Here is a 576716-nt window from a genome sequence, read left to right as displayed (position 1 = left end):
CACTATATACATGATAAGGAATGTATAAAGTGGAATAGTGCTTAATTCCCATAAAATCTTTCTCGTCTTATTTGCTTGCTCTATTTTTTTTTTTTTTTTTTTTTTTTTAGTTCCTATCTGCTGCTTCAATGAAAAGAAAGAGCTTCTAGGTGAAAGTACCGAAACACTCAACCTGGGTGTATTTTTCTTAAACATTTCAGGCTGAATCGCCAACGCTGATGCTGGCAAAGTAGTCACAGCAGAACAAGGGGGCGTTTTAGGTGCTTCGTCTTTTCAATACTTTTTTATGACTATTGTTACAAAGCCTTGGGGAGCAGGTATGGTTTGATTGCTTGTGTAGCCAGCTTTTGTTATATATTTCTTTATATTTAAAAAAGCGGCTGGGAAACTCACTATCAAGGCTTAGAATGGTAGAATCTCAGGTTCAGAAAACAGAGTTCTATGCAAAATGTCTAACAGCAGATAGTTTATTGGCAAGATGGTTTACGGGATGTGGACAGGGTTAACGGACCCACAAAGTTTGAGGGAGCACCCAGGACTGTCAGTGGGGCTGTTACTACCCGAGGTCTGAAAGGCAAGGGCAGAAGACAGTGTTGTGCCCTGGGACAGCTGGAGCTATGGAGGGAGTTACCGTCCGACCCAGAGGAAGACACAAGCACTGCTGGAACCTAACGGGATGCAGGAAAGAAGGACCTCCGTCTCCCTCTTCCCCCACTGTCCACCCCCTGGCAGTGCTTTCCATTGACTAAACCCCGAGAGAAGCCAGAGGTGGGGTGCCCAGGTGCTCTCTCAGTAAGGCTTAGCTCCCTCCTGAGTACTCAGGTCAGGTAGAGGGACAGACTAGTTGGGGTGGGAGAGGGCAAACAGAATAACCAAACAGACGCTTAAAGGTCCGCAGACCTACCTGGTGGTTCTCAGACCTGTGCAGGTGGCAGAGCACGTGGAGATCAGCTTACTCCTTCAGTCCAACCAAGTTTGACTGCACCCTACCACACACAAGGCCCGGCTAAAAGCAGGTAAATTCAGAGATGCATAATACATCATTTCTTGTCTCGGAGGAGCCTGTAGCTAAGCCAGGACAGACTAGTAAGGAGATCGTTTCAAAGTAACACAGCTTGTACTAACCAATGTGTGTGTGTGCAGCCATCCACTGCAGCATTGTAATAGCAGGAAATCCAAAGTAAACTAATTATCCATCAATTGGGAATTGGTTAAATAAATAACGAGACATCAATTCAGTGGAATGCTATGTCATTGCATATTTAAAATGAAGATCTTTATGTCATACTGTAGTGTGCTCGCTGAGACTATTTTTAAGAAGCAGAGGCTGAATGTTGTACAACATGCTAACATTTGTATAAAAGAAAGGAAGGGAGGGAGAACAAAAGGAAGAAAGAATAAGATCTGTGTATACATATATGTTTGCTGGTATATACTGGTCCCCCCCTCAGAGGAGTCATGAGAAGGAGTTATTGCTTGTCTCTGTGGAAGGGAAATGTGTGGCCAGGAGGGCATGGTTAAAAGAAGGCATTTCTGTGGTCTAGTTCCCATGGTGATTATAATTATAATTCCCATGGTGATTATACATTCAGTTCAGGGCCTACTTCCTATTCAGCATAACCTCCATTAAGAGGCAAGAGACAAAAAGAAATAAAGCTGAAGCCCTTCAGTGAGTCCAGACTAGAGTCAAGGCTGCCAGCATCACAGCCAGACATGGGGAGCTACTGACACTGTCACATTATGCATAAATGGCTCCCTCCTCATCAGGGGCCCATTGTAGGAAAAGTTGAATCAGGAAAGCTATATGAAACATGCAGAGAGTTTTTGCTCCAATTCATTTGCAGTTCCCCTTTATGACCTTATTAGTTATGGCCAGATAAACAATTCTGAATTTCCCTATTTCAATTTGTATAAGAGCCACTGTGACGTGTGTGTGTGTGTGTGTGTGTGTGTGTGTGTGTGTGTACGTGCGCGAGTTTGAATGCATGATTGTGAGACTGTGAGACACAATGATCAATAGATAGAAAGTGTACTCCTTCCACACTTTTTCTTTTAATTCAACTTTTTATTTAGAAATAACTTTAGATTCACATGCATTTGTTAGATATGATACAGAAAGGTCTCATACACTCTCCATCTATTTTGCCCCAATGGTACATCTTGCACAACTAGGAAATTGACATAATCCACTGACCTTCATAGCTCATCAGTTTTACATGCGTTCATTTGTGTGTGTTTAATTCTATGAAATTTTATCACATGTGACCATTACCATATTCAAGGTAGAGAATAATTCCATCGCCCCAAGGGTCTCTCATGCAACCCTTTTATAGCCATACCCACCTCTGTCTTGTCCCTCTCCTCCTCCCCTGCCCATGTCATTACTTGACAGTCACTAATTTCTTTTCCATCTCTGTAATTTTGTCATTTCAAGAATTTTATATAAATGGCCGAAGCCGGTTTGGCTCAGTGGATAGAGCATCGGCCTGCGGACTGAAAGGTCCCAGGTTCGATTCCAGTCAAGGGCATGTACCTGGGTTGCGGGCATATCCCCAGTGGGAGATGTGCAGGAGGCAGCTGATCAACGTTTCTCTCTCATTGATGTTTCTAACTCTCTATCCCTCTCCCTTCCTCTCTGTAAAAAATCAATAAAATATATTTTTTTAAAAAAAGAATTTTATATAAATGGAATTATAGTATACAATCTTTCAAGATTGGCATAATTCTCTTGAGGCCCATCCATGTTGCATTTATTGAGAGTTAATTCCTTTTTGGTGCTGAGTAATATTCCATAGTATGGGTGTACCACTGTTTAACCACTTACCTTTTTAAAAAAATATTTTTATTGATTTCAGAGAAAGGAAGGGAGAGGGAGAGAGAGAACATCAATGATGAGAATCATCCATCGGCTGTCTCCTGCCCGTCCGCTATTGAGGATCAAGCCTGCAACCAGGCATGTGCCCTAACCTGGAATCCAATGATGATCTTCTGGTTCATGGGTGAGCACTCAACCACTGAGCCACAACAGCCAGGCTATCTTTTTAAGGACATTTGAGTTGTTTCCAGTTTTGAGCTATCATGAATAAAGCTGCTATTACTATTCATATAGGTGTTTTCATCTCTCTGGGATAGATGCCCAAGGGTATAATTGCTGGGTTGTATATTAAGCACATATTTGATTTTTTTCAGAACCTGTCGAACAATTTTCCACAGTGACTGTACCACTCTGGAATTTTACATCCCCACTAGCAACGTATGAGAGATCTTGTCTCTCTGCATCCTCACCGACATATGGTGCTATTGGTATTTTTTCCTTGAGCCATTCTGTCGCATGTGGTGATACCCTAGGATTTTAATTTGCATTTCTCTAATGGTGTTGGGCATCTTTTCATGTGCTTATTTCTTCAGTGAAATTCCTGTCCATGTCTTTTGCCCATTTTGTAATTTGATTGCTTGTTTTTAACTGTTTTGAGAGGTTTTTTTAAAAATATATTCTAGACAGAAGTCATTTGTTATATGTGCCTTACAAGTATTTTCTCCAAGTCTGTAGCTCGTCTTTTTAAAAAAATTAAATTTATCCCTGTCTGCTGTGGCTCTGTCGGTTTGAGTGACATCCCGTGCACTGGAAGTTTGCAGGTTCCATTTCTAGTCAGGGCACATGCCTGGGTTGTGGGTTTGATCCCTGGTTGGAGTGCATGTGGGAGGCAACCAATCTATGTTTCTCTCTCTCATCAACCTCTCTCTCTCTCTCTTTCTCTCTCTCTCTCTGAAATTAATAAAAAATAAATTTATTGGGGTGACATTCATTAATAAAATTACATGTTTCAAGTGTACAGTTCTATAACACATCATTTATATGTTGCATTGTGAGCTCTCCACCCAAAGTCTAGTCCCCTTCCTTCATTATATATTTTACCCCCTTTACCCACTTTGACCTCCCTCCACCCTCTTGTAGTTTGTCTTTTCATTCTCTAACAGTGTCTTTCACAGAACAAGTTTTTAAACAAATTTTATGAAGTCCAGTTTATCATTTTTTCTTTTATGGATTATGCTTTTGGGGTCAAATCTAAAAGACTCTTTTTCCAGCCCCACAGTCACAGATTTTATCCTGTGTTTTCTAAAAGTTGTAGTTTTATAACTTCTACTTAAGTCCGTAGAACTCATTTTGAATTGATTTCTATATAAGGTGTGAGGTTTAGGTTGACGTTCATGTTTTGGAGGGAGGGGGCCTGGGAATATCCAAGCGCCATTTGTGGAAAAGGCTATCATTTGACCATTGACTTACTTTTGCATCTTTGCCAAAAATTAGTGAGGCAGACATATGTGGACCTATTTCTAGTTTGAGATAATCACAAAAGATGCAGATGAAAATGACAAAGCTTCAAGAAATTAGAGAGATACTAATAAATATGAGAGTCATATAAAGTAACTTAGGACAAGGATAGCAGCTATTCCTGAATAAAAACCCGCTGAGTAGAATGCCAGAGACTTATTCAAAGAGAATTTTCCTAAAATGAAGGAAGAGGTGAATCTGGGTTCTGGCCGGGTAGTTTAGTTGGTTAGAGCATCGTCCCAATACACCAAGGGTAGATGCAAGAAGCAACCAGTGAACACATAAATAAATGGAACAACAAATCTCTCTCTCTCTCTTCCTCTCCCTCAAGTCAATAAATAAAAAATGTAAAGTGAATTTGCAGATTGAAAGGACATAGTGTTCCTTGAAATTTTGAGAAAAAGCACCTGACACAAAAATTACTCAAACTTCAAGAATAAAATAATTTTTTAAGTATTTCAAACAGATAAAGCAAGTCATATTTAAGGTGGGTTAAAAAAAATGTGGTTAGCTTCCGACTTCTCAAAATAAATATTCAAGAAAAATAGTGGAGCTTTGTTTATAAAATTCTGAGAAAATGAAAATGCTACTTAAGAATATTCAGCTCAGATAAAATATTATTCAAATATAAAAAAGGCAAAGGTAGACTTTGTCAAACATGAAAATGTTAAAGGAATATGACATCCATGATATAACTTTCAGAACAACAAAAATAGCAATAACTGTTTGACAATGTCATTAGGTCAATTAAAAGATTAATCAATATAAAGAACTCAGTAATAGAAAAGTTGTATAAAAGAATTGGGGTAAACATTGATCCATTTAAATAGTATGACCAGTAACAAACAATTATGGAAATGATGGTTACAGAACAGAGTATGAATGGGATAAGTTTGAGTAAAGCAAATATAATAATATAACTAACAAAAATCAGAAGATGAAAGAGTGAGGTTAGAGGAAATGTGAAATTTCAAATATATTTATCTTTCAAAGCTGGGAGTTAAGAGCTATTGTTTAGATTGAAACATGTATTTTATTTTATTTTTTTAAAATATATTTTATTGATTTTTTACAGAGAGGAAGGGAGAGAAATAGAGAGTTAGAAACATCGATGAGAGAGAAACATCGATCAGCTGCCTCCTGCACATCCCCCACTGGAGATGTGCCCGCAACCCAGGTACATGCCCTTGACCGGAATCGAACCTGGGACCCTTCAGTCCACAAGCCGACGCTCTATCCACTGACCCAAACCAGTTTCGGCTGAAACATGTATTTTAAAATCTTTAGAGAGTCTCGGAGTGATTCTGTGGTTGAGCGTTGACCTATGAACCAGGAGGGTCATGTTTCGATTCCCGGTGGGGGCACATGCCCAGGTTGCAGGCTCGATCTGAGTGTGGGGAGTGCAGGAGGCAGCCGATCAATAATTCTCTCTCATCATTGATGTTTCTCTCTCTCTCCCTTTCTTTCTCTTTGAAATCAATAAAAAATATCAAGAATTTTTAAGAAGTAATATTTCAATCTAAACAATAGCTCTTGACCTCTAACGAATGAAGTAGCTTTGGGGAAACAATATCTTTTGGTGGTAAGGAAGTATTTAAAGTTCAACAATTCCTTTAATTTCACTTTGATTTCTTTTTTCTTGTATTAAATTAAAAACTGATTGATAATACTATCAAATCAGTTTTAATCCTAGTACAATTTTATAACTATTAAATGTACTGCTGATTTATACTAACACTGATTAACACATATTTAAAACTTTGTAGGAGTCTAGTTCCTGGGATATTAAAATGGGATAATTTTGAAACCTGATAAAGTCAGTGTTCATGCTACCAGCACCTATAGGTAGAAACGAGAATTGAATCTTAATGGGTGCTTTATTCAGATGGCCAGCGATATGAGAAGATGGCAGGCTATGTACCCATCCTACATCTCAAGTCGGCCTTTTTTTTTTTTGAGAGAAACATCAATGATGAGAGAGAATCATTGATCAGCTGCCTCCTACTGGGAATTGAGCCTGCAACCCAAGCAGGTGCCCTGACCTGCAATAGAACCATGACCTCCTGGTTCATGCATGGGTGGAAGCTCAACCACTGAGCCACACCAGCCAGGTTCAAGTCTGCCCTTTTTTTATTTTATAAGGAGAAGAAAAGTGTAGGTAAAGGGTTTGAAATTCAGGGGAAAAGTTAGTCAGATAAAAGCTGCAGTCAGGTGATTTTCTGAGCATCCCTTCAGCTGCTGACAGTGACCTGGGCTGCCAGAAAGTCTCTCCCTGGAGCACATGGCTTGGATACCATCTTGATCGTGTCCAGTCCTCCTGGGCACAAGGGTCAAATTGCTTCCAGTTTTCCTGGAGTCCTGGGGATAGGCCGTCACACATTTTAGTTCCTGGAACAATAGCTTTTTACACGCATTAATTATCAAACCTATTAACTACATAATTAAGCTAAATATTGTAAGTTCTTGAGTTCCTCATGAATTTGAAGAGAGTTTAATGAGGGTACTATTTACAAAAGCAGGGGCAGGGTTTAAAGAAACCAACAAGGGGATTACGGCATTGCAGAACTAGTGACAGCTAAGACCTGTATCCACTTGGTCTCAAAGGTAGAAGGGGAAGGAAAGGCCACTAGCACGCAGAGAGGGCAGCTGCATGAAGAAGGCTGGGACCTACGTGGAGAAATGCGTCAGCCCCCAAAGAGAAACCTGAGGGATTAAGTGTACCCACCTCACTTCAGGCCTCTGTGTCCTGCGGTGACTTACTGGCTAAACCCTGCTAGAAACCGATCGAATCAAGCAATCTATGCAGGGCACCGTCCTGCAGCACAGGCTAGAATGACAACGGGTGAGGAGTGGCCGTAGCCCAGCCCCTCGTGATTTTAATGCCCCTAGTATTCCTGTAGAATAGAATTAAATAATTTAGTTCTTAAGTAGGCCTTTGTTCACATGTTAATCGCTCTTTCTGCCCAGCTCCTTTTGTTCTCATGAATGTAGTCATAAGTTGCTGATGTGGTGTCTATTTGTCAAGCAGGAGGAGATAACTTCGGGGTCACGTGGAGAATGTATGCGTTTGTTTTGCAGAAAGAAAGAATGTCTTCAAGGTTTCTGTGACCAGCTGCTGCCTCCCAGGACTCTGATGTGACAAAAATGTTATCTATGACTAAAGAAACAGACTTCTCTCTCAGTTCCCGGAACTCCTCCTCCCGTACTCCCTAGCTGCATAAAAACTCCCTACTTTTGGAAGGAACTCTTACCATTTGCAATGGCATGGATGGAACTGGAGAGCATTATGCTAAGTGAAATAAGCCAGTCAATGAAGGAAAAATATCACATGACCTCACTCATTCATGGATAATAAAGACCATTATAAACTTAGGAACAATAATAGATACAGAGGCAGACCTGCCTCAAACAGATTGTCAAACTGCAGCAGGAAGGCCGGGGAGGGTTGGGGGGCAGGAGGGAGTGGGATAAGAGATCAACCAAAGGACTTGTATGCATGCATATAAGCATAACCAATGGACATAAGACACTGGGGGGTAGGGGAGGACGGGGGATTGTCAAGGGCGGGGGAAAAAAAAAGGACACATATGTAATACCCTTTGTAATATTTTAAGCAATAAAACTTAAAAAAAAAATAAAAACTCCCTACTTTTGTGTTTTTGAGAGAGCCGGATTTGAGAGATCTCGTTCTGTCATCCTCTTGCCTCAGCCAGATCCAATAAACCTTTCTCTGACTCCAAGTACCAGTGTCCCCATGTTTTGGCCTACTAGGGCATTGGGTACATGAACCCAAATTTTGGGAGGTGATTCTGCAACATGGGCACAAAAGGAAGATATACAGATACTTTTAAAATATATATATATATTATTGATTTTTTACAGAGAGGAAGGGAGAGGGATAGAGGGTTAGAAACATCGATGAGAGAGAAACATCGATCAGCTGCCTCCTGCACATCTCCTACTGGGGATATGCCCTCAACCAAGGTACATGCCCTTGACCGGAATCGAACCTGGGACCCTTGAGTCCGCAGGTTCTCATCCATGTTTGGCTCTATCCATTGAGCCAAACCAGTTAGGGCTACAGGTACTTTTTAATAAACATAGAATTTATTGTATTTTCTCCTTCTTTTAAAGAGTGTTGATTGCGTATTCAATCAGTATAGATATCCATCCATCCATCCATCCATCCATCCATCTAGCATCCATCCATTTATTCATCCATCCATCCAATCCACCTTTCTAGCCATATACATGCATAGAAAGATATCTGGAATGTTACCATAATGTTAATGGTGATACTTTTTGGATGATGAGATTTGAGGTATTTTTTTAAATTGCGATATAATTTATATAGCCTAGGATTTACCCCTTTAAAATGTAATATTCAATGGTTTTTAGTATAGTCATAAGGTTATACAACCATCACCACTATCTAACTTCAGAAAATTTTTATTACCCCTAAAGAAACTCCATATCCATTAGCAGTCATTTTCCATTTCTCCCTGCCCCAGCCCCTAGCAACCACTAATCTACTGTCTCTATGAATTTCCTCTTCTGAACATTTCATATAAATGGAACATATACTATTTGGCCTTTTGTGACTGGCTTTTCTCATAGCATAATGTTTTTAAAATCCATCCAGGTTGTAACATGTATCAATACTTCATTTCTTTTTGTTGGGAATAATATTCCATTGTACAGATACACCACATTTTGTTTATTCATTAATTAATGCACACTTTTAGACTATTATGAGTAGTGGTATTATAAACATTTGTGTATAATTTTTGTGGGGACATATGTTTTCATTTCTAGCATATATCCCTAGGAATGGAATTGCCGAGTCAAATGGTAAGGAGCTGCCAAACTTGTCCACAGCAGTTACACCATTTACATTCCCATTAGCAATGGTACGGGCTGAAATTTCTCCACATTCTCGTCAACATTGTTGCTGTCTGTCTTTTTCATTATACCATCTTAGTGGGTATGAAACAGAAGCTTAGCATTAGCTTTGATTGCATTTTTCTGATGGCTATGATGTTGAGCATCTTTTCATGCATTTATTGGCCATTTGTGTATGTTTTTTGAAGGAATATCTATTTAAATCCTGTGTCCAATATTTGGTAAAAGTTTTATTGAGATTAATTCACATGCTATATAACTCACCCACTTAAAGTATACCATTCAGTAGCTTTCAGTATATTAATAAAGTTGTGCCACCATCATCACTAATTTCAGAACACTTAAATCACTTCAAAAAAGAAACCCCATACCCAGTAACTGTCAACCTTTAATCCTCCCATTTCCCCCAACCCTAGACAACCATTAATCTACTATAGATTTGCCTATTCTATTTTATATAAATGGAATCATAAAATATGTGGTCTTTCATATATCATTGAATATACTACCTTCTCTCACTTAATTTAATATTTTCAAGGTTCATCCATGTCGTTGCATGTAGAAGTCCTTCATTGTATTACTAATATTCTGTTGTATGGATATACCAAAGTTTATTTGTCCATTCATCAGCTGATGAACATGTGGGTTGTTTCCAACCAGTTATTAGTATACAGGTGGACATACGCTTTTATTTCTCTTGGGTAAACCTTGCAGTGGAATTGGTGGGTTAAATCATAACTATGTTTAACATTTTTTTGTAATACGTTTTTATTGGTTTTAAAGAGAAAGGAAGGGAGATGGGGAGAGAGCAAGAGAGAGAAACATCCATATAAGAGAGAAACATTGATCAGCTGCCTCCTGCACGCCCGTACTGGGGACTGAGCCCAAACTCGGGCATGTGCCCTGACTGGGAATCAAACCAGTGACCTTTTGGTGCATGGCACTGTGCTCAACCAACTGAGCCACACTCGCCAGGGCTATGTTTAAGTTTTTGAGGAACCACCAAGACTATTTTTAAAAGTGGCTATACCATTTTACATTCCCTCCCACCCCCCACCCCCCGCCCACTCACCCCAGCAGTACATGAGGGTTCTATATCACTACCAATTGTTGATATTCTCTCTCTCTCTCTCTCTCTCAGCCATCTTAATGGAGGTAAAATGGTACCTCATTGGGATTTTAATTTTGACTTTGACTTGACGATGAAATCCAGGCTCCAGGTTGGAATGCTTGGGGGAATGGAGATGTCACTGGCTGTTTTGCGTTGGATATTATAGGGAGAGACTTAGGAGCGAGATGGTGAATTGCATTTGGACCAGGTGATATTGAGGCGACAACGGGATATTCAGATGCAGGTGTCTAGTCATTGAATGGTTAAGTGGGCATGGAGCCCAAGAGAAAGGGCTGGCTGGGTAGGCAGGTGGAAATGGAAACCCTCAGGAAGTGTGCAGGAGAAGAGGCCCAGATCCAGAACCCCCAGGAGACCAACCTTTATGGCAAATTAGTGTGGTGTTTCAGAGCACCGTGCTTTCGAGCCAGGCAGCCTGTTCTCAGCATTGTGACCTAAGGCAAGTTATTTACCTGAGTTTCCACATCTGTAAGATGAGCATAACAATAACACAGCTAGAACAGTGCATGCTATTTTTTGTTTCGTTAAAAGATCTACGAATAGCCCTGACCGGTTTGGCTCAGTGGATAGAGCGTCGGCCTGCGGACCGAAGGGTCCCGGGTTCGATTCCAGTCAAGGGCATGTACCTTGGTTGCGGGCATATCCCCAGTGGGGGGTGTGCAGGAGACAGCTGATGTTCCTCTCTCATCAATGTTTCTAACTCTCTAGTCTATCCATCTCCCTTCCTCGCTGTAAAAAAATCAATAAAATATATTAAAAAAAAAAAAAAGATCTACGAATAAAAAGCTGCCCAAGAAGGCGAAGAAGGAGGAGAAGCTCTAAGATATTGTGAGAAAAGAAAATTTCAGCGATCAGGTCAAATTCTGTCAATAAGACTATAAGATAAGGTCTGTGAAGTGTCCACCTTTCAGCAATTAGTGGCCTCACCAAGTGCAATCTCTGTGCAATGAAATGACTGTAAAGGGTTGAAGAGTAATTAGGGGTGGACACTGATACACTGGACCTTCCCTGCCCTGACAAGCCAGGCTCTCCCAGTAGATGCTTCCTTTCATGACAGTCAGTTACGGATCTTATCCCACTTTTTCCCATCAGTTTCAGCCACCAATGGGATATGTTGCACCAGGTTACCATTTTATTTTATTTTTGAGAGGAAGGGAGAGGGATAAAGAGATAGAAACAGCAATGATGAGAGAGAAATAAGGATTGACTGCCTCCTGCATGCCCCCCATCGGGGATGTGCCCTCACCAGATTCGAACCAGTGACCTCTTGATTCATGGGCGATGCTCAACCACTGAGTCACACGGCTGGGCACCAGGTTACCTTTTAAAAATTAGTACATATCGTTACTGATTTTTTATGGCGAGAGGAAGGGAGAGGGAGATGGAGAAACATCAATATGAGATCGAAGCACAGATTGGCTGCCTCGTACGCCCCCTACCTGGGATGGAGCCCACAACCAGGATGTGCCCAGACCCGGGGACCCAACCGGGGGCCTTGAAAGGGCATCAGATGACGGTCAACCTGAGGCACAGCGGCCGGGCGCGCCAGGCTACCGTCACCTCCTCCACATCTGGGCCTGCACCCTCAGGGCCTAGGCTCAGGCGACTGGAGTGGCTGATGACGCAGGGGCTCCTAGACTCCCTGTTGCCTGTTATTTGGAGTGGACGCTCAGCGCCAGGCCCAGGGAGAGAGATCCCGTCCACGAGGAGTGTCATTCCCATCGTGGCCACTAGGTGGTGCCCTCGCTCTCCTCGGGGACCTGCCCCCGTGACGACCCCGCCCCCGTTCGCTCCGCCCCCGCGCCGACCTCGGAAGCACTTCATCCACCCCGTGCCCCGCAGAGATGGCGGCCGCGGCGGCCCGAGCCGTGATCTCACCCGCGGCGCGGCCGCCGCTTTGGCGCTTCGCCCGGAGGTTCCTGGTCGGAGGCGCTGCCGGGCGGGTGAGCTGCCTTCCTCCCTCTGGGCGCTGCCCCGGGCGGCGGGCGGGGACCCCGCTCGCAGGCGCCCTTCCCTCCCGGCCGCGCCGGGGGCGCCGCTCTCCCCTCCCGCGGGGCGGCTGGCTTTGGTCCCTCGCTGCGCGGGGCCTGCCGCGACCTGTGCGATGACCCCCGCCCCCGGCCCCTCCACCCGTTGCTCGGGAGTCGTCGTAAAGTGCACGTTGATGACTCGAACCCGAGGTTGCCAACCGGGGGCATGACCAGGGGTGAGGTGTGTCTGCCCCGAGGCCTGTGTTTGCCGCGTGTGCGCCTTTCTCTCCCCGCCTGGTTCCCTCCTGCTCGGCAGCGACGCCCCGTCCCCGGGAGGGCGCGCGGGTGGCCGCTGCGGGCTGTAGGGAGGGCGATGGAGGCAGGCGCGGTCCCGGCGGACCCGGAGCCGCGGAGGGCGAGTGCTGCACAGACTTAGGGTTTCGATCCACGACATTGGCTCGGAATGACGCGTGTTTTGGTCCCCCCCCACCCCCCTCCCCGCCAACCAGCCATCGCTTCTGGGAGGAAACAGACCGAGAAGCACCCGGGCGGCGGCGCAGGTGGTGCTCAATGTCCCCGAAACACGAGTGACCCGTTTGGAGAACGGCCTCCGGGTGGCCTCCGAGGACTCCGGGCTGTCCACGTGCACCGTAAGTGGCTCCCGGGAGGCAGCGAACGGCCGGTTGTAACCCGAGCTTCTTCCTTGGCTGGTGCTTGAGAAGCAGTGGCCGGCCTGTCGCTTATGAGGCTGCCTCCAGTGCAGCGGTTCTCAACCTGTGGGTCGCGACCCCTTTGGCGGCCGAACCACCCTTCACAGGGGTCGCCTAAGACCATCGTGCATATCAGATATTTACATGACGACTCCTAACAGTAGCAACATTACAGTGATGAAGTAGCAACGAAAATAATTTTATGGTTGGGTCACAACATGAGGAACTGGATTTAAAGGGCCAGAAGGTTGAGAACCACTGCTTCAGTGCGCCTTCCATACTGGATGCATGTGCCCCCCCCTCGCTTAAGCGTCGGCATCTGGTTTTTGTAGCCTGTTATTGTTTGTGGTTAGTGATGTTGATAGTAACGAACGTTGTATTTGCTGGGCTGTTCTGTGCCAGCTGCTTTTATATGCTGTATTTTCTTATTTGATCTTTAAAACGGTTCTTTGTATATAGGCCTCATCATCCTTTTTATAGTAGAGGAACAGGTGCAGAGACGTTGAGTGGTTTTGTCCTAGGTCCCACAGCTAATACATTACAGAACCAGGACTTGAACTTGTGTTTGACGATACCTGATACTCTATGTTAGAGCTGTGAATGGCTGTAGTACAAGCTGGACTAAGAATCTGGGTCCTCCCTGAAGCGTGCAGCAGAGAGTGGATGACCAGACTTTTTAAATCTCATAGTTCATAGCAGTGTACTCTCCACTCAAGTCAAGGAGACTTTAGTGCTAAGACTAGAAAGCATTTGTCAGAAAAAGAAGGTGCCGTCTCCCCGGTCCCCACTGCCATTTCCCCCAAAGAAAGGAAATGGTGCTTTACTTAATTGTGCCTTGGTTACATTAAGGTCGGGCTCTGGATTGATGCTGGAAGTCGGTATGAAAATGAGAAGAATAACGGAACAGCTCACTTTCTGGAGCATATGGCTTTCAAGGCAAGTTGTCTGACATGTTTAATAAGAACGCATTGTTTTAAGAGAGCACAAAATTTCATTCTAAGGCATGAAAAGCTTCAACAGTGTGGCATGTTTTATTTTTAAAATCTTTTCTTTTTTCCCAGAATAATTATCTGAAGTAATTACTTATATTTGCTTTGTAGAATTGAAACAGAATTTTCTCTTGGGATGTAAGGGTCATCTGAAAATATACCACAATTTCTGAGGCCTAATGTACTTTAGAAACCAACTTTGCTCCTTGCCTGAAACTGACATAGACTTATGTCCTCATACTCATTGTCTGAAGTGTTTAGAACAGATGGGGGTAAAGGCAAGTATTATAATCCCCCCCCCTCTTTTATTTCAGGGCACCAAAAAGAGATCCCAGTTAGATCTGGAACTTGAAATTGAAAACATGGGTGCTCATCTCAATGCCTATACTTCCAGAGAGCAGACTGTATATTATGCCAAAGCATTTTCTAAAGATTTGCCAAGAGGTATTGTTGTTATTTATACTGCAGATATGTAATTTTCATAAGAATTAAGAAAATTTAGTTTTTATTCTGCCTGTTGTGAAAGGGTAATCCCCAGAAATGTACACACAAAAAAATTCTGTTTTTCTCCCAATATGACAAATGATAGAAAATATGTATAAGGCACCCTTGCCAGTTTGGCTCAGTGGATAGAGCATCAACCTGCAGACGGAAGTGTCCTCGGTTCAATTCTGGTCAAGGGCTTGTGCCTTGATTGCGGGCTTGATCCCCAGTAGGGTGTGTATAGGAGGCAACTGATCCATGGGAAAGACAGAGAAACATTGATGTGAGAGAAACGCATCGATTGGTTGCCTCCTGCACACCCCCAACCAGAGCCTGGACCTGGGAAGAGCCTGCAACCAAGGTACATGCCCTTGACTGGAATCGAACCCGGGACCCTTTGGTCCGCAGGCCAACGCTCTCTCTACTGAGCCAAACCGTCTAGGGCGTCCATGACAGTTTTGAAGTGGTTGTAGGTAGTGATTAAGTGTTGTGGGCCCTCTGGCAGATTTACACTTAAAAAATTTTAAGCCCGGCAGCCATGGCTCAGTGGTTGAACTTCGACCTATCAACCAGGAGGTCGCGGTTCAATTCCCGGTCAGGTCACATGCCTGGGTTGGGGGCTTGGTCCCTCCTGGGGGGGTTGCAGGAGGTAGCAGATCAATGATTCTCTTTATTGATGTTTCTATCTCTCTCTTCCTCTCCCTTCCTCTCTGAAATCAATAAAAATATATTTTAAATTTTTTTTTACTATTGTCCTTTTAGATATATTGAATGTATAGAAAAATGTGTTTCTTCTAAGTTTAATTATTTAGTCAATATTGAGTGATGGTCAGTATCATGGTTTCTGGTGCTAGTTAACTAGATTTTAATAGTGAAAATTAAGATTCTTAGTATTTCTTATGCTTTATTTTCAATTAGCTGTAGAAATTCTTGCTGATATAATACAAAATAGCACATTGGGAGAAGCAGAGATTGAACGTGAACGAGGAGTAATCCTTAGAGAGATGCAGGAAGTTGAAACCAACTTACAAGAAGTAGTTTTCGATTATCTTCATGCCACAGCTTATCAAAATACTGCACTTGGACGGACAATTTTGGGACCAACTGAAAATATCAAGTAAGTATAATTCTCAGATTTATTTTTTTTTTTTTTGGGAAAAACATGAGTTGTGAAAACTAACATTCATAAACATTCAAAAAATATGTTTCAAAAAGTAATTCCTCTCCCCCACGCCCCCCATCCATGATAATCTGAATGAAGTTGTAGTTAGCTATACTTTAGCCACACCTAACTCCCTGGGGCCTGGGCTCCTAACTGCTTCTGGAAAAAACAAGTGATGGTATCCCATCTGGCTTCTTTCTTGATGTAAAAAAATTTGAATTTTTTGATACCTGATGCCAATACACTTTTTCTATGTATTTTTTTTTAATATATATTTTATTGAACTTTTACAGAGAGGAAGGGAGAGAAATAGAGAGTTAGAAACATCGATGAGAGAGAAACATCGATCAGCTGCCTCCTGCACATCTCCTACTGGGGATGTGCCCGCAACCCAGGTACATGCCCTTGACCGGAATCGAACCTGGGACCTTTCAGTCCGCAGGCTGACGCTCTATCCACTGAGCCAAACCGGTTTCGGCAGTGACTATGTATTTTTTATGTTTTTATTAATTTCAGAGAAAGGAAGGGAGAGAGAGAGATATAGAAACATAAGTGATGAGAGAGAATCATTGATCAGCTGCCTCTTGCACCCCCTCCTTCTCCCCACTGGGGATGGAGCCCCCAACCCCTGCATTTGCCCTGATTGGGAATCGAACAGTGACTTCCTGGTTCATAGGTTGACACTCAACCACTGAGCCACACTAGCCAGGCTCTCTAACTGTGTTTAACTTAGATTTCCTTTAAGGTCTAATTTAATTTCAGGTATGTTATGTGAAGTTCTGTGCTTTTTAATTTCTGTTTAATTACTTTTCTTACTCCACTTCGCAGATCTATAAATCGTAAGGACTTAGTGGATTATATAACTACACATTATAAGGGACCAAGGATAGTACTTGCTGCTGCTGGAGGTTAGTTGATTTAAATATCTGTTACAGTAAAACTGCAGTATAATGGCTAATTCGGGCGAGGGGGTGTCCATTAAAGCTGAAAGTCTGTTATATAATAAAGTAGGTTTTCTGTGTGCATATGTTAAAAAATTGACAAATTAGTTTACCTATTTTTACTTACGTAGACACATTTGTGTAATTAAAATTAAGTATGAAAAGTTTAGTTTCACAGAAAAGTTTTCTATATGTATTACTGTAATTTTAAATTTATACTGAATACGTCTAGTACATGCGTGCATTCAGCAGTCACCTTGAGTAAACAGATGCACACGTGTGGGCTGTGGCTTAGCACACTTTGGAACATTGCTGGCACGTGTTACAACTGTTGCAGAAACAGAACCAGTTACCATGTGCTATGCGGTGTGATCCTGTACTAACCATTCGCTGAACATTGTTGTGAGCAGTGATGCTTGGCTTTAACTGTGTAGATCAGAGGCGGGGACTGTCCCGCAGGCAGTATTAGGCCCACTAAATCATTGGGTCTGGCCCTGCCAAGGGGCGAGTTAATTAAATGTTTGACCAAATATAGCAGGCTCATTTTTAAGTTGATAATTTTGTATGGCCCCAGAATGATGTTATTAATATCCAAATAGTCCTTGGCAGAAAAAGGTTCCCCACCCCTGATGTAGACTATAGTAGATATATAATATTTATATCTGTCAGTGAAATTACTACAATTTTTTTTCCAATAAAATGGACTATTTGCTAAAATTTGTTTAAAATAACTGAATTAATAAATAACCTGTTAATTTAATTTTAAGCAAATCTTGGTTAAAAGCATTTTAAAATCAAGAGGGTGTTAATTTTCACATAGGACATATGGACCGGAAATTTTGTCTGTTAAATCTGAAGTCTGTTAAATCGAGTGTTTACTTTTAAACAGAGTAATGTGTTTATCAGTTTGATCCCGTTGGGAGATGTCCAAAGAGTATTTACAGAGATGTAAGGGGAACCAGACTTTCCTCTCTGCTTTATAGTAGAGTTTTTTAATAGGAAAATGTATGGACTCTCTAATACATAAGTGTACATACATAAAGGAATTTACTTGCAAGAGAGGGCACGAGTGAACTGGGAGACAATGACACTTAGAAGGCAGTGCCCTGCAGTTAGAGAATCTTTCAATATTTAAATTATTTCTTGAGAACCAGCTTCATCCTTGGTTAGGCATGGAATGGGTAGGTGATATTCTTTAATTCTTTCATTTGTTCATTCTTTCATTAATCTATTACTGAGAAGGGGACATACATAGGGAACCATGAGAATGTTTGATGGGAATCCAAACATGCAGGTGGCTGACATTAGGACAAGCCTTCTTTGGGGACATGTTTAAAGCCTGTGAATGATAAGAAAATTCACATTAGATTCTGTTAGATTTCCTGGCACTCTGAATTCAGGCAAACAGTACATTTTATTGGTTTCCATTTTTTTTTTTTCCCTTCTTTTTTTCTCTTCCTCTTTAGGGCAAAGTGAAGATAGATAAAGTATAGATACTTTGTGTTAATTTTTCTTCCATTGGAAATGACAGTAAATTAAAATTCTAGCTGTTCTGGATAGACTTATGAGCTAATTACTTGGAAGTAACGGAGAAGATAAAAAGGAGGGTTAAGTATCTCAAATATATTATTCATTGTGGCTCTCAGCTAAATTATGTTCTGTGTATGGCAAGCAGTGCACTCCAAAATTCTCTTGGAAATGGAGGACTGTTAGTGAGGTGGGACGTCAACATCCAAGCTGTCTGGAATGTCTCTGCCATTGTTGTTGCATATAGACAATGGGTTTTGTTGTAGTTCATGAGTTCACTTTAACATTACTGAAGTTAGGATATCTTATAGTAATGGTTTGTCCTAGATTAATTAGCCTTTTGTCTTATTGATTAATAAACAATGATGTGCCTTATAAACATTGGCATCTTGAATTCAATGAAATAGGTCAGACTTAGCTTCATTAAAAAAAATTATTTGGCCCTAACCGGTTTGGCTCAGTGGATAGAAGAACGTCGGCCTGCGGACTGAAGGGTCCCAGGTTCGATTCTGGTCAAGGGCATGTACCTTGGTTGCGGGCACATCCCCAGTAGGGGGTGTGTAGGAGGCAGCTGATCGATGTTTCTAACTCCATCCCTCTCTGTAAAAAATCAATAAAATATATATTTAAAAAAAATTTATTTGCTCTCCTGCCTTCTGGATAGAGGTGAGTAGAGTTGGTGTTGGAGCAACTGAGTCTCTGGAACGCCCAGCCAGGGGGACTACAGGTCAAGGTGATAGAACAGTGGAAGCTGTTGTCATCAGGTGCTGAGAACCGTGTGCATGTTCATGGTTTTTCATTCTCTGCTTGTCATTCTTGGACCACGAAGATTTTCCTTGTTTTGTCACCCTCTGGATTGATATCTAAGGCGGCTCTCCTATACAGGGATTCTGAAAATGTACAAGCATGCCCTGTCTTGTTTCGTACCACAGATTTGTTTGGAAAATATGGGTGTAAGTTGTGCTTTTATATTCTAATAGAATGTTTTATTTATTTTTTTAAATATATTTATTGATTTTAGAAAGGGAGAGGGAGAGATAGAAACATTAGTGATGAGAGAGAATCACTGATCGGCTGCTTCTGGCAGGCCCTCTTCTGTGGAACTGAAGTGGGCATGTGCCCTGAATGGGAATTGAACTGTGATCTCATGGTTCATAGGTTGACGCTCAACCAACCACGAGCCATACCAGCTGGGTTAGAATGTTTTATTTAAAGACATTTTGTGGCAATATTTTTTAAACCATTTATACATGCCTAAATTTGTTTTGTAAGTTTGTGTTTAAAAATCCTTCACTAAGATTGAATCTGTTTGGGTCTCAAGTTTGGATAGTAAGGGGTATAGAATCTAAGTAATTCTTAAGCTTTGAATAGCAAGTAATAAGTGTTTGCATAGCTAGGGACTTATTCGGAAATTTAGGTGAAATTATTTTGTTCCTGAATTTGATAGCAGAGCTCAGAGAAAAGCATATCTGTATATCCAGCTTTCTTTAAGTGTTAAAACTCACTTTTTCACTTAAAAAATGTTAAATGTTACTTTTTTTGCTAGTTTGCATTCTAGGGCTTTCAATGACTTAATATAACATGATTTCATATGGAATATGGTATTTTCAAGTTGTCTTACTATCTTTTCCTGTGAATCCACTGGTATGTTAATGATAACTGTTGATTGCTCTACAGAATGACAAAGCTGTGCAACCAAAAGCCTTATAACACCAAGGGAAAAAGGTGTTGTGCTGTATGAGCTTACCCTTAAGTGGTTTAGTGAATGCAAATAGTTATGTGAAACTGAGGTGTTTAGTTCTCTGCTTTGATTGTACTGCTATTACATATGTAAAATATTTCCCTTTACTTTAGGAGTTTCCCATGATGAACTGCTTGAGCTAGCAAAGTTTCATTTTGGTGACTCTTTGTCCACATACAAAGGAGAAACACCAGCTCTGCCTCCCTGCAAATTCACAGGAAGTGAGGTAGGGCAAGCCTCCTAAGCTAGTAGTTAACCCTTTTGAGTTTCGTGTTGTATTTATGAATGAGTATACAAAAATGTGCATGTTTCCAGTAGGAGTAAAATGGAAGAAACCAAAAGCTTAAACTGAAACACAGAAAAAGGGAAGAGGATGGACTCTTTTGCTTATATTCATTCCAATTTCATATTATTTAACCACCTACTTTCCTAAGGAAGCAAGGTTTTAAGGGCAGCAAATTTAGCATTGTGCTTTTCTTTGGCACTATGCTCATTTATATATTGTAAGGTATAAAAGTTAACTTTTATTTTAAAAACACGCCAAATTTTGACTTTCACATTAGGTTTACTCTTGGCTAAGTTCTTTCTTCTGCCCAGTAGAGCCAGAACTTGCAGGAAATCTGCCGCTTGTCAGCTATAGTTTTAAGCCTCAGTAGAGGCTTAGTCTGCCACATTAGGATTGATGCTCAAAGTAGTGTCTGGAAGGAGCCTGATGTTGGCAGTTAAATAGAATATCGCATTGGCAGTACAAAAATAAGCCTGCTATGTCAAAATTAGCTTAAATTTAGATTTAAAAATTCAGATCAACAAACACGAAAGATTGATTTCTACCAGTAAAATAATGCAATACTTTTCTACCAGGTAACCATCTGGTGGCTATGTCTAGTATTTCAATTGGAGACCTTGTGATGAAAGTCCCTAACTCATGAAATTCTTCTAGATTAGATTGTACAATGTAATAGTTTAAACCAAAATAAGTCATGGTGAGCATTTTAACTTTGCAATTAATGGGAAGGTGAATTTGTTTCTTTCTTGTTAAGCATGTTATGTAGTGTTTTGTTTTCTTTATCTTAACTAGATTCGAGTTAGAGATGATAAGATGCCTTTAGCACATCTTGCAATAGCTGTTGAAGCTGTTGGTTGGGCACATCCGGATACAATCTGTCTCATGGTTGCAAACACACTAATTGGCAACTGGGATCGCTCTTTTGGAGGAGGAATGGTAAGTGATTTAAAATTTTTGTTCAGCCCTAGCCAGTTTTCTCAGTGGTTAGAGTATCAGCCCACAAAGTCTCAGGTTCGATTCTGGTCAAGGACACATACCTCAACGGCACAGGCTCCATCCCCAGCCCCAGTCTGGGCATGTGTGGGAGGCAACCAATTGATGTTTCTCTTTTGTCTCTCCCTGTCCCTTTCACTCTGTTTAAAAATCAATGGAGCCCTAACCAGTTTGGCTCCGTGGATAGAGCATCGGCCTGTGGACCAAAGGGTCCCAGGTTCAATTCACGTCAAGGACATGTACCTTGGTTGCGGGCACATCCCCAGTAGGGGTTTGCAGGAGGCAGGTGATCGATGTTTCTCTCTCATTGATGTTTCTAACTCTCTATTCCTCTCCCTTCCTCTCTGTAAAAAAATCAATGGAAAAAATATCCTCAGGTGAAGATTAACAAAAATAAAAAATAGAAACAAAGAAGTTTTTTCATAATAATCGCAAGATAGAACTCTGTACTAAGAATTTTGACTTTTAAAATATAAATTGATCCTGATTTCATCCTGAGCCAGAAATGTTTTTTTCCCCCTTTTGCCATAAAGTTTATTAGTGGGATAATTGGCAAGATTTGAATAAGGATAGAAGAATTTGTTAACAAAGTTACATCCTAATTTTTAGTGGTTGTTGTGAAGTTAATTTCCTTGTTTTTCATAAGTGCACACTAAAAAAGTATTTAGGAGTAAAAAGCACCACATCTGCAATGTATTCTCAAATAGCTGAAAAAATATGTTAAAAAGAATGATAGTTTGCATTCTAGGACTTACAGTAACTGGACAGTAATATAAAGCAAGCATGGTAATATAAACATTGTTAGGTATTTTGAATAAAGGGAATTCTTTTCACTGTTTTTGTAACTTTCCTGTAAGTCTGAGATTATGTCAGAATACGAAGTGTAAATTTGTACTCAACAAAATACATTTCATTTCTTAGGTTTCACATGCACTATACTTTAAAATCTTTAAGCTTACATAGCCAAGAGCACTACAGATTGGGTTGGTAATAAGGTATTTTAGAAGTGAGTGTAACTATGTTAATTATAGGGATTCATTGCTTTTTACATTATGAATTTCTCTGGGGGTGCATTGGGCTGGTGAGATAAGTATAATTCTTAGTGTTATTGAATTTTAAATTTATTATTTGACTGATGTTGATAGATAAAATGGAGAAACTCAGGCTCTTACGTCATTCACTGTTTGTCTCATATCTCATTCTTTCTGGTAAATTGGACATGTATGTATATCTACAGTTCTCTTGGACATTTCTCTTTTCCTTACAGAACTTATCTAGTAAGCTGGCCCAGCTTACCTGTCACGGCAACCTCTGCCATAGCTTCCAGTCTTTCAACACTTGCTACACGGATACTGGATTATGGGGAATCTATATGGTTTGTGAACCAGCCACTGTTGCAGACATGTTACATGTTGTTCAAAAAGAATGGTAAGAAAATAAATCTTGCCCAGAATTCACACCCAGTTTCCTCTATACACTGTTCATGTCGATTATTTTCTGATGTTATTAGTATGTAATAAAAAGAATGAGACCAGCAGTAGCCATGTTTTGAAAGATCACGGATGTTTCCTTTAAGTCTCATGTGAAGCTGCATTGATTTCAACTATAGAAAATTCTTTAAGAAGAATACGTTAGAAAGGAGATCCTAGAAGTTTAAAATCCTATATAATAAAAGCCTAATATGCCAAAATGCTAATGATATGCTAAGGCTGGTCAACCACTCACTATGACGTGCACTGACCACCAGGGGGCAGACGCTCCGACTGGTAGGTTAGTTTGCTGCTGGGGTCTGGCCCATCAGGACTGAGCAAGATGGGCTAGACATGCCCTGGAGCCCTCCCAGGCCCCAATCATGCACTGGGTCCCTCGGCCTGGCCTGTGCCCTCGTAATCTGGGACCCCTCGGGGGATGTCTGAGAGCTGGTTTCAGCTCGATCCCGCAGGCCAGGCAGGCCAGGCCGGCCAGGCCAAGGGACTCCGCTGGTGCACAAATTCATGCACCAGGCCTCTTGTGTTTAAATAAATTCCAACTAGAAGTTTGGAAAACATCTCTAAAAGTTATCTTGCTTGGAAAGGCAGTGTTATGAAAATGAATCTGAAGTTGCCATTGCTAAAAGAAAGAGAATTTAGTTGCCTACCAGCCTATCCTCTAGCATATCAAAGCCTAGCAGATGGGGATTTGTGAAGTCTCAAAGTGGTTATAGCATTTCTCAAAACATGGTTAGACTATTTTAAAATATATTTTTATTGATTTCAGAGAGGAAGGGAGAGGGAGAAAGATAGAAACATCAATGATTGGCTGCCTCCTGCATGCCCCACACTGAGGCTCAAACCCACAACCTGGGCTTGTGCCCTGATGGGGAATCCAACCATGACCTCCAGGTTCATAGGTTGATGCTCAACCACTGAGCCATACCAGCCGGGCTAGCATATTTTTATATTTTATTGAGCTTCTGTTTGATAGTCATATCATTTTCAGAAATTAACAATACCAGGAAAATAATCAGTAATAGATTAGCTTTTGCTTAGCTATTGGGATCACTAGTAATTTTAAGTTTTATAAGTTGAAATCAAGTTGTGGTATAATACATAGAATATAGTATGTCTTTCTTTAGATCATTTTATAAAACATGTACTCTAACTACTTGACATTTTGATTTTTCCAATTGGTTTTTAGGATACGACTCTGTACAAGTGTCACTGAAAGTGAAGTTGCACGAGCCAAAAACCTTCTGAAAACAAACATGTTGTTGCAACTCGATGGTAAGAATAAAGATGGAAGTTCTGTTTTCATATGATTGATCTGTAGTCCAATGCTTAGCTTTTTTTTCTCTTTAAACAGGTTCTACTCCAATTTGTGAAGATATTGGTAGGCAAATGTTGTGCTATAATAGGAGAATTCCCATCCCTGAGCTTGAAGCAAGAGTAGATGTAAGTAGTTCTTCCATACTTACTATTGGGTCTAGTGTAAAAATTTCCTTATTACAAAAGCTAAAAATATGTATCATTCCAGGTATAGAATTTGTTTTTACTGTAAAAAGCTCTGAATGCTAGTATCTTTATTTTAGGCTGTGAATGCTGAGACAATTCGAGAAGTATGTTCCAAATATATTTATGACAAGAGCCCAGCTATTGCTGCTGTTGGTAAGCTTGGTCATTTTTCTATGTAGAAAGTTGGCTAAGTACTTTCCTTTTAGTCAGTTTTAACTTTCTTTTCTTTTAATCCTTAGGTCCCATTGAGCAACTACCAGATTTTAACAGGATTCGCAGTAACATGTGCTGGCTTCGCAATTAAAATGCTCCTAAGCAAAATATTTTGAACATACATATTTATAAAACTAATAGAGACTGGCAAGTTTTAAGCTATCAGTCCCCAAAGGAAAACATAAAAATGAACATACGTACTTGGAAATTTGAATGAAACACTGCATCAAACTTTCAACGGATAATGCTACCACAGTGAATGGTAGCTCTCTTGAGAAATTATGTTGGAACAGCACACTTTCAAATTATCTCCATTAGTACAATTATAAGAATGAAAACTTGTAAAGTATTTTCAGTTTTATTATAAAAATGCACACACAACAAAGATTGTCTTAAGTCATTTCTTGGTTCTACTTGCATTGAGTACTTGCTCTTGAGCAGCTTTCTTTGCCTTTACCATCTCGACAAGTTCCTAGGAAGGGAGAACGGTGTTATTTAGAATCGGCAGACATTTCTAGTGTTTGGTATAAATACGTAAAACATTCAAATTGGATAAATCTATAATTAAAGATTCTACTAAAAGGTTGATTTTACTAACTCCCAGAGCTCTGAAAGTTTCTAAGATGGCCCAAGACTACTGTGGTATTAAAGTAAGCAAAAATCTATAAACTCAAAACATCTACAACCTTATATCGTTTCATGCAGTCCTTCTTTGTCCTGCCAGGCACTGCTTCTGCTATTTTTTCCCATCTTTCAGGTGTATTTACTGGGTAAGTTTTCAAGGCTTGTTCCAAAAGTTTCTGCTCTTCTGTTGTCCAAGGGGTGAAATCTGTGCATGGACCTGCTAAGAAAAATTTTTATTTGAAAACCCCAGTTATCGAAAAATGTCTTGGGGCACCTTTCCAGTGAGTCTTCTGGTGCACAGGTATCTTGGTGAGTGCCCATTCAAATCTATGATGTGTAATTTTAAACAAATTTTTAGACATAAGACACATCACTAAATATTAATGAGAGGGAGAAAAAACTTGAAATAGCACACATGCCAGAAAAATATCTCAAAGGCTTTTTAAAAAATTTACATTTTTATTGATTTAGGAGAAAGGGAAAAATTTGTTGTTCCACTTATTTATGCATTCTTTAAAAAGATACATTTTTTAAAATTGATTTTTAGAGAGAGAAACATGGGTTGGCTGCTTCCTGCACACCCCCTACTGGGGATTGAGCCCACAACCCGGGCATGTCCCCTGACCAGGAATGGAACCTTGTGATCTCTTGGTGCATGGTGGTGACACTCAACCACTGAGCCACACCAGCTGGGCCATTGGTTCATTCTTATATGTGCCCTGACTGGGATTGTACCTGCAACCTTGGCTTATTGGGACAATACTCTACAGAACATAAGTTCTTAATATTTTCAAACTGAAATTTTGGGATAATAAACCAAACCAATCTTAAGAATACAGGAAAAGTGGGATTGTTAAAGGCCAGGGACAGGTTAATTTGTAAAAGTCAAGGCTATCAGTTAATCCCAAAACACATTTGGAACTATGATCTGGAAAGCATATCCAAGATCAGCTCTGTTTAAGGGAGAAAGGACTGGTGGCTCACAAATGTGTGAAGTGAAAGAACTTTTTCAAAGTTTGTCAGCAACTCAATAATGTCACATCCCAAAACACACATATATACATGAAGAAAAGTTTCATACATAATACTCACTTATAAAATAGGTATAATGCTCTATGACATTTTCTGTTCATGACCCATTAAATATATTTCATGACCCACTTATGAAGGAGGCTTTGGGAGGCTGGGTCATGATTTACAGTTAAACACTGTAATTGGTCTAGAGCAATAAAATTGGCTAGAATACCCAAGACAATCTTCTCAGTACCCTAACAGATTTTAACTTCATTTTGAAATAATTTCAGAAGAGTATAAAGAATCCCGATGTATCCTATCCTGATTCCCCACATAGGAACATCTTACCATACTTGCTTACTCTTCCTTTTTACATACACATTTGTTCTGAACCATGTAAATTGCAGACATGCTTCCCCTTTATTCCTAAGTACTTCCATATATTTTCCCTTAAAAACAAGGACATTTTCTTACACAATTATAGTGTACTAGAGGCCCGGTGCACAAATTCATGCACAGGTGGGGTCTGGCCAGCCTGCCCTGATTGGGGCCAACCAGGCTGGGCTGGCCGTGGGGGAGGGGCCGCAGGCAGTTGGCTGGCTGGCCCACCCCCTGGTAGAACTGGTGGAACTCCCAGTTAAGGGGATAATTTGCATATTAGCCTTTTATTATATAGGATTTTTCAGTCAGGAAATTGACCTTGATAAAATACTATTATCTAGTTTTAGACCTCAAATTTCAATTGACCCAATATCCTTTAGCACTGATTTGTAAAATCTGGTGAGGAAAACAAACACAGCCTCTCCCCTAATGGCATATGAACTGGAAGAACTGTGATTCTCAGTGGTGGTAAGTAAATCTATCACTGTCCTGAAAATGTTTGCTTTACATCTTCCAGTCTAACCACTTTATTTCCCAATCATTCTGAACACAGACCTTAAGTCTTGTATATCCTAACACAGTGTGGATACATGGCTAGCATCTTCTACTTATAGAAAAAATTTAATTACCTTCAAATCGTTCTGAAGGTGTTGCGTTGTCTGCTTGAGGCACTACTCCATGTTCTTTTTTAAATTTATCAAAAGCCTTTTTGTTTATGTCATCTTTTTGATGAGGGTCTGAGGAATGGAAAAATTTAAATATATTACAGATCATCTCAATTAGTCTTTCATTAAATTAAATAGAGCATTTTAAAATAACCAAGGTAACAAAGAAACTGATTTGGCAAAATTAACTCACCAAGTTTTTGAAGACTTTTTGCTTTGCTGATAACATCTTTGGCGGTTCTCTTGACTCCAGAAGAAGAATGTATGTTCATGTAATTAGCAATAACTTCCCATCTAGAACAATCAATAGGATAATTAAGGCAAAAACTCCAAAACAAAAACCAGAATGACTAACATTTTTAAAAATATATATTTTATTGATTTCAGAGAGGAAGGGAGAGGGAGAGAGAGATAGAAACACCAATGATGAGAGAGAATCATTGATCGGCTACCTGCTGTATGCCCCACACTGGGACCAAGCCACAACCCAGGCATATGCCCTGACTGGGAATCAACCGTGACCTCCTGGTTCATAGGTCGACGCTCAACCACTGAGCCACACCGACCGGGCATGACTAACATTTTTTAATGCAGAAGAGTTACCTATAATATCTACAGAATTGGCTCTAAATTGGTGGTCTAATCACTATTGCCTGGACTATAGTTTTTGCTTTTCATATGTTTAAATCAACTGTCATAATCTTGATTTCAAGTCTGTATAAAACCTTATAGATTCTGTGTACAAATCAAAGGAAATAAAAACCACACTTTGGTGTATCCCACCATTTGGACACACACTTAAGGAGATAAATAATTCTGAAAACAGCTTTAGTTGCCTGATGTAAAGAATGAAGGAATCTGGATCTCTAAGACTTCTTTGAATTCTAAACTCAAAACTGCAATAAGCTTGGGTTTGAAGTCAGAAGCAACAATGAATTAAGACTATGAATACACTAGTTCCTAATATAAGCCATGATGGAATAAGCCAACATGAGTCAAGGGTTTTCTCATGATTTTTAATTTCTGAGAAACTGATGAAGCATGCTGCTGTATGTATATGTGTGTGTGTGTTGGTGTAAGTTAAGACTAGTAGGTTCAGCCTGGCCGGCGTGGCTCAGTGGTGGAGAGTCGACTTATGAACCAGGAGGTCACAGTTTGATTCCCAGTCAGGGCACATGCCTGGGTTGTGGGCTCCATCCCCAGTGTTGGGTATGCAGGAGGCAGCTGATCAATGATTCTCTCATCAGTGATGTTTCTATCTCTCCCTCTCCCTTCCTCTCTGAAATCAATAAAAATATATTAAAAAACAACAACAAAAAAACTAGAAGGTTCAAAATGCACTCTGCTTTTCACACTTCCCACTGGCACAAAATTTAGTACAGGGCAGTCTGTCTAGACAAGCATATCTCTGGAAGTTCCTGCTGCTACTTGGATGCTTTGTCTAGATCAGTGATGGCAAACCTATGACACGCGTGTCAGAGGTGACACGCGAACTCATTCTTTTGGTTGATTCTTCTCTGTTAAATGGCATTTAAATATATAAAATAAATACCAAAAATATAAGTCTTTGTTTTACTATGGTTGCAAATATCAAAAAATTTCTATATGTGACACGGCACCAGAGTTAAGTTAGGGTTTTTCAAAATGCTGACACGCCGAGCTCAAAAGGTTCGCCATCACTGGTCTAGATTATCCCCAGGCTCTGGGTTGAAGAGAAATTTAATTAAAATCAGTACCTTGAATTTGTTCCAGCAGGGAAGAGGTTCACAGCTTTAATTAGCAATTGCAGATCATCTTCTGACCAGTTTTTACTGCCATTTCCACCTCCACCAGCTGACTTCTCTGCATTCTTAGACGCTTGTCGCATACGAGCCTCAGCTTCCTCTTTCTCTTTTCTAATTTGCTCATTTATTTCTTCTATCTACACAAATATAATAGGTAAGTCAGGGACTTAATGCATCTTGCTACCCTACACTCCCTTTCTAGCTGGGGTTTGTGGTTTTCAACTCTCAGTATTATCCTGACAATGACCCAGGCCAACCCCAAAACCGGCATCAGCTTTTCACTCTGGCTTCTGGCTGCAAAGCTCTGCTTAAGGAACCAAGAACCACCCTCTGCCTGACCTACCCTGTATTTCTATCATATGATTTCTATGTGCGTTTGACACTAAAGTCTACAGTCACTGGGTTATTCACCCACACAAGGCCATTTCAAACCTGTTTAATAAGCTCATACCCACTCTTTCAGCAGATATTCAATTACTTTTCAACAAAAAGATAACAGCACAGCAAAGTGGTATCTGTTTTATCTTGAAGTTCTACCCTTGCCGAAACCGGTTTGGCTCAGTGGATAGAGCATCGGCCTGTGGACTGAAAGGTCCCAGGTTCGATTCCAGTCAAGGGCATGTACCTGGGTTGCGGGCACATCCCCAGTAGGAGATGTGCAGGAGGCAGCTGTACCCTTTACATTGTTACATAAAATCTTTCCTCACACATGCACGAGTAAAAAAAAAAAAAAACCTTTACTTGACCTTGTTGCTTCTGTGGATGCTATCTTGGAGCCATCTTGGACTCATTTCTTTAATCCCTCAGAACCGATCACCAAAATCCCAATGATTCCCATCATCACTCTCCCAGTCCAAGCCCTTCCATTCTTATAGTCACTTGCACATGTATTAGGTATAATAGATCCTGTCCAATGCCAGATTAATAGTGCAATGATAACCCTTTCCTACTCAAAGATCAGCAGTAATGGAAACTAATGACATTAAAAACATCCTTAATTTGGCACTACTTTTCTTAACCAACTTCATCTCCCCCTAACTTTCTACAGCTACCCATATTTTAGAGTTCATGCTGTTACTCTGACCTTCATTTTCACAGTCTATCCTTTTAGGCTGGCTCAAACCCTTCACTAAACCTTCCCTGACCACTCTGCCCTGGGGTTGGCACTTGCTGTCTAACCTACAGCATTTCCTGTGGGCCCTCCATCTTTTGGTCCTTAGGCCTTTTCTCTTCAGCATAATTGTTCCTGAACTCCTTTGTGCAGCAATAGCAGGCATTTCTATGAATCATCTGGGCACAGTGCTATAATAGTAGGTACTAATACTTGTTGCATTGAATTTAATTTCTGGGCCTGTTTCCTCATCTGTAAAATAAAAGGTGTAGACTAGACAGAACAAATGTATCTTGGTTCTAAATATTATCCTACAAAAATGCTCAAGGAATAGCCAAAAGAATTATTTTTTTCCTGAGAATGATTAAAAAACAAAACAAGCCCTAGCCGGTTTGGCTCACTGGATAGAGCGTCGGCCTGGGGACTGAAGAGTCCTGGGTTCGATTTCGGTCAAGGGCATGTACCTTGGTTGCAGGCACATCCCCAGTAGGAGATGTGCAGGAGGCAGCTGATGGATGCTTCTCTCTCATTGATGTTTCTAACTCTCTATCCCGCTCCCTTCCTCTCTGTAAAAACTCAATAAAATATATATTTTTAAAAAACAAAAACCTATGATTAATGTGCTAGGATACCACAAATCAAACATCATATAACCATATCACTGAATGCAATTTAAATCAACAATACCACTTACTATAAACAAAGCAGAGTGGGGGACCCAAAGAGAAATGCTCTCTTGCCCTCATAGAAACTTAAGTTAGATGGGGAAATACTGAGGTGAAAGCAACACTATAAGCAGAATTAAATGTTAAATGCAAATAGAAGTGATGTTTTCCTCCATTACCTGTTTTTCCAGAGCAGCCTTTCCTACTTCTTTTGTAGATGATGTGAGTGTTTCATTCAAGCACTGTAAACTAAGGGGGGAAAGGGATGAAAATTTATCCTAAGCCCAGGAAATGATTTCAATAGATTTTTTATTTTAATTTTTATTTGTTGTTTTTAGAGAGGAAGGAAGAGAGAGAGAAGAGAGAGAAAAGAGAGAGAGAGAAACACTGATTTGTTGTTCCACTTATTTATGTATTCATCAATTGATTCTTTTATGTGCCCTGACCGGGCATCAAACCCACAACACTGGCATATCGGCAGCATGCTCCAAACTGAGCTACCTGGCCAGGGCTGAAGACTTCAATGTTAGTTCTGTAGTTATACCTTGTTAATTCAAGGCGATCACAAAGTTTTTCCACTTCTTCCATCATTTTAACACGCTCTGCCTCATTGTCAGAAAAGTGATTCCAGGCCTAAAAGCACAAACATAAACATTTTCATCTTATATCTAGTGACACTGAAAAATACACTCATAAACACAATTACAAAGCATGATGTTCTCAAGAGCTTCTTGAACATATGGCCTTCTGACTATCACAACCATATTTGAGGGTACTCCCAGGGCTCTCCCTGACTGCTAGCAATAAAAAGGCATTCCCAAGTGAGCAGGAAAGCAAAACAAAAATGGTGATGATGCAGAAGACTTGGATGTTATAAAAATCAGAATGAGTTCTCTGAGAATCACTTAATTCTGTATGATGACTCAAATTAACATCTAGTGTGTCCCAAAGTGGAAAATTTCATGGAAATTTTAAGTTTACTGAAATTAAAGAAAAAGGTAATGTGGTAAGGAATAGAAGGTATTAGAAAAATTATGCTTAGAATAAAACATCATGAGGTACCTGATATACAATTGGTAAGTGCTTCCAATACTGCTGATACTTATGCCTCCCATTCCTCACTTTTCTTTGCTTCCTTAAGCCAGGCAGCCTGGCTTTCACTAAAGTTCCAATGGGTCTTACTGCTGATACTTCCCTAGGCTTCTCAAAGCACTACTGATTTTCTTTCTACCTGTCTGAGTCACTCTTTCTCAGGCTCTTCTTCCTCTACAGTGGTTCTCAACCTTCTGGCCCTTTAAATACAGTTCCTCATGTTGTGACCCAACCATAAAATTATTTTCGTTGCTACTTCATCACTGTAATGTTGCTACTGTTATGAATCGTAATGTAAATATCTGATATGCAGGATGGTCTTAGGTGACCCCTGTGAAAGGGTCGTTCGACCACCTAAGGGGTCGTGACCCACAGGATGAGAACCGCTGCAACAGTACCTTTACTACTGGCGTCTGCCAGGGTTTCTTTCACCCACCCTCCTCACTCTCCCCTCTCACTGGGTGATCTCATCTACTCACAAGGTTCCTAGTGCCACTGAGATTTTTTTTTTTTAAAAACATTTTTATTGATTTCAGAGAGGAAGGGAGAGGGGAGAGACAGAAACATCAATGATGAGAGAGAATCACTGACCGGCTGCCTCCTGCATGCCCCCTAGTGGGGATTGAGCCCGCAACCCAGGCATGTGTCCTTGACTGGAATCAAACCCAGGACCCTTCAGTCCGAAGGCCAACACTAGCCACTGAGCCAAACTAGCCAGAGCACCACTGAGATGTTTTTATTTTTTAGAGAGAGAGGAAGGGAGAGGGAGAGAAATATCAATGAGAGTCAATCAGCTGCCTTCTGCACACTCCCTACTGGGGATTGAGCGCAAAACCCAGGCATGTGCCATGACCAAGAATCAAATTGGTAACCTCTTGGTGCATGGGACAATGCTCAATCTACTGAGCCATACCAGCTGGACTGGATGAGTCCATTCTTGAACTCCAGACTTGTACACACTAGCACCTATTTTCATTTGATTGTCTCTGCGCTTAACATGCCCGAAACTAAAATCATCATTCCCCATAGCTTTTTCCTCCTCCTTTGTTTTCTACTTTAGTGAATTATACCATCACCTATCCAGTATTCCATGCAAGAAACCAGGACATATATTAACCCTCGCTCTACTATCTCCAACACATAATTGATACCCAATAGGCAACAGCTTATTCTGCCTCCTAAATGTTGGTTCATTTCATCTACCTTTTTCTATTCCTATCATCTCCACCTTAGTTCATGCCACAATACTCTCTCACTTGGATTATGGCAAAAGAATCCTAATTGGTTTCTCTAACTCCAGTCTTCTCTCAGCATCCTGACCAAAACCAACTCAGGATCACATTTACACTAAAAAGACATATAATGTCCTTCGAGACCTGGCTCCTCCTCAGCTCCTGAGCTGCCTCTGACACATTAAACGCACTCCTCTGGAACTCTGCATTCTCTCAATGCTCCTTGACCTCTCATTGCCAATCCCATACATATTCACCTGGCTAAATACTACTAGATCCAGAAAACCTTCCCTGACTACCTTTTTGGTACCTTCTCATCCTAGTACTCATCTAAAAGTGCTTAAAGTGTTAGAAATAGCTGTTTGTCATTCTCCATCATAAACCAGTGGATTCCTTTAAGGCAAAGACTGTTTCATCATTATATTCACATCAATTATGACTGCTTGGCACATAGTAAATGCTCATCAGGTATTTGATAAATAAATGAACTCACGCTGGAAAGGAGTGATAAAACAAAGTTACCAAATGTCAGAACTTTTAACCTCATTTAAACACCATCTTTAAGAACTATTCAAGCTTTTCATTTTCTAACTAGTGTCCCAGTGCACGGATTCATACACATTGAAAGGAAATTAATTAGAAAAAATATTTTAATATCGCTATTCATGTCTTGCTAATGAAAAGAAAATAGGATTCTATCGAGTCTCCTATATACCTACTCCAGGACTTCTGTGAAGATCAAATAAGATGAGGCACGGGAAAATGCTTTACAAACATTTGGGAAAACTGTAAAATGTTTGCATCTGGCTATAAAGCAAGTTGGGTACCTGGGCTGAAGAAACTCCAAGGAGGCTAGTCGCTAGGGAGAGGAAGCTGAACGTAGTTACGTGATGTCACTACTCGGCACCCACAGCGACCATTTCCAGGCTGGGCTGGGCTGTGGGCCGCGGGCTGCATTCTGCGCCATGGAGTCTTGGCAGCGTTGGCTGCGATTTGGTGGGGTGTTGCTCCGGGATGGTGGCGGAGCCTGTGTCCCACTGGGGGAAAGCCGAGTGTTGGTTTGTCGGCACCAAGTCTGTGGTGCTGTTTATTTTTAATGGCCAGTGCGTGTCATGGCAGCTCCTGCATTGAGCGTCTGCCCCCGATGGTCAATGCATGTCACAGCTACCAGTTGGATGGACACTTAGCCTTTTCTGTATATAGATTGGCCTTTTAAATTTTTGTATTGACTTCAAATCATATGCCAAATGTGCCAAGCACTATATGTAAATAAATTATCTCACTTAATCTTCACAACTCTACTAGTAGGTATTTTTTCAGTTATTATATAGCTGAGGAAATTGAGGAACAAAGGGGTTAAAAGCAACCTTCTGAGGCCACAGGTAGTAAATAGAGAATGACTTAAAACCCAGGCAGCTTGCCTTGAGCCAATGGTCTTTACAACTATGATATACTGCATCCTTCTCAAAACAATTTTCTAGGTGAAATCTGAGGAAAATACTTCATATTATCTGATAAGGAACAATATTACTAGTCTTTGACTCTACCAGTTTAAAATGTAAGAACATCTCTTGGACAAAACTACATTTGAAAACTTTTGGTATTATTCGTCAATATTTATTAGTGAAAACTGTATTTGGATGCAAACTACCAGAACTCACCCAAATGATATCCCTTTATTTAGATAAAAATAAAAGCTTTTAAATCCTTACCAACACCAAAGTTTAACTTCTAAAAGAACATTTTCTAATTTAAGAATTTCACACCATTAAGGAAGCAACCAGCCAAAACCAAATTGTGGTGTATTATCCGAACAAATGATCTGGTTTCTCCAACAAATGAATGGCCATGTGGGCAGGGAAAAAGATGGTGATGACAGGGAGCCCGTTACAGACCAAGTTAGGAGACACATAACTGAAGCCTTTAAATGATCTTATTTCGATTCTAATTTGAATAAATCAACTATAAAAAGACATTGTTGAGATAATAAAGGAAACAAGAATATAGACCAAATATTAGGATATTAAGTAAGTGGGGTTTTTTAAACTTTGAAAATGGCGTGGCGGTTAAATAAAAAAATAAAAAATCAGAGTTGGATATTAAAATGTGAATGTGGGAAATTTTTAAAAGTGAATTTAAAAACATTTACATTTTGAGATAAAATGTATACAACAGCTTAATTATATTTGCTTAGTATAAGAAGAGAAATATTTTATTTTAAAGTGTAATCAGCAACTTTGCTTGGTCAACTCATGACATACCTTGCATGAGTTTCGAAGTTTTTGCCTTTCCTTTTTGATGGCTTTTTTCTGGATATCTTTTTCCTTCTTTGCCAGTAATGCTTGTTGTCTAACTTCCTCTTCTTCTTTCTCTTTAGCTAATCGAGCAGCTTCTAATTCAGCTTGTCTTTGCTTTAAAATGGGGAATAAAATCATTTTAATAAGAAAATTAGAATTCCTAAATGCTCTATCATATTATTTAAAAAATTCAATCTTTAATAAATTTAAAAAAAGATGATGCATCAATGTATTGAAGACTGAAGGTTGAACTGGGAAAAGCAGCTGGTAAAGTTCTACAAACACATTTAGGAATGCAAAACATCCATCCTATATAATAAAAGGCTAATATGCAATTTGTCCCCTCAGGAGTTCACCTGAATGGGAGTTCAACCACTTGCTATGACGTGTGTTGACCACCAGGGGGCAGCGAGGATTGAAGGAAGGTGCCAGCCAGCAGCTGGCAGCCAGCAGTTGGGGGAAGGAAGGCCCCGATCAGCCCTGATCTCTGGCCAGGCCTAGGGACCCCGTGCATGAATTTCATGCACCAGGCCTCTACTATTAGAAATAAGCATGATATTAAAGAAATTTATATCACATGTTTTTGCTCAAAAATTTGCTGGTAAAGATCCCTCTATCAATTGTACCAACTTGTCATGATTCATTTATAGTAGCAGCTAATTCTCTGCATCCAGATTATGGTTTCTAAACCTGACCTGAAAATTAAAGATTTTATGAATATTAAAGTCCAACTTCATCAAATGTCATCTTACTTTTTCTTTAGCTTCTTGCTCCTTCCGTTTTGCTTCTGCTTTTGCTTTCTTTTCTGCTTCTTTCTTGGCCTTTTCTTCTTCCTTAAATTTTTTTATTCTTGGATCACAGCTATATGCATTGTCTACCAGAAAGAAAGTTAATCTTTTGAATTTCTAACATTTAATTAAAGAACTTAAAAAAATTAATTACACTTACCAACTAATGTTCTTATTCTGTTCATTTCCTCTTTTTTTCTTTGTGCCCTTGTTGCTCTGTTCTGCTTTTCAATCCATCTCCTTTCATCACGACTATAAAATAGATAACATTGGAAACAAAATATTGCTCATAGATATGACTGAAAATGTAACATAATTTTCTATGTAAATAATGTCTGAGAAGGTCATAATGCTATGTTATGCTACTAACATTAATGCATGATTTTACTTATAATTAATTTGGATTAATATTTTTGGAATATTTATGTCAAACAATTTTCCAGGGAAAACTAAAATAAAACATAGGTTAAGCACCCAGAAGAAAAAGAATTCACTGAATTGAGCTTTTTGGACAATTCTATATTCCATGGCCTTTTCCTAAGTATAACTTAACCAACTACTGATCTGGCCTCATCTAGCTTAACATATGAGAGGAGGGCTCTCAAAATATCAAAAACTCATTTATATATAGTATATTTTTACATCATTACAAATACCAAAAAGGCAAATAAATATCTTCCTTGCCCAGCCATTGTGGCTCAGTGGATGAGCATGGACCTGTGAATCAGGAGGAGGTCACGGTTTGTTCCCGGTTGGGGCACATGCCCGGGTTGCGGGCTCAATCCCCAGTAGGTGGCTTGCAGGAGGCAGCCGATCAATGATTCTCTCTCATCATTAATGTTTCTCTCTTTCTCGCTCTGCGTTCCTCTCTGAAATCAATAAAAATATAATTTAAATAAAATCTCCCTTTATTAATGGTTGATATACATACCACTCTGCTTTTTCTTTTTCTTCTTCATCTAGGTAAGAAAATTCTCTCCAAGAATCAAAATTATACCTGTAGACAGAAATAAGTAAAACAAAAACAAACAAACTCTTTAAAATTAACTTAGAGGTATATAATTTTAAAAAACATTAATGGCAGCCCTGGCTGATATTGTTCATTGGTTAGAGCAGTGGTCGGCAAACTGCGGCTCACGAGCCACATGCAGCTCTTTGGCCCCTTGAGTGTGGTTCTTCCACAAAATACCACGTGTAGGCGCACACATACAGTGCGATTGAAACTTCATGGCCCATGCGCAGAAGTCGGTATTTTGTGGAAGAGCCACACTCAAGGGGCCAAAGAGCCGCAGTTTGCTGACCACTGGGTTAGAGCACCAGCTTATACATCAAAAGGTCTCGGGTTCGATTCCTGGTCAAGGGCACATAGCTGGTTTGCAGGTTCAATCTCTGGCTCAGTCAGGGTGTGTGTGGGAGGTAACCAATCAATGTGTCTCTCTCACATTAATGTTTCTCTCTCTCTCTCCCCTTCCCCATCCTCCCTTCACTCTCTCTAAAAATCAATGGGAAAAATATCCTTGGGTGAGGATTAACAAAACAAACAAAAACCCCAATATTAATGGCAAGTGAATGTGTGTTTTTGTTTTTTTTTAATAAATCCCCTCCACTCCCTTCTGGTACTGAATTAACACTATGTTCAAGTCTTTTCTTCCTTTTTTAATGACATTGTATGAAAATCTAAAATATACTTATTATTCCCCTCCAGTCAAAAATCACACCTCCTTGTTAGTTCTTCTATTAGGTTTCTCTCTCGCTGGGGACTTGTTAAGTTTTCCTTGCCTTCACCATTGCTACTCTGTCAACTCTTAAACCATAGTAGTGGTTATTTTTAGCAACTAAAACTGATAGAGCTAAATTTTGCCATTTTTGTTTTACGTGATTTTATGTTTTAATTTATCAGATATTAATGAGAAAATACAGTGGCCATTGAATATTAAGCTTATTAAAAATTAAGAAATTAGTTATAGAGACAAATAGTACTGTTTCTTCCACACATACTCAAGTACTTTTAATAGCAAGATAGCTAGGGAAGATGTTATTTATTTTTATTCAATTCAAATGACTACTCAGTTTTAATTTTTTACCATTAGAGTGTGCGTGGTATCTAGAAATCTGATTAATAGAAAACATTGAAAAAACAATCATAAAAGCCTAAATATCATATAGGAGCTAATAGGAGGTTTATTAATTTCTGAACAAAGTGCTTTTGATCCCTTGATTAATTTATGAACAGTCAATCAAGTATTTACTGAATACTTAGTCTTTAAAAAAAAAATCACAGCATCATAAAATCAGTGTATCCACTTACCAGAAAGAATAAAATGCATCTACATCTTCAAATGATGAATTCATATCACCAAGTTTAGGGACATTTTTTTTATTTGACCATCTGAAATATTAAAAGAAAATTCAATTAAAAATTTGGTACAGAAGTTCAACAGACAAATTCTTCCTCTCCTAAATCTTCCTCTCCTAGGTCCTCTAAGACTAAAGAGATGGAGCTGGAAAATTAGGAGTGGTGTGCTGAACAACACAGGTGCAATAGAGGACAAGGGTGGATAGGAATGGGCGAGTAAACAATGAAATGGTGTTTTATCCATCAGGTTATCATCAGTCTGTAAGTTACAGGGTTGTAGCAGCTGCCAGTGGCTGGCTAGGAAAAACAGGCCCTGAGCCCCTTTTCCCCGTAAATGGGCAGTACAGCAATCTGCAGGTCTAGCCTTTTAAAAAAATGTTAATACTCACAGAGGGAATAAATTTCCACCCCCTCATCACCACCACATTTCCTCCTAAAAGTCAGACTTTTAGGTTCAGCACCTCACCCATCACATATATCACATAGTAAAAGGATCTTAAGGCTACTTACTGACTTGTTTTCCATTCTATAAAACCATTCTACAAAAAAATAATCCATTGTCTTTTTTTTTTTTTTTTTTTACCACCTTCAATACTGTTACAAAACAAATGTGAAGAAAAAGATTAGAAGAAATATTAGACCACACCAAATGGCTAATCAAAGTGGTTCTCAAATGTGGATGCACATTAGCATTCACCTAGGAACATTAAAAACCCTACATGAATTCAAAAACTATTAAACTGAAATCACAATTAAATCACAATCTCTTTAGGTGGAACCCAGGTATCAGAAATTTTTCAGACTCTACAGTTGAATCCATTTGCAGTCCAGATGTACTCCATAAAAAACCTTTCAATGCAGATGTAACCAAAAAATTTAGAATACTGGTACACCCTATGTAAAAACTGATTTAAATGAAAGAAATTAAATATGCTTTAATCTTAAATATAAATCATCCTTAGTCAGAGAACCTTATGATAACCAGATGCTCAAAAAATAGAACAAAAGCCTGGCCAGCATGGCCCGGTGGTGGAGTGTCGATCTATGAACCAGGAGGTTGCAGTTCGATTCTCTGTCAGGGCACATGCCTGAGTTGGTTGCGGGTTTGATCCCTAGTGTGAGGCATGCAGGAGGCAGCCAATCAGTGATTCTCTTTCAACACTGATGATTCTATCTCTCTTTCCCTCTCCCTTCCCCTCTGAAATCAATAAAAATATGTCTAAAAAAAAAGAACAAAAGCTTTTTTCAAGTGATAATGGGCCAAATAGAGCAATGTACCCATTAATAAAAGAGAAACAAAAAAATGGGAAATTACTGTCACCTAAGTAACGGTATCACACTACATAAAAGCAGTCTGCCCCCAAGGAAAACTCAAAAGAAAAACATTCCATGAGTTATAAAATAATTTCACTATGGAAAAGTAAAACTTCTATTTAGAGAGCAAAACAGAAACCTAGAGACTATAAGAAGCAGGCCAATACAGGAATGATTTTCAACTGGTGTGCCACAAGAATTTTTAAAACATGCAATACCCGACTATTTAGTCAGGGGCACTGACCTCTTTTCCCTTAGATTGTCAAATAAAAATATGACGACAGCCGACACAACAATAGCCGTCTGGTTATACCTATTTATTTTTTTGTCGGATCGGCAGAAAATATATTTTTTGTGTGTGCCGCAGAATTTTAGTAATTAGTTTATGTGTGCCATGAGATGAAAAAGGTTGAAAACTGCTGCAGTAGAGCATAATGATCACAAGGGGATGCCTTAACTCACCTGGAATTCCTTTCAAACACTGGGGAAAACACTTCGAAGAAATTGTCTTTTGCTTCACTTTTAGAAGGAACTGAGTTATCAAAAGTAGGATCTACACTGTTAAATGCTCGTCTTTTCACTGGATCAGATAACATTTCATAAGCTGAGGAAAAAATGATAAGGTCATATTACCATGACTTGACATTTTTTTCCCTGTGAGAAAATAAAAATTCCCCTTCCTTTAAAAAAAGTCATTATTTTCCACATTTAAAATTTTATGTGCTTGGGGGGTGGAATTTAATCTAGGTGAAGAAGCTCTAGCACTACTAGATATAACTGCACCTAACCTCGTTAAGTGGCTCTTCTGGAAGGCAAATGACAAAACAACAGTTAAAAATACTCATCCTTTGGCTTCTGGTCAAGATGGCAGCACAGGTAAATGCGGTCTCACATCCTCCCACAATCACATCAAAATTACAACTAAGTTACAAAACCGCCATCATTCAGAACCCCTGGGATCTAGCTGAACAGAAGTCCTCTAACTATGGATGTGAAGAAGCCACATCGAGACTGGTAGGGGGGGAGATGTGGAATGGGCGGGCCCACACCAACATGTGGAGGGTAACAATCAGGAGGGCTATCTCAGCTGCAGAGGTTCCCCCTGAGGAGTGAGGGGTCCCAGCCCCACACCAGGGTCCCCAGCCCAGGGTTCCAGTGCCGGGAAGAGAAGTCCCATAACTTCGGGCTGTGAAAACTGGCAGGGAGGGTGGCTGAGATGAAGGCTGCTGGAGTTCCTGGTGTTCCTCTTCAAGGGCCTGCGCACAAACTTACAGACTCACTCGCTCTGAACTCCAGCACTGGGCAGCAGTCTGAAAGTCACCAGGGACATACGGGGAGGAACTGAATTGTCTGTTATTAGGGTGAGAGCTGACGGGGTAACTTTCTCCTAGACAGAAATGCTGGCAGAGGCCCGTGTTCCTTTGCTGAGGCCTCTCCCCACAGAATCAGCAGGCAGGTGGCCTATTGGAGTCTCCCCCAACCTGGCAACACTGTTCACCTTGCCCTGGTGATTTCTTGAAACCCTGTCCCACCCAGCTGTTTCTTTCCAGTGGCTTTTTCATACAAATGGCCTGTCTTCACTCACGCTTTGGACTCCCCCACAATCCCTAGAAGTTTCACAAACCCCAAACAAGCAGCATATGCCTTGTACATATTGCTAAGTGGCCCTAGACTGGCTTCAGCACACACACAGCTTTTCTCCAGGCACCTCCAAGCCCAGCAGCCATCTGCAGATTGTTTTGTGGCTCATGCCGAGTAGCTCTAGGAAAGGCACAGGTGGTGGCTGACCTTGGCCTGCACCTCTCAGGAGGCCCCAAAGCCGGTGGACAGCTTCAGACCATGCTGAAGGACCACTGGACCACCTCCACGAGCGGCACACTCGAGGCAGACTCATTAGGCACTGGAGCCCCAGAGAAGCCAGTCTTGCTCTGTGGTGTTGGCCCTGAACAGCAGATCCTCCATGGTGGTTGCGCCCAGTCCTTGAAGCCAATCCACATGAGTCACCCACCTGAAGCACCCAGCTCAGGTGACCCAAGAGGATGCGCCACTGGACTCTATAGGATACTACTACAGAAAACCACTGAAATAAGTCAGACAGAGAAAGACAAATGCCATATGATTTCACTTATGTGTGGAAACCAAAAAACAAAATAAATGGACAAACAGAACAGAAACAGACTCATAGAGAGAGAGAACATTTTGGAAGAGGGGTTGGTGAGATGGGTGAAAAAGTGAAGGAATTAAGAAGTACAGGACTCTCATACCCAGTTAGCCTGGAGGTCAAATCACCCCCACTATTGCCGACAACAATCAAGGCTTAACTACAACAAGACTGCGCACAAAGACCACTAGGGGGTGCACCAAGAAAAGATAAAAACATGCGGAGACAAAGAAACAGGATGCAAATGTCAGAAATAGAAGATATAGAGCTCAAAACCACACTTTTAAGGTCTCTCAAGAACTGTCTAGAAGCTGCCGATAAACTTAGTAAGGCCCTCGAAACGACTGGTGAGACCGCCGATAAATGTAGTGAGATCCTCAAGAAATCTAATGAGACCCTCGATATTGTGATAAAGAACCAACTAGAAATTAAGCATACACTGACTGAAATAAAGAATATTGTACAGACACCCAACAGCAGACCAGAGGAGCGCAAGAATCAAGTCAAAGATTCGAAATGCGAAGAAGCAAAAAACACCCAACTGGAAAAGCAAAATGAAAAAAGAATCCGAAAATACAAAGCTAGTGTACAGCTTCAAGCGTACCAACATCAGAATTATAGGGGTGCCAGAAGATGAGAGAGAGCAAGATATTGAACACCTATTTGAAGAAATAATGACAGAAAACTTCCTCCACCTGGTGAAAGAAATAGACTTACAGGTCCAGGAAGCGCAGAGAACCCCAAACAAAAGGAATCCAAAGAGGACCACACCAAGACACATCATAATTAAAATGCCAAGAGCAAAAGACAAAGAGAAAATCCTAAAAGCAGCAAGAGAAAGAAACTGTTACCTACAAGGGAATACCCATATGACTGTCAGCTGATTTCTCAACAGAAACTTTGCAGGCCAGAAGGGAATGGCAAGAAATATTCAAAGTGATGAATACCAAGAACCTACAACCAAGATTACTTTATCCAGCAAAGCTATCATTCAGAATTGAAGGTCAGATAAAGAGCTTCACAGATAAGGAAAAGCTAAAGGAGTTCATCACCACCAAACCAGTATTATATGAAATGCTAAAAGGTATCCTTTAAGAAGAGGAAGAGGAAGAAAAAGGTAAAGATACAAATTATGAACAACAAATATGCATCTATCAACAAGTGAATCTAAGAATCAAGTGAATAAATAATCTGATGAACAGAATGAACTGTTGATTATAATAGAATCAGGGACATAGAAAGGGAATGGACTGACTATTCTTGGGGGGGAAAGGGGTGTGGGAGATTCGGGAAGAGACTGGACAAAAATCGTGCACCTATGGATGAGGACAGTGGGTGGGGAGTGAGGGCGGAGGGTGGGGCGGGAACTGGGAGGAGGGGAGTTATGGGGGGAAAAAAGAGGAACAAATGTAATAATCTGAACAATAAAGATTTAATTAAAAAAAATATATATATATATAAAAAAAAAGAAGTACAAATTGGTTGTTACAGAATAGTCATGGGGATGTTTTTAAAGTACAGCATAGGGAATATAGTCAGTAATATTGCAATAACTACGTATGGTGTCAAATAGGTTCTAGACTTATTGGGTGATCACTTCGTAAGTTTTATAAATGTCTAATCTCTGGGTTGTACACCTGAACTAATATAATATTGTAAGTTAAGTGTAATTGAAAAATAAAAAATTTAATAAAAAAACACTCATCCCTTAAGAAAACATGATTCTGAGGAAAAACAAATTGTTAGAAAATTAACTTAGATCCCCAGGTTGTGAACAATCAAAGGATCTCAGGCATCTTGAGCATTGTGTAAAAGTGGGCCAATAAGAATACATTTAAAAGGTGTGTTACAATTTTTAAAAAACTAGCATCAAAATGTAAAATCACATTGAAGGAAATGTTTAGAAATGGTGGCACCTATATTAATCTGCTTAGCAAGGACATGGTTATGTAATTACCAATAAACATTTGTGGGTCCTATATTAGGATACAAGCAACTTAATATAAATTAGCAAAACGTCTGAGGAACAGTTTAGTCCCATAAAATATCTGAAATAAGAAAGATTTTAGTATTTTCATCATTAGATATAACAGGTATGAATTCACCCTAGGATGAGCTTCTTAAAAAAATCATCTGGTGATCTCATTAAAATACAGATTCTGATTCAGTATAGGTCTAGGGTGGGGCCTGAACTTCTGCATTTCTGAAAAGCTGTCAGGTGTTGCTGATGCTGCTGGTTGAGAGAACCTCACTTTGTGTAGTGAGGTTCTGGGGAAAATTACCAAAAATAACCACATATAACTGAAAATGAGTAATCATCACTATTAGAAATGCCTAACTCTAAAATATTTCCTTACCTTTAGTTATGCAAGTGAAGTAGTCATTATCTCCTTCTTTTATTGGTTCACCAGCTGCTTTCCGTTTGTCTGGGTGATGTTTTAAAACCATTGCTTTATCTACAAAATAAGCCAGATTTAGATAATTTGTTACTTTAGACATTAAAACTAAGAAAAAAGATGAGCTAAATAGTGTTTCTAAAATCATAATGCTAATGTAAAAATATTTTGCCTATGGTAAAACATAAGCTTATTAAATGTGGGAATTAGAGAAACAAAGAATCATTTAAGAAGGGGCCAAAGTGCCAACACCTAAAGCCAATTACTGTTAACATTTTAGTGTATTTTCACAGACTTTTTTTCCTCAAGCATATGCTTCAAAAATTTTAGGTATAATCTTATCATATATATCAGTTTATATTCTGCTTTCTTCCAACTTAACTTTTTCTTGGTTCTGAAGGTAAAGGAGAGTGTGCTCATGCATTGGTATAACCATATGATACATGCGGTTCAATTTAGAGTTATGGCTATAGACTATGATCCTGCACATTTTTTCAAAAGGAAAACATTTCCTATGCCAGATATCTGATTATTTCAAAATAATTAAATACTTACGTGCTGCTTTGATCTGTCTCTGTGTAGCTTTGTATCTTACATGGCCAAGTCCAAGTACTGCATAATGATCTTGGTTCTGATGAAGACATAAAAGGGAGTCAAGTTTAAAATGCAGCAATATATACTACTATCTCTTGTGTTTTGGCACCCTGAAACAGTGCTTCCCAAAGATGTTCCCATGATAGAAGTCCAGTGAGACATTCTGTATAAAATGGGTTCTGTGGTCATTTAAGTTTGGGAAATGCAGACTCTTGTATAGCCTTTTTGATGATTTGATGCACCTAAGCCTAATAAAGGCTCTGAGAAGTTCTGCAATTAAGAAAACAGAAATCTATAAAACCCAGCATTTTCCAAGCTTACTTGACCATAGAACCCCTTTTCCTCTTAAAATCTATTAACATACTATGGCCATTCTTAAATGAAAGTGTAGCCAGGAAGATTTCAGATCTGAAGAGAGTATCACAGCAGCCCTAGGGCAGTAATAGGCAAGAACCAGGAGCCACAGGGACCAAAGAAGGTAGGTTAAATGGAAATTTTGAGAAAGCAAGGGATGAGGCTTCTCTCAATAGAAGTACCTCTTTCATTTCTGCTTTGGTTAACGGCACTGCAAATTTAGAAGCTGGGGTAGCAACTCGAGTGAAGGCTCCTTACAGAACTCTAGTACTGGAGAATGAGTGGGAAGGAAGGGGAGTTACGAGCATAAAAGAGGAGAAAAAAGTCAAATAAGGCTGATGGTTTCCCTTCAAACTCAGGACTGCAAATTTCATAGGGATTGGCCCTTTATCAGACCTGGCAACCATACTTCTTCAGTTAGTTCACCTTTCCACTCACTAAGATTACTATTACATACCTTCTGTCTTCTGGTCTTTCTTTAAACCTTATAGACTCTTCTCAACCCTCTCATCAATGTCCGTGCCTCTTGCTTAATAAAAAACTTAAGTTACACTGTCAAAGTCCAGCTTCTTTCTACCATCCTACCTGCATCCATACATTTTTCCCCCCTTTCCCTTTATTCATAATTGAGAAAGCCTGTCCTACCAAAACAAATTACTCCTTCGTCTTGGTTCTGAATATCACCTTTTCTAAGGCTCCTCAAATACTAGCATCTTTCAGCTATCTCCTAATTTCAGCTGGGTTATTTTCACCATTATAAAAAGATGCTCTATTATATCTCATCTTTAAAAACACAAAACAAAAACAAAACCTTTCCCGGACCCCTTTTCCAGCTACCATCCTATTTTTCAGCTGCCTATCAAAGTTGAACTTCTTTTTTAAAAAATATATTTTTATTGATTTCACAGAAGAAGAGAGAGAGAGAAACATCAATGATGAGAGAATCATTGATCGGCTGCCTCCTGCATGTCACACACTGGGGATTGAGCCTGATCTCCTGGTTCATAGGTCAATGCTCAACCACTGAGCCACATGGGCTGGGCAAAGCTAAACTCCTTGAAGAAGCTGTCTCCTCTTAGCATTAATTTTCAAACCACTCCAATCTGGTTCAGCTCTGTCCACTTCTAGCCCAGATGCTACAAAGTTGCTCTTTTCAATATCAATTTCCAGGTACCAAATCCAAGATCACCTATCTGCCCTCACTTGGCTTCAACTCCCATTGGCAGCACAACCAACTCTTTTTATTGAAACGTTATTTTCCTTTAGTTTCTGTAAATCCATTATGTTTTCCTCCCACCAATCAGTAGCTTTTTCAGTCATTTTTACTAGTTAATCAATGATCTGCAAAGCTCAGTCCTGAGGTTTCTTTTTGTCTCTCTATACTTTGATCCTAGGTGACCTGGTTGAATGTTGGGCTGGAATATGGTAAGAATCGTGTAAATGTCCATGACTCCCCATTTCTGTCTCGCCTCCACCCCGCTAAGTTCTTAAAGACTGCCAGTGCTTCAAACTCTAATGTGGCTTTTCACTGAGGACCACTACTCCTGACTTCCTCGCCCCTCCCTCATTCACTCTGTTCCAACCACTTGCCTTCTCTCAGTTCCTGGAACATTCCAAACTTCTTTCTGCCTCAGCACAAGCTCTCTGCACGGAATGCCACTCTCCCTGATCTTTGCAAATCATCCAGGTTTCATCTTAAATGTCAGTTCCATTGGTCTTCCCCACCTACTCAGTCTAAGACAGTCATCTGAACACTCCATCACTCTGTTGTTCTTTGCCCAGCACTTAGTGGCCATGTTCCTGATTGCTTGCTTATTATCTGTTTCCTCACTGAAATGTAAGGTTTGTGGAAGCAGCAATACTGTCTTATTCAGCACCCTTAAAAAATATCTGAAACACACAGCAGGTGCTTGATCCCGATTTTTTGAATGAAACAATTAACAGAATGTATGAACTCCGCCACCTTGCTCTGATGTCATCTACTCTTTTCTATACCGAAGATCTTCTCCATTCTTTCTTCCTTTTCTCTCTTGTTGCTCTTAATGCCCCCCAATTCTATGTCCTCCTGACCCTTCCTTTCCCTCAAGTTACTGTTTTCTCTCATTTTCTCTACAACCCAGCTTTGAAAGAGTATTTTATACTTACGTCTTTTTATTACCTCCTAATAACTCTTCAACCCACTGCAATTTCTTGCTACCCCAATCATTTCACTAGAACGGCTTTCACGGTGGTCACCTAAACTTCGTTGGCCAAACCCAGGGGCTTTTTATCTTTATTTATGTTATGTGGTTGACCTCTCTCCAAAGCAGTGACACTGGTGATTGTGTTTTCTTCTTGTGACTTCCTCCTCCCTTAGTTTTTGGAAGAGTATAGTGCCTGATGTTTAATGAAACTTTGTTAAGCAAATTTTTTTTTGTCTTCCTTCTACTTCTTTTCCTCTTCTTAGTATCCTTTGCTGTTTCTCCTCCTATAATCACCCTTAAATATCTATCAGTGCTGTGCTCCTCAATGTTGTTCTTTTCTTTTAAAACTGATCATGATGGCAGGAGAATCAATTCACACTTTTTGAGTGCTTATATACTTTTCTAAGTGCTTTATACATATGCCTTACCTCACTTAACACTCATTTCAATCAATGAGACAGGAACTCTTATTATATACTATTTATTTTGAATTTATCAGATGTCCAAGCACTAGTTAAGTGCCTTATATGCATCATTTCACTAATCTCCACTACAATCCTCTGAGCTGTTAACAATATCATTGTACCAATAAGGGAAATGAGGTGAGAGATGTCAGGTAACTTTCCCAAGGTCCCAGCACACTAAATGGGCAGAATCAGATTTGAATTCAGGCACTCTAATTCCAAAGTCTGTACACTTAAGTATTATACTAGCACCAACTTAAGCAATAATACCTATTTGTCTATATTCTTCTCCTTGGCTGATGTCATTCAATTTCCCACAGCCTCACCTATCACCTATGTGCCAATGACTTGCAAATGCTTTTTGCCTCTAACCTCTTTGCAGAGTCATGAATCAATTTCTAACCACCTAATAGACAACTTCACCAGTATGTTACCAGAACCTCGATTCTGACATAACAAATTTGAACACAAACACCACTCCCCACAAACTTCCTTTTCCCGCATCCCAGTGTTGGTAACAAGCCCAAATGCACAGAGGTCTTCTGAATACATTCCCTTCTCTTGTGACACACAGACGAGGTCAAAACTTCTCAAGACTACCCCCCTCACCCCCCAAAGTTATCCCCTCTTCCTCAAAACCCAGTCACAAATTTAATTCAAGCATAAGGCATTCATTTGAAGGCTTAAATTATTGCATTAGGCCTATACTAGCAAATTATTCACTTCCCCTCCAGACCTGCCCTCCCTTTTCAAGCAATTTTCTGTGCTGCCAGGAGAATTACTTTTCTAAAATTAGCTTAGAAACTTTTAATGACTTCCTACTGCCCTGAAATAAAATTCCTTCCTGAGCATGGCATAAAAAGGACACTACACAGTTTGATCTAGAGGAGCGGTTGCCAACCGGTGGTCCGCAGACCACTGGTGGTCCGTGAGGTCCGAAAGGTTGGTGACCGCTGATCTAGAGTCTGTTTTAGGCGGAATTTCTCACCACCTTACCTCAAGAACAACCCTTAATTTTAACTAATCCCAAAAAGGTGGTACGTATTCTTTTATGCGTTTGTGTTTTTGCATCTCTATTCCTTCTTCCCAGAATACCTTTTGTCCTTTCTTTGCTTCACAAGCTGCCGCTCATCCTTTTAAGACCAGCTCAAACATCATCTTCCCCGTGAGGCCTTCCTAGACGTCTTCAGCAGAAAGAGTACCCTATGGCTGGTGCGATCCACTGAGGTTCAACAATGAAAAGGTGCTCAACTACAGTGGTCTTACTGCAGCCTCTTAGAGCGTGGTTTATTAATGGAGGACTCATGAGAAAACTGCCCGTGTCTAGCACAGCATCTGGCTGAACAAAAGGTTCAGCTGTTAAATACCTTCCAGTCCTTGGGATCAAGCGTCTTCAGCATGGGAAATTCTTCTAACTGCAACTCTTCATCTTCTGATTCCTCTGATAACTCTTTCTTATCCTCCAGTTCCTGAAAAGAGGCAGAAGCATTTCTGTTTCTCCTCTTAACAAAAGCTTCAAACCATCTTCCCACAGGTTCAACTTGACAGAGTGTTGAGGCTGTGATTGAAAGTGTTAAGAGAGGCTTCAATGTATTGCATGGAATAAATCTGTTTCAAGGCACTACGATCAAAACAGTGACAGCATCAGAATATAACTTTAAAACCATCAACTAAGAAAACGGCTGCAATAATCCAGTTAACATGAGGGTTGGCAATAAATTTACAGAGTATTCAATAAACTCTTGCACTTAGCTGAGAAAACAAAACATGAACCAATGTCAACAATAAACCAACACTCTTCTGGGGCTCTGAGAAGGTGAGGAACAGGGAGAAATGTTGCAAACTTGCTAGCCTTGTCAAAAACAAGACGACCTTCTAAAAACAACTAGCAGTATCTTAATTTAGAAACCCTGATTTGTCCTGACAGACAATTGTCCGGCAGCTAAGGGGACTTAGGCCAACGGCCCGAGTGGAGCAAGCTCTGCCTGAAGTCAGAGGCGCTGGCGTTCGGTGGGTCCCCACTGGTGGCTGCGCGAAATGAGCCAGAGATGCCGCCAACTCACAACGGAGCCGGCATCTACCTGACACGACTCCTTGGAGGACTGACGGACAAACCCAGGGAGCACTTCGGAGCAAGGCTTTACCATTGCTCCTGGGCAGGGAGGGTAAGTCACTGTCAATCTGCATGTTCACATTTCAAAAAATGTAATTTAGGTCAGGGAAGAAAAGTTAACATCTTAATTCCGATTTCATATTCCACCTGAAAGCACAAGCCTTGCTTTGCTCAGCTATCAATAACTCAGATGTAAATGCTCCTTGTACCCAAAGCCACAGTGTTCTAAAAATAACTGAGTGTTTATGTTTTGATTAGCTTTGGAAATTAAGACTTCCCCCACCATACACAGGAGAGGATTCAAACCGTAATGTTCAGTAAGCACTGCCCTCCCCACGTGGCTCAGTGGTTGGGCCTCGACCTATGAACCAGGAGGCCAAGGTTCAATTCCCAGTCAGAGCACGTGCCCGGTTGCGGGTTCGATCCCCAGCGCGAGGCGTGCAGACGGCAGCCGATCAATGATTCCCTCTCATCACTGATGTTTCTCTCTCTCGCTCCCTCTCCCTTCCTCTCCGAAACCAATAAACATATACATGTACTATCTGTGTAGTGTGACTTTGTTTTCTTACCATGCTTGTGTTATTTTTAAATATATTTTATTGATTTATTACAGAGAGGAAGGGAGAGGGAGAGAGAGTTAGAAACATCGATGAGAGAGAAACATCGATCAGCTGCCTCCCGCGCACCCCCCACTGGGGATGTGCCCGCAACCCAGGTACATGCCCTTGACGGGAATCGAACCCGGGACCCTTCAGTCCGCAGGCCGACGCTCTATCCACCGAGCCAAACCGGTCAGGGCGCTTGTTTGTTTTTTAAATCCCCACCTGAGGACACGCTTGTTGATGTGAGAGAGGAAAGAAAGAGGCACATCCACCCGCTGCTTCCCTGTGCCCGGAGCGGGGCTCCAACCCGCAGCCGGGCAGGTGCTCTGCCGGGAACGGGACCGGCGGCCTCCCGGACGGGAGGCGCCGACCACTGAGCACACTGGTGATGTGCGCACGAATGCAACACGTGCCGCGATACACGCTCCGAACCACATCCGACAAGCGCGTCCCGAGCGGCCGCAGTGGCTCACGCAGGTCGCTGAGCCGGAGACGAGCTCAGTGTCCGCGGCATCACCTGCCTGACCCTCGGCACCGGGCGCGCTTCACGGCCGGGCCGCGCCGACGAATCCCCGCGGATCCCAGCGGCGGCCCGGGCCAGGGTCTCCCTCCTGAGCACGGGGACCGGCTCCGAGGTATGACAGTTGAAAAACAAAGCGGGGCGAACGGAGAGAGGGGGAAGGTGTAGAGCACCAGCAGCCAAGGCTGGGTCCGACCCCGCGCCCTGGCAGCTCGCAGCGGGCATCAGGGTCGCGGAGGGTTCGGTCCCGAACCGCTCGGCCCAACCCATGAGTCAGCGGCCGCGAGGAGAGAGAAATGTGTCGGGGCAGAAAAGAGGCGCCCCCTCCCTCGCAGTTTGGGGCAGGGTTGCTGTCTAGCGGGGAGCGGAAAGGCGCTCGTCACGGCCCCACAGGACCGGGAGCTAGTCGCCGGGGGCCGGGGCTGAGGGATTTCGGGGTCGCGGAAGTGGAGGGCTGCGGCAGGGGGGCCGAAGCCGGGGTTGAGTGGACACGTACCGGAGGTCAGAGCGTGGGTGATGGCGGTGCCCTGGCCCTCCGCAGCGCTCGGCAGGAGCAGCATGGTGGCGCCGGGGCCGGCCCCGCGGGCGCAGCGGCTCGGTCCCGGGCGGAGCGCGCCGAGCGTTCCAGTTCCACCTCCCGGTCCGAGCCTCGCGCCTTGGCTCCACGACGCCCAGGAACCGGCGCCTGGAGACAACCAGGAACTACTTCCGGGTTGGATCTCTCGTGTGTATTGGGGCCATTTGACCCCCAAGCCCGCCGCCAGCGTGTGCGGCAGCCTGGTTCGGCCACTGATTCAGTTCCGGCTGGGTACCAAGACTCAGGAGGGAAAGATTCCTAGACTCATCAGTTCCCAGGTAAAAAGGATGACAAAATTTTCCTCGTCCAGGTGCAAAATGTAGAGCATAATTTTCTAAAAGAAGTTTTTACTATATTCTTTTTGCTTTTGTTACTCCTATTTATACTTGTCTGAACCTAACCACTGGACCTCTACTTGCATAATCAAAATGGAAAAGATGTGTTTGCATTGGGAATGATTCTAGTTTATACATCCATAGAGAATTCTGTGGATTACATATACCTGTAGTGCATTTGTGTTTACCTAAATAATAATAGCAGCTAACACTTTTTGTGCTGTAACTAAGTAATTTACTTACATCATTTAGTTTAATCCTCATAATTTTTGGAGAAGAAACTCTTTTCTATCTAGTGTTAGATTCTAATAAAAAGCCAGCAACTTTTTCTCCTGCTCTAAAGCATGAAGTTTTCTGTCAAGATTTTCCCAGTTACAGGACTCTGGAACTTAATTTTGTAATGTGTAATAAAATCAGTTGTACTCCTACTAGATGATTCCTTCTTGTACTGGGGTCAAAAGCAAGAACTAGCAAAAGGAAACCAGTGGGTGAAGATTCACTCCTTTAATTCCCCCATTCAGTCTGGAATAGGTAGAGCAAAATAACAGGCATGATGTGCTATTCTTTGGGAAAAAGCATCATAAACTAACAAATTATTCTCTGAGAATTACATTTTACTGTTAAATATATTGAATTTTACTGAATGACAAAATAGTCACTCCAAAATTGACATTTCAAAAACTAAGCTAATCATCTCTCCTAATCCTCTTCCTGACTCAACAACCTCTGTGAAAAGAGGCTCTAAGTCTCAAAATAACCTGACTCCACTTTCTTAATATTCGTAATTTTTTCTCCCACCTCTCCCATCCATTCTCACCATCACTCTAAGGCCATAAAAGGTACTTTTGAGAGAGAGAGAGAGAAAAAAAAGAGGGAGAAGAGAGTGGCTGAGAGAAACATCAAGGTGAGAGAGAGAGAGAGACATCGATTGGTTGCTAACTGCATGTGCCCCGACTGGGGCTGGGGATTGAGCCTGCAACCCAGGTATGTGTTGACCTCAAACCCGAGACCCTTTAGTCCGTGCCTGAAGCTCTAACTACTGAGCAAAACCAGTTAGGGCAAGGATACTTTTTTAAAAAGTGTGGTAAAATTTACATAACGAAAATTATCGTAACCATTAAAGTGTAAAGGTTAGTAGCATTAAGTACAGTAACTGTATTGTTCAATCAATCTCCAGAACCCTTTTCATCTTGCAAAACTGGATCTCTATACCCATTTAACAACTCCCTATTTCCATCCCCCCCCCCACTCCCTGCAACCACCATTCTACTTTCTGTCTCTTTGAATTTTACTCTGTGTACCTCATACAAGTTGAATCATATAATCTTTGTCATTTTTGTGACTGATTTACTCATTTAGCACAATGTCTCACAATTGTGGTATGCACCAGAATAATATTTGTTTGTATGTATATTTTATTCATCTATTCATCTGTTGATTGGGTTGCTTTCGCTTTTTGGCGATTTTGAATAATGCTTCTATGAACAAAGAAATGCAAATATCTCTTGAAGGTCCTGTTTTCAATTCCTTTGGGTATATACTCAGAACTAGAATTGCTGGATCATATGGCAATTTCATTTTTAATTTTCCATAGCAGTTACACCATTTTACTTCCCCATAAACTGTACAAGGTTTCCATTTTCTCAACATCCTCATCAACACTTTTCTTTTTCTCTTTTTTATAGTCACCATTCTAGTGAGTATGAGATGATATCTCATGGTTTTGATTCATTTTCCCCTATTGCTAGTGATGTTGAGCATCTTTTCATGTGCTTGCTGGGCACTTACTAGTATATGATCTTTGGAGAGATGTCTGTTCAAGTCTACCCCTCCCCCTTGTTTTTTGTTGATCCTTACCTGAGGATATTTTCCCATTGATTCTTCTTTTAGTGAGAGTGGAGGGGGAGGGGTGAGAGAAACACCAATGTGGGAGAGACACAAGGATTGGTCCCCCCTCCCCCAACCTCCCCAACGCACCTGACTGGGATGGGGAATGGAACCTGCAACCCAGGTACATGCCCTTGACAGGGAATCAAACTTGCAACCCTTCCCTGCGCAGGTTGATGCAGTAACCACAGAGCAACACTGGCCAGGGCGCATTTACAAGTTTTTAAGGCCGGTTGCTTGCTTTCTTGTTGAGTTGTAGTTTGTTATATATTCTGGATATTACCTATTATCACATGATTTGCTATATTTTCTCCTATCCTGTACTCCTATCCTCTCCTTTTCACGTTGCGTCCTCTAATACTCAGAAGAGCCAGACTTTATTTCTAAATTCTACAATTGTTTCCTAATTGCTCTCTTCATTCCTCATCTCCCAAGCTCACTTCTTTCAAAACTGCTCTTTTCCCCGACTTCTTTGTATCTGAGAATGGTACCACTCTGCTTTAGTAGCAGGTTCAAAAATTGAAAGCAGCCCTAGCAGGTTTAGCTCAGTGGATAGCGCGTCAGCCTGCGGACTGAAGGGTCCCCGATGGACTCCGGTGAAGAGCACCTGCCCGGATTGTGGGCTTGATCCCCCATAGGGGGTGTGCAGGAGGCAGCCGATCAATGATTCACTCTCATCATTGGTGTTTCTATCTCTATCCCCCTCTCCCTTCTTCTCTGAAATCAATAAAAATCCATTTTTAAAAATTGAAAACATTTGCCTCCCCATCCTGAGTTAACTCAGGTTTATAACTCAAGGTAAACAGAAGGTAAGCGCCTCTTTACCTCCACCCTACTTGTAGATCTAGCCACTGTTATTGCATATTTAACATGCTGTTACTTAAGCAATCAAACACTTATTTAAAGCCTCCGCCATAGTGTGAAGTAAAGGCTTAATTAAAGCATATGTACAGAAGTTGCCCAAGAGTACACAATAGGTACATAACTAAACCAGGACGTAAACTCAGCGGCTGGGCCAGGGTTGGCCCTGAGATCTGTTGCTCGGGGAAGCAGTAGCGCGGGCTGGGGCTCTCTCCTAACAGGGAATTCCTTCTCCCCACACCCGCGACCCGGACGCCAGCGCGCGTATCCCGGGGCGCTCTTCCGCTTCCGGTGCGCAGAGTAAAGGGGCCCGCGGAGCCGGCTCTACTTCCGGGGGGGGAGAACAAGGCAGGCACCACCGGAAGCGAGGAAGGTGCTGTGTAATTACTGCGGGGCTGAGGCAGCTGCATCTCCGAAAATGCCGGATTACCTCGGTGCGGATCAGCGGAAAACCAAAGAGGAGGAGAAGGAGGACAAGCCCATCCGAGGTCAGTTGACGGAGGCCGGAGTTCCGGGCGGGCCGAGTTCGCACCAGGCTGGGCCCCGGGGGCGAGGCGGATTCCTGTCGGGCGCTCGGTCCTCGCTCCTTTTGTGCGGCTGGTGATTGGATCTGGGGCCGCAGCCGGATCAGCCCGCCGGCCCTTTCCGTCTCCTTCACGCGCTCCAAGTTCTTCTGCATCTCCCGCTGGCTGACATTGTTATTGAGGTTCAGCTCTCAGGTCTTGAAGAAGTCGGGCTCCCCGCCCGGCCTCGCAGGCCGTGGAAAGTTGCCCCGCCTAGTGGTGCTGGTCCCCTGGATGCCCCTTTCTGCCCGGGCCCCCGTGCTGGGAAGTGGGACAGACAGCCTGGAGCTGTTGTGGGCGGGACAGGGTCGGCCCGCACCCGGGTTCTGCAGCCCCTGGCCTGAGTTCTGGCTGGGAAAGAATTCGGAGCCCAGACTCACACTATAAGAGAACGTTTATTTGGGAAATCACGGAGGTAGAAGAAGTAATTTGTCGAAGAAATGGACTTAAGAAACACGTTTTAGCCCTGTCCGGTTTGGCTCAGTGGATAGAGCGTTGGCCTGTGGACTCAAGGGTCCCAGGTTCGATTCCGGTCAAGGGCATGTACCTGGGTTGCGGGCACATCCCCAGTAGGAGATGTGCAGGAGGCAGCTGATCGATGTTTCTCTCTCATCGATGTTTCTAGCTCTCTATCCCTCTCCCTTCCTCTCTGTAGAAAATCAATAAAATATATTTTAAAAAAGAAACACGTTTTAGAGGCGAAGGAAGGGCCCTTGGAGTTCGGGAGTGAGGAAGGTGAAGGTAATGCGCCTAGACGGAGGTGGGGGGAAGGGACAGGGTGCTCAGCCCTAAGGGTTTTGAGGGTGGAGATTTTAGGGAAGGTCCCAGGGGGACATCGCAGCAGTTTTCCCGGTGCGTCCTTTCAGAGCCTAGGTCTCCACTAATTGGTTGGTTGGCTCAGGGCAGGGGGTCATTATCCAAAGCAGCTGGCCCTGAGGTCAGCCATAGGGTGCCTGGTCTGGTTTTGTTGCCTTTTTGGGCCTGGGGCTCCCGGGAGGGAAGGTCAGGGGGTCCAAACCGCTGGACCAGGGGTATGCCAGGGGAGGAAAGGTCACACTGGGGGCCGGTCCTACCCTACAGTTGTTCTCTGTTAGGCACCCCGGGCTTTCTGCCCTGGTGAATTTCTGTACCTGACCCATCACCCTTGCTCTGCTCATGTCTGTCTAACTGCCTACCGCAGAGCCAGGGTCCTGAAACATAATTTTCTTTTAAAAACAAACAAACAAACAAACAAACAAACAGTCCTTTAACTTGATGATACCTTTACATGCCTAAAGCTCAAAAGGGAGAAAAAAGATACATTGACAATTGTCTCAGCCCTGGCCCCAGCCACCCCTTATCCACAGAAGCAAATAGACATTTTCTATGCATATGCTAGCAATTTTGCTCATGTATTTTATTTTTTACATAAATGCAGCATGCTGTACATCTTGCTTTTCAGTTTTAATATGTATTAGAAATAAGTTCAATTTTATAAAAGTATATTTTATTGATTTTTTACAGAGAGGAAGGGAGAGGGATAGAGAGTCAGAAACATCGATGAGAGATGCATCGATCAGCTGCCTCCTGCACACCTCCTACTGGGGATGTGCTCGCAACCAAGGTACATGCCCTTGGCCGGAATCGAACTTGGGACCCTTCAGTCCGCAGGCCGACACTCTATCCAGTGAGCCAAACCAGCTAGTGCGAACTAAGTTCATATTATATGGAGTCAGTGTTATGTCTCTGCATCTGCATAGTATTCCAGTTTTGGGGGTGTAATGTATGAAATTAATCATTATTCATGGACATTTTTCTTCCAGTCTGGCCATTATAGAGCAGTGAGTAACCTTGTTCATATAACTTTTACTACATGCACAAACACAAGCTGTAGGATACATTTTAGAAGTGGAGTTGTGATTTTGATAGAAACGGCCAAATTAGTCTCCTGGAGACTGTACGCTTTTACACACGGTGCATGAGACAGCACACCATTTTCGTACACAATTTCCCAATAGGCGCTTATGTAGTCTCATCTTTATGCTGTTTTTGTTCCTTATAGACTATTTTAAAGCACTCTTAGGGTGTGTTTTTCTCTTTTCTCTAATTCTTCCCTCTCTAAGCAACTTCAGCCTCTCCTCGTGCCCTTCTTCCCTGTTTCATTCCCTCTCTACGTTCATCTCATATTCTACTCTTTCCCTTGAAAATATTTTAGGCCACTGTAAACCTCAGAGGTACTCAGTCACCTAATGGAAAACTTAGTACAGAGATTTAACATTTCTTCTGGGTACTTCTCTGGGTATGTTACTCTGTCAACGAGGTAATAAATTTATCCCTTGGATACAGTTAGTGGCTAACGTGTGTATAGTATTTTATGCTCTTCATATTTTATGTAATCTTATAGCAACACTGAGGATAAATTATTATTTCTATTTTTCATTATGTATTTTTTTGAGAGAGAACATCGATTTGTTGTTTCACTTCATTATGCATTCATTGACTTTTTAATATATATTTTTATTGATTTCAGAGAGGAAGGTAGAGGGGGAGAGAGAGAGAGAAACAAACAAACATCAGTGATGAGAGAGAATCACTAATTGACTGCCTCCTGCATGCTCCCTATACTGGGGATCAAGCCTGCAACCCAGGCATGTGTCCCTGACTGGAATCGAACCTGGGACCCTTCAGTCCGCAGGCCGACGCTGTATCCACTGAGCCAAACCAGCTAAGGCTGTTGATTGTTTCTTATATGTGCCCTGACCTGGGATCGAACCTGCAACCTGGCATATCAGGAGAACGCACACTCTAACCAACTGAATTACCTGGCCAAGGGGTAAAGCCACTCTTTATGTGCTTTGCTATAAGTTATGTAATTTTGGATTTAACTTTGTTGTGCAAGATGAACTCTGGCGGGGGAAGGGGAGCGTGAGTCATGGTGAAGGTCCTTTCTTGGATGCAGGTATCTGATGGTCAGATTGGTTCTGGAGGCTGGAAGTCTGAGGTCAGGATGTCAGCATAAGTGGGTTCTGGTGAGAGCCCTCTTCCAGGCTGCAGACAGGCATCTTCTGTCTTCTCGTGGTGGAAAGGACCATTGTCTCTATTTTTCAGATGAGAAAACTGGTGCTCAGAGATTAAATGATTTTTCCAAGGTTACTTAGCAAATGCTTGACTTTGTTGGGACTAGTGTCAGGTTGTTTTGATTCTCAAGCTGTTCTTTGGGCTACCTGTTCTTAATGGATCACATCTCTTTGAGCACTGGCTGTGTATTCTTTTAAATCCACCTTCATCCAGTTATCCAGGATTCCAGCAACTGTTTGAAGGTTGTAGTTATATCGTTACAACTTTGCACATTTTTTCTCACTCAACTAATGAGCTTTGGATTTGAACAGAAAAGAATTGTTAGCTCTAATTTCTTTTGTTTGAATCTTATGTGTTTTCTTTCTTTTTCCCCCAGCTTTGGATGAGGGTGATATTGCCTTGCTGAAAACTTATGTAAGTCCTTTCAGTGTCTACACAATATAGATGTTTTATGTTGAAATAAGAACTATTGTTGGTATTGCTCTTCCAAAATAATTAGAAGAGAATATATAGAAGTTTATAGTAATCTTTACTGAAATAAAGTCACCTTTTACAGATTCTATCTAGAATAAATCAGAGTGTAAATATTCAGTGTGTCTAAGTTTAAACATTATTTTTATACTGTTTGTAATTAAAATGTAGAACTCTGTAGAAAGATATTTAAAACAATTTACACAAATATTTACTGTATGTGAAATGTTAAGTGTTTTTGTAGTTTAATAAATTGTTGATTTCTTGATACTCCAATTAAACTGAACTTTATCTCCTAGGGTCAGAGCACTTACTCTAGGCAGATCAAGCAGGTTGAGGATGACATTCAACAACTTCTCAAGAAAATTAATGAGCTCACTGGTATAATTTAATTTCTGTTTCCTCTCTCTAACTGTAATGTATTAATCATATCAAAGAATTTAAAATATAAATGTTGCTCTTTCATGAATTACAGATTTTAAAAAATTATTGTTCCTATCTTTTAAGAAATTGGATCTCATTTAATAAGCTCTTTTACTTCCTTTTACAAACAAGTTTAATGCTTAAGCAATTAAGAAATAACATCTCATTCATGGATAATAGAGACCATTATAAACTTTTGAACAATAATAGATACAGAGGCAGAGCTGCCTCAAACAGATTGTCAAACTACAGCGGGAAGGCCGGGGAGGGTTGGGGGACAGGAGAGAGGGGGGTAAGAGATCAACCGAAGGACTTGTATGCATGTGTATAAGCATAACCAATGGACATAAGACACTGGGGGGTAGGTGAGACCAGGGGATTGTCAAGGGCGGGGGGAAAAAAGGACACATAGGTAATACCCTTTGTAATACTTTAAGCAAAAAACAAACAAACACACACACACACACACACACACACACACACACACACACACAAACAACAACAACAACACACACACACACACACAAAGAAAGAAATAATATCATCCTTTAAGCAATTAATGTTTCTGTTGGTCAAAGCCATATTTAATAAACTTTTTTTTATATTGATTTCAGAGAGGAAGGGAGAGGTAGAAACATAAATGATGAGAGAGAATCATTGATTGGCTGCCTCCTGCATGCCCCTCATTGGGGATCGAGCCTGAAATCTGGGCATGTGCCCTTGACCGGAATCGAACCCGGGACCCTTCTGTCCATAGACCAATGCTCTATCACTGAGCCAAACCGGCTAGGGCTTTAATAAACTCTTAAAACCAGTTAAAGTTTCTTATTGAATAAAAATATGATCTCACATGGTACTACTTGAAGTAAGTGGGCTATTGCCTAGTAATTGGAAACTTTTCTTGGGAATTTCAGTGGTGACATTTTATAATATTTGACCACAAAAAATGTCAAATATGTTATTAAAGTTTTGGCTTATGACTACTTTAGGGCAGCAGTTTTCAGCTTGGTGATTTTGCCCCCCTCCATCCCTCAGAGCATTTGGTAGTCTCTGGAGATAGTCTTGATTCTCAGGGCTTGAGGGGGAGACGGTGCCAGTGGCATCTAGTGGCTAGTGTCAGGGATGTTGCTAACCATCCTATAATGGCCAGGACACCCTCTGCAACAAATTATTTAGTTCAAAATGTCATTAGTGTAGAGGATGAGAAAGTTTACTTTAGTGATGCTTACATTTTAGTGAATTTTATAATCTCTTTATGTAGGTATTAAAGAGTCTGACACTGGCCTGGCCCCACCAGCACTCTGGGATTTGGCTGCAGATAAGCAGACACTCCAGAGTGAACAGCCTTTGCAGGTTGCGAGGTATGTCCTGTGGAAATTTATTTGAGTCTCAGGTATAATGTGATAGTTCATAAAGAATGTTCATTCTAAATTCCAAGTAAATAAAGCTTTCTACGAAAGTATCTGGGGTTAAAAGTGTGTACCTTAAACAATTATTCAAGAACTAGGTGAAGCCATAATCATATAAAAGATTCAAAGTGATACAGAAAGACGCAGGGCACATGTGAATCTTCCCTTCCGTCTTCGCGCTCCCACTGTCCCTTCCTCAGACATAACAAATACTGGAGGTGATTTGGCCCTCTTCATCCTGCTGTATGGCTTCCTTCCCAACATCCTCCTAATGTAGTTACATTGAAATTTAGGTTAGATCAGTATTCAGCATAATCGTGGCCAAATAAACCCTATTCATACAGAGCCAGGAAGTAAATTGTGATTACTTCCCCTTTCTTGTACCACTTTTCCTTTTACTTGCCATAATTTGTGTGTATATTACTAAGCCCCTCGATTTCTCCTGCTTGCCTACACTGCTCTCCAGACGCAGTAGGTCCATCTCCATCAGGTTTCCCTCGGGTATACCTCAGGGGCGCCGGCTGCATCTCTCAGGTTGATCTTCCCCAGCACTCTCTGACCTGCCTCAGTTTGACCAGTTGCCCTTTACGCCTGCTGGCTCACAATCCTCCTGTCATTTCTTACTCTGGAGGTTCCCTTTGCCTCTCTCATATTGTTTGTGTACCAACTCTTTTTGGTTTACTCTGACCCCCATTAGCTGGGCCATGTTCTCTGGTAGCTTCATGAAAGAGGGTCATTAGGAGGTAATATTTTGAGACCATACATGTCTGTCAATGTCTTGGCTGGTATAAAGTTTTTTTCTCCTTCAGAAATCTGAAGACATTGTTTCATTGTCCTCCATCTGTAGTGTTAGTCTCAAGCCATTCTGATTCTCAGTTCAGGATATGTGACCTGTTTTTCCTTTGAAAATTGTAGGGTCTTCTCTTGTTGTCACTTGTTCTGAAATTTCATGATGATGTGCCTTGATGTTGGTGCATTTACACCCATGATGCTGGGCTCTCATGTCCTTCAGGGTGGCACATTTTCTTGAAATTATTTGAATAATTTCCTTCTTTCCATTTTCTAATATCCAAATAATAGAAGTCCTCTATTTTGGACTTCTGTCATTTGAATATTGGACCTCTAAGATTGCTCTTCTAATATGCTAATCGTTCTTGCTTTTTTTTTTTTTTTAACTATTTTTGCCAGCATTCACTTAATGTTCAAGGAGGAGCATACTTTCAAAGGTTCTTGTCTCACCATTCTGGAAGTTGAGGACCCTGTATAGTCTACCTTTTCAGCTGTGCATTAAAAAATCTGTGTCTTGTGCATACAGTGTTGGCAGGGTCTGTCAGATAAAGTAGTGATAAATACGTTTATATATGTAATTCTGCCTCCCTGGTAGATCTTGGCTAGTAATAGGAAACAGTTTTGTCACACAGTTAATGCTTCAAGGACAAAACATCTTCACCTTACTGTTCGTGCTACCTGTATGCATACTCCAGAGACTGTTGTATTTCCCTGTGTTTGTTGTTACAGATTATGACATGAGTTCTCTCTAACATGAGTTCTGTCTTCTGTTTTTGTTTTTCTTCAGTACACAAATAATATAGAAGAGGAAAGGCAGTAGAGTACTTTCTATATAATGTACACATAATTATAAATTTGCCTTCATGTGTCACACCGAAAAAAAATACATTTAAGTTAAAAACTGCAACAATAAAAATTATTGTATAAACTCAGGAAAGAATGGAAAAACATTTATTACTTAGTGTAAGACAAGATGACTGTCTTTTGATAGGGAAAATAAAAAGGAAAGTAACTTAAGATAGTGGTTTTCAACCATTTTCATCTCATGGTACACAAACTAATTACTAAAATTCTGTGGCACACCAAAAACTATATTTGCTGATTGGACAAAAAAAGGTATACTTTTTATTCATTCAACTGGATGGCTTTTGTTGTGTTGGCTGTTGGCATTTTTTTATTTGACAATCTAAGGGAAAAGAGGTCAGTGCCTCTGACTAAATAGTCAGGTACTGCATGTTCTAAAAATTCTTGTGGCACACCAGTTGCAAATTGCTGACTTAAGACATAGAGAAGTATCACTAATAAAGTAATATAGTTATGAAAATCAAGAAATCAGAGAACTTCCTGATGATGAAATATTTGGGTTAAATTTCCAGGGGTATGCATCTTTTAAAAATGTTATGGCTTGGCTTAATTTGTGTGGGCCCTTGGAATTAAGCATATTCTATAGAAAAGGATCTTTTAACAGTGGCCCAGTTTCTGCAGTTCTAGTTTCCACCTGCTCATTAGTGTGCTGCTTGCCCAGGGGAGAATCTAGTTACTTGAATTCGTTATTAGTGGTTTCGGTTCCTTACTCTAATCGAGTCTTTTGCTGTGTTAGATGTACAAAGATAATCAATGCTGATTCGGAGGACCCAAAGTACATTATCAACGTGAAGCAGTTTGCCAAGTTTGTGGTGGACCTCAGTGATCAGGTAGCACCTACTGACATTGAAGAAGGGATGAGAGTTGGGTAAGATTACTATTTATAATAAATACTCATTTTATATTAAAGATACCATGTCACATTCACATCCTTGGCGTTCTTTTGAATGAATGTACTGGTTGCCATGGAATACCAAGGGATGATCTAGCAGAGTACTTCCGTTTGAACATCCTTTGTTCTGCATCCACTTCCTGACCTCACACCTTCCTCTTTTCCCCCACCCCCACTATGGCTTTCATTGAATGACTTCAACTGTCATAAAGTAAATGCAGAATTTGAGAGTTGAGTTTGCCGGCCTATTTAAGGTAACATGGTGTAAGTGGAGGATAGTTATAAGGATCGAGTTAATGTAATTCATGTTTACAGAATACATAATTCACTTAGAAAGTTTTTTGAAAATCTTAGTATCTTTTTTACCTTTTTAGTGTGGACAGAAATAAGTATCAAATTCACATTCCACTGCCTCCTAAGATTGACCCAACAGTTACCATGATGCAGGTAAGGAACTATGGGGAAAAAGAAATGGCATGACTTAGAATACAGCTGCATCCATCTCAAGAAAGTTTGAAACTTTAACTGATATTTATTGTTAATATGTGGCTATGTATTGATTTGCCCAAATTTTCTAAAACACTTTTCAGTTGAGAAAGTCTTTATTAGTTTTTGCTAGTTTATCTCTCAATATCATAAGTAACATAGCAAGTGATTCTAGTGCACTGGGCAATATATTCCATTTAAAAAAATTATTACTTGGTATAAATTTGATTTTTCTTTAGGGTATTGGGTCTACTCTACTAGATAGAACTTTTGGACTAGTATTCAGAAATCTGTGGCTATATGTTGTACATTTTCTTCCCTCTTTTAGGTAGAGGAAAAACCTGATGTCACATACAGTGATGTGGGTGGCTGTAAGGAACAGATTGAGAAACTTCGAGAAGTAGTTGAAACCCCTCTACTTCATGTAAGTGGCTGAGTGTTGCATTTTAAATTTCTTTGTATAAAGATATGATAGCCTATTGTACGCTGTGCACTAAAATTGCCTGTTTATTAGGTAGCTTTTTGTATTTTATAATATCCTTAATGGAAATTTTTGAGGAGATAGAGGGTGGAGAATAGGTAAGTTCCAGAAGAGAAAGCAAAAGGATTGAGTCATCAAGCCAATTAAAAAAAGAGAAAGATTTTCTACTTTTAGTGACACAGGAGGTTGACGTATAACCTTTAGCAGTTTGTTAAATATGTTACAGTTTATTGTAGAAGAAACCGTGTGCTTGAATGATGTCTTCTTGTGCTTGAATGATGTCAAGAAAAAAAGAGCTTAAATGGAATTGAAGTAAACTTGGGACAATAATGGAAAACTAGTACATAAAATACCAGAAAATACTTTTGTTATATATTTATTTTTATTTTTTTAAAAGGGGAGAATGATGATTTTTATTTTTAAATATATTTTATTGATTTTTTTACAGAGAGGAAGGGAGAGGGATAGAGAGTTAGAAACATCCATCAGCTGCCTCCTGCACACTCCCTACTGGGGATGTGCCTGCAACCAAGGTACATGCCCTTGACCGGACTTGAACCTGGGACCCTTGAGTTACCAGGCTAATGCTCTATCCACTGAGCCAAACTGGTTAGGGCTACTTTTGTTCTTTAAACACTGCAATTATTTTAAAATTAGAAAAAAAGAATTGTTAAGCCTAGATAGTAGAAATGCCTTTAAAAGCCATTCAGCCTTACGTATCTACTAGAGGCCCGATGCACGAAATTTGTGCAAGAGTAGGCCTTCCTTTCCCCGGCTGCCAGCACCAGCTTCCCTTGGGAACCCGGGACCCGGGCTTCCCTCTAGCCGCCAGCAGACACCCGGGACCCGGGCTTCCCTCGCAGCCCCGGCTTTGTCCGAAGGATGTCTGGAATGACGTCTGGTCTAATTAGCATAGTACCCTTTTATTATTATAGATATGAGTCTAGTTTATATCTTATATTTTAGAATAAGTAAAGTTCTTATTAGGTCAAGTATATAGATTGTGGACTTAATAGTTTTGGTTTAAATATATTGATGTAGAAGTAGTCTTATTTTTATTATACAGAAGTGAGTGATAATTATAAATATTGTGTCTCCATCACAGCCAGAGAGGTTTGTTAACCTTGGCATTGAGCCTCCCAAGGGCGTGCTGCTCTTTGGTCCACCGGGTACAGGCAAGACACTCTGTGCTCGGGCAGTTGCTAACAGGACTGATGCTTGCTTCATTCGAGTTATTGGATCTGAACTTGTGCAGAAATATGTCGGTGAGGTAAAGTAAATTGATCATAATCAAAGAATTTGTAGCTCTGTGAAAAATTTATAAAGCAGGGATGAAATTTAAATGGCAGTTTCACATAGAAAGATTGAGACCTGAAATTTCTTGATTGATGGATTGTGATTATTAGATGTAGAAGCCACCAGCTTTCCCTTGTGGTCATTTGGAAATAACTGCTTAACATTTTTATTTTTATTTATTTATTTTATTAATTTCAGAGCGGAAGAGAGAGGGAGAGATAGAAACATCAATGAGAGAGAATCATTGATTGGCTGCCTCCAGCATACCCCATACTGGGGATCGAGCCCGCAACCGAGGCATGTGCCCTTGACTGGAATCGAACCTGGGACCCTTCAGTCCGCAGGCTGATGTTCTATCCACTGAGCCAAAGCAGCTAGGGCCTGCTTAACATTTTTAATTACCATGCATCGCCTCAGAAATATGACTTTTTCTACAAATTTGGTTAGTAAGAAAAATACCCCAGAAATGCCCGGTGAATGCATTCAGAAGTGTGCTTTTGCTTTAGGGCCAACCTTTGATGGTCTACTGAGAAAGAAAGAACATGGAGCATCTATCTATACTCACAACACATTCTCTCTCACACACACAGATTTTTCCTTAGAGAGTAAGTCTAGGGCTGTATATGTTGTACCTGAAATGTTAATGACTAGAATACTTACAATAAGAATTAGAAAAGGAACTGCATGAATTGAGCTATGCAGTACGTTTAGTCTCTGAGCAACACTTACAAATCAAATTCAGTGATCAGAAACGCCAAGTGATCAGTCAAATGCTTTTATTTCCTCAGGTGTTACTGATTGAAATGGTGGCTTTATTTATTAATTTGACCTCTTCAGTTCTTACAGCTATTGGCTATTTACTAGGCACAGAATCATAAAATTAAGGCTAATAAGATTAATTTAACATGAATAAGGTTAATTTGATGGAATAGGTAACAAACTTCAGTTGTTGTTTTTTGGAAAAAGCCTGGGATAATAATAGTTGAGGATACTTTTAGCAATATTGAAAAGTTTGAAGTATAACTTTTTACTATATTCTTGAAGATTTAAAAATTAACTCTAAATTAAATTATTTTTCCCCTTAGGGGGCACGAATGGTTCGAGAGCTCTTTGAAATGGCCAGAACAAAAAAAGCCTGCCTTATCTTCTTTGATGAAATTGATGCTATTGGAGGTATGGATGGTATTTTAAAGTAAAAAGAAATGTTATATAGCTTTGCTATTTTTCAAAGTCTTTATCTTTGTACTTTCCTAATTTCATTCATGTGACATATTTTCACACTTAAACAGTTCCTAACTTGGGATACAGCTTCACTTAATGTGATAAGAACGCACTGGGGCATAATTTAATTGGTGCTGGTATTTCATAAAGTGTACATAAGTATTGTTACTGTTGGCTTCATAGATCTGATGAAATACACTATTAACTGTGCGATCTAGACCGCTTGTTTTAACTAACTCTTGAGCCTAAGTTTGCTCATCTTATAATGGGCATGATAATTCCTGCCCTGCTTATTTTATGGGTTTTTGAGAGTTGTAAAGTAGTGTGATAGATTTTGAAAACGAAACTTCTGTAGGCCTTGACTGTTGTTATAGTCTATAAGAGGAATGATCCTTACTAGGGAGAAGTGTCAACTGGCCAGAGATTTTTTATTTAAGGAACTTAGTGATAAAAATGACTTGAAAATATAGTGGACCTTATAACACTGTTAGGGGACTGTGGTTAGGTTATCTAGAGTTTGCTTTTATATTGGGTGGACGTTGTGGAATTGGGACAGGCTGTAGTTAATGTCTTCAAGTGGTTAACTTGAGCCCAGTATATTGATGCAGTGTGGTGATCTTGAAGTAATTTTTATAGTGTCATTGGAAGAAGCCAGAAGCCTTACAATGTCAGGATGCTCTGAACTTACGCTTTCCAAGGTGGGTTGTGTATAAAACAGTACTAGGGCCCTGACCGGTATGGCTCAGTGGATAGAGCGTCAGCCTGTGGACTCAAGGGTCCCAGGTTCAATTCTGGTCAAGGGCATGTACCTTGGTTGCAGGCACATCTCCAGTAGGGAGTGTACAGGAGGCAGCTGATCGATGTTTCTCTCATATCGATGTTTCTAACTCTCTATCCCTCTCCCTTCCTCTCTGTAAAAAATCAATAAAATATATTTTAAAACAGTACTAGGGTGCAGGAAGAAAATACTACCAATTTTTCCTTATTTAATTTAAATCTTATTTTTTAATTTTTTGTGTTATTTTGTACATAATACGCTAATACAACAGTATGTATCTCTATAATTTTAAAATGAAAATATATACTTGGAGGCTTATTTTTTGTTTGGTTTTGTTTTTGCTATTTTGGTTGAAATGAGACAGACATTTATCTGAGAGTACATTAATGTATCCAAAATAGTGATAGTGTAATTTATATTTCTACTGTATTATGGTGCTAGCCTTATTTTTAAGAAGAGTTTTGAGAAATGTGGAAGAGTATGGCAGTTTCTTACATTATAGGTGTTTCATGTATTCTGCTGCCTAGTCTTGGTGTACATTTGAGTGATTTCAAAACAAAGTACCTTGAAGAAGATTTAAAAAATACTTTATTTTTATTTTAAAAAATATTTTTATTGATTTCAGAGAGGAAGGGAGAGGGAGAGAAATAGAAACATTCATGATGAGAGAATCATTGATTGGCTGCCTCCTGCATGCCCCCTACTTGGGATCAAGCCTGCAACCTGGGCATGTGCCCTTGACCAGAATCGAACCTGGGACCCTTCAGTCCACAGGCCGACGTTCTATCCACTGAGCAAAACCGGCTAGGGCAAAAAATACTTTAATGAAGTCTATGTTAAATAAATCTATGACGAGCCTTTTGAAAGATTCACTTTCTAATTAGTTTTGTGAAAATCAGGCAGTTATTGTAGGATTTGCTTAAAGTTGGAATTCACTTGCCCTGGAGGGCATGATTTGAGCTGAGAGTAACAGTACTTTCAGGTTATGCTCGTGCTCCTGTGACTGGATAAGTCTTTCCTTTTGTCTTAGGGGCTCGTTTTGATGATGGTGCTGGAGGTGACAATGAAGTACAGAGAACGATGTTGGAATTGATCAACCAGCTGGATGGTTTTGATCCTCGCGGCAACATTAAAGTACTGATGGCCACTAACAGACCTGACACTTTGGATCCAGCACTGATGAGGCCAGGGAGACTGGACAGGAAGATTGAATTTAGCTTACCTGATCTAGAGGTTAGAAAACCATTTCTTAGAAAAGGGATTTTTGAAATTTTTCTTCCTGTGATGTTTTCCATTGTAATATTTTTCAATTCCCCTGTTTTTAGGGCCGGACTCACATTTTTAAAATCCATGCACGTTCAATGAGTGTTGAAAGAGATATCAGATTTGAATTGTTAGCACGACTGTGTCCAAATAGTACTGGTAGGTTGAAAGGTCTTGTTTATATTTGCTGGTCTGTCTGTCCAGGCTGCTTTAATGAAGCCTATTATTTTCTTTTTGTTTGACAGGTGCTGAGATTAGAAGTGTCTGCACAGAAGCTGGTATGTTTGCCATCAGAGCCCGGCGAAAAATAGCTACTGAGAAGGATTTCTTGGAAGCTGTAAATAAGGTCATTAAGTCCTATGCCAAATTCAGTGCTACTCCCCGCTACATGACATACAACTGAGCCCTGAGCTTTCATGAAAACACTTTTAATTGGAATCCTAAGCTTATATAGACTTGTTAATAACCATTTCACACAAAAAATAAATGGTTTTAAAATGTTTTTTTCAGATACTTTTTCTCTGTAGTATAATAAAAGGTGATATTTAGTATCATTAGGCACAAAAGATTATTACAGTGTACGTTATTTTTTGATCCACTACCATTTAAGGATTTCATAGCCTAAAGTGCTTGCTAGAGCATGTATGTCTTAGGCATATATTGGCTGGGTGCTGTACATATGTCATATCCTCCCATCTGCCCAGTGAGGTAGATCTAATGGATCTTGATCTAATGAATGCAAAAACTTGCCTACCAAATTGACTTGTTGCAGAGCTGGGATTAAAGTCCAAGTTTATCAGCTCTATCCTCTGTGCTCCTAACCAGTGTGCTATTGTGCCCGCATCAGAATAGCTCATCTGGGCACATGACCAGATGCATTTCCATGATTTCTCCCTACTGCGTTGCATAATAAAGCTTTGGCCAAACGTTTTTTAGAGTGGAAGAAGCATCTTATGTAATAAGTTCTGCTTTGCTATTTGACTTGATTTTAAATTAATAATTGATTGTAATTGTTGATTTTAATTTGACTTAATTTCAAATTAATCAAGAAGAATTGATTTACAGTTAAATCAAAAAGTATATGCACATAATCTAATTTAGAAAATCCAGAATTGGCTTTGTACAGATAAGTACTTTTTTCATTTTATAAATGGTTTAAATTTTGGTATTAAATATGTTGCATTGAAATTTTCAACAGACTTCTTTAAAATTTCTTGTGCAAACAACATCAAACCCCTTCCATAATTCCCTCCTTCCCCCAAATTCTGAGACTCAAGCACAATAAAGAATGTTTTTATTGCAGTTCAATATTCATAAGTAATGCAAAAGAGAGGTGGATACAGTTTAATTCACAAAAGAAAAAGTTGACAACATAGAAAATGCTGTATTACATTGAAATATTTAAAACACAGAAAGTTTTCAAACAGAAAAATTAAAGCCCTTTATTCATAAAATCCAACCACATCCTTTTTTGATTTTTCATTTCTGTGAAATTTAGAAATTTTTCCCCCCTAAGCCTGCCCTAGTCTTTCATGAGGTATAAAATATAAGCAGAACCTAGAAATGTCACATCCAAGCATTTAGAATATGCTCTTTGAAGTCTTACCACTTTTTCTTATAGCCACATACATCACATGCATCAATTTGAGACAACTCAAATTGAATATGTTGCCCTCACTCAGGCCCAACATGTTATAAGCTCAATCTTGACATCTCAGTTACAGGACAAAAATCTAACTGGCCACTCATGAGATATACAATAAATTATTTGAAAAACATGGGTGTTTCTACCCAGGCATGTATATGCAGATAGAATCAACATTATCTAGATTAGCATGCTTATACCATATTTAAAAACAAAATTTGCATTCACCAGTAATTCCCTTCACCTAAAATGCACATGTACATGTGTATATCTGTGTAGAGAGATGTTTATACATGCCAGGGTGCTGATAGATAAATCAGAATACAAAGGATTGATGACTAGAAAAGTAATACTGGAGTAATACTTAAAAATGTGATCAGATTTGTAAAAATATAATTTCCACAAAGGTCAGGTTCATCTGTTACATAAAGTAAATGCTGCATACCAGTATAATGAAAAAGTTGGTAAGCTTTTCAGAGGCAAGATGGATTTGTGATGCTCAAACTTGGTCACATCCAAGTCAGTAGCAGGCAGCTAGCTTTTGAACATTTTGTTGGGATATGAGGGGCTTCAAAACCACTGCATGCATTTTGGTTATGTTTGGAGAATTAGATAATACTTTTATCAGTTCTTATATCAACTTTTAACAGCACTCAAACCATATTATCAAGAATCTAAACATACTGAATCCTAAACGCATTCCTGAAAGGTACACTAAAAAGGACCAACAGCACTTTTGCACTCACTAAAACATACAGGCTCACACCAGGTACGTTTCATTGGATCTTAGAACTTAAACTGACTTACTGTCTTTAACACTAGATTGCCCAAGGAAGTCATTTTGACTGCTTTTTAATTTCAATTAGAAAAACAATGATGTATATAATGACAGAATTTCTTAGAATTTGGTGACTTTTTATACAACATATAAATGCGTTTATTAGTAATTGTAGTTACCTCCCCCTCCTTCATTTCCGGTATATATATATATGTGTTACACCTATATTGCCCAAAAGCAGTCATTTTGACTGCTTGGGAAATTATGACTCTTATTATTGAAATTGAGTAAATTTCTTATATGACCAGTTCGGCTGTGTATTGAAATAACAGTTTTCATTTTTTTTCGATTACCGTCACATGATAACATACAAGTACATGATAAATTGTCGATACTTGATAAGTTGCAGTTGCTCAATTAGCTAAACTAGTACTTGTTATTCGAATCTTTATGCAGTGATACTTGTTCTAATAAGTTGTTTATTTTATTTCTTTTGCGCCCTAAATTCATGAAAGAAATGTCGAACAGAAGTGAGTTATTGGAAAAGCTAAGGAACATAAGTGAAGAATGCTCCGATATTATTCTTCCACAATGCAGTCATTTTGACTGCTTTTGGGCAATATAGGTATATACAAAATTTCGGTCTTTCTAGTGTTAAAGGGGCAGACATAGGAGATAAAGCCTTCCCAGGTACCATTCCCACACAAGGGCACACCCCCTCCCCCACCCCCAACCCTTAAAACAAAACAAACAAAACCACACCTACTCACTCCAGGGCAAATTATCTGTGTTTGCTGGCCCTCCAGGCACACAGGAGGGCAGACTCATTTTCTCAAAATGTACCTTTGGAGGCAAGCACCTCCTTTCTCTGTGAAACAGGTAAGCGTACAGGATCAAACCACACGGAGTGGATGTTGAGATGTTACCTGAAAACTACTGAGGAGCTACTCCAGGGCTTGCAGAGGGTTCCTATCCTTCACTGTTCTCTGAGTCCCACTGCAGATGAGATTGGCAATTGGGACCCCCCCACCAGCTGCCGTATGAGTACACAGGGTCTGTGACATGAGCTAGCTTCCTGAGGCCCGGTTCACACTGTTTTCAAACATTCCATCCATCCATGAGGTAGAGATCAACCACTGTCATATTACACAGGATTTGAGAAAGACAAAGCATTTCTCTATATGGGACCTTCCTGAAAACGGCTTTCCCCTACTACCATAAGAAAGGCTAGTCCTATATTTATCGATGTACGTTATGCCCATTTTGACAGGGTAGTAAGAATCTGAATTTGAACCAGGGCTGAACAACAGAAAGGCCTACACTAGCAGCTATTAAAATCCAGAAAGAAGGTAGAGACAAAACATGACTAAGTAAAAAAGGGTCAAGAAATTTTCCACTATATGAAATAATTCGAAGTGAACCATTCCAAAATATTTACATGTAGATAAAATACATTTTGAAATGCATTCTTAGATTCTCAGAGGCATACTGAAAAAATTTCCCATCAGTAAGACAAGTGCTTTTTATGCACATGGTAGAATTCTATTTAAAATAGGTTAAACATTAAAGGACAGAAAAAATATGTAAGATATACTTTTTTTTGTACACTTTCAACCTATCAACAACTAAGGCTCGAGTCACTATTATGTGCAAAGCATTTGTTGAAGGCTGGTGCTAAGGAATATGCAATGAACTATTCTATAATACTGCTTACAATCCTTAGGTTCTACTTTAATGGCCGAAATGAAACTTTTACAAAAGTTTCTAGTATAAGGTGAGGTTCTATAACTACATGCTTTTTCAGAAGGCAGTCTGTATCAGAATGCAGATGTATCGGATCTTGCGTGTGATGATTGCCAAGGAAATAACTGGATGTAAATCTAATTTCACTTTAGATGTAGGGAAATAGTTGATTAAAAGGGAGGAGTCTACTTTGAATTAAATTAGTAAAGTTACTGAGAAGCCTCCTGGGAGTTAACGCAAACAAGCCACAGTGTTTGTTTCAGGGTAGACCCATGCTCACAGTTCTCTCCTGGCATCTGACCGCTTTTCTCCTGCGTGCTTTCTTCATGAAAACTAAGACAAGGGGTCAATAAGGAAACTTTTAAAAAAAGAAAAACATATAAAGAAGACAAACTGACTATCAGCAGGAAATCTTAGCAGTAGGAGGCTTTAGGCAGGTTAGCTAATACTTGTGCTTTGAATTCGAGTGATTTGTTACGTCTCTAACAATAACTTTTGATGACAAGTTGGCTTAATAGTCTCCCCCACGCCTTTGGAACAATTTTAAAGAGTGCTTGAAATAAGCATTTTGCTCATTCATAGGCTTATGACTGAGTTTGATGAAGAATTAATGGATAACTCTTCTGGACTTCTAAGGAAAATATTAAGTTATATGAAGGCATTAATTTTGTTAAATACATGGTCTTTAAGACTACTTCACTGTTAGAAACAACATTTCCAGGGGCACCTACTGGTCACAATTGTGATCATTTTAGCACCAAAAGAATAACTATAACAGACTGAAACACATTAAGAATTCACGAGTCTATATTTATAATGAAACAGAACTTGTCACCTTCTATTTATTAAACCAACTTAAAAAAATATTTTATTGCCAAAACCGGTTTGACTCAGTAGATTGAGCGTCGGCCTGTGGACTGAAAGGTCCCAGGTTCGATTCCGGTCAAGGGCATGTACCTGGGTTGCGGGCATATCCCCAGTAGTGGGTGTGCAGGAGGCAGCTGATCGATGTTTCTCTCTCATCGATGTTTCTAACTCTCTATCCCTCTCCCTTCCTCTCTGTAAAAAAATCAGGGAGAGGGATAGAGAGTTAGAAACATCGATGAGAGAGAAACATCGATCAGCTGCCTCCTGCACACCCACTACTGGGGATGTGTCCGCAACCCAGGTACATGCCCTTGACCGGAATCGAACCTGGGACCTTTCAGTCCGCAGGCCGACGCTCTATCCACTGAGCCAAACCGGTCAGGGTTAAACCAACTTTTTTGAAGTTAATAGTAAAAGGGAAAAATAAACTTGCCTTCCTAGTAAGAACTGTATTTAAGGATGACTAAATAGCTCAAGTTGAGGAAGGAAAGCTATAGTTTACATAGAAACACCAACTAATAAATGCAGAAGGAATATGAAAATTGGAAAAAAAATCACAAACCTGAGCATTTACTGATTTAGGCAAGTATTATCACCAGATGCTAAAACCCCTGGTTGAATGGCTCATGGGGAACTGGGAATTCATTAGATGCCAAAGGAACACCATGGTGATAACTTCCTAGTCACCAAGGTGAAAATGTAATTGAGGGGATTAGACTGTTAGTAGATTTACCTTAGCATTCAATGGTAGGGTCAACTAGATATGATGTGTTTTCTGATGTGATACAATTTAAAGCATGTGTCTCATCTATGATATATTCTAGCAAAAAAAAAATTTTCTTTCAAATCCATGAGGCTTCTAGATATAACTTCTAGATCACAGGTGGTCCAGGATATAAAAGGACAAGCTAAATAACACCGTAAGCAAGTAGACACGTTAGCAATATGGGATTCTGCAGGACAACTGCCCCAGTCTCTTTAACGAGTCAATGTCATTAAAAAAAAAAAAGGGACTGTGCTAGATAGACTTCAAAGGACTTAAAGGGACATGATCAGTTATAGTGGAAGGTCATAGAATGGGTACTAGTTTGGACAAACCAACTACAAATCTGGGGACAAGTGGGGTAAATTTGAATATGGTAAAAATGTTCTGGAATGAGAAAATGGAAATTGTTTATGGAAGAAAATAGGTTACTGAACATTGTGGTGTATGATCTTATTTTGGTTAAAAGATATAGATATATATTCATAAAGATATAGAAGGATATTCATTAAGTTGTTAGCGATATTTTTTGGTGGCAGTATCATGTTTTATTTTCTCTATTTTGCTTTTCTGTTTTTCTGTAATGCACTTATATTGCATCTGTAAAAATGAAAACTCATTTATTTCAAAAGAAGAACTAGAAAACCGTGGGTATGCCACCTCTATTCAATAACTCTCATTACAGAAAGTCGGTAGGGCAACGCGTACAAAAGCAAGGAACACTACATGTCTGGTGACAGCATAACTGATCTGTAGGTAAAGTGCTTAAAGAGAAAAATTCTTAAGTGCTTAGCTGACAACGATAATACTGAAAAGTAACAGAAATGTCACTGCACAATAAATTCAGGGAAGAGGCCAATTCATCTTGGAAACAGCCAATTAAAAGAAAACCACACAAGTAAGATACATCTTGCTATGCGTCATTCACCCTCCAAATCAAGCCTTGACTAATAGTATTTACTCTTAGAAAAAAAAATCTCGTGTCTAGTATTTAAAATGTGTAAATTAGTGGTTTTGGAAGAGGCTCATACCCTATCCCGGCCGAGTTCCTCACGCCTCGTCCTGAGTGGCATTGGGCTCCGCATCCTCCTGGGGCGGAGGGGTCAGGGCTTCTTGTTCAGCCAGCGCCTCTCGAAGCTGGCTCCCTAACACGGCATCGTGGATGCTGTGGAACAGCAGCTCCTTTAAGGCGGGATTTTCAAAAAAGAAGTTTGACGTGAGGTCATTTACAACTTGTGCTAGGAAAGAAGAAAAGAAAATTAGTCCGCACTCTGGGCATCAGTCTTGAACATAAAAAACAAACAAACCCACTTTCGTAGAGTTCAAATATTAGAATGGTAATAAAAGTCTCACTCCAGTTCCTGTCCCCATGGCATCACCCCCCCCCCCCCCCCCCCGCCAGGCGCAGGTGGCCACTTTCATTATTTTCTAATGCATTTTTCCAGTATTTCTTTATGCAAATGTAAGTAAGTATATAAACATTTATTCTTATTCCCCCCCCTTTCTCACCCAAAAGAAAGCATACTATATATTATCCTGAATATTTAAAAAATTTAAATCTTCTCAATTTTTATGACTACATGGTATTCGATCTCATAGATGTAGCCTCGTTGTCTTACGTGGTGCCTTTTGTTCGACAGTTGAGCTTTTCCACTCTATTGTTTTCAGAGACAGTACTGGGACCACTAACCATGTACGTGTTTCTTTTTTATTTTTTATTTTTTATTATTAGTTAAGGTATTACAAATGTGTCCTCATCCCCCCCATTAACCCCCAACCTCCCCCCCACACACAAACTCATGCTCCCATCCCCCTGTTGTCCATGTCCATTGGTTTGGCTTATATACATGTATACAAGTCCTTCGGTTGATCTCTTCCCCTTACCCCCGCCCTCCCCTACTTTCCTTCTGGGGATTGATAGCCTGATCGTTGTTTCTCAGTCTTTGGGTCTGTCCCTTTTCATCAGTCTATGTTGTTCTCTATAATCCACAAATGAGTGAGATCATGTGGTATTTATCTTTCTCTGACTGGCTTGTACGTGTTTCTTATTGAGTGTGTGTAGCACGTTGCTGGATTTGCTGGGTTAAAAGGCAAATGTGTTTTTGATTTTGAGAGCCTCCACAGAGGCTGTTCTATTTTGCACTCACACCAGCAAGGTCTGAGTGCCTGTTCTTCCACAGTGTGCCTGCAGAGCACACTGTCAAGCAGTTTTTATTTTTGCTGTTATGTAGAGTTCATTTTCAAGCAGTGTTTTAACCAAAATTTAATATGAAACAAGAAAGCAGGCATTGTATAGAAAAACCTAAGTTTATGGCAGCCATTAAATAATTACTAAAAAAATATACCAGCCCAGAGTGATGGTTTATTAGCTCCTCTCCACCAACTGCAGCTCAGGAGGCTGCCACAAGGAGCCCAGTAACAGGGGTGCCTGTAAGTGGCTAATTTCAAAGCTAGCTTTAGAGTGATTTTCCGAAGAATAATTTTCATTTTCACTAAAAATTAAAATTAGATTGAAGTATTTCCAAATGCGGTTACTGAAAAAAGAGAAAAAAAATCAAAATGATATTTCTCCTCATTCTAGAAGTGTACTTACCACTGCATCCTGCTAAATACACATAAATACCGACATCTCCATATTCTTTTACAATCTGTAATAATGTTAAAATAAAGTTTAGTTTCTCTTGACTGTGCCAAATGCAAGTTTATTTTTACCAATATGTATTTCACTGATATAAGACACTCTAGTGCATTCACTTGATCTACTTTGCTTCAATAATTATGCATTTTTGAGCTAATCATTTAAAAATTGTGTGTTTCTTTTGATTTTTATATGGACAGTGATAATTAGGGATACCAAAGAATTCTTGTTAAATTTTATTTAGGTCTATAAATTTTATTTAGGTCTGATATGTACTGAAATATTTACAGATGATGGGATGACTGGCATGCGCTTCAAAATAAGGGGAAAGTGGGTGTGGGGGACAAGTGAAACAAGATTCACCATAAATTGATAATTGTTGAAGCTGAGTGATACTTATGCGGGGGTTCATTACACTATGCTCTTTACTTTTGAATATTTTTGACATTTTCCATAATCAAAAGTTGGAAAACCCCCCAACAACAAGAGATGTTTAAGCGTCGAAAAGGGACTCTAAGTTCAACTGTCTGACTTTTACTGGTGGCTAAACTGGGCACAGAGAGACTAAATGACTGGTTCACGATGATGCTTACCCCTGACAGAGTTTTTACACCAACAGAATCGATAAAATTGACTTGTGTAAAATCCAGAATGACAGTGTGGACATTGTCCCCTGGGGGCATAAATCTTTGCAGTTCTTCAGGAATTGTGGTCTTAATGACTACTGGGGGAAATTTTATCTCATCATCCTCTTCTTCAGTCTTCGTAGCATCTTCCCCGTCTACTTCTCCATCCTGTGTCAAAAATTAAATCACACCAGAATTCTATGTATTTTGGTCCTGAGAGTTATAAGGAAAAATTAGTCTTTAGAGTCTCAAGCTACTGTCTATACCAGATCTTTTCTAAAATATTTGCCAAATCCCAGCCTTGTAATGTGACAAAAAAATGTGTGCATAATATTCAATTTTAGCTCAGTTTATTTTCCTTTTTTTGGCTCAATGAAATCTACTCTTAGTCCATTTTCCCCTAACTTCTAAAATAATTCTATTAACTTCAGCATGATAGACCATAAGTTACCATAAGCCTGGACAGTAAAAACCAGCCTTTGAGCTTTTTGACTATAAGCTGAATGAATCTATGGCTAAATACTAATGATAAAATTTATTAAGGTTCTGTATGATGTTTACTTTTTAAAACAATATTTTCCGCCCTACTTGCTTTTGCTCAGTGGATACAGCGTCAGTCCGCAGACTGAAGGGTCCTGAGTTCGATTCCAGTCAAGGGCAGGTACTCTGGTTGCAGGCTTGATCCCGGCCCCAGTCAGGGGCATGTGGCAGACAACCAATAAATGTGTCTCACATCAATGTTTCTCTCTCTGTGTTTCCTCCCTCCCTTTCACTCTCTCTAAAAACTAAAGGAAAAATATACTCGGGTGAGGATTACTGAAATAACAAACAACAATGTTTTCCTGAGCCTATATCACTACTTATTTCAGAAGCATTCTCATAACTAACCTTATCATGCATTTTTATTTTTTATCATGCATTTTTAATACATAAAGGATAGTTAGATTATTTCTAAGCTTTCTTATTTTAGGGACTTCATGCTGTGTTAAAATTTCAATCATGAATAAAGGTGGGGGCCACTATGAATCAAGAGAGAAGGGAAAATTACACTGAAGAGACCACTCACCGCCTTGATAATGGTTGCGTTGGCTAAGTTTGCATTCCCGACTTCTTTAGCATACTTCTTCATGGCCTTTCTTCTTGCTCCCATAATAAATGCTGGGTTCACTCCCGTCTTTACAGAACAGCAATATTTGAAAATCACTTCTTGACTCCCAGGACCCCCCCCCCCAATACAATTAATCTTTAAATGTCCCAATTTGATGGTTTTCTATGCGAAGTTACCACCCCAAACCTTTCTCTACCTTTCTCTCAGATCCCTGAACTGAATTATTCCCTCATTACAAGAATTTTAGTACGTTTTCTTATTCTTGGTCTTGATTCAAGCCAAATAGAAGCTAAAGTATTAAAGAGAATTTAAAGTAGCATTTTTCAAACTTAGATTTCTCAGATTCTTATATTTAAGAGACTTTGGGTTGATTGTGAGGATTTCCTATAAACTGGACAGGGTAGGATCAAGTTCTAATCATGACCAAAGGAACTCTTATGATCCCAAGAGCAAGAAATCTAAAATTATTTTTTCACCTTTTCTTAAAAATTTTTTCAAAAGGTTATATATATATATATATATATATATATACTCACACACATACATACAAAAATGTACACATACATTTTAAAAGGTTATATATATACACACATCTACAAAAATGTAGAAAGAGAAACAATGTAAAATTAATTTTTTGTGACTCACCTTTCTTTTTAATGCATTGCTATACAAGTCACTATTTGCATAATAAATTGGGGCATTTATTTGGAATATTTTAATTCCAGGAATTTCTTTCACCTAAGAAATAAAATGTTAGTGAATTTAAAACATGGAAATATTTCAGAATCAAAACTGCAATAGCCTCCCTCTTCCAACCTGAAAATTCACACAGAGGTTGCTAAGGGCCCTCTTAATAGTGTTTAGATAAAACAATGTCTCTCTACTCATGCTCTGGAGGAAGGAGACCAAGAAGAAAGCCTTTTAAAATGCACATTTTGATCAGAGAACCAGGATGACGGCATAGGTAAATGCCAGTACTCGCTGCCTCCCACAACCACATCAAAATTACAACTAAAATACAGAACAACTATCACTCAGAACCACCTGAAATCTGGCTAAATGGAAGTCTTACAAGTAGAGAATAAAGATGAAAGTATATAGAGACTGGTAGGAGGGGCAGAGGTGACAAATGGGCTGGTCCGACACTGTGTGGCTTTTATTTATTTATTTTTAAATCGGGAAGATATCTCTGCTGCAGAGGCCTCTTGTGAAAAGACAGGGGTCCCAGCCTCACTTTGGGCCCCAGCCCAGGGTTCCAGAGCTGAAAAGAGAAGTCCCCATAACTTGGGCTGTAAAACCAGCAGGAACTGTGACTGAGTGACACTGAGGCTGCTGGAGACCCAGCAGTTCCCCTTAAAGGACTTACATGGTCCTGCTCCCTGTAAGCTCCAGCGCTGAGGCAGCAGTTTGGGGGAATCCAGAAACATACGGGGAGAAACTGGATATCTGGCATTGGAGCAAGAACTCAGGAGTGGCTTTCTCTCAGACAGGGGTGCTCACTGGGGTCATTGTTCCTATGCTGAGACCTCCCCCTGTTGCAGAGATGACCGGCAGCCATATCTGAGTTTCTCATACTGTTTTCTCTGCCCTGGTGATTTCCTGAGACCCCACCCCACCCAATTTGCAGCCCCACCCAAGCTGTTTGCAATGGCTTTTCCATATGAATGGTCTGTCCTGGCTCAGACTTCAGACTTACCTATAATCTCTCAAACAAGCAGCAGCTGGCCATCAGCAAGACCTGGCACTAGCAGCAGCCTGCCTTGCTTCACAGCTTGGCCTAGCCTGGGCACTTCTAAGCCCCACACAAATAGCAGCCATCTGCAGATCGCTCTGTGGCTTCTGCTGGGTGGCACCTGGTAGTAGTTGACTTTGCATTTCCTGGGAGGCCCCAGAGCCACTGTACCCAATGGACAGTTTCAGACCATACCAGATTACAACTTTACACATCTATGAGCAACACACTCAAGCGGCAAACTCAGTGAACACTAACACCTCACGGAAGCAAATCCTACTCCATAGGAGTGTCTCTTGAACAGCAGCTCTTCCACTGTAGTCACAGCTGGTTCTCACAGCCAATTGGCCTGGAGGTCAGTTCCTCCCAGTGATGCCAATAGCAATCAAGGCTCAACTACAAGACTGTGTACACAGTGTAGACAGGGGCACACCTAGTGCGCTCAGCTCAGGTGACTGGGAAGGCTGAGCCACTGGGCCCTATAGGATACCTACTACACAAGGCCACTCTACCAATTCCAGGAGACATGGCAGCTCTACCTAATACATAGAAGCAAACACAGGGAGCCCAGCTGGCATGGCACAGTGGTTGAGGGGACTTGTGGGCTTGGACCCCAGTATAGGGTGTGCAGGAGGCAGCTAATTAATGATTCTCTCTCATCATTGATGTCTCTATCTCTTAAAAAAAAAGCCTTGTCTCTGGAATGCAGTTTGGAAACAAGTAATTCAGCATATAATTCTTCGGAAGGAGGAGAAAACAGTAATCCTAATACAATCGCATTTCCTAATATCTTACAGTGAATCTGAGAATTTCTTCTCCAGAAAAAAACAAAACAGAGAAAACTAGTTTTAAAAGATTTTATAAAAGTCTTTGAGATTCCACATAAGAACATTCAAAATCAAGGATATTTTAAACCCCGATTTTAACCTATATTTTACATAGTTAATATTTTACCATCAGTTTAAATCATCAGGAAAAAATCATGCACATACAAACCATCCTCTCAGTTTCAGTATTTTGTAAATATATACCTTAATTCCAATAATATATATTTATCCTCATTTAAAAAAGAGACAAAATTAATATTAGGAGGTTGAGCAATTAATTTATAGTATAATGTACAGTGTAAGCTATAAAAGTGAATCCAGAGAGTAAATCAATATTCAGGATTTTCACTTTGACCAGTATACTTCCTTCCTTTTAACCCCCACTTTTTGTCCTAGGTGAAAATAAAATTTAGTTAGCCAATCACATTACACCACATCACATGCTTACAACCATTTAAAATTATAGAAAAGGTCCTACCTCCTCATATGCATCTATATCAATATACACATCAGTGTCAGGAAGCTGTCCAAGGACTTTGTAGCTCGGACTGAAGAGAGAGAGTGAATGTGTTAAAATACCATTGTGTTGAGACCCAGTATGTAATTGAAAAATGAAGTTGTACACACTTAAATGTCATGTATGGATGTGCTAGTGAATTCAGGAATACTTGATCCTTATATGGTGCCTTTCACATTCCTAGTGCCATTCCAAACCTAACATTCTCCACACACTTCACACCACACACACCCTACACCTTACTCCCAACATATACAATACACACATACAGCAAATATATCTCACATCACACAAATAACACACACAGACACATAGAGACACATACCCCACATATGACACATACCCTTCACATACACATACACAATGTAATTACACACACACACCATACAAATACACACCACACCAGACACTTACCATATCAACGACCTGATCAGGAAAAAAGACTTGGGCATTTAAAGATGGGGGTAGAAATGAATTGTGCAGAGTTCAAGTCATGCCATACATGACTCAAGTTCTCATTCTACTCAGTAGATAGAACTGTCATCCTACTCTACTTAAGAAGAGGTTTTCTTTTTGTTTCTAGGAGTCTCTGACCGGGGTGTGGGTAGTCAACTAAAGAGGTGGGGAGAAAATAAAAATCTCCAGTTAGCATAGAAATTTTCTTAAGTTTTGTTTGATAAATTGAAGCCCAGTGAGGTAAGGTGGGTTGTCAGGGAGCTTTGAGAGCCAGAATATGTCCCAAAGTCTTTGATGTGACATTCCATGGTCTTGGTACTATGTCCTGGTGCTTCTTAGCATGCAGAGGCAAGTGCTGTGTGAGTTAGAATATACAATACAAACAGTAGCTAATTTTCTGGGTGGATTCCCTCAATAAGTATTCAGAGAACACACTATGTGCCTGATTCTGGACTCTAGGAACACTGCCTTCACGGTCAAGATGCTCAGTCTGTAGACAGATACAATCCACGTAAAGTCAACACTGCAATCTCGGGCAGGACACACAGATACAATCCACGTAAAGTCAACACTGCAATCTCGGGCAGGACACTCACACATCCCAATCTGTACACTCACCTCTGTGTTCTGTAAATCACAGTCATCAGCGCAATGATGACAGCAGTAATCAAACCATAGTCCAACCCCAGGAACAAGGAGGAAACGAAAGTCGTAAGCCAGATGGTCTGAACGAAATACAGAAAGCTTTATGGAGAATCCTGTTAACAATTTCCTAGAGACACACACACACACACAATACCTAACCTTGCCTAACTGGACACTGCATATAACAACTGACTGCGTTAAATTATAATTCTCACATTTTTATCAGCACTAATCCCTGTGTTGCTATGATCAATCACCTAACAATCACCTTTGTTACTTACCAGCTCTATTTTGCTGGTTCTCCAGAAAAAGGGGAGATCTGAGAATTGCATAAACATTCCTTTCAGGTTGACGATCACAATGGCCGACAGCACAGCCTGAAACACAGTACATCCACACTTGCCTCTCCTCTTGTGTCCAAACAGCCCCATTTGCTGGCTCCTCACTGTCCTCCTGCTGCCCTCCCACACCCTCTCCCCACTCACTTCCTACGCGGCAGTGATGGTACATTTGGAGCCATGAACACCTGGATTTTCAGGACTTGGTTAGCTAAAATGGGCCTTGGAAAACCAGGCTTATATCCTAGCAGCAAACCTGCATGGTAGTCAAGAGGTTCAGAATTAAACTTGGTACTCGAGGAGTTATTTCACCCAATGGCCTTTCTACATTGATTTTCTTTACTCTAACATTGTTCGTCATCTCTACTAGATTAAATATGTCAGTAAACAAATGTCTGAGGAGTGTAGGCCATCTCAGATTTTAAAAGGAAGTATTAGGTGAGAGAAGATCAAGGAGAAAGGGACCTTGGAGACTAGCCAGTGCAAACACCCTCTTTGCAGGTAAACTGAGACCCAGAGATGTTGAGACGGCTTTCCCAAGGTCCCAGTTGCTGGTAGATTGTGGACTAGGATCTTGGTCCTAGCCTTGGCCCTTTCTCATACCACCCTGCTAGGGTTACATTAAAGACCCATGAAACATCCACAAAAATATAAACAAATAAAATAGCAAAATTTGTACACATGGAAAACCTCACACCAAGTCCAAGCTACACACCTGGGGTAATGATTCAAAGAGGAATCCGGTGGCTAATATGACCATCAGAATCATTAACGAGGCCAAACAACCTGCAAGCTGCATGAGAAAAGACACATGGAAGGGGCTTTTAGGAGAGAGTAAGAGGCCAGCATAGATTGGTCCTAGTCTTTTGATAACCAATGTGAGACGATCAAGAAAAGATGGATTCATATAAGTCACTCAAACCATTACATAAACCTATTAACTCCTTCCCACTTCTCTGAAGTTCTGGCTCCTCTTACAGCTTTTAAACAGAAGCTGAAATACCCTGACTGAAATCTGCTTGCCGGGGTGGGGAAAGGAGATATCTGGTGCTGATCTGAGACCCGTAAGGGCCAGAAGAGGTCAGATAAGACTCTGCTGTCCAATGTGGTGTCCACTAGCCACACGTAGCTCTTTAAATTAAAAGAATTTAATCTAAAGTAAAAAATTAAGGTTTTGCCTGCACTAGTCACATTGTAAGTGCTCAAGAGTCTCAAGTGGCCAGTGGCTGCCATACCGGACGGTGCAAATACTGAATATTTCCATCACTGGTGGAAGTTCTATTGGATAGTGCTGGCATCCTTCCCATTCTCAGCCTGAGGCTTTCATGACAACATCCCGTGTCTCAGCTTTGAGGTTTATGACAGCAAGGAGTATCGTATAATTTTTTGATTAAACTGGAGAGTATACCTCTTTCCTATAGATTTAGCTCCTTGGGATTTGCTTCAATCAATCATACTTTTTTTCTGATTCACTACACAGCTCACTGGAGCCTGGATCTTCAGGCAGAATAGCTTTGGGTTCAGAAAAGAACCAAGGGATTAAAATTAAATTACCACCCAAATCACCAGTCCCGAGAAGCCAGGCGTATACATACCTGTGTCTTCCCTCCAGTGCCCTCCTGAACAAGGCTTCGAGACAAGGAGCATGAAATTGCGAAAGTCTGGAAGAGTGAGCCAATGGAATTGCACAGTCCCAGCGCAATGAGCTCCTTTTCCATGTGGAAACAAAGCACACGAGAGATCCGTTATTCTTCAGAAAGAAAGGTGCGATGGCCCACGTAATATACATTGTCAGCAGTATAGGCTGTTTCTTCATTGTCTTTTCAGATACAAGAAATGGTTTAGAATGAGCTCAAAATAGGAATTATTCCATAATTTAAGGTGGGGGTGGGAAACACTTTGAATTTTTAGTGTTGGCGGTAAATGCTGCACTCAGCTTTCTTTCCCAAATACTCTCTAAGGGACAATCCTTTCAACTTTAAGTTCTTTATTGTTGAAAGTATTACACATGTCTCCTTTCCCCCCTATTGACCTCTCCCCGGCTGCTCCTGCCCCCCAGCACATGTCCTCGCCCCCCTACTGTCTGTGTCCATTGGCTAGGGCTAAAACTTTTTTGTTGTTAAGGTATATAGGATTGTGGTGTGTAGTTCTGACATCTTTTGAATGCCTGGCTCTTGTTCAACCAGAGTACATGTCAGTGTCCTCCTGGGGCAGTGAAACCTGCTCTCAGGGCTACTCTGGTCTTCCTGGTTGGATCACTGTGCTTCATATGAATGGGGATCATCTCCTCTCCTCTTAGAAACACAGAGCATGTTAAAACAGACACTGTCATGCCAAAATTATAGCTCATGGCATTCAGATTAAATACCTTATCTGTAGCTATGTTATAAAAGAAGGTGGCAAAGAATACACTGTGGAGTTTGAGTGATGAATCATACACTCAACGTTTAATGACCAGAGAGAAGGTTTCCTGAGGAGTAAAAATGACTCTGGAAAAACATTTTATTCCCAATCTGTGATCACATCTTTAAAAACTCACTTTAAAAAGTGATCACATCTGCCGAAACCGGTTTGGCTCAGTGGATAGAGCGTCGGCCTGCGGACTGAAAGGTCCCAGGTTCGATTCCGGTCAAGGGCATGTACCTTGGTTGCGGGCACATCCCCAGTAGGAGATGTGCAGAAGGTGGCTGATCGATGTTTCTCTCTCATCGATGTTTCTAACTCTCTATCTCTCTCCCTTCCTCTCTGTAAAAAATCAATAAAATATATTAAAAAAAAAAAAGTGATCACATCTATTGAATGACAACTGTAATTGAAAAAAAAACCAAAAAAACAAACACAACTAAAAACAGTGGTAACATCAATAGCAGTACGGCAAACTGGAAATCTCAGATTGGAGATTTCGCCTTTCTAGCTGGACCTCTGCCCTTGGGATGAGTATGATAGTGATCTGATCTACATTAATTATGAAAAAAATGTAATGTTCAATAAATCATGCTTTAAATACATCCACCATCAAACTACACGTTTTTTGATCAAGACAGAGGAATCAAGTTCACTTGCCTTTCATTAGCAGAGCATGATGATTGTATCACTAGGGAACACCTGTACAAAAGTAATGATTTTTACCTGATTGCCATCGACCTGGTAGCCATGTTTATTTCCCAAGGTCTTGGCCATCGAGATAGTCACTGAAAACCCAACAATGGCTATGGCGATGGAATCCACGTACACGAGGTGGAAGAGGCTGGTGTCCGGATTGGCTGGAGGGAGTAGCCTGAAAGAGCAAGCTGACTTTAACCCAAGAGCTGTGACCACTGGGAAACAAACATGCAATGAAAGGGGAGCATCTCAGAGGGGCATTATTTACAAAGGAGGTGATCCATGGGTACTTGTTTGCTCTCGTTTGGCAAAAAGGGCCCTTCTGGACACACAGAGGTTCTTTCCAGGCCTCAGCCCCAGAGTACCACCTTTCTACCTGAATGGGTTATCAGCAGAGATCAGATGCCGTTTTATTTAGAAAAGGAGTAACCTCACACCTCATGGCACCTGCATGGCAGGTGTAAGTAAGAACCAGAACAGGAAGAAGAGACATTCGAACCAAAGCCTGAGGGCAGGGAGGGTATCGGGCAAGGGTCATCTTGGAGGAGAATTACTGTCTGAACAATAGTAGGCACTCACTGCTCTCCCTTGTTATTTCACATAACTGCTTCTTCCCAGGATCTCTTCAGGTGAGTTTCTAACATCAGAAAGGAGCTGCAGCAAATTATGCTCCTTGGGTCTCACCTGGGAGTCTGAAGGGGCCAATAATGTGACTCCGGAAGCCCCACAATGGGCAATCTAATTTCTGTGGTCCTTTTTATAGGTTGGAAACTCCTTCCTAAAGGAAAAGAATAGGAATTCCCTAGAATAGTTTGGGGGAAGGAGCAATATAGGTTTTCAAAGGCACCTGCTCCCATTTGAGACACTGGGCTAGATCAGTGGTCGGCAAACTGCGGTTTGTGAGCCACATGCGGCTCTTTGGCCCCTTCAGTGTGGCTCTTCCACAAAATACTGACTTCTGCGCATGGGCCACGAAGTTTCAATCGCACTGTACATGCGCGCCCGCACGTGGTATTTTGTGGAAGAGCCACACTCAAGGGGCCAAAGAGCCGCATGTGGCTTGCGAGCCGCAGTTTGCTGACCACTGGGCTAGATAATAAAAATAATCAATTAATTGATGCATAATATTATTCTTTTTTTTTTAAAAAAATATATTTTATTGATTCTTTCACAGAGAGAAAGGGAGAGAGATAGAGAGCTAGAAACATCGATGAGAGAGAAACATCGATCAGCTGCCTCCTGCACATCTCCTACTGGGGAAGTGCCCGCAACCCAGGTACATGCCCTTGACCGGAATCGAACCTGGGACCTTCCAGTCCGCAGGCCAACACTCTATCCACTGAGCCAAACCAGTTCGGCAATAATATTATTCTTACAGTAACGATCACTAGGTATTTCCTCTGTGCCAGGTTCTGTGCTTATTTATCTCCAGGAGCCCTGTAAGCCGGGCACCATCATAACGGCCATTTTACAGATGAAAAAAATGAGGCACAATGAGGCGAGGCAACCTGTTCCAGGTCAAACAGCTCACCAACTGCTCACAACGAAAACCATGAAGAATCCACCTCCCTGTGCCTCTTACTATGTCATATCACAGTGACAGAGGGGATGTCTCAAGTTCTGGGGGAAAGGAAAGGGAGGAGAGAGAGGAGAGGAATCTAACATAAAAGCCTAGATTATGTGCTACATGCTTGACATATGTCATCTCACGCATCCTCACAATAATCCTACTAGCTAGGTACCATTATTATCCCAATTCATAGGTGAAAAAAATAGATGCTTGCAGATGTCAGGTAATTTGCCCAAGATGGAGCAGGCAGTCACACTCCAGGGGTCTGACTCTAAAACTTACTGTCTTTCCCTTGCCCTTTGCTGCAGAAGCGTTAGCCAAGAGGGAAGGCCTGGGAGCAGCTTTGGCTGAGGAATAAGAACATGAGAAAAGGGTTGATTTTGGAACGAAGGGAGGAAAGTAAACCAAGAAACAGAATGTGCCGCCACAACTTGGATCTCTAATAGTCAACCGCCACTTTCTGGACACTGTGCTGTGTACGTACTTACGTGCGTGCGTGTAGACAGAGTGATGTGTGTGTGTGTAAGTAAGTGGGATAGTCTGCTTTCAGATAGGACCCAGAATTCCTCCCGTCCTTGCACGTGCTGCTCTCCCATCCCGGGGTGGAATCTGTTTCTCCTCTGGGTCCATCTTGTGATTTGCTTTGACCAGCGGAATGTGGTGAAAGTGACTGTGTGAGCGCTTTAAGCGGCTTCTGCTGTTCTGTCCTGCCTTGAGCCACCACGTAGAGACACCATGTGGAGAGCAGAGGCCAGCCAGCCCTCAGCAGTCCCAGCCCCTCCGGCTGAGGTGTCAGCCCTGCTGGAGCCTTCAGCCCCAGTCACCCCGTCAGACATCTACAGCGGCACGAGGGACCCCAAGTGAGAGCGGCCAGAGAACCACCAGCCGAGCCTCACCTGGACTGATGAGCTGCACACAAGGAAATGGATGCTGCTTTAAGCACTGATAAGACTCACAGATAACGGAAACGGTGTGATGATACAGATACAGATAGGTGGGTAGGCAGGCTTTATTGGTTTCCTGCTCGGTTTGGGGCAAAATTCCAGAAAGATAAGCTTTCTGGGTAGCCAAGTTTCAGAAAGGTAAAATGTCATTTAGAAAAGAAAAACTCTAGCTGACAGAGGGAAAGCAGCGTAATCGGGAAAGTATATGGGTGGCATGTGAATTTTTAAAAGAAGTCTAAGTGTGAGGGTTCACATTTATTCAAGTACTTGTGGTTAGTTATTCAGTAGGGTTAGCTCTTGGATAATGTTTATCACATGACTAATTATCTTAGTGACTCAGGTGTGAGGTCATGGAAAGTGCACACAACTGAGTATCGGACGACTGAGCTCTGGGCCCAGGCTGGGACTCACCAGGAGTCACCAAACCTCATTCATGTCTCTCAAGTGTCACCTTCTTGGATACGCTACCTAAAACAGCAACCCCAGCCCCTCCCATCCCTTTCCTGGCTTCCTCTCTCTGCACAGCACTTCTCACTATTTGGTTGTTGCCTGTCACCCCCAGGAGAATATGAGCTCCATGAAAACAAAGACATTTATGTTTACATGTTTGCTTTTCGCTGCTGTGCCCCTGGCATATAACAGGCACTCATTAAACACATGCTCAATAAATGAATTTACTTATCTGTAAAATGGGAATAATGTACGCAACAAGTGTTATTGTGAGCAGCAACTGAGATGGTGGGTATTAAAGCATTTAAAAAATATTTTTATTGATTTCAGAGAGGGAGAGAGATAAATAGAAAAATCAATGATGAGACAGAATCATTGATTGGCTGCCTCCTGCATGCCCCACACGGGATCAGGCCCGCAACCCAGGCATGTGCCCTGACCGAGAATTGAACCTTGACCTCCTGGCTCATAGGTCGACGCTCAAACACTGAGCCACCCTGGCCGGGCCAGGCTAACGTGTTTTATAAATGACAAGTCCAAATACAAAATCAAGCGTTATTACCGTGTTATACGCGAGTTCATGCTTCCTCCTTCAACACTTGCTCTGGGGAGTGAACTCTGTCTTCAAGAGCACCTCCCTCTCCCTGTGATTCCCACAAGGTTCGTAGGTGGGGCGAGAGGCAAGGTCTGAGGGGACATGCCAGGTTCTGTCAGCCTCCAGCATCGGGGCACATGTCTGCCTCGGTTTTTGGGAAAGAGAAGGGGGTGGTGAGTGAGACAGTATGAGAGATGCAGAGGCCGCCAGAGAGGGTCAGAGAGGAACAGAGCCAGACCAGGAGTGGCTCATAGCCACTCTTGCTCCTTCAAAGGAAGGGAATAAAACATTTAAAGAGTTAGATAAAAGAAAAAGATGAAGCAAAGAAGTAACACATGATTTAAAACTAGAAAAGTTGTTGAAAGAATGAGCCAGAGAACTTTTGGTTACTGTCTCGGATGCTTACAGCGTATCAGGGGCCACACTAATATCCCTGGGGCTCTCTCAGTGGGCCTCGGAAAGGAATCAGTTACCAGGCCTGCCAGGCAGGAGAGAAACGGAGGCTTCGAGAGGACAGGGACTTGCCCAAGGTCACACAGCTAGAGAGTGGCAGGCTAGACTTAGGTCTTTTTGCTCTTAATTTCAAGGTCTCCCAAGGAGAGTTTTAAACACTGGTACGTGCTGAACAACAGGAAACAAAGCGAACACCACATGCTGCGCGGGTGGGACTGTAACGTGGTGCAGACAGCGTGGAACACGGCATGGAGGCTCCTCACCAAGTTACACCCAAAAGAGCGGAAAGCAGAGTCTCGAAGAGATATTGGCACACCGTGTGCACAGCAGCACTATTCGCAACATCTAAGAGGTGGGAGCAGCACACCACCCACCGACGGATGAAAACGGCAAGTGGTGTACCCACCGCGGACTTCTGTTCAGCTTTAAAAAGGAAGGACATCATGGCATACGCTGCAACAGGGATGAACTTTGAGGACATTATGCTAAATGAAATGAGCCAGTCACAAAAAGACAAGCACTGTACAATTCTACTTATATGAGGTACCTACTGGAGTCAAATTCAGGGAGGCAAAAAGCAGAATGGTGGCTGCCAGGGGCTGAGGAAGGGCGATGGAGAGTTCTTGCTTAATGGGCATGGGGTTTCAGATTTACAGGACGAAAAGGCTCTGGAGATCAGTTTCATAACACGAGTATAACTAACACTGCTGAACGGTACACTTAGAAATGATTACAATGGTACATTTTATGTTATTTTTTTTTACCACAATAAACAACAACCACCCATGCACATGCTAAAAATTGAAAAATCAAAACAACAAAACCCCCCAAACCTTCAGCTATTTGATAGGTCAGAATAAAAGGGGTTTCTCATTGCAAGAACACTAAAGCAGGAGCTAGAAACCACATTAGATGCATTTATTATTCAAGTCACACTGTTACTTCAAATTATTTTCCTACCCCAGAGGAAGTGACCCAACGACATCCACATTGTACGACTCGTGCAAGCCGAACCCAGCTGAAATGCCAGTTCCCATCACCACCTAAAACAGACACAAACCAAATGTCCTTTACAGAGAATTCAAATGCCACAAAATGAGCTCTTCAAACACTGTTAGCCAAGCCAAATCTATTCTCACTCAACTTTCAGTTTTAAAAAGAAGAATTACAGTTAGCTTCTAGCAATTCTAAATTCTCCTGACGACTCTCCCTGGAAAATTAAAATGGACTCTAGTTTCCTTGTGGCCTGGTGCTTTCCTTTTTCTTTTGGTCTGTTCCATGCTGAAGTGTTTGGCTAGTTGACTGCAAACAAAAAAGCCCATAAAACCTTTCAGGAGTTGGCTGTGCATGTGGGCCAGGGGAAATGTGTCTCTGATCACATGGCGCGAATAGAGGTCACTGAAGCTTGTACTGTGAAGGGGGGTACGATGGCAGTGTATCATTATAAAATGTAGATGAGTGGATAAAAAAGCTGTGGCACACTTACACCGTGGAATTCTATGCAGCTGTAAAAAAGAAGGATCGCTTACCCTTTGAGACAGCATGGAGGGGCCTGGAGAGTATCATGCTAAGTGAAATAAGGCAGTCAGAGAAAGACAAGTATCACATGATCTCACTTATATGTGGAATCTAATGAACAAAATAAACTGATGAACAAAATAGATCCAGAGACATGGAAGCATGCGACAGACTGACAAATCTGAGGGAAAGGGAGGCGGGATGGGAAGAGATTAACCAAAGAATTTATATGCCTCTATGCATAATCCATGGACACAGACAATAGTGAGGTTGAAGGCCTGGGGTAGAAGGAGGGTGTGGGGTTGAGGGAGAATGGGGAGTAGAGCAGGTCAAGGGGGAAAGAAGGGGACATCTGTAATACTTTCAACAATAAAGATAAATTAAAAAAATAAAAACTAAAAAAATAATGTACGTTTGGATCTGCAGTCGTCCTGCTGACCCTGTTTCCAGCACCATGTGTGGGGGAGCAGCTTGCAGTTGCCTCCCCCCAGTTCAGCTAGGGTCAGAGTGCAAGTGCCCATCACACACGTTTCCTCATACACCAGCTTCCTGGAATGCCAGGGCATAGATTCAGTTGGTGTGGAAAGCACTACCCTTAGTGAGCTACAAGAAGAGAGAAACAAGAAGGAAGGCAGGCAATTTTCTTCATCCTGAAGAATGATAGCTACAGAGCTTTGAGTGGGCTGCCGAGAAGGAATGAAGGCTGTCCAGGGAAGGGAGCGGGCCCTCACGGTGGTGGCAGCTCAGGGAACCCATAATGAGGTGAGCTTATCTGACACAGCAGCCTGAGAGACCAAGTGCATGGGTGCTTCTGGCCCCTTTGATGAGATGCTCCCTGTTCTTTTAAATATATATATATATTTTAATTGATTTTAGAGAGGAAAGGACAGGGAGAGAAAGATAGATCAGTGACGAGAATCATTGATCAGCTGCCTCCTGCACGCCCCCCCACCGGGGATCCAGTCCGCACCCCGGGCATGTGCCCTGACTGGGAAACGAACTGTGGCCTCCTGGTTCATAGGTTAATGCTCAACCACTGAGCCACACTGGCCGGGCCGAATTACCCCTTTTTGTTCATCGCATTTATGTCTGTCACCCTGAATTGTATTAGCTGTGCAACGCAAACTGGGGGTTTGGAGGGGTGTTTGTCCAGAATATTCAAATCCATAGGATAAATGTGGCTTCAGTTTCCATTGCCTCAACTTCATATAGTGGAAACTAATTTAAACCCTGCTTTCCGATCAACACAAACAGATATATTACGAAATAGAATGCAAAATTCAAAAGTGTTTTTATGATCAAAAAGAAAGTTTATGTTTACAGGGAGTCATAAAGACTGTCCCACATTTTCCAGCGTGGCTTCTCTCTCCCTTGCTCTGAGGAGAACTTAGATAAGAAATTTAAAAAACACTGGATTCCTATAATCATAAGGATAAAATTCTAGAGAACCATTGCCCTGGGAAACATGAAGGAATCCATTAAAGGGAACCTGGGAAATGGACAGAACCAGGAACCCAGGCCCGGGAAAGGCAGTCTTCACCATTTGCTGCACAATTAGGCCTGGCCTGCCCGTCTCCTTGCCCTGCAAAGGAGCTGAGAGCCTCCTGCTGTCCTCCGTGACGAAGCAGGAACTCCGTGCCCAGCCCCAATGACAGAACAGGCTTTGAAACTGCTAGACCAGTGGTTCTCAACCTCCTGGCCCTTTAAATACAGTTCCTCATGTTGTGACCCAACCATAAGATTATTTTCGTTGCTACTTCATCACTGTAATGTTGCTACTGTTATGAATCGTAATGTAAATATCTGATATGCGGGATGGTCTTAGGCGACCCCTGTGAAAGGGTCGTTCGACCGCCAAAGGGGGTTGCGACCCACAGGTTGAGGACCGCTGTGGTAGACAGTCCTGTTGGGATGTAGACATGGCCAAAGCACGGAAAAGGATCAAAGCGATTGGTTTCTTCCTGAGCTGTAATGTTGGCCTGTTGTTTTCGTGGCTCAAACTTTTGGCTAAATTTGGGTCAGACACCTATACTTTCTATTTTTTATCCTTATGGTTCTCGAATTATGCACCAAGGTGCCCCAGGGTGCCACGGGGAACTCACCAGGACACCGTGGGATAGAACTTTCAAGGAAAACAGTGACATGTGCCAGACGCTATGCACACTTCTAGTTTGAGGTAGTTCACAGTTTCCACCTCAGTTCCCACTACATTCCTTTTGATTACTCTGTATCTTTGCAAAACTGGGCATTCGGGGGCTGCTGGGGTAGAAAGCAGGTACCATGCAAAATCAAAGTGAAGAGGAAATGGAGGGTAGAAGCGCCCATCTGACTTGAGGATTTGTCAGATAATTGTGGTTATTTAACATAACCACATATGTAATAAATACATATTTTATTTCAATTTATGTGCATTATTTTTACAGTTCTTAGGTTGTTAGACATAAATACGTATTAAGTTGCTTGGACTTAACTACTTACTAAATTAAACCATTAGGTATTTCTTTTGACCTAGGAGTGCCAGGAACCAAGAAAGTTGGGGAACTTTTGTTTTTGGCTCTTTTCAAAATTGAAACAGCTTAATTTTTTCAGGTTATTAAAGTTATGTGTTCATTATAAAAGAATTAGACAATAAAACACTGAGGCAGAAAAATCTTCCCTAATCTCATCACTCACAGATAATTCCCATGAAAATATTTACAGAGTCTTCACCTATATTTTAAAAATCATCCGTTCAGTGCTCTAATGATTTTTCTTTCTTGTCAGTGTATTTGTACAAGTTCCCCTTTCAAATTCTACCCCTCTCTTGGCAGAACGGAGAGGGAAAAGGTCTAACACCCTGTCCCCTCCCATCCACTTGCGCACCCCTCTCAGAAACAGCTGAAAGTCGACTTACCGCAAAGAACTCTAATGGAATGGGTGCCGGCAATTTCTCTTTAAATCTCTCATTAAACTCCTTGCCACCCAACAGCAAACCAAAAACCATCAGCCCGACGCCTAGGGAACACACGTTGAGGTTTTTAACATTCTGCAACACAGCAACTGTACTCTGTAACACAGTGAACACTGGGGTTTACATCCGGCAGCGGCCCTGTGCAGTCACTAGTGCACCAATTCACACAGCACCCCAGCACTGGGCGTTCTCGTCAGAGCTCTCAGGCTCAACTCGCTCTCTTTGTAGCTTCCCCCAGTGTGGAGCCTTTTCCCCTCGTCAGACACCTTGAAAGCTGAACTCTTATCCAACAATCTTACAGTGCTCTTTGACATGCTCACGTGTCAATGTAGCATTATAAAATTCAGAGGAGTAACCCTTGTACTGAGTCCTGAGCACTGGGAAAGGATTAGGGGCTGAATACCAGCAAAATAATACAAAGGTAAAGACACAGAAAAACTTTTAAGAGCTGAAAGAGAGAGAAATCCTGGTGAGCAGATGAAAGAGGAACCAGGTGGGCTTTGAAGGCAAGAGGGTGCTGAAGTGTGAAAAGACGTCCGGAGAGTTAAAGAAAGCCGTTTAATTTTATCCTCAGGCTGCAATTCCCAGCACCCCAAATACAGTCAATACTTATCTGGACCCTGGGGAAGTAGGTTACTGCTGAGCCCCGGCTACACACCTTTCTTAGCAATGCCTACAGCATACTCAGGTGCCTGTCTGTTGTCTCCTGGGTGACGAGGCATTTAGAAAAATCTCAGAGTAAGAAGCATGCTACCAGCTATTATGGGAAATGAAGAATTTAGTTATTTAGGGAATGTTCCTACAGTTTGATTCCATTTGAATCCATCCAGGATTCAATTTAAATGGCACCCCCTCAAAGTGACTTTCCTAGACCTCTAATCTAAAGGTCTCCCTATGCTTCGAACAATATTTTAATCAATTACACATGTATGCAATTAATGGCTTACTACTCGTCTTCCCATTGGACTGTAAGTTCCAAGAGGGCAATGGCCATGTCTGCTCACTCACTGCTGGGCCTCGCACAATGTCTAGCACATAAATACCTACAAGGTCTTTCTGCCCAAGAATAGCTTTAGCATCATCATGTAAGTTTCAATAGCACTTTAACTATCAATTGGTTCTAATTATTTAAACACTTCTTTTATCCATGGGTTACTCAGAAGTAGGTTTTTTTTGTTTCTAAATGTGTGGGAGTTTTAAAGCTATATTTAATTACTAATTATGCCATACTGTGTAAAAATATACTAAATTTTTAGAATTTGTGATCAGTTTCACGTGTAAGTTTCAACACAATTGGTTATTACCATTGTTCCCTCTGTTCTTATAACGAATTTATATTTTCTCCGAGTTGGATGCGAAGGTCTATATATTTTTTATTAAATTAATTAATTTGGTTAATTGTGTTAGCCAAATCTTTTATAGACTTATTTTTTGCCTGCTTGAATAAGCAGTTTTTGAGAGACTTAGGTTCTCCCATGACACTTTTAAATTATTTGTTAGTTCCTGAAGAGAATATAATTCTGTCTCAAGAAAAAGCTGTCTTTTCAGCTAACGAGGGTGAAGGCGTAGGCACCAAATAAAGACCTAACAAAAAATTCCTTGCAAGGCAGGCAGTATCGTACATTAATAAAAGGAGAGTTTAAGGTTTAATTCATTTTGTAGTGCTCTTTTCAGAAAAGCGTTAGAATAACCAAGTTTTCCCCACGGTATTAAAATTCTTAGCAAAAAGAAAAGTGAGCCCTGAAGGTAAAAGAGATACAGAAGAGGAGGAGGGAAAAGAAAGAAGGGAAAGCTAGGACCAGTAAGTTGCTTACTTACATACACCACTGAAAAGATCCCACTGTACCGCTTTGTTTTAACTCCAAACAGGTATTTTAACATGGAGGTGAAGACATGCACAGCTGCCGCAGTGGTAAAGCCACGCACCAGGGGCTCTGTGAGGTATATGGCCACAAATCCAAACCTACAGACACCTAGGCAAAACTATTTTTTTTTTAAAATGACAAAGAAACAAATAAATCACATGATAGATCAGGAAGTTAAAACCAACAGAAAACATACAAATTTCTTTCTGGACCACTTTCTAACACTACGCATTTGCACCTGCAACTGTTAAGCAGCTAACAAATCAATCGCTGATTGTACAAAAAACACTGGAAGGTCTGGAGTGGCTTGGAGTCCCAAAGAGCATCAGGCACTCAGAACCAGGGACACGTTGAGTCAATGTCATTGCCTGTTCCTTCCAAGCACATATGAGAAGCCTCTTCCCATTACTAAACAATTCTGCTTCCGGCTTTTCTTGCTTTTGGCATCTCTAAAGTACCCAGCGGAGGTTTGCTGGCTCCTAAAACATAATTAACTTCAGTAAGGCATATAATCGGCCTGGTGCTCCCGGTGCTGCGAGCTCTGAGCTCTGATCCTACCCACCCAGTAGACCAGCCAAGAGTGCTCAATAGATATTTACGAAATGAACAAACGAGAGTCCATTTCCCCGTCTCTGAGTCTTACCTGAATGATTCCTGCAAGTAAGGTCACTGACATGGCGACTTTCACTCTCAAGGCGTCTCTGGCTTCTGTACCATTGGTTGCGTTTACTCCTCCCGGGATGACTATATCATCTGGTACTAATCGAACAGCCACGCCGCCAATCATCAGGCTAATTACAGCAAACGGACCTGAAATAGTGCAGCATGAATCAAGGAAATCAGTTTCAGTGTAGCTGATGTGATTGTTGCCAGTACTCTAGAGAACACGGGTGGAGGCAACAAATCATCATTGAAATAAAATTGCGCTGTTCTCCTTAAGCATGAAGCCACGGCTCCTGGATTATACTGGTATGTAAACTGTGTGTGTGCAGATTGTATTCTCCAAAAACGACCATGATGACATCTTCCATCCCACAGACTCTTCTAGAAATTTGACATTTCCCTATTAAGACATAGACTAATTTTTAATTCACCTCTCCTTGAATCTGAGAGGACTTGTGACATATTAGTAACCAAAAGAATGCTCTTACCCTTTGAGACAGCCTGGAGAGACCTGGGGAGCATTATGCTAATCGAAATAAGCCAGTCAGAGAAAGATAAGTATCACATGATCTCACTCATATGTGGAATCTAATGAACAACATAAACTGATGAACAAAATAGATCCAGAGACATGGAAGCATGGAAGAGACTGAGGAGTCTCAGAGGGAAGGCGGGGGTGGGTATGGAGTGGGGAGAGATTAACTGGGGGAATTTATATGCATGTATGCATAGCCTGTGGACACAGAGGATAGTGTGATGAAAACCTGGGAGGGGCAGATGTGAGATGGAGGGGGTCAATGGGAGAAAAAGGGGGACATCTGTAATTCTTTCAACAATAAAGATAAATTTTAAAAAATGCAGCAGCAGCGATACTGTTGACTTCCGAGGCTAGGTAACAAAAGGCGACGCAGCTTCCACCTGAGAGCTGTTACACTGGCTCGTGCTGCAGCCCTGAGCGTCAGAAAACTCGTTAGGACCACGTGGAGAGAGAGGAGAGGAGAGAGAGGAGTGGGGAGAGAAAGAAGAAAGAGAGAGAGAGCAAAGGGCAAGAGGAGAGGGTGAGAGGGAACAAGAGAGAGAAAGAGGTTCAGGCTTCCTGTAGCTGCTCCAGCCCAGCTCCCTTCTGACTCTCAACTGATGAGACCCTGAGCCAGACCTGCCCAGATGAGCTTTTCCCAAATCCTGACCCACAGGCACTGTGAGACACAGTGAAATGATTTTTGCTTTAAGCTGCTAAAGTTGGGGGTATTTGTTACCTAGGAATGGACATCTGAAACACTGTGCCTGTGTTTGCTGGGGGCTGCCTCATGCAGCACCAAGGCTATTATGAAATCCATATAAATCTGATCCTAAATACACTACATACACTACAGGGAATCCAGAGCCTAAAATCAGATGAAAATGCAATACACGTGTGGTAATTAGGAACTTGCAGTATCACTAATGAAATAAAAAGAAAAACCAGATGCAAGTAAATTGTATTATGCATTAAAACACATATTTCACAGATTTTAACAACTGCTCTTTTTACACAAGAAAATTGTCTTTCTTCCCTCCCCCACCCGCCCCCGATTATGCCAAGATGATAAGAAAGCTATTAGTTCTAGAAATCTTGGGGGGAGTGTATTTTAAAGTACCTACTGGGTGTGCAGTAACAAGTTATTATTAAGCGGATGTTCTAATAACAAACATGCTATGTCTTCGGCACATTGCAAAGCTGAGAAAGCCAAATGGAAAGGTGCTAGAGTATCAAGTATAAGCTTTTACCTATGGATATGTGTCTGGAGGTTCCAAAAAAACAATACATGATAACAGGGTAAAACGAAGAGTACAGGCCGAACACCGGAGGCACAGCTGCCAGCATTGCGAAGGCTAAGCCTGCGGGATTAAACACCAGACAGAAATAGGGAGATCATTAGAAAAGATGGTTGATGTGTATTTTTCTCTTGGTTCTTTATCTCTGACGAACAAGTGACAACCATATTAACTTAAGCAGAAGTGTCTTCACTGGCCCGCCCTTCTACCCTGAACATACACATTATCCTACCTTCTGCAGAGAGTCCAGGCTGGGTTGTCCCCTGGTCATCTCCTCTTTTCCAGGAGTCATTGCCTTTGCCTATAGAGTGGGGCCTTGACTTATGAGTGTCCCAACTAACGAGTTTTTTGAGATACCAGCTGTCTCTCTGCTGATTTTTTGCATTGAGTTGATAGAGTAATTTGAGTTAACGAGCTCGGTCTCAGAAAGAATTAAACTCGTAAGTCAAGGCCCCACTGTACCGAGTCATAGCCACCTCTAATTGACTTCCCACATTCATTCTGGTGCCCCTCCCACCAACCAAATCCATTCCCCAAACAGCGTCTCAGTGACTCTGACAAAGGAAACCCAAGTGAAAAGCATGCTGATAGCTTTCACTGCACTCAGAATGAACCCACAAGTGGCTAACACCGCTAGGCTGATCAGCCCCTGCCCACCTCACTCCCAGAACACTGCCTTTCTGTTAATTCTGCAAATCATGTCTTCAAACACCCATTCTTTTTCTGCCAAGTGCCTTCACAAATGCTATTCCTTCTGCCTGCAATGCATTTCCTCTCGTCCTTTTTATTGATTTCAAAGAGAGGAAGGGAGAGTGGGACAGGGATAGAAACATCAATGATGACAGAGAATCACTGACTGGCTGCCTTCTGCACGCCGCCTATTGGGGATTGAGCCCATAACCCCGGCATGTGCCCTGACTGGAAATTGAACTCTCACCTCCTGGGTTATAGGCCGATGCTCAACCACTGAGCCACACCGGCTGGACACCTCTCTTTCTTTACCTGCCTCCTACTCATCCCTCAGGTCTCAGCTCACATATCATTTCCTTAAAGAGGTTTTGGTGATTTACCTTCTTAAATTAGGTCTCCCTGTGATTATCTCATAGTATCCTGTATTTTCCTTCATAGTGTTTAACATCATCTATATATATATAAAAGGCTAATAGGCAAAGTGTCCCCATGGGAGTTCGACTGGGAGTTCTATCGCTTGCTATGACATGTGCTGACCACCAGGGGGTGGCACAGAATGAAGGAAGGCCCCAGCTGGCAGCTGGGGAAGGAAGGCCTTGGCCAGCCCTGATTGCCTGCCAGGCCTAGGGACCCTAGCCAGGCACAAATTTTGTGCACCGGGCCCTAGTTTATACATAAAAATGTATATGTGCTTTTATTTGATTCAGGTCTCTGTCCCTGATTGGGGAGTTAGTTCCATGAAGACAGGGAGGGACAAGCAGATCTTGATAAACAAGTGTGAATGGATGAACAAATTAATGAGATATTCTTAAATTCTTAATATCGCATATAAAAATCACACAAATGCAGAGAATTTAACATTTCATGATCTCTTGTAATTAGAATATGAGCTTATCATCAAAAACCTTAATGATGACAACCCCAACAGCATTTCACAGAGTGACTGGTTAACCCAGGCAGTTCCTAACTGTACTGATCTGCAAAACAATATCACCACATTCTACGACTACTAGCTCTGGGGCTTTTTAAGGGTTACATTTTTTTCTGGAGAATTCTTTAGACAGGTAAAGGTTACTAGAATGATATGATAAAAACTATGAATTTGCAATCATGATGAAATTAAACAGAAAGAAGGTCAAGCAATTGTTTGAGGATAATGTAGTAAGAAAACAAAAATAAATAAATATATGCTACTGACCTTGAGGAAGCTGAAGCACCCCTGTGCTAATGCCTGAGACCAAGTCACCCAACACATACTCCTTGAATTTGTATGCTGGCAACCACTTAGTTATGGGTAAGAACATATAAATGATATTTCTTATTTTCTTCGGAGTACATCTGGGAGGACAAAAAAAGACAGAGAAAAAAATGAGGAACATTTCTGTAGACTTTGAACGGAGGCATTTTCCCTTCCTTTTATCCTGGAATGTCAAGGAAGACATTCCCACTGGTGCCGAGGATAAGCTTTCACTCTGCAGAGATCAGAGACAAGAAGAGCTGTTCTTGCAATTTGTGTTGTTGGGGACATCTAAATCGGCTCCATAATAATGCTCTACAACTGGCCGTGAAAAAGAAGAAAAATTTAGCTTCAGAACAACTGAGATAACTCCGAAGCTATTATTTTAATAGATACAATCCTTAATGTACTTCCTGTGTTGGTGTAAAAGTGAAGTCGGGGAATTATTTACTGATTGAGTTAACTTTTGAATGTGGAACCAATGACCAGCATCTGCCCATTAGTTTTCCTCTTTCCTTATAAAATCAAGGAAATTTATACAGGTATTTTGAGTTTTATTAACATATGTCCCTTGCTTTAGGGTCTTTGATTCGGTAAACTCAGAATGCCATTTGTCACTGGGGTGTAATAGCTGAGTCTATTATGTCTGGTTGTCTTGGTTAACTGGAAGAGCAAGCTGATAAAACCAAGGCCTTGCATGTAATCCCTGTGGGCCTTGGCCAATTTTTTTGCCAGGCTACGATCAAAGACATCACTGAGTAACAGTATGGGCAGATGAGTTCCATGGCCACAAGGAAAATTTTAAGTGTTCCCAGTGACAAGGAAACCATTTGTTCCATTCAAAATATATTATTGCAGCATGCATGGTATTTTTATATAGTATCTTTCGTGGTTAAGAGTATTTGGCAATTTGATGAAGGAAAATATTAGAAGCAAAATGTGAGGCAACTGTGGTAAGAGCAATAACTTTGAGTAAAACAAACTAGATTTGATACCTTGTTTAGAAAATTGAGATATTAATAATAGTTACACTTATATAATACTTGCCATATGCCTAATCCCCTAGTAACTCTACAACGTAAGTGCTATTATTATACCCATTTTACAAACCAGGAAACTCAAGCACATAGCTGGTAGGTGGTTGGGACTAGGATTAAAGCTCAGGCAGTCTGACTCCAGTGCAAACATTTTCCACCTCTCCTGAAAGGTGAAGCTTAAATGAACACAGAACACAGAAGGAGTAGTATCAAGGGTCCCGGAGGCAGTAATCAAATGGTTTGGTTTTGAAGTTTGGGAGCTATCAACAGGCACACATGTATTGACATTCTCACGCCTGCAACATGGCTGTGTTCGTGTCTCCAAAATTAGGAGTCACAGGCCACTGAGGGTCCTTGACAGTATAGGTTGGGGATTTAGATTCAGGGTTTTTCCAAATGGGGTAGAAAAAAAGAGAATGGCTGGAGCATTCTGAGAGACAAAGGGAAAAGGTGGATATTCTGAATGTGGTGGAGAATTGGAAGCGGGTTATTTATAGGAACCTTTACACATAATCCCCAAGGCACAGCAGGAATTCAATAAGTATGGTGAAATACCTAATGAAGCTCGTGCTCAATCAAATATCTATCACAGACAACCCTGTGGACAGTTCAGCAAATCACGAGTGCTCACCCTTTTTCCCCCTCCATTTCACCAGATTTTCCTTATACACTTGACCTTGTTTCTCTCACAACTGAATGACAGAATACAGGAAACAGGTTAAAACACAACATACGTGAATGCCTGTTTTAGCTTATCCCCAATGGAGTCCGGAATCTTGTCCTTCGTGTGCAGTATTTCCTGGAGGGCCAGATGACTGAAGATAGGCCTGTCCACATAGTACTTCTGGGTCGCTGCAGGGATTTCAGTTTCTTCAGCATGATCCATAGTACTCTGAAATGATTCATCAACAGCAGGAGACAAGCATTTCCTGAGTGTCACTAGGGAGAAAATAAACACTCTATTTCAGGTGCCAAAATCCAATTGATGACTGCTCTTAAGCATCTCTTCCTTGCAGTATTCTAAGTTCTGAATGCTTCATCTTTGGACACCCCAGAGCACCTAACACAGTGATCTGTACATAGCAGGCACGAATAAATGAAATAAAATCAATAAAAATCACCCCCCAGGTCAATAAGTGGCTCATTGACCAACCACAGGGCATCATGAAAAAAATATGCTTAGGTCTAAAGAGGTTGAAAATTCAAGAGTCTAATATAAAAAAGAATTCTAGCAGCAAATGAAACCAAGTTCCAATAAGGATAATATGAAAAGATTAGTCTGGAGAAAGGATTTTGGCAGCAGAATCTGACAAATAAAGATTGTATGTTTTTGTTTTGGGCTAACTTTTTAAAAAATATATATTTTTATTGATTTCAGAGAGGAAGGGAGAGGGAGATAGAAACATCAACGATGAGAGAGAATCATTGATTGGCTGCCTCCTGCACACCTCACACTGGGGATCAAGCCCGAAACCCAAGCATATGTGCTGACCCAGAATCAAACCATGACCTCCTGGTTCATAGGTCGATGCTCAACCCAAACCATGCTGGCTGGGCTGGGCTAACTTTTTATGGCCACTCTAGGGATATCACAATATCCAAGAATATCTGGGCTGATGTATGAGCAGAGTTTGACACATGGCAATGCTACCACTCTGCCTTCTAGCTGCCCCCATCTCCTCCAAAACAATACATGACAGTGTTGTAGAAAAGTTTGTAATTCAGGAAAATATCAAGCTTAGAGTCCCATTCACTCTAAGAAATTCCATTTCTTTCCCCTCACTCTCCTTCAATTTCCCCCACACACTTATCATTGTAGCTTTCAAAAGCCTGGTTTTGTGCTCTGTTTCTCTGAAGTCTCCCCCTCACCTCTAATCCTTCATAGATGTGTCTATAGTTGCTACTTTGTGTATTTTTCCATTTTTCTCCCACTGTATTACCATTATTGGTTTCCTCTTCTAGACTGTAAATTCCTCCAGGCAACACCATACTCTGAATTCCCGGGATCTAGCTCAGTCCTTGTTTCCTAGCAGGCACTCAGGAATAGCTGAATGAATCAAATCTTTGGATTGGTGCCTCATGATTGTTGATAATGTAAGCCAGGCTTCCTCTCTGTTATATCACAGTGCAGAAGGCTAAGTCTATTTTAAACACTCTTACTGTATTGTTCCTTTTGGACACGTCCTCCTTGGTCTTCTTCTGTCCTATTTTTAGAAAGGTTATTCCTTCCTCATATAGCCACTCAAAGAGAAAAAGACCGGACAGAGCTGAGGGGAATCTAATAAGAATCAGACTGTTTTTTTGTTTTTGTTTCCCTATTGCAAAAAAGTCAGCTTTACCAATGATTTTACTCTTAACACACATTTACTGTTGTCAATGGGACAAGCAGTGATGACCACTGTCTAAGGATATTGTATCATCTACAATGCAGTGGTGACCAAACCTGGCCACTCACTTCAATCGTCTGGGGAAAGGTTTAAAGTACCGCTGTCGAGCCCAACTGGTGTGGCTCAGTGGTTGAGGGTCAACCTATGAACCAGGTCTCAGTTCAATTCCCAGTCAGGGCACATGCCCAGGTTTGGGGCTTGATCCCCAGTAGGGGACGTGCAGGAGGCAGCCGATTCTCTCTCATTATTGATGATTCTCTCTCTCTCTCCCTCTCCCTTCCTCTCTGAAATCAATAAAAATATATTACAAAAGTAAGAGTTCCTTCTTATAAAAAAATAAAGTACCGCTGTTGAGGCCTCACCCTGACTCTTCTGAATTAGGGTTCCCACGGGTGGGGCCTGGACAGTGGACATTCACTCCATGTGGGTGCAGGCATGCACCGCTGTATCACTGTATCCATGTGTGCTGACTTTCTTAAGATTTCAGAGCAACAGAGTAGGTTTACATTGCAGTATGTATAATGTAAATATACATACTATATAGTTTAGTGGAGGAAATAAGATATTTCTAAAATATGAGACAGCCTTTTCCTTATTCTACCCTCCACCTAAAACCTCTCAAAATTCTTTTGACTTCATTAAGCAGAGCAATTAGATGTATGTTTTGAAAGTTCCCTGGGAAATTCAGATGATCAGCTAGGTGGGTATTTGACGTATATAAAAATACTGGCTTTCAACTCTGCCTGAACCCAGAATCTTTTAGAAAACAACAGACATCAGAAAACTTTTTAAGAAGCATTCTAAGAGCCCTGGCCAGTTTGACATAACAAATCACAAAGAAACATTTGAAAACAAAAGCCAATTATATACTTTTAGAAATAATAATAAATCAGTGACATGATTAAAGCCATATGAGATCCTTTAAAAAAAGTAATCTTTATAACAGATGATATGCTAGAACATAACATAATCAATATAGTAAGGATTAATATAAAATGCTTACTGAAAAGTACATTAAATGAATTTTGAAGAGGAATTTGAAATATAAAGGCGTGATTTAGCCGTAAAAATGGTGCTTTGAATTTGACATTTTAATTTAGGGAGCTGGTTCTCAGGCCTGGCTGCACATGGGAATCACCTGGGCAGCTCTACCTACCACTGATGCCCGACTACAGCCAGGGATTCTGATTGAATTGGCCAGGAGGCAGGCAGGGATTGAGAGCTTACACGCTCTCCACAGGAGTCTAATGTGCAGCCAAGACTCAAAACTGCTGACTTAGCGGAGGGCAGGATGAAAAGCCACACTCACCCAGTACGCCACAAGTCAATTCTTCAGTCTATGTGTATTCCAAATATCGCATGGGACGTGCTGACATTCAAATTTTGTTCTTTATCTCAACTTTAACACATTTTGCTAAATTGGGCAACTGTAACTCTCCATAGGTTAGGAAGAGACAGAGTAAAGAGGGGACTCTCAAATATTTTTGAAGTGTTGGGACCCTGGCTGTAGGCTCTGTCCTCCTTGAGATAACTGTTGGGCAGCGTAGAGATGTCTTAAGTGGGGAAAGAAAGGCCTGCTGGGAGGGGTTAGGCCTGGGAAGGCGCAGAACATGTTATAATGAAAGGCTGTCCTTTTGGGGAACTTCTAATACTCCTCAGCAATAATTAAATAATTAAAGCCTCGAAAGCTATCAATAACCACCTTATCAGAATGAGAGAGGCAAAGTAACCGAGGGACCAACACAAGGAGATCAAATGACCAGACTTCTATCTGACAGATAATGAGGTTCCAGAGTGGCGATCGAAATTATAAATCACCAAATTGTAAAACAAACCCTCACATGAGAGAAAAGTCACTTCTGAGATGGCTTAAAGTGATATATCTTCTGGTAGTCCTCCAACAAAAATACTAATGACAGAAAAGCAAATTGATCTAGAGGTTTTTCCACAGCTATAAGAGAAGAAATTTAAAAATAGTTTAGGACATCTTTTATCATAGATTTCTAGACCTGAAAGTAATCTTGGAGATCATCCAATTTAAGTCCCCCACGTTGTAGGTGAGAAAATGAACTCCACTACACTCACTTGGGCGTAAGTGACTTACCGAAAAATATTCTCAAAATGCAAAACTTGTTTCCTATTCAAAGTAGTTGTCAAATGTAAAAGGCACAGATATTTATAAATAAAAATTATAACAATATAAAAATACTCATGAAGATGTAAAGTACAGCACAGGGAAGACAGTCAATAACATTGTACTGACTATGCAAGGTACCAGGTAGATACCAGACTTATGGTGGCGGTCACTTCACGTGGTGTACAAATGTCTAATCACTTGCTGTACACCTGAAATTAATAAAATATTGTATATCAACTGTAATTGAAAAGTTAAAAATATTATAACAAAGCAGCAACATTTTAGCTTCAAACTAAAGGCAAGAATTAGTTGCTTGGCAATAATGAAGATTCACTATGATTTTATGGAAGATGCTCCAAATTGGAGGTCAGGGTCAGGGTCTAGCCCTAACTTCTGCATCTCAAGTTCTATGCTGTGATGACAGGGTTAAGTAGATCAGGAGTTCCATACTTGGAAACATGTCAGAATCACCTGGGAGCTCGAAACCACAGATTTCCAGGTCCTTACAAGATTCTGATTGAGTAATTCTGGAATCTGTATTTTTTTTTTAAATATATTTTATTGATTTTTCACAGAGAGGAAGGGAGAGAGATAGAAAGTTAGAAACATCGATGAGAGAGAAACATCGATCAGCTGCCTCCTGCACATCTCCCACTGGGGATGTGCCCGCAACCCAGGTACATGCCCTTGACCGGAATCGAACCTGGGACCTTTCAGTCCGCAGGCCGACGCTCTATCCACTGAGCCAAACCGGTTTCGGCTGGAATCTGTATTTTTTAAAGCCCATGGGGTAAGACTGATGAACAACCTGTTGGGAAACCAGACTGTAAGCTCCATGAGAACAGAAACCCAATACTGTTGCTATCTGTACAGTGACTGCTCAGTAGAGCTCAGAAATGCTTGTTGAATGAATACGGAAAAATAACTGCCTCTCTGGGTCTTAGTTTCCTGGTCTTTAAATGATATTTCCAGTGATAACATCCTGAGGTTAGTCTTGGCAAGTTTGTTCAAAATGCCAATGAAATCTTTGTGCTTAAATTAGCTAGAATGGATTCAGTTGTCTGCAACTAAGAAGTTTACATACACACACACACACACACACACACTCACACCAGTTTAATAATGTTTTCCTCTGTTTTAAGTTGGAAGGTGAGTATTCTTCACTATGAACTGGAGATGTCAGTTAAGACATCTACCCATCTATTCAAAGTAATCAAGTTGCATATTTATAATTCTAATAATGCATATGTTAGCCTTTTATTTATTTATTTATCTTTTTAAAAATCTATTTTTATTGATTTCAGAGAAGAAGAGAGAGGGAGAGAGAGAGATAGAAACATCAATGATGAGAGAGAATCATTGATCGGCTGCCTCCTGCAGACCCCCTACTGGGAATGGGGCCTGCAACCCGGGCATGTGCCCTTGACCAGAATTGAACCCGGGACCCTTCAGTCTGCAGGCCGATGCTCTATCCACTGAGCCAAACCAGTTAGGGCTATGTTAACCTTTTAAATCCAAGTATGCAGCACATGCCCAAACTTATATCTTTCACATAATTTACCTATGGGTGTCAGCATGAACAACCAACAAAAATATAAGTTATTTATTATAAACTTTTTCTACATTTCCCAGAGCAACAGAACATAAACGTTTCTATAATGAACATGGCATATAGAAAAGTTTTCAGGAATTATAGTCCAGAAAATAAAGTTTTCACTTATGACTTTGTCAGCCTTTTCCTGAAAAGCAATTTGTAAAAGCTGCTTCCTCTTCTCTATATTTCTGGCATAACTAGAAATATATTATCTGCTTCTCCTATAACAATCACTGACTAACCGCAGTAGCGCAATATGTAGGAAGATCCAAAGGCCTTAAAATCTAAGCTGGTCCGAAATGTAGACTGTAAGCTCTGTGAGGGAGCACCATTGTCTCTGAACACCCAGCACTGAGCCCAGCATGCAGCAGGCTCCCAGACATTTAACTGAGTGCTCTTTGTCTTTGAATGGTAGGGACCAAGGTTGCTGGAGTATTTAGCCTGGGGCTCTGTCATCCTTTACCTCTTATATCATCCTCCTCCCCTTAAATTCCTCTGCTAAAGGATATTAGACTAGTATCCAGAGGGCCAACATTGTCTGGTAGGCTTTGGTTTCAGAAGGACTGTGTTTGGCCTCTGCGCCTGGTACTTACTAGTAATAGCTGTGAGTTTTTTGCAAGGTCCATAAGCTTTCTGTCCCTTTGTTTGCTAATTTGTAAATGGCAGTTATGAGCACAGGCTGAGGAGTCGCAGAGACCTCAGTTCCAATCCTGGTTCTGCCATTATGACAGGACGTAAGTCAAGTTACTTGTCCTTTCTAAGTAGGGTGACCATAGGTCCTGGTATTTGCTTGCTGTCCCCAGAGTAATTATTACTTCCAAATTGTCCTGAATTAGAAAATAATTTACATTTCTCTCCTTCAGATTCTTTAGCTCTAACACTGAGATAAAAATAAACCTCCTTAGAGATCTGAGAGGAATAAATTAGAAAATGTTTCTAAAGTACTTAGTATGGGGCCTGGCACACAGTATGTGTTCAATAAGTGTGTCTATTATTATTACTACTGTGGGCAGGGCACCCAATTTCCTTCAACCTTAGATTCCTCATTTGCAAATAAGAATAATAATGTTCCTTTATGTTCATTCAATTGTCTTTTTGAATCACTAAGATATTCACATGGCTCAAAACTATGTAAAAAGGATTAAAATAAAGTCTCATTTCCCCCAGGGCTGGAGGCAACCATAGTGTCAGTTTCTGTGTGTCTTTCCAGAGATATTTTATACACCAGCGGATAGAAATATATCTTCTTCCCATGAATGGTAGCACAACTCAACACCATTCCACATCGGTTTTTTCACTTAACAATACTTCTTGGCGATCTTTCTATGTCTGTACAAAAGAGCGTCCTCATTTTACTTTTTAAACCGCTGCCTAGCATGCTGTTGAATGCATGACCCCTGACTTGTCTCACCAGTCCTCACAGTGCCGCACTGGGGGTTAAAATTATAAAGCACTGAGAAAAAGGTACTCAAAAAATATTTACTGTTACCTTTTTAATCAATCCCACACTTATTTCCTTTTACCTGCTCCATTGCTCAAAGCCCTGGGTCTCCATTTATTCGTTCATTCAATACTAATCTACTGACTCTCTTCTTCCATGTTTGGCTGTAACATGAGAGTTGGCTACGCTTAGAGACCAATAAGCTATGGTACCTGCCCTTAGAAAAGTTGTCACCCAATGTCTGCAGAAATTTACATCCTTTTAAGAGTTTCTTATAGGTGGGTGGTGGCATATGAAATGACAGAGCATACAGGGAAACAGAGAAAGTTTTGGGGATGGGAGAAGAGATTGTTGTCAAGGAAATATCAACATTTAGGAAATGAGACCAAGGGTCTTTTATATATAAATCATGTTACTTTTTCCTTCTTATTAGAAAAGTAATATACGAACACTAGCAAATTTGGAAAATGTCCATTTCTCTCATGCATGAATGATACATATTAAATGTATATTATAAATGCATATACTTGTACATATGTAATACATACATGGCTCAGATACTATCTTAATAGTTTTGCATTAAATTTTTTTACTTAATGTATCATAAACATCTTGTATGTCAATAAGGAACTTCAGAAATATACTTTTTAATGGTTGCATTATAATATATATAAAATGATGCAGTTAAACCACCTTCCTTATTATTAGATGCTTAGCCTACTTCCAAATTTTTGTTATTATAAGTGGGATTTTGTTTTTTGATCTGTGTGAGTTTACATGTGTGATAGTAATAAAAGCTAGTTCATTTTTAAGCAACGTAAATGCTCACTTTACTGGGTAACGTACAAAGTGAGTACATAAACACTACAAATTGACTTAAAATAATATGAATTGTAGACATTTATGTGAGTTTCTTATTTATACACAACAGTAGTTAAACATAATTATTGTAGTTACTGTTTGTTGAGACTGTGAAATTTTAAAAAACCACAGCCTCTCTGTTAGGTAAAAATGATCCTCATTTTTCAGATGCAGATCTGTGGCTCCCATGGAGTAATAACAGCTGGGACTGGATTGAGGTCTGCTCACTTAGAAACCGTGTTCTTATGCTATGCTGCCTCATCAACTGTGTCTGAGATTAGTTATGTCAAAATGTTTATCTAATTTACCTGAATTATGTTACTTATAGGCATGTATTCCCCCTTGTCATGACTTGTTTTTGAAGCATGGAGATTAGAGGATAACAAAATTAGAACAGTAGAGGTCAAGGAAGGCTTCAGAGAGGATACTGGGTTGGAAGTAACTCTCGAATAATGGGTAGAAGGCAAAAGTGAGGGCCCGTGATTCTGCACAGAGAAATGAAAAGTAAAAATTGATAGGAAATGTCCATGGAATACCAAAAGCACTGTGCAGTGCGTGGTTACAGGAAATGAAACTGCAGAGGTCAAAGAAGACCAGGTCTTAGAGGACCATAAAAAGTCTGGCTACAGGATCCAATTTGAAGCCATATGCTCTGGTTCTTTGACTATATTCCCATCCTCCGTTATCCTATATAGAACTGATCAAAGCCACCAAGCCATGCAAAAATGATTCAATTCCAATAAAGAAACTGAATCCCTTCCAGCACTAATTTGTTGTGACTCCATAAGTTGATAAATTACAAGATTTATTTTCCAACTAGGAACACTTGAAAGATCATTAATACACTTAAGATATGCCTCCAGGATTTTCTGTGGGGTAAAAAGCTCAATAATTCAAATTGGTGTTTAAGTTTGAATGACAGATATTTTAATAAGAAAACGTTCTCTATGTGAAAATGGAAGAAGAATCTACTGGTTTACCAGTCATTTCTTTTTCTAAAATAATAACTTTAGTAAAAATAATACTGATAGAGTAAAATTGCAAATATTATGGAAGGGCTAATTGGAAAAATAAAGTTTTCCACCCCTTCTTCTCCCAAATTCTAGCTTTATTCCCTGACGCAACCATTTTCTTCAAATCATTTTTGCTTTTAGTTCTTTGAGTAAGTTTATTTTTAACTCTAAATCAGCTGTTAGTATTTTTGGTGGGACTTGTGTGGAACTGTTCTGTGCATTTAGTATCTTTGTGCCTGACATCAAGTGCTCGTCATTTAGGCAAATCTTGAGGACTGAGAACTACAGTTCTAAGTAATAAAATTACATAGCTATTTTTTTACTTATCAAATTTAGACATTATCTATGAATGCTTACCAAGAAAAATGAATATTTAAGACTCCTTATTCCCTACTATTTTTGCCAGATTATATTATTCTTTTAATTTCTTTACTTATGTAACCAATATAGGCTAATTCATTTTCTCTGTTCTCTCCTGGAATTTTTACTAGACACATATTGGAGCTTTTCATTGTATCGTTGTGTCTTTTAATCTCTGACATTTTTCATCTTTTAATCTCAATGGGTTAATTCCAGATAGTTTTCTCAGATTTGGTTTAAAGTTTACTAATCTACCCTTGCGTCTAATGTGTTGTTTAGCTGGTACATAAATTTAAAAATATTCAAGTCTATATTTTTCATGTCTATATCTTCTTTTTGAAATATGCTATTCTTTTTATAGTATATTATCTTTGCCTTTAGTTTTCTATACTTTTTATCCCTTTAATAATTTTTAACACAATATTTTGTTCATATATTTCCATCACTTTACATTCTTGGGCCTCTGATTCTTCTGTTTGTTTTGTTTGTTGATATTCCCTTATGGGAATTTGTAGATTTAAAAAATTGTGAGCTCATATTAAATAAAAGGGGGAGGGGGTAAGTGGTTCACTGTCTCCTTGGCCCTGAGACCATGTCTTGTTTCCAGGTTTGAATGGTACAACCCATCCTCACACTCTAGGATCTGTATCCCACAGAGAAACTCCTATGGGCTGTGCTGAGTATGAACTTGCATTTATTGTCTTTTAAAAACACTTTTCTGCATTCTCGTAGTCTTTATTTCAAAGTTAATTATTTATTTAAACATCTAATTGTGTTCTAGTCTTTATTTTTGTGTGTTTGCACTGGAGGGAATTTGTGTAAGTCAATTTAGTCCTCTGTGTTGTAAAAAGGCCCATTGTTACTACTATGTGAATATTGTTCATTACTGGTTCTATCTATATTTTTTCTTTCAGCTCACTACTTGTCCTAATTTGTATAAATTTCTTTCTAAGTCTGGTGATAAACATCTGTTAGTTTGGGAGTTAATTTAATTACACGTGGGGAGTTAGACTCTTTCTACCCTTATGTCACTGGAGCACTTCCTTAGGTAATTGCTTCAGAAAGGGTGCTTGGAAGCAAATGACCTGAATCTTTGAATGTCTGAAAATGTATTCATTTCGCTCTTACATTTAATTGACAATTTTACTGGCAACAGAATTTTAAGTTCAAAATAATTTCACTTAAAAATTTAAAGGCACGACTCCAGGGTAGTTTAGTATCCAGTTCACTAACGGGAAGCCTTACGTCAATCTTAGGTAAGTGACTTTATTTTTCCCTTTGAGAAAGTGTTAGGAGCCTCTTTGTATCTTTGACTCTGAAGTTTTGTAATGATTGTATCTCTGTATGGATTTTTACCCTCATTCACTTGATGAACCTTTTTTTATATCACAATTTGCCTTAGCAAGAGGTAATTTTTTCCTTGTATTTGTCAACTTCTTCCTTCCATTTTCTTTGTTTTCTCTTTCTAGAGCTCCAATAGACTGGTATTGGACTTACTGAACTGCTTCTCATCTCTTCTAGCACATATATTCTTCATCTCTTTGACATTTGGTTGTGCATTTCAGGAGATTTCTTAAACTTTGTCTTTTAGCCTTTCTAACAAATCATTTTTTATTTTAATAACCATTTAAAAATTAAAGATATTTTGTCTGTTTTCTGTTTGCTCCCTAAAAGAATTCTGTTTTATTATATGGAAACAATGTCTTTTTAACCACTCTGAAGCTACTCACATTTTTTAAAAAAGTTGTTTTAAATGATATTCCCTCTAGCACTAGTAACTTTATTTTTTCCCCCCCATGCTTCTTCCTATGGAAGGCTATTCTTGGTTATATTTTTAAAATTAAAGACTTCGTTGACTTTTCCGGTTAATTGGTGTTGCTTTCCTCCATAAATCATGTATATAATTTTCTAGGATAGGATCCCTCCCTGAATGAAATGGTGATTACGAGGCTTTTTGCACCTGTGGGCTCTGTTGACTTCTAGGTTGACTTTAGGGTGAGGAGGCCAGAGCTGGCTTCCAGGCCAGAGCCCACCACTTCCCAAATGCAAGAAAGAGAAAGAATTTACCTAAAATACCAAACTCATATTAGAAGCACTGGTTCACCTTAACTAATCCACAAAGACTTCCCATAATTCTCTGCTTCCAGGCCCGGCTGCTCGAGCCTGCTCTGTCCTTGCTGACGCTGTGCCCAGAGCCCCTTTTTATAGGGCCACCCCCATTCCTATGGTGGTCCTTCTTGCACTAATTCTGGGTTCTGTCTCATCAGTAACTTTCCTCCAAACGTTTTCCTCTCTCATTCTCTTTAGAGTTCTTCCTAGTCTTTGTAAAATTTTACAGTCAGTTAAAAAGAGTTATAGGATAGAGAGAAGGCAAATGCTTTTGCTTAGTCCATCATGTTTAATCTTTGTCTTATTTTTTTTTCATTTTGTAAACTGGGAACTTGTGTGCTAAATTTTATCAATTGAACACATTTTTAACATAAAATATATAGATATATGAAGAAGGATTTGAAAGCATTTGCCAAAATATGGTAAACAAATTGTGGGTAATTTTATTTTATACTCTTTGTATTTCCACAGTCAACACCATTATTTTCATAACAAACATAATAAAAGTAAAATTTAAGTGCGGATAAAGGGTAATTTTTGTTATTCTCTTAGAGGAGGAGTCTGCAAACACAGGAGCCCCTTGGCATTTGAGAGGAGAGCGAGAGTTATGTTCAGAGACCTCTGAGAATCCCAGATTTCACTGAGAACACCATTAATCGAGAGATGAATGTAGGTGAGCTGCTTGACTGATGCAAGCTACCGGGTTTCTTTTTGTTACATGCTTCACATACACCCCTAGGAGGCAAGTACTCTTTTCTTCACTGCCAATCAAGGCCCTTTTAGATTCACTTCCCATTTACAATTGAAATCAAAACTGCCAAGAGACTACTGTAGGAATCAGGCACCTACACCACCAAGAAGGGCCAGGTAGGTAATGACAATGACTGAAGTGAACCAGGTGAGTCTGTGCCAATCTAGAGAGCATGTGCCAAGCCCAAAGTGATCAGCTACTATTCAGCTCTCGCTGAATGTTGGCTTCCAGTTCTAAATGTCCTTTATGCTGAGGTTCAGTTTACACAGAGTGAATGCGCGGACCAGTGTATGGCTTAATGAGTTCTGCCACACATTTTAGACCACTGCAAACAGAACCTTTCTATAATCCACAGCTGTCTCCCGCATCCCTAGCCAGTCAATCCCTGCCACACCCCCGGGTCAGATAACCTCACTTCTGATTTCTATCACCACAGATTAGTTCTGCCTATTCTAGAACTTCATGCAAACAGAACACCCAATTTTTTTTTTTAAATATATTTTATTGATTTTTTACAGAGAGGAAGGGAGAGAGACAGAGAGTCAGAAACATCGACGAGAGAGAAACATCGATCAGCTGCCTCCCGCACATCTCCCACTGGGGATGCGCCCACAACCCAGGCACATGCCCCTGACCGGAACCGAACCCGGGACCCTCCAGTCCGCAGGCTGACGCTCCATCCACTGAGCCAAACCGGTTTCGGCCAGAACACCCAATTTTTAAGAGAACTTGAAACTACATTTTAATGAAAACCTTTTTTAAAAATATATTTTTAAAATTTATTTCAGAGAGGAAAGGAGAGGGAGAGAGATAGAAACATCAATGATGAGAGAGAATCATTGATTGGGTGCCTCCTGCACACCCCACACTGGGGATTGAGCCCACAACATGGGCATGTGCTCTGACCAGGAATCGAACCATGACCTCCTGGTTCAAAGGTTGAGGCTCAACTACTGAGCCACATCAGCCAGGTGAGGCCAACTTATTTTAAATATTCCCCAACCAACTCCTCCACTGTCTTCTTCGTAGCTTTATATTTCTCCATAGCACTCATCACCATCTAACCTGCACTGTATTTTACTTCCTTATTTTCTGTATTCCTCCCTTCCTTCATAAGACTTAAAGCTACATGAAAACAGGTACATAGTAGGACTTCATTAGACATTTGTCGAACAAATGAGTTCATCAAGGAAGAAATGAAAACCCCTGCTAGCTTTGGAGATGCTAGTTAAGAATGAACTAGTTAAGAACATTTTATCATTTCTAATTATTTTCCAGCATTTAATTGTTTTGAGGCAGTAAAGATTTAAGGAGCAAACTAACGATAGTCTTGAAGACCAAAACAACCCTGACTATACTTACTATCTTTAAAAATTAGATTTGTGGGAGGACAAATGCTTATATATAAACACATTACTGAGTATTTGATAATAATTACGTTTTTCATTAGGTTTAAAGTTATGATGACAAAACCATCTTTTCCTAGTATATTTATTCCTACCTTAACTCATTTTAAGAAGTAGGCAAAGAATAACCTCCGAAATAATAAAATTGCATGTGCTCAATATTAGTAAATCTTTGTAACAATGATCAGCAATACACAAATGAAATGAATCCAATACTAGAAAAACATTTTTTTTTAATGTCAGTGAGTACAACCAGCTCTAGGTCAATGTAGAGGTGGGGGCTGAGCTGGTTGTGTAGTTCTCCACCAGATTTTTGACATAAGGTGAGGGCAGTTCCTCTGAGACACCAAAGGTTTCCACTCCAGAAAAAAATGTTCTTCAACATAAGACATCATTTAGAATCCAGTCGGGCTCTGTGATTGGTCAGTGCTGATTAGACCAACTATATACCAACTGACCCATGGAGACACCATTCCATGCGCTGTGTATGGAAGACTTCAGAGAACACACAGGAATCATGGGCCACATTTACCAACACAGAGTAGGTGGGATGCAATGATTTGCCTAAATTTTAGAAATCTTGAGAATAAACTTGTAGCAACTATTAAGACCAAGCAGAGAGAAAAGAAATAAATTAAATGCAGTTCTTGAATCCACGGGCCTTCTTACCCTTGTTCTACATTTCCTCCTTAATGCCTTTTCATCTTTTGTCAACTCATGTCTGTCTTTTACTGATCTGACAGTCACACATACGCTGTTTTTTTCTTCTAGGTGTTTGGGATGTGAAGGGCAGTAGGAGAAAGAAAGAGTAGGATCAACAGAAATAAATTTCATGGATTACATTTAATGTTATACCTTTAAATCCAAGAATAATTTTCAAGTGTGAATGTCTGCAGAATTTACAATGTAAACGGCAACAAGATTAGATCCAACAAATGATTAAGGTAAACAATGTGCTCTTTTTTCCGATCCCAGTTCGGGTAACTCAGTAGTACAACTACCTGAGAAGGCGTGAGGATCATTTTTGTTTTTTTTTTATCTTAGTTTGGACACAGAAGCTCACATTTCAGCAACGATCAAGGTGATCGTCCTTATCCCTTGCTGACACCTTTCTCCCCACCCCAACAAGTCACAGATCACCTCTAGGAGAACATTTCAACAGGCTACTAAACACTGGCATGGATACCGAGAGAAGACAGATAATCCTCTCTGGGGACCTTAAGGAACAACTAATCATCTTGGATAGGCAGAGTGACACCGGATTCAGTCCGTCAACATGTACTAGCTGCTGAAAACTCGCAAAGCACCGTGGAAATACTAGCTGGTGAGGAGGCACGGCACGTTCCCTGAATGAACGGACATTGCTTGATTTGGACTGTTTCTTAGAAAAGCATGTTAAGACCTGGTTACCGTGAACTGTATGTAATACGGCCAGGCTGTGTATAAAAAGAATTTTGTTCCCTGGCAGGGGTTTCTCAGTGGTTTGAGTGTCGGCTTGTGGACTGAAGGGCTACTGGTTTGATTCCCCGTCAAGGGTATACACCTGGGTTGCAGGTTTGATCCCAGCCACGGTCGGAGCATGTGCAGGAGGCAACCAATTGATGTGTCTCTCTCACACTGATGTTTCTCTCTCTGTCTCCCCCTCGCCTTCCCCCCTCCTATCCATTCTCTCTAGAATCAATGGAGAAAATATCCTCTGGTAAGGATTAAAATAAGAAGAATTTTGTGGGCCTGGTTTCTATCTTTAGGTGATACAATCTTAGAATCATTATGATTATTTAACCCAGTAACTCGAAATCTTGGCTTGGCATTAGTATTTTCTGGGTGTGTATACAGGAAAGGGGGGCTTTAAAAAAATAGAGATGTCTGGGCCTGCCCCAGTCCAATGAAATCAGAATCTCTGATCCAGTTTCTTTCCCTCCTCCCTCCCTCCCTCCCTCCCTCCCTCCCTTCCTTCCTTCCTTCCAATTAAACTCTCCAAGTGATTCAAATACATTAAGAATCACTAATCCCACATGACAACCTTATCTTATACATAAAAAAATTAAGGTGCAAAGAATTTAATTGACTTGTAACTTGCCCAAGATCACTCACCTAGTTAATGGAAGAGTTTGGATTAAAATCATGATCTCCATTACTTTACTCACCTAATAAATGTCTCTCAATGACATTCTAGGGTTGTGACCAGCAACCTAGTTGTTACTGAAGAGTAGTAAGGGAAGTCAGAGCTGGTTCACACCTAAGGATCAGGCAAGCTGGTCCTGATAGAAGTTAAAAGGGGAGAGTTTTAAGCTATGATGGTTCTGGCATGTGCTCTCCCGGTGTGATTCAGGCCTCTGGAAATGTTAAGGAATCCTTTGGTCCAGGTATAATCTATTATTACTTATGACCCCCTCTCCCATTTTCCTAGTTCCAGGGGTTCCTCTACTTACCCAGATCTAATGTGTAGCACAAGGGGGAAGGGGACAGGGTCCCCAGCTGGGAAGTCTGGTGAAGTTCTGTGAAACCTTGCTCAGTGGGAATGACAGCTGGCTCCTCGGCCCTAGGTATAGAAGAAAGGACAGTTTATCCACAGTTGCTGGTTTGTCATTTGAAAGAAGTTATGTCTAAAAATTTCTTTTTTATATATTTACATATATATTTTTATTGTTTAAAGTATTACATATGTCTCCTTTTTCTCTGATTGACTGCCCCCTCCGCCACTCCCACTCCCCAGGACAAGTCCCCACTGCCCCAGTGTCTGTGTCCATTGGTTATACTCATATGCATGCATACAAGTCCTTTGGTTGATCTCTAACCCCCCGACCTCTGCTTTCTCTCTGAGGTTGGATGATCTGTTCAGTGCTACCTTGTCTCTGGATCTATTTTTGTTCATCAGTTTATGTTGATCATTATATCCCACATATGAGTGAGATCATGTGATATTTATCTTTCTCTGACTGGCTTATCTCACTTAGCATAATGCTCTCCAGTTCTATTCATGCTGTTGCAAATAGTAAAAGTTCCTTCTTTTTATAGCAGCATAGTATTCCATTGTGTAGATGTACCACAGTTTTTTAATCTACTCATCTGCTGATGGGCACTTAGGCTGTTTCCAAATCTTAGATATTGTAAATTGTGCTGCTATGAACATAGGGGTGCATATATCCTTTCTGACTGGTGTTTCTGTTTTCTTGGGATATATTCCTAGAAGTGGGATCACTGGGTCAAATGGGAGTTCCATTTTTAACTTTTTGAGGAAACTCCATACTGTTCTCCACAGTGGCTGCACCAGTCTGCATTCCCACCAGCAGTGCATGAGGGTTCCTTTTTCTCCGCATCCTCACCAGCACTTGTTGTTTGTTGATTTGTTGATGACAGCCATTCTGACAGGTGTGAGATGGTACCTCATTATTGTTTTGATTTGCATCTCTCGGATGTAAAATATTCTTAATGCTGTCCATTCATTCCCAATAGCAATAAACTCTCTCCCAAGACACAACTACAATTCTCACAATGGTTTACACGGAAATATTTATATACTAAAAAGATATATAGAGTTCAAAAAATGTATACACATATTGAATAATTATAAAGGCAGTGCTTATTAAAATACATTTCATTTTCAAAATTGAGCTATCAGGTATTAAAGTGTGTATACACATTTTGGGGGACACCCTCTGTGTATATCTCCCTTCTAAAGGTGAACTATGTATCTGTATGTGTGTGTGTGTGTGTGTGTGTGTGTGTGTGAGAGAGAGAGAGAGAGAGAGAGAGAGAGAGAGAGAGAATTTGTTCAAATTTTTAACTGAATTATTGCCATACTTAGCAATTCATGGCTACCAAAGTTAACATGAAAAACTATCCTGAATGGTGTATCAGTACTTGAAGAAAAACAATCTTAGAACACTTTCATTGAGAAGAACAACAAAAAATTGAAAAGTGAGATTCATAGTGGTCAAGGTAAAAGCTAATCTTTATCAACTAAAAACTTAGTGTGGGAGAACCAAGATGGCGGCATAGGTTAACGCCGGAGTTTGCTGCTCTGAACAACTACTTCAAAAGTGAAACCAAAAAACGGAAGGGACATCACCCAGAACCACAGGAACGCCGGCTGAGTGGAAGTCCTACAACTAGGAGGAAAGAGAAACGCATACGGACACTCAGAGGAGGCACAGTGCTGAAGTCAAATTCTGAGGTGCGGAGTGCGCAGAGAGGGCTGGTGGCGGAGGGCGCGGTTGGCGTTTTCAATCGGGAGGGAGTCGCAGACTCTGAGCTCCAGATACAGGCGAGTCTTTAGGGACCCAGACTCAAATGGGAGAAGCGGGACTGTCTGGCTTCGGTCAGAGCGAGTGCAGCTTTCTCTCTGAGGTTTGCAGCGGGTGCTGGGACTCAGAGAGGCAGAGCCCCTGGGGACAGGACTGAGAGCCGCCATAACTGCTCTCTCTGGCCCACCCTGTTGATCCTGTGCGACCCGCCCCGCCCAAGCCCTGCACACAGGCATTTGCCGGATAGCCTCAGGCAAACGCCAGATTAGCACCTCCCTAGAGGACAGAAGTTCTCTCACTGCTGACACAGCTGATTCTCATAGCCACTTGGCCTGGAGGTCAAACCCTCCCTGGAATTAGCTACAACAATCAAGATTTAACTATAAGACTTCGAACAAAGACCACTAGGGGGTGCACCAAGGAAGCATAACAAAATGCGGAGACAAAGAAACAGGACAAAATTGTCAATGGAAGATATAGAGTTCAGAACCACACTTTTAAGGTCTCTCAAGAACTGTTTAGAAGCCGCCGATAAACTTAATGAGATCTACAAGAAAACTAATAAGACCCTCGATCTTATATTGGGGAACCAACTAGAAATTAAGCATACACGGACTGAAATAACGAATATTATACAGACTCCCGACAGCAGACCAGAGGAGCGCAAGAATCAAGTCAATGATTTGAAATGCGAGGAAGCAAAAAACACCCAACCGGAAAAGCAAAATGAAAAAAGAATCCAAAAATGCGAGGATAGTGTAAGGAGCCTCTGGGACAGCTTCAAGCGTACCAACATCAGAATTATAGGGGTGCCAGAAGATGAGAGAGAGCAAGATATTGAAAACCTATTTGAAGAAATAATGACAGAAAACTTCCCCCACCTGGTGAAAGAAATGGACTTACAGGTCCAAGAAGCGCAGAGAACCCCAAACAAAAGGAATCCAAAGAGGACCACACCAAGACACATCATCATTAAAATGCCAAGAGCAAAAGATAAAGAGAGAATCTTAAAAACAGCAAGAGAAAGAAACTCAGTTACCTACAAGGGAATACCCATACGACTGTCAGCTGATTTCTCAACAGAAACTTTGCAGGCCAGAAGGGAGTGGCAAGAAATATTCAAAGTGATGAATACCAAGAACCTACAACCAAGATTACTTTATCCAGCAAAGCTATCATTCAGAATTGAAGGTCAGATAAAGAGCTTCACAGATAAGGAAAAGCTAAAGGAGTTCATCACCACCAAACCAGGATTATATGAAATGCTGAAAGGTATCCTTTAAGAAGAGGAAGAGGAAGAAAAAGGTAAAGATACAAATTATGAACAACAAATATGCATCTATCAACAAGTGAATCTAAGAATCAAGTGAATAAATAATCTGATGAACAGAATGAACTGTTGATTACAATAGAATCAGGGACATAGAAAGGGAATGGACTATTCCTGGGGGGGAAAGGGGTGTGGGAGATGCGGGAAGAGACTGGACAAAAATTGTGCACGTATGGATGAGGACAGTGGGTGGGGAGTGAGGGCGGATGGTGGGGCGGGAACTGGGAGGAGGGGAGTTATGGGAGGAAAAAAAAGAGGAACAAATGTAATAATCTGAACAATAAAGATTTAATTAAAAAAAAAAACAAACAAAAAAAAAAACAAACAAAACTTAGTGTGGCTCAGTTGGTTGGAGCATCGTCCCGTACACCAAAAGGTTGTGGATTTGCTTCCTGGTCAGGGCACATATCTAGGTGTCACGTTCGATCCCAATGGGGGCAACTGATGGATGTTTCTCACATCGATGTTTCTCTCTCTATGTCTGTCTCTGTCTCTCTCCCTCCCCTTCTCTCCAAAATCAATGAACGTGTCCTTGTGTGAGGGTTAAAAACATTAATAGGACTAATTTATATTTAATCCTTCACAAATAATACCATTACTTCCCATTCACAGAATACTTACTCAAAATGCCATTCAAATATAAATTAAATAACATCCGCTCATTGGTGGATAGACCCACTCCTTGCTTCACTTCTATTTTCCTCCACTTGTCAACCCTCTGACTAATTTACTTAGTTCTAAAGTGACACCTTATTCCTGGGCATCAAGAATCCTCTGAAAGACATGCAACATGTTGAATGGGTGTGCGTCTTCTCTGGTGACAAAGTCCCTAGCTTTAGCCAGATTTTTAAAAAGACCTGTCCCCTCCCAAATACTCCCTAGAATTCCAGGCTGACGCTGGGGAGAAGATAATGACGGTGGTGGTGTTGGTATCCACAATGAAAGATTTTATGAAAGTAGCCTCTGGGACTACCCTCCCAAAGCATTGAAGGATTTCGTGAAATTGAATTTATCCTCCAAAAGGATGGACTTAGTAAGACAGAGTTTGGAAAGCACCAGAGGACTGCATTTATCCACGCTGACTTTGTCTTCTTTCCTGCAAGACTTCACTAGTTTAAAACCAAAGGAAAAGAAATCATCATCTCATTTTTCTTGTTGATTTTGACTTTATTAACTCAATGTTAATGCAGATGACAGGAAAAACGGACACATCTTCTTACTTAGTTATTTCCTAGAAAAACGTTTACTTTGGAACTACTAAAATGCAGACTACCTGCAATGGTAGAAAAATTACAAAATGACTAGGAAACCAGGGGACACACTTGACCTTTAGAATGAAATGAAAGCTCAACTGCTTTTTATTTTAAATTGAATAGACAGGGCAGACCTAACAAACCAGCCCATTGCTGCTTCAACTGGAAAATTCCTTCATTTTCCATTCTTCTGCAGTTCGCAGCGAAGCGCCTCACACAGGGAAGGCGCTCAAATAGTGTTGGATTGAGTCAATTCTCTGAGTATCGCTCATAAATTAATGAGGAACGTGTAACTCTGTATAGTTTCAGGGTAGTTAAAGGGAGAAAAAAAAAAAAAGAAATGCTACGTAACAGCATTGGGGCTTCAGGTGTTGTTACCTAATAGACTGGAAGGCTTCCCAGCAGTACACTTAAGGTATCAGCCATAGCAACCTTACCTAGGAATTCCTCACCCCAAGCTTCTTTCTAATGCAAATAGGTTTGAATTTCTCTCCCCAGCCTCCTGACCCCTGACTGAAAGTCCTCTGCAACAAAAAGATACTACAGTAACTAGGTCTGCCGGGCAAAAACCTATTTTAAACTTCACTTCAAAACGGCGTAAACAGTTGGCCCTTGAGCAATGCAGGGGTTAGGGGCGCTGACCCCGTGCAGTCAATCATGTAAGTGTAACTTCTGACTCCCCAAAACGTAACTGCCAATAGCCTACTACTAACAAGAAGCCTTACCAATAACATAAACAATCAATTGACACATTTTGTACATCTAAGGCGCGTTGTTTCCAGTTTCCCATAAGAAAAAGCTGACTTTCAGTCCCCTGCCCTAAATTGCCATTTTTGTTATTATAAAAGCTTCCCTTCATGTTTTTAATATTCTAGACGCCGGATGGATAACACAGACTCTTCCCGCGGGTCTGACTGCCTTCTTCACAGCCCTGGGCTCTCGCAGTTCCCGCTGTGATGGGCCGGGCCGGAGGGCGCACTCAGTGGGCCCAGCGGTGCCAGTTCGTTGATTTCCTGCCCAGTCATCTGTACGCACAGAAACCAGGAGCTTCCAGCGCCCAGAAGATCAGAAGGCAATTGGGGTACAGCGCCAACCACGGAGGCCGCCGCAACCAGACGTCAGGCAGCAGGCGGCTCTTGGCAACCCTCGGCTACGGGAGTTTCCGGAGACCCGAGGTTCAGGCTTTCCTAGGGGGCTCCCCCAAAGGCAAAAGCGGGCAGACCCACCCTGCATAACTGGAGGCCGCTCCTGGTCTCCAAGAGAGGGCGAAAACAAATAAGTTTTGTGTTTTTTATAAGAAAACCGATCGGGATACCAGCAGGTTGGACTAAGAAAGCGCCCCGATGGCCACAGCGGGGCGGGGATGAGGGCGTTTGGGAGCAACGTCCAGGCGCTTGAGAAGTTAGGACCGCAAAGCAGCCAACAGCAGAGGGACGCAGGCGCCTCGTAAAGATGCAGACGACTGCAAGGCTGTCTCGCTGCAAAGGGCCCGCAAAACACACACAACACAGCACCGCACCGAGGCTGCGGAGGAGGAGGCGCGGGAAGTCTGCACAGGACAGAACTGCTGGGGGCTCTGTCCTGTCCGGGTTCAGAGGCGGCGCAGGCCTGGGCAAGCCTAGTTAGCTGACCATTATTTGTAGGGGAGAGAGGAGAGAGAGAGAGAGAGAGAGAATATCACCAGGAGAGGAGGCGACCCGGAGAGCCCCCTGGGCTCGGTCTGCGGGCCTGGCCGCCAGCGCCCCGCGCGCTCCCGCTCCTCCCGGCCCTGCGTCCACGCCGCCCGTCGGCGGCCAGACCCCGCGGCCGCCCGCGCGCACTCACCGGCCGGCGCTGCCCGGCTGCCCAGGGCGGAGCCGCCGCCCGCCGCGCTCCCGCCGCTGCCGCTGCCGCCGCCGCTGGACCCCGCGCCGCTGCCTCCCGCGCGGCTCTCGGAGGAGGCGGCCGCCCAGTGGAGGCGCCGCGGCGCGCGAGGCCGTAACCCGAGCCCGCCCCGCCCCGCCCCGGCCCGCCCCGCGCGCCCCGGGGTCTCCTCTCAGCACCGGGACCTCCGCGGGACGGCCACCGCCCCTGAACGCCTCCAGGGGGGGCTCCTGTAGCCGGCAGGCAGGACGAGGAGGCACGTGTAGAGGAGGTCCGAGGCCGAGGAAAGCACAATAAACGGCAGGATTCAAGTAGGAAACAGTGCCGGTTATTATTAATAAACGAACACACCCGAACATATATTTTCAAATCAGTCATTATGGAGACTGAGATCGACACCGGAACATTAAAATGCTAATGGCAATGTGCGCTTCAAAAAAAACACCTTGATGAGCTGCCTTCCACGAAGACTTTACTTGCAAATAAATAGTGTGCAACAAGACGAGCGACAGATTCTGTTCCAGGCTTTCGAGCTAGAATTTACCAAATAAAAGCAATGGAACATAACATGCTATGTAGGAGAAAGGAATATAAATGGAGGAAAAACGGAGACTGGAAAGAAAAGAAGAGAGGGGTGCAAGAGGAAGGAAGGCAGGGAAGAGCCTGTTTCATTTCTAACAACGAGGATGCGAGAGGACTCCGTGATCAGACTGCCCCAGTTCCAGAGGGCGAGGAGTAGAAACGATTTCAATACGAAAAGTTTCCTCTGCCTTTACGCCTTAGCACGATTCTAGTTGGGTCATCTTTATTTCTGCTTTGTGCATTTCTGCGCGTACACGTGGCAGTGGCACCTGTCTTAAAGCTGAAAAGCGAGCCTGGAGACACCGTGGGTCTGACAATGAGACCGCACCCGGTGGGCCCCGGCCAGGCATCACCCCGGGAGCCTCAGGTGCTGTCCTTTCCGCACGGGAGGAAGAGCCGGAAAGTTCCTCTCTCCCCCGCACGAGGGCACCCTCTGCCAGGGCACCAGGCCACTCCAAGCGTCTGCGTCCAGGAATTCCTGATGTTGGAGCCTGTGTGTAAAGCCAGCTTTCCATTTCTCCAGGCTTTCAACGCCGCTGAGTGTATTCTAACGGAATGAGATAGTAAGGAGGGATTGGGTCCCAGTGACATGCATTTTGGTGTCGTTCACTTGACACTTGGCTTTTTGCCATCTGTTGAGATTACCTCGTCATAAGCATGTCCTGATGATGATGTACATACGAATCATTTGGGAATCTTTTTTTTTTTTTTTTTTTTTTTTAAATGCAGATTCTGGCCCTGGACAGTGCTTCAAGGTGGCTAGAGCATCAGCCGGCACACCAACGGGTCCCGGTTCGATTCCCACATCCTTGGGTTGCAGATTAGATTCCCCTCCAGGGTTGGCAGCAACTAATCCATGTGTCTCTCTCACATTTATGTTTTTCTCTCTCTCTCCTTCACTCCCTTCTACTCTCTCTAAAAAAATCAATGTAAAAAATATCCTTGGGCGAGGATAAAAAAAATGCAGATTCTGATTCAGTAGGTCTGGGAGATGCAGTTCTAACAAGCCTCTGGTCCTGACGCTCTAACCACTGTGCCCACCGGCCAGGGCCTTATTTGCCTTTTGAAGAGCTCCATCTGGGTGCTACTTGGAGGATGGGTTGGAAAGGACCACAGTGGGTGCCGAGGAGGATCAGATACTGGCCACGGTAGTAAATTCAAGTACGAGAGGCTGAGTCTGCAAAGAAGACTGAGAACACACAGACAGTAGAAGAAAAACCAGAAGTAAAGGGCAAGTCCATCACTAGATTTTATGAGAATTTCAAAGATGATTGCCTCTCCAGGAGTCTTGTATCTTCTGCCAGCATCTGGGAAACAGTAGCAAACTAATTTGTGAGTTTGCAAGCAGAGGAAAATCGCAGGCTTTCCACAGTTCCTGATAGTAAGTTTGCTGAGAGGCAAGAGAAGTTGAGTTCAGATCACTGTGAGGACTTCGTATTAGATTGGGAATGGGAGAGGGATTGTTTTACGTTTTTCTCTTTGCCCTGCCTGGGTGGTTCAGTGGGCTGGAGCATCATCTGGTATACCAGAAGGTGGTGGGCTCCATTCCCCATCGGGGCACATACTGATACGTAGGTTATGGGTTCCATCCCTAGTCTGTGTGCAAATGGGAGGCAACTGATTCCTGTTTCTCTCTCACATCAGTGTTTCTCTCTAAAATCAATAAAACATATCCTTGGGTGTGGATTAAAAAAGAGATTTTTTTTCTCTTTATCACCAATTTTATCCACTTAATCGTGACGTGGATTAATTGGAATGATTTTCTTTCTATTTATCATGCTTGAAGTTTGCTGAACCTTTTGGATCTGTGGATTTATAGATTTCATCATATTTAGAAAATTTTTAGTTATTAGTTCTTCAAATAAATAAATAGTGAGTTCATCTGTACGTGAAGTTGCCTATTTTATGTATCCCAATATACTGGATGACATCTTTGTGTTTCTGATCCATCTTCCTGGATTAAGTTGGACAGTTCTAGATAATGTTTATATTTGTCAACTTGTAAAAATATGCAAATTTTTAACCTTATCATTTCTTTTCCCATTCTAAATATTCACTTTTGTACCTAATTTTGCATTTATAATTTTGAGTTCTTTTTCTTAAAGAGAGTCCAATAAATTATATAAATTTCAGGCCAACAAAACCTGGATCTGCCCCACTTACAAGCAGCATGTCATTAATAAGGACTTGAGACAAAAGTGTCATCCCCAAAGTAGGCATAACATATAAACATAATTGTTTATTTCTGGCTTAGACAGTTCCTAAGTATCTCTTTCAGTTGAGTATCAGGTCCATTTTCTTTTTTTTTCTTTTTTTATTTTTTTTATTTATTGCTAAAGTATTACAAAGGGTGTCACATATGTGTCCATTTTATCCCCCCGCCCCAGACAGCCCCCTAGCCTCCCCCATCCCCCAATGTCTCACGTCCACTGGCCATGCCCACACGCATGCATACAAGTCCTTTAGTTGATCTCCCACCCCCCTACCTCCTGCCCCCCAACCCTCCCCGGCCTTCCTGCTGCAAGGTCCATTTTCTTGGTTATAAAGGCTCATGTACCAGGGTCACATAAAGCAGGGCAAGGAAGATACACCACCCTAGGTGCTGAAAACAGCAAATGCTGAGCATTAGCGTGCACTAAGGGTTTGAAACAGGTCCAGTGGACTAATCTGTAGGTCCAAAGTCTCATGGGAAGCTGGGCCCTGGGACCCACGCCTCCTGATAAGCAACCCACTGCTTGATCCATCCAAGTGAAAACTTTTGTGGCATGTTTGCCAAAATATCCACCTCAATCACCTAAACAAATGCCTGAAATCTCACCATTAAAAACTCATTCTTTTGGATCTTGAAGCATTTCTGGAAGTTTAGCACTGCTTATTAAAATACAAACTCTTTGGGGAAAGTTTCATTCTATATTCACAATTTTTGTGAGATGAATATGTTAATGCTTAGCATGTGTCTGATACTCAAGAAAGCTGGTTCCCCTCTGTCTCCCATATGAGAATTGGTTAGCATCTGTAGCTCAGGGTCCCAAACTGGTTTTCTGTGCTGTAGATATTTGGGCAGGGTCTGGTTTTGTATGGGTGTGTCTTAAAGACAGCTTTCCCCTTTTGCTATTTTATCAAACTCCAAGCACAGAAGTACTAGAATATAAATATTCTGTTAGTTAGGAAATGAAAAGGCAGACCAAAGAGAATCAACTTCAATGACCCAAAATCTTTTTTTAAAATATTTTTATTGATTCAGAGAGGAAGGGAGAGGGAGAGAGAGAGAGAAACATCAATGATGAGAGGGAATCATTGATTGGCTGCCTACTGCACGCCCCCCTACTGGGGATTGAGCCCACAACCCTTGCATGTGCTCTTCCCTTGACCAGAATCGAACCCAAGACCCTTCAGTCCGCAGGCTGACACTCTATCTACTGAGCCAAATCGGCTAGGGCAAATTACCCAAAATATTAATGTGAAAGAAATTACACTAGAATGAGGAGTAATTGGGTTTCTTTACGAGAGTTTAGTTTCTGTTTTGGTGATTGCAGAGCTGTTCAAAAGCGCCTAACAACACAATATGTCTGCTTCCCACAGATAGGAACGTTAAGAGATTCCTGTAATAACTTCGTGAAAGTTAGTTTACTGAGGCAAGATTTCTTACACACAGTTCTGTGCCTTTTTTATTATTCACACATGTATCCATGTATTATTCTACCAGTATCCTCTCCATAAAAAGTTATGTTTTCCTGACTTAACTTCTCTTTCTCTGCTCTATTGACACGGTTTCTGCACTGTGGGCCAGACACTGGAATAAGGTAGTAAGGCCACTGGAGGGTGCCAGACTCCCATTGTCACTGCGTGGTCTCCGTGTCTGTAAAGACAGCATCAATTCCCGTCCATGTTGGAGTTTTAAAAAACTGTAAAAATTCACTTATAATAAGCACCCGAAGGACTAACTGGAAGATGCAGCCATAATGACAAGACCCTTTCACCTCTGGACTGGAATTCTTTCAGTAACAGCTGACTTTTTTTCCTGCACAATAAAATGTGCAGTTGTTTTTTTTTATATTTACTACTGTATTTTGTCTGTGAAGCAGTTACTCTGGAGAAGAAGGAATCCTTAGTAAAATTCTTGTCAGACAATTTGAAGTTATTCCTCAGCTGTTGTCCCGGATCTACCTATTGATTCTACTCTCCCAGCTTTTTTCCCCTTAACTTACTCAAACCACTCTCCACATGTTGGCCAGAATGGACTCATCCCCAGTTCCTCTGCTTAAAGATCTCCAACAGCTTCCCAAGGCTCCGAGGTGAAGCTGAGTTTTGTCAGCATGAGAATCCACTCCCCACCCCTCAGGCCTGACTCCCCAGCAACACTGGTCCCTGTACACCCCTCCAGGCGGTTGGGCTCCCCACAAGCCCCTCCTCAAATTCAAATGATCTGCGACTCCCCTAAGAAGCTAAGCTAGTTCCTGCATTTGTGTTTTCACACAAAGTCCATTTTTTCCCACTGAATCTGCCTGACAAATCCCATTTATTCTATTCTTTTTAAAAAAAATAATATTTAGATCTACACATGAGAATAGAGAATAATATAACACTCTTGTATGCACATTACTCATTGAAGTCTTAACGTTTTGCAATATTTTATTCTGAACTTTAAAAAAAGAAATAAAGCATTTTAGTTGGAGTTGGCATCTTCCACAAACCCCTTCTCTCATCTTATTTCCCTGCCTGAGAAAATCACTATCATAAATTTGTATTTACTGTTCCCACACATGCTTGTATAACAATATATGCATGTATTTGCAAGCAACATATAGTATTTGTTTGCAAGTTTTAAAATCAGATAAATGGCATCATACTATGTAATTTTGCAACTTATCATTAACAGGTGCACTACAAGTTTATTCAGTTTAACTATCATACAATATTCTATTATTTGAATAAACCACAATTTGTCTATTCTCTTGATGCATTCTTGGGTTGTTTTTGATTATTGGCAATTATAAGTAATGCTGCTGTTAACATTCTTGCATACATCTCTTTGTGTGTATATGTTAAGAGTTCCTCTGTGATAAATGCATAGAAGTAGCTGGGTCATACTGCATGTACATATTCAACTGATACTGTAGCATATTCAATGTTACTGACATAAACACTACTTCCTACAGAGATTTGCCATTCTCAAAGATGAAACAAAACACCAGTAAATATATTCGACATTGTCCTTTGCAAACCTGACCAGGCTTACAAACCCTATACAAACTTGAAGACTGAATAAAGACAAACGAGCTTCAGATGGCTTTGGGGCGTATTTTATTTAAGCATGGGCTTTTAGCGAGGTCCACCCTACAGTGCAACCCTTCCGTTAAGTTAATAAAGAGTTCAGGGCTACAGGTCCATTACAACGTTGCTGGTGTTGGTACAGCTTCATCAGAAGGTATGAGTATGACCCGCAGGAAAAACAATCCACAAAGAGAACACAATGAAAACATCCACTGTTTTACAAATCACTCTGTTACCACAGACACAAGATGGCAATTCCTCTTAGTAAATCAGCCACAGAACACTTACAAAAATCTTTAGACAAGGAAATGGGAGCTCCTTTGTGGGAGATAGGGTTTTCATCCACAATTTGTTAAGTAGAAAATATTTCAAGGTCAAGCATTTCTCTTATCCACAAAACAACGCTAAACCAACATACATTTTAAGGAGTATATTAAGGTACAATATCTTTACAACTATCTTCTTGAGTAGGTATGTCAAAGAATTTTCTGCAGAATATAAGTAGCCCGAAATTCAGCAGCAACATATTGCAACATAACAAGTAAAATACAGTGTCAATGTTATATCGTAAAAGAGAATACATAAAAGGACTCATGATGATAATTTAATCATATAAAACATGATACGTAGCTGAAATACAGTCCACTTAAATAGCTCTGTGACCAAGAATGTTAAATGCCACTTTGAACATAAAAAAATCTCTTAAATTTTTGTGCTTAAACTTTTTTTTCCCCTGTTAAACTATTTCTTATTTCCAATACGGCCACTGTAACTGATATTACAACAGATCACAATTTTCACGGACACGTCAACATGAAGACATTTACTCATGAGAAAGTAAGTCACTTAGCATTAGTTCACAGTGTGGGACAGTGGTGGGCACTCGGTCTGGAGAAGGGCTGTCAGGGAATCCCCAAGTCCTTCACAGGAGTTTCCTGATCTCAGATGCAGTGAGAGGTTTAAAAGAATGAAAAGCAACACATCACATGTCGGCAGGAAGAAGAAACGTTCTGATTCTTCATGGGTTTCGTCTAAGTGACCTTCGCCTTCTGTTGTAGAAGTGCCTGAGCCCTTGCTGTCGTGAAAAATTCATCATGTAATTTTGTTTGCGGGTGCTGTTAAAACCAGGAAGGATAGAGGCAGAGAGGGAAAGGAGAGAGAGCATGTCAGTCCAGTCCCTGAAAGTGCAATCCAGTCTAAGTCCTAAGTCACCCTGATATTTATTTGGAAATTTTCAGGGTTAATAGGTCATGATGACATTGCCACCCGGGACGGAATAACTGAACGTTGACATCTGTATACACTGCTTCTGGCCTTGAAGGAACCCCCCTTCTATTCATGAGTGAGCCCAAAACAGGAAAAAAAGGCAAATTCTTTTGATTCATAGCAAGAGTAGACTGAAATTGGGGATTTAAACTTTTATTCTTGAACCTTTTCTGACAACATTTACTTGGGTGAATTTCACTTGAGAGACGACATGTGCTGTGACCCATTACCTTATTTAAATACATTTTTCACAAGGAGGAAACATAATTCGATTCCTTGAACAAACATTTCCATTTAAGGCAAAAACAAAGAAAAAACAAACTTATTATCTGAATCAGCTTGACATTCCTATTTTACGCAGTCTCGAGGCAAATGAAGAGATAAGTTTTCCCCCGAACGTTGGATTCCACTGCCTTCCTTAAACAATAAGCAGCTGGGTTCATATTCTATAAATATGACCTTATGAAAGAGACACTCCACTGAAAACATATCATAAGAAACTAAGAAAGTGTAATCCTATATAATAGATAATATGCAAATTGACCATCACACCCTCGCACAAGATGGCTGCCCCCATGTGGTCAAAGATGGCCATCACAAGATGGCCTGCAGGGGAGGGCAGTTCGGGGGGACCAGGCCAGCAGGGGAGGGAAGATGAGGGGGACCAGGCCAGCAGGTGAGGGCAGTTGGGGGAGACCAGGACAGCAGGGGAGGGAAGTTGGGGGGACCAGGCCTGCAGGGGAGGGCAGTTGGGGGTGACTGGGCCAGCAGGGGAGGGCAGTTGGAGGTGATTGGGCCAGCAGGGGAACAGGCATCGATCACGCTGACAGGGGAGCTGTTAGGGGGTGATCAGGCTGGCAGGCAGAAGCGGTTAGGGGTAATCAGACAGGCAGGCAGGCGAGTGGTTGGGAGCCAGTAGTCCTGGATTGTGAGAGGGATGTCCGACTGCCGGTTTAGGCCCAATCCCTATGGACAGTTGGACATCCTCCAAGGGGTCCCAGATTGGAGAGGGTGCAGGCTGGTCTGAGGGACACTTCCCCCCCCAAGTGCACAAATTTTGTGCACTGGGCCACTAGTTAAATGTATAATCATATTTGCATGTATATATTTCCCCTATGTATGTACATACTCACATTCATACATATTAGGTGTGAAGCTGGTAAAAATACTGAAAATGGGTTTTAGGAGTCTGCAGAGAATTGTGCAAAACTGGTAGAGACAGCTGTTTTGGTATGGAAAATATATTTTTAAAAAGGACCATTACCTACTAAGTGCTTCCTATGTAAAAAGGACAATGACCTAATGTACTGAACTAGTCAGGTGTCATGAGAAAGAATCCTGTTACCTCTTTAGGCACAAAATATTGGGACTGGAACTAGCTGTCCTCCTGCCAGTACTGTAGGCCACATGGGGCCCTTTCCCTGAGCTATGACAGTGGTTTGAACTAGCCTCCTCATTGTCTCCCCTTATGAAACACCACTGAAAAGAAACCATGAAATACTAAGAAAGCATCACTGAATGTGTACTTGTATGTACATGTGCGTGTAGCTCCCCCCCCCCCACACATACAGTGGATTTTATTTTGGATTGGCAAATGTTTTAATGATTTGCAATAATGCCAAGTTTGCTAGGGAGCCTGGGAGCAGGTGCCTGTTGGTCCAATCTTTCCGGAATGCTGAAATGCTGCTTGGCCCGACCTCCCGAGTGGCCTTTTTCTTTTAAAACTTAAAAATATTTCCAGTTACAGTTGATATTCACTATTATATTAGTTTCAGGTGTACAGAATAGTGGTTAGACATTTACATAACTTATGAGGCAATCCTCCTGGTAAGTCTAGTACCCACCTGGCACCATACAGAGTTATTACAATATCGACTCTATTCCCTATGCTGTACTTTGGACATGTGTGACTAGGTTGTAATTGCAAATTCATGCCGTGGGCTTTGCACACGGGTTTCAGTCAACTTCCCCTCGAATTCTGGTTTTACCTTGTTAAAAAGGCACTCGTCATCCTCTTGTCTATGGAGCGACATCGAAGTCAATGTAGCCAGATATTTCAAGTCTTCTACACATTTAATCTTACTCCGTTTTTCAAGCCTTTCTTCTACTATACTACATCCCTCTTCAGACTGCTCTATCCAAACTCACCTTGAACTTCTTCCATCTGCATCATTTGCCAATCCTCAACATCGCTTCCTAAGTTTCTACTCATTTGTCAAGTATTACATTTTACTAATTGCTCACCCCCTCCAGAAGTGAATCCCCCCTTCCTCTATTTGAATGCTCCTCATGCTTATTTTCTGCTTTGAATGGAGACAATTAGGCTCCCCATGACTAAACTTTTGTGGCAGCCTATCCCTCAATTTCCCCCACCCCCACACCACAGCCTGAGCCTCCTGCCTCACCAACGGCATGGTCAAGGCATGTTTGTTGAACTTTTGATGACTTACTGATTGGATTCCTGTTGTAAATCATTACTCTTTAACTATAAGGAATAACTGCAAAGTTAAAGCAATGAAAATTATTCTGTTGAAAGCATGTTTGAAGATATAAGGTACTCAAAGAGATTATAAAATAGTTAAAATATTTTACATGAAAAAAAGGATAAACTCAGAACACTCAAGATGTTTAGTTATCTCAATGGAACAAAGAAACATTTAAACAAAAATTGCTGTGCATGTTTAATGGCCTTAGAGCAACTTCTCCATATCACTATATATTAAGGACTGACTTAAATTCTTCATCTTTATATGTGAGAAAATAAATATTAACAGGCTTTAGATCTTTAATACTTTTACTATCAGCCCAGTGTGGAAGCTTATATCTAATCCAGGGGCATTTTGATTTACTGGATACTTATGAATTTCAAATACATTTATGTATCAGTAGCATATCTTTGGATCCCTGCAAATGTTGATATGCACACAGCACTTGCTATAGATGCTGGGTGTTTATATAGTCACATTAAAAAGGGCCACATTTTCAAAGCATCCTTGAAACTGACTAGCAATTTTGCATGTAAAACATAAACATCTTTGGAGTAAGTTAGGTTGCAATCTAATGAAGCAGATTTTTCAGTTTATAAGCTTTTTAAAATCAAGCACCCTGGCAAGCTATGCCAAAATGCTGTCTGCCTCTAGAAACATTTCATAAACTGACATGGTTATTGAACAGTTACTGGGGCCTCTGAACTGTCTAACTTACAGGATGGGCACTAGGGAAATTTTAAGTTCAAAGAGCTCATGTTTACTTTTTGTGTGGAGCATATCCGTGAGCCTATTTTTGTTTTTGATACACAGAGATGTATCGCTGTAGGTAACCTTGTAACCAAAATAATAATAGGTGTGATAGAATTTTAAATATTTATTTTATCACTGCAATTATAGGGAAAGTAGTTTTTATTTCATGTCCACTGAAAGCAGATATTGTTCATATCAACTGTGCTAATTGACATCAATTTTCTTTGGCTATGGATGAACTAGGTCTGTTTTAAAATTCTTCCATTGTGAGTAAGTTGTTAAAAGAAGGGAAAATGAACACCAATGACTTCTTGGAAATGTGAACTTAAATTTCCAATTCTGTTTAGGGAGTTTAGGGACTTAGATGGCATATGAGATTATTAAATGCTTCCCTATTTCTGCATAGGAAATGTGGATATTGCAAGATCTTTCAAGAACTGGTGACTCTGTTCTTTTGAACTGTTACTATCTTAGGTCATTTATTATTATGAAAAAATTCAATTGATTTTTAATAGATTTTAAAGGAATTGGAGAAGACAGAGTCTTGGGAGACATAATTTGAGCTCATAGATCATTTAGGTACTTTTATTGATCAGTAATGAATTCATTTATCATCAAAACATATGATATAATAAATAATGCTTTATATAAATGCAGAAATAAGAACCCAGTGGACTGCCATATCTTTTGGAGAAATACTGGTGACCGTAAGATGGAACACTGCTGTTTAAACCAATCAGCGAAACTCCCCTGCAGAGAGGATGCTGAGCATTTTACTTTCAAGGCCATGCATTTTCGGGGGGGGGGGGCGATGTGTAAATAAGTGTAGGCTCACATAGATCACAAATGTTGAAGATGTCATATTTATTTTCTTTGATACGTTAAATAACATTTGTTAATGTATACCTCAGGGAGTTGTAAGGCTTAAATGAAAACTTGTAGTATAATCTGCAAATGTTTAATAAATGATAAACATTTTACCTTCTTTCCTAAGTATCTCCATTAGGGAACAAATATAAATATATGTTAAAGAAGGCCAATCTTACCTAAGGATAAAATCTAGAACTCACAAATATTATGAATACATCCATCCCCTTCTGCCAATTCATTATTAACTTAGGTTAGAATGGAGCAGTAAGGCATCCTCACACATCTGCAGCACAACTGATCTTCTACAAGACATTGCGTTTAGCCAGACTCCTAGCTCTTTTGCTCACATTTTTGTTTTCACTTTCCCCTCGGAATGAATGTATGAACTGTGAGCACTTCAAGAGCACCTGATGCAGTCCCAGGCTCAGAGTCCAGCTGTTTCCTGAAGAAGGAATGCTGATTGTGCCCAATATCGTCTACGTTTGAGAATAATCACAATTCAACGGAACTCTGAGTTTGCATGATATAGGTTGCAAAAGTTCCTGTGTGTCTCAATATCACATGGAACTTTGTTTTCATATATATTTTTTTCAACTGCACAGGTCTTCAACAAAACTTCTCAGTTCATGTAGGCACAGGGATGAAACTATCAGTAAACAGTACCCCAGAGTTAGTAACAGGACTTACCTTACTCTAGTGGAAAACCAATGACAGCAAATAATGAAATATAACACAAGTTAAAAAATGCCTTTCAATGCATGCAGCACTGTGATTAGTCATAAAAGTCTGATCAGGTTTAGACGCAATATAGGATTTTTCATCTCTTTTGAAAATAAAAATTAAAGATGTTATTCCTTATTCTTCTATATCTAACATATACATATATTTAACTTTTCTATGTAATGCAACATGCAATATTTGCTCATAACCATATGTCAAGGTACATGTAGCTATAGTACTACATTTGGCATAAATGTTGCATATAAAGTATAAATATAAAAGTACTGGTTTAATAGCCCCCATTAGTTTTATTTTCTGTTTTAAATTAATTATATTTTAGGAAATACTTATTTCTGAGTATATTAAGGAATGGGCTTTTAAAAATACAAAGTCCTCTATATCAGATAACAATCAAATTTAATAAAGGATAAATATGCTTTGCAACAAATGTAATATGCTCATCTCCATAAATCATTTGTGCCAAAAATATGACAGTATCTTGATAATGAAGAGCATAAAGGGATGGTCATGATGGAACACATATTATTAAAATCTGATAAATGCATTTAAGATCATAGTTAGCAACATATTGGTTTTCAATTTTCAGTAAATGTGGTAATAATTTACTTTTTCATAAATCAATTCACACAGGCTAACTCTTTACTGAGTAATTTACTTTCAAGATACACATGCAAAAATTGGCCCACTCCATTATGCACATGACAGCTGGTGACTTAGACACATACACAGGAAATGTGATGTGTGAATGAAATGCATAGTTTGGTGAGGGAGATTCTTAGGATAGAAGTATGAGTGCCCAACAAAAACATTTAGACAAAGAGTTCACTTTTATCCTAAGAAGAATCCCACCAGCATGGATCTTGTGAGGGATCTGCCCAAATGTATTCACAAACATTTACTGAAAAACAAATGTTCTACACTAGCCAATGAATTCAGAGAAATTAGGTTTCTGACACTTGATTGTCAATGATTGTGTTATGCTACATCATTCAGATGTAACAGAATGAGGACTTTTTGTAAGCTAGTGAGGCTGGAAAAAAGTGGCCTGTCAGTTTGGTTCATCTGTTCCATGGCAGATTAGTGAAGTGCTTTTCAAGGGCAGGTTTTATTGAAAAACATCAGAGTGGAAGATTACTCTCTCAAACAAGCATCAGGCATAAATGACTTTGCTTGTTAAATGCTAAATGGCAGTTTTTATCTTTATGGTGGGTGGGGGTGGGGCCTTGTCATTCTGTAGATTCATATTTATGAAACTCAAATCCTTCCACAGGGAGTATTTTAAAAGTAAGACATTAAATTAAAAACATATATCTTGTTTATTTAGGATGAATTCCTAAACCTTGAAATACTTTCAAAAGTGCTAAATTTGTTCTCATCAAATTCATATATCTTCTTGATTAATATGGGCAGTACTGAGGTTAAATTCAAGATACCATGCATGACCAATTTTTCTTTCTAAGGATTTTTAGCATGTGTACTTTGGTGCACATGCACAAAAGTGAAAACTATGGTAATAAAGCTAGACTAAGGCCAGTCTTCACTCAGAAAAGGAAATACATTTAAAAAGTGTAACCCCTCCCCCCAATCCCTAGTCGCAAATTCATATTAGTGTGTCTCATTAGGTAGGGCTTGTATCTCTTTAGATATGGACCTCAGTCTCCTCCCTGCTGCTCCACACCTGAGGAGTTAATATTACTAATTTATAGAGCTAAAAGTTATTATATAAAGGTATAGTGAATAGAGAGAGTATATATATATATATATTTTTTTTAAATATATTTTTTATTGATTTCAGAGAGGAAGGGAGAGGGGGAGAGAGAGAGAGAAACATCAATGATATGATAATCATTGATTGGCTGCCCCCTGCATGTCCCCTACTGGGGATTGAGCCTGGAACATGGGCATATGCCCTTGACTGGAAGCGAACCTGGGACCCTTCAGTCTGCAGGTGGATGCTTTAACCACTGAGAAAACTGGCTAGGGCAATGGAGAGACTATTTTGAATTGACAGGAATTCTTGGTGTATTCCTTCTTTCTATTTCTAAATATACATCTGTGGTAGCAAAGTTAAAATTAGTAATATTTGTGAATCACGACATGAGCTTGCTAGCTTCTTTGTGCCTCATTTGGTTGAAAGATTCTGGAAGTTTATTATATTACGTTTTTTTAAAATTCTCTGGAACTTCCTTTCTATGTTAAGCTCATAAAATCAGTGAATTATAGCTGCTAAGGGCATATTAACTAGTGAGTACTTTTTAAAACGTTTCATGATGCTTCTGAAAAGAAATACTTTGAAAGGATACAGTGGCATAAAAATGTTGACTCCCAAGGCAAGAGCAAAACCTCAAAGACATATTTCTGAAAATATATATCCTCTGTATTGTATTTTTTAAACAACTCATTTATTGAACTCAATGACATGACGTATGTCTCTCCAAAAAAGGAAAAAAATAAAGTCCTTTAATGTTAACAAATTTCTGAATCATCATTAAAAAGATAGCATTTGCTTTTAAAACTATATATGTAATATATAAATGAAGTGATATGGTGATATGTATAAAGTTATACTATTTGAATTATTCTCGAAAGAAGATGCAGAATAAAACTCAAATGATGCAACAGTGTATGTGTGGCAATACTCTTTTATCGCTGAAATGTGGTAGTGCCCTGAGAGTTTAAGACAATAATGCAGAATAAGAGCAGAGAGGTGCCTGGTGAGTTATACATTCTTCAAAGTATTAAAATTCTGGAACTGGAATGTACTAGTAAGTGAAGTCTTTACAAATACCGATTATTGCTCCAGAAAAAAAATACCAGAAACAATAGATGTGATCAATGTGATAGATTTCATACAATCTGAATTTGATTCTTATAATAGTATCATGATGTTGGTAGCTGCTTATAAAACTTAGTACCAACACCAGGTATTTGCGATTTCCCTGGGAGTTGTGTGGTGGTGCTGGTGTTCTGAGGGCCACTGGGGCGGCAGGTCCACAGGAAGCAGAGAACAGAGTTCTGCCTCCAAGTTGTGAAGGGTTATTTCCTACCAGGGAGTATGTTTGCACTTTTGACCCCATGTGATCTTTAACTGTAGTCCAAGGGAGGGACTCATGGTGATGATACACCTCTGAAATCCAAGGCAGATAACCGCAATTGCTTGGCTGGGGGGCAGGTGAAGAAATATCTACTCCAATTAAGAATTGTTATGTCTCGCTAAGGGCAGTAGCTAGCATCCTGCCTTCTTCTGAGGACTGTCACATTTTGAAGTTTCCATAGGAGTTGGCAATGCTTTGTCAGGCACAGGAAGCCCCGTTAACGTAAACTGTCTTGGCAAGAGACTTGAGAGATATTAAAGTGGTTATTGACTCTAAATTTGATTCTCAACCAGTTTATTAGAATCACCTGAGGTGCTTTTAAAAAAGACTGATACTCAGGTCCCACTGCAGATCAACTGAAATCAAATCATCCGTAGGGATGGGCCTGGGCATTGGGACATTGCCCAAGCCCTAAGGCAGTGATGGCGAACCTATGACACGCATGTCAGAGGTGACACGCAAACTCATTTTTTTGGTTGATTTTTCTTTGTTAAATGGCATTTAAATATATAAAATAAATATCAAAAATATACGTCTTTGTTTTACTATGGCTGCAAATATCAAAAAATTTCTATATGTGACACGGCACCAGAATTAAGTTAGGGTTTTTCAAAATGCTGACATGCCGAGCTCAAAAGGTTCGCCATCACTGCCCTAAGGGATTCTGATGTTTAATCAGATTGAGAAGCACTGCTCTGAAAAAAGTAGGCAGGGCAGAATGGCTCTAGGGATGATTTTTGGTCTATTTGGACGTCGCTCTCTGCCCTTACCATGTATGCATTCATTTTAGAAATCAGGTTATTCTATTCTCCTGGATTAATGTAGTCTGAGGAAATTAATACCTAAGTAAGATATCAGCCTCATATATAGATTCAAAGGAGTCTGGACGATTATTTGAAACTTCAACTTTGTCTTGTGGAGGCAGAGCCCAGCAAGTTGTCCAAAGCAGCAGAGCGCACAGTGGGGGCTTGTGTAGGGACCAGGTTGCTCTTGGATTGGGGGGTTGATATGGATGCCATGCAAGCAGGTGCCTCAGTGAAAACTAAGACGAAGGCTAACTCAAGACTGAGAAATTCAGCTCATGGCTATGATTGAAAGAAAACAAATCTGGTAGTTTTTCTACCAATTAATTATATAAATTTGCTTTCAAAATGACTGAAATCAGCCAAGGGACTGATTTCGTTATTGATTTGGTAAACAGAATGAACATTTGAACCTATCTACCGAGAAGATTCGCCTCTCCTTGCCAACCACTTGGAGCCATCAGTCCGAACCCGTCGAGACATAAGCATTCCAGTTCTACAGGAACTAGATTGTTAGAGAAAAAGCAAGTCATCTCTCTGTGCAACAGTCAGCGCGGCCGGTGACAGTGGTGCCAACCTTACTACATGGGGGAAACCAGAGGGGAACACCCTCCCCTTGTTAGGGGCTGGGGCTTGTCAGGAGGAATTTGAAACTTCAAATTCTTTGTTCTAGTTGCAACCATGTCATTAAATGGAAGACAGCCTCAGGCATCTGTGGCTGAGAAGGTGTTTGTAACTGGGCACATTAACTAGTAATACTCTGCAGATTAACCAGTACATATCATTTCCCTTCCAGGACGTCATTCCATTTTCTAAGGCAATCCAGATCTGGCGAAGGCATTGCTTCCCATTTACCTGGAGACTTTGTTTGATCCAATTTAACTAGTATTGTCAAATCCTTAAACTTTTTGCTTATTGCGCTTTGTAAGGTACATTCAGTTACACTGGGGGCTTTCTTATTTCACGTCGACTCAAGTTATAGATTGAGTTGCTGAAGAGTGTAAGCCAAAATCCTGAGGGGATCTCTTCAGGAACAGTTCTTACTGAATTAAGAAGCATGTCATATCAAAGGAATGCAAACCTTTCTAAAATGAACATGGGATGCTATGTATGAGATACTCACAGGACGACCTCCACGTGGTCCAAAGCCCATTGATCGTGACCTGTTCCGTTGTGGCGTGGTTGCCACCAGCGTAATAAAACTCCTTTCATCCGTGCCTCCCTGGATCACAGACAGATGGACAAAGAGATTAAACACAAGAAAACAGAGACCTTTCTGGTGTGTGGTCTCCAGACTTGACATATAATAGGCTAACCTAAATCAACAAAACTTTGGGTATGGATTCAGATTTGCTTAGGCCACAGGACGCTTCTGAGAAGCATTAAATTCTATTGGCTATTCAAGGACTTGTAATGCGTGTACCCCTCTCCCCCTTATTCCTCTTCCTACACTAGTAATGGGAAGAGCCACTCAGTCAACAAACATGATGTGCCTTCGGTGTGACGGGCACTGTGCTAGGAGCTAGGGGTACACAGGTGACAAAACGCTATGCAAAAGTGACATAGTTGCCTATCTTTAGAAAATTTCACATTAAGCGTACCCAGCAGAAATGAAAAATGTCGTTTTCTACATGGCTAGAGATACTGGTTAAAGGAAGGAAAATATGAAAAAAGCACAGTTGTTACGCTCTATTCCCTCTTGCCCGATGTCTTGCTTCAGTTTCCACCTGTTATTCTCATAGGAAACAGTAATACAACTTTGGAGATCTGGGTTAGTCTTGGTTCTGCCACCACTATGTTGGTGGTGTTGGTCCAGTAGCTTCAAATTTCTAGCTCAAACTCTGATACTCAGGGATCTCGTGTGAGACAACGCCTCCCCATTCCGACCACTTACAGGGGGACGTTGTAAGACACCCTCTGAGCCTGTGTGAAATCCTTGGGCTGGTGCTGCGCGATGACGTGCCAGGTGATCCCGTTGTTGACACTGTACTGTAGCAGCACGGCCTTGTCCACTGCGTGGGGGCTGCTCAGGTCACTGTTGCAGCTGTCCGTCTGCGATGCGCTCCCGATTTGCAAAACAAACATGATTTTGCTGAAAAACACAGGGGCAATCATCTTTTTAAAAAATATATATTTTTATTGATTTCAGAGAGGAAAGGAGAGGGAGAGAGAGATAGAAACATCAATGATGAGAGAGAATCATTGGTCGGCTGCCTCCTGCAAGTCACCTACTGGGGATCAAGCCCGCAACCTGAGCATATGCCCTTGAATGGAATCGAACCCGGGATCCTTCAGTCCTCGGGCCGACACTCTATCCACGGGACCAAACCAGCCAGGGCAGGGGAAATCATCTTTAAACAAGAGTCAGGAAGTATTAAAGGAGTTGTACTTTCTAATTAAAAAATCTTTTTTTCCCCTAAAGTCCATAATTCCCTAGTTCATAAGACAGTTAAAAATAGAAGCATCCAGTCTTATGACTAAATCACATTAGTAGTAAAATTTGTTTATCTTTTACAGGATACATATGAAAAATAATCTCGAAAAGGCTCGTTTCCTACACAAAGAAAGCATTTCTGACTTTCCTAAATCTGTCCTCTTTTTCGTGATGCTGGAAATCTTGTTCTAGTATTTCACCTGAAACTCCTATTCTCTGAAGGTATAAGCCAAACAGGCAGCTGAGGACATGGAGAGGGCAAGGAATAAAACCACAATATTTATGCTACATGCTTCTTTTACAAGTAGCTGCAAGCTGAGTAGCATCTACACAAGGATAAATCATCACGCTATTTTAGGAAAGGACTTCTGGAGATCAGAGCGGAGGGAAAACTGCGTTAGACACGCTGGCTCTGGACCACGCCTGCTATTCCCTGACACGCACGTCCTTCTGATTTTCACAGGAGGCCTTGCCCATAGAAGACACAGTTTTTAGGCATCGGAGATCTAGCCTCAGGGATGAACAGAGTAGTTCCACTTAGGGTAGATGTCAAATAAAGCACTAGACTTAAGACTTGTAAGTGCACACATTAATTTAAAACAAAGTTATCTGTACAACATGGTGTATAATTGTTAGCTAAGTAGATAGTTGTAGCTCTATATGGGTCAAGGAAAGAATCAAGTTGTTTCTAGATGAACTAAGTCTTGTTGATAGGAAAAAATGGGATTGGGGGACACACCAACTTTTGGCATCTCCACAGTTACCATACAGGAATCAATTTTATTATATTTTGATTGTTTATCATAGCGAAGGCCCCAAACCTGCCTTTCTGCCTCTGAAAATACATTACTATTATTTTTCAAAGTGAAAAGCCTCAAGAAAACACCCACATTCTTATTAACCAAATATTTAATTCTGAAATATACTTGGAGCTACTGAACAGCTTTCAGCATTCAAGTACTATTTTAACCCAGTACAACCTTTAAAGAGCCTGGGAACCCTTCCTGAATGAAACAGACACAAAGCTGTGTTCGCACTGGCTACGGTGGCAGAACAGGGAAGGCCAGGTGGGGAAGGAAATCCAACCCCCCGGGGTCTCTTTTTCTCTGTCACTTCCCTAGTCGATTTGCACAGTCTCTGCCCACTTTATTTTGCATTAATATGCAGCTCCTACAGCATGTGAATTTTTAAAGTTCTCATCCACCCATCCATGCTCTGCTTCTAGCTATTGTAACTACATATGCTGCATATAGATATATGTTTGTGTGACTGCAAATTTACTTCACATATACATTTACATTTATATTCTTGCTATGGTCGACATCAAATTATCTATATCAGGGGTCCTCAAATACAAATATTGTTTTTGTTCCTGTTTTGTTTTTTTACTTCAAAATAAGATATGTGCAGTGTGCATAGGAATTTGTTCATAGTTTTTTTTTAAACTATAGTCCGGCCCTCCAACGGTCTGAGGGACAGTGAACTGGCCCCCTGTTTAAAAAGTTTGAGGACCCCTGATCTATATAGATTATCCATAGCTATTTATTTTTTTATTCAACTTTATTGAAATATAATTGACATAAAATGCTGTGTAAGTTCAAGGTGCACAATGTGTTGATTTGATAACAATTTTTATATTTGGCCATTTCTCTAGGCTTATGCCTATGACCGCACTTCTCAATATGTGAAGAAATATAAGGTAATTGTACAATAAACTTAAGCCAAGTAGAATTCTGAGTTGTGAAACACAATGATTCCTCAGACCAAATTCAAATGATACTTAGGTTTCCACAGCTTAGCGACACCTGTGTCATTAAGTTTGTGATCATAGTTGACAGTGGATGATGATGACCAGTCTTGCAACTGAGTCTGTGTCTGAACTATCACACGGGAGTTTTGTTACCTTGCTCGAGTGAGATCCAGAGGTTTGGTGGCAGCTTGCCTTATCTGGCAGCCATTGAAATAGAGCGAGTCCCCGTGGGCATAGGGTGCCAGCTGCCCACAGCCACTTCCTATCACTCCGCCTTGAATGGTCTCCCAGTTTGCCTCGGTGACTCTTGCTGACTCAAAATTATCTTTAATATAACTGGGGAGATCACGGCTGAAAACAGAGCAATCATCACCTAGAGGGAAGGGATTAAATACACAAATTAGCTGCAACAAGCAGACTGACCAAAGATTAAGAACAAGTATTCAATTTCAAATTTAACCCACTGTTGTTACTGTAAGAATGACAAAATACCCAGCAGATATAAAATCCCTGAAATAAATGTTTCTCTTTTATTTTAGCAATTATTGGCTAACATTGTTGAAATAAATCCTATTATCTCTGAGTCACTGTTCACTAAAATATGCAGTTGCTAATATACTTCTTGCTCATGTGAACCTATATTTAAATACCACAGCATCTGGCTGGGCCTGCATATAGACCAACGATGGGTCTTAGTAGGGAGCTTCCTCCCTGGCTTGGAAGGCCAGCCTAATCTTTCCCCTAGCATGATTCTGTAGCAGAAAATAAGATCAATCCTATTCTTGTTCTTCTAGCCCTATACTTGAGGATTTTAGAGAGCAGAGTCTGTATTTCATTTATCATCGGAATCCAGCACCTTGCACAATACTTAGCACGTACAAGACATTCAGTCGTGAAGCTGGGATAAGTAAATGCATAATGAATAAACTGGACGTGTCTCTCAGAGACCACTGAGCTGAAATACTCGCATTAGGTAAGACGGTACATTAGCAAATGTGTATGTGCTTGCGTTTCCCATTGATTTGAACAGCCTGACTTTCCTAAATGCCCACAATAGTTTAAAATGAAAAGGTCACAGAGCTCTGCTGGGTCAGGGGAGAGGGAACATTCCAGACATCCAGGACTCCTTGTGAGACAGCTGATTTCGTCATTTGCCTCAAGATCAAATTCCCCAGCTAATACACAGTCAGACCCAGGCAGTCTCAGCAGTAATAAAACCAGGTGAAAAAGATGAACGCTAAGTAATTTCTAGTATCAGAGATATGCAGCAGTCTACATGAATCACACTCCTTTCATTTGTAGGCAAGGAAATCGCATCAACCAAGAAATCTAACTAGATTCTACTCCAGAATTCAAATCTGTGGCTTCTTTCACTGCACACTTGGGTAAGTTGTAAAACTGGTCCCCGTAGGATAAATCTCTCAGCTATGAGAGACAGCAAGGCTGACTGGGAAGAATAGCTTGCACCAGCCTTTATTCTGACCCTTACTAGCTCTGTGACCTTAGGCAAGCCACTTAACCTCCTTCTCTCAGTTTCTTTATCTGTAAAGTGGGAATGACTATAATTAGCTAACTTACGAGATATCATAAACGCTAAATGACTCTGCCAAATGATTGGTGGACACTGTGTAACGAGCAAAGCATAAGATAAAGTAAGGATTCCTTCACAAGAGATTTGTTGAGCATCATTGTATGCCATGAGTTAGGCTCTGAGAATATAACGGTAATTATGTAAAGTGAACTTTGTAACAACAGAGGCAAAAACATTGCATTAGACTCCCAGGGGTGGGGAACCTTTTTCTGCCAAGGGCCATTTAGATATTTTTAACATCATTCACTTAATATAAATTTGTGTTGCTATGAAAAAAGCTCCTACATTGATTGAATTTGGAGTTCCGTCTGCGGTTGCCTTGGCAGGGCCAGACCAAATGATCTTGTGGTCCGGACATTCCCCACCCCTGCTGATTAGAGGACAGCAGGGCTGCAGGCCTCCCAACAGGCCAACAGAGCAATTTTTTTATGACGTCAAGGAGCTGAGGAGCTACTCTGTCCCAAGAATACTCCAGCTCTAGAAAATCAAGCAGTAAAAATGTTTTTTTTTTTTTAATCTTTTTTTTTTTTTTTGAGTTATGAAAGCTCTTTTTCTTTTTTGTGATAGAGTAACTTGGGAAACAGAACATCTCGAATTGTCAGCTACATCTTGGGAGGGCAGTGGCAGCTGCTGTTGGGAGAGGCTGTGAGAGAGAAGAAATATTGGCAAAGTAGCCATGGATAGGCAGCTAGGCCAGGGAGGAGAGAGGTCCAGAGGGAAATAAAGTGTGGGAGGCAGGGAATTGCATGGAAGATGGGGAATGTGAGGGACTATAGAATTCTTGAGCAGATAAAACCTGCACTAAAAAATACCTCAAGGAACATAGCATGAAATTATCCTTGATAATTCATTCCAAAGATTTGGAATAACTTTGTGACCAGAGTGTGTCATCTATCGCAAATCCCTCAGGCTGGAGTTTCTACCCATTTCCTAGCGGCCTTTGTATTGGTGCTGAGAGAAGGAGAACGCCATGCTCTCCTGGATTAAAAACGGCAGCCTGGGGTCCAGACCTTGGAAGCTCTCATCACAGATGCAGACGGCGCCGGTGGTGCAGGACCCGTGCCCGCTGCAGAGCTTGGGGCAAGCCTCTCCGATGTACACGTGGTCAATGGCCCAGCTTTGCTTCTCAGTTTCTTCCCCCTTCTGGATCCAGCGGAACTGTGTCGCACTGAAAGTCCCACAGAGAACAGGAGGCATTCAGTAGGCTGCTATTTCCCATGGCCGTGCCCCGCCTCTGACCGTGGCAACGGGGACTACTTCTGAGAAAAGGGCTTCCCAACTTCTCCCTGAAGCACTAGCTCACAGAGGTGAGTGACTGTCTACTCCTAAAACTTTGGGAGTACCACCCCCCCCCCCCCCCAACACACTATTTTGGAAGTTTGTGCCTTCCCTAAAATTTTTATGTGCATTTCCTCTCCTATTTCATTAGTCTGTGCCCATTTTCCCTACGGAGGTTTATCATTTTCTAAATCTTTGAGCAAAATGCATTTTCATAACCTGACCAATACTTCACACCCCAGAGGCTGTTTGTATCCGGATTGAGCGCAGCCGTTGGGAGCACAGAACATGGGGGGAGGCATGCTGCCAACTCCAGGTCTTTGGGGATCTGTGACTGGGGCCTGTGATTGAGTTTGGCATGTGCTATGGTATTTAGTCAAAAGAAAATTTGTGATCTATGAATCATCTACAAATATGACCCTGTTTCTTCCTATTTCTTCCCAGGATATGCAATTGCCATTTTGAGGCAGAGGCTGGCGAGAGGAAGGAGAGAAGAGGGGACAGGGTACTAAGGCTGCAACTAAAACCCCAGCCCCATTTTATCAGTTGTTCTCAGCTCACTGCCTGAGCTCGGTAGAGATGGCCAGATAATCCTGAAAAGTTTACCTTAGTATGTATGCAACCTACCTGGAGGAGACATGGTCAGGCAGCTGAATGGTGATTCTCTTCCAGCTCGAGCTGTTGACGGCATTGTAGATGGTGGCCTCATGGAACTGGAAGGGGGAACAGCCAATGCTGTTCGAAGAGGATGGAAGGCATTGGCTCTGGACCAGCTGCCAGGAATCGGACCTGCAGAAACCAAAGAGGTTGCATTAGACAACTCAGGAAAAATATATGGCCTGTCTAACGTGGACATCATGCTTCGGGGTTGGGTTAAAGTAAGGTATTTCAATGTAAATGTCCTATTTCCTATACATATTTGTAATTACAGACATCAAAAAGAAAACTTGAAAGTAACTGCACACGAGATCTATTCTAATTCTTTACAGGCAGATGACTATATTCACAGACAACAGAATAAAATAATAGCATTCAAGGGGCTGCATTCTAATGGCTTCCTCCCCCTGATATTGTTACCAGAGACATACCTGGAGTTGACTGACAAAATTCTCGGTCTTACCTAACTTAACTCACTATAGCTTGTTTTTAAAAGAGGTGGTGGGAGGCAGGCCTATCAACACCCTTCGATGGTAACTGTTCTGTGTCAGTCTTTTATTTGATCTGGCTACTGTGCTTCGGAGATGTGACTGGCCAAAGCATATTCAGATCTTTCATTGACTAAAATTTTCATTAAGGTTGGTTGAAAATGATATTTGTACTTTCAGGACAAATGTAGTGTTTTACTTATTTTAAAATATAAAGTTGTTTTGTTTTTGTTTTTGGCTGGAGCCTGGTATGAAAATAGACTTTTCTTGGTTTGCAGAAAAAAATGTGAAAATAAGATGTGTAAATTTTATATGCATGAAATTTGTACATGTGAAATACACATCAGCTGACACTTTTAATAAAAAATATTGTTCCCCTGTAAACAGCTGCCCTAAAAGTAGACAACCATTCGAACTGTGTATTCAGCTTTGGAGGAAATGTAACAATTATTTCACAAACCTTGCATCCTTAGTGTACTCCAACATTACAGAATGAGGGTCACCACAGGAAGTGGCTTCACAACCCACTACAATCTAAAACAAACATAAACAATCAATGTGAATCAGGCAGAATTAAATAATATCTACATTAAATAGAAATCCCATTGGTCTTCATTATGATTTGTAGTCAAAAAACATTCATTGAAGCTTTTACAGAGCAGTCTGCCAGAACACCAAGAATACATTCTTTTGATTTCAGCTAAAGACATGCAATTTTGCATGAAGATGAGAATTAAGGTTAAATAACTACTATATTCTTATTTACTTAATTAGTATAACATATTAATCATAAATTTAGAGACTATAAATTGGCCAAAAGGAAAGTTATATTAGAAGAATTAATGGAAAGAAACTCAAAGTATTACTGGTTCAAAGCATTGTCATTGATATCCTAATCCTTGATGCTACTATTTTTATTTATAATTAAAAATAGCAATTTTTAATAACTTAATATTCATTCTCAGGGTTTTTCATTTACATATGAAAAGAAGCTTTGCATATTACATATGCTTAAGTATTTGAATAATCAAAAATGCATAAATGCTATAAAAATTTGGCGATTCAAATGTAAGTCCTAACCATCTATTTAATCAACAAGTCCTATTTCAGGGTTAATATTGGAGAAGGTTAATGATAAAAATTTCAGGCCATACATTCATGAATAAAACAACTCTGACTTGAGAGAGAGAGAGACAGAGAGAGAGAGAGAGAGAGAGAGAGAGAGAGAGAGAGAGAGAGAGAGAGAGAGAGAGAGAATAAAATATATTCTAATAGTGGAAATGGAAATCATAAAAGATATAAATAAAATGCTGTGCTGCTTCATATGAAGGGGAGATTCTATTTAAGAAATAATAATTATGTGATGTGATAGAGGTGCTAACTATTGCTACAATGGCAATCATATTACAGTATATAAATGAATCAAATCACCATGTTATACAACATGAATTTACATAATATTATATGTCAAATATGTTTTAATAAAAAAATCATCAAGTAGGGTGTACGTGAGCTGCCCTGGAAGCATGGAAAGAGTGTGAGAGGTAGAGATAAGAGAAAAACAGTTAAGTAGAAGAAGGATCGACTTGTAGTCCAAGGTGTTTGTCCTTAATTTGGTGGGTAATGGGAAGTCATTAAAGGTTTATGAGCAGTGGAATGATGCACTCAGAGCTGTGCTTTGTAAAGATCAATGTGAATGTGGAGAGAGATTAGAGGTGGGAAGTCTAGTTAATGGACTAGTGACTTATTAGGGCCAGAACTGAGGTATAACAGTGCAAACAGAACAGATGGGATGAGTGCTAGGAACATTGAAAATTCAAATGAAAGGATACAGTGAATGATTAGATGTGAAAATTTTAAAGAGTACTTTAAAATTTAAAGTTGGTGAATACGGGAAAGGTAGTGCCATTAATAGAAACAGGGAAATCAGAAAGAGGAGTTGATATGGGGAAGGAAGATATGAAATTCATTGTTAGCCATGTTGAGTTGAGATGCCAATAAAACAAAGGTGTGAAAATGTACACAAGCTGTTAAAATACTAAATTAACTGTAGTGACTGAGTCAAGGTTGGCTATGAGGATTTGAGAGCTGGTCATATCTTTAAAATCTGAAGCCAGGGATGAATGATATGTCCAATGGCAGAATGTCTATGGTGGGAGAAGGAAGCTGAGAAGTACTGGGAAATGCTGACATTTAGAAGTGAAGGAAGAGGAGGAGTTAAAAAAGAGACAGAAGTAGATATCAAGAAGATAAGAGCAGAATTGGCAGAGAACCCAGAAGCCGAAGGGAATGGCATGGGTTGGAGAGGGCAAGGACAACAGTGCCAAATGGTACAGAGAGAAAAGGAAAGATGAGGAATGAATGAAAGCTGTCGGATGTAGAGTTTAGGAAGTCTATAGTGACTTTTAAAAATTCGGCTTTAGTGATACTTTATTAAATATCCAGGGACATTTTTTTTTTAACAAATTGATTTGGTTAGAGAAGAAAATGTTAGACTCTCTAGTTCTAGGTTGATAGAGGCAGTAAAAGAGGAGGTCCCAGTCAACTTAATCAAATATGATGACTTTGATATGGGCTAGGTAGAGGGAAACCCTTACTCTTAAAGGATTAGAATGACTGGATGTGGCCTATGACCTTGAACAACCTTCATGCCCCTATGTTAAAGGTAATCCTGAGGGAATGGTAGCATTTGGGGAGCTTGCCTCACCCTCTGATCTCTGAAGGAGAGTTTAACATAGAGTTGAAGAAAAAGAGTGAATATTTCTTTTTCTAGTAGATCTGAAGAGTTTTTCCATCTTAAAAAACTGAAACTCTTTACCCATTAAACAACTCCACATTTCTTCTACCAACTATCAGCACAATTTTATTTCTGCTAATAGGGACTCTTACTATTAACCATCATTGTAGCACATCTCTTTAAATAAGAGCATTAGAACAATTGATGTTTGTCTTTAAAATGATCTAGTAATAAAGTGCATTTTTGTAATGTGCTTTCCTTTAGTGTGTTTTGTAATAATAAAGACATCAATTGATACTGCTTTATCTTTCTCTGACTATCTGACTGTTAATTATCTCCTATGCCTTCCTTCACATCTTTCTATATTAATAAATATGCACTTAAAAGATTTGAGAGTCCTTTTAAAATCTTTGAGGATTTGGAAGTTGCAACTGGGCTAAGGTATAGGTTTGTGTTTGGAAGTAAGAGACAAAAGGAAAATGTAAAGACATAATAAAAAAAGATAAATAAAGAAGCAAAGTGACTTGATATACGAAATAGGTATATAATAAAAAAATGGGAAGAGAGAGAAGAAAAGGAAGGGAAGAAGGGGTGGAGGGAGGGAGACACACACACACACACACACACACACACACACACACACACACACACAACTATTTCTAAGGTTTGGGAAAGTGAATTCAAGATTACATACCTGAGACGTAAAAATAGTTACATTTCTTGCTATGTCCTAATATACTTATAGATTTTATATATGCTCCAATAATCCTACCTGATAAAAACTCTGTGAAAGATTACTTCTTTTACTCATAAGATAAAGTCTCTTTTAATGAATGAAATCAATCATTTCCTTATACTTGCCCAAATAAGCATTCTCTCCACATCCCCTCCCGCAAACTAACACCATCCTCTGTGTTGGAAGGGCCACCTCCCTTACCTTAAACTGCATCATGTACCCTGGCTGTATAATCAGCTCTCTGGAGGAGAGCACATTGTGGGTCTTGTCTTTCTTTTTATTTGGCCAGTAGAGGTGGAAGGAGGGATTGCCACAGAATCCTGCTGTCCTTACTGCATTAGGGTAAAAACTCCAGTTTTCTTCATGGGAAGTGCCTTCTGTTAAGGAAAATTGGAAAGAATATAGCATGTTATTCTCTTGAGCTGACTGGCTTATTGTTGAATTACTTGAATATCTATACTCTGGCTTTCTGTTTACTCTTTAAGATTTATTCTTATTTTATTTAATTGCTATAAAGTATATATATCCAAGCTGAGAAATCAAATTTAGAAAAGATTATTAACTACTAGTACTATAACGATTACCCAACTTTTAAAATGCAATTGCTATTTTGTTCGCCAGTTTATTTTGTTCATTAGGTTCCACATATACATAATCGATGGGCACAGAAAATAGTGTGGTGAAGGCCTAGGGAAGGGACAGGAGTGGGGACGAGGGGGTCAATGGGAAAAAAAACAACAACAAAAAACAAAGGGGACATCTGTAATACTTTCAACAATAAAGATAAATTTTTAAAAATGTAATTGCTAGTCTGGGTAATTTTCACCATTGCAAAATGATTCTTGGTATACTTAAAAAAAATTCTTTATTGTTAAAAGTATTACATAAGTCTCCTTTTCCCCCATTGACCTCTTCCCAGCTGCCCCACCCCCCAGCACATGCCCTCACCCTCCTACTGTTTGTGTCCATTGGTTATGCTCATAGGTATGCATACAAGTCCTTTGTTGATCTCTTACTCTTTCACCCTTCCTCGTCCCCCCCGCCCTGCCTTCCCTCATAGGTTGAATGGTCTGTTCGATGATTCTATGACTCTGGTTCTATTTTTGTTCATCAGTTTATGTTGATCATTATATTCCACAAATGAGTGAGATCATGTGATATTTATCTTTCTCTGACTGGCTTATCTCACTTAGCATAATGTTCTCCAATTCCATCTATGCAGCTGCAAATGATAAGAATTCCTTCTTTTTTTTACAGCAGTGTAGTATTCCATTGTGTAGATGTACCATAGTTTTCTAATCCACTCATCTGCTGATGGGCACTTAGGCTGTTTCCAAATCTTAGCTATTGTAAATTGTGCTGCTATGAACAGAGGGGTGCATATATCCTTTCAGATAGGTGTCTCTGATTTCTTAGGATATATTCCTAGAAGTGGTATTACTGGGTCAAATGGCAGTTCCATTTTTAATTTTTTTGAGGAAACTCCATACTGTTCTCTACAGTGGCTGCACCAGTCTGCATTCCCACCAGCAAGGCAGGAGGGTTCCTTTTTCTCCACATCCTCGTCAGCACTTGTCCTTTGTTGATTTGTTGATGATAGCCATGCTGACAGGTATAAGTTGGTACCTCATTGTTGTTTTGATTTGCATCTCTCGGATAATTAGTGACTTTAAGCATGTTTTCATATGTCCTCTTTCAAAAAGTGTCTATTTAGGTCCTTTGCCCACTTTTTGAGATTCTTGGTATACCTTTAACACAATGTAATATATATCTCTGCAGTAAAGAAATTCCTAAAGAAACTAAAATTATTTTGGGGTATTGAAATTTCAAATTATATTTGGAGCTAGGCATTTCATCTTTAACAGGATTTATTAAATTCTCAATTGACATTTTAACAAGCCACCAGCCCTGAAGATTTATATACTATGGGGCAAAACAATAGGTAACATGTGTTGAGCACCAAATATATGCTAGGCACTATTCTAAATTTTCATGTAGTAATTCATCCCAAAACACAGACAAACAGCTCACAGGAAAGACTGTTCAATGTCTTGCTTCTTACCATCATCAAAAGTGTCGACCAGTTGACTGGGATTGATCTCTGCTCCACCAATCAAAATGTTGTCTAGTGCCCACTGAGCACGCTCCACCCCGGAGACCACAAGTCTGTTGCTGATCACAAAAGGCTGCCACCAGCGAAGCCGAGTTGTGTTGGTGAGGGCATCTTCTGGAAGGAGGATGTAGTCGTGTCTAACAGAAATGTATTTCTGATAATCCATCTCATGGAGCAAAGTCCAAGTAATTCCTATAACAACAAATAAATCAACATAGTAACATATCTGGGAAGACCCCCCACAAACCACTGGTGTACTGCAGTTATTACAAGCTTCTGAAAAAACAGAAAAACAAAAAAAACTTCAACCAGACAATGAGAATTTATTTCATTGACTTTAATGGAAATGCTTAGCACTTATAAATATTGTTGCAACATGAGGCTGATGATATGAAGGGAAGGGTATTTAGAAATACCTGGCCAAAGATAAAAACTCTAAACATTTTATATTTTCTGCCTTTAAAATTTTGTGCTAGATTCTTATATGTATTATTCCTCATGAATAGTGAGAAACATCCATGTTTTGCATGCTTCTAGATAAGAACTGCTTTTATTTTTTAAAAAAACAGCCATTATAATTCTATGCAATTTGTGGTTTATTGGACTGATATGAACATTCCCTCTTAACAACTGATATGACTGTAGATGGGATGTTTAAATTATTTAAGAAAACACCTTTTGAATACATACAGTACTTTAGGGCCATCTATTTTTATGCTAGTTATTAAGAATATCTACCTACTAAAGCTGATTCTCAAGACATCATGGCATTACTTCTGGTTTCAGCCACTTCCAAATAATAAAACAGAATTTGGCTAAAATAGTTTATGACACACTTACAAATTCAGACTATATTCTTTCACAATTAGTGATGTTTTTAGAATCTTGTAGATTCTCTTAGAATTTATTACACATATGTTCACACGAAAGCTTCTTAAAACACTTTAAAATGTTTTTAAAATTATCTTGTACTTGGAAAACTATATAAAAATTATTTTTAACTGTATAATTTATAATCTAGCTTCAGTTAAGCATAGAGATTTTTTTCTTTACTCATAAACTTTGGAGCTTATTTATTTAATATTTTATTTATTTTCCTTAATTGAAAAAAATTTTTAAATTACAGTTGACATTCAATATTCTATTAGTTTCAGGTTGTTAGACATTTACATAACTTATGAAGTGAACTCCCAACAAGTCTGGGCCCCATACAACTTTTTAATGTGATTTCTCTCTTGTTCCTTTATTTGGTAGGATTTTGCTAACACAGAAGTCACATGTATGGAATGTGTAACACAACTAAAATCGGTAACTTCCTCTTTGTAAGTTTCACTATTCTCTTTGCAAAGATTTTTCTGAGGGGCACTGGATGGAATTTGAGAATCTGCTCCACGGCATGGCTTTCACCCCTGAAACGTGCCTCCATCCGTAGAGTAGTCCAACAGCACGCCTTCCTTCCGGCAGACGGGCCGATGGCAGGAGGTCATGTTGTTCTCACTGCCGATGCGCCCCCAGTATTGCAGGAATCTGAATGCAAGCACACATTATCCATCAGAATAGTAAATTAGAACAAATACTCTACTCAAGTCCTGGATAACAACTTCTCCCACATGTGTTCCTTGCTTTGGGGCCAATGTGCTAAGTTGTGATGAAAATAAACTCAAAATGACTTACTTTGCCCCTCTGAGATCCAAATCTTGAGTAATAGCTTGTCTCACAGTGGATCCCCCAAAATAGAGTGCGGTGTCCTCGGCAAGAATCCCACACTCGGTACAAGTACTCCCACCTTCTAAGGACATCCATAAATCAGGCTTGATCTCTTCACTGTCAAAGCGTTCCTTCAGAAAAGTCTGGAAAAAAGTAAGTAGCATGTGGTTAAAAATAATTTCAGATAATAACTATGGAATAGTTAATTCAGAATTAGATCATGGACTTTAAAAATTAGAGCTGATGCTCGGCTGGTGTAGGCTCAGGGGTTGAGTGTCGACCTATGAACCAGGAGGTCACGGTTCGATTCTTGGTCAGGGAATGTGCCTCATATTCAGGCTCAATCCCCAGTGGGGTCATGGGGAAAGCAGCCAATTGGTGATTCTCTCTCATCATTGATGATTCTATCTCTCTCTCCCTCTCCCTTCCTCTCTGAAATCATTAAAAAAAAAATTAGAGCTAGTGTTAAATGGTTTTCTAAAGATATTAAAAAAAGGGTAGCTTCACATGTTCTTTTCAATCATATAGTGAAGATCATTTAAAATTAAATAATGTTTAATAATTAGAATTTAAAGTCTAGAGAGAATCTTAAAACAATTATAAGGTTGATCAGAGTAATACTCCTATTTGTAAAATGTTATTTAAGCATATACTCCCAAATTATGTTTATTTACATTGTTTATAAAAGTAGTATTATAATTTATTATGATATTATGAAACATGCAGAGTAGATAATTAAATACTAGGGTTCATTATGGCTACATTTTGTGTAAAATTATTTCATCTCCTCACATCATAGCAAGATCTTGATTATTTATTTTTCCCATAGTATATTCATTTTGTCCATAATACAGTTTGCATTGGGTTGAGGCACCCAATGTTTTCTAATGGTAGAAATATATCATGGAAATAATTTGTTAGAATTATTATTGCAGCAATTATACAGAAAAACTATATACTTTTTTTCCACCTTTTTAAGAGAGTTATCTAGTTGCTATCTTATTGTGTCGTTGAAGTGATTTAAATAGATCCTCTTCAGATTTATAACATGATCATCTCTATTGTTAAAGGTGTGTAGTCATATGTGAACCTTACCTCGCTGATGTTAGCAAATCAATGCAATTTTAAAAATGGAGGTTTACATGTAAGGACACTAGTCTGAAGTCATGTATTGTTAACCATGGAAACCCTCATTAGAAAGATTTGAATAAGAATGCATAATATAGATTTGCACAATTTCTAATCCATCTGAAGAATGCTAATGAAATTTGAATGTCATGAAAGAAACTAGATTTTTTTTTTAGTGTATTCATTTCTTGTGACTATGTTTCTTATGTTATAATACAGTATTTATGTACTTTACTCCATACAGTCTGATGTATGGGTAAATTGTACTAGACCTTGATCTAAGAAACCTATGACATTTTTTAGTTTCTATCCAAAGGATTTATTTCCTGGGGGCCCCCAAAGAACATTGTATAAATTATTAGTCTCACATGTAAGTGGGTTCTTTTTTTTAAAATATATTTTATTGATTTTTTACACAGAGGAAGGGAGAGGGATAGAGAGTTAGAAACATTGATCAGCTGCCTTCTGCATACTCCCTACTAGGGATGTGCCTGCAACCAAGGTACATGCCCTTGACCGGAATTGAACCTGGGACCCTTGAGTCCACAGGCTGATGCTCTATCCACTGAGCCAAACCGGTTAGGGCCATAAGTGGGTTCTTAAGTCAGGGCCTATAATTCGAGTCCATGTTCCATCAGGGACTTTGACATTACCTTCAGAGTGTGAGTCAAGTAGCAGTTGGGCCCAGAGAATCCTGGATCACAGATGCACTGTTCCTTTAAGCAATCTCCATGGCCCCTGCAGTTGTCCAAGCATCCAGGGCCCAGGTAGAAATTATCGATTGCCCACTGCATATCTGAGTACTTTTGATAGAACCTAAACCTTACTGGACTGTTAGCAACACAAAAGCAGAGGAGTGAGAAACAAACGTTAACTTTATTCAGGTTCATTTTCCTGCGTGTGCATTTAGTGTGCAGAGAAAAAACATTTAAGACACTCTGAGAGTATGAAATGGATTAATAAAAAATGTTTTCTGACTGTCATTATATTTTCCTTTCTAGTCATGGAACTTTAAAGCTAGTTTCATTTACATTTTATAACAGATGAGCAAACTTGTAAAACACAATGAAAACACAGCAAAATCCCTATTTCAAGCAATAGGAGCATTTTAAAACACAAAATTATTTAAAACATTGCATATGAACTTGAGTCCAGTGATTGCATCACAATTTAGATTCATTAACTGTATTTCTGAAATTGTGCAGAAGGTGAGCAAATCCTTGGACAGAGCCTTGTCAGCATGCACATAGTCCTCAGGTGATTGGAAACAGAAACTTCTGAATTCCCCAAAGATAATAATATTCTCAGAGTAACTATGCTAATTAGAAAACAAATTTGAAAGGGTTATATTAAAGGACATTTTCCTGAGATTTTAATTTCATCCTTGTTCTTCTCTGCCTTCTGGGAAAAATACAAACCTCATAATTAACCTTCTATTAAAATACTCCACACCATGTTGGTGTCAAGAGTCCAAAGTGCAGGAGGCAACTTTTTGGGGTGATATAGACATTCTACCTTGGTTCATGTGGTGGTTACATGGGTTACACAATGGTAAGAGCTCACTGCACTAAACAATTAAGATATGTGCATTTTACTGAATGTAAGTTGTATTTCATTATAAAAAAGAAAAGAAAGAACAGGAGGGGGAACATGAGGAAGGATGTGTGGTGGCTTCCCAGCATGCATTTTACCCCAGATGAGTCAGATGAGATAATCTTCGTAATATAATTGCCTTAACTATTGACTGGGTCAGGAAAGGGCATTCTTGAGTTAATTTGTACCAATGGGATGCAAGGAGATGCTTGCTCTGGCTCTCTTTGAAAGAAAACAACTCTCTTTCTCTCCCATTGAACACAGGTAAGAATGCATTCTGCTCCAGTTTTCTGAAAGCCGTCTATGCTCAGGGGAACCAGCCTGAAGGCTGAGTGTGGCCAATGTGTGGACAGTGGAACAAAGTGTAAGAGTTAAGAGTAAGAGTAAGAAATAACAATGTCCTTGAACACTGTTACTGTGAATCAACTAATCCTAGCATCCATTTATCTTTGGATTATTTTCATTATAGACATAATATATTTCTTTTTTTAACTGAGCCCATTTGAATTGGCTCTTCTGTTACCAGCAGCAGAGAGTATCCTGATTTGGCTTCCTATTATGTTAATTGACCAAGCCCTTTAGATTTGTTACTGAAAACTGTGAATGCTTATGTAGTAAATGATATCTATAAACAATGGAAAAGCTATGTGTAAGCACCTTATGCAAAAGACTCTATGTATTCTGGTCATATATCATAACTGTTTTATGAGAAAGTTTTTCATTTAGCCACGCGCTATGATTCATATGATGGAGGTTCACCTATCATTTTCTTTAATGTATCTTTTTTCCCTAATTTTACAGTTGAAGAGAAATCTTTTGGAATTGCCTTAAATTAACTTATCCACAGACTTTTCAGAGGACAGTTTAATCATCTTGGCTCATGACTGATCCAGACTAATTACTTTTCACTGCGGGTACAGAATATAATGCTTTGATAAGAGAAAAATGAAACCTACAAACCATACTTGTACAAATAGTATGAAGAGTTAGGATTTGTACAAACAGCATAATGAGTTAGGATTCTGCTCCTGGCTTTGTCTATCATGGATTGACAAGGCCGTAATGAGGAAAGCGTATGATGTGTGGCGGACCACAGTCTACAGGTCTGTAAGGTAACATAGACCTTCTTAACTGGCTTCCAGGCCATCACTATTGCTCTGTCCCCATTTGCAGACACTGAGGTATGGAACATGAAAGGGCCTGCCAAGGTCCATCTTGACAAGTCTGAGAATTACAATTTGAGGTCTCCTTGACGTAGCCATTCATGAAGTCACCAATTTAGAGAGCCTTTAGAGTTAGGGAGGAAGACAGCATCTTACTCACAATCACACAGACTCTCAGGCTCAACTAGGGTCCCTAATCTACTCCTGGATGGCTGGAATCAGGCTTTATTTTAATTTTCTACTTACTTTCCCACTAAGCTTTCAGGGAGGGGGTAGGTGATCCTCTTCCATCCTTTTGTTGGAAAGAATACAGATGGCTGCGAAACACTTCCAGAGCATTTGGGGTCCGCAGGTAAGCACTGAGGGACCACATAATTCCAGCTCACTCCAAAGTCAGTAGAATACTGCACATGAATTTGATTTTGAGCAACTTTTTCAGATACTTTACATCCAACAGAGATCTAATACACAGAAAAGCAAGCTTGTTAATGTATTAAACCCATATTACATGTTTCTACTCTAAGGACTTGGCACAAAGAAGTTGCTGATCATTTGATAGACACTGCACCACATCTATCCTGTATTTTCAGGTTCAGTCCTTGTTCTGCTGATGCGTGGGAAAGTTGACATGGTTGCTCCAGGTGACAAGTTATAGAAAGTGCCAAATATGTTGGACAGGGAGTTTGGAAAGAAGCTGAAACCTGTGCTTTTGCCATGGTTGGCTAATTGCCTGGCGATGCCTGGGCCCTCTTACAAATTGTTGTTTCTTGTGCTAATGGTCTGGCGCTTCTCTTTGGCAGAATGCTGACCTAGAAGGATTGTTAACAGCTTTACCAAGTTTACTATTTTGTCTTACAATTTATGACTCTCAATAAATCACTTTCCACTACAAGTAAGACATAATGAAGTGATGACAGAAGGTACTTTGATGGAGGTAGCCATAATGTGGCATTTGTTGCTAATAATGTGGCATTTGTTGCTAATAATGTGGCATTTGTTGCAGCTTAGGTAGACAGAATAAATTGGTTGACATAAAATCTTGGGCCAAAATTGATGTTATTAATGCAATTCATGCCTTTGTTTCCCATAGTTTTCTTTCTCTAGAAACATTAACATGCTCTTGCAAAAAAAGTAGATATAACCATACTAACTTTAATCTTTTTGTAAAGGAAAAGATTGCTAGTTGGAATCAGTATCCTACATACTTATCAATATTTGCTCTATTAGTATTTAACCCTGAGCAGAAGCACATTTACTCTTATGAAAGGTTCATCCTGAAATAGTTCAGAAGTAAAATACACTAGGTCATTAAGTTATATATAGTTGCATTGTATACCTTAATATTAAATTTTATATTTCAAAGTATATATTAAGTCAATGAAATAAATAATCTTTGTCTCTACAGTTGCTTTTTCATTTTTATATTGCTGGCATATGGCTACTTGTGTAATCAAGACCATAACATTTTCACCTTGAATTGCATGATCCAGTTGTCAGTGGGAGTCAAGTCGTGAGTCACTGCGTACACTTCTCTCCCATCATGACTGCCACAAATCATGACACCATCAGGGGAGTCACAGAATCTTTCTACTGTACAATCATCATGGAATAGCCAATGCTCACTCACTTAAAAAAAAAGATGAAAATTTTATGACAAAAATACTTGAGGCAAATTTTCATTGTGCTACTCCTACTGGAATAAAGTGAAAGGCAAGACCTTGGACACTCTCTGAAACATGAATCACAAATGCATCTCACATGTAGCAAAACTAAACATTTGTCTCTTGATATTAAAACAAGTGACCAGGAAATGTTGGCTTTCTACCCAAAGTTAGAAAACAGAAACAGAAATGAAAATTTTCTAAGAAAATAAGATATCCTATTAACAAAATTATAGAATGTTATTTAATAAAAACATACTTGATGGCTTGAATGAAAGAAAATATTTAGTTATAATGTAAAGTAGGAAGATTGAGGGGAAAAAAGTGTGATACCCTTTCTCTGTTTCTATACCTTTTGGGAATCTGTAAAAGGTTTCATAGTCTACTCTTTTGAAAAGACCCAAATCCAAATTGCATTTCCACTGGATTTTTATTCAGCATTATGAAAACTGTACCTGCAGTTTTATCCTCCATAAACATGTCAAAAGCAATTCTCCCGACAGGGCCAGCATCTGCTGGGGAGCGTTCGTGCTGGGGCACTGGGGCGCTGCTGAAGGTGTCCAGCATGACTGTCCTCTGGTCAGCAGAGCCTGAGATGAGGACATTATCAATGGCCCAGTCGTTCTGATCCAGGCCATCGTGTCTCGGCTGCCACCAGCGGAAGCGAGTAGCAATCTCTTTAGCATCAGGAGGGAGAAGGATATTCACGAATCTGTAAGAAAATGATGGTGGGGGTGGGGGGAGTCTTGTCAAAGGTCTCACATAAGTAAAAGTAATTTACAACCGTGTCACATAGTGAGTGAGGACACTGACTAAAATAATTTTTAAAAACCACGATGAACTGACTTGATCTTATGAAGTCCCTCCAGTCACTAAATTAGGGAAACAGAATGCGAACAATTCAAGTATCCCAGAACTACCAACTTACTGGACTGCCCCTGGGCTGCTTGAGAAGGACTCCACAATTTTCTGCTTGTCTGGGATCTGCAGACCTAGAGTATATGCACTTGGGTAGACATAAGTCAGTTGACTTTTTTTTTTTTTAAATATATTTTATTGATTTTTTACAGAGAGGAAGGGAGAGGGATAGAGAGCCAGAAACATCGATGAGAGAGAAACATCGATCAGCTGCCTTCTGCACGCCCCCCCTGGGGATGTGCCTGCAACCAAGGTACATGCCCCCGACCGGAATTGAACCTGGGACCCTTGAGTCCGCGGGCCGACACTATATCCACTGAGCCAAACCGGTTCTGGCAGTTCACTTTTTTTTTTTAATGTCACCTTGGAGCTAATTTCATCTGTTTCCTTCTCCTGGCTCCTTGATTTCATTCTATTCCCAACGAATACCAGCAATTTGCTCAAAATATGCACACTAGATTGTGGCAGGACGTTTGGACTCTCAGCCTGACAGTACCAGGCTATAAGTAATTACTTTACCAGTTGCCTGTGGTTTGACATTGACTTTGTCTTTATGTGTTGTACTAAGAACTGCTGAGTGAGAACCACGGGCTAATGAGCCCAGCATGCCACCCGACTCAGCCCCAAGGACAGACATGGAAGAACATGGCTCCACCCTCCAACATGAACCTTCACCAGCGAGAAATCAGTTCTGAAATACCCCTTAGTCACAATTATGCATTTAAACCCCAGGGATATGTGAAACCCTTTAAATCTTATATTCACAACTCATAAAGTCTGTTGAGGAAAAAAATTTCCTGAGGTTTATTCTCTGCATAAAATCTCACTTTTAATCCATGCTAACTTACCTCCCTTCACTCTTAATATTAGTGTTCTAGGACAGGGCCAGGGCTATTCAGGGTTTTTAAATAAGGAGTTTAAAACTAGACTCTAGGAGTCTTAAGGATATTTACATTTTATTGTGTTTATTTTCTAGCCCCCAATTCTCTAAAATGGAATGAACCTATATAAATAAGTATTTTTTCTGTTTTCATTTTCCCAAAATGCTGTTGAACTTAATTATCGCAGTCTCACGTATATATGGTTTTTTTTTGTACTGGGTCTATTCATTATTGGTACTGTACTTTATCTTATTCTGGGATTTGAAAACTATTTGGTCTTAAAATCCCAAACAAGCTGTTTATCCATCTCAAAAACCTCACCTTCATGTCGGTTGGTTTCAGAGGCATCCTCTACTGATGGGTAACGTCAAGGTCCCCATAAGTCCCTGTGATTGATTACTGGCAGGGCTCACCAAGAATCTTTGCTAATCATACTTGTTATTAGAGATAAAAGAAAATACAAACCCAGGTTTGCTGTACTGGTCATAGAAAATTTCCATTAGCAGGTTCCAAGTGATGCCTCCATTGACAGAATATTCCAAGAGGACCCCTTGGTTTCGGTTGTTTGGTGGAATCAGGCATCCATACATGAAGTAAAATTGGATAAACTCGGCATTGGTGAGGTTTAGATCCACGGTGACTAACAGTCGACTGCAACCCTAAGGAAAAGCAGAATGGAACAGACAGCGATAAGGAATTGTGATGGCATGTTATTGGTTTTCTCTGGCTTCCATCCCTTTTGTTTTTCTTTTATAATACAAGTCACATAGTATTATAATACCCATTTTATTCATCTCTCCTAGCTCCTGGCATGGCTTCTAGCACACAATAGGTACTCAGAAAATATTTGCTAAACTTTGAAGTTTCTGTATTAGAACTTACAAAGGGCAATGTATCTAAGAAGATTCTCTTCTATTTTCTTATAAGCGTGATGAGAGTTGGAATTAAAGTAACTGTTCTATGTTTTTTATTAAACATTTCCCAGTTATTCATAGGCATTTATTATAATTGAGATAATAGTTGTAGTGCTTTTTATTTAAACTTTTATAGCTGATTTGAATGTCACCAATATTAATTCATTAATATAGATAGGTAGAGATTTCTTGGTTGAACATACGAGGCCCCTTAGAGTTCCACCTAAGCTAGGAAGAGTATTGTGAATACACACTGCATTCCTAGTCAGTGTGGTTGGTTAAAAAAATCCTATATGCTGTATGTCCTCTTGTTACTCTTGGGCCTAAACACTGAATATAGATAATGTACTTCATTGGCACAAATGCAAACTCAAAGGTAGGGCATGATAGGGAAATAAAGAACTGAGAGTAAATTTATAATTTTTTTTTAAAAAAAGAGAGTAGAATAGGGGAAGGAAAGGAGAGAGAGAGAGAGAGAGAGAAATATCAATGTGAGAGGGACATATCAATCGATTGCCTCCCTCACAGGCTCTGCACGGGCACAGGGATCAAACCTGCAACCCAGGTATGTGTCCGTGCTTGGGAATCGAATCTGTGACTCTTTGGTGTATGAGCAGATACTCTAACCAGTCAGGGCTGAATTTTAATAAAAAATTCAATTGCCTGTGAGGGGTATTTAATTATGGTATTGGAGAAATACTATATTAAAAAATATTTTTATTGAGAGGAATACAGAGATAGGAACATCTCAATCAGTTGCCTTTTGCACCCTCCCTTCAGCTGGGGATTGAGCCCAGCTGGGCGAGAAATACTATTTTTAAACAAGTCATCTTTGGCAGCAATGTAGGATGAGTATAAATTTCTGAAAGAAATTTTCCAATATTGCTGCTGTCATTCAGAAAATAATTTGCTATAAATACAAGTATCTAGTAATTACTGACAATTATTCTTTCTTGGATAATTTACATAAAGGATTAATAATTATTAACAAATTCAGGAAACATTGAAGCTCATTTTCTAGATTTTGGCTCCTTAATTCCAAAATCTGTTGCAAGCGCAAGAGTTTTCAGTTAGAGCATCATCAAGATGGAAGACCCTCACACATTGTGCCAGCACACTCTCCCAGGATAGAAATTCTAAACATATGTACTTAAATATGCCTCATGCTGGCACCGCCCTGCATAATTAAATTGTCTCAGCTGATTTGTGATAGGAAAATGTTGGAAATAATTAGTGTATCCTGGTATGTATAAAGTTGCAAGTTCAGATCTGGGCTGTGGATTTTGAATGCATAACTCTGCATCTTGATCTGCCAATTAAACCTGAAAGGAGATGCCACCATTTGGGGGAATCTCAGAGGATGCAGAAATGATTACCCAGTAGCCAACCACTCACCCCGCTGAAATGAAGAGCCATTCCTGAAGCCACAGCCCCACACACGGTGCTTAATTTCCCTCCATTCACAGTAAGCCAGTTCTGGTTGGATGGAGCTCGATTGAAGTTGTCTTTGAGTTGAGTTGGAAGGGAGGTCTCAGGCTCATCACAGTACAGGCCACCCCACTGCTCATCACAGCTGGGTGCAGAGAAAGAGACAGGAAAAGTCAACATCAAACATAGCCCTGCACAAGTATGTGCTCAAATTAGTGGAGCCGCACCTTTTTCCCATCCATGATGATGAAAGGTTACTCATCTTCACAGAGCTTGCCAGAACTCACCTCCTCTCCATAAGAGTGCTTTAAGTTAAAAATAAGCTGTGGATTAAATGCCTCTAGGCTTTCGTAAAGTAATGGCATGGATTTATAGGTGGAGAGAAAGAAGCAACTTCAAAAAATTTACTAAAGCCCTGTCTCTATGTGACACAGTTCTGGATGGCTGATGAACAGCTGCAGATGCCAAACCAAACTGGTAGGCCCTAACAATTTACAGAACTGGTCTTTTTAACAGAGCCTTTGGGCCAATTGGGAATCCAAGAAGCCATGTTTCTAACAACAGAAGGTACTTTGAACAGCATCTGACCTTTTTGACCAAAGGACAGACTTCTTTGTTCCATGTGGGAGGAAATATGAATTCAGAACTGGGAGGCTCAGGAGTCTCAGAGATGATTCTGGATATGGGCCAGATCATTAAACAAAAGAAAGATTTCCCAGGTATGTGGAGATTAGTGGAGAAGGCACTATGAATTCTCTCTTAGCATCTTCAATTTATCAAACAGTATAATCTTTGAAAATAAAGCACAGAGGCCTGTAGTACACAACACACACACACACACACACACACACACACACACACACACACACACACACACACCCCTACCTCGTTTAGATCCTTCCAAAGATGCCAAGGATCTCTAAGAACAAAATAACAGGCCTCTCCATCAAATATATACCTGGTAAATTGATCAGGTATTTGTGTACTTTCTTTAGCAAACAGCATGGGAAGACCAATTAAACCACAGTAATGTATATCCTTACATATATTCAGACCTAAGTGAGGAAAATACTTAATGATGTATTACTTTCGGTCAGAACATATGAAACTCCTGCTCTTCTTTAAATGTCTATTTCAAGGTGCTGGTGTATCACAGAAACACAGAAGGAAATAAAATCAGTCAATTATAATTCAGCTTTCTCCTGACAAGATAGCTATTGTTCAGTTCCTCATCTCCAAGCAAGAATGAAGATACAGTTGCCATAAACTCTGCAGTTAGCTCAGCATCAGATTTTAGGACAAATGAATAACCTAAGGTAGCTTGGGAATGACTAATAAACGAGTTTCAGAAAAATCTCCTGGCTGGAATGTGAGTCAGGAACTTTCTACACAAGGAAGAGAACACATCTACTTACACACAGCTTCCTTGGATGCACCTCCCATGGCCACTGCACATGTCTATGCAGCCATCCCCGATATAGACATTATCTATCGCCCATGTCTGCTGCTTGTCAAAAGGAGCTGGTTGATGCCAACGGAAACGAGTGGCTTGGGACCTTTGAAGAAAGAGAGAATTATAACGAAGGGTGTGGTGAAAAAGGCGTGTTCTGGTGTGTTTGAACAGGTGCACGGAGGAGGGTAACACAAATGCCTGGGTATCCCCACTTGTGTTCTGAAAAGAGCACTCGTCATTGCAGTGTTCTATGCAAAAGTGATTAACAAAACCAAACCAAACTGAACTGCAAAAGCTTGAGAATATATTTTGGGCCAATGATCTTTATAAGCCTTGTAAAAACAGAAACTAAAACTAATCCTAAAACCAACAGTTTCAAGGGAATGGTGAGCCCTGAATTTTGCGTGGGGGCTACTGTGGAGTGATTCGGGGCTGCAGATAACTTATATTTGCAAATTAGAAAAAGATGCCAGTCCTTGAGCAGCCACAACCCCTCTGCATTTGACTTAGGAAGCAGGCTATGAGTTGGACTTTAACTCCTACTTGCTCCCGAAGGCCAGATACTTGGGCATCCTGGTCCACCTCACACAGCATCTGTGAGGAATTTTCACATGCAAGCCTTAAGACGTAGGAGTGCAAATCAGAGGATCAGTGAAATCCTAGATAACTGAACAGATAAAAGAGAGAGGGTTATAAATAAGACTAGAATTATTTTATATTGATTTAAATGCAATATAAATAAAACCAAATTAGACATTCTCCCATTTCAGAAGTAGAAATATATTTGCAGAGTTGTACAGTTTTGGGGAGTGTCTTGTTCAGAAACACAAACTTATGTTTTCAGAGACACTAGGTGGCAGTAAAATCCAAAAAAATGCCTGATGCTCAAGTGAGTTTGAAACAGGAAATGATTAGCCAGAGCAAGTTTTGTTTTATGGACTCAGATATGTTTGCCATTAACAGATTGAATCACTTGACTGGGATATATCTGCGTCAGGCAGGGCAAAAGATGTTCTAACAGCAAACATTTCTGTTAAGTTTAGAAAATAGAAAAGAAACAGATCAGAACTAAAATCTTCACACTGAAAATAAATAGTTCAGTTTGATATTTGTTTACTGAGCATCTATGCACACACAGATTTCTCCACAATCCTCTTGCTCATCAGCCCCCATATGTCATTCCCAGCAAGGAAGTATCTACCTAATTCTCTCTTATCACACATCCTATTGCACTTAGCTTCAACCCCAAACTCCTCCTTGGCCCATGAGGCTCCACATGAGCTAGTGACTAGCTGCTAGTCCCTCATCCTGGCTACTCACTCTGGAGCATGGCCCCTTCTCTCAGGTCTTGAAGCTCACTGATCTCCCACCTCTGCCTGCATATTTTCCCTCTCTCTGCCAGATTAATCCCTGTGTGGCCTTTGGGTCTCAGGAAATGCCAGGTACTCATAGAGAAGTTTTTCTTTGTAGAAAAAATTACATTTTAAAAAATTACATTTCTTCTACAGCAAACTGTTCTTTTCCTTTTATAGTATTGACCAAAACTGTAGTCCTATGATTATTTGCATATGCATTTCTTAAATGTCTGTCTCCTCCTCAGAAGAGGAAGTTATAAGGGAGCAGGGTTAATTCCTTTTGTTGAACATTATACACTCGAGGTACAGTGACCTAGCACTTAGCAGATGCTCTGTAGGTGCAGCGAGTTGGTATCCAGGGACCGCCATTCTCACAGGAAATTATGTAATGAAGGCCCCTGCAGTTGTGCAACTCAGTGACTCTGCTGATCACTTAATTTTTAGTGACTAAGTTTATGAATAGCCATGCCTGTTAATGCTCAGCAACATCTTATAAACAACAGTGGAATATCGTATTTCCAGAGCACATCATCGCTTGGGTTCTGATAGCAAGTCAGAACTTATACTAGTACATTTCTTCTGTCTTTCTTTAGAACAGAAGCTTCTGAAGGGCAGGGAATATCTCTGTATTCCTTTGGGAAATATTGCTTTATATCTCCAGTGCTTATAGGTAGTAGGCAAGTAATGGAATTTCCTTGTTTCCCTAATGTTTTACTAGTATATATGCTTCATCAAAGCCCTCTCACCTTGCATCAAAAGTGCCTTTTTATGTGTAATTTCCTATTAGATAATTCTCCTTACTTATTATCTTATTGTTGATGACATCTATAGATTGGGCTTCAAAAGCAGTTACTGAAAGCAGTTAACAGCAATAAAGATGGTCAGGAAAATGAGATAAGAGAGGTCTTATAGACGGGTAGGCAGGGGCTGGGGGTCAGTATGGAGGGGCAGTGATTTGATGTTGAAGAGGAAGGAGAACTTCCTTGCCATTGGGAGGTGGCATGGGCTGCCTAGCAGTGGTGGCTTTCTAATCACTGGTTGTGTTTAATCAGGCTGGGCAGCCACTTAACAGAGAGCTAGTACAGAAGATTTAAGAGCTAGGTCTGCCTAGCTGGTTTGGTTCAGTGGATAGAGCATTGGCCTGCAGACTAAAGGGTCCCAGGTTCCATTCTGGTCAAGGGCACATGCCCGGGTTGTGGGCTCAATTCCCGAGTAAGGGGGGTGCAGAAGGCAGCCAATCAATGATTTTCTCTCATTGATGTTTTTCTCTTCCTCTCCCTTTCTCTCTGAAATCAATAAAAAAAAAATATATTTTTTAAAAAGAGCCAGATGCATTGTGGGGTTTGATAGCTTTTATGGGGACCTCTAACCATGACATTTTCAAATAAGGGCTCTGGTCTATACTCTGGTACCAGTAAATTGTATGTCTACGGGGAGTAACTTAACATATATAATGAGAGTGTTAAAGTATATGATTTTTAAGGTCCCGTCTCAAATGTGATGATTTTATATCCTTGGGAATAACTACACCTAGTAATTATGTACCCACAAATCAGGAGTACATACGCTGGCCAATGTGATTGTGTAAGAAAAGGGAACACATTCATTAAGAGGATGAATTAGAATAGAAATTAAAAATGAAAGTCTGGGAGTGAACTTTCCACTGAAGACTGAGTCTCCCTCCCTGGCTGAGCCGAAACACCAAAGTTACCTCCCTGGAGCAGAGAGAAGCAGACCAGCTCAGGCCAGAGCAGAGCAGACCAGCACCGCAGAGAGGAGCAGACCAGCAAAGCACAAAGCAGACTGGCAAAGCAGAACAGAGCAGACCATCAAGGCGCAGAGCAGAGCTGTCCAGCCAGAGCGGGGCCTGGCCCCAGGGCTGCCTCACAGCCGTGCTATCACAATTGAGCTGTTCTACAGCCCTGCAGCCATGAAAAAACCCATGTGTCTGGAAGTTGAAATGCCAGGACATTTTGTTCCCAGTCCTGTCACAGCTCCACTGTGTCAAGGGGCCAAACCACTGATGTTTATGGGCTGACACTTACCCACCCATACAACTAGGAAATGCTACTTCCCACCTCCCAAGGGTGTTGTAATAATTAATTAGTTCGTGTTTTCCACGACCTACGAGTATCTGAAGTCCCTTGGCAGGTGTCATTATTTATCCTGAAGCTTTTTTTTATAATGACAGCCACCACCAGCTGCTGCTTCTTGGCATTGGGAGGAAAAGAGCCCAGAACAGATTTCTCCTTTTTATTTTATATCCTTGAAATGTCTTGCCTTGCTCCTTTCCTGAATTTACATCATTTCTCTCCATCTATAGCACCTAGAAAGTGCTCCTAAGTACCATTTAATAATTAAATATCCATTGGTAAGTAGTTAAAATGTCCCTGTCAGTAGCATGGTTTCCATCACTACCCTCCCTGGGAACCTTTCAGCAAACCTTTCCTCCACCTTCAATAGGTTTCCACACACATTGCAGAGTCGGAATCTGCTCTTTTCTTCCAGACGGCTCTATCTATGAAGTCCTTGTCGTCATCACCATCAGGAGAAAAAGCCCTTGATAGGCCCATACATATTTTTTTCTAATCTTTTCACTATTCCCCGATGTTTCCTTTATTCTCAAAGAGTTACATAAATTACTTAGAACTAGAAACCATAGCTCAATGCTCTACTCTACCAACAAAGAAGTTGAGGGTGAGTGCCCAAATTACACCGATCCACTCACAAAACTGAGACAAGGCAAGGATCTCTTGGTTTATTATTACTTTGAATTCTCATTCAGTAAATCCCTCAAAACTCTATCTCAATCCCTACAGAATAATCCCACATCTACCATAACGCCAACATATGAATGACTGTTTAGCTACTGGAGGCAATGTGTTTTGCTGCTGTATGTACGCACATGTCTATTCATTGTGACTTCTGCAATATCAGGGTTGAAGCCTCCGACCCTCTGGTTTGAGTTATGGGCTATGCAATGTCTGTCCCATTACAAAACCTTATCCAAGATACTGTCATTATATTTGGCATAAAATTTCCTCAATTAGCCTATATTTGTGTTAGACAAAAGTTGAGAATATTCCAAAGAAGACATATAAATGACCAATTAATGCATGAAAAGATGCTCAACATCATTAGTCATTAGAGAAATTGAGATCAAAACCACAATACGATACAACTTCATACCCACTAGGATGACTATGATAAAAACACACAGCAATAACAAGTGTTGACAAGAATATAGAGAAATTTGAACCCAAATACACTGCTAGTGGGAATGTAAAATGGTGTAGCTGTTGTCACTTTCTCAAAACCTTGAACATAGTTACCTTATGATCCAGCAATTCCACTCACAGGTGTATAACTGGGAAAAGCATAGGTCAGATAAACTGAACACAGGGTCACAGCCGTGACCCACAGACAAGAACTAGAGACAAAATAGGCTCGCCCTAACCGGTTTGGCTCAGTGGATAGAGTGTCGGCCTGCGGACTGAAGGGTTCCAGGTTCGATTCTGGTCAAGGGCATGTACCTTGGTTGCGGGCACATCCCCAGTGGGGAGTGTGCAGGAGGCAGCTGATCGATGTTTCTCTCTCACCGATGTTTCTAACTTTCTATCCCTCTCCCTTCCTCTCTGTAAAAAAAATCAATAAAATATATTAAAAAAAAAATAGGGTCTGGCATTTTTAGGTAACACTGATCTCACCATGAATGAATGTAATTTAATTTTCCTTCCTCCTGGAGCAACTAAGATGGCGGCATAGGTAAACACCGGGAAATTATCGCCTCATACAACAATTGAAAATTACCGCAAAGGACTGAGCAAACATCATCCAGAAAAACAGGAAGGCTGGCTGAGTGTAAATTCCACAACTAGAAGGAAAGAAAAGCACGCTGAGAGCCAGAGGCGCTGCGGAGGTGAAGTGCAGAGGTACGGCGGCGCGCGCGCGCGAGGAAAGGGGGTGGCGCCTGAGGACGCGGCTGTCTTTTTGAATCATAAACTCCCGACGGCTCTGAACTCCGGTTCCGGGAAGTCTCTGGGGACCCAGGTCTCATACGGGGAGAAGCTGGTCTGTCCGGCAGCGAGCGAACTTGAGGGCGGCTTTCCCTCAGAGGTGCTTGCAGCCGTTACCGGAACACTGAGACGCGCGACTCCGGGCGGAGAATCGGCCATGGCCGCTTTCTCCGCCCTCTGACTCCCTGAGACCCCGCCCCACCCAGGCTGCGGCAGAGGCTTTTGCATGTGAATGTACCTAACTGCAGCCGAACCAGGCAGACCTGGAACTTCCAAGAGAAGGCCCAAGGCCCCGCAGCGGCTTGCATTGCTTCACAGCTGAGCCTCTTCGTGGCTCCTGCTGTGTGGTCTCAGGCAGAGGCTGAATTAGCACCTCCTTAGATCCAGGAGCCACTGTACCCAGTGGTCAGAGGGGGACCATCCAGACTGAAACTCCTCAGATCCATAAGGGACGCACTCAGGGAGCAGACTCAGTGAGCACCAAAGCCCCACTGAAGCAAGTCTTGCCCCAGAAGGGTGTCTTCAGCACAGAAGTTCTCCCACTTTAGACACAGCTGATTCTCACAGCCAATTGGCCTGGAGGTCAATTCCTCCCAGTGATTCTACAACAACCAAGGCACCAAGAGTGCACCAAGAGTGTCCACCCCAGGTAACTGGGGAGGCTGAGCTATTGGGCCCTACAGGACACCTGGCGCACAGGGCCACTCTATCAACACAGGGAAGCTGCCAAAATGCGGAGACAAAGAAACAGGTCACAAATGGCAGAAATGGAGGAAAGCAAACGATTGGATATAGAGTTTAAGGCCACGGTTATAAGGTTTTTCAAGAATTTTATGGAAACCGCCGATAAATTTAATGAATCCCTCAATAAGTATAGGGAGACCATGGAGGACATGAAAAAGGACCAACTAGAAATTAAGCATACGCTGACTGAAATAAAGAATAATTTACAGAGATCCAGCAGCAGAAAAGAGGATCCCAAGAATCAAGTCAAAGATTTGAAATACAAAGAAACAAAAAATACCCAACCGAAAAAGAAAAAAGAAAAGAGATTCCAAAAATATGAAGATAGTGTAAGGAACCTCTGGGACAACTTCAAGCGTACCAACATCAGAATTATAGGGGTACCAGAAGGAGAGAGCGGGCAAGATATTGAAAACCTTTTTGAAGAAATAATGACAGAAAACTTCCCCTACCTGGTGAAAGAAATGGACTTACAAGTCCAGGAAGCGCAGAGAACCCCAAACAAAAGGAATCCAAGGAGGACCACACCAAGACACATCATAATTAAAATGCCAAGAGCAAAAGATAAAGAGAGAATCTTAAAAGCAGCAAGAGAAAGACAGTCAGTTACCTACAAGGGAGTACCCATACGACTGTCAGCTGATTTCTCAACAGAAACCATGCAGGCCAGAAGAGAGTGGCAAGAAATATTCAAAGTGATGAATAGCAAGAACCTGCAACCAAGATTACTTTATCCAGCAAAGCTATCATTCAGAATAGAAGGTCAGATAAAGAGCTTCACGGATAAGAAAAAGCTAAAGGAGTTCATCATCACCAAACCAGCATTATATGAAATGCTGAAAGGTATTCTTTAAGAAGAGGAAGAAGAAAAAGGAACTCTTACCATTTGCCACAGCATGGATGGAACTTGAGAGCGGATAAATACCACAGGATCTCACTCATTTGTGGAATATAATGAACAACATAAGCTGATGAACAAGGACTGATCCAGAGACGGAGAGGCATTGATTGGACTGTCGGGACTTGGAGGGAAGGTAGGGGAGGGTGGGGGTAAGGGGGAAAGATCAACCAAAGGACTTATATGCAAGCATATAGGCCTAACCAATGGACATGGACAACGGGGGGGTGAGGGCATGAGCGGGGGTGGGGGGGGTGGGGGGTAGAGGGTAACGTGGGGACAAGGACACATATGTAATATCTTAATCAATAAAAAATATATTAAAAAAAAAAAATTTTTCCTTCCTCCTAAATGTCTCATTAAATACACTGAGGTCTAAAAACTGGCATGAGAGGAGAAAGTGTTTGGACTACAGGTTATGACCCCAAACATGTGATAAAGGTAAAGTACTCTCATAAGGTGACCTAGATCCTTCATGATAACTTTCTGGAACTAGGGCGGGAAGCACATTAGAGTTAGCAATAGAAGAATGTAAGGGAGCCACCCCGCATGGCCTTTCTTCCTTGAAAGAGAGCAAATGGGGGACTTTGGTGTAATCCTGGTTCAGACACTGTCTGTGTGTCTGTGGGGAAAATCAAATAACCTTCCTGTGTCTGAGTCCTCATCTTAAAAGACAGGCAGGGGGATTCCGGTTAAAGGAGACTTAAGAGGTATATCAACCAATTATATTGATTTGTATCCTAGTTTGAAAAAACTATAACAGGTATTACGAGACAAACAGGGACATCTGAATATTGAATACTGAGTAAGTATTGAATAAAAAATTATTAAATTGTAGTGTAATAATGGCATAACAATATGTTCTTTAAAAAGTCCTTCTTAGAGATATACTAAAACATTTATAGTTGAAGTGATATAATAGCTGGTATTTGCTTCAAGATGGGGGTGGGAGTGAGTGGTGCTATGGATGAAACAAGGTTGGTCCTGAATTGATAATTGTTGAAGCTGGGGGTGATTATGTGGAAGTATAGTTTACTATTCTCTTCAATTTTGTATGTTTGGATATAAAATAGATAAACATGAGCCCAAAATAATCTGTGGTCCCTTCATGGTAATATTTTGATTGGATGATTATAATAAAAGAGAAGGGATATCCTTTTTTTGATAAAATAAGGTTGTATTATTTTTGCTGATAATTATAATCAGTAATGATAATAAAAACTACAGTTTTGAGCAAGCCTACTGAGGCATCAACTCCACTGGTCCATCCTTCAAATGAAAGGAACTTCCTATAACTGACAAAATACATTCTCAATGCAGAATTACTTATATTTAATTGTTAAAACAATCTTAACAATTCTGAAGAATCCACACATAGCAATATGTACAAAGTACAGCCAAATTTCAAACTTCTCTAATAAAACTTTGGCAACAAGGTCGACAACTGATAGCTTAGAGGGAATGCAGAATTTCTGGAAATAGTTTTAGTCTCTGTTGCCATATAAATATAAATAGATTTAATTTGTTTTAACATAATGACAAAATACGATTAATATATTCAGTATGTGGAAATCAATGGTACAATGGTTTATAGTAGACAACATTATTTTATGTTCTGTAGTCCTGAATGACCAGCAGACATTTGGTCAAGTTATAGCAGCAAAGCTTAAAGTATCAAAATAATGCATTTGAAGATGGATGGGGAAGAGAAGTCTAAGGCTTCCTTGACTTCACAGAAAAATTTTAACAAGGTGTTCAGTAATATGAATGCTTGCCAAAAGTCTTTCAAAAGATACTAAGTTGAACATAACAATGGAGGGAAATAAAGAATACCAGGGTAAGTTTAAAGAATCTCCCTTTTAAAAAATAAACTTGTAACTCCCTTGAATATTTCTCCACGGTGAACTCAGTAAATATTGTGCTTAAGTTATTTGGTTTTCTTTGAATAAGACCTTTTCTTCATTTATAGTTATAATAGGTGGAAATATCATTGAAAATACCCTCTCTCCCTAAATTTATTTACCTGCAAAAAGCTATAGCCGCTTCCATCCCCATCTTATCACCCCAGTTACTCCACAATCTTCTAGCCCTTTTATGTGCTTATCACCTTTCCCTTCAACTTCCTGCAAACATTAAGTAGCTTCCATGCTGTGGTTAAAACCACCTGGCTTCCAAAGTGTTGTAGTTAATCTTTAAAGACTCTGGTATCAGCTAGGTCATTAGGGACAGTATAAGGGAGTGGATCATCTTCAAACTGTGACTTAAAATAGACAAGTCACACCTGAGCCTTCCAGTGGCAGCTTCCCCCTCTACCTTTCTGGGTGGATTTGAGTTACCTGCCCTTCCACTGACTCACCCTGGTTCTCAGGTGACATTTCAAGAACCCAAGCCACTTGAGCCACCTGTTATTTTTAGTCTTGGGTTAGTAAAGAAGGGGAAGGCAGATTCAGGTTAGGGGCTATGAAATTGATTTTGGCATCTTCCTATCTTATTTTCAGTTTCTCTCAAGAACTCCTAGCATTCTCCCTTCCTATGTCTCCTAGGACTATAACTCTCATGCAAGCAATAAAGATGTAGTACTAATACAGCGATCAAGCCCATGGGCTCTGGGGCCAGACAAGCTGTATTTATTTTCGGTGTCTTACTAAAACTGTTCTTTTGAAGGTCACTAAATTTAGTAAATTTATTGTGAAACTTTTTTCTTCAGGATTTTCTTCCTTCTTGACACTCCCTTCTCACTGGCTTTTCAATATCATGTTATTCTGATTCTTCTTCTACCTCCATGACTGCATCCTCCTGCTTCCTTTAATAGCCATTTCCACTCATTCTGCTATGAAATTTAGGTATCCTTTCTTTTCTTTTAAAATAATAATCTACATATATATTTTTAAATGTTTTTTTTAAAAAATTGAGTTTAGAGAGAGAGAGGGAGGGAGAGAGAGAGAGAGAGAGAGATAGAAACATTGATGAAAAAGAAACATCTATTGGCCTGCATGCCTCCTACCAGGGATCAAGCCCAAAACCCAGGCATGTGCCCTGACCAGGCATCGAACTGGTGACCTCTTGGCTAATGAGTGGACCCTTAACCACTGAGGGACACCGGCTGGGCTCTTTCTCTTCTTTTTAAATATTTTCCGATGGAGAGCTGATACAATTTTACAGCACTGCCTATCACCCCTACGATCCTCCAAATTTGGATGCCTCCAAATTTGTTATCTTTGCTTGCCTCCAATCTTTGTATCTCTGTCAAATGGATGTTTGCATTTGTATTTCCAGCAATATTACTTAATTCAGCATCAACTGATTAAATTTGCCATACTGTCCCTCCTGGAATAAACTTTAACTCTCTCCCCACTTCCTCTCACCACTCTTTCAGGTTGCAGACTTTAGAGTCATCTCTGGATGTGTGCAATTGAAGAAACTGTTACTGATTTTTATAGATTCTTTCTTTGGAAACGCCCTATAATATCTGCCTCACATCCTCCATGTTAGCCATAGCATGAGCCCTGTTATTTCATGTGCGGTCATTCTCACAATTCCTTTGCCACTTTCCTCTTACTCAAGTCTCTCTGTTCTCCCAATTTTTTTCCTTAGAAGAATATTCTCATCTCAAAACCCACCATAGTTCATTTTTTCCTGTAAGTCTAAACTCATTTGCCTTGCTTCAAACTTGCTATAAGTTAACCCAACTCTACTCACAAGTTTCCACACCTTCCAGACATGAACTCTCTGCTTCTATCAGCAACTCCTGTGCTTCACCCAGGCTCATGTGGCCTGTTCACACGGTTCCCAATTTAGAATATTCTTTTTACTGAATTCTTAGCCATTCTTTGAGGGCCCATTTCTTCCAAAAAACCCTCTCAAACTCTGGCATTGAACACTGTCTTCCCTTTCTTAATACCTACAGCATTTCCAGCCCATTCCTTAGTGAAGCTCTAACTTACACACAGCATGTATTATTTTTAAGTTGTTTATTAGGTATACTTCTCATTTTCCCCAATCATATTGTAACCTCTTATAGGAACTAAACATAGCATCCCACTGTAACGATGGGCTCACTTTGTTTAAGCTAATTTAGGAAGACTTCTTAATCTGACTGAAGTGTAAGTCTGATAATAAGCAAATGTGATATGTGGTTAACTTACAAAAAATAAAAATGATTTATACTTTAATAAATGCTTACAACGTCCAAAACACTTCCATGCACGTTTACTCAATTTTCTTATGGTAAAAGTATCTCAATTTTTTCAGATAGGGAAACTGAAGCTGAGAGACATGAATGACTTGCTTCAAAGCTTGCTGAAAAGCTGGAGCCTCCACTAAAGCACAATGCTTTCCATTCATTTTTTTTTTTTTGTCTTCTAGGATGATCTAACTTAACCAGTGTATATGGGGAAGAATACACACTATGGTTCTATCTACCCCAGTTTATTAAGAACAATGTTCACACAGAACAATGTCTGAAGCAGAGTGTGATGTACCTTGTGTTTAGCCTGTGTTCCCTTACCAGTGAAAAGCACTGGCATGCCTTTAGTTCTACAATTCAGAAACCAGGGAGTCATCCTCAACATTGCCCGTTCTCTCACCCTCCCACGCCCATTTAATAATTACTTTCCTTGAGTAAAAGACATCAATTTTATTGCCTCCATTTCTCTTGAATTTCTCCACTCTATTCATGTTTGCTGCATTTTAGTCCAAGCCACTAGCACTTACTGTCTTTTTAAAAGTCTCCTTACATCTGTTCTTATCCTCCACAATTTGCTGTCCAGTTAGAATAAGCTTTTCTGAATGCAAATCTGATCACATCTCCCTATTCCCAAGCACTTTAGCAGGCTTTTCATTGTTCATATAACAAATCTGCAAATCTTTAGTCCAACCTACAATGATCTTCACGATCTCACCATCTCACACCTCACTCTACCTTCTCTCTTTCTCTGATCCATTCTTCTAGTATCTCAAATACCTGCTTCCTCCTACTATAAGTTATTATCTTTACATACAACACTCTTCCCCTTACTCTCCACCTACTTAACTCCTATGCATCCTTCATATCTTACCTCAATTTTCCTTTCTCAAGAAAGCATTCCTTGGCTATATGCAATGTCTTAGCATCATGCAACTGTCCTCCATCTTTTATCAGACCTGAATTGTATGTTTACTTCTGTGATTTCTGGGGATTTCCCCTTCCTACTGGTCTAAATGCACCTTGAGGCAGGAATGAGTTCAGCCCCTCACATGGAACTAGCATATAACTAGACACTTTAAAAATATTTAATGAGTGACTAAATGGTTGAATAATCACTATTGAGGACTACTGGCCATTTCATTTGGTTAATGGTTTGATGTTGATTTGTGGACAACCAACTTCAGTTGACTTACCACCACTGTACCAATTATACTGGGATCCTAGGCTGGGGTCACAAGTGAGTGAGTGGAGAGACCTACACTGGCACATTGCCACACCCTATATTGCACATGGCTTTAAGTTGTCAGATCATGCTTGCTTATAGGAAAGAGCTACAAACTAAAATTCCCAATTCTGTCCTGGTGGACAACATAAACAGTGATGTCTCAACGTTTCACAGATGTTGAGACAGTAAGTTCAACTCAAAACGAGGAAACACCATGTTTAAAAAGTGGATATAAGAACAGATACAGTATAAATATATTAATCTGTGTTGGAGAAAAAGAACTCTAAGCCTGGTGCACTGTTCTAATCTTTGGCATGTGGAAGAGCATGGTAAGAAGTGAGTCTGACTTGAGGTCCAACATACATGTTTCTTTCTGAATTATCCCAAGGATCTTGTTGACTTATCCAAAAGGCAGCGCTGACTTTAAAATCACTGTACAGTGTGAGCTTTGAGAGTAGTATAATACATTAACTGTACAGTTTCAATACAATAGCAAGAGAAAACAAATTCTCATCAGATTTTTCAAATATAATTTGAAAGGGTTAAAATTCTTGTAGGTATGTGTTAAGAGACAATTAAACGATAGGTTAAAAGATGAGGGATAATTACTTTCCTTGAGTAAAAGACGTAAGGGGATAATGACTAGCTGGAGTAAATCTTAGAATGTCACTTATTTGCAAAATGCTACCAAGTAGCTGGGTAATAATTCACAGAATACATAAAGACTAAAAAGACTGCTGCCTTAATGGAGGTTTATTTTTCTATTTTACTTATTAAGATCACCTTAATAATTCATGCATGGCAATCCCTTTAATGAGCAACAAAATCTCACGTATCTCATTTAAACTTGGCAACTGTGCTGACAGTTAATATAGCTTCGTACCTCTGAGCCAGTAATTGTAGGGCAGCCCTTGGCTGTCAGTAACTGAAACCAGCCCATTTTTGATAATCCTAAGAAAAGTTATGCCCTAGATGAATGGTTGAATTTTATGGTCATGTTCTAGGAAGATTTATTCATTCTTCACTTGTGGGGAGTCGAGAGAACAATAATGAGCCCACACTATAACTCCTTTTCCATAAACTGCATCGGTTGCTTTGCTTCTTTTGTGAGGACAGCAACTGAGTGCCATTTTCTTGGAGGGAACAGGAATTCCTATATAGATTTTAAAACTTCCCTATGATTAGCACTTACTTAGGTGGAGAAAGGAAAGTCATGTAGCACCATCCCACTAGATAAGGTGGATTATCTGCTTTACTCAACTCAAACAGTTGCAAGCACACAGATATTTAGACTTAACTTTATGCCTTTACCAAGGCAATTTTATTAAGCCAACATCATTTCTTTTTTCCCCCACTTACCTTTTTACTATCTCTCTAAAATGAAGCCACCATCATTTCTTATAGACACAATGAATAAAGTATTTATAATTGTTTTTTTCACATAAAAATGCTCCAGGTGATAACTTTTAAGATATTATTTAAAATAAAAATTCAGAAACAGACACTAATTTTAAAACACATTTATGATAGCAAATACCTCATTTATCTGACACCACTCACTGCTATATTTACAGTAGTCTGAGTGGCAGAAAACGAAGTCTATTTAAGTCTACCAGTACTTTCTATCCAGTGTACCTGTTTTAAATTTAAGACTTGTTCTTGGCAAAGTGAATGAAGGTGGAGAAGCTCACTGATTTCTTGCATATGTCATTCTTTAAAAGTATAGAGTTAAAAGTAAGTAAAAGTCTATTATTTTTGGAAAAGACAAAACAATGTCATCATAAAAACTGGTTTCTATGTTACTTACCAAGAAAGACTTAATTCATGCAGGGGAATACCATCAATAGGTAACAAAATCTTATATATCTCATTTAACCTTGCTGTGCTGAGATCTGACATGCCAAATTATATCACATTTGGGTTCACAACACACAGAAGCATCCATACCTGGTGTAAGGAGGGAGAGGCAGAGTGATTCTGGTCCACTTGTTGAAAGTGTCTGACACCAGGATCCGCTGCAGGTGATAGCGACTGCATTCGACATTGGTGGGAAGACAGTCCCTTACCAATGGGTGCCACGATAATCCCAGGTCTACCGAGTATTCTAATTCAATAGCTGAAATAGAAGGCATTATTCTGAATAGAAATTTATGTCTCTAGACCAGCCGTGGGCAAACTACGGCCCGGGGGCCGAAATGAATAAAACTAAAAAAAAAAAAAAAGACCATACCCTTTTATGTAATGATGTTTACTTTGAATTTATATTAGTTCACACAAACACTCCATCCATGCTTTTGTTCCGGCCCTCCAGTCCAGTTTAAGAACCCATTGTGGCCCTCGAGTCAAAAAGTTTGCCCACCCCTGCTCTAGACCCAGGAACCATAATTACTTATGTATTCATTTCAATCAAATATTAATATGATTCCCCCCTTATAATGTTTCCTATTTTGAGATGTTTCCTGGTTTGATTTTTCCCCTCTGTATATCACTAGTTATTATTTTTTACATTTTCCATATTAACATAATTTTTCTTTTAAGGGAATATAATCAAATGAAATATAAGTAAAATTTACTGAATCATTCTTTATACTGAGTAACTTTCAGAACCACCATAACAAAGCTGTTAAAGCAATAGTCATAATAGTCATAATTTATATATATTTATGATTTAACCTAATAGTTATAAAATATATGTTATAGAAATACATCTTGCTCTGCTGTGTAATAGTATATACTCAGAAATCAGAAAGCCATGTAATTTCTGCCAAAGTACCCAATCTGCTCTGGGCCTTTGGAAAGATATTTCTTTCCTTTCTCTTCTTCTGAAACATTCAATTTATACTCCCCATTTTATATTTTTTTCTCTCTATTCCCTTCTGAAGGCTTTATAAACTGCTTTAACCCCCACCTCCCTACTGAAATTACTTTCTCTAAGGCTGTGATTCTCAATCTTGGCTGCACACTGAAATCAGCTGGGTACTTTTGAAACTACTAATGCCAGGGACCTACCCTCAATGATTGTGATTTCACTTTTCTGGGGCATGGCCAAGGTGTCAGGAGCTTTAAAGCTCTCCAGGTAATTCTCAGGTACAGCAAGTATGGGATCACTCACTACCCAAAGGTGCCTACCAGCCTTTTCTAGTTAAATACAATGGATTGTCTCAGTCTTCATTGTACTTGTTCTCCCCAGGGCACTGGATATTATTGATCACTCCCTGATTCCCCCCCCCCCCACCCCCCCCGATTCTTTATACTTTCTTTTCTTTGGGAAATCAACTGTCTCATTTTCCCTCTGACTCTTTCTTTTTAAAAAATATATTTTATTGATTTTTTACAGAGAGGAAAGAAGAGGGATAGAGAATTAGAAACATTGATGAGAGAGAAACATCGATCAGCTGCCTCCTGCACGCCCCCTACTGGTGATGTGCCTGCAACCAAGGTACATGCCCTTGACCGGAATCAAACCCGGGACCCTTGAGTCCACAGGCCGATGCTCTATCCACTGAGCCAAACTGATTAGGGCTTCCCTCTGACTCTTGTGCTTACTAACACAGCTACCAACTATGGACATTCTTCCAGACTCCACTTCTGGTCTTCTTTTCTTTTCTTTTTCAAAATATTTTTATTGATTTCAGAGAGGAAGAGAGAGGGAGAGAGATAGAGAGAAACATCAATGATGAGAGAGAATCATTGACTGGCTGCCTCCTGCACACCCGCTACTGGGGATTGAGCTTGCAACCCGGGCATGTGCCCTTGACTGGAATTGACCTTTTAGTCCGCAGACTATCCACTGAGCCAAAATGGCTAGGGCTGGTCTTGTTGTCTACCTCTATACTCTTATCCTCTTAGGGCTTCAACTACTAACTTTGTGCCCAATTTATGTCTCAGAATTGATTTTATTCATTCAACAAATGTTCATTCAATTCTGCATGGTGCTGATGCTGGCATATTCTCATGCAAAATATGCACAAAGTTCCTGCTTTGCATATTGAAAGTCCTCTTCACTAAAGAATATCTCCACTCAAAGCTACTTTCACCCAAGCTAAAGAAGCACTCATCATTTTCCCTCATAAATAAACATATTTTTAACTACCAAATTCTATCAATGACAAAACTTTTGCACTCATTTTCTAGATTCAAAATTTAGAAGTCATTTTCAAAATTTTACTCTTCTCTCTTCTTTACCCTCTATACCCAACCGTCACCTAGTTTTGAGATCTGCTGCTTCTTTTCTTTTTGTTTGCATTGTCTTGTATTGATTTTACCCATTCCATTTCTCTTCCTGCCCTACAGTTCAGGTCTTCATGGCCTCCCACAGAGATTACCACTGAGGCTTCTTCACTGGGATTATTCCTTCCCCACCTTCCTCAGCTTTTTGCTAATCTCCCTGAAACATACCAAGGCATTCCTCTGTACTTGTGCCTTCTTATTCATGACCTGGTCAAGCATAAATTCCTGTGGCTGCTTTTTAAGGCACTGTGTTGCCAACTGTGTTTATCCACTTCCCTCTTTCATTTTATCATTCAGGTCAACCTCTCTCTCTCAAGACTCCGCACCAACCGACAGTAGAAGGCACACACGGCTGAGTTTATAGGGCAGAGCTTCTGTCCTGGTGCTGCTATAGGCAAACCATGTCATAACTTAACTCCTTGAGTTCTCATTAACCTCCTATGCTAATGAGGGAGTAGGTATCTTGGACCTTAAAGTGTTTTTCTATTTTTAAATTCAGCACTCTGGTCTCCTTCAGGATGGTCTGCTCACAGTTTCCCCCATAGAACAGGAGATCTCTACCTCTGCTTCTCTGCTTATGCTGCCAGATGGCATGGGTTTTTTTCCTCCTCTCCATTCACCCTTCAAACCCACTCCAACAATCAATGCTACTTGAGACTTAGGTCCTTTTTGAAATCTTACCAAACTCCTTGGATCGACCATCCATTGAGCATCTCTCTCTCCTTTGAACTCTCATTACATTTTGGATCAGTACAATTCCATGGAGCATTTGATTTAGTCATTTATTGGATTCTAACTTTTTGAAATATTCTTTCGACTAGACCAGTGATGGCGAACCTTTTGAGCTTGGCGTGTCAGCATTTTGAAAAACCCTAACTTAACTCTGGTGCCGTGTCACATATAGAAATTTTTTGATATTTGCAACCATAGTAAAACAAAGATGTATATTTTTGATATTTATTTTATATATTTAAATACCATTTAACAAAGAAAAATCAACCCAAAAAATGAGTTTGTGTGTCACCTTTGACATGCGTGTCATAGGTTCGCCATCACTGGACTAGACTGTACCTATTAAGGACAGGGTATGAACCTTATACTTTTCCAAGTTCCACTCCTACTGTCTAGTTTAGTTTTGGCTGATTGATTGAATATAAGGTATAAAGAATACTTCTGGGATTCCCCCTAAGATATGTGCATTAAGTTCAAACTAATAAATATGAAAAATCTGGATTTTGTAGGACCTTTGAAGTAATCAAATTCCTCAGATTTCAGCATTCCCTTTGAATCTAATACAGAACAAGGTCCTTGTGAACATTCCAGTTTGAATCCCTTGGAAGAAGAGTGGCTTGGGGTGGTGAAAGACCAGGAGGGCCCCAGGTCTATAAGTTCTGGTGAAGAGTCCAAGTATGCAACAATGTCAGTTTTTATTCCTCCTAAGATAGGCCCATTAGTGTGTGCAAGGTATGTATGAGTACAATATGTACATGCACAATTGAGAGGATTCAAACTGGTCACAATGAGGGTGGCTTAGAATATGCTATGACAACTTTAAGCATACCAACATTTGTGTCATGGAGGTGCCAGAAGGAGAAGAGAGAGAGAGAAAAAAATTGAAAACCTATTTAAAAAATATTGACAAAAAATATTAGGGAAGTCCCTAATCTGGTGAAGGAAATAGACATACATGTCCAGGAAGCACAGAGAGTTCCAAACAAGATAATCCTAAAGAGGCCCATACCAAGACACATCATAATTAAAATGCAAACGGTTAAAGACAAAGACAGAATCTTAAAAGCAACAAGAGAAAAGCAGTTAGTTACTTATAAGGGAGTGCCCATATAACTGTCAGCTGATTTCTCAGCAGAAACTTTGTAGGTCAGAAGGGAATGGCAAAAAATATGCAAAGTGATGAAAAGCAAGGACCTACAACCAAGATTACTCTACTTAGCAAGGCTATCATTTAGAATCTAAGGACATATAGCATCCCAGACAAGAAAAAGCTGAATTTCATTACCACCCAACCAGTATTACATGAAATGTTAAAGGGCCTTCTTTAAGAGGAAGAAAAAAAAGATAAAAAATATGAACAATAAAACAGCAATAAATACATATCTATCAAAAATTGAATCTAAAAAAACCAAAATTAATAAATGAGCAGAAACAGACTCATAGCTACAGAGAACATTTTGATTGTTGCCAAATGAGAGAGGTGTTGGGGGGATAGATGAAAAAAAAATGAAAGGATTAAGAAGTACAAATTGGTTGTTACAGAAAAGTCATAAAAACGTAAAGTACCGCATAGGGAATAAGTCAATAATGTCCTAATAACTGTGTACGGTGTTAGATGGGTAAGAGATTTATTGGGATGATCACTTAATAAGTTATATAAGGTCTAAGCACTGGGGTAAATACCTGAAATTATTGTGTGTCAACTGTAGTTGAAAAATAAAAAATGATTAAAAAAATAAACGACTAAAACTCAATTTACATACATTTTTCAAGAATGCAGTTATGATCTGACTCAAAGTGCTCCTGTGTTTTACTTTCAGACTAATCAGAGGTGTAATGTAGACCTTTGATAGAGGAAGCCTTAGATGCCTATTGATACGCATCTGTCCCTCTGCCTGCATCTGCAATACTTACCATAACAAGAGTCCGTGACTGAGCAGGAGGCGGCAAAATCTATCTGTAGAAAGGAATCCTCATTCACAGCAATGTCTGTGGTGACTACATAACGGGTGCTGGCCTTTTCGATGAAGACAAGGGCATCACCAGTAGAGCCACACACAGGCATCTTGGTGCCTCCAGGGTGAAGTAGCCATTTCCTGCTATCCAGAGTTGTGAAATCATCCTCCAAGACTGTATTACCAGAAATATTTCCTCCAATAAGAATCTGAAATGTAATTTTAAAAAAGCACAAATTTTCAGTTCGGCTTGAAGAGATGAGAAAGTACAATCTTTTTGTTTGTTTTTAGCAGTCAGATTGGTCACAACTGGCATTATACAGCAAACATGACGTTAGGGGGCCTTTCTGAATGCTCTTGTTTATGTGGTCTGTTTGGCCATCTGGCAAGAAGCCATGAAAAACTGTGAAAACAAATGGAAGGATTGACAAAACCATTCACAGCTTTCATGGGCCAAATTGTGCCTTTGGAAACTATATGTGGAAAAGCAAAATTTGGCTTACATATGATTATTTTTCATGTAAAATTTCTATTTAAGGACAGTTGTACCCTACGGCACTTCAGTTTAATACTTTGTATGGATTCTACAGTTTGTTAACAGGTTCTTTGAGTTCTATTTGATGCGCATTTTATTATATATGAAGATCCTTTAGAGTTGTCCATAGGATGTTAGGGAGGTTTATTTATTTTTTCCTTCAAAGGCTGGGAAAGAGGATTTGGGAGTTACTGCCTGTGGCACCAATGCTAATTTGCACATTTTCCTTTTCAGAGAATTATAACCTTGTATCACGCTTGATGAAGTCCTTCTACCCATATGGCAGAAACTTCTCTGAGCAGGACCTGGGCCTTCTGTTGTGTCATTTATTTTATAGGCTCAGGCAATTGAAGGAAAAGAGAATGAAAGGAAGCTAAAAGCCACATCTAATCTAGCTGTGTGCCCTTGGGCAAATCACTCAACTGCCCATCCTGGGCTTTCTCTACTGAACTGGGGGGCTGCTATCTAAGGCCACATTCAGATAAGTGACAACATTATAATAGTTAATTGTAAAGGGACTGACCTGGTCGATAACCCAGGGACTGTAGAAGTGCCCGTTTTCAGAGGGCTGCCACCAGCGAAGACGTGTAGAAGCAGAACGGGCTTTCATGGGTATCTCCAGGGCGATGTACCTGCCCACGTTGCTGGAGTTGCTGAAAAGGAACTCTTGAAGGAGACTCCACGAGAGGCCGCCATTGTGAGAATACTGCAGAAGTACAGGTTGGCTCCTGGGATCTGGAACCCCTTTACCACATCCCAGTCTCATGAAGAACTGCACAAATCTGACACGAGTGAAACTTACTGTAGATATTTACTTCAGTGAGAAATTCACACCATTAGCAGAACACAAGCACTCGGGGTAATACAGGGAGTGCATGGCTTTTATGAATATAACAACTTAACAAATGTCCAAAGAAATCATCTCAAAGCCCGATTTTCTTTTTAATGTTAAAGGGAGTTAATAAAATGTGAAATCTGAAAAAAGGCAATTCTGCACCCATACTTCTATTTTGCAGTCCTCCACAGAGGCGAATCTGAGGAAGGTGAGCATTCACTGCACCCTTTGGCTATTGTATGAGAAGACAGTAGGGGTCCGAAGACTGTCCAGGTTTGGGAGTGTGTATTGTTATCTATTTAAGGTAAATTTGGATCCTTGTCCTTAGTATCCGAAACAAACAGGAAGAATATAATGAATAGAGTTCACCTCATTTATAGGTGAAGTCATCCATTCTCAGTTTATACCAGTAGATTTTGAGATCTCATATTATTGGTTTTGGGAGATACATTTAAATTCACCAGTTGTAACACCTCTTTGTAAAAGGCCAGATATCTTTTGGAAGAGGTGTGTCAAGCCTGGGCCTCATTTCTGTCTTTTGTGCCAGGGGCAGGGGAGCATGCGTGTGGGGTGGTGGTGATGGTGGGCTATGCCAACCTCTGACTATTGCTGGGTCTGCGATGGATGATACCGGCCATCAAGAACTGTGGCGGCCAGCCAGTGCAGCCTTTCCAGCTGGCAGGGAGGTGGGCAGAGTGGCAGCAAGCAGCTGGGGTGCCAATGAAAACGAGCTCACATGTTATCTTTGGCAGGCAAACTGTTGGTGCCTGGTCTGGCTGCTTGCTACCTGGTAATGCAGCATAAAATTCATGTGTAATCCAATGCATACAGCCAATTATGTATGCATGCCACACACATGAAATATATTGGGGCTTATAATAAAAGTTATCAGTTCCATATATAAAACCATGCATTCTTCATGGGTTCCTCTTCTCCCCTATCTCCATTAACTGTGTATAAGTCTCCTAACCTGAGAAAATTGGGATTTTACACAGAGCATTTCGAGGTCAATATATGCAAATCCTACACAGCATGCTACTCAGATGAGATAAATAATGGAGCTTTTAACATTGGGTTAATGGAAAAAATACATGGTTAGTGCCTAGTGACATTTATAGCTATAAAAATAGTAGTCATTTACAGAGAAAAACTTTTAGCATGTTGTCTAGTTGTACTGGGAAAACGTTTTATTAATTTAGTCATAGATAAGTATATATCAGATTTAGAGAAACCTAATAATTTTTAAATTAGAGAACTCAGATGCCAATGACAAATCTGAAAAAAAGAGCATCAAATTAAGTCATATGCATTAAAATAGGATGGTGATAAACACCATCTTGTTTCCTCTAACTATAAAATTATTACCTCACAGAAGAATTGCATTTTCTGTGGGGCATAATCAAATTTATAACTCAATAAATAAAAGATTTAGGAGGAAGGGAGGATAATATGTTATGATGTATTTTCATTTGCTCTGAAATGTTTCAATAAACAAAAACATCATTCTTTTGTTCACTTGCAAAAATAGGTCAGGGTTCCATTTTACACATGTTATATTGTCTTCTTTATTTTCCTGGCTAAGTGTTTGGCACTCATCAACTGATCAAAGGATTCACTTCTTGACAGGACATAATCCTCTGAGCCAGTTCTAAATGTTTGTTTCTGAGGGACTGTGCTCAATTTAGAAAATGAGTGCTTAGAGTGCATGAGCAAGTCATTGGACAGAAATGCTTATAAAGAATAAGGCTACACTTCAAATGTTGTTAACTTAAATTGCTAATGGATATAAAGTTAATTGTAAATAATTCGAGGGTGTATGGTATTTCCATTAGGCTTTCTATTAAGCATGGTGTAAATAATTTCTACACAGTCCAAGTGCTAATGAAAAGCATTCTGTAGAAGATGGATAAAGAAGTTGCAACATTATTTTCCTGAAGTTAAAGTAAGTTAAATATTGCCATTTCTTAGTCACCATCTTATAAAATACCAGATATTAACTTTTGTCTGCTTATTGGTATTTTATTTCTGATCTAGTAATTACACAATTCTCTTTCAGTTTTAAAATGTAAATTATGTAAACTGTGTCTTAATGGAGTCGTTGGTGTGAGAAACAGCATTTCCAATGGAAGGCCTTGCCTTTGAGATCTCTTTTTGATTTAATGATGTTCTGCCACTGTACATCACAATGTAATTTTCCAACAACATTCCAAAGTGATTACCTAGCATGTGATAAATCCAGATCTCGTGTCATCAACATGCGCAAGCCATCTTCGTTGAAAAAGAGGTTGTTTCCACTAGAAAGGATTCCACACTTCCGAGATGGCTTCCCACCACTCATTAGTAAGAATCTATCTGATTCCAGCTGACCTGAAAAAGGTAAAAAATGTGGTTTACCTGACTCCAATTATAGTCATATTATTTTTATTTATTTATTTATTTAGTTATATATTTTTAAGGAATATGGTAAGGGCTTTGTGTAGTTCCAAAATATGAAGTCATAAACATCGAAGTCATAGATTTGGGATAAGAGGCCTCTTCAACATTTTAGCAAGTTTGAATTGCTTAACCTTGGCTGTGTTATTTAAGGGTCCAGAGGACAGAAGGAGGGGGACTTTTCCTGAGTAGCTATGGTCCAGCCAGATGGGTCCCTCCTTTCTGCTCCTCTACACCGCAAAGGAAGACACTGGCTACTCACAGAGCGATTCAGGACAAAAGTAAGGCAGGGTATGTGACCATTCCATAGACTTCTTCACTATGCCCTTGCTACTGTGAGGACAGTATCAGGCAAGTGTTACATAGCTTTAACACTGTTGTAATGGGAGAAATTTCAGGATAATTTGATATTTCCTATTAAACAATATTTTTCAAAACAAGCTCTCAAATCTCAGACATTCATCATAGATTTACTTCAGTTTTTTTGATTGTGGTAAAATGCAGATAATATAGAAATCTACCATTTTCATCATGAACAACTCAGTGGCATTCAGCACATTCACAATGCTGTATAACCATCACTACTACCTAGTTCCAGAACTTCATTTGCATAATGTTTCAAGGTTCATTTATGTTGCAGCCAGTATCAGTATTTCATTCCTTTTTATGTATAAATAATATTCCATTGTATTGATATTACCTAAATGTAATTTTAGAATGTACCTTAAAACCATAAATATAATAATTTCATAGACAACTTGGGAAAAAGAAAATAAGTCTTTAATTTGGGACAAAGGAAAAAATCTTTAATCTCACTATACTAATATAGATAGCTATTACATTTGTTTAGAACTTTCTCTTATGAGGATATTTTTCCACAGTTTTATCAGAGTGCATATCCAAAGGATATTTAGTTGTGAATACTTTCAATTATTACATCATATGTATTTTTCTATGTTGTAACATTATCGTCACATATAATGTTGATTCTAGGTAACTGAGGTACAGAAAGTGATAAGAGGCTGCTTACTTAGTTGGTGGTAAAGCAATGAAAGGAATTTCCATCTCTGGAAACTTTTCCTTCCATCCAAGAAGATTAACCCTCTATAGATATTTTCTAAAATTACCATTAATGAGAAATTACATGTGATAGCAAAAGTGGTGAAAATAACCTTAGTTTTTCTCAGTTACAGTCTTGTTCTCTCTCTCTAACCATTGTTTCAAAAATGGAACCCTATAAAATTCAGAACTAAATGAAGGCTTGGGTAGTTTCAATTGCAGTGATAACTAATGAAGTATTAGAGTGAAACCTAGTGATTACTTCCAAATTACAAATTTTGTTTAAAATGTAAGCTCTTTCATAAAGCTACATAAAATTTATAAGAAGAGATTACCTTCAAAATCATCCTTGAGAAAATCAGGATTTTTGGTGCTTATTTTACAGGTTGGACCTGAGTAGCCAGGATCACATATGCACTTGGTTCCATTGATACAACTCCCATGTCCATTACACATCTCTTCACATTGGGGACCAATATAGACATTATCAATGGCCCATGTCACTGGCTGAGAGCCAACAGGGTAAAATCCTTGGTACCATCGGAAACGTACAGATCTGGAAAAGAGAAACAAGTCTTTCAAAAGCTAATCAATAGAACAACATACCTTCAAAGTAAGCACATCTGATCAATGAGCAGTGGGCAGTTACTATCACTGACTCACACTCAAGAAACAGAAAATTTAATTCAATTCTGGGAACACAAGCTCCATTCCTCAATCTATGAGATTTTGCCAATACAGTTCTTGCTCCCTGTAAGCCCTTCCCAATTCTATCACTATGTCAAAATTCCACCTGATCTTCCAACATTTTCTTTTCTTTAAAAAAATATTTTTATTGATTTCAGAGTTGAAGGGAGAGGAAGAGAGAGATAGAAACATCAATGATGACAGAGAATCATTGATCGGCTGCCTCCTGCACACCCTCTACTGGGGATCGAGCCTGCAACCTAAGTATGTGGTCTTGACTGGAATTGAACCCGGGACCCTCCAGTCTGCAGGACGATGCTCTCTCCACTGAGCCGAACTAGCTAGGGCCCAACTTTTTCTTTTTAAAAATTTTATTTTAGAGAGACAGGGAAATGGGGAGAGAGAACAAGAAAGAGAGAGAGAGAAAAACATTAATTTGTTGTTCCACTTGTTTATGCATTCTTGGTTGATTCTTGCATATGCCCTGATGGGGATCAAACCTACAACCATGGCATATAGGGATGATGCTCTAACCAACTAAGCTACCTGGCCAGGGATGCAACTTTTTCAATATTGACTTTCTTGGTGAAGCTTCTTTCATACCTTCTATCTACATTCTGCATAACAATGTTTTTTAAGTGGAGGTGACATTTGCATGACACAAAAGTACATATATTTTTTGTTTTAACTATTTAAAGCACATAACATAGTGGTATTTAGCAGATTCACAGTGTTAGCCAACCATCACCTCTATAGAGTTTCAAGACATTTTCATCACCCCAAAAGGAAACCTTGTGCCTATTAAGCAGTCCCCCTATTCCCCGCCTCTGGCAACCACTAATCTACTTTCTGTCTCTATGGATTTACCTATTCTGGATATTTCATATAATTAGACTCATAAAATAGGTGACCGTTAGTGCCTGGCTTTGTTCACTTAGCATGATGTTTTCAAGGTTAATCCACATTGCAGAAAATATCAGAATTTCATTCCTTTTTATGACTGAATAATGTTCCATTGTATGGATATACCAACTTATTTATTCATTTACCAGCTGATGGATATTTGTTTGTTTCTACCTTGTTGTTATTGTGAATAGTGCTTCTACGAACATTTGTGAACAAGTATTTGCTTAAATACCTATTTTCAATTCTTTTGGGTAAAGTAGTGAACTTGCTGAGTCAGACAGCAGATAACCAGTCCTTTAATTTCTCTCTCCCATAATTCTGACGGGATTTCCATTATTATAGTTGTCACAGGTGTAGGTACTTAAAAGCATATTTTTCCTATTGGCTATGAACTCCTAGAGGCCAATCTCCATGCCTCTCTTCTTTGCACCCACTTGTGGTGCCCCATATAGTGTTTCACATACAGTGGATGCTCAGTAACTGTTTGTTGCACAGCATTTGTTGTGAAAAGCCTTATTTTATTCTATTGGTTTATCATCAACCATGTCAAGAGAGAGCCCCAATAGATTATTTTAAAGAGAGGAGTGACAAAATCAGATTTATTTTTAGACCGATGTCTCTTACTTCTTAATTTCTTTTTAAATCAAAGGTACTTTTCCTTTTTATTTTTAAGTGAATTGCCTTTTATTTTTGATGATAGTTAGCCCCTTGGGAATAATCTATATATTTAGGTAGGGGTCCAGAAATAGTTTAGTATATTTTATTATGTACAAAACTCAATTCAAAGAAGATGGATTTATTTCAGAGGAGACAGATATAGAGATGGCATGTATATTCATTTTTGTGCCCTGTGAATCTGTCCAATTTTTAATTATAGTAGAAACCAAATTCAGAATACTTTTTAAAACAGAAATTAGAAGTCAATATTAGGAGCTTTTATTAGGTTTCTAAAGTTTAGTAGAGAGCAAAGCAGATGGAATCAAGTTTTAACCCCAACTTCATTGTTTATATCAAGCCTCTAACTATATTAAGCTGCCCCCAAAATGCCAGTTCATAATTAAATTTATTTTCAAATACTTGTCAGAGTTTAGTCTTGGCCAGGAGCACTTCCTACCTTTTGAACTTTCAGACTGCTGAGCTGAGGGAAATGGCTGGAGTTTTTCTTTGAACAAAAGCCGGCATGGACTTTTTTGAACTTCTTACTTATTCAAGTGTTCTGAATACAAATGAACCACCTTGGCTGGATATTTATTATTGTTCACCTGCCTTGACACAGAAACTGCAAGCGCTATGATAAATGGGCTGAAGGGCCTGGTCTCACTGTGGTTGTCTTCTCCTGAAATCTTATTTTGAAAATCTCTCACTGACACCCTCCCTGGTGAATGTCAGTGCCTGTTCTCCCAAGCCAGTGGTATTCAAAAGAACCTGTTCTTTAAATGTAAACTTAAAATTTCAAGCACACAACAGTGCTTTCATGAAATAGGGGTTTTGGTTGACTCATTATGAAACTGTACAAAGCAAAAGCAATCAGGAGTTTTAAAGACAAAAAAAACTCTAGACGAAAAGGACACAAAGGTGATGTGAATAAAATTCAGTGGAAGCTCAACACTTATGCTTCAAATGTGAACTGCCCACATGTGGAGGCAAAAAATGACATGTCTATACCTGAAAACATTGAAAATACTTTTTATGGTGCCCAATGGCCAGTAAATGCACAGAAAAGGGTCATTTAAACATGGTTATATATTTTTTTAGCATCTAGCACTTGTGCCATTATTATGTACTGTGCTGAATACAAACCAAGGAATGGTTGACTGAGTTGGAAAAAATTTGACTTTTGCCTTCCAGCAATTCATGCCTGTGTGGTTTTTAAGAAGAGTGTTAATTCTTTTCCTGAAACAAGGACTAGACACCACTATGAAGGCAAATTCTTCTCTTTGCAGAAATGGTTGAATGCAGCTTGAAAGATAGGTTTATACCATTGTGCGAGTGGGCATGCCTCCTTAACGGATTTTCTTTCTTTTCATAGAAATAGAAACAACATGGAATACAAATAACATGATGGACTGAGTTCTGTACCTTAGTTATAACTGGAGGAGGTATATTTTAAACCGACAAATACCAGTCGGCGAAAATATCAGTGTCTACACTTCTCTTGTTCATATTTCCAAATTACATCATCATGCCTTATGTGCCAACAGTCTGGTGGACATGACCAAAGGCTAAGTGAGGCAGGCGCCGCGGCACCAGGGCACTGTCCTGGAGTGGGTCTCCTCACTCAGAACTTCTGATTGGCAGATCTTTGTGACCTTATTTCCTACTGCTTGAAATAATATTCTTTTCATGGGGGAACTTGCTGAAGCAAGTCTCAGTTGTCAAAGCAATCTCAAGTCATGGCTTACAACCTATATGTAGGGTTGTTTTCTATTTAACAATTAGCTGGGAAATTAAAGGTCTATTAAAGAAAAAACCTAGAGCTTCTCAGCAATACCATAATGGTCATGGTACTGGTTGCAGGGGCCTAAGAGATTGGCTCTCCAGGCGCCTTTCCCTGCTTACACTGCCCATAAGCTGGGATTTGGGGGCAGCCAGGCTTCTGTTGCTATTGACTTTCTGGTCACAGCTGATTGGTTCAGGTTTTCTTTTCTAGAAATGTGAAATCATGAGTTCCAGAAGATGAGAGCTGTGGTTGCTGAGTGATATTAATACCAATATGATAAAAATGAGGATCACACCTTCTGTTGCTGATGGCCTCACACTTCCTGAGTGGAGTCCATGTTACTATTCTCCAGTATGTTTACAGTAAGTTCTTCCACTTTTTTATACATCTTTATATTTCTTGTAATATCTAACCTTAAATAATACAACTGATTTTGGATAAAAAGATTTTACTGAGCTACAAGCTTATTCCACCTCCGACCCCCACCCGTGCCCCCACCGTAGCAGTTTTCTGGTTGTGCTGGCTGAATCCTCAGCTCTACCTGTTCCAATGTTCTCCAGAGACTCTCCCTGCCTCCTCGGCGGTCACTTCTAAAGATCCTTGAGGACATTTTGCTTAGTAATGCTTTTTTTTTTTTTTTTTAAACACAGTTTGTCTATTAGAAGACTATCCTGTTGTAAATAACATATTATCTGGCCAGGGTAGCTCAGTGGTTGAGCTCCAACCTATGAACCAGTAGGTCATGGTTTGATTCCAGGTCAGGGTACATGCCTGGGTTGCGGGCTTGATCCCCAGTGTGGGGTGTGCAGGAGGCAGCCGATCAATAATTCTCTCTCATCATTGATGTCTCTCTCTCTCTCCCCCCCTTTCCCTTCCTCTCTGAAATCAATAAAAATAAATTTAAAAAATAAGTAAATATCATATTCAACAACACAAAATATTAAAGCCCTTAACAAATTATAAACATTATGCTGATTATATGAAACGGAATCAACAGATTTATGTTCAAAGATAATGCAGATTTTTGAAAATTCCTTTTCACCCTTTTGGAAAAGTACTAATAGTTTTGCTTGAACACCCAAGACTTCTAATTATGCTGAGCTTCACATCAGGAATGTAAATCTTGTAAGTATAATATTAATACTTTTTTTTTAACATACCCTAAAGAATAAGGTCCTTATTCTGAGGAAAAAGACAAATTTTGAGACAAGCTGCTTTGTTGACTTCCTCTCTCTCTTTAAATTTTTTTTTTATTGTTGACACTATTACAGATGTCTTCCATTCCCCGCACCCCTTAGCTCGCCTTCACCCAGCCCCTGCCCCCTCTCCCTTGGTCCTCACCACACTATTGTCTTTGTTCATGGGCTATGCATATATGTTCTTTAGCTAATCCCTTTACCTTCCTTTATCCAGCCCCCTAAGCAACCCACCAACCGCCCCTCTGACATATGTCAGTCTGTTCCATGTATCCATGGCTCTGGTTCTATTTGTTCCTCAGTTTATTTTGTTCATTAGATTCCACATATTAGTGAGATCATATGGTATGTGCCTTTCTCTGACTGGCTTATTATGCTTAGCATAATAATCTCTAGGTCTCTCCAGGCTGTCCCAAAGGGTAAGAGTTCCTTCTTTTTTACAGCCATGTAGTATTCCATTGTGTAAAGGTGCCATAGCTTTTTTTATCCACTCATCTGCTGATGGGCACTTGGGCTGTTTCCAGATCTTAGCTATTGTAAAGAACATTGCTATAAGCATAGGGGTGCATATATTATTTCTGATTGGTGTTTTGGGATTCTTAGGATATATACCCAGAAGAATTATCCCTGGGTCAAAAGGCAGTTCCATTTTTAATTTTTTGAGGAAACTCCATATTGTTTTCCATAATGGCTTCCCCAGTCAGCATTCCCACCTGCAGTATACTAGGGTTCCCTTTTCTCCACATTCTTGCCAGCACTTGCTGTTTGTTGATTTATTGTCACTAGCCATTCTGACAGGTGTGAACTGACTCCTCATTGTAGTTTTAATTTGCATCTCCCTGATTAGTGAGCTTGAGCTTTTTTTAAAAATATATTTTACTGATTTTTTACAGAGAGGAAGGGAGAGAGATAGAGAGTTAGAAACATCGATCAGCTGCCTCCTGCACATCCCCTACTGGGGAAGTGTCCGCAACCCAGGTACATGCCCTTGACCGGAATCGAACCTGGGACCTGTCAGTCCGCAGGCCGACGCTCTATCCACTGAGCCAAACCAGTTATGGCAAGCTTGAGCTTTTTTCATGTCTATTGGCTGCCTGTGTGTCTTCTTTGGAGAACTGTCTATTCAGGTCCTTTACCCATTTTTTAAATTGGATTGTTTGTCTTCCTGGTGTTGAGTTGTATTAGTTATTTATATATTTTTGAGATTAACCCCTTATCAGATGAATTATTGGTGAATATGTTCTCCCATACCATAGGTTCCCTTTTCATTTTATTGATGGTTTCTTTTACTGTGCAGAAGCCTTTTAGCTTGATGTAATCCCATTTGTTTATTTTTTCCTGTGTTTCCCTCGCCCTCAGAGACTCATCAGCAAAAATATTGCTCAGAGATCTGATATTTTACTGCCTATTTTACTGTATGGTTTGTAACTTACATTTAAGTCTTTTATCCATTTTGAGTTTATTCTTGTGTATGGTGTAAGTTGGTGGTCTGGATGTATTGTTTTGCATGTACCTGTCCATTTTTCCCAACACCATTTATTGAAGAGACTGCTTTTACTCTATTGTATGCCCTTGCTTCCTTTGTCAAATATTGACCATAATGGTGTGGGTTGATTTCTGGGCTCTTTGTTCTGTCCCACTGACCTATATACTTGCTCTTGTGCCAGTACTCTGTGTTTCACTTACAGCTGTAAACCTAATTTTGCCCCATCTTGTATATGTAACAAGATTGCTGACAGAGGGCCCTGGCTGGTGTGGCTCAATTGGTTGGAGCATTGTCCTGTACCACAAAAGGCTTTGGGTTCAATTCTGGTCAGGGCACATATGGGAGGCAAGAGATCAATGTTTCTCTCTCTCACCAATAAAAATGTATTCTTGGGTGAGGATTTAAAAAAATGCTGACAGAGGTTGTCAAAGTAGAAATGCCTGTGGAAAGACTACTAACAATTTTTTTGAGACAAGCGAAACATTCTGTAGGCTTCCATCCTCCATGTGTCCTTCTCCCCGCACAAGAAACATCGGTAGATGTTTGAAAGCCATAAAATTCCTACTGCATTTATATTGTGATGGAGGAGGGAATGGGAAGGGTTACATTAGGGGAAAGTCATATTTCTGTTGCTTCCCAATTGATCTAATAAAGAACCAAGGGGGATATGAACCCTTCGACAGAGTGCTGTCCCTTTTGTGCTCCTTTAAATCTATCTTCAAACCATAAGTTAGTAGTATGTTAGTTCAGCGTCCTATGTTTTAAACATACATTAGTCTGTTTCAAGTGAAGAACTGAAGAAGAAATTTGAAGGTGGAAATTTCTCCGATAAAGTCAATGATGATGCCAAAAGAAAACCACCAAATGAAAAATAAATGTGGCATAAAGCCGCAGGTCCTTACCCGCAAAGGTGCAGCTTCCCGAAGTGCACAACCTCTCTCCGCCAGCCCTGGGTGGTCCCTGCATAGTAAGTGCTGCTTGGGTGGTGCTCAGTGGAGCACAAGGAGCTGACGTGGCCACTGCTGTGGTAGCAGAGAGGGAGCAGCAGGTGCCAGGTTGCTCCAAAGTCCCTTGAAAATTCCAGTTTTATTGGCTCAGCAGATGAGCTATCAGTTGAGCATCCAACGTTGATCTTGGGGAAGAAGAAAAAATGACACAAATTACCTTGAAGCAATAAGCCTTGAAATGATTCACCACATCATTATTATCTTGAGTCCATTTCCTGGGAACTGTCTTGCTGAAATATTAAACACTATGAAATTCTGTTTTGCTTGAGTAATATCGGATATTACCTTTAAGTAATACTTTTTCATAAAGAAACTCAATGGGTCTCATGAAAAATTTATTTCCCCTCATTTTATTAAAAAACAACAACTAGGAAGTGGGTAAAGCAGAGGCTGGCACAGAATGCTGGTTCTTACCTCTGGCCTACTTTCATGGCCAAGCCAAATTAATAGTAATGAAAAGACTCTCTCTCTAATTCTAACCATCAGTTTTTTCTAGTCTGCTAGACAGGAATACCTTCCATTTTCCTTTTTGTGACACCTTCCAAATACATGTAATGCCAGTTTTGCATGAGGAGAATCTTCAACATATTTTTAATATTAAAATCATTTTTCCCAGAACAGGGAGGGCATTCTTAGAAAGACCTTTTTAACAATTAAGGAAATAACCCTTCCAGTCTTTTCCCCATATTTTCAAGTAAATTAAACTAAAACATAATTAAGTAAATGCATGTGATTTTGTCTTATGAAATTTTTTTCTCTTCCCATTGAGATAATATTTTTTGCTATCATAGCAACCGGATATATATATATATATATATATATATATATATATATAGCAACAGGATATATTTATATCTATATTTACTTAACTTATTGATTATTGTTGAACTTATTCCCCTTACTTCTGGTGAATAAACTATTGAGATTTGATAACCTTTTTAACTATAGGCATTTGTTTCTACTTGGAGTCTTTTGATAACAGAACTTTTTTATTAATATTTAAAACAAAAATTTAGAAAATATAACAGAAAGTGATATAAGGAACTTAAAATTAGAAAACCTAACAGAAAATTTAGAATAAATATAGAATAATTTCTTCACCAAGGCATCATTTGGTCCCTGACTTTTAAAATGTAAGAGATACCTCTAATTTAGAGACTACAGAGAGTTACTCTAAAGCAAATATTCAAAACTGTGTTGATGCAATTAGACACTATTTTAAGAAAGTCTGCCCAATGATATGACACAAGTATCTTTGGAGGTTAGTACTACTGAAGCCTGGCATAATGCACCTTTGGTTCTGCTAATTTTATCTAAGTTTTTGAAATAATAAAGGTTTTAAAAATTACATTATTAATTACTTTACTGAAAAATAGAGTTCATGAATATTCATGAAATACACAGAAAATATATTTGAAATTATAAAAACAGTGCAGTATTATTTTATCTGTAAAATTCATGACACCATGGTAAATATTACATATATGTGCTGGCATTATATAGGCTATAGTTACATTGACTTGGGTCCTAAGTAACACATAACAATTATGTAAATAATAATACTAGAAGAGTAGGGTCCCTTTTTATACTTATAATGTTTAAAATAATTTATTTCAACAACTTCCCATTTTAGAAGGTGGGAGATTATGTCATAAGTAAAGGACAAAAATTCAGGAATAAACCTTAGTATGACAATTCATTCTGCTAATAAAAATGAGTTACGATGTAAAACCTGTTTTGTCCTTGTATAAAAATGGAAAGCCATAATGCATGAAATTATCTGATATTTTCCTCTTTGTTCCTAGGTTTTGTTCATGATAAAATGTAAAGCATTTCTGGTAGAACAAAGCCAAGTACCTCAAATTGTATGATGGTGTTCTCATTCACACTGAGGTCGCGGGTGGTAATGGAATGCTCACCGACTTCATTTGAAACAAACACCATAGCTGAATCTTCCTCACTGTCATACAAAACAACAACAAGGATCCTGTTTAGGCAAAAGTTCATTGTGATTTGTAGAGAGCAGTGGTTTTATTTTTAGTTTCTGAATTAAATACTTACGGTGCTCCCTTTGAAGAATATGGGCAATAAAGACCAATGTTACCACCAGGATAGAAAAACCAATTGTCTTCTCTGGGCCCAAAGTCAAATGTATCCAGAAGCATCACAGGGTTGTTTAAATTATTTCCATCAATAATGAAGTCATCAATGATCCAGATTTCTTCTTTCTTACCTAAGGCATTTTTGGAGAAAGCAAGTTTTTCCAATGGTGAAAATCAGATGGACATTTTGCTCATGGAAGAAAGTCAAGGACAGAGGGACTCAGTAACAACAGGTTAAACATATGCCTTGGGAATGAAACACTAACTATATAACACTGTGTTTACAGTGATTATAGTGACAGTATAAAACAAATTAAGCTTTCAATCATATTAAATCAACACAGGATGGAACAGCCTTATTAATTCAAGAAAGATGTGACAAACAGCTTGTGAAAGTGTGCTGCCTTTTTTGTCATAGTGGTGCTACTAACCCTCCCAGTGACAAGAGTGAGCTTTTTGAGTTTGTTTTCATGGTTTCAGGGAATATATAAGACGTATGGATGGGCAGTCAACCTTCAGACTTAGAACAGAGCTATACTAACTAGTCTATTCAAGAAGCAGCTCATGATTTTAGAGTTAACCCAGGGTTTAGCATCATGCTTTTGTCAGGCTGAAGGATCATGGCTATTAAAACACTGCCTGATGCATAATTTTATTTAATTGTTAAAAACTATACAGAAGAAAATACTGTTATATACTTTATTTTTTCTTAATGATTTTCAAAACATCGGTTTATTTAAAGGTATGTGGAAATACCCAGAAAACTAGTAAAATCACTCCTTAGGCTGTCATAGAATTTGATTCATGGCTTAGGTTGGGTGTGTAGGGAAGATATTACTAAGTAGATAAGAAAGGCAAACGAAAGCTACTTTTGCAAAGCACTGTTTACACTGAATTGAAAGCAAGATAAAGACCATGCCAAGCAGAAACGTCAAGATTTCCCAAGGTCGCTTTTTCACAGGTTCCTATTTTTAGTACAATTCTTACAAAATATAAAAAAGTACTTTTAAACAGGAGCCTGTAGGAGTAACCTGGTGATTTAAATGGTTCTCTCTCTCCTTCATTTTGGAAGCAGTTGGTGAAAACAATAAAGAAAAACCAGGTAAGCATTCCAAATATAACACAAAGACAATATCCTTTGGACTGTGAAACTGGTTGCATTCCTGTGTGAATTTTTATTTGGTCCAAATAGAAAAGATTATATTTAACATAAATATAAAAGGTACAAAACATAAAATACTAAGTTTCCTCTTCACAACAAATTAAAAGTATTTACTTTGACTTATTAGTTATAAAGGAAATGCTCAGGTTAAATTTTAGAGATGGCAGTACATTTTTCTTATTTATTTCTGTGTTACCTCTGCAAAGAATCTGCTTAATGTGGTATTTCCATGCTTACATAGACCATTAAATGCATAATTTGGTAGAGTCTGGTCCTTTATAATCAGCAGTTAATAGAAATATAGGATGCAATAAAACATTAAAAATTTGTAAAATCATTTTGACCATTTGAAAATGCTATTAAATTATACATTCACTTTGCCTTTTCAACTGAAACAAGTGTATGTGATAAGAATATTTTATCTCAGGCACTATCTGCTTGGTGTAAGCCCTCTCACTTTGTCATGGCATTTTGCTATAATGTTCTATCTCGCTAATGAAATGCCATACTCAGAAGAACTATGTGTTCCTAAATGAATTCAGCAAAAACGTAGTTACAATTGATGAGTGCCTAATGGTAATGTTGGATTATTTTTTAAAAACCTTAGACCTATGACAAGATTCAGTTATATTTTCATCATCAAGAGAATTTATGAGTCAAATATGAAGAGATGGTAAAGACATATATAAAGTTAAATATTAATTGAGACTCCTCCAAAGTGAAGCATGTGAAATGTGCGTGATGAATAGCTAAGCTACTCAGTTGATAAACATTTCCTCCCACTTTAGAAACAAACGTGTTAACATGACACAGTCAGTGCTGATCATAAGAAAACATGTGCATTTTTACCGTGATTATAAGGCTGCCAGAGTCTGAATCTTGTAGCATTGGTTTGGGCGGTGTATGGCAAGGGAACATTAATGAAAAGTATGTTGGTCATTTGAGGGAAATAAAACTCATCCATCAGGTGCCAAGTGATTCCCCCATTGACAGAGAATTGCAATAGAATAGAGTGAGACCTCTCTGGAGTGCCTAGAAAGAAGATAATACAAGCATAAGACATTCCGTGCTAAAACGGGGAAACAGTCTGCTCTTAGACTAGTCTTTTGGCATCACTGCATAAGCTGACTTATATTCACATAGAGGTTCTGTAGTCCAGCTACTTCAGAGGCAACTTAAAGTAATGACAGGATGAATTTTCTGTATGAATATATCTCAAAAAACATAACAAATTTTGGATTTTCATACAATAGTATCTCCTCTTTCCAGCTATCGACATATCTTTGTGTTTTCATTTAGGAAATATTACATAAGGTTTTTTTATTCTATTGGCATCCCAAGTTTACAGAGGATCAAACATTTAAATCTCAGGATACAAATAAAAATCTATTTGAAAATTTGTTATATACAATTGGCATTATTTGTCAAGAAAGTTACTTAGTTAATATGAAATCTCGGAATGACAAAGAGTTGGTTTTTTTGAATTCACATATGTAAAAGAAAATCCAAAATTTCTATGAGTTAAAAATGTTTAATTTTAAAATTCTTACAGCTAGAAAGTAGTGGTGGAAAAAGACTCAGGGACATGATGATAAATTTAACTACCACAGAACTAGTATGATTATTATAGCTATGTGCAATTATTATAAAATCAGTAATCTTACCTTATATCAAGATGAATTTTATTATAGAAGAACATTTGTTAACCTTTATGTACTTAAATTTATGTTAGCTCTTCCATATGATAAAATTTATGGACCTCAAATACATTAATTCTTTGTGGATAAGGAATTGTGCATGGGAGAATTTTCTTGAAGGGAAATAATAAAATAATACCCATAGAAATGACTTACCTTTTGCTATAAATCTAAGTGAAAACTGGACATACATGGTATTGGTACAGTCTAGATCTCTTGAAATAAGCATCCTTAGTCCTTCCTGAAAACAAAAATATAATATGTTCAGCAATCTTATTTCATTGAAAAATTATTTTGATTTCCTATACCCTAACTTGGATCAGCTAAGTAATAGATACATACATGTAATGATCAAGAAGCCATATTTGGTCTAGTATAAAAGGAAAAATTGATAGTTTCCGCTTTCTTAAAGGCTTTCATTTCCTATGCCTGAATGACACAATTGCATTATCTCAAGTCTAAATCACATTTTGCTGTGACTATTAGAAAAAAGTGCAAAAATGATAGCATTATATATCTACAGGCCTTTTTTAAAAAAATAGCCTCCTTTGATCCCAGCATGCTGTGAGCAGACTAACGAGGAAACAGATGGAAAATGTGCCAAGTGCTCCTGCTGGAAGCTGGGAACGAATAGGTGAATTCCTCAGGGTCCCAAGGAGTCTTCGGAACTTACCACTCCTTTGCACGCTCTGACAGCCCCGGGGGGCTCTCATTCATGCTGACACAACGCCCTCCAGCTGGTCAAGTTAAATAAGGCGTAACTAAGCGAGTCCTCCTGCCTGGGCTCTACCCGCTCATGCAGAGAAGCCGAAGGAGGAGGAAAATGGTCACATTAGCTTTAGCAATTTTTTTCTGCTAATAACCATTCCTGGTTGCCTGGCAATGACAGCTCCATAGCTTGTTTTCTATGTGTGTATACAGGACTGCAGTGAAGGCCAATAAAATTTCACCATCAACATGTCCTAAGTTAAATTTTTATAAGTTAAAAAAAATTTTAATTTTAAAATTCTTACAGCTAGAAAGTAGTGGTGGAAAAAGACTCAGGGACATGATGATAAATTTAACTAAATTTAAAAGGTCCAAACTGTTTTTTTTTAGTTTTTCAGCTGTGACTTCTGAATGAAGTGACTTTTTGGTGGTGAAGGGCTGTGTTATCCTGAGTAACACTGTCAATTGATTTTTTTTAAAACAAATACCAAATAGATTTAGGCAAAGCAAATTCTTCCTCTTCTCCAGAACATCTGCTATAGAGCACTTTCCGCGATAGCTGAAACACTTTACATAGAACTGACTTTGTAATAGCAACCGCATACTGTCCACAACAAGCTCTGTTCTAAAACTGACGCCTCTCATTTAAAGCCCCTAGCACTCCTAAGGGGACGATGTTACTCTCTTCATGTTGCAGGTAAAAATGACACTCAGAGGGACAGTAACAGTTTTTAAGTGGTGGTGACAGGATCTGAACCCGGACAGGTCAGATTCTGAAACTTATCCTCCATCCTTCCTAAGATACCAGTGTTGATTTTTTTTTTTAATTTAAAAATATTTTGAAAGCAGTGTTGATTTTTTAAATTTAAAAATATTACTATTGATTTTAGAGAGGAAGGGAGAGAGAGTTAGAAACGTCACTGATAAGAGGGAATCACTGATTGGCTGCCTCCTGCACATCCCCTACTGGGCATGTGCCCTGACCAGGATTGAACTGTGACCTCCTGGTTCACAGGTTGACGCCCAACCACTGAGCCACACTGACCAGGCACCAGTGTTTTGTTGATTAAATCATCTTTTGGTTTAAGGATAAGAAATCCACATAATATTAAATTTAGAATTTGAGAATTATTTGATATTGTATGAAAACGCAACTGCATTTAAACGCATGCTTGAACTTCACGAAGCATAGATTCAAACTTCCAGGATTGAAGGTTGTCATGTAACAAGCCTTATATTTCCAGTCGTTGTTTTTCTTTTATCCTAATAACTCACTGCCTTACTCAGCCTGTGACACTGAATCAATGCCTGTTCTTATTGAGTCAAGGTCATTATATTCTCCCTCATACACTAGCAAGCACTAAAGCTTGGATGTTTTTGCAACTTGATGTGAAGGTGGCAGTTATGGGGGAAGGTGTCTTCAGCTTGTAATGAAAAGGCTTTGCCCTAACCGGTTTGGCTCAGTGGTTAGAGCGTCGGCCTGTGGACTGAAGGGTCCCAGGTTCGATTTTGGTCAAGGGCATATACCTTGGTTGCGGGCACATCCCCAGTAGGGGGTGTGAAGGAGGCAGCTGATCAATGTTTCTCTCTCATTGATGTTTCTAACTCTCTCTCCCTCTCCCTTCCTCTCTATAAAAAAATCAATAAAATATATTAAAGAAAAAGAAAAAGCTTTGAGGTGGTTAGTTGATAGATCCAACTAATACACATCCCTTGCTAGTATTAAGAAAAAGGACTACAACTACCCTTCCCCTTTTATGATGGAATGTAAGTATACTAGTAAGTTGTTCCATATAATTGAAAAAGTTCCGGGGTGTCTAATTTTATACTTCACTTTGTAAGAGCAATTTTGTTGAGAGTGGGTATGATCTGTAATATGTAAATATCTTCCTTTTATATTTGTAGTATTTGTTTACAGTCCAGCACTTGACATTGATAATTACATGGCGAATCGGTCAGGCTTGGGTTCTGCATATATTCTAGTTCATGTACCAGCAGATATTTTTCTTTTGTCATTGTTTTTCCAGGTTCGGTAATCCATTTGTGCTAAATGTGAGAAATTCTTTTGCATACAACAAGCTATTTTAACTGATACAATTCCTGAATCTATAAACATTAAAAAGAGACTATCATTTCTTTTTTCATGAAAGAATGCCTTTCTAGGTCAAACTCCAACCTACTGAATGGCACACGCTAAGCCCTCACTACATCTTGCTGAGCTGATGGGTAATATGTCTAATACATATAATGCTTGGCTGCTCTTGCATTTGGGTGGCTAACGGGAAAACATAAAAGACTCTATGTCTTCCTCCTTTATCGGGTCTAGGGACCAGGTTAATTCTACTGCTTAACAATTTACCAGGGAGAGATATTTGAATTATGAAAGGTGACAGGGCTTCTCATTTTTTATCCTGTCAACAGTTTCAAACGGATCAGAAGTGAGCTAGTGGTAATGAGAGCTAAAGCCTTAGACAAGACTAAACCCCAACCCTCCTCCCCCGTCCACACACAACAAAACCCAGTAGTTCTACCTCAATTTCTTTGGTTCCTCATAACTCTTAGGGTGTAAGTCTCAGACTCCTAAGCATTTTTTCTAACTCATCCAAAACTCGGGAAAGTTCTAAATTCAAACAAGGATGATAGGCAGCATCTATTAGCTAGAATTGAAAAAGTTCCGGGGTGTCTAATTTTCAAGTGTTAGGTGTTAATCATTAAGGTTGTACAGAAACCCATGCAGATTTCTGTTAAAGATTTCATTTGCACACCTAGATTAGCTGGTTTTCCCATGCTGAGAGAGACTTGATAAAGCATGGGTTCACATACACAGATGTGCCAGCTCAGCACGGAGCTTCACACAATCGCCTGACATTTCTCTAACCAGATATCTAGGATGAAATAGAAAAAATACTAACAATGCTTGAGAATGCTATTTAACCTGACTTAAATGTTTGGTTTCTTAGTGAAAAAATGGTTCTATGGGTGGGGGCAAAAGGAAAGAAAAAGCAAAGACTTTTCACAAAATTATTTTAGCCCGGCCAGTTTGGCTCAGCGGTTGAGCATCGACATATGAACCAGGAGGTCAGGGTTCCATTCCTGGTCAGGGCACATGCCCGGTTTATGGGCTTGATCCCCAATAGGGGGCATACAGGAGCAGCCGATCAATGATTCTCTCATTGATGTTTCTATCTTGTTCTCCCTCTCCCTTCCTCTTTTAAATCAATAAAAATATATTAAAAAACTATTTTAAAATATTGCAAATTAAACAGTCAGTAATAAAGTGTTACATTCCAGAAGTGAAAATTCTAGAAATTGCATCTGTATAATTTTTACGTCTATGATTCAAGAAGAAAGTAAAAAAGTATGGTTACCAAAGTGGAGGAAAAAATTTTATGCCTAAGTGGTCATAAATAATATACTGAATAGAAGAGGAAACACGGTTTGGGCGAGGAGACAATAATCTACACTAATAAAAGAGAAACATGGTTATTGGCGTACGACCGCTACCCTTTTCATTGGCTAATCAGTGAGATATGCAAATTAACTGTCAGCCAAGATGGCGGCCGGCAGCCAGGCAGCTTGAAACTAACATGAGGCTTGCTTGCCTCAGTGACGGAGGACTCCAACGTTCCCGCCTGTGGCTGCAGGCCTCTGAGCGGGCAGTTTAAGAAACATTGTAACAAATACTGCCAGACTTCAGCCAGCAGATTCGCAACATTGTAAGCAAAGGCCAGAAACCTACTTTCAGCCGTGGAGGCCTAAGAGCTGGAGCCAAGCCTCAAGGTAAAGCTGGCCCAGAATAAAAAAGAAAAAAAAGAAAAAAAGCAGTGGTTGGGAACTTCAGTCACTCCCAGCCTGAAAACAACCCTCAGCCCCTCACCCAGACTGGCCAGGCACCCCAGTGGGGACCCCCACCCTGATCCAGGACACCCTTCAGGGCAAACCAGCCGGCCCCACCCATGCACCAGGCCTCTACCCTATATAGTAAAAGGGTAATATGCCTCCTGGCACCAGGATCAGCGTGACAGGGGGCAGTGCCCAAACCCCCTGATCGCCCTGTGGCTCTGTGTGTGACCAGGGGCGGGGCCCCAACCCCCTGAGCAGCCCTGCTCTGTGCCTGATAGGGGGGAGCTCCCCAACCCCCCCCGCCCACAGGCCCTACTCTGTGTGTGATGGGGTAGAACCATAACCTCCCCATCGGCCCTGCCCTGAGTGTGAGAGTGGCGGCGCCCCAACCCCCTGATCAGCCCTGCTCTGTGGGTGACGGGGGCAGCGCCCCAACCCCCTAATTGGCCCTGCTCTGTGTGTGACAGGGGGTGGCACCGCAACCTCCCCATCGACCCTGCCTTGAGTGTGACAGGGGGTGGTGCCCCAACCCCCCAATCGGCCCTACCCTGAGCGTGACTGAGGGTGGCATCACAACCTCCCAATCTGCCCTGCTCTGTGCATGACGGGGCAGTGCCCCAACTCCCCAATCGGCCCTGCTCTGAGCCCAACCAGGGGCTGCACCTAGGGATTAGGCCTGCCCTCTGCCACCTGGGAGCAGGCCTAAGCCAGCAGGTCGTTATCTCCTGAGGGGTCCCAGACTGCGAGAGGGCACAGGCCGGGCTGAGGGGACCCCCCTCCCCCCCAGCACAAATTTTTGTGCACCGGGCCTCTAGTTATGTATAAAACACATCATCTGAACAGATTCAGAAATGCATCCGTGCGGAGCAGAGCGTGACGAAAGGAATTTCAGTAGCAGTACAGAGAAGGAGAGTGTTATCTGACCCCTTTAAAAATGAGAGATGTTCCGGATTTGATGGTTTCCCCATTCAGATTCCCCCTCTCTGCACCGTACACTTCCGGCCAAAGGTCTGGATGTAAGTTCCCGTTGAAATCATCTTTAAGAATGGAGGGCAGAGGAACGACAGGAACGCAGTAGGTTCCACCAAAGCCCCGGTCACATCTACGAAAAAAACGAGTGGAGAAAAGGCATTATTTGTCCTGAGAAGCCATGTTTATTTGTGTATTCCCAAAGGAGGAACTGCCAGTGTTAACTTACACGCAGCGTCCAGCATCACAAGTCCCTCGTCCCGAGCACATCCACGGGCACCCGGAGGCCAGCACCACGTTGTCAATAGCCCAGGTGTCGCCTCCCACAGTGTAGTTGGCCTGAATCCATCTGAACCGCGTCCTGGGAGATCTAAGCAAAGAAAACACGCTTAGTTCGACAAGAAACCTGGGAAGCATGAGAACATTTACTTCAATTCTCCATTTACTTAAAGTACTCTCCTCCAGGTTCCAGTTCCCTCTTCTTTAAGACACTTGATTTTCATACCAAGTACTGGATACTATTTCCTCTTACACTATAAACAAGAAAGTATTAAACAGGCTTTTAAAATATTTCACCATTTTTTTTTTCATGCAAGAGGCTTTGAACATGTGTGAGGTGGGAAAGTTATTTTGAACTATGGGTTTATTTTGTGTTTGAACCATACGCAGAATTTTAGTTGTTGTTCTCAGACGTTCACTGCTGTCCAGTACTGGGAAGGGGGCCCAGGGTGACAGACACGAGGAAAGATTGGAATCGTGCAAGTTCTTGCCATGAGGTCCCTGCTCTATGGTCCCTGAAGGGTTTGTGAGACAGTAAATGGAAGCTCCATTGAGCTTCGCTGGTCCTGACACATGTGGTGCCTTCATTATCTGCCCTCTCCCCTTGTCTTATTTTCCCCTATTTCTTGCCTCACAATTATACTCTGGCAGCACCGAGTCCTTGAATTTCCCAATGAAACTCTCTGGTGTCTGGGATTTTGTTTAGGTTTTCAACAGCAAACATGCCCTCCAGCAGGCCTTCTGTGCTTAAGCGAGACTCAGCTCAGACATCAGCTCCTCCAGAAAGCTCCCTCTGTTCTCCCCAAACTGAGTTAAGTATTACCTCCCTGTGCTCCAATAATATCCCTTTGTATTACCTGTTAGAATTTTATATCATAAACTGCTTAGCAGTCTGTTATCCCAAATAATGTATTTGTGTCCTGGCATCCGCCTATTTGTGTTGTGTTAGAGGTCTAAAACTCAATAGAGATTCAACAAATGCTTGTTGCGTGAAAACAAACTGAACAAATGAGCTACAAGGAAGCATCCTGTAAAACTCTGGGGTCCACAGGATATGATTTTAGGTTCAATACTAAATGCTTTAGTTTCCTGCAGTGTTTTTCTGCCATTTGGTTATGCTTCTATTAATCAAAATTGAACCAGGAGAACAAAAACCACTATAAGTATTTAATACAAACAGAATTTGATGCAAGGAACTGTATGCACAGTTAGTGGTAGAGCTGAGAAGCCAACAGGGGTAGTGAGGAAACCAGAGGTTAGCAAAGTCAGGAAGCCTCTACAAGTCCCAAGTTGGAGGGACACAGGCAGGAGACATTGTTGTTGGTGTCCACAGGTCAAGGGCACATGAAGGGCCACCTGGGAAGAGCTGGAGCCACTGAAGTTGGCCAACATGCGCTTGAGGCAGAAAGGGAGAGGGAGGAATATCCTGGTCTATCTCTGTTTCCACCCTCCAGTCTCTTGCCAGTGTCTGCCACTGTCTAAATCTATCAGGAAGCCAGCAGGTACAGAGGCTGGCACTTGCAGTCTATACAGGCCAACTTGCTTGCAATTCAGAACAGAGCAGTGCGGGGAGGTGGCGGGGAGTGGGGGTGGGGGGGCGGGGAGGAGGGAGACAGGGCTCTGGGGGGAGCAGTTCCAGATGGCACAATGTCCAACCAGCCACCACAGTACACCTTAGTTCCTAGAAAGATCCTAAAACATCCAAATGCTAAACCACGGAAGTGGGAGCCTGTGATAAGCCCCAAAACAATTCTTAAATGCGATCCGAAATGCTGGTGAGGGGAAGAAAGATGTAAAATAATATGAGCATTTTATTGTGGTTTTGAAAGTAAAAAAACCCCCACAAACTAACAACTGAGGATACTCTCCCATATGCGATGATTTCACTTACTGCTTAATGTGAGTAAGTATCAGCCTGTTTATTTGGAAGATACTTATTTTTACAGCAGTTTAAAAATGGAATCTGATGGGCAGCCTTCCCGGGGCTGAGGAGCAGAAAAATTCAGCCTTGACAAACTTTCGGAACTCCTCACCACATTAAAAACCGCAGCCCAAAGCACCTTATACACTTTTCTTCCTGGCACATTCTGCGCATAATCATCATGAGAAAGGAACAGCATTGCCAAGTGGAATCACAATTATTTTCAAATCAGGTGGCAGAAACCTAAAGGAAGTTCTGCCATGCAGCCAAATGACAATTCTCACATGGTGGCGAGTGGGAGGTAGACAGTGATCCGCTTCCAATTCTGGAATCTTTCCGAGGTGTAAGTTGAACTTTCTGTGTAGTGCAGACAGCCAATGGTTGGAGGGACACACTCTTCCGTGACAAGATGCCAGTCCCTGCCATTGTTCAGAGAATACTGGAGCTGGACGCTGTGGGAGTCGCTGAAGGGCTTGCTACAGCCCATGCTCATGTCAAACTGCAGGAAGGTCGATGATGACACATGGAAGTCCCAGGTCTCTGCATAACGAGGTTTTCCTACACGAAAGGAAAAGTTTAAAGGGCAGCATATAATTGTGCGCTCTTTTCTTATGTGGCATATGCGGGTCACCGACGCTTTCAGTAGCAAATGAAAATCATGTCTTATCCTTCGTGCCTCATTCTTCGGTGGTATTTTTACTAGTATTTGATTAGCATAGACTCAAAACATAGAAAAAACTTCACTATCTTGAGAAGGGTGAATATAGAGCCTTAAGTCTGTAATTCTGCAAATTATGAAACAAAGGAATGTCTTCAGCTAGATATATTTTGCCCTTCTTTTAAGAAACCTCAGTCATATTCTGCAGGCTCTGTGAGAGTTCTAACAAGAACTGTCATTGGGCTCACCAAGTTATATTAGAGGACAATACAACTTTATTTTTTTTCCAAGAGCCTGCCTCAGCACAGGCAGTTATGCAACAGTTTTGCATTAGAGAATCTCCTCTTGATTTTTAGTAAATTTAGTCCTTTAGTTAATTAAATACTCTCCCTTTATTTGATGAAAATATATACCTATGTTTTCAGTGAATATCAGGGCAGTATCCATAGAGAGACAGTCAATGTCGACTTGACCTCCTTGGATTCGATACCAGTTGGCTTGCAAATCTATAGAGCCATCAAATTTGTCTTGAAACCCAGTTTGAGAGCTGTCATTCATTCCTATAAGGACATCATCCAAGGCCCACTGGGCTGAATGCTTCCCTGGAATCAGATGAATAAAGGCAGTTACAGAAGGTTCATTATATACAATATACATGTCTTTATGACCGTGCTTTTAAATCAAATTGTCTAGAAATTGACAGCAAATTAAGAAACACACAATACAATGTGGCTTTAACCATAAGTCCTAAATGCTACCAGGAAAGTTGGGGTGAGCAGTAACTTGCCATGTTGGGGTTGCCACCATCGAAAAGCTGTAGCAGGTGTCTTTGCCTCCCGTGGCAGGTCAATGGAAATGATCTGTGGTTCCAGAAATGACATGAAGTCCAACTCGCGAAGCAAATGCCAGAGTATTCCATTGTCATTTGAATACTGAACGATAAGCCCTGAGTTAAAAGACATAAATCCAGTTACTTGGAAAGCTTTCCTAGAGGCAAACGAGGCAACGAACAGTATTTTTTAAATGGCAAGGCTGCAGCAGAAACTTCAAATTGTGACTCATGGAATGAGGGCACATTCATCTAACTTCCAAGGAATGAATTAGTAGACCTGAAGGCTCATCAATTCCTTGACAGTTTCTAATGCACCACCTCCCCGGAAATGGAGAAGAAAAATACATAAGCTCTTTTAAAGACCACTCAAGTTGTATGAACAATGAGTAGGCTGGTAAGGGGAACATAAAAATCCGCTCCCGATTATGTATTTGAATTTTAGATTCTGTCCTGAATATTACAGTTTCATATCATTATTATACACTCAGAAGAAATAGCTCAATCTCCCCAGCACAAAAATCAAGTAATGCTCTTTTCTGCCAAAGCACCAGGCAGTGAGTGAGGCCCAGTTTGAAATTCTGTTAAGCAGAAGGATCAGACCTTGGTCACCGAAGTCTGAATAAAGTCAAATTATTAAATAGCAAAGCTGCAAAACTCACTACCCTCCAATGTTGGTCCTACTTTCCTTTCTCTGTGCCACCCTTTCCCCTTCACTTATCCCATCTACCCAACGTCCCTCCGTCCATCACCAGAGTAACGTGATTTAGGGACCAGCATCTGAACAGGCCTCTGAAGGGATTCAGAGGTACATTAAAATAGGAGAAGTCTGGCTCAAGAAGTCCACACTCCATCTGGTTTCTGCTTGTTGCCTTTCTCCTCATTAATTTTCGAGAAGAGTCACATATGCATACCTTCAGGCAGCAACAAAGTCTGCAGAGCTGAGGACCCCCAATGCCAAAGGACAATGAAGAAATGCCTCCCAGAGAAGTTACAAAAGAGTGGAGAAATGCAGTGAGGGGAAACAGCAATATCCATATTTTATATCAACTGCTGAGCCTCATTAGCTGTGTCATCTAACACACTGCACATCTGAATAAACCAAGCCATTTTTGCTTATCTACCGAGTGTTTACAGCATGTAAAACATTTCTCTTTGTAAATTACAACTCCATCTGCATTCTGCCCAGTCTTATCGGAAATAGCCTAGTTTTGATTTTCATTCCAAATATGTAAATTGGAGCTTCAGCTTGGGTAAGTAAAAAATCTTTGGTTTCATCACTGGAAAAGATTGGTTCAAGGATTTAGAAAGATTTACATTTTAACAGCCAGTTTTTTAGTAAAAGGCTAAGAAATGCCTGTGGGATGTGAATTACATGACCAGCAGTGAGTTCAAGAATATGGCTCAGGAGTAGCTGAGCAGAAGTTGTTCTTTCCTAAAGGGACGCTGAGGGAACCTGCCCAATGGGCACGTAGCCAGAGGTTGTATAGAGGAGAGCCTAATGCCTGTGACGAGTGGGTGCTTCCTATCACACTTTGGTCAGAGGTTTTGTTTGTTCGTAGCTTATGTAAGAATAGGGTGCAGACTAGTAATTTTCAAAAGAGTCATAATTGTTACACCATCCCAACCACAAACTATTTTCAAATAGCAATTTTATTATAAGGATTTAAAGAAAACATCAAAATGCTCCACCTCTCCAATCAGAAAACAAGGTCCTGAGGACAGGACTTGGTCTTTTTCTCACTCCTCGAAGCTCCTATCTCTGCATGGGCCAAGCATGCGCTTGGGAAATATTAATTTGTTTTGAATTTCATAGAGTGTTTGTAGGGTGATCTTGTAAACACTTATCCTATTATGTCGCTGGCTGGCTGGCAAACCTTCAGTTGGTTTCCATGACACATGGATTCAGACCCCATCTCCTTACCATGGCCAGCGAGACCCTGTGTGATCCAGCTCCTGTCTGTCCTTTATTACAGACCATTCGCCAACTTTTATGAGCCCCAAGCCACAGTGCCCTTCTTTCTGCTCCTGCAATACCACAATTCTTTCCCACTTCGTGGCCTCTACTGTCTCTTCTGCCAGGAAAATGTTCCTGAACTAGCTGGCTCCTTCTCATCCTTTACATTTCTATTTAAACGTCACTTCCTCAGGAGTTCCGCCCCCCCCGGCCCCCCCCCCCCCCCCGCCTCACCCCGGTTTATCAGTGGTTTTCAACCTTCCTAATGCCGCAACCCTTTAATACAGTTCCTCATGTTGTGGTGACCCCCCAACCATAAAATTATTTTCGTTGCTACTTCCTAACTGTAATTTTGCTACTGTTATGAATCATAATCTATATATCTGATATGCTATATGTTTTCCGATGGTCGCGACCCACAGATGCTGATTTAATCAACATCTCCCCCTGCATAAGTTTACTTTCCATCTCATTGGCTTATCTATTTTCATTGAGCCCATCAATCTAACATCTTGCTTATTTATTTTCTTTGTTGTTTATTTTCTGACTCCTCTCACTAGAACGTATTTGCCCTTTGGGCAGGGGTTTAGTCTGCTATGGTCGATAGTGGGACACTGGTTCTTCCTCTTCTGGCACATGGTAGTTTGTACTTCTTGTCCCCGTCACTACATTCTCTCTTTCCCTTTGCTACATGGCTGACAATACCCACAATCTACCCAGCAGCTGCTTCATTATTCTGGGTGCTGGAATGAGGCCCTCAGAGGATCCATATAGCACAAAGGAGAAATCCTTTTTTTTTTTTTTTTTAAAACCAAGATTAGAGAGCTGTTTGTTATTGCAGCATAACTCAGCTCATCATGACTGATGAATCAGTCTTTTGGTGACACTGTATCTGCAGCTCACTGGAATAATGTCAGGCTTAGAGAAAACTCTTAATAAACCCTTGTTGAAGAGATTAGAGAACACAAAATGGTCTATAAAAGTTTCTAGACTGCTGCTTCAGTAAATAGGGGATCTAAATAATTACTAGACTAAAAGTACTGAGATACTCAGAAAAAGTCACAAAAGCTTTCAGTGTGTGCTGATATGGCCAAGGACATTTAGAACTGACGAACAGAGCTATCAGTAGGTCTACTGGCTAATAGGTACTGTTTAAGTCGCCATGTTTCACACAGTCATGCTTGAGATAATAACACACTTAGAAGCTGTAAAACTCTTCACATGCCATTTATGAGATCAGGGACTGGAGGAGGATTTCGTGCTAGGAGCCAATTCGCATTCAGAGTCCCTTAAGGAACCTCATTATCTTTGTAGAGCTCCTGAAGGCCACCTTGCATGCTTCAAGCCTTCTGCATTTCCTTCAGAACCGAATCACTGAGGCAGAAGATGGTATAGATGCCTAGAGAGGGCAGAGGTCTGGGCAAGGAGAGAGGCAGTATAGCATGGTGGTTAAGTCATGGGGTCTGGACCCAGTGTGAGTGGCTTGAATCCCTGTTCATCTACTTACTAACTGCATGATCTTGGGTAAGTTACTTGAATTCCTTGTACCTCAGCTTCTACATCTGTATAATAGGACTACTAATAGTACTTATAGCAAAGGGGTATGATGGGAATTAAATGAACACAGTTAAAACACATGGAATAGTGATATATATATATATATATATATATATATATATATATATATATATATATAGTGTTCAAAGTTAATGTTCATTATTACCAAGAACTGCTTCTTCTACTCAATGATTCCAGTACCCCTAGAATGTTTATGGGCAGAAAGTAGCATTTGATCTGCATTCAATAATGACCTATGTCCTATGCAAACACATTTTTAGTCCCTGAGCTGAATGTAAAAGTCTCTACTATTTTTTTTCTCCCTGTGGAAAGTTATAAAATGATCAGGGTTCCCTAAAACAAATATACTTTGAGCCAGAGCAGACATGATGCTTTTCAGGCTTACGGATCTGCATGAGGAATCTTAGAGATCATGGCTCTATGCAGCTGCCCATTTAATGACGGAGAAGAGAGGAGAAGGAATGATTCAGGGAGTGGATCAGTTTGCAAATTCCTGGACCAACTCTGGGAGGAAAAAGAACTAACTTGCCAATAGTAACTGCAATTTCCATCAAAGATGGCAGCTTACCTTCATTTCTAGCTCTTGGTTTGATGCAGGTAATGCCTGACGTTTTGCTTCCAATTTGTATATAAAACTGAACGAGTCTGGGAAGGAAAAAAAACTCCAAGTTACTTACAAATAGGTGAATTCAGAAGACATTTAACCTTTTGCTTTATGACACACACAAAAATCCTATAATTCTTAAGTTTTAAACATAAAGGGCATATGACCACCAGAAACAACAGAGATTATATCATAAGTTATTCTCTAACCATTAAAAAATAATTCATATGACATTCATTTTATTCTGTAATAACCATAGAAACAAAAGGAAACAGTTTAACCCCACTTTATTTTGACAGGCTGATGTAATGAAATGAAGTCACTGAAATGAGAGTTCATTAGATCAAGAGAATACTGTTCTTGGAAACTCAAGATGAGGGAAAAAAAATATCTAACATTAAGAAGCTGAGCTCTTTGGTCTTGGCCTCAGAAGCAAGATGACGAAGGAAACATCCTTGGTTGGAAAGCGCCGCAACAATCCTCACACACTGTGCCGCGGCAGTGGCTCCAAGGGCTGTCCCTTCCGAAGTCCACCCGCGGCAAGTGTGGCTACCGCAAGCGGGAGAGGAAGTATAAGTGGAGGGAGTGCCAAGGCTAAACGAGCAAACACCACCCCTGCTGGTGGCATGAGGCACCTAAAATTGTGTACCACAATGAGGCATGGACCCCATGCAAGAACAACACTTAAATCCAAGAGGGCAGCATCCACTTCATCTACAGAATTTCAATGACTAGTCAAGCAAGAAATGTTTTTTTAAAGAAGCTGAATGCTACATTTGTTAGGGCCAGATAACGAGACGGTTTAATTTTTCACAACTGACACTCACTCAGTGTGAATGACATTATGCCTCAGTCCACGGTAAACCAACAGAGAGGGTCTACCTGACAGGCAGGCTCCTGCGAGGAGGACTCAGAGTAGAAAGAGATTGAAAGCAGAAAGTATGACACAGAACTCCAGATTTTAGTGAGAATAATGTCTAGAAGTTTCAAACATTTCTTCATTTTTCCTTCTCCCAATTCTCAAATAATCTAATTGATTTATAAGCAGGACAGTTTTGTTTTAGGTGTGATACTTGACTTTAAAACCAAGCAGTTATTTATTTTACCAGTAGGTGTCAGCATAGGTATTTTAAATTCTGGAGCACTTTTCGTTAAGTGAAAACAAATAGACTTAGATAAATGGGATGCATCATTTTCAGACACAAAATTTAAAGTTGAAAAAAAAAATCTTTGCTTCACCTGAAATATGTTAAAAATAATACCAAATGGTCTTCATAATAATGCAGAAGTTTAGAAAACCAAGCTGATATACAAGGCTGGGTGATGACTGTATACTGATTAATAAATTGTGGTATAAATTTTGTAGAAATTACCCATTTTATTACAGACTTAAAGTTATGCCTCATTTTTACATATCAGAATCTATATAGAGAAACATTATTATGTAAACCTCAATAACAGAACAGAACCCCGAAACAGAATACGTTTCAGGTTAGACCATATGACATGGTAAATACAATGTTCATGGAGAAGTGTACCAATGAACTACTTACCTGATATTCCTGGTGTCCAGAGGGACAGTCCGCGCTTCCCTTTTCCCTGGGCCATTGAAGTAGAGGGATTTGCCGTCGTTAATCGTCCCACAGCCCGTTCCAACCTGGCCTCCAGTTATCTTGTACCACAGAGAACTGAGCTTCCCCTCAAACCTATCGAACATCTCACTGTGATTAGGCACATTAGACACACAGGTTCCTTGTGCGGCTTCCGAGAAAAGAAATACACGGGAGAGAGGTTTCATTGAAATCCTTTCATGTTGTAAGGTACATTCAAGCGCATGGGCCAAGGAAACATTTGCACAGGTGTTAGGGGAAAGAAACCAAATGAAAATTTGTATCTCACAATTGCATGACTGAAATGCAGCCGTCACTACCATCCTCAGAAACACTATTCTGCCTCTATAATTGCTTATTTTTTAATGGGAGACATTGGGAACCACACATTTCCATGGCTCTTGCTACTCAAAGGATTTGTACAAACTGAGAATAGATTTTGTCCACAATAAAGTTAGCTTCTCTGTGACCCTTCTGTTAGAGGACCAATGGGAGGAGTTAATCCCAGATTTTAGATAACCACCCTGAAGCCACAGGTGACAGTGCTCTCCACGGAAGGTCCCTGAACAACACGTTTGCCCCTGGTTACACTCCAGAAGGGCAGGGCCCTGAAAAGCTAAGAAGAATCTGTTTAAAGCTGTCTCCAAGAAAAATTCTAAAAAAGGTATTGATGCTTATAATGTTTTCTCTTTAATTTTATCTTTAATCTCAGCTCCCTTTTTATTTTTGCTTATAACAACATTCAATGGTGCCTATGGTCAGAAAATACTATTCTTGTACAGTTCTCATGGGTAGTCTTAGATTTATCATTTCAAAAGATGACTGTACTTTAAATGTATAGAATTACATTTCTTATTAAAAAAAAAAACCAACAATGTGAAAAGCACAGGGAGTTGTTGCAGTCAAGTGATTAAGATCTTGGGCCGGGGTTTTAGAAAATGACTACAAGGGTTTGAAGCCTAGCTCTAGCAATCCTACCTGTGTAACCTTGTCAGATTACTAAATCTCTCTGTGTCTCAGTTTCCTTAAATGTACACAGGAACAATAACAGTATTATGGCACAGGGTTATTGTTAGAATTACGTGAGATGAAATAAAAGGCACTTACTATAGAGCCTAGCATGAATTAGGAACTCAAACAATGTTAGTTGTTACTGTTATTACTAATAAAAATTTGTGTTGGCTTTGGCTGGGTAGCTCAGTTAGTTAGAATGTCATCCCAATATGCCAAGGTTGCAGGTTCAATCTCCCGTCAGGGCACATACAAGAAGCAACGAATGAATGCATAAATAAGTGGAACGTCAAATCAATTTCTACATATGTGTGTGTCTCTCTCTCTTTCCCATCTCTCTAAAATCAATAAAAAAGTTCGTGTTATATTTTTCTTCCTTAGGCAGCTCAAAGCTACAAAAATATTTTAGCATTTTATGTGCTTGGGTTGCAAATTCTTACAATTAAGACTTAAGGAAGATTAAATTTAGAATATATTTCCTTAGAAGAAGTAACATGAAATATAGTAACTAGAGATACATATTTTACAAACAGACACCTGTCTGAGGCCTTACCGGTGTATCCCAGGTCACAGAAACACACCCCTGAGACGCAGTCCCCATGGCCACTGCAGTAACTGGGACAAGGCTCAGATATGTACACTCCATCCAAACCAAACGGAGGCACGTTTTTCTGTGAGCTGCTCTCCTGGATCCAGCGGAATCTGATCTTACTGTTGGGAAAAACAACATGTGTTCTTGTACCAACGTCTCTCTGCTAAGCACTGAAATCTACGACAGTTAAAATACACTAGTATTTGAAAGTATGCTTGATTGGACACAACCTTCATAAGGTGTCTCTCTCAGATCTTTCTCAAAACTTCTTCAGTATAAATATTTCAATATCAGGTACAGGAGACTTTTGATGTCCAGGAACACAGTATAGGTTTTTACTTGTAGATTGTAAGAGGCTCCCTGGAAATTTTTGAAACCATCAAATGAAAGCTCTTTGCTAGAATACATAAGGGACTCTGGCTGTTTGCCACTAGCATGATTCTGATAGTGAAGAATAAAGTTTGTACTGACAGCTCTGTTCCCACCTGTTGCCTTCCTCTTCACTTTTCATCTGCAGATCTCCAAGGCGCTCATTCTGTGGACTCTTAGCAACCAGCTGGGCTGCCAGTGAACACTGGTAACTGCCAATGAACAAAGGAGGGACCTGGTCCCTGTGCTTCAAAACCCTGGGACACCAGCGGGCTGGGCTGCTGTCCAGTCCTCCCCCCACAATAACAGTCTTCAGGCCGCCAAACTAAGACTTGTTCCAGTTGCTTTCCAATCTTTTCAATCCCTTCAACACATCTCTTTTCTTTTTAAATATTTGGAAACCTACACACATCTTTAATTTCATACCAGGAAAATACATTGTCTTCCTTAGTTCTATTGATATCAAAAAGGAAAGATGGATTAGGCTATCTAGATTTCAATTAATTTTTGCTGCCAATATTTATAGACTTTGGAGTGAATCAGTAAAAAAGGGTAAAGAATCTTAGAGATCAATAAAGATTGTTAAGGATAACTGTAGACAAAGATGTTTCCTTCTCCCCTCTTTTATTATGAACATAATATGTCAGCATCAGAACACATTTCTTTCTGCTTCTTCAAGTAGCTTTGCTAATTTGGCAACACTAAACCATAGCAATGTGTTTTTTTCTTTGTTGTTTTAAGTTACCTACTTTAGGCAAATCTGCAGAATGTAACCAATGGTTCTGTTTACTGGGAGTAAAAGGGCTCAGCCGTTACTCATCTATTAACACAAAGTCTTAACACACATTCTTCAGTGAACACTTATTTTCTTTGGAGCTAATTCAAAATATATTGGTCTTATTTTCAAAGGTAAAAGACAACTGAATTAAATATTAGAAAAACAAAGCAAAAATAAAAGAAAGAAGAAAGGAAAAGAAAAAAGGAAATACAGTTGCAGAATCATGGACCTTGGGAAAATTCCTCCCATTGGGATTGCAATGTTATTTAGGCTGTGAAGAGATTTTTCCTCTCAAAAGAAGTAAATGGAATTGATGAACAGTAGCTTTTGAAAATTGTTCTGAAGGAAAATGTTACGGGCTCTGTGTCCCTTCCAAAATGTAGGCTGTGTATCTGTAATAAAAGAGGAAAACACACCAATTCCATCATATAAGTCCTATTTGATTAGAAGTCAGTCACACTTGTCTTTTCTTTTAACTTTTCTATAATAAAATCCAGGGACATATGGATCCATAGCTTCTACTCCATGGAAAGTCAGAAAAAAAGAGGTAAGAACACCTTCTTTTTCTGCCCAAGCTCTCCCACCTGGCATCTCTGCTTCATGGAAGGGGCAACCTCAGACCGAGGCCCAGAGGCATTCAGAAGGTTGGAGAATCCTACATTTAGGTAATTTGATAATGGACAAAGGGCAAGTGAAGTGCCTTGACCTATTTGACCCTTGGATTCCTATAATTTTCATTATAATAAAAAACAATCAATGTTTAGTCTGGCCAGAGAGAAAGCGACACCCCTGTTGGTGGATCCTAAGGCTGCTACAGAACCAAGCAGCACAGTGTGCTGTTCGGCATTTGAGAGGGTGAAGGATCTCAGGAGCTCAGCATTAACGAAGGCATATTTAAATAAAACAAAATGACTAATCATTTTGTTAATAGGGTGAGTCCAGGACATGGTGAATCGTGGCTGAGTGTCCTCGCTGGAAACCTATGTTCCAGAGCGAAAGGGCAAGAGCTGGGACCTTTTTCCCTTCTTTTAAGCTTTGCTAGTTGCTTTTTTGTTGGAAGCACAAATCAAAGAAACAGAGGTTTGTTTCACTGATCACGACGTGGGCGAGTTTTGCTTCATTGCAATTTCTCCAAGTTGTGCCTGCTTCCTGATCCCTACTGCTATTCTGTTCTCCTCTCAGGAGCGCAATCTTGGAATTGAGCACAAGTAATTTAGCAACCTCTGGGTTGCTGGAATAAAAGGAAGAACTAGTAAGTTTACTAAAAAATATAATCATAGAGAGACCATAAGAAGGGAGGAAATAAGTCAGCCATAGGTAAGCTAATAAGAATGCCTAGATTCCACATAGTTTGCATTTATTTAAACCTTTATTGTTGAAAGTATAACCTATGTCCCCCTTTTTCTCCCATTGAGAAACTTGCCCCCTCCCTCCTCCCCAGGCCTTCACTGCACTATTATCTGTGTTCCTGGGTTATGCATATATGCATACAAGTTCTTTGGTTGATTTCTTCCTACCCACCCACCCCCATCTTCCCTCTGAGATTCGACAGTCTGTTCCATGCTTGTATGTCTCTGGATCTACTTTGTTCATCAGTTTATTCTGTTCATTAGATTCCACATATGCGTGAGATCATGTGATACTTGTCTTTCTCTGACTGGTGTATTTTGCTTAGCATAGGGGAGGCGATAGAGCTTTGAAATTATTAAGATCATTAATGTATGTGTGCACGTGTGTGCATGTGCTAGTCATGCCTTTTCAGAGAGAAACAGTAGACTTCAGAACAATGAGTTCTTGCTGAACAGAATGGAATTTATTTTGGAAATCATATTTTAAAAAGAGCTGTCTTGAAAATAGATAATCTCTTATTGCTTGTTCTTATTCCTCATTCAACATCCCTTCATTCAACCAGCATTTACCAAGTGCCTACAACATGCCAGGGCCAGGGATACGATGGGAAGCAGAAATCCTACCTGGCTCCTGCCTTCACGCAGCCCACAGTTGAGTGAGGAGACAGACGTAATTAAACCCCTGCACAAAGAAATGTGAATGTGCAACTCGGATAACTATCACCATTAAGCAGGACACTGAGCTATGGGAGCATGTAATAGAGGCCTTTGACCGGATAGTCAGGAAGGTCTGGAAAGAACTGAAGGAAGTAATGACTGAGGAAAACACAGAATTTGATCTTACGCAGTTTTACTAGAAATAAACCATAGTGCGGTTTGACTACTTAAATTACTGAACAACCCTAGCCAGTTTGGTTCAGTGGGTAGAGCGTAGGCCTGCGACTGAAGGGTCCTCGGTCAAGGGCCTGGGTTGAGGGCTCGATCCCAGGAGAGGGCGTGTAGGAGGCAGCCAATCAATGATTCTCTTTCATCATTGATGTTTCTATCTCTCTTTCCCTCTCCTTCCTCTCTGAAGTCAATAAAAATATATTTTTAAAAGAATTACTGAACAAAACTCCCCCTTTGCATGTCTCAGGTAAGGAAGAAATAAAAGATGAGACTCTATCTTTGTGCCCTTCATCAATTACCTTTGTTTGGAGGATGCCTGAGTGACCAGGAGAATTGGTTTCTACAATACCCCCTTCCACTACCACACTTCAGAAAAGGTTGCATTTGCCTCTCAAACAAGGAAGGTTCCCGAGCACCTGCTTGTCCACTGCAGAGGTGCACAGGTGGTGGATGGTGGTGGAGGGGACATTCTGCTGATTACTAAGCAACTATTTCTAGCCCTCCCAGATAGACCAACTTTTTTTTTTTTTTTTTTTGCATTCTGCATGAGGAACCTACGGCAGGTTGCATGGCATACTGTATGGTTGGGGATGCTGCTGAGAGTCAGGAGGGATTACCAGCACATATTTACCACAGTCAATGTCTCTCCTCTGTAGGCAAGAACCAAGAGAATTCACATGAGTACAAACTGCTCCTTTTGAGAAAATCAGCTTAGAATTATTTGTGAAAGAGCAATGTTCTAGTAACGACTAGTATTATAAGCATGTTGCTTTGTGACAAAAACAGCTCCAAATTTTGACAATTTTCACACTTAGAATTCTCAGCTTTCCAACACTGTATTTGGAGATATCTGAGTTTAACATATTGCAGAAGGAACAACAACAGCTCATTTACTTGGGTTAAAGTAGAAACATATTTACTATTCTCTAGTAGAGAGCTCTTCGTTAGAAATGCCATCAACCAATAAGCTGGATGGTATTCAAATTAACCAGGAAGTTGGATTCTAATGAACAATATTTCTTCTTCCAAAAGCTGAGGTCCAAGAAAATATTGATACATTGGTAGCCTCAAAATATTGGCTTGCTTTGTGATCTTAAGGACAAGTTTCTTTTATTTCTCACATGTGGCTTTATCAGTTGGATTATTTCACCCAATGTCAAACAAACTGCAGCTTCAGATGCCACTGGATATTATCTGGCTTTGGGGATTCAAACTAGATTTGTGTTGTTGGCTTCTGATTCTGCTGACTACTTTCTAGTGATATCTTCCAGCACCCTCATATTCTACTCATTGCAGCAAAGATGTCCCACCCCCTATCTCCCCCCACCCCCATGCTCCCCAACTTCGTAGAGTGCTGCACCTACATATTTAGGAAGAGCTGTGGTTGGGCCACAGTTTCAGAAAAGCATGTAGACACAAAGGCAGTGGTGGAGGTAAGGGGTACAAGGGCTGCACGCCCAGCTTGAGATGGGCAGAAAGCAGGATGAGATGGCTATTTAGATGCATGTTTTTATGGCAAAGGGAAGATGTCTTAAAGGGTGAAGCCTGGAGAGCAGAACCAACAGCTGGGAAGAACAACTGATTAGGGAACAGAACTCTCTTAATCAAGGAACCTTTCTTGTCCTGGACATTGTTCGTGAAAGAAGGAGATGCAGGTAACAAGTATCTTGCTGGCTTTCAGAATTCCCACAACCAGTGGCTACCATGTGCTTCCCATTCTTTACTTTTTTTTTCATTTTTTTAGTGGGAGTGTCTATTGTGTTTATCCGGTCATTGTCTTTCCAGTGTTGAATATAGGTGGGGTACATAATTCATCTTTTTAGTTTACAGTCCTATGGATCAAGAGGAGCCATGTGCAGGGAGCCATGTCTATACCTTGACCTGATGTAGTGCCTGATACTGTGATGGGAAGTTTTTCTACTGAAGTTTATGGTGTAATTTTTTCAGGGATACACATTTAAGAGAACACAACCAGCTTACCTAGCTAGATGATACAGAGCAAAGTTGATGATCAGTTAGGTGAAAAATTCACAAACAGAATAGTCCCCAAGAACTTTACGAATAAGCCACTCCTATAGATTGCTAAGCTTTTATCATTATGCCAGTCAGGATGAGGAAAGTTATGCTGTGGTAATAAACAACCCCCAATCTCAGTGGCTTAACTCAACAAAAGTTTGTTTCCTGATTATGCTACATGTCTAGTATACATTGGCAAGGAAGTCTGCTTCTTGTAGACACGCGGGGACCCAAATTCGTGTAAGCTTCATCTTAAAACATGCTTTCATGAAGCAGAGAACATGACAAAGTGTACAGTGGGCTCTTGAAGTCACATGCTTCATTTTACTCATATTTCATTAGACCATGTCAAACTTTAAGGCGTATGGGGATAGCACAATCTTACATATTTTAGGAATGAAGCAAGCTGAATATATTGTTGAATGGCATTAACGAGCATGCCAACCATATATTAAGCCACATCCATAGTAAGCAGTGCAAATACACTTACTGATTTGCCTCAGCTCCACACAGAAATGCTTTGACTGAATCACAATTTAATTCTCTGTTCTAAGATTCTATTAAAAAGTGTCTACTTGAAGAATGTTCCTCTATCTTTCATGAAGTAATAGTTAAAGATACTGATCTCTATGTTACCTACTCTACCTGGCATAAGCATGCATATATATAATATATATATATATAATATATGTATGTATATATATATATATATGTGTGTGTATATATATATATATATATATATATATATATATATATATACACACACACTATATATTTATCCTATAATACTGAACATGGAAAAAGAGTATCTTTTAAAAAATCAGAATGTATATGCTTCCTTTTTTTAATCCAACAATGAGAACTAAATGATCCTATATTTTCCCCCTTTGTCTGAGCTGCCAGGAAACTAAGAGTTAAATTTATTGTCCTATGAATGAAACAAATTCATTTGAAGTGCTTGATCTCATTCCTGTTAACTGAATTTTAATCTTTTGATCTATTGTCTTAATATTTATTGTAATAGTCATTTAAAGGGATCATTTATATTGCAAGATATTTTAAACTGTCTTTACAAGGAGGCATTAATTTATCAAAAGTTTATATAAAGTGAAATCTGATATAATGTGTTATAATGTTTTTTAGTCTTTAACATCATTTGTTCATGGCTGTACTCCCAGTGCTTAGAACAGTGGTCAATAAATATTATGTTGAACAGATGAATACATGAGTGACTGAGTGAGTGAATTTGTTTCACAAGTGTAAATGTGTCACGTGCGCACATGCACACGTGCACACACACCTGCAGACACACATCCCTACTTTGGGAATTTCGTTCCAGCATTCTTTTCCTCAAGAGTCATTACTTAAATAGATAAAGCTAGATTATATGAATTCTTTTAGTTACTAAGATGCATGAAATAAAAACATTGAGATAAATACATACTCCCAAGAAACAGCGGCTATGGCACATAATAAGAAAGGTCACTTTACCTGGATGCAAGGGACCTTGGAATAACAATGGTGATTCTCGTCCATTCTTCAAAGTCTCCAGTGTGATACATGGTGGGGTCACTCAATTCTCGGGCATTTCCTTCACATCCTTTGCCTGCAGAAGCTGGGTAGCAGCCTTCTTTCACCAGGAACCAGGACATCCCAGCATCATGCGAGTACTGGAGAAGAACTGGGGCAGCACCGCTGAACTGATTGGCACACCCTATGTTTAGCTATTGAAAGGAAAGGCAGGAGGACACAACATTTTAGTTCCAAGTCATCATTTAACAAATTAGGTGCTACAGTAGCCAGGGCCCTTCCTACTGAGTTCAAATTAAATTGATAATGCTAAGGCCTGCAGCTCAGTTTTAACCAAGACCTTTCCATAGGTTCTGGAAATCCTTCTTTAGGCAAAAAATAGGTGCTCTTTAGTAGAAAGTCGGACCAGTTGCCCGTTTTGTGAATTTCCTGGGATTATAGGAGGAAAGAGAGGAGCACAGTATCCGTGATGTTGAAACCTTGGACAAAGGCCAAGCTATGTTTTCTTCTCCTTTCCCAGATGGCATAAACAGAGGGAAGCAGAAGATGAAAAGCTGTTCTCTTCAGAACATGAAGGTTACCCGAAGAGAGGGCTCTCCTCTATGCTTTAGTGGAAAAAACATCTTTATTCAATTTTCTTGCCAAAGCCCAGTAAGAAATCATTGTCAACTTAGATGAACGAACTTAGTCACAGCATCAAATAAACAAAAGAATCCAGACATAAAATTAATATTGCTCTGTGCACTTAAGTAGAGGAATGTCATCATAGGATTAATAGCATTAAAAATGCAACCTAAATCCCAATGCTCTAACACACTACTTTTTTCTCAATTTTTTATCTTCTAATCCCAGTATGTCAAACTTGTGGCCCAGGGGCCACATGCCTCATTTATTTGGCCCGTGTTAGCCTTTGAGTTTGACATGCTTGTTCTAATCTTTAGAAAGAAGTATATATGTTGTTCATATAGTTGAAGTTATCACACTTGTAAAACTTTCCTCCTACTTTTTATTTAACATATTATTTTATTATTATCTGCAGTTTTGCAAAAAATGTATCTTTTTTTTCTTCAGTTGATTTGTTAATCACCAGATACATTCCTTGGAACAATATTACTAAGTCAAAATGTAGACACTTTCTCAATTTTCTATTTATATGTGTTCATTTAAAAATATTTTTATTGATTTCAGAGAGGAAGGAGAGGGAGAGAGAGATAGAAAGATCAATGATGAGAGAGAATCATTGACTGGCTGCCTCCTGCATGCTCCCCACTGGGGATCAAGCCTGCAACCTGGGCATATGCCCTGACCGGGAATGGAACCGTGACCTCCTGTTTCATAGGTCGATGCTCAACTACTGAGCCATGCTGGCCGGGCTATATGTGTTCATTTTTAATCAATTGGTTTCAAATGAGTCAATTTACCACAACTCTGAATATTATTCTAGCTTAAGGCAGTTTCTTTCCAATTCAAAAAGTGTATAAATTATTTTAATTAGTTTTAGTTCATATTTTTGATAATCATAAATGTCAAACACTCTTTCTGATATTTATTTAATTATATGCTATCTTAAATGAATGATCTATTCATGTCTTATTTCATTTGTTGCTGGGAGCCACCATAGAATTTCACTGTATAAGACTACAAATAAGATTAGTCAAATATTATAGAAAACATTTAAGTAGGGACTCAAAATACCACAATAATAACCAAAGAATAAAGGATGAAGGGAAGGTAGGGCCATAGACAAATAATATTGGGCCAGAGCTCGAGAGGTCAACCAGTTCATCACTGTGACTATGCAGTAGCTGGATCCAGTCTTTCAAAAGAAGATTCCAATAATCTCCTTAAGATGGTGGTAGAGTCAGTGAAAGGTACACTCACCTCCTCCCAGGACCAAACTGAAATCACAACTAAATTATAGAACAATCATCTTGACTAACCAACAGAAGACTAGCTGAAGAGAAGTGTTATAACCATGGATTTACAGAATAACCCACATAGGGACTGTTGGAAGTGTGGAGATGTGAAAAAAGGCTGCGGCTGAGGTCCCGAGGGATATCTCAGCTGTAAAGGTTCACCCTGTGGGGTCTCAACCCCCTGCTGGGCTCCCCAGCCCAGAGCACCAGAGCCAGGAAGAGGTGCTCACATAACATCCAGCTGTGAGAGTCAGCAGGGATCCTGTCCATCAGGATGAGACATAAGTGCCCTCTTAAAGAGCCAACACACAACATTTCATTCGCAGCCACTCACCCTGGGCTCTGGCGAGGGAAGGTGGACCAGAATAGAGTCGAGTGAGGATAGTCTGAGGTTTGTGGCTCTGGGGAGACAGCTGAAGAGACAGCTTCAAAAATCCCTGAGCTGAGTCATTCTCCCACACCACAGACACCATCTTTCTTGGGTTTAGCATTCCTCTCTTGATGGCACCAGCCTGAGGGAATGCAATAGCTCCCACTTTCTGGACTCCCTCTCACCCCACGCTGCAGAGCTTACACCCTGCTGAGGAGTCATCTGCCTTGGCCAGGGTGTAGAGGTTGGAGCAGACCCAGGGGATGTCAGTGACTGAGTTGTATGGCTCTGGGATGGGGTGGGAGGGGGCCTTCCCCTACTTTTCTATAACCTGACGGGTGCTTCCCCTCTCATGGCCAAATCTTGATCTGTTTGGCTTTACAAGTGACTTAGTGTATCATGTAAAGCCAATTAGGATCAACTTTATCACCTCTATGGTACATCTTCCAGACTCTTTAAAAAAGTTTCCAAATTTTCCAGTTTCATTAGCACTTTCATTATTTTCATATATTTGCACATTCTGTTCCCTCTAATGGAATTCCTCCCCCTCCATTGTTCATCTAAGTCTCTGTATTTCCAGACATTTCCAATTTCAATCCATCCACCCACACATTTATTCAACTAACATTTTTGGAGCACTGGCCACATGCGCTATGCTAGGTACTCCCATAGATCAGAGCCTGTTTCTACTACAATAATCTTGGGACAGCTCACTTTTCTGGTTCACTTACTAGTTTCTGAGGTCCTTGAGGGCTAGGGCCGTATTTTTAACCTCCATATTTCTAGCACCTAGTACCAGCACTGTGCATTTCTGTACAAAAATGACACAAAGTTTTTCTTACAGATGCCAAATATATGTTAGTTGTCAATCCCTGAATGACCCATATTACATATCTATTATTAACTAGCAGCCACAAGTCAATAGTCTTCCGGCGTGATCTGAGGATTGAGCTTTTTTCTTAGGCATGATGCATTCTTATTGGTTGTTTAAATACTTGAAACATTTAATGTTTTCTTTATTTAGATTTTATAAACTTCAAAATATTATCTTGCAGACTTTCACTATTCTCATTTTATGACATTAAATAAAAAAAGTGTCAGATGAGAAACAGCATAGTATGCTGGCAATGTATTTGCTATTGCTGTTATTTTGTTATCACTTTAGATAGTACCAACAAATTATTATAGAGTCATATACAGTTATTAATGGTTTTTCCATTGTAGGTTAGCATCAAAATTTAAACAGAGAAGGATAACAGTTCACTAATCAACTTCCTTGTTTATAGACCAGTGGAAATTATATTTTAGAGCTGCCTATAAACATCTGATCTCTTTAATAATTCCATTTGTAAATTATTTAGCATCTGCATCCTGCTGTTATGTAAGGGCCATGTAGTTGTGCTAGTTCATTAAAACTGCATTTCTTTCGACCCCAGAATTCACCAATGGGATTTTATCATAAACACAATGAAATTTTGATTAGGCTTCTGAGAAAAGAGCTTGTCAAAGTAAATACTTGCTATATATGTTGACACATGTTATCACAGTGCTGAAGAACAACAAGCTTTTAAGAGGGCAATGATAGAGTAAAAGTTTACAGCACCAAAGGAAGACAAAGTATTTGAAAATGCTATAGTAAAAGCATAAAATAACTCTCGAGTCCTAAAAGTACTAGTAAGTTGAAAGGGAGAACTTATCTATTACCATTCAGAAGCATGGGATTCATTAAGTCACCATCAGACTGAAATCCTAAGAGTCAATTTTCTTTTTTGTTCTAGTAGAAGTCCACGAGCACTTAAAGAAATACAATGACATAGCTACAACTTCTAGGGCTCATGAAAAAAATGATAAGCTGTTTTCCAATGGGGCGGAACTGAAAAGATTTGCCATTTTAAGATTATTGAATGCTTGTTTGAGTCCCTTCTTTAATAGTATATGAAAAATGTGTGTTCTTTGTCAACTTCACTTATAAATATGGAAGATGGTTTGATCCTTGACCTGCCCTGCGAAGAGGTTTGTGCATAAGTACCTTGAACTGTAGCACATATCCAGGTTTCAGAGTCAAATCTCGAGTTACTGCAAATCGATCCCCATCTGATTTTCCAAATACCATGGCTGATGGCGTGGCAGAGCAGAAAGTTTCATTTTTCAGCATTCCTTCGTTAGCCAACGTCAACCACACACTCATTTGATTCATGGGGTAATCAAAAGCTGGCTTCTCATAAAAGTTCTAATACAAACAATACAGACAACACAGAAAGGCAATTTGACAACTGAGAACAAGAAAGGAATTTTCAGTTCATGACAAGCAGAGCCATGTACCATTGGTATTTCTAGAAAATACAGCAGAATCTCTAACTTAACTAATTTATTTCTGGCCGCAATGATTTTTTTCTTCTGATAATTTAAAAACTGAAAATATTTTGCCACAGTGTATCTAATTTTATAATCACACTAATAATCATGATTGATGACTTGGCTAGACTTCATAGTTTTTTGTTTGTTTGTTTGTTTTTTCCTTCTAAATAATCTGGGAACAAGTGGCATAAAGAGGTAACAAAAGTTAAGTGCAAGTAAAAGAAAGTAAGTGCAAACACAGAAAACTTATATTACACGTTCAGGTATCAAGCACCAAGTTCTTTGATCTCATGCACTTTTATAATTGTCTTCTTGGAGTTCAGACATGGAAAAAATACCTGGGGTAAAGTTGGGTTGACAACTGGGATGATGTGCTTTTGCTTTTCTGACAGAATGATGATGTCATCGACCGCCCACTGGTCATAGTCCTCCCCTGAGAATACGGGCTGCCACCAGCGGAACCTGGTGCAAGGGGTCTTGGCAGCAGTCGGAAGCTCCAGGTAGACAAATCTGCATCAAAGCAAGACACTTAGGTTAGGAGAGGAAAGCGGTGTCTTTCTTAGCAGCTGTTAACATAGCAAGAATAGCAATACGAGAAAGTTTAGTTAAGTGTTTGATCTCTTGCTATTTTTTTGAAAAATTTCTAAGTTTAATAGATTCGACAGGAGGTTTAAAGTTGTAAGCAGGTGTAGTCCTGGTCATGTTTATTCCATTTGGAACTGTAGCTCTTGGAGGCAATATTTCAACTGTGTTCAAGTCACCGAACAATGTCTTTTGAATACCATAATAATGGTCATAACCTTTTCAAGAAATACTTGGAAAAAAATTCCTGGAGAAATAATTTGAATGATTTAAAAAAAATTTTTTTAACCAGTTTGGCACCATTACAATCCTTTCTCTACTGGACTGGGGGACCTCACTAGGTTCCCTCTCCCACTCACCATTCCTGACTTCCTCCCTGGATGTTATATTTCTTGATTTACCTACATGGCTCATCTTTGGTTTCTGCCTCTCCCATGTGTCCTTAGTAGAAATGCTTTTGGTCAGTATATCTGCATGTCTATTTCTGTTATATTATGAAAAGTTATGTCACATTTAAATTACTCAATGTTTTAAAACAATAAACATATGAACCCCTATCGTATAACATAGCTATATTTTAAGTAACATTTAAAAATATATTTAATGTGTAAAAATTAAATTTATATATTCTTCAGTAATAATTTTTTTCAGTAAAACCACTGGGGGGTTCAGTTAAAATGCAAAACAGGGACAACTTTAGTATGTTAAAGTTCAATAATGATTGGTCAACATACATAAGAAAAACCTTTGTCTTTGTGTTAAAGTAAACATGCAGAGATTACAAAAAGGAATACTCTAAAAGTGATATCTTTGAGTAGATTTTAGCGACACATATAAAATATAAAGTACAAATACAAAATTTCAAAAAACTACAAAATTGTAAAAGAACTAAATTTACATGTATAGATAAATACATTGATTGCCTGGTACAGATATTAGTATTAAACATGAATCATTTTCCCAAACTCCTTGACAGTCATTACCTAAGACATTTTATTATATATCCTCCCCATTCATCAAAATAAAAACAGGGATGGGCCAGTGACAAATTTGAGAGAATCCAACCTCTACAGATTTATCCATAAACTGTGTAGGACTTGCCCTGGGTGCAACCATAAGACTTTTGAAAATAATATAGCTTACTATTAAAATATAGCTTACTACTAAAATACAGCTTACTATCTAAAATATGAACATATTTTGCATGTGCATTAAAAAAATCCAGAAATGCTTGGAGTAGCCCTATGTCACAGAGTTTCCTTGGGCGGGGGGAGGGGGGAAAATGGTCAATTGTCACACTTTTCTTCTAGTCAGATTTTTCTCAAATTCTTTAAAAATTCAAATGTGAATACAAATGCTTTCTGTCTAGAAACTTTAATGAAATGTTTATGTATAAGGCTATCATTCACACCAGATAATTATGAATTCATCTATTTTTGCAAAAGTTAACGACATTTTGGAAACCCTTAACAACAGTGTAATCTTTACATTCCTGGAAACCACTGGGAGGCCATTAGGGTGTGGTTACCTGGGTTTACTGAAGTCTGAGAAGTACATCTCTGCCAGCAGGTGCCACTGGATGCCCCCGTTGTTGCTGTACTGAAGGAGGACGCCCTCCTCTCTGCTGTCGGGCTTGTTACACGCCACACTCTCGCCGCCTATCTGGATGTAGAACTGGACAAAGTCCACCCAAGAAGTATCCAGATCCCAGCTCACCAGCTGTCTTTTCCCAGCCTTGCCAAAGGACAGAAACACCACAGGTTCAATGATCTGGGAGCTCCTAGGCATTTTGTTGTTTTAGTTTTAAATTCATACGAGCATGCTAGCACTATATGGAGATGATTTTGTCACCATTTATTGTTGAAAGGAGCAGTTGCGCCATTTAATTGTCTCTGCTTTGGTTCTGGTAACTGTTCCTGGATACATTCGAATAGTCTCTATATCACTGATTGCTAGACCTGGTTATGAGATCCTTGGGAATTGCTAATTACACCAAAGAGTATTCAAAAGTCTTTAAAAATAAAATAAAAATTAATTTAAATGAAAACACTTCCAATGTTTGTTTTGTGAATGTCCCCCAGGCAGAGTACGGGAGAATTTGATAGAGATCAGTTGGAGCTGGGTTTGAATCTCAGCCCCATTATTCATGCTGTTCATTAGCTGTGTGACCTTTCTGAGCGTTTACTTTCCTCAAAGGTACAATATGGCAACTATACCTTCCTCAGAGGGTTTTGTGATAATTGGATGAAATAACATTTTGCAGGAAACTTGCCTAGCACACTGAATGTCTTCCCGGGAGGTATGCCTGGACCTCCTCCAGGCATAAAAGTGAAACAGGCTTAAGATAGAAACTTTATTTTTATTTTAATATATTTTATTGATTTTTTACAGAGAGGAAGGGAGAGGGATAGAGAGTTAGAAACATCGATGGGAGAGAAACCAAGGTACATGCCCTTGACCGGAATCGAACCTGGGACCCTTGAGTCTGCAGGCTGACGCTCTATCCACTGAGCCAAACCGGTTAGGGCAAGATAGAAGATTTACAAAACAAAAGAGTACTTGAATCTCTCAGGCTCCCAGTCCCTGTGTCAGTCTCTTTCTGTTTCCCACTTGAAATGGAGAGATTGGGAGGGACCATTTAAATACGTTTTTACTACCACTACATGGCCTCTTTGTGTCTTAAATATGTTAAAAATTCCATCAAATCCAGCAACTTGTTTCCTTTACTTAGTGTGTTCCCTACATGTCACAGTCCTGTTGTAAGGTGTTAGATAGAAATTGACAATGTTTGTCATGATTGCTGTTGTGTGTAAATAGGTTTGTGCTAATGAGATTGAAAAAAAAAAAGGCTTGATCATGAGATTCTTCCACCCAGATTCTGCTAAAACGAACCCACGGTCTGCTCTGAACTGGTCTTGGAGAGCTCCTACGAAGTTCACTTAAAAATTGGGAAGAAACACTGAGATAGGGTACTCAGTTTAGAGAAAAACACCTCTGATACTTATCATTTTAACCCTACTCAAATTCACTAAGTTAATTAAGAAAGGGTTTCAGTTATGAGTCACAGGGAAATGTTTGGAGCTAATTAAAGGAGAACATTGTTACTGAAAAATCTAAAGCCAATTAAGAGATCCCCACCCCGGCAAAAGGGGGTTCCAGTGAAAAAAGCATTGAAATTAATCCTGACACAGGAACTTACTAGTTGGAACGCTCAATTTTAAATATGTATTTGAGGAAATCTTAAAAGTAATATGTATTTTCAATGTGCTATAGGTGCTTTTGATTTTTCTTGTTGAAGTAGTGTGAGAAATACCTCAGAGATTATTATAATCTGGCCTAGAATTTTCATGTTTTAGGATCATTACAGGAAGAGTGATTTTGAGAAGAAAAACTACAGAACCTAGCTGGTTAATTCTAATCCAGCAAACTCCTATGAAAAACTTGGCATGTGAAAGGAACTAAGCCAGAAGGAGAAAGATCTAAGGTGTGAATTATAAAAATCCTATTATCCCAACTAGTTGGTTGGAATGATTGGACTATTGTGAAATTCACCTAGCAGTGTTATTTTTCCAGGAGACTATGGTGTTGGTCTCCAGAGGTTTTGCAAGAGTGTTTTGTGGGATTTTTGTAAATGGTGGAAAATATCGTACGAGTGGTTGGCTTGGCACTGAAGATGTTTTTTTACTAGAGAATAGCACAAACCCCTTTCTTTTGTTCAGTGACTCGAAATGCTGAACATTGTTCTAAAGGAAGGAAAAAGACTCATGGCAAACTTTGTGTCAGAATTTAGAATGTGATGTGACACGTGCTTTTCAGTTTCCCTATTACACTACGATCAGGGTAGTTGTGTGTGCATGTGTAGACATATACTCACATGGAATGTGTGCATGCATGTGTGTTGGAGTAACAGGTTAAGGATCTCCTTCTCCCTGGAGTGTGGCAAATATCTTCCCATTTCCCCTCAACATTCTAGGTTAAAACAGCTTTCTGCTTTAAGGGTTTCGATAAAATAAAACAAATTTTCAAGGAAATGTCTCCAGGCTTTAGAGCCTTTAAAATAAAACTTATTAAAACACTTCATAAAGCTTCACCTTTTAACTCCCATTAAAACCTTTTAAAATCAAATGCCACTATAAAAACAAATCTACTATATTAACCTGAAAATAACCATTTCTTTAGACCCTTTTGCTGTTTTCCATTTTTCATTCATTTATTCATTCATTCACTAATTCCTTTCTTCAACAAATATTTGGTGCCAATTGTACAAACTCAAAAGGACAATTCATGGAAATGTGCAGTGACAGTAAGGACAACTTAGGGCTGCAGACCAAGTTCTAGTCCTTGTTGATCCCATTTAGTCACATAATCATTTATCAATTCTCCAGTCTATTCAGTCTTGAGGGTATTTATTGATATGTCAATGCCTAGCACAAGGCATGCATTTCTGAGTTGCACATCTTATCTAGTGCTGGCTCAGTCAGCAGGGATGCACCTTACTGGGCACTATGAGAAAAAAAAGTTAATCTATATTTGTACAGAACACAGATGAGAGTGAAATTAAAAATGAAGATATCAGTGTAGTTTGTCATAGTTCCAGAAAGCTCCATGGAAGCAGCCGGATTTGAGCAGGATGTTGCAAGGTTTATATGGATACAGAGACGATCGAAGGCACAATGTAGGCAGTTAAGACTAAGCAGACAGGGAAATTGGAGAGACCTGGGATGATTTGGAGAGCTTCTTTTATGGGGCAGAGGGCTCATGTTCATAAAGAGAAAATAAGTTACACATTAGGGCAATAGTACTGGAGACCACCTTGGATATTTGTGCTGGAACAGTAACAGGACAGAAGCATATTTCTATATAAATCAATCGAGGGTGGTTTAAAAGGTCTGCAGAGCCCTCCCTCCCTTTGGGTTACTGCCTCTTCCCTATTTCAATCATACTGACTGGTGGGGCTGCCAAACTGTGTATCCTACCTCTGCCAAAGGAGTGAGTAGGTGACTCTGGCTGTGCCAATCACAGCACACCATTCCCCAGGACACTCTGACTGGCCAATCAGAAACCTTCCCCAGAATTGTCTATGGAGCCGCTGAGAAAGCTCTGTGCCCATGGTTCCAATCTCATAATGACAAGCTGACCTGAAAATAGCTTGTTCTCCAGGGGAGAGCTCTGTGGGCATTCGAGTTTCAGGTTCCAGATATCTCTGAGGCCAGTTCGACCTAAGCACTCCTTGTGTTTTGATTACATGAACAAATTTTCCTCCTTTTTTCTTATGCTAGCTTCTCTCACTTAGAATTCAGAACAGATCTCACTGACACAAGAGAAAAAAGTAAAAGAAAACAATGATCCTCAAATATTTTGACAAAAATCAAGGGAGAAAGCTGGATTGAGCTGGGAAGAGAATTATTTTACTTTGAAATGCTGATTTTTAAGTAGTGCCAGGGCGTATATGGGGAAATATTTAATGATAACAATTTGTAATTTAGTCTCATAAGATGTAATTATGATAACTAACACTTATTGAGCTATTTCTATGTGCCCAACACTATTCTTTATTCTTTACTTGCATTAACTAACTTAACCCTCCCAATATCACACTTTATAGTTGAGAAAATTGAGATACATAAAAATGTTATAACTGTGCAAGGTGAAACAATGATTGAGGTTTGCAGGCCAGTTACAAACCCAGGTAGTTTGATTCCAGGTATCATCTTAAATTAAGTGTAAGAAATAGTGATATATAACTTGATATCCTCAAAATATGTGTATGTACACACACATGCTATTTGGAGTGTTAGAGTACATATTGGTTAAGAATTCATAATCTTGTTTTAATATTGATACTTAAGGGAGATACAATCTTTCCATTTCTGCACAATTATATAGTGTATCTGGATCTATGCAATGTATATAGTAACTTATTGACTATTATCTCTAACAATAAGGCCTCGGGGACTTTCAATGTCAATGGATAGGAAATATCATTAAATGGAATCCCTTCCCAATTTTCTGTCTTGTTTACTTGCTGATTCTTTGTTCTGCACCTGCATCAAAACAAAACCTGTACCTATTTTTGCATATGCATACATTAACTTGTTTGGGATTTCTGCCCAAGTTCCCCAATATATCCACCCTTCATCCACACTTGTGTGCTTGTTACGTGATGATGAGTGGGACATTTCCAATTGTCCTAGAATTGGTGGCTGCAGTGCCTGCTGGAAAGGATTGGTGTTTAGTACCCCACATTCTATATTGGGGCTAGACACACTGTCAGGTTCTAGAGAACAGAAACTGCTTCCCCTCCAGTCCTTTTGGAGACAATATGGAGAGATGAATTGGAGGAGGAAGGAAGAAAAGAATGCCCTGCCTAGACTGTAGCAAAGGAGTTGGATCCCAGTCCCCTATCCCTAACCAAGCAACATGGGTGGGAGTTGTTCTAAGAGAATCTGGCTGGCACCTCAGTCCCTAGCTGGTGTCTATTGACCTGCCTGCCCAACCTGTGCTGCCACTGGGGAAGCTGAGCCCTGCCAGAGTAACTTCTATGCAGAGTCTGTTGCTATGGACGTCATGTCTGTGCACCCCAAACTCATGTTGAAAGCCTAACTCACAAAAGGATGGTATTAGGAGGTAGGGCCCTTGGCAAGTAATTAGGTTATGAGGCTGGAGCCCTTATGATGGGATTCTGCTCTCACAGGAGAGACAGAAGGGAGCCTGCTTTTCCTCTCTCTGCTTTCTCCAAAGAAGACGGCATCTGCAAACTAGGAAGTGGTCCTCTCCAGACACCAAATCTGCTGGTGTTTTCATCTTCTTCCCAGCTTTTGGAACTTTGAGAAATGAATGTTTGCTGTTGAAGCCACCCAATGCTATTTTTTTAATGATATTTTTATACACAGTATTTTTGTTATAGTAGCCTGAATTGACAATCCCTCACCAGCAGGCACCAAATTGAGCCAAAATAGGACCCTAGATGTTTGCTCACCATGAAGAGCTGATCAGTTCCCTAGGAACAGCTCTGCAACCCACACCTCACCATTACTCCTCCTTCTCCCAATCATATTCTAGAGATTAATGGGTTGACAAATTTAATAAACACTTACAGAAGTGCTTTCTATGCATGAGGCACTGTACTCCGCAATTTACAACTACACTAATGCATTTAACCTGCAGAATAACCCTAATGAGACCGACACCCTCATTATCTCCACTTTACAGACGAGGAAGCCAACCCTAGAGAAGTTAAAGAATTTGGTCAAAGTCATGGAGCTAGAAAGCGGCAGTCTGGTTTCAGAGTTGACGTTTATAACTTCTAAACTCCACTACCTCCACCATCACTCACACCTTCACCCACCGGCCTGCATGTTCACACACCCTCCAAAGGCTGGGGTGAGAAGCGACCAAGACCCTGACTTACTCAAAGACCCCCAAGACACAAGACTGGCTGGCCCTGGAGGAAAGCATTAAGATTTAAATCAGATACGAGAGGGGCAGGATGTTAAAACTGGCCTAATCTAGATTTGAAGTAACTAAGAACAATCATAAAGTTATAAAAGTTTCCCAGATGTAGCTAAGGGATAGGAACTTAACAAAGCCAAGTTAGAAGCAGGGAATATGGGGGGGGGGAACCCCCATCTCATATCTATGCCTTCTGAGTTTGGACTGCTCCATAAATCAGTTACATATTGAAATAGTCATTGCCCTGATCATTGTTCCCATGCTTTAGTCATGACTTAGTCATCACTTTTCTCCGCTCTAAGTCATACCTTGCTGAAATACAGGGATGATCCAGAAGAGATGACCCCACATCCTTGTTCTGGCTTTACAACTTCTCCCCCAATAACTTCTTGCCAGTCAGACTCCCAACCATTCTGGTTCTCAAAGTCTGACATAATTGTAGAAGGAAGAGCAGCTTCCGGGTGGCATTCAGTGCCTTGATATCCCTGGTCACACCTAGAGAGAGGAGAGCCAAGCAAAGAAGTCATAGTCTCATCTGTGAGGGCCATGGCCATGTGACCTGCAACATTTCCTATGTCTCACTTTTGCTCTGGGCTTCAGCATTCACATGAGAGTTTTCTCTACAGTGTTAATCTGTATATGCGGTCATAACAACCTTCAGTTTTGCACACCACAAAACAAGGAATAGAATCTTTTCTTAAAAGAAACAATGCTGTAACAGGGAACTCTGGCACCAGGTAGTAATGAAGAAGGATATGAATGTCTGTGTGTGCATGCATGTGCACATGTGTGTGTGTGCATGGTTGGGGTGGGGAGAGGGAATAGTGGGATTTTCCTGTAGCCTTGAAAAGTCACATATAAATGTTTCCTCAACTAACATGTAACTCTGGCCACATTTTCTCATTTCTCTTCCTGATTAAATTACATCTCTTTTAGAGTCTTTCAGTATTCAAGTGTGTTCCTATCTCATCCTCATTAGCTATAATCACCATCTCCTCTTGTATACAACTTTGAGCTTCTGGTGAAGTGGGCAGGACAGCCTGTAGCAGCTGTCTGAGTACTGCTTTAAGACTGTCAGGGAAAAGAAGGGAAACAATTGCAAGGCTCTTTTAACTACCAAGGAGAACTTTGGAACTAATTAATAAACTCTGAAGTTTAGACCCAAGAGGCCTTGGTTGAGATGAGATTTTCAAGTTTAGAATGTATGGCTTTGTACTAATTTATATGTAACAATATCTTTAAATCTACAATAAGAACAGAAAAGAGGGTCATTTTCTTTGGGCTATTTCATTATTTATCAGTCTATCCACATAACTAATGACAACTGCAGTTGGGTCCCTATAAAACAAATCCTGGGAAGCAGAAGCTCAGTCCCACTTTCTGATGTGTATACCTGCACATGCCGTGGTCACAGGAGCCGTGCCCGCTGCACATGTTTGGGCACTGCTGGCCAATGTAGATGCTGTCCAAAGCCCACTCGTCCTGGGCTGTGTAATAGCTCTGACTCCAGCGGAAGCGGGTGGCACTGGACCTAGAAATGGGACAGTCATAAAAAACAATATTTTAACTGACATCTGGTAGTACAGACAAAAAATATCCAAGTTCAAAATCTTTCAGATAACCAACTTTCTGGAACTTGCATTTGGCTGCTAATCATTTTTCTGTAGTTCAATTTTAAGTCAATTACCACCCAATTCAACAATTTTATCATGAAAGAAAATTAAAAAGAAATTTCCTTATTTTGTATATACCTTAGTTTAATTTGAGACGTTTTATTTTAATTGGAGACATTTCAAAAAAAAATAAAGCTCATATTTTTTGTTGTATTTACATAGAGATTTGATGCTAGGAAAAGAAATAAAGTAAGATATTTAAGAAAAATAAAGATATATACTAAACAGCTTCTCTCTTACAGATGAAAATGTAAAGTGTTTAACTTAGAGTAATACCATTTCTTATACTAAACACATGAGCAGTTATTGGAAGACTTCCAGTTACCTCTTTGTAGAAAACTAAAGTTTTCTTGGGGATATTGTTTCGGGATTGAGGGGACATGTGACGATATATTATATTGCAAGTATAGCCCTAGCTAGTTTGGCTCAGTGGATAGAGGGTCGGGTCGGCACAAGTATGAACAACTAGGTGCTAAATTCTGCTTATTATTTCTGAAACATTAACTTGCTTAGGTTTCATGGACAAGCTGATGTTAAGTGGAGATGAGAAGTTGAACAATCCATTAGAGAAACACTTGGGACCTTAATTCATTTAAACCGGATATAAAGTCTAAATAAGATAATATTTTGAGATCAATGTCAAAGGTTTTCATTCTTTGATGACCACAAAAAAATTCTTTTAAAATTGCATCATATTTTTCACCTCTGGGAATTTTCAGGGACCCATAATGACTTCTTTTTGGTCAAAGTGAAAAAAGGAAAAAAATTGCAGAATTAACGTGCATGCTCAGTTCCATTGATTAAACCTTCCCCAAGCACACCATCTACAGCTACACTTGATCTTAATGGCCCTGAATAATCCATTAAAGTCTCCTGCATCAATTACCCACATATTAAATACTCCCTAAGTACATAACAGACTGTGAAAATCCAGACTAAGCCCTTACTGTTTGTTTTACCAATGATCTGTGGCTAATAGGTTGCATTTTCAATCCTAGTAGGATAATTCCAGGTTCACTGAGCTGCACCCAGTACACACAGGTTTGTTGCATATCAGAGCTCGTCATACAATAGTACAGATGCAACTCCTCTATGGAAATAGTTTATATTTGTAACCTAACAACCATTGCAATTTACATAATCCCATTAAGAAATGGTTTTTAGAAAAACCTACTATAAAATAGGTACATATTCTTAGGGCATAGAGCCCTACAGAAAAGAAGTAAATTCAGACTTGTGCATCAGTGTCATGAAAAGGAGAGATGACTATATTCTTTTGTGATTCATTATAATCTGAGTCAAGTCTAGGGCCACAGGAGACTAGACTGTGAGCTCTTTTGGGGAGAGAGATATCTTTTGTCTCAATAGTTTGCACTGGAACAGAAAAAAAAAATAGGCGTACAAAAAAGGTCTGCTAAAAAAAAATGAGTAAGTGAGTAGAGCAACAGGCCAAGAAAGGGCAGCCTGGTTCTGACTTCTGTAGGCAACGAAGTGAAGAATGTTCTAGGAGTTAGGGGACCCGACTCCCAGGACCCTCGCTCTGTAATTTATCATCTGTGTGACCTTTAGTGAGAAATGCAAGCCTTCAGGGTCTTCTCATTCCTCACCTCTCAAATAAAGGAACTGGACAAAATGATCGCTAAGATCCCTTCCAGCTCATAAATTTAATGATGACTTTGGTGGTTTGTTGACCAAGTTTATTTTATTCATAGACACATGTCAACATGAAAACCATAGCATACATTATTTTGAGGTTTTGATATTTCAAATGTTAAAATAGGGTTGGAGGATTTCAGAAACCTGTCCTAGATTTCCCAGTTTATTTATGCTTCTAAATAGTCAGATGTAGACACATTCTACACTCTTTTTCTGATTAAACTGATCCTTACATGTGTCCTATAAACTCTTGAAAAAGACATTTCCTTAAATAAAAAGCTTAAGCCCAGCTGGTGTGGCTCAGTGGTTGAACGTCAACCCATGCACTAAGAGGTCATGGGTTGGATTCCGGGTCAGGACACATGTCTGGGTTGCAGGTTCGATCCCCAGCAGGGGGCGTGTAGGAGGCAGCTGATTTATGTTGATATTTCTATCTCTCTCTCCCTCTCCCTTTCTCTCTCTCTAAAAGTCAATACAAACATATTTTAAAAAATAAATAAAAAGCTTAAAATGGACTGTTCAAGTTAAAATTACAACCCACAGTTTAATGTGCTGATGTTAACAGAAAAGGAAGCCAAAAGAGGTCAAATATTGACTTCATATTTAGTGAGAAAAAAAAATTAGTCCTTTGAGCAATCTCTAGCTGGTCACATGTGAGAAGACAAGATGTGAGGTCGCTGATTTGCAGCTGCATCACTGATAAAAACTGCTCTCAATACAAATATTTAATTCACCAATTCTCTCTTTATTTTTTACTCTCTCTCCCTCTCTCCTGGTCTCTGTCACATTTTCAGGAGAAAAATATCTTTGGATTGAGCCTGAAAGTGGAACTACTGCTCTGTGGATCACAAAATGAAGTTGGCTTACATTTAAAAACCAAACTTTATGGATTCCCCAAAGCAACAAAACTTGATAGTGTTTCCTTCATTACATTTCCCCCCATATAAACTTCTAGACGGAACTAAAATAACTCTGAGTCATCTCTTGATAGTTAGGTAATCTGAGGAATCAAGGTAAACGAGGGCTGACTAAATATTGTATTTTCCACCTTCAGAGTTACTGCAATTACATTTATCCAATTATTCTGAAACTCATTCAGACATTAGGTGTTGATTTGTTTATGAAGTCAGCAACTGACAGCTGCTCCTGTCTCATTAGGCCCTGTTCTTATGTAAATGTCTCTCATAAAAACAAAATTAATTTTCATTGGGTAACAAATGCTCAGTTCATATACAATAAAATTTCTCTGAGCAGGTGTATACATATTAAATATTCCCACTCTCAGTTGCTCTATCTAGAATATTTTCTGAAGTTAACAGATCTATGATAATGCAGGGACCACATTTGCTTGTATGCATTCAATTTATAGCTGCATATGCTTGAATCAAAACAGCAGAACAAAGATCTGCCAAAAGGAATACTGCATCAGACTAAACTACACTCCCTTTCCCCAATGCTTGAGAAAAACATGTTATTTTCAGAAGTTTCAAATGAATATGATAAATAAAATTATCAAGAAAGCCAAGGAGAATAAATGTACTTTATCCTTATGGCAGAACTTCTAAGCATTATAGATCCAAAGCAATGATAATAGCCAGTCGAACTTTTTTTGAAATATGGCAATAATGTTTAGTGTAAGTATTAGTCAGTAGAAATATTAAAATAAATACCCTATAGGGTTGCTTGCTTTCAAAAAATATTTTTACTTTCTTTACCCAGAGATTTGAAGAAAATTTGGAAAAGCAGAATTCAATTATCTAGAACTCAATTATCTAGTAGAATTCAATTATCTAGTAGAGGAATAATCTAGTAGATTTATTTTCTGTTTGCAAAAAGAGATGCTTTGTAATAAAACATCTCTTTAGTTCACTTAGGCATATTGAATTAAATTCTATTTAATTTTCCAACATTTAATGAGCACCCCAACTACATGGCAGGCAGTGTGTAGGAACAAAACAGCTAAGGGTCAGTTAATATATTTCCTCATAAGTGTCCAATAAACATGGATGAGAATTGGTCTTTTCTGACTACTATACTAAAACTTTCAACTCAGTGGTCTATCTTTTAAACTAAGAAATAACAATGCAATATACACTCTGAGTGTAAAATACTCCACAAAAGGTGTTTTTTTAATTAAAAATTTTTCAAAATTGGTTTTAGAGAGAAGGGAGAGAGAGAGAGAGAGAGAGAGAGAGAGAGAGAGAGAGAGAGAGAGAGAGAGAGAGATTGGCTGCCTCCTGTATGTGCCGTGACAGGGGATTGAACCTACAACCTAGATATGTGCCCTGAATGGGAATTGAACCCACCACATTTTAGTTCATGGGACGATGCTCCAACCAACTAAGCCACACTGGCCAAGGCTGCAAAGTTGTTTTTTTTTTTTTTTTTAATAAAAATAATACTTTTGGAAATAGCTTAAATTACATCAATAAAAATAATAGTTTATGGAGCGATGTCAGAAGAATGGTGGTCTGAGAGGTTCCTCTGGTCTCTCTCCTTGAAGTTGCAACAAGATGAATAGCTAGAATTCAACAAAGGATTCCTGCTCCACACACAGACACTGCTGAGAGATCCCATGCACTGAAACATCTGAAGGTGCTCAAATCAGAGCAAACAGGGGAGGTGGGAACGGAGAAGAGCAGATACCGGTGTCATGGAGGCAGCTATGAGCTCACTATGAGTCTCAAAAGAGGGGAGGAATCAGATTGGTGCCTGCACTCCCTGCTGCCCCCCCAAGGAACAGAGATACAGTGAGTGTTCCTGCCTGAGTGATGGGTGCGTGCTGCAGCTGAGCCCAGTGAAAGTGCATAGGTGCCATGGTGTTGTCTGGTGGTCCTACAACCTCCTAGAGCTAGCAGTGGGTGTCAGGCTACAGAGCATATTATCTGCAGTCCTGAGAACTGGAGAGGCAGAAGCATTTTTCCCTTAGTGGTGGGCACACCCTGTGACGGATGGAGATACAGGTGCGGCAGCGAAGGTCTAGCAGTGGTCATTGCTGGGAGGAGAACAAAGCCATAAATGCAGCAGCTGGCCCCTTACAGCGCACTTTACTCCAACCCACCCTTGGCTGCACTGCCAGTAGCTTCTGGTTGCAGAGGACAGCGCTGAGATTGGAATCCCATTACCCATCACATTCCTCCATGGGGTTGGTGCCCTGAGACTGAGGTGAACTGGTCATAGAGGAGATGCCCACTACCTCAGGGAACACAGGGCATTTTCCACTGCCTAGCAGAGACCCCAGAAGCCAGAACAGTGCAATAGAAACTAAAAAACTGCACTTCAGTGCCACCTTCTGGTAAACAAACAAACAAACAAACAAACAAAAGGCTTATTCTTATCAACCTACTAGAGAAGTGCCTCTATTACAATAAAGTGTATTTCATTCCCATAGATGCCCAGTCAACTTTGCAGTCCTGGCCAGTGTGGCTTAGTTGGTTGGAGCATCATCCCATGCACTCAGATGTGATGGGTTCGATTCCCAGTCAGAACACTTACAGGAGAATAACAAAGGTAATGAGGCAGCTTAGAAAGAAAATAAAAATCTCCAGAAAATAAACTTAAAGACATGGACATAATGACAGAGAATTCAAGATTGCAGTTCTGAAAAAACACAACGAGATACAAGAAAACAGAGAAACAGTATAATGAACCCAGAAAGAAAATCTATGATCAAAAGGAGTACTTTACCAAATAGACTGAAACTTTTACAACAAACAAATAGAAATTCTGGAGCTCAAGAACTCAATAAAAGAGATGAAGAATGAACTAGTGAGTTTAGGAAACAGAGATGACCAGAAGGAGGAGAAAATTAGAGATATTAAAGATAGAAATATAGAAATGATATAGATGGAAGAAGAGAAATATTTGAGAGCAATAAAAATGAAAGAACTCTATTAGCCAGAGAACTATATAACTCCATAAGAGAGAGAAATATAAGAATAATGGGTATACCTGAAGGAGAAGAGAGAAGAAAACAGTCTATTCAAATATATAGTTGACAAGAAGGTCACAAATTAACAGAAAGAGCCGGATCCTTGAATCCAAGAAACAAACAGAACACCTAATTATCTCAATCCCAAAAGGCCTTCTCTAAAACACACATTGTATTAAAATTGTCAAAAATTAACTCAAAGAAGGAATTCTCAAGGCAGCCAGGAGAAAGAAGATGGTAACATATACAGGAAATCCCATTAGATTATCATTGGATTTTTCAGCAGAAACTCTATAAGCTTATGGAGTGGAATTAAATATTCAAATAATTGATAAAAAGTAGTTACCAGCCAAGGTTAATAAATCCAGCAGAGTTATCCTTTAGATATGAAGAAAAATAAAGACTTTTCTAGGAAAAACTACAAATATGTGGAAAGTAAACAACATGCTACTAAACAACAACTGTGTCAATAAAGACATAAAAGGGGAGATAAAAGATACATACAGAGAAGAGAATGACAATATGACATATGTCTATCTCAAGAAACAATAAAAATCCCCAATAAAGAACCTAACATTACTTCTTCAAGAACTAGGAAGAGAATAATTGCAGCCCAAAGTAAGCAGAAGGAAGGAAATAAAAAAAAAATTAGAGAAGAATTAAATAAAATAGAGAACAAAAAGACAATAAAAAATTAATACAAAAAGAGCTGATTCTTTGAAAAGATTAATAAAATTGACAAACCTCTGGCTAGAGGAGGAAAAAAAGAGAAAAGACTCATATAAACAAAAACAGAAATGAAAGAGGAGAGGTCACCGTACTCATCATAGATAAGAAAAGGATCACACTACAGTACTATGAAAGACTATATGCCACAAAATTCACTAACCTAAAAGAAAGGGACAAGTGATGGAAGGAGACTTGACTTTGGGTGGTGAACACACAATAAAATCTACAGATGATGTATTATAGAACTATACACTTGAAATCTTTATAATTTGATTAATCAATATTGCCCCAATAAATTTAATAAAAATATTTTAAAAACAGAATACAAAAAACCAATTAAGAATAGAGTTACCATATGACCTAACAATCCCTCTCTGGGTATCTACCCCCAAAATTTGCAGATATTTATTGGTAAAGATACATGTACCCCTATGTTCACTACAGTGTTATTCCTGATGACCAAGACATGGAAATAACCTAAGTGTCCTTCAATATATGAGTAGGTAAAGAAGATTCTTTACGGAATACTACTCAGCCTTAAGAAACAATGTAATACTGACATCTGTGACAACATGGATAGATCTTGAGAATATCATGCCAAGTGAAATAAATCAGACAGAAAAAGTCAAGATCTATATGATTTCACTCATGTGGGATGTAAAACTAAAAGTAACAAATGAATAAACAAGACAAACAAAAACTCATAGGTACAGATAATAGTATGGTGGTACCAGAGAGAGAGGGGAGTTGGAGGAGGTAGAAACGGTAAAGGGGGTCAAATACATGGTGATGAACACACAATGCAATATACAGATGATGTATCAGAATTGTACACTTAGAACTTATATAATTTTATTAACCAATGTCACCCCAGTACATTTAATTAAAAAAATAACAGTTTATAATGTTTTGGAAATGAAAAGACATCTCTAAAATACACTATTAATATTATCGTACCAGCATAATTTTGAAATTGCAGCCCACATGTCAATGAACAAAAATCAGTGTTTTTTGTTAAAATAATGAGGACAATATACTTAATGGTGAAATAATAAAAATAATAAACATTTGTAGCTTAGTAACAAGTGTGACCAGTATTTCAATTATTTAATGTGTTGTTTTTGTATCTTGCGAGATATACTTGGAATAGCATTGAAATGAAATACGTCTTGGTTATATCCCCAGCAGTAGATGTGAAAAAGTAGGATGTTAGAGAAAGAGGTGACTTGTTATGCAAAGCATGAATAGAGTACACAGAAAATGGCTCACAGTTGGATATAAAGAAATCTGTGGAAATCAAATTTCAAGCATCCCACTGACATAATGATGAATCTTAAAAAATCATCATGAAGGCAGTCTTATAAAATGCAGTAATTCAATCTTCAACTAAAGGAGGTATAATAATTCTAGGTTATCATCTAATCAATTTTTGGGTGTAGAGCCTAACTTTTATATAAAATAATCTAAGAAGGGTTTATTTAGCAATTTCCTCTTTACAAAAGGACTATGGGAAGGCAGATACCATAAAAAAATAGAATTCCTATCTCTTTTATGCTTTTTCTGTTACACAAATCACAGAATCTTCAAGCTTCGAACTGTGAGGGACCTTTAAGATCAACTAATTAAACATCTTCATTCCACTCATAAGGAATCAAGTTTGAAGAGGTTGTGAATAGTTAAAATCATGTGGTTAATCGGTCATTGGCAGAGACATACTGAGAACTCAGGGCTCCTAATTTCTAGTCCAAAGCTCTTTCTTGGGTGAGCTCATCCTGACCCAGCACTTTAAATAGTAAGCATAGCGTTCAACTCCTCAGCCCAAGCCTTGTTTCTGAGCTCTACATTCCTAAGTTCATTTGACTTAACAGTTCTGCTTGGATAGATAAGAATCTCAAACTTCACATCACAAAAATAAAACTCTTTTTAAAAAGTTATAGTTGGCATAAAATATTATGTTAGCTTCAGGTGTTGTGCAACACGGCAATTCAGCATTAATATAGGGTGTTGCAAAAAAATGTATACACACTTTGACAGCTGATCACTCACTTAGGTTTCACTCCTTTTTCAGGTTTAACTGATTTGCACTAATGGGTGAAGCCAGACTAAGATTTGAACAAAGAACATTTATTTTAAAGTGCCACTAGACTTCTTTATGGGGATACATAAAAGATAAAGTTTAACTTTCTCCCTAGTTACTTAGGATTCTGCTTCCTAGGAAATGATTTGTATTGTTACGGAAAGAATGTGAATAGAAAAAAAAAGTATGTTAAGCTTTTGAAATAAAAAGTAGGGCTATACAACAAGAAAACAGCCTTGCAAACCCAAACTATCTTGACACAGAAGTTTTTTGATCCTTGCATCATGTCAAACAAAAAGGAATGGGCTCACTGAGTTCTACCATAAAAAAAGCTGGGGTAAAAAGGTAGGTCAGAAAAAGCTAGGATAGTTCGAAAGCCAAATTTTCATGCATCTTGCCATTGTGTTCAACTTTTCTTCATATTCAAGTCATATGAACAGAGACAGTAAAAGTTAATGTGACAGCCATGTCTAAAAATGTCTCTCACCAGGTTTTCTGGGGAAGAAGCACGATGACTCTTCTCCACTGTGTGAACTCACTGGCATGGTAGATACTTGCTGATGTAAATTCCTGACAACTTGGCATACTTGGAAGGCATTCCTAAAAGAGAGTCAGGCATAAGTGAAAAAGAACTGGGAGAAACCTAACATCATAATATTAACCATTTGCATTATGGATGCAATCCCTGATTTTTCCTTTTGTGAAGCTAAAATATATGGGCAATAATTGAAATGAGATGGCACAATGGAATTAAATGCCTTCCAAATCTCACATGTAAAAATAGAAATCGATTAAGATCCATTTTTTGACCTTTTATCATAAAACTGGCATTTGGAAAAATTATTCTATTTACTATGACATTTATGCATTTATACCAATGTCAGATATAAAAGTATGTATCCTATATAATAAAAGCCCAATATGCTAAGTGTCCAGTCGGCTGTTCAACCAATCAGAGCATAATATACTAATGATATGTTAAGGCCACTGAATCACTCACTCTGACGTGCACTGACCACCAGGGAGCAGACAGTCGGCAGGTTCACCAGTCGCTATGATGTGCACTGACCACCAGGGGGCAGACGCTCCAACTGGTAGGTTAGCTTGCTGCTGGGGTCCGGCCGATCGGGACTGAGCAAGATGGGCCAGACAGGCCCTGGAGCTCTCCCGCGGTCCCTCCCTAGCTGGCCAACCTACTGCATCCCTCCCCAGCCCCAATCATGCACTGGTGGGGTCCCTCGGCCTGGCCTGTGCCCTCTCAAAATCCGGGACCCCTCAGGGGATGTCGGAGAGCTGGTTTCAGCCCAATCCTGCAGGCCAGGTCGAGGGACCCAACTGGTGCACAAATTCGTGCACTGGGCCTCTAGTATATAAATAAGTACCTTTTATTCTAAGAAACTGAATCTACGTATTTCATTTTTGTTTTTAAAGGCAAGAGATAACATATTCTTAATAAGGTCTACCTATAGGTAGAGACTTAAAAACAGATAAAGACATGCTATAGAGAAAGAAGAAAAGACATGTTTATAGAGGGAGGGTTGGAGAAAAAATATTCAAAACACCATGCTAGAATAACCAGTCCTGAAGTTACTCCCACTTCTTTTGCAATTACCCTTTAGTATCTGGCAGTGCAGAATGTGGCCTCCTTATAATTTGCTGCTGACTTTATATCAATTCTGTTAAAAATAACATCGTTCCTTTTCAACCAAACCTAAGCTTTTAGAATTGTAATTCTTTGCTTCCCATGCAAAAGGGAAGAGGCTACCTGTCTATCACAAGCTTTAGAAAAAATAGGCTTACTTCTTGGACAAGGTGCCAGGTAAGGCCATGGTTGGTTGAATACTCCAGTTTCACCTGGTTGTCCATGTGTGGAGTGTATTTCTGGCCACAGCCCATGACCAAACTGAACTGAATCATATAGGATGCTCCTATCTGCATCGATTGGGTTTCCACATAACGCATGCTTGAGGCAAGTTTAGAATCACCTGTAAAACTGAAAGACAAGATGGAAATCAGAAAATTTAAAACAGCAATGTATCAGGGAAAAATTAAGCTCTTCACTTCATATGATACACCCAAATAGATTCATTTTACTTATTTAAACCACGCACGTTCTAGAATGGCTTTCAGTAAGCCTAATAAATGTAATTTAAAACAATCTACATATCAAAAATGCAATAATATATATGTACACACATATATATTTCTAAGTATATTTCTATTGATTTCAGAGAGGAAAGGAGAGGGAGATAGAGACATCAATGATGAGAGAGAATCATAACCGGCTGCCTTCTGCACACCCCACACTGGGGACTGAGCTCACAATCTGGGCGTGTGTCCTGACCGGGAATTGAACCGTGACCTCCTGACTCATAGGTCAATGCGCAACCACTGAGCCACGCCGGTCATGCACAATAAATATATTTTAAAAGTTAATACCTAGAGTTGTCAAATGTACTTGAAAATGGGTACTCAACTCACTCACAATATTGCTCATGAATATAAATCCTTTGACTCATCAAGCTCACTTCTTGAAATCTAGCCTAGAAAATCATCCTAAATTCAAAGTCAATTTTATAAAATATGATGAGTATTGCTGGTTTGCTGGATATAGTAATTGCTAACCATTTCAATGTCAAACTATAGAGAAAAGGGAATGCTGAAGTAAACGGGGATAGCCAGTATTTCAAATATTTATGAACATAATTAATAACATTAACATGCATATGATAAAGTAAGTTAAAAAAATCCACAAACTTATGCGTAAAGAAAATTCAACAGAATATTTTCAGTGGCTGTGTTTGGTGGTGGGACACATTTTCACTGTAATTAGTATGGGTCAATGTGCAAATTTTAGCACTATTACAAAATAAAAGAAATCAACAAAAATACTAGTACACTGTATAGGCGCAAACTTATCTAAATACTTTAAAGTAGCCAAAAAAAAAAAAATCTCAAACACGTCTCCCTGACAGAAATAAATGCTGCTTTTACCTTCAAGGGTTAAATACTCTCTTGTACCCTTCATGAGAAAGGTAATTAGAGGCAGCCAACTAGGCTTCATTGGATTTGGTTAAAAATAATTATTTCACCATCAGCTCCTTGTAAATTCCTCCCTGCTGAGATGGTCTAGTGCTGTGGTCGGCAAACTGTGGCTTGCGAGCCACATGCGGCTCTTTGGCCCCTTGAGTGTGGCTCTTCCTAAGCCTTAGGAGTACACTTAATTAAGTTAATAACAATGTACCTACCTATATAGTTTAAGTTTAAAAAATTTGGCTCTCAAAAGAAATTTCAGTCATTGTACTGTTGATATTTGGCTCTGTTGACTACTGAGTTTGCCAACCACTGGTAGGTAGTGTCCTCTAAATTCTACAAAGAGACAGACAGAAATGCTGTATTTTATAAATATTGTCTGCACCTAACTTTTGCATGGTTACAAATTAACCATGAACTTGGTTGAAGAGAGGAAGTGTTTAAACCTGAGGAGAAGTGTGTGCTTTATGAGGTATCCTGAGCTTTTAATATATTTTTATTGATTTTTTACAGAGAGGAAGGGAGAGGGATAGAGAGTTAGAAACATCGATAAGAGAGAAACATCGGTCAGCTGCCTCCTGCACACTCCCCACTGGGGATGTGCCCACAACCAAGGTACATGCCCTTGGCCGGAATCGAACCCGGGACCCTTGGTCCGCAGTCCGACGTGCTATCCACTGAGCCAAACCGGCCAGGGCTATCCTGAGCTTTTAAAGGCGCCAAGACACCAAGAAAGAAGCAAGATAAAAATTACATAAAAGGACAAGAGGCGAAATGAGAGCAGATAAATAGTAACACAATTTTTACGTGGGATGACTATCTCCACAGGCAGTTGTGGCAGATCCAGCTGCCATCCACAGTCTCTTTTCTCCCCATTTACCTTCTAGGCCAGTGATGGCGAACCTTTTGAGCTCGGCGTGTCAGCATTTTGAAAAACCCTAACTTAACTCTGGTGCCGTGTCACATATAGAAATTTTTTGATATTTGCACCCATAGTAACACAAAGACTTATATTTTTGATATTTATTTTATATATTTAAATGCCATTTAACAAAGAAAACTCAACCAAAAAAATGAGTTCATAGGTTCGCCATCACTGTTAGGGATTGGTCTATGTCCACCAATGAGTTCTCACCAATGGGACATAAGTAGAGGGTGCTAGGTGGATTGACTTATTCAGCTTTAATCTATGCCTTTAACCGGACAATTAAAGGCTTAAGATTAAAGATACAGATGGACTGGGCTGGCATGCCCATTATCCTGTGGCTCCTACGTCTTCCTTTCTCCCCATCAGGGCAGCAGGCATCTTGTGACAAGGGAACAAGCGTGAAGATGGTGGTCTCTTCAATGAGGTGGCAGAGGAGAGAGATGGAGAGGGCCTGGTCCCCGAGAGCCTTGGTGAGCTGCTTACCAGCCCTGCACCACATATCCCAGGCCTGCTTGTTACAAAGGATAAATAAGCCTCTTCCCCTTTGTTTATGTCATGGTCAGTCTTTTCTTGTTTTTGTTGTAACTTAGAGCTGAATGCATGTCCAACTGCTACACCTGCCACACTGCATGGTACTGATACCTTCCCTGATGTCTTGATCTGAAGCAGAATAACACACAGAAAGCACAGATGCCCATGCCTTCATTTCATGACCATTCCTAGTACAAGCTCACTTGGCTGCTTACGATTTATTTAAGACTGGCTGAAAGCCAGTGATGTTGGGTCTATTTTTTCCCTTCTGAATTCTCTGATGTTCATACTCAGCAGGAGTTTTTAGGGGAGAGAATTCCACAGAATGCCGTTTTTAAATTTATAAAACTGTTCCTCTACGCTGCTGGTCTAAGATATGTTTATAAAGGCAAAAATGAAGTTGAGTTCTTGTTTTATAATCATAGAAATAGAAAAGAGTAGTGCATATCTGCCGTTGGGATAGAAATTCTGGAGACAGAATGCTTTGGGAATCATGAGGTTTAGTTTTATTCATGTTGATTTGCAAGATAAGAAAAAAAAATAAAGGAACAATTTAAAAAAGCTCCTGCATGAATTACAAGATCTAAAGAGAGAATGGGGATCTCTTTCCACGAGGACCAGTGCTTTTTCATTCCCACCTCCAAGAAGGCGAGTAGGCTCTCTCTTATGACCTGGTAAGGTGGGTGACACCATAATGTAACTCGAGTCTCCACAGTTCTTTCTATTCGTAGCCCACAGTACAGCTGCTTTGCTTCCCTCGCCCTTGCGTAGTCTCGTGTATTGCTGAGGCTGTTTTCCTGACCAGGTCGGAAGCCTCTGCACATGGAGAGATGACGTCTCGTTCATCTCCGCATCCCCTAAAGCACTCACAGCCTGTGTACCTCACAGAAGCACCCAGTGTTGGTGTAGGGCATCACGATTTTCCAACAGCTGGATTATCTTGTTTGATCTCTGAGTCAAGACCATTTGGAAGACATCAGGGATCCTGAACATTGTGTTATGGAGAAGCTAAGAAGATGAGTTGCTGGCCCCAGGGTCACACAATTACTGCTAGAAACTACGCCTTCTTATTCCTACTCTGATATCCTTTCCCTTATGTCACCAAAGGCATGCCTGTGAAGGGCACTGAAAGAATGTTAAGTGCAATGGGCATATGAGAGAGGTCTCTCAATTGGGGTGAAGGCAGAAGCTGCAGTTACTTAAATGCTGTAAGGAACACAGACAAGAGTTTGAGGTTACCCTCTCTTAAAAAAATCACTCTACATTTCCCCAGAGCCTCCTTCCCATCTCCAGAATAAAGGCTCTTTTACAGGAAAGGCAGATACACATAACCAAAGCAGTGGGAGAATGCAGAGCTCATTTCCAGAGAAACATCAGAGGAACAAAAGCTGTTTTTGGTTTGATCCCATTCAGAAGATTCATCTGCAGAAGAACATGTGAATAAACCTAAGCCTCCCTAATATCATATTTTTGGGGGTTTTGTTCTTATAATTGTTAAAGAAATATTTACTAAAATTGACAGAAAAACTTGTTGATATTGTGATTAATGGTATCATTTTGAACACATTTGCTATTTCTACAGTATTATAGTCTCATGACAGAAATGACCATATAATTTTAATGGATTATATAAATTTTACCTTTTTTGGAAAAAACAATCTGACAATATAGAAGCATTTTTATAAGTAAAAATTTGCAATTCTACTATGTAGACATGACTGCTGCTAAAATCCTGGTGTAAATACTTTCAGACTTTCTTCTGCTCACACATACATACACACTCACTTTTCTTTCTTTTAAAAGTAATTATAAAATCATAATAAACCTGCTCTCTTTTCTTTTTATAACAATTTAATTGCTACCTTTCCATATGGCGAAGCACTGTCATTTTTAATGAATAAAGACAATCTCTAATTATGGAAATCTTTGGCGGTTGTTTCTACCTTTCACTGTTGTAAATAATGCTTCTATAAAATGCATATTTGTGTATTTTGCATGCTTGTCCAATTATCTCCTTAAGATAAATTTCTAGAGTAAGACTTGCTTGGCCAAAGCAAATTTTAAAAATTAACACTTATTGCCAAGTTGCCCTCCAAAGAGCTTGTACCAAGTTACATTTACCAAGAACATTAATAATGACTGAGCTGACAATTCTTACCATTTGTCAATACTGAACACTGACAACATTTTTATTTTAGCTACTCTACACATATACTCGTTTACTATACATTTCTATGATTATTAAAGAAGTCAAAATGCTATACATGTTTATTGGCTATTTGTAGTGTGTATATGTGTATGTATGTGTGTGTGTGTGTATGTGTGTGTGTGTGTGGCCTTTTCATGTACTGGGCCCATTTTTTAAATTCAGATTTATCTTTTTCTTACTTATTTGTAAGAGTTTTTCACATATTGGGATATATAACCTGTCATATATGTTGCAAATGTCTCCCCACTCCCAATTTGTTGTCATATATTGTTTTCAGTAAGCCCCTGGACCCCAACACAAGTTTAGAAATTTTCAGTGGTGAAATACGTGACCTTTACTTGATGTCATGTTTTACTGGTATCTATTGAGATTGCCTCTGAGCCTAGCTCCTAATCACTTTTTTGTTTGAAAATGGCCAATGGACAGTGAAAGGAATATGTATATATTTTACCTGTAGGGTATATGTTTTTTTCTTTATCTATTAAATCACCTTTGTCAATTACCTCCATATATTTGTCTAGGTCCTCACTTATTTTTGGTTTGCTTGATCCATCAGGAACTTAACCACAACATTACTAGTAAGGTCACACTCTGAATTATGATTGGGGTAATTTTCCCTTTGTGATTCTAACACGCTTGCACTATGCTCTGTTCTATGGCAGTCAGTGTGTGGAGGGCTGAGCCTTCTCATCTCCCTATGGACATGTACGCACCACGACACCACCTGTTACTGGTCTCTAGCCCCAGCTTCAGTCTGAAAGAGTTCAGTGGGGCCAGGGGTGAGGGAGCCACTTAACTTTCATTCATTCTAGTCTCATCAACACATTTCCTCCAACACCACTTCTTTCAGAAGCTCATTCAAGTTTCAAATGCCAAGAATGGCATTTTCTCTGTAATGTTACAATGCCTGGATTACTTCAGTGGGATTTCAGAGAGACAGTAAGTAAAACATGTGGGTTTAACATACCATGTTCTATGATAAGCTGATTTATTAATTTTCCTCTTGGCTTTCTTACTATATTCTTTCAACCAGTTTCTCAACTGAACTAATTCTCTACATAAGAAATTTCCAGACACCAAATTAATTTTATTATAGCTCTTTTCACTTTCTTCATTCAATCTACAGCTTCAAGCAAATGTGGAATTTCTGCACATAATCGATTTTGTCATGTATTTATTCAATGTCATTTAAAAAGTCCTTATTTACTTTGTTGAGTTGTAATTCGAAGATATTTTGCAGTACATGTAGTATTTGGCATTTATTTCAGGCTCCTTTTATACATTTGTCCCTGGCACCTGCTTTATTTTGCTTATCTTTACTATTCTTATTTTAAGTACACAGTTTATCTTCTTTGGGCTTTTCATTCTAATTTCCATTTTCTACAGTTCTTCAAGTCAGTACTACAATCTTACCTTAAGTTAGGTAAACTCTTAGGTTATTAAAAAGCATAAGGCGAGCTGCTTGGCTGCTATTTATTCATCTTTTACAGCAAGCAGCCTCTTTGCGAACAAAACTCATAAAATTGGGCACTTAGCAGTTTTCTCTAATGGGCCAGATAACTCCCACATATGGGAGGTAGAATTTGGTGTAATTTGTTACCTAAGTTAGAGAATCAGGCTGTTAGTACACAATGGCCATGACCACAAATGAGCACTGTCTTCTCTTTCTAATGAGGTTACATGCACCTACAGGGACAGTTTACATGCACCTACAGGGGCATTACTGTGGGAGAGGTGGGTGGACCAGACTCTGCCAGGAGCCATAGAGTGTCTCCTCCATCTTTCATTAGGGGTCCACAGGTCCATCTGCAGCTGCCACCAACCTTTTGTCTCCTGTGGAACTAGCCCAATTCTCCTGAAGTCTAGATGCAAGCAGCTAATTCCAATAACTTTAAAAAACGTTGTTGAAAGTATGACCTATATCCCCTTTTTCCTCCCACTGACCTCTTCTAGCCTGTCTCCACCCCTCCCCCACTGGCCCCAGGCCTTCACCACCCTATTATCTGTGTCCATGGGTTATGCATATTTGTTGGCAAGATGAGATTATTTCAAATATTTCTGTCAATTTTCAATTGAGTCTTTGTCCACCTAACAGCATTTTTAGGAAATGTTTAGCAGTTAGAGTAAACTGTGTTTTAAAACAAAGGGAAATCTCTGCTGGGTAAAAATGTGAATGGGGAGTTGGCACAAAGCAGTCTGCTGTGGCCACCAAAGAGAGAAGAAGGGAGAAAGGCAGTCAGAGGGACAGAGAGGGGACCTGCTGTCAGAGAGCAGAGAGTCTAAGGACCCAGGGGAAATAACTTCTTTCAACTCCTGTGAGCCTGCCAGTCTCTCGTCAGGAACCTGTTGGGTGTACGAGTAGTGACGTTGTCCGGGTCCCTTTTCACCAACTGTTACTTGAGAGGAGAAGAATCAGAGGAGCTTTAGTTGTTTCTGTTAATAATTTCAACTCATCTCAGATTTTTGATTATCCAGAACCTCCTTACTCCTGTCACTCTTATGTTGCATCCGCGGTAACTCCAGAATCAATTTTGGTTGATGTGAACTTGCTCAATCCACATTTACACTTTTCATAACTACAACTTGCTTTTCAACATACTCCTTTTGTCTTGCTCCTCACTTCCTTTCAGAAAGGAACACACTGGCCCATGTAGTCAAGCCCAATAGTCCTGACTGAAAATGTTTAGCATGGAGAGAGGAGGTGAGGTCAGAGAGAAAAACCTGATCCTTGTGCAGCCTAGTTCATTATTTAGCACATACTCAAGCAGGGCCATTTAAAGACATTTATGGGACCTTGATACTTTTCATTTTAGAAAATCCATTCATATATCATAACATACTAAAATGCACTCCTCTCCCACATTAAATATGTACTTTTTGTTGCAAAAACTTTCAAGTGGATTTTACAATTTTGTCTTTAAGTTTTATCTGGCTCCTTGTAATGCATGTAATATATATTTGGCTGTGATTCCTCAGCACACTCAAAAATTATTTCCAATACCATAAAATTTTGTGAATAAATTTTGCAAGGAATGGAGCTGATGTATATGTCTTATAAATATCTAATTATCATTTATTAATTTTATTTTTTAAATTTTCTTATCATTTTTGAGATAATATTCATTTTTCCAGTCCTTGGACCTTTTTCTAGTCCCCTGGAAAGCTTAGGGTGTCCAAAATGGAAGCACTATGCCCAAAATGGCCAATGAAAGAACTTTCTGGGAAGAAGCAGAGTTAATGCAAAGGTACTGAGAGAGGAAAGAGGTTGGCTTATTGGAGTAGCAGAAAGGGAGACGAATGTGGTTGGGGTATACTGCATGAAAGGGAGGAGGCAGGAGAGGCCAACTGGGCCAGATGACTGAGGGCCTACCATGGAGATTTTGTGGACCACTGTCCATAGAAGGGTAACTATCTCAGCTCATTGTATTTGTTTCATCAAGCCAGACATATCATGAATCTAAATAATCAAATGTAGATTTGTCTTATTACTTTGTTTACTGGTATGTTCTCTTACTTGTGTATTATCACTGAGCTACTTAGTCCAAACAAAAATTTTTAGGGAAACCTAACTTTGGAGAAATAAATGACTCAAAAGTTAACTGTTTGAACATCAACAGGATATTAGTCTTGGAACATAGCCATTTTATCCATTCCTTTGGCAGCTCTTAAGACTTTGTCCTCCAATATATACCTTCAAGTGGCCCATTTCTCCACTGCCATCATCCCAATCCTAGCACCATCGTAAGCACATGCTGATGGCACTATTAGTTTCTGACCTGAGCTCCTTCTACTGCTTCTCCTATTACCCTCCACCGTCTATTCCAGGGGTGGGCAAACTTTTTGACTCGAGGGCCACAATGGGTTCTTAAACTGGACCGGAGGCCCGGAACAAAAGCATGGATGGAGTGTTTGTGTGAACTAATATAAATTCAAAGTAAACATAATTACATAAAAGGGTACGGTCTTTTTTTTTCAATAGTTTTATTCATTTCAAACGGGCCAGATCCGGCCCGTGGGCCGTAGTTTGCCCACGGCTGGTCTATTCTCTACACAGCAGCTACAATTACATTGGACTGTAAGTATGATCATATTATTCCTCTGCTCCAAATTACCTACTGGGTTCCCATAAACTTAGAATAAAATCCAAAGTCTTTATGTTGTTCTATAAGGTCCTAATATAATCTTGTTTCTTGCCTGCCTCAGCACCTTTGTTCTTGCTGTTCTCTCTGCCTGTAATGCTTTTCTTGCACACTTTTCCATGGTTGTCTATCATTATTCTGGTTTTTTATTCTTAAGCCTCCTCCCAGGAGGGCTTCCTTCACCATTTTACCTAAAATAGTCTCACTCTTGACTTCTGCCCCCCAACACTCCACTCCCTTATCTTCACAGCACTTACCAACATCTGAAATATTATTATGCACGTGCTTTCTTGCTTATTGTTATTCCCCTCTTGAATGTAACCTCTACAAAGGAATTTTCTATCTTCATCCCTAATGCCAGCTGCTATACCTCTGGCACAAATAGTGCCTATAGTGCAATCAATAAATAGTTGTGTATAAATTTGTTTACCAATGACTAAAAAAATTTCAGGTAATAAAATCCTCATGATGAAAGAGCCTAATAAATAGGCTTTATTTTAAAAAGTCCTCTATCAACCTATCTGAGTTTATATTCAATTGTATTTTCAATTTTATGGAGGCCCAGATACTGCAAATACTATTTCATAGTTGTTGGAAATAATAGTGACTTTTCAGGTTGTCATTCAATATATTTACGTTATTTATCTGCTAAGTTGCCTAGAATGATCACTTACTGTGAAACGGCAGTTGAAGTGACTCTTGGGAGCCAGCTCACCCCAACTCACTTCCTTTAGCATATAATTATTCATAGTAGCCTCATGATCCTTTGTATTATTGTGGTATTAGTTATAATGCCTCCTCTTTCATTTCTGATTTTGTGTCCTCTTTTTTCTTGGCAAGTCTAGCAAAAGTTTATCTGTTTTGTTTATCTTTTCATAAAACCAGCTGTTAGTTTAATGGATCTTTTATATTATTTTTTTTTCTGTCTTTATTTCACTTATTTCCACTCTGATCTTTGTTATTTCCTTCCTTCTACCAACTTTGGGCTTAGTTTGTACTTCTTTATCTAGTTCCTTAAAGTGTAAAACTTGGTTGTTTTGAGATCTTTTTTTAAATTTCTTTATTGATTAAGTTATTACATATGTGTCCTTATCCCCACGTTACCCTCCATCCCCCCTACTCATAACCTCACCCCCATTCTCTGTGTCCATTGGTTAGGCTTATATACTTGCATATAAGTCCATTGGTTGATCTCTCCACCATACCCTCACCCTCCCCTACCTTCCCTCTGAGGTTTGATGGTCTGATCGATGCTTCTCCATCTCTGGATCTGTTTTTGTTCATCAGTTTATGTTGTTCATTATATTCCATAAATGAGTGAGATCATGTTATATTTATCTTTCTCTTACTGGCTTATTTCACTTAGCATAATGCTCTCCAGTTCCATCCACGCTGTTGCAAATGGTAAGAATTCCTTCTTTTTTACCGCAGCATACCATTCCATTGTGTAGATGTACCACAGTTTTTTAATCCACTCATCTACTGATGGGCACTCAGGCTGTTTCCCAATCTTAGCTATGGTGAATTGTGCTGCTATGAACATAGGGGTGCATATATCCTTTCTAATTGGTGTTTCTAGTTTCTTGGGATATATTCCTAGAAGTGGGATCCATGGGTCAAATGGGAGTTCTGTTTTTAGTTTTTTGAGGAAACTCCATACTGTTCTCCACAGTGGCTGCACCAGTCTGCATTCCCACCAGCAGTGCACGAGGGTTCCTTTTTTCTCCACATCCTTGCCATCACTTGTCATTTGTTGATTTGTTGATGATAGCCATTCTGACAGGTGTGAGATGGTACCGCATTGTCGTTTTGATTTGCATCTCTTGGATGTTTAGTGACTTTGGGCATGTTTTCTTATGTCTTCTGGCCTTTCTTCTGTTTTCTTTCAAAAAGTATCTATTTAGATCTGTTGCTCATCTTTTGATTGGGTTGTTTATCTTCCTTTTGTTAAGTTTTATGAGTTCCCTATAAATGTTGGAGATTAAACCCTTATCGGTGATAACATTGGCAAATACGTTCTCCCATGCAGTGGGCTTTCTTGTTGTTTTGTTGATGGTTTCCTTTGCTGTGCAAAAGCTTTTTATTGAGATCTTTCTGGTGTATTAACATAGGCATTTATCATTATGAACTTCTCTCTTGGAACTGCGTTGGCTGCATCCCATATGTTTGTTGGATTTCCACTATCATGTTGTATTTCCATTTTTATTTGTCTGAAGATATTTCTGATTTCTCTTTTGCTTTTCTTGACCCATTGGTTGTTCAGTAGCATGCTGTTTAATCTCCACATGTTTGAAAATTCTCTAGTTTTCTTCTTGTAATGATTTCTAGTTTCGTACTATCATGGTTGCAAAAGTTGCTTGATTTCAACCCTCTTAAATTTACTAAGACTTGTTTTATGGCTTAAAATATGATCTATCCTGGAGAATGTTCCATGTGCACTTGAGAAGAATATGTTCTGCTGCTTTTGGGTGGAATGCTCTATAACACCTGTTAAGTTCATCTGGTTGAACATGTTGTTTAAGTGCAATATTTCCTTACTTATATTCTACTAGGATGATCTATCCATTATTGGAAGTGAGGTATTAATATTGTATTGCTGTCTATCTCTCCTTTCAGGTCCGTTTTATATATTTAGGTGCTCCTATATTGGGTGCATAGATATTTGTAAATGTTATATCCTCTCGTTGAATTGCCCTCTTTATCATTATGCAATGATCTCTGTGTCTTACTACAGTTTTTGGCTGAAATACTATTTTGTCTGATATAAGTACAGCTCCCCTTTCTTTGGGCTTGCATTTGAGTAGAATATCTTTTTCCACACCTTTACTTTCAGTCTGAGTGTGTTCTTAAAGCTGAAGTGAGTCTATCGTAGGCAGCATATGGTTGGGTTTTTATTTTATTTTATTTTACTCCATTCAGCCAATCTATGTCTTTTAATTGGAAAATTCAGTCCATTTACATTTAAAGTAATTTTTTGATAGGAATGGACTAACTATTGCCGTTTTGTTAACAGTTTTTCTGGCTGTTTTGTAATTCTTTCTTTTCTTGTCGTCTCCGCTTGCTCATTCCCTTTGTGATTTGATGATTTTCTGTAGTGGTGTGCTTAGATTCCTTTCTCTTTATAATTTTTCTATCTACTGTAAGTTTTTGCTTTGTGCTTACCCGGAGGCTTATAATTATAGTACTCTATTTTAAGCTGATAAGAACTTAAGTTTGAATGTATACTAAAGTTCTATATTTTTACTACCCCTGGCATTTTATGATTTTGATGTCACAATTAACATTTTATCCTGTATATCTATTAACAAATTATTTTAGTTATAGTTGTTTTAATACTTTTGTCTTTTTAACCTTCATGCTATATTTTTAAGTGATTTATCCACCACCATTACAATATTAGAGTATTCCGAATTTAACTAAAATTTACCTTTACCAGTGAGATTTATACTCTCATATGTTTTCCTATTATTAATTAGTGCCCTATTTTTCAACTTGAAAACTGCCTTTAACATTTCTTGTAAAGTCCTACTAGTAGTGTTGAAATCCTTTAGCATTGGCTTATCTGGGAAACTCTTTATCTCTTGTACTAAAACCAACTGCAAATACTAATATGCTAAAACAACCATCTGTCACAGTTGTACACATTTTAAAATAAAAACCTTACATAATACAATAACTGTACCTAGCTAGTCTATTAGATAGAACAGAGGAATGTAAATGTCCCTTGGTATTACCACTAATAGTATTAGTCAGATAATCTTTAATAAATATCAATTAAAAGTATTCCCTTAGTGATCTTAAAATATATGTAAGAGATTTTAAAGTAGAGGTTCTGATTTCAGTTACTGTGTATGGAAGGAAAGTACTACAAATATTTAAAAGCAATTCATTTCTCCACAGAAAAACATGCTCCAAGATGATACATTGTAAAGTGATTTATAGCATATTGACTGTGGTGCTTCTAATGAAAAAGTAATTGTACAAGTTTTCCCTGGAGAATATTCTCAGTAACAACAATCCACGCTCATGGAGAATCATGAGTTAGAAAATGAGAACCAAATGAACTCACAGCTGGGAAAAGCCAACAGTAATTAATTTAACACCAGCTATCTGTAGGAGACATGTATACATTTCAAAATTTCTCTTGAGAGAAACAAGGTTATTGAAGGGCACAGACCACTAATTTATTAACATGTTCAAAGAATTTTTTCTTAATAAGATAATATGCTCCATTAAAAAATAACTTGTTTTAGGGCTAGGAGGTTATGATAAATAGTTGGTCAACACCCTCATTTGAATTTTAATAGTGTAGCAAAGTGAGTTCACATTGAACTTGGACAATATGTTCCCCAACAGTAGTAGAGAGAAAACAGTGTCATTAAAAGGGGCTTTATTCTGATTCATTGGCTAAGAAAATGGGAACAGTTTGAGGTCTTCCATGTTGTTTCATTTTAATAAGCAGCAAGCATTTTTCATGTCCTTATTAAAGTGGTTAATGTCTTTCTCTAGTCTCATTATCACCGCCAGAGTATACTCGCTGTTGTTTCTTAACTAGGACAATTCCTGTTCATTTCAGAGAAGATCAGAAAGTCAAATCTGATTGCTCACCTGTGGTTGTTAATAAAACTCCTATTGTGCTGCTCAAGGTACCCATGGGGATTGTACACTTATTTATATTTTCTTATGGCTTTCTATAATTATTGTGATTGTACTTTCACAAAGTAAATGTATCTCCACCAATTAAAGAAGTGGTGGGTTAAGAATATTCATCAGACTTGTGTGAAAGGATATTGTTCTTAGGGATTGATCAAAGCATAGAAATTAAACTGCTATTATCATGCATTCAACCCAAGAGTTAAATTAAAATGCTCAGCAACTTTGGAGTTTATTTAAGCTGATGTTAACTACTTCTGAAAATAAACATGATACAGGACTTGCATTCCTGATATGACTCTTTGTTGTATTAAAAGTGGTGGAAAAAACAACTATATAATCTTGGGGGATATAGTTTACGGTATATAACCAACTTGATTACAGTTCATTCAGATCAATTTAAAATTTCAAAATCATAAAATTCCAAAAACCTCATTTTGGTTTATATCTTTGTATGTCATTTGCTTCACCTCTTTATTTTTTTTGAAGGCTCCAGGATTAAAAAAAGAATTTCCATGAAAACAAGCAGCTGAGGCTATCAACTAGAGAAAACACAGTCGCTTTTCATGTTTTGCTGCACAGAAATTTCATTGTATCTTGTTTGACAGTGCTTGCAGCAGAAGTGATCAGCTGTACTTCCATTCCATTAGCTGTCATTCTGATGCTAGACTTTTAGCCTGCTGTGTGCGAGATGGGACTGTCCCTACACAATTCCCATCAAAGGTAATTTTCTGTGCAATGGTGTGTAAAATTTACCTCTAATTATGATAAGGTCACTGATGGGTTACTTATGATATGCTCTCTGGAGACCACTGTGGTGAATGGCTTTCGGCAAGCGTCATCTGGAGAAATTAAATTGGTTCGACCATGACTCAATAGAAAGTAAAAGTCTCTTAGAAAATTCTTCCTCAATCATGTTTAAAGCCCTAAAGAAACCGAGACAGAGAGAGAGAGAGAGAAAGAGAGAGAAAGAGAGAGACAGAGACAGAGAGAGAGACAGACAGAGAGAGAGAGAGGAGGGGGCAGAATGCATAGTGGTGAAGGCTATGGGTTTTGGAATTAAGCAGACTTGAGTTTTAATCCAGGATTTCTGGGCGTAGAAGGCCCAACGTGACCTGGCCTATGCACATCTCTTGGCTTTTACTCCTCACATTGGCTACCTGAGCTCCATCACCATTGGCGTCCTTCCTGATCCTCAAACATGCCATGGCCACTCTTGTTCTAGAGTTTCCCGTAGTTGGACTGCTCTTCCTTCAGATATTCAGTGTGTGGAGCTTCCTAGTTCTTCCACTTTCTAATACATGGAATTTATCATACCCACTATTTGAACTACTAGTATACAAACATAGCTTCCTCCTCTCTATTTAGAACAGCCAACCCTTGTCTAATTAATCACTGTTGTGTCATCCTATTACTATTCTTGAAGTTCTAATCATAGTCTTAAATTATTTATTTACTGCTTAATGTATAATTAAGTTTAATTAATGTACAATTAAGTTTGCATATGACCATGGGGGAGATATCTAAGAATGTAAGGTATCTTGACTAAGACATACCACAATCTTGAAACCCCACTGATATAAACCATATGAGTTAATATAGCTGATAAAATGGATTAAAAAGAAGATCCACATTAACAAATAAGATGGAAAATCTTCTTGGACTTGATGAAAGCATGAAAATAGAACTGATTACTGTTTTCTTAAAATAGCATTAGAGTGATTTCACATTTCACTATGATTATGGAGGGTCTCCATGAAGGGAGGATATGTTATTCACTTTAGTTATTAACACTTATTGAGGAAAGTTTTTATATGTAATGGTGGTAAATGAAAATGAGATGAATAAATATGGTGAATTTTGGTATTTATTTAAACCTATCAGGTTTTTTGGGTCCTCCTTCTAAAGACAGCCTACTTGTAGACATAATAACGACTTTCAAATGGTTCACGTCCAGTAAATATTTGCCAACAAATGACTAAGTGCTAGCTGCATTGGAAGATCCTCCTTGTGTTCTAATCCTCAATGCAAATTGTAACAACAAGAACAAAGATGAAGTTCTTACCACAGGGTCCAGTCATGGCCACAGTATGGCTGAACATTTCCCAGGTAGAATCCCAGAGACTGAGTGACCTCCACAAGATTGGTAAAGTCAAGACTAATGCTGTTGAATAGGACAGATGTCATGATAATCTCATCAATAGCCCATACATCTTCTCCTTGGGAAGAATGATACGGTTGCCACCATCTGAACTGAATTCCAAACTGTCTTGCATCATCTGGTAATTCTACGGAGATTATTCTAAAGGAGAAAAAAGTAAAAAATGTATATTACTTTGACATCTTAAAATACAAACATTTATAGCAGGATTCTTTTTTCTGCTGTATAGTATTTAAAAAAATTTTTCTTCCACTATTACACACATTCTTCTGAAATTTCCAATTTTCCTGTCTGACTCCAACAAAATCTTCTAAACACTTTTAAAAATCTAAAAAATGTGACTTTTGTTTCACTCATCTGATCTCAGAAAAGCTAAGTCAGTAAACCACAGTTCTCAAAGTGGCAGGATTCGTCTCAGTCTGCTAACGGATCTGTGGCAGTTTGTTACACGCATTAGAGTTTGGGGCTGGTTGAACCACGGCACTTCCTTATTCCCATGAGGGCAGCATAGTGTGCAAGGTCACTTGCTGTGTCATGGTGGCTATGACAACAAACCTTTACCTGACAAATGGAGAAGAAAATTAAGAATAATATCTAATTTCCAGGAGCAATTATTGTACACAGCAGCAGGAACCATACATTAATTGTCACTGCAATGACATCTGCTTGAAAGCTCCATAAATCACAGTACCACGCTGCTCACACGCACACACAAGGTGAGATGTGAAGCAAATGGCAAATGGAACATTTGTCTCCATCAATGTGCAATTAAACACCAGGAGAGGTGTTTGCAGTAAATGCACAGTGAAGGAACTGGGTCTTTCTTTAGGGAGCAAAGAAAAACCCGCAAGACAGTGACTAGTTGGATAACTTAGAAATAAATTATTAAAAAATTTTAATGTCTGTGTGGTTTACTAAGAAATTAGATTGATTTTAATATTTGGATTATGTTATCTTTAGTTATTGCATTAAGAAACTTTAAATCACATATTGGAAATGTAATGTTTTACGCATTAAAAGTTATTAAAAGTATCTATAGTCTCTTTAAATAATTTGTACATGGAAATATGGATAGAATAACATGACTATCATCACTGATTACATAAACTACTAGTAAGAAACTGGTAGAACTTTTTGAAATGTTAGAAAACATACTTTTTAAATAATGAAAAATCAAGATTCAAATACAGGAATATAAATTAAAAAACAGTTAGGCTAAAACACATAGCTATAATATGTTTATGGTTTTTAAATACTTCCCACAGTTTGCTGAATTGTTTTTCACCAATGTGAATTTGTTAGAGGAAAAGAGTAAATTTTAGTTAAGGATTTTAGTAATTTTCACCTTAATTTTTCTAAATATTCATTTGTTTATTAAATATTAAATAAATATATTATTAATATTAATATACCAAAAAATAAACCAAAACTATATTTGGACTGGCTCAATAGTGAAAAATATGATTTAATTGAATAATTTAATTTGATTAGCAATTATTAAAAAAATAATTTTCCGTTATAATAATTTTAAAAATAATTGCTATTCTCTCTGATGAAAATAAATATAATTTTAAAAAATAACAACTGAAAAGTAGAATTTCTCAGGAAACTTGATTGGAAAATAAAGTGCATATTTATGTACTAGAGGCCTGGTGCATGAATTTGTGCATGGGTGGGGTTCCTTGGCCTGGCCGGTGATCGGGGTCGATTGGGGCCAACTCACCCAGTCCTAGTCAGGGCTGCAGGAGGTTGGCCGGCTGAAGAAAGGGGCCACGGGGGGTTGGTGGGCTGGGGGGAGGGACCGCAGAAGTTGGCCGGCTGGCCGGCCAGGGGGGAGGGACTGTGGGAGGTTGGCCAGCCGCAGAAGGCTGGCTGTGGGAGCACACTGACCACCAAGGGGCAGCTCCTGCATTGAGCGTCTGCCCCCTGATGGTCAGTGCACATCATAACGACTGGTTGACTGGTTGTTCCGGTGGTTCGGTCATAACGGTTGCTTAGGCTTTTATATATAGAGATATAATAATGTAATAAAATGACCAATATTTTCCCTGGCAGAGATATTAAGACCAGGGTCTGTACCCAGACTCTTGGGGAGGTTCTAAACTTCTATGTGCTTCAGCACCTTCAGCTATGAAATTGGGATGGTATCCTATGGCAGAGTCAGTTTTTCACTATTGTGTCCTAGCACCTAGAATAGTACCTGACATAAGGACTTAAATTCTTGCTGCGAGAATGAACTACTATTATCAGCGTACCCTAACAGATATTTGAATACAGAGGCAGCTTTCAAGTAACAATGTCACGATCTAGACCTGGGCAGCCTGGCTCTAGAGCCTGTGTTCTCGACCTTTACTTCATGTCTTGGGGTAGGGTGGCAGATTGCTTTCACCACGCTATGCATATTACAGGGCTGGTCAGAATAGCTATAGATCCATTTGATTAGAATTCCTAGAAGAGAGCCCAGGGGCTTAGGTTGACTTTCTGTATCAATCTTCCTTTTAAAAGTAGATACTAAGTTCATATATTTCTTATAATCAAATACAATAATCAAAATAAAATAAGATTAGGCTTCATAATAATTTTAGAATATAAGAACAAGCCCCACAATTAAGAAAAATGTAGAATAAGAAAAGAAATATATAGAATAATTTTAGTCTCATCAGTGATACAAAGCTTTACATTAATAAAAATACCAATTATTTCACAAGACATCCTAATCAGTTTGAATTAAAAGATTAACTAAAATATATTCACAGACTTTCAATTTTATAAATAACAAGCACATAGAGGTCTTTGATTTATTGAATGAATCATAGGCAAGCAAATTATTAGAAATTGGCTAGGAGTAATAATGGTTAGCCAATTAACATATCTAATTTATAGATCATACTTCATTTTCAAACAACCATGACAGAAAGGAACAGTATGGAATTCAGAGCAATTACAGGCAGCAGGTTATGCTGAAGAAAATACAGCAATAGCTAACGGCATCAAGATATATTTAACTTTCCTGTGAAGAATTTACATGGTTTGTATTATTTATTATATAAGATATAATTTAGCGTTTAGAATATATCAAATTCCACTTCTGTCAATCACCTTTTATTAATATTTGTAAGAGAGAGGGGGAGGGAAGCAGAGTCTCAGACAGAGGTACATATATAGAAAATGAACGTGTTCTCCCCGCTTCTTGACAGAAAATCTCCATTCTGATCTTAATCTTTCAAGCTATGCACATACCTAGTGCGGAAGAGCCACCTGATCCTGCTTAGAAGAAAAATGCTGCTGTCAAATGGCAGGCAATAGTAAACGCACCTTTGCAACAGCACATTAAATGTGTAATTATTTTTCATATCAACAAGGATTAATTAAATTTCATGATACAGATAGATTACTGAATTTTGGAGCTGTCCATCCTCGTTAGAAAAAATTGTGCTTTAGGCCACGTTAACTTAGGGTGGTGACATTTTCTTCATGTTTTCATCATTATTATGATTATCACCTTGATTTTAAATTTTCTTTTAATGTTCACTCTGGAGAGCCTATGAAACATTTCTTTAGTATTCCTATGTGTCTACTGAGTGAGAAAGTTGAGTTTAGCCTTACATTTATCTTTAAAGGAAAATATCCAATACATCTGGTATGTTCTTAAAATTTTATATAGTGTTTATAACTCCTAATAGTTATTAACTACAATCTCTGTTACATGCTACATTATTTTCCATGAAAATAAAAGTTCTCATCAATTTGCAAATACTTAATTCTGGAAACAGCCCTATGAAAAATGCTCAGGTTTGCCCGGCCAGCATGGCTCAGTGGTTGGGTTTCGACCTATGAAACTGGAGTTACTGTTTGATTCCCGGTCAGGACACATGCCCAGGTTGTGGGCTTGATCCCTCAATGGGGGGCATGCAGGAAGCAGCTGATCAATGATTCTCTCTCATCATTGATGTTTCTGTCTCTCTCTCCCTCTTCCTTCCTCTCTGAAATCAATAAAAATACATTTTTAAAAAATGCTCAAGTATGTTAAATCTATTATCAGTGCCCCTGCCAGTCACCATGGTGCCCACACGAACCTCAGTGCCCACAGCCTCAGTCTTTTTCACATCTCCCCATGATCTGCATGGACCTCTAGGAGTCAGTTCTTTGTATCCCACTGGGAACGTAAGCCACAGTGTTGACCTTCTCCAATGGTATTTTCACTTTCCCATTCTCCTCTTTTCCTGATATTTTAAAGGAATTTCAGTGAGCAGATTAATAAATATTCTGAAAGGAGTGAAGATGACTTGAACGTCTCTGAAATTATACCACTTACAGTGGTTACTACTCTGCTTTAAGTGAAACTTAAGTCTCACAACTGTGACTATAGATTGTGAAATACATAAGCTAAAGAAAAATAGAAGGAGCATGAAGAAGGGACTTTAGTTATATCCTCACACTGCACCTTTACCAGGGACTCTATACATGCTAGAAAAAGTTATTTATATTCATGTCTTAATTATAATATAAAACTTATTGACTATCATATTTTATGAGTTATTATTTCATATGATTTATTATTAGATACTATATTATATTGCTATCAAATATTCATCAATAGCATTTATAATTCAGTATTATATTAAAATCATATTTAATAGTTAGCACTATAGTTAAATGAGAAAAATAGTATTAAGTATTTTTCTCTTTCCTAGGCATCAAATTATTTCTCTTCTATGCACATTTCAAAATATGAGAACACATTTCTCCAAATTTATTGGGTTGGAAGAATGTGGCTTGCTAATTTTTCATTACAAGATTCATCAATCTTTGTCCTCACCATCTTGCAGTGGAAAAATATCTGGAATCTTACACCATCTGAATGAAGACTTCCTCAGGAAAGAGCTATTTCTCTAACGATTTTTTCCAAATGATTTGCAACATACCTGGGCTCATGATAGTTGAGATATGAGTAGTGCTCCAAGAGTTTCCAAGTTATCCCATTATCATAAGAATAATGCAATAAAACTCCTTCTCCGGGCTGGTCCGGGGCTTTGCATGTGCTCAGAACAGACTTGCTCCCCAGCCTCAATGTGAACTGCAGAAACCTAGACATGAATTGTCTATAATTAGTGTGTGCACAAACATTTTTAATCATAATGCTCATCTTGGTTTTTAAAGAATTTCAGACACATTTAAATGAACTACCCCAAAGCTGTAGGTTTCCACTCATCCCTCTTTTATAAAATATAATTTCACTGTGAGATGCATGAATATGTGTAGAAGATAAGGTCCATGCACCTGTTTTATATACAGATACATACAAATATAACTCTATATTTATACATATCTGTATCCTATGACTTGTGCATGTACACTTAAAATGCCAATCATTCCTTTACTGCATTATTTATTGAGCACTGGGGGAAGGGCAATGTAAATCTCATCAGCCTCTGCAAGCTGTCAAATAAATAAAACTACATAAATAATTAACTAGTCCTTGGCTTGAGAACACAGTTTTGATGCCAACATTTCATATTTTTTAAACTCTAGTCAGCCATTAGTATCGTAAAGTCATCAGTGAGCTTTTTAGTTTATTTAAAATGAGGGCAAATTAACCCTATATAAACTCCCTCTCATGCTAGTTTTAAATGAGAATATGTACATATCAGCAAAAAATAAGTAAATAAAAAATAGAAAATTAATAGATCTAAGTTCAAACATTATTATCTGGTCTCAGTATGTATTCCACCCTGCCTTCACTCACCTGGATTGTGAGCTGTCAAGGAAAGATGTAATTAGCTGACGTCTCCCATCTTTGTTGAAAACCAGGGCCTTACCACTGGCCAGGACACCACAGCCAAAGCTGACTTCAGCACCACGGATAGAGTAAAAGTTATGGTAAGAGGAGAGCCTGGAACTGCCGAAGCTTTCAGAAATGAACATTGGGAATGTCTGCGATGCCATCTCGCAAGCTGGGCCAGAAAATCCAGGGTCACACCTGAAAGAGAGCCCATGAAATGAAATCTTAAACTGTTGGTCCTTTCAGAGTTTCCTGAATCTGCCCTGGGGAAGAGGAAGTCCAGAGGCCAGAATTGGATTGAATGGTAGGCAAGGCTCATCAGACTTCGGAGAATCCTGAATCAGAAGACTTGGTAAGGGCAGACTGTGAATATTACAGAAGAACACACACTTTGCATAGCTCTGCTGTAAAGAGCTTATGACTTAAAACAATCACTCAGCACTCACCTTCGACCAATGCCAGCAATTTATCTCCAAATAGATTTATGTTTTTGCACATTTACAATTTAAAATCTTTGTCAAAGGTATATACTTTTATCTATAATTATGTTCACTTAACTTGTAAAAGAAACAACATAAATAAAATACTTCTATAAGATATCTAGAATAAATTTCCTTTAAGAACAAGTGTAAACATTCATGTTATATTTGTGACCGGAATTATTTGAAAAAGATTGGAAATAAATGTATCAACTATTTCAAACTTAGATGGGCATTTTAAAGGAAATGCTTACACCCTTGACCTAGATAGATGTCCTTCGCAGAACTGTGTTGCCTCTCAGTGGAATCCCAAATTAGTAGTGCTTCAAGGAAAAGAAGGAAAAAAACCCACAACAACCTGCCTGCTGCCATGTAAGAATACACTGTTTATGTTAGCTGACTAGAATATGTATGGGACTCCCTGCACCTTTTACCAGTGAAAAAACTTATCGCAGAAGGCTCAACAACTGAATTCAGAACCTTCTTATATTTAAAGAAATTTACTTATCAGGAATTAGTTTCAAATCCTTTATTTTTATTTATTACTTCTTTCTTACTGTATTTGCTATGTAGCCAGCCCATTACAAAATTAAATTGGTGTCTTTTGGGGTGGCATGGGGTTCTCATGAAAGCATTCAAAACTTCCTAGAGTCTGAAACAAGCCTTTTATAAAGCAAGTGTACCAGTGAAGGGATATTATGATTTAATTCAGAAGGCTGTTTGTTTGTTACCACTAGCTCTGAAACTGGGATCCATGCTGGCCTCAGAGAGGTCCAAGGAATGTATGAACATGCTGACATCAAATGCCAACTTTGATGTGCATTGGATATTCAGAGGGAGAAAGTTTATAGCAATCATCATATTATCAAAGAAGTTGGGCCCTAACATGCCAAGAACTACCATAAACTGAAGTTTGAGGGTGGTCTTGGCATTAGAGATGGGAGTGGGAAAGGAAAACAGTATTTTGCAGAGCATGTAAATGAGCCTCACAGTTTGCTTCTTACACATGTTACCTCATTGACTTAAGTCAGACTCTGAATAGCCAAGTAGTGTCTAAGAAGGACTTAAAAATTACCTCAGGAGGACACATTTTAACACTGGGAAACTGAATATGGCCACAAAATGCAATCAGTGTTCCCAACAAGACTACTGCCAGAGTGCATTTCAGGACAAATGCATCTTTATGTGTCTTCTTAGGACCAGTGACTGGGAGAAATTGGTGAGCATTTAGAGATGACTTACAGGGGAGTCAGTTCCCATGTTCTGGTTTTGAAAGTATACTTTTAGTCAAAAGTTACACACTTGGGATAGGATGCTGATTAGAATTCCACTTAGATATTTAAATACTCTGTGGCCTTTGTTTTGCAGCCAAACAATAGGGTAGCACACACAGGTGATTTCAGGAGTGACCCGAAGCTCTCCTGACTCCAAAGATGCCCCCTATTGGTTCATCTACCCAACCTCAAGTGCAATATTCCTTGGTAAGATACATGGCTGACACATGTGTAGAAAGGTATCTAAGCTCTCTGTCCTTCTTATTTGCATCTTTAACATCTCTAACAGGGGTGGGCTTATCAGGATAGTGAGTTGTCAGTTTAGATACATAGTCCCAGGGATTATACACAGGCAAGAAAGTGTTAAGAAACAAGAGAGGTGGAATCCTGGTAGCAAATAATGGTAGTGATGAGGGGAGCAAGCTGGGGAGACACAGAGCTGCAGAGACCCCAAATTCAAGGATCTGTTTAAAGGAAATTAGTGGTATTGAATATGAATTCACTTAAAAATATATTTTTATTGATTTCAGAGAGGAAGGGAGAGAGAAAGAGAGATAGAAACATCAATGGTAAGAGAATCATTGATCGACTGCCTCCAGCATGGCCAACAGTGCAGACGGAGCCTGTGACCCAGGCATGTGCCCTGACTTGGAATTGAACCATGACCCTAACACTCAACCACTGAGCTATGCTGGCTGGGTGAATATGAATTTCTTTTCCCTGCAATTTTGCTCAAACTTGACAAGGCACATATTGCTGGAAAAGGACGTAGTGGCCAAACCTTTAGCTCAGCCACAAGTGCACAAAGCCAATGAATATTACATAAAATATTGTCAGAAATACAACCCCCCACCCCCAAAGTTCCAACTCATGAAAACATTCTGTGAAACTTGAGGAGGTGAAGGCTATGATTACTTGGTATAATGTATAGTGTCAAAAGAGAATGATGCCCAAAGACATAAAACTGCCATTTGGATTTTTGTTTCCATCCATCATGGGTAACACAGATGGTTGCTATAATAAAACTATTGAATGCTAACAAGGATATTGTATACAATAAATGAAGTATGAAGCATAACTATTGTAATTATAGATAGGTCTTTTAGAAATAGCACTTTCTATTTTTATTAATAAAAGCAGCTGTACTTTTAGGTAATTTGTTTGCAAAACTTTTCAGGACAACTTCAGGAATTACTAAAATGTCTGGTCTCCTTGTGTTAATTTTAGTTAAAATGTCTTAAAGCAGAGGATGGCCTGGTTATGGAAAACAGATAAAGATAACAACTTGAAGAAAATACCAGTTAGTATTTCATAGATCTAATGAGTCAGTGTTTCTCAGTGGGAGTTGGTGGTTTTATGAAAAAGCAAAGAGATGCAAATTATGTTTTGAAATATGAATAGGAATTTTTCAATTCTTTACGTACTTTATAAAACATTTCCATTGTGCAGAATGAGGTCTCTGTTAATTAAATTCATTGATATGTAGTTAAAAAGTTAACCTGATACTATATACTCTAATCTCAGTACTGGCAAGTGTCTTGCCTCAGACATATAATTCACAAAGAATAGGTCCAAAGGTCTTTTATGAGTTCATTAGTAATGAAGTAATTGGATAATTAATTACTCTTTGTTTGGAGGACAAGAAAAGAAAAACAGACTAGATAATCTTTTATTGAAAACTTATCTGTGTAACAAAGATTGTCTGTGGTTTTAGGGATTTCTAGGATATCTTATAATTAAATATTAATATAGGAATATCCAGTGGTACCTAGATATTACATTATTTATGTACTAGAGGCCCAGTGCACGAAATTTGTGCATGGGTAGGGTCCTTAGCAGCTGCCGACTGGGACCTCCCTTCCCTGGCTGTCAGCTGCCAGATGGGGCCTTCCTCTGTTCCACGCCACCCTCTGGTGGTCAGCGCACATCATAGCGAACATTCAAACTCCTGGTCGGTCGAACTCCCAAGGGGACGCTTTGCATATTAGAATTTTATATATATAGATAATTTCACACTAATATTCAACATTATGTAATATACCTTATACATCATTTTAAAGACCCAAATGATTTTCAAAAGGAAGCAAAATTGCAAAGTTATATTTAAAGATGAATTTTCTTATCAAATCTTCTAAATCTGGCTTGCTCAGTTTCCTTTAGTATTAGGTCTATGGGTCAGGATTGATTTTCACAATTCATTTTACAGAGTATGTTAGGAATTAAAATATGACTCACAAACACTAGAACAAGTCTATGGGAAAATAACATTCAAGAATGTACTAAATACAGAAAAGGCAGTCATCAAGCTACAAGGAATTCAAATTTGTTCACAAATTTACATGAGGCATGCTAGAGTTGTTCACATTTTAGTTTAGTAGAAATTAATTTATCCATTAATGTCAATTTATAAAATACACTTAATACTTTATTTATGCTTAAATTCCATTTGGGGTACCTTACTTTTGGTCTTCAAAGACCTCAAAACCCTGAAAAAATATTAGGTTAAAATGATTTGTGGCTTAAACATATAAAGTATGTACCAAAAAAAGAGAAGTGTCAGTATAATTTTAAAAGGCTCACCTGCAGCCATGCCGAGTGCACTGTCCTCTGCCAGAACAGAATTTGAGACACGACGGGCCTATGTACACTGCAGGGCAAGAGACAGCATGTGAAAGATGGCATAAAAATGGGGAAAAAACAAAAATACCTCAGGCATTTAAAACAGTTTTGTGAGGCAATGCCCATGACATCTAGCCCACTGTATACACGTTTTGCACAAGAAACTAGTGTGACATGTGGAGTGCTGGGTGACAAGGTAAGTGCTTCGTTACACATCTGCCAGAACCGTCTTAATTCTTTCAAGATTTTAATGTTTCATAGCAAAGAAAGTAGGAACATGTGATTTGGGTTCCTTAACAGAGTCTCCTGAGCTAAAATGATTTCAGGCAGAATATTAATGCTTCTGCCTTGAACTTTCTACATAGCTTAATTTCCTTAGGTAGAAATAAAGAATTTACAAAGGATCAAGTAGATATAGCATGCAATGGGGAGGGTATAATTTAATTGAAAAAACTATGATTTCCATTCTTACCAGGTAATAATCTATAACCTTGAAGATGAGTGTTACATATATTTTGAAGTATTAATCATCCTTCCTCAAATGGGGAATTATAATCTGTTGTTGAGTAAAACCTTTTCTCTATAATGCAGGTCTATCCCTAAATGGTGGGCTTGACTGGCAATGATATTATGAATTCTAATACTTGAAATTCTAATCTTTGGAATGCTGAGTGATAGGGCTCCTCGCTATTGAATGGTAGGTTCTGAGATACTCAGACTCAAATATATTTAAGATATTAAGCTGTTTGATAACCAGTATAATCAAGTCACACCAAATAGTATAAAAGTGGAACAAAACCATGAGGAATTAGAGATGCAATGGTTGTTCAGACTTCACACAGTCAGTATCCGGCATAAACAAATTTATCATCCATGACCATTTTCTTTTCTATCTTGTAACAAATGTCAAAATTAAATGATTTTGCTTTAAAATAAATTTTCCTGTGGCCTGTGTTCCTATAAGCACTTATTCTCTGGAGTCCTTTAACAGATACGGTAATTCAAATGTAATGCAAAGTGGCCCAGGAAAAACACTTGCTGAAGGAAACTGAAGGTTGAAGAAGAGGTCGACAGCAGGCTGAAAGGTTGAAACTATTGGTTTAAAGTGCCAGTAACCCTGGATTCATATTCAGTGTCACCTGGGAAACATTGGACAAGTGATTTATCCATTTAAGCCTCAGTGTCCTTATTCTTTGTCCCTGGAGGAAAGAATAAAGATGTTGCATGCTTAGCGTGCTGACACCATAGGGTTATGGTCGTCATCACCACATTGGGGACAGGTGTACTTCTTGCTCCACCTGCTTGATGAGCTCCACTGGAGGCTGAGTGCTGAGGAACCAGAAAGGAGTTTCACTCTTCTTTAGCCTGGAAAAGCTTATGGACTGTCTTCCCAGCACACCCGGTTTTATGGCTGCAGGAGGATTTGGTCTTAAGTCCTGTTAAATGGTTCGCTGCACTTTGCAGGTTCACTCTTGAGAATGCCTTATACTGTATTATACCCATGTCATTACTCAAAAAGCTCCCATCATAAAAACAACAACAACCATTAACAAAAATAAAACAAGACTTTCCCAGTCAATAAAAAAGTTAAATTATAATGAAGAATTTTGTTGTCATCCCTGCCTGCTAAAGATGGAATTATTAGGAATCGCAGTATGAATAAGTTGTCAGGCTTCTTTTTCTTAAGAGTGTGGAAAGGACAGATTTGTTTTCTTCACTATTACCATTGATGTAAGCAAATTGGGAAAATTTTAAAAGTGACAACTAAGACTTACTCTAGGATTTTCCATTTTTTTAAGAATTTCAGGATAATTTCCATAATGCTTTTTTTACTCACTAGTGGAAGCTAACTCGCCATGAAGACAAAAAGCATACCTAACAGACATAGGATATTGACCTGTTTTTTCTTCATATAATTTTGGAATTCCATAGTGAAATGGGAGAGAGTCCTTTGGCAAGGTGGCACACCTGTCTCTCCGAAGGAGTGAGTGTGTGTCCTCCTCTTGGCTTCTTAGGCCCTGTTTTTGTGTGAAAGCCTTACACATAAGATAACAGAATTGAAGAGATTCTGCCCCAAGTTTTGCATTTGGCAAACAGGGCTAACCATGCTCATTTCATGTATCTTTACCTTTTCTCATTCTACACAAATCCTGATAATGAGAACTCAGGATGTAAACACTTTCTGACTTGGAAGCATGTAACAGCCTTCTTTAGGAAATTCAGATATTCTTTTCAGAGGCTTATATGTGATTCATTGCATTCTTAGTTTCTTCAGATGCTTTATTTCATTACTGATTTTTCAGTTTCTTTTATGACTAAGTAATATAAGTTTGTTATAGGACCTTTGAAAAGTATGACAGCAGGCAAAAGTCATCCATATCCCCTATCCAGAGGCACACACTTATTCCCTGCAGCTAATTAAGCGGTGTAGTAATTAAAATGCTATGCAAAATGTTCTATGGATGGAGAAACTCCATCTCAACAAGCTCATCTTGTTTTTTCAAATGCACTGTTTGTGTTCACATAACTCGTGCGGTCTTTGAAATCTGGGACTTTTACTGGTTTTCTTTGAATACAGATTATTTAAAAATTTTACATGGCCTCATCAGCAAAGTATTTTGCCCGAAGTTATTTCTGAATTTCAAGAACTTATTTAATTAATTGCTATCAATTTCTAAATTATTCAAAAATAACAGAAAGATTAAGACATGGAAAATCAGTATTAAACAATGGTATACGCTTTTCCTACTCTATAAGTGAGTGGCAATGTTGAATTTGCTAAGTATTGACATTTTGCCCTTCCCTTCTTCACTCCCTGTCTACTTCCTCATAGTATAACTCTGTAATCAAATTTATATACTCTCTGAAAATAGGAAATCTCTAAATCTGCCTATAATTAGAATTATTAAAAACCAAAGTGTTGGCTATTAAAAACAAATATAAGAAGTTTATAGCCATGCAACACAATACTTAAAATATATTCTCTCATGTGCACTTATCCTAAATGATATTGGCTTTTAAATTAGACGAAAATTAATAATTTATTTAAAAGTAAAATATTATGTCTCTATATTTTTCTTTTATACTGTTTTCTGAAGAAGAGGTAGAAGTTTTACTTCACAAGTTTCATTCTAGAGAAGATGTTTTCTTATGTGTGCTGTCTGCATCTAAAAGATAAGCATTCCAGATGTTGTCGTAGCTACTAAGAGAAGAATGGGTCTTATTTTAATACATGCAATATGGTAAGTATTTATGCTAATTTTGCATAAAACATTCAAAGAAAATGTTAGACTATCCCTTGTCATCAATGTGAATTTGAGTTTCAGGGCATTATGCATTTTAAAATTATGTATGTTGAAACATTCTAGCATCTAATATTGCTGACTCTACTGCCTTTTTTTTCTGCTTGTGTATCCTTGGGCTTCTAATGGAATGCAAAGAAGAGAGGGAAGAAAGGGCGTTTAATGAATCACAAGACCATGACTTGGAAATGTGATTACGTCTGTGCTGACGAACAAAAGCACAGGAAGACTCTACTTCAATGGCATGTGATTAAGACTGGCATAAACTAACCATTATCAATTGCCCACATGTTTCCAAGGATGGGTCCTGTTTGTCTCCAGCGAATCCTGGTGTCCCGGGTTAGCGCTGCGTTAGGAAGGGGGATCGTTATTCGGTTCCACCTGCAAGAAATTTAGCACAAAACAGCTCCACACACTGTTCACATCTTTTCAATTTATTTTACATGCTTTTGATGTTCTAGTTTCTGTGTGCCTGCGGGTAGCACTAAAGTTTGATAATAAACTTCTTTTTAAAAAAATTTAAATTCTTTATTGTTAAAAGTATTGCATATGTCTCCTTTCCCTGGCCGCTCCTACCCCCTAGCACATGCCCTCACCCCACTACTGTCTGTGTCCATTGGTTATGCTTACACGCATGCATACAAGTCCTTCGGTTGATCTCTTACCCCACCCCTCCGCCTTCCCTCTGAGATTTGATGGTCTATTCAATGTGATAATAAACTCTTTAAATTTACTTGTGGAGTTTATTTGTTTATAGTTTTAAAACAAACATGTCACTTATAAAAACATCCATATCATCCATATACATTCTTAATAGCAAATGATATCATGTTTTTAGACATTAGTTTTAGAAATTTTTACATGAATAGTTCAGAGTTAAATAGTATCGATAATAATAAAAGTATAATATGCTAATTAGACCGGATGTAAGGACAACCTTCCGGACGAAGCTGCAGTGGCAGGGGCGAGGCAGAGGCAGCTGCTGCAGTGGGCAGGGGCTGAGCTCCTTGTACAAATTTTGTGCATCGGGCCTCTAGTTCTATGGTAAGTATCTGTGCAGAGATGGGGTGTCCTCTAGCATTGATTACTTTTTACTTTTTGCTCTCCCTTAGTCCTATGCACATTTAAAGAGAGGCTAAGCAAAAGAATTAATCTTCAACTTAATTTTCTCTCCTTGGGAATGTTTTTACTATTTATCTAGTGCTTATTCTGTAAAAAGGCAAGTATTTTACATAGTCATCTTTAACTCTCTTAACTGCCCCCAAAGGGATGTATCATTTCCCTTAATTTATGTGGAAAAAAGCAGAAAGTTAGAAAGAGTAAGTATCATTACACAAGTAGATGGCAGAATCAGGACTTGAACCTAGGTTTGATTCCAAAGCTAAACTTTCACTATCTATGTCGCACTGTTCCATAACTAAGTATTTTGGCAATAAGCCTTCTGGCAATAACCACGTAATCACTATATAGAATTTGAATTTATGTAATCCAAAATATAACAGCCAGGTACATAAAGAATGAATGATCCTACCATTATCATCTTACATCCGATATACCAAAGTTAGTCTTTTTTTCCTTTTCACAAGATCACTTCTAAATCAGCTGAAAAAGAGAGGTCAGCTTCCATGCTTATTAAGTAAAAAATACTAGTCTCAGGCTTACTCGCTGATTTTGAGTCTGCAACATGGATTAAAGTCTCTGGATATCTCAGAATTTACTCACCCACTGTAGTTTTCAGAGGAGTAGATGGTGCTGTGGGGGAGGTGGGGTCCAGCACAGATCTCAGGCAAACATTCAGTGTGCAGGAGCGACCAGGAACGCCCATGGTTGGTGGAAAACTCCAAGCTGACACTGATAACACCAGAACAAGCACAACACGGAAGAGGAAAATATAACAAACAAAATGTAATTACCTGTTTCTTGTTAAGTACATCAGTCATCTATAGAACTAGGGTAAAAGTTTTTAAGATGCTGCTTCTGAAAATATTGTTTTCCCCTCCACTGAAGTCTGACCAGCTTTTAAAGGGCAACCAGTTACATTATGCTATAGAAACAATCTCTGTGTTAAAGACAACAAATGGTCACTGGGGTTTGTGCTCCTGAGTTTGATAGATGGCAAGGCAATTACCATGTCTCACACTGCCGGCACTTCAACCCGTGAATGTGAACGACAAAATCCTGAGGAAGGACACGAGCAACGCTTCAGCAAGTGAAACTGAGAAATCATAGCTGCTGAAGTGCTAATTGATTTCTGTTCCTATTATTAGGGGGTCACTAACCAACATGAGTTCCAGCTTTTTTCAGTTTTTTGTTTTCTCTTTTTCTCTCAACAATCTGTCAGAACGGATGGCTGCCACAGCACATGCAAGCTCCTCTGATACCTAAGACCAAGCTCTTAGAATAAAATTATTCCTATTTGAAATCTATCCAATCATGCTCTGTGTTAACTGAAGAACTTTTCAGTTCATTAATGGGTAGTTTATTAAAAATCCAGCTGAAGCCGAAACCGGTTTGGCTCAGTGGATAGAGTGTCGGCCTGCGGACTGAAGGGTCCCGGGTTCGATTCCGGTCAGGGGCATGTGCCTGGGTTGCGGGCACATCCCCAGTGGGGGATGTGCAGGGGGCGGCTGGTCGATGTTTCTCTCTCATCGATGTTTCTGACTCTCTGTCTCTCTCCCTTCCTCTCTGTAAAAAATCAATAAAAAAAAAAAAAAAATCCAGCTGAAAACCTACTGAGAAGTTGCTCTGATTTAATAGTCAAGTCGATGTGTGCATTTTTAATTAGTTCACACACTCAAAAATGGGGCTTCCTACCTGTTACCAGGTTGATGTGTTCCACATCCCAGATTAATGGAAAACTGTATCATGTGTGACATCGTAGAAGGGAGAACAGGCAAGATGTGGAAAAAATCTACGGCCCAGACATTCGTATTATACCCTTGATGGTTCTTTTGCTTGAGACAAAATTTGGTAGCAGGCGTCTGAAGTTCAGGATTGATGACTACAGAAACCAAAGATGGAACCTTCAAAACAAAGGAAACCAAAATCACTCGTAATCCTCCCTATGTGGGTGTGTGAAAATTTTCCTAGAATCAATCTTGCAATTACAATGTATATAACTGCCATTTTTAGTTTTTATATTTTTAAATATATTTTTATTGATTTCGGAGAGGAAGGAAGAGGGAGAGAAAGATAGAAACATCAATGATGATAGAGAATCATTGATCGGCTGCCTCCTGCAGGCCTCCTGGGGATTAGGCCTGCAACCTGGGCATGTGCCCTGACTGGGAATTGAACCCTGGTCTCCATCCAGGTTCATAGGTTGATGCTCAACCACTGAGCCAGGGGTCCTCAAACTTTTTAAACAGGGGGCCAGTTCACTGTCCCTCAGAACGTTGGAGGGCCGGACTATAGTTTTTAAAAAAAACTATGAACAAATTCCTATGCACACTGCACATATCTTATTTTGAAGTAAAAAAAACAAAATGGGAACAAATACAATATTTATATTAGCATGTGGCCTGCGGGCCTCAGTTTTAGGACCCCTGCACTGAGCCATGCTGGCTGGGCTGTCATTTCTTAAAAATCCTCACCTGAGCCCTAACCGGTTTGGCTCAGTGGATAGAGCATTGGCCTTTCGGACCCAAGGGTCCCGGGTTCAATTCCAGTCAAGGGCATGTACCTTGGTTGTGGGAACATCCCCAGTAGGGGGTGTGCAGGAGGCAGCTGATTGATGTTTCTAACTCTCTATCCTTCTCCCTTCTTCTCTGTAAAAAATCAATAAAATATATTTTAAAAAATCCTCACCTGAGATATGTTTATTGATGTATGTGTGTATGTGTGTGTGTGTGTGTGTGTGTGTGTGTGTGTGTGTGTGAGAGAGAGAGAGAGAGAGAGAGAGAGAGAGAGAGAGAAACATTAATGTGAGAAGAAACATCAGTCAGTTGTCTCCCATACATGCCCTGAGCAGAGATGAAACCCACAACCTTTTTGGTGTATAGAATGACACTCCAACCAACCAAGTCACCTGGCCCTCTCTTCCTGAAGATAAGCTGGTATAAGATCTTTAAAAGTTATCAAGACATCTGTATCCTTGTCCATGTCACTTTTAAAGTAATCTGGTAATTTCCTGGGGTGCTAGAAGAGAAAGTTATCCTCTGTATCTAACTTGGTCTAACTTGATTTTGAACTTGACCTCTGGGGTGGGGCCATTTGGCAAACAAAATGGCATGTATACCTTATATGAGGAATAAGAAAGGGTATCCAGTGTAATATGTTCTTTTCTTCCTTCAGTCTTTGAATACAGGATGATATCATTTTCATGAGAATCTCCAGGGTCACAAATTCCTCCTGCACAAAATAAAAATTTTAAGTTGTTAGTACCAACGTGCATCCATAAACATGTCAAATCAAATATAGTGTTAAACTTCAGAATATATTTATGGGGACCCGATGTCACTTAAGAAAAACCCTAAACAAAGGTAATCAGACTCAAAGAAAAAATCTATGAAGATAGTTCAGATAGGACATGCCAAAGATCAAAGACTTGACATTTGTGAAGGCCAAAATAAATATTTGCTTGATGAGATTACTAAACTAATATTCTACAACAAGCTATGACTTCATGTCCATATTTTAACCCACATTAAAATGGTATGGGGGGTAATGGGGAGAAGAGGACACATATGTAATACCTTAGTCAATGAAGAAATTCAAAAAAATTAAAAATATTGTCTAAAAAATGGTATGCTACTTTTCAATAAATCATTATTTCCTTATATTTAAGGTCTTTATGGCCAAAATTTAGAAACTATTGATTATAGTTTTTTAAAAAAAGTGTGGTAACTCACTGCATCAAAGATTTCTAAAATAATGCTATTTAAACTGTTGCATTTAGTATCTCCAATATTTTAGCACATATGAGGAGTTTATGTTTTAAATGCAGTTCTTTTACATTTTTCAGTTTTATTTCTGGTACCTCATTTGATTGTTGTAAAGTAGAGAGAGCAATTTATTCCTCATCACTCTACTCTGGAGACATAGGAAATGACTGAATACCAGGAATGAGAGATAATTAAGAGAATCTTGATGATGAAACTGAATAAGAGAACAGGTACCTGATAATGAAGTGGTGGAAGAGCCACGTGTTGATCTTATGTCATTTAGCCCTTGAACCTCTAACCTTCTCATTACTGCATTCGGCCAATAATCTGTACTATTTGCTGTATTCTAGCAACTGTTGACATAACCTGAATTTGAAAGGATTTCATGTCTAACTAGAAGTCTCTCCCACCTACCATTATTGTTCATTATAATACCAACCAGAAAAGCAGGAGTGAAATTGGGGAGAAATCAGTATGTGATGTTAAGTAAGAAAGCTTGAATCTAATCAGTGTAAGAACATAAAAGCAGAAGTAGCTTGGATGGTGGTATTTGTGGAGCATTGAAATCCGACATGTTATATATGCTAACTTATGTAACTTGGCATATTGTAAATATTTAGTAAGTTGAGTAATCTGAACTAAGAACAGAGAAGCGAGATATAGTGATAGTGTGGCCCTCATTCTGTAAAGAAAATATTATTTTTGACATCTGATATTGTATTTTTTAGAATTTTATTATATAATTCTTCTAAAACTTTTTATTTACTTATTGATTTTAGAGAGAGAAAAGAAGGGATAAAGAGAGAGAGGGAGAAACATCAATTTGTTGTTCCACTTATATATGCATTCATTGGTTGATCCTTGTAAGTGTCCTGACTGGGGATCAAACCCACAACCTTGGTGTATGGGGATGAAGCTCTAACCAACTGAGCTACCTGGTCAGGGCTCATTACATACCTTTATGTTACATAGGTAGTAAAGCCACTCTATATGGAAGTCTCTGGGAGAAAGGACTACAAGAAAACTAAATTCCCATTTTAAAAATGTAACTTCCTTACTGAGCACATATTAAAGACTTACCAAAAAGAACAATAAAATGTGAAAAGCTACAGGCAGTGAAGGTTTAAAGCGCCACACCCTTAGACATAGGAACCGAACCATCAGTTCTCTCTAATTTCATTAATTTGTTCCTTGTGAATTTCCTCTGCTGTCTTAAGAACAGTTTGTTTACTGCACCTGCTTTCACACGTGGGAGCTCATTCAGCTCAGAATGACAGAATAAGAAAGTCTAAAAGGAGCCAAGACTTTAAAATGATGACAGACTTTATCTGAAAGATCCCTCTGGGGGCAATTTATCAGTTCTGTGAAGTTTCAGTGACAGCAGCTCCTACAGAAAGACACAGATTCTTCTTCAGCTTCAGACGCTTTGATGTGCTGTAGAAAGGTATGACTCAAGGGGCATTTTGTACAGCAATTAAAGCACAGAAGATTTCAATAAAAAAGATGGACAGTCAGTTTTAAAATATTTTAAATGCTGTTTTAAGTAGCTTTTGGGTATTTATATTAGGAAAGTTATTTCGTTATTTGCTGTGTGCAGGACATAGCCCTGACTGAAAAAAATTTGTTAAGACCAATATACATGAAAGAACAATAATTAGCAGTAAATTGTGTTGTGTACCTTAACTGCAGGGCAAATTCACAGAAAAGAGATAGGTGTTGGCTAAAAGAGCTCGGCATAAGGGAGATGCTCAATTAATTTTTTTTGAAGAAGTAATAAAGGAATGATGTATGTTAGGGTATTTTTGTCTTCTTCACTAATTCTGGCTCTCAGAACAGTGCTAGATGCTGGTGTTTAATTTGTGTTGAATAAGTAAATGTATACACAAAGGAAATATACTTTGAATCAAATTTTGAAAATTGAGCAACATTTCCAGAAATGGTAGTCACAGTACATTGATCTGAACCAAGGGGTGAAACCAGGAAGAACAAATAGGCGGGGTCCTGAAAGGAAGGGAATATAATCTGGCCTAGATCAACAATCAGCCACTGATTTTCCTAAGGAGCCATGCTTAATGAAGGATTACTTATCAACTGTCTATCCTATCTTAAATCTCCTCCCATATTGCTTTCTTCTGCATCAACTACTTAAGTTTTAAAGTCATTTCTATAGGTCCAGTCTTATCCTACCACCCTACTGCCATATCCTACCATATTCTATCCTAAAAAACACCTTTGCTGGATTCTGCTTTCTCCTCAAGATCCACACCCCATTCTTTTCTTCTGTTTACCGATGAACTTCTTAAAGGAGCAGTTCTTTATTTCTTTTTAACTTATACCATGGGGGCATTGGTGGGCTCTCTCTGTGGCATTCCCTACACTGCTGATCACCTCTCCAGCATCTCACCCCTGAACTACCCTCTTCCCTCCCTCCTTCAGGGTAGATTGATGCCTTCCTCCTGCATTTCTTTATGTCCAGTCTCAGTATTCTTTATTTCCTCTTTTCCTTCCACCTACACCTGGCTGAGTGTCCTCCCTAAGAATTTTTCATGTCCTTCTCTGTCTTCTTGGGAGAACACAGCAAATGCAGTGGCTCCAGTTATCACCTGTATGCTGATGACTTTCAAATCTGATTCAGATCCTTAGTAGAATTTCTATGTTCATATGGCCTTCCAGAAGCCCCAACCTTAACATATCTAATATAAAAATCTTGTCTACTCCACACTTACTCTTTATTTATTTACATTATTGACATTTCCCATCTGGGAAATGGCCCATTCTTCCAGTCATCCAGGAGAGAAATCTGCGTCCTCTCCATTACTGTTGTCATAATCCCCACAGTCAACTGGGTGTGAACTTCTGTTGGTTCCTTCTCTTTAGTTATTTATTCTTCATTTCTGCCTTCATGATATTACCACCAGCACTGCCATAATTCCTCTGTTGCTTGAACTAGTGCAATATCTTCCTAACTTAGGGTTGTCAGATAAAATACATTGCATGAACAATAGTTATACAAGAATTATTCCCTGCCCTGACCGGTTTGGCTGAGTGGAAAGAGCGTCAGCCTGCGGACTCAAGGGTCCCAGGTTCGATTCCAGTCAAGGGCATGTACCTTGGTTGCGGGCACATCCCTAGTGGGGAGTGTGCAGGAGGCAGCTGATCGATGTTTCACTCTCATCGATGTTTCTAACTCTCTATGCCTCTCCCTTCCTCTCTGTAAAAAAATCAATAAAATATATTTTAAAAAAAAGAATTATTCCCTGTTTATCTGAAATTCAAATTTAAATAGGCTTTCCCTTACCCAAATCTGCCAACCCTACCCTATCTGACTGGCTTCCTGTCTTCTAATTTCTCACTGTTTCAGTCTTTACTTCCCACTCCTTCCAGAATTATCTATCTAAAACACACATGAGAATATTTTACAGAACTGACAGGAAACACCTGATGGCTTCACGATACCTAGGAAAAGAGAACTCAAACTCCTTAGTGTGATATGACGGAAAGTCACTGCTCTGTCTCCAGTTTGCTTCTCTAGCTCCGCTGTGTGTCCTTCCCTTCATTTGTTTTGGGAAAATCACCTCACTCCAAACATGCCATGTAGTTTTCACTTGTGATTTTTCTCAACACGTTGGCTTAGGTTCTAATGTCTCCCCTTAAATTTAAATCACGTCCACCCTTCATGGCCAAGTTCAAACACTATCTCCATGAAGTTTTACCCTAGTCCACTCCAACTACCCAGAGCTTCCCCTGCACTTTCACAGCATTTTCATTCCATCATAGCCCACTGCATTCTCTCTCATAGATGGCATGTGTGGGCAAAACCTGTACAGGTAATCTTTATAATAAAATACAAAGATATATTGAGTCTTAACTATTTATTAGGCACTGTTTTTTTAAATATATTTTTATTGATTTCAGAGAGGAAGAGAGAGGGGAGAGAGAGATAGAAACAGCAATGATGGGAGAGAATCATTGAACTACAGCCTCCTGCAAGCCCCCTACTGAGGACTGAGCCCCCAAGCCAGGCATGTGCCCTTGACTGGAATCAAACCTGGGACCCTTCAGTCCACAGGCCCATGCTCTGTCCACTGAGCCAAACTGGCTAGGCTATTAAGCACTGTTTTGAGGACTTTTCAGGTATTAATTAACTCACTGATAAGAATCACTGTGAGTTAGGGACCATTTTTCCCAGTTGTAATCTCCATATATCCTAGCTCAGTGCTCTTTAAATTCAATAGGAATTCACCAATTTAAAATATATGTATGTTTTTAGAGACAGAAGAAGGGAGAGGGAGAGATAAACATCAATGTGAGAGAGAAGCATTGATCAGTTGCCCCATGCACACACCCAGACAGGGATCAAACCTGTAACCTGGGTATGTGCCCTGACTGTAAATTGAACCAGCAACCTTTTGGTGCATGGTATGATGCTCAACCAACTGAGCCACACTGGCCAGGACGTCATTAATTTTTTAATTGAATGGAGATACTTTTATTTGGGATAATGTACCTTGGGCTCATTCAACTGAATTTTTACCTCACATTCAAAATTATTTTAATTGATTCACTAATAATCTGCTTTGTAGGAGAAAGAATTAAAGATAACTTAATCTCATATAAAGATAACAATCTTTATGTAATGGCCCTGAATTGAGTTGATTTCTATGACTGACTATGATTCACAATGGGAAAAAAATCAAGATTTCAAATACGTGATGTCAAAATGGTATAAAAAGAAGATACTTAAATTAGACTGTCATATCAAATGTTTATTGCAATTGGGGGGGGGGGGAGGCTTAAGGTTTCCCAGGAGTCACTTAATGAAATGAGAGCCAGTTTAAATTCTAATTATTTAAAGGAAATCAGCTCTGGGTCTTTAAACATACAAATAATTTCAGAGTCAAGGTGTGGATATTATTATGATAGGAAGATTACATTACTATATTTTATATATTTATATAACTTCCATTACATTGTTACATTTTATATAACTTCCCTCTTACCAAACAGATCACTATTGAAAATGAGGTAGCATCACACAGGCATTTGTGTTTGAGATCATGATACACTCTGAAGTTGAATGCGCCACTCTGAACTGTAGGAAATGCAGAATGTACGAGGAGTAACAGCCAGTGCTGAAGCCTCCACTCAGGAGGCCTGTTTGTCCTGATGGACTGACACCTATGTCAGTAAGATCAAAGGTCGACAATGTTTATTTCCTGTCTAACTTCCAGGTGTTGCCTGTGCTTTTCCCGTCATTCAACAAAAGAAGGCACGTGACAGCTACTCACATTTCTGGAATGACATCCAGTGAAAGAATATGCAACTGTGGCTGTTGTTGACGAAAATGATAAATTTGAGAGGTCACAAATTCTAACCCCTTAAATCCTCCTTGAGAATTTTTCCAAACTTCTAAATATTTATTTGCTCTACAATAATTCGAAGAAAGCCCCGTCTTATAAACGCTTTTTTATGTGTTCGCCAACCTATTAGAAAGTAGAGAATAATAAAGCACTAGAAAGTATTATAAACCTGTTTGTTTTTTTCGTGGCTTCCCATAATAAAAAAAAAAGGATGCTCCATGAAAACAAATGACTCAACTAGATTGTTTTTTTTTTTTTTTTTTTGGAAAATAGGGCTTTGGACAAGGCAGTGACTTTGTCCTCAGTTCTTTCCCATTGTCTTTTCAGCTTGACCATTTAGGAAGCGGTGAGGAAGGTATTATGGCATTTTGTCTTCAGGCCCAGTCACAGCATGCCAGGACTAGCTCTCTTACAGGATGGTTCCAGCAGGGCTTGTCTGAAGCAGGTGTGAGCATCACAGGATTTTACTCAATCAGTAGAACTCATGTTTCCTGAACTTGCATTTTATACTGTAGACAGCAAACACTCTTACTTCCTCAGGAAGAGGTGCTGGCTTTGAATCTGCCCTAGGTCAATGAAATTTGTTCAACATGTACTTACCCATAACAAAGTAAAACCTCAGGTTCCCATAACCGGTAGTGTCCATGTACGGAGTGCATAATTTCCTCTCGCCGTCTTTGAGGAAGACTAGTGATAAACCTGATTCAATTGTTCCACATTCTGTACCAATGACAGCGCCCAAGATATCCCACCTTTAAAAAAATGAGAATCATAAAGAATTAGAAGATTAAGTCAAAGATTTAAAGAGTAGAATCCATTCTTTTTTATGAAGAACATTTACTTAGTAGTGGATAATTCTGAAACAAAATGCGGTACTACAGATTTTAGATAATGATCAAACTTTTGAAAAATTGATCTTTATTGTTGAAAGTATTATAGATGACCCCATTTTTTTCCCATTGACCCCCCACCCCCCACCCCACCGCACCTCCTCCCCAGGCCTTCACTGCACTACTGTCTGTGTCCATGGGGCATGCATAAATGTATATAAGTTCTTTGATTAACCTCTTCCCTCTGAGATTTGTCAGTCTGTTGATAATGAACAACGTTTAAACACATTCTATTCACAATTATGTTTTTTTCCTTAGAAGGATAAATTTAATCAGTACTATGTATAGAGTGTCTACTAAATGATAGTCTTTATTCTCAAAGTACTTATAGTTGAGGTGGTAAGTCAAATAAGAAAACAGGGGACCATAAAAAGCAGTATCATAATGTCACAAGTACTCATGTGGTGTTTTCCACATTAAAAATTATAAAAAGAAAAGCTATATAATATCTGGCAAAAAAAGGATATGTGATTTAAACTTGGTCTTGTCAAATAGGCATTTGGATATGTAGAAGAGAATATAATACTATATAAAAACTCTTATTTCTCCTTAGAATTTATTTCTGGTCATGTCTAATTTTGCCATTGTTAGTCACACAACTAACTTGCCTACGGATGGAGAAAACTGGGGCACACAGAGGTAAGTGACTTGCCGAAGGGCAACTGCCAGTTTGGTTCTGAAATTGAGATGCTGTGATTCTCGGTTCACTGTTATTTTAGTAGTTACATTTCTAAAGAGGATACTGTGTCAGGACAATTATGTTGAACTATTCCAGTTTATAATAGATTTGTGATCAAAATGTTGAGAAAATGCCTATTATTTTGCATTTAAATTGATTATTTCAATCACTCAGGAACACAATAAATAACTTCGAGGAAGCTCTTAATAGTATTTGACCACTGTCAATTAACCAGGAACCTCTTTTGACTCATACAAGAAAATTTCACAGTGGTTCATTGATCTTCATTTATCACAATTAAACCACTCAGCCTACTGAGCTACAAAATAAGTTAAGGTCACAAATGATGCATATGATGGCTGCTTTTAGGCATTTAAATATTTTAGAGCATTTTTAAAGTTAAAAATTAAATTTAAAAGATGGCATTGACATGGACTAAAAGAACTTTTTATTCAAGTGAGAACTGAGATTAGTAGTCTTCTCTTAATTATTAGTTGTAAGTGAATAACTTCTAGATTAATATAAATGCGTGGTTTTCATGACCTCTACCACAGAGTCGTGTGAGATATAATTCAGACTGTATGTTTCTTTTCAAACGTTAAAGTCCAACATATTCCAATTTTACTCTACATTGGTCTTTATTTTTTCCACTGTCTATTGGAAGTTAATAAAGTGAAGTTATTTTCTTTAGAAACCCAAATATTTATAATCAAGTGAAATGCAAAGTTTAGTCCACTTTGAAGAGAAAGAAGCAGAGAGGAATCTGAAAAATAATTTTGTAAAAGTCTCATCACTTTGAATAAATTATCTTGCATTTATTAAAAACTCAGAAGAAGGCTTTTGTAGCACAAGCTCATTCATTTATGAATTCGTATAAACACTGGCTTGAACTTAGCTGAAGGCAAAGTATCCTTAAGGGGATCCCGGAGCTCCATCAACCACTGAGGGGTGTGGGGAGGGCCTTTCACTTTTGAACTTTAGACTTCTGATGTAAGGTTGCAAAATTGTGATTAATTCCAGTTACAAAAACAATATGGTCTATGAATCTCTCCTAATTTAACAATTAAATGAAAGTAAATGACAACTAAATCTTTGAGGCCAGCAGTGGCATTGGAAGAGCTCTACAATGTTAGCAATATCTAGGATGGCATGGGCATTTCCCTGAAAAGGAGTGTTAGTTCTCTACGGCTTAAATTATCTTTTCTCCAAGGAAATGTGGTTCTATGTGAACTGCATTTGAAGAAATGTCTGCCTACAGGGGAGAGCTCTGTAAAACATAGCAATTTATATTTATTCTTTGATGACTAATTCTAAAAATAAAGTCCCCAAATTATTTATTATAAAAACAGCGGTATCTATTATTTATTATAGAGTGGGATGAAGTTGGAACACAGAAAAAAGTTTCATAATCAATAAAATGCCTTAAGGCAACTTTTTTCCCTTAGAGGTAGCAAGATCACAATAATATTTAATTTGTATTTTTAAACTACAACTTTCTACTTTTTATGTCAAGAAAAAGAAATATTTTTGTAAGCAGTTTCTTCACTGGAAAGCTGACGATTCCCCCTATCAGCTGGTTTGGAATGGTTTGAGAATAAAATTGCTTTAATTGGCTCAAATATGAATACTTTTAAGAATGATATGAGAGAGTAGAACTTAAATTTTCTTACCAAAAAATAAAATAAGATAAATATGTGAGGCTATGATGTGTCAACTGACAAATGGAGGAAACCCTTTCACAATATGTACATATATCAGATCACCATGATGTACACGTTAACTAGCTTACAATTGTAAATTTCTCAATAAATTATACATCAATTTAAATTATATCTTAATAAAGCTAAAATTAAACAAAATTTTCCTTCATGAGCCTAAAAAAGGAATATATATATTCTTTGAAGGGAAATTTGGCAGTAACTATAAAAAAATTACATATATACTGTATATATATACACGGAGTGGACAGATTATTATGACCACCTGACGTTTGTAAGCAAATTAGCTATAATTTCCCGCTGAAGTTGCTAGAGGGCCAGATCATTATAAACGTCTGAATAGCAGAATATACCTAAGTATCGTTGCTGATCAAGTTCATCCTATCACCTTGATGGCATATCCCAATGGAGATGGCTTCTTCCAACAAGACAATGCGCCATGCCACGGTGCTCATATTGTGCAGGAGTGGTTTCAAGAACATGAGGGAGACTTTACCTTGCTTTGTCCCAATTGAGCATTTGTGGGACAAAGTTAAAAGAGCCATCAGGCAGCTTGTTCCACAACCATCAAATCTCACAGAACTGGACAGTGCTATTCATCAGGCATGGTGTCAGATTCCTCGCATCAACTTTCAACATCTCGTGGAGTCAATGCCAAAAAGAATCGCCGCAGTATTGTAGGCAAAAGGTGGCCCAATGAAGTACTGATGGGGTGGTCATAATAATGTGGCCGGTCATAATAATCTGGCCACTCAGTGTATATATACCACGTTCAAAGGCTTTTAATTCTCGTTTACCCATATCTTCAGAAAAAAATCACTTCTACTGTCGTGGTAAACAACCTGCTCCCCTATTTATAATGGTCTGGCCCTCTAGCAACTTCAGTGCGAAATTATAGCTAATTTGCCTACAAACGTCAGGTGGTCATAATAATCTGGCCAGTGTACATAAATGTCTCAAAAAATGTATACACACTTTAACAGTTGATATCTCAATTTTGAAAATGAAATGTATTTTAATAAACACTGCCTTTATAATTATTCAAAGTGTGTGTATACATTTTTGGGGGATACCCTATATATATATATATATATATATATATATATATATATACACACACACACACACACACATACATATATGTATATGTGTATACATACATGTCTGATTCTCTAAATTTCATTTTAGGAATTTTTATTTCAGAAATATTTTAACAAGTATAAAAAAGTTATTATAATATTCTTGTCTACTAGTATTAATAAGGGTTGTTAGATAAAAAAATGAAATTCTGGTCAGTTTCTTATTTTGGTATAGTCATAGAAAAGTATGAATGAATATATGCATACACACACACACACACACACACACACTAGAGGCCCGTTGTACGAAATTTGTGCACTCGGGGGGTCCCTCAGCCCAGCCTGCGCCTTCTCCCAGTCCAGGAGCCGGCAGGGTATGTCCGACTGATGGGCCTAAGCTGGCAGTTGGACATCCTTAGCGCTGCTGTGGAGGCGGGAGAGGCTCCCGCCACCGCCACTGTGTTCGCCAGTCATGAGCCTGGCTTCTGGCTGAGCAGCACTCCCTCTGTGGGAGTGCACTGACCACCAGGGGTAAGGTCCAGTGTTGAGCATCTGCCCCCTGGTGGTCAGTGCATGTCATAGCAACCGGTCATTCCATTGTTTGGCCAATTTGCATATTAGCCTTTTATTATATAGGATACCAACATTTTAACTGTAGGAAATGTGATATGCAAGTTGGACTTTTTTATTTTAAACATTTGCTTTAAAAATGCAAATAATATCCAAATAAAAATAATTTAAAAAGGCATTTAATTTATATGTATTATAATTCAGAATGAAAACTTAAATGATCTCGTTATAGATTGATGAAAATACTAAGAATATTAACATAGGCAATGAAGGTCTTATATTTTCATTACACTTTTTCCTACTTTTATTGGCATAAATGGTTCTAAAGGTGATAGATCTGTGAAAAATTGTTTTATTATATTTTTTCAGAATACATTAAATCAAGTTGGCAACTTTAGGTTTGAATTAAGATATGGAATATAGCCTGGCTATAAGATCCCACATTTGCCAAGTTCATAGGTTTTTAATCTACTATGAATTCTCTGAGATTGAATAAATTATCTGAGATTGATATCCAAAAGGCCTGTACTTGGGAAAAATTCTCTGATATTTAATAAGGGATGTACCAGAGATAAAAACCCTTCCACATTAATTTATATTCATGAGGTTTCTCTCCAGTATGAGTCCTGTGATGTCTAGCAAGGGGTGTGCTTTGACTGAAAGCTTCTCCACACCCACTGCATTGGTAGGCTTTCCCTCTAGCAGACAGTTTAGGTGAAGGTAAAGGATGAGCTGTATTTGAAGGCTTCCCTGCAGGTATTGCATTTCAAAAATTACTTTCTTCATTTGGTTCTACTGTATTTCACTGAAGGTCAATTTTGTTTCAGGTTTTTATTATACTCTAGAGGCCCGGTGCATGAATTTGTGCATGGCTGGGGGTCCCTTGGCCTGGCCGGCAATTGAAGTCTATCAGGGGGCAAGCCAGGTGAAGGGAAGGACCCCTGGAGGTTGGCTGGCTGTTCCCCTGATTGGGATCTATCAGGGGGGCCAATTGGCAAGGGAGAGGGACTGTGGGAGGTTGGCCGGCCGAGGAGAGGAGAGGGGCTGCAGGAAGTTGGCCGGCCGGGGGGAGGGGCCAAGGGAGGTTGACTGTGGGGCAGCTCCTACGTTGAGTGTATGCCCCCTGGTGGTCAGTGCACATCATAGAGACTGGTTGACCGGCCGTTCCGGTCGTTCAGTCATAATGGTCGCTTACGCTTTTATATATATAGATATTATGTTTCCTTACACTCTTGCAGAATTAACATGAATGAAATATTGGTTTTAGAATGGTAGACAGCATTTAGCTTTCTCACTAATAAGACCAAAATATAACCTGCACTGAGAATGTTAGAAAAAATAATGTATTGTCTGAGACATTATATTCTCAATCAATGTTAGTTTCCTGCCCCTCCCTCTTCCCTATAAAATATAGTGCTATTTTTGTTTTAAAATAAGTGAAAACAGCAATTAAAAGAAATGTCTAACTTATAATATTTTTTTCATACTAGAATAAGCAGAGAAACAATCCTGGATAAGGTTTCAGTACAGTATGGAAAATGTTTTTGCTTAAATATCTTTCAGAAAGGGGGTACTTAGCTGAAAGATTGTGTTTTATCTATCTATTGGTCTTTCATATTGAGATTTTGGCCACGATCTATCTGGGTCCCTAAATTTATTAAAAATTTATATTATCTGCATGGTCAAGTAGGGTTTGCTTTAAATAAACATGTCTGTAAAACATGATCCATTTAATACAATGTTAACTTAGATTGGCAATATATCTTCAATTCACGGACCCTGAATTATAAGCTTATCTAATATCCCTCTTCAGCTTTGTAAGTATTTTGTGACAAGGATTCTAATCAGGGGTAACATCATTCTTCTCGTTGGACAGAGGGAATACTTTATAGAAAACTAGAGGCCCGGTACACAAAAATTTGTGCACTTGGGGGGGTCCCTCAGCCCAGCCTGTGCCCTCTTGCAGTCTGGGACCCCTTGGGGGATGTCCACCTGCTGGCCGTTCCCCGGGGGATCAGACCGAAGCTGACAGTCAGATATCCCTCTGGCAGCCTGGGAGCCCTTGGGGGATGCCCACTTGCCAGTGGGGAGCAGGCCTAAGCTGCAGTCGGACATCCTTAGCGCTGCTGAGGAGGCAGGAGAAGCTCCCGCCACCAACACTGTGCTGACAGCTGTCAGCCTGGCTTGTGGTTGAGCAGAGCTCCCCCTGTGGGAGCGCACTGACCACCAGGGGGCATCTCCTGCATTGAGCATCTGCCCCCTGGTGTTCAGTGTGTGTCATAGTGACCAGTCATTCCCAGCTGTTCTGCTGTTAGGGTCAATTTGCATATTACCTTTTTACTATATAGGATAGAGGCCTGGTGCACAGGTGGGGGCCGGCTGGTTTGTCCTGAAGGGTGTCCTGGATCAGGGTGGGGGTCCTGCTAGGGTGCCTGGCCAGCCTGGGTGAAGGGCTGAGGGCTGTTTTCAGGCTGGTCAAGCTCCACAGGGGGACCCTCACCCCATGGGAGTGTGGCTGGCCTGGGTGAGGGGCTGAGGGCTGCTTTCAGGCTGGCCACAGCCCCTTCAGGGTAAGGGTCCCACTGGGGTGTCTGGCCAGCCTGGGTGAGGGGCTGAGGGCCTTTGTCAGGATGACCACACCCCCTTCAGGGTGGGGGGCTCTACTGGGATGCCTGGCCAGCCTGTGTGAGGGGCTGAGGGCCGTTTTCAGGCTGGCCATGGCCGCGGGTTGGAAGCAGGTATCTGGGATTTAATTAACTTCTATAATTGAAACTTTGTAGCCTTGGTCCCGCTCGAAGCCTGGGTTGCCCCTGGCAACCCATGTTCCCAGTCCCCCCTTGAGCAGAGGCCAGGCCAGCTGGAAGCAAGTATCTGGGATTTATTTATCTTCTATAATTGAAACTTTGTAGCCTTGAGTGGAGCCCAGGGCTGGCCAGGGCAGGTGGGAAGCTTGGCTTCCTCCATTGTCAGGGCAACCTAAGCCTCCTGCTCACTCCAGCCCCATGGCCGCTGCCATCTTTGTGATGGGGTGATGGCTAATTTGCATATTACTCTTTTATTAGATAGGATAACAAGAAGATGCTCAAATTGTTCTGAAGAGTTCTAAATAATTTTGAAGCCTGTTTTTACTAAAAGCATCAACTTACATTGAAAGGGCTATAATGGAGATTGTTTTTTGTTTTGTTTTGGTCTATATGCAGTTTTGATTTTCAAAGATTCTATATAAGATTCTTTGATACTATCTCTCTGGAACAAGGAGTCCAATATAAAATTGTTTGATCTGATTTAATATTAATTTTGTCTTAATTTTATTCCACTAGATAGCATTAAATTTTAAGAAAGACATTTTGAGTCAGTTGCAGGCGTGTCCCACTTTGCAAGCAATGTCTTTAAAATATGTAACTAATAGTCTGCACTTTGCTCTCTTTATTAAATCATCTACTAGGCACTAAGTTATGGCTGACCTGAGGAAACCACTGTCTGTGCTCAAATCTTTTTCTATAATTCTAGGTGAGCTGTTTTAAAATGTATTTCTTGAAAGGGCTCTTCAGAGCAAATTTATACAGCAGATATCTTAATAGGGTATGGATGGTAGTGGAATAGGACTGTAGGACTGGAAGTTGGAGGGAACTAGAAATAAGCCAGTGGTTCAGAGATTACTCTCTCTCACCATTTGAAAAAAGCCAGCAAGGTCAAAGATGGGAATGGAAGTTTGATCCCAGGACAAGTCTCCTATGGCCTCTGGCATCTTTTCTATATCTTGCTGGTGTGTTGGAATTCTGGGTATTCTGTCTTATGTAGGAGACATTTTTACTTTTATTTTTTTAATTAGGGAAAGACTCTTCACACAAGTGAAGTCTAAGGCCTTGAAAGGGCACCTGCATAAGTCATTCTAAAAAAGTACAGTTGGACATATTTTTGAAGTTTAAAGAAAGAAATTCTATTTGTTTTTATTATGATAACAATATTCTCATTATTGAAAAATTGGAAAATATAAAGAGTACAAGAAAAAAATCACCCATAATCACACTATTTCAGAGACAAGCACAATTAATATTTTAGTGTATTTACTTCTAATATTCTATATGTATATTTCCAAGTAGTTGTGATAATATTGTATATATGTTTTTATATTCTGCCCTTTTTCACTCACATGAATAATGCACACATTTTCCAGGTTATTGGCTCTATATAAACAGGCCAGATAATATATACTTTTTAAATTCTTTATTGTTGAAAGTTTTACATATGTCTCCTTTTCCCCCCATTGACCTCTCCCCGCCCACTCCCACCCACCCCAGCGCATGCCCCCACCCCCCTATTGTCTGCGTCCATTGGTCATGCTCATATCCATGGATACAAGTCCTTTGGTTTATCTTTATCCCCCCACCCTCACACTCACCCTTACCCCCTGCCACCCTCCCCTGCCTTCCTTCTGAAGTTTGACAGTCTGTTCGATGCTTCTATGTCTCTGGATCTATTTTTGTTCATCAGTTTATGTTGTTCATTATATTCCACAAATGAGTGAGATCATGTGATATTTATCTTTCTCTGACTGGCTTATTTTGCTTAGCATAATGCTCTCCAAGTCCATCCATGCTGTTGCAAATGTTAACAGTTCTTTCTTTTTTACAGCAGCATGGTATTCCACTGTGTAGATGTACTACCGGTTTTTTACCCATTCATCTGCTGATGGGCACTTAGGCTGTTTCCAAATCTTAGATATTGTAAATTGTGCTGCTATGAACATAGGGGTGCATATATTCTTTCTGATTGGTGTTTCTGATTTCTTGGGATATATTCCTAGAAGTGGAATTACAGGGTCAAATGGGAGTTCCATTTTTAATTTTTTGAGGAATCTCCACACTGTTCTCCACAGTGGCTGCACCAGTCTGCATTCCCACCAGCAGTGCACAAGGTTCCTTTTTCTCCACATCCTCACCCGCACTTGTCATTGGTTGATTTGTTGATGATAGCCATTCTGATAGGTGTGAGATGGTACCTCATTCTCATTTTGATTTACATCTCTCGAATGATTAGTGACTTTGAGCATATTTTCATATGTCTCTTGGCCTTCTGTATGTCCACTTTTGAAAAGTGTCTACTTAGGTCCTTTGCCCATCTTTGGATTGGATTGTTTATCTTCCTTTTGTTAAGTTGTATGAGTTCCCTATAAATTTTGGAGATTAAACCCTTATCAGATGTAACATTGGCAAATGTTTTCCCATGCAGTGGGCTCTCTTGTTTTGTCGATAGTTTCTTATGCTGTGCAGAAGCTTTTTATTTTGATGTAGTCCCATTTGTTTATTTTTTCCTTAGTTTCCATTTTCCTAGGAGCTGTATCAGTAAAGACATTGCTATGACATATGTCTGATATTCTGCGGCCTATGGGTTCTTCTAAGATTTTTATGGTTTCCCATCTTACGTTTAAGTCTTTTATCCATTTTGAGTTTATTTTTGTGTATGGTGTAAGTTGGTGGTCTAGTTTCACTTTTTTTGCATATTATCTGTCCAATTTTCCCAACACCATTTATTGAAGAGATTGTCTTGACTCCATTGTATGCTCTTGCCTCCTTTGTCAAATATTAATTGAGCATATGACTTGGGATGATTTCTGGGTTCTCTGTTCTGTTCCATTCGTCTATATGTCTGTTCTTGTGCCAGTACCAGGCAGTTTTGAGAACAGTGGCTTTATAATATAGTTTGATATCTGGTATTGTAATCCCTCCAACTTTGTTCTTCTTTCAGATAATATTTTATTATGCACATGCCAAGCTATATTTAGTCATTTTCCTATTACTGAATTTAAAAATATAGTAATAGATAGTTATATTATTTATCCCGCTTTATGGGCCTGAGGAATTACATTCTCAATTCTCTAATGCCCCTGGATATGTTCTAAAGCACAGATAGCCTCAAGCTAAAGTTCTGAAGGTGTGAGAGTTCTGCTCTTCCTTCATATAAACTCTTAGATATTCAGGACTGTTTGGTGGCCAGTGTTGAGGAGGTGCACTACCAAGGAGGGAATATGGAAAACAAAGACATATGAAGTAGGCATATGAACATTTTGGTGCCAGCAACCTACTCTGCCATTTTCAACAGAAAAATCCTATCACTGGCTAATGACCCAGGATGCCAGGAATCAAAGCACTTCAGACGAATTAATATTTCATCCACTTTTTCCATTTGACTTCCGTAAAGAAGGTCCTCTCAGATAGGGAGCCAGTTGGATGCTCATATGGATGGCTGGTTTGTAGAGGGGAAAGGATTGAAAAACCAATTCAAGAATGGCACTGCCAAGAGCAAAAGTGTGCTGCAATTTAAAAAGGATCTAGAATTCACCTGAAGGAGTTCCAGAACAATGTTTAGCATATGTAGCTAATATAGAGAGCTTTTTTAAAAAACAAATTACTATTTATACTCTTTAAAGATAAAAATAATTTGCTTAAATAGAAAGTAATGTTAGAACCCAGGTCAAAAACAAAACAAGTAAGAAGTAATATGAGTCTTTTAACAGCTTGCAACAAGTTTACGCTGATCCATCTTAGCACCTCCCGGGTTTTAAAAAATATCCAATTATCATTTTAATTAGTATTGTCTTGTTTCATAATGACCTACTTATTGGTTTATTTAGGGCTTTCCTTGGCCTTTTTAATTTTGTTTGTGTTTCTTATATATATCACTAATAAATATGAGCAAATTTTTTTGAGTACCATTTGCTCATATCTTATTACTGATAGTAATTATAGTTGGGATAACAACTAATTTCTAAGTTTTTGGATAGCTTATTATGTGCCCTACATTGTGCAAAGTGCTGCAGATATACTGTTGCATAAAATACCCCCATTTTTTTTGTTAATCCTCACCCGAGGATACTTTTTCTATTAATTTATTTAAAAATAAATATTATTTATTTCAAAGAGGAAAGGAGAGGAAGAGAGAGATAGAAACATCAATAATAACAGAGAATCATCCATCAGCTACCTTTTGCACACCCCACACTGGGGATTAAGCCTGCAACCCAGGCAGGTGCCCTGACTGGGAATCAAACTGTGACCTCCTGGTTCACAGGTCGATGCTCAACCACTGAGCCACACTGGCAAGACGAGCTTAAATTTTTTATTTGTACACTATACTTTCTTGAATCCCTCATCTTCCACTAGAGTTAATATCCAAGCATACATCTTCCAGTAATTCATTCAGAGAGGGTAAACTTTCTGAACCTTATGCAGTTGAAAAGGTTTTTATTTTCCCTATGACTTGAATGGTATTTCTCTGGAGAAGAATTTTATGTTCTAAATAATTTTCCCTCAGAAATTAAAATAACTTCTTCAGTTTTTAAAACTTATGCTTAATGCTACCAAGGAAAGTACAATGAATCTCAACTAGAAGCTCTTAGGACTTCTCTCTTATTGGTACTCTGAAGTTTGTACTCAGATGGTCTAGGACTGGGTATTTTTCCATTCATTGTGCTGACAATTTTGATTCAGAGGGAATTTTTTTTCTCTTCCTTCTTCTTTCTTAAATCTCAGGAACTTTCCTTCAATAATAAATAGTCCTTGAATATTTCATTCTGCATATTCCCTCTGACCTCTCCTTCTGGATGTCCTATTATTTCTAATGTTAGAAGTCCAATTATTTTACTCTTTAGTCACCCCCCTCCCATAACTTTTATCTCCTTTTTTTTTATCTAATGACTCCAGTTTTGGGAATATCCCAAGACTCAAATGTCCAACTAATTTAATTTGCTCTTCATTTATACTGATATTCAGGGTGAGAAAATTCTTTAAGTTTGTTTTAACAATCATAAAGTTTCATTTCTCACATATTATTTTTTCCTTATAAAATCTCTTTTTATTTCACAAATGCAGTATGATCTCTGAGGATATTAATTATACTTCTCATAAAAATCTTCATTTGTATAGTCAGCTACTTCTAATTTCTCAGCTCTTAGTTCTTTAGTTTGGACTTGATTTCACTCCGATTTGATGATTTGGGGTCATTTGCTTACATTTGTTTCTACTACTCTCTCTTAGTTTTGGTACATATGCGCCCAGTGATGGGGGGGCAGATGTGCCCTTGGCTAGAGACTGCCCTGGTGGCTCTGCATTCCCTTTGAGGTTTCCTGTCACCTGGCATTGCCCCACTTTTCCATTCCAAGGGCCCACATTCACTGCTTGCTCATGGGGAAAGACCTCTGCTTGGAAGTGGGTGTACTGAGGGCTCGCCTGCTTGGCAGGTACTACAGCAGTACCTCAGAATCCCATCCTGCTCTGTGCCCAGAATCACTGACCTGGAGCAGCACTGGGACACCTTTTGTAGGGTCTTATTGAACATGTGTCTTGGGCTATAGTTTCCTCCTTCCACCAAATCCCTTCCTCCTCGCACTTTCTTTGGTGTGTGTAATCCTTCCTAATTCTTGATCTAACAAGGCTACAATTTCTGGTTTATAGTGTTATTATAAATTCATTTGCTCATTTTCTAAATATTTTTTTATTGATTTTAGAGAGAGGAAAGGAGAGGGAGAGAATATCGATCAGCTCCCTCCTGCCTACCCCCTACTGGGGATCGAGCCCACAACCCATGCATGTGCCCTGACCCAGAATTGAACCAGCGACCTTGGTACATGGGACAACATTCAACCAACTGAGCCAGAGCATCATTTTCTGTAACTTCCGAGGATTTGGGGCAGGTGGGGAAGACTGGAACATGCTGTTTTGATTCAATTGTTCTAATATTCACTGCACTTGTGGAGTTGCTCTCTTTGGCATGAATACTCTGGCGACGACAAAATAAGATATTTTAAAAAGGTATTTGGGGGTGGGGTGGGGAAAGATTAACCAAAGAACTTACATGCATCTATATATGACCCATGGACACAGTCAACAGTGTGGCAAAAGCCTGGGGTGGGGCAAGGGGTGGTGTGGAGGGGGTCAAGGGAAAAAAGGGGGGGCATCTATCATACTTTCAATAATAAAGATACATTTTTTAAAAAAAGAAAGAAAAAAGGGTATCTGAATAGTAAAAACATACAATGTTTGCTTTTGGAATGAAAGGTAAGTATACAAATTCCATATTATAGTAATGCATTTTCCATAAAGCCCCCTCCCACCTGATGACAGCCTCAGCTAGGTGAGCCATGGTGGTTGCTAATTAAATGATGTGTTTGTAAGGTTAAGCCACACACAGTTCAGAAAGACTGACATAAATTAGCAGTGTATCTATTAAAGTTTCTCTCTTGCAGAAGTAACAGATGTGTCTTCGTTAGGAAAAAGAAAAAAGACTTTAAAATCCCACTTCAAAAGACTAAACTCGACGAACGACACTGGCTTTGGGACAGCGTTGTGATATGAAGGGCAAACAGTTCTCACATCCTTGTGATCTGAGATCAATCTCTTTGATTCAATGGTAGGAAAACAGGGATATTTGGAAAAGTGGGTTCCAAAAAATGTCATAATGACTTAGTAGCTTTCTTTTTTTCTTGCTATTCAGGTGCAAGGTTTGGAAATATTATTAGAGAGAACCACACCTTCTATTTTCTCTCCCATATTTCTTATGGGGGGGGGGAACAGTTAAAAGAGATGAAAATATTATAGCCATATAAATAATTTAATTTTAAAATTGTTTAAAAAACGGACCTCATAGCTACAGAATTAAATCAACTCAACTGGTTACTCTAAATATCATCTGTTTTCTACCTACTTAGGCAGGTGAGCTTATAATGACAAGTTATGTGGGTGAGATGCTTGAGGAGAAGAACGAGACACGTATTCTGTAAACCTGGCTGAAAAAACAAAACACATCAAGAATTTCACTACCAGAGTCCTAATCCGTTTTCCTTTGTTACCATAGGTAAAAACGCTTCGCATTAATTTGATTTTGTGACAGAATTTTCCTCCCAAAGCTATGATTAAAAATTACTATAGCAGCATTCTTTCCTAGACCAATAAAATAGCATTTGGGACTGGGTGGGTGTGGGGAGGGGGCACACACATATACACACATCACTGTAGACTAAACCACCATTTTTATCATCACCCCAAATGCTGAATATACTAGGTCCTGTCATTATCCTTTTATACCCTTACAACATAATGCCATCTTAATAACTGAGCACCAGATGGGAGCATAGTGAAGTAATTCTGGGTGCGTGGCCTGATATCCTAGGGGAAGAGCTATAAATAAGCCAAGGTGTGGTGTGAGAATAAACTACTTTTAGAACTTAGATGAATTAGTTGTGTACCAATTAGAGTGGCACAGGTGTTTTTGTCAAGCACATGATCCCATGTTATTGGATAAGAAACCTGCTGACAATGCCATAGCTTGAAAGCATCGGCCTCTTAACTCTAACTGATCCCTGATACATCCTCAGTCCAGAGGAATGTCCAAAGGCATGGTTGAAACCACCGAGTCACAGAGTGAATGGAAATTGCTCTGATGTTCCTCTGTGTCCATAGTGATTTTAGCTCTCTCTCTTTTTTTTTAAGGCACAGATACTTCTATTTTTTAAAATATTTATTAATTAAATCGATTGGGATGACATGGGTCAACATAAACATATAGATTGCAGGTGTGGGTTGCTATGTTACAAGATCTGTATATTGTACTGTGTGCCCACCACCCAAAGTCAAGTCTTCTCCTGTCACCTTATATTAAGACCCCTTTTTGCCTCCACCCCTTCCCTCTGGCAATCACCCCATTGCTGTGTGTGTTTATGAGTTTCAGCTTCATTTTCCACATATGGGTGAAATGATATCGTTCTTAGGCACAAATACTTGTAGTTCTTTTTGTTTTGTTTTGTTTTGGAAGATGACTTAGTTTAGCCACAGATTATATTGTATCATTAGTGCTCTGTGAACATGGAATGTCTGATCTGTTAACTGACATTTATATATTACCAGCTGTTTCTGGACCAGTACATTAATTTCTAAAAACGTGTTTAATTTCTCCTAATAGCAAATCAATTGCTTTCTAAGCTTAATTCATGAATGGGTTTTCTGTGAGTTTATCTCCATTGTTACTAGTAGAGGGGTTTTCTTCTGTTCCTTTATAAACAGGACTTCATGATACTACAAGCTAAAAAAAAATAGAGGAAAAGGGCATTGTGGGAGATAAAAAAGAGGTAAAAATAAATTTTCTCTCTCCTCAAAACAGTAAGAGTAAGTGGCATTGCCCGGCCATGGTGGCTCAGTGATTGAACATTGATCGACCTATGAACCAGGAGGTCACGGTTCCATTCCTGATCAGGGCATAAGCCTGGGTTGGGTGCTTGATCCCTGATCATGCAGGAGGCAGCTGATCAATGATTCTCTCTCATCACTGATGTCTCTCTCTCTCTCTCCCTCTCTGAAATCAATAAAGATATATATATATTTTTAAAAAGAGTAAGTGGCACTGAAGTCTAAGCTTTACTGGAGAGGGGGAAGGAGAGGGCGAGAGAAGGGGAGAGGACATGGTAGTACTGACGATGAAAATTGCTTCTCTGCTTTACTGGGAAGAGGGCTGGGTTTCACTGAGATGTGGCCCTCACTGAAGAGGATGACTCTTTACTGCTGAATGAGTGGCCTGAGCTTGGAGAAATGAAGGAGTGGAGATCAGCAAATATCTTCTGCTTCAAAATCTGGGACCCCGCCCTCATAGGCAGTCAAACTACATAATTAGGAAGGGTATTTGAATTGGTCTTTGTTTGGGGTCAGAAAGAATGATATGCTGGTGATGGATCCTTTATCTCCAGAAGATAGGTAAAGATGCCTTGCGAACGTTGTCAAAGTTCTGGACCCCATCGGAGCCCTTTGGTCTGTGAGGGGAGGGGAATGACCCTGTGTAATGTAAGGGTTACAACAAAACAGCAGCCTAATGTTTGGGTAGATCCTGGAGATGAAAAAGAGGAGCAGCAGTTACTGGTCCCTCAAGGAGATACTGGAGTGACAGGAGCCTAAGAGAAGAAGGACTTTGTAGACTGAAGGCCTGAGCATCAGTGCTAGGCCCAGAGAGGTCAATGGCAGGCCCCGAAGGGGTGGGGTTCCTCAAAGTGTCAATCCCCTTCAGAGGCCTACCCTCGCCTGTGCCACAGACTTCCCTGGGGCAAGAAAGAGCAGAGCTGTCAGCCACAACAGAAACCTAGCTTTCAGCAGTGAAAGACCCTGATGTGGCTCCAAGGAGTAGCAGCAGCAGTGGCAGCTCAGGCTGCTGGTCAGATTTCCCTCTTATTGGGCCTGAATGCACTTCCTGGGCAATGCACAGGAAGTGGGGAGCCCAAGAGAGCAATATTGGCCTTCTTGCCACTCTGGCACTTACATGTTCCATCCAGTTTTGATTTAACTTGTTGTGATGGGAGAGACAAGACTATATCTCAGATGTGTTACGGAAAAGCTTCTCACAGCTAACAATCAAATGACTGCTATTTCATATTCACTATGAAATTACATTTAGTGTTATTTCATTTATCCTCACTGCAGTGGTAGAAAACATATACTAAACAATGGGACCTGGTGTTCTGATTACATGTATTTATTGCAAAAACAAAGCTAGGTGAGAACCAGGAAATTTCTAAACTTTCTTCCCCACTTACACTACCTTATAAATTTTGATTTTCTGAACCTATTAATGTTTTAAAATGTGAACTTATGAAAATGCTGCTTGATTAATAGGAGATATCTTAGAACATAGGACCCAGAAGAAGGCACATATCTCAGAATGGCCAGAAAATACTGCCACCAAAACACTCTCATAGCTTCATTTCTCTTCTACTGCAATCTCAACCCCATATTCCTCCTTTACAAATATCTCAAAGATAAATTTTACCCCCTCAACAACTTTTAAAGACCAGAGCCATAAAAAATCAGATAATCACATCAATAAACCTCAGATTTCATGGAGACAACTGAAAGTCTCAGTATAATAGTAGTGAAAAAATTTTATGTTCTATAGTTTGAAAAAAAATACTTTCTCCCAGCAAAAGCTGAATAAACAAAGATAAAATATATGTGTTTCAACTGAAGATAAAAGGTATTTACAATCACCAATTTTTAATATGCATAAAAATAGTTGTTACTAATAAAAATATTTAGGTTAAATGTAACCCTTATCTGTTCTAAGAATCATCGTATTGATTTAGCTATGCTTTGCTCTTTAACAATATGCATTTAAAATATGTGAGTGGAATAAATGTAAGTGCTCTACACAGCATGGGAGATAACAATTACTTACCCTGTAGGCTGGCTCTCAAATTCTTCTGACCACTGCTCTTGGATATCCTCTGTAGAAAGATCTACATCCCGGGTGGTTGCAAAATTAAATTCACTGCCTTCATTTCCATGGAAATAAATGGAGTTCCCATCTGACTGACAGCTATGCTGTAGATAAAAAGAGAGCATGGGGTGGCTGTTGAATTGGTTTTGTAGCTGAATCTGTCTTACTCATGTATAATTAGAATTTTTAGAAAAGTCATTATATTATTCCCTCTCTGATGGACTCTCAAGTCAAAAGAGCTTGTTACTTCTTTTTTGTCTTATTTAATTCAATTACAATTTCTTTCTAACTTATTAAGTTATTATAAAAGAGGAGTCAAGAGGCCATTTGATCTTTGCCACCTCAGCCTTCAGAATGAAACAAGAATATTTTAATTGGAATAATTTCCTATCTTCAGCATAGTCCTTGTTGTGGGAATTAAGTGTGATAATGACTTGTCATATATTTTCAATACTGTGGTGATGGGCTAAATTGCATGACCTTTTCATTATTCCATATAGTTTTAGCTTGTCATTCAAGCCTTCCACAATTTGTCTGTAAATGGGATGTGAGTAGACTAGCCAGCTAATCAAAACATGGAATATAGAAAAGGTCAAAGTAATCCCTGATATGATCATATATTTTCAGCCACCTTTTGAGTAAAAGTTTCTGACCAGACTTAAGAAGTGCTGAGAAATCACAAACTTTGTTATTCTCCAAAAGAGCACTAGGTTTACAAAAAAAGAAAGAAGAATTTCTTATGATAATTTTTTTAACATTTTTTCAGCTTAAAGTGAATAGTCAAAGGCAAGAGCACACTCTGGAGCTGAGTAAACTGAGTATTTAAAAAATATGATAAATGTGCATTAATAATTCTTGGTAACAAGTTATATAGAGAGAAATGCTAATAAATAAAAGATCAAACATTCTTTTATGTTACATACATATATTCTTAAAATGAAATAGATATGAAGTGAAGTAGTTGGGCAGAAAATATTAGGCACAGTGAATGTAAGTTCTATAGGGCAAGGACATGTCCATTTTATTCTGTGTTGTAGTCCAGGTCTTAGCACAGTGCTTGGCATATAGTAAGAATTAAAATATATTCTTTCAACAATTAAATAAATCAATGAGTGAATGATATAGCTATGCCTTTTCAGGTGGTAAATTAATCTTTCATGGAGAACTCAGTAGTAGAAGAGATTGACAAAGGTACTGGGAGGAAGGGGTTTATAATGAAGTAATATAATATATATTCTTTGCTCTAAAAAAAATCCCAGTCTAGATGAGATCTATCAAAGATAGGTCTCAACATATAGTAAGTGCTAATGAGTGAGAGAGGGTAGAAGTCACTGTATGTGGGGGCTGGTGTAGGTGAGCAGGCTTCATAAATGAGTAGGACTTCAACAGCCTTTAAATAAAAACAAAATCCAAGTTGGATGACAAATAAATGAATGACAAAGGTGACAAGTAGGCATGATTTTCAGAATTACACTTTAGCCTGACAGCGAAAGATCTTAAATGGTAGTCTACGAGATCTCTACAATATTCTGTTGGCAGTGGTAGTCTAGAATGGAGGAATGATGTGTGCAAACAAATGTTTTATGACAATTAAGCTGTTTAATGCTGGTAAAATCAATTGGGGGAGAATTCAGATTGCTACACTGAAGAGTAAATAAAGCTTTCAGAAGCTCCTGTAAATTCAAGAGTCAAAAAAGCATATGATCTTGGGGAAATCACTTCATAGCACTGAGATATTAAGGCATATCCATTGGATCTTATCATCTTAGATATACTGTTGTGTGTGACATGTATCTCCTGTCAGAGAATCCTTTTCACAACACAATGAATACAGGTTACTCATAGATGCTAAACTGAGATCACTGCATGCATTCTTTAACCCACACACACGGATCAAAACTAGGATTCAGTTTTATTTAATAGTAAATAGAAACTGTCAAGCTAAGAAAGCCGAAGTATCCTCTACTACTGTGCATCCTATAAAGACAATAAATGCTAAGTGGAATAACAAAGATTACTTTCTTAATAATAAATCCACTGAGCTGTAAGTTTCACAGTTATCTTCATATTCTGGAATCTGGAACAACTGTGGCCTATGTTATCTGGAAGTAATATAAGAACTCTGATATCAATGCAAACAATACATTGTCATTAACCAAGGAAATGGCATACATGAAATCTTATACATGTGACAATGGAATAATTTCTATTACAATTTAAAAGGATGTATTTGTGTAATAAAAAAAATAACTCGCTTAACATAAAACTTTGGTCATTTCTGGCTAAACATCCATTTAATTTTTCAATTTTGGTTTCCTATATATATAAAATCCTCACCCGGGATATGCTTTTATTGATTTTGGAGAGAGAGGAATGGGGAGAAAGAGAGAGAGAGAAACATTGATCAGTTGCGCCTTGACTGGGAATTGAACCCACCACCTAGACATCTGTCCCAACCAGAAATCAAACCTGCAACATTTTTGGTAGACACTCCAACCAATTGAGCCACTTGGCCAGGGCAGAATTGTTTATTATTTTAAGAGTCTGTGTTTTACATAATTATGTTTCACTACTCCTCCAAATTTATATTATTAACATGTCTGCTACATATTTTAATGAAGTTGAGATTGAAATTTTATGTAAAAGATGAAATCATTATAAAATTAGATAGCATGCTGTTAAACTTGTTTCACAACATTAAAATGTCTTAATGTTTTGGGAAACTAAAAGGATATTTAAATGATCTTTATGGTAGTTATTTTGCTGTTACAAAACATTTGGTAGTTTAGCAGAACACTTATAATGTACAATTATTGAAAATTCTCTATTAAATATATACTTTTATCACTATAACTGCAACAGTGCCAGCATAGGAAATACAAGTAATATTTATCGTATCAAGTATGAAGAAAGCAACCTGAAAAAAATGTAACACTCATTTTGAGTAACAACCAATTTTCATACTAGTAGAGTCTAAACATTAGTACGATTTGTCTTTGGCAAATTTCCTTGAAGGATAAAATGGTTTAGTTTTTGTAGTTTTATTATTCCTCTAGGGAAGAAACTGTTAATTCCCAATCTGTAGTAAAAGAACAATACTCAAGATGGAATCTAAATGAAAACAAACAGGGCAGTGGTTTATGCCAGTCAGGGTTCATTTTGCATGGTAAACACCCTAATCCTACCTGTCAATTTTAAGGGAAGAGTCACAGTTAGCTTTGTTATCCCCCCCAAGTAGATCCAGTGTCCTTTGGGTGTAGAGGGAGAGAAGTATCGCTTTTTGAATATTCTCCTTTTCATAGTCTTAGTTAGTTTAGTGCCACATAATCAAAGAAAGGGTGTGACACGCCCAAAGTAAACAGTGGCCTTTCAGAAGGAGGCGGCTCAACCTTCTCCATCTTACAGCAAGATAGGCTGCCATTTCCTGGGTGGCAGGGCCTGCAGATGAACTGAACCCACACAGATGGCTTGGCTTGCTCTGCTCCCCACCACACCGAGGAGATCAGAGATGATTTCTGCCTCAGCCTTTCTGAGTAGAACCCAATGTTTTTCAAGTTTGGAGTAAGGGTGATATGAGCCAGCAGGCTAATATAAGGACTACAAAATAGGGGATAGTCTGTAAAACTGGTGAATTCTTCAAACATTTGAGCAGGAATGGGCCACCTGAGAAGCTGATTAAGTATAGGCCCTATAATACTTAAGAATTTTGCAAAGGGTTGAGGCCAGTTTGGGGTTCTCATTTCTGAGGATTCCTAAGATAATTACAAGGCAAGTTAGAGTTTCTTGTTTGTTTGTTTGTTTTTAATATATTTTTTATTGATTTCAGAGAGTGAGAAAGATAGAAACATTAATGATGAGAATCACTGATTGGCTGCCTCCTGCATGCCCCCCACCGGGTATCAAGCCCCACAACCTGGGAACTGTGACCTCCTGGTTCATAGGTCCACTGAGCCATGTTGGTCGGGCTAGAGTTTCTTGCTAATTCTATTTTTAGGATTCGTCACAGATGGCTCAATGTCTTAGAAATGGTCTGGTTTCCCAGATGCTCTCCAAACTGAGAATTTATACCTGAATGCATTTGGATTGAGATGCAGTCCCTGGCCTTTGCTTGTTTGATATTGCATCTCTGCATCTGAATGGGACTCCATGGCCTGCTTGATTAGGTAGGGGTTGTTGGAACTTTCTCCTAGAATTTACCTCAATTAATTTAGCACCTAAAGGAATGAAGGCCACAAAGGCCTGAAGAAAACAAAGAACTGGAAACCAAAAATAATCAAGATGACAAGAAATGAAAACTCAGTTATTATGCATCGGAATTTGAGGATTGGAGTCAGAAGGCATGTTCCCAAACATTTCTCTACTTAACGGTGACATGGTTTTGTACAAGTCATTTAATTCCTTTTGTCCTGTTTCTTAAGCTGTAGAATAAGACCAATAATATATATTTTCTAGAGATGATGTTAGAAGCACAAATAATATATATGGAAGTGCTTTTTTAAAACTCAAGTGTTGTAATAAAATTATTTTATTTCTGAATATGTGCATTTTCAAAAAATAAGGCATTATATTCCAAACTCTTAGCAGTAGTTGATAGTAAAATTGAAGGCTATTTAAATCTATTTTTTATTGATGTTAGAGAGAGAGGAAGGGAAAGGGATAAAGAGATAGAAACATCAATGAGAGAGAAACATCGATTGGCTGCCTTCTGCACATCCTCTACTGGGGATTGAGCCTGCAACCTGGGCATGTGCCCTGACTGGGAATCAAATCGGTGACCTCTTGGTTCATGGGTGGATGCTCAACCACTGAGCCACACCAGCCAGGAATTAAAACTATTTTTTTAATTGTGTTTCTCATTAGAATAGTCATTAAAATTCTTAAGGTCAACTTAAAACCTTCAGTAAAATATAAAAGAATATTTCCCACAATACAATATGGTAGGCACTGCATATACTCATTCATTTTTAGTGTAGATAGACCATCAATTAGAAATGTCAAAGGCCTTCAAATTCTGGCAGATTACCAAACATTCTTCTGAGACAGGAAAACTTAATAATGCAAGATGTTTGTTGCCACTTCTCTTACAGATGCATTGTATAACATCAATGCACTATGTTAAAATCCAAACAAAATGTGCATCGAAACTATGAAAAGAATTCCAGAAAATTGCTCTCAGTGATTTTAATAGCCAGCTGTTTTTGTTCAGCATCTATTCAAACTCATGTCATTTATATGAAATAACAATTAAAATCTAAACAACTTTAAAAGATAGTTAAATGAGCTCTTGCTATGTTAAAAACAACATTATTTTGGAAGTCAGGATATTTTATTTTGAGTATAGTAAAAACATCTATCAGGTTTTCTTGAGAAAATGATTATAAATAGCATGTGATGTCCTGAGTCATGCCTTTTGATTGTGGCGAGTATATATCAGGTAACTAACTGGAATTTATTCTGGGTGGTATGAAAGTATAAATTTTGTAGATGGGCTCCAAATATATCTTTCTATATCTAGCCCTCCTAAAATACATTAATTATAATTATTTTGAGTTTGTTGCATTATTTTTGCATTGATCAATGGCATGCACTTGATACTTTTAAGTACTGCAGATATGCAAATATTAAAAATCCCTTACATGAAAAAAAAAATTTAAAAAGGCTCTGGCAGGGTAGCTCAGTTAGAGTCTTGTCCCAATATGCCAACATTGTGGGTTTGATCCTGGATCAGGGCACATACAAATTTTCCTTTAAAATTGTTTAAATGTACACTTAAATTTTTAATAAACGGCTCTACTTAACAAAATCCCTTAAACATAGTCTTTCTCTGCTTGTATTTGTCAATCAAAAATATTTTCCTACTTTGCTGTTATATGGGTTTCCTTTACTTGAAAAGCAGAACACAGTGTAACTAAGTGACAAGAATTTGCCATTCAGAAAAGCATCAACAGGAAACATCAGTGCGAATTCCTCAATATAACAAGTCCTTGGCCGCAATTCAGGGCAGCATTTTCCTAAGGTTGTTCCCTATACTCTGCTGAAAATGTTAATGGCTTCACCTCTGTGCTTGTGAAAGTACTTGCAATCACCTCCAACCATAGCTTAATTAGGTTTCTATCAAAGATGAACACGAAGGCACCTCTTAATATTATCTCCCTGGGGTCTAATGGCTCTGATGATTCTTTCAAGCATCTGTAGCCTGGCCATTTATTTTTTTACTATATATCCTTTTTGTTGAAATGAGTATATGGGGCATTTGGGCAATGCCAGCTTGCAGAGAGCTGGTGGCAGATGGGATGAAATCTGCCTGGTATGCCTTCCCTCCACATGAGCAGAGGGCCATCCATTTCCTCCATTAAGGAGTTGTCACTCAGCCCGCCCAGCTGGAAGACCGTTTTTGATAGCCAAGCTGGCTGGTGGCAGACAATTCAGATACAAAGTGCACTTTAAAAGGAAGCTAAAACATCATTTGTAGGAAAATTGAAAATGCATGGCTTCCACCACAGCCAATTTTTTAATGACTGTAATATTTTAAGTGATTATTTTTTGCCACTTCAGATTGCTCCTTAGAGAGGAGAGGGGTTTTTTTTTTAATTAAAATCTAGGCAATGCAAACAGATGAGATATGAGGAGCAGAGAAAAGAGAAATAAGATGAATAAAATTAATTAAAATGGCATTGTTGGCAGAGCCATAAATTAGCCACTATGTGACTGGAAATAAACTCATAGATTGTTGTAAGAGTTTCTGAATTAAAGTGAGATGTGTGATTGGGAAGTGACTGACTTACAGCCTACATATCATTGTGTTTCACCTTGCATTATGCTATAGCTTTATCATATAGAAATACGTATCTCCTATATCTTTGTTCAATGGCCTTTAAAAGTGCACTTTCGTATTATTTTAAAAAAACAAAGTAGGAAGAAGAGAACAATATCCTTCATGAGACAAAATGAGTTTGTCATTTTTTGCACAATTTCTAGGAAATTTAATGACAGTTAAAAAAAACCTGAAAACTTGGCTATGAACACAGTCCAAGGGCAGGAGGGCTGAAGTACATTTTCTCTAGTCAACACAATAGATGCACCCGTGGAGAGTGAATTTTAGGGAGCTTAAAGAGTGTTTTCTCCTCATTATTTTCTGGATTCATTAAGCATTCACATTTGAACCACTTTATGCTAAGATTCATAAAGATTCAATTTATGGTATATTTTGTGACAAGTGTATAATTACTTGGCAATAGTTATGACAACTCTAAAATGGCAATAGTGACAGTTTTGAATTGGAGTAATGAGTGGAAGAATAACAATGTAAAATTCCATAGGCAGTTGTTAACCTTGTTGATGGGGATCAACTTGACTTTCAGTGTCTGAGGTTTTCAGACTTGCCTCCTCAAATTAAGGCCAAGGATACCAACTACAACATGGAAGGCTGCAAATACTGAGGAATAAAGGCCTGGCTTTATAGTAAATATACTTGGCTATGAAAATGAAAGCTGTTTGATCTTGGGGAAGCTACTTGGCCTCTCTGAGCCTACTTTTCCATCTGTGAAATGGGGGTAATTATGATGGTTAGATGAGATATTGTAAGTAACATGCCTACTAAAGATTGGTGAATCTTAGGAAATCGGTAAATGTTATTTCCCTCCTCTTTTTTGCTCCATCTTTATTCATTCATTTAACAAACCTTATGTTAATGAGTGTCACTATGCTGTCTAGGTGCAAAGCTGATGGAAAAATAGTACTATTGTTTTAAAAATATGTTTTACTGATCTTAGAGAAGAGAGGAGGAGAAAGAAATATTGATGAGAGAGAGAACATCCATTGGCTGCCTCTTGCACGCCACCTACTGGGGATCAAGACCGTAACCTAGGCATGTGTCCTGACTGGGAATCAAACTCTCCCTGCATGGGATGACAACCAACTGAGCCACACTGGCCAGGGACTTACTATGTTTATTTGTGAAGTTCATATAGAATAAAATAAATTTCACTTACCAATTATTGTATTAACTTAATTAGTGATTAAGGGTGTCAGTTTCAGACCAAAAACAAACAAAAAATGGGTACATTAGGCAGACAGGCTCTGGGGACTTGTTTGAATAGTTATTTTCAATAGAATTTATCAAAATTATTTGTTTCTGTGCTTATTGCCACTCTCATCATGGTGATCTGGCTCAATTCCATGTTTCACTAATGCTATTCCACATTAATTATTGTACAAATAGGCTGCATTGAGGGGAATTGTGAAAAGCACACTACATACATTTAACCCTTCATCCCCAAAGTACTCTTATTAGCTTAACAAATTATATTCTGGCTCATTCTACAACATCATGTACCCAGCTCTTGGGGGAAACATGACAATAACAGCAATGCAATCCAAAGTGAAGAACATCCCAAGCAAAGGGAATTTAGGTAGACAGCATGCAATTAACCAAGCTGGAATCTGGCCAGAAAATCATAGTTAACATTCCGATTCTTAATGGAAAAAGACATGGGAACATGAACTAGCTACAAGTCTGACTGAGCTCAGGTTTATCCTCAATAGAAAGCCAGGACTCCAATCCCTCAAGTTACAGACCAGAGAGTTTCCAGTACAATGATTTGCAAATCACATTTTTGGAAAGCATATCTGATTCCTTCCTGTTTGTCCTTGCATTCTAAAAAAGAAAATCATTAAATGAATTGTTGAGACCATTTTCTGGGGTGCTCAATTTCTGGGCATTATAGTAGGCAGGTATTGCTCTGCCAGGGGATTATATTCCCAAAAAGCACGTTTAAAAAATGAATTCTGCTTTGAGTGTGATCATTCCTTTCACTGTTTGCCTTAGATTTTTTTCATTAGCCTCACCTTGCATTAAGACTTAGATTTTCAGGCAAGTTAACTTACATATTTTCATAATTTGGATGTAATGATTTTTATTCTCCATTAATGTTTCAACAATTTGTGACAATAGTATTAGACAGGTGGCAGCAGAAACCCAGAATGAAAGCTTCAATTCTTATATAGGACTGGAGGTTTGCCTAGTGTCCCCTGGGACAATGAATTTGGCAAATGCATAATGTATAAGAGCTATAAGAAAATTAATAAACTCTCCTGTTCTGACTTAATGCTTCCCCTAATGAATTGTTGATTTACCTAATAGCTACTGTCTTCATCAGGACCTTCGATGTTTGTTAAACTAGGGAATGTGTCATTATTGGATGTTTATCAATAATTAATGGAGGAGAGAGGAAGCAATCTATTTAACTGAAAGTAGTAGTAGAGAGAAGGTTAAGATATGACCTGTCTAAATTCCGTATACTTAGTTACTCCAAGTCCTTGGCATAAATGTGCAAAATTTAATAAATTACTTTTTAAGGGAACTTCTTTTGAATACATGTGGTCAAATCATAGCCTATTATAAAGGTCAAACCTTTATAACAGGCTCTGACAGTCGGCACTGATTTACTTCTCCATACAAGTTCCCATAAATGTGTAGAAGAAGTAATCTGGATTCCCTTGCTAATAACACTATGAAGTAGGATAATAAACAGAAGAAGATTAGCAGGTGCAGGCACAGCCATCAGAGTGGGAAGATTCCTTAAAAATAAAAAATACAAATAACAGCACCTATCTCATAGCGATCTGCATTTAATCTGTGGGTCAATTCCAGAGTTGACAGAAGCCAGTGATTTATGCCTTTGCAAGCTGAGAGTATCCAGGGTAGCTGAGCAGATATCAACATTTATTAATGGTGAGTGAGCAAAGCACCCCCTCTCTCCCTGACACACACATACATACAGATATCAAGGAGCCATAGATCATTCATGCTTGCAAAATACAGATCTTGACTACAACTAAAGATGAGAGTGGACAAATATACAAAAAAATGAAGCAGCTGCTTGACCAATATCCACCTCCATGGCATATTGATCCATTGGGAAACGCTGCTTACTGGGGAGTTGGATGGATTGAAGGATGAAGAAAATACCCCACAAACTGAAACCTGCTCACAGCTCTTTCCTCGCCATTTGTCCCTGGGTTCCTTCTGAGTACCTCACTGATGTTTGCAGCTCTTCTCTTTGATGGTGAGTCATGGAAAGTAGGCAGCTGCAGCAGTTCCAAGCTAAACCTTCAAAAACCTATGTTTAGTGTTTTTCTTTGAACTTAAAATTAAGAATAGTCTCAGATTGCAGGGTGTGTCTGAGAAGCTGGAAAGAGATTATTTGATGGACTTGTCCAGATGTTTCCAGAGTGACTAAGGAAAATTAAGCACTAAACAAATAGGGTCTTTACAGATACTCAGTGTTCATCTTCTATAGACAGAAAACTTGGATGATAGGGTCTTTCTCATAGTGTTGGCACCTGCAAGCACTCCTGAAATGCCATCATTACTACTATTTATACTATTTCATTATTATTATCATTTACCACTATGATTAATATTATTATTTATTATCATCCACTATCCATGCTACTGTAAGTATCTTCCCTGGATATGAGAATCCTACCCAAGATGAAACACTGATTCTTGATACTACATGATTAAATGGAAGATCCCCCCCACAATATCACTTCATTTCCTTTAAACTCTGATGACAAAACCAAGACCACCATCACTGAGTTGGAGCACCAGAAGTTGCCCTGAGAGTCATCATTTTCCCACTTCATCTTTTTTCCTAGGACACTGAATTGGAACACCTTTCTTCACTAAATTCTTTTTTAACTTTTTCTTTTTATCAACATAAATAATTTTTAATTTTAAAATTACAATTGACATACAATATTAGTTTCAGGAGTACACCCCAGTGATAAGATTATCCAGCAAATCTATCATTTAGAATTGAAGGACATAAAAAGGGTTTCCCAGGCAAGAAAAGGCTAAAGGAGTTCATCACTACAAACCAGTATTACATGAAATGCTAAAGGGTCTTCTTGAAGAAGAAGAGGAGGAGGAGGAGGAGGAGGATGAGGAGGATGAGGAGGAGAAAATATATGAACAATAAAATGACACTAAATACATAGCTATCAACAATTGACTCTTAAAAAACAAAACAAACAATTAGAACAGAAACAGACTCACAAACAGAACATTTTGACGGTTGCTAGATGGGAGGGGTTTTCGGGGGATGGGTGAAAAAAGTGAAGGGATTAAATATATAGTCAGTCCTGGCTGAGTAGCTCAGTTAGTTAGAGCGTTGTCCCAATATGCTAAGGTTATAGGTTTAATCCCGGGTCAGGGCACATACAAGAAGCAACCAATGAATGCATAAATAAATGGAACAAAAAATCGATGTTTCTCTCTTACTCTCTCACCCTCCCTCTCTCCCTCTCCAAAATCAATCAATAAAATTTTTTTTAAAAAAAGTACAAATTGGTAGTTATAGAATAGTCACAGGAATGTAAAGTTCAGAATGGCAGCTATGGTAGCAGTAGCTATTCTCATGACTACAAATGAATTGGCAGAAATCATATACAAAAGTTAAAAAAGAAATATTCTGTAAAAGAAGGCGAACTCATCACAACCAATATTTAAGACATGGGGCTCAATACTGGGAGGGCCGCAGGCTCCTTGCCTTGCTAAGCCCACGACCTGCTTACTCTGGTTGCTAATGAGGGCGGTGCTCTGGGAGCTTTATGACTTGCAGCACTGTATTCATTGGCAGTTAGAGCCCCACCTACTTGGCCATGAACAAAGGGCTGCCTAGGGATTTGTGGGAAATAAAATATCATGATGGTAATTAGAAGCATAAGAATATTATGTGCCTTTTCTTCCACATGGCCAAGTTCTCTGAGAAAACATTGGGAGATGAGTCAGGCAAGGCCATGAACTTGTAAGGAGAATGGAGGAGAAACACAGATGGCTGTACAGGAAAAACATATCAATTCTGTAACCTCTTACAGTCCTTCCAAATAAAAAAGCACAACAAGTCTAAGGCCAGGTTCAGTGTTAGAAACTGGTACTGTTATACATCTATTTCATATTAATTACTAAATCGCCAACAGATGGTAATAGCTTTCTACCAACCCAGGGCAGATTTAAAGTGGTGACCTATAATTGCAATTCCCCAGATCACATAAAATCCTAAGTTAATTACTCTATTTGGTCTTATATCATTTTGCCCTACTTGAGATAAACAAGGACAGGCTCATATGAAATGGGTTAAATATTCCCCAAAAACTGAATAAAGAAGAAGTCTAAAGGAGGCAAGGAGAAATCTGTATGATGAATGCCAGTGACTCATTTGTTTCTTTCTTATTTGACCCGACTCTCTCAAACATTATGTTCAAATTCATCAGCTGGACAGTTTACATACTTACTACTCTCTATTCTCTTGTTTTATAAACAGTATCACTTAAAGATCACTTGCTGTTAATAACAAAATGTACCATTAATAATTCAAATTATAAGCATGACATTGAAACTTAAGTCCAATGAAAATTATTTCTTTTGATTGCCAAAGGTAACAACTATGGACAATACTTGTGTCTGATGTAACCAAGTTAGTGCATTCATTTTGATATTACTTTAATGGCATATAAGGATGACCTAGTTTGTGAAGTCTTTATTTTTTCTATCGCGTTCCTTTCCCCCTCCTCATAACTGGTACTGTCAGCTCAATCCTTTGCCTTCTACTAATTTTCCTCTGTGTTTACTTCCTCGTGAAACTTATTTGTTCTTAAAGTTTTCAATGAAGAGGATGTATATTTATTAAGTCCTTTCTACATGCCAGGCACTATCCTAAGGGTTTTACATGTATTTTTTTCTTTATTGATTAAGGTGTTACATATGTGTCCTTATCTCCCTATTGCCCCTCCCTCCCACACATGCCCTAACCCCCCTGGTGTCTGTGTCCATTGGTTATGCTTATATGCATGCATACAAGTCCTTTGGTTGATGTCTCCTCTTTACCCCCACCCTCTCCTACCTTCCCTCGGAGGTTTGAGTATTTTTAAATTTAATTATCATGACATGAAGTGCATCTTATTTTTAGTCCTGTTACAGGTGAGTACACTGAAGAACTGTGAGGTTAAATAACCTGTCCAAGACCGCATGGCTAATAAATGGTGAAGCCAAGATATGATCCCACGCAGGTAAGCCAATTTCCTTAACACTGTGCTATATCCAGTCCCACTCCCAGTATTTTCAGCTAACTTCAAGTCATCACTTAATGTGAAATTCATTTTCTTTCCCTATAAACTAGATCTTGTTATTTTTTTTTCCAGCTTCTCATCCAAGTCAATTAACACCTAATAATCCAGCATGTGCCACACACCAGGGATTGAGAAATGGCTGGAATAGTCACCGAGCTTAAGAAACTAACATTCTAAACAGGGAGAAACATAAATGAAAATAAAGCAATGTTGTAAATGCTCTCATAGAGGTATATGTCCAGTGTAACAACATGTTGAAATGGAATTAATTTTGCATTGGTTTTGGTTAAGGCTCCAAAAAAACAGGTGGCAACTCCTCCACATTCCAAAGTGAGCTGATGGACTGAACATAAGGACCTAGCAAAAGAGGTGGTAAATGGGCTCACTTATCACTCACATCGAAGGTACCCAAGCTTGCAGATGATGTGAGTAGGAAGCTGGGCAACAGAGAGAGGGTTTCTCTAGAGAGGGTTGTTAGTGAGCTGTGAGTATACACCCATGCCCATGTCAGGGAGGAGGGTACCCTCGCCTCTTCTCAAACCTGGTGTACAGGATTTCAGGGGTTCCACCTGGAGGGCCTGCTGTGTGGTCTTGGACTAGTGCCAGGCAGAAGAAGGCTGCATGTATAAGTAACTACTCTCCTCCCACGGACGGGTCCAAGGTGACTGCTTACCACAGACTAGGCTTGGGCCTGTGCACACAAGCGACAACCACGTTTGTCTAAGATCCTGCCCCTGAACTACTTTGTAGAGGAGCAAGAAGCCCTCAGCAGAAAGAGGTTGCAGTCATTAGCCAGAGGTCCCAGAGAGATGCATGGGGGCATCCCCAGCTTTGGAGAGGAGTGGGGAGATTTCCAAGGAGCCTATTGGTAGGTTCAAGAGAGAACCAGCTTTGATCATTTATCAGGATGAGGGATTAATCCTTTTCGCTTACAACAATAGCTGTATCTTTTCTTTTCTCCTTCCATCAGACCCAGCCCTGGAGGGCTCAGAGGCTGAAACTTGTGGTGGGTGGTGAGGAAAGAGAAAGACATGACCACTGCCTCCATCTCCACCCACTGCAGTAGACCTAGGCTGGAGGAGGGAGGAACTATGGATGAAACTTGAAGTTTGGATGCCTACAGGAAACTGGCCCTATTTGTTTTTAAACCAATAATGTAGGAGACTAAAGTGATTGGATGATGTGTGTTGGTCTATTGGCTGTCTTATGACCTGCTTTAGTTTTCATGCAAAGAAGGCAGAGATGACTTTGAATGGTCACTTGGGAAAAAGAATGGATCTGTTTTCTATAGCCTGGCCCCACCCCAAGTCTTCTTTGTTCAGCCTAATGGTTATACCAGCACAGAGAGGAGGGAGACATCAACTACACAAAACTTCACATGGACAGACATTTGAGCTGGGCCCTTGTGGATGCTGTGCAATTTCCAGGTGGAGAAAAGAGAAAGGTGGGAAAGCATGTACAAAGGGGTGAGGGTGTGCAGTTCTATGCTGTATTTGTGAGGCTGGTAGTCAGTGCAGCAGATGAGGATGAAAAGTTAGGTTGGGCCTAGGAGAGGGTCTTGAATTACATGCCAGGGAGTTGGGTTTGTATCTTCTAGGCCTACACACGTCTTGAGTATGGAGGGAGCATGATGCCACATTAAGGAATGATGCTGTAGTTTTTGTCAGTGGCATTCCTTGTATGATCCTTGGCTTTTATCATCCTTGTCAGAGACAGTCTCCTACCATTAGACTGCTGATTTCTTTCTTCGGTGTTCCACCATTCTCACTCTATTTCATCTCCCAGGCAGGCTACTGAAAATGCCTCCTGCCTCCCTAAGGGAAATATTTTAATAGTCCCGTCTCCTTAAGTTCACCTTAGGTCAGAAGTCAATACTTGAGATGGACCCATAACTAGGATTGTGAAAACAAAATTAGCTACGGAAAAGAAGGAAGGGACCAGTGTTTGGTCTGAACTTACTAAATTCTGATGTCTGAAAATCAGTCATCTGGAGGAAGGAACATGCAGTGTTAATAGAATAAAGCTGAAGCAAGATTAATAAATATGAGAAAAGCAAGAATCTTTTCACCTAGAGCCAGAAAGTGATGGGGAAGAAAATGAGCAGAAAATTTAACAAATGAATGTTGAGAAGAAACAGGAAAAACAGAAGCACATCAGTTTGCATTTATTACTTATAAGAGCAAAGTCAATGGCGACAGATCAAGGTTATGTCAGATTCCCGTATTTGAATCCTGGTTCTGCCACTGGTGAGAGGTATATTTTGAACAAGTTACTCAACATCTTTATGTCCATTTCAACATCTGTAAAATGGGGTTAAGACAGCACCTTCCTTATAGGTTTACAAGGATCAAATTATATGAGATGATATATATAATTCTGTGTGTGTATGTGTGTGTGTGTGTGTGTGTCTACACATGCCTCAAAGAGTAAGTACCTAGAACAGTAAGTACTTGATAAAAAATAGACCTTTTTTAAAAAAATGATATATTTTTATTCATTTCAGAGAGGAAGGGAGGGGGAAAGATAGAAATATCAATGATGAGAGAGAATCATTGATCAGCTGCCTCCTGCATGCCCCACACTGGCGATTGAGCCCACAACCCGGGCATGTGCCCTGACTGGGAATTGAATCGTGACCTCCTGGTTCATAGGCCAATGTTCAACCACTGAGCCATGAAGGACGGGCAAAAGTAACTATTTTTTATCGGACAAACAGAAGTTGGTAATGAGAAAGCAGAGAGGGTACCACCATAGGCTCTGGGTAATTAATTTGAGGGTGTTTGGGAAGAGTTCAGTATATAATTGCATGACTAAAATAGCAGACTGAGCCCTAGCTGGTTAGCTCAGTGGATAGAATGTCGGCCTGAGGACTGAAGGGTTCTGGGTTTGATTCCAGTTAAGGGCATGTACCTCGGTTGCAGGCTCCTACCCGGCCCAGGCCCTGGTCAGGGCTAGTGCAGGAGGCAACCAATTAATGTGTTTCTTTCACATCAATGTTTCTCTCTGTCCCTCTCTCTTCCACTTTTCTAAAATTCAATGGAAAAATATCCTCGGATTAACAAAAAAATTAAATAAATAAAATAATAAATAAATAAATAAAATAGTAGAATGATAGTTGCCAGAAGGGAGAGGGATTAGAAGGCTGGGTGGAAAAGTTGAAGGGATTAAGAAGTACAAATTGGTAGTTACAAAATAGTTGAGGGAATATAAAATAGAGCATTTTATATAATAAAAGGCTAATATGCAAATCGATCAAACAGCAGAATGACTGGTCTCTATGACATGCACTGACCACCAGGGGGCAAATGCTCTGCTCAAGCAGGAGCTGCCCCCTGGTGGTCAGTGCGCTCCCACAGGGGGGTGGGGGGGGAGCGCCACTCAGCCAGAAGCCAGACTCATGCTGGTGAGTTCAGCGGTGGTGGCGGGAGCCTCTCCCACCTCTGTGGCAGTGCTAAGGATGTCCGACTAGCGGTTTAGGCCTACTCCCTGACATCCCCCGAGGGCTCCTGAACTGCGAGAGGGTGCAGGCTGGGCTGAGGGACCCCCTGAGTGCACGAATTTTGTGCACCGGGCCTCTAGTAGGAAATATAATCAATAATATTGTAATAACTATGTATAGTGCCACATGAGTACTTGAAATATCAGGGGGATTAATTTGCAAAGTACATGATTGTCTAAACACTATGCTGCTCACCTGAAATTAATAAAAAATAATATTGAAAAAACAGTAGCTCTTATTAGACAAAGAGTATTCTATCTGTCCTTGACACCTAGTATTCCCTCATTTTCTCAATAAGTCTCCAACCTTCTCCATTCCCTTTCCTAAAAATCTCTGAAATCTGTCCACATTTTCCCATCCTGTTTATGAATTCTGGCCAACATGATCTCCCACTGGACTGCTGTTACCAGCCTCCTACTTGGTGTCACTGCACGCCTTCTCTCCCCTCCATTCCATCCTCCATTCTCCAGGGGGTAGTTCAAAATCAAATATGATCGTGTGACTCAATTGGAACACTTGGTGACTCCCTATTACTTTCACAATAAAGTTCAAACTCTATAGGAGCTTAGAAAACCTTCAAGGTTTTGTCACTGGCCTTGTCTCCAGACGTAACTATCACAAGTCTCACCTTAACACATTTCGTACCGCTCAGGAGTTTTCTCGTGTTTCGCGCGCCATCTGTTAGGGACCGCCCACGAGTGTTCTCGTTTTTCACACCCATGGAAAAAGGAGCGAATCTAGATACTTATGTAAATTTTGTTTGGTCCCTCTTCATAGAGGAAAATGTTTTACGCAGTACCATACGTTAAAAAAGTACTAGGAACTTTAATTGTTTAATTGTCTTTGTAAATAAAAATGTTATAATTATTGAAAAACAACACCTAAAGTGCAGTATGATGATTTAAATAACTTGCAGTTTGCCCAAAAACGTGCGGTCCCTGGCGTATGTCTTAGAGATTTCTATGTGGTACGCAATGTGTTAAGAATCTGTTAGAAAACTATTTTGTACATTATCCAAGACCTTTGTTTCGTGCTCTCACTGTATGTCATTTCTGATTCTAGAAACAATAGTCCTCCCACCTGGCCAACTCCAAATTACTCTTCAGTCTCTGCTTGGATTCCACTTCTTCCGGATCGCCTTCCTAAACCCTCAAGTCTGGATTTGGTACTGTATGTTGTATTTCCACAGCACTCCACAGTTTCCTAGCAAATTATAGCAATTACAAGAGGCCCAGTGCACAAAATTTATGCATGGGGGAGGGTGGAGAGGATGTGTTCCTCAGCGCAGCCTGCACCCTCTCCAATCTGGGACCCCTTGAGGGATGTCCATTTAACGGGCAGTCAGACATCCCTCTCTCAATCCAGGACTGTTGGCTCCTAACCGCTCGCCTGCCTGCCTGCCTGATTGCCCCTAACCCAGTGGTCAGCAAACTATAGCTGGCGAGCCACATGCGGCTCTTTGCTCCTTGAGTGTGGCTCTTCCACAAAATACCACGTGCGGGCGCGCACATGCAGTGCGATCGAAACTTCATGGCCCATGTGCAGAAGTTGGTATTTTGTGGAAGAGCCACACTCAAGGGGCCAAAGAGACCACTGTCCTAACCACTTCTGCCTGCTAGCCTGATCACACCCTAACCACTACCCTGCCAGCCTGATCAACGCCTAACTGCTCCTCTGCCGGCCCTATTGCCCTTAACTGCCCTCCCCTACAGGCCTGGTCCCCCTCCCAACTGCCCTCCCCTGCAGGCCTGGTCACCCCCAACTGCCCTCCCCTGTAGGCCTGGGTCCCCCCAGCTGCCCTTCCCTGCAGGCCTGGGGGCAACTGCCCTCCCTTGCAGGCCATCTTTGGCCACATGGGGGCGGCCATCTTGTATGTTTGGAGTGATGGTCAATTTACATATTACCTCTTTATTAGATAGGATGCTATTTTGTATTTGCATGTTGACATATCTAATTAACCACACTAAGTTGACAGCCACCTAGAGGGCAGAAACATACCTGCCTTTTTGTGATTTTACTCTCTAGGTTCAGTCCAGTACATGGCACAGTGGGTCCTCAAAAACACTTGTTAAATGCCAGGTGGCGTGGCTCTGTGGTTGAGTGCCAACCTATGAACTAGGAGGTCACGGTTCAATTCCTGGTCAGGGCACATGCCCAGGTTGCAGGCTCAATCCCCAGTGTGGAGTGTGTAGGAGGCAGCTGATCAATGATTCTCTCTCATCATTGACGGTTCTATCTCTCTCTCCCTCTCCCTTCCTCTCTGAAATCAATAAAAATATATTTAAAAGAAACCTTATTAAATAGATGGACAAATGTTTTTGTAACAAAGATTTTCTATCCTTAGAAAAGGAGGTAACATAAAAACAACATTGCCTATTCCTTTACTACAGCGGTTCTCAACCTGTCGGTCGCGACCCCTTTGGGGGTCGAATGACCCTTTCACAGGGGTCGCCTAAGACCATCGGAAAACACATATATAATCACATATTGTTTTTGTGGTTAATCACTATGCTTTCATTATGTTCAATTTGTAACAATGAAAATATACCCTGCATATCAGATATTTACATGACAATTCATAACAGTAGCAAAATTACAGTTATGAAGTAGCAACAAAAATAATTTTATGGTTGGGGGTCACCACAACATGAGGAACGGTATTAAAGGGTCGCGACATTAGGAAGGTTGAGAACCACTGCTTTACTAGCAGGTTTGGTAAGAATAGTTATCTTTGTGCAAATTGGCTTATTGAGTTTTAGGTTTTGGAGAAGAGGAGAAGGAACAAAAGAGCGATCAAACCTTAACTGTAGCTCCTGGGAAGAAAAGCCAGTTGCCCGTGTCTACGGGATCGAGACTATCTTCTAAAATGACTTGTCTGTGAGCCGAGTTGATGACCAGGATGTTATCCAAGGCCCAGCAGGCTTCATACACTTCACCCACACGAAGATTTTCCTGCTTCCACTGAAACTGGACGTTCTCCCCTTTGGCGTGTTCAGGAAGGTAGAGGATGTGGATGATTGTGCTGACATTGGAAGGGGCTCTGGAACATATGGTGAGATGGGAATTAGTGACACAGTTAAAGCACTTAAACCAGCTTTGTTTCTTAATTAAGATTGTACTTTCATTATCTTAAAAGTACTATATGCAGTACAGATTAAATACTCATAATCCCATAGCCCTTAAATCTTTTAGTGTATGCTGAATATTAAGGAGTTCCTAGTAAGTGATGACAGTTTAAATATTAAATGTCTTCAAGAAGTTTACTTTTAACACAGGACAGGCACTAAGCTAGTAAAGAAGTCACTGAAGAGACAATAGCACACACTTTCATGGCGCCTCTAGAAAATCACAGTGTATCCAGCACAGTTTATTTGATACTAAGAAGAAGAAAGGAGAAAAACTATCACTTAATTTTGATTCTTACTTTGAAATTTTGCATGTATTAGACAATTGCATGCTGTATTTTATAATCAGTCTTTACATAATAGATATTTTATTTCTACTAATCTGATACCTTTTTGTTTTATTTACATGAAATATGAGGTTTACCATGAGAATTAAATGCTCTATAATTCTTTAAAATTTTATGAAGATTGATCTTTAAAAACTTGTTACAAGTTAAAATTATTTTTATATTACATGTATTACAATCTAGGCCCTTCTGCTATTTAGTAAAGTATTTTTATTCAACATTTTATTCTACCAATGTAGAAATCTGCTACAGTAAAGATTACTGCTTTAGCAAAAATTAAGTGTTACTAAATGCAAACTATTAGTGCTCTGGACTTACTATAAATCAGTTTTAAAAGGACTACGGAAAAGACATATTTTTCACTCACCAAAGCAGCACATACATGTCTGTAAAATTGTCAGTATAGATTATAGATGGTGTACTTTACCTTTAGGGGTAATCAATTCCCCTTTCTTTTAAAATATTTCATGATGACTATGTTTTTGGCTTCATAAATAATTTAAAATGATGAAAATAATATATTTAGATTTAAGAAGTGATTGAAAATACGTTCATTCTGGTCGCCAAATGGGAAGGAAAATCAGCACTAATGTATATAACAGTTTGATGCATGACCTTAAATTGAAAGTCTCATTTAGTCAAAAGCCAAATGGAATTAGCTGAATGTGATCTTTATGTGTTGTAATTAAATGTGTATGTGCATTCACTATCAAAGGTATGCAGTTTTTTTCCAGCAAGAAAAACCTGCTACAATTTACCTAAATTATGACATACGAGTATTACATAGAGAGAAAAGGTGGAGGTGTGGTTAAAATTTACAATATTTATGCTGCCTTGATTAAAGACATTTATATAAATATTTCATGTGCATGATTTTCATAATAATTACTAGAAGTTAGAAAGAATAACGAAATGTTCTGTTTAAAATTGGCATAGCATGCCAGAGCTTGGCTTAAACAGGTATCTCTAAATTATAGGTTATCCTGGCACAGAGGAGGATGGTCTATTAAAATCCATGAATTAGAATCATTTTTCTCAGTTTTTGGTTAGACTAACACTTAGAAATGTAAAATTTTTAAAATTTTGAAATACTACTAGAAACTTTGGATAGACCAGTTTAGTGTTAAAGACTAAGAATCTAATATTTATTCCCCCCTCTAAACAAATCACTATTTTTCAACATGGAAATATGGTAAGGAAAACAGCATGTGAAAAAAGAAAACTACAAAACTTACAGAAAATGTTCTACTTGACTTATTCTAATTTAAGAAGTAAACCAGTCAGAATAACAACCTTATAAAATGTCCAGGTATCTTTTTCCTTTTAACATGTTACCATACTTGAAATTAAACATCCATTATGAATTTTGTTTTATGATTTAACCTATGCAGGAGTAAACATAATTTGACTCTTGTTAATTTAACCAAATCTTTTCAACTTGAATGAACTTCTTCCTCAAGTACCCTACCTCATTTTCTTATCAAGGTTTTTAAATAAAGAAAATGTAATAAATGATTACAAGTTGCATCATAACTATGATCATATAATTTTAGAACTGGCCTTAGGAAAGCTAGAAGGAAAATGACAGAGATTAGATGCAAAAGGTCGGGCAGCTGTTCACTCACTGTCATTACAGACCAAGGACCAGATTTAGGTGGTAATCTGATATATTCCTAGGCCTATAAGCCAGGCCATAGTCAGGCCACCTGGAGAAATGGGTGATGTGATTTTTGTGGAGGATTCTGTGCTTTTACCAAAATATAATTTGTTAGAGCTAGTACTGCCAGTGGGAAGTTCCAAGTGGAAAATGACCCTTTTAACAATACTTCTTCCAATAGGACAGATCATGATATGTGTGTCCATGCAATTCAGCATAATTAACAAACAGAGTACCTTTAACCATGAGGATTAAAGTCAGTGGTAGAATGAAGGCAAACAGGGAAGAAGACATACACCTATGTCAGAATTTATGAAAAATACTTTCAATGACAACAAACCTAATTGTCTCGAGCTGAATCCAGTCCGCAGTATTATTCTTGGCATATGACACGATGATGTCGGGGTCTGAATAACTAAAGCGACATGAACCTGAACCTGTAAATAGCAATAAGTTTCAAAGTTAAAAACCTTGTAATGACATAGTATCCTTTCCGATAAATATTTTAGACACTTTTTTAGCCATTTACATATTTAACCCATTGTTTCTTCATTCTTCTAACTTTGCTGGAATTTCTTGTGAACTGTTCTGATGAATATTACTTGATAAATAATTTTAGGAAACAGAAAAAAGGCAAACAAGGGAAATTGTAGATTTATTTACAGATACACAAACTTCTAAATTAAATTATAAAATGAGCACATATTTTCTATGCCAAAAATATCTCAATATTATAGAATGATTGATAATGCACCACGGTTCTTGCGAGTTAATAGCAATTAATAGTGATTGCATTAAATGTACATAAGTCATTTCATTTTTTAAAAATGTTTTTATTTATTTCAAAGAGAGGAAGAGAGAGGGAGAAGGAGAGACAGAAACATCAATGATGAAAGAGAATATTGATGGGCTGCCTCCCACACGCCCCACACTGGGGATCGAGCCCGTAACCCTGGCATGTGCCCTGACCAGAAATCAAACTATAGCCTCCTGGTTCATAAGTCGACACTCAACCACTGAGCAACACCGACCTGGCTAAGTCATTAAATTTAATGAGGAATGAAAACACCCTCTTCTGTGTATGTGTGTGTGTGTGTGTGTGTGTGTGTGTGTGTTATTTAAATGATGAGACAGTATGTGAGAAACTAAAATATTGTAAAGAAAACTGAAGCACTAAGTGAATGAGAACTATGGAAGGTATGGTTTATATTATTTTATTATAGCCCAACATTAAAGATGTAAAAGAGGGACATTATATCTCATAATGACTACTTGGTGATTATTTCCCATTATTATTTCCAATATTGGAAATATTTATACCAAAGAAAGTTTTAAAGCTCGGACAAAAATGTGTTTCTGCGTGTTCAATGAGTTCATATAATAAAACATAGTATAACTGTAATTTCAAAGATCTTTGGATACCCCAAACAGTCATGAAACATATGTCAGGAGTTTATTTTAGCAGGATTTTTAATACTGTATTAAAAACAAATGAACCCAAAAAAAAAAAAAAAAAAGAGAAATGGTGCCATTTATGTTTAACCGTTACCCATCTGCTGGAGGAGCCTGGGTTTCAGCAAATGGCATCTGCTGGGTTTTTACATTTCTAGCACGAGCTCCAAGCTTCCATCAGACTCATTTATTTTATTTCGGTGGTGTTTAGCACAACACCAGTTCGTTTGCAATCACAAAGCTGGCACTGTGCTGAAAGGCCAAACAGCAGTTTTCCCAGATTTATCCTCACAGCCAAAACATACGTGGAAAAGCAGGAAGGGAAAGGTATTCAAAGGAGAGTTACCCAGCAACCCTGAACTCAAACAGAAGCCCACCTTATGTCCTTCTGATCGTTGCTAAAGTCTACCTTCCATAAGCAGCTGCCTAAAATAAACATCACGCTGTGGGATTGGAAATGGGAACCGCCAGGGCTATGCGGGACAAACTTCAACACAAACAAGAGTAAGGTCTGGCAGACAATCTGTTTATTTCAAAAGAAAGCTCAAATTAGCCTGAAGAATTTAAATGGTATTTATGTGCTTCCTTTGTGCTGTACACACCGTAAGTACTTAAAAGCAAACGTATAAGGTGAATCCCTGTAAAAGGAAAGGATAAGACAGATGATAACCAAAATCTTCCTTACAGAATTCAATCCCTTGAAAATTGTTCACGAATTGAGAAGAGAAGCAAAGCTGATAAACCTCAAAATAAAAATGTGTCCAAAGATGACCTTGATTACAACCATGACTCTCACCTGTCTATTTTCTTATGCTACCATCTCCATGTTGTAAGATTAAGTTGATTATAAACCTATGAAGTAAAACAAAAAGGCACCCGGTAGGTGTCTCACTCTTCCTCAGCCACTTAGTCATTAAATCGTCACATCTACACTGTTAATATCTTTTGCATCCATCTCCTCCTCACCACTGTCAGAGACCCTCATTAGCTCTTGCCAGGACTGTGCATTCGTGATTAGCTGCTGTCCCTGTCTCCAGCCTCACATGTCCTTGTCCAGCCATGCCTGTTGCCAGCACTCTTCCTACAAGTGAACTGAATCACGTTACCTCTGTGCTTATCATCAACCCTTTAACAATTCTTCAGGATAAAGCTTTATCCCTCAGGACAAGCTGCACTTCCACCCCCAGTGGGACCAAGGTGCACAGTTCCTGGAGACCCAACGTGTACCCTAGAAAACAGAACTAGCCCAGGGCTACCTTAAAGGGGTCCCATGTGAAAAGATGGTCAAAAGGGCAAAGGGACTCCAACGCAGGGATGCACAGTTGGATGACCAGGACTGGGGTACAGGGTACAAGTGGCCAATCAGAGGACAGACACTGCCCTTGTTTACTGGACTGAGTGGGGAGGTCCTCTGATGGAAGCAGCACCTCCCCAAGAGAAACAGTCCGCTTTGGATATCCGCCTCTCGCTGAGGCTACTCCTACCAAACGACCCTTCCAAATGACGCCAGTCCAATGAATAAATGATCCCCCACGCCCACTCTGAGTATAGCTGTTCTACATACACTGGGTGAAGTTTCTCTTCATGCAAACCCTTCTGAACTGCAACCACACTGCCACATAGACTTTGATCTCCAGAATAGGACTGTCCTTGCCCAGATTGACAACGATTACTCGACTCTGTCTGGGATGAGGGGATGTCCATGTGCCCAGGTGACGAAGGCCAACCCCAACTCCCCGCTCCTAGATGCTGTGGTGTAGAGCTCTCACAGCCCTCAAAGCACTGTTGTTCAGTGGGGAGACAATAATCAGGCACCACCTGCAACAGCTACTTCTTTCTTTATCCTCTTAAGTCAAGAATCTGTTATTGCTGATGCTGATATTTAAAACTAAAAAGGAAAGACAAACCCAAGTGTCAAATGCAAAACACCCCCCCCCTTTTTTTTGCAGATCTATTTTCCCTCCTTCAAAGCACGTCTTGCACTCTAAAGTAGCAATTTTGCAAAGAGTTAAAGAATTGCTGAAGGAGAAAAGGTAATTTAGAATCATGGGCATACAAGCATGGTCTGAGAACAGTTGATGGGCTTAAACTGGTTTAAAATTCAAACACTCTCTTTGGTACTTACAGGAATATGAGTTCCAGAGACCTAAAATTGTTTTAGTGCTTTTCTCTTCTCTCATCTAGATTGCCTACTTTGGTGATCTTACCTACTTTCAAGGCTTTAAAAACATGTATAACATATGATACCCGGGAGTTTATCTCCCATGAGATTTACACTTGTATATCCAACTGTTACTTGCCATCTCTAATGGAAATCTCAAAGTTATTAAGTCAAAATTACAAGTACAGTATTAGGAGATCCGAGACAGCGGCAGAGTAGGTGTAAGTTACACTCACCTCCTCCCAGGACGAAACTGGAATTACAACTAAATTACAGAACAATCATCCTGAATAACCAACTGAAGACTAGCTGAGGAGAAGTCTTCCAAGCAATGATTTACAGAAGAAGCCACACAGAGAATGATAAGAAGAGTGGAGATGTGAAAAGGGCTGGCCCCGCTCTCACAGGCAGCAGCTGAGGTTCCGGAGGGATATCTCAATTACAGCGGATCCCACTGAGAAGCAAGGGGGTCTCAACCCCAAGCTGGGCTCCCCATCCCAGAGCGCCAGAGCTGGGAGGAGGCACCCACATTACATGATATATAAAGTACGACATGACCTGCTGTCCCATACACTTTAGACCTTCCTTTTACTGCTCTTCCTCTTATTTACTCTGCTCTAGCCACTTTGGACTTTCTCTTATCTGAACACTCCCTCACAGGGCTTCGTGCTCCTTCTCCCTGCCTGAAATGACACCGATTATGTCAACTTCCCCCCACACCTTCCCTTGGCTCTGACCTTCTCCCTCAGGCATCTGTGCAAATATCACCTCCTCAAAGAAGCCTTCCCTGAGCACTCAATCTAAAAAAGTCTATCTGCAATCATCCTCCATGTCATCATTCATTTTTATGATACTCATAGCACTTACTAGTATTTAAATTTACCTTGTTTATTTACTCGTTTACTTGTTCATTGTCCAACTCCTGTTAGGATGCAAGCTCCATCAGGGTAGGAACTGTATCCGTCTCATTCACTAATTGTGTCCCTAATACCCAGAAAAGTGTTTGGTACACAGCAGAAGCTCAATAAACTCTGGCTGTATTAGAAATAAATTTGCTGTAGTTTGTTTATATTTTAAATTCTCCATTTCTTTGCTTTTATTGAGTTATGTTTCTACTAAAAAGGGAACTGTGAGAGGAGATAGTACTTACGGACTTTTGATTTGCCTGAATGAGTCACAGTGACATCGATCTCTGACAGCCATGCTTTAGAATCTCTGGGCTAGATGTATCTGTACCACACATTAACTTTGGTACTGCTGTATAGTCAACAGGGCAATAATTCACCCAAGTTAATTAAAAAATGCCCCAAAATGACTTAGATGGTTACATAACCCAGCCTGCTTTCGGAATAAAAATATCAGAAACAAATTACACAAGTAATTCTGATACATTTTTATCAGCCTGATAAAGTAATGTGAGGAATAATGATAGCCAGATGAATTATTCAAGTTACTAGTAAAGTCTTATTAGAAGGGCCCAGCATAATTGAAAATAAGCAATTTGCAAAGTAATTCAAAGTAGTCATAATCCACACAGAATATCATCCCCAAGGCACAAGTTCTGACCTCTCCATCAGGAATCATTTCTACTACGTTAAAAGAAGTTTCTCAAATGTAATATCTTCTGGATCAGAAGACATTATCTTGTCTCTTTAAATTGACTTATTTCGTTTGTTTGAATATTTAATTAGATTAACACACTGCTCTTAGGGGGAAAAATACCCACTTTTATGCTTAGGAAGAAACCTAATAAAATTGTAACCTTATAGAAAAATCGTAACATTATGAATTAATAAAAAAAATATTTGCTGGTAGGTGCATCTTATAATGTATCATATATCCTAGATCTTACTTAATTCTTCTCATATGAGGGAAGGCTACATATAATAGATTCAAGGATTGTTAGCATTACTGATAATTCTATTTAGTATTTTTACTTCACTTTTCAGAGTAAAATTTCCTCTAAGTAAGCTATGTTCCAGAGATGTATGTAAGGACTTAAGATAATGAACAATGGAGGCAGGCTGCCAGGTTGCGATCTGGGCTTTGACACTTCTCAGCTGTGTGACCTGGGGCAAGTCACTTAGTTTGTCTGTGCCCAATTTACACATCTGTAAAAAGTGAACACCAATAGCACTCTCTTTATAGAACTGCTGTGAAAATCAAGAAGTTAACGCATGATAAATGCCTAGAAAACAGTTTTTAGCCCATGCTATTTAAGAGATTTCAGCTATGATTCAATATTTTTTGTCTCATTTCATAAATTCATTTACCCTAGAAAAGGGAGCAAATTTCTGACCATATTTATTCATGGGCTGAATATAAAATTGAATTACTGCTTATCAAAGGACTTCCAGTACATTTTTTCCTCTATAGTTTCTTTTACCTTACGCCATTTCCTAACTCTTGAGTGGAAATTCTAGAAATTCAATAAGGAAATGAAAACTGAGACCCGAATGAGTTATCTGTTTGTTTGTTAGCATCACTGGTAAATGTGTTAGTGGGGAAGAGAGGAGTCTACTTGGTAAGAAAAAGGAGGTGTTCTGAGAGGATGACAAGACATATTGGTGTAAGGACATACAATTGAAAAGGTTTGTACAATTGGTAGAATGGGGCTGAAAATTTGATTTTGCAGTTCCTAGCATCCAAAAAAAAAAAAAAATAGAAAATCTGGTTCCTTAGAGTTTTAATAGCACCCATAAAGAAAAAAATCCCAGTAACTCAAGAGAACAGTTATGGTTATATATATATATTTATATTTTAAATTTACTCAGGGCCAAATGGGATTCAGAACTGACAGATCATACAGAACCCACTTAGCCAAGATTATGAGGTGAGGTCAACTGGCAGAGAAAGAACTGTATGGTTTGACTTCCAAATGAGTCATAGACAAATAGAAAGATTCCGAATGTAAAAAAAATGCACGGCGTAAAATATATACATTGAAAACAGCATAATTTTCCATTAGTGACTATTATTTACTGGTAATCAGAACGCTGGCTGCAGTAGCATACTGTAATCTCCATGATGGCTCTATGTGACTACTGAGAGAGGCAAAAGCAACAGAGTATTCAATAAAGGGAAGGTGATAGGAGAGATTGGTATTTGGAAGAGAAAGATGAAGGAACTTGCAGGAGGATATGAAAGAAGTTAGGAAATGACAATAAGTTTATCAAATGTAAACACATGGCCCTGGCTATGTTGTTCAGTGGTTACAGTGCTGGCCCATGCACCAAAGGGTTGTGGTTTTGCTTCCTGGTCACGGGCACATACCTGGGTTGCAGGTTTAATCCCTGGCCTGGTTGGAGAGCACGTGGGAGGCAATCAATCAACATTACATCAAATGTTTCTCTCTCTTTTTCTCTCTCCCTCCCTCCTTTACATTCCCTCTAAAAATCAATGGAAAAAATATCCTCAGATAAGGAGTAACAAAATACCAAATAAAAAATAAAAAAGGGCCCTGTCCAAAGCATGTACTGTGTGTACGTTCCTGCATTTCACAAGTGTCTTAAATCACAGGTCCTGAAGCATAGAGTCCAGACTACATAGTTCATTTTCCAATGTGCTTAGCTTGCCACACTCAAGTGATACATATATTTTAATGCAGGACAACACTGAAAAGAGAATAAGAAGTTGTAAATTTCTTCTCTATTACTTAAGGCTGAGTTGGCTCAATTAAAATATTCTTAAAAAGAAATGATCACATTACAACTGAATTAACATTGATGAACTGACTTTTTTTAATATATATATTTTATTGATTTTTTACAGAGAGGAAGGGAGAGAGATAGTTAGAAACATCAATGAGAGAGAAACATCGATCAGCTGCCTCCTGCACATCTCCTACTGGGGATATGCCCGCAACCCAGGTACATGCCCTTGACCGGAATCGAACCTGGGACCTTTCAGTCCGCAGGCCAACGCTCTATCCACTGAGCCAAACCGGTTTCGGCTGATGAACTGACTTTTACATAATTGTTTGCTTACACTAGAAACACGCCATTCATCGTTGGGCTATGATGGAGATGAACCTGAATGAGAACTACGTTGAACCTCATGAACCTCAGGGACTCAACAAAAGTCAGAGGGAACCTGTAATTTCTGGGACTTGCTAACTGGAGTGCTTCTGGGCAGGGCTGGTTGGGAGACTCTGCAATAGCCGTTGAAGTTTATAATGCCCAAATACACAAGCACATGAAAAGCAGCAATTATGTGTCAATCAATGAAGCCCATAATAAGCACATTGTAAACCTGTTCATTGTGCAATAGCCCATTAACCATAATATACATGTATGGAGCTAACAAATACCTGCTAGGCAAGAAGTTTCTAAAATTCATGAATAAATGTCTTCTTTTTATCCCATCCCTCTTGGACAGTTGCTGTAAAAACAAACAACTTAAAGAATAGCTTGATTTGGTGTAAAATCAGGGCATTCCAAAAATAGAAATATCAGTAATTTCTTCTATTAAGAATTCAAGACTTACTCCCTTCCTCAGAATAATAGCCAAACAGGTCCATAATCCTTTGAGGTCAGATAAACTTCAGGATCCAAATTATTTACTTAATTAAAGATTTCAGAAAGGTGATGAGGTACACATCCCATATATAACAATATTTCTGCAATGAAGTACATAAAGATTCACATAAGCAGGAAAATAAAAATAAAGATTATGAATAGCCTTAAATAACTTACAGCCCGTTATTGCTGCCAAATGAATTCAGGTCATGTGTGGCTTTGCTGTCATAAAAATGAAAAACAAACAAACAGGTTTGTTGTTTTTCTGAGTTTTTTTGCAATATGAAATTGCAGAGTAGGAATTCGTGAGCCGTCATCTCCAGCAGCCCTATTTCTTTTTACTTTTGTAGTAGAAGGATAAATCTATGGTTTTAGTCTCTCAAGACCTGGGTAGTTTTATTTTTATTTGGTTATGCCCTTCTCCACCAAGCCCAGGACTTTTCAAAGTAAATCAGAACAGAAACAATAGAAGACGCAACTGTCCTCCTGGGGGGTTCCGCAGTGGTTGCCGGTAGCAGCCTCTTTCCTTAAAGCCCTGCCTGAAAAACAAGCTGCCTTTTTAAATGTTCCACAGGGCCACGGGAGGAGGAGAGAGCTGAGTGTGCAGATTTATGGATGAGAAAAGTACAATCTGAAGTCATGCCTCTAGATTGCGGAGCTGTGCCCATAAATACCGAAGGCTCGAGGAGTGTCTGGACAGACCCCTGCTGAGGATTCTGGCAGCTCAAGGGCTGCTGCTGCCGTTACTCAAAATTCAGACCTCAGGGACAGGCCGGGCTCCAGGAGCTGCATGGAAACAACAGCATTTGATATAGAAAGATGATAAAGTTATGAAATGGATGGAATCCGGCTACTTAGAACTCCCTGCTGTGACCTGTGCAAATCTTAACAGGATCAACACATTTTTTCATCTTTCCAAGGTAGATGAATGGATCACAGAGCCACTAACCCAAGATGGTAGTGAATGGAAAGAACAAGGAATAAACGGGCAACTGCTGGAGAAGCTTCGAAAAATCTAGACACACTCCCTGGGGATATTAGGGTAGGGCACTCAAGAAAGAGACTTCCCCATTCTGTATCCTGCAAAAGATGATGAGCAACTTGAAGACACTGGTATAATAAGCAGTTCTGGTGAATTATCCTTTTTTTTGTTAAGAGAGATTGTACTCAAAAGCATCAAGAAACACAAAGCTGATTTGCTACTTTGCAATTCATTCTTCTTCAGAATCTGCTGCAAGCAGGTCATGGACAATTATCATACAGATTATCAATGTTTTTTATAATTTGACAGACTTTTGTTCAAATATTGCATTGGTGGCAGCTGTGCATGTTTATTTTCCAGTAACAACAATGATGTAGAACAATGATTAAATTATACTTAGATTTTAATTTCCTTTGCTACTGAGTTTGCCAGAAAAATCCTAAGGGCATTAGCCCATGGCATCAAAGTCATCTACTGTAAGTAGAGCAACATCTTGATAATCTGGCAAGTACAGAAGTACCACCTGATGAACTGTACCTAAGTTTAAGCACATAATAATCTAATTTCCAGGATAACTGGTTTAACATGTTTCTTAGTTTTCATGTCTGTTTTATTCCTCTCCTAGTACAAAACCTAAACTTTCTAAGAATTTATGTGTCTGTGCATAATATTTTGTAATGTGGCATACACACATGGACACACACACGTGTGGGTGTATATGTATACATATATATGTAAATTTGTTCCATTACTTAGTACATTTTTAAAAAACGTAATCAAGTATGTACTCTGGTAGTGAGCAAGCTTCTTGCCTGATACTCTTTGAAGCAAATTGATTTTGTCACTTACTACCTTCCTGTACATCAGTTATCCCTGGAGTAATTTGGACTGTAGAGTTCAAGGAAAATGGAGTGTGTGTGTTGAGGGGGGGGAATCTACCTAGGAAGATGAGAAGTTGGCCCCATGTGGGCTATTTACCAACTCTCAGAGCACTGCTGAAGTACATGCATGAAGAATGGCTGAATAGGGAATGCTGCTCTTGGCTGTGCCAAGTCTCCAAGCCCCTCTTAGGCATTCTGTTCAGTGGTTCTCAACCTGTGGGCCGCGACCCCTTTGAGGGTCGAACGACCCTTTCACAGGGGTCGCCTAAGACCATCGGAAAACACATATGTAATTACATATTGTTTTTGTGATTAACCACTATGCTTTAATTATGTGCAATTTGTAACAATGAACTTGGGGGTCACCACAACATGAGGAACTGTATTAAAGGGTCGCGGCATTAGGAAGGTTGAGAACCACTGTGTTAGTTGTTGTCCCCATGTCTGATGTATCTACACATCCTGCCATGAGCTGCTTCAGGATCTCATAAAATACCAGCTCGAACTGCCTGGCCTGCACCTGCACAGAGACAGCAGCTCCTGCCTTGCGAGGCGGAGAAGGAATAAATAGTTCCTGTATCAGATAATGCTTTGTGGCAGCCTGGGCAGGAAGCATCCGGGGCCTCGCAGTCCCAGATGACAGAGATGGGAATTGTGACTGAAAGGCGCCTACAGATATGACTTTAATTAAGAACAGTTCCACTCTGCACAAGAGGAAATCCTCAAATTGCTCTTGGATCTGTCAAGAGCGAGTGAATTCAATTTTGGTAAAATACAATGGCTGAAATTGAGATGAATCATTACTTTATTGATGAAAATTGTTGGTTTAGAGAAATCTACGTGTCCAGCCAGTATCTTTGTCTCAAGAGATCAATCATTCAATTATTTGAATATAGAAATCTAGAGTTTACCACTGTTTTGCTCACCGAAAAGTCCCCTTGGGGGGAATTTAGCATATTTGTAACTGCAGAAACGTATTTCAAGGACAGTGTTGTAAGAAGGACTACTATATGGAAGTAAAATTTCCATTTTAAGCATTTACTAAAAACTGATATTAAGGATTAAGAGATGTCAAATAAAGAAGAACCGTAAAAATCCTCCAAAATATTCTCTACTTACACTAAAAACATGCTCCCTCTAAACTTGAAAGGCCTCTTTTATAAAATGTAGAGAAAGAGCTGGGTTTTGAAAGTAATACTTCTTCACCTTCTGTTTTATATTTGTTTATGTTTAAAATGAGGCTACTTGTAATAATTTCTGTTTTGACTTACTTTATTAGTAAATAGGCTATGAGATGTGCAAACCTCTCTTTCCGAATAAATGGGACAGTATGTGATTTATTGTACTTAATATTTTGCCCTTTAGTCACTTCCTTGGCTGAAATCCCCAAACCTCATTAGGTGGCTTCTTCCAGTTTATGGCAGATGGACAATGACCACAGGATATGAAAGGAACAGCTGTCCCCCTCCCCTTTTGTACCTTTCTCCCTTCCAGTCCTGTCCCCGCTTCCTCACTTCCAAAATATTTGTATTCCTTCCTCTTCATTGCCACTCCTATCACAAGAGAGAAAGGGACCAATTCTCTTTCAAGTTATGGATTGCCATGCATTTCCAGCCACTTTGAGGTGCCCAACCCTGTGCGAGCCTCCTCTCAAGCCCACAGCGTAGAACCTTCTATAGAGCCTAAGCTGGGAGAAACACGGGAAGAAAAACGCAGAATGTGTAGGCTTTGCCAGGTTCCCTGCCAAGCAGCCCTGCTTTAGCCAGAGCCGAGGCCATAACACCTAACCTCAGTGTTTGCTCATGCTTGGCCCACTTTCTAGAAGACCCATTCCCACCTTAGGCAGCCGGCGTGGCGTGCCATCCCCAGCAAGCTGAAGGCAGCCGTACTACTCTTGCTGGTGTTCTGGCTCTGACCTTGGTCTCGAAGTCTGGGGTGGCCCCTGCCTTGTCTACTCTCTGCTGTGATGCTGGCCCTCTGGGCAGTACCAGGCCTGCTTTTGTCAGTCACCCTCCCAAATGATCAAGTCCTGCCCCTGGACTTGCTTTTTTCCTGGACTTTCCAACAGGCTGTGCTCTCCCTATATGCCATCTGCACACCTTAATTAGCATTCTTTGTTTTGTGTGTATGTGTTTTTCAGATGTGAACTTTCCCCCCTACCTATCCTATCTAATAAAGAGGGGATAGGCAAATTGACTGCCACACCCTCACAAAGAATGCAGTGCGCCCATAGCCACAAGATGGCAGCACCCAGTCCCCTCAGCCCCGCCGGAGTCCCCCAGTCCTTTCAGCCCAGCTGGGGGGGTGGGGGTTGGCAGATGCACAGTGCAGCTGGACCTGCCCTCAGCCCCCCAGGCACCCAAGGCTCAGGTAACCAGGGCTGGCTGAGGCTTGCGCTGCCTACAGTGGCAGCAGCAGAGGTGTGATGGGGGCATCGCCTTCCCCTGATCACCGGGTCGCCTCCCGCCTCTGAGGGCTTGTGGACTGTGAGAGGGGGCAGGCCGGCTGAGGGTTCCCCCGCTCCAGTGCATGAATTTTCATGCACCAGGCCTCTAGTTGGATAATAAACTCCTTGAAGGCTGGGCAGTGCCTTAGGCTTTCCTTTTCCACACAATGGATGCAGGGACATTGTGATATACATGGCATATTCTAAAGATCTCTCCTATAGAAGAGTCTTTGATCAGGAGTCCTTGATTGATAAGAAAGTGAAAACTTCTGCCTCAGGTCAAGTTCTAATATCGCCCTGGAGTTCATTCAGCACACTCCTTGCCTCAGCAGTCAACAACAGGTATAGCATTGAGCACCAGTTTGGAACATCACTAAATCCCTTTCCTAACCCCTGGCTTTCATTAAATTCGGTTCATATTTATTTAGTTCTAGTTGTGAGCAAAACTCAGCCCTGTTTACACAGAGGGATATTTTTCACTTCTTAGCCCCCAAAGAAACATCTAAGCTTGAAAGTGGATATGCAGAAATGGCCACTGTATAAAGCAAAGCAGAGTGAGAAAGTACCGTAAAATAAACAGAGGAAGTGGGGGTTCAGAGACACAGGCTGGGCAATGGGATGAGTTTTCATGGAGGAGAAGCCATTTAGTCTGTATCAATGATCAGCTTCTTCTCATCCTGTGGTTTGCTGCTATGGCCCATCTATTAAAATGGCCCTCAATAAATATTAGTACAACTTATTTATGAATTTATGAATTACTGACATTTATCTTTTAAGCCTCATCAAGGTGAGTGATAATGAATTAAATATTCCAAAAGGGAAAGGACATAGCATCTACCTTCAAAGTGTATTTTTTATTCATGTAACAATAACTAGATATCAGTTTTAATAATTCAAAAAATTTGTAATTAATCTCAATTATCTTTTTCCTTTTTTATTGAATTTACTGGGGTGACACTAGTTAACAAAATTATACAGGTTTCAGGTGCACAATTCCACAAAACATCATCTGTACACTGTATTGTGTGTTCATCATCCCAAGTCAAGTCTCTGTCCATCACCATTTATCCCTCCTATACCCTCCTCCACCTTAATCTGTTTCCCTCTTCCTTACAACCACCACCCTGTTGTCCATATACATGAGTGCCTCTCTCTCTCTCTCTCTCTCTCTCTCTCTCTCTCTCTCTCTCTCATTATTTACAATGCCCAATATTTGGAAGCAATCCAAATGTCCATCATTCCACTGATGAGTACATAAAAAAGCTGTGGTACATTTACACAATGGAATACTACTTGGCCATAAAAGAGAAGGAAATCTTACTCTTTGTTACAGCATGGATGGACCTGGAGAGTATTATGCTAAGTGAAATAAGCCAGTCAGAGAAAGACAAGTACCATATGATTTCACTCATAGGTAGAATGTAATAAACAAAATCTCAACAATTTCTTTTACAAAAGCTTAGCAGAATTTTATAATATTTGAGAATATTCCCTTTTATTACTTAAAATAGGATTTAAGAACTTGGAGTGAGGTGAACTGGTTTTTACAAATATACATTAAAAGGGAATATGTCAACTTTAGGACGAAGAAGCAGGATAACCTGAATTATAATGACTTCCAAACCTTTATTTATTAAATTTAGATAACAGAGAAATGTTCCACACAAAAATATTTCAGTTTTGCGTCAATATAGATCATTGAGGATCTAAAAATCATCATTATAAGCAGCCCAACAGGTGTGCCTCACTGGTTGAGGTCATGGTGCGATTCCAGGTCAGGGCATATGACCGCGTTTTGGGGTGGATCCCCTGTGCAGGAGGCAGCCGGTCAATGATTCTCCCTCATCACAGATGTTTCTATCTCTTTCTCCCTCTCCCTTCAGGAATCTCTCTGAAATTAATAGAAACACATTTAAAAATCATCATAAGCAAACTTATTTTGATCTCTTATATCCAAGAATCTTACACTCAAATAAAATATATATTTAACCTTATAAAACATATGTATTAAACTACTTTTACCATTAAATTTTCTAAAATTCTGTTTTTACTTATATTTGTTTTGAACTCAAGTCACCAAAGATTTTGTTAGTCTCATACTTGGAGATTTCCATGTTTCCAGAAGAGGTTTTCACTATTTCATAATAAATTCCCCAAGGTCTTAGTTACCAAGGAGCATGACGCATGAAAATAACGAGAGTCTGATGTTGAAATACATTTCTGTAAGTTTATAGAAGAAATGAGCAATAATTCATATGAAGGTATGGAGACGTCAATTTCTCCTCCCTCTGAATCAGCTGTTCTAAAAGAGTTGAGGGGGAGTTTCTCTATTGAATCAATTCCGAGTAATTAAGAAGGATATGAATTAGGCGTGAGGGAAAAACCTGCTTTCTTTATTCCGAATGCAATATAACACCTCTTACAAGTGGCATTTTATTCATTATATGTATTTGAGGAAAAATAATGCCAGATTTCTTTTCCAAATCAATCTTTCAATTTATCAATAAGAATACCTTTTTAATTTTCTAGTTTTTATTTAAAAAAATATACTCATACAAAATGAGTAGCACTCATTTATCTCAGAGACTCTGCAGCACATACAGTACATAAGAGAATTCAGGCTAAGAATAATTTTGTATCTCAATTTGCAAATATAAAACATTTATGATTTAATCACTTTCCTCTCTCTTAAGATGATTAAAAACAATGCAATAAAAAAATATATAGACACACGCACAACACTCCAAATCTTCAGGATATTTACAAGTAATACCAAAGAAAAAATGTACTATTTCTATATATTATGGACAAATAATAGATTCCAGCTGGTTCAATGATAACAAGCTGGTAAACATGGATAATATTTTTGTCTACTGGCTTCACTACAAGCAGTTTTTTGGTGATTTTTCATTTCCTTCTGGGTCATGTTTTCCATTGATTGAGGTCCTCAGATCACCTCCCCCAAATCTTCTCTTGGCATGAAATGTCTGCATCACACCAATTTAGCACTTGGTTACATTCTATTATAAATGTCTCTGTAATAGGAACTTGTCATCTGAGCAAGAAATATTTATGATCAGCTACTCAGTTTGAGTCCCTGGGCTAGGGGCTGAGAATACCATGATGGACAAGACATATTTACCTCCTAAGCCAAACTATTTGTTCTTCATGGCATATGTTTTTAAATGCTTTACCTTTCATCCCCATTTGGCTGATGAATTCTATTAATCTGAAGAAAGAAATGGGCTATATTGAACAAGTAGATATTTTTTTATTGCTCAAGAGTGAAAGAGGCCATTTTTCTGACCTCTACTGCCTATTAAATAAGTTTAAAAACCTTCAGCCGGTGCAAATGAACTCTTCAGACAGCCACAATTTTACCTGACATTGCTCATAGCTGTTCCTGGCTGGAACTTCAGCTCTAGGAGGGCACTCACATTCTCATCCTAACCTTTGCTTGTGTCACTCTGTCTCCTCACATGGAAAACTTGTGTCCTTTCCAGTGACTCATGCTGTTGGCTTTCAGAGATTCTTTATTTTTTTTATTCTGTAACATTGCTAATTATATTGAATGAAACTATCAGTCTTGACAAGTAGATACATAGTCTATAGCATGCTGCCAAAGATAAGAGCCTATGGCTTTGTAGGACCCAAGTGTTGTGCCTGCCCCCTCCCCAACTTCCCTCCATCAAACCCATAAGAGCAATCCTTGCAGAGACCATAAGAGCCTAGAGACCTTTTCTACCACATTAACAATATATTAGGAACAAGCTTGGCAGACTGAGTGGTAAAAATCCCCCTTAACTTTAAGAATACCCATGTATCCTTAGGCAACATCTATAATTCAAGAAAAAAGACTCTCTGAATTGCTGTACCCTGCAAGACCTAGCTGGGATCTGTCACCATGGGATCTGCTCACATGCCCATCTCTGCTTATCACCATCTGGCCGTTCTCTAGAGGGTTCACGCTCTGTGCTCATCCGGACCTTCGACCACACTCCCAGGTACTGTGAAAATATTTGGTTTTCTCACTTCTCTGTCTTTTCATTGTTCAAGTTAGCTCAGATCAATGCTGGATACACAGCAAATATTCAGTGAATTCTTAAGTGGATGACAGATACAAAGCACTGCTAGCACTTCCCCTGGGCACAGTGCCCTGCCTGGCAAAACAGAGTTTGGAGGCTTCTGTAAGATAATGGTTTACAAGGGCATCATCTCAATTTTTTCTTCCTATCCCAAAGGAAATCTAAAGGAAATGGGTAAATGCCCCCAAGGCTACAACCATAAATTCCACAAGTTGAATCTAATGAATCAAGTGAGGATTGTAAGAGATCAATAGCTCAGCACAGAAATAGATATGAGATATTTCACTGGAATGGAAAAATGAAAAGTTCTACTGAGAACATTTTGAGACACTTTTCAAGATGATTTAGATGCTGATAATGTGATAAATTTCAGTTTATAGAACTGCATTCTTAAGATGCTTTAACTTTAAAATTCATTTAGATCAGATAGTCTGTATATTTATGTGTGTATATGTGTGTATGTGTGCAGGCATATATGATTTATACATACACACGTATATATACAGACTATCTTGGGAGGGCATTGCTGCATTAGGACGATAGAGTTTATTTGAGATCCTCCTTAGTAATTCAAGAAATTGCTGTATACACATCTCTGAGGTACTTGAGACTCTTGGGTAATGTTTGTCATGTAATTGAAAATGTTTACAAGAGCAATATAAAAACATCAGAGCAATAGTTTATTCAATTATGGCTATATATGCGCATATACACATAATTCACCATTGAAGCCAAAAGTAATGATACAATCCCCTAGAAAATGTATATGTTACATCTGAATTATCACACCAAACAATAAACATTGAACATCCTAAAGGACTTCCTGCCCAGACAGTGTGTCCCAGTGGTTGAGCGTCAATTCATGAACCATGAGGGTGCTGGTTCAATTCCCAGTCAGGGCACCTGCCCAAGTTGTAGGCTTGATCTACAGTGGAGCGGGGGTGGTGCAGGAGGCAGCTGATCAATGATGTTTCTATCTCTCTATCCTTCTCCCGTCCTCTCTCTTGAAAATCAATTTTAAAAAAGAACTTCCTGAGGAGTGACACTAAATCTGACAGACTATATTTAACCACATTACGAGTACAGATTTGGAGAATTCCACAATACACAAATAAATATAAAATGTTAAACTACTGATGTACAGTGTCTTTTGTAACACACTCGATATAATTTTGAACTGACTGTAAAGGCAATGGCTACCTAACTGTGGCTGCAATTTTGGTATTTGGTTATTGTGGGGCTTGTAAAGCTCAGAATGAATACACCCAATGATGACATCTTTAAAAATTGTGTGCGTGCCCCAGTCTTGCCTTTATACCATCCACAGAAACACAATAATGTGACTCCAAGCACTCATAATGAGATACACAAAACTGTTGCTGCAAAGTTCTGCCCACTATCCTCTATTTAGCGCCGTACACCACACAGCTCATGGTCTGCTACTACATGGTTTCTTAGCCACCCTAACCTGTTTAGTTCCCAAGAATTTTTATTCTCAAAATTCAGTAAGCAAATTTCCCAATGAAGTCCATCCGCAGTAAGTTATACTTTCTTTCACTAAATATTTCCTGTTGCATCCCAAACAATGACATGCTAACATTTCACTTTTGATTCAAAAACTGACACTCAAAAATACTGTCTAAGTGTATTTTTTTAGTTATAAACTTGATCTATCTACCCTTTTCACTCTCTCTGCCTCCCTCCCTCTTTCTTTCCTCCCTGACTCTGTTTCTCATCAGACTTCTAACCAAAACTTCAAATTCATGCTTTAAATAACAAACAACTCTCTGGCCTGCAGGCTGCAGCACTCGTGGGGAAATCGAGGGCTCTTGCTAGTCTCATGTTTGCGTCTAGTCCCAATACCATGGGCAGGGTGCTTGTTCTGAGTTTTGAGTCTTGGGTACCAAACACTGTATTCTCTGAATAACGCCCCTGTTTGGCCCTTTTTCATCATCTCTATTGTTCATGGTAGAGTGCTACTGAAAAGTGAGGAAATAAAGAATCTACGCCAGTTCTACAGTATATTCTTTACTATTTACAAAATAAACAGACCTTTGTTTTTCCTTTAAGGAAGGATAATTTAATTGGTGCTGGATCTCTCTGACCTTGAACAGAAGTACAATACTAGTAGGACTGTGAGGCATGTATTTTAAAGTGGATTCTCTTGAGTTCTTTAATTGCTAGAAGATAATATTTGAAATTAATATTCATTGCTCTAACAAAAAGGAAGAATGAATACTCAGAGTGCAGATAAACAGGAAACCATTCCTCAGCTTACTTTTTATATTCACAGCCTAGTGAGTCTAAACGTATCTGTCCTGGTTAAGGACCTCTGAGTTACTTGCCTGTCATGCTGGAGTTTTAAAACTTCACTTTTGTAGCACCAGAGCTTTAAAACAATGAACTGTACTTCTTATGATTATAAAAATATCATGTGCATGCTCATGATAGAAAGCTTGCTGATAATAGATCAAAGAAAACATTCACACGGACTCATCATTTTGTTTTGACTCATACTTTTTCTGCTGACTGCACATGGACTTCCAAATAGTCTATAAGTCGTTGTAGGTGACATTATCAATGTGCGAGGAAATAACACACACTGTAGCCAGGCAAGCAACACATACTACATATGGAAGCTGAACCGAGACACACTGACAAAATAGTGACAACTATGTGACTCGAAGAAAACTGTTCTTAAATACAATCAAGAATACAATTGTTCTTAAATACACAGTGGGTCCCTGGCGGTGAGGACACGGATTTGTAACTAGGACTAGGAGGTCATTGAAGGAAACAGTCCTTTCACTAATGGTGGATCTCCAAAGATAGGAGGGTGCAGACGGTAGAAATTTGAGGATGCTGACCTGATCCTCGTGTCAGGAGGAGGTTTCCATGTGATGGCACCAAAACCCATAAAGCCAACCTCCATCTAAAAGGCAGTATCTTTCTTTACCTAGAACATTCCCTTTGGAAACTTATAGGTATTATTACTATACACCTATGAAAATTAGAGTGGAAAGTAATATGATAGACAGCCAAACTATAAACACTTGATTACTGAATGCTTTGGGTAGGAATTTGTAGTTTTAATGCAAAAACACTTAAAAAATATTGCAAAAACACTTAAAAAATATTGCCAGATACAGTCATTTGTTAATTATCCACATCTGAATGAAACATAGATTATTTATGTCAAACATGAAGCCCTAATTGTTTCTCTCAGCCACCAAAAATGATCTCTTTCATTACCAATTAAGTAAGAGTGCAGGAAATTGAACAGCTTTCAATCTTAATCTGAGCAAAACATAATTAGCAAGGTAATTCTGCTATAATAGGATGTTTTGGATTGTATGTATCATTTAAAATATCATTGGTCGCAGGAGAGAAGTGGGAACAGAATGTAGCATTTAAACATTTTTTAAAATTTCACTTTAAAAATGTTTTAAATTATTTACTGCAACGTTGAGACTTACTCTTCTCTAAATTTAAAAGCATTTGGCAATGTAATCCTGATGGTACACAATGATTAAAACAAACATTTCCAAGTTAAATTGCTATAATTGCTAAAATCACTTACCAATGGAAAATTGGAGTACAGAGGCTGTTGTTGTATTAAGGCCTGTGGTGATCTAGAAAAAGGAATATTCCAAAATAAGACAAGATAGAGAGGAGGAGAAAATGGTGAAAGACACCCAGAGGAGGGGGGAGGGGAAAGAAGAGGAAAGGAAGAAGCCATAAACAGAGGTTGTATTCGTCCAGTGGTTAGTTTACTTTTACTGAACTGTCCGAACACAGATTTATCTTGTTTCTCTGTGGGAAACAAAGCTGCGAGATCCTGACTGAGGCACTCTCACTGTATTTCTTACTATATGCTGAACACTGCTTGTAGGCAACCTACCAGCTCATCTTAATCTTGTGTGGGCTCTAACACAGCCCCCCCGACTCACACTACCAACTCCCCTCCATCCTCCATCAACAGATCTGGGACCCAAAGCAAATGTCATAAAAAGGTTAACAACCCAAAACTGGGAGGTAAATTAAGACCAAATGAGGAGAAAAAGATTATTTTGAAAAGTCAACAGAATTACAACAGCTAACAGGTACAGCATTTCTTTTGGGGGTGATGAAATGTTCTAAAGTTGATTGTGGTAATGGTCTCACAATTTTATGAATAAATGAAAAACTGTGAATTGTATGTTTTAAAGGAATAAATTGTAGAATATGTAAAGTATTTCTCAATAAAACTGTTAACCCCCCCCCCAAAAAAGTAATCAAATTATGGGCCTAGAAATATCCTTCCCACACAATTCTATTATTTCCCCTTAGTTTCATAATTTTCCCCTTTCTGAAAAAGAAATGGTGCATTAATTTTTTAAAAATTTAAATTGAAAAGTTTTTTACTTATTTATTCTTCGGAGCACTGACTTTGATCCATACCAGCTCAAATGAAATGAGAATTAAGATTCTCATTTTCAACAACTCTCTTGTTGGGTTCTTGACCCTGTAAGCTAAAGTGGGGGACACCTCCCATTGCTGGACCCTAAAAAATAGAAAGTGTATAACTGTGTCTTCACCATGGCAGAAGCAGTCGGCTGTCTTACTTTGACCTCTTAGACGTCACAGTGACATTCTGGCCTCATCCCTGCACTTTGTTAGACCCCGTGTCATTAAGTCCACAACTGCAGAAGGGTCCGGAGATGCCCAAGACATGAATTGCAGTGTGAATTAGTGGACAAAAGAGTGAGCAAGCCTCTTGTTCTGCCAGATGGAGCTGAGATGTGAATATCAAAAGATTCTGCTTCTACAACACGTTTCGGAAAGATGATTGAGCGTGTGCTTCACATACATGGATTAAAAGTTAATGAAGCAGGAAGGGTGATGAGGAAAGGACAAGGGAGGCACTGTACAAGTTGTCCAGCTATCAGTATAGGTACCAGCTCCTAGTTGCTTTTAACCACTGCAGAAATCACTGCTGTCAAGTGTCAGAGGAAATTCTCTATTTCATCTAAATCCCTCATTATCACAGATTATCTGCTAAGGAAAACTGGACCACCATGCCCAGAACTCTCTTTCCTGCTCCATTCCCCTCACCAGTCATGCAAGTAAAATGCCCCAGTAGAATATTCTGTAAGTAATCCTTATCAAGACTCCTTTAAAAGAAATCTGTGATTTTCAACGTTTTTAGAATATGTCCAACTATTTGCCCTCACAAGTTTCCACTTGAATAATCTGATGTTAACGTTCAATGAAGCACATGGAAATTTAAAATTTTTTCACCAAATTTGAATGAACATTCTTTCCCCCCTCTGATTTTATGTAACTGAGTAGATTCCTGCATGAGTTATGAAACACTCCTGAATATAAGTTCTTTGAAATGATGGCATTACATAAGTTAAAAGCACCATGGTTATTGCTACTGCTGGTGCATTAAATATACTAGAGAGTCCTACCCTGGTGGTGCAATAAATGATGCTTGTGTCAACTGCGTGATCAAGTCCCACAGCTGTGACCTCTGCTAGCAAACAGCAGGTTGCTTGAATTACTGCCAAATTTCAGATTACATGTGCTAACTGAGGGTGACCCTAGACTTTGATTAGTCATTGATTCTACATTTTTTCCTTCTTCACCAGGAAAGCTAAGGACTGGTAGAGTGGGTGACTCTCATTTCTGTACATTTACCCATTTAGTTTATTAGTAAAACTCTCAGCTACAAGAAAATAAAAAAAAAATGAAGAGAAAAAAATAACAAAAGCATTGCCTATAAAATCTATTCACCTGTATTTTCCTCCAGTCATTATAAATTACTTATTGTTCCTGAGTTCAAATATGTAATTTTAGTCTGCAGAGCTATTAAGCCTTTATATCTGACATTCTGAAAACTAAAGGAGTTCTCAAAGGGCTTTTGGTAAATAATACAGCAACTATGAATGTCTGGCAGAGAACTTTTTTCCCCCTATAAAATCTTAGTACTCTTAAACGATCAAATAGACTCCAACCTGTAGAAAATTGGTATGATACTAAATGAATCTGAAGAATTCACTGCAGGCTGAGGCTGTTCATTCTGTACTTCTTCCTTGCAAATTTTTATTGAGTTTGATCATGTTTTAGCCCAAACTCACCCTTGTAGCTAAAAGGTATTCCCAAATATGAATAATTCAATAAATAATTTCTTTTTTAAATGGAGGGTAACATAACTAATTTTGTTTTAAGCTCTGAGAAAGCACATTTTTCTCTTAAAGGAGTGGGTAAGTCATTCCTCGTTAACTTTATTTCAGACTAGCGAAAGAATAAAGTTAGCCAGCACCAGAAATATGGAGACTTCAGTGAGCTGAATGGGCGGGGGCCACACAGCACAGCAGCAGTGAAAGCAGAAATGTATGTGTGCCTATGTGATAACAGAGGCTGCCCCTCACTAACTCTGACTAAAAAAAATAAATAAAATAAAATAAATGAAATGGCCATTTGACTAAATTCTCAAAATGGAGATGCTCTTTTTCATTTTAAAAGACAAAGCATTAGCCTAGTAAGGGTCTTTGCCTGTGGTTCTTTGTTTCACAACTTCAGTAAGAATTCGATTTATGAAAAATAAGAAGGCATATTTTTAAAAATGTTTGAGGCTAATAACTTCCATCTGTTCTCAGGTAGAACAGTTTTGATTGGACTCAATTCTGAAGCATCATGCAAATCTTTGAATTTGCGTAAACATAATAGCATGAGTTCCTCACTTTTCATTTGATCTGTCCTCTGTAAACACAACTGGGATAATAAGGATATATTTGCTCCTGGGATCCTAATACAGCATAACATTATTGAAAATTAAAATTGCTACTGTGTAAAATGTGACTGTCATCCCTATCTTTGTTAATGTATCTTCATTCTATTGCTTTTGAGTCCACAACACAATTTATCTTAGGGAAAGTACTTATAATGGGAATACAGATCTGCAAATGCTTTTTTTGCTTTCTCGGATGAGGAACATTATTTTGAATATTTTCCTTTTCAGCCCTGACTGGTTTGGCTCAGTGGATGGGGCGTCGACCTGCGGACTCAAGGGTCCTGGGTTTGATTCTGGTCAAGGGCATGTGCCTTGGTTGCGGGCACATCCCCGGTGGGGAGTGTGCAGGAGGCAGCTGATCGATGTTTCTCTCTCATCGATGTTTCTAACTCTCTGTCCCTCTCCCTTCCTCTCTGTAAAAAATCAATAAAATATATTTAAAAAAATATTTTCCTTTTCAGTTGAAAGGCTTAGCTCACATTAATTATATAACACAACTCAAGACGAGCCTATTGGATGTATAAACTCTAATGTTAAATAAATGAGGATATAGTGAAAAATCAGGATCAAATATACATGGGATCAAAGTAGATACTTTAGTTTTATGCTATAGAAATAGAAATTCTTCATTATATTCTTAGATATGTTTATTTCCTACTAATCAATAGAAACAAAAAAAGAATTTGCCAAGCATTTCCATAAATATTACTGAATGGGAGAACATTCTAAAATAGGCATTTATTTTAAGCTCAATTAACTACGATAAAATTTTAATTTTGTTTTAAGGTTTAGAGAAATTTAATTTAGTCATGGTACATTATTTTAAATGTACTAGCACATCTATTTCTTTCAAGAAGTGCTGCGGTACCAGTCACATTTGTCTGCAGGAATACTGTACCACCGTGTGAGCCTTGAATTATGAGCATCTATTATTTTAATTTACATCCAATTAATTCTGTTTGTGTTCTAATTTCAACTAAAAACTCTTCAATTTATCAATGTTCTGAGACTCGTATCTTTAATAAATTAAATGTATCCATTGCCATAAAAGGGGTACTCAAGCAGCATAAAAAAAGAACCACGTTATAAAAATTAATTGACTTTCACATTTTTATAACTAAATCTTCTCTTAATTGCCTAGCTGGGTTCCTCACAACACCCCCCCTTTGCAGTATGGAAGCCAGTCATTTGACCACTTTTAAAGTTAATGAACTTGAAATACAATGTATGACATAGGGGTGAAAAGTATAAACTGTTATGAAAACCCCATGATAAGGAAGATGGGGAGAGAAAAGGAGAAGCACTGAAGTTCAAGTCAAACACAGAAAAGCAAAGCGGAAGAAATGTTGTGAGACGAGTAGGAGGTGCAAAGGAATTGGGCCAGAATAATAGAACGTTTGCCCTATAGCCACTTTCAAGAATGTGAAATGAACTGCTCTTCAGGCCAAAAAGGAGTATCAAGGAACAACAGGCTCATCAGCCACGTGCTGCTGGCTCCTGGTTTCATTGTTTTCAACTAAGAATGCTCAAGTGTCATTTCACATATAATCTAAGAGATGACCTTTGGCAAGCTAAGTCTCATCACTATTAATTAAAGGAAAGTAACATGCTCTTGAACAATTTTGCATAAACCACACATTTTAAGAACTGGTTTATTCACTGTACTCTTTCACTTAAAAAAATCATCAAACGTTCTTCTGATTAGGGAACACAGTTTAAAAATCATGTGACCCAACTGCTCATCTAACACTCCTGGCTTGCGAGGAGAACATAAATTTAGAAGTAAAACTTTATACAAGAACTTGTGAAGTCATAAATTATTTAAATATATATAGATAGATGTGTAATATATGTCATATGTCACTCATATTATGCCCATATTTTCCCTCTTTTTAGTGTGGAAGCCAGTCATTTGACCACTTTTAAGGTTAATGAATTTGAAACATAATGTGTGACATAGGGGTGAAAAATATAACCTGTTGCTAAACGCCCCATGATAAGGAAGATGTTGGCAAAAAGCTTAGTAAAGACGATGTATTTGGAATAATGTACATAGATAACATGTACTTACCAATTCTCTTGGACCATATGGCTCACAGAAGGTGACAGCATTGCCGTGCATAATGGCGCCGCACTGTTCTCCAATCTCACAGTTGCGACATTCAACCCTGTGGGAACACAGAATGCATCCCTGGTCTGAGAACTAAGTAGCACAAAGTGGTTTATTGCTCAGGTAAGGAAAGATGTAATAGTTATTGCTATTTAGTTCATATCAACACTTTGAGGAAAGCAAATGTATAGTGACATGTTAAAGGAACCATGAAACCAGAAAGACTTAAATTTAAATCCCAATTCTTTAATTACTTGCAGTGGTGGGTAAGTTACTTAACCTCCCAAAGTTTCAGTTTTCTCACCTGCAAAATGAGGATAATAATACCTATGTAAACTAACATAGTTATTGTGCAGATTAAATGAGAGAATGTATAAAAAATACAGAGTACAGAACCAATCTCTTAGTTCTTAATAATGGCAGATGGCATTATCAATAATTATATATAATATATATGTCCAATACAAGGATGTCTGTAAATATTAAAAATAAGCTAAGTAATATATACTTATATAATGACCTGAAAACTGTTATCTCTGAAATCAAAAGATGTTTTACAAATTATAAATCTTTTGAGATATAATTAGTATAAATGTTTAAAATTATTGTTCGCATAGTTCTTAAATAAATTTGCACGTCTAGAAAATATACCATGCTAAAAATAATGGAATAAGACTATATTTAATTCACTTATTAATATGAAATATACACAAATTCTAATTCAAGCCCAGTTTGGATACTGAGTTACTACATTTACTTTGCAAATGATTTAATTGTCTGCTTTATTACTGTAAAATGAAGTGCTTAATAAATCCTTAGGATTTATTATGATTATGATTTCAAAAATAAATGTACCCATATTTTTAGTAGAAAATGGATTTATGAATATTCTAGAGTTGACTTTGCATATTTACAGGAACAGTCACAATGCTCTGCATTGCAACATTTCGACCTACCATCACTACATACCTAAGATGGAGAAAGATAGATCTGTTTCCTCTGTCTGAACCTCAAACCACATGAGAGCTGTATTTCATGCAGAAAGAACATTTTCAAAGACTTTCACATTCCAGGTGCCAAACATTGTGGAAAGAGCACTGTGCCCTTTGTTTGGGAGATCACTGCATTATGCTCGTTCAGCATTTTGCTAATTTTAGAGAAAGAGAGTAGGAACGCCCATCAAAGTAGGAAGACAAAAGTGTGAAGAGGTGTCAGTTACCCCATAAATCCTAGAGGCAGAAGCAGAGTGAGTCAGAAATTGGCAAATAATGGTATTTCCTATATGTATATTGCATGAAATAAATGATTGTTCTCATTCCAATCTTTTGAGCTGTGTTCCTACACCAGGAGATGATAATGCCAAGAACCTTTGATTTTTATTTTTATTTTTTGTAGAATAAGCAGGGAACTATTTCTGGTAGGGAATTTACAATGCTAGCATTACAAATATCAGTAGGATTTTTAAATCTTCTCTTTTGATTACTGTGAAGCAAGATTCTAATAAATGTCCTTGACATTAGAAGAGAAATTGTAGTAACTTCATAAGGGCAACAAACATGTCTCTTGTTCACCATTTTATGCCTTGCATATTGTATTCCATAAAAATCTGTTGAATGAATGAATGAATATAAGACAATTTCATGAACAGAACTATTATTAAGGCCTGAGGTCCAAAGCACTTAGAATAGTGCTTGGCACATAGCAAGAACAATGTAAGTGTTAGTGTCTGAGCTATTTTTATTATTACAGATTTCCACCATTTTCATCCAGAACTGGTATACTTGTTTTTTTTTCTCAGAGAGAACCTATTACATGAACTTTTTACTACTGTTTTTCTATTTTTAAACTATACATTATGTTTTCCCCAAGGACTGTAATGTGATAAAAGTACAGAGATGGAGCACAAATATTATAGTGGGATTCTCACTTAGTGATATATGAGGATTTTTTGGCTACAAGTCATTGTAAAATGGTTTGAAAGAAACATCAACTCTGACAGGAAAAAAATTGAAAGAATGTTCACCTCTCAAAATGGCTATCTGCCATTTCCCCCCAGTAACTCTAAATTAAAAACATCACTGCTGATGTGAAATCCAAGGTCTAATGTTGAAATTCCCATAGCAATAATCCTACCTATAAGTATTGATTAGCAGTCCCCAAATCAACTCTATATCAGAAAAATAATATCTGTATAAAACATATGTATTACATCTCCCTTCCCCCATAGTTTGGATTAAACAGGGTTCAGGTACAGCCTAGACACCTGTATATTGTTTAAAAGTGATTCTAGCCCTGGCTGGTTTGGCTCAGTGGATAGAGAATCAGCCTGCAGACTGAAGGGTCCCAGGTTCTATTCTGGCCAAGGGCACATGCCCAGGTTGCAGGTTCGATCCCCAGTAGGGGGCATGCAGGAGGGAGCCGATCAATGATTCTCTCTCATCATTGATGTTTCTATCTCTCTATCCCTCTCCCTTCTTCTCTGAAATCAATAACAATATATTTTTTTAAAAAGATGATTCTAACATAGATGGCCTATAGCCTGGCATCAGGGAAACAGTGAATAGACAACAGATGTTTGATATGTTTGGAGAATAACTTCTATGTTGTGGAATAACAGAAATTAAAATACTAGTAAAAAAAAAAAAAGCAAAAAAGCAAACAGATACAGCCTTTCTCTGCATTTGGTTTAACAATCCCTCTAGACCAGTGGTCGGCAAACTGCGGCCTCTTGAGTGTGGCTCTTCCACAAAATACACAAAATACCACGTGCGGGCGCGCACGTACAGTGTGATTGAAACTTCGTGGCCACACTCAAGGGGCCAAAGAGCCGCATGTGGCTCCTGAGCCACAGTTTGCTGACCACTGCTCTAGACCTTTCTCTTCTTCACTGTGCTTTATAGCTCCAGAAACTTAAAATAAAACTTCTAAAGGCATTGGTGCCCTGTTGAAACTTAAAGATTTAGAATTATCAATATTTAGAATTACTCACTGTGTTGCTGCTTTTTGGAGGCACAATGGCTTCAACAAGGATTGATGGAACAAATCTGTCAGCTTCCTGCCAAAGTCTTTTATGTCCTTTCCTAGAATTTCTCACAGTCTGACTGCGATTGTCAACAAAATTTATTGTAATTTAAACCTGAATGCCCATCCCACTCTTAGCTGCCAATGGCGTTATTTATTCATTCCTCATTAATTCATTCTTGAAATTAACAAACTTATACTGAGGGCCCACAGGCACTGTGGTGAGCTTTAGTGGGACAAAAACAAATAAAACAGTGTGATTTCCTTCCAGGAGGAAAGGCAGAGAAACAAGCACACAATTGCAATACAGGGTGCCAATGCAATGACAGCTATTTATTTCATTCAATTATGTACCAGATACTCCAAAGCCCATTAAAATCTCTCAACCACTCGATAAGATAGCTGTCTGTGTCATTTTACTAATAATTGAGTTTCAGAGAAGTTAAGCATTTGCTCAAGTCACACAGTTGTGATTTGGACCAAGTGCTTGCTAATTCTGACAACTCTCACATTTTCCATAGCTCCTCATTCCTCATAACAGGAGTACACTGGCTGTGATGGTACCTAACTCAGACTGAGGAAGAAAGGGAAGGCTCCTAAAGGAGGTGGTCCCAGAACTGGTCCTAAATGAGAACTAGTTACCCAAGCAAAGAAGAAAGGTGAGTTGTGATTGGGCACAAAGAATGCAGAGATTATGACACACAAGAACTGCTACTTCAGTGCATTAGTATGGTTGGAATTATACTGGTTCATAAAGAAGGTGGGATGGGGCTGGAAAGTGGGAAACAGTACATGAAAGGCTTCATGGACCAATTGCCAAGTAATAAGTACTGTACTAAAAACTCTACAAATAATGCCTCATTTAATTTACGTAAAACCACTCCATTTTTTATCCTCATTAACTGAGACTTAGAGATATTAAATGATCATCCAAGGTTGCACTGCTTGAAGTTACAGAACTGGAATTCAAACTCCCAATATCCAACTCCCGTTGTCATGATACAACCACAACTTTTAGGAAAATTTCTTCAGCTAATGATGGATTGGAGGTAGACAAGACAGGACTATTGATGTAACACAAGCAAGACATAATAGTGCTTGAGATAAGGTGGAAGTGGAGAAAAGTGGGCACACTCTAAAATATTGCTATTCAATAGAAATATTAATGTGAGCAACATGTAATTTTCAACTTGCTAATGGCTACACTAAGAAATATAAAGGAACAGGTGAAATTAATTGTAATAATATTTTATTTAACTCAATATATTTAAATTACATGTTAACATTTAATTAATGTAAAATTATTAATGACATAGTTTATATTCTCTGTTCATAATAGGTTTTCAAATTGTGAGGTGTATTTTACACTTACAGCACACCTCTGTTCTGACTAGTCACATTTCAAGTGCTCAACAGCCATGTGACTAGTGGCTACCATATTGGACAGTGTGACTCTAGAGAATTACAGAGCTTGGAGACTGCTCTCTGGTTATGCTGACAACTGGAGATGCCCAGCTAACAATGATTATTATATAGTACTAGAGGCCCGGTGCACAAAAATTTGTGCTCTCGGGGGGGCGGGGGGGGGAGGTCCCTCAGCCCGGCCTGTGCCCTCTCACAGTCTGGGACCCCTCAGGGGATGACCACCTGCTAGCTTAGGCCCGCTCCCTGGAGGATTGGGCCTAAGATGGCAATCAGATATCCCTCTGGCAGCCTGGCAGATGTCCACTTGCCAGCGGGGAGCAGGCCTAAACTGCAGTTGGACATCCTTAGTGCTGCTGAGGAGGCAGGAGAGGCTCCCACCACCACCGCTGTACTGGCAGCCATCAGCCTGGCTTGTGGCTGAGCAGAGCTCCTCCCATGTGAGGGCGCCCTGACCACCAGAAGGCAGCTCCTGCATTGAGCGTCTGCCCCCTGGTGGTCAGTGTGTGTCATAGTGACCAGTCATTCCCAGTCTTTCTGCTGTTAGGGTCAGTTTGCATATTACCCTGTTACTATATAGGATAGAGGCCTGGTGCACGGGTGGGGGCCGGCTGGTTTGCCCTGAAGGGTGTCCCGTATCAGGGTGGGGGTCCCGCTTGGGTGCCTGGCCAGCCTGGATGAGGGGATGATGGCTGTTTGCAGCTGGTCACACGCCCTTCAGGGTGGGGGTCCCCACTGGGGTGCCTGGCCAGTCTGGGTGAGGGGCTGAGGGCCGTTTTCAGGCTGGCAGGTGACTGAAGCTCCCAACCTCTCCTTTTTTTCTTTTTGTTTTTTATTCTGGGATTTATTTACCTTCTATGGCTGTCACTGGAGCTGAGAGCCAGCTTTAGTTCTGAGGCTCAGCTCCAGCTCTGAGACCTCGGCTGCTGAAAGCAGGTATCTGGGTTTGTTTGGCTTCTATAATTGAACCACTGTTGCAACTCCAGCTCTGAGGCCCGGCTGGCTGAAAGCAGGTTTCTGGGGTTTGTTTAGGTTCTATAATTGCAACATTGTTTCTTAGAGTGCAAGCTCAGAGCCCAGCAGCGGCAGGCGGGGAACCCTGGCTTCCTCCTTCACTGGAGCAAGCAAGCCTCCTGTTCGCTTCTGCTGCCTGGCTGCCAGCCGCCATCTTGGTTGGCAGTTAACTTGCATATCGCCCTGATTAGCCAATGGGAAGCGTGTCAGAGGTACGGTTAATTACCATTTTTGTCTATTATTAGATAGGATGTATCTGAACTTCAGAGAAAGATTAGCACTGACATGATAGCTTAGGATATGGTTGAAATCATAGACATGCATATTATTAGGGGTCAGGGGAAAGAGGGAGACACACAAAGTGAGAAAGGAAGCAGTTCAAAATGGATTTCTGGGAAAGAAATCATATTGTCCATAGTCTGGTTTCTGGAAAGCTCTAACCATCATCATGACCCTTCAATGTGTATCAATCTGAGCCTATCTCCTCTTACTTTCCCATGACTATTGGCCATGGATTAATTTATACTCATGTTCCTAACCATCTGTGCTGCCCATCAAGGTGACTTTCCTAATACTGACTCTATAACATGAACTTCTAAATATTTTTCTATCATTAATGTCAGTATTGTATAACCATACACATGAATGCCATTATCATAAAGGAAAAGTTAAATCATAATTTCATGATGAACACAAAGATCTTGATGGAGGTCAGATGGTACAAAGGGCAACTAGTAGCCATGGTTTCACAGAAGAAACTAGTGATCCATGTCAGAAAGACAAGGTAGGTCTAAAAAACCTACAGGTAGAAATAAACATCCATACTCCAAGAAAAATAATTCCCCAGAATTTAAAACAATATCTAAGTGCTCTTAAAGTCTTATGCTCCTCTCTTTCTCAAATTGCCTCTGTGTCTAACAATTTAACTTGTTGAGTAGAGTTAGGTACTAACCCAATGGGTGTTCTTTATGAAGAATACTAGTGGTCTGAAGTCCTACTCTCCCCTATAGAAAAGTTACAGGAGTTCTTAAGAACTGGGGTTCAATTTGCTGAATGATGACAGGTCCAGCATTTTCAGGCTCAGAGGGGGAAAAATGCTGATTGTTCCTAACATTTAAACTGTGGCCTCACAATTTAATTTTCTCAGGAAAATAATGGGCTTTGTAAAGCTAGATAACATATTCTTCAGAGATTGGTGGAAAGAAGGGAGTTTTAAATAATCCCAGTTACAAACTTTTGTTTTTCAATTCAAAAAGGAATGTGACCCCCTAGGCTAAGAATTAGAAAGGAATTGCTTCTCTGCCTAATAAGAAAAGTAATACTGAATATCATTCTAACCTAAAACAAAACAAAAAAACCTTCCACTCCTTTTCTTCTCCCCCGCCCCCAATATGAAAAACAGAGCATAAGAATCTGATAAATACCATGGCACATCCTACAAATCACCTCTCTGCCATGAATGGTATGATTAAAAGACATTTTAATGGAAATGCTTGCTATCCCCAAAGACTATGCAAAGCCTGAATTTGTTAAACCCTTGTTGAACCTATATATATCACACACTTAGGTTCCACATGAAGCTAATCTATTACTAGAGTTCACAGATCATTGCACGTTCGAGTCAGAGGGCACCTAAAATATCACCGAGTCTCATCGCCCCTTCATTTTACAAATGATGGAACAGAAACAGAATTCAGGTTTCTTGGCTCCCTGTACAATATTCTTGCCATTGCACTGTAATGCAGCCAGAACAGAGCTCTGATTTCATAAAAACAGTGTGCAATTAAAGAGTTTGTCACCATTTTTACCGTCGGCGTTTATTCTGAAAAGCTACAATGACTTTTCTTAATGTTTTTCTTTTATAAAAGGATTTCATTTTGCTAGTGAAAATGTACAAAAATAAAATAAAAACATTATGGACTTCATAGAAAATGTTAAGAATGAATTTGCTGGACTGGAATACATAATCAAGTTCAGTATTTCCAAATATTTCTAAATAGTTTTTATATATACACTTTAACACCATCATTTTTTCACCAGCAAAAATATAAAAGAATCAGTCAATATAAAGGCAGGCACTTGCTGACCAACACAACTAGGGTCAAGCCATAAACAAAAGAAAAAGAAATGCTTTGAACCAAAGTCTTGTTTTTCACTATTACAAGCTCCTTGGCAGTTTAGAAATTGTTATTTTGGTGTTAATTCTCTATCTTTGTTTTTATTATTTAGGTGACTGGGGCTTTTACTAGTATTTGTCTGGGATAAAGTGATATGCATTTGTGCTATAGAGAGCACACTTGTAAAGGTATAATTATGTTTTCAGTCCTGATTTTGAAATTATTAAGCTGGGAAACAAGCCAAGGCACCCTTTCAGGACACACAGAGGAAGATAAAGTGAAATGTCTCTGGAGTCCAGGGGCCCCACCTACTGTGGTGACTTACAAGGGACTTTCAGGATACAGGGCAGAGCAGGTGGATTAATGAGAAAATTGGGCTCCTTCTCACAACTGGAGATTTATGAATGGATGGTGGTGACATCATCCTGATAACAATAAATAAATAACTGAAATATCATTTCCTCAAGAGCAGTCTAATTACATGGCTCATTCTTCTGATCAGATCAGAGGGAAATCACTCAGCCTTTAGTCAGGCACGCTGCTGAAACAAGTTAATCACCTGGAAACTCACTGACAATCAGTTACCATCAAATTCTCATTTGAGATGCATGCTGTTTGCCCCAAGACGGAGGACACTGTATTATCTGTTCATAATTTATTGCCTCTGAAGGAGGAGTCAGGGTCTGGGACTCAGCCTCAGAAGAAGCAATCTGGCATTCAACAAGCCAGAATTGTCTATTCACCAGCATTTCTGAATGGAGATCTTAAAATAATTTCCATATTGTTTCTGACTATAAAAAGTACTTGTAATTTTCCTGACCCAAAGATAACACGTCTCTTCCCCCAAGTATAGCCAACACTGATACTGACAAAATCTGATGTGTGAGCTTGCAAGGCCAGGACAGATGAGGGACAGTGAATCCACCAAAGTAAAGAGGACCCAGTGGGCCATTTGGTAGCGGGGCACTCAGCTGACTTCTTCTGGAGACACTGGAGCTCCTTGTACTTTCCATTCAAACCTCAACAACCAGAACACTCAACTTTTGCCCATAGACAGTTTTATGATAAAGAGGGCATGACTACTTGTAAAAGATCAAGCTCTTTAAAAAAATCTATGCTCTTTGTAAATGTGGAATATTTTTAGAAAAAACAGCAAGGAAAATTCACTCTATAAGACTGAGAATAATATCACCTTCAATGATGTCATGACTTATTTCTAAGGAGCTAAAACATGCTCCAAAGGTGAAAATTACAAACTCTGTTTATAGCTCACTCTTTCTTCTTACTTCTCACTGAGGAAGGTAAGAAAAATCTTCTTATTTCACTAAGGAGTTTTAAATTTGATCTTTCTTTTGTTAACACGTACAATGACAAATAGTATTCGAGCTAAAATAACCCTCTAATATGCTACTACTACATACAATATTCTGACCTCCTACTATGGTGAATTCCACCACATGCTGCTTAAAGAAATATTTTCTCACTCTTTCAAATGTACTTGACATTTAATTCCACCAAGCGAGCTCTTGTTTCTGTCATCTAAAACAGAGATTAAAGAAGGAAATAATACGCCTCCAGATTCATACCTTATTTTATTAGTGGGCCACCTTCTGGATAACCCCTCTATTGCATGTAAAGCTTTATCCCACAGCAATTACATCATATAAGAAAAGTGAGGGAAGCACGCAGGAGAGGAAGGTTAGAGAAGAATTTTGTAATAAGAGAATAAACTTATTAACAAAAGAGAAGAGAGAATGAGAGGTGGTGGAAGAAGAGGGAGGGAGGGAGAGAAAAAGCAGAAAAGATGCGCATAACATCAGAATATCGGACCATCAAACCCTGTAGACCAAATTCTAATTCTGCATCCTCAAAATACACTGATATATAATTGGTTCTAGCAAAGATATGTCACCGGAGAAAATATTTTGCCCAATTGTTCTCATTATTCACAATCTCCCTTAGTAACTTGCTCTTGAAAAAATGTAAGGTTTATGCTCCATGTTCCATCAGTTAACCCTATTAGATCATAGTTTTCTAAATGATTATCATTACAAAAACTATCTCTTGAGAATCCCTCAGCAGTGGTACGGCAACTTCAGTGTCCATGGCTAGGTGCTCCCCTTCAACCAGCGCTATCTCCCACTCTTACTGCCCACAGGCCTGGTGGACAACGAGCCACGTTTATGTACTTTTACCCAGTTTCCTTCTCAGGGACAATGTTCATCAATCTTACTTTTTTCTGATTACCTTGCAACTGCACTTAATTGTGATTCTCATACTTGGCTAATAAATTGAGTCCCGTTTTTATTATTTATGGGGAATCCAAGGCACTAAAGAACTATGAAGTCGTTTTACTGTTGGCTTGACTTCTTTTCTCTTTTGGGCTAGGCTATTATCACGGACTAAAACTCCAGCTAGCATAACTCAACCCCCATCCTAAAATCTGTCTTTTCATATTCTCTGTTGAGTCAATTATATTTGTCAAAGAAAATTACCTTTAATGAGCCAAATTACCAATCTTTTTGCTCCATTTCAGGATAACCGCTCCAATAAATTAGCATTTTCAAGAAAATACCAAATGAAGCAGTAATTTGAGATCTCTATTTCTCTGACCTTGTAGTCTTTTTTTGTTTGTTTTTATTTTTTATTGATTTCAGAGAGGAAGGGAGAGGGAGAGAGAGATAGAAACATTAATGATGAGAGAATCACTGATTGGCTGCCTCTTGCACACCTCACACTGGTGATCGAGTCCACAACCTGGGCATGTGCCCTGACTGGGAATCGAACCGTGACCTCCAGGTTCACAGGTCGACGCTCAACCACTGAGCCATGCTGGCCAGGCTGACCTTGTAGTCTTATCTCTTACCTGTAAAAGTGGAAATGTTCTAGTCTTTTCTTGATTCAAGCAATACTATGCAATGCCAGCCATGGCTTTAGCTTCCTTAGCTGTAAATTGTGGGCTTTCTGTATGATAAAGCGACAAACAACTGACAGAGGTCTTCACGTACCAAAGGACCTGAAACAGCTTCATTTGCGTCTTTCTTCTTGATGTCTCATCTCCCTGTTGGCATCACAACTTACTCCTCTCAGGTGCTCCTTCTGCGGGGTGACTCCTGTTCTTCCCTGATCTCTGCTAACAAGGACACCTCTGCTATCATGATTGTGCTGGATGGGGAACATCTGTTGTCCTCTAATTGCCATTTATCATCATGTTTTGTAACAGTCCCAAGTTTCCCACTAGAACATCAGAGCCCAGTGATGTTATAACTGTGTATGTCTTCTGTGATCATCAGAAAACAAGCATTAAAGAACTAATCTGCTAAGCCACACAAAGAGTCCTCCTTGATTTTATAATTGCTAGGAATATAAATATACTTCTTAAGAAAACTTAGTTTTTAAGAATTCATTCACGTTTTAGTTCCTTTAACGCTCTCTCTTTAAACTCCAAGTTATGAAACAGAAATGTCTATTTCATATTTTTTCTCATTGTTATTCTTATTATTGAAAAATCTTATTGAGTAAATTTGTACACAGTGAAACACATAGATCTTAAGTTTTGACAAATGCACACATCTATGTAACCCATGCTCTCTCAAGATATATATGTTTATTACCACAGAAAGCTCCCCATGGCCCTTTCCAGTAAATCCCTCATCCCTGAAATAACCACTGATTTAATTTCTATCACTTTAAGTAAGTTTGCCTAATCTATAAATGAAACCACACAGTAAAAACTAGTTTGGGCCTGGCTTCTTGCATTTAACATAATTTTTTAGAGTTTCAGCCTTGTTGTTTCAATTATCAATAATTCATTCCTTTTTATTGCTCAGTAGTATTCTATTGTATGAGTTTATTACTGTTTATTCATTCTGTCATTGATGGATGCCTGAGATTTTCCCAGTTTTTGCTACCAGGTACATTTCCTTTTAATAAAAAAAATTAGTTCTCTCCATTCATATGCAATACTGGCAGTGTTAATATCATATTAAAATAATTTAATTCATCCTAGCTGGTTTGGCTCAGTGGATAGAGTGTCGACCTGCAGACTGAAAGGTCCCAGGTTCGATTCCAGTCGGGGCACATGCCCGGATTGCGGGCTCAATCTCCAGCAGGGTGCATGCAGGAGGCAGCCGATCAATGATTCTCTCTCATTGATGTTTCTCTCTCTCTCTCCCCCCCTCTCCCTTATTCTCTGAAATCAATAAAAATATATTTAAAAAAAGCACACACACACAAGCCAGAGGCCCCTGGCTGTGCCTATTATTTAAAAAACAATTAATTAATTGATTGATTAAATAATTTAATTCATAAAAAAGAACTACGAAAGTGTGGTTGGTGAAAGTAGCAGATGCTTAAGTGAAATGTTAATGAGATAAAGCGTATTTGCAAGTCTTTACATAGCTTCTAACGTTGGGTTACATGAGGTTTTTCTTCCCACTTTTTTTGGGGGGGGGTGTTGGAGGGTTGTCTCTCTATATATGAATAAATACTGATCCTCTCCATCATCAGTAGTGCAATTGTACTGAACATACTTGATAATGGGGCGCTGTCAGTAGTGCTTGATAAACTGGTGTGGCTCCATCCATACTCTCTCTCACGCCCTTGGGTTCAGTGACACATTTGAAATGATGAAGTTACTGTTGTAACTTCAGAGGTACTAGTATACCTGTGTGTGGACCAGCATCTGGGCAAAGTTAAGGTGAAAAAGCTTCACTCTCATCAAATCTGACCCACTGCTATATTCCCATGAAAGGCTTTTGTTGTTCTGTTTACTTGTAAGTTTACTTCTCAGCTCTTATTTCAACAAAGCAATCAGAACCCACTGGGAGAGTGGGAAGATAAAGGGCCACTTCCTTATCAGGGCCCAGAGAGACTTGGGGGCAAACAGCAGAAGCATTCTATGCTCTGCATTTCAGGGAGGCAGAAGGACCAAAGCTTCTTGATAGAACACCAGAGCATAGCATCACAAAGCGGCCCACAGTCCAGGTCCAGGAGCAGCAGAACAATTCCATGCCCTTAAACAGGGCTCAAAACAGAGCCCCTGGCCAGAAGGAGTGGACAGGAGAGAGATGAAGGCTATCTCCGTGGACCAGTCACCACAGACTAGGTGAGCTGGGGAGGAGGACTCTGTGAGTATCTGCAGGAACAGATGACTAGAGAACCTTTGGCTTTTGCACTAATAATTCATCTGAAACTTAGATACAACATCAGAAAAATGGGAGAGGGCAAGCCAAAGTTGACTGAAATTAAGTTTCCATCACTGGGGGACAATAAAAAGAAATTAAGTTGGGTTATGAAAGAAAAAAGAACATTTTATTTCTCTGATACCCAAATTTGTGATCAGAATTCGTAACTGCTATGCCTGTGTGAGCACAAACAACTTTGGGGGGACTGGCAGAAATTGTTAACGGTGTTGCCTTCGGGGGAAAGGGACGTAGGTCTAGTGTGGGAGCAAGACTTATTAGCATCATTTTCTTAATATTCTTGAACTTTTCACTAAGTACACATATTACTTTTTAGATCAAATCTAATATTTAAACTAAGGAGATAGACAGTACATTCAATATTGAGCTGGTATAACAAACTTTCTTGGTTCTATTCCAACTGCTGTCACACACTTGGAATAGTTACCTGGCTGTTCTGTTGATTCATACTAATAGTAGTATCATTTTGTGCTCCTTATTTTTATGTATAGTCATTTGTACATGAGATAAGAAACTTGGATGTCAAGAATTACATGAAATAGAAAGTTCTTTCATTAGATAACGTTGAGGGAAGCAAATACGTTATGTGTGATTAACTTTTAAACTGATCTACCTCTCCATCATCGTATAGACATGACTTAAGCTTCTTAATTTCTCTTTTTGATTGTCCTTAAAAGTTGCAAATTAAACAATGTGTAGGATGCTTTTTGAACCATATGGAAGAAACATGCTCATAAAAGTAGCACATGTTTCTCTTGCGGAAAATTGATTGGTGATGCATTTAGTCATGGGACTCTGGCCAAAGGCAGCACACCAGGCACTTCGCTTCTGCCTGTGTGGCAGGGGCACAGGGATGGTGCTGGCAGCAAGGACCCTCCTTCCACGCTGCCACACAGTTACCCAGTGGCTTCTAATTTCGCGGGCTGAAGAGAATCAAAGGCAATATCATAAGGAACAAAACTCACATGCCAATATGTGTACAAGAAAACAGAGATTTCAGGAGAGTGAACTTAGAAAACAAAGTTGGCTTTGTTCTTACTTTTTTGAAAATATTTCCTGAGATATCTGATTTTAGTGGGTTCTGGTTTCTGGCTTTAGGGAGTTTATGTCTATTTTTAAGGGGTTTAAGGCATCCAATACCTCTTTTTCCCTTCTCTATGATTCTACCATACTAAATTTTCATTATACTCCAAATACCATATAATACAGATATATTTAATTTGATGTCTATTTTTCATCCAAATGCAACAAGGGAAGACTTGGAGACTCATTTAAGTAATCTGGTTGAAGATAATGTTAATAATAATGATTTTTGTTGATACCTAGGCTTAAAGGAGATAAGGAGACCAATGTGCAAATACACCACAGGAGGAAGAAAGAAGGGAAGAGGGAGAGGAAGAGAAGGGAGGGGAAAGAGAAAGGGAAGGGGTGAAAGGGGAGGGAGGGAGGAGGGAAGGAGAGAGAGAATGAGGAAGGGAGCTAACTTGTATTGAGCGCCTATAGTGCACCAGGCATGGTGCCAGACCTCTTCAGACTTACCAGTCCTTAAAACAGCGCTCTAAGGACAGTATTAGTCTTACTTTTACTGACCAGACAATGGAGCTCAGGGAGGTGAAGCAAGGCTTTTGCTTTTCTCAAGGTACCCAGCTGGCAAGTGCCTAGTACAAGAGTCAAACCAGACTGGCCTGACCTCAGAAACCCTATACCTTTTGTTCAACAAAGTCATCTCTAAAATGATGAGAGATTCATAGTTTGGGCCCTTGCTTTGTTTTATAGTTTGTTTGTTTATCTGAAAGAGGCTAGATGAAAGAGCTGGTGGGCCAGAAGGGATAAAGTGAATTTATTCTGAAGCATATTTGATAGAAGACAGAAGTATGTGGCTTTTTAGAGTTAATAAAAGGGTTTTTTTTTAAAAAGCAGGGAAAAACCATACCTTAAATAAAAGGGACACAAAATCCATAACTCTGGTCAGGAAATCATAGATCAGTCATGAAAATGGGTGAAGCAAAATCAATCATGTTTCATTGATTTTAAAAACAACAGAATTTGAACTACATAAAAGTCACATTTTGTATTTGTCAGGAAAACTCACTGAAGAAAATGAATCAGCTTGACAGAAATGAACTTGCCTTGAAAGAAACAAATCATCCGATAACATCTACATTAATGGGATAGAAAAAGCCAAGTGTCAGGAGAAGTAGAGAATTCTTCCTGGGTAAAAGCTGTGCTTAGAAAGTTTTTGGTGTTCGGTGTTTTTGTTTTCTTTTGGGGTTTTTTTGCCTTTTATTAATAAAGAGTTTCAATTTATTTTAAGAAATTTATATTTAGGTTATGTTCATATGAAGGTGAAATTTTGTTGATAAATTATTTCTTTAAATTGCATATAAATTATGAGACTTTATGGCTGTCTAGTCTGATTCTGTTTATATATTTATACTATATAGATCTATACTTCCTTCTAGAAAAGACATAAAAAGTTCCTCTTTCCAGCGTTTAAGCAGCAACACTCTCTATATGTCATCTGCTACTCTCAGGTCAAGGGCCACTTCTTCCAAGAAATGTTTTTATTGTTTCCTTTACTAAACTATAAATCACCTGACAGAAAAAAACCATATCTGCCTTTAATTCACTGAATAAAGAAAATAATTATTGCTTAATATTTATTGAACAGAATCAGAAATGGATATCATATGGTAACATTTGAGGATAAAATGGTTATTCTCTTCCTAGTCTTGAGTATTGCTTGGATTTTGGTTGCAGCGTGAAAGTTTACATTAGATCTTCTACTTTATCTTGAACTTGTAATTGTGTATACAAAAACACTGAGTATCACAGAAAATCCACATTCAGATATTCTCTCAAATTGTGCAGACTGACTGTAGCTCTGGGTGGACAGGCCTGTTTATCCAAAGTCAGCAAAGATACAATTGCCAACAAATTCATGCATTCATGTATGTATTCAACAAGTTTCTATTTTAAAAATAAATTTAATGTTTTCCATCACCATTTATCTCCCCTATACCCTCTTCAACCTCCATTCCCATCTCCCCCGCCCCCGCCCTCACCCCCCGCTGGCCCGCAATCACCACATTGTTGTCTGTGCCCATGTCAACAAATTTTCAACAAATGAGTTTTGGTTCATTATATCGTTGCCCTCAAAATACTCATGAAATTGTACCTAAATAGCTTTTGAAGAAGTGATTGGAGTATAATAATGAGTTGACCCAATGGCTTAGAACTTATTTGGAAGTGTGATTCAGATCATCTGTCATTTCAGATAAACCATTTCCGTTCTTTTGCTTGGCACAAATGCAATCATTAGACACATTAAAACTTAATGTTTTCTATGTATACAACTGAAAAAAACCTCTAACTACACCCATGGCTTTGAGGGATACCTAGATTCAGTTCTTAAGTCAAGTAGAGACAAGTATGCAGTCTACATTAAGCCCAGGTCCTTAGTTAAATTCTTACCGATACCTTAGCACTAAAAATTTAATTTTATGAAACTGCTCCAAGGGAACATCAGCATTATTTCTTTTTTGCATTAAAAAAACCCAAGTGAGGCGTATTCCTTTGACTTACCATATATTTGGATTCAATTCCAGTTGGTGGTAGGAATCAAAGTCATCTCGTAGGATAATACTGTCGCTATGTATTTCAGCTAAAAGAAAAAAAAAAGTATTTAGAAAAAATTATACTAAACAATAGATTTGGCTACACAAAAGGCTCAATGTGCTGCATTTATGAGATATAATAGTTTGACCTTAAGACTGAATTTTAAATGAGCAGTTGATTATATTTGCTTTGCTAAGGACAAAGGGCAAAGGCTGTGCTGTTTAGACACCTAGGAATCTGGAAACTAGAGCCCCCAAAGAGAAACCCCACCGAAGTGTCACCAGGCAGGAAGAAAAGGTCAGCACCAACCAATAGGGAGAGGTCACACAAGACTTGCCTCTCGTAGCTCCACACGCCCAAAGAGATTTCCGTTTCCAACTCACTTTAAAGTGTAGAAAGAAACAGGACACTCTATTTGTTGTCAGCTAGCATTGCTGGTATTTACTAACCCATTTCCTCTTCTCTTTCTTATAACCCTCTTGCTTTCTCTCATTTCCTATATTCACTCACTTTTTATTTAATGTGTTTCGAGTTAACTTCTTTCCCCCTCAGAGCTGCATAGGAGAAATAATCTACACAAATAACTAAAAGTCCCTAATAAAGTCATGTTAGAAGTCAGAAGGAATGCCAGGGAACCATCCGTAGTTTTCAATATATTATCACTAGACTTGAGATTATATTAAACACCCATTTTTAATATAATCTAGAAGAACTCTGGGCATGCTAATAGCAAAGAATGTTTTCATAGCTATAGAGTATGTGATATTTGCACTGAATAGAGGGTAGGTGAGTAAAAACAATTTCATGGCCAGCTACAATGTCAGTCAGCACATTTTCAAGGCTGTATGAGAAATGACAATTATTTCTACTCAAGGTGAAAAAAAATGAATTTTGTGCTTAAAAACTCTCCCATTGATTTCCATGGTTTGCTTGGGAAGTTTGTTTCAACTAATATAAATTCCCTGAGCCTGTACAATTTTGTTTGAACTAGTTTACATATGCTTTTTGGAAAAAACTTAAAATCATATGATCTAATGAACAAAAAATAACCCTCCCAATTTTTCCCCCCCAAACATGACATTTATCTTTTTTATTTTGCTCACTGAGCTCACTGTGTAATTAAATTCAGCTCCAAATATAAGGAAGCATACTTCTAAATTCTCTTTGGTGATAGCACCACCTATAGCCATCCTCACCCTCTTTATAGCAGGTATGCCAGCAGGTAAGCACATAACAAAGGCTGGGAAACCAGTGAATCAGCATGGATTGTGAGGAATGCCTTTTTAGACTCAAAGCCTTGGGCACTATAACAGGGAGAATAGGGATTTACACTGGAGAGAACACTGTGATGTATTCTGTGCATGGGAGTGACTTAATGATTCCTCTGAACAATTAGACACAGTGCCTGAAGTGCCTATAGGATACAGCTCTCTCAAATACCCAGCGTGGGGGAGACAAGAGACTCAGCTGGGCCACTGTGAGTCACCAGCCTACCTCTGCGGCCAGAAGGCATGCTTCTAAGTGCTTATGTTTGTCTGCCAAAGAAGAGATGCCCCAAGCTGTAGCATCACATAAAAGTAGAGCTTCTCAAGGCAGATCTTCCAAAGAGAAAAATAAATTAATTGGGCTTACAGGTTGAAAGGAAAAGCCCAAGGGACAAATCACTGACTCATCTGCAAGTCCCACAGTGAGAGACACCTGAAAAGGCTGGGGCCAGCCAGGACGACTCTTTCCATTCTTATTAAATAGCGTAGTGTAGGACATTGCTTTCAAAACAGGTCTTCACTAAAAAAGAATGAGAAATTTAGCTCTTAAAGTTCTTTTGTTTCAAAGAGAACTTTTAAAAAGGCATGAGTAAGCCTCAATGGTTCTTTATGTAGTTATTGATTTCCAACACTGTTCTGTGGTTGACTAGATGCTTTACAAATACAAATTCAGTCCGTCCTCCTAACAACCTTAGGAGGTAGGTACTATTATTACTTCCATTTCACCAATGTGGAAACTGAGGCACAGGGAGGTTAAGTAACTTGCTTGATGTCACATGGATAGGAAGTGCTGAAGGAGAGACGAGGCAGCTTGGTTCCAACATCTGTACTCTTAATGACTACACAACCCTGCCTCGAGAACTGTGGCCCACTCAGTGCCTGGCACTGTGAAAAGATCATGGGAAAAATGAGGGGTGATAAACATAATAGGGTCCCATTAAACAAAGCACATAGTTATTGAAACAGTCTCATTTCAGTTTCTGAATAAATGACCAAATTAGTTCTCTTTTTTACAACGAAGTTCTAATTTGAGCAGGAATCTCAAATCTGAAGTGAGATGAATTCCTCCATATTCATAGCTCCTTATCCATCACTTCTACAGTCTGTTTATGGTGGGTGGGAGCACTAGGGAAATTGCAGCAGTAGAATGTTCTGTCGAATGGTCACACTCAACAGGATCCTAAGGATGAATGGACTAACGGGTTTGGACGTCCTTCCATTAGCCCTCAGCGGGATAGCATGATCATCCTAGGTGCGTTCCTGTGTTCAAGCATAATCTGGACCTGACTCTGATTTTAGTAAACGATCAGCAAACCAGAGAGTGCAGAGCATTTCATCTGCTCACAAGGCCAGAGGACCAGGGCAAGTAAATCTAGGACTAAGGTCAGTGACCCTGGGGCCTTAAACACTTACCTAGGTGTAGCTGCATTGTGGCCTCTGTTGGAGCTGAACCAAGAGAGAAAAGGGGAAAGATGATTGATTAGCAAAAGCCAAATCCAGTATTAAACAATCACAAATGCAATTACAAAACTTAGGTCATATAAAAATAAAATGGCTAGAAGCTTTTTAAAAAAGCTTTTTTAAATGCCAATAAATATCCTAAAATAAGACATCCAACTCACTATTTAGTTATATTTAAAAGTAATACATTAATATATTTAAAAGTAATACATTACTCTTAAAGCAAAGAATAGAACCCATTACGCACAGGGCACATTTATTATTCAAGTTTAGTCAGGTATCCTTTGAAACACTCAATAATATAAATGTGATGTGATAGTTCATGAACATGCCGAAAACCTTTTGAGCACGCATTATGTGCCAGGGGCTCTTCTGAGTGCTTCGGAAATAGAGGGGAAAGTAGCACCATCCTTGGCCTCTAATAATTGACCATCTGGTAGGCAGCTACAACACAGTGTAAGTGCTAGGGCAGAGCATTCACAGGGTGCGGGGGTGAGAGGGGGGACAGGGCAGAGATACTAATTCCAGGATGACAGGAGAAGAGGGCTGTTACAAGAGGTGTTCCAGAGAAGATGACTTCTGTGCTGACTTGAATGACTAGTAGGAGTAAGATGGGGATAGGGAGAGGAGGGGTGCTTTTTCTGCAGTAACAGTGGAATGGCACAGAAAAGTAAGAGAAAATGGCCTTCTGGGAGAACCACAAGTTCAGCATGACTGGATGAAGGTGTAAGAGGAGGGAACAGAAGAGGTGAAGCTGAGAAGATTGAGAGGACAAGACCATGACACTGAATGCTAAGGAATATGGATTTTACCACGAAAGCATGATGATCTGAACATTTATAGCAAAGGAGTGGATGTTAAAAAATGCATTTTTAAGAAAGGACTCTCTGGCCGAAACCGGTTTGGCTCAGTGGATAGAGCGTCGGTCTGTGGACTGAAAGGTCCCAGGTTCGATTCCGGTCAAGGGCATGTACCTGGGTTGCGGGCACATCCCCAGTAGGAGATGTGCAGGAGGCAGCTGATCGATGTTTCTCTCTCATCGATGTTTCTAACTCTCTATCTCTCTCCCTTCCTCTCTGTAAAAAATCAATAAAATATACTTTAAAAAAAAAAAAAAAAAAAAAAAAAGAAAGGACTCTCTGACAGGAGTTTGAAAATAAGGAACACTGCCCAATTAATACTTTGGTTATATATTATTTTTCAAAAGACTTTAAAAATCTATGCAGAAATACTGACAATTCACTATCTAAAAATTAGAATTCATGACATAGATATTTTTAAACCTTTTACATCAGTTGAAGAATTTCAGCTGATATGAAAATATTTATTTCTGTTATGATGGTCAGTGCTTCGGTAATGTTAGATGAAAAATCCAGATATAACAGCATTTTAAAACTAGAAACTGATGTTTGTCATATTGCTTCACACCAATATATTATACACATTGAAAATTTGCCGAAACCGGTTTGGCTCAGTGGATAGAGCGTCGGCCTGCGGACTGAAGGGTCCCAGGTTCGATTCCGGTCAAGGGCATGTACCTGGGTTGCGGGCACATCCCCAGTGGGGGGTGTGCAGGAGGCAGCTGATCGATGTTTCTCTCTCATCGATGTTTCTAACTCTCTCTCTCTCTCCCTTTCTCTCTGTAAAAAAAAAAAGAAAAAAGAAAAAAGAAAATTCCTGTGCTCGCTTCTTTGAAACAGACTCTATGGAGACTGCCATAAATACAGTTGTTAGTATACATTCATCACATATGTGCAAATGCTCTGAATCATCAACAGTTTATGGAAGTGTTAAAAAAAAAAGAAGAAGAAAAATGTAATGACCTTGTGTTTTGTGTCAATGCTTATATTGGTCAAGTCGTAGAAGAGTTTTGTAAAGATTTACTAATGGTTAGCTCTAATTTAGGATTTTAGGGAAACAAAAAGCATAATTGCCAATTATCCAATAATCAATGACAAAATATGGCACAATGATGTATGCTCCCTTAATATCATACTGCATATGAGTGAGCTAAATTTGAAACTTCAAGGAAAGCAAAAGCTTATTTGCAAAGTATTTAGAAAAGGGAATTCATGTTAAAACTGAAACCTCTAAAATACAAATAAATAATGGTTTCATGCATTTTCCTAACATAAATCAATGTGCAGAAGATTCCCTACCAATAATCAATATGCAGCATTTTTTAAATTGTCTGCAAAATGCCAACAAAAATTTGAAGACTATCTTGTTGATATTGATAATTTTGTAGTTTCTTTTCAGATTTAAACAATATTTCTATGAATCTCATGTTAATATTACTAGGTTGACACAAGAAGTAAATAAATTTACTTGGACAGATATAGTTTTGAAATTGATGTTTTTGTAACTAAGTGAAACCAGCTCTTCTAAAATAAAATGAATAAATTTTAAGCTGGAAAGTCACTGGAATAACTGTTTAGAAAAGAATCACAACTACATGACTTTATATTTTTGGTATGTATGTTAAGAATTGTGTACAAATTGAACAAACAACAAAATCTCAATTATGAAAGAGAGAAAAAAACCTCCTCTGATGATTTTAATAGAAAACCACATTTTAAAACCATTGTTTTTAATCATATAATCCATCCCTTATTTTACAGCATGCAGAACTGTTCCCTGTATTAAGTACTATATGTCTTTTTTCTGAAGAAGAAATAAATTCCTCAAAAGAAGAAAATATGTCCACACAAGACACCAGGCTAAGATGGTACTAGATTCTCAATAAATACTGGATGAAATTGAAAGCTTCCTTCTTAGTGATCATATATTTTATGATAGTTTGGAAAATAAATGAAGATCCAAACCTTTGAAAAATGTCAAAATATACTCCAAATTTTATCAAATAGTCCTTTAATATAAGTAGTCTGGGTAGTTTAAACACCTAGTAAGTGTCCACCTGAATTTAATTAAACTAAAAAAATTTAAATAATATTTTAAATCACTAGTTAGGAAAATTCAATTCAATTCAATATATATTTTTTTCTTTTTCTGCTAACCCTCACCCGAAGATATTTTTTCCATTGATTTTTAGAGAGAATGGAAGGGATTGAGGAGGGGCAGAGACAGAGAGAGAAAGAAACATTGATGTGAGAGACACATCGATTGGTTGTCTCCCACAAGCGCTCCTACTAGGGATGGGGAACCTTCAACCAAGGAACTTGCCCTTGACTGGGAGTCGAACCTGAGACCCCTTTGTCTATAGGCCAAAGCTTTAACCACTAATTGAAACTGGTCAGCGCTCAATTCAATATTTTTAACAAAAATATCCACTGTCTGATATAACTAAACATTATTTCCTCAAAAAAGGGAACATTAGTACCCATTAAATTTGTAAAAGGAAATATACAAATTTCCTTGAAAAATATTTACACATGCATGGTTCAAAATCTAGTCAAGTACTAGGCCTGGAACACTGATTTCAATCATCTTTCACCAAGTGGCTTTATCAATCTAGTTTTATGTAATAAAACAAAACTTTCTAAGCTTGTAGGAAGTTCCTCTTTTTCACATTTATCAGGTTAATATATCACAGAATTAGAATAAATAGCCTGAAGAAGTATAATATAGTTCAACATCATTTATTACATTCCCATTTGGATAGTACCTGCTTTGCCTCATACTACTAACATGGACAAATTACCAAATTCCTGAATTATGTAAATTTGGAAGAAAGGTCTTTTCCTTTATTAAATATAAAATGTATACATCAGAGAGGTCCTAATTTGTCAACCTTCCAAGTAATACCCACTGGCATCCTCCAAGTATACCTTTTCTGCTTCTTTGCCATTGAACTAGTTCGGACTCATCTTTCTAGATTGCTTGAATGTTTTTATTTCAACTTTTGTTGGTCTGTTGCTGATTCTATGCCTCTTTAAGGAGTTGCCCCACCCCACCATGCATCTAGGTCCAACTTCCCAGCTCCTTTGAAAGTGAAATTGCATAAATCAACTCTAGCCAACACTTAAAGTTGCCAAGTGGTCTATACTGAGAAGTTTGGTTCTGAGAATGAGAGAACAAAAAATGTTCTTAAAGAACTAGGCTTTGGTTTTGAAGAAAATAGGATAGACACACTTTTCAAAGAAATCTAAAAGACATTCTCACTTTCTTCTAGGTGTCTCTTCATTGTGATAAAAAACCAGGTCAGATGGCTGACCATGGTTATACATGGGAGGATGTACTGTGGGTAGGGGCCCTGTCAGTTGTCCAAGGAGACTGAGTTAAAGAGAGAGAAAGAGATAGCCTGGGGTGGTTCTCTATCAAGAGGGATCACTGTGGGAGAATCTTCATTAAACGGTCCTTACTTAGCTTCACTGATAAGACCCATGAGTCCATACATAAAGGCTGGACAGAACTTTATGCTATGAGGAACTTACTTTTTACCCTAACACAGAACTGTTAACAAATTTGGATATTCCTAGATTTACAGAAAGGAATAAATGTATAAGCTACACTATGGAAAAAAATCATCCTGCGAAGAATACCAGGAGTTCGCTTTGGTTTATACAAACACCTGATTACTTAGTAAACCATTTATCTTACCATAAATGTTGAGGCAATTCAGCTTAACATGAAGTTCCTACCACTAAGCTGTAAACTCTTACAAGCAGTGCAATGGTTAGCAGTCATACTTCCTTTTTTTTTCAATCTTTAATTTCTTTATTGGTTAAGGTATTACAAATGTGTCCTCATCCCCCCATTAACTCTCAACACGCCCCGCCCCCCAACTCATGCTTTCATCCCCCTGTTGTCTGTGTCCATTGGTTTGGTTTTTATGTATGCATACAAGTCCTTTGGTAGCAGCCATACTTTCAATGGTGTTTTTAAATTAAAGTACAATGATCATGATATATCATATCCTGCAGTTGGATTTCATGAACCACTCCAAGGAGGTCCCTGAATATTGGCAATGCATAAAGAAATCCAACTTATAATTCTGAAGATCTACTAATCTGTCACTTATCCTAGGCAAGATGACAACATCACTATCTGTGATAATAGAACACATGAAGGGTAAATGACTTCACATTTCAATGAACTCTAAATTACACTCAAAATAAGCACACATATCTGTAATCTTCCCTCACAAACTTAATGTTATTGATATCCACAGAAACTATGTTATTTTTAAAGATTGATCAGGTTCAAGTAACTTGACTGAACTGGAAATTGAACTGAATTATATCTTGATAACTTAAGTAGTATGCCAAATGTCAACAAAAGAAATCAACTTATAACCACAGATGAAATATGCAATGCTAACCAGGTGAGTTAAAATGAAGATTCTACTTTAAAAAAGCAAAAGCAAGCAACAGAATATAGGAATCAAGATAGAACCTCAATAAAGCAGCCATGTTTTTTTAAAACCCTGTTTCTAGCAAAGGATTATTAATGAAGACCTGGCATACTTTGACATGTTTTTAGTTGAAAAAGCCAAAGACCTTTAAAACTTAGTTATTATCATTCAAATTCTCCAGAATACAAAGCTGTAGATCAATATTGAAATGCTTCAGTGATATTCTAGATGTTTGCATAGCCAAACGTTTTCCTAGAGATGCTATGGAACTATTAAGTGTTAATACCTGAAGATTAAGTATGTAATTTTACTAAAATTTTATTGAATGTGTAAAGAGAACAGGAATTGTTTTCTTTAAGTTGATAAGCTAATATATTTGAAAATAAAAGAAACCTGAATCACTGTTTTTATTTATTTATTTATATTTTTAAATCTTTATTGTTCAGATTATTACAGTTGTTCCTCTGTTTTCCCCCCATAGCTCCCTCCATCCGTTTCCCACCCCACCCGCTGCCCTTACACCCCCGTCCCCCACTGTCCTCATCCATAGGTGTACGATTTTTGTCCAGTCTCTTCCCGCACCCCTGCACCCCTTTCCCCCCAAGAATTGTCAGTCCACTCCCTTTCTATGCTCCTGATTCTATTATATTCACCAGTTTATTCTGTTCATCAGATATTTTATTCACTTGATTTTCAGATTCACTTGTTGATAGGTATGTATTTGTTGTTCATAATTTTTATCTTTACCTTTTTCTTCTTCCTCCTCTTCTTAAAGAATACCTTTCAGCATTTTAGATAATACTGGTTTGGTGGTGATAAACTCCTTTAGCTTTTTCTTATCTGTGAAGCTCTTTATCTGACCTTCAATTCTGAATGATAGCTTTGCTGGGTAGACTAATCTTGGTTGTAGGTTCTTGCTATTCATCACTTTGAATATTTCTTGCCACTCCCTCTGGCCTGCATAGTTTCTGTTGAGAAATCAGCTGACAATCGGATGGGTACACCCTTGTAGGTAACTAGCTCTTTTTATCTTGCTGCTTTTAAGATTCTATTCTCTCTTTGTCTTTTGTTCTTGGCATTTTAATTATGAAGTGTCTTGGTGTGGTCCTCTTTGGATTCCTTTTGTTTGGGGTTCTCTTCGCTTCCTGGACTTGTAAGTCTATTTCTTTCACCAGGTAGGGGAAGTTTTCTGTCATTATTTCTTCAAATAGGTTTTCAATATCTTGCTGTCTCTCTTCTTCTGGCACCCCCATAATTTGGATGTTGTTACGCTTGAAGTTGTCCCAGGGGCTCCTTACACTATCTTCATATTTTTGGACTTTTTTTTCTTTCTGCTTTTCCTGTTGGGTGTTTTTTACATCTTTGTATTTCAAATCTTTGACTTGACTCTTGCGATCTTCTAGTCTGCTCTTGGATCTCTGTATAATATTCTTTATTTCAGTCAGTGTATGCTTAATTTCTAGTTGGTCCTTTTTAATATCCTTGAGGGTCTCATTAGACTTATTGAGGGTCCTACTAAATTTATCGGCGGTTTCTAGAAAATTCTTGAAAAACCTTAAAAGTGTGGTTTTGAACTCTATATCCAGTAGTTTGCTTTCCTCCATTTCTGTCATTTGTGACCTGTTTCTTTGTCTCCGCATTTTGGCTGCTTTCCTGTGCTGATAGAGTTTTCTGTGCTAGGTGTCCTATAGGGCCCAGTGGCTCAGCCTCCCCAATTACCTGAGGTGGACACTCTTGGTGCGCCCCTTTGTGGGCTGTGTGCACAGTCTTGTTGTAGTTAAGCCTTGATTGTAGTTGGTATCACTGGGAGGAATTGACCTCCAGGCCAATTGGCTGTGAGATTCAGCTGTGTCTACGGTGGGAGAACTTCTGTGCTGGAGACACCCTTATGGGGTAAGACTTATTTCAGTGGGGCTTTGGTGCTCACTGACTCTGCCCCCTGAGTGTGTCCCTTATAGATCTGAAGAGTTATAATCTTGATGGTCCCACTCTGACCACTGGGTACACTGGCACTTGGATCTCTAAGGAGGTGCTAATTTAGGCTCTGCCTGAGGCTACCTAGCAGGAGGTACGGGGAGATCTGCAGATTCCTCTTCTTTGTTTGGGATTTGGAGGTGCCCAGATGAGGCCCAGCTGTGAAGCAATACAATCTGCTGTGGGACCTTGGGCCTTCTTTTGGATGATCTGGGTCTCTCTGACCCAGCTGCAGTTTGTTAGGTAATTTTAGATCGCAAAGGGCCAGGTCATTCATATGCAAAAGCCTCTGCACACAGCTTGGGTGGGGCGGGGTCTCAGAGAATCAATAGGGCGGAGCAAACAGCTATGACTAATCCTCAGCCCTGCCCTAAGAGGTCCTGGGTCTCAGTGGCCCATGGTAATCGCTGCAAGCACCTCTGAGAGAAAGCTGCCCTCGAGTTCTGCCTGCTGCCAGACAGTCCAGTTTCTCCCCATATGAGTCTGGGTCCCCAGAGACTCGCCTGGAACTGGAGTCAGGGCTGTCAGGAGCTTGTGTCTCCCTCCCTATTGAAAAAGACAACCACATCCTCAGTTGCCAGCCCTTTCCGCTTGCGCCTTGCCTCCGTACCTCTGCACTTTACTTCCGCACCTCCTCTGAGTCTCAGTGTTCTTTTCTCTTTCCTTCTAGTTGTAGAATTTCCACTCAGCCAGCCTTCCTGTGGTTCTGGATGATGTTTGTTTTGTCTTTTAGTTGTATTTTTGAAGTTGTTGTGCGAGGCAGCAATTTCAGGTGTTTACCTATGCCGCCATCTTGGTTTCTCTGAATCACTGTTTTTATAAGATACTTCAAAATTTGTTTTAAAAAAATATATCCCTTGTAGAGCTTCCTTTTTATTCAGCTCTGCTATTCTTCCAATTACTAAACTCCCTGAGCTATCATAAGAAAAAGACTGGAACTGCTTTGAATGAATACAAGAAACCCGTACTAATGCAGATTTAATAAAGACAAGTATGCCAGGAGTAGTGAAGGTGAATGATTATTATGTGAAACAATTGTAAGGAGACCCAATTCACATGAAGACAAGCAATTCACATCACAAGACTAAGGAGGCCTAACATGAAAACATGTAGATTCAGTAGCAACATTTTCTAAGAAAAACATGCTTCTTAGTCTTTTTAAATAAGCATAGTATCTACTTGTTTAAAATAATAGAAAAAAATATGCTGACACTTGAGCAAATGGAAAAAAGCACTTAGCCCATATATGTTAACACATATATGTTGGTACTGGCTCTAAAGTCACAACAGTTGCAGGTCCCTTTCTAAGGGATATCTTTATTTGGGGGGGCAGGGAATTTGAGATATTTTTTAATAGCTCATTATTTTCCAATCAGTGTGAGTTAATCTGACCACCATTATATGAAAACTAGAGGCCTAATGCACAAAATTCTTGCAAGGGGCTTGGCCCTCACAGCCGTGGTGGCTTGCCTTGGCTCTTGCAGCCCTAGCTTCGTCCTGAAGGTTGTCCAGAAGGACATACAGAAGGTTGTTTGGCTATCTGGTCTAATTAGCATATTACGCTTTTATTATTATAGATAACTACTTATCAATCCCTTTCCAAACTTTTAAACCCAACAAATGTCAAATATCTATCATTGTTTGGCATCAGAGTTACCCAGTGAACATTACCTTTCATTCACTAACTATATTTTCTCTAGCATCTAGAGCAAGCATGTCAAACTCAAAGGCTAACATGGGCCAAATAAATAAAGTTTAAGTTTATGTGGGCCACAAAAAACAAAAGCTTCAACTTTCATAGAAATGTAGGTTTATTTTGATAGAGACATGCTGAATACAAAGGGCTGAAATAAATGAGTCATCATTAACATAAAATTTATATAACATTTTAATAAAAATTAATATTTTTTCTTGAATATTAACTTACAAGACACTGAATAACTGCATAAATTAATAAGCATAACGCAAATAAACCTTATTTTTCTTGTTCTCCAAAAGGGAAATATTTCCTGTTGCGGACACCAAACAAGTCAGTACAAGACTAATGACATGGCAATCAGCTGCTAAAATATTCGTTGCTAGCATTAGTGGAGAGAAATGGTGTGCCTGCGCTTAAGGCACATAAGGGAAACGAATGCAACACGATTATAGTAATCAGTTATTAGTGAACATTGTAGGTTGCCGGGAGCCGGTCCATGCTTGCTGTTTCAAGGGACCTGGCATATATGGCATACTGTTCTTAATATGTTTGCTCACCTTCTTGGCACTATGTGTTTTAACCAAGGTCTCTGAGAAAGGTTGTTTCCCAGGTAGGGATTTTCCCCTGAAGTTAGGGAGGGAATAAAACCTCTTAACTAAGTGCCAGGCGGGTAATTAATCACTTTAACTATGAACAATCATGCTTAAGCTACATAATCTTTACTCCCTGGAATGGAGATAAGAAACGCCCTAACCTTTGGAATAGAGATTGATAGGATTGGAATCAACTGGTATAAATACAGAGACAACAACACAGAACTTAGAAGACAGAACCAAGAAGACAGAACCTACACACAGAACTTAGAAGACAGAACCTACACAGAACCTAGAGACAGAAGAACTTCGCTGGAGAGAACATGGCAAAAGATCCTGGACAGAAACTGGCCTCAGAACCTAGAGACAGAACCTAGCCAGAGAACATGGCAAAAGATCCTAGACAGAACCTGGCTGGAGAACCTAGTGAGGGAACATGGCTACAGACCCTGGCTGGAGAACCTAGCGAGGGAACATGGCTACAGAACCTGGCTGGAGAACCTAGCGAGGGAACATGGCTACAGAACCTGGCTGGAGAACCTGGCTGGAGAACCTAGCAAGAGAACATGGACACAGAACCTGGCTGGAGATCCTAACCAGAACCTCTCTGGAGATCCAGACCAGAACTTGGCTGGAGATCCTGGCTGGAGATCCTGGCTAGGCTGCTGATCAACTGAACACTGTCTCTGTGTCCTTCCTTCTTCGCCAACTCCGTCTACGCCTTTGGGAACCCCTGGACCTGCTGGGGCTGGACCCTGGCAGTAGGTTGTTATTAATAATTATGTATAACAGGATATTGTAAAAATTAAGTTACACAATTTTTATTAAAACATTTCTTACATATTGGCTGGGCCACAAAAATATTCGCTGTGGGCCTCATGCGGCCCGTGGGCTGCGAGTTTGACATGCTTGGTCTAGAGCATCTCACAGGCTAGATGTAGTTAATAATTTGCCTGTATGACATTGACAAGAAAATAGTAGCTGAGCTTTGCAGATATAAATTAAAGATCTGAAAGTTTCTGCAAACTGAAACAGGGAGCAAACACCTCCAATTCTATAATAGCTTCTATGACTTCATTTGGATCCTGGAGCTCACAGTTGTGCTTTTCTTAATCACTTTATAATAGACTAGAGGCCTGATGCACGAAATTTGTGCAAGAGTAGGCCTTCGCAGCCCCGGCCGCCTCGGCCCTGCAGCCCCGACTTCATCCAGAAGGTTGTCCGGACAGTCATTCCAATGTTCAGTCGTTTGGTAAATTTGCATATTATGCTTTTATTATTATAGATTAAATATTTCGGTGTTTTTTAGTAAATATCATAAACATGGACCATTATATGATTTCTCAATATTAAATTCTTCCCATCATCAATTCAATTTGTCCAAGAGACAAATTAGATGCTGAAAGTAAAGAAAAACTTCATATTTGAAAAAGCATTTCTGTGTTTATGCTCTTTCAGAAGTTGAGCTCACTAGTATCTCATGAGATTGCATTATCTTTATTTATTTTTAAATTGAATTTATTGGGATGATATTGGTTCACAAAATCATACCGGTTTCAAGTATACAACTCAATGAAACATCATCTGCACATTGTATCACAGAAATGCAAAGGATTATAACAAAATACTATGAACAACCATATGCCACAAAAGACAATCTGGCCAAAATGGATAATTTTCTAGAAACATACAATCTTCCAAAACTGAATAAGAAAATCTGAATAGACCAATTGCAACTATTGAAATCAAAGCAGTAATAAAAAACTCCCAGCAAACAAAATTCCTGGACCGAATGGCTTCACAGGCAAATTTTAGCAAACATTCAAAAAAAGGACTACCACCTACCTCCTCAAACTAATCAAAACAATTCAAGAGGAGGGAAGACTTCCAAGCTCATTTTATGAGGCCAGGATTATCCTAATTCTAAACCAGATAACGACACTACAAAGAAAGAAAATTATAGGCCAATAATCCTGATGAATTTAGATACTAAAATCTTCAATAAAATATTAGCAAACCTGATCCAGCAAGACAGTAAATAGATTATACACCTGATCAAGTGGGATTTATTCTGGGGATGCAAGATTGCTACAATATTCAGAAATCAATACATGTGATACACCACATAAACAAAATGAAGGATAAAAATCACATGATCATATCAATAGATGCAAAAAAAGCATTTGATAAAATCCAGCAGCCATTTATGATAAAAACTCTCAGCAAAGTGGGAATAGAGGAAGCATACCTCAACCTAATAAAGGCCAAATATAACAAACCTACAGCCAACATCATACTCAGTGGGCAAAAACTGTTTTCCTGAAGATCATGAGGTCACATTAGAAAGAATTAAGTTGTGTTTAATGTCCCTGAAGGTTGTTCTTTTGATGAAAGTGTTTTTCTTTTAACTGACTTATTTTGGAAGAAAACTTTTAAGTAATTATGTAACTCCAAAACATATTTCAGCCAACTTGTTCAACAATTTATTCAGTACAAAGAATGAAGATTTCTATATGTTGGGCAGAAAAATAAAAAGGGTGCCTAAAAAACGAGTTAAAGAAGTGGTTAGTGAGCTTTGTATTAATATTATTGATTACTTAAAATAAAAAAGAGAAGGCTTTGAGCCAGACAGACACTTCTCACAAATAAAGGTATTATGTGATGGGAATTATATCTCCTGAATCGTTTTAGCATTCAAAGACCCTAGGTAGTTTTGCCTCAGGTATCTCTTCACCTAATTTGAAATTCAAATGTATAAAACTTCCACAGATAAATATGACAAATTAGACATGGCCCGTGAAGTTACCATTTAATGAGCTATGAACCTAGATTTTCATCTCCCCAGGAATAATTTCTTTACTACTTTTTGTATTTTATTGCAATAAAACACCATTTGACCTTCAAGTATGATAATTAAGCTTCTAAAAATGTTATAAATTCAGAGTGAAAATAGTTCTCCCCGTGTTCTGGAATATACTTATGTTCAGTATAAAAGATTACTTAATATTTAAAGACAGCTAAATTATACACAGAACCAGCAATACTAGGAAGTATTTTTCCACTTCCCATCCTCCTCTATTTCCCATCTCAATTTGATTTGTGTCACATAACAACTTATCATCTCTCGCTTCATAAAATAAATGAAATAGGAGCAAAACTAAAATATATCTTTATAACTTACAAATGGGGAACAGTGAACTCTTTCAGATAAAATTTATTCTTTTATGAGCTGTCAATAATGAGATTTTAAACACTAAAACTTATGACTCGTTTCTCTATGCGCATGCCCTCATCTTTTCTGGAGAGATATCCATACATATTTCAGAAATTTGCCCATGATATAAGTAAAAGTTTTCAGTGAGAAAATCAGAATACAAAATATACCACCTGACTTGCTGGTGAGTTGTTATTTTTTAAAATATTTACTGTGTAGCAATCTTTTTTCAATCTTAGACCTCTGAGAACTTGAAGAGATGAAGTTCATAGTTGAAGCAGAGGAGAGGGAGTGCAACTATAAATTGAACTATAGCCTAAGCATATATACATGGCTTTTAAATAACATTCAGAGATGGGAAGGAAAATCAAGATTATCATCATCAAATATTAATAATAATAACAACAACAACACTACTACTACTACAAGAAGAAACCTTGTTGCTAATGTTAGCAGAAATTTGCTAGCGGTCTACCGACACCTAGTCTCCCCTTCTTTATTTTAACTGGATTGGGGACCCCAGTTAGAGTATTCTGTGTCCTCTGCAGCTTCCTGTAACAAAGGAATCAAGTCCTGTCCATAGGAAGGTGAGGAGAAGTGACCCATGGGCATGCTTCCTGTTGCAGGAACCTCTGAGTGCTGGAGTAGCCAGCGTGGCCCCTGCGTATGGAAGCTAAATGTTGTGCACAGTAGACCCACCCCACCCCTGGACCACCTGCCTCCCGACTGGTTTATGACTGAGCAATATTCTTCTAACCATCTAAGCCATCTGTAGATTGAGGCATTTGCCATGAAAGCTTCTCTATACTCTATGAGAGTTCATTTCCTGTTGGCTGGGGAAGAGGTCCCTTTTGGGAAATGGTATCCTCTCTATGTCTCAATCCTAAAGGCCAGAGTGGAAATTAGAGTTGATTACACTATGAGTTCCTATGACTAGAGACTCCACTTTGTATATCTCTGTACCCCTATGCCTAACACATAGTTGCTCAAAAAATGTTAGTTGATTGGGTACTAATAACTTCAGCAAGACATTAATCCTAGAATCGTTGTTAGACAATTCTAATGTCCCAGTGTTCTCCTCTGTTCCCTCCTCTCTTAGTCACCGGTACACATGTTATCATCTTCATCCTACCTTACTTTCCACTTTCCTTTACGTACCTAAGAATAAATTGTACAATTTGTCTTGTTCTAAAATAGAGGCAGCTAACAAAAAAGGGCAGACAATCAAATAAGACCATAAAGTAGAAAAATTAAAGATAATGACAAATGAGGGTCAGAAAAAAAAATTGCATCCAGTTGAGATAAGTATGCAACATGAATGCAGTGACATCTTCAGTTTGGTCCTGAAGCTTACAGAAATAGAAGAGTTTGTAACATGAAAGAACACATATTGCTCAGGAAAAAAGGCAGCTTTTCAGGTACAGGGACTTGGAAAAAGTTTCTCCTGTGGTTTCTTAGAAAGGGGACACTGAGCAATGCAATAAACATCATTTGAAATAACATCTAACTGTGAATTTTGTAGGGCTAGTCCTAATAAGGTCCATCAGTGGAGAAGGAAAAAGTACACAATGCCTCAATACAATTGTAAAAACAGTTCTGGGTGTGCAGGAGGTGTAGGTTGGCTGGCAATTAAAGAAATAACGGTGACCTAGCCGGTTCGGCTCAATCTTCGATAGAGTGTCGGCCTGTGGACCAAAGGGTCCGGGTTTGATTCCGGTCAAGGGCAAGCACTTTGGTTGCAGGCTCCTTCCCAGCCCGGGCCCCGGTCAGGGCGTGCAGAAGGCAACCATCGATGTGTTTCTCTCACATCGACATTTCTCTCTGTCTTTCCTCCTCTTTTCCACTCTCCCTAAATATCAATGGAAAAATATCCTCGGATAAGGATTAACAAAAAATAAAAATAATTTAAAAATTAAAAACTAAAGAAATAATAGTAATTAGACAATTCTGGAAAGGTACACCTGCTGTACGTGGTTCACCCATTCCCTCAACAACCAATATTTGAGTGCCAGGCACTGTGCCTGGCTCTGGGAATATAAAAATAATCCAATCTTTGCTGGATCAATAGGGTTCGAAATATAGTAGGAAATACATGTAGAAGTTAACACATGACAATGCAATATGGTCAACTAAATTCAATTAATAAGTATAGGTGGGATATTGATAAAAATAATGATGGTAGAGGAGGAGAGACTTGAGCTGGATCTTTAAGGATGAATACAATTTCATGGATAAGACACGGGAAGAGGTGATGAAGAGGGTATTTGAGGGAAGGGAATTGGCATGTATAAGCTACAGATAAGCCACAGAGATAGAAGATAGGATGCATGTTTGATGAAATCAGTGCTTATTACAGCTGAAGTAGAGATTTCAGTGCTAGGTGAGAGTGGGCAGTGTGGAGAGAGCCTAAACGCAGAGATGAAGTTGGAGAGAGAGAAGCAGCATCAGATCATGGGTAGCCTTGAACGCCAGGCTAAATGGGGCAAATGAGGCTGGCAGCTAAAAAATGAGGTTTGTGTTTAAGAACTCTTTGATAGCTATGTGGCAGGCCTGAAACAAAGAAATGCTGTAGGTGTGGAAAGAGCAGTGATGGCTTAAGAGGTGTTAAGAAGATAAGGTGAGATAAATTAGTCTTAGACGCATTGAGTATAGAGATGGATGAAAGGAAAGTAATGTTTATCTAAGTCTCCATTTAGTCCCTAACCAGAACTGTAATAAAAGGGTCCAAATTTGGGGAAAGGTCAAATTCAGTTTCGAATATTTGAGTTCAAGGTATGTAAGTGACATCCAAATGTAAGTGCCTAATAATAATAATGATAGCTAATATTTATAAGGTATTCATTTGCTAGCTATCATCCTATGCATGTCATTATTCCTTCTGGGCACAGACTATTGTGCTGGGTTCTTGAAAATTATATGAGATAACTAAAAAAGTAGGTACTGTTATTTTCCCTATTTTGCAGTAAAATAATTGAGATTTCATAGCCAGAAAGTTCCAGAACAGAAGTTTGAACCCCAGTGTAGATACTTCCAAACCCCAAGCTGTTAACCACCTTGCATTACTGACTCTCTGAGCAGGGATGGTGAAAAGGAAAAGGCTGATGATTTGGAAAAGAGAAGACAAACTGTTGACCAAGTCCTCAGAGGAAATGGCATGACTTCCAGTCCATTGATTTTATATTTTTCTATAAATGTGTTTTGGAGTTTCTCTCCTAGGTTTGGACTAAAAATATCTATATTATAAGATATTTAAGAAAAATATGTGAAATTGCCACACAACTCTCATACAGAGTTCCACATATGCCCCCTGGGGACACAGCACAATAAGTATTAATTAATATTAATGAATTCTAACTCTTAAAAAAAAAACCAAGGTGAAAATCTGTATTACATTGAACAACTGAATCTTCAAGTATAAAAACAAGGTCAGATTAATAGGTTTCATGAAGTAATATTTCACAAGCCAAAATAGAATCGTAATGAAAAGTGTTTAACCACAGCTTCGCTGCCCTTCCAAACTTAGACTTTGTCCTTCAAAATATGGGGGAATTCAGCAGATTACATAGCAGCTTGAGTAGAAAACATACTTCTGTGAGCATCCAAAACCACTCAATGTCAAATTCTTCTCAGGCATAAATCTTGATGTTTTGACTTTGGACTAGATAAAGCTGTCAGGTGGAAATGTATATAGCTCCGAAGATTGAAAAGCAAGCGGTTTAAATATATGTTCAGTCATCTTGGGGAAACAGCACCAGTCCAAAACACTGTTCTTTAGAAAATTAAAAAAAGTAGTCAAACCCACCTACAGCCAGTAGCAAGACATTTTAGTGTGGCCCTGGGGAGTAGCCTCTTTGTCATTCCCCTGAATCTTGTCTGCTGTAAGGATCACTTGGGGACATTTTGCCAGCCACTGCCCTAGGAGGGCCCCAGTTCTTTTCCCTGATGGGCAGTTTGTGAGAACTTGAAGCAAGGTTCCTGGACGGTTTTACCTGAGCCTGCTAACTCAGCTCCCTTTGTCTGTACATTACAATGTGCAGGGATGCCAGCAAAGCAAGATAACTGCTAAACTGGATTGTAAGCTACAAAACAGCCATGGGGAAAACAGATGACTTTGACTAGCAAAAGTTTTAACATTGGACAAATTCAAGTGAAACATATCACTCATTATTTTTTCACTTCAACCATTAAAGTAGATACGTTAAAATCCAATTTTGACTATTAGTCAATTCTGACAATGTTTAGTCTGAATAAATTTTTAAAAAATGCATTTCAGGGTAGTGAAAAGATTATTTAGTCAGATAAGCTACTGAATAACCAAGGATAGCCAAGGGAAGATTTGGGTAGATCTGATCTACAGTTCATACAATGGTTGAGTATAAAAGCTATTTTCCATCCAGCTTCATTGAGGTATAATTAACAAATAAAAATTACATATATTTAAGGTATATGACATTGTGAAATAATCACAAAAACCAAGCTAGTTAACATATTAATAAGCTCACATTAATAGGTATTCTTGAAATGCTGAAAAAAATTGAGGTAGGTTTAACACCTCATTCACTCTATGGACGTGCTTACAGAACTTTTTATCTCCCTCCATCTCACAGTTTAAATAAAATGTCACCAACTCTTAGCACAAAAGGATTAAAAAATTCCAAAGACTTTGGAGTCTGAATGGCAGAAATACACTGCCCACCACTGTGACCCTAAGGCCCGTAGAGAACACAGCCACACTTTCTACCACTCAGGGTGATGAACAGCAGAAACACTGCTGAGCTGGCAGAAAGCAGCCAAGGTTTTCTGCTCCAGCTGTACGCCTGACCCCTTTCCTCCTGACATAAAACATTTGCTTTTGGTTATATCCACTTCCATCATCCCAACAACAGAGAATTCCAGCATGGCTTATAAATGGCATGCACTCTTTGGGGGCACTATAGGGCATGACTGTTGTCAGCTGTTTAGGCCTGCCATCTGGCCTTGCTAAATAATCGATGTATGCGTTTGAAGAGGGAATGCCAAGAAGCTCCCAGGCCAGCAAATATACATGCACGCCATTATTCTCTCTGCCCCACCTCCACCATGATGTGTGTGCACGGTTGGACCAGCAGTGGCCATGCTGATACACTCACATCAGCCCTGCACTTGTGACTTTTGTTTTACCAGGGCTCCAAAAAGTATGTATTCTCTCCTAGGTGTTCCAGGATGAAGGCAGTAATGATGATCTTGTTTATTGGGGTTGTGGTTTCTGAGAGTTTAATTTTTTTTTTTAATTTAAGAATCTACTTGGCATAATGAAACCAACATTGGGCTGTGAGTCCAGACTTTTGGATTCTAGTCTGGCCACTTGGGAGTAGTGTGTAATCTTGTCAAGTTAACTTTATTGGCCTCATCACTAATTTTCAGAAAAGGACTCCACGGTTCTAAGATCAGAGCATAAATGCAAATATTATTCCTCATCCTTAGTCTTTACAGGGTGGGACACAAGTAGGTTTACAGTTGTGAGTACATGAAACAGAGTTTATTCTTGTATTATTATTTATTAACTAGAGGCCCAGTGCATGAAATTCATGCATGGGGGAGGGGGCAGAGGCGGTCCCCTCAGCCCGGCCTGTACCCTCTCCAATCTGGGATCCCTTTCACAATCCGGAACCACTGGCTCCTAAACACTCACCTGCCTGCCTGCCTGATGCCCCTAACTACTCCTCTGCTGGCCTGATGGCCCTAACTGCTCTCTCCTGCTGGCCGGATCCCCCTAATTGCTCTCCCCTCCTGGCCTGATCCCCCTAACTGCCTAACTGCTCTCCCCTGCCAGCCTGAACCCCCTAACTGCCCTCCCCTGCTGGCCTGATCGCCCTAACTGCCTATCTGCTCTCCTGGCCTGATCCTCCCTAACTGCCTATTTGCTCTCCCTTCCTCTCCGCGCCCTTTGGACCCCTGGTGCAGGCATGCTGAGAGCTCTCTGCTGCGGCCCCGCCCCCATTCTGATTGGTCATTATGTGATGGCGTCCTGGCCAATTTGCATATTCCTCTATTATTAGTATAGGTTACTGTATTATATTCAATACATATAATTGTAAGTCTACTTTTGCCCACCCTGTGTATCCCATTCCCAACTATTCATTTACATTATAAAATATTTTTAAAATCCCAGGATTTAAAAAAAATAGCTTTTAGGTAAAGATAAGTGTTAATAAAATCAGACATGATTTCCTGGTACTATGCAGTTTTTAGGGTATTATGTTCACAGCTATATGGTGTTCTATATTTTCAATAGTGTGAACATTTTCATAGTCTGAAACATCAATCACATTTTTCATTCTCAAAAGTTACAGAATAAAATCTGTTTAACCCAAGAACACTGATGATGTTTTTGAAACTATAATTAGAATAGGGCTTTCTCATTCAAGAGCCATGCATGTAAACTAGCAGCAGTTTGCCAGTAATAACCATCAAGTATCACATTGCTTAGATAAAGCCATATTGATGATGTGTATATTACTATAAATAATAAATGGTATCTTCTTATGCTTTTCAAAAAACAATATAAATTTTCCTCAAAGTCCATTAGATTTTCTTTAGCAGATAGTAGAAATTTCCTTTAAACTCAATAATGTAACTCCTAAATTAATAAATTTCCCCAAAATATAAATCTGTAAGCAAAAAAAATGGTAATATGCCTATGCTGATGGTGAAAAGGGCATCACATTTACAAAAACTGGCTCAAATATATCCATTGTCAAGATGCTTAAATACAGAAAGAAATGTGTGCCTGAGAAACACTTGTATTTACTCTATCAACATTTTCTGAGTGGCTGTCACATGCTAGGTACAATGCCAGGTCCTGGGGAACCAAAGAGCACGGAGGCTTGGTTCCTGTACTTGAGGAGCTTGGTCTCTCAAAGGTGGCATCCATCACTTTTCAGAAGAAAATCCACGTGAAGTGGGAAATGCTACATGAAGACACAAAGTCAGGTGGCAGTGCGAGAGGTAGAGGGATCAACTCTGTGTGAAGGCATGGGTCCTGGCTTTCACCCTTCAGTGTGCATGTGTGTGTGTGTGTGTGTGTGTGTGTACACACATATGCATGTGCATCTGTCAGAGTTTGGTGTGGGTGAGAGCTGGAATGTGTATGAGGCCATCATAAAGCAGAATTACTAACTAATTCATTAGAAAACAATTATGAAAAGATAATTTTTTCTTGTGTTTTTTTTGTTCACACTTAATTTTTAAGTCTACAGATCTTTATCAATAATTACTAATTTTATGGTCTGAAGGGGTCAGTAATTCCAAAGCATCATGATCATGCAATATTAATGAAATACTTACTTATTAGCACATAGTACGTAGACCTACCATAAATAATTTTGACACAACCAACACGGAGAAGTAAAAGATTCTTACCTCCTTGTTCACACAACTGCTGGGCTAAAGCATCTTTGAAGATAATCTGGCCCCTGTGTGTTGCTGTAGCCCTGGAAATGAAAAGGAAAAGGTTAATCCAAGTCTTATAATAAGTTTGGTGATAACTTATGTATTTTTTAACTTTTAAAACCTTCATTATTCTGTGGAAATGATTTTTTAAAACATTAGTACATCTGAACAATGAAAAAAATTAACAATAGAGTGAAGGCTTAAACTAAGGCACCTGGGTTATGAATTATCTTCTGGTTATACTTTGTAAAGCTATTGTACCATTTGTGGGCTTACTCTGAAAACCACAGATGTGAGCAAATCCTGGATAGAAGAAAAAGCATGGAAAAAGTGCTTGTTAAAATTTCTTCTTCAGCAGGCCTTGATATAAAATGTTTTCTGTAGCAATAATGATATTAGCACTGGAAAAAGATGCTCTTAATGCACTTTTTGTCCAGAAATCAACAGTCACCATAACATATAGAGAGGTGAGAGGAGAATTATATTTTAAAGTATTTTTTAAAAGAGGGCTATTCGAAGTTTTCATAATTACAAAATCTGTGATAACAAAATATACCTTTACTGGGTCTAATTCACCATTTGAAGGAGATATGTATCTTTTACCTCCTCTAATCAGACCTGTGCACATGGATTGGTAAAATAATAATGATAATAATAATAATAATAATAATATTAATATCCTTGTAGCAGATGTGTTATTCAATGGCTATAATAGGAGCTGTCTTAACAAAGGAAGAATTACTTATGCTTTATATTCAAAGTGTTTTTCCTTAAAAATGATTTTTCTGGCACAAAATGTATTATTGAAACAAATTCAAAACAGAAAATCATGTTGCTTTAATTTAAGAAACCCGATCTTTTCAATAACTAAAATATATTAACATTAAATCTCAACTTTATTCTAGACAAAACTACCCTATGGGCAAAAGTAATTTGATTCAACTATCACTTACTGAGGATGGGTTATGTGCAAGGCACTGTGCTTGGTCACAAGAAGGCAAAGTTTGGCCTCTGCATTTCCCCTCCACATGTGCACCACTCAGTCAACATCTTGTCCTTTGTGGAGCCAATGGGAGCTCATGGTCTCCATGTGGATATACCTTCCTCCTTCATGCTGCAGGCTTTTCTGATCTCTATCCCCCACTGAATTATTACTGTCACCAGTATCAAGTCTCCTAGGACCCAGCTCTCAGAAAGTAATCTGATAAACTAATACATGTTGAAGTGTTAATGGGTGAAGTTGCTCCAAGCTAACATATTTCAGCAATGAAACTTAAAATATCATACTTTAGTGCACATGTACACACACACACACACACACACAATCGCGAGTCTGAATGGTGGAAGGGAGTCATAATTGGAGAGAAAAATCAGTGGCCAGCCTTCAACTCACACCATATGTAAAGGAGATAAGGGTAATCAGCCCTTGTTGTTAAATGTTAATCATTATCAAAATTGCTGATAAACAGATGCTACCTCTCCCTGTCTATATTCACATATGTTTATAGGTTTTGCTTTGCTCTTAGCAAGCTGAAGCTGAGGAAGATTAAATATAGGGCCAATCCAAGCTACAAGGATGGCCTACAGACTCATCAATCATAGGTTTGCTATCCAGAGGGCACATGTGAACTCGATTTACCTGAAAACATTTCATTGTTAAAATGGCAATCAAGTCAGGAGCATCTGAGCTCGCATACACTTCTAACAGCATAGCAATCAGAAATGCAGAATTTTAATTTGACATTTTCTTTGAAAGGGACATATTTTCTGAAACTACTAACCACCAGGAAAAGTCCTCTAATGTATAGTGCTTAAATAATTGTCCCTTTTAATTGTCTTCTGATTGTATCTGTATAGTATTCTTATTGTAATACTAGAGGCCAGGTGCATGGATTCGTGCACCGGTGGGGTCCCTTGGTGTGGCCTGCAATCCAACATTGCCTGCCGCTCCTGCGTGCTGCTCCTGCTCATCCCGGCCCTGCTGCACCTGCCGTGGGCTTGCGCCCAATCAGTTCCGAGCTGCGCTCGCCAGCCTTGAGCCCTGCCTCTGGCACCAGTTGGTCAGCTGAGCGGTGCTCCTACTGTGGGAGCACACTGACCACCAGGGGGCAGCTCGTGCATTGAGCGTCTGCCCCCTGGTGGTCAGTGCACGCCCTAGCAACCAGTCGTTTGATCACTTAGTCTTTTACATATAGAGATTTCTCCTTGTCGTCATTCCAGTCTATGCTCTCCATAAACACAATGAGGCAAGAATATATAGATAGAATTCAGAGGTTCTGCCTTTTCCCTGGTACCAGAGATATTCAAATATCCCAGTCACTGCACAGCACCTTAGGAACAGTCCGCTTTCCTGCTTTCCCTATTACTCAGGTTTCTCACATTTAGGATTTGTTGCTTTCATTCATGTTCTTATGCTACTTTGGTTCAATGAATAAATTTCTGAGAAACTAGAGAATAACTGAAACCAAAGAAACTTTTATTACCTAGTGAAAATTGCTTCAGCAGTGGTTCTCCTTCTTCAAACAAATATTATGGAATTCCAACATTTGATACAGAGAAGTCCTAGCTTTTGAAGTTGTTAGGTTCCCTTTCCTCATCCAGCATGCTTCCCATCACCCATTCCCCCAACTTCCTGGCGCACTTCTCTGGGACTCTCAGGGTTTGAGAGAGGCAGAGTTTGAGAACCACTGAACGAGTGTAACTCTTACAGCATATGAATCAGGAAACGGAGGCATAGTGCGGGCCTGCTCAGTGTCACACAAACTGTTAATGGCAGGTAGAAGCTGACTCCAGGTTTTAATTTCAAGCCTTGGATCCTTTCCTCTGCATCAGTAGTTTTCAAAATGTGTTCCACAGTGGTGCCCAGGGGTCTCCACGGGAGTCAGGGGAGGGGCAGCAAGGAGTGCTCCCGGCTTCATCAATTCAACCAGAGCACTGGGCCTTTACATGTCCTCATTATCTAATGTTTGAAGAAGAGGCTCCAGAGTTAGAGACTGACTTGCAGGGCATACCATGTGCTCAGTGTCATCATGTGAAATCTTCTGCATGGGAAATTCCAAAGGAGTAGTAATAATGTGACTGGTACACGTATGTATAAACCTTATATATTGTTGTTACTATTATTATAACACTTCTTTGATGAATTGAAATTTACTCCCTGCTAGGCACTGTTGTAAGTTCTCCACATATATTAACTGAATCCTGACAACAGCCCTCCAAGGTAGATACCATTCTCCCCATTTTCCTGGGACACAGAACTACTGTGTGATTTACCTAATGTCAGACACCTGGTGGTAAAGTCAGGCTTCAGACCCACAGAGTGTAGAATCCTTGTGTTTAACCATCACATTAAATTGTCATTGATCCAATTCATAAATTTGATGGTAGCCTTTAATCTCTTTCCAGGGGACAGCCTGCTTTATGGGCCTGATAGTCAAATTCACTTCTTCTCTGGCTTGCGCTCTCTATTCCAACCCTTTAGTCCATAGTTAAGCACTTTTATTTAAATTCTTTAGGACAAACTACTTTCCTGTTTCCAGTTGGAACCTTGGTCACTTGGCCAGTAGTTCCCTGGAATTTATCTTTAAAAATATCATTTCCCTTGATCCCTTCTTCCACAGTGTTCAGTGAGTCCCTCAACTTCTAGTCAGCTCACTGCAGTCCCTGTGTCACTCTAACAGCCTGCAAGACCCCACACATCTCTTCTGTTCTCTACCAAATACAAGAGCACCGAATGCCAATCTCAGCCACACCACTGCCCAATCCCCATGGGGAAACAATGAGCATATTGAAAGATAATCATCACTTGCAGCATTTTCTTTTCTTTTTTTTTTCTTTATTGGTTAAGGTATTACATATGTGTCCTTATCCTCCCATTGCCAACCCCCCCAATCATGCCCTCACCCTCACCCCCTGTTGTGCATTTTCTTTACCAACCTTTTAAATCCTCAGATTTAAAGATAAAAATACCCAACTCTACAGGAGATGCATCATTAGAAATTTTAGGGGCCTATAAATATGAATATTTAAAATAAAATGTATTGCCTGGCAGCATGGCTCAGTGGTCGAACATCGACCTATGAACTAGGAGGTCATGGTTCGATTCCCAGCTGGGGCACATGCCCGGGTGGCAGGCTTGATCCCCATTTAAATATGTGTATATTTAAATAAATACATAGTTTAAATATAAATATATGCATATACATTTAAATATAAATATTAAAATACATATTAAAATTTCCTAAAATCACAGTAACTCAGAGTTGAAAGACTAGAGGTCATGTCCTTCAAATATTTAACCCATAATATATTTTTATTTTCTTATAAAAATGAAAATGCACAGTTATGATATATAGTGACAGGCCTTATTTAATTTCAGAATTGTTATTTTATGTAATTTATAGCTCTCTTTTGGGGGCAGTCTATCAAATCTATGGTGCTAATAACTTGCACTGAATTTTCTATAATTAGCACTAATTTTTCAGAAGAGTTTTAAAAATATCCTCATTGTTCATTGTTCCAGAGAGTAGACCAAATTTCTTAAACAAGCTTCTAATAAGTACTTATCAACTTCTTGGGAGATGCATAGATTTCTAGAGCAAATTTGGCAACAAGAATCCCTATTAAATCAGTAATTTTAAAATCCCCTTGGGCTATTATAATCTATCATTTGAAAAGCTCTAAAGATTCTACCAAATAAAGAAAATTCATTATGATCAGTATATTCAGAGCTTAAAATAGACTTTGTTGTTATGACTTTTTGTTGTTGTTAATCCTCACACGAGGATATTTCCCACTGATTTTTAGAGAGAATGGAAGGGAGTGGGAAAGACAGAGAGAAACATTGATGTAAGAAAGACACATCAATTGATTGCCTCCCACAATCACCCTGACCAGGGCTGGGTATCCAGCCTGCAACCAAAGTATGTGCCTTTGACTGGAATTGAACCCGGGACCATTCAGTTCACAGGCTGACGCCCTATTCAATGAGCCAAACTGGCTAGGGCTTGTTGTTATGACTTTTAAAGAATATGCCATATTCTAATTTTAACTGAACTCCTAGAGCAACTGTCTGCCCAAGCCATTTGAAAATTGAGTGTGACCATAACCAGTTTGGCTCAGTAGATAGAGCATCAGCCTGCGGACTGAAGGGTCCCAGGTTCGATTCTGGTCAAGGGCACATACCTTGGTTGCAAGCACGTACCCAGTAGCGGGTGTGCAGGAGGCAGCTGATCGATGTTTCCCTCTCATTGATGTTTCTAACTCTCTATCCCTCTCCCTTCCTCTCTGTAAAAAATCAAATATATATATATATATATATATATATATATATATATATATATATAAAGAATTGAGTGTGTATTGTAGTAAGTGCTGAGCTCTGAGTCTCTGGAGTCAGAAATACCAACATTTGAACATAGTGAGCTGCCACTTATGAGCTATCTGACTTTTGCACAACTCCTTTAATCACTCTAGGCTTCAGATTCCCTATGACAATATGGATAACAGTAATTATTATTATTTGAATATATGAATATTTACTCTTCAGATACAGTCTACCTAAATAGATTTCAAGCTTCTGGAATAGTAGGAATAGTTAATTAAAAAAACATTATCTCCCATAAGGCACCTGTCATAATGACTTGAACAAATGAGAAAAATCAAAACTATATTTTGAGGTTCACATTTTGCTTCAAATGTGCCATATGGATATCCAGTTTACAAAAAAAGGAATAAAAAGTGGTTTTGATATAGTTGTTACCATGCCTACCCAAGTGTATTGTTTATTTTATGAAATGCTCACAGATTTACCTAAAGAATCATTTTTAAATTAAGGGCAATGTGCTTAACCTGCTGGGTTTCTTTTCCAGTCTTTCTTTCCTGCTTTACAAGTGAGGTCTGGTATGTTACTGTGCTTTGTCCATTCACAGTTGGAAGGATATTCATTAATCAGCAATCTGACGTTAATCTAGTGTAGTATCAGCATGCCTGTGCCAAGGGACCCTCCAGGAAATGTTACTAAATATGTGGGACATGGGGAAAGAGAGAGGTAGTCTGAGTTTGGTAAATTTGATCTTCAAAGGAATCAATTCACTTGCAAAGATTCTTGTTTCCTTTTCATCTGCAAATTACTGTACTTAAAAAAAAACTTCCTTGTTGGAAGTATTACATATGTCCTCCTTTCCCCCCATTGCCCTCTTCTAGCCTGCCACTGTTCCCCACCGCAGGCCTTCACCACCCTATTTTTTGTGTCCATGGGTTTGCATATATGCATGTAAGTTCTTTGGTTGATCTTTTCGCACCCACCCACCCTCCCCTGCCTTCCCTCTGAGACTCACAGTCTGCATCCAGTATGTCTCTTCTTTGGAGAAATGTCTACGTATTAAGGTCCTCTGCCCATTTTTTAATCAGGTTGTTTGTTGGGGATTTTTTGATGTTAAGTTGTATGAGTTCCTTATATGCTTTGGTACTAGCTCTTTGTGAGATGTATCATATGGGAATATCTTCCCACATTCAGTAGTTGCCTTTTTGTTTTGTTGATGGTTTCCTTTTCTATGCAAAAACTTTTTAGTTTTATGTAGCCCTATTTTTTTATTTTCTCTTTTGTTTCCCTTGCCCAAGGAGATATATCCAAAACAATATTGGTAAGAACAATGCCAAAGAATTTATTCCCTATGTTTTCTTCTAGAGTTTTATGGTTTCAGGTCTTACATTTAAATTTTTATTTCATTTTGAGTTTGTTTTTGTATATAGTGTAAGAAAATCATCCAATTTTTTTTTGCATGCATCTATCCAGTGTTCCCAACACCACTTATTAAAGAGACTATCTTTATTCCATTGTATATCCTTGCTTCCTTTGTAGTAGATTAATTGACCTAAAAGTGAGCATTTATTTCTGAGCTATTCTTCCCTTCCCTTCCCTTCCCTTCCCTTCCCTTCCCTTCCCTTCCCTTCCCTTCCCTTCCCTTCCCTTCCCTTCCCTTCCATCCTATCCTATCCTATCCTATCCTATCCTATCCTATCCTATCCTATCCTATTACATCCCATCCCATCCCATTCCATTCCATTGATCTACATATGTTTTTATGCCAATAACATACTATTTTGATTATTGTAGATTTATACTATATTTTGATATCAGGGAGCATGATACCTACTACTTTGTTATTCCTCAAAATTTCTTTGGCTATCCGGGGTCTTTTGAGGTTCCATATAAATTTTATGATTAGTTGTTCTAATTCTAAGAAGAATGTCACTGGTATTTTAATAAATATTGCATTAAATCTTTATATTGCTTTATATTATAAGATTTTTAAAGGCTAACTAATATTCCACTATGTAACTATATCATATTTTCTTTATTATTGTTAAAATTTTTTATTTTTAATATTTTAAATAATTATGTAAGTTTTTCACCATATCTTTTATTTCCCCCTCCCCCACTTTATTGAGAGATATTTTCCTTTAAATTTTTCTAGTGTTTTCATGCTTAGAAATTCTTTCCCATTCTAAATTCAGTTAACAGATATTTGCATGCATTTGGGGGAAGTTTTTATATTCATCTGGACTTTATTTTAGTATAAAGGCATTCAGTAGGGATAAAAATTTATTTTTTTCCATTTATTTAAAAATGTCCTTGCAAGATGCAAAATTCCTCAAAAAAAATTAGCAAACTGAATTTATCAATACATTAAAAAGATCATACATCATGATTAAGTGGGATTTCTTCCTGGGATGCAAGGTCAGTATTCGTATATCCACAAATAAATACATGTGATACACCACATAAACAAAATAAAGGATAAAAATCACAATCATATAAATAAATGCAGAAAAAGCATTTGATAAAATCTAGCACCCATTTAGGATAAAATCAACTCTTAGCAAAGTGGGAATAGAGAAAACATACCTCAACGTAATAAAGGCTATAAATGAAAAACTCAGAGCCAACATCATATTCAGTGGGCAAAAGCTAAAAGTTTCCTTTAAGATCAGGAACAAGATAGAGATGTCCGTTTTCACGATTCTTATTTAATACTAGAGGCCCGGTGCACAAAAATTTGTGCACTCGGGGGGTAGGGGGGTCCCTCAGCCGGGCCTGTGCCCTCTCGCAGTCTGGGACCCCTCGGGAGATAACGACCTGCTGGCTTAGGCCTGCTCCCGGGTGGCAGAGGGCAGGCCCAATCCCTAGGTGCAGCCCCTGGTCGGGCTCAGAGCAGGGCCAATTGGGGAGTTGGGGCGCTGCCCCCTGTCATGCACAGAGCAAGGCCAATCAGGGGGTTAGGGCACTGCCCCCTGTCACGCACACAGCAGGGCCCATCAGGGGGGTTGGGGCTCCGTACCCTGTCACGCACACAGCAGGGCCCATCAGGGGGGTTGGGGCGCTGCCCCCTGTCACGCACACAGCAGGGCCCATCAGGGGGGTTGGGGCTCTGTACCCTGTCATGCACAGAGCAGGGCCCATCAGGGGGTTGGGGAGCTCCCCCCTGTCACACACAGAGCAGGGCCCATCAGGGGGTTGAGGAGCTCCCCCCTGTCACTCAGAGAGTAGGGCCGATAGGGGAGTTGGGGCACCGTCCCCTGTCACACACAGAGCAGGGCAGATCAGCGGGTTGGGGTGCCACCCTCTATCACCCACAGAGCAGGGCCCATCAGGGGGTTGGGGCGCCGCCACTCTCACACTCAGGGCAGGGCCGATGGGGAGGTTATGGCTCTACCCCGTCACACACAGAGCAGGGCCCGTGGGGGGTGGGGGGGTGGTTAGGGTGCCGCACCCTGTCACACACAGAGCTGCAGGGCGATCAGGGGGTTCGGGCGCTGCCCCCCGTCACGCTGATCCCAGTGCCAGGAGGCCTCACGGCTCCGCTGATCCCGGTGCTGGGAGCATATTACCCTTTTACTATATAGAATAGAGGCCTGGTGTACGGGTGGGGGCCGGCTGGTTTGCCCTGAAGGGTGTCCTGGATCAGGGTGGGGGTCCCCACTGGGGTGCCTGGCCAGCCTGGGTGAGTGGATGATGACTGTTTGCAGCTGGTCACACACCCTTCAGGGTGGGGGTCCCCACTGGGGTGCCTGGCCAGCCTGGGTGAAGGGATGATGGCTGTTTGCAGCTGGTCACACATCCTTCAGGGTGGGGGTCCCCACTGGGGTGCCTGGCCAGCCTGGGTGAGGGAATGATGGCTGTTTGCAGCTGGTCACACACCCTTCAGGGTGGGGGTCCCCACTGGGGTGCCTGGCCAATCTGGGTCAGGGGCTGAGGGCTGTTTTCAGGCTGGGGGTGACTGAAGCTCCCAACCGCTCCTTTTTTCCTTTTTTTTTATTTTTTATTTTGGGCCAGATTTAGCTTGAGGCTTGGCTCCAGCTCTTAGGCCACCGCTGCTGAAAGTAGGTTTCTGGCCTTTGCATACAATGTTGCGATCCTGCTGGCTGAAGTCCGGCGGTATTTGTTACGTTTGAAACTGCAGGCTCAGAGGCCTGCAGCCGCAGGCGGGGAACGTTGGTTTCCTCCGTCACTGAGGCAAGCAAGCCTCATGTTAGTTTCAAGCTGCCTGGCTGCTGGTCGCCATCTTGGCTGACTGTTAATTTGCATATCTCGCTGATTAGCCAATGAAAAGGGTAGCGGTCGTACGCCAATTACAATGTTTCTCTTTTATTAGTGTAGACAGTACTAAAAATCCTAGCCACAACAATCAGGCAAAAAGAAGAAATAAAAGGCATCCAAATTAGAAAGGAAGAAGTAAAACTGTCCATATTTGTGGATGAAATGACACTATTTATAGAGTCCTCTAAGGATTCCACCAAAAAAAAAAACTTATTAGAACTGATCAATGAGTTCATTAAAGTAGCAGGATACAAAATAGATATCCAGAAATCAGTTACATTTTTATACTCCAATGATGAACTATCAAAAAGGGAAACTAAGAAAACAATCCCATTTAAAATTACATAAAAATTTAATAAAATACCTAGGAATAAATTTAACCAAAGATATAAAAGACCTGTACTCAGAACATTATAGACACTGAAGAAAGAAACTGAAGAAGATACAAAGAAGTGGGAGCATATACCGTGTTCACAGATAGAAGAATTAACATCATTAAAATGTCCATACCACCCCCAAACAACTTATAGACTCAACGCAATCTCTACCAAGATACCAATGACATCTTTCACAGAACTAGAGTAAATAATCCACAAAAGACCCTGAATAGCCACAGCAATCTTGAGAAAGAGGAAAAAAGTTGGAGGTATAACACTACCTGATATCAAACCATACTACAAGGCTATCCTAATCAAAACAGCATGAAAACAGGCACATATCAATGGAACAGAATAGGGAGCCAGAAACAAACCCATGCTTATATGGTCAATTAATACAGGGTAGGGCTAAAGAAGGTTTACAGTTGTGAGTACACAAGACACAGAGTTTCTGTATGACCCAGCAATTCCACTTTTAAGTATATATACCCTGCAGAACTGAAAACATATGCTCACAGAAAAAACATAAACACAAGTGTTGCTAGGAGTGTTATTCGTAACAGGCAAAGTGGAAACAACCCAAAGGTCCCTCAATGGATGGCTAAATTGTAGTACATCCATACAAGGAAATACCATCCTATGTAATAAAAGACAAAAAGGGTAATTGACTGTACCTTCGCTACGCTTCCCATTGGCTAATCAGGGCGATATGCAAATTAACTGCCAAGAAAGATGGCGGTTAACACACACACACACACACACACACACACACACACACACACGGGACACCTGCTCCAAGCCTCTGTGCCATCAGTAGGATGGCCATCAGTAGGACATCCACTGAGGGCTCTCGGACTGAGGGGCAGGCTGGGCTGAGGGAACCCCACCCCCCAGTGCAAAAGTTTCGTGCACCGGGCCTCTAATTCTATATAATAAAAGGCTAATAGGCAAATTGACCAAATGGCAGAATAACTGGTCGCAATGATGTGCACTGACTACCAGGAGGCAGACGCTCAATGCAGGAGCTGCCCCCTGGTGCTCAGTGTGTTCCCACAGGGGAAGCGCTGTTCAGCCAGAAGTGGGGCTCATGGCTGGTGAGCGCAGCAGCAGTGGCGGGAGCCTCTCCCACCTCTGCGGTAGCGCTAAGGATATCAGACTCCCCTAAGCTGGCAGTCAGACATCCCCTGAGGGCTCCCAGACTGCAAGAGGGCTCAGGCCCAGCTGAGGGAAACCCCCCCCCCCAAGTGCACAAATTTCATGCGCCGGGCCTCTAGTTCAGCCATAAGTAGGAATGAAGTACTGTTCATGCTATAACACGAACCTTTCGAGAATGAACCTTTAAAACATGATAAGTTTAAAAAGCCAGTCACAAAAGCCTACATGTTGTATGATTCCACTTATATGTAATGTCCAGAACAGGCAAATCCATGGACACAAGAAGTAGATTAGTCATTCTCAGGGAAATTGGAGGTGACTACTAATGGATGCAGGGTGTCTTTTTGGGGTGATGAAAATATTCTGACATTTTGGTGATGATTGCACAACTCTGTAAATTTTCTAAACACCACTGAATTGTATACTTAGGGGCAAATTTTATGGTATGTATCTCAATGAAGCTGTTATTAAAAAATAAAACTGAAATATATTCTAGAAGGCTGTAGATAACCTAATGGTAGATAGACATATATCATTATTAAGGACATTATTAAAGACGCATAATCATTATTAAGATGTGAATTGGGTATACCTCTTTTTTCTTGAGGTTAAAGTTAAAATAGACAAAAAGAAGTGTTTTAAGGCTTGAAATATCCAGAAAACAGAGCTAAATTAGTATTTTTTTAATGCTACCATTCGTCAATGCTTTATTAAAAAGAATGTAGTAGGTAGCCTCAAACTGCAACCGAATTTCAATTAAACCAAAGTTTCATTTCTGCATTTTATGCAACTTTAAGCACAGGCAGAGAGTAATTTTCCTTTTGTGTAAGTAGTGCTTCTCTTACCTGCCTAAGGGTGCATTTAGATGAAAGAAAACACATTAAATTATTGATGTGATGATTAATTGAAAGTCCCCTTAAACTATCCAGCATATTTATAGCATAGCACTTTGGCCCTCTGCAGGCAAAACTACAACTCTTACAAGTACATGCAAAAGCAGTTATGTGTGCCTTTTTGTTTTTAAATAAATTACAGTATTGAAATAACAAGACCAAATGCTTAGGATGTTGTCTAGGTGAAAGCTGATTTTTTTTTCTGTACACGCTTCACCTAGAAATACACGCCCTTGGGTTAACACAGAAGCATACTCGGTCGATGCCAGTATTGCTTCCAGTGCTGCCGTGTTGCTAGAGAGAGTGTCCAAGGGGGATTCTTGATGATATCACCAGTTCTGTCACCAGTGAGCCTGATTTTGGAATCGCACAACTTTCAGCACAAGTCTAAGAAGAACCATTTACCAGCTAATAAAAAACAGACAGTGGACACATGAGAAATACGAAACTTCCCACCAAGGATAACACTCAGGCAGGTGCATTTTCAGGGAAAGACATGGGAATGTGAGATAGAAACAGGCAACAAGAGCAGCAGGACAAGTAACCATTTGGCCAGATAGATAATATGTTTTGTGTTAAGGGTGTTCAAAAGGCAAATTCTAAACCATTCAGACTAGTGATCCTAGAAAGGGGAAGCTTTACAAATATATAGTGTGGCAGGCCCCAGTCTCAGTCAATTTATTCAGAATCTCTGGGCATGGGGCTCAGGCACGCAAGATGCTACTTGTAGTCAGGCTTGAAAACGACTGGTCTGAACAGATACACCACTATTACTTGTTTCCCCGTGACTCAGGATGCTTCATCCTCCCTCTTGGCAACATCTTCCACTCTGGTTACAACCACCACGATCAGCAGGCTGATTTAGTCCTTTCTCCAACCAAAAACCCATTCGTGAAAATTAAAAGTTTATTCTGTTGGTCCTTCATGGGGATTGCCCCGCCTTTCCCCTTGATGTGTCACTGTACTTAGTAGATAAGAATCGCATGGATATTTAACTCCCACTAACAACAACAACAAAAAACCAGAAAAAGTAATTTTCAGTGAGGTGGGATTCTCCTATTAACCTAAAGGGATGTTGTATGACATAATGCATTTTCCGAGTTGGTTCTGGTCGAGTCATTCACAAGCTGGTGTATAGGAAGGATTTCTCAACCTCAGCACTAATGATATTGGAGCTGGATAATTCTTTGGTGTCGGGGGCTGTCTTGTGCTTTACAGAACGTTTAGCAGCATCCCTGGTCTCTACTAGATGTCAGGTATGACAACAAAAAAATGTCTCCAGACTCTGTCAGATGTTCCCCGGGAATAAAGGCAAAAATTGCCCCTGGTTGAGAATCACTGGTATATAATAGGTTTGCAAGAACTCAGCCCATATCAAAATTACAGTATTTTCACTGAACCTTCTGTTTACCACATTGAATACCACATTTATACTATGAAAAATATTTCAGATTTGGCTCATGTCTAGCAGTTTAATTATACATAATACCCCCTAATGCCAAGAGCATTTCCTATTGAAGTCAGTTTCTATGGATCAGTCATAACCAGCTTCCTGCATTGCTTTGGGCAAAGGAGGAAAGATCCCGACACACACATTCTGCAGCAGATATCTGCATAAATGGTCCCTGCCAGCTCAAGCTAAGTCTCCGCTTCAGGAAAGTTGTGCTGCCTGACTCACATTTTTTGTGAGTTCACTCTATGACTAACAAGCCCTTGGGGCTGGGAAAGTTGAAAGGTTTTTGTTAAAAAGATCTTTCCTGGAATTCCACACAATGGTATTAGAGAAAACCCACTGTGGATAAATGGGAGTTGATGAAAATATAAGGTACAAATATTCAAAGTCAAGAATTTATCACTAAGACCAGGGATTCACTAACAGAGCAAAGGAGACTGAGTCAATTAATCACAAAATTAGGCATTTTAGAGTTGGATTATATGCTTCATGATTTTTTTTTCTTCCTTTTGCTGGGAAGACATGAACAAATCATCCAGTTTCAGGAGCGTAGCTAAAAGAGAGCCTTTATTGCAAACAAAGGCAGAGGAACAGTGAGTTAAAAGTGAAAAGTGAGTCATGGAAAATGAATATTTTAAAATTCCTTTGGAATTACAAGGCACAGACCATGACTAATAGCATAAAAATGATGGCCCATATTTACAATTTCCCCCCAAAAAACGTACACTGTTTGAATTACATTCTGGATAAAGTAGCAACTAGGAATGCCATTTGACAGAGCTTGGGCATTCATTCTCCGCCTGCGAATATTCCATTTTTGTACAATGCTAAAGAAATCACATTTTCATTTTTCGGTAGTTCATTATGGCTCACTGCTGTAGAACTGCCAAACCAGTCAATTTGTATAAATAATAGAACAAGCTTCTATTGTCTCTCAGTCTTACACAGTGCCAACTAGTTGGTCTACCTTTTCCAAGAGGGAAATCGTGTTTCTAAACTCTTTATCTAATTTTAATGTTCCTGGAGTTATTCTTTTGGAACACTGAACTGAATGTATATACTCAAGCACTTATTGCTTAAATTAAGTTATAAAGACCACTGATTTCCATGTTTCCATTAAAGAACAAACCCTATGTGAGTATTTAAAAGCCCGGTGAATCTGTTTTCCTTCTGATCTTGTAAAACAGTAGCAATTTAGTGATCTTGTTTTTTCTAAATTACTCATCTCCTAGCACATCAATTAATATTTGCCTAATTCAGATTTCTGGAATCAATCAACCTTCCCTAAAAAGGAAAAAAAAAATGGCTGTGTGCTTCTGGGTTTGCAAATTTAAATCTCAGCCTGTTTTTTGTTTGTTTGTTTTTTGGTCTTTCAGCATTACTTATAGCAGTGAGAAGAATAGATACAATCTTCTTACCCTGAATACAATTCATATCATACAAAATTTACGAAACAGAAATATTCACTGGTTAAATATGCTAAGAGTTTGTAGACAGTAAATGGGTATATAGCTACAGAGTCATCCTTACATACCTATATGGTGTGACCCACATGCCTGCAATTCTTAATTGGAGATTTATTCCTTTGAAAAGTAACTGATCTCTTTTTCAGGTCCTTTTGCTACTTTAAATGTTTTATTTGGGAATGATTTTAGATTTAACAAGAAAAGTTGCCAAGACAGCATTAGAGCGTTCCCACACACCCTTCACTCAGCTTCCCCTAATGATAACTCCTCACACAACCACGGTACATGTGTCAATACTAAGGAATTAACACTCAGATTTTACCAGTGTTTCAGATAATGTCCTCCCCCTGCCGCATAAGGATCCGATCCAGGACACCATGTCACATTTAGCAAGACCCCTTTTGTAAACACAAAAATTTCCAGGCAGTATAATTTATTAAATTACCAACCAACCCTATTATGAACTCATTTATTACATCAATTTTCTTCTGGAAGGAAAAGATAAGGGCAGCATAAAAATCCTGGGCATGCGAGGGTCTATAAAGGAATTGTGAAGGGAAGGAAATGCTGCCAAGAAAGGAGGCAACAAATCAAAGCCAAAGACATTCCATTTTGCCTGGGGCAGGCCCTGTGCTGCTGTGTGTAATTAGCTTCCTCAATTACTACATCTGACAAACTAATTTTCATTTGAGAGAAAACAACAAATCATTAATTATGCTAATAAGTCACAGATGAGAATCTTTGTGTGTGGCTTCTACATGCACTGTGATTTGTGCCCTTGGACAGCCTTTCTGGTTCCGTGTGAGGACATCTCTGATCGCCCACCCCTGGACCACACTATTCCCTGCCTCTGTAGAACCAATTCTGAACCAGCACTGCTGTCAGGTATACCTCTCTGCGATGCCCTTAGTAGCTTACTGTCTTGTTCTGACAGCTACTTGAAAGCAAAGAAGTATCTTAAGAAGCAATAAAGTGTTGTGATTAAGAGCATGTGCCTAGAAATCACAATTAAGTTTAAATGTAGCTACCATTTAATAGTATTGGCCTTGGGTAAGTTAAATAACCTCCCTAAGTTGCAGTTTATTCATGTGTAAAACAGGGGCAATAATAGGGCTTAGATGATTGCCATGAATATGGCTTGGAGGCGTACAGTCATCTTGGCGCCCATAAGGTCAATCTTCTCTCTGTTCTTAAACTAATCCTAGAGTCAGGAAGGACAAAGGACATTATGTTAGTCCTGTCATCCAGGGAGATTTAGAATTTAGCTGCCTCTTCAAATGTGGATCTTGGGGATCAACCATGATTCTTGAGACCCTATGTATCTCCTTCTTTGCCAGGCAGATCTGAGACCCTTTCCCCACAGGGACATCCCTAGGGAGCTCCTTTCTCCCTTCCACACTGTCTCAGCAGACTTCAGACTTCTACCTAGGTACCTGCTCCCAAGACCTCCTGGTTATAATGCCAGGCACTATTCTAGGCGCTGGGGAGAAAGCAGTGAACAAAAAATGTTATCTGCTCTCAAGAAGTTTATATCATAGTCACCCCCAACTACAGCTCCAGACAAAACCACCCTCTCTCTCTAGGTTCCCAGCGTCGGCTGTCCAGATTTGTCACTGGGTTCCAATTAAGAAAAACTCCAATGTCAGTGTCCCCTGGCCTGTGCTCTCCCCTGCCAGGCCCAGAGCCTCTAGCCATTCTCTGTCATAGGGTCCATTTCCTGAGCATTAGTGGCAGACCTCTCCCCTCTTTCTACCTGCCTTTCACAGGTCATAGGTTGCCATGACCACCACACCTAGCAACAGAGTTGCAATTTACAAGAGCAATAAAAACATCCATGGGTTACAACCTTAATAGTAATAACAAACTAAAATCATGTCAGAATTATCCACCTTAAGTAACTGGTTTATAGATTCAAATACTCCAGTTTCCTTCATCCTTAAGTGGGAATCACATAGCTGAGGATATTCCTTTTCAAATCACGCCCTGTCTACCAACAGTATGTGTTTTTATGAGTAGATCTGGTTATATAGGAAGCAACTATATTTAGAACAATGGCAAATTTCTATTGTTCATCAAATGTGCCTCTGTGAGGGGAGACCAGTGCTCTATAGTACATGCTGCTCTATCATTATTCCTTCATCAACCTATCACATTTACAGCCTAAGGCCTGCTTTCAGTTCTAACAACCTAATCATTTCCTACCTCAGGACATTTGCATAAGCTGTGCCATTATTTTGGGGGGAGGAATTCTCTTCCATAGAGCAACTCCTAGTCATCCCTGAGGTCTCATCTTGAATGTCTTCCTAGGAGAGGCCTTCATTATCTTCTAGACTAAATCAAATTCCTTATTGTATCTGCTCATTATAGCTTTCACTTCTCCATGTCATTTGTCATAATTATAATTATTTTATTTGTGGGAAGTATAGTACAGTGATCAAGATCATGAGCTCTGGGATATGAACACCTTAGTTTAAATCTGATTACTTATTGGGGTAAATCACATAAGTAAATGACTTAATTGCTGTGTGCCTCACCAATAATAGTACCTAGCTCATAGAGTTGTGATGAAGATTTAAAGAAATTATTCACATAAAACACTGGGCCTGGTATACAATAAGCTCTCAGGTATGTTAGCCACAATAATCTGTAACAATAAAAGCATAATATGCTAATTAGACAGGACAGCCAAACGACCTTTCGGACATCCTTCTGGATGACCTTCCGGACAAAGCCAGGGCTGTGAGGGCCGAGCCCCTTGCACTAATTTTGTGCATCAGGCCTCTAGTTATAATAATAATAAAAATACAGGTTCTATGGCAGGGACCACTTCTTTGTTCACCAATGCATATTTCTGGGGCTTGGCATAATCCATGGCACATAGTAGGTGGTCAATACATATCTGCTGATTTTACTGAATGAATGAGAAACAAAGTAAATACAAGTCAGGTTTCCTTTTAGACCACGTTTGCAGTTTAGAGAAAATGTTGTCTGTGTATGACATTAAGAATACAAAGGCAAGAGCAATATGAGAGATCAGTAACTTTCACAAATTCAGAGGGAAAAGAAATAACAGAAACAATTTACCAAATTCAAAATTCAGCCACACATTCTCAAAAATTTTGTAGAGGAAAAAACATTCAAAAATTATTAAGTGCTAAAATTATCATGTACAGTAACAAAGTACAATTAAGATATGACCAAATAAACAAAAATAAAATTGATATTTGCCTTATAACATATGCTATGCATACATTCCTGAAAAGATGAGGGCATTCAAATATTAAGTGAACAAAAGGAGCTTGCTAGTTAATGAACTACTATTTTAGAACAATCCTCTAATTAGTCTTTTCCTATAAATTTGGATTTTCACATATAGGATTTAGTTTTAGACCAAGGTTCACAAGAATTTAAGTTAATTTAAATATAGACATGTGATAAAAGTCACATAAATTCAAGATACCCAAATGTGAAATTTGAAGAAGCATTTTGCTTAGCAGTAAAAAATAATGTTAGCGCTGTGCATTAAATCCCTAGGAAAATAAACTAGGCTTCTAAGTACCAGTATAATTGCAAGTCTCCTTATGAAATCAGAGTGCCAGTCCCATTTAAAGGCTTGGATTGGCTTCAGGGATAAGTATATAATGACATCTGAAATATCCAAGCAGGGATTTAAAAAGTGTACCTTTCATATAAAATGTAGATACAAGAATTCTTGTAATTCTTGTTTTACCGACTAAAGCAGAGACAAAGACTCCAAAGTAATCAAGGTCACAATATAAAACTATTTTAAGAATGCTGGCACTTTTTGAAATGAAGTAAACCAACAGCATTTGTTTCACAGGGTATCCTATAAGGTGTTACTTTCATATTTCCAATCACTACATAGGATGAACATTCCCAAGCCTTATTTTTAAGTGAATTTAAATTTGGAATTACCCACATAGGTAAATAAAAACCAAAGTTTTGAGTCTATCTTATGAGTCAAGAATAAGCTCACTTTCCCCTAAAATACTTCCCAGCTTTATGATTGCAGTACTAAAATACTCCATCTTCATTCCTACTCAAACTCATATTTTATAAACACATTCCCAATTGTTGTTTTTAACCTGCCATTTCAATAAAGGTATTTATCTTTTGTTCATACTAATGTACTCACAATGATGATTAAAACACTTTAATACATCTAGCACTTTTAAATACATATTAACGCTTTCTTATTTAATTCATACCTTCACTTAATGTTTCTTCATTAATATACTTAATGTTCTTTATGTAATAAACTCTTAGAGGTTGGGGGATCAGGTGATTAACACAGTATCTATATATATATAAAAGCCGAAGCAACTGGCCAACAGGCCCACCAGCTGATAGCTATGATGTGCACTGACCACCAGGGAGCAGATGCTCAATGCAGGAGCGGAAACCACAAGCATGGAAACATAGAACAGACTGATGAATCTCAGCGGGAAGGGGGGAGGGGAAAGGGCAGGAAGAGATTAACCAAAGATCTTATGTGCATACTAGAGGCCCAGTGCATGGATTCGTGCACCGGTGGGGTCCCTTGGCCTGGCCTGCAGGGATCAGGCTGAAACTGGCTCTCTGACATCCCCAAGGGGGTCTTAAATTGCGAGAGGGCGCAGGCCAGGCTGAGGGACCCCACTGGTGCACGAATCCATGCATCAGACCTCTAGTCTACACTAATAAAAGAGAAACATGCAAATTGGCGTCACTCCGCTACGCCCACCAGCCAATCAGAATGACTATGCAAATTAATCCAACAAAGATGGTGGTTAATTTGCATACGCCTGCACGGAGTGAAGACTGAAGACTGAAAACTGAAGACTGAAGAGGCTTGGCTTCTCTGCAGCTGCAGCGGAAAAGCCGAGCCTCGCTGTGGCCAAACCAAAGGCCTGGGTTCCAGGTGCCGGAGGAAAACCGGTGTCAGCAGCCAGGGGAAGGAAGGCCTATTGCGCGAATCTTCGTGCAATGGGCTTCTAGTCCTATCAAATAATAGACAAACATGGTAATTAACTGTACCTCCGACACGCTTCCCATCGGCTAATCAGGGTGATATGCAAATTAACTGCAAACCAAGATGGCGGCCGGCAGCCAGGCAGCTGAAGCGAACAGGAGGCTTTCTTGCTCCAGTGATGGAGGAAGCCAAGGTTCCCCGCCTGCCGCAGCCCATCTCTGAGCTTCAGTCTAAGAAACAATGTTGCAATTATAGAAGCTAAACAATCCCGAGAAACCTGCTTTGAGCCAGCCGGGCCTCAGAGCTGTAGTTGCAACAGTGTTTCAATTATAGAAGCTAAACAAAGCCCAGATACCTGCTTTCAGCAGCCAAGGTCTCAGAGCTGGAGCCAAGCCTCAGAGCTAAAGCTGGCTCTCAGCTCCAGTGACAGCCATAAAAGGTAAATAAATCCCAGAATAAAAAACAAAAAGAGAAAAAGGAGAGGTTGGGAGCTTCAGTCACCCGCCAGCCTGAAAACAGCCCTCAGCCCCTCACCCAGACTGGCCAGGCACCCCAGTGGGGACCCCCACCCTGAAGGGTGTGTGACCAGCTGCAAACAGCCATCATCCCCTCATCCAGACTGGCCAGGCACCCAAGCAGGATCCCCACCCTGATCCGGGACACCCTTCAGGGCAAACCAGCCGGCCCCCACCTGTGCACCAGGCCTCTATCCTATATAGTAACAGGGTAATATGCAAACTGACCCCAACAGCAGAAAGACTGGGAATGACTGGTCACTATGACACACACTGTCCACCAGGGGGCAGACGCTCAATGCAGGAGCTGCCCTCTGGTGGTCAGGGCACTCTCACATGGGAGGAGCTCTGCTCAGCCATAAGCCAGGCTGATGGCTGCCAGCACAGCAGTGGTGGTGGGAGCCTCTCCTGCCTCCTCAGCAGCACTAAGGATGTCCGACTGCAGTTTAGGCCTGCTCCCCGCTGGCAAGTGGACACCCCCCGAGAGCTGCCGGGCTGCCAGAGGGATGTCTGATTGCCATCTTAGGCCCAATCCCCCGGGGAGCGGGCCTAAGCCAGTAGGTGGTCATCTCCTGAGGGGTCCCAGACTGTGAGAGGGCACAGGCCGGGCTGAGGGACCCCCTCCCCACCGAATGCACAAATTTTTGTGTACCAGACCTCTAGTTATATAATAAAAGACCTCAACAAAGTGATAATTGAAAATTTATAAGACTAAGTCCATGATTTTGCCTAGCATTCCAATGGTTGGTTCAAGAAATGCTCTTTGGCACCCTCTAAGTAAAAAGCTTCATGCTATGTTCTATGGGGAATAGATACCAAGCCTTGCTTTCAAATTGCTTAGAGATTGCAGCTCGATATCTGGCTTCTAAGGCTGAAAGAAACTTAGAGACATATAAAAATTCTCAGGCACTTCTGCACATTATAATGGGTGAAGATCTGTATGAGACTTGATGACAACCCTGAGTCTTACATTTCCAGGACAACAGAAACTGTCAAGGTTATAGATCTTAGGATGCTGTCATTTTTTTTCTTCTGCTCTTCTCCTAGCAACAGATGCGGTTATAGAAAATGCTTTAAAAATTGGGGTTCATTAGCTATTTTAAAAGGTGAAAAAATTTATAAAGGATGAAAATTGCACCCAAAAATATCTCAAGGCTATGAAAACCACTGAGAATCTTTGAGTTCTGTGTTTAAGATCTTCAAATAATGTGTAATCGGAAAGGAGATCTCCATCACATAATGAGCTTCACTCCTGCCGAGGGAGAAAGCCTATTACACACGCCCATTTGTGTCCCCTGTTTGTAGGCGGAAACATTTCCTATCGTAGGAATATTTTTAAAGGATTCATATCTTATCTTCGAGACTTGTATTTGTTTATTGACAATTTTACAAAAGTTTGGGGTTAAGAAAAAGGTTATTTCAAAAACATATAAGATTTATTTGATTCAGTTTGGGGTTAAGAGAAAGGTTATTTCAAGGACAAATGAGAATTATTCTAAATTATGTCCAGATAACAAAGCCAAAATATGAGGAGAAATCTCAAATTTCATCTGAAGTTGCTGGATATCTTTTCTATTTCAAATAGAATGGCACTGAATAGTAAGTAGTCTGAAAAGAAAACCATAATTTATGCTCTGAATCTTTGACAAATTAGGAATAGTGCCTGTTACACTATGCAGGTCACAGCCTGTCAGGTAAGCATTTCTTACTGTGTGGCAGAGACAATGCATACATTAACTATGTAAATGTGAAATCTACACACAATTTCCAGGTTAGATTATATTTGAAGAATATGGTCATAAATAATGTGTAGTAATACCAAGCCTGATTCTGCAATGTCTGTGCGCCCACAAATTATTTATAAGGAATGCAAAACAAATCTTTTAGATAGATCTAATGAACTAATGTATGATATCACTAGGAATTAATGTAGAAAGAAGTAATAGGTTATTTCTTGCTAACAAATGAAACTCCTAAATCTTAAATATTAGTTACAAAAATGGGTTAGAAAACAGATTTCTCAAGTTATTTAATGTGGGGTGGCTTTTCATTATGTTTTCCTCTCCTTCCTTTTCTACATATCACATCCAGCCAAGATATTTTTAAGTTGGGGAACAAATAAATGATCATGGATAAATGATGTGCAAATGTTGCTGATCAGCAAATCTAGCAGGGACTTGGTTTTCATGAAATAATTTAAAAGTACCAACCATGTATCTAATGCATCTTCCTTCAGGTTGAGTAAAAAACAAAAACAAAACATGTCACTGTCAAGAAATAATTCAAGGTCTAAAAAAGGCAATTAGTCTCTACTCTCAGTTTTGCCACTACACGGTCTGGGTGGATGAAGCTGAGCAAGTAGTATAACTTGCCTCCAAGCTCCATTCTTTATCTGTAAAATGGGAACAATAGCTGGTCTGCCTAGCTCATAGGTTGACATGAGGATCAAATAAGGCAACAGATATGAAACTGTTTTGTAAGCTATAGAAGAATCAGTATATGCAGAGAATAAAAATTTGATTTCCTAATAGTCAATGCTTTTTAAACCAATTCTAGATATATGAATATGCATGGCATGTGAATACATATGTGTAAGCATATACACAGGTAAAAGCATAAAAGGGCAATTGTATATGTTGCCAGCTTTTGTAAGACTTTCATCAATATTTGAACTCTGCCTTCATTTTCAATGTTCTATTCCTCTGATCTATTTAAAGCAACGTGCCAGAGTATGTGTTAGAGGAAGGAGTGGGTATAAATATACGTCCTCCTGCATACGCCAGCCAACTTCCAGCTATTTGGATTTTAATCTAAGGGTTCTCAATTAGCTATTGATCTGATGATGGATAAATCTTGGGGGCGAGGGGAAGGGGGTTGACAATTATTCATATTTTCTTGGTTCATAGGCTCTTTCAGTTGATCAAAGTGTGCTATAATTGGCCACACAGACACCTTTAAAATGAAGAGTTAGCCAAAATGGTTGACTTTTACTTAAGGAACATGTGGGTATGGTCACAGTGGTGTCCAGAAAAATGTTGGCTAGAAGGGACAATGAACGCTTCCCCAAGGGCCTTTCTCATCAGCTACTCCCTGGGAATAAACACTGACCCACTATGGTTTAGAAAACATTTTTTCAGCTCTAAAGAGAAAATATGTGGAAGAGAACATGTGGATTTTGAGTTGCTTAGTAAGGAGAAATCAAGGTTTTACATCTGCAAGGAATTTTTATCCATTTTGAAAAAAAAAAAAAGGTCTATTTGATGGTAAGGAAAAATATAGTATGTATTTTTTCAAATTTTTAAATAAAGCCATGCTTAAATTTTCAAGTGAGGAGGACATAATACTACAATATATATTCAGAAGTGAGAAAGAATCCAACATTTCACTAGCATCTGAAATAAGTGCTAGATAACTGGGGGACCTATTATAATGGAGAGAGGAAAGAAGTGACTTCAGTTTAGTCCACTGTTAAAGTCATAATCCTTGGTATTAAGGGGGAATGGAGCTCCCTGTAAGTAATTCCTTACAGACAATTATAAAACATAATTTTCCTCTTTCACATTCTATAAAAAGGACAAAAACAAACAGGAATTGAGTAACCATCAACCATCAAGAGAATCTGAAAAATGAATTACCTCTTTTTAAAAACAAACAAACCCAAGACCAATTTACCGTTTTTCTTGGCTTTAAAAATAAAGTAGCACTGTAACTAAATCCTAAATCAGTATAATCTCTTCAGGATAGGCTAAGTCAGGAAAAGTGTCTCTTCTTCATGATCCTAAAATCCATGCTCATTCATTCACTTAACAAATATTTCCTGGCACCTATTATGTTACGGGCTTCTTGCAAGTGCTAGAGACAGTAAGACAAATAATACACAGCTTTCAAGTGAATGACTTCACAGACTAATAGAGACTCATCTATAATAATAAAAGCATAATATGCTAATTAGATCAGATGTCCTTCCGGACGAAGCCACAGTGGCGGGGGCAAGGCAGAGGCAGCCGCTGCTGTGGCAGGGGCCAAGCCCCTTGCACGAGTCTCGTGTATCGGGCCTCTAGTGACATGATAATTATAATGGAATGAGGTAAGTGCAATGGCAGCACAAAAAAGGACTCCTGATCTGAACGGGGAGACTGAGGGGCAATATCTGAGCTGAGTTCGAATTGGTAACTGAGAAGTTGTCAGGTTTTAAAGATGGGGGACTGGATGCGAACAACTGCTACTCCTTCCTGAAACCTCACTAAAAGACAGTAAAGGGTCTTTTAAAAAGGCTAAACCAAAAGACCCATGGAAACAGGACAGATGCCAACATCAACATTTGGGAAACTGGAAAGCAGAAGGATGAGTTGCAAGTAACCTAGCACACACCAAAACACTGGGTCCTGAGTCAGCAGTGGAGTGAGCTGAAAGAGACGCAGAAATTACTAGTGCTAGATGTTTTCTGAAGTTAGGGAGATGAGACTGAAAACAGAGACTCTTTGTTGAAGTCTATTTAAGAAGCTTTCTTCACTTCTATGCAGTTCATCACAGGGCCTCATCACACCAGTAAGACTGGAGGTTTATTCTTCAGAGATACCAGACACATTTGTGGGCAGGGCACTATGTTGAAAATAGGGATGAATGAAAGTTTACATACTTAGTTACTCTCTCCTCCTTCCCCATGCTTTCCTTCTCTTCTAGGGCTGGAAACTAGGTGAACACCCTCCCTCTAGAGATTGGAACATCCTTTTTGAAAACTCTGATCTGCCTAAGGGAAAAATTTAAAGATCCCCAAATCTGAGACTTTCAGGGAATTAGCCAAACCAGATCAAGCTAAGGTAAAGATGACCACTATTGAACTCTCTCATCACCCCCTACACTAACCCCACAGAACTTCTAGGTAATTTTGTAGAGCCCTACAGCCAAAAATCAAGGGACTTTTGAGGAAATTCTCTATTCTGAAAAAGAGGCTAAAATAAATAGGAAGGAAAAATATAAAAGGAAACAGAGTTTACACATGGGTACAAAGAAAAGGATCCCGCGTTCAGTTACGGTCAAGGGCATGACCTCGGTTGCAGGCTCCTCCGGGTCCCGGGCCCTGGTCGGGGCATGTGCAGGAGACAACCAATCGATGTGTTTCTCTCACATCAATATTGCTTTCTGTCTTTTTCTCTCTTTTCCACTCTCTCTAAAAATCAATGGAAAAATATCCTCAGGTGAGGATTAAAAAAAAATAGAAATAATCAAAAGGAAACATGGAAAATGTATTGGAAATTTAAAATATAATAGCAGAGCTGAAAGACCAATGAAAGATTTGGAAGATAAAGCTGAGGAAATCCCTTAGGAGGTTTTCCAAAAGGCAAATAAATACAAAATAGAAGCAAAAAAGAAAAGAAAACAGAAAACTAGAGGATCTGTCCAGAATGTTTAATGACACGATAGAGGCATTCCAGAAAGAGAATAGAGAAATGGGCTTGGGAATGGAATACATCCTCAGTGACATAATTCAGTAAAATTTCCTGGACCTTCAGAATACAAGTTGCCAGTGGAAGAGCCCAGTGAGGTTCTATCACAAAACAATGCATATCATCATGAAATTCCACAGTCCTGCTAATTTGTAAATAACAAAAGTTTTCCTGGAAAGGGTCAAGCATTAGAATGGCCTTGGTCTTCTCAGGCTATACTGGGGCCTAGAATGCACTGGAGCCCTGCCTTCTGATGGTGAGGGAAACATTTCCAACTTAACATTCTTATACACAATCAACCTATCAATCATGAGGGCAGAATTAAGACATTTTCAGACTAACGAAGTCTCAAGACTTTTTTTCTACTTGGGAAAATTATTCGAGGATGCTCTCTTCCAAATAACAACAAAAATGACAAAAGTGGAGGAGGAGTTCAGGGAAATACCAAGAAAGAGGAACCTGTAAAATAAACGAAGCTGGAGCAGCAAAGCACGAGTGAGGGAGAGGGAGATCCCAGCGCACCAGCTGTGCAGCTGGACCAAAGAGCAGCCGGTCCAGATTAGAACAGGACAGAGGCTCCAGGAAAGATTTCTGCATACATTTAAACTGATGGAAAACTTAATGGGTCTGAATGTGTTGAAAGAAGGGTTACACAAGTAGGAGAGAAACAAATACTTAGAACAGAAAGCAAATGAAAAAAACAACAACAAGGAAATTATTAATTCCAGGGAGAACAAAAAGTTAGCATGGAAAGGAAAAGAAATGACGGTACAGTACCTGAGTCAGCTGTGCATGGTTTTACATAATCAATACGATAAACTGTGCATATCGACCCAACCAAAATCACAAGATAACAACTTAATCTTCCCCTGTGTTAAGTCGAGATATAATGCCTAAAATGGGAAAGCCAAGAGCTGGCCTGTTATGTGAAAATACAAAAATTTCTCAAAGAATCAGCTAGAACAGAATCCCTGTTGTGACCACGAACAGCAGAAACTCCCACACAATAGGGGATATGTGACGTCCATGACTTCTTGGGTGAGCAAAAACAGATCGGTATTTTTCTAAGCCGCTAAAACTCAGGGTTTTTCTTGTGTGTAATGAAACCCATTCCTAAATGGCAGGAATTCCAGGAAGCAGATTTTCTGGATGATATTGTTTACAGAAATTCTCTACTTTTATGAATTTTTAATCTCACAATTCACACCAACAGGGACCATTCAATTATCCTGATGTTACCAACCACCCTTCTTTAGTCATTTTCTCCCTCCGAGGCACCCTATTCCCCGTGTGCTTACTTTCCTTCTCCTCTGCTGACATGCCCAGGGCCTCCTCTGTGCTCATGCGTACATTTACTCTGCCCTTTGCCCCAAGCGTTATGAAATCAATTACTTATTACACCACTAAGTAATGTCATTTCCTCTCATCCTTTTGTCACTTGGGCTTTGAAAGCAACAGCTCATCCATCTTCTTTTCAGAGCAAGACCCAAATAAGTAGGTCTTGAAATCATCATGACCTCAAGCTAGGTCTAATCAACTGGAACCAGAGGAAGGAGGAGAAGACATTTGTGTCAGTTTCGTGCATACGTTGGAATTATTTTCTTTGGCAGAAACATGTCACATTCTTTCTTTGTGACAGTCAGCAGAGCCGATCACAGGGCTACACAGGGGGCCGGTGATGGAGCTCGACAACCTGGCAACCTCACCATTATCCCAGCGCCCCTGGTCGCAGCACTGCCGGAGCCAGATTGCCCCTCTCTCCAGGAGGAAAGCTCACATCTTCTGCATGGATTACAGTGCACTCACAGTGTCTGGTTCAAAGAAGAAATATCAGGCATTGTGGCAATAATAACAATGCCAGTAAGACACTCATGACACTAGGAGTGTTAATTTTTTTTCTTCCCTCTCCCCCAGTCTTTAGAAAACTGACATATATAAATATATCATGATTTCTTTCTTTTTATTTTTTTTTGCTTCCAAACAAGCAAGGGACTGACTTTCCTTGCTGTGTATTAAGCTATAATATCTTTCTTTGCTTGATCTGGACTAAAAAAGAAAGATAACCAGGCCCATTCTCCCACAGTTAGTTATTTTTACAGTTACTATTGCAAATGAATAAACTTTTTTGACTCAACATGAATGTTCAATTACTCTATTTTAAAAAATTGTAGCAAAAAGTATTTTAAAATAAATTGTAGTTATTAATTCATATTTTACTACTTAAAGAATATAACAGAATTATAAGCTTGAAGTAACTGTTCTTTCATTATACCTCTCTCAGTGTTACCTTCTAAAATATATCCCACTTGTGGGCAACAATAGAAACCAATCATACTTAAATAAAAATAAATTGCTTTTATCTGAAAAATGGCATGGTGCAGAGCAACCTATTATTTTTACCTGGTGCACAGAGTCATACAGGAGGACCTGGGTTTAATCACAAGAGGTACTGTAAAACACATCTGTGACATCCCCTAACCTAACTCACGCCTACATGAGAGATTGGTACATCTCATGAATTAAACATAAGTGCTGATTTATGTTCGGTTATCCCTCATATCAAAAACTACAGTAGCAGAGCTGTGTCACTGTGAATTCATTTAATGATATTGATGAGACAGCCAGCACAGAGACTGCAAAGTAACCGCCAGTGCATAGCACGAACCTATAAATCACTTCTGCAGAGTGGCTGCGCAATAAATAACAAGTCATTAATTCACGGTAAGTTATGCTAAGAAGCTCAAACTACATATGTACCAGATTGTAAATAAATGCCTCTGGTACAATAGTCGAAACAGGCTATGTTTGGCATTAAAACAATTTTATAAGAGCAAAAATTCATTGAGCAGAATTAATTCATTGTGGATTTCCCTTGGCAAACATAAACTAACATAGATTTTTTTTTTTTTGTAAAAAATTGACTCCTAAACTTCTTCCATCCAGAGGAAACACATTTCAGGTATTAATTCCAAAAGAATTTTTTAGTGCCCAAATTATGAACCTATCCAGTGAGTGATATAACGGTACTACCATAAGCCCTTAAATAAGCTAATGGCATTCCTGTAAAGAGTAAACTGGTGAGAATGAGGCTGGTTATTCAAATGGTTTTGTCCTGTTACAGCCACAGGGCCAGTAGGAAATTGGCAGCTGTGGCCACAGACACTGCTTTCTTATGTGAATCAGAAAACATGTGAGTTCAAGTGACTTTCACTAACCGCCTTCTTCTCAATCAGTTACTGCCTAGTGAGTGTTTCCCAACCACCCTGTCTCCCCAGGCCCTCAGAAATGAGTCCCTCGAGCTGCCCGGGGTGACACCATCTGGCCCCACCTGGCCCTTCTGACCCTGGTGCAGATCCCATGCCACACATTCATCTGTCCTGCCTCCTCCCCTCAGAGTCCTGCCTCTGCCACAGGGCTGCTAAAGTCTTTCAAACAAATGCGTTTCCAGATCTACTCTTCACAAGTAATCAAGGGGCAATGTCATGGTCACAGTTGGAATAGCAATCTCACTGAAAGTGGTGACTCTAAAGATAAGACCCCAGGCACTGTGCTTCACACAGGTAAGGGGCACATTTTGAGGGAAAGGGGGCCTTTTATTATTGTAGCCTGTACCTGGTTAGCACTGAATTTTTCTGGGCTGTAGGGTATTTGCATACCTATGACAAAGACTAATCTTTTTTTTCTTACTGCTTTGTAATTTATAATCAAGGAACTCAAAATGAGGCCTCATCAGCAAAAAGTCTTTATCTGATCCTTTATGCAGAATCTGGATTCAAGAGTCCTAAACACAGTAGCACGTTAACTATATTATGTTCCAGCTTATAACTCATTTTCTGCTTAGTATCACCTCAAAGCTTCTTTTATCATTATTACATTCTAATTCCAGCTTATCTAATATCAGAGTTTCAAATTACTTCCTCTCTAGGTAAATTTACTTGCATTTTTAAGCTTCAATTTTCCAGTCGTTATTTCCTACTTCTAACATTCTATGGACCTTTTGCATTTGTCTTGTTCCTCCCTGGTGTTAAGTAACCAACACCTCTCCACTTAGCATCATCTGAGAATTCAATTAACTTGCTGTTCTCCCTTGCTGCAGGTGAATAATGAAGATGTTCAAGTAGATGTGACATGAGTCTCCCTGGAAGGTCACTGGAAACCTGTTCTCTTGCAACATACATGACCAGTTATCCTCTATGATCCTGTGATCAGTTTGTTGTTGTTGTTTTGTTTCGTTGCTACATCCACATCCCTGTCAACTCGAAGTCTCTCAGTAAAACTGCATGGGGATTGAGACAAGATAACAGTCAAGAAACAATGCTTTGTTTCTTTAGGTTACTGACACCCAGGAATAGCAAGAAGGCATACACTTTACCATTTTCTTCTAAATAAAAGTAAATATCATCAGATGGGGAACTAAAGCAGAAAGACAATGACATCAGAGCTTTAACAAGTCAATCTAGCTACCTTTGTCTTGACTTGTTTTAAGGGAAAAATACGTATTATTTTTAAAAGTCAATGTATACACACACACACACACACATATATGCTTCATTATTTGAACATAGTTGGAAAATCGAATTTTCCACATAAGCAAATTTTCCAGATTAGTCCAAGAAACTGAAGCTTATGCCATGAACACAGTAAGAAAATCCTAAACTTTGAGTACAAATAATATATCAGGAAGAAGGCCTCTGGGAAAAGAAAGAAGGCTTGGAGATCTCTGTTCTATATATTTTTCTCATCTTCCTTTTCTCTATTTTCCTACAGTTTTGACTCCTTTAATGGATCAGAAGACCATGTTTCTTTTCTTTTATTTAAAACTTTTAATTTTTCTTGCCCCCCAATAGTGCTTTTTCTTAACACTCAAACCAGTAATTATTGATCCCTATTTCCATATAAGTAGACTATAGTATTTTTAAGTAAGAGTTCCTTTTTTTCTTATCTTCTTCTACCTTTACATATAGTGATAAACAACTTTGTGTGGTTATCAGAAAAGCATTAAGAACCCAAACTGACCCAGGCTAAATCTGAGCTGTAGTGCTGCCTCTTCTAGCTATATGAACTAGCTGTGTAATAACATGATATTTAAGTGCTCAGGCCTCTGATTCTTCATTTGTGAAATGGGTAATAATATTGCTTATTTCATAAGATTTTTGTGAGATTAAATAAGAATAATAAGGTAAGACACCTAGCATAGTGGATAGCATACCAAAAGACACTAAAGCTTTTTTTCTGATTTGGAAATTTGTCCTGATTGACTTATAAACAAATGAAGATTAAATTTTGTATATTTATTAGTTAGTTCTATACAGTTAACAAATGACCTTATTGAAAAGAATACAGTTACCTGAATTTGAGCCTTTCCAGAAAACCCAGAATATAAGTCCATGTAGCTTAATAAATCCAAATAAAATATCCCCATATTCATCAGTAATCAAGGGTCAGCATTGTAGTATTTAAGTGTAATGTTTAACTGTCTTTGCTGCAATTTTAACATGTGAAGAAAAAAGAGAGAACAGAATATTGGAACTCAGCCTGTAATGCCCTCTAAGGGACCAGAAGACCAATGAGCTGAAGGACCCGTAGTGTGGTGAAGAGAGAAGTAGACTTGGGTTCTACAGTGAGCTGCTACCATCTCGGTCGGAAACACTGAATTAACCTCTCTGAGTCTGAGTTTCTTCATCTTTAAAATGAAAGATTGGATTTTTTTTAGCTACCTTTAGAACTTAAAGTTATGCTATGCTGAGAAAACTTTGTTCATATCAATACACCTACTTGACAATGTTTCCCAAAAGGTAGTATTATTCAAGTTAATTTATACATCTTTGTCCATAGGAATGGCTAGTTGCAAAGGCAATTAGTAAGTACAGAGAAAAACATAGCAATCTGTACGATAAAATACATAATGTATGTTGGAATCTTCCTGTGTTATTTTCCATTATTGATTTTCAGCTGTCCAATGGTTATATATTAAGCAACTTAATATGTTGAAAAGATTTGTTCATGAAAGTAATTGAATTCTTAGAAATGCAGATAAATACTATTATAGAGTTACTTCTGAGTTGATTTTGCTATAGAAAATTTCCCATTTTCAAATATTTGGGAAATTAAACTCTCATATCATATTTTGATTAATATTTGACCTTGGAAAGTTTTACACATTTCATGATGACATACAAAATTTTCACTCTTTCCAGGGAAATGAAACAAAAATCTTTACCCATGTGTTGAAGTTTCTAAGACTAGCAGTTGGCAAATTAGATGTAATTTGCCTCAGATTTAAAGTAAAATCATGAGTTTGACTTGAGGTATCAAGTGAAAAGTAATTATTTATGAAAGTTTAAACACATATCATTATTATATTTTCTGCAATTTTATTAATTTAAACATCTGATTTGCCAGCTATTCATACTTCTTAGTCAAATACTGTTATTGGACATTTTGACAATTTTACATTTAAAAATAAAACTCCTGCCGAAACCGGTTTGGCTCAGTGGATAGAGCGTCGGCTTGCGGACTGAGGGGTCCCGGGTTCGATTCCGGTCGGGGGCGTGTGCCTGGGTTGCGGGCACATCCCCCAGTGGGAGATGTGCGGGAGGCAGCTGATCGATGTTCCTCTCTCATCGATGTTTCTGGCTCTCTGTCTCTCTCCCTTCCTCTCTGTGAAAAATCAATAAAATATATTTAAAAAATAAAAATAAATAAATAAATAAATAAATAAAACTCCTGTGGATTAGCATTACGGGTTGTGGAAGTCATATTTTTGAACTGGCGCAGATGCAACAACTGTGCTATAGTAATATCAGCTTTGGTAATCCCTTTGTAAGTCAAGTGTATAAACCCAAAGACTTCTTTAAATTGGCATATCGAAGTATGGTACTTTGAGAATCTCCAAGAGAAAACAGCATTTTTTACAGGTACTTATTATACAAGTCCATGCTCATCCCTACTGTTGCTATGCTGAAAAACTCTGTATAAATGGATATGAAACAACAAAAATGTATTTCAAAGGTATCTTATATTTAAATCCTAATTAAATCTTTCATTAAAAAACATTTAAGTTATCATGCATAAGTGTCCTTTAAGTTGAAGTGTTACTATGTCAAGTCCTCTAAAAAAAAGGCGCTTTTATTGCTCTAAATTTTCATCTTCATTTCTTCAATGTAGAATTAGCAAAAAGGGGCTATAGCTTTCAAGATAGGTGTCACTACATTAAAAATCAAGAAAATATAAATCATCTTTTAATTTGCATAAAAATATAAAAAAGATCATATGCAGGAAGTTATCTCCCCCGCCCCCCACCCCCCCCCAAAAAAAAGAAAACACAAAATGATTTATAGTGGTTATTCAGAAGTACTTTCTCTGGAAACACACACACACACACACACACACACACACACACACACACATTTTCTTCCAAGATCTTTCCTTTGGCATTGACATACTACAACCTCCACCAAAAATAATTTTATCTAACATTGCAACCACTGTTCCAGGGATTGTTGCCTGTGAGACCATCATTGTCTCTTCTCTTTCCAGCCCTTGAGAGGCTTCCCAGAATTTGGGGGGCTCATGTAAGCCACAATAACACGTTTTTATTTCTTCAAGATACAGTCCATAATTGCTCCTTGAGGTTTCCTCTTAGAATAGAACTGATAACTAACTCATAGACCATTATTTTGTAATAACAGCTCAAGTTATTTTCCCTTATTTATATTTATTTAAATTTGTGTACATATTGATACTGATTTTGCCACTCTTCTGTTCATTCATTTACCCCCACAATTTTTTTAAATTCCTTTATTGATTAAGGTATTACATATGTGTCCTTATCCCCCATTACTCCCCAACCCCCTCACTTATGCCCTCACCCTCCTGTTGTCTGTGTCCATTGGATAGGCTTATATGCACACATACAAGTCCTTTGCTTGATCTCTCCCCCTTACCCCCACCCTCCCCTACCTTCCCTCTGAGGTTTGACAGTCTGATCGATGCTTCTCTGTCTCTGGATCTTTTTTTGTTCATCAGTTTATGTTGTTCATTATATTCCACAAGTGAGTGAGATCATGTGATATTTATCTTTCTCTGACTGGCTTATTTCACTTAGCATAATGCTCTCCAGTTCTATCCATGCTGTTGCAAATGGTAAGAGTTCCTTCTTTTTTACCACTGTGTAGTATTCCATTGTGTAGATGTACCACAGTTTTTTAACCCATTCATCTTCTGATGGGCACTTAGGCTGTTTCCAAATCTTAGCTATGGTGAATTGTGCTGCTATGAACACAGGGGTGCATATAACCTTTCTGATTGGTGTTTCTAGCTTCTTGGGATATATTCCTAGAAGTGGGATCACTGGGTCAAATGGGAGTTCCATTTTTAGTTTTTAGAGGAAACTCCATACTGTTCTCCACAATGGCTGCACCAGCCTGCATTCCCACCAGCAGTGCACGAGGGTTCCTTTTTCTCCGCATCCTCGCCAGCACTTGTTGTTTGTTGATTTGTTGATGATAGCCATTCTGACAGGTGTGAGATGGTACCTCACTGTTGTTTTGATTTGCATCTCTCTGATAATTAGTGACTTTGAGCATGTTTTCATAAGTCTCTTGGCCTTTCTTCTGTCTTCTTTTGAAAAGCACCTATTTAGGTCCTTTGCCCATTTTTTGATTGGGTTGTTTATTTTCCTTTTGTTAAGTTGCACGAGTTCACTGTAAATGTTGGAGATTAAGCCCTTACCGGTGATAACATTTGCAAATATGTTCTCCCATGCAGTGGGCTTTCTTGTTGTTTTGTTTCTTGTTGTTTCTTGATGGTTTCCTTTGCTATGCAAAAGCTTTTTATTTTGATGTAGGTCCATTTGTTTATTTTCTCTTTAGTTTCCATTGCCCTAGGAGCAGTATCAGCAGTATCAGAAATTCCTTTGGCATATGTCTGAGATTTTGCTGCCTGTGGATTCCTCTAGTATTTTTATGGTTTCCCATCCTATGTTTATCCATTTTGAGTTTATTTTTGTGTATGGTGTAAGTTGGTGGTCTAGTTTCATTTTTTTTTTGCACGTATCTGTCCAATTTCCCTAAAACCATTTATTGAAGAGACTGTCTTGATTCCATTGTATGTTCATGCCTCCTTTGTCGAATATTAATTGGGCATATTGGTTTGGGTCGATTTCTGGGTTCTCTATGCTATTCTATTGATCTATATCTCTGTTCTTGTGCCACTACCAGGCTGTTTTGAGAACAGTGGCTTTGTAATACAGCTTGATATCTGGTATTGAGATCCCACCTACTTTGTTCTTCTTTCTCAGGATTGCTGTAGCTATTTGGGGTCGTTTTTTATTCCAGATGAATTTTTGGAAAATTCTTTCTAGGTCTGTGAAATATGTCATTGGTATTTAAATGGGGATTGCATTGAATCTATAGATTGCTTTGGGTAGTATGGACATTTTGATGATGTTGGTTCTACCAATCCATGTACACGGTATGTTCTTCCATCTGTTTATGTCTTCCTCTATCTCTTTATGTCTTCCTCTATCTCTTTTTTCAATGTCCTGTAGTTTTCCATGTATAGGTCTTTTACCTCCTTAGTTAAGTTTATTCCTAGGTATCAATTTTTTTGGTGCGATGGTAAATAATATTGCTTTTTTAGTCTCTCTTTCTGTAAGTTCACTATTGGTGTATAGAAATGCCATAGATTTCTTGGCGTTAATTTTGTATCCTGCTACATTGCCGAATTCATTTATTAAGTCTAATAATTTTTTGATGGAGTCTTTTGGGTTTCCTATGTACAGTATCATGTCATCTGCAAATAAGGACAGTTTTACTTCTTCTTTTCCAATTTGGATGCCTTTTATTTCTTCTTCTTGTCTGATTGCAATGGCTAGTACTTCTAGTACTATGTCAAACAGGAGTGGTGAGAGTGGGCATCCCTGTCTTGTTCCTGTTCTTAGGGGAAATGGTTTTAGTTTTTGTCCATTGAGTATGATGTTGGCTGTGGGTTTGTCATATATGGCTTTTATTATGTGAGGTATGATCCTTCTATTCCCACCTTGCTGAGAGTTTTTATCAAGAAAGGGTGTTAGATTTTGTCAAAGAGTTTTTTTGCGTCAATTGATATGATTATGTGATTTTCATCTCTCAATTTGTTTATGTGATGTATCACGTTTATTGATTTGTGGATATTGTACTATTCTTGCATCCCCGGGTTAAATCCTACTTGGTCATGGTGTATGATCTTTCTGATGTACTGCTGGATCTGATTTGCTAGAATTTTGTTGAGGATTTTAGCATCTATATTTATGAGGTATATTGGCCTATAATTCTCTTTCATTGTATTGTCTTTATCTGGTTTTGGTATTAGGGTGATGCTGGCTTCATAGAATGCTGCTCATTCATTTTTATAAGATCACCCTACTACTTACTTACATCTAGTTAGCGTTTCACTCCCTTGGAAGAATCTAGTAGTGTTAACCATAAACTCGAATATTTCACTGTGAATTCTCACATCTAGGTGATTTATAAATCAGTGAGTTGAGACCAAAGGCAGACAAATATTCAAAGCAGCAGGCCAAAATTCTAAATATGTAGCCAGCCTTTTCTATTTGAGGTCATGACCTGCTTTTAATATAGTAAAGGTGAAAAATACTTTTTACCCAGGTGAAAAAGACATTAGTTTAAAGATTCTTCTACATGGTTAAAATGGGCAATATTATCATGCTCACATTTGTGTGTGTAATAAGCCATGTGACCTAAGAATTAGTCTGTAGGATTTCCTTTGGAAAAAGCTCAAGGATATATAAATTAAGAATTTGCTTTCCCAGTATAGAATAAATAGAATATGAAATAAAGTACAGACAATAATAATGTTTTAAGAAAATAGCATTAATAGAAAAATGTGTATGTCATCATCTATATATATAAAAGCCAAACAACCAGAATGCCAGAACAACCGGTCACTATGATGCACCCTGCAGCCAGCCAACTGGCCCAATCGGGGGGCGGCACCTCCCCCCAGCCAGCCCCAGCCAGATCAGGGGTGGGGCTGGCCAGCTAACCTCCCACAGCCTCTCTGCCCCCACCGGCCCGTCCCCCCATTTGGTCCCCACCCCAATCAGGGCAGAGCCAGCCGGCCAACCTCCCATGGCCCGCCTGGTCCGATCGGCCCCCATGGGGCGGGGGGGAGGGGGGAGGCAGCCCGACCCCACTTGTGCACGAATTCATGCACTGGGCCTCTAGTTTGTGATAATTTTAAAGACCTATAATCATTAAATAAGAATTTAGAAAGTGAATATCTTCAGAATATAATAAAGCTAACTTTCATTTACTGGTGAAATTTACATTCTCTCTGTTTTCCTTACAAATATAAAATGAGAATGTCTCATTCAAATTATACATGTGAAATAACAATGATTTTTTGAAAAAGCATAAACACAGACTAAGAGGTTCACTCATTACGGGTTAGTTAGTTGCAAGGCTATGTATTCCAGGGAGCTTTGGAAAAGGGACAGAATGTGTTGCTTTTCCATTGAATTGGTTTGCCTTATAAAATAAATTTATTAAAATTTCAAAATAGAACAACTTAACAAGAGAACAAAAATTTTTGTAATGAGAAAGACAAGGTTTTTTAAAGTGATGACTAGGTAATTAGAACAATGACTAGGAAACTGGCATTTCTCTTAATCTGTGAACAATTATCAAACATCACTTTATAGGACTATTACTGTTAAAAGTTGAAAAGTTAACTATCATTAGTCTTTGTGATGCTGGCCTTAGCACAAAAATTATAATATGACTTTATTTTAATAAGGATGACTTCATAGCTTAGCTTTTCATTTTAATCAGGTTGACTTCCTAATTAACTCTACTATGACAATAATATATTTTCATAATTAGGACTATGCAAAGATTATTAGCTATAAAGTTGTTTATCAAAGCTGTTACAACAGTGAACATTTGAAATAAACAAAATGTCCAGAAATACTCTAATTAAATACATTAGAGTACAGCCATAGAATAGAATACTATCCAGATACTGTAGATAGGTATGTATTAATATTTATAATGTAATGTTAGGTTTTAAAAAGCAAGGTTAGAACACTGAATTCATGGTAGAACCCCAATTTTATAAAAAATAAAATTGAACCAACAGGGTGAGATAAAAGGGGGTTTACAGTTGTTTGTATGGAAAATAATACAATAATTAATAAATAATAATACAAGAACAAACTGTTTTGCATACTCACAACTGTAAACCTACTTTCGCCCCACTCTATATACATACATCTGGAGAAATACACTCCAAGATACTTAGTATTCTTGTTTCTGGGATAATAGGAACATATGTGTGTGTGTGTGTGTGTGTGTGTGTAAGTATGAATGTGTGTGTACATGTTTTCTTCAATAAATAAGCATTGCTTTTACAATCATAGAATAAAATTATTTTAAAACACTTTAAAAGAAGTAGTATTTACTGTCAGATTTAAATGTAAAAAAAACAATGCCTATTTGAGGCATATATTTGTTTACTGTCATTCTTTTAAATTATAAATCCAAATTAAGGCACTTTGCATTCTGACGCAAAAGTGAAATATAGAAAGCTAAAAATAACTTGACATTTTAACAAAAAACAAACTCAGAAATACAATGTCTGACACAAGCCACAAGAAAAAAAAAAGTATATATTCCAAATACAACTCTTGGATTGAAAAATATTAATACGTATGTATTTTTTCAAAGTCTTTTTAGGAGTTACCTAAGTGCAATATGGAACTGAAATGCAAGAATAAAGCGTCCTCAAGAGAAAACTCTGATTCCCTTTGAACTTTGAGAAGAGGTCATCTCAGCTTGCTCTAAGTGAGCCACTGATAAATCTCCCCTTGCTATTTATTTGCATGGGATATCCCATTGCACAACATTAACTTAGATCCATTTCAGGAGACAAAGAAACCTACGTTTTAGGAGCAAAGTATAAAATTCAAAAGCAGGAATTATTTTTCTTGCCCTGATGACTTAGTACAGTTATTTATACTCTCAGTTTCTTCTAATAGTCTACATTTTCTCTTAAGTCCATACATATTGCTTTAATTCCTTATATCCAAGCTCTTTAAACAGAAATAAACACCAAACCAATTCTCCTATTTATAAATTCTGATGATAGATAATACAATTGTTCATTTACAAGATTTACAACACAAAAGTCTTTGTAAAACTACCCATTTCAACATATACATTTTTATTTCTCCAATGTGGCATTTATTATAAATTAGAAAGTCCAAAAGGTATCAAATGTTTATTTTATTTTTTAGAGTTAAATACAACCATCTACAATGCCCTAAGATATGTTTAGATTTCTTTAACAAAGTATGAAAATGTTAATAGCATTTCATTTTAACACCAGAAAATAATGAATGTCATAGTTGGTATAATATTTAAAAGACTTAATGTTTTCCCCTAATGTGATTGTAGGTACATTTTTCTGTTCCATCTTTCCCTCTCCCACACAGAATGATTCCATGCCAAATCCCTTAAATTGCTCTTTTGAAGTTTAAAATTAATTCCCATGGTTGCTCTCCTATAATCCCCCATCTTTTGAAAAATGCAAAATATGCTTATACTATTAGAGAAACCAGATGAAATCCTAAATATCCTATGTGAGCATGTGCTGTGCTTTCAAAAGAAAAGCCACTCACTCATTCTCAAAAAAAGCTGTTTGTCAAGGCACCTAATTTTATAATTAATATGAACAAGGTAACATTTTGCTTTAAGTACCCATTCATAATGTTAAATCAATGTTAAATTATAACAAACTTCCATGGAAACACACAAGACATGTGCATTGGTTCTAATGAAATTCATACTGAATGGCAAATGAATTCTTAATAATGAGGCACTTGTGTTATCCAGAACTGGGATTGACAAGAACATAACTTAGCCACACTTTCTAAATAATATTATAGCAAGTAATGGATAAAGCACATACATTTTTCAGTTTGAAGAAAATGATGTTTCACTGTACCTTTTTAATATAGTCTATTTCCCATACAGACTTATCAAAGGGTTGGCTCTTTTATAAACTCATCTTGCCCTAACCATCAGAAGTCCATAACAACAGATGCTGGAATAATTAAAAACCTATCATTATTTTTTAAAACTATCACTATAGACACTTCCATCACATTACAGACGAGGAGAATGAAGGTGGTTTACGGGTGTCCTTGTGTCACTGTACCCACCTCTTCGTGGTTAACGTGTAGGCTTTAATGTGCATCCTTGCACCTCTGCTCCGGCAGGAAGCCTGTCTCTGGGGATCACTTGCAGAAAATAGGACATTGAGTCCATAATTAAAGTAATCTCTTTCCAGGCAGATGCTGCAGTTGGCTCTGTTATCACATATTACAAAAGGCATCTTGAGAGTTATAAAATGTGCAGCAAATAGCTTTGGAGATGAAAAACGGCAATTTTTCATCTAATTTTGATCCATAGACATGTAAGCACTGTATTGCTAGTTTTTGGTTTTGAGCCAAATAACTATTATGGTGCTGCGATGAGCCAGGCAGTAACCAAAATTAAAGAATACTTTAGCTTTTATCCTCAAAGTGAGAAAAGCTCTTTTGTAACCATCTTTGCACTTAGCAAATAAGGATGCCATCTCAAATCTGAGCATTAATGCCTGCAGGCAGATTAAGAAGAAAGGCTTATGTAGCTTAGCCTTACAGTCATACTTTCAATATATTTGCTTAAGTTAAAACCAGGGGTTGATTAAGGAACCAGCCATCTTAGCACCTTTGCAACTATAGTGTACATTTTTTAATTTGAAGCATTTCTATTTATCTTTCATATATTATTTTAAGACATTGCTCTTTGAAATATGTTAGCCTAGATAACTAATATGCCCATATCATTCATAATCCCTTCTACAAATACTAGTAGTGGAAACAAACGGAGAAGATTTAACTAATACATTTTTGTTTCTAGCTTAGGACTTGTCAGTGTGATAACCAAAACTTGACCTCAATTCTGTGAGGTGCTAAAATGAAGATGGAAATAATTTTGTTTCACATTCATTTCTCAGTAATAAATAAGACAACTTCTGAATATGAACTGACTCATTTTTAAAGAGGTTATTTTAGAATTCTTAGAATTCTAGAAATTTTGTTTAAATTTTATTTCCTCAAACTGTTTTGTGTGTATGTTTTTGAAATATGTTTTTATTTACTTGAGATAGAATAGAAACATCAATGATGAGAGAGAATCATTGATTAGCTGCCTCCTGACCAGGAATCAAACTGTGACCTCTTGGTTCATAGGTTGATGCTCAACCACTGAACCACCCCAGCCAGACTCATTGAGCATTCTTATAACCAGTATGTTGAGCTCTGCATCTGGTAGACTGCTTGTCTCCATTTCGTTTAGTTCTTTTTCTGGAGTTTCGTCCTTTTTTTTTTATTTGGGCCATATTTCTTTGTCTCCTCATTTTGGCTGCTTCCCTGTGTTTGTTTGTATGTATTAGGTAGAGTTGCTACATCTCCCAGTCCTGGTAGAGTTGCCTTATGTAGTAGGTGTCCTGTAGGGCCCAGTGGCATAGCCTCCCATCACCTTAACTGGGTGTTCTAGGTGCGCCCCCTGTGTGGTCTATGTGCACCCTCTTCTTGTAGTTGAGCCTTATTGCTGACGGCATGTCAAGGGGAGAGATTTACCTTCAGGCCGACTGGCTGGAAGGACTGGCCATGGCCACCATGAAGGATCTGCTATCCAGGGGCCGACCCCATGGAGCAGAACTCATTTCAGGGGGGCTTGGTGCCCTCTGAGTCCACCCTTTGTGTTGCTCATGGAGGCGGTTGAATGGTCCTTCAGCATGGTATGAAGCTTTCCACTGGGTGCGCTGGCTCTGGGGTCTCCGGGAGGTGCAGACCAAGGTCAGCCACCACCCATGTCTGTTCTAGAGCCACTCAGCATGAGCTCCAAAACAATCTGCATATGGCTGCTCCTTTGCTGGGTTTGGAGGTACCTCCACAGCCAAGGTATCCCTCCCAATTTTTATGTACCACACATGGGTGTGGGACCACCTGTTCGGCATCTCTGTTCCTCCCACTAGTCTCCATGGCTTCTTCCTATGTCCTTAGTTATAGGAGTTCTGTTCAACTAGGTTTCGGGTATTCTGAATGATGGCTGTCCCGTGGTTTAACTGTAATCCTGAAGTTGTTGTGGAAGGATGCCAGTATCACATTGACCTATTCCACCATCTTGACTGGAAGATTCTTTTCTCAGTTTGGGGGGAGTTTACTTAACGTCAAATTGTCAGTAATTTGGGCACAAATCTGATCTTCTATGTTTCATTTGTATTCTAATATTATCCTAGCATCTCTGTCCAAGCAGTTAAACCTAAATCTACTGGTGATAAATTTTGTCTTTAATTCACACATCCTTTCCCTATGTAGAATTCACTTTTGACAAGTAATCTTTATATATAAAAGCTTAAGTGACTGTTTGACTGTCCGACCAGTACCTATGATGTGCACTGACCACCAGGGGGCAGACGCTCAATGCAGGAGCTGCCAAGCTGCGGTGACTTGGCAGCTGTGGTTCTCGGGTGATGCACCCAGAACCAAAGAGGAGGGAGACAGATTCCGGGGTGAGTCACCCAAGAACCACCCTCTCACAATATGGGACCCCTCAGGGGATGTCCGGAGAGCCAGCTTTGGCCTCATCCCCGCAGACCAGGCTGAGGGACCCCACCAAATCCGTGCACTGGGCCTCTAGTGATATATAATAAGCTTTCAAGGAATGGATCTACATCATAGATATCAAGATGTAATCTAATGTGTTCTTCGTATTTCAGAAGTTTAAATCAGTGTCTCTCAATATTCAAAGGAATTAGATAATTCTCTCATACAGAGGTAGATTTCAAAATTACAATAGTAAACACCATAATATATGTATCAGTACCATTATAAAAAATAGGTAAGTGGTCATTTTAGAGGCAACTGTAGTAAAGTGACAAAAATTGCCTGCTTGAAACTAGACTACCTTCTGAATCCAAGCTGTCACTCATGGGCAAGTGTAAGCCCGTGTCACTGTAAGCTGAGATAATAACAGCACCTACTTCATAGAATTACTTTGCGAATAAAATGAGTTAAAAGATGTAAACTACTTAGAACAGTGACTAGCACATTCTAAATTTTCAAATATATTATTAATTAATGTTGTAATTGTTATTTTACAATCCCTATTCCCTGGCAGCTTCTCACTAATATTTAGGGTTAGATGGCTGGAGATTTCCTTCATTCCTTCCTTTTTTCCCTTACTCCCTTGCCTGTCCCTACCTTTTTCCTCTCCCTCCTCTTCCCCTGCCTCCTCCTCCTCCTTCTCTCCTCCTTCTCATTCTCCTCCTCCTTCTTTCTCCATCTCTTCTCTCCATATACCCTCCTCACTCTTAGGATTTTGGGGGGACAATTTACATGCAAGAAGTTTGAATAGTTAAGGGCCTCTTTTAACTTGAGGCTTACTTGCCACTAAGGACTAACCAAATATAAAAGTAAGAACAAATTATACTGTCATAAGATCTGGATACTAAGCAGATCTCTGAAATTATCACTTGAAAAGTTATCAACAGGTGTCAAAAACTAATAATAAAATAAATTTAGTTACTTATCCATTTTTATTTTATTTTATTTTTATTGATTTTAGAGAGGGAGAGAATCATAAGATTGGCTGCCTCCTGCATGTCCCACACTGGGGATTGAGCCAGCAACCCGGGCATATGCCCTGACTGGGAATTGAACTGTGACCTCCTGGTTCATAGGTCACCGCTCAACCACTGAGTACACCGGCTGGGCTAGTTATCCATTTTATACATCTGTACCAGGACAGCCAGCAACTTTATCCTCAGGCCATCCTCTCCTCTGTGTCTCTCACTTGATTATTTTTAACGAGAAAGGCAGTAAAAAAAGACAGCCCTCATTACTGTGTGGCTAAGTGGTTTAGCTATAAAACCTGTTTTATTTATACAGCATGCTCTTCTCTGGGAAAGACACACACAGCACATGATGTAATTGTTTGGGATTTCAGTTCAAATGTTCCATAATTCTTACTACAAGATTTTAAAAAAGGACTTAAATAGATAAGTGGGTTTTTTAATCATACACGGCTGTTCTAATATGAAATTACAGAATTGGGTGCAGTGTCGATTCAACTGCCACTTTAGAGAGACCGTACACATGGTAAATGATAGATATTAGTAGCTGGATTCTTCAAATCCAAGACACAATCAATTGTAAGGCATTAAGAAATAAAGTAAATGCTGCCAATTTTGATTACAATCTCTTCTTTTGAGATTCCAAAACATTTTTTAAAAATCAGTATTTCAGAATCAATGAAATATGATATCATTATGAGCTATTAAGAAAATTTTATTGAGAGCCTTCTATCATCTGTATTTCAGTATTAGGACCTGTTAGGTACATAAAAATAGCTAACACAGTCCCTGACCTTGGGGGATTTAAAATCCAGTTAAAAAGGAAAATACACTTGTAAAGAAATTAAATAATGTATGAAGTAACTAACGATAAGAAGTTATACAAAATATATGACTAAAGCATATAAGCATAGCTGAAGTTTAATTTTTAAAAAGCTATTCTTCCTACTTTAAAACGTGAAATTTTTAATTTTTGAGGTTAGTTAGAAAAAAGAGAATCATGATATATTTACATTCAAATGCCATAAGTTTATGTGTTATTTTATTTTTGCTGAATGTTTAAAATTTATGGTGAACATTAGCAATCCCCTTCAAGTATTGCTGGGCCCATACTAATTACAGGTTTTAACTCTTATATGGCTCTACTCAACACATAATAAATAGTGTAGTAAGGAACAAAGGTAAAACATTGCAAGACTTTATTTTGGAAATTTTCAGATAAATTGTTTCAGTGGTCCATGTTCAATCTTCAGTTTTCCTGTAGTCTCTCACAAGCTAGTTAGGAAAGGAGATTAACAAAAGCATCTTGCCCACATAAGAAGCAACTACTCCATGCAAAGCTCAACGTAATCATGGCTCATGTGAAGCAGAGACTTAATGCTATTAAGAATAGCAAAAAGTGCAAATTGCATCATAAAAATTTTGTTGGGAAATACGAGTGAGAGTGTGTATTCTTTGCAGAGAGTAAAAATTACTTCTGAGCAAACTGTATTTTTCTGACCAACTGCTAAGAAAATATTCTTTGAAGTTAGGACTTAAAATACCTGTTATTTCTCAGAAGAAAGTAGAGTTTGATATCCCAGGAACAGTGAGATCATATGCCATCAAACATGATATTTAAACAGATTAAATTTAAACCTCTATTTCTTTTTGAAGTAAGCAATTCTATATTGTTGACATAATTTATTTTGTGTTCTACTGTTGACAAAAATAATTCTTGTTTTAAATTACAAAGTGATGCATGGGGAAAATTTGTTGTCCTTCCAAATGCAAACATGAGGAAGATAAAGTATGCCAAAAGAGTCAGAGATTACTATTAAACAAAAGGAAAAAACAACATTGAACCTCATATAATCCAAGGGCATTTCCCATGTTTTCTCTGTTTGAGACATTGTATCAACTGTGGAGGGATCACAAAGAAATAAGTTGTCCCTATCCAGGCAAGAAATTAATTCAAATAAGTATACAGTAAACCAATCAGCATGTCACTTCTGTTATTGATGTCTTAGAAAGCGGTATAGTATAGAAGAGTGGGCATTTTCAACAGTTCTTGAAAAAAGGGTAGGACTTTAGCAATTAAATTTATAGAAAAAAAAGTATTCTGGGCTATGAGAAAAGCATGGAGAAAGAAAATCACAAAATGTTCAGGGAATTGTAGGAAGTCTTATCAATTAACACCCTATCCAGGAGGTGCATGCTATAGGAAATAAGAAAAGATGGTAAACATCAATTATTGGGAAAAGCATATCAAATCCATGCCAAAGGGCTGGCTTTCAGATGGAAATGTGGGGGGATACAAGCTTTGAGTGATCAAGATTGTACCTTAGGAAGATAAACTGGCTAACAATGTGCAGGATGGACTGGAGGAGAAATAGGCCGGAAGTGAACAGACCAGTTGGGATGCTATTGCAATCAATAACCTTAGCAAGAGGTACTGGAAAGAATGAGTTCAAGTATGAAAAACTTCCTGAGGGAGAAAATGATGAGATTAAATGTCAATTAACTAGAAGGATGAATCTGATGTTTGCATCTTGGTAACCCAGAAGATGGGCAAAAAACAGGAACTCTTGACACTGAACTGTATGTTATTAAAGGGAAGTAAAGACAGTAGTGAATTTAGAGTGTGCATATTTTATGAGACTTTGTCATCTGAGCAGAAGGTTGGAATACAGAATCATTCAATATGCCGTCCAGCTCTATTTTGCTTGGCTGCCCATAGAATGCTGTTTCTGAATGGCCTCTGACCTTATTCCACTGGCCTATTTACCCATTCAACAAATATTCAGTGAGTGCTTACTGTGTGTCAGGGGCTGTTTAGGCAGTTGGGGCCAATGAGTAAACAAACAAAAAAATTCTTGCTTTCAAGGAACCTGCATTTCAGCAGAAAGAGACAGACAGTAAATATACATGATTAAATAAGAAGTATATCATGTGCTAGAAGTAAAAAAACACACAAAGATATGGAAAGAAAAGATAACTAAAGAGGATGAGGAGTGGTGGTTCTGGGGCAGTGGCAGCAGAATAGTCTATGCTGAGAGATGTCACAAGTCACAGCCTTTGAGCCACAGCGCAGTGTTTGTCCGAGGCCGTGGGGGCATTACTCACTACATTTCCCAGTTTCCTCTGCATGAAAGCACATGAGAAAGTTATTAAGTTTCTATAGAGTCCCTGATTTCTCACCATCATGAATCTCTTATTTGATCACATTTCCTTCTTGTCACTAATGGTCAGAAATCAGAAAGCTAAATTTGTGGTCTTCTTCCAACATGTATATGAGTCTCATGGCATTTTTAGTACCTGTTTTCATCTTATTTTCTAAACGAAAATTTTCATAACGCCTTTATTTTTATCTTATTGTGTATTTTGGTCAGCTAAAATCTAATTTAGAACTCTTGAGGAATTAATAAATGGGCAAAAATAAAGTTACTTTTTAAAAGTTTTCAACTCTTTTTTGACACCCAAATCAGTGAATTCTATTAGAGGCAAACTTGTTAAAATAATACACTTTAATAGTTACCCCATATGTAACCCAATGAGGGGTATATTTGCCTTCCTTAGTGGTCATGGACACTGTGGGTACTTACATGAAATTCACGCAGCCCGTGCCAGCAGGTGGAGCAATCCAGACGAAGCTGAGGTTGGTTGTGGGCAGATGACTCACGTGAGAGGCCACCACGCTGCACATAAACTGGTTACCAAACTGGTGGTCAGACATGATCCCTGAGAGACAGAAAGGAAGTTTGTTATAGAAACAACAAAACGAAGTCTTTCTTATCATAGCCTAACAATATTTTCTGGACATTTTTATTTTATGTTAAGATTCATCATGCTGTTCGGGCTTCCCCATAAATTATGCAACTTTCCATTTCCTATTGTTAGAAGGAAATTAATCATTTAAAACATCATTGTTAAGGAATAACCTAATAAATTTATTGCCATCGTATTGGCTTTGCTTTGATTTTGTTGATTGGTTGTTGCCCATCACCAAAGACCACTAGGACCACACTGGAAGTGTTTACAGCAAAGGAAACAAAATTCCATTGATAAGTGGAAGGTATCTCAGAGAGGATGTTAGAAGGGGCTTGTTAAAATATTTGGGCTTGTGTTGTTATTCTAGAGAATTGAATGGTCAAGCTGGCCCCAGAATTTCCAAATTTTAGTACTGAAAGTCCTGCATCCTGGGAACACCTGCTCCCCTCAACCCTTGCCCAGTCCTGTAGGGGATGTTATAGAGAAAGGTGGCTTTACTTCTGAACTGGGCGCTATCAGAGGTAAGGGCAATTTTATCACTGAGTATCTTAATTTTTGTCTAGGAGACATGAGGAATTGAGTAGGGCTCAAGCTTTGATTGAAAAAAAGTTCATGTTAACAAGAAGAGGGGACGTTGGGCATGTTGGTGGTTTGCACCATGTTCTATATCCAGGCATGAGTATAACGTGGTCCTCCCAGTTTCAGAGTGGTCTCGTTTGGCGCTGATGGTCTGTGAAACTGCTTATGTGCAACATGAGAGCACCACGGCTCCGCTCTGAGTGCCGGGCCAGCTCCCAGTTGAGCTACTGGGGCGCTTTCTTTCCCTTTCCCATAAGGCTATTCTCTCAGGTTTACCTCAAGTACAAAATATTAACACATGACTGGATAATAAGAAAATAAACAACTCAATTTTTAAAAAATGGGCAGAAGACCTAAATAGACACCTCGTCAACAAAGACATGCAGATAGCAAATAAGCCTATGAAAAGATGTTCAACATCTTATGTCATTAGAGAATTACATATTAAAACAACAATGAAATGCCACTACACACTTACTATGGCCAAAATACCAAAACCACTGACGACATCAAATGCTGGCGAGGATGGGAAGCAACAGGAAAACATTCGTTGCAAGTGAGAATGCAAAATGGTCTAACCCTTTTGGAAGACAGTTTAATGTTTTGTTACAAAAGTAAATGTACTCTTACCATATAATCCGCAATCCCACTCCTTGCTAGTTACCCAAATAAACTGACATTTTATGTCCACACAAACTCCTGCACATGGATATCTGTAGCAGTTTTATTAATAACTGTCAAAACTTGGAAGTCCCCAAAATGTCCTTCAGTGAGCTAATGGATAAACTGTGGTAGATCCAAACAATGGAATATTATTCAGAGCTAAAAGGAAATGAACTGCCATGAGAAGGCAGGGATAAGTAAATGCATATTACTAAATGAAAGAAGCCAATTGGAAATGGTTACATATTGTATAATTCCAACTATATGCTATTCAGGAAAAGATAAAAAGTATGGGGATGGTAAAAAGATCAGTGTTCTCCAGGTTTGGGAGGGAGAGAGGGATGACTGGGCAGAGCACAGGGGATTTTTAGGGCAGTGTATGATGCTACCATGGTGGAAACGTGTCATTGTGTATTTGTCAGAACTCATGGACTGTACAACATCACAGTGAGCCCTAATGTGAACTATGAACTTTGAGTGAAAATGATGTGTTAATGTAGGTTCATCTATTGTCATGAATATATCACTGTGGTGCAGGATAGTGACAGATGGATGCTCTATGTGGCGTGGGTGGGTGGGGACAAAGGTACATGGGAAATCTCTGTTCTTTCCATTCAATTTTGCTGTGACTTAAAACTGCTCTAAAAATAAAGTTTATTAATAAAAACATTGCCAGAAGTGGGCAGTTAAATAAAACATTCATTTATTGACTTTGTGAAATGGGCAAATGACTTACTCTCTCTGAGACCCAGTTTTCTTATCTATAAAATGGAATTACCATGTCCCCTGTATCCTGAAGTTATAGTGAGAATTAAAAGGCCCAAACACATACAACAGCTCCTAGTACAGCACACCTGTGTTTGGATAGGTGCCAACTGGCTATCATCATACCAGTCCCTGCATTCCTCCATCACTACACTTGCCCATCTTTCTAAGGTGTCTGTGATGGACTGGGTCTTTCATCTTTATATTCCAAGCAACTGTCACAATACCTGACACATCACAGATCGTCAAGAAATGTTTTCTGAATAAATACAAAAATAATGTAACTATAAAAAAAGACAATAGAATCTGTGACATATGTTACATTAACTAGTGAAATAGGATCTTCTAGAATAGGAAGTTATTCTGAATACTAGTTCATACTGGGCAAAGAAATAGAAAAATAAATCTATATTTTTTATACAGCCAACAATGCTCTTTTTCTCATTTAAGAACTCATTTTTTGAGCTGTATCTTGAGACAAAATTCTTCAAGCCAGAGAAACCGCAAGGTTAGAAAGAATAAGACTCCCGGGGAAATTGCCGAGTGCTGAAGGTGACTCAGGCATTGCCACTCCCCTCTGGTCGGGCATAAACAGGGAGCCAGTGTGTAGAAAATGACACATCTGCAGGAGTCAGCTGCCAAAAGGAAAACACAGGTTCCAACCACAATCATTGTGGGAAGGGAAATGAATCAAACAAAATAAGGATGCAGTGTTTCACAGCCTTAGTAACCGGATTCACGTTCGAATATCTCCTCATTCCTCAAAACTCCTTAGAAAGTGAGTGGATGTCTAGGCTACATAGTACTTGACAGAGATGTTATAAAGCAGCTATATGTCATAATTACCATATGCCCTATCCAGATAAATATGCCACAGACCCATAGTATGGCAGGCTTACTAGGCTGGCCCAGTAAGTTCCCCAACGTGGCTGCACAGGGGCATCACCTGAAGAGGCTGAGTAAATACGGGTGCCAGAGATTCGGGCGTAACAGGTTTGGGGTAAGGCCTGGGTAATGAGAGCTGTGAAAGCTCACCAAGCAATTCTAAAATGTAGCTGAGAACATGCATTAAAAACGTGTCTTAGTAAAAGGCTGTCCAGAATTCAGGGCTCAGGGTAATACCACTACGGCACCAATACACAGTTTGAAAGTACCCAGCAGTGTCTTACATATGACTCTGGTAGTAATACAAAATAACCTATCTTCTTATCCATTACTCCTAAACCACCCCCAATATGTATTCTGAGGATTTGTTTTAGATACCTTCAAGTAATATGAGTGGCAGTGGTCTTTTGCTTTTTTTTTTTTTTTTTTTTTTTAAACATAGAGCACTGGCACTTTATACTCCTACCACATTTTAATTGGCTTTTCCTTCCTTCCTTCCTTCCTTCCTTCCTTCCTTCCTTCCTTCCTTCCTTCCTTCCTTCCTTCCTTCCTTCCTTCCTTCTTTCTTTCTTTCTTTCTTTCTTTCTTTCTTTCAAACATCTAAAGGTTGGCCAGAGTTGGAATTATTAGAAATCTATTTACCTTATCAACCAGCAGGAAAAACAACAGTATTTACAGAATCCTTATTTTGCATCAAACATTATGTTAGGCCCTATGGAGGTACATAGAAGAAATTTGGGACATAGTCCCTACCCTGAAATGACTTGAGCTGGGAAGAGAGACCTGGAATAAACTGACACTCTAAATAAAACAGCTAACTTGCTGGTATTCCTGGGAAATACAAAATAGGAAAGAAAGAGGGATTAACACAGACGATTGTAATAATAACCAATGCTTGTTGAGCACTTACAACGGCCTGGCATTATTCTAAGTGCTCCGTGAATGCTAACTTTTTGAAGGCTCTGAACAACCCCATCAGATAGGAGCTGTTATTTTCTCCATTTTAGCACACAGGACAGAGCAAGCAGGCAGTGCAGCCTGCATTCAAACCACAGTGCCCTTGCTATACAGTCAGGAATGGCGTTATTGCAGAGGGAGACTGAAACAGTCTTCGGGGAAAGGCTAAAATTTCCCATAATTTTTTAAAAAAATTTTATATTCAGCAGCAGGGTATAATTCAGAGACTGTCACCTCACTGCCACAGACTGCATGACTTTGTCAGGATGCCCTCTCGCAGGGTCAGTTCTGACATCTATAAGCTGCTGGTCCACAACCAGCAAGGCCCCTTGCAGTGTCACAGCTGAGTGCAATGTAAGTGGACAGAGGAAAGATGGGAGGACATCACACAACGAGCAGAGGTGCGCATGTAAAATGAGAACGAGGAAGACGAGAGCAGTCAGCACCAGCTTCCAGTGTCCTATGAAAACAATTTACTGCAGCTGCCACACTGATCTTCTCAGTGGTTTCTGTGTCATGAAAGATATATACCATCTAATTAATATGTAGGGATTATATTATATATTCGGAAGCCTATTCTTGGGATAACTGAAATTTGAATTTGGTAATGAATTTAAATTTATGATGGTGTTTTCCCTGCTGCAGGCTGGATAACAGGGTACATATTGCATTTTTAATATTACTTGGAAAAGGGAAAATGGGATCTATAGTAAAAGAATTTAATTACGCTGCATATTTCAGGGAGATACAAACATATCAAATATATGCTGACAGAAGAAGATTTGACTTTGGGTGGGGGCACACAATGCAATATACAGATGATGTATCATAGAACTGTACACTTGAAAACTATATAATCTTAAAAAACATTGCCACCCAATAAATTTAATTTTAAAAAATAAAGATTTCATGTTTATTGTTGTGGTTATGTGTAAACTGTCACACAAAATTTTTTCACATGGCATTTCTTCCCTAGAGAAAGAAGCTACTATAATTGACTATTAGAAAAAGTAAGCACTTCCAGAAGTATGGCTCTCTTGATCTAATTTTGAGCAAAGAAAGTAAAGCATATCCTTCAAACTCTGAAGTTTCACAAGATTGATAACAGTCTTGATTTTAGCAAGATTTTAAAGAATCCATGTTATAAATACATTTCTTTTAAATGTTGTGTACCCACTTTTGAGAAATAGAATATTCACAATCCTGTTATAATTTCTATACCAAGAAATAATATAGCCCAGCTGCTGTGGCTCAGTGGTTGAGTGTCGACCTATGAACCAGGAGGTCATGGTTCGATTCCCAGTCAGGGCATAAGCACAGGCTTCGGGCTCAATCCCCAGTAGGAGGTGTGCAAGAGGCAGCCAATCAATGATTCTCTCTCATCACTTATGTTCCTATCTCTGTCTCCTCCCTTCCTCTGTGAAATCAATAAAAATATTTTTTAAAGGAAATAATGTAACTCTTTAAAACAATTATTCTTCTGACAAAGTATGGTGCTTGAAATTCATTAAGTCATTCAATCCTTTAAATATGTAACTCAAATATATATATTTATCTTCCTAATCAAAGTTTGTGGTTATAAAATAGGAATCTGTATCAGAGTTTCTTTTAGCCACCTTAGACTTCTGCACGATTAGGCTCACAACGTCTTTAACTGTTCTAAACTTGCTTCCATGATCCCTTTTAAGACAATGATACACATTTCTGTGCCTTCTGGGACGTCATTTTCCCTGACAAGTCTTCAGTTATTTTAAGTTTGTGACTAAACCTTGTATGAACTCCATTTTCCCTCAGGAATACTTTCTATGCTTTTAATGTGCATACCTTGGGTCTTCAGAACTGTAACTAGAATTTCTATGATCCCCCATCTCTAAAATAAAATTTACATATCCTCATAAAAATGTAGACCATTCAGTTCCAAGAAACACATTGAAGATTTTATTACCAAAAATAACCCAAGTAGTGAAAAAATTACACAATCGTGTTGGGTTTATTCCATATTTTGTAGATTAAAGATGTACATTACACATACCTGTTGAGTGTGTAATTTGCCATGGTTAGTGTTAACATTGGTAGAACTTGTTCTAGTTTACTTTCCATGGGGTTCAAGAACAAAGACGTCTGTGGATGGGATATCACCAAAGGGCAAGTATTACATTAAGATTTTAGATTTTTGTTTGTAGAACATGTAACCTTCCTATATAAAAATGGTGAAACCTTAAAATAAATATTATTTGATTACTTCAAAAACTTTCAGAAAGTTTGAAAGAATATTTTGTCAGAAAGTTTAATAAATGTATCAATTTATGCCCCCATTAGAAGTATAAAATAAGACACTTTTTTTGTTATTGTTAATCTGCATCCAAGGATATTTTTTCCCATTGATTTTTAGAGACTGGAAGGGAGGGAAGGGGTGGGGGAGAGATAGAAATATTGATGTGAAAGATCCATATTGATTGGTTGCCTCCCACACACGCCCCAACAGGGGCCAGCATTCAAACCTGCAACCCAGTTACATGCCTTTGACTGGAAATTGAACATACACTCTGACCACTGTGAAACACTGGCCAGGTCTTAAGACAAACATTTAAAATTATTTCTATTTTATTTTTATTAATTGCTTTTTATTTAAAAGTGGTATCTAAAAGCTTTCATTACTTAATAAAATTGGCCTGTTCTGAAAATCTAGTTTGGAAAGTTCGTGTTATATTATTATAAGTGAAGAGAGGAAATGAATTACGGAGTTTGTTTTTCTCATTGTTTAAACTTTTCATATGATTCAATATGAATAACTGTTTACTTACAGAATTTGATTTGTCTCTTATTTGCCTTCTTTGCTAGGTTAATGTACTCAAGCATTTCAACGAAGCTAAACACAATTTTATCTGCTGAAAAGTAATCACAGAACTTCCTGGAAACATCCTTATTGCAGCTTATCTGTGAAGTACAAGCCTGATGAAAATGGATATGAAAAGACCCTCTCAAGTAGTGCTACAAAATAATGAACAGTATGTGCACACACTTTCACATATGTACACGGAGTTTGTTTAATTTTTAAAGCATTGATTTGAAGGCATTTGATTTCAGATTTAAGTCTCGAAGCAAAAAAAAAACAACAAAAAAACTAAAACCCTTTTTTAAGTCACTCTGGAATTCTATGTCTATGGGCACGTTAGAAAACATATGAGGATCCATGCTATTTCCACACTTACTGGTTATGTAAAAAGAGCTTATTCTAAGTCAACCAGATTCTTTCCTCACTCACTGCAGTTACAAAGATGAGAATTCTTGTTGTTGCTTTCCTTCTCCACTTCTCTCCTAGCACTACCATTTAGCAAACGCCTTCTCTGTGTCAAGTGTTCTCCCATATTATTACCTTACTATTATGGGAGAGGCAGTACAGGGGAAAAGCTGAGAACATAGACCCCGAGGCAGTCTGACTAGGTACAGATCCTTTGCTCCACTACCAAGGAGTTCTGGACTCTTGGGCAGATTACTCAAACACTCTTTCTTCAATTTCCTTTCCAAGAAAATAGAGATAATAAATAATAGGGTGGCTATGAAGATTAAATGAGTATATGACATATACTAGTAAAGCACTACATTTGTTGGCCTTTATTATCATTCCCATTTTAGAGATAAAGGATACTTATCAAGAACCAGTGGGTTTAACCAAAGGACAACAGAGCTAGTGAATAGCACTTCAACACAGGTCCATTTTCTGTCCTACACTGTCCACTGGCATCCTCCTTCCTTCCGTGTGCCCAAAGGGACAGGACCTTAATGACAAGACAGGCCCCTGTCCTGATCAACAGAAATCCTCTCCAAATACAGCGATGGAGTACAAAGTGAGCAGGCGAGTGTAAGCAGGAAGAGGGCCCCTCCTCTAGGCACAAGGATTGGTTTTCTCCCTCTCCCTCTCCTCCTGATTCCCCTCCTTCTCTAAACACCTTAATTTCTCATTAGACAATTACTGAATTCCCTTTGTCCTCTTGGCAAATGTATCTCTTAGTCAGATACAGATGGAGTGAGATATCCTTGGTCAAAAGTACTCCCCTAAAGGGCAAAGCCATACAGTTACACTTAGGCCTGTGTGGCCACTGAGTTCGACACAGCAGAATCCTTTCCGAAGAGCAAGTACAAAATTCACTGCTAAAGGTCCCTGACAAACTGGTTCCTTCCCTACTACTTCATACTCTCCCTCACCCCTAAAAGCTGCCTGGTGGTAGAAAATCACTACACATTGTCTGCCTCCAGCCTTTCTACAGCAAACACACCATGCTGTGTTCAGAACTATATTCCGCCTCACTATCAGGTGATTTGACTTGTCCTGGTGTGTGTTAGATTCATAGCACAACTTCTAGTCTAGAAGCTGAATTTCACACATATACAGGCTAAAGAAATCCAAAGAGGAGAAGGCTTTTGAGATATAAACCCAAGCCAACATAGGAGCCTGAGAAGATCTTCAGCAAAAGTTAATTAAAAAATAAAATTATTTTTCATAACTGAAACTTTATATCCATTGAAAATAACTCTTCATTTCTATCTCTCTGGGCTGATTTATCATGACCCTTATTCAAAATTCATACTCTATCATGGCCAAACTGATTATAATTGTATGTACACATCTGTAGGTTTCTTGGGTTTCTTCTCCCTAGACCAGGGGTCAGCAAACTATGGCCCAAGGGTCAAATTTGGACTATTTTTGTACAAGCATTGAGCTAAGAATAGTTTTACATTTTGAAAAGTTGTAAAACAAAAAGATGAATATGCACTAGAGGTCTACCCTTATGATCTGAAAAGCCTAACATATTTATTAGCTGGTAGCCATTTACAGAAAAAGTTTGCTGACCTCTGGCCTAAGATGTCCTTTATTTCTCTGGCATGGCTAAACCATTACTCACCACTTAATACACATATGAGAACATAAACCAGCCCCTTCATAAAATTTCTGTACAATTCCTTCCTATATCCAAGGTTAATGTTAGGAACATCTTTATGCGCTCAGAATACCCAGAGAGCAAATCATTTCTCTCAAGAAACTTAATCTAGGAAAAATGGAAGTAAACAAACTGTGATAAGGGTTATATTAAAAGACCATATTAATCATGGAAATTTACGTTTTGTGGTAAAAAAAAATTGCCCCCTAAGTTGCAGGTCAATAGTATATGAGTCAAAGACTCTTCAGGGAAGTTGTCCTCCATACAAGGGCTCAGCAATCTAAGATATTTCCATATGGTAGCTATGCTATCTCAGTGTGTGGCTGCCATTGCCATCACAGCAAGTGGATAAAGAAACCTATAGGCCCTGGCCAGATGACTCAGTTGGTTGGAGTGTTGTCCCATATACCAAAAGGTTGTGGGTTCGATTCCCAGTCAGGGCACATATCTAGATTGTGGGTTTGATCCGGTGTCAGGGCGCATAAGGGAGGCAATCCATCAATGTTTCTCTCCCTTCTCTCTAAATATCAATAAAAACAAATTCGGCGAGGAATTTTTTTAAAAAAAGAAAGAAAAAAAGCTAGAGGGCTCACATCCTCAATTCTGTGCTCGACTGGAAAATAGTATACTTTATTTCTCCTCATAACCTATTAATCAAAATTATTCACATGGTCCCCATAAACTACAAAGAGAGCAGAAAGTGTGGAGGAGCAAATAGCTATTTCATGAGCAATAAATGCCTTGACCAAAAGGTATGTACAGTTAATTGAGGCAGAAGAGAGTTTGACAAGAGTTAGGATTCTCTAGAAAGTTGACTACAAAGTGGCAGAAAAAGTCATGAGAGAGGATGGTGGAAGTAACTGTGAAACACAAAACATAAGGTTCTGCACATCCCATAGGCAAGAACAGAGTCTCTTCAGTACCACGGAGAGCTCCTGCACTTTAAATTATTCTAAGACCCTATGATGTCAATTGTAATGCCTTTATTTAGCAACGGTTCATTTCATAAACATTTATTATGTGCCTATCATAGATTTTGTAGATGAAACAAGTTTCATAACACATCACTAACAGTCTAATGGGGAAGACAAGTAACTGTATTGCAATGAGGCTAAATGATTGCAAAGTCATCTTAGACATATTTAAAATAGATTAGGAGTTCCACACAATCAAAATGGTCGAATAGGCAAACATAGTACCCTCATCCTCCCACAACCACATAAAAATTACAACTAAACTACAGAGCAACCCATCATTCAGAAGTGCCTGAAATCGAGCTAAACAAAAGTCCTAGAACTAAATATCTAAAGAAGCCACATTGAGACTGGTAGAGGGGAAGAGATGCACAACCGGCTAGTCCCACACCCTTGCGTGGCAGATAAAAATCTCGGCTGCAGAGGACCCCTCTGTAGAGTGAAGGGTCCCAGTACTACACCAAGCTACCTAACCCAGAGTTCCAGTCTTGGGAAGAGAGGTCCCCATACTTCTGGCTCTTTCTGATTTCTTTTTAGTTGTCTACCTTTCAGAGTAGAGTGGAGAAAAAACACAATAAGTAAAACTCTCTACTGAACTAAGAAAAAAAGAAAGTTTAAAATATAAAAACAGTGGAGACTGAGGCTGAGGGCTGCTGGAGTTCTAGGCAGTTCCTCTTACAAGGCCATGCATGGGATTACCCCCACTGAAATCCAGCCCTGGGGCAGTAGCTCAAATGGCACCAGGGACATATGGGAGGAACTGAATTGTCTGGCATCAGAATGAGAGCAGGAGGGGCAACTTTTTCCTAGAGAGAAGCGCTGGCAGAGGCCATTGTTTCTTTGCTGAACAACTCTCCAACCCTGCCCCAACAACAGAGTCAGCGGGCAGGCACCATATCTGCATCTGCATCAACCTGGCAATCACTGTTTACCCTGCCCTGGTGATTCCCTGAGACCCCATTCCACTCAAGTTATCCCCTCCCCCTCCAAGCTATTTCTAGTGGCTTTTCCATACGAATGGCTTCTCTTGACTCATGCTTCACACTTTCCTAAAATCTCTCAAACAAGCAGCATCTGGCCTTGGCATGCCCCATACCTCTTATTAAGTGGCCCCAGGCCTGGCACTAACAGCAGCAGGCCTTGGTTAACAGCATGGCCTCTCTTGGGCACCTCCAAGCCCAGCATAAATAGCTGCCATCTGCAGGTCACTTTGTAGCTCAGGCTAGGTGGCCCTGGAAAGAACATAAGGATTGGCTGACCTTGGTCTGCACCTCCTGGGAGGCCCAGAGCCAGCACACCTGGTAGTCAGCTTCAGACCACATCAAAGCATCGACCAACCACATATGGGAGCCACACACTCAAGGGGCACATACCTGTCAGGGCACATACTTAGGTTGCGTGTTCGATCTCTTATCTGGGAGCATATGGGAGACAACTGATCAATGTTTCTTTCTCACATCCAGTGTTTCTCTCTCTTCCCCCATCTTCTTCCTTTCTCTCTAAAATCAATAAAATGTCCTCAAGTGAGAATTTAAAAAGAATAGTTTTGCTGCATTTGTTTGGGAGACTTTCACCAGGTCAGGGAGGGAATTAAGAGGTTAAGAGATTTAGTGTGAAAAATCATCTCCCTTGTGGCTTTCTAAGATGAAGGAAGTGTCAGATAACTTATCATCCAATCCAATGGTCAGTAAAGAGATACCTATGGTGATGGGAATAAGAAGAGAAAGGCTTTGATTTTAGCCCATTGCTGTATTCTTCACAGGAACTATAGGGAACGTGCACATGGAGGAGCGCAGCAGAAACCTGAAATTGGAAGTCTGTTTCTGGTTGTCTGCTATGGAATTCTGATCTATTCTGAGGATGCCAGATTTTTGCCAACAAGGGCGAAAGATGCCTTGTGGGCTTAATACAGTGAAAGATTAATGCCCAGATATTGACAATGCAAAGCAAATTAGGTATCACAGAAGAAGTATACATTATTTTGTGAGCCCATAGATATAGCAAATGCATCTACTTGGGATAAAGAATCAAACAATTACAGCAGCATTTAAGACATCTTTTGAAAGAGGTGTAAAATTCTCTTGGGGGGTTTGTTTCAAAAGGAACAGTATGCTCAAAATGGAAAAATTCTGAGAGAACTATGGAGAAGTGGGTGTCTAGAAAACAATGGTATGCACAGCAGGCACATGGGGGGAAGGGGCTGGAAAGCAACTGAGCCTCAAATGGAAAGCCCCTGAATGCTTCACTCGAGAATCCACACTGCTTCAGGCACAATGGGGAGTGACCACTGGAAGTCTGTGTAAATAGAAGAAAATATTAACACAATGGTGGTGTATAAAATGAATGTGTGCAAACCAAAGAGCATCAAGGATGCTGGAAAGTTGCTTCAAGAGACCAGGCAAGCCATGAGAAAGGTTGGAGAATTCTAGCGTTAGGAGAAGGGGTTTTTATTTGAATTTATGGCTTCATGCCTCATATTAGTATTCTAAAGATGCCATAACAACGTATCAGAAACTGGGTGGCTTACAACAGCAGGAACTTATTGTTTCACATTTCTGGAGGCTGGGAGTCCAACATCACAGTGTCATTGGCAGGGTGGTTTCTACTGAGGGCTGTGGGGACGAATCTGTTTCATGCCTCACTCTGAGCTCCTAGCGGCCCTAGGCTTTCCTTAGCTTATAGGAACATTATTCAATCCTCCATCTTCACAAGGCATTCTCCGTGTCTCTGTCTTCGCATGGCTGTCTTTTCATAAGACCACCAGTCATATTGGATTAGGAACCCACCCTACTATGACCCCACCTTTGCTTAACTCTCTGCAGTAACCCTATTTCAAAATAAGGTTACTTTTTCAGGTACTGGGGGTTAAAACTTCCACATATCTTTTTGGGGAGATTGGGGAGACACAATTCAACTCATAATATGCCTCAAGGGAATGAAGAAAAGCAGGAGGAGCTACAGCCTTCTCACGTGCAGAAGTGTTTGCGATTATGAAATCATAGATGTAGTTCTGTGACTTTGAAAGGTAGAAAGGCTATGCTTTGTTAAGATGCTATCAAATAAGAATAACTCATTTTCTAAATACTGACTGGTTTTACAATTTAAACTTGCCTAAAATACAAAATAGAATAAAACACCACATAAAATAAAGGAAGTAGTTAGAAGAGTGAGTAGCAGGTGGGGGGAGAGAAAATGTACATAAAAAACACACACACAAATATATTGGCAAAACCTTCTAGAAAAATTTCTAGCTTTCAATTGGAAACTGCATGCAGGAGTCTGCAAGACTTTCTGAAATTAATATGTATCTTTAAAAAGAGATAACCCATATATTTTTTAAATATTGAAAATCACTGACTAATATAAACTCTAAAGGAACATATAAACAGTCACAGTAGAATGGTCATTAAATTTGTCTTTAAAGACCTTCTAATAGGAAAAAGTCAATGTACCTAACAAAAGTTATTAGTAAAAGCTATCCTCATTTATTTGCCAACTCAATTAACTACCCTCCTGCCTTGTCCAACATATGTTATCAATAAGAGCCAGGCAGAGTTTAGGCTTACATTACAGGAACGTGGTTCTTTATAAAGATGTCACAAAAGGTGTCATCAAGATCACTTTCCAAAGACAGGCTGGCTAGGAAATATCACTAATTGTCAGCACTGAGGGCTGTGGGGAAGAATCTGTTTCATGCCTTTTCTATAATTTTTTTATGAAATAAGGAGCATTCCATAAAAGAATGTGATGGCATTTCCTGAAAGAGTATAGAACTGCAAAAAGGCCACCCATACTGTCCAGATTTTAGAGAAAGCTGAACTGGCCTCATTTAAACAGATTGTTTTTTTTTTCTTCTGCGTATGCACAGGGGTATAATTTAGTCTCACCTGGGTGTATAGGGATTTACAAACACAATTCCAATGACAAGGAACAGGATTTGCACACGTGACGGGCTGCCCAGATTGCTACAAATTCACCTTCTAATTTGCAGTGTTGCCCCCAGACACAGAGAAGGATTCTGCCCGCATATGGTGAGTGTGTGGAAGCTGCTCCCAGTGCACCAGGTGGGAGGTACTGGAGCTCACAGTCAGGGAGGCTGAGCAGATGATTTACAGCTGACGTCTAAGAGCTCCATAGAGAAGTGCCAAGCACTGTACTAAACGCCACCAATCAGGCAAATCCAGTCGTGGTAAACAGGCTTGGCATTAACAGCACAAATAAAATATGCTAATCACTTGTTCTACTCCAGGAAAACAAGTCGTCAGGGAAGATGGTGGGGTGGGGGAGCCACGTCTTTAGGGCTTTGCAGAGGTTTTGTACATTAATCTCTATGACTTCACTGATATTCCTATCCCACTTACAACATGGTAATGTTTTATACAACTACCCTCTTTAGCAGTCTCTGGAAATCTTCAATTCCCTTACAGGCTACCAAATAAGAATAAGGAGTTAACTATAGCATTTACAATACATTTATCAGGTCTATTTTAGATAGTATTCTCTTTAGGATGCAATTAAGTTACAACAGGGCTGGTGGTATGCAGACAAGATTCAAATCCTGCCATTGCCATTAAATACCTTTGAGACCTTGGCCAACTTAAACTCTCTAGGGCCTCATTTCCTTGCCTATAAAATGGGATTTATAATAATACCTAATTTTTAGAATTGTTGGAAGAATTAAATAAGCGAAACTCTTAGAATAGTACCTGGCACATAGTTAGTGCTCAATAAATGTTAGCTACTGTAATTCAATATACTGTCTCTTCACCTTTGACATAATGGCATTCTTAATCAATATAATATTTTAAATTTGAGAATACCAAATACTTTGATGGCTTGTAATGGGGAGTAGGGATTAGAAAAACTCAGAAATGAGATATTTTTCAGGCAGGTGTTAAAAGGTCGTTGGAAGGGGGGTGGTTTGTAGAGTTGAAGTATATAGTTACAAATCCTAAACATCATAAAAAATTTAGTATTTGTTTATACTTAGCTTATTCACAAGAGAATTCCTTTTCTGACCTGCACCAATACTGTCATTAGTGTTTCCCTTACTATACATCCTTATTTCATCACTTTGTTTGCCCATTGCTTTAATAAATAAAACACAGACACTCAAAATAGCAATGGTACTCCAAGAGCATTTATTCTTTGTTATAGCAAATGTTGATGGTGTGATGCAAATTTTATTTACCAATTAATTGATCCTCTTATGCACAACTGGCCTGAGAAATGAATACTAGCCCCAAGGCGGGGGGGAGGGGGGTCTGGGGGGGGAATCCCTGTACATTTTATCAATCATAATAAAGATCTGAGCCCAGGCTTGCTTAGAAGGCATTGAAAACAGAAGAGTGGAGGTGAAAGACTTCAATTTTATATTTCCAAGTCTTCATGACCATGGGCCAGTCATTGGAGAATGTAGCAAATACTTGACCCTTTTAGCTTTAAAACTGGAGTGATAATCAGATGAATGGGTAGAAATAAGCACAGAAGATTACAAAAATTATCAGATTAGCTTTAACGAAAACACAATGCATGTTTTATGTACTCGTTGAATGTGTGGATAACTCTGAATTAATACTATTCAAAAAGGAAAAAAGGGCCACTTCAGTTTCACTGTGCTGATGCTCTCTGCACATCTGGTATCTTTAAAGGTTTCATATATAATCTTACAAGTACTAGATTAAATATAATTTTATTTAAGTATAATATTAATTGTATAATATTACATTTTTATAATGTAAGTATAATATTAATTGAATTTTTAACAAGGCACACAATGTATTCAATTTCATTAGTTTCCCCTGAGAAATAACAGTGCCTCTTGAACTTTTTCTCACAAAACCTAGAGTCCTAAGTTTGATTTTTTCTCTTTATTTATGTGTCAGATCTTTAGCAAGTTTCCAAAAATGTGAACAAATGGAGCACAGAACATAGTGACAGGGGTTTCAGAATTTGTCTGACTTGCCTTCAGCTCGCTGAGAAAAGATTACATAGGGAAGAGAGGATACCCAATGTAAGACACTGAGACTACTTTAATCTTTTTTCAAATGTGCACAATGACAACAATTTGCATTCCTCAAATCCCCAAGAACAAAATGTCAAAGCAATGCAAGTAAACCATTAAGCTACATCCTCGAAAGGCATCAGTCCAATTCCTTGTGTTACTGGCTTTAAACGTGCAAGCCAGGCCACGGTAAACTGAACGGGGCACATGTCGTTCATTATATCGTAGGTATAAGTGGAAATTTTTAGTATCACCCCCGCTGTTTCTATCAAAAGCAGAAGGTAATTAATGATGACCAGGCTAAACAACAACAACAACCTAACTCTGAAATAACTTTATACCCAACCCTCAAAACACTTAATATTCATCATATTGTGAAATCTGAGAGGCAAATATATTAACACTTCTTTATTATATTCCCTCAGGGACCAAATTTTAAGTTTTTATTTTAATTATAATGTGTAGCAAGCCAATTATCATATGGAGTGAGTCAGTGAATGGGATTACACTGTTTTATGGGTCCTCTGACAGTGCTGAGGACTGAATGTTTAGATGCAGAAATATATATAATGAGGAAGGACTTGTTGAAGGACTCTCTCAAGTGAGAACGGAGTCTCATTAGCCTAGAAATAATAACAACAATAAGAGCTACCATTTATTGATGTTTACTATCTGACCTGCACTCTCCCCCTGCCCCCAATAAATCCTCACTACAGTCCTATGAAATAGCAGCAGTGGTATGGTGAGCTGGCTTATACTGGCTAGAGAATGCTTACTCTTCCCAATTCAGTGGCATCATATTGATAGCATTTATCCGCACCCCACTGAAAATAGGTATGATTATTTGTACACTATAGAGGAGACAACTGATACTTAGCAAGACTACATTGAGGTCACAAAATTCAAGCCCAAAATTTGCCTCAAAACAATCCGATGGAGAAAGGAAAAATGGGTAAGGACACAGATAAAACAAAATTGGCTCCGAGTTGATTATTGCTGAAACTGAGTGATAGATAACACAGGGTCCACTGAGCTATGATGTCTAGTTTTAAATGTGATTTACAATTTTCCATAATAAGTAGTTTAAACACACACACATACATAATACTGACACTTGGTAAAAAAAAATCAACTCAAGATAATAAAGGCCCACAGAATCAGAAGTTGAGGATGTAGGGATCAGTAAATTTTTTTGATGCTAAAAGCTGATAACCAATACTTTACATTACTATTTATTTATGGATAAAAACCCTATTAAAAATCCTAGAACAACCCAAATGCCCATTAATAAGGGATGATGAATAAATATAGTTCATACAATAAAGTTTTATGCAATTATAAAAAAGTAATGAGGACTATGTCTACATACTAATATTGAATGGTTTCCTAGAAATATTTGAATATTTTCAATAAAAAACAACATAGATATATAAACTGTACAGGTTGCTGCTATTTATCTAAGAGAGAAAAGAAGATATATAAATATACAAGGTGTCCCAAAAAGTGCATACACACTTTACAGCTGATAGCTCAATATCTATCTGGTGGCACATTACAGAGAACTCTTCTAAATTAATCCAAATTCAGTAGCTTGATTCTATATCCCTAATTATTTAAAATATTTAAATCAACAATAATGAGGTTGCCTGGCTGGCATGGCTCAGTGGTTGGGCATCAACCTATGAACCAGGAGGCCAGGGTTCAATTCCTGGTCAGGGCACATGCCCGGGTTGTGGGCTCGATCCCCAGTGTGGAGCATGCAGGAGGCAGCCAATCAATGATTCTCTCTCATCATTAATATTTCTATCTCTCTCTCCCTCTCCCTTCCTCTCTGAAATTAATAAAAATATATTTTAAAACAAACAAACAAAAACAATAATGGCGTTATTTAAACCAAAAAAAAAAAAAAAAAAAAAAAAAACCACGGCAAACTCTACAGGTAAAAATATTCACCCATCCCCACTGCAGAGAACAGGTTGTTAAATATTTACTACCAACCTTGAATTAAAGCACACCACTAACGTAAATAAAAATCTTGTAAGCCTAAATTTGAAATGGAAGTATCTGGAAGAACTTAGGATATATTCTACCTTACACACACACACACACACACACACACACACACCCTACACTTAATCTTAGCCAAAAGGCCAAAAAGTAATAGACACTCCTGAGCTCTGTTTACTGAAAAGGCCTAGAAACAATAATCATCTGGAGAAACATCGAAATAATACTGTCAAATTAGCATTGCCAATGACAAGAAAACAGGGCTTCTAGAGAGCAGAGGTATAGGAAATAAAACATACATGAGCAGCCTGGAACATTTTGTCATACGGGAAAGCAAGCAAGCTACCAAGGATGCAGGGGTAAACTTGAATAGGCTTCCACTGGCCAAAAATGAGATAATTCGAGCATCAATTAGGATGATAACCTCAATTGATTGAAACACATTAAATATATTTAAATCATAAGTTTAAAATGATACTTTAAAAATTCACAAAAATAAATTACTAAGAATTTTAATTTTGAGATAGCTAGAATTTCCTGGCAAATGCACCAATCATAATTCTAAAACAAACAAAAACACCATAACAAACCCTATTATAAAAACACTAAAATGCAGTGGCTATTATTTTAATTACTAGAGTCCCAGTGCACAAATTTGTGCATGGGTGGGGTCCGGCCGGCCCTCCTCGATCAAGGCCGATCAGGCCAGACTGGGGGGGGGGGGGGGGGGAACAGGGGGGGAGGCCAAGGGCAGTTGGCTGACTGGACCCGCCCCCTGGTTGAACTCCCAGTGGAATTCTGGGTCAAGGGGACAATTTGCATATTAGCCTTTCATTATATAGGATTATTATTATGAAACGATAAATGATTTTCTGACTCTTTACCAATATCCTTAAAATAATCAACAGCATGTCATTGGTGAAAATTCCACAACACCCTCACGATAATTCTACCATGTGCTTGGCATTGTAAAAAGTGGTATCACCAATACAGACATAAAATGCAATGCTTGATAACAAAGATCTTCTACCCTAACTGCACAGGCGAGCAGACATGAAAGCACAAAACAGAAGATCACTTATAAATGCTGAAGTACAGAGTAGGAGGAATTCTATTTAGCATAAAGGGAGGAGAGACTGCTTAAATAATAACTTTTTTTCTGATGTAAAATATATATAATTGATTTCAGAGAGGAATGGAGAGGGAGAGAGAGATAGAAACATCAATGTTAAAAGAGAGTCACCGATCGGCTGCCCCCTGCACACCCCACACTGGGTGCATGCCTGAGCCCAAAACCCAGTCATGTGCCCTGACTGGGAATTGAACCCTGACCTCCTGGTTCATAGGTTGATGCTCAACCACTGAGCCATGTCAGCTGGGCTGATATAGTTTTGACTGAAGGTGCTTTAAGGTTTCTAGAAGCTGGTGTAGGAACATGCTTTCAGTTCTCCGAGGACTCCTTCACCTCAAGCAACCACAAATATTATTCGAGTTAAAAAAAATTGTCCCAAACCCCTGGTATGCTGACACACTCTTAGGGTTTATATTTTGGAAAGATTATAGCATATTACAAATGACTGCATTGTTATCTGCCCAGGAAGGGAGAAGGAAGAAGTTGGACTTAAGTCTGGAGGTTGGCAGAGCCCAGGTCATGAATCACATTATTTGCAAATAGGTGTATTTTAGGTGTCTTGGTGAAAGGTATTTTTTAGTGAAGTTGGCACTCTGCCTAGCTATATTTCAGGTAACATATGGTTTCTGTGGTAAGACTGGTCATAAACTGTTATAGAAACTCCTGCTCACTAATAGGAAAACCTATTTATGTTCCACAGGAAGGAAAAAAAAAGAGTTCCAGATATAGAGAGTGACCAACAGTGTCAAATACTGCCAAGAGACCAGGAAAGATGGGATTAAAAATAAGCGATTGGGTAAGACTAACAGAATGCCAATGTTGACTTTTATGAAAATAAAATCAACAGTATGCTGGACAAAAAAGAAAGCTTTATAATAATGTACTGAGTGGTGAGTAGGGGGTGAAGAAATGAAATTTCTTAGTAATTTACAGAAACATCAATGTGAGAAACATCAATTGGTGGCCTTCCCACACTAATTGAACCGGCTCCCTGAGTATGTGCTCTGATTGGGGAATCTGCAACCTTTCGGTGTGTGGGACGGCGCTCCCACCAATTGAGCACTGGGCCAGGGCAAGTATGCTTTCACATGAAGTTTGGCAAGGAGGGAAGCAGGGAGGTATGATGATAGTTTGAGGGTGAAGTCAGATCAAGCACAGGATTTATTTTTTGTTTTTAGTCTTTTGAGCATGTCTGTAAGCTGAAAAAAAGCAAAGAGGGAGAGATTGAAAATAAAAAGATGAAAGTATGCTAAATAGGTTCTGGTACTAATTTCAATGGGGGAGAGGGAGCAGGATAGAGATTTCTCCATATCCCAGTGGTCCTCAACCTGTGGGTCGCGACCCCTTTGGCAGTCGAACGACCCTTTCACAGGGGTGGCCTAAGACCATCCCGCATATCAGATATTTACATTATGATTCATAACAGTAGCAACAGTACAGTTATGAAGTAGCAATGAAAATAATTTCATGGTTGGGTCACAACATGAGGAACTGTATTTAAAGGGCCAGAAGGTTGAGAACTACTGCCATATCCAAACAATTCTCCAGACACCAGCTGAGTAAAATTAAACACATTCACAGATTCAGGGTTCGGTTCTGCAAGACTGCTCTCCTACCTTCACTTCAGATACCAGTCACAAGCACTGGTTATGTGCTTCTGACAGACCGACTATAGATTGGTGGTTCCGGTGACTTCCTCCTTGAACTTCAGACACCAATTTCAAGTCCCAGTTGTTACCTGTATTTCTAATCAACTGTTTATAAATCAAAGGTTCCCATAACTCCCTCCACCGGCCTGATTAATTTGGTAGAGCAGCTCATAGAACTCAGAGAAACATTACTTACTAGATCACCGGTTTATTGTAAAAAGATGTAACTCAGACACAGCCAGATGGAAGAGATGCACAGGGCATGGTATGGGAAGGAGCACAGAGCTTCCATGCTCGCTGACATGTTCACCAACAACCTTCTGGGTTTATATGGAGACTTCATTGCAGTTATAAATGATGAAATCACTGGTCATTGGTGATTGAGTCAACCTCCAACCCGTCTTCCCTCCCAGGAGGTTGGAGGAGCGAGGAGGTTGCTGATCATGTTGTTGGCTTCCCTGGTAACCAACTCCCATTCTTAGGTTACCTAACAGCTTCCCAAAAGTCATGGCATTAAGACAACAAAGACACTTTTATAGTTCTTACCACAGGAAATTCCAAGGATTTTAAGAAGTCTGTGCCAGGAACAGGGTCAAAGACCAACTGTATATTTTTATTATAAATCACAATATCACAGATATAAAAATAAAGTCAGACTTTGACAGTGGGAAACCCATGGATTAATTCAGTGGCTGCCCATCATGTACAGCTCCCTGTGGTCGTAATTCTAACCTGTCTTGGATGAGGCCAAGATGTAGGAAATGCAGGAAGCAGAGTGGAATAAAATAAGTACAAATTTTCTCACTAAAGAAGGAAACAGTAAGATTTTTCAGGCAGTACAGGATGACTGATCCTTTAGTATATGGATCTGAAAGTGCTCCGCTGTCAGTGAATTTGAATTATTACAGCAATGTCTGAGAATTTGCAGGGGAGTACAATTGATACATAGTTCAAGAAGATAAAAGGCAGTATTAACTAGAAATTAATTTCCAATTATAGTATCAGACATCCTATTGAGGTGACAAAGGAAAGCTAGGTAGATAGGGGTGGGACCATGGGAAGGGAAAATAAAACCCAAGAACCCAGCTAGGAGTAGTTACTAAGATACCCCAACTGGGTGGGAAAAGAAGGGTGCACGAGAGAGGCATCAACTTTAAAATGTATAGATATTGCTAAGATAGGCAGCTTGCAGATAACCAATCACAAGTTTGTAAGGCACAGAAATCAATCCCAAGGATGCTGCTAAGGCAAAATTCTTTGAAAGGACCAATCAGGAATTAACGAGCATATATAAAAGAGATTGGCCATTTCGTATAAAGGCGTTCATTATGAATCTAAGAGGAAAATGCACAATGCATAAAAGCAGAAGACATAATTATGATCATCATAGTCTCTACCCAAAAGACAACTAAAACACCATGCACCATGCGCGAGAATCATGGAATGTGAGAGCTGCAAGGGGCCCTGGAACCATCTGACTTGACTTTATCCTTTTACAGATGAAGAAACTAGGGCTCGGGAAGGGGGTGTGATTTGTCCAAATGTCACCGGAGAATTGCATGAGGGGGATTTCTCTGGCTAGTGGAAGGGGTTCTTGGGAAGCTGCTGCAATAAGAATTTCTGGAGGTTCCCATGGGAGGATGAGATGTGGTAGAAAGTTTTATTTGCATAGAATTATATCCCTCGGTTTGTAAAGTCCCATTCTCCTTAAACCAGTCCTAGAAAATGTGCAGCTGGGACTTCAGGAGAGCTAAAAGCAACGACAGTGTCCAAAGTTTCTGTTCCATGGTGGAGTTGAATCCTGCACAGCATCAGACTAATTCCAGTCCATCAGTCCACTGCGTGGGCCAAGAGGGCCAAGAGAGGGAACTCCCTTTGTTCCGGAGCTTATGCATCTCAGATTTCACACCCTTGCAGTGGCCACGCCTATTCTGGCCAAGGACCTGCTCCCAGGTGTGACTGACAGATAATCACCTTTCCTATATCAGTCAGACCTGACTGGGCATTCATCTATCCTTCCTTCCTTTGTCCCAGTTCCTTCTCTCAGAATCTGCAAGGAACAGTCCTGATGGAGTTAAACTGCAGCTTCCTGGCAAAGCTGTACAACTGACATGCCTATACTATCTGGCCTTTCCTTTGCTCCTTTCCTGTTAACTAATTAGTAACTGGGTTAAATACAACAGTATCACAAGGACATAGAAGTCATTAGTGAGAGAGTTGAGGTTAGAATCCAGATTTCAGAGGCCCAGCTGCCATTCTGAAAACCCCACACCCGTATAATGGGGTTAGACCTTTTAATAGCCTCACCTCAGTGTTCTCCTTAACCACATCTTCATGGGACACCAACTCTTGCAGTTTTTCAGATTTTCATTAAAAAGCTATGGAAAGGGGCTTAAAGTGAGAGCGTCTGGAGGATCAAAGGTGAACTATGGAATACGGAGGGTGGCAAACTTTGCCCAGTGGGATTAGACCAAATAAAACATTCAACACTTATATGTTCTGTATCCCCGTAGTGACTTTTTTCATGCTGCTTTTCTGTACATTCCTTTACCTGAATCTCCTCTGAGATTGGTAACATGGACATTATTAGAGGAAGAAGTTTCACTCCAGGACAGTATGGTACAGACACATCTCACATTCCACGTAAGGTGAAATCACTTGCAATCATTATTTTCCTTTTAAAAATCCACTAAGTTGTTCAGCATAGGAAGAGATCACTGTTTTGTTGGTGGAGCACCAAAGGAAGTAGTTGGCTTGCATGAATGGGACATGTTGAGCAAAACATATGCAGCCTTAAACAATAAAGTTTGCACGGAGCCCAGGAGATGGTCCCACTACTGGAATCATGCAAGAACTCAGACAAACCAAAGCAACAGCAGATTCCCATCCTGCATGTCTCCTTCACCCAGAGGCATGTGCTTTTTGGATGGGAAGACAAGAAGAATTACTTGCACCATTTATTTTTATTCTCCCTCTACCTCCCTCAATTCTAGTTGAACTGTCATAACTTAAACACATATATGACACAATTCCTCTCTAAATGACTGACCAAGATCACAAGGCTAGTTACTGTCGTTTCAGGCCCATATGTAAATGGCATCATGAAAAAGGTAATGAAAAGTGTTTATTTTGAAAGTCAGAGTATGAAAATCCTGGAGCTTGGAGCCAAGCACCGTGATTAAGCATCCATATCTGATGTTTGAAGACCACGGAACCTTGATCAATTTACCCGACCACTTGATTTCAATTTCTTTACCTGCAGCAGGAGGTTAATATTAGCAATCTTTTATGTATAGTATGTTATGTGCATCAAATGGAATAATGCCAGTTAGAATATTTTGTAAACTGGGAAGCCATAACAAATGCAAGAATTATTGTTATTTAAAATTACCAGTTGCTATTGTTGGAATTGGTCTTGAACATGTGATAAACTCCTGAATCTATTACCAGAAGCAAGCAATGAGTACTAGTTCACCATATACAAAAAAGCACTACAGCTTAAAAATAAACAAACAAACAAAAGCAGCCCTAATTAAAGTTGGGAAAAACAAATCTAAACAGATTTGTTTTGTGCTGATGGTTTTCCCAAAGTGAGTCCAGGTGCACTTTAAAGACCCACATTGGGCACGTTTGACAGCAGGTATGGGCTTGCTTCTTTTTTAGGTAATGGATTTAGCACTTGTAACCCCACCTATTAAATGCACAATTGATTAGATTCTTTAAAAACTATTTGTGATTGTACTTCTGAAATCATTTAGACCCCTAGTAAATCATTTAGGTAACCAAAGTAGGTAATTTACAAAGTAATTTCTTCTCTTGTTTTCATATTTTAAGTCAAAAGAAAATGTGTGGCAATTGGATCAAAACTTAGTCATCCCTATCAGCAAAATATTTTTGGAACATGTACCCTAGTATGTACTAGTGTGTCTTTATTTCAGAAAACACAGACACTTACTTCTATACACAATACACAATAGACCCCAGCCAGGACAGTGATAAAACATAGAAGTTCTCATATTTTCTTCACTTCATCCAATGGATCATCTTGTCTGCCCTCTATGGCCTATGCATAGCCCTCCCCGATCCTTGGTATACACACATTTTAAAGACATAGAACTAGATGGTTCTTTATTCACTACTTAATTACTGCCTTAATAAGTAAATATATTTCACTTAGTAAACAAAACCAGGTAATACATAAAATATAATTGTATAGTTTAAAATTAACCCTAACCAAAAATGAGAACTGGTAACACTAAAATTAGCTTGCTTCACACACAAAACTGTAACTGAATTGATGTCACATAAGTTCTGCAACAGCTAAATAAATGACAGTTAATATTTACTTGAAGCAATTTAAACATTCATGTGTGGATTTTGTTACAAAATATATTATTTATGTACTCTTATTGTTGTACACTACATTCAAACCATGAGGCGATGCCTTCATTTAAAAGAGAAACTCGATAAACCAAACCATTTATATTTCCCAGTTTGATAATAGTACCCCAAAATGTCAGCCCTTAAGAGAAAGATTAGTTCATTATATTGCGTTACTGAAAAAAATACTCACACACAGGTTTGTTATGTGTCCTTTGGGCATGGAAATATGAAGTTACTGAAGAGTCTGTGCTACTTTTTATTTTGGAATATATATTACAAACTACTTAAAATGTGCTGGATCAAAGCTGCTGAGCTTTCTATGCAACTACTACACATAAATAAGAAAATAAAAAGAAATTTAAATGAGAATATTCAAGAATATTTCCTAGAAGAAAAATCAGTATTTCTTCAACTGAAATATCTCAGTTAATTTTTGGCTCAGAATTCTTACCTTTAAATATGCTATTTTTAAAAAAATCATTGTTATTGTTCCTGATTTGGCATATTTTCCTGTGTCCTGAAATTTAATCTCCTCTTGACCGCAGGAGACTATAATGTTTAGTAACTATAAAAATGGATATACTCTTGATTTCATTTTACAAAATAGTAAGGGTAGGGGGGAATCTACCAATTTTCTTTGTGTGATAAAACGGTGTGTACCAATCACAAACTGCCTAATTCATATTCCAAACCAGAGTAGACCCCAGGCAACGCTGTGAAGTCAGCCAAATTTGTCCACTGTGTCTTCCCACCTCCTTTTTCAATGCCTTTTTTTCCTCCTGGCGCCAAGGCCCTCCTGCTCTGTCCAAGTGCTTGACAAAATTCAAAGCACTATTTTTTTTTTAAATTGGCCATACCCAAAGGCACCCCTAAGGCCACCTCCATGCATAAGTGGGATGCTGCTCCATATGGACCCAAATACAAAGAAAGTGCCTGAATTTTCATAATTAAATACCACCTGAATCTCCATAACTTAAAGTTTATGGATCTCCTTTTAATCAGTAAAATAAGATATTAGGAGCCAATCTGAAAATTCAGACTCAGACTGACCAAGCTGAATTCTTTGTTAAACCATCAGGTAGGCAAACTTCTAAGGGTCATGTTAATGTTTTTAGAATTCTTAAATTATATTTCTGTGTTAAAATAAATAAGTCTAAAAAGGCAAAACAATGTTTTCAAAACCTACCTCCACATATAAGTCAATTAAAAGTATGTTATTAAATTTTATTTTATAGAAAATGTAAAACAAGAAGCTCCACTGTATGTTTCTGTCATTTAGAACTTTAATCTACTAAAAAGGTTTCCTTAATTTAAGTGTTGATGCCATTAGTCCCCTACATCCTGACCTTAGTGCTAGAAAAAGTCTATCGATCCAGCTCAATCCCCACTAATCTGACAGAACTAGATAACAATCATGTTTTTCTTTCTGCCTCATACGCTATGGAACTCAGACTTACATTTTAAATCTCCCACTGTAATTTTGGATTTGTCTATTTCTTCCTTAGTTCTTTCAGTTTTGCTTCATGAATTTTGAGCCTCTGCTAAATGATATACATGCAATTGAGCCTTGAACAACAAGAGTTTGCATTATGTAGATTTTTTTCAATATGTACAGTACTATAAATTGATTTCCTCTTCCTTATGATTTTTAATAACATTTTCTTTTCTCTAGCTTCTTTACTGAAACAATATAGTATATAATACATATAGCATACACAATATGTGTTAATCAACCACTTATTTTATCAGTAAGGCTATTAGTAGTTAAGTTGGAGAGTGAAAAGTTACATGTAGATTTTGACTACATGGGGAGACAGTGCCCCTAACCCATGCTTTGTTTAAGGGTCAACTTTGTATGTATTTAAGATCATTATGACTTCTTATGAATTGCACCTTTTACCCTCATTAAATATTCCACTTGATCTGTCTTGCTATTTTGTCTCATATTAATATAGCCACATCAACTTTTCATATGCATTGTTTGCATGGATATATCCTTTTTCCATCATTTACTTTTAATCCACTTATATTTTTCTACTTAAGCCACCCCTCTTGTGACAGGATATATGTGGAATATGTGGATCTTGATTTTTACATCCAGAAATGTTTACAATTTCTGTCTTTTAACTGGAGCACTTAATTTGTTTATTTTCAACTAGAGGCCCAGTGCATGAATTAGTGCATGGGTGGGGTCCAGCCAGCCCGCCCCGATGGGGGCCTATTGGACCGGGCCGGCAGGGGGGGGAGGGGCTGCAGGTGGTTGGCCGGCTGGCCCCGCTTCTGATCGGGGTGTTGGGGCCTACTGGGGGCTGGGGCAGCTTGGGGGGTGCGATCGGGGCCTGGATCAGGCTGGCTAGCTGTCGCAGTGCATGTCATAGCCACCAGTCGTTCTGGTCATTCTGGTCATTCCGCCGTTCCTGTTGCTGGGCTTTTATATATATAGATGTGTCTAATGACGTGGTTAGGTTTAAGGCTATCACTTTTTCATTTGTTCCTTCTGTGCACAAACGTTCAGAAGCAAATAGTAACTTTACAAATTTTTAAAATGTGGAATGTGAAGCTTAGAGGTAAGAAAGTGTGAACAAGTATGTACAAGGGTGAGATGTGAAGTGGTATAATAAATAGGCATTTTAAACCCCACATTTTAATGTTATTGGTTTTTTTCTCCTTTCTTTTATTTTAAGAAATTACAAGAAGAAGAAGAAATATACCATACTTTATTTTCACCAACTTTCATACCATTTCCAGTGGCCTTCATTACTTTGTATAGATCCTAGTTACCACCTGCCATTATTTCCCCTTTACTGAAATAATGTCTTTTAGAATTTCCTGTAGAGTAGATCTGATGACAATGAATTACTTCACCTGACATTGATCTGAAAAATATCTTTTTAAAATTTATTTTGAGAATTATCTATGCTGGATATAGAATTCTGGGCTGACAGGTAGTGTTTTTTATTCTTTCTTCACTTCAGTGATGCCATTCAAGTCTCCCGACTCCCACTGTTTCTGATAAGAAGCAGGAAGTCACTCTTACTTATGTATAGGCATCTTTTTTCTCTGGCTGCTTTAAAGGCTTCCCTTTTATCTTTGCTTTTTAGCTGTTTGACTACAGTGTGCTTAGATATGACTTTCTATTTATTTACACTGCTTGGGATTTGTTGAGTTTCTTGAATCTGTAAATTATTTTTTTATCAAATTGAGGGCCATTATTTCTTCAAATGTTTTTGTGCCCAACTCTCATTCTCTTCTTCCTCTAAAATCCTATTATTGAGATTTTAGACCACTGGTCTACAGGCACCTGAAGTTTTTCTTCAAACTTTGTTCTATTTGATCCAAACTGAACAATTTTTATTAATCTGTCTCCAACTTCACTGACTCTTCTGCCTTCTCTAATATGCTGTTAAGCTCATCCAGTGAATTTGAATGTCAATTGAACTTTTCAGTTTTAGAATTTCCATTTGGCTCTTTTAATATAGTTTATTTTCTCTGTTAATATTCTCTCTATATTAAACTCACTAAGATCATGTTTCCATCAAATGCTTTGAATTGAGCATATTTTCCTTTAGTTCTCTGTACATTTTCATAATTGCTGCTTTAAAGTCTTTGTTAAATCCAATGTCTAGACAATCTCAGGATTGGTTTCTATTGAGTGCTTTTTTTTCTTAACTGCAAGTCCCATTTTCCTGTGTATTCACATTTATTCATTGTTGATGACACCATGCAGAGACTCTGAATTCTGTTATTTTCCTCTGAAGAGTTTGGATTAATGTTCTGAAAGACAGTTCAATTACGGACTGGCTGTCTTAAATTGTGTAAACTTTGTTTTATAAAAGCTTTGTTAGGACAGATCTGTAGAAAGCCCAGAGAATTTCCCAAATCCCTCTAACTTGACAGGATTCAGCATCCACACACTATTATCCTTGAGGATCTTTGTCAAAGATTGGTGATTCTAGAGCAGTGGTAACCAAACAGTGGTCCACAGACCACTGGTGGTCCGTGAGGTCCAAAAGGTAGGTGACCACTGTTCTAGAGGACCTCTTGCTCTACTTCAGGTTTTTACTCCTAAGGAATGACCTCACTGGCCTTTTTAGCATTTTAGCTGGATGTCTAGAGTGTTTTTAAGGTGTTAACATGATCTCTTCACTCTGGCTGGGCTGGCTCTTCCATGACCTACAGCACTATACACCCTCTACTTTCTCTATTCTGTTCTCATCCCTGAATGACAGAGGTCAGGCAAGTACCATGCGGTCTCATCCTGTACTTGTGCAGCCTAGCCACCAACTCATGCGCAATCCTCAAAAGACTTCTAGGCCCCTCCCTCTGAACAGTTCCCTCCAAATGTCCAATCCAACAGATACTTGCCAATTCACCTGCCCCAAACTCTGATCTCTTCCCCCTCATCTCAGTAGGACCACCTCCTGAGACCACCTGCTGCTTGGACTCCAGCTTGCTAATCCACAATTAGGAAACTGTCCGCAGGCAGAAAGTTTGGGCAATCATGAGGCTCACCTCTGTATTACACTGCCTAGTGCTCATTAAGTAAATCTCTGCATATATATTGTCCAGTTTTAAGACTGACTGTAGTGGGTTAGCTGGTCCAGTACCAGAACTTCATTATGGCTGAAGTGGCAATGCCTCAGAGCTAAATTGTGTACTCAACTAAAGTAACTAACTCGAGAATCAGGGAGTTATCTATCTCCTAAGTGGTTTCTTCTCATCCTTTACTTTGTAAATTCATTTTTGAAACTCTTTTTATGTTGTAAGTAATCTCAAATTATTTTCACCAATGGGTAGTTATAAAGTACAGATAAATAAAAACAATCAAACATATTCTTACTACTTATCACACCAACTGTTTTTAGCAATATATAGAACACATGCACTACACAATTTTTAACCACCAGAAACTTACTTCCAAAGCAAAAGGCTATAGTCACCCTATTAACATAGAACAGTCCCAGATTGATAGGTCTATGGCTTCAGAACAAGAATACCCACCTTGTCTCAGTGTTAGCTCTGCCTATTGACCTCCTACAGACTGTGGAGGGAAGGAGTAGAGGGGCAGCAGTGAGTGAGCTCACCCATCCAGCAAAGAGTCACAGAGAGATCTGGTGGGAAATATTTTCATTTTACACATCAGGTATAAAGTAAGCATACACTAGAATGAAGAGGAAGAGGTGAAGAGCAAAACAACATTTTTTTAAAAATATATTTTATTGATTTTTTACAGAGAGGAAGGGAGAGAGATAGAGAGCCAGAAACATCAATGAGAGAGAAACATTGATCAGCTGCCCACTGCACGCCCTCCACTGGGGATGTGCCCACAACTAAGGTATATGCCCTTGACAGGAATCGAACCCGGGACCCTTGAGTCCGCAGGCCAACGCTCTATCCACTGAGTCAAACCAGTTTTGGCAAAACAACATTTTAGGAACCACTATGTCACTGCATAATAACTCCCAGATATTAACTGCAATCTAAGCAAACTTATAACATCCTGTTAAAATTACAAAGTGGACATAAATATATGACTTACTTATTAAAGACTGCAGCACAAGAATATATATGCAAGTCTTTGGAATTCTTTCCAACATAATCTGGAAGTGTCAAAGAGTGCAACCAGTTAAAATTCAAAACCCTGAATCTCTCCTTCATAACTGATAAATGGAAATTACCTCAGGTCCTTCTAAATGAAAGCCTGGGAGTAAAGATGATTCTGAAGAGATTTAAGAGACTTAGAGCATAATTCATATTTTAGACACATGTGAGAGGCAACCCCCAAGAGTCAATAAAACCTCACATAAAAGCCACTTTCGAGCAAGCATTCTTGAAGAACATTCTGAAGACAACATAACAACATGAATTCTCACAGTGACCGAGGGGATCTTGTCGCAGGATAGCTATTTCTTTGTTTGATTTTATACTCCTAAGGGACTACTGACTCTGATTTCTGCCTCTCACTTTCTTTAACAATTGGCCATCACTGACACTTTTTTAGGATTAACTTACATAGACAGACGGAAAGAAAAGCATGTCATTAGGGATTCAATTAAAAATGAAATGCCAGAATATCCCCTATTTACTCCCCCAAATACATGTTTGCTTCATCCTCTAAATACATTTATCTATGAAGTATTGTACGCAAGGGCAAGCTGACACTGGATAAAGCTGGGAGCATTAACTTTGGAATTCACTATACTGTTGAAAGCTGTGAACACAAAGAATGTAAATGTCTATTTTCCTTAATTACAGTTATCGACTATCCTTCCAAAAGTATTCATTAATTTACAAGATTTTTTCATGCTTAAATGTAAGTATATAAAAGTACCAAATACTATCAAATACAACGTATTACTATTATTAAGCTTTTATTGCTTTTGACCTTCTATTGACATTAGTAATATTTTATATTGTAATTACACTGAACATTAACAGAATATAGCCAGGTGCTTGGTTTTATTTTTACTGTGTGAACTAATCTCTATTTGAAAAGTTTAACAATGGACACTCTTTTCAGAAATATACCATGTAATACTTAATGCTATCTGAAAAAAATTGTGATTCAAACTATGAAAAAAATTATCGCATGTTTATATGCTAAAATATCAGCTGTTAAAAGAGTCTCCTTGGCTGAAAACCAATATTTTAGGTTCTAAAATAGAAACAATTTTAAATTAGTTACTTTTACTAGTATGTTTTATCGCTTGAGAAATTTCTAGACATAGAAAGTCTACCTCAACATCACCGATACCTCTGTACTGCTGAACCTCTGGGCACTTTCCAGGCTTTACTTCATTTGCCTTCTCCACAGCTTTGACCTACGGACTTCTGCAACACTTCAGAAAATGCTCTCTTCCTTTGACCACCAGGACACCCACTTGCCGGTGTCCCCTACCTCTTACCGGTCTCTTCTCAGGGCGTTTTGCAAATTCCTTATTTTGCCCCTCTCTTATATTAGTACACCTCAGAGTTGAATTCACTCTTTTCTTCTTCTCCCTTCCCCTGCTAGCTCATTCCCAATTTTTATCTCAAGCCCAAACCTCCCATCAGCTCCTTAGTGTTGCATACTGGACACTTCCATTTGAACATCACTACATGTCTGACTCAGCTCATCGTCCTTGATGTGTTCCCTGATAGAATGAAAACCATCACCTTCTACCTGGGTCAATAAGCTGAGTGTTATCTTTGACCCATCACTCTCCTTCAACTCTAACTTCCAAACTTGTAGATTCCATTTCTCTACTATATTTTTTTTTTCACATGGTCATTTCTGTTTCTTTTTATTTATTTTTTTAATATATTTTTTATTGATTAAGATATTACATATGTGTCCTTATCCCCACGTTATCCCCCTACTCCCCACTCATGTCCTCACCTCCCCCCCCACCCCCCCACCCCCGTTGTCCGTGTCCATTGGATAGGCCTATATGCTTGCATATAAGTCCTTTGGTTGATCTCTCCCCCTTACCCCCACCCTCCCCTACCTTTCCTCCAAGGCCTGACAGTCTAATCAATGCCTCTCCGTCTCTGGATCAGTCCTTGTTCATCAGTTTATGTTGTTCATTATATTCCACAAATGAGTGAGATCATGTAGTATTTTTCCTTCATTGACTGGCTTATTTCACTTAGCATAATGCTCTCCAGTTCCATCCATGCCGTTGCAAATGGTAAGAATTCCTTCTTTTTTATAGCAGCATAGTATTCCATCGTGTAGATGTACCACAGTTTTCTAATCCATTCATCTACTGATGGGCACTTAGGCTGTTTCCAGATCTTAGCTATGGTTAATTGTGCTGCTATGAACAGAGAGGTGCATATATCCTTTCTGATTGGTGTTTCTGGTTTCTTGGGATATATCCTTAGAAGTGGGATCACTGGGTCAAATGGGAGTTCCATTTTTAACTTTTTGAGGAAACTCCATACTGTCTTCCATAGTGGCTGCACCAGTCTGCATTCCCACCAGCAGTGCAGGAGAGTTCCTTTTTCTCCGCATCCTCTCTAGCACTTGTCGTTTGTTGATTTGTTGATGATAGCTATTCTGACAGGTGTGAGATGGTACCTCATTGTTGTTTTGATTTGCATCTCTCGGATGATTATCTCTACTATATCTTAACAGATGCACTGCTCTCCATTTCCTCCATCATCACCTTGCTTCACACCCATCAATTCTCCCCTGGATTACTGCCAACTGTGTCCTTCCTCCATTCCTCAATTCTTCATATCTTATGCCCAAAGGGATCTTTCTAAAATGCAGATTGGTCATATGACTTCCTTGCTGAAATATCTTCAACTCCAGACTCTCTAGTATGGCCTCTGAGACCCCTTAGAGTGTGACTCCAGCTTTCTTTTCAGGTTCTCATTTTCCATTTCTCCAGTCACACTAAATTTCTTCCAGTTATTTTAAAAAATGCCATCATCTCTCCTGCCTCCAGGCCTTACCACATGCTGGTCCCTCTTTCTGGAATACCCCCTGTCTGGTATTCGCTGGCACCCTGCCCCGGGGCGAAAGGACCCCCTCCCTCTCTTGGGCTGGTGAGAAGCTGACCTGTCCACACTGACGTCTGGAACCACCCCACCCCAGTGAAAAATCTCTGCTGGACAAACGGCTCCCGGAAAATGACCAAACCGCAGGACAGACCGCAGGTTTCACCTGACCCTGGAAAGCCCCGACTGCCACCAGTTTCGGCCAGCAACAATTGCCTCAGAAAAGTATAAAACCTTGCCCCTGCCCAGGTTGGGCGCGGCTTCTCCTGCTCCCCTCTCTGAGCTGGTGAACCCGCCCGTGTGCTCCCAATAAAGCCTGTTTAATCTGGTCTCTGTTTGGACTCACGGTTTTTCCTTGCGGCGGCGTAAAACCTAAGATCCCCCTTCTTCCTGGATCCTTCAATTTTATACACACAATGAAGCAAGTCCTGTCTTACTGAAGAACACACTCTGCCTCTCTTATAAGCTCCCTTATTGTTGTTCTTAACCTGATCTTTGCGACTTCAGTACAGCCAGTTTTCCCTCATACTAGGATGGTGATTTACTCAACATTGTATCTCTGGTGTCGACTTTGGTAAAGATTTATCAAATTGTTGGTGTTTGCCTTCTTCTTCTTCCAACTTTCAAGTACACACATCTTGGAGCTGTTCCTGAGAAATGACTCATCCAGGATCCAGATTTCTCTGCCTCCTCTGAAATCAAGAGCAGGTGGAGATCACGAGAGACTCGACCTGAGCGGCTGCCTGGAGGTGGTGAATGGGGTTCCTCCAAGGCAGGGTCTGCCACTCTGATGGAAATGCACGGTGACATTTCCTGCTTCCAAAACTTTAGCTCTAACTGACCATAAAAATTACACAATCATTTGTGTCCAGGATAGGGGTGGGATATTAATATACTAAACCTGAATAAAGAAATAATACTGAATTTATTTTCCTGTCTTCAAGTAAGGCAGATTCACAAATCCCTGTGTAAAGTATCCGTCCAAATGTTTGTCTCCACAAGAATATATGCTTCTGAATGCAGACCAAACCCAGATTGGTTTTCTATTATTTACGTCTTTCCATGAAGATGGGCAGATGATAAGGTTTGACTCTACTCTCAGTTCATTCTTAAACATGAGACTTGGTGTCAAGTCATAACTCAAATCAAAGTGTACCTCAAGTTCAGACCCTAATGCTCGGTAAGGCAAAGGATACTAGATGTGTCTAAGCTATCGTGATTCTATTCTCAGTATTGCCTGTACAACTTTGGGCAAATCACTCAAACTCTCCTGGCTTTAATTTCCATACAAATCACATATTTTTCAAAGCATTTTAAGTAGAATAAGCAATACATGCAAAGAACTTAGTACAATGTCTGACCCAAATAAGTATTAGCTACCTTTAATAATATGGCTACCATTCCTTCCTCTTCTGTTTTACAAGGCAGACAGAATTCATTGGAGCTGGCAAGGAGGGGAGAGCAGAGAACATCTCTTGGTTTTTCATATTCTGATGTTTGCATTAAGTGCAATAAGATTGCCTCCTGCAGTGACAGGACAAAATTATACTTCCATATTCCATTGAAAGGATGGTGCACCGTATGCAGGCCTCTAGTGCCAAAACTTTTGTTTCATTTTGATACTGAGGAAGAGAATGACCTGCCAGAACACCAACAACTATCCTTCCTGCAACACGTGAATTTCTCTGACAGGTGTCTCCATTCCAAACACTGACCAGGCCAACACTAGCTAGAACAGATGGCCCAGTTGGCAACATATGTATTTTCATCATTTTGCAGTTTCTCGCAGGTGCTAGGAATGAGTGGTAGAACTCTGTGTTTTCTAATATTTTGATAACCTTGACTGCTGTCTTTCCCATGAGCCAATTTCGTTCTGGACATATTTCTAATTTTTAATATTTGACAACTGAAGACACCGATAGGGGAAATAAAAATGCTTTTCTAAAAACGGATCCTCCACACGTATAATCACACAGCTGACTCATTACCAAACATCATTAATTTTCTTTCCCTTGAGCCATTTTACTCACCTACATATCATTGCAATATTTGTCAAAATATCACAGAAACTGCTTGTAAGCATCTTCCACAAGCAGGAGTTTAATACTATCGTGTATTTAAATGGAAACAAATCTGTACTTTTCTGAAATGAAAAACTACAAAAATATAATAATTCCTTCCTAATAGTAGAGAAGGCCAAGCCCAGTTTTTCTTCATTTGTGTTATTTCTAGACTTCAAACAGATGGCTGATTTAAGAAGCAGGCAATTTTAACATCCACAATCACAAGCAAAAAGGTGCCATAGCACATCTAAGTAGAAAAGCTTACACATCCTAGGTCTAATTTATAAGTAACTTTTATTTAGAACCTGAAAAAAAACAAAACACAGAATAGAATTTTATACACACAAATACTTGATATTTTTAAAGCTATTTTTAGCTATTGTTTTATTTTTAGCTCAGTCATGATATAGATCATGAAATCATTACCATTATGAAATGGCTATTTCGAATATAAAAAAATAAAGGCATCAATAATTGTATAGGAAGCATCCCTCCTTGACCATAATTATTATCATTGTCACTGTCACTCTCATTGTCTATCATTGTATATAGTGGTTAAGAGCATGACAGTTAAGAGTATGAGCTCTGGAAAGTGGGGCCTAGGTTCAAATCCCTGCTCCCTTCCCCCTTCCTAGCTGTATGACCTGAACAAGTTGCTTAATTACTCTGGGCTTCCATGGCTTCCATGTCTTTATCCAGGGACATAAAAAACATTCAATAAATGTATTTCCCTTGTTATTTACCAGTTACTTTTCACAGTATATATCAAGGCCTCTCCCATCTTACACAAACAAACCAATTCTCTCTATTCCCATTTCCCTCTGGCTACTGTTCTCTTTCTCCTCCCTTTCGTTTCCTTCCTATTCATTATGTAGTTTCTGCTCCTACTAAAACTGGTTTTATCAAGGCCACCAACCACTATTTCTCTTTCCTAAATCTAACAGACACTTCTCATTCTTCCTCATCCTTCTTGACCTCTCTACAGCATTTACTCTGTTGATCGTGTTGTCTTTCAAAATCTTTCCTTTGATTTCTGTGATAATGCTCTTTTGGTTTTGTTTCCTACCTCTGCCAGCTCCTTCTTTTTTCCTGTCAACCCTTCTTCCTCAGTAGACCCTTAACTGCTGGTATCACCAATATCTGCTTTAGACTCTTCCTTGTTCAACAAACATGACCTTTGTGACCTAACCCTACTCACGTCTGTAGCCTTAGTTCCAACAACTAACCACACAGGCCTTTTTCTGTCCCCTTCTGGCTCCTTCACACACTGACCTACTTGAAGTTCCCTGAATGCATCATATTGAATACTGTCCCACAGTCTCCCAATATCATTTCTTCTTCTTTTTAATGTTCTTTCTCCTCCCTCCCCTTGTCCTTCATATTTTCCCATCAAAATTCAGCTCAAGCCCTAGCCAGTTTGGCTCAGTGGATAGAGCATCGGCTTGTGGACTGGCCAATGCTCTGGAAAGTGGTTCAAATCCCGGGTTCAATTCTGCTCAAGGGCACATGCCTGGGTTTCGAGCTCCATCCCCAGTAGAGGGCATGCAGGAGGCAGATAATCAATGATTCTCTCTCATCATTGATGTTTCTATCTCTCTCTCCCTCTCCCTTCCTCTTTGAAATTAATAAAAATATATTTCTTAAAAAAACTCAGCTTAAGCATCACCTGCAGCCATACCACCTTAAGAACCATATTTGTGAGTGAAAAAGTCATCTTGGATGTTTCATCCTGAGCAGTGCCTCATGTTAACAGAGACAAATTTCCCCCATGAAACTGAAGCTAAATTATTGAATTATGAACAAATAAGTGATTGTTTTTGTTTTAAGCAACTAAGTTTTGGGTGGTTTGTTAGACAGCAATTTATATACAAAATACCCACAACCCACTAGATTATAAGTTCCTCAAATGCAGAATCATGTCTTATTGAATACTGTATTCAAATCAACATATTCCCTGGTCTGCGAAGCTCCCGTGAATGAATAAATGAGTGGACCGATTAATCAACTAGCAAACCAATCTGCCAATTAGCCAGTCCATCAATAAAATGTCTCTAAATTTAGCATTTTTCCCTTCTTTTCAAACTTCTAAAAGTTTCTTTAAACAAAGCACAAGGAAGACAACAAAATGGAGGAAACGAGAAATAAATGCAAAGAACAAATGCTGCTTGATTAAATCCATGCCCTTGGAGGGACCTCCGATATAAAGCTCTAGCTCTATATTGCTTCATAGCTACAATCTCACTTCAGGTTCCTACTGCATATTTCCTCTGTTACCTCTGTAATAAACGGAAACCACACTTAAATTGGAGTTGTGATGGTCTGCAGGGGGAGCTCTCATTCCCTACCCCTCATCATCAATTATCCTAGACAGGAAGTGTGTACTTCTATCTCCATCAGGAAGAAGTTTTTCTACTCCACCACTCCAACAGGAAGGAGGAGGGTCTTCTCCTTGCTCAGAACCACTCAGCCAATGAAAAGCCACTACACTTCAAACTTCCAGTTTCTTCCAATGGACTCTATTTACAGCTGCCCTCTGAGCTCCCCTTTTCCTCTATGAAAGAACATTCCTCTCCTTTGTTCTCTGGACTTGCATGAAACACAAAAATCACCTTGCACTTGTCTTCATATAGCCATTAGACAGCGTGTCCCAAACTGCAATTCATTCTTGTTTCCTAATAAACCTATTATGCTGGAGAAATATATAGCTGTCTGTCTACTTGTTTATGGTCAGTACCTCAAATTGAACTTTTATAAACCCTCCAAATCAGGGCCTTATTTGGTCATACTGGCCATATTATTTTCATTGTTAATTCTCTAAACCAGTGATGGCGAACCGATGACACGCGTGTCAGGGGTGACACGCGAACTCATTTTTTTGGTTGATTTTTCTTTGTTAAATGGCAGTTAAATATATAAAATAAATATCAAAAACATAAGTCTTTGTTTTACTATGGTTGCAAATATCAAAAAATTTCTATATGTGACACGGCACCAGAGTTAAGTTAGGGTTTTTCAAAATGCTGACACGCCGGGCTCAAAAGGTTCGCCATCACTGCTCTAAACCAGAGTTATCTTCGACTCCTCCCTTCACCTTTCCATCAATATACAGGGTGTCCCAAAAAGATGTATACACACTTTAACAGCTGATAGCTCAATTTTGAAAATGAGATTTTAATAAATACTGCCTTTATAATTATTGAAAGTGTGTGTACACATTTTGGGGGGACAATCTATATTTAGACTATAGTTCCCACCAATTTGGTCTGGCTACTCTTTTAAATCCATCACTTCTTTTAAAATCCTTCTGTCCCCAGCCTAGTTTAGACCCTTTCCACCCCATTCCTATTTTACTGTAATAGCTTTCTAAATGTTTATAATTTTTAAATATCTTACAATAAAATGCACTGAGAGTCTTATAGTTGCATTTCCAAGTCGTGCGTCCAACCTGAAACTCTTCTATAAAATAAACATTTAGGCCTTTTTTAGAGAGAGAAAAAAAAGCGGTTCTTTCAATAGCCATTACACTCTTTCAAAAGAAATTATATTATTTGTAAGGGTAAAAGAAAAAAATCTTAAATATAATTTCTGTGAAGTAACTAATTATTAGAGCCTATTATTGGATGAGTTTTATCCCTGGGTAGTTCCATAAAAATAGGTGACAGATTATTTTTTCAGTAAGAATGCAATTTAAACTTGCTTTTATCTTAAAACCAAAATGAATAAATGGGCAAAAGAAAAGGGAAAACTCCATCTCTCTTATACATGAGTCCAACCTCTGTTAATAGGACAGGGAATTTATTATCCATATTAAGAGGAAATGGACAAACATTTTATGCCTGATAAGATTTTTTCTTTATGCACCAAATTCTTTAAAAGATAGCCAACAAAAAAACATATTTTTTATCATAGGAACTGTGAAAAGGGATTTATCTATATGCTAAAATCTATAAAAGCTATTTCCTAAGCCTGTACTAACAGAAGCTAACCCCAATTAGCCTTTTTCAATAAAAGGATTATCTTTCATGTACAAATTAATGCACATCTTGATTTTAAGCTATGGTGAATTATTTGTTTTGTGGGAACATGAAAGTCATTTTGATATTCAGAACAGAAAAAAAAACTAATTCTAATTAAGCAAATCCTATAATGTTATAATCTTATCTAGAAACAGCTGAGATAAGGATAACTGTTTATGAACTAACAATTGTGATAACAATTAAGGTCACTTAAACTTATCTCTAATGAAATGTCATATTTTTCCACCATTGTGAGGAATGTATCTCATCACCAATAATAAATGCATACCCACAGCCCATGTCTTCATATTAGGGGCTATGAAATTTATACTAGGCAGCTACCGCCCTGGAACTCCTTTGCTAACAATGTAGTGGAGATATAAAGTGGAGAAGAAAAAATTAAGAACAGGATGAAATAAATATATGTAGCAAACAATAAACAAATTAAGACAAAACAATAAAGAGGACAATATGAAGAGAAGCGTATGGTGATTTTTGTGTTTCATGCAATTGTTATTTATATCTAGATTACTTTTGAGGGGTCTTGATTAATGAATAAAATAGTTCCTCCAAAACCTCTGCTTGTTCCCATCCCAGGATCCTGGCAATGATTTAACTGCCAAAGAGAAAGCATGTCAGTAGTAATACAAGTAAACTGCCGAAGAGCTGAAATGGAGGTTGGGGAACTCGGAAGCTGCTTCCTCTTATTCTCTCTTCCTTTTTAAATATATTTTTATTGGTTCAGAGAGGAAAGAAGAGGAAGAGATAGAAACATCAATGATGAGAGAGAATCATTGATTGGCTGCCTCCTTCACACCCCACACTGGGGACCAAGTCTGCAACCCGGGCATGTGCCCTGACCGGGAATCAAACCATGACCTCCTGGTTCATAGGTCAATGCTCAACCACTGAGCCACATTGGCTGGGCTGATTCCTCTTCTGGCTTCAATATTTGTCACCCTAGAAAACCTCATAGTTTACACCAATATTGTGAGTATTGGCTGATGGGCTGATTGGCAATATTGGTATTGGCTAATTAATAATTACACTGAAGTGAGGGTCCCTAGGATCGGTCTTAGGTGGGTTTAGGTGAAAAGAAGAAAGTTGCCTCACCATCGCACCTAAAAGGGTGCAGGATAGAAGAGTCTTCTGATACAGTGAACAATAGCAAACCAAAATGTCAGTTGCAGGAGAGAGGTGAAGCTTGCATGGATGGAAGGAGACTGACTAAAATGTTTGCAACTAAAAGAGAAATTATGTAAAGAAGAGCCAAGCTGCTAAGAGTCTCCAATGCAAAAACAAGTCAAAAGAAAAATGAATGGAGGGTGTAGCATAATCAAGCTTTCTGGACTACTCTGACTGTGGAAGAAGTTGGGATGGGAGGGAAGGATGGGGAACTAAGAGTTGACTGTTGTATGATTTAAGAGGCTTCTGTGGTCAGACATGAGATCAACCCAATCTAGACAAGAAGGACCTTCACAGAATGTCATTTGGAAAAGTTGTGTTGTGCCTTTGCTTTAGTTAAAGTGTTTTGTTGTGTATGTGGGCGTCATTGGTGGAAAGAGGGATGGATGGTTGGATTTAATGAAGAAACACCAGAATTAGTCAAGATCTATTTCCCTACTTTTGCCTTGGACATTCTCAGAAGAGTTCTAGGAAGAATATAGTCTCTCATCTCATACACAGATATAAAGTGTTGAAATAATAGGGTTGAACTAGCCCACAGGGCTCTGGAGAAAATTCTCAGTGGCATGGATCAACTGTGCACCTTTTGTTCCAGAAGCTAGTGACTAGCTTCAGACTGCCAGCATTTTCAATACCTTCCCCCATTCTGTAAGGGTCCTCTATTGCTTCCAGATATCCCAGTATATCATGAGAGTTCTATGTTCACTCTCTGGTCTGTCCAAAAATCTCATACAAATCTCCTTTCCCCTAAGTAAAATCCCCTGGCCTCTCAAAGTGGCCTCTGGGCCTGAGCTCTCCCCTACCAGATTATCTAAGAAAGAAAATGATAACCTGAGCACCGGGAATCAAGTAAGTGTTTGTGGCATGAAGGTTTAGAGAGACCTAGAGAAGAATAGCAAAGATCTGCTGTTGCTCTCCCCACCTCACCAGGGATCTTCATAGCTTCTTCCCACAGATGACATTTGGTCCAGCACCTCTGAGATTAGCCATTGAAAGCCATTGAGAATCCCAAAAGTTGAAGCAAAAACTGCCTCAATGTTTAAATTTCCTTGAAATTAGTACATTAATAATAGTTGGCATTGGCTAATCCTATCTAATCACTTAAGTTTTCTAGCAACCACTAATTTAACATCATGCTAAAGAGATGGCCTCGTTTTCTTTATCCATTTATTCCCTGATGGAAACAGGTTGTTCCCATCTCTTGATTATTGTGAATAATGCAACAATGAACATGGTAGCATCAATATCTCTTTGAGATCCATATCTCAATTCTTTTGGCTATCTACCCAGAAGTGGTATTGATGGATTGAATGATCATTATAATTTTAACTAGTGGGGTCCCTCAGCCTGGCCTGCGCCCTCTCACAATCCGGGACCCCTCGGGGGATGTTGGATAGCTGGTTTTGGCCTGATCCCCGCAGGCCCAATCCAGACAGGAGGGAGCCCAATCCCCGCAGGCCCAATCCAGACAGGAGGGAGCCCGATCCTGTGTGTTGAGTGCCTGTCCCCCTTGGTGGTCAGTGCACATCATAGTGACCTGTCGACCAGTCGTTTGGTTGCTTGGGCTTTTATATAGAGAGAGATTTTTTGAGAGACCTAATATTGTTTTCCACCGTGGCTGCACCAGTTTACATTCCTATCAACAATATATATGAGTTCCCTTTTCTCCACATCCTCGCCAATGCTTACCATCTTTTATTTTTATGATAATAGACATCTTAACAGGCATGTGGTGGTATCTCATTATGGTTTTGATTAGCCGTTTCTGGATGATTAGTAGCACTGAGCTCTTTTTCATACAATGCAATATTACTTAGCCTTTAAAAAGAAGGAAATCACGTCATTTGTGTCAACAGGGATGCACTGGGAGGGCATTATGCTAGGTGAAACAAGCCAGACGTAGAAAAACAAATATTGCATGATCTCATCTATCAGCAGAATCTGAAATAGTCAAGCACATAGAAGCAGAGGGTAGAACGGTAGTAGTCAAAGGCTAGGGGGAGGGAAAATGGAGGTGTTGGTCAAAGGGTTCAAAGTTTAAGTTATGCAAAATGAGTTCTAGAGATTTACAGTATTTTTTAAAAAAGAAAATGGCTTTAAAGTATACTAAGAAGATTCTCTGGCAGAGCCATTGCTGGCCTATTCTCGGCCTCTGCAGGGAGGAGAAAGACACATCCTCTGGTTGGGAGAAGCCCGTGGCCCCACAGCTGGGTAATCCACGGGTGCTTTTCTTGGAAAACATGTTCGTGCACCCATCTACAAGACTTGACAAGCATAACATAATCATATTTTATTCCCACTTGCCAAGAAGCTTTGTGTAACGTAAAAACTGGCCGGCTGTTCACAGCAGCTCTGCTGCCCGGAATCCAGCCACTTGTCTGGGTCTCTGGATGACTCTCACTGACCCACCCTTATCATTCTGGCTTCCTGGTTCTCAGATCCTGGGAGCACTCTGACATTCTCACTTGGCCGGCAGGCCACTGACCCACAAGCCATGACCTCAATATGCCAAGGCCTCACGAGCTGCAGCTACTTGTTCTGAGCCCTTGTCACACGGCCCTGATTATGACAAGAGAGAAAATACAGAAGCCAAAACAGCCAATTATGCAGGCGATATTGTCAAGAGTAGAATGATGTAGTTTACACCATCTTTTAAATTTAAACTATTCTAAGGACTAAGATCCCAGACTGCTTTAGAAGGTGAAAACAATCTATACTTTATGCCATGTAAGTAAAACACACTTGCTTTTTTGATATCACACCTTTAGGGGGTGATGAGCTTTGCTGAGCTACAGTGGCATTTTGGTAGCAAGAAACAGCCGATTCCACACAACTAAAAACACTAACAACAGAGGCTGGGGGTCTATTGCCCTTATTTCTATTTCTGAGAATGCTACCAAGAATTTCATGTGTAACATGTGAGCTAAAGTTCACAACTCAAAAAAGTGTAAAAAGCCATATAAAATTTTATTATTCTGAGGGTCAAGAGGGCTAGTGAGCAAAGGCCTGACGGAAGGTTATTAAAGGAGAAACTTTCTGTGTTTCCCTCTCTTTAGTCATTATTGACAGGAGCAGGCTCAGATGGAGTCAGAGTCTCCTCCAGAACATACTACCTCCCTCCAGGAGTTACCTTATTCTTTCCATGTGACAGAAACAGATTAAGAGGGAAGCAGAGAAGCAGACAGACAGAGGGGAGTGGGTGGCAGGCAGGCAGGAGAAACACTGAAATGACAAATGGGGATGACATTGTGAAGAGTGGTACAGGTTCTGTCAAATGGGTAAGTTTTCTATCGTTATCTACAAAAATTCAAATACTTCCATGTTAGAAAGGAATATGGTCCTAATTAGAGGCACCAACCCTAAATCCCTTGTCTGAAGCCTGGCACAAGAAACATTTTCCCAGCCTCTTCCAAGTAGGTAGCACAACACAGTGTGTGCCAGCGAAAAACGTGACCTTTGCAACACTGATTTAGCTGGCACTTGTAGTGTGGACTTTGCAAAGCTGTGGCCAACTAGTTACCACCAATTCAATTCTTTTTTTCAATTCAATGACCTTTTTGTTAATGCACTCCTCGGTTCTCTTATGTTCCCTTGACTTCACTCCAGTTCCTCCCTCTGGCAATAGTTTTCAACTCTTGGTCACTGTGCCTCTGGTTTCCCTCTCCCTGCGTCTTTTACAGTCTGCCCCTAAACCTACGTCTTTAGATCAGCTTAGGCACAGTGGGTAGCACTCAGAGCTTTTTTAAAAGGTTTCTATTTCTAATTAAGCAAGACTGTCATTTTATCTCAGTGCAGCTCTAGAACAATGTGCTTATCAAACTGTAGAAGACTGTCTTTGGGATTCACACTGTGAGACTCCATTATGGGGGACACCAAGGCCCTTTTGGTATTTGAGTAATAAAGCTCCCTACATAAGGGGAGGGGGGTGTTGAGGGCATGTGCCGGGGGCGGGGGGAATAGAAGAGGCCAGTGGGGAGGTCAATGGGGAAGAAACGAGACATATGTACTACTATTTGTAATACTCTAAACAATAAAATAAAGAAAAAGAAGAATACAAAAAACAAACAACAAATAAAGAATTAAGCACTACCAAAAATGTATGATCCTTGAGTCCCATCCTTTCTCTGAATCAAGAAGTGGGTAGTAGCGATTGAAACGGAATTCCATCTATTTTCTTGAGAAGAAATTAGTAAATAATCTACCTGGGTTGTCCTTTATTTGTCTCTAAAAGTCTTCCTTAGCTACTCTGCCTGAGCTAGAATAATAAACTCCTTTTCATCTTGAAAACAGCCCTGTGTTCAGGTTAGGCACTTTTAGGCTTTCATTAGTGGGATTCAATGCATAGCAGTGGTTTGTAAATTGTAGCATATCACACAAATGTGCTGATTAGGATGGTGATTCTCATGCCATTGTGCTATATGTTGATGATGAGACCCAATGACAGCATCAGGCCAGTAGTCTTCTCTCTAAAGCAACCCTGACATAATTGTGAGTGTGCTCAATGCCTACATAAATGGCGACCCTTACAGCCTTTCCTTCCAGCTCCAAGACAAACTCAAAGCCAGTTACCTTCTCTTGCCCTGCAAGTCAGCAACACTTCAAAGGACAAACTGGACCCTTTCCTACCTAGAATTGTCCCACTTGTGAAGAATTAGCTCCCTACATCTCACCTCTGACCAAGCGCTCCTACTCTTCCAGTTCTTACTGCCTTACCCCCACCTCACTGTTAATTCATTATTTGTTTGTTCAACCAATATCTACTGCCTTTAGAAACCAATTGAGCCTCTAATTCCTTTACTTCTCTTGTTAACCCCCATTTCTAGGAGCCTCCAGGCCTCAGTTCCTTTCTCAACCATTCAGACCCATTGTGCATAACATCATGTACACCCTGGATTCCTTTGCTTCAACCAAGGGGAACAGCATGAACAACATAAGGGAAGAATATAGTATATCAGACAAAGGATGAGAGGAAGGATATATCACTGTCCACGAAAAGTCATGCTCCCCGTCCTACAGAACAGAATTGTTGCTGGAAAGCAGCTGCCCCATCTAGAACTACATTTTTCAGCATAACCTCACCCCACCCCAATGTATGCACGCTAAGCCATATGACTAGTGTTCACTCATGCAACGTGAGTGGAAGTGATGTATCATTTCTGTGCCAAGACAATTAAGAAATATAGTGGGGCCTTGACTTACGAGTTTAATTCGTTCCGTGACGGAGCTCGTAACTCAAATTACTCGTATGTCAAATCAAAACATGAACGAGTGAGACACGTGATGCTGGGCTGATGTTGTGGCGTTCACTGTGACGTTCGCTGCGCCAACTAGCAGTAGGGTATCTGAAGTTGGCTCGCAACCCGAATTTTAGCTCGCAACTCAAAGCAAAAAATCGGCCGAGAGACGGCTCATATCTCGAAAAACTCGTTAGTCAGGACACTCCTAAGTCAAGGCCCCACTGCAGGTGTACTGTTTTTACTCTGATGGCTCTCTGCAGTAAGCTGGAAATTCATGCCCAAGATTACCTAAGAAGCCTGTGAAGATAGCAGAGCCCCTTTTTGTCACTTAGCTCCTGAGTGGTACAGAGCAAAGCCTTCATGCCAACTAGACATACCCATGATGGGCTGACACACAAGTAAAGAAAAAAATTCTATAGCTTTAAGCCACTGAAATTTTGCAGGTATGACAGCATCTAGCAATTCAATGGCAAATTTAAATGGTGAAAAAAGAAACAGGAAAGGAGTCGCTAAAAGCACATGCTATAGGCTAGGTAATTTTTCTCTGTAATTACATCCAATTCTTACCATAGCCATGTGAAGCAATATCCATTTTATAGGAATGTATTGGGAAACTTGGAAACTGTTTATAAGATCACAACCAACTCTTTTTGGGTTTGTTTTGAAGTCTTTAAACATTTTACAGGCCTAATACATTTGTGATATTTTTGTGCTTTGAAATTCATAAAATTTCAAATATTTGAAATAAAAATTATAAACAGTGGGCATAAAACCTTATTCAATAATTTTAAAGATACTTTTTAAATACTTTAAAATATAATTTTTATAACATATTTGTTATTTTAAAATATGTCAGCATATTTATTAACTTTCTAAATGAAAATACATTTAACTTTCACCCAACAGTGCCTCACAATTTCAGTTTTTCACCTAGAGCTGCTGTTTCTCAGCAAACTTCTTGATGTAACTTCATAAGTCTGCTCTGCTCCTTAGGCCATGCTCTGCTTGAGTATGTAAAATATGCCAGGAACTTAAATAATATCACTCTGGGTAATCCAAGTGAGCAAATTCTGCTTATATAATGAGGGAAGAGTTTAGGGGACAAGAGGAGAAAGTGAACTTAGGCCAGCAGCAAAGATGCACTGAAGAGAGAGAAGGAAAAGTGGGGGCAGGGGCAACGGAGAAGAGAAATATACAAGGAAGGACAAAAAGTCATAGGAAATTGAAAGAAATGAGTAACCACCTAGAAGAAGAGCGCGAGAAAATAAGTAAAAGCACTGAAATGGGGCTAAAAGGAAATCATTAGCAAAATGAAAAGGCAACCTACTGAATGAGAGAAAATATCTGCAAATCATATATGTGATAAGGGGTTAATATCCAAAATGTATAAAAAAAAAACTTCACACAACTCAACAGCACCAATATGATTAAAAATGGGCAGAAAATCAAAATACACATATTTCCAAAGAAGACATGTAGATGGCCAACACGTACATAAAAAGAAGCTTAGTATCACTAATCATCAGGGAAATGCAAATCAAAACCACAATGAGGTGTCCCTTCACACCTGTTAGAATGGCTATCATCAATAAATCAACAAGTGTTGGTGAGAATGTGGAGATAACGGAATACAGATTGGGGCAACCACTGTGGAAAACAGTATAGAGGTTCCTCAAAAAATTAAAAACAGAATTATCATATGATCCAGCAATTCCATTTCTGGGTATTTTACTCAAAGGAAATGAAAATACTAACTTGAAAAGATGTATGCATCCCTATGATTCACTGCAGCATTATTTACAATAGCTAAGATACAGAAACAACCTAAGTGTCTCTAGATCAGTGGTTCTCAACCTTCTGGCCCTTTAAATACAATTCCTCATGCTGTGACCCAACCATAAAATTATTTTCGTTGCTACTTCATAACTGTAATGTTGCTACTGTTATGAATCATAATGTAAATATCTGATATGCAGGAAGGTCTTAGGTGACCCCTGTAAAGGGTCGTTCGACCGCCAAAGGGGTCGCGACCCACAGGTTGAGAACCGCTGCTCTAGATGAATGAATAAAGGAAATGGGGTACATATATACAATGAAATATTATTCAGTCATAAAAAGAATGAAATTTTGTCATTTGCAACAACATGGAGGAACGTCGAGGGCATTACACTAAATGAAATAAGTCAGACAGAGAAAGACAAATTCCGTAGATTTCATTTATATATGTAATCTAAAAACCAAACAGACACAAAAAGCTCATAGATACATAGATTGGTGGTTGTCAGAGGCGGTGTTAGGGGGACACAAAATGGGTAAAGGGAGTCAAAAGGTACAAACTTCCAGTTACAAAATAAATGTCATAGGGATGTAAGGTACAGTGTATTGACTGTAGTAAAAATGTATAGTATACTCGAAAGTTCCTAAAGAGTACATCTTAAAAGTTCTCATTGGAAGAAAAAAAAATGTAACTATGTATGGTAATGACTGTTAACTAGGCTTAATTGTGGTGATTATTTTGAAATGTAAACAAATATTGAATCATGTTACAGACTTGAAATTAATATGTTACATGTCAGTCATACCTCAATAAAAAGAAATCTAAGAAGAAAAATGAGCAACCACCTAGAAGCAGAGGGAGAGAAAATGAGTGGAAGTGCTGAGGGGAGCTAAAAAGAGGATAAAGAAGAAGGAAAGTCAAAAGCAGAAGGACAGGACAGATATTTGAAATGAAAGAGAAGGGAAGAAAATAAAAGAGTAAGGAGTACCAGTAAAAGTCATCACGTCTCTCACAAGAGTGGCGTTATCCTGTCACCAGCTACTAGGCATCCTCCTCTCTCTCCACTGTCCCTCCTCATGGCCCCAGAGCCCCAGCTCTTCCCCAGGGATCTGTCTCATGGGGAAACTCTGGGGGAAATGTCAATATATCCATCTCTGAGATAGTCCTTTTTCCTGCATGAAAACTATATTCATAAGTGTTTCCATTATCCATAAGAGAATTTAAATTTTAAATATTTTAACTTTCTGGGACCAAACCATTTTTTAAAAACTTAAGTTCAATCATACATTCTGTTTTTTAAAAAATGAGTTCAGCTCAACAAATCAGTGCAGCCTTCAAAACTGTAATTCATTTTGCCATTTTTTTCATGCCCTAGAATATAAATTAGTGTCTCATTTAAAACCAAAATCACTAGGTCTGGCCACCATAACATTGGCTTTTCTAATGCAGGTTCATATTATCATTCTGAAAGTAGGATTGCTTTAGGAAATTTGTATATGTCTATAGTAAATGGCATAATTCAGAATATACCTGCAATCAATCATTAATCTATATGTTAGCTGTACAACAGGAAAGTTGATGGCTTAGTTCTGAGCCCATCACAGGACTTTCCAAAGAGGAGAGAGAAAGTCTGGGGCAGGTTTCTGTGACTGGCCATGCAGAAAGGGCCTTGCAGGGAAGCTAGAGGAGCTCTCTGCACAGTCCAAGGGCATGGGCAGATGAAGGAAAGATGCTGCAGAGGGAGAAAAAAAATTACAGTTTCTCCTTTCTGCTCCCAAAAGCTATGTTCACAGATGACTCCATATAAGGATGGAATATGCTTTTATTGATTTGACAGAGAGAGAGAAGGGAGAGGGATACATAGAGAGAACCATCAATTGGCTGCCTCCTGCACATCCCCTACCAGGGATCAAGCCCAAAACCTGGGCAAGTGCCCTGACCGGGAAAAAATCCAGTGACCTCTTGGTTCATGGGCCAATGCTCAACCACTAAACCACACTGGCTGGGCCAGAGAACATGGTTGCCAGATGGAAGGCTGGTTGGGGGGATGGGTGAAAAAGGTGAAGGGATTGGTTCCGACAGAATAGTCATGGGGATGTGAAGTACAGCAGAGGGAATCTATCTATGTACAAAGCCAGTGTCCGTGACAACCAGGATGACCAAACAACCAGTCACCATGAGGTGCATTGAGCACTTCTCGGTCCCTCCCCCGTGCCCCGGATCGCAGCATGGCCAGCGGCAGGTGAGCGGGCAGCGAGCGCAGTGGGCAGGTAGGCGGGGCTGCGAGCAGTAGAGGTATGCTGGGCCTCTACTATAGTCAATAATATTCTAATAACTATGTGTGGTCTCAGATAGGTACGATATCTATCAGAATGATTACTTAGAGAGTTGAATATCTAATCACTGGGTGTACACCTGAACCTAATATAATATTGTATCTCACAATAATTGAAAAATAAAAAAGGATTTTTAAAAATTTTTAAGTAAATCAATTAAGTGATAGCCCATCATTTAAAAATCAGACAAAAAAGAATGAAGTAAAACAAACACCCTGCACTGATGTCCCCTTCATTCTTTCAAGACAGACGACTCATGTATGGCTGAGGTCTGAATATGAGAGAATAAACTATAACATTAAAATTTCTACTTCGATAATGCTTCCCAACTTTTTAATATGTTAAGTGGAAGTATGTGTACAAGGATTAAAATTTTCCTACTACGAAGTTTTCTCTGATCACTTTCATTTATTGCAAAAGAAATTAGCAAAAATATTCATTTCCACCATAATCCATGAAGCCATAATTTACCAAGTGTTCTACCACCTTCTTATCTTTTGAACAAGTCAGTATTTTATTATTTACAAAACTTCTAAATTCTACAAGAATTTTGCAAAAAGGTTTTAATAAAAAGTATGCATTCATAAGTAAATAATTAATTTTTTGTTTTTGCCCAGTGAGTAAACTCTACACAAATGAACTTTTAAAAGAATTTAACCTTCAAGCAGTGTGTATTAAATGCTTGACACTAAAATATATTTAAAAGCACGCTATTCTTTAATGAAAATGTTAACTTTTAAAAATGGCTTAATGTATGTGTTTTCAAATACTTTTGAAGAATAATATAATGATAACTCCTGCATTGACAAAAAAAAAAAAAAAAAAAAACACAAAGAAAATTGGCAGTCAAGTTTTCATTCTCTTCTTTGCGAATCTCCAGCTATCCATTTCATGCATGCAAGTCCTAACTCTAATAAGCAGGAAAACACAGAGGAGGCTGTGGCCCAATTTCATGAGGATATTTTAAGGCTAAGAAAGCCCATCCAATTATTAGGATCAAGAGAAAGCAAATTAATAAAGCCTGAAATCATGTGTAAGCAGCAGAGCAGCAACCATTAGTTGATGGCTGTAATATTTAGAGCGAAGAAACACCAATTCTTTCATGTAATGACCGTCCACCTTAAACCAAGGTCACACAGTTTTTACTCCACCCCATGCTCTGCGCTGGCTTAACTATGTAATCTTACATATTTATTTACAAGAGAACTTGATCTGTAAACTTTCTTGACCAACATTACCTTGGCACCAACTCATCAGTTAATTAACTGTTAACAGATTCTTCTAGTTATGACTGCTACACTGATATTTTATCTTCCTGTTAATTAGTAATTATGCACTGGCAAGAAAAACAGTGTTTCTTTCCAATTATCCCAGAACTCAGTGATTATTTAAACTCGGCTAATTAGCATTAGAGGGCTGTACATCTTCTGGGCAAATTGTGTTTGATAATCCCTATTAAAATATACATGGTGGTTGTTGACTTGTAACAAGAAAAAAAAAAGTGGCAGTTCAAAGGGTATAAGATAGAGAACCAGGCAAATGGGGGCCCATTAAAATTTCCCCAACCGCTCTAATGAGAATGCCGAGGGTCACTTCTGCCTAGTTTACCATCTGTTTGGCTTCTGGCATGTGTCTCTGGTGTGAAGGGAGTGTCCTGAAGCCCATTTGGCTTATCACACTGTAATCCGGGAGTCTAAAGCAATTTCAATCCTTCATAAAGTGGCACATTAAAATCAGAAGGTTACACATGTGGAATGAAAAACTTTTAAGTGTAAAAATGGTGCCACATAATGGAAAATGTCCTAACTATTTTAAAGTATGCAATGCTTAATGAGAAACTTTTAGGAATGTTGTATATGAACTCTGGTATCTGCTTTCTACTCACCCAAAGGTTGTGAAAAATAGCTACTTTCTAGGCTCAGTCATTGAGAGCATGTATTAAAAACTTAGATTTGCATTAAGGCAGTCAATGTCTTCCCAGGTAGAACCCAGAAAGCAATAGCCATAAAAGAAAAAAAAATAGATAAATTAGAGTTCATCAAAATTTAAAACTTCTACGCATCATTAAGGCAAGGCATGAATGGGAAAACAGATTTACAAAACATACATCTGCTAAATGACTGGTACTAAAAACTCCTATAACTCAATAATAAGACTACTCAATTTTTTAAAATAGGCATTATATTTGAACAGGCATTTGGCAAAAGTGACCAAAAAGCACATGAAAAGGTGCTCAACATCATTAGGCAGATGGAGAATGCAAATTAAAACCACAAAAGTTACCACCAAATACCAAAATGGCTAAATTAGAAACACTGACAACACCCATTATAGGTGAAGACCTGTGGTTGAGAGTCTGTGGATGCAAAGGGCCGACTATATGCATTGATCTGTATGCTATTTTATATAGGGACTTGAGCATCTGTGGATGTTCATATCCCTGGGGATCCTGGAACCAATCCCTCATGGATACCAAGGAACAACTAAGTTTTGGGGGAGTTAAAAATTATGCATGGATTTTTGACTCAGGGGTTGTGGGGGGAGTCAGTGCTCCATGTTGTTCAAAGGTCAACTGTATTTACAAAAAGACTTGTACAGTATGTTCATAGCAGCTGTATGCATAAAAGCCCCAAACTAAAAATAACCCAGTATCTAATAAGAGGAGGATGAAAAAGCAAAGGAACACTACTCAGCAATGAAAAAGAACTACAGATACCCATAACATGGATAATTCTCAAATATATTATGCTGAGTGAAAGAAGCCTTACACAAGAGTCATGACTGAATTTATACAGTTCTAGAGCAGGCAAAAACTAACCTATGATGGAACAAAATAAAAATGGTGGTTGCATCTGGGAAGCAGAAGTGAGAGCTGATGGAGAAGAGGCATGAAGGAACTTTCTGGCATTAAGGTGGTGCTCTATTATTTTGACAGGGGTTTGGGTTACACAGATGTGTACATTTATCAAAACTCATCTAATGCATCCTTAAGATTTGTGCATTTCATTATTACAAATTTTACCTAGATGGCGGATGCTCCCTGTAAAATTCTTTCAACTTTAATGTATCTTTGAAATTGTTCATAAAAATATGTTAAAAGGTATATTGAGATTACTTCAAATCCCTATCAAATTACTTTTAAAAACAACATCAGGTAATTAGATGACTAGCATAACATAAAACCATGTAAATGTCACTGTGATTACATGTCTTTCACCAATTCATGTGGTCACAATAGCCTTGTACATGGGAGAGGGAGTGGAAAACAGAGAGGGACAGAAGGAGGGAGGGAGGGAAGAGAGAGAGAGAGAGAAAGAGAGAGAGAGAGAGAGAGAGAGAGAGAGAGAGAGAGAGAGAGATATCAATGCAAAAAACCACATGCTCTCCAACCAGGAATCAAATCTGCAACATAGATATGTGCCCTGAGCAGGAATTGAAACCACAACCTTATAATGTCTGGACATGTCAATCAACAGAGCCACCCAGCCAAGGCCCAAGCTTTTTAATATCATAAAACTCTCTCTTCATGTAAGACTTATTAATGTATCATGAGACACTAATGTTTGCAAGAAGTAGTGTGGAAAAAGCTATTGTTAACACAACATTTTAAAATTCCCTCTAAGGTGTGGCTGATATCAGCTTCTTATTGAAAAGGAGACAAGAAGAAAGAGAGAAAAGGGGAAATGCTAGGGGATTGAAAGATAGACTTGATCAACCTCACAATTATTCAGTGAGCTCATTTGTCCCATTCTCTAGAAACCGAAAGCCAAATCCCAGTTGAGTTCTTCTTTTATAACAGACTAGAGGCCCGATGCAAGAAAATTCATGCAAGAGTAGGCCTTCTTTCCCCTGGCTGCCGGCCCCGGCTTCCCTCCAGCACCCGGGACCCTGGCTGCTTCCCTCCTCCAGCTACTAACAGGCACTCGGAACCTGGGCTGGCTTCCCTCGGGCCACCCGCAGGCACCCTGGCTTTGTCAGGAAGGGTGTCCGGAATGACATCTGGAAGACATCCGGTCTAATTAGCATATTACCCTTTTATTATTATAGATTTCTCTCCATTTTTGCTATTGTTAGAAATGCTAATAGATCATATAGGTTAAAAGTTGTGTTTAAAAAGAATCTCCTCATAATGCAAATAATTATTTTAAAAAGAAAACAATTAAGGATAAACTAAACATCTCCCCAGAACATGGTCTCTGATAGTTCCATTTACTCTACTTTTAACTTGCTATTTGCTAGTGTTCATGTGAAGAGGAACTGTTCTGAACCAAAACCAGAAATAACATAATTAACTAGATAATAACAACACATGGTTCTGATGTATGAAACATGTAGGAAGAAAAGCAGGCGGGGAGCTCAGTCTGAACTTTTACCAAAATATTAACAATTTCTGCTACTCTGTTTTCTGAAATGGCAACACCCACACTGTCAAGTATCTTTCCGTCCAGACACTCAGAGTCCTGAAAACAGTAATTTGGTTGTGTGATTGCCTAAGAGAGCAGCCCACACGTCTATTAGGCTACATGCAAAAACTCAGCATCAGAGCAGTGAATACAAACAACAGAACAGAAGACAAGAGTGGAAACAGAACCGGCATTTGGTGAAATGCCTTTATTGGACTCCTACATCCATTTTCAAATTCATATGCTGCACCCAGAGCTATTTTTTAGGCAATGTCAAGAATTTACTCTCACTTCTTTTTCAAAAATATTTCAAAGATAACTTATCAGAATTACTTCTAGGAAGTAATAACATTATATAATTATTTTTTTAAGTTGTTCTTAGATTTCACTGCCAGGAAAGAAGCCAACTTTATCCAAGAATATTTATTAAGTAATTACTATGAACTTAGAACATAAACGGATTTATCATTATCTGGATACCCAAAAAGGAGACTCAAAAACCTCAAAAGTAAACCATATTACAAGCAAAATGACTGCTTAGAGTCAGTCTTTGAAGTTTACTCCCTTACACATATACTTTGATCTTACCTCCTGTTAAAATGGATAGTCTGGCATATGCTGAAAAGTGTCACTCTTCTAGAAAAATAGTATTTCTTTTTAAAAAAAATATGTTTTCATCAATTTTTTTGAGAGAAACATCAATATGAGAGAGAAACATTGATCAGCCACTCCCCAAACATACCCTGACATGGGACAGAACCGCAACCCAGGTATGCACCCCAGCAGGTAGATGAACCGAAAACCCATTGGTACTCCGAACAACACTCAACAAATTGAGCCACACCAGCCAGGGCAAAAACAATATTTCTTATCAGCGAAGAATTAAGTGGATTTTTAAATTACTATTTAAGAAAGAGAGACGAAAGTATTGTTAATTCTATTTTTATCCAGGGAAGGTAAGACTTCATTTACATAAACTCAAATTCTCAAGAACATTGGCATTTTAAAAAGTACCCCACAAGGTAATCTAGTGCTCTATCCTTGTTTGTTTGGAACTCAGTGTTTGGCGCAAATACTTTTTTAACTAATAAAAATAAGGTTATATTTTCCAAGACAGAATAGTCTTTTCAAAAATAATTTTTAACACTAACAGGCAAAATTTTAACAAAATAATATCAAAAACCATAACAGTATAGTGGCAACTTCCATTAGCATCTGCTCAAAAAATGTGAATTTCCTGATGTTCTTATTTATGAATTACCAGTTTACTTTGATCCAGAGAACATGGATTTGAGCAGGAATAAGGAAGAGAAAGAAACTAGAAGAAATCTTCCTTAAGGGTACTTTATTTTTTTTACATTTTTACTTTTATTCTAAATTTACAGAAAAAGTAACAAGAATTGAGCAAAAACATTTCACATGCCCTTGACCCCAAACTACCCAGAATTATATATTGTTAACTTTTTGCTATATTTATTTTAAAATTATTTTTTCTCACTTGGGGTGGTGTGCACACAATACAATATATAGATGATTATAGAATTGTACACCTGAAACGCATATAACTTTATTAACCAATGTCACTCCAATAAGTTAAATAAAAATAAATACATTATCTTTCTCTCTCCTTCCCTCATATATATATGTATATATATATATATGTGTGTGTGTGTATATGTATATATATATATGTATGTATATATATATATATATATACACACATATAAATATGTGTGTGTGAATCATTTGAAAGTTGAAGATATCATGCTTCTTTTCCCCTAAATATGTCCCAAAAGCTAGGATACCTTCTTACATGATCATAGTATAACTATTAAAATCAGAAAATTTAATATTGAACAATCTATGATTACTTAGTTCATGGTTCACATTCAAATTTTGGTGTTTTTCCCAATAATGTCCTTTATAGCAAATTTTTCCCAGGGCAGAATTCAATTCAGAATCACGTTGCATTTAGTTGTTAATCTCTGTAGTCTCATTCAAGTTCCTTTCTTTTTCTCTCTCGACATAGACATTTTTGGAGGGTCAGGCCAGTTACGTTGTAAAACACCCCACATTTTGGTTTGTCTAATTGTTTTCTCATTAGATCGAGGCTATGCACTTCGGGCAGGAAGAGCACATAAGGGATAGCCTCCTTGGTACATCCTACCCATGTTGGTTTGTCCTGTCACTGTGATGTTAACCTTGAGCACTGGGCTAAGGTGGAGTCTCAGCTTTCTCCACTATAGACACCATTCTTTTCCTTTGTAACTAAAAAGCTATTTGGAAGGAAACACTTTGAGACTGAATATTCTGCTCCTCATCAAACTTTCACCCATAACTTTAGCATCCATTGAGTCATATTCATAGGAATTGCTATGATGGTTGCAATTCCATCTTCCCTTCTGTATTTATTAGGTGGCATTCTGCAGTATGGAAAGGCTCTCCCTTCTCTCCCATTTCTTTCTTTATTAACGTACGGACTCATGAATTCTTACATTATTTGGTGGAAAACAATGCAATAATGTCATTATTTATGCTGAAGTGTTTTTTGTTGTTATTTTTAAAGAACCTACAGTGGTTTCTGGGCACATATCTTATCAGGACTAAATTCCTCTATCTAGGATCTGTGGAGTGTCCAGAGAAAACTAACAAGTAAATCATTAATATACTATGAAATGATGAATCTTATATTAAATGTGTGGGGTTTTTCTTGAGGTGGGGGTAGCCTAAAGAAAAAAAGTGGCAATTACTTTTTAACAAGAAATTACCATTTTCAATTATATAAGAAATTATATGATAAAACTGTTGAAGTTAAAGCAAGGGATTACACATACATACCAGAAAATCTCCCTTAATGATCTCACTTGATGTAATCTTGGAATATGTTCCCATGAAATTATAGAGTCATCATTTTAAAAGATTTAAGAGATGAAATAAGAACTTAACCTCATGTCATTAAGACATTGAAGGTATGAGGCTGGACTGAACAATCTCTTGTTCTTCCTATCCTTTTGATTCTAAAGAAGGCCCTTAGTCAATCACTCTCCTAACTGAAGACACTGGTTCCTGCCACCTCCAGGAGAGAAAGGCACAGAGTGGTAAGCAGGAAAATAAACTTCCCCAGGATCTCTGATGATAAAATTGACATATGTTTATTTAGTTTTAAATGTATATATAGATGTGTAGACATATGTACATATATAGATTCAAAAATATCCTTGAACTTAAAGACAATAATATTCTTTCTTATCCATACCTGCACACTTGTACACATACATGTACTTACTAATGTCAATTCTTGTAGTAAAATACCTTATGAATCCTCAAAGATTTTTGTTGTTTTATTATTCAATAAATATTTATTGAGCACTTGTTATATGCCATGAGACTGAGGGTGACCAAACCACCTATGGTACTCAAAGAAGTATAAAGATTTCTAAACAAGTAAATTCAATAGCCTGTTAGAGATGACTGGTGGAGGTCAGAGAAGAGAGTTTAAGCATGGAAGAGGGAGTATAGAGTTCCATGGAGGTGGGGACCAGGGAGAAGCAGAGAGGACAAGTCATAAAGGCTCAACAGAGGAAGTGAGTCAGAACAGAGGCCCTAAAAGATGGCAGGATGTTTGCCCAGCTCACAGAGCCAGAAGGAATTCCAAGCACTACACACAGGGCACAGCAGTCTTAAGCATCTAAGGTTTTTGACTGAGTGTAGGTTATTATGACTGGTGCATGGGTGTAGATGTGTGTATGTGGTATGAGTAGGTAACTGAAAAAATATATATAAGGAGACGGGAAGAGATGGAAGTAGGGACAGGCAAGGAAAGAGCACCGAGGGTCATTTTTGGTCGAGGTTCATTTGGTTGTAATAGAAACTAACCCAAGCTGACTTGGGCTGTCATGGAGAGCTTAATGACAGGCTACAGAGGCAGGTTTGAATTATGGCTTTGCAACTCCCTACACGTGACCTTGGGCAAGTTACTTAACCCCTTTGTGCCTCAGGTTCTTTGTCTACAAAATGAGAATAATTGTAGTAGGATTTATGTTAGGATCAAAAGAATTAATTCCTGCCCTAGCTGGTTTGGCTCAATGGATAGAGCATCGGCCTGTGAACTGAAAGGTCCCAGGTTCGGTTCTGGCCAAGGGCACATGTCTGGGTTGCAGGTTCGATCCCCAGTAGGGGGCATGCAGGAGGCAGCCAATCAATGATTCTCTTTCATCATTGATGTTTCTATCTCCCTCTCCCTTCCTCTCTAAAATCAATAAAATATATATATTTTTTAAAAAGAATTAATTCCTGCAACACACCTGGCACACAGTAAGTGTTTGCTAAATGTTAGCTATTTCTATTTGTGCTTCTTAGAACCCCAGAATATCTGAGCCTGGTGGCAGTAACACCTAAAGAGAGGGGAATGCTCTGGAACCTCATGCAGCATTGGTCTCTCTCCTGCTCTCCATGCAGGGCCTCCCTCTGAGCCACTGTGGGGGATGGCTGCCCAGAGCTCCCAAATGTTTACCTGTGCTTTGATACAGCTCATGAGTAGTTGGACTGGGATTGATGAGTCTTGGTTCCAAATTCCTGTACTGGTGAATGAGATCGGCCTAGATCTGCTTGTGTATCTCATGGTCTAAACTGGGGCCAAAAGGGTAAGGTAAAAGCATGCCACACTGGCCTAACCCTTGATGGCAAGGAGGGCAGAGGAGTAACTCATCTTGATTTCTAAGTTTAAGCATTTTCAGGTCTCAGCCATTGAATAGGCTAAGCAATTTGGAACTTTAGAGGTTTTAGGGTCACTGATGAATACTTAAGAAACTTGATGGTCCCATTGCTTTGCATCCCCCTTAAACATTTTTTTTTCCAATTTGCTCAGCCCTAATTCCTTTTAAGAATCTGGAAACTGCCAAGTGTCCCTCTGCTAAACAAAATGCGGTAAACCCATCATGGAAAATTATTTAGATAGGAAAAGGAAAGAACATGGATGAACCTTGAGAACATACTGCATGATTCTATTTACATGAAATGTCCAAAATAGGCAAATCCATAGAAAGGAGACTGGTGGTTGTCAGGGACTGAGGGAAGAGGAGTTAGGGAGAAACTGCTAATGGATACAGAATTTTTTTGGGAGGGGAGGAAATGTTCTGGAATTAGATAGTGCTGCTGGTTGCACAACCTTGTGAATATACTGGAAATCACTAAAATGTAAACTTTAAAATGATAAATGTTATGGTTTATGGTTTATGAACTGTATGTTTTTTTAAAAGTATCTGGGAACAGAATCTGATGTCAGGACTCCTGGTTTTGGTCTTTCTGCTTACATTATGTTGTGATGAGCCACTGCTTGCTCATCCTAAGCCTTGCTCCCTTACCTTTACATTGGATGGGAGCTGAACCAGGCTCTGTCAAAGGACCATTTCAGCTCAGATTCTATGGGCACACACCCCATCTCCATTTAGAATTAACCTCCCTCTTTCAGACCTCTGCCATTTGCACCATTTTCTCATTATGTTTCCCATCTCCCCAAAAAAATAAATTATCCCTTCTGAGTCTTTATATAATCATATTTTGAGCATAGATTCTAGGCACTTGAATAGATCATGTCATTCAATCTACCCAACAATTTGTGAACGAGGCCCGCTTGTTAGCATCCTCATTTTACAGATGATGACACTGAGGCTCGCGGGAGGAAGTATGTGGCCCACGTTAGCAAGAAGCAGAGCCAGCCATGAAACCTGAGCTGCCTGGCTCCAGAGGTCATGTAATGCATCACTGCACTGAGCTGCCGTGCCCCCTAACTCCTCCACTTGGCCCAAATCTCATGCCCCTCAACATCTGCTTTAGCAATTTATTGACTGATTAATTCAGCAGCTTTATATTCATCGTGCCCACTATTCTTTTTTAAGCTAGTTATTTAGGGATTGGGAAGTATCCCTGAGTTCATTGTCAAATGGCTGACACAACAAAGATAACACTATTTCTTAATGAAGATAATGCTGGCATAAGTAAATGGAATGAATAAATGCCAAATTTAGGTTAATTCCCTGTAAATAAGATAAGTTAATGTAAATTTCATCTCTTGTCAGCTATGCTCCTTGTACCATTGACTAGAGTAATTTGTTTAATTAACCTAGAGTCTTCTTGTTACAGATCATTTACCATACCCAATAAAAGGTCATGCCTTTGAATCCCTCAATATGTTTAAAATTCTTCAAGTACATTACAGAGCATTTCTTTGTAAAGAGACAGACAAAATAATTTAATAAGATCATTCTGAGTAACTTAGCTTCATTTAGGCTAGTAAATAAACACCACAACTATACATTACCCTATAATAAAGTTGTTAGTGATGTCCCTTCTTCACAGACGTTAAACCCTAAATATATGAATGTATTCACATCACAAGTGTATGTCTCTTAGTCACAAAGACAGGACACATAAGACTGAACTGTAACTCATATCCAGGGACATGAGATCCTGGTGATAATTAGCAAAGTTGTAAAAGTTCTACGCAGTTTTAATGAGAAGTATAACCAAAAGGTAGATTAAATAGACACTATATTCTTATTTTTAGTGACAATTTTTACAAGTAGTAGAAAAAACTTGCATCCTAGCAATTAAACATTAACATATTGTCTAAATCTACTGGTAAATTACACATTTCTATTAACTAGTAACCAATATAAGATTTAGTAAAATTTGAAGTATTTTAAAAACATTTAAACAATTTGTTTTGTAAATATATATTCATCTAAAGTTAGAGTATCAAATCACATTGAAAAAATCAGATCACTAAGTTAAAAAATTCTAATATTATGCTTTATAAGTAATATTGAAAGTATTAAATTGTGATGTTAGTCACTTAATCTCTATTTAAAACATGATATGATTAACTGGATGTTTAAGAGGAAAGACTAGAAAGGGGGGAAAAAATCTTGGATCTATTCATAACACTTTCCCCCTAACCTGGATTTCACAAAATCTTGCCATTTTAAGAGTTTTATAATTAACAAATTATTGGATCCAGGATGCCTAATTATTACAGAAAAAATAAATGAAACACACAGAAAACTATAAAAGTTTAAGCAAAAAATGGCTAGAATGGTTGATGTACTAGCTGAACAAAATTATCCAAGAATTGCAAAACACAAAAGTTTAATTTATGCAAGGTTTAACAATTTGAAGTGTGACTGCTACTAATCAGACCTGCAAATGCAATTCTCAGGTTTTACAGCCTGAATACCAATAATGTAGTAAAATGCTTTTAGAGCCAGAATACTAAATATTGAGTAAAATGCATTGCAGCCGCTGGAAACGGAACAACTTTGTATGAAAGAATATTCAGATATCCCTTCATTGAGCAACCACAATGAGCGTTGAAGATTTACATGATTGAACTGGAATTCAATGCCAAAGACGAGGAAAGCATTTTTTTTCTGGGATGCACAAAGAGATATCCATAATTAAACATCACACTTCCCTAGGGCAGCATGTTTTCTTATATTGACAAGCAAAATGAGGTATTTCAAATCTCACATTGCTGGCATTCAATCATCTTTTGCATAACTATTGTTTTAATGTACTTCTGGCTATTAGGCATTTGTCTATATTTGGTCAGTGAGGCATAAGTTTTAAAGAATGTTGGTTTTGCATAAAAGGCTATAGTTATGTTAGTGGGATTACATTTATACAACAGTATCTTAAGAATAATGATGGTCTTATTTTGGCTGGTCATACATATATTTTATATTTAAAGCAGAGTGACTACAACTTCAGTGCAATTAGTACATTAAAATTAACTCCAAGGGGGAAAACTTTCAGAAGTACTTTTTAAACTCAACTCTATGCTTTACTTTGCCTTATTTGTCGCGGCTACTTAAACACATTAACATTGCACACTAATCCTATGATGTGTTTGGAAAATGCCAACCAAATCATGTTTGCTTAGCATTCCATCAAAGTCAGAGCCTAATGATAGATTATGTATTCAATAACTCTTTTGTTCTAGATCAAAGCATGCCACATTATTTCAGCCTGCTCCTACTACAATTACTAAACTACCAAAGAGCAGCAATTCTCTCACATTTTACCTTCTTAAAGAGTTTCCTCTACTTTCTCACCTGCACCCTAATCAAATTACATATTTTCATTTTGTTCTTAAATTGTAAAGAATATGTTAAACTTAAGTCACATACCAAAAATATTAATGTGCTTTTTGTTCCAAAAAGTGACCGTTTATCTAAAAAGACATTTTACCTCCTGCTTTCTATTCAAAAACATTATTTATGAAGATTAACTCCATTTAACAATACTCAGGTGTTTATTAAATTTTAAGGAAATTTACCACGATCACATACATACACATACAATTATTTGGATCTTTCTGAAACTTAAAAAGGTATCATGTATCTATCCATCCATATACTGGTAAAAGTCATGTCCTATAGAAATGCCAACTGACTAGTGGGAGACCTGAGCATTTGATTACAGAAGTCTAACTGCCATCAATGAGCTTCACGTTCAGAAGCCTCTTCAAACCATCAATGGCCAATGGTGGAAAGACTATTTGCAATTTGAGCCAATCAAATACATTCTAATTCAAATGAAACTGAGCTTTTCAAAGTCACCACAGAAAATTTCCTGAAGGCTGGGTGTCCTAAATAATTCCTATTTCATTCTCAGGTCTTTGTCTGGCTTACTAACTAAAATCTGAGGCAATATGATACATGCATTTTGTATGTTCTTTCAAATTGTGTTTACAACACTCCTATGAATGATATTTAATGATTTTTCTCATTTAAAGCCTCCATCTTGGCAAATGATAGTTCATTCAGTCGACTCTTCTCAAATCATCTGGATCTGTAAAACCCAAATTAATTCCAACAATTTTTCTCCCAAAAGAAAGAATATACAGTCCTGAACTGAGAAAATCAGCTACTTTGGTTATCCAGATTTATAATTTTGGAATACTTAGTTTTATTGAGTGTTTTCCATGTGCTAGGACTTTACATAAATCAACACCTTTAATCCTCATGAGTACTCAACATCTTATGTAGTCACTAGAGGCCCGATGTACAAAAATTCGTGCAAGAGTAGGCCTTTCTTCCCCTGGGCAGCCTGCAGGCACCCAGGACCAACTTAGTCAGGAAGGACATCTGGAATGACATCCGGAAGACGTCTGGTCTAATTAGCATATTACCCTTTTATTATTATAGATTATCACCACCTTTTTCTAGATAAGGAAAATAAGCTTAGAGAAGTCAAACAATTTGGCTGAAGCACATGGCTAAAAAGAACTGAGACTGGATCTGCAAGCACATCTGTGTGACTCAACAGCCCATACTTTTACCCCTCCACACACCACGTCTCCTTGTTAACTTTTTTTTTGAATCCTTAACTGAGGATATGTGTGATGCTGCTTTTTATTATTGAGTTTGAGAGAGAGAGAGGTGAGAGAGAAATATTGATCCATATGTGCCGCAACCAGGGGATGAACCCGCAGCCTAGGTATGTGCCCTGAATGGGAATTGAACCCACAACTTTTTGTTGTACAGAATGACTCTCCAACCAACTGAGCCCCCCAGCCAGGACCATACTGTTCCTTCTTATCCCCAATACCAGCCTCCCTCCACCTGGACTCCTCACATGCCCTGACGCATCAGAACCTTTCACCACCTAACAGTTTTTCCACATCCACTCCTGGACCCTACAGTTTGTTCTCCAGGCTGACCCCAGAGTGATCTTTTTTAAATGAACAGTTGTTCAAGTCATTTCTCTGCCTAAAATCCTAAATGGCTTCCCAGACTCAAGATCCTGAAGGGTCTCACTCTGGTCTCCTATCCAGGCTTATCACTTCCTCTTGATGCCAGATCAGCCACTCCAAGGTTTTCTTTCAATTCCTACAACACAGCCAGTCTCTTCCCACCATGAGACCTTTGGATCTGCTGTTCCCTCCTTCAGGTATGCTGTGCACCACCTCCCACTGATGTTTAGTAATTCCTACTCATCCTTCAATCTCAGCTCAATAGCCCTTCCTCAGGAAAGCCTTTCCTAACTACACCCTATTTTACCCTAGATTAGATCTCATTTCTCTGTCATACCCTTTCCCAGCACTCAGCACTTCACCTAGCTAGCTAGCCATTAGCAAGATTTACTATTGCATATTTATATGGTCATTTAAATAATGCCTGTCTCTGCTTTGGCCAGTTTTCTCAGTGGTTAGAGCATCAGCCTGCAGCCCAAAAGTGTGGTGGGTTTGATTACTGGTCAAGGGCACACACCTTGGTTGCAGGTTCCCCAGCCTTGGAAGGGGCATGCATGGGAGGCAACCAATCTCTCTCTCTCTCTCTCTCTCTCCCCCCTCCTCCTCCCTCCCTTCCATGCTCTCTAGAAATCAGTGAGGGGGAAAATATCCTCGGGTAAGGATTAAAATAAATAATAATAAATAAGGTCTGTCTCTTCCATTTAGTTCATGTAGATGAATGATTCTCAAACTTTAGTATGCATCAAAGTCACCAGGAGTGCTCATTAAAAATTGCTCACTGGGTCCAATGCCCAGAGGATCTGATTCACTAAGCCTAGAGTAAGGTCTGGAAGTCTGTATTTACAAGTTCTCAGTGATGCTGATGCTGTGGGGCACTTTACTAACCCAGTACAGTGGTTCTCATCCCTGGAAAACCATTATAATCACCTAGGGAGCTTTAAAAACTACCAGTACCCAAGCCCCACTTTGTTTGTTTATTGTTAATCCTCACCTGAGGATATTTTTTCATTGATTTTTAGAGAGCGTGGAAGGAAGGGGAAGAGACAGAGAGAAGAAAACATCAATGTGAGAGAGACACATCGATTAGTTGCTTCCCCTACATGCCCTGACTGGGGCTGAGGATCAAGCATGCTACAGAGGTACATGCCTTGACCTGAATCGAACCTGGAAATGTTAAGTCTGTGGGCCAATGTTCTATCTACGGAGCCAAACTGGTTTTGATTTACTTGGGCTACAGTAGAACCCAGTACATCTTATCCCAAATATTGCATTCTTATACTAAAATATTTGTTTTAATTTAACTGGATGTCTTATAAAATTTTTATGTGTTAAATATGGCAATCCTACTAGTGGGTCCTGTTATAACAGAAGAGGTAGTACGTCATATACAGGGTAGGGCAAAAGTAGGTTTACAGTTGTGAGTATGCAAAACTGAATTTATTCTTGCATTATTTTTTAACTAGAGGTCCGGTGCATGAATTCATGCACTGGTGGGGTCCCTTGGCGTGGCCTGTGGGGATCCACCAAAACCAACAGTCGAACACCACCTGCCGCTCCTGCCTGCCACTCCCCCTCCTCCCTGCCCCGCTGTGCCTGCCACGGAGGCGGGAGAGGCTCATGCTGCCACAGCTGTGCTTGCCAGCAGTCAGCCCCAGCATCTGGCTCCCGTCGGTCAGCTGAGCAGCACTCCCGCTGTGGAAGTGCACTGACCACCAGGGGACAGCTCCTGCATTTAGCGTCTGCCCCATGGTCAGTGAGCATCATAGCAACTGGTTGTCCGTTCATCCAGTCGCTTAGGCTTTTATATATATACTAGAGGCCCAGTGCACTGGGGGGGGGGGGGGGTCCCTCAGCCTGGCCTGTGCCCTCTCGCAGTCTGGGACCTCTCAGGGGATAACCACCTGCTGGCTTAGGCCCGCTCCCCAAGGATTGGGCCTAAGCTGGCAGTCAGATATCCCTCTGGCAGCCCGGGAGCCCTTGGGGGATGCCCACTTGCCAGTGGGGAGCAGGCCTAAGCTGCAGTCGGACATCCTTTGTCCTGCTGAGGAGGCGGGAAAGGCTCCTACCACCACCGCTGGACTGGCAGCTGTCAGCCTGGCTTGTGGCTGAGCAGAGCTCCCCCTGTGGGAGCGCACTGACCACCAGGGGGCATCTCCTGCATTGAGCGTCTGCTCCCTGGTGGTCAGTGTGTGTCATAGTGACCAGTCATTCCCAGTAGTTCTGCTGTTAGGGTCAATTTGCATATTACCCTTTTATTATATAGGATAGAGGCCTGGTGCATGGGTGGGGGCCGGCTGGTTTGCCCTGAAGGGTGTCCCAGATCAGGGTGGGTGCCTAGCCAGCCTGGGTGAGGGGCTGAGGGCCATTTTCAGGCTGGCCACACCCCCTTCAGGGTGGGGGTCTCCACTGGGGTGCCTGGCCAGCCTGGGTGAGAGGCTGATGGCTGTTTGCAGGCTGGCCACAGCCCCCAGCCACCCAAGTTCCCAGTGGAGGCTGGCTGGAAGCAGGTATCTGGGATTTATTTATCTTCTATAATTGAAACTTTGTTGCCTCTAGTGGAGCTCAGAGCCAGCCAGGGCAGGCGGGAAGCTTGGCTTCCTCCATCGCCGGGGCAACCAAGCCTCCTGCTTGCTCCAGCTCCGTGGCTGCCGGCTGCCATCTTGGTTTGGTTAATTTGCATATAGTCACTCTGATCGGCTAGTGGGCGTCGCTTGGGGGCATAGCGAAGGTACAGTCAATTTGCATGTTTCTCTTTTATTAGATTAGATATAGATTATTGTAGTGTTGTCCATACAAACAACTGTAAACCTACTTTTGCCCCGAGGTGTACATTATGTACCTAACTACATAATTATAACTGACCTTTCACCTCTGCAGAGCACAAAGAAGGTGGGGCTAAAAAAGTGGAATTTTTAAAGTCTAAGAGGAATTATTTTCTAAAGAATTAGACCTTAGAAGTAGTTACCAACAGATTGTAAAAGATTATATGAGGTCTTTTAAAAATAGGACAAATTCTCAATGTCAAAATTTACCATGATGATTAAATGACTACCAGCTCCTTGAGGCCCTATGGAGTGAAACTCATCTTGGGCCAGCAGAATGACAATGCAGCATCAGCATTATGACTCTGACATCAATCAGTAGGTTACCTGGGCAGAGTTAATACCAGACTGGACACAGAGGAGGTACTCTTTCATATATCAAAAGTAGAAATTATTTATTTAATAAATACCCCAGGGAAAAAAAACAAACTCTTAACACATGGCCACTTTTGATAACCCAATTCTTTCTTCTCACATCAATGGAGGAAGTCCTATGCAGTTTTCCAATTTTAGAGTAAGATCAGTGATTTCATGCTTTACACAAACTGATATGTTAAATTTGCATTTTTGATGCTTAACAGAGTCTACTTAATTCTAGCCTGACACATTTACCACATTATGGGTAAAGTCGAGATTTCCAAATTGAAAAATGAGTGACCATCATGTCGCCTTATGCCTCCCCATGTAAGTAACCTGCCAGGCCTCTGATTTAAGGATAAAGACTCCATATAAGTGCTTTAAATATTAAATCACATTCTTTTATGAATACTCATAGAATTCAATCATTTAAACAATTATTACCAACTTCTATGTGTAGTACTGAATGCTTACTTGCCAAACTCAACATGACACTTTTCACCTACTCCAGGATTTTAAGAATTGTTTATAAAAAGAGGATACTGAATAATTGCATGGGCATCAGAGTGAATTCCAATTCTAGCAATGTAAATGACAGAAGAGAGAACTGTACATGAACCCACAGGACCAAGTGTAATAGTGGCAGAGGGTGAAGAGGACGGTCACGCCAAGCTCATGGTTGGCTGCACATTTACATGACTTATTTCAAGTCACCCAACTCCAAAAGCAAACTCATAAAAATCATGTCATATTATTTTATCTGAAATAATGAATGTCTAATAACTGTATAAAATATTTACAATTATTGATTTCTTATATCAGGATAGCTTACCAAATCCAAAAGCGTTAGAACCTCCAATGCTCTGTGAAGCCTGAACACTTGTAGATGTGTAGAGTCCTGTCACCAACAACCCATCAAAAAAGGTGCTTGTTGAAATTGTCACTGAAATACAGGGTGGGGGAGAGAAAAGAAACCTCAATTAATACAGTCAGGATAATGAGATACATTTCTGAAGTGTTAGATATTGTCAAAAATTTTACTCATATTAATTTTTATACTATCGCTACTTGGTATTTTTTTACACGTATTACTAATGACAGAAAAGCAAAAAGAAGCTCAGAACTCCAATGTCTATCATTGCTAGTCCTAAATTTAGAACATCAGCCCTATCTTTCTGCATTTCTGCATTCATTTGCACTTTCCCTAGCTATGTGCAAAATCCTCTGAAAACAATGGAGTATTGAATATAGCTAGTTTCCCCACCTCCATCACCACCCCTGAAGGCAGTCAAAGGCATGGCTGGAGTTTTGGCAATGTGATGAAACACTTTATTTTTAAAGTATTCCAATCTTACATAAGCTGTGGAAACAATCTTACATAAGCTGAAAGAAGAACAGTCAGTTGCACTTATTGTGAATCTACATTTTAGAGATGAGTCCCTGAAGTTTTTGACAAAAGCAGACTAAATTGCATGAAGACAGTCAGCCCTTTTCCTTATGAGAACAAGAGAGGAAGACTGCTGTATGCTGTAAGTGTTAGACCAAAGTCTACAAGATGATTCCAATGGTTTCATAACCAGAAAATCAGGATGTTCCTGGGAAGAAACGGTTCAAATTAAATGTATCTGTATGCTACTCAGGTTTGGCTTTTTAAAATGTTATCTTGCTCTCCACCCTAAAAATTGATCATAATTTCCTCCTGGATATAATATTTTCTCCTGTATTGGTTTTATAAGATCAGGAAGATGCTATTTGTAGGAAAAAGCTGGGAGAAGGTAATATTATTTTGGTGGTGCACAGTTCAAGGCAGTCATCATGCTTGGTGGCTGCGAGGAGAAGAGTCACATTAACTTTGATGAAAATGTTTAAATTAAACTCCAAAAAAATCTAGTGAGTAGAACTGAATGGTCTGAAAGAGCCATATTATAAAGCATAAAACAAGACACATTAGAATAACTGGACATCATGCTATCTCCAAAATGGCACTGGATGTTGGAGTAAATCACCTTCACATCCTTTAATAACTAAAATTTTGAGTTCTGGCATGGAGACTACTGTAAACCACTCCGTTGGCACTGAGCTTAGTAGTCAACATCTATTATCTCATCTCATTATTAAAGTGCCTCTGTAAAGGGGATACTATTGTTATTCTCAGGAAACAAATGAGGAATCTGCGGCATAAAACAATTAAGAAACTGTCCAGACCATCTAAAAAATTTTTATGCTGTTAAACCTGGCTTCTCTTCCATGTTCTCTCTGCTCCCCGCCAGATCTCCCAGTGGCAAAGTGGCTGTGGCCAAACCCTTGTTTAATAATAACCCCTTTCTCAGATTACTTACATACATGAGGAGTATTTGAAGAAAACGAAAATGAAAGTTGCAGGAGTCAATGTCACTGTTATTGGAGAGAAAGAGGACCAAAGGTGACCAGGAAGCGACCCCATGCCCCGGTGGATAAAAAACCCCAGGCTGGGGAAGAGGTGAACCTGCACACACTGGGCTCTCATCCGCGGCTCCCTATCCTTGAGCAAAACCACTTAACCCAGTGGTTCTCAACCTTCCTAATGCCATGACCCTTTATTACAGTTCCTCATGGTGTGGTGACCCGCAACCATAAAATTATTTTCATGGCTACTTCATAACTGTAATTTTGCTACTGTTATGAATTGTCATGTAAATATCTGATATGCAGGATGTATTTTCATTGTTACAAATTGAATATAATTAAAGCATAGTGATTAATCACAAAAACAATATGTAATTATATATGTGTTTTCCGATGGTCTTAGGCGACCCCTGTGAAAGGGTCGTTTGACCCCCAAAGGGGTCGCGACCCACAGGTTGAGAACCGATGACTTAATCCCCATCTACAGCATCACACCCTAATCCTCAGCCCCCCGGTTTGTTTACCCCAGATTAGTACAATTGGTTCTACTGATGCCTCCATCCTCTGATTCAGTGAGTTTACCTAGACTTAGGTAAAAAGAGCTTACACTGCCTCTGTGTCCCAATCTAAGGGGGTTAGAATTAAGTGACTTCCTGTTAAATTGACTATATTGACCTCTGAACTTTAATGCCATATCTCAGGTTATCCTTCACAGCAAATAGATCAAACCTGCAGTTTCTTTCAGGGACCCAAGGGACCCTGTTTATACCCTCTGCCTCTCAACCCAGTCCACTATCCAGTCCAGTGAGATGGCAGCGGCCTATACTAACACGCAAACACAGCCCTGTGGATTCCTCTCCATTTTTTTAAGCTTTCTAGCTCCAAAATTCTGAAAAGTGTAAAGGTTTTATGGTTTGGGAGTGAGGCAAACCTTCACTTGAGTCTTACCTCCTCTACCTCTGATTAGTGTGTGACCTGGGGGCAAGTCTCAGATTCCTCATTTACAAAAAAGGAATTCTAATACTTTCAGGTTTATGGTAAGAATTAAAAGAAATATACCTATCATCTCTCTATCAACATATTTAATCTCACACACTATCATGAATATAGTAACTAATCGATAAAAGTTCCCTTGCCCTGCCCTCTCACCGACCTTGAAGCCCTGCCTTTCTCTTCTCTGCCTGAGAACAGGAATGCTTTACTGAGCTCCTGGCGTCTGCCTTGCCGATGCCTGCACACATCCAATCAGTGGACTGCCCACCTCTGAGTCCTGCTGCCTGCTAGGATTCTCCATCCACCCTCCCACCTACCGCTTCATTTCTGACCACAGTCCACTCCAAGTCTGAGCTGTGACCGCAGTGGGCCCAAGACATGTGGCATCCCCCAGCTTGTTATTAATTCACCCACCCGTCTTCTCAGTGTCAATTTAAAACAGAGGCTGAAGGCTGAAGGATCCTGGAGAAAGGGCTGAGGAAGAGCAGCCGCATGTGGCAACTCTTGGTCTTCCTGAGAGTTATTCAGTTCTGATCAAAACTAAACCCCTTCCATGTCTAACCATGACAACTGATACATTCAATTTATTAATAGCTTGTACATATCAAATGATGTTTCACCAGGAAGAGATGTGCACCTAGGAAGCTGCCTGCCCGGCTTGTAACTCATGTGGGTTCAGAGCATAACCAAGTCTGCTGTGCCCCTTAGATGCCCATTCAGGTTAACCTCTTGCCTGAGCTCCCACCCCCACACCCAACATCTGCCACCCAGTGTACCTCCAGACCCAGAGGATGAAGCAAATTCTGATCTCCACACCCCCCCAAAGCCTGCTTCAAGTCAGTGCTTCCCTTTACATAGATCCGTGGGTGTTGAAGCAGCAAGATCTAGTGAAAACATCTCAGGAATAAGAAGACTGGATTTTATTCCCAATATTATCAATTTATCATGTCAGATTTGGCAAGGTATTTGTGTGATTTTTTTCCCCTCTCTCTCTCTGTTTGGTCCTATTCCTATCAGTGATATTATTTTGTAACCTCATGGCTAAGTGAGCTTAAATATGTGAGAAATAATTTCTAAACATTGACTGTCTTAGAAAAATGTAATGACTAAGAAAAACACTTTATTAATCTTAGAGTCTCTCTGCTTTACTAGTAAATACTATCCATAAGCTGACTACTCCCAAGTTTCATTCCCCAGTCCAGCTCTCTCTCTTGATATACTCCAGACATATATCAAGCTGCTCCTAACATCTCCCCTGGGATGCTCAAGGAGGCATCTCAACCTCAACATTACCAACACTGAACACCACCCCATGGCTCACACCTGCTTCTGCTGTGGCCTTCCCCAACTCCACTGATAGAGGCACCACTTTCCCACTGCTCAGGCTAAAAACCAGAGTAAACTCTGGAATCACCTTCATCCATACCCTGAATCCAGACCATCAGTAAATCCTATTTGCTCTGCCTTTAGGTCATATCCAGAATCTCACCACTCACACCCTGTTCTGAGCTACCAACGTTTCTCCCATGGATGACTGCATTAGACATCGATCTTGTCTTCCCGGTTCTACCCTCCTCTCTACAGTCTATTCTCAGTATAAGAGTCAGAGGAATTCTTTTAAAACACGTGTCAGTTCATGTCCCTCCTCTGCTTACAACTTTCTAACGCTCTAAGTCAGTCTTTACAGTGGCCTATAAGGTCCTACGTGATCAGCCTCCATTCCTTCCCTGTTCTCATCTCCTGCTCTCCTCCTGGCTCACTGCACTCCAGCCACACTAGCCTCTGTGGTGTTGCTCAGATATGCCAAGTCCTTACACCAGTCCTTTTCTCCAGATACCTGAAGGGCCAATTCCCTCACCTCTTTGGAGCCTTAGTTCAAACCTGCCTTAACCACACTATTTAGAATTGCAAATGACCCCATCTCCCTGCCCCCACAATCCTCACATTCCTGATGTTCCTATTTGGTTCTACTTCCCCCCATTTTTTTTCTATAAGTAGTTACTATCTTGAACATATTATACTGATTGACTTGCAATGGTTTTTGTTTCTCTGTTTTTTGTCAGTCTCATTCTGCAGAATGTAAACTCCATCAGGCAGGTATCTTAAGTGTCTAGAGCAATTCCTGACAATTTTGGGTGTTCAATAAATGTGTATTAAAATACTTATTAAGGAATGACTCATTCATATAAAAATGGTACAAGATTGTCTTATTTACAACTAGTTTCCAGAGGAAAAGCATGCTGTGAATCCTAGACTTTGTATGTCAGATGGATCCCATTGGAAAAGCCACATGGAAAGACGACAGAGGAAAGGTGGCTATTTATATATTTAAAATGTTTTCCAGAGTGCAAGACAAATCAATGCAGAGGCCAAGAGATAGCCAAAGACATCTGTAAAAACGGCAGACCAACTTGAGTATACATTCATTCTCACATGCTGTATCTTACACAGACGATCCAAAGAAAAGGTTCGGTTAGAACTAATTGATTATAATCTATTTTCCTACTCTACTCACTTGAGTTGAGAAGTCAAAGTATTTTTTAAGGGGAAAAATTACATTTGCTTTTGGAAAACTGCTACTCTCCTGACACTGTGGAACAAGCATTCCCTTTCCTCCTTTTACAGAACTAATGCATAATCCATATGTGAACTGGATTTTTTTTTTAAGAAAAAGGAAATGGTGCCCAGATGTGTATGGGATACAAGACATAACTTTCTGATCGCCAGGTTTTCTTTTACTCGAGAATGGGTCTAATTTTTGTATTTCAAAAACACCTGACATCGTTTGGATCTCCTGCTAAGTTTGGAGGAAACTTCAGGATATCTGAAGCCCACATTTTATTTATTTATTTTTTATTGACTGAAACACTAGTAGTGAACTCATGAACAATCCAAGCAAGATGCTGAAAATTTTATGCCAAGGACACTTGGACTTTGAAACTGTCAGGAACACCCTTCTCTCTGCCCTCTCTTTCCCTTTCAACGAATGCTCCCACTTATCTCTACTTGTGTCCTCTACTCAGTCTGTGAGGGTTTCCTCTAAAAAAACCACACACACACACACACACACACACAGAAACAAATCATTGTTTCAGGCTTTGAGGCTGCTCTGTCTAGCTGTCCTTGCTGTGTAATTCAGCATCATCAGTTCCTGCCATTTCAGCCTTCTTTTGGGGCCCCTTCCAGTACGCTGCCATATCTTCCTCTTCTTTTCTATCAGTCTTTATCTGGCCCCTAATGTGCACTGGCTCTTACCCTTCCTATGTGCACTGACTTGACTTTTTTCCCTCTTATTCCACTGGGACTCACCCTTTAAGCACTAGTCTAGGGTCTCCAGTCTTAGCACATCACTTACATCCAAAGTTCTGCTACACGGGCAATTGGAATAATCTTCTTGAAAGCAGGAGAGTGGCCTAAGATAAATTAAAGGAATGGTTTACTATACACAGTACTAATATGGTTCATGATGAGAAAAAAATCAAAGCTCACATTTTTTAATATAAAATTATTTTAAAAATGTATATGAACTAGGAGGAAACATTACAACTTTATGGTTACCATATTATTTGGCCCATTGATGAAGCTGATTAACTAAAGACAGCGGTATCTGTGTCTAGTATTTTAAATAAAGTATACATAAATCATAGGACTTTGTGTATAGGTATGTACAGATACACTCATTTGCGGAATGAGTAAAATACACAGTCCTAATTCCCACTACAGATATTTTTGTAAGTTTTTGACACTCTGATTCAGAATGTTATGGTCCCAAGCTGCATAATTTTAAATGTCCCAAAACAAATGTCACTTTAAAATGTTTCCTTTAGGAGTGGACTGACTATTCCTGGGGGGGAAAGGAGTGTGGGGGATGCGGGAAGAGATTAGACAATAATCGTGCACCTATGGATGAGGATAGTGGGGGGGGGGGGTTGAGGGTGGAGAAGGGGGTGGGAACCGGGTAGAGGGGAGCTATGGAGGTAAAAAAGAGGAACAACTGTAATAATCTGAATAAAGATTTAATTTAAAAAAAGAGAGAATTTTCTAGAAACCACCGATAAATTTAGTGGGACCCTCAATAAATCTAGTGAGACCCTCGACGATATGAAAAAGGACCAACTAGAAATTAAGCATACACTGACTGAAATAAAGAGTATTATACAGAGATCCAACAGCAGACCAGAGGATCCCAAGAATCAAGTCAAAGATTTGAAATACGAAGAAGTAAAAAATACCCAACGGGAAAAGAAAAAAGAATCCAAAAATATGAAGATAGTGTAAGGAGCCTCTGAGACAACTTAAAGCAAACAAACATCCAAATTATGGGGGTGCCAGAAGAAGAGAGAGAGCAAGATATTGAAAACCTATTTGAAGAAATCATGACAGAAATCTTCCCCTACCTGGTGAAAAAAATAGACTTACAAGTCCAGGAAGTGCAGAGAACCCCAAACAAAAGGAATCCAAAGAGGACCACACCAAGACACATCATAATTAAAATGCCAAGAGCAAAAGACAAAGAGAGAATCTTAAAAGCAGCAAGAGAAAAACAGTTAGTTACCTACAAGGGAGTATCCATATGACTGTCAGCTGATTTCTCAACAGAAACTTTGCAGGCCAGAAGGGAGTGGCAAGAAATATTCAAAGTGATGAATACCAAGAACCTACAACCAAGATTACTTTACCCAGCAAAGCTATCATTCAGAATTGAAGGTCAGATAAAGGGCTTCACAGATAAGAAATAGCTAAAGGAGTTCATCACCACCAAACCAGTATTATATGAAATGCTGAAGAAAGGTATCCTTTAAGAAGATGAAGAAGAAAAAGGTAAAGATAAAAATTATGAACAAGTACATATCTATCAACAAGTGAATCAAGGGAATACATAATCTGATGAACAGAATAAACTGGTGAATATCATAGAATCAGGGGCATAGAAAGGGAGTGGACTAACAATTCTCAGGGGGAAAGGGGTATGGGGGGTGCGGGAAGAGACTGGACAAAAATCGTACACCTATGGATGAGGACAGTGGGGGGGGGGGTAAGGGCAGAGGGTCGGGGGGGAACCGAGTGGAGGGGAGCTATGGCGAGGGGAGGAAGAGGAACAACTGTAATAATCTGAACAATAAAGATTTAATTTAAAAAATAAAAATAAAAAATAAAATGTTTCCTTTAAAAAACATCTTATGAAACTACCTTTGCATAAATAGAAGCTGTAGTTAAAATATATAAATTTGGGTATATTAGGATAAGGGAAAATTGCACAAAATTCTTATATTTGAACTACCTTTAAGATAAACAGCTATTAGGACTGCTTGTGTCTAATTGATGTCTAATTTGCCCAGTTAATAAGCAAAACCTTCACTGTATTTTCAAGATTATCCGCCAAATGCTATAACTAATGCTAAGACAGGGAACAAATAATATTTACCAAGTGCCGCTCTTTGCCTGCTCTGTATTGTGAATGGGGAGACATTGAAAAAAAAAATATTTACCAAGTGCCAATTCACCTTCAGAGAAATTTATTGTAAAATATGAATTACTGATGAATCTTGGTGGTGGGTATACAGATAGTTGTGGTCTAATCTTTTACTTTTTCTTTCAGAAAAATTTCATATTAAAAGTTGAGGGAGGAGCCCTAGCTGGTTTGGCTCACTGGCTAGAGCATCGGCATGCAGACTAAAGGGTCCCAGGTTCAAATCCGGTCAAGGGCACATGCCTGGGGTTGCCAGCTCTATCCCCAGTAGGGGGTGTGCAGGAGGCAGCCAATCAATGATTCTCTCGCATCACTGATGTTTCTATCTCTCTCTCCCTCTCTCTCCCTCTCTGAAATCAATAAAAAATATGTGTATTTTTTAAAAAGACTTAAAAGTTGAGGGGGAAAAAGTTTATCATAAATACATATTAGAAACACAGTTAGGACAAGCAAACTAGCCCTAATAATAAAATCCCCTAGAAAGTACGTAATACATTCAGACTTTAAGAACTAAGCTATCCTATATAATAAAAGCCTAATATGCTAAGTGTCCAGTCATCCAGTGACCGGTCGACTGTTCAACCAATCAAAGCGTAATGTACTAATGATATGCTAAGGCCACTCAACCGCTCACTATGACATGCACTGACCACCAGGGGGCAGACACTCCAACCAGTAGCTTAGCTTGCTGCTGGGGTCCCGCCAATCAGGGACTGAGCCAAAGGCGGGACATGCCCTGGAGCCCTCCCATGGTCCCTCCCCAGCCCCAATCTTGTGCTGGTGGGGTCCCTCGGTTTGGCCTGTGCCCTCAGGACCTCTGGGGGGGTGTCAGAGAGCTGGTTTTGGCCCGATCCTGCAGGCCACTCCCCTCAGGAGAGCGCCAGATGCAGGGCTCATGGCTGGTGAGCACTGCTGCGGCTATGCGAGCCTCTCCCGATGGGGACTGATTGGGCACGAGCCCGCAGCAGGCGCAGTGGGGCTGGGATGAGCAGGAGCGGCAGGTAGGAGATGCAGGCAGTGTTGGACTGTGGGTTTCAGCCTGATCCCTGCAGGCCACCCAGAAGAACCCCACCCATGCACAAATTCGTGCACCGGGCCTCTAATATATATGTATAAAGCTTCTGTGAGCCAAGAACTATGTTAGCACTGTAACTTTTTGTTTTATTAGCTAGAAAGGCAAAAAGAGATATTTAGAACTAGTTCCTTATTATAAACTCTTCCTGACATCAGCAACTCTAGATACTTTATACAAATTAAAATGTATCACCACATGGGATAGGACCCACCAGTTAGTTACCCATTTCAGACATCAAAGGTTTATATGAAATCACCAAATAATAATTTAATGACTTTAAATCAGTGAACATCTACTTAAACTATTCAATCTGACATATGATCTACTTCTTTTCATGGTTTTACAAATTTTGATGATACACTTATAAAATTCTTCCCTAGGGAACATTTTTTTTTCTTAAAGTCAATTTTTATATCTTTAATATTTTTGCATTAAAATGTTATGCAAAAAAAATACTAGCTACTTTAATTATCAAGATAAAAGCAATATCAATATTTGGGTTGCAAGTAGAATTTTGAACTTAACTACCATGGAAATAAAGCTGTATATTATTACCTATAACCAGAAAGCAAATGTGTCTTAATCATATCACCTCATTCTCTTGTTCAACAAATGATCTAACTTCCACTTCCTATCATACACAGATTAAAATCCTGTTTCAATGAAGTTTCTAAGACCTTCAGGTTGTGGCCAGAATTAATCTCTCCAATCAAATTTCCCCATTTCACCTGAAAACACTCTTTGATCCAGTTAAACTAGAACATCTTTGCTTCCCTGTCTCCTGGCCTTTCTTTAAAAAGTGCCCTCACACAAAATGACTTCCCCTGTTTCCTTTTGTTAAAATCCCACCCATTCTTCAGCGACAGGCTCACATGCCATCTCACAGGAGGTCTTTTCTGACCTCACCCACCCCAGTGATCCCACAGCTTTCAGGAACCAGGAACATCTGATCACAACCCACCTTCCCTAGAGCAGGTTCACAGGAGAAGCTCAATGCCTGCTGAATTCAACCACACAAAAACACTGTTACAACATAAAGTAACATAAAGTAAAAAATAACTGAGAACATAGTGTAGCCAGCGTAACTAAAATAGTGAAACCTAACATCTCTCCCACACAGAAAAAGAACCCGTGTTATTCACAGAGGTATATGAAAATAGAGGTTTCTCCTGAAATAAGAAATAAAGATTAATTTCAAAAATAAAAATTATAGTACTCAAAAATCAGAAATGTCAGGATATTTTGTTTGAATTTTACATTTACTCATCATAGTATTTCTTTTGCATATATAAAAAAATGCTGTATGGGTGAATGTACACACATAATGTAAATACCAAATTAATCTTCTGATAATTTTGTCACTAAGACACCTATACCCTCATCCTCACTCTGAAGTTACTCTGCCATTTCCTCAAATAAAAAATAAGAAGGGATCAAAAGGCTGAGGAGCTGGTACATATCTCCCCCACATCTGTGTTAAACTGGCAATGAGCTTAGCGCTGGAGTCTATGAATATGAATGGCTAGGTTGTGACAGCAGAATGAAAACATGATGTAGCGACACAATTCAATGCTTATCAGGGACTCAAAGAGTACCTCTGTCTTGAAATGACTAATTACAGAGTCAGTTATTATCTATCATGGCTTCTATTAACTGTTCCCAACAAGCCCCTAATACCATTCTTGCAGAAAATCACTGTAAGATGAAAGTCTGGAAGGAAATAAATTTAGGCATTTAATGCTGTTTGCATTTCATCCTAAAGCTTCTGGCCTGCAAATGTTCTACAGTCCATTAAATTCTGATCACTTCAAGCATATTCCATTACTACTTTATAGAAAAGACCTTTAGTATGTGCAGAAAAGACACATATATGAAATGATGTTTCCATCTTTTTCAAGATGGCAAACATCAGAGGATAGCAAATTGCAAAAATGTTGAAATTAAGTATTAGTAGTGATGCACCAATTGGAGATTTTCCATTTCTTAGTTTTATATATTTTGAAAATGACAGATACCAGCAGAACTAAATTGTCAATATTTTTTAAATGCCACACTTTGCCTTATGAGCAGAAACTCATTTGCCTTTTGAATACAGAACAGATTAAATTGCCTGAGGAACAAACATATTACTCTGAAATAAAATAAACTGAGTTTATTTGCTGCAAAATTTCATCAACATGGTATGTTCAACTACTGATTCTCCTTTTCAGTGCTACTAGTTCCGTGCACCAAACAGAGACCGTCTCAAAATACATTATGCTTTACATTCAAAACCTCTATAAGAACATGATTCCTGATCTACTTCTCATTGAATACATGTATTCCATTATGACATAGTTTCATGTGGTTTTCAAATATTAAAACAGGTATTTCAATAACATATTCAAACCAACAACGACCAATAAAAGAAATCCAAGTAAATATGTAAAAGAAATGACTGGAGGTCCAGGTTCACTGAGGGAGGGCACAAATCTATAATAGTGAACCATGGAGAGCTTTAAAAATTAGACCAGCGGACTCCAGTGAGCCTTTTGTGAAGAGTAGAGAGAGAGCATCCACCCATGCCTTCCCTATTTATTCTAACAACTACCCTAAAGGGCAGAGTGGGGATGGGGGGGGACAATGCCCTGCAACACCCTCCTAAGTTTGTCTCCTCTTAGAGGAAAGACCGCGCATTATCTGGGAGTTGTGACAGTCCAGGAAATCCATCTTATAGGCAAAATTTAATGATTTGTTAGAACATTTTCTGGGGTCTGTACAAATACTCTTTGCTGGTTGGAACAGGGACCCGGCATCTCTGTGGAAGCCTATTGTGGCATATTTATTACAGATTCAGAGATTCAGATGAGCCACACGTCCGTCTCTAAGTCTTATCTTCCGGCACCACCAGCAATAAAAGGAGAGCCACTGAGAACTTTCCCTTCTTTAAATTCTTCTTAGGAGACAAAACGGTGCAGTCAAATGCGGTCGTGAATTTTTTTTTATTTTAAAATTAAGTTCTTTGGAAGTAAGTTTAAATGACAGTGGTGAGTGTAAAGTAAGCCTTCCTGTTTCTTCATCTCTTTGCATTGCCTTTCTTCTTTTATTCCCTAGGTCACTCACACACACACACACACACACACACACACACACACACACTCAGCATTTCTAAACACACTAACCTTGGGGTAAAATCTCACATATGTTATTCAGGTGAAATCCCTTTCCAAGGTTTGAAGACCTATGTCAGAATAAGCACCTAGAGATGAGATCCTGAACACTATCATGGTTGTCCAATCTATGCTAAATACAGATTCCTTAACCAGTGATCTTGAAAACAAAGAAGAAAAATATAATTTTACAATGCTCTACACTAATTCTAGTCCTAATAGTTAAAAAAGTAATAATTTTTTATCCACTTTTGGCTTTCATAATGTAATTGTGAATTTAAAAATAAATTCCTGCAATAACAATGAATTCAAGTTTCTATAACCAAAAATCTTTATTTTTTTTCTTGAAATGACATTTTACTATTATTATTTAGAGAACTGTAGCCAAGAGTCACTGGTATTTGTGACTTATCTGTGACCTTATTTTTCATGTGTTACTTTTATATGAGGCTGGATGATACTCACACATGAAAATTTCATATTGTTGGTCCTGCACTTGATAAATTATTAAAGTGGTGTGAATAGGAATGTGGTGTTCATGTTTTCAGCAATTTTTAGCCTTTTGTTCTTGCTTTTTTTTTTTTTAAGGAAAAACTACCTTGTCTATAACTCACATAACTTTTTAAAATTAAGCGAAGATTAGCCTTAAAAGAAAGCATTTGGGGAAATTTATTACCCCAAACCTTCTCAAAGAACTTCTAAGAGTTTTCTTTTCCTTGACACATGGATGTTAATTAAGCCTTCCTAGGCTGAGAAAAATAAGCTTAGCAATTATCATAAGCACATATACAGGTAAATATGTTACAATGAAATGAACAGATGCCTAGAGAAAGAATACTTGTGTAATTTTTCCCAATATAACCAGGTGTTTAAAGCCTTTATGAGTAAAAAGGGCCTGTAGTTATTTTGTTTTTATTACACTTTCTTGGATTTATTTCTTTTTAACAAAAAGTGCCTCTCAATTCCTCCCAAATGTGGTTTTGACTGAGGGTAACTAAAGACAAATTGAACTCATGTAACAATCACAGGGTGAATCCTAATAGTGCTCCAAAGTTGTTCAACCATAAATATTTGCTTTGTTTAGTTTGATAATAGACCATTACCAATTTTCAAAATATTTTCATATTTGAAAAAACTATGTACTTGTCCAAGAACATGCCAAGGGTGACATTGCTGGTACTCATGTATATGTCATATATGTCATATATGTTATGTGACAGAGATACATCTCGGTTATATTTGTAAACCGACTACATCAGTGTTAATAATTGATAGAACTCCTAAATAGACATAGTTAAACTTCATGTAGCTGTAAAAATGTTTCAGTTTTTAAAAACGATTTTTTTCAGAGTATTCTTGTTTGCCACTTCTGTATGTTCATTTCAATACATTTAATTACAAGCAACTGTGCTAAAATCAAAGAATGCATTTAAATACATATTGAGTAAATTACACATATGGTATACATATGATTAAGCCATAAAACCCTATAACTAACTTATATAGGACAAATATAAAACTCTCATTTACTTTATGATCAGACCTAAAGTTTGTGTGCATGTGTGTGTAAGTATATCTTGCTCAATTTATTCGTTCAGTAAACAAATATTTATAAGCTGCTATTACTTGATACTGATATAATTTGATATATATATATATATATATATATACACACACAAAAATAACATTTGAAAAAGTGTGCCTGACCATTTTCATAAGAATCCTTATTGCATATTTCAAAATCTAATTCTTAAAAATCAATATTGCTAACATTGAAATTCACAAAATAATGTCAATTATATGAAGCAACAGAGAAATTCTCAGGTATGGGCACAACTAGCTGCTCTTCTAATAATCTACAACTAATTATTTTCCAAAAGTTTTATATAAGAATAATCACTAAATAAGAATATAACTTAAATGACATTTATATTGATAGCACATGGTATTAGATAAATTATTTAAAAGGAAATAAAAATGGGCAGCTCATTCATATAACATCAAATTGTAATTACAAGCTCGGCTTCCCATAGAATAGGTGGCTTCCTCCCGCATTCGGAGCTGCAGAACTCCATGGACTCCAAGCTTTCCTGAAGCTAGGCAGGTGACTTTCCACACAACTTTTGTTTCTGATAGCCTGGTCGCAAGCAGACTGAGTTTTCCCCCTATTAACAGGACTGTTTGTTGTTGTTTTTTCACTTGCTCTACAAAAAGGAAGAACCATAGGGACAGAGACACAGACTTCTACCAAGGGTTTTGCACTTCCTGGTCCCTACCCACCTCTCCTTGGGATGATGAGAGACAGCACAATCTTCTATTTGTGGCTCTTTGTCCTTTAAGTTTTCCCTATAATATCTATTTATTCATTTATTTTAATATCTTTTTATTGATTTTTTTAGAGAGCGAGCAAGGGAGAGGGAGAAAGAGAAACATCTACCAGCTACCTGTTGTACCCATCCCTACAGGGGATCAAACCCACAACCTTTTGGTGCACAGGATAACACTCAACCAATTGAGCCACACTGGTCAGGGCAATATTTATTTATGAATCCATACATTGTGGAATTTTACCCAAACCCTTCCAGGGCAGCTGGTGACTACAAAGAGATCCATTTTACAAGACACTTCAAAATCTCAACAATAGGTAGGAAATAAATTGCCTTGTGTTAAAATTTCATATTCACTCTGTATCTTTTCCACTGTGGTTATTTCTACTTCCCACCTGGTACCCACCATAAACTCTTTTTTGGGGGGGAATTTATGGAGGCATTTGTCTCTCACTTCCTCAAATTCAGTGAGAGTCATATGCCTGCCAAACACCTTGTCTTCATGAGATATACTTTATCCTTTGCCAGAAGCCCATTAGTCTCATAGCTAAGTCATTGCCAGAAAACCAAATTCTGTTTTTCAATACTTATCTATGTAGCCAGATGATCATATCCTATAGTCTCCTTTCTCTTCTAAATTTACCTTCCAAAAACAGTCCAGCCTCAGAACCACAACTTCCAAAGGTGACATGGAGGTTGGTCTGTGTAATCACTGTGTCAATGAAGCACCTGGAGCTAGAATCTATTGTGCCCACATGCTGACAAGACATCAGCCCCTCCTCCTGTTGCTAGGCAACCATGCTGACTGGCAGCACATGTGTAGTCCTGTTATTTCACCTGGTAGTGGTTGGCAGCATTTATTCACTGGTTTGGGGCTAAGAATGGTTGGAAGCAGCAGAAGAGGGAGCTTCACTGAGGGTACTCTCATTAATCTAGAGACATAAAAGGGATCTCAAGATGTCAATGAGAAATTGGTTCACCTCACCTGCTACTGGACAGAATCACAACATTTGAAGAAGCAGCCATCCTTGGAGGAACCCCATACAAAATAGCATTTTAACCCATACACTTACCTAACGCTTCAACATATAACAACTAATGGCTGAAATGCAAGGCTATACATGTATCTCCTAGCACAGTGTCTACGCAAGGAGAGCAAAGCCATTAGCGTGACTCCAGCAAAGGGCCTGGCACAAAAAAGTGCTCAGGAAATGTTTGGTCACAAGTGGAAGAAATTCCTCTGCATTCTAAGTATTTATGTTTAAGTACATCCCACTTTCCCTAATTCATGTTCGTTTTATGTTGGTCTATAATCATATTTTAAAAATAATCAAATATCCTCATCCTTTGCCTCCAAACTACTGCCTCTCTTCCTTCATTTCTTATTCACTCTTCAATCAATTCCAATCCAGCTGCCACCTCAAACACTCCACTAGAACAGCTCTCACTAAAGTCACAATGGCTTCCATATTGCTAAGGCCAATGGTATTTTTACTTCCCATCTTACTTGACTCCTCTGTGCCATTCTACTCTATCTCCTTAGCCTCTCTGAGCTTCATTTTTCCCCCTACATAACTAGAAATGCCTTCTTGTCCTTTTCTGGCCAACAACTGCTAAAGAAGTATACTTTGGCTGGCCAGCGTGGCTCAGTGGTTGAGCGTCCATCTATGAACCAAAAGGTCACAGTTTGATTCAGGGTAAGGGCACATACCCGGGTTTCAGGCTCAATACCCAATGCAGAGGCAGCCAATCAATGATTCTCTCTCATCATTGATGTTTCTATCTCTCTCTCCCTCTCACTTCCTTGCTAAAATCAATAAAAATATATTTTTAAAAAAATAAAAAAATGTAATTTAAGGTTCTGTCCTGTGCCCTCTCTACTTTTTAGTCTATTTCCTTTGCCTAGGCAACCTCAGCATCTTCTATCATCTACATGTCAATGGATTTCATCTTCCTCCTTTAAGCTCCAACTTAGATCTTCTTAAATCTAGACAAATGGTTGACATTGACTCTTAAATGTCTCAGATGTTCAAACTCAACATGTCCAAAACTGGTTGCATAATTCATTAGTGAAACAAATATTTAGTGAATAGCTACTACGTGCCAAAAACTATCCTGGAGCTGAAGGGCATCAATAAATTAGTCTAAGCCCCTGACCTTATGAAGATAAAAACATTCTTCATTCCACCATCTCCAATTTGATCCTTTCTTTGTGTTCCCCACTTCCCTAAATGGCACAGCTATCCAACCATGTGCAAAATCCAAGAATTGGAATCATGTTTAATTTATCTTTCTCACAACTCCCCTCACACCAATTCCCAATACTGCCAATTTTATCTCTTAAATATATCTGAAGTCTGTCCACATCTCAAGTGTTCATCTTCTCTATTATCTCCCTACCTACTTCTACTTTACTAGTCCCTCAGCACTCACTCTAGAGCACCTCTCCACACAGTAGCTAGAGTGGGGTACTCTTCCCATACTCATACCTCCAACTTAAAAACTTTTCTTTATTCCTTGGATATAGGACAAAACCATAAGCACTGGCCTACAAACCCTACCTTAAAATGTTCAACCTCATCTTGAACAATATATCCTCTTCCTGTCTATTCTAACACACTTCACTTCCTCCCATCACAGAACCTGTGTTTCCTTTACTGCAAACATTCACAAACATTGTTACTGACTTACACACACACACACACACACACACTCTTACCTCTGCTTGGTAAAAATTTCTTCTGCAAACTTAGCAGACAAACCTTTCCTAACTTTCCATATGTTCATTCGGTTTAAAACTATATTCTTGAAAAAACAACAAAAAGGGAGAAACCAAGATGGAGGCATAGGTTAACTCCGGAGTTTGCTGCCTCGAACAACCACTTCAAAAATACAACTAAAAGATGGAACGGACATCACCCAGAACCACGGGAAGGCTGGCTGAGTGGAAGTTCTACAACTAGGAGGAAAGAGAATAGCATACTGACTCAGAGGAGGCGCAGTGCTAAAGTGAAATACTAAGGTGCGGAGTACATGCGGAGTGGGCTGGCGGCTGAGGGCGCGGTTGTTGTTTTCAATCGGGAGGGAGTTTCAGACTCTGAGCTCCAGATCCGGGCGCATCTCTAGGGACCCAGACTCAAACCGGAGAAGCGGGACTGTCTGGCTTGGGTCGGAACTCGAAGGCAGCTTTCTCTCCGAGGTTTGCAGCAGTTGCTGGGACTCTGAGAGGTAGAGCCCCTGGGGACGGAACTGAGAGCAGCCATAACTGCTCGCTCCGCTCCAGCCCGCCCTGTAGATCCCCAGGGACCCGCCCCGAACAAGTCCTGCACAGAGGCATTTGCCGGATAGCCTTAGGCAAAAGCTAGATTAGCACCGCCCTAGAGATCCAGCACAGAAGTTCTCCCACTGCAGACACAGCTGACTCTCACAGCCAGTTAGCCTGGAGGTCAAATCACCCTCAGTATTGCCGACAACAATCAAGGCTTAACTACAACAAGACTGCGCACAAAGACCACAAGGGGGTGCACCAAGAAAGCATAAAAAATGCGGACACAAAGAAACATGACAGAAATGGAGGATATAGAGATAAAACCGCACTTTTAAGGTCTTTCAATAATTTTCTAGAAACTGCCGATAAATGTAGTGACATCCTCAAGAAATCTAATGAGACCCTCGATGTTGTGATAAAGAACCAACTAGAAATTAAGCATACACTGACTGAAATAAAGAATATTACACAGACTCCCAACAGCAGACCAGAGGAGCGCAAGAATCAAGTCAAAGATTTGAAATGCGAAGAAGCAAAAAACACCCAACCGGAAAAACAAAATGAAAAAAGAATCCGAAAATACGAAGACAGTGTAAGGAGCCTCTGGGACAGCTTCAAGCGTACCAACATCAGAATTATAGGGGTGCCAGAAGATGAGAGAGAGCAAGATATTGAAAACCTATTTGAAGAAATAATGACAGAAAACTTCCCCTACCTGGTGAAAGAAATAGACTTACAGGTCCAGGAAGCGCAGAGAACCCCAAACAAAAGGAATCCAAAGAGGACCACACCAAGACACATCATAATTAAAATGCCAAGAGCAAAAGACAAAGAGAGAATCTTAAAAGCAGCAAGAGAAAGAAACGCAGTTACCTACAAGGGAATACCCATATGACTGTCAGCGGATTTCTCAACAGAAACTTTGCAGGCCAGAAGGGAGTGGCAAGAAATATTCAAAGTGATGAATACCAAGAACCTACAACCAAGATTACTTTATCCAGCAAAGCTATCATTCAGAATTGAAGGTCAGATAAAGAGCTTCACAGATAAGGAAAAGCTAAAGGAGTTCATCACCACCAAACCAGTATTATATGAAATGTTGAAAGGTATCCTTTAAGAAGAGGAAGAAGAAGAGAAAGGTACAGATACAAATTATGAACAACAAATATGCATCTATCAACAAGTGAATCTAAGAATCAAGTGAATAAATAATCTGATGTACAGAATGAACTGGTGATTATAATAGAATCAGGGACATAGAAAGGGAATGGACTGACTATTCTTGGGGGGGAATGGAGTGTGGGAGATGCGGGAAGAGACTGGACAAAAATCGTGCACCTATGGATGAGGACAGTGGGTGGGGAGTGAGGGCAGAGGGTGGGGCGGGAACTGGGTGGAGGGGAGTTTTGGGGGGAAAAAAGAGGAACAAATGTAATAATCTGAACAATAAAGATTTATAAAAAATAAAAATAAAAAAAAAACAAAAAGGAAAGGCAAAAAAACCCAACTATATTCTTGCTTTCATCTATTTCCATGGGTTTGAGAATTCAAAAAAACTGTATGATTTAAGGTTCCTTCCAACTCTAAAAATCATCTATGCCCTTATTATATAGGCAATACTTATGAAATAATGAGGAAGAAATTGGACTTGGTTGACATAAAAACGTACAGCGAATAAACAACAAGTAAAATTCAGAGTTAATATTGAGGTAGTCTGACATACAGAGAATATTCTGGCAAATTTATTTCCAAAAGAGGAAAGAATGGCTTAATGCTTGTAACATCTGGAGATCAGAATTCTAACACGGGGATTAATACACACATGTTGAAAAGGCCTCATCCTAATAGGCTCAGGCCTGCAGGCTATTTGTCACATTACATAAAAACACAGCACACTCTACCAGTCTTGAACAGACAGGAAGGGGATATATTGTTCATTTGACAAGAAAAAACTGACCTCCCACCTCATCCTCACTTTTATGAATTAATTCCTTCTTATTTTATTAAAATTCTACTGCCTTCCTGCAAAGCTACTTTAGAAAAATCTCTAGTTCCTGAAATTATAAAACTTCCTACATTTTATGTTTCTCAGGTATGGTAAAAACAAATCAAATATATCTGTAAAGCCTGATAAAGAACCTTAATATCATAACTTTTTCATGAACTGAATAGGCAACAAAGTAAAAACAAGCTCATAAATACAGACAGATTAGTTGTTCTGAGAGGGAAAGAGAGGAGGGTGAAATGGATAAAGGGGGTCAAATATATGGTGAAAAGTGAAAACTAGACTTTTGGTGATGAGCACACTACAGATATCAAATTACAATGCTGCACACCTGAAACCTATAAAATGTTATTAACCAATGTTACCTCCATTTATTTAAAAAAGGAGAAAAATGTAAAGGAAATAAAACATTACCATACCAAAGGGGGAAAATCATTTGATATGTATAATTTTAATTCCAAATTTATTTAAAATCCTTAAATTTCAGAAATGGACACATATTTTTCTCTAAAAGCAGTTATATGGATGCTTTGAAAAAGAAAGTATAAAGGGAAAACATATTGTACCACTTTCCCAAATTTTCATGAGCTAAAAAAGACATTCTCCTAAAGACATATACTTTTATAGCTCCAAAATGTTTAAAATACAAGTAAAATTCTGTAGTTTTACTTTAATTTATATATAAAAGAAATAGAAAAATAAATTAGCATGTTTGATAAGCATGTGAAAGCATTAATCTCACTATAATCAAAGAAAACCCAAACTGTGGTCAAATCACCAATTTCTGTCTATCAAGAAGGCAAAGATACACACACACACACACACACACACACACACACACACACACATCACCCAATACTGGAATATGGGCACTTACGGACTCTGGTGGATTGGTACAGCCATTCTTTGGAGTAATTTGTCAATATGTATCAAGAGCTTTAAAATATTCATGCTCTTTAAACTAGCAATTACCCTTCTGGAAATGTATCCTAAGGAAAGGCTCAAAGATTCAGCCAGAGATTTATGTTCAAATACTATAATCTACAATGCTATTTATAATAATGAAAAACTGGGACAGTCTAAATATCCAATATTCAAAGAAAAGCCATATAAATTATTGTGCACACACTTGAAGATCTACTGTGCAGCCATTAAAAAGCTTATTTTTTGAGAAATATGTAGTAGCACAAGGGACCATTTTCTAATAGAATGTAAGTGGAAAAGGCAGGATGCCAAACTCCAGGTAACAGCAAGATCCAATTCTATTTTAAAGTATATTTAAGCCCTAGCTGGTTTGGCTCAATGGATAGAGCGTCAGCCTGCGGACTGAAGGGTCCCAGGTTCGATTCTGGCCAAGGGCACATGCCTGGGTTGCGGGCTCGATCCTCAGTAGGAGGTGTGCAGGAAGCAGCTAATCAATGATTCTCATCATTGATGTTTCTATCTCTCTCTCCCTCTCCCCTCCTCTCTAAAATCAATAAAATATATATATATATTTTTAAAAGTATACTCAAAAAAATGAAATTAAATAAATATATGTACATTTACAAAGGCTCTGCTTATTGATCTGGGTAAAGGTGACACAGGTAAGTTCAGTTTGTGGAAATTCAATAAACTATACATTTATGCTATTTGTTATTTTTTGTAGGCATAATATACATTGATAAAATACTGGTAAAGCTTGACTTATTATGTTTTATACAAATACTTAATCCAAAAAAATGGAAGGAAATACAAAAAAAAGTATTTTAATCTCCTCAATATTTGACTTGGCAATTTATTGGGGTTGAAGAAAGGCCTATCAAGAAAACAAAAAGGAAAACCTAAAAAGAAAAATCTAAAAAGAAAAATGAAACTATAGGAACTATAGAAGATTTATATGAGTTTTTAAGAATACTCTCTAATTACTAGAGTCTAGTACATGTTGTGTGTTCAAAACTATTAGATTCATTATCTGAGCTATAAAACTATGATGGACTAAGACTTGAGTAATTCTTACTGTGAATGAGGTTATTGAAAGCAATCACTAAAAACACAAATTTGAAGAGGATACTGTGCTGCTGATATCAACCTCCTGCCCCACGACTACCATGCTTACCAGGAGCTGCTACCATTTCCACAGTCATCTCCCAAAGCCCCCAACCTTTCATTCCTTACAGCACCCCATAAAGTCCTAGGAGCACACTGAGGTATAAATCTCATCTGATCCCTGAACAGATAAACAAATTTTAAGCCCAAAGTATAATGAAATTGCTTTATCTCCAGATTCAATAAAACAACTTAATGTGGTGATGGGTAGCCAGGTGATAGATTAGATAAAGGATTTAGAGAAGAGATTATCTGAAACCAAAAATTTCCACAGCTGACTTTGTTAATAAAGGAATCTTACAGGATATCAGCTGGGGTTAATATTTCCTTCCTTTGTTAAACTCTTGCCTATTATCTACATCTTGATGGATGCTTGGATTCAATCCTAGCCAGGAAACGTCATTGCTAAATTAATAATAACCTCTTTTTCCAAAGGTCAAGAATGCATTAAAATTAGTTTCTACTCAAATATTCAAGGCCCAAATCTTCCTCTCTGGTGGACAATTACTCCCTTGGTCACCTCCTCTTCCCTCCTAGCTCCCATATCATCGGGTCAAAACTATCCCCTCAGAAGAGATCAAATGTCCATCACTGTCACCCTGGGAGTTTTAATACAGATGAAAAAGAGAAAAAAATTACTGAAATTTCTAGTGATTTACTCTGACCATAAATCCCAGGCCCTCCTGTGTTTCCCCTAAAGTAGCAAAAACACTTTTTGACACTCTGGAACTTATTAAGACAAATACAGGTTGTCAAAATTGTCCAAAGGGCATGGAAGAATTCAAGCTGTCTCTTCCTTTTAAAGGAGACTGGGTCTGGCTGGAGTGGAGTGGTTGCTGGTTCAATTCCAGGTCAGGGCATGTACCTGTGTTGTGGGTTTGATACCCAGTTGGGGCACAGGGGAAGGCAGCTGATCAATTTATTTTTATCTATCATCTATCTTTCTATCTATCTATTATCTATCTATCTATCTATCTATCTATCTATCTATCTATCTATCTATCATCTTTCTGCCTCTCTCCCTAAGCATGTTCCCAGGTGAGGATTTAAAAAATAAATAAGTAACTAAAGGGGACTGGCTTTCTCCTCCTTCAGTCAAATTCAAAACAAACAAACAAACAAACAAATCAGAGCTAATTGATTTTTTTCGTATTTGGAATGCCTCTCTATTTTGTTTTTCTTTTATCCTATTGATTATTTTCAGTTTCCATCTCCAATCATAACTAGCCACATGGAAGCTATTTTTCACTTATTAAAACTAAATTTCACTTTTTTCTATTTATCACTGTAATAAATTTTTGACATTTTTAAAAAATGTTTTTTAAAGAAGATAGTCATCTGAATTACCATTCTGTAGAAATCACTACTGTCAACATTTTGTTCCAGGCATATATATATAAAATTATAATATTTAACTAAAGAACATCTGTCCACTATTTCTCTGATAATCAAAGAGCTCATAACTTTTCTTAAGCTAAGAAATTACAACTGAAGCTACAAGTCTACTAGTGATTCTACCAGATTGCCTCAAGGATTGATAGAACACTAAGCCACTGGGATAAAGAGAAAGGACTTTCCAGGCAGGAGTATCTCTTTAAGTAAAACTGATGTGTGTATATCATAATTTAAAATACAGTTCACCTTTGAACACTTATACGTGGATTTCTTTTCAATAAATATACAGTCAGCCCTCTGTATCCTTGGGTTTTGCATCCACACATTCAACGAAACACAGAGCAAAAGCAGTATTTTCAATCCATGGCTGGGAATCCTCAGAGGTAGGGGACCAACTGTATGCACTGATCTAAACCATTTTATGTAAGGGACTTGAGCATCCACAGATTTTGGTATCCTCGAGGGTTCTGGAACCAGTCCCCTGCAGATACCAAGGAATGACTGTAGTTAAGTTTTGGGGAATTCAAAAGTTATACCTGAATTTTCTACTATACAATGTACCTCACCCCCACATTGATAAAAAGTCTACAAACACATCTATTCTAAAAAGCAAACACTAGATTTATTGAGGAACACATTTCCTAACCAGTGATTCTCAAAGTGTGGCCTATAGAATACATCCTAAATAGGAATCATTAGGAGAGTTGGGAGTAATGCAGACTTTAAACACTTACCAAAGATCTAAGAAAACAGAATTTCTAGGTGCTAAGTGGGAATGAGAGAAAAATACATGGGAAATTTGTATGTTTAATAAGTATTCCAAATAATTATTTAAAGTGTCAAAGTTGGGAAAAAATTGCTTTGTCTCTCAATTAACAGAAACAATAACTGTGATTCCTTTGAGACTAAAACTCAAACACATTTTCACCTTTTTTAATATCACTGTACAGACTTGGCCGTAATAACTGCACACTTAATATTATTTATTTATGATAATGACTTTTTCCTAAATTGAATACAATAAATAACATGTCATGAGTTAAAAAGAATCATACCATTGCAATCCTGGTTTTCCACTTTCAAAAGAGAAAGGCTTCTGTCTGATTAGGGAGAAGGCAGGTTTAACCTTAGTCATGACAGATGTTAGAGGGACGGCACCAAGCTGGGGATGAGATGGGGCACTGAGCACAACTTGGATTAAAACTGTGAAAGAAGGCCTGGCTGGTGTTGCTCAGTGGTTAAGTGTTGACCTGTGAACCAGGAGGTCCATTCAATTCCTGGTCAGGGCACATGCCCGGACTGTGGGCTGGATCCCCAGTGTGGCGCATGCAGGAGGCAACTGATCAATGATTCTCTCATTATTGATGTTTCTCTCTCTCTCCTCTCCCTTCCTCTCTGAAATCAATAAAAACATTTTTTTAAAAACTGTGAAAGGTGTCCTGAGCCAGAAGCACATTTCCATCCTGACCATCATTACTGATTTCCCCACCATTTCGACAGACAAGTTTCCTTAAAATTCAGAAGCCTTTCTGGATGGCAAGATAACGTTGGACCTGGTCAGACTGGTTTAAGGTGTCAATGTCACACACTGGCCAAGATCAGACCCTGGTTTTCAATGACTGTGTGGAGCTTGCAATCAAGTAGGCATTGGAACTCTTGGAATGGACCAACTGCCTCCAGAAACGTGAGAAACCCATAATGTAAGAGATTGGAGATAATATGGTGGTAAGTTAAGCCAATGACCTTGCAGTTTTAGTACTAATATTGGTCGTCATTGTTATTCGTAAATTAATTAACAATCCTTAATAATAACTCTGACTTTTCAGCTAAGAGTTACAAGAGTGTGGCAGACAGTGGGTGGCCAGTGACTGGGACTCTTAGGCCACACCTGTAACTTCACTGAGTACAGACTGGGATGCAGGCTCAGACACTGTGTTCTCCAGGGATAAATACTGCAGTTGGACATCTGCCAAGAGGTAGCAGACCAAGACTTGAAGGCCCAGTAACAGCCAAGTCTAGTGCAAGTTAGGGTGACTTAAGTGAGGAATTGATACACTATTTGTTTACAGCATGACCATCAAAGAGCCCCCTGAATTCTCACTTGTGGTGACACTATTCAGGGCTGAAGAGAAAAAGAAGAGCATTTTAGTGCCCATCTTCCTACCACTTAGGAAGCCAGATGTGATACAGCTATGTCTCTATCTTTTGAAGATGAATCTCTAACTCATGCAGATTTGCAGGTTCTCAAATAATGGTCTGAATTGGCTTTCAAAGTGGCAAGGGGGCCCATAAGTGGGGACCTTTAGCTACTCAGACATGGGATTTGAAGACTCCAATGTGAGCAAATAAACACTGAAGACCTCCCAACACTGGCCGAGCTCTGGGTGTTGGAAACCGTTCTGTGATCATTTCGGTTTGGGATAAGATGCCCTATAACTTCTTTACTGAAACCATCAGAGGGAAAGTTCATGGTTGTTCCCTGACAAGTCAAAGTTCCCAGCCATGGCTTTTTTTTTTTTTTTTAACCCTATGATCCCCTTATAGGCACTGCCTCTAGTTCAGCCCCAAAACAGAATAATAAGATTTATAACATATAACAATTAGGCACACTCACAGAAAGAGAAGACAACAGCAAATAGCAAAAATCTCTGAACTGTCAAATATTAAGAGCTCCCAGGATGCTGGCAGAATTCTCAAAAGACTGACCACAGGAAAGTACAGCAGGACAAAATTGACTGACGTAAGACAGTTCTTCTCCTATCTCTAACCTGCAAAAGAAATCTTGTACTGTTACCCCTTTATCTAGGATCAGTTTTTATCATGAATACTCATAACTCATTATTACAATCTGAAATTATGTGACCAGTTCTACTTAGAAAAAAGCAGTTCTCATCTTAAATCATTACTTTGGACTTCAAACCCGATTCATTTTACCCCCCTTCCTAAAACTCATGGACCTCAAGGATTTCCTGTATGGTACCCCTGCCCAGAATGCTCTTTTTCCAGCCCTTCCCCAGGCCTAATGTTACTCTGCCTGCAAGTCATATCATAACTTAATTGTTTTTCCTCAAGGAAGCTTCCCTAATAGCCCCATGACCAGACTATAAGCTCCATTAATTATTCCCACATCTCACACTACTCCTGCTTAGCACTTACCACATTGTAACTACAAATAATTAAATAATTATTTAGTAATTACTTGTTCAATCTCCAAATTCCTCAATAAACCATTGGCTTCATCAAAGCATGGCAGTGTCTTTTTCACTGCTGTTACCCCCGTGCTGAGCACATAATAGATGCCAAATAATATCTACTGGAAGATAAAAGAGCACCTTAAAATTTAAATCAGGGTACACTCGTGGGTCCAGTGCAGCCTGCAGTTTCTGAGGTTGCCGGGCTTATTTGTCCTACAAAGTTGGGCAGCCTGCACCTACCAAGAGGCCCCAGAGCCAGCACACCCAGTGGACACCTAGAGACCATGTCAAACACGACCCAACCATCTCCACAGGGACACACTCAAGGGGCAGACTCAGCGGGCACCAAAGCCCTGCTGAAGTAAGTCCTGCTCTACTAAGGCAGGCCCATGCACACGAGATCTTCCATGGTGGTTGGTGGTAGCAGCCAGTCCTTGCAGAATATCAACCTGAGGATAACCCCTCCCATTCACGTGTGGACAACCATCAAGTCTCAACTACAATGAGAGGGTGTACACAGCCCACATGACAGGGAGGGGGCCCCGTGCACAAATGGAGTGCCCAGCTTTGGTAATCAGGAAGGTGTGCCACTGGACTCTACAAGACACCTACAACAACAGTCCACTGTACCAAGCCCGAGAGACAAGTACATAGATTTATCTGGATGATCACTTAGTAAGTTATACGATGCCTAATCACTGGGGTGTACACCTGAAACTAATGTAATATTGTATGTCAACTGCAATTGAAAATTTTAAATGGTTTAAGTCTAAACAATTTAGAAGTCAAAAAACAAGGTACACTAAGGCACTTTTACTTTATTAAGACTATGCAAACTTAATCTCAACTACTACCTTTAACTTTTCATTCTGTTTTAGCTTATGAAACAGTAAAAAAAGGTCAGAATTTCAAAATATTTACCTAAAATAAAATAGATCATTTTATAAACTGAGCCTGCAAATAAAAAAACGGTAACTAAACAGTCCTATAGTGACCATGGTCCCAGTTTAATAATATCCAATCAAGGCAAGTTATGGGTATTAAACATTCATGAGCTGTTCAGAATATTATTAATTAATCAGTGCTTCCTCATTTAAATGTTTAATATTTAATGCTAGTGCTTCTACAGACTCTTGAAATTATTACACTTTACTATGTTTCTTACAATTGAATAATAATAGTTATATTATAATATTTGAGAATTCTGATTACATAGTGATATGTACATTAGAGGAAAACAAGATTGTAGTATGTTAAGCTTTTGATGAAATTCTCAATACATTTATCTCACATGCAGAGACAATAATAATAACAAAAACAGTCATGATAAGCAAAAGTGCTTGTGGGATGTTAACTGCCTTTCATCCATGATGAATTATTTTTAGAAGCTTACTTAAAATCTGGCTTTAATGAATTCCCCTAGACAAATGTAAGTAGTACGCTAAAGGCATTTTAGTTAATACAAAGGATTCATGCTTGCATATTAGTCTAGTAAATCTTCTAAACACTAGCTATGGAAACAGAATAATAACCCCCAAAAATGAATTCATTCAAGTCCTTTCAGGCATCTTAAAAGTAATGCTGGCATTTAAAAATTCAATAATAGCCATAATGTTTTATTCTTACATATACTCTATCACTCAGAAATCTCATCGAAATTAACGGACTCATTATATCTTAAGATATTCAGTTCCTTTAATCCTAGCAGGGAAGCACTTTTGTGGATCAAATACAAAACAATGGTTACTGTTATGGGTTGAATTGTGCCTATCTCCTACCCCCCAAAATTGACATGTTAAAGTCCCAAGCCCCAGTACCTCAGAATGCAACCTTACTAGGAAATAGGGTCTTTACAGAGGTCATCAAGTTAAAGTGAGGTCATTAGTGAGGGCCCTAATCAAATATAACTGGTGTCCTTACAAACAGGGGGAAATCTGGACACAGAAACAAACATGCGTAGAAGAACTGTGTGAAATAACACGTGGAGAAGAAGGCCATCCACAAGCCAAGGAGAGAGGCCTAGAATACATCCTTCCTTCACGGCCCTCAGAAGGAACCAACCCAGCCCCTCGAATTTCAGCCTTCTGGCCTCCAGAACTATGACACAAAACATTTCTCTTGTTCTAAGCCACCTCATTTATGGTACTTTGTTACAGCTGCCCTAGAAAACAAATACAGTGATACAGTAAATCATTATGTATTACAACAGAAATATACCATTCATAAGATACAGCAATTAAATTTCCCAGTGAAGCTAAAATTTAACTTTCATGCACATAATATAGTAACACTAAAGGCCCGTTGCACGAGAATTCATGCACTCGGGGGGGTGGGGGAGGTGGTCCCTCAGCCCAGCCTGCACCCTCTCGCAGTCTGGGAGTTCTGGAGGGATGTCCACCTGCCGGCTTAGGCCCGCTCCACGGGGGATTGAGCCTAAGCTGGCAGTCAGATATCCCTCTGGCAGCCCGGGAGCCCTCGGGGGATGTCCGACTAACCGCTGCTGCATTGCCCAGCCATGAGCCAGCCACATGCGGCTCTTTGGCCCCTTGAGTGTGGCTCTTCCACAAAATACCAGCTCTTCCACAAAATACAGACTTCTGCGCATGGGCCACAAAGTTTCAATTGCACTGTATGTGCACGTCCACACGTGGTATTTTGTGGAAGAGCCACACTCAAGGGGCCAAAGAGCCACAGGTGGCTTGCGAGCCGCAGTTTGCCGACCACGGTTCTAGGTGCTCTAAGAAGTCTCCTATGTAAAGAAACATTTGGTGAATACGCACATACATACATTCATACTTCCTTCTTTATATAATCAGTATGTGTGTGTCTGTGTGTATATTTTTCAACTTCCTTCATCCTACTTCAATTGATTTTTAAAATAATTTAACCATTTCATGTTAAATTTGTACAAATTGGAATGTATATTCATTTCTAAGTTAGTTTAATAAATTTAATTCTCAAAATGCCTTTACTTGAAAAAATCCAGAATAAACAGTAATTTCCCCAAAATCATAGTTCAAAGGCCAAATCTGAAACTAGTCTGTTCACATATGAGGAAGAGAGACAATGATATCCTACATCAAAACCTTTTCTTTCACTACCAGTGGAAAAATACACCAATATGGAATTTTGAGAATATAAATTTGAACAGAACACTCAGTTTTCTACTCTGCACCTCTCATATGTCCTATAGCCAGAAGTTTAGTGGGCTGCTAAACAAAGCAACTTACAGCATGCTTTAAGCACATGCTTTAAAGGAAATCATGTTCTCTAGCCATGGTCAAATTTAAAATAATTAACATAATAATTTACTAAGATTCTATAAAATAGACCATATTCTACAATAAAATTTCAAGAAATGTATGGAAAAGTAAAACAAATTAATTCACAATAAACTAAGACATGAAAAAAATTTAGCAGCATGAATTTAGTAGTTATCCAAAAGAAGGCACATAAAATGTTAAATCTACACATTTTATAAAGTGACTCCTGAGAGTTTGCCCATTTTTAGGCAAATATGTAAACTTCTGAAACAAATACCAAACATTTTTGACATGAAATATTACTAAGTGACTTTAACATCTAACCTATCCGGTTATTTAAAGGAATTTTCTATTGTCTTCTAACAAGAAAAATATTTGAAAATTATTTTGCTTAAAGATTCCTTATAAATGTTTTTGGACTTAAAGAACAGTTATCATAAAAGTCTTTCCTTTCCTACATTGTATACTGCCTGACGATCTATTCCCATTTCTGAATTAGACTGCTGAAACATTGTTGAAAATATAATTTGTGCAAATAATATTGAAATGTTCTGCAAAGCAAGAATCTCCAATGCTTGTCATAATTGCAGCTGATTTTTTTAACCAGTGTTCCCCAGTCTTTTCCCAAGTTTACCATCAATAAAATCAATTAGAAATTGCACCAACTCCTTTACCAGCTTACCAACTATTAAGAGTAAAGTGCCTTTAACTGTAAGTAAATAACATTGATTTCAATACTCGTCTTTGAATTATATCTAAATGAAATAGAGAAGGAAGAATGATATTCTAGAGAGTAAACATGGTATTTTTTAGGGGAATACTAGTAAAGTACTATGTTCTTTAATTTAGATCTTGGAATTGCCTTATCACTAACTATATAATTACTACTTTGGATGTTGAACATATCACTAAATCATAGTCCTAATCAGGCACACTCAGTGTGATGGGAGTTATGTTCATCTCAGTTTTTTGCAGAAGCCTGCTTTAAGGAGACATTTCTTTCACTCTAGTATTTAACCTGAACTTTTATCAAATCTTCCAACACTCTTTACCATGAAAACAATTTCATTATGTCTTTTGTATGTGCTTATGTGATTTAGCTCTCACAAGCATCTATGTTTTAGGCCTTCTTAGACTTTTGAGCCCCTAACTTTAAAAATCTAAGGGACTTATATTCACACTAGAGGCATGGTGCATGAAATTTGTGCACAGGGGGCGGGGGGGGGGGGATGGGTCCCTCAGCCCGGCCTGCACCCTCTCACAATCTGGGATGCCACAGGATCAAGCCTAAACCGGCAGTCAGACATCCCACTCACAATCTGGGACTGCTGGCTCCTAACCGCTGGCCTGCCTGCCTGCCTGATCGCCCCTAACCACTGTGCCTGCCTGCCTGATCGCCCCTAACTGCTCACCTGCCTGCTTGATCACTCCTAACAGTTCGCCTGCCTGCCTAATCGCCCCTAACCACTCACCTTCCAGGCTGATCTCCCCTAACTGCTCGCCTGCCTGCCTGATCACCCTAACTGCCTCTGCCTCGGCCCCCGTGGCTGTGGCTTCATCTGGAAAGATGTCCAGAATGACGTCCAGAAGGTCGTTCAGCTGTCCGGTCTAATTAGCATATTACGCTTTTATTATTATAGATTCAGATACCAGTTCCTACTTGATGTCAAACATCATTTCATTGTAATAACTGTCAAGTTAATCCTAAAGGAAATAATTTAGATTTGTTGCTATTGCTATTTCTTGCTTTGTATGGCTTTTTTTAAAAAACCAGTGGTTTCGTTGTTGTTTTATTTTGTTTTGATTCTGTTTGTTACTTATTTGATGAACTTCAAGGCAGTAGAGAGTTGAGTACAAGATTCTCTGAGAACCTTGGGTCTGGTTGTTTATATCTTCCTACAGTCTATTTACAAAGTCAGAAAATATAAAATACTGATTTTTTAAAGTACGTAAGTTATGTACAACTCTCTATGATTCCTGACTTCGCTAACACTGTACAATATTCATTTTAAAGTAAATTTATTTAAATTTTTACTTTGGGCACCTAAGCAATCATGAGTTGACAACTTACTCTGGTCCCTTTCCCGTTTTCAACTAATATGGCTATTTCTCTTGAAATATTTCTATAAGCCTTTCTTTAAACACATATTCTCTCTCTCTCTCTCTCTCTCTCTCTCTCTCTCTCTCTCTCTCTCTCTCTTTCTCTCGATGTAAACTTGACACTGTAAGAAAATCTCTGGGGTCCTAAATTATGTCACTGGAAATGGCCCCAAATGCATATATTTGTATAAAGTAAAAGGAGACATGAAGAACCAGTATCTTTCCCATAGAAAGCAGGAGGGAGACATGTACTAAAAAGGCACACAGAGTAGCTGTTTACATTCAAAAGTTCAGGAAAATTTTAAATCATTACATTGTTTAAATAGGAAGGATGCTGACACTTTCACAGAAGGATGGAAGGAATATTCTGATAACATGCCATTTTGCTTTCTTTGAAAAAAAAATCCACCTTTAAATTTCATCTTACTGAAGAAAGTAGTATTTTAACATGTAAATGGGCTCTGGTCTTATTAAAAGGTGTTTCTCCCCCTGCTATCTCTTCATTATATGAAATCAGAGTCCTCTATGATGTCCCAACCCTGATAAAACTTATTTTAACATAACAAGTGTTCAATAAGAAAACAGGGTACAATATTGCTGAATCAATCTCCTATAAATAAAAGGCCAGGATAAAGCCAAACACAATTTTTAAAATAAGACAAAAAAAATATAAATTTTAATGAGCATGATATAAAAGTATATCCTTACAGAATAATTTGGGGTAAAATAAAAATAAATCTTATGTGAAAAATCTCTCCTCCAGGTTAGTTTTCAAAACTTATTAATTAGAAATCATACTGATATACTATAATCATTGGATAGAAGCTTGCTTAACAAGGAGAAGATATGAAAGTATTTTAGACTAAAAAGACCTGTTTACATCTTCTCCCAAAAGGGGTTATTAGCGAGGATTTAAGAAGCTTAGTTAGAACTGCTAGAATGTCAGTGTAGACTTAAAAAGGAAGTAGATGGTAAAGATGAAGCTGTAGATGGCAAATACTGCTGTCCTGGACCAAAATAAAGAAGAATGGAATCACTGGGGTGTTAAAAGAGAAATGTCCTGGCAACCTTACAACTTGTGCTTAGAAATGACAGTCAAAGAGGAACATGAAAAGGGAAAAAGGAGGGAGGGTGATGAATGAATGTTTTCGGTGTCTTGGGATTCTCTAAGCCAGAAGAAGATTAACACTTCAAATCTGGAACTGGAAGCTAAACACAGGTAACAGGAGACTAAGAAAACTGCCATAAAGCAGGAAGAACGCTGGCAGTGCACAGGAAATGCTGCAGAGGTATCATTGGAGGCGCACTGGGCTGTTTGCCTTGGCTTCATCAAGCCATTCTCATTGGAAATATCTCTGGAATTCTGTCCCTCGAGTTAAGAGAAGAGAGAGAGAGAGAGAGAGAGAGAGAGAGAGAGAGAGAGAGAGAGAGAGAGAGAATGAATCTGAAATTTGTCTCAAGTGAAAAAGGATCTTTCAAACTTCTCATCACTCCAGAAGAAAATTAATATCTGAAGGAAAACAAATTTTATATATATATATAGTCTGCTGAATAAAAATGGGTGAAGTTACAATAATTATATTAGGGATTGAAACTAGAAGAATGAGTCCCTGGTCTTTAACTATAAAAAGTTATCTAATTCTGAGGTTTGACAGTCTGCTCGATGCTTCTCTGGATCTGTTTTTGTTCATCAGTTTATGTTGTTCATTATATTCCATAAATGCCACTCACCCACTTTGATCCCAGGCTCCCTTTCCTCCCCAATAGGGGTCCTCTCTTCTAAATGCATCTGTATTAGTTTTATATGTATCTGAATATTTTCAGACTTCAGAGTCATTCCTGGATTATTGACTAAGTAATACTCACATGTTTGTGTGACAGAGAGGAAATACATTAAATCTGCAGAAAATCTGCTTGAAGGCAAAACACATACCTTAATGTGGGTTTGAAAAAGCACTTGTAATGGTCTGAAAGATAGTAACATACGGCCCAGTTGTCGCCCGAGCATTGGAAACGCTAGAACAGCAGACATTGGTCAAAGACTAGCACAGACGTGGGCCCTTCAAACTCCCGCGGCACACCTCTGCTAAATGTGGCTCTCCTGACCTGGACACCTCAAGAATACGATGTGTGTCGTGGGGCAACAGGACCTCTGAGGCCCCAGAGTTCTGTTTGACTTCTAACTTCCAAACTGAACAGCCCTTCTGATGCAACTCAAGGCAAGGGATTTAAGCTACGTGTGTCTCATGTCCTCATCTAAATAATGGATAGAACAGTATCTACTCATCATGTTCACAGAAAGATTAATTAAATCAAGATAATGCACAATAAGCACCCATCAGTACCCACATGGATTAAGCACTCAATGAATATTCCCCTCCCCGAAGAATAAGGCGATTTTTACTGGCGATTTATGGAGTTCATTTGTCTTTCTGAAACAAACAAGACCTAGTGCCAGTCACTGTTCCTGAAACTTTTAAAATCTTTTACATATTTGGTACACAGCTTCTACTATTTCAAGAAAAAATAATAAGATTAATGGGCTGCAATTCCTGAAATAAAAGTTTAGGTATGATTTGTGACTGATTTCTTGCAAGTTTAAGAAAATCCGACAGCACTGGTAACTCTTACGCAGCCAGCTCTGGGCAGTGAACTTCCACTGGACAGAGAGGCCCTGTAGCCTCAGAGGCCAACCCCAGAACACTGCCACCCAGAGGCTGACCCACAAACTGACTCTTTGCTAAACACAAAATAAGGCAGTCTGGGAAACAAATGCGGCTTGCTTTAAAATAAGGACTGTGGTTTACAACACAGAGGAACAGTGTATCGCAGGGAAACTCAACACTCTCCTGAATACCTGCAGATCCAAGCAACAGCAACCTCTTGAGCACCACACCCTCTGCTGAGGAACAGCAGCTGTACGTGAAACCTTGCCCCACCAGCCAGAAGAGCCACCACAGCTGTGAACAGCACCCACCAGAGGAGCTGCTGCCAACTGAAGAGCAGCTGCTACCGCAACCACCCGAAGAGCAACCACAGACCAAGGAGTCACTGCCACCAAGGGAGCAGCCACTGAACGACTCAACATCTAGATATGTCAGCGAGATCAAACATGGGTAGACAAAGAAACCCCCAAAGGAAAGAGAAGGAGGACTCTCCAGAAAAGCAGCTAAGTAATACAGAGGCATGCAACATGACAGAAAAAGAATTCAGAATAAGGGTCCTAGAGTGCATAAACCGGATGGAGGAAAAAATCGACAACCTCTCCAAGAAGCAAGAAGAAACAGATGAAAAAATCGATAACATATGGAAGAAGCTAGAAGAAACAGATGAAAAAATCAACAACTTAAGTAAGACCCAAGAAGAAATGAAGTGTGATATAGCTGCAATGAAAAACTCCATTGAAAGTTTCAACAGTAGACTAGGAGAAGCGGAGGACCGAATTAGTGATTTAGAAGACAAGGAAGCAAAACACACCCAAAACGTTCTGCAATTGGAGAAAAAAATGAAAAGACAGGAGGAGAGCCTAAGGGAGCTTTGGGACAACATGAAACGAAACAACATACGAATAATAGGGGTACCAGAACAACAGAAGGATGAACAAGGATTAGAAAACCTATTAGAAGAAATAATATCAGAAAACTTCCCTGAGGTGGGGAAGAAAAAAGTCACACAAGCCCAGAGAGTCCCAAACAAGGTGAACCCAAAAAGACCCACACCAAGACACATCATAATTACCATGGCAAATGTTCAGGACAAAGAGAGAATCTTACAGGCTGCAAGAGAGAGACGGAAAGTTACATACAAGGGATCTCCCATTAGATTGTCAAATGATTTCTCAACAGAAACACATCAGGCCAGAAAAGAATGGACGGAAATTTACAAAGTGATGCAAAGCAAAGGACTAAATCCAAGAATACTCTATCCAGCAAGGCTATCATTCAAACTTGAAGGGGAAATAAGAAGCTTCACAGACAAAAAAAGGCTAAGGGAGTTTATCACCACCAAGCCAGCAATGCAAGGAATGCTAAAGGGACTGGTATAAAAATAAGAAATAAAAAGCTCAGAAAGAAAACAGCCACACAAAAACAGAAATGCCTACAAACAAGTACCTTTCAATAATAACTTTAAACGTAAACGGACTAAATGCTCCAAACAAAAGACATCGAGTGGCTGAATGGATAAAAAAACATGACCCATACATCTGCTGTCTACAAGAAACCCACCTCATTAGAAGGGACTCACACAGACTGAAAGTGAAAGGATGGAAAAATATCTTTCAGGCAAATGGAAAGGAAAAGAAAGCTGGGGTAGCAATACTTATATCGGACAAAATAGACCTCAAAGTGAAGGCCATAACAAGAGATAAGGAAGGCCACTTCATAATACTAAAGGGATCAATACAACAAGAAGATATAACCCTGGTAAACATATATGCACCCAATGCAGGAGCACCCAAATTCATAAAAAAAACTCCTGGAAGATATCAAAGGAGAGATCGACAACAATACAATCATTGTAGGGGACTTTAATACACCACTGACAGCACTGGATAAGTCTTCTAGACAAATAATCAGCAAAGATACAGCAATCCTAAATGACTCACTAGATCAGATGGACTTAATAGACATCTTCAGAACACTTCACCCGAAAGCCAGGGAATATACATTCTACTCAAATGCTCATAAGACATATTCAAAAATAGACCATATATTGGGGCACAAGCAAATTTTTTAATTAAAAAAAAAAAAAAAAGAAAATCCATGTGTACCACAGGATGCTTCTGGGTCACAGTGAAGCAGCCTTATGGGTAGTTTTCTACCATTCACTGTTGTCTCAGCCACCCAACCATCTGAAAGATCAGACTGACAGAGATCATCAGAGTGTGTGTGTGTGTGTGTGTGTGTGTGTGTGTGTGTGTGTACACGCATGCACACTTCGTTAGAGCTCGTGTTTGGACAAATGAAAGACTAGGATCAGAAGTAGTACCTGTGATTAGTCATACACAGATGACTCATTATGCAATGGCTCTCAGAAACAATCTCACTGAACCAAAAGTAAAGACTCTCAGCCTCTCTGTTGCCAAACTGAAAAAATTCAGAAACATTAGACTTCATATTTTACAAATGACCGGATCATCTAGTCCAAAAAATGATCACTGAGGCTATTTACTTCCCCATTCTACAGGCAAGAAAACTGAGCCCAATAATAGAGATTTGTTGAAAGTCACACAAACCTCCAAACACAAAACCCAATAAAATTTTCACAATCACATGCTGCTCCTTTCCTTCCTGCATTGCTTGGAGTAAATCCCCATGGACTTCCTCTTATTGCTCACTCACTCCTTGTGATACCATTTACATGCAGAAGCTGACCCATTTATATCCCCAGCTCAGACCTCGCCCCTGAATTCCATTTTTTGTATCCAACTGCCTAATAGCAATTCTCGCATGTGTCCAACAATTCCCTCAGCTTAACATGTGCTACAGCGGGCTCCTGATGCTCTGCCCAAACCTCCTCTTCCGGCAGTCTTCCCATCTCAATAAATGACAACTCTATCCCCCCATCACTCAAGCCAGAACTCTTGAAGCCACCCTGACTTCTCCCATTCTCTTTCCCTCCCTCGCCCCTCCTTTACCTCTCCCCACACCCTCTCTCTCTCTCACACACACACACACACACACACGCACACGCACGCGCGCACACGCACGCATACACACACACACACACACGCACACAGACACACGATATCTTCAAAAGATTAAAATTAGATACCATCCTAATCCAGCTGATGAGTCCCAATGGCCTCCTAACTGCTCCCTGCCTCCATTCCTGCCCCCCCTTGTAGCTCATTCCTAATTCTGAAAGGAAGATATTCAATGGAGTTGCTCCTTATAAGCTCAAAACCCTTCAAAAGATTCCCTTTCACTCAAATCCTAACAAAGGCCCATGAAACTCTACTTTAGTGGTTCTTTCTCCCCTCCTCATCTCCCTCTACTGCCTGCCCACCCAGACACACTCTCCACCATTGCAGTGGCCCAAATACAGATGCAGGCTCCTCTGTTTCCTGTCGCTTCTGCCCAGGAAGCTCTTCCTCAGACAGTTGCAGAGCTCACCCCTCACGCCTCCAAGTCTTCACTCAGGTCAGCTGCTCAAGGGGAAAGTCCTCACCACCTCCCACCTCCTGACAAGCCCTATCTCCTTCCCTGCATTCTTTTCTCCTTAGCTTTGGTTTTCTCATCTAGCATACTGTATTTTTTATTTACTTCTCTTATTATTTTCTGACTCTCCTATCTTGGCTCTAATCTCCATAAGGACAGAAAATTCCTGATGTATTTGATGAGTGAACGAATAAGTCAATCAATGAAACAGTAGAATCCTCTCTAAATAAAACTGATTCCCAAACCAGGATTAGAGTGACCAGCCACTAAGGAAAAAAAAAAACAACTAAAGCTTCTATGAAATGTTCCTATATATCTATACTAATAAAAGGGTAATATGCTAATTAGACTGAAGGTCTTCTGGACGACCTTCTGGACATCCCCTTCCTGACAAAGCCAGGCCCTGGTGAAGCCGCCCCACCCTCGGTCCCGAGTGCCTACAGCTGCATCCCAGGCGCCTGTGGCTGCGGCCCAGGCAACGCTACCCCTGTCCTGGATTGCGAGAAGCATGTCTGACTGCTGGTTTATGCCCAATCCTATAGTCGGACATCCCTCGAGGGGTCCCAGATTGGGAAGGTTGCAGGCCAGGGTGAGGGATACCCCCCATCCCCATGCACAAATTTCATGCACCAGGCCTCTAGTCTTTATTTATATTTGTGTGTGTATGTCCATGCTGTGTGTCCATGTGAGGATTCAAATGAATAAGCAAAGTAGGCATTCTGATCTGCCCCCAAACCCTTCTTTATATATAGGAAAAAAGTATTGTAAAACCTTTCAGAAAGATTAGAAATGGCAGAGCTACGTAATTAATAAAGACTGCATGCAGTGCTTTCCTCACACACGTTAATTTCTCTTCAGACATCACTAACAAGCTTGAACCAGCTTTATGGATGGCTGGTGTTTGGAGGTGCGTGTGCACAAGAGGGATATGGAAATTGTTAGGGCAGATGAATTGCTTTAACACAAATGTATTTGGTCAGCAAAGAGCTAATGAACAGGGGGATTTAAAATGTTGCTTGTGCAAGAAATACAGACTAGAACACATGTCTGTTATACGTTCTTGTGTTCTTGGCTAACTGAGGTAAACAGGTGACCATTCTGAGAGAAGACAGAATTAAGAAGATACTTTACAACTGTTCCAAGTCCTGATGAAAAACCAATCCATTTTTCCCAAACTTATCTTTTTTATATCTTAAATGTCAAGGAATTCAAAACTCAGCTTTAAAATTTATGGTTGGCAATATTTTTGCCTATTTTTGCTTTACTTTTAAAGGAGCAAGTAAATGGAGAGTTAGAAATCACCAACTGATGAATTTTAGTTCCCCCACCCCCAGCCCCATTTACAATGGTTTACATTCTTGTGGCAGTTAATAAATTATACAATGGGCAAGATTAGACCAGAAAAGAAATAGAGAGAACCAGCCGATTGGATAATGTGCTCACCAGGTGTGAGCTAATTCACTCAAGCGTCAGGGAAATGGTACCAACTCAAGTTCAAAGCAAACAGAAACAAAATGTGCTGCTGAACTAGTTTCTGGGGGGTTGTCTGTTTGTGTGTGTGTTTGTTTGTTTGTTTTTTGAGACAAATACATGGGAAGTGATTCAGGATTGTGAGTCCAACTCTAGAAATTCTCCTCCTGGGTTTGCATTCTGCTCTGCCCCTTGTTAGCTCCATGACCTTAGGAGCGCTACTAAATCCATCTGCATATCTCGGCCTCTCCTCGTGTAAAATATGCAGAGGAGTGTCATTTCAAACAGTTGTGAAAATTAAATGAGATCATGCATATAAACTACAAGTGCCTGTAAGTAAGAAGCATAAAGTAAATATTAGCTACTCTTTAGTAATGATCGTATTGAAATCCTGAATTCTCAAACACTATTGAAAGGTGTCTTTTTATCCCTCTCCTTACCACCACCAAAAAAGACTTTGTTCTAAATAATCTATTTGGGCAAAAAAATAATAAAATTAATCTTGGCATTAATGGCGATGATAACACATCTCGCTCACATATTTCCCTACTCACCTGCTGGATCAGACCATTCCTAGACCTTCTCTCATTTTTGCCAGCACAGCAGAGTCCTTTGTTTCCTATAAAGCTAGAGAATCTAGAATACTTATGTCAGGGGTGGGGAACGTCCGGCCCGAGGGCTATCTAAGGCCCGCAAATCACTTGGTCTGGCCCAGCCAAGGCATTAGGGTGAGTTAAGTAAATGTTTGACAAAAATAGCGGGCTAACTTTTAAGCTGATAATTTTGTATGGCCCTCGAATGACGTTAAAAATATCCAAATGGCCCTTGGCAGAAAAAGGTTCCCCACCCCTGACATATGCGAACAATACTTTTCCATAAAATTTTTAATTTAAACTGTTTAAACAATTACTTAATTTTATTAACTAAAGTAAGAATTTACCTGACCTAAACTAATATTCTTTGCTCTTTTCCTATTTTTAACATTTGAATTATTCTTACCTATATCTATGTTTACCATGTCAAAATCTTACCTTTAGAATGTATTTAGAAAATTAAATTTGTTTTTATATATAGCATATGACAATAAGAATATAAAACATTAAATCCATTATGATTCTTTTACAAAGTATAGATGAATATTTCAGATTAGAGAAGCCAGGCTAGAGAACCTCCTTTATTTTCCAAATGTAAGTACTGGATGAATAAACTAAACAAACTGCCAGTTTTAGAATATTTAGTTGTCCTACGGCATGGGTGGGGAATAAAAATGAATTAAAAAAATCTCTTGCAATGTTGTAGATATTAACCTGAACTTGTATCCTAGAGGGAGATTAGATAGATAGATAGATAGATAGATAGATATCTCCATACAATGTAATACTATGTAGCCACTAAATAAAGATGAAGCTCTGCATTTACTGACATTGACAGATCCGGAGACATGGAAGCATGCAACAGACTGATGAGTCTCAGAGGGAAGGGGAGGGGTGGAGAGATTAACCAACGAATTTATATCCATATACACATAACCCATGGACACAGACAACAAGGTGGGGAGGGGGCAGGAACGGGGTGGAGGGAATCAATGGTGGAAAAGAGGAGGACATCTATAATACTTTCAATAATAAAGATGAATTTTTTAAAAAAGAAAGATACTTAGGCCTTATAGCTGAGTGAGAAAAGCCCACCGTAGTAGGTATAGTTTGATCCCATTCCTGTCTGCAGGTATATATGTGGATAAAACCACAAACTGCTTACAAGAGATTAGATTTAGAGATTCGTTTCCTTCTCGCACTGGAAGGGCACAGTCCTGAGGACAATTTCAAAGAGGATTTCATTGGATCTCATAACAAAATTTTCTAAATTTTCCTACCGAGTATTTCTCAGAATTACAGGGCAAAGAGGTATGACACCGTCCCGTTGAGAAGTGCCGAGGAGGGCTGGAATGCTGGAGTGCTATGAGCAGATCCATGTCACAATTACTGGCATCGGTCACTTGACTTCTGTTAGAAATAGAGGGGTAATCATCCTTTGAGGATGCCTTAAGTTGAGCATCACTAGATTTAGGAAGAGAGAAGGCTGTGATGAGATACAGCGCATCACTTACAAGAAAGGATATGAGAGTCGAGAGCCACAGGGGTAACTCGAGCTAACTTAAAAAGAACACAGTTTGCATTTTACTATGTTCACTGTCTGGTTTATTAATATTTTCTTTGGTAAAGAGGAAAATGCCCCCCACACTTCTAATGTCCATAAGCAGGAGACAATACATATGTGCTACAAGATGAAGTAGAAATGCTTTCATGATTGGTACGCTCAAAAAGTACTATCAGCAAAAGAGCACATTCATGATGTCAGCAGTTTATCTGATCCAGTGGGCTTCACAATGTGAACAGTGGCGTCCCAAAAAGAATTGTGCGCAGGAGAGTGAACGATACCCTGTTGAAAGAAACAAAGATGCCTGAAGGCTTAAGTAGCGGCATCTGGCATGTGCACGCGACCACCGCCGTCAGTAGCAATAATTCAATCCATATGGTGCACGGGACGGCTTTTTCAAGAGCAGTTCTGATAGCGGCTAAGACAAAGCAGGTAACAGCAGAAGGTAACTGTAACAACAGAGAGTGCCTCTGCAGGGCTAGGGCGCCGCTTGCTCCACAAGAAAAAAAACATAAACAAATGAGATCCAGGCACTAACAGTGCATGCACGTTATTATAACCCATAAAATATAATAAGATAGACAAAATATTTATGTGAATATTTACCTAGTGTCTAAGCAGAAAAAGACTCTTTGAGGACAAAAGCAACATGAGAGAACAAAAGAAAGTGCATCTGTTTGCACAAATATATTAACACTATGTGCATACAGAAATTCATTAAAAAATAAGACCTCAACTTTGGGAGGGGGGATTTTCGCCAAAATTTGAAAGATGTACAAAGATATTCATTATAGTGTTTACAATATTGAAAAAAAGTGAAAATGCCAAAAACATCAAACAATTTATAAATCATGCCACAACCATACAGTAGAATATTATGCAGTCATTAAAATTGTTTCTTAAATGTCAATACAATAAGCACATAATGTTAAGAGAACAAAGATTATAAACCCCATTATTGTAAATAGAGAACCTCACAGGAAAAAAATCAGAAAGTATTCCACATTAATAATACTCAACATTATTTTCTGTGCCAAGTGCTGTGCTGCTCTTTGTATGCACTATCTCACTGAAGTTTCATAACAAACCAATGAGACAGGTACAGTCATCAGGGCTCTTTTGCAGAAGAGAAAACTGAGACACAAAGAGGTGAGGTCACTTGCTCAAGGCCACATGTGAAGTTGGAAATGAACCCAGCCAGTCCCCCGAGAATGTCTGCTCTGTACCACAAAAATCTCTAAAGGTTAAGTCTCCTCTGATTTCAGACGCTCATAAATTAAAGTATTCAAATATGTTAGACATAGAGTGGGTGGGAGGGAATTTAAATCTTATCTACTTAAATCTTATAATTCTCATGAATAACTCCTGGGAACATTCATGTCAATATCCACAAGTTTAGGAACCTCTGATCCACACAACTTAGAATGTATCAATAAATGCAATTTCATGAAGATCCAGAATTCTCAGCTACTGTTCCCTCTGTAGACTCATCTCTGCCCAAATATATTTCTCTTTAAAGATTAAATCTTTTTAAAAAATATTGTAATGTATTTTTGTTGATTTCAGAGAGGAAGGGAGAGAGAATCATTGATTGACTGCCTTCTGCATGCCTCCTACTGGGGATCGAGCCCAAAACCTGGGCATATGCCCTTGACTGGAATTGAACCCAGGACCTTTCAGTCCACAGGCTGACTGAGTCAAACCAGCTAGGGCTAAAGATTAAATCTTTTAAGAAACTTTTTGAGTGTCCTTTTCTGTGTTTTCTATAAAGTTATTACATATCTGATGAGAGTGGAGCCAAGCTATTTCAGTGTCTGTTCTTCCCATTATACTCCCATTCAGATGAATACAAAGTAGTTACCCATTCATCAAAATTGCTTCGAATTTATTTATGGTGCAGCATAAAGAAACTTCTGGGAATAAGAGCTTGAAGTCTATTATAGTTTCTATTAATAATTATAGTCACTAATTGCTATGAGAACCTTTTTGGATATGCTAACATATAGTTAAAGCAAAGGGAATCCAACAGGCTACTATAAATAGCATTACACAGCCTCACAAAAGTCATGAGAATTTTGTAAGTTTGGAGGGTGGGAAAGTAGAAACATGATACTCGTATTTTTTAAACATTATCATGGAATCAAAAAATCAAAATTTAGAAGTTGTACTCACAAATCCATCTTCATAAATCATTCCCTGGTGATTTATGATTACTTTAATTATTTTGGAATTATCACTTTCACACAACAGTTTTAACCATAACTGAGATTTGATAGGATTCCTAAATGTTATTTTTGCTCATTGATTCAAATCAAAATGTTCAAAGTGCCTGCTATGTCCCAGGCACTGCTCTAGGCACTGGCCACAGAGCAGCAAATGGACCAGACAAAACCCCTGCCTTTGTGGACATAACGGCATTCTACTGAAGGCACACAGAAAGCAAACAAGGTAAAAGTAAAACATGTAGGTAATGAAAACAGCATGGAAAAAAAAAATAAAGCCGTCCAGGGGGATATGGAATACAGGGGAGAGGGGGGACCACAGTTCTAGTGTGGTCAGGGAAGGCCTCCCTGAGACATTTGAATATGAGCCTGACTCAGGAAGGGGGGACTCCCGCATGGGGCTCAGTGGGGAATAGCATGCTGGAAAGGGGAGCAGCAAGTGCAAAGGCCCTGATATGGGACTCACCCGCTTATGTGTTTGAAGAACAAAAAAGAGGCCCGGGTTTTAATAGAATCACTCTGGCTGCTGTTTTATGACTAGAATGAAGGTGAGCAAGTGTTGAAACAGGACAGGTGATTAGGAGTTACCATAACCCAGGAGAGAGGAGGCGGCAATATCAGATTCTGGGTCTGTTTGTTAAGGTAAACCCAGCAGGACTTATGGACGGATTGGATGTGCGGTGTTAGAAAAAGGCTTGGGGATTAAACAACTATAAGAACTCAGCAGTAATGGAGTTGAGGAGATTCAAGGAGCTACTCTGAGGTGACAGAGTGAGGGGAGACAAAAAGCTCTGAGGTTGAGATGCCACAGAGACATCCAAGGGGAGATGTTGAGTAGGGAGTAAGACATAGGAGTCCAGGGAGTCATCAGCATGTACATGGCACTTTAAGCATCAGAGTCGACGGGATCCCTAGCTAAACAGGACAGAGGAGAAAGACAAAAGGAGCAAGGGCAGGCAGAGCCCTGGTCAGAGAGGAGAGGACGAAACAGCAAAGGAGGCTGAGAAGGAGGCAGGGAGGGGGGAACTAGGAGAGAGGGGAATCCCAGAGGCCAATGGTAACAGTGTGTCAAGGAGAAGGTCAAGGTGATCAACTGTGACAAGTGGTGGTAGGATCCTGGTGAGCTGAAGACTGAGAGAAGCACTTGACATCTTCCCAGTGAGCCACACTGGCCAGGCCCTACTTCCTATTAATAAATGCCCGTCGCCCAAGTTAGCCGATGTACGTGCCTGTGGCTGGCAACCAGAGAGCCCTGATATACCTGCTAGTCTCCAAACTGTATCGTTCTGTGGTAGCTAATAAACTCAAAAATTTTCAAGTCAGGTCAGTTTCCCGCCATCAGTAAAAATAAAGGCTCCTATGGCTTGTGACCCCACCCCTGTGGCTCACAGATTTGCCCAACAGAATTACAACTTGGCACAGCTCACTGACAAATGCTAAAAGGAGAAACTGTCTGGTTTGTCCTACCTGAAAAAAGAAAACATCTATATGTGCACCCTCTCTGCATTTTTTGTGATATCTTTTTTTTTTACTTTATTTTTATTGTTTACACTATTGCAGATATCAATCTCCCCCTCCCCACTGCTCTGTCCACACACACACCCCGCCCTCACCCCCTCTTCCGTCTGGCCATCACCACACTGTTGTCTGTGTCTATGAGTTATGCATGTACTAGTATGTTCTGTAGCTAATCCCTTCCCCTTCTTTCATACAGTCCCCCCACCCCTGTGACAGCTGTAATATCTTTATAAAAGCTACTATCTTTTTGTTAAAGTCTAATGAGGCAAATTTTTCTCTCCTAGTGAAAGCCTGGGCCTCCCTTCAGTCCCTCCGAGAACCTGTGAGGAACAGGAAGCCTTCACTCTGAATTTGTCCTCCACCCTTCGATTCAGCTTCTACCACGTGCCAGTGGACTTCAGTTCGATCTGATGGCAAACTTTAGGATAAACCATAATGGTGACGAATGTAAGAGCAGACGCTGACAGCCCGGCAATCCCTCATGTGTCACCCTCACCTGGTTGCCACAGAGCCCAGGTCTGGCCTCTGCCCTCGGTGAATTACTGGGGGGTAAGGGCAAGAGAGGTAGCTTGGCAGTTGCTCTTTCTTTCTCACTCAAATGAGCTCAACATAAAGTGACTTCTCAAGATCTGATCCACTTATAAAAAGTAACCCTATAAAAGCAAGTACAAAACAAATGTTACGCCATCGGTGTCAATGTCATTGTGAGAACAGACCTCTGACTAGTGAGCAGGTCTGACACGGCAGAAAGCTCTGGGGTATGGCCCGGTACCACATCATTCAATTTCGCAAGCTGCACCTCAGACCAAAAACACTTACAAAATATGCTAAAGAAAGACATATATTGCAAATAGATGTACATCAATGAAAATCTTTTAAAATGATTAAGTTCATAATTCTCCTCTTATATTCAGTCCTACTCAAGTTCTATTGGAGAGCCAGAGAACAGATTTACTATTTACTTTAAAATTTTAATGTTACATTCAACAACTGTTACAAATCACTTTGTCATACTTTGAAGGTACATTAACTTTCAGGTCAACAGCATACTAAAAGATATCTTTGCTTTGTGCTTTATCTAAAAGATAACATCTAGTCAAGGAATATTTAGGACTAAAATTCTGGCCCTTTTAGGCATGGATGTCAACTTTCTGGTTTGATTTTTCAAACTTTGTTTTAAATAACAAAATTAGCTTTTACTTTCCCTTGTTTTCTCTTTCTTAAAATGTCTCTTACTCTTTCTTCTTATTATCCCTTTCCTGAAATATTATCATTTTTGAAAATAAATGCATACTGGTTAAAAGTATGGATTCTGGAGCAAGACAGACTGCATAATAGCTTTGTGATCTTGGACAAAACATTTATATCTCTGTGACTCAGTTTCTATATCCATAAAAGGAAGATAATAGTACATACCTACCTCATGAGGTTGTTCTGATAATTACATGTATTAATATATGTAAAGTGTTGAGCTCAGTGCCTGGTATATGCTAAATGTTATTTAGGGTTTGTCATTTTTTTTTTTCTAAATATATTTTTATTGATTTCAGAGAGGAAGGGAGAGGAGAGAGAGACAGAAACATCAATGATGAGAGAGAATCATTGATTGTCTGCCTCCTGCATGCTCCCTACTGGGGATCGAGCCCGCAACCCAGGCATATGCCCTTGACCGGAATCGAACCTGGGACCCTTCAGTTCGCAGGCTGACACTCTATCAGCCTGAGCTAAACGGGCCAAGGCAGGGTTTGTTGTTGTTAATGTTGTTGTTATTTATTTCTAAGACCCTGAGTTGCCTTTTTAAACAATTTTGAAAGTAACAGTGCTTGGAATGGGCATGGGAACCGACTTTTTTCTAAAAGAGCTTAAAACTAACTAATTTCTTTATATTCCTTCATCACAAACACTGGACCTATTGCATCTTTTTGCAGGATGAGAACGCAGGAAGTGTTTACGGAGAAAAGGAAGTAAGAAAAGAACTGGGACCATGATCATAGGATAGTCAACATTCATAACAAAAGTGGCTACACAAAAAGATTACATGTTCCTGAAGGTAAGACTGAGATGCCTGTTTCCGCTGTTGATAATGTAGCAAGCAAGAGAAATGACAATGTTGGATTTGGTCCTAGAGGTTGAGCCAGACATGACAAATAAGGTTAAAGTTAGGGCAGCGCTCACATTTACAACTATGTCACACATCTAAGTATTTTAAATGTCAACAGGATTTACATATGGTGACACTGCATTTTTGAGAGATAGGACTACCAGGAAACAAAGTCCAGAGAAGGAAACTAACTAGCATAATGTGTCAGTTTTAAGAAACTCCAAAAACTGGAGGTCAGGCACAGGTTACCTTCTCAAAGCACTATTTAAAAGTTAACATGAAATGCACTATTCTGCTGACCTGCAGGAGTTGCACAACTTGAGGGATACTTTGAAAATATATTACCAAAAATGTCTTAGGAAACATCCTGGTTCTATCATGGTGACCAAAAGCAATTCTATGGGAGATCCAGAGTAATTCAGAGCTTGATACAAGCATGACTGACCTCAAAGAGAATATAAAGTGAATCCTTTGTATGCTTAGAAGAAATCATTAGGATTACATTCAACAGTAAATAACAGGAAACCTGACTCATTTATCTTATGATACAAAGAATCCAGAAGTGGTATTCCAGGACTGGTACAGGTATAAACAAAGGCCCAGGCTCCGTCCAAACGCCTCATGCCACACCATGTAAGCATTATTCTCAAGGTCATAAGATGGTTGTACCATATCCTGGCTAGAAGAAATCGATAAAGGGAGAGCAAAAAGCAAGTATTTGCTGAGTCTTTTTTTAAATCATCTTTATCAATTTTATCAATAATCTTTCTAAAGACCCCACCACCCGGTAGATTTCCACTGTTCACTAAATTACATGACAATGGAGCTTTGAAGATGAGTATTTTTAACTGGATTCATCATTATTCTTGACAAAATCAGTCAGAAAGGGAATTTTGATAATGACTGGAAAGACAACGAGCAATCAGTGCCATAAAACAAGACATTACGGAGTCTAGAGACAGGACAATCTTCCTCTGATACTGCCCAGGAAGGAAGATGCCAACCAGCCCATTGACAGGCGTTGGATGGAGCAGCTTTCCTCGATCTTGGAATCTACCATTGAGATCATCTAACTCCATGTTCCCAAATAACCTAATAGTCATTTGCCCACCCATATAAGCTTTGCTACATGGACAGACGGAGTGCACTGGCCAGCCAATGCCTTCATCCTAACATTTATATTTTTATTGTAAGTGAAGTAGCCTTCCATTTCACCACATAACCACTTGTGGATTTAAGTTTCCTCCCTCAGTCCCTGAGGACCTAGGGAACTCTGGATCCACTATCGAAATCAATCTCTCTTAGTTCTAGTTTGGCTGAAATAGTTTTACACTTTAAAATTATTTTACATAGGGTTGTAGACATATATTTTTATAGGATTTGACAAAATATATTAAACTCGGAGGTTGCTATTTACTTATCTTGACATCTTTCCTACACTAATACCTAAACACACAAAATTTGGTTGTAATCATGACCATCAACTAAGAATACTCGGTTTAGGACAGGAAGAAACTGGCTAAGTTAGACTAGCACTATATTAACCCTTTAAATTCAAGGCAAGTCATATATGTATTTTGGCTGGGAAGCACTTTCTGATTATACATATTTGGTAGTAGATTGATTTTTTTTTTAACTTTTGTGATCCTCTTCAATATACTCAATTTGGAATCTACCTTGAAACATGCCACATATTAACAAGGCACAGAGTGAACAGACATCGGTGAACAGCTTCTATCAGTATATACAATGCTTCAAATACCCTTACCTAATGTTGGGTGATTGTACCAGAAGATAAAAACTATCTGATAAACACCTACTTATTAGGTAAGTGTCAGGTGCTTTGTATGTATTACCTTTTTTAATAACTACAGCCCTGAAATGAAGCTATTACTATTTCTAAATTAGAAGGGAGAAACCTGAGGTTTGGAGAGAATAGGTAACTTGCTAAAGGCACACAACCAAAAGTGGCAGAGAACGGATATTCACGGGGTCTCTCTGCTGCCCAAACCTGAACTCTTTCCACTACATTGCTGTGCCTCCCTGCACTTCTCTTACAAGTCTGAGCTCTCAGGTAAGGAATCATTGAAGTTTCGAACTAGAATAGACATTGGAGTTTACATGGTACATTGGAGTTCATATTGTTCCAGAAAAACTGTGGGACTTACCCCAGAGCTATTTGACTCCTAATCTAGTGTTTGCCTTATACCAAGGCCCCCCGGCCCCTTTTTGACCGCTGTGGCGTGCCAGCTCCCTACAACGGTAGCATCACTATTTCCAAGCCTTGCCACTGCAATGATGAGCCTCGGCAATGAGACCAGCAAGAAAACGAGCTGCCTTTAGAGTCAAGCTAATTCATTGTATATATGTGCTCAGGTGCATCAGACTCTACAGTCTGACCACATACCTGACAGCAGGGGAAGTAGCTAACTCAGCATTAAACAGCTACATGCTTGACAGTTCTTCTGAGAGATTTTAAAATGTAGGAGGAAGGGCCCACTTTTCTTCGAAATGGCTAACCCATAATTTTCAAAAAGGGCAACTGCTTGTCACAGACAGAGAACATTTTTAAAGAGCAACACAAAAACGTCCTCAGCTGCATCTATTATTGCAAATATCCACTGAGTCCAATCATTGACATAAATGTACTGCCATTTTTCAGAAAAGAGAAAAGGAGCAGAAACGGTGACAGGAAATCTGAAGGGAAGAAAGAGAAAGAACAGACAGCAAAGAAGCAGAGCAGTAAAGCAGAAAAGCGGAGAGGGAACGCAAGGACCTGTGACATGGTGAAAGGGAGCAAAAGAAGACGGACAATAAAAAAAATTAGGAGGAGGAAAAGCAGGTGAGATACAGATGGAAGGAAAGAGCAGAGCAGGAAAGGCAGAGATGACTCTGAGGTGAGTGCAGCAGTCAGTCATTGGCAAACCATTATCACTCCTTCTCTCAGTCACCTGGTACATGGGCCTCAATGGACATCAATAACCAGTCCTATATGAAACACTCATGGGCTCTCCTGTAGTTTCAACGAATCCGCTAATCAAAATTTAACTTATTTTGTTTTAAAAATAACATTTTATTTCCCTCGGGAGAGCTAATTCAGCATTAAAAGATAACCTGGGTTTTCAATGTTTACTTTGGAACTTTGGAGTTCCCATAACTCTCTCTTTGTGGCATTCAAAACAATCTAATACCTTAGCTTTGTTTTTTGAGTGATTTGGCCTACTTTAAACCACAAATCAAATTTTGTATTGATCCTTCTGTACACCCCCAAATCCAGTTATTATCGTTGGTTCCTACAGCACATCAGATAAAGAAGGGAAAAAAATGTACAGCTTTAGAGAACCACACATTTAGAAATAACTGGTTAACCCACAAGCACAGCATTCAACTCCTCAGAAGCTCTGCTGTCAATAAGATGAGCCTAGCAGGTGACCGTGGTGAAAATGACTCTCTTGGGCTACACGACGGATACCAATGTGAGATCATGTCTAGGGATTTCCTGGGAATGAAGAATAATCACACACACACACACACACACTAACAAAAAACAGCCCGATTGTTTGAACAGTCACTATGGGATCTTCATATTTGAAAATTTAATTCCAACTGCTGAAAATGTGTTTTTAGCACTTCTTTGCCTAAAGTTTATTAGATTAAAATTATATACTTTTGTTATTTTATAATGACTCTAAAGTTGGGGGGATAATCACTCAATAGTTTCTTGAAACCAAAATATTTAGATAAATGTATTTCCTATTTTATATGTTATGTCATCACGCAGACTCAGCCTAAACCACTTCTCTGTTCCTAGTGAACCTTCCCATCCAAACAAATGCCCTGCCTTTCTCTCTTCCTGACAGAGTGTAGAGACAACTACTTTTTTTTTATTTCTGTTTGGCATAAAGAATTTTAAATTTAAAAACTTAAAAAATTTAGCCGAAACCGGTTTGGCTCAGTGGATAGAGCGTCGGCCTGCGGACTAAAGGGTCCCAGGTTCGATTCTGGTCAAGGGCATGTACCTGGGTTGCGAGCACATCCCCAGTGGGAGATGTGCAGGAGGCAGCTGATCAATGTTTCTCTCTCATCGAAGTTTCTAACTCTCTATCTCTCTCCCTTCCTCTCTGTAAAAAATCAATAAAACATATTAAAAACAAACAAACAAACAAAAAAACTTAAAAAATTTAAACTTCACAGTTTTGTGTGAGAATATATACAACATGTTTAAATGCCAGTGTTCAAAAAGTAATAGCCACTCAATTTATGTTTTTTCAAATACAAATGAACTGAAATAAAGGGATCAGTGCATCGGCAGCTATCTGTAAAGATTAAAGACATAAAAAGTAAGTGTCAAAGTAGCATTTGAAATCATCAGAACAATTATAGCTTAATATGCAACATATCCTATGTAACTAATAATGCAAGGTTTCCAGATCATTCTATAAACTTGACCAGTTCTAAAGAGGAAAAAAAAAAGATATTTCCTTTTGAATGAGACTAATTTATTTAAAAAAAATTGGAAGTCAACAGTATTGACTTCAAAATCTTTTTTTTTTAATCCTCATGGAAGGATATTTTTTCCATTGATTTTTTTTAGAGAGAGTGGAAGGCAGGAGGGGGAGAGAGAGAGAAACATCGACGTGAAAGAGCGCATCAATTAATTGTCTCCCACTGACTGGGGCCAGGGATCAGAATCTGAAACCAAGGTACATGCCCTTGACCAGCACTCGAACCCTTGACCTTCTGTCTGCAGACCAATGCTCTAACCCAGCCGTGGGCAAACTACGGCCCGCTGGCCGGATCCGGCCCGTTTGAAATGAATAAAACTATTGAAAAAAAAGACCGTACCCTTTTATGTAATGATGTTTACTTTGAATTTATATTAGTTCACACAAACACTCCATCCATGCTTTTGTTCCAGCCCTCCGGTCCAGTTTAAGAACCCATTGTGGCCCTCAAGTCAAAAAGTTTGCCCACCCCTGCTCTAACCACTGAGAAATCTGGCCAGGGCTACTTTAAAATCTAATTAAAATAGCTATCACCTACTCTTTAAAGACAAAAAAATTTTTAACAAGACAGTTCTTTAAAAATTATACTTAACAGGATTAAATGATACAACTTTCTTTTTAATCTTTAACATTTTTAATGAAAATTTTAGAAGTTTAAAATAAAGATTCATAAAATCAGAGGGAAATATCCTAATTAAATACTTTCTTGTAGTGTGGTGAGTGAAGTAAGAATATCTGCATAAATAAGTTATTTTCAATAATTCTAAAAACCTGTTTTGTGTGTGTGTTTTTATTAATAACTGAAATTGAAACACACAGGAAATATAAATTAAAGCAACATTTATGACTTAAGAAACTTCAGCAAAATGTGTTTGAAATAAATTGTAGAAAGTGAGATGCAATACATGACAAGTAAAGCAAAATGCTTTAAATGCTCAGTTTTCTTAGTCATTCACAAGGAGGACACAGCTGCAGTTCACTTATAAATTGTATTTGACAAATGATCCTGAGAGTTTAAATATTCTGGCATCTGAGACATAAAAAGGATAAATAACCATACATTTGATCAACAGTAACCTTAGCAAGAGCAGATCACTTTAATTCAAATATCTAAATCAGTCCTTTGAACAGAATTTAATCTGGAGTATATTACCAAAAATTATGGCTGACACATATCATTCCTATGTTGGGAAGGTCATTATATTGCACTGCCTTTGAACAGTGATTTTAAAATAACAACCAGTTGATTCCAGAACATACATATGTATAATAGTAATGCTGACAATTGTTACAACAAAGTACCCTATATATTTTATCCTGATTATTTCTTTTTTTCAGGTAAATGTTCTGTTTTAGCAGTAGGAATTTATTTTCCCACCCACCTCACAATATGATTAAATAAATAATGGAATGGAAATGTAGCATGAAAGAATTATTGCTAGGGATTTAAAAAATACAAAAAACATCCCCTTTTAAAAGCATCATGCCATATCACCAATTCATTTCTGTTTAAGGCAGAATTTTTCCCCTCAAATCAATATTTTAGAGCATATTTTGTGCTGTAATTGAACATTTTCCCCACCTTATGCCACTATAGTAACAGAGATTCTAGCCTCCTGAAATTTATATAATGTCACCTCAATTTAAAAATTAATTTATTCTTTTAAAAATTCAGGCAAATTGTCTCAAGCACTTTGGGCAGACTCATATACCTATGCATGCCTTTCATAGAAGTTTTTTTCTAAGGTCTGACCTCTCCTTCTGATGATCACTGAGTAAAGCCAATCTTGTGAGTAGATGGGTCCTTACTAACATGATTTCGGTGGTATAGTCTTTCTACCCCAAAATGATGCCAAAATTCCTTCAAACAAAAAGTAAAAAAAAAAAAAGCCTTTCCACTGTTGTGATTGAGATTGTGGGAGAATTTAATATTGACCAATATTGACATATTCACTATAAATTAAATGGGGGGCGGGGCTGCCAACAACAACAACAAAAAAGGCTGGGGAGTGTGTGTGGGGGCGGGTAAGAGATCAACCTAAGGACTTGTATGCATGCATATAAGCATAACCAATGGACACAAGACACTGGGGGGTGGGGGGGTGAGGGCATGTGCCAGGGGGTAGGGGAGGCCGGGGGAAGGTCAATGGGGAAAAAAAAAAAGGAGACATATGCACTACTATCTGTAATACTTTAAACAATAAAATAAGTATCTAGATACGTGACCTGTGGGGGTGAGAAAGAGGGATTATCATGGGAAAGGAAAGGTACAGGCATCAACCTTATTTCACAAGGTGGCCCTGATCCCTAGGAGAAGGGGCAGTGAATCACCAGGTATCACTAGGAAATAGAATGGCTACCTGACTGGACCATCCAGATTTCCACTTCCAATTTTCCCATCATCTGCAACTTTGTACCAAAAAAATAAAAAATAAAAAATACAGGTTTGGGCCTGGAAACCATGATGTGGAAAATGACAATATTTTTGGATTTGTGCAAAAAAAGGAAATTCTACAAAAAAAAAAAAAAATCTGACCGAGACCTTTCTTTTTTTATTCAACAGGATGTTATAGGAGACCTCTTTTTGCTGAGCTTCTGGACTGTGGTGGTGTGGGGGACTCATTTAAAGGCACCATAGTTCACTGTGACTAACAGAGTTTAAAAGACGCAGGACGATGACAACAGGGGCGCCAAATGGCACCCCTTCGTGAAGAGGCGAGAGCTAGTAGAAGTAGCCCTGCGCTGTTTAGAGAGCTGCCAAAACTGCAAAAAGGTGGAAATACTGCTGAGCGCTGGAAATATGTGACAATTCTGTGAGACACACAAGCCTCGAATTCTTTAGTATTATATCCTTGGTTCTGTTTTTTCTCCAAAATCGATTTTCAATATGAATCTCTAGTAAGTGTGACACATACACAGAGAGCCATAATTTTGAACCACTCTGATACCAGACTGGCACTTGCCTTTCCATCTCACATTCCAAGCTCTGTCACGCAGCACAAGGGTCAGAAGGCAGCTGACACAGTCTCATTCACAGTAATGTTCTGGGTAAGGTGCTGTTCCACATACCACCTCTCTCCATCTCAATGCATTCATTTAGGCAAAACAGAGACAACCATCAGCTGCATCCAAACATGATGCCTTCAAAAGCTGAGTTCAATGTTAATCATAGGTAAGAATGGGTGTTTTTTTTTTCTGATATACTGCTATGTTTTAAAGATGTGGAAGGTTAGAAATAAAGTCTGAAACTAATGTTTTACTGATGTCTCAGCTTTAAAAATTTTTTGCCGAATGACCTATTTTGTTCTCATATAAAAGGAGTCAACCACAAAGTATATTAGGTAAAGTTTTCAGCAGCTCAATTATTAAAAGATACTATATAACTAATTTTTAATATTAATTTTTAAAAGTCTAAGAGAAAAAGAGATGCATGTAAGCACTGTTTCATTTTTAAATATTTCTTCTACCTGTAGAACATTTTATAGGGGAAAACGCTTTCTGAAGGTCTATAGTTACAGCCAGTTTCAAAATATAAATATTGATAAAAGAGGTAACAGAAATTTGATATCTGACATTAACTATTGTCAAACCTTATCATAATTTGATCTTCTTAGCCTTACATAATAAAATTTCTCTACCTTTCCTCGCAGTGGAAAAGAGGTATACATCAAGACTTTCCCCCCAATGTCCAACTTGAAGTATTACACTTTATTCTTCCTCTATATCATCCATTCCTTTTCAGATTTAGGGATGTGATTATGTTCAGTCTTAGGGTGACTTACATTTCCTAGATTTATCGCAAAAGCAGATGCTATATCATATTTTGGCATTTTTAAGTTTTCTATGCTGACACCTTTCAAAGGATGTGGAAAACGGGCTTTGTAGTATCACCTGGTCTTCAATCACGATCTGACAATCATACCTTTTAGCTCAGCCTTGTCTCACTTACCACTCTCATTTACAGCTACTTACTAATAGGCAAGCACCCTTCCTAAGGGCTACCCAGAGTGATTGGCTCAGTCTTTGGGTTGGATCGGCGTTGCCATATTGGCTGGTCTTTCCACTTACAGACCCCAGAAAAACACCAGAATGCTCTTGGGAAGAGGATGTGGTAAGCCCTTTTATTCAAGGACAGACTAGTTATAGAAAATTAATTTCCCAAAGTCTAAAATTCCACCCAATTAAACTGCTTTACAGACAAGGCTGCCACCATGCCACAGGAAAGTTGTAAAAGCACTCATTTAAATCTCTAGAAAGCATTTATTTAGGCTTAACATTTTAAAGTAGACATAAAGGTGTATATTTTTCAATTGAAAACTTAAGCATTCTTCATTTTTATATGCATGGTTATCTGAAATGCCAGCTGGTCCACGGATTATCTCCTGCTATGTAAATAATTGTTAGCCTACAAGAGCTCAAAACTATGAGATTACTAGACAATAGTTTCTTTTTGGTTAGGTTTAAGAATTTTTTGCCTTGGAATTCTTATTAAATAGTGCCTGTCGTGGCTTGAAAGCTCCATGGAAGTGAAATATTAAGAAGTTCCCGCAGAAATACAGAAAAAATAGACAATACCTTTTTATTTTCCCACAAACTGGATTTACTAGTCTAAAATATTAAAAATACAGGCACCACATAAAATTGTATTTGTTGGAGGTAAATTTTACTTCTTCAATAATACTTAATTTTGCTGAAGGACTCTATCATGATCCTTTTTTAAAAGGTACTTTTAAATTATAAGGGCCTCCCAGCCCCTACCTGGAGATTAAAGCTGCATAAATAGAAGACAAAGTCATTAATAAACATCACAGAGATCATTCTAAGAATAAACAGCACGTTTAAAGTAACAGAGGAATGAAGAAAAGCATCATTACTGACATTTAAACACTTTTAAAAGAATAGAGAGCTGGGGGCAGCCGCCACCCTTCAGGGGGGCAGCTGGATAGTGAATAAAATAGAGGGACCCCTGGCTGGTGAGCAGCGGGAACTTTGCCGCGGGCTGGCGACCGCGCGGGGCGGCCGAAGACCGGGGCGCGTCAATCTGGCACCAGACCATCCGGCAAGCCCGGTGCCAGCCCCAGCGTCAGCCGCGGACCCTTCAGCGGGGAACCGGGAGCAAGACAAAGGTCTGGAACCCAAGCACTGGGGTTAAGGAAACAAGGTGCGCGGGTTCATGCAAAGTGTCAGCTGCATGAACTAGGAGTGAGGGTGGCAAGACCCGACCCCGAGAATTCTCAGGCATCTCTAACCACTACCTGCCCATTACGATGAGATGGATGCGTGAGGGGAGTGTGATGTGTGTGCAGGGGACTTAGTAAACCCGGACTCGATTCTCACTAACTTTGTTAAGTGTCCCTCCACAGGACGCAATGTTGAGGGAAGGGTTGGTTCTCGTTTCAATGGCCCCTTGGGAAAAGGAGAGGAAAACGCTGCGCCGCGGGCGCACGGGCTCAGGTGGCGAGCGCGGCGATGCCTTGGTACCTACCATGGTATTCTTGTCCCGGTACGTAGTAGGTGGGGTTGCCCGCAATGTGCAGGGAAATGAGCACCTCGCCTTGCTCCCCATCCCCTTCCAGCTCCCCGTGGTGGGTGCACAGGAAAAAGAAGGGCGAGAAGCGGGGGTAGTAGCCCCCCGCCGCGCGCACCCTCAGCGTCGCCCCCAGCAGCAGCGCCAGGAGGAAAGTCCGCGCGGCCCAGCCACTGCGCTCCATGCCGCCGCGCGCTCCGAGCGCCGCTCGCTCATTCAGTTTGGGAGACGCCGGGACGGAGAAGCCACGCGGAGGGAAGGCGAGAAGGCGGCGGAGGGGAGCGGAGCGGGCTCGGCAGCGAAGCCCCGCAGGCAAGTTCGGCGGGAGACCCCGGCTCCCAAAGTTTCTTTGGGCCGCGCCGGAGCGGGGCCGGATCCGTGGGCGCCGAGAGCGCGTCTCCCCGGCCACGGCGAGCTGCAGCGACCACTGCCTCCGCGCAGCGCCCCTCGGCCAGTCCGGGGAAAGCGCCCGCCCCCTCCACACCTTCTTAAAGCCCCGGGCGCCGAGCCCCGCCCCTCCCGCACCGCCGCACGTGTCCCCGCCGCTCCTCCGCCCCCGAGCACCGCCCCCCGCGCGCGCGCCCCCGCGCTCAGGGCTCCTTCGCCGGGTCCTCGCGCGGTGCGAGGCGCAGCCCGGAGCTCAGGTCGCACCGAAAGGGCCGCTGCGGGGCGCGAGCTGGTGGGGTCCGAGGGTCCTGTCGGGGGTCGCGGGGTCCGGGAATCTCCGTGCGGGACGTAAATGCCTCGGAGAGAAAGACCCTCCTGCCTAGCTCTGCAGGAGTAAGAGAAGTGGACCCACCCTCCCCTTTGGCCCTCCGATCTCCCTCTTTTCCGGAGAGGCGGCGTGGGGGAAGGAGAGGGGCGGTGGGGCCGGGAGCTGGCGCCGGGTTCTTTGTCTGCGCCGGCTGCGCCCCGCGCCCCTGGGGGCTCGCCCACCTCGGAGCCCGGGCGGCCCGCACTTGTTCTGGGGATCGCCCGCGGCCCCGATCCCTGAGCGGCCCCTACGCCCCCTTCCCATCCAGGCCTTGAGCCCCTTCCGCTGCCCCCACCCTGCTTCGCGCTGCAGCCACAGAGCCTCATCTGTAGCCGGATTTAAAATGAGATTAAACGAAAGTGGAATTGGCAGCCTCGAGTAGTGCCTGGAAACGGTGATTTGTGCCGCCCGGGTGCGGGGAATTGTGTGGCAGGAAGGGCTGGCGGAGCCGAACCCGACAGGCGCTCTTCGCCGGACTGTTCTGTTATTCATTCCTGCTGGTTCTTCAGGCGAGAGGGTTGTAATTTTTAAAAATCAGTGTTTATTACCTTTAAATGTCAGCTAGGACCAATGTCCCTGTAATGGGGGAAGGGGAAACGTTCTGGGGAGATGCTGGCAGCGGTGATTGAATCGGGTGGTAATGAGCTACTGCACATAAGACTGCGGGGAAGTGAAATAAAAAGCACGTTTTAAACCGAGGACGGCAGGCAGGGCCCTGCGGCATCCGGAGATGGGGAGTGGGGTTGCCAGGTTTTAATGCCTCTCCCCACCCAACCTTGGCTTACCACCAAGCCCAGACAAACCCGCATACAGAAATGAGAAGATTATAAAATTGGAAGGGATGGTGTCTTTGCCTACATTTATAGGGAGCGAAGGTGGGGGGTGAAAGGCAAGGACCAGGGAGGAGACCTCTACAATCGTTTAGTTACAAAAGGAAGAAATTGTGTTTTTCCTCTTACCCGGCCTGAGTTCAGGCAGGTAGAAAGGGCCCACTTCTAGCTGCCTTCAAAATCCCTGAGGGCTCCACTGCTGCATATATATTTGATGTAATAATCGTTACCACTGCAGCTCTGGGATGGGTGCAGCCTATATGAGCTGTAGGTAAGTTACCTCATTGAATCCTCCAACCACCCAGAGAGGCAAAAATGACCCCCATTTCCCAAGGGAGGAAATGTCAGAAATGTTCATCTGCCCAGTGTCTGGAACAAAGGCTGGATGCTAGGCAGCCTGGCTGCTGGTTCCAGTCTCTGCCCTGCAACCGTCTGCAGCCCTGGTTAGAGAGGAAGCTACCACCACCTCCTGTTCAGGGCAGGCAATGTTTCCCACTAGAATTACAAGAAATTCACCCACAATTGGCAAGACTATGGCCATGTCTTCCAGTTCAGTTATGTGAATATAACCTGACAAAAAATGAATCACTTCTAGAAAGAATCCAAAACTATTAAACGTTTTAATGTTTTTATTTTTTGTTGTATTTATTGGAGTGACATTGGTTAATAAAATTATACAGGTTTCAAGTGTCCAACTCTATAAAACGTCATCTGTATATTGCATCGTGCATTCACCACCCAAAGTCAAGTCTCCTTCCATCATCATATATTCCCCCTTAACCCTCTTCTACTTCCCCCAACTATTGAACATTTTCAGTTAACACTTAAAAAATGTTACCTCTGTGCTACGCACTGTCCTAAGTACTTTACACATATTCTTAATCTTCATAACAGCCCTATCCCATTGATATCCTCATTTTACAAATGATGAAACTGAAGCACAGGGAGATCAAGTAACTTCTCCAAGGTCACACAGCTAAGTGGGAGCTATAACTTGAACAGTCTAATTCCAGAGTCCCAGCACTGAACCCCAGGAAATGCCTCTAAGGAATGCATGTTGATGTTGTTCGAGGGATGGGGAGAGAACTGTTCTTTATCTAAGGTCAGATTACCTCACTTAGTCTTCATATTAACTTGTGAAGTGGGTATAGTTATCATTTTTTAGAAGAGAAAGTTGAGATCCATAAAAATTGAGTCATTTGTCAAGGGCACTCAGTAAGAAGAGAACCCTGGGATCAAATCTGGCCATGCTCGATCCCAGGTGGCTGCTGAAATCGTCTTCAGTCGAGCACTGATACTTGACCCAGGACATACCTGGCACGTCCTTACCAGAAGGTCCCCCTCTTTCCACTCAGTGAAGGTACACTCTTGGGCACCACTCACCCTGGCTTTCTTAACATTCCATTTGTGTGGCCAAGCTTATTCTTCAATCTTCCCCTTTTTTGTGCTTTCTTAACTTTTTACAACATTACTTTGCTATGTGCATTCAGGTGACTTTTATACTCTTAACTACTCAGGCTCCAATCTCTGACTACAGCCCTGTGGTTGTTCATTAACAGGCACAGAGACTGTTTAAATAACGCCCTTAGTGGTGTTGAGCTGCTTAAGAAGAGAGCAGATGTACACTCCACATAGTAGTCCTTTAGACCAGACTGTGTCACACATCTCTGAGAATTGCTGGGTTGAATACAAATTCAACCAGTTATTATTAACACTTTTTAATCTTAAAAATAAAACAGGAAAATGCATAAGATGGATATAGAATCACCTTGAACATTAGGAATAGCATCATCCTACCAGAGCAGTTTACTTTAAGTCACACAGTAAGTGGCATCCGAAACTTCCAGTTTCCCAGCTTGTGTGCTAAACCTTAGATCTTACTTCTTACATAAACATCAAGAATATTTGTCTCACAATAATAACAACAAAATAAAACGTACACATGGTCTAGTGAAGAAAAACATGGGAGGTCAGATCTTATCTATTTCATAAAAAATAATAATATTCGTCTGATCCACAAAAATCTACAAACCTTCAAACTAAATGGAAAATTAGAGAAATGCTTTTCAAGAAAAATAGGTTATATTCAATAAAATCTGCACACACAGAAAAGGTGGTGTCAGGAGTGAGAAATGAGTAAATCTTTGGAAAAGGGAGTTTAAAATGGGATAAGATTTCTTTATAATTAAAAGAGCTATGAAGTGCTAATTAGTGTACTAAAACATTATACCTAAGCATCCTTGGACTATAAATCCTTTCTTGAGAATAAGGAATTATCTCCCAGTATTAAATTTTAATCATAACACAAATGGGAATTAAATATCCTATACAATAAAAAGGTAATATGCACATTGACCCTAACATCAGGACAACCAGAACGACCACTCGACCAGTCACAATGAGGCACACTGACCACCTCTTGGTCTCTTTCCCCAGCCGGCAGGCTCAGGCTCCAATCGCCTGATGGCCACCTGCAGTGGGGGTGGGGCTGGCAAGCAGGCAGGAACAGCCAACCTCTCGGTCCCTTCCCTTGGCTGTCAGGCACTGATCCCCCGATGGCAAACGGGGAACGAGGGGTGGGTGGCAGTGGGGGGTGTGGCCAGCTGTGGCCAGCTGGGGAAGATGGCCCTGATCACAGGCCAGGCCTAGGGACCATACCTGCGCATGAATTTCGTGCGCCGGGCCTCTAGTTATATATATCAGAATTACATCCTATATAATAAAAGCCTAATATGCTAAGTGTCCGGCCGTCCAGTCAGCTGTTCAACCAATCACAGCGTAATGTGCTAATGATATGCTAAGGCCACTCAACCACTCACTATGACACGTGCTAACCACCAGGGGGAAGACAGTCAACTGGTCAACCCATCGCTATGACATGCACAGACCACCAGGGGGCAGACGCTCCCACTGGTAGGTTAGCTTGCTGCAAGGGTCCAGCCAATCAGGGACTGAGATGGGCTGGGCATGCCCTGGAGCCCTCCCGCAGTCCCTCCCTGGCTGGCCAACCTCCTGCATCTGCATACCTCCCTGGCCCCGATTGTGCCCCGGTGGGGTCCCTCGGCCTGTCCTGCACCCTCTTGACTGGCCTAAGAGATGCTCAGATAGCCAGTAAAATATTGTTTCTGAGTGTGTCTATTAGGGTGTTTATGGAAGAGATTAGCATTTCAATTGGTGAATTGAGTAAAGCAGATGGCCCTCTCCATGTTGGTGGGCATCATCCAATTTGTAGAGGCCAAAATAGAATAAAAAAAGTGGAGGATGGGCGAATTCACTTTCTCTGAGCGGAGATATCTCCTTTCTCCTGCCCTCAGACATCTGCACTTCTGGTTCTTAAGACTCAGATCAGGACTTATACTATCAGACTGGATTGCACCACTGGCTTCCCAGCTTGCAGATGGCAGATCATGGGGCTTCTCAGCTTCTATAACCACGTGAGCCAATTACTATAATAAGTAAATATATATATTTATATTCTGTTGTTGGGGATGGCAAGACTGCACTGGATGCTAGCCCAAGGGGGTCAGACCAGACCAGGGTTCAGTAACCTCGGTACTTGAGTTCCGGCGAGGAAAGAATTCAGAGCCAAGACTCAAACTATAAGAGAACATTTATTTGGAAAATCAAGAGGTAGAGGAAGTAATTCGTAGAAGAATTGGGCTTAGGCATTCTCAAAGTGAAAAATATAATAACCAAAATTTAGAACTTTAAGGACAGAGACATCTGTTTCTGGCAGTATGGAGTAGTATACATTCTTGGAGGACCTCTTCCTATAAAATAAGTAGAACCGCCCTGGCTGGTTTGGCTTGGTGGATAGAGCGTCGGCCTGTGGACGGAAGGGTCCCGGGTTCGATTCCAGTCAAAGGCATGTACCTTGGTTGCGGGCACATCCCCAATAGGGGGTGTGTAGGAGGCAGCTGATCAATGTTTCTAACTCCCTATTCCTCTCCTTTCCTCTCTGTAAAAAAAAAAAATTCCATAAAATATATTTTAAAAATAAAATAAAATAAGTAGAACCAGCATAAAACATACTCTCCTTGCATTATTAGGCTTATAGAAAGTAAAGGAAATTGCTAAGAGACCAAGGCATTTTAAAAAGGAACCAGCAATGAGGAAAAACCAGAACCTGTGCAGGAGCACATATACATGTGGGTTCCCAATTATATTGGAGACCCAATATATTAGCAGGTGATACTGCAGATCCAAAGAGGGAAAATATGAACTTCACAATAAATGTGCTGAGACTATTGGTTATCCATATGGAACATAATAAAATTGGACCTCTGCCTCCTAACTAAAGCCACAGGCTTAACTATAGGGCCTTTCGCTTGCTTGAGCCTCTTCCAGGGCCCGGGGGGTGTGTGGGGAGGTGGGGACCGGGGTGGGGGGTGTGAGGGGGCGGGGGCTAGAAATGGGTTCACATGGTCATGTTTTTGTAAAAATTGAGAAGATATTTTGACCACATTGGTTAAAATCACCGTCCCTTTCTATTCTAACTACCTCTTTATCACATTTCTCTTGGTGTAAATTGTCACTGGAGTGACTGTGAGCATTTTGGGGGCTATGACTAAAGGGAAGTCAATTTGGAGAGTCACTGCATTTGAGTTTAGTTGGGTATATTTATGTGGTTTACAGTTACTGTTTATTCACTGATGCTATTGCTGGCTTCTGTTTCAGGTAAAGAGTGACTTCCAGAAATATTTCTGCTGTCACTGTGAGGACCTAACTGGTGTCATGTGATGTAGGTGCCAATTAGAGGTTATAACATAGACTGTGTCCGATGGTCCCTGGCACTATAAACATGTGGATAGTAGAGGAGTAACAAGATCTGAAATGTATGGAGTCAGAAGCTCAACTGTGGAAAATTCTTCCAATCATAAGATGTTTCAGAAGTTCTGTCAGAAAACCAGTGTTTACAATGGTAATGATATATTTTTATAGGATCACCTGAAATATAAGTTAAATTAACTGGAATTCCTATATTCAAAAGGTGCAAACCTGTAGTACCACTACAAACAGCAAATACATCAATGAGGTTCAAAATTCCCAATCCATTAAATCACATATTTAGTGTGTCTGACCACTCTGATAGTATGATGGTTCTAGAAAAAAAAAACACACACAAAAAAAAATAGTACACAAACTCATCACCAGTGCAGTAAAAAGGGCCTGAAGAATCAAGTGTTCCAGTGACAAATCTAAACATATTTATCAGTAGAATTACATATGTAGTATTAGTATGAGTGATTTGATAATTGTATTTGACAGCTTTTGGTATGCCTTAAAATTAATTTTGTTTTTCATAATTATTGATTATACCAATATTCAAATATG

At 39.3% G+C, this 576716-nt stretch overlaps 5 protein-coding genes across 10 annotated transcripts; 2 read left to right on the top strand and 3 right to left on the bottom strand.

Annotated features, from left to right (window-relative positions):
• The first annotated feature begins 12149 nt into the window (after window positions 1–12149).
• Window positions 12150–24754, top strand: PMPCB (peptidase, mitochondrial processing subunit beta). Its single transcript, XM_036327607.1, has 13 exons — window positions 12150–12307; window positions 12844–12984; window positions 13894–13980; window positions 14348–14477; window positions 15435–15633; window positions 16507–16586; window positions 20001–20113; window positions 20966–21109; window positions 22434–22594; window positions 23843–23928; window positions 24008–24096; window positions 24234–24309; window positions 24396–24754. The coding sequence occupies exons 1-13, from the start codon at window positions 12209–12211 to the stop codon at window positions 24458–24460; spliced, it is 1470 nt and encodes a 489-aa protein (XP_036183500.1). The 5' UTR covers window positions 12150–12208; the 3' UTR covers window positions 24461–24754.
• DNAJC2 (DnaJ heat shock protein family (Hsp40) member C2) lies at window positions 24709–51784 on the bottom strand. Of its 5 annotated transcripts, none has more exons than XM_036327602.1 (17): window positions 51576–51784; window positions 49212–49402; window positions 44805–44880; window positions 44211–44309; window positions 40155–40296; window positions 38331–38411; window positions 36954–37019; window positions 36183–36274; window positions 35987–36108; window positions 35199–35348; window positions 31158–31246; window positions 30793–30862; window positions 28790–28974; window positions 27247–27347; window positions 27018–27125; window positions 25056–25210; window positions 24709–24841 (listed from the first exon to the last, which is right to left on the bottom strand). In XM_036327602.1, the coding sequence occupies exons 1-17, from the start codon at window positions 51637–51639 to the stop codon at window positions 24767–24769; spliced, it is 1866 nt and encodes a 621-aa protein (XP_036183495.1). In that variant the 5' UTR covers window positions 51640–51784; the 3' UTR covers window positions 24709–24766. The 5 variants fall into 5 exon arrangements, with proteins under 5 accessions (XP_036183495.1, XP_036183494.1, XP_036183496.1 ...); XM_036327601.1 differs by having other exon boundaries at window positions 25056–25213; window positions 51576–51783; XM_036327603.1 differs by having other exon boundaries at window positions 25056–25213; window positions 49212–49313; window positions 51576–51773.
• Window positions 51785–55063: 3279 nt separating this feature from the next.
• Window positions 55064–69927, top strand: PSMC2 (proteasome 26S subunit, ATPase 2). Its single transcript, XM_036327608.1, has 12 exons — window positions 55064–55227; window positions 58736–58773; window positions 59130–59211; window positions 60515–60614; window positions 63052–63183; window positions 63582–63654; window positions 64022–64117; window positions 65280–65444; window positions 66556–66643; window positions 68500–68702; window positions 68795–68891; window positions 68978–69927. Exons 1-12 carry the CDS (start codon window positions 55158–55160, stop codon window positions 69133–69135), a joined length of 1302 nt encoding a protein of 433 aa, XP_036183501.1. The 5' UTR covers window positions 55064–55157; the 3' UTR covers window positions 69136–69927.
• A 1786-nt stretch (window positions 69928–71713) lies between these two features.
• SLC26A5 (solute carrier family 26 member 5) lies at window positions 71714–125149 on the bottom strand. Its single transcript, XM_036327600.1, has 21 exons — window positions 125018–125149; window positions 118796–118905; window positions 103039–103243; window positions 101229–101368; window positions 99293–99403; window positions 97506–97672; window positions 96816–96980; window positions 94941–95093; window positions 91490–91572; window positions 86545–86692; window positions 85011–85124; window positions 84131–84208; window positions 83359–83454; window positions 83051–83157; window positions 81938–82007; window positions 79546–79638; window positions 78859–78966; window positions 77760–77960; window positions 77122–77176; window positions 75560–75766; window positions 71714–73231 (listed from the first exon to the last, which is right to left on the bottom strand). Exons 3-20 carry the CDS (start codon window positions 103188–103190, stop codon window positions 75579–75581), a joined length of 2229 nt encoding a protein of 742 aa, XP_036183493.1. The 5' UTR covers window positions 103191–103243; window positions 118796–118905; window positions 125018–125149; the 3' UTR covers window positions 71714–73231; window positions 75560–75578.
• Window positions 125150–130925: 5776 nt separating this feature from the next.
• On the bottom strand, window positions 130926–570245 carry RELN (reelin). Of its 2 annotated transcripts, XM_036327598.1 has the most exons (65): window positions 569757–570245; window positions 512258–512368; window positions 443885–444020; window positions 396707–396777; window positions 376464–376496; window positions 373753–373831; window positions 357351–357447; window positions 352082–352133; window positions 332318–332414; window positions 329648–329888; window positions 310174–310319; window positions 292629–292780; window positions 286023–286135; window positions 284600–284808; window positions 283508–283636; window positions 282057–282166; window positions 278445–278511; window positions 274076–274309; window positions 273255–273416; window positions 268234–268470; window positions 252476–252668; window positions 251163–251275; window positions 242003–242140; window positions 240918–241104; window positions 234686–234891; window positions 232914–233085; window positions 232247–232447; window positions 227893–228125; window positions 220963–221120; window positions 219342–219549; window positions 217753–217829; window positions 213608–213766; window positions 213234–213422; window positions 212447–212720; window positions 210192–210332; window positions 209918–210095; window positions 204599–204683; window positions 203595–203777; window positions 201543–201714; window positions 201339–201441; window positions 199377–199606; window positions 192095–192315; window positions 190487–190634; window positions 187956–188214; window positions 186857–187106; window positions 181928–182096; window positions 167519–167659; window positions 166071–166248; window positions 164227–164420; window positions 162418–162674; window positions 161773–161927; window positions 160548–160762; window positions 158199–158376; window positions 156385–156560; window positions 156131–156237; window positions 154660–154902; window positions 152799–152974; window positions 149585–149658; window positions 148607–148768; window positions 147712–147869; window positions 145264–145483; window positions 142821–143018; window positions 142050–142148; window positions 136975–136980; window positions 130926–132027 (listed from the first exon to the last, which is right to left on the bottom strand). In XM_036327598.1, exons 1-65 carry the CDS (start codon window positions 569980–569982, stop codon window positions 131931–131933), a joined length of 10383 nt encoding a protein of 3460 aa, XP_036183491.1. In that variant the 5' UTR covers window positions 569983–570245; the 3' UTR covers window positions 130926–131930. The 2 variants fall into 2 exon arrangements, with proteins under 2 accessions (XP_036183491.1, XP_036183492.1); XM_036327599.1 differs by lacking the exon at window positions 136975–136980 and having other exon boundaries at window positions 569757–569982.
• Between the last annotated feature and the right edge of the window lie 6471 nt (window positions 570246–576716).

The sequence above is a fragment of the Myotis myotis genome, unplaced genomic scaffold (assembly GCF_014108235.1).
Source record: "Myotis myotis isolate mMyoMyo1 unplaced genomic scaffold, mMyoMyo1.p scaffold_m19_p_11, whole genome shotgun sequence".
NCBI lineage: Eukaryota > Metazoa > Chordata > Mammalia > Chiroptera > Vespertilionidae > Myotis > Myotis myotis.
Note: the sequence above shows the minus strand (reverse complement) of the source record. Positions and strands in the feature narration are given on the sequence as shown.

What these genes read in the sequence shown, in the direction of transcription:
- SLC26A5 (XM_036327600.1), bottom strand. Translation starts at nt 103,190, where the DNA reads ATGGATCATGCTGAAGAAACTGAAATCCCTGCAGCGACCCAGAAGTAC. An exon ending in CTCCAGACACATATCCATAG is followed by an intron (nt 97,673 to 99,292) that starts GTAAAAGCTTAT and finishes GCACTATTTCAG; the next exon opens with GTCCGTTTGCTGTAATTAGC. An exon ending in GCAATGCATTAAAAAGAAAG is followed by an intron (nt 78,967 to 79,545) that starts GTGAGTCACAAA and finishes TGTTCTGTAAAG; the next exon opens with ACGGGAGTGAACCCAGCATT.
- PMPCB (XM_036327607.1), top strand. Translation starts at nt 12,209, where the DNA reads ATGGCGGCCGCGGCGGCCCGAGCCGTGATCTCACCCGCGGCGCGGCCG. An exon ending in TCGGAGGCGCTGCCGGGCGG is followed by an intron (nt 12,308 to 12,843) that starts GTGAGCTGCCTT and finishes CCCGCCAACCAG; the next exon opens with CCATCGCTTCTGGGAGGAAA. An exon ending in AGCTTGAAGCAAGAGTAGAT is followed by an intron (nt 24,097 to 24,233) that starts GTAAGTAGTTCT and finishes TCTTTATTTTAG; the next exon opens with GCTGTGAATGCTGAGACAAT.
- DNAJC2 (XM_036327601.1), bottom strand. Translation starts at nt 51,639, where the DNA reads ATGCTGCTCCTGCCGAGCGCTGCGGAGGGCCAGGGCACCGCCATCACC. An exon ending in TTGATCCCAAGGACTGGAAG is followed by an intron (nt 44,881 to 49,211) that starts GTATTTAACAGC and finishes TGTCTTCATCAG; the next exon opens with AACCAAGATCATTATGCAGT. An exon ending in CCTGCTGGAACAAATTCAAG is followed by an intron (nt 27,348 to 28,789) that starts GTACTGATTTTA and finishes TGATTGTTCTAG; the next exon opens with ATGGGAAGTTATTGCTAATT.
- RELN (XM_036327598.1), bottom strand. Translation starts at nt 569,982, where the DNA reads ATGGAGCGCAGTGGCTGGGCCGCGCGGACTTTCCTCCTGGCGCTGCTG. An exon ending in ACACATCAACCTGGTAACAG is followed by an intron (nt 283,637 to 284,599) that starts GTAGGAAGCCCC and finishes TGGTGTTATCAG; the next exon opens with TGTCAGCTTGGAGTTTTCCA. An exon ending in ATGGTGGCAACCCCAACATG is followed by an intron (nt 213,423 to 213,607) that starts GCAAGTTACTGC and finishes ATCTGATTCCAG; the next exon opens with GGAAGCATTCAGCCCAGTGG.
- PSMC2 (XM_036327608.1), top strand. Translation starts at nt 55,158, where the DNA reads ATGCCGGATTACCTCGGTGCGGATCAGCGGAAAACCAAAGAGGAGGAG. An exon ending in CAGCCTTTGCAGGTTGCGAG is followed by an intron (nt 60,615 to 63,051) that starts GTATGTCCTGTG and finishes TTGCTGTGTTAG; the next exon opens with ATGTACAAAGATAATCAATG. An exon ending in CAACAGTTACCATGATGCAG is followed by an intron (nt 63,655 to 64,021) that starts GTAAGGAACTAT and finishes TCCCTCTTTTAG; the next exon opens with GTAGAGGAAAAACCTGATGT.